This window comes from Patagioenas fasciata, chromosome 7, assembly GCF_037038585.1.
Source record: "Patagioenas fasciata isolate bPatFas1 chromosome 7, bPatFas1.hap1, whole genome shotgun sequence".
NCBI lineage: Eukaryota > Metazoa > Chordata > Aves > Columbiformes > Columbidae > Patagioenas > Patagioenas fasciata.
The window spans coordinates 36,550,487-37,121,485 of NC_092526.1; the positions used below are offsets into that span (position 1 = coordinate 36,550,487).

The window sequence follows — 570,999 nt, forward strand, 5'->3', positions numbered from 1 at the left end:
CTCCCTTGCAGGGACCATCGTCCTCCTCTGCCCGGCTTGGGGGCTGCAGCACCTTCATCTCCAGGAACACCTGTCTATGTTTCCTTATCATATTTTATTTTCGGCTCAAGGAATTTAACACTAGCTACTACTTTTTTTTTTCCTCCTCATTAGAATCAGCAGTGAAGCCAGCAAGAATGAAACCATGTTCCTCAATTCCACCTCTGTGTCATGGGCTGAAGCAGCTGTGTCCCAACAGGATGCTGGAGAAACAATTACCAGGCTGGGAATTAATTACCTTGACTAGTACCCCTGGTGATGATGACCACAGCACCCATCCTGCTTCATGGCCAGCCCGATCAGAAAAGAGCTCCCTCCCTCCCCAAACAGCGCTGGCCTTGGCAAGCTGCGCCGCTGTAGCACAGTTGCTGGAGCTTATGAAACATCACATTTTCTAAATGATTTGCTCTTTTTCATCCTAATTTTCATCCAAATCTTGTTTTAGTTTGGGTTGGTTTTGCTTGGTTTGTTTTCCATAAACTGACTTTAATAAATGAATGGCTTTTTAACAATGGCTTTTCAACAATGGCTTTTCATCAAAATCCTGGGAAATTGGAAATACTAGGCTGTTGCTTGTAAAACAGAGCACAGCGCATTTTGAACGCCACAAGCCAAATGCAGCTTTACAGTTTCTGTGCTCTGAAATGGTTTTGCACCCTAGGGCAGATGAACTTGCAGCCTGGCCTCGCTCCTTGGGATCCCCACACCCCAGGACATGTCTGGGGGCTCACACAGCACTGGTGGGAGCAGGACTCTGCCTGGCACAAGGCTCCGGCACAGGCTGATGCTCCCCCGGCTGTGGCTCATTTGCCACCAGTGTCACCAGCAAGGCTTGTGCAGCGCAAGACGTCCCTGTGGGACATGGGGTTTCAAGAGCTCAAATGACTGTGGGCTTTGCCAGAGCCACGGATTTCAGCAACAACCCGCTCTTCCCAGAAGCGTCGCCTGTGATTTCAGGGAATTTTGTCTGGAAATCTTGCCTCGCTGCCACGTCTGACCATCAGCTGAAGCTTCCCGTTGCCTTTTAATGGCTGTCTGCGCCTTCTGCAGGCAACTTGTCCACAACCTCTGGTCCAGAGAGCAGAGTCCGAGGTGAAGGACCCACATTTCGGCATCCTGAGGGCATCCAAGGCAGCGGTTGAACGCAGCCCTGTGTGCTGGTCCTGCCATCCCCACCCATCGTTCTTGCAAAGCAATTCCCGTTGCACACCCACTGCATGGGAGCCACACTTTGCACCCGGCGTGTCGTTCATCCAGACCTGCTTTTAGAGTCCTTGCCCTCGCCCAAGGGACGTGGTGGACGACCTGCCACCTCCTCCATCCTGTGCCACCAACCTGGGAAGCCCGAGCAGCAGATCCACGCTTGGTAGTTTCCCCCTGCTGCTGCCATATGGTCCATGGTGGAGCAGCAGCCAAGCCGGGGGAACCCGCTTCCAAAGCAATGCTGCAAAAAGGAGGAGGAGAAACACTGTGGTCTGCAGCTCCCCACTGGAGCTGATGTTTCCATGCCATTGAGATATCAAATTGTTTGTTGTATAATTGGCATTGGTTGCAAAGACACAGCTCCTACTTTGTAACGTGTGTGCCTGGATTCTTACCACCTTGTTCATACATGATTGATTTTACGCATGTGCAGATACCAGAACACGATACAGCTGTTTTGTAGATGGTCTGCAACACAAGTTTCTGAGGCCAGTGCATGACTGTAACCTCATCTAGGTGTTCCTGCTCTGGCAGGGGGATTGGACTGGATAAGCTTTCCAGGTCCCTTCCAGTCCTTGACATTCTGGGATTCTACTGTGTCAAGGAGAGGTCAAGAAAATTAAAACAGCAAAATTAATGTTGGGAATTAGGAGAAGAAAAAAATTGGAAGTAAGATCCAGCAAGAGTTATTAGGTACAAAACCAACATCTCTGGCTGAAAAATCCCAAGACACAGGCTGTGAGAGGTTGGAAAAACGTGGAAGAAGCATTGCTTGAACTGGTTTGCCACTTCCATTAGGCTGGCAACCATCAGCAACAGCATCCAGCTTGCAGCACCCCCACTTGGCTGCAGCAGCCTGGGAGGGACTGGGCAGTGCAGAGCATCCCGTGGGTTCTATGGGGGCCCAGGACCACCAACAGGCTTTGTGGGCTGGGGAACCGCTCAGTGAGTACGAGCTCCACCTTTACACTGAGGTAGAGGAACATCGACAGCTTTGTAAGAGTTAGGTGCTCTTCCCACAGTAATACCTCCCTGCTCCCAACCCTGCAAATGGGCACATGAGACAGGCGGGGGTTGTTTTACAGAGTGAAGTGGGAGGTGTTTAGATTAAACTTTGTATTGGTGAGCAGTGTTTAAACGTATCCAGGATGGCTATAAACTCACTCAGATTAAATATACCCAAAATAGCTGCAAACACGGCCAGGTCCCCTTGGCTGGGCGCACCGACGCTGCACCCAGCGAGGAACCGCCGGCCACGTCTCTGGTCTGTGATGCTGCTCATGCACTCATCAATCCACCGAGCAGCAGCCAGGCTTGCAGGAGGCATCGATGCCCCCCAACCCATCCCGGTGTGGGGGCCTGAGCAGCCCCCTCCTCCCGGCAGAGCCTGTGGAGAGCGGAGGGAGCAGCAGCATCCCCTGAGGAAGCAGCGATCCTTCTTGCCACCCCTCTCGCACGTTCTGGTCTCTGTCTCTCAATACCTCAAACAGTGCCTGGTAGACCCGGACAAACCAGACATGTAAATACCCATCAAGTCTTCAGCCACAAGAACAGTCTGTTCTCATGGCCCCTTCTGTCTGTCTGTCTGTTTGTCTGTCTGTCCTCCCAGGCTGGCTGACCATGGGACAAAGGGGTGCGTACGCCAGGGTGATTATCTCTTCCTCCACCTCCTTCTCCTGGAGGATATCCTGGCATCATCCACCTTCGCCTGCCCAGGTTGTGACATTTGTTCCCTTCCCAGCAGCTTCCTGTTTGGGACATTTCTTTGTCTTGGTTTCCTCTCCGACTTGTGCCACTGAAACCAAGGCGACTGTACCGGGAGCGTCAAGCAAATGAGGTATCGCACGCCATGTTTCATGCTGTCGGCATCCTCCGCAGCAAACTGCATCCCACATGATCATCGGGCAGACCTGTTGGCTCATCACACCGAGCAGCAAGTGCGCTATGACAGCCGCAACGCCACCAGAGACCCCACCACACGGCTGTGGTTGCCACCAGCCACGCTGGCATCTTGCTGCCTGTCTGGCTCACTCAGCAGCCAAGAGAACCTGCACTAGATTCAACTACAAAAATCCTCCTTGGTTTACGAACGCTGAGCACAGCGTCCGCATCCCACCACTGCAGCCACCCCCTTCATTGCCCCAGAGCAGCACAGCAACTGTCCCCCAGTACCATCAGGGACAACCACGGCTCCTGGGATGACAAGCCACATCGAGCAGATCCAGGCAGACTTGTATGGTAACAGGAGGAGTTCACGCACAAACCACAGCGAGTTCAGCCAGGGTCACCAACACACCCCATCTGGCATGAAACACCGATCTAAAAGCAGAGAGAAACCCTTAGATTATATTTTCATGCATCCTGCTCGAAACCGAGAGATCTGGAAAATCACCGAGCACTCGGACGCAAAAGGTCTAAATCTCAACGACGCTCCTGGCCGTGCTGTGTTCTGTTTGTACTATTTAACAGCTTCTTCATAAGGAAACAATCGACTTGGTTAAGGAAAAAAAGCCACCGCAAAAATCCTCGCCCTGCTGTTCAGCCCACAGAGCTCCATCAGCGCCATCGCTCTTGACGCTGGTCCCGGTTTGTGTTGCTGGAGCTCCTGCGCCGGGCGGAGGGAAACCACAGAGCCGCACGCTGCGGCTCCGGCGGCCCTGGCGCCAGGAAGGGACCGGCCTCAGGGAACTGAAGGCAACCATTTATTTTTGCATGGTTTTGGAAACACTTCCTTTAGCATATAATGCATTTTTCTCCCATCTGTATTTCTTATCGCCCTCAAATATTCCATTTTTTTTAACCACAAGTCTAACTTTGTTACATCTGTGCTTAGTAACTGTAACCTATTTCAACACTTTCTTTATTTTTCATGGATGGAGGCACTGCTTTTTCACACCGAGTCCAGGCCCCTGGGTCCCACCCCTGCTCTGTGCTGCTTCCACCCCGATTGCAGCTCCCGGGGGCCGACGCTGCCTTTTGCAGAGCAAATGGCTGAACAGGATTAGATTGCTCATCAAAATGAAAACACAAAGCCAGGTTTAACGCCTCGCATTGAAGCAAGCCCATGCTTCAGAGCAGAATCAGCAGATAATTATCACGTCAGGGAAGAGTTAGCATTGCAGGGCATCATTTTCCCTTGCAAGGAAACAGTAAGTATGGAGATAAGGGTGATCCAATTAACCAGGCTTTCCGTGGATTTCCAAATGGCATGTGGCAATGCTCTTAGGCGCTTAAAGAATGCCCAAAAGCTCTTAAAGAAACTGAGCTGCTGTGGGATAAGAGGTAGAGACCTCCTGGGATTAGTAACTGGCTAAAGGTCAGGATGTGAAGAGCAGGACTGCATCACTCCAGGGAGGGCACTGGTGGAGCCCTGAGGGTCTGACCCATCCTGCACCTCCCTGGGTGCCCTGGAAAAGGCCAGGACACAGCAAGGTGACAACAGGTCCTGGCAGGACGGCCACCAAGGGCAGTGAAAGCAACAGACAAAGGCTGCTGCAAAAAGGCGATGGTGAAGTCTGTGCTTCAGGGCAGGGACACGTGGCTTTTTGTGCTCAGCAGCAAAGGCTCCATCAGGTGATCCACCTCGCCCCTCTCTTGTGCAACATGTGGTGAAAGGAGGAGCTGCTGGCGCCGATCTCACCTCTGCTTCCGAAACCACCACGTGTCTCAGATTTCGCATGGTGTTGTATTTCCTCGGGTTCCCTGCGCCTGCTCCTGCTACATCTGCGGGAATCCACCTCGGGCTGGTTTCAAATGTACCTGTGCTGTAGATGAAGGGCAAAAAGAAACAGGTACAAGTGTGCAAGCAGCTTTGTAAAGTGTGGGAAATGCAAGGATCAGCTGGGGAAGAGGGAGAAATAACCCATGCAGGGAATGGGCTCGCTGCACGTGCTGGGGCATGCAAGAGGGAGGACTAGCGGAAGGTCACAAACACCATGCCTCTGCTCTGCCACCCACGTTTGGTTCTGCCCCTTTCCCTTCTGGGCTGGATGAAGCAAGAGTCACTGCAGTTGAAGGCTTTGTTGCTCCCTGAGCGCTGGGCTGGCCGTGCTCCTGCGGGGGGACTGCCCAGGACCAGACCAAGGCTGCAGGGATCCTGTTGTCCCCACCCCGAGCACTGCAGCCACCTCTCTGGCCAACGGCCCAGGCAGAGCACGCAGGGGAGGGATGGAGGAAGGAAGTTCAGTGCTATTTGCTATTCAAAGGGAAAATATGGCTTCCTTGTGCCCCAGGTTCTCCGTTTCCAGGAGTCACTGTGCTCACCACGCTCTCCCAAGATACACTGGCCTGACGCAACCCCTGCTCCAGCAGAAAAAAGCACCATGGGCCATCGCCGGTACCATGGGAGCTGCAAGAGCTGCTATAAAAAAATATGCCTTTGCAACCTGCCAGCCAAAGGCGCTACCCATGAGCTGCTGGTGAAGGAGTATTCCCTTCCACCCACCACTTTGGGTGCTTTGTGCGTAGCAGAAAAGATCCACTCGTAGCACCAGATGGACAGGATACCCAGGCTTCTGCTTTCAGACACGGCTCCGTGAACAGCCTTCAAGGGCAAAATCACCAACAAAAAAGAAAACAGCTGCGAAAAGCAGCCCCAGATTTTTCCAGTCCTGAGTTTGCAGAGCATTCGCTGCTTACTCATTCTTTGCTAAGTCTAGAGCCGCCGGGTCGGGCCCCCACCCTCCCCTCCAGCACAACTACTCCGTACAGCTTGGAAGCTATTTTTTCCCACCCTGCTATCTAAAAAAAAAAGAAAAAAAAACTGGCGTGAAAGCTTTTATCATCCTGAAAACATGCCAACTGCGAAGGCGACTCTGTGTCTCAGACGCCTGTTTCCTGGCAGATTTTAAGTCCTTTGCTCAACTGCTAGGATGGCGGGGGCCGGAGACGCCTGCAGCAGCCGGCTACAAACCGGAGTTTCGAACAGGCACATGTTTCACTGCTGCTAAACACCCAGGAGAACAACATTTTCAAACAGCGGGCTCAGAGCTAGACGCACAGCCAAGTGACGGCGTCAGCCCATCCGAGGTAAAGAAAAAGGGTGAATGTACTCAGAGTGATGCTCTGCATGGAGCTGGAGGGATACCGGTGTGGGTACAGCCATGGTGGTGCCACCCACCCTTTTGCCCCTTGGGTGATGAGGCTTCAGCTCTGTTAGTTCTCTGTGGTTTGAAAGGAAAGGATGGGAGCTGGGGCTGTTTATCCCAGAGAACAGGAGCTGAGGGGAGACCTTATCACTGTCTACAACTGCCTGAAAGGAGCTTGGAGCATGGAGGGGGTTGGTCTCTCCTCCCGAGTAGGAAGTGATAGGGCAAGAGAAAATGGCCTCAAGTTGTGCCAGGCGAGGTTTAGATTGGATATTAGGAAAAAAAATCTTCACAGAAAGGGTTGTTGGGCATTGGAACAGGCTGCCCAGGGAAGTGGTGGAGTCACCATCCCTGAAGGGGTCTAAAAGGCATTTAGATGAGGTTCTTAGGGACACGGTTTAGTGCTAGAGTTAGGTTAGACTATGGTTCAACTTGATGATCCTGAGGGTCTCTTCCAACTGAAATGATTCTGCGATTCTATGACCCAGCAACCAGGCTGAGCAGGGGAGAAGTGCTGGCTGACTGCACTGTTGGTGTCCACATTTCCCGTGACCCACCCTGGCCACAACCACTACAGCCGATACCATAAAGGCGCTGGGAAGTCCAGACGCAGGCCGAGACACTGGACAGTCCCTGTCTTCATGTCAACCCTGAAAAAGCCGCACACACCCCAGAGCCCTTCACCCTGGTGATGCTTTTTGGGGCTCCAAACTGCTCAGAGCTGATTTTGCACACAGAAATCCCTTTTTCATTCCAGCCCCGAACTGCAGGCTCTCTTAGAAAAAATTGCACAGGGTAAGAAAGCGATGCAGTCCTGTCAGGCTTCGCTCTTTTAGAGATGGAAAGCGGTGATCTGTTGGGCACAAGACGCACACCAATATCTACCTTAGTGCCTATCACTAGCTCTTCTGCCAGCCGCGGATCTTCCCTGACCCTGCAATTCAGGCCACCCAAGCACGGATCCAACCTGAAGCCATTTTGGAACCATCTATGAAAAGAAAACCAAGTAGTCTGGGAAGGCAGGAGTTGAGAGCCTTTCAGATTTGTTTTCAGCCTGCGAAAAGTGACTTAGCAGAAACAGGTCTGGAACAAAGATGCGTGGGACAATCCAAGTAACTTTCCAGAGGCTTTAAAGGATCGTCTCGCTCTGTGAAAAATAGATGGTGCCCAGGAAATTGGTGGTTGGATGAAATCACGAGTCGGGCTGGATCTCTGCAGAACGCAGCCATGATACACCACACGCATCTCTGAGGGGAGGGATGTGATCCCACCCATAGTGCACGACCCAGGATGGCATTTTATAAACCTGTCTGTGGCTTTTCTCCAGCGGTTGCACCCATTGGTGATGGTGCAGAGCAACGCATCACCAGTGTAACCTCATCTAGGTGTTCCTGCTCCAGCGGGGGGATTGAACTGGATGATCTTTCGAGGCCCCTTCCAATCCCTGACATTCTGTGATTCTGCAATCACCGCTGCTGCAAAGGGAAGCATGAGGGCACAGCGCGCCTGCTGCATGACCCAGCCGCACAAGGGCCCTCCCCGTGTGTCATGTATTATTTAAAAACCACAAGCCAAACAGAAAGCTGCAAAGCTCCTGCAAAGTACAGAAGACAAGCAACAGAAGTCATCCGACACGACACGCAAGCTGCCGTCTGTCCCCCCCGCCCTCCAGATACACCTCTCCACTTCTCCTTCCCTGAGTGCCCTGCTCACTAACACGAGGAGCAACCTTCATCCTCCTTTGTCCTTGGATGTCTTCACCTTCTTCATCTCTTGCTTTCCCTTTGTTTAAGCACAAGGATGGTGCCTTTCTCAGGAGACAGCTAGCTACATGACCGAGTAAAGAGGTAAACAGTATACTTGCAGAGAAAATCACCCTAAAAAACGCAGCTTGGTCCAAGTCTTAGTCACATCTTGGGCTGCTGGGAGCCACGAGCAGCGAGAGCAGCTGCAGGCCATGGGCATGAGGTGCTGTTAGTGCACAGACTCCATATCTGATGCCTTGTTCTCCAGTGCAGTGCCCAGCCTGGATAACATGAGCAGGGCTGCAGCTGGGACCGGCATTTGGAGCTCAAAATCCAACACGGCCTAAAAGAAACACAATCAAATACTGGTAAGAGAGCCGGCAGGAACCAGACAGGAGGTGGGGAGATATTTTGAGCTGCTTGACCTCACCACGGCCCTCTGCTTTCCAGAGCCTGGGTCCCGCAGGGCATTACAGCACGCTGACAAACAGCACAGCAGCATCCACCCGCTGCCGGGGAGAGAAGAGCCCTGCCAGCCCGAGAGCAACACGGCCAGCATCTCTCTGTGGCCTCTGCCAGCAGGACTCTCTTGCCAGGCCTTGGGGGAGGAGGGGTGGCACAGTGACATTCCTCTAACAACCAGCAGCATCGGCAACAGCATCTGCCCTGCCAGGGATAAAAGGCAGGCATTAGAAAAACTGCCTTTGTTCCACAGGGCCAGCCTACAGGGAGAAAAAAAGCAGCATTATTAGTGACAGAAAAGACAGGGATGATCAAGGTGCCTGCCACTCCCATTGCAGTTGATTTTAGGCACTAACTTGGGTAAGCCACCTGCAGCTTTCACCTTCTGTCAAGGCACCAGAGTGAATTTCTTCCTTAAAGGTTCCAGGTGCTCCTCAGAGTTGGCCTAACATAGGCAGCCTGCTTTTCCAAGACTAAGCAGCATCAGAAAACTTTTTGTATGGTTCAAAAGACAGCACACTGAGATTTTAGGGTGTCAAATTGGGATCATCGCAAACAGGGAATGGCCTTGCCTTCAGCTGTCCCCATGAAAATTCACCGGAGTTTTGTGAAAATTGGTGTTTGGTAGAAGGCCTGCTCTTGCTGCAGCGCTTCCCAAACCCAAATGCGTAAATGACCGGCTGAAGTTCACAGCCCGCAGGCAGGACACATTTTGGGACGCTTCCTATAGAGCAGACCAAGCAGTGAACACAGCACAGGCCAAAAGGGATCAGCATCACCCGTGGAAAACAATGCTTCCTGGGTAGGAGGAAGGCAATCTATGTGTTAGATGTGATCTGCAATGATTTCACACGGCTTCTGTTTCACACGGTTCACTGTACGTATGGAAAAAGTTCATTCTTTTAAGTAATTTTTCCAGTGATAGGAATAAGCTCATATTTCAATTAGTATTTACCAAAACAAAAGCCAGACAATCTCAGTACTGTGCGAAAGTGTGTTTATTTCCAAAGCTAAATTTCTCACATAAAACAGTGTCTCTGAACAGCAGCATCGGCCCTCACACAGATCTACAACAGCCCTCTGGGCTCCAGGGCTCGTGGTCTCAAACCATCCCAACAAAGCAATAGGGAATCTCTTTACAGAGTTGTCAGAAAGGGGAGGGAAATGGCAGAAAACAGATACATTGCCACTGGCACAACTTAAGAAATTGTGCCTGCTCACAAGAAAAGGTGTCAAGAGACTTTGCAGGGAGCTTAATGTCTGCACAAAGATCTCGCAGAACACCCTGCTCTCTGCAGGCTGCTTGCCAAGGAGCAGCCGCCACTGTCAGGAGAGAACTGCCTTATTCCTGCAGACACAAACCAGGACTGTTTGATTTAATAATCCGCTGAACTGCTTCCAAGGACTGAAGCGGCCGAGAGGTCATGTCAGTGATGTGCTCCTTTGCAGCGCGGAGCCCTGCACCAGCTCCCGTGTGCCCGTCTGGTTCCCGCTGACACCTTACAGGGGTCTACCTTCCTCCTCCTGCCTCAGCCTCTTGGAGAGATGCTCGCTGATGGCTGTGAGGGGGTTGGCTCTGTACCTGGGATTGGCGATGACCGCATGAAACCGAGCCACTTCCTCCTCTCTGAGGAAAGAAAAACAACACACAAACGCTAAGTGCCTCATGCAAAAGGAACCGAGCAGATAAGAACAGAACTCACAAAGCAGCGGGTTTCTGTACGGACAGAGTGATCCTGGGTGCAAATGTCAGAAAGAAACAGTGCAAGAAATAAACCTGATTTACTCAAGGGCAAAGCTCAAATTGCTGCCAGCTTTGTGGGAGCCAGAGACTTGATCTCATGCCACAGAGACACAAACAATCATGTTAGTGTCCAGCATCACTTGGAATTGTTTTTTTAGAGCTTTTCCCTAGTAAATCAGGAACAAGAGACTATGGGTATCTGGTAAATCACTAAGAATGAAAACTACTTCAGAGTGCACTAGCACAAAAGCAGATTCTGCTTTCAAGAGCTCATCTACTCTTTATTGCTCAATGGCTTGGTAATCTTATGTGCAACATGAGTTAAACACCATAGGAGGAGCATGACAGAATTACCTTTGCATGCTTGGTCACAGCTGGTTGCTGTGGAAATGGTCTTGTCTTAAATAAAAGCAAACAAGCAGGGGAAGAAGAACAGCGCAAGAGGAAGGAGTGTGGAAAAAAAAAAGAAGTGAGTTTTCACAGTGTCACATCCATTGCAGCCTTCTCATCTCCCTCAGCCAGCCAGGCTCCCCACAGCCCAGCCAGACTAACACGTCCCCCTTCTCAGGAGCTGCTGTCGATCAGCAGAGTGCTCCTCAGCTTGCCAGCGAGCTCCCTCCCTAGCAGGGCCCTTCCCTTCAACACCAGCCCTGCCCCTGCCAGACAAACAGAGAGAGAAACCAGATCTGAAGCTTGGGTTGTGGTAGCTGGGACAATAGGGTGAGGCTTAGGGAACCTCCAGGACTAATGTCCTGGGAAATTAACCTCAAAGACCTTTCCCCAAAGTGTTTCCCTGCCAAGAAGCACAGAATTCCCAGACCACTATGGCAGGATACGTGCCAGTGCATCTGTCCAGTTTTGGGCACACGGGATCATCAGCTTGCTGATACAGAAGATTGTGGTGGAGTTGCCTGTTTGGATTTAGATCTGTATACAAGTCCCTCCTCAAGCCGTGTTCCTCACCCCTGAGTGCCAGCATCACCAGACACTCACTGGTGGCACTCCAAGCCATGACCCTTGGGTTTCTGCAATCGGCCAAAGAGGTACTCATCCAGAAAGCCAGAAAGACATCTCAGCACTGACAATGGCCAGTTTCAGACAGAGGAGGGTATTCAGAGTGTGCTGGAGAGCAGTGCTGGGATCTGGACTGACTGTTCTCCTCAGCCTCAGTTGGAAGCTGAATGGCTCAGAACTGACAGAAATCCTGGAAGCAGGGATCACAGAGAGCAAACATTGCCAGATCACAGTGCTGAGCCCTAGCAGAGCTCTGCTGAGGAGAAACGAAATTCTTGATGTCTGGTGGCAGCGTAAAATATTCAACAGATGATACAGAGGCATATGGAGCTTTCAGACCCTTAACCAACTCCAGGAATTATTCAAAAGCATTTAGTGCTTCGTTTTACAAGAAAAGGCTTGGCAGATGCCAACAGACATCTGTCCTTGTAAGGGATGCACAATACGTAAGTCAGCATCCCAGGTAGGTTCCAACAGAGCTGCTGTAGCTCCTGATGCTACGCAGAGCTCCAGGAGCTACTCACCGACACAACCACAGGAGGCTTTCCTGAAGGGTATCTGCTAGAGCTACGTGGGCCTGGTCTCATAAGAGACTCAGCCACAGCTGGGTGCTGCAGCTTCAACTCAGCAAGCTGAGCCAAGGGACACACCACCTGGTTGATAACCACATTGCCCATGCCGCACAGAGGGACATGGGACAGACACAGCCACTTGGTACAGCCAGAAATGACAACTGTGACCAGGAGGAACAAGATGACAGTTGTCGTGGGTTTGTCCTGAAACCCCACAAATCGCACACAGGAGGCCCAAGCCATCACTTTCTTTTCAATGAGACAGGAAAAGGGAACTCTTAGAGTAGCAAGTGCAGTTCCCTGTGTTCTCTTCACTTAGATGTTATATGAGACAGAAGCAGACTTAATCCATTTAGAATTGACCAAATCTGGCAGGGACTGAGACAGAGGGACACCCACAAACATCCTGCACTATCTAAAGAGGAAAATCAAAGCTGCCACCTCTTCCAGGGGCTTCGGGTGTGCAAGACTGAAACACAGGAATTGGCTGCCTAGAGAGGCTGTGTGATGTACATCCTTGGAGACACTCAAAAGGCACATGGTCCTGGGCAACCAGCTCTAGGGGACCCTATGTGAGCATGTGTGTTGGACCAGCTGACTTCCAGACGTCCCTTGCAACCTCAACCAGTCTGTAATGCTCAGCAGGGACGGGGCACTCTGAGAACTGAGTACTTACAAGAGCCGGTGTTTCTGAGCTTGCTTCATCAGACAGAAGTCTGCTGGTTCTGCCTTTGCTTTTACATGGCTGTGGAGAGAAGAAACAAAAGAAGTGAGTGTTACAGAGGAGCAGTAGCTTACCAGTTGCTGTGGAGATGGAAAGAGTCCAGAGATTCTGCATCTGCCTTCCCAGAAAGTGCAGGTAACTGTCCTGTATGGAAATTGTCCTGAAAGGCAATTATTTCCATAGCCAGACAGTAATGTAATTCCACCACACACAGACAACAGCTCAGGAGTCAGGACTAAATGGGCAGGAGATAAATGCACTAAATAAAACCCGGATCACTTAATTCTAGAACTGGTCATAAGCCATCCATTCCCAGATCACTTTCTGCTTATCACTAACCTTCAGGTCAAACCGATACTGTTGCTCAAAGATCCCACTGAACTTCCCCTCACCACCAGGCACACTTCACCTCTGCACGTCTCATGTTCCCTGCTAATGCTGTCGAGCTCCAGTGTTGCCAGACATCAGTTACAGAGACAGGAGTTATAGACAGTGTCACGGTTACTCAGCAAGAAGAGGGAACCTGCCAGCCTTGCTTCGAGTCCTCTGGTGGGAGCACTGGGGTATAAGGTGTCTTTTATATTTTAAGATAAAGAATGGCAATATTCCTTTTTCCCTGTGAACACATATCCTTGCCAAAGGCTTGCCAGGTTAAGTCAGCTGCCAACAGATTAGCTAAAGACAAAGCACAACAACAGAGCTTCAGCTTTTGCCACCAAACATAGGTTTTTAGAATCCATAAAGCTGCATGAAGAGGGACTCGTGGGACCGCAGGATGGTGCACAATGTGCAGCCAAGGCACAGCAGCAAGCGCAGATCTGCACTCTCTGCACCCACTTCTTATTCCTGGGCAAAGTCCAAGGAGAGCAGAGGTGTAATCCCATCCTGCACGTGCTGGAAGCACGTGGTGCCCCACGCCAGGCAGTGGCAGAGATTTACCACAAAGCCAAGTGCTGGGCCCAAGCAAGGGACATGCAGGAAGGACAGCAACTGCTTTTGGGACTTGAAGTGCACAAGGGGAGCTGCTGGTAGAACTGGACATTAGGGAAAGGAGACGAAACTTACATTCTTCAGGACGACACAGATACAGAGAAACAAAACAGGAGAAGCAAGTGGGGGAGAGGGTCTGCCTCCCAGCTCTCTGTTGGGGCAAGGCTCAAGGAGGAATCTTCCCTTATTGGTGAGTGCTGGGGGCCAGGGCCTCTCCGACCTGGTCTGCCCCAGAACCCTTAAGCTTTCTCAAGGTTAGGAAGCATGACAGTCCCTCACCTTTTTTTTAAGACAGCAGGATCTGGTATAATGTTGGCAGAGTTAAAGTGACCTCCTCTTGCTGTTTCCCTCTCTGACCAGTTACCCTCCATCCTTTTATTCTTCCTCTCCTCCTCCTCCCTTGGTCCATATTTCTTCACCCCACTCATTTCGCCATCCCTCTCTACTCCATCAGCTCCTGCTCCTTTTCCCCATCTCTCCCCATCCTGGCCCATTTTACTTTCCCTCAAGGGGGATCCTGGTAGACCCAAGCTGCTGAGGGCTGCTCTCACCACTGTCCCAATCACATCCAATTTACCCTCAGCCCAGCACAGTGTTCCCCAGTATCAAAGCTCCCTGCCAGCCAAGACAAACCCAAATAACATGGGTTTATGTCAGCCAGCCTTTGCAGCACTGAGCTTGTGCAGGAAAGGACAGCTGGGCAGAACAATGCCTGCACACTGCTCCTGTATCCTTCAGCCCCTCTCGAGGCCACCCTGGCACCGCCGGCATTATTAGACAGTCCTGAAAGCTCAGGAGGAACAGCAAGAACACACAACTACAGGCTGGGTGCTCCTGAATGCTTTTCAGTTCCACCCAACAACTCTGCCCCACTGGTCCAGCAGTTTTGAAAGGCTGTTGCCTGAATTTCCCCCACCAAACCGCCAGCAAGCTGCCTGCTCACTTGGACCCTGTTAGTAGCCCCGTTTCATTACACTTCATTGCCTTCATTCATTATAAAACAGAATAAAAACCTCACTGTAATGCTCTCTTCCCCAGCAGGAGATCAAATTCCTGGAGAATCTAATCTTTTATTAATAAGGCTGACAAATCACCAGAGTATTACCCTTCATTTAGGTAATGATTCAAATCCTATAAAAGCCTCCTCTGATTATTTCAAACACTTATGCACATACATCCTCGTGCTGTCCAGGCAGCCAAAAGCCAGCAAGGGGAAGAAGAGCACGGTAGCTCCTCCATCCCAGTACCAAGGGGTACCACACATCCTCCACCATGAAGTGTACCACAGAAGAGAAGAGCAATTCCAGTAGCTGGAAGGACCCTTTTGCCCAGTGTTCTGCCGTGAAGCAGCCGGCAGCAGACGGCCAGAGAGGGGTAAGACCAAGGCAAGCGTACAGCCATGTCCTCTCCAGTATTTGCAGCTCAGAGACCTCGTGCCAGCTGCAGTTTGTATATGTGCAGTAAACTTCCACAGAGCTGTCCTCACTGGATCTGTCAGGTCTCACCTGAACCCACAGGTTTCCCTCAGCCACGTCACCCTGCAGCGAGGAGCTGTGCAGAGCACTGAGCCTCCTGCTTGCACTGAACCAGCTATTCTCTAGCTGTGTTTGACGTCTTTTATTTCTTGTACTGGAAAAGACAACAAACTACTTCCTAACCACAACTGCAGCGATTAGAACCGATGCACACCAGGACGCAGACCGGGATGCACGCACAGACAGAGATCTTGTTCAGGAAGGAGTGCCGAGCCAAGCAGAGCAGAGAGCTGAGCCAGGCTGAGGCCTTTATTAGCCACTGACAATTTATAGGATTTACAGATACGGGTCTGGACTAAGATGTTACATAAGATGTTTTTCCAATAATTGCTATTAAAAACACACCACACTGATGTTATGTTTGTTTCAGTTACATTCCCACTCACTCACAGACCAGGCACAAGGACGTTCACACATCATACATATGGGGGCGGTTTTCCAACCCGAGATATTGTTCTCACTGGCCTGGGCTATCACTCCTTACACTCATAAAAGACATACTTCTGTATAACCTGCCCAAGGCCCTTTAGCTGGAACTGCACATCCTGCTGTTCCCACATACAACCGCTTGATTTTATAGACTATTACATTCCCAAGCCTCTTTGCCTGTATCTCATGTCCAGGCTGAGGACAGCCCAGCTCACTTAGTCACTCCTTGCACAGAAGCTGTACCAGACCCATCACCATCATCCTTGTCAGCTGTCTCTGGGCCTTTTCCAGTTCTAATCTGTCTTTTGAGCTGGTCCAGGATAGCAGTAACACCATTTATTTTAGACTATACACCTATCCAGGAAGGCCAGAGGCTCATGCAGGAAGGGAGATAAAAATCCTCACAGGCAGCGCTGTGCTCTGGACCCTGGCTCTCCAGATCCACTCCTGTTACACCAGAGCTGCGTGAATTTGGGCAAGCCATCATCCCAATCTTTGTCACTTGCAATGCAAGAATTTGCCCCCTTTGAAAGCTGCAGGTATAACCTGCTAGAACAAAATGGATTTCTCTTACTGAGTCTAAATCCATCTGCTGATAGTGATGGTGAAGACAAGTTTCATCATAAAAAACACACCTCAGGTCCCAATTCTCATGTGAGGTCAGCAGCATCACGTGCTGGACGCTTGTGTGCCACTCCTGCAACTCCCAAGACACCTGGTTGCTCCCAGCCAGCCTCATGCCAGTCATCACCTGAGCAATACAGTTTCCCTCTCAGCTGTGGATTCAGAAGACACATTAAGTTTTTTTCTTGTGGCAAGTGAAGCACAGAAAGGAACGAGGCCCTGTTCTCCTGACCATTGGCACCAAGCCTGCGCTGCCTGTAGCTACAAGCTGAGCTGAAGGGCATGACACCCTGCAGGAAGAAGAGAAATACACAGCCCATCCCTAAATGGCACGTACCTCTTGGGTGTCTTCCTGCCCCTGCAGCCTGTGGTCAGGTCAGAGAGCTCAGGTAGGGCTTCCATCAATGGCTGCATGTCTCCCACCACAGGTGTTGCTTTCCGCTTGGCTTCGGCTTTTTGCTTCTGCTTGGCTAGCTTCACACTTTCTATTTCTGAATCAGAAACAAGACATCACTGGAGGAAGGGGAAGCGTTTGCAAGGTATCTCTTGAGCTACGAAATTCATAGGCTGCTTCACCATCTACAGGAACAAGAGGCTAGAAGTGATTTAAACCAGGGAAAAACTGAAAATAATGCAGCTGGGTATTCCCTCTCTTGCTGTGTTTGCTTATAACTATATACATCGCTACCGAAATTTGCAATGGGAAGTGAGATCCCCAGGCTAACTTTGCCTGAACTGTTTCCATCCCTTGCACCACGCTGTGTGAGACTGTTCATTGCTCACAGAAACACGTCACAGGAGTCCTGGAGTGGAAAAAAACATGCTAACCTTGCATGGAATCGGGAGAGAGAAACAAGAGGGCAAGGGACAAACCAAATACAGGCAGCTCCATATGTGGCATTAAACAGTCACAGCCCCATCTCTGCTTTGCTTCTGGGACAAAACAATGGTCTTCAAGCACTGGCAAAAAAGATGGACTTTATTTCAGTTGTTTACTTGGTTTGCAGCAAGTCAAGGTCTCACCTTCATGACTCATGGTGGAGCTCAAGCAGTCAGATACTGGATAAACCAGGCCCTTAGTAAAGCCCTGCACCAAGTGGCAGACACAGCAGCAGTGGGCTGTTCCTTGAGACCACGTTTACGAGCCTCCCTGCAGCAGCTCTGAGCAAGGCTGCGAGCACATAGGCTCTACAAATATTACAGCAGTCTCCCTTCCTGGCCATGGGAGATGGGTATGAAAGCTGCAGGCTTCTGCCTCAGTCCTCGAGGTTCACTGCTGTAGAAATAGGTCCCACAGCTGCCCAAGCCTTACAGAGCCAGCAGCCTCCAGGGTGAGCCCCAGCAGAACATGTTCTCCTCCAGGACAGCCCACAAAAGCCCAGCACTGCTACCAGCCTCCAGCTGAGCTCCAAGATGCCTCAACTTGTCCCAGAAGTCCTTTGATGATGCCACCAGAGACAGCTGGAGCTCAGCGGGATCCTTCTGCCAGGTGATCACCCAACCTGGAAATCTGCAGGGGAGGAGCAGCTCCTGCATATTACCTCGGACAACGAGCGTATCGCAAGGACGAGCCCCAGCGCTGAGTCAGGAGCTCCTGGTCTGGTCACGCCGGAGTGCAGTGCCAGCAGCCGCGGCGCCGAGACAGTGAGACCAGGAGGCCAGCGGCTCCCAGCACAGCACGGCCACAGCAGCAGGACTACATCAGCACAAGTATTTTTGGTGGTAACACGGAAGCGGCCAGTCCCACTTCCAGACCACAGGCACAACGCCACCTGCAATTCTGGGTCTAATCCTGACGCCCACATTCAAGAAAGCAGAACACAAATTCACTGGCCAGCTGCTGGCTCCTTTAATATCTGTGTCTTGGTCACTCCCCAACTCAGCTGTGTCGAAGAGCAAAGGTTTCTGATGAACTGCAATTTTGCTGTACATGGATGTTTGTGACAAATCTGGATTGTAAACGCTTCTCCTCACAGCAATCCCTGCCAAGAACACAGCTTTCTGTTCTACATCACTTCTTTTTTTGGTCTGGCTTTATGAAGCTGACTACTTCAGTGCTTTCGTAAACAGTATGTACTCAAAATTTTCAGACACCTGATTCTGCCCAAACATCCCAAATTCTTTTCCTATGAAGTCTTGTTCATCTGAGGAGCCATGCAATATATGTATTTTTAACTGTGCATACTTCTAATGTCTGAAGCATTGCATAGTTTTTTTCCCCTCTCTAGTCTCTCCTGAGATGATTTATTGGAATGGTAGAAATCTCCAAGTTTTGCATTTGCACTACTGGGCTGAACTTTAGTTCCCAGGGTCTTGGCATCCAATGTCATAAAAGCAGCCCTGGGACAAGAAGAAACAACAAACTCTTGGGAAGATGTAGGAAAACAGAGATGCAATGGTAACAACTTCAGCCATCCAAGTTGGGTTCTCTTTTGGGGCTAAGGGGAGCAGGCAAAGACTGAAGAACGCACAAAGATTTGCCATCAGATAAAAATCAATGTGTTTCAGTTGACTGCAGCTCTTTTAAAGTCACAATGCCAGAATGCCAAGTTCCATTAAAAAATGTCCATCTCTGGAAATACTGCTTCATTTGACTCCATCAGCCAATAATAATATCAGTTCCTTTATTGATGTTTATATAGGTTCTTTCCAGCTCTTTCATTTTTCTCAATAACAAGCTGCATACCTGGTACTAACACTTGCTGACTTTTCCTAAAGAAATCCCATGCTACTTGTGACCCTTAGCAAAGCATTTGCCAGGGAATGCTGGTATTTGCCAGCTGGCCACAAGTTTAGTGGGGGAGTCAAGAGAGCCAGCAATTTAGGCACTTCTGTATCTGCAAAGCACTTCTAATACCTAGTATCTTCTAAGAAAGAGATAATTTGGCCCAAAGTTTTCTATCTTGGTGTTCTCTTCAAAGTAAAACCTCTGCATTTGTATTTCCTCAGTTTAGTAATTTCAGAGCCAGGAGAGGACGAAAGAGGCTATGGCAGGACCAAAATAACATATATGATCTCAAGAAAGACTGATGCTACAAAGGCATATATATAGATATATATAGATATATATCTGTAGGATGGTAGGATTAAGAGAGTGTAGGGATCCTGCTCCTGGGCTTTTCCGAAGTGAGTTTGGGAGCAGTGCTCTCACCTAACTGCAACAACATGCCCTTTGTTTCTTCCAGAAGATCTGAGTCCCATGTACTATCTTTTGCTGTGGATTCTGTCACAAAATGCTGCTGAGGACATACTCTCCTCCACAGCATCTGGTACCAGTCCTGGGATGAGGGGAAGGCAAGCTCAGCTGTTTCTGCAGTCCCCTCCTTCAAAGGGTTGCAGATGACAAAGGCGCTTGGAACTTGTTTGTTGGTGATAGGGAGGAGGTTTCCTTCACACTCACAGTGTTAAATTATCAGCTTTTTATGTGAGAGGAGCCAGAGACACCTTCACTGTGACTGGTGAAATCACAGGTTGATGGACTTGAGCTCAGGAGCAGAGAGCATATGGTGCAGCAGAAAGCCACATCCCTCAGCCTCAAACACCGTCTGCCAGCAACTCTGTTGGGCAGGAAGGTGTTAAGGGAAAAGCCTGTCCCAAGAACAGCTCCAGGTGGCAAGAAGAATCCTCTCTTACTGTGCTGAGATATTCAATGCAAAAATACAGACACTTCCCACAGGAAACAGAAGCATTTCTCCCACAGGCTGGTTTTGTTTAGCTTGTATTTCACAGCCTCCAGAAAGGCCAGACTGTCTGGTAAGAGGTTCACTGACCTGTGGCACGTGGGAAAGAGCAGTAACACAACCAGCAGCATCCAGAGCCCTCCCATACAGAAGGGCAGGAGCGCCCGCTGCTTGCACCACGGAGCCTTGGGATGAGCTGGTGGCTGTGCAGGGCTCAGCTCCAGGCTGTCCTACCATCCCCAGAGCTATACAGCTCATCAGATCTGTACCACAGCTTTAAAAGACAGAGGGACATGCTAAGCCTACACAGGCACAGTGTCTCATCTGGATAAATACAGGTTTTATGTAGTCACTTACATTACACGTGGAGGAAGATCAAAGGAAGGCTTGTGGCAATGACTCAATCTCGGTGCTAAACACTGAGAAACAATTCCTGGGACTTTTAGCCCATGTGCTGGGGAGCAGATGGGAAGGTTTCTGAGAAGAATTCAGCCTCCTCTGGCACTGCCCAATACTCCCACCCACCTACAGAGACCCCACGTTCTGTGACGCCCATGGTACCGCCGTGTTTCGCAGGAGTACTTACTCTGCAACCACCTTTCTTTCCTCAGCTTCATTTTTTCTTTTTTGGAAAGAACAGTTTTTTCTTCTAGACCTAGAGAAAAAGAGAAACATTGAGATGGAGCCTGGCTCCCGCACTCAGATTCAGTGCTGGACACTTCCCAAAGACAGCAAAGTCTGTAAGATTTTGTTCAGCCCTTGATGATTCTGAACTTGCTGGCAGGTTGGGCAGGCTGGGGGATACACCTCAACTTCTGGCCAAATAAATCAAACCCGGCTTGCTCTCAGTTAGGAAATGGGCAAGTAGATCAGATCATCAGCACCATACGCCCTGATTTCTCAGGGCAGGTAGCTCTTCGAGAACAGCTTTTTGAGAGACCCTGTGTTCTGCACTCCTGCATGAACCTGGCCTGGGATCTGGCATTTTCTTCTGAAGACCAGCCACAAGTGATGGGAGGACCTACAGCTTCCAGAACTGGGAGCAAAAAGCAAGTTTTAATCTGAAAATATGCAAGCTGATAAAGCTAAGAAAAAGGAAAACAGGGGCTGCAGACGTGTGCGAGGGCAGGAGGGAGAATGGTGACCTGACATGGCTATTGGTGTCTGCCTGCCCAAGTAACAGACTCAATGCCTGCCTGGGGAACGACTGAAAAGGGTCTGAAATACCCAGATCCATGGCAGCCCTACGGAGCAGCCGGTTACTAACAGCTTGTAAAAAAGGCTAGCACCTACTATACACCAAATTCAGTATTTGGAAACCAGCTGTTGATCACTGTTATCCAATACCAAGTAAAACAACATCACGAATATTTTTACAGCAGATCCATTGCAGACGCTATAAAATTTTATCTTATCTCTGGTGTTTAAAACAAAATTGACTTTAGTCAACTTTTCTCCTGAAATGTGCTGGGAATCCTGCTACTGGAATGCCAATGGAGGAACAAGTTCCCCAAAGACCATTCTTCTCGCCTTAGGTTATGCTTAAGTCTGGAAAAGAAAAAAAAAATATCCTTTTTCTCCTCAAAAGAAACAGGAGAACACAATTCAATGCAACTCTAAAAACAACTCACCAAGGACAACTTCTCTGAAGCTGCGAAGCTTTCAGGATGATTTAAACAAAAGCAGGATCATAATTTAGCAATTTCAATGCCTTAAGATGAGAAGAAGCCTGCTGGGTCCAGGGGGACTTCTCCGTAAAGCCAACAACCAACACCACGTTTTGAGTTTCTTAAGGACGCAGAGGACGAAGCTGTAGTTTTAATGCCTCACGTCGCAGAAAAACACGTTACTGCAGTCAATGCACCCAAGAAGCAAGAAATGAAACCACATCGAGAAGCTACCACTTATTTACAAAGCTCAGGGATGACTAGAAGGGTTTGCATGTGTCTGATGCTTCTCCCCATTTTTCCATCTCGTGCATAAAACACCAATGCAGGTGCTGGGCCAGCAGGACAGCCCTTGTGGGACAGGCAATAATGCAGACAAACATCTAATCACATTAAGGGCAAATTTCCTCAATCCGTTTGCCATGGTATCAAATTAGATGCTAAAACAACTAACTGCACGTTCCTGTAACCAACTCCCAGCCATCCACACCTCCGATCACTCCACATTTCTGAGGTTTCAGGGGGGAAAATAAAAAGGATGAATCACAGGCGGCCAAATCGCACCCCGCTGATCTCTGATCAGCAGCGGAATATTTAAGGAAACGCAAAAGCTGTTTTCTTGGCAGGAGCCCAAGCTCGCTGCAGGCCGGGGAGATCACCGCAGGGGTATGGGGAGGGGAGCCCCATCCCTCCTCTGCCCACCACGAGTTTCTGCCCTTTTCGGCCACCAGCTCCCCAAACACACCTGTTTCACCCTCCCCACCCATCTGGAGGTTGCTTTGCTGCTGGAAGGTGCCCAGTTGCGTTTGGCAACTTCCAGTTGTGATGCCGAGTGCCAAAGCCGCTGGAAACCCACTGGAGAACAGTGGAGGCAGAATTTAGCCAGTTAATTAACGGCACAGATTGTCCCCAAGGTAATATTTTATTTTTATTTAGCTTGCAAGCACCTCTGAGATCAAAGCGAGACCGCAGCTCCAGTTTAATTATTTTTCTCTGAAATCAGAAAGGTTCAGGTCCCCCCCTCCGGTCCATTCCACGTGTAATTTAACAACACTTGTCTTTGAAACCTCATGCACAGAAGAAAGGTGAGCAAAACCCACTTGCATTAGCTGGGGGTAATTTACATACTGTAAACTTGACAATTATCCCTTTTAGCAAGGATGTGTTTTTTCTTCCCTCTGATCTGCACAGTACAAAACATCTCAAATATAAACAGATCTTTAAAAATCCAAAAGCTTTTTGCCTCCTACATCAAGCATTTGATACCAGTCCTGGCACTTCTCAGGATCCTGCTTTCACAGCAGACAAGTAGGTCTTTTTTCAGTAAGGTTTTCTACATTTCAAAAGGGCTGAGGTTTTTTGGTAAAGGATTCCTTAGGCTAAATATCTATCTATCTATCTATCTATCTATCTATCTATCTATCTACACATATACTACTTTTCATAAGGGACTCCTTAGACTAAAGATAGAAGCCAGACTGGTTAAAGTCGTAAGACTACAAGCTTCCCTGAGCCCCAGGATCCCAGTTTTCAAGCTTGACTCCACAACCAAGGGGGTGAAAACACAGGCTTCACAGTTCCAGGAAACCGCATTACTTCAAGGACTTGGCCATGAGCAGAAATATCAGATACAAGCAGAAATATCAAATAAACCTGTGCCTGTGCAATGTTACATGAACAGAGGAGGGTTCTGCACCCTCCATGCAATGCTGCAATGAGGCACCAAGTCCCCACTATTAAGAAAGAGCACATAGTATTAAGTATTATTCCCAGACCTCCGATGATACGTAACAGTAAAGCTGTTGCTGCTCGAAACATAATACTTTGGCAAAACAGGGTAGGTATAAATTGAAGTTAAACAACAACAGATGTGTTAATTTTAGCCTCAGTTGTATAACAGCAGCAAAACTGAGCATATGCCTACAGCTGTTGGGTGAGTTCACTGGAGAAATTCAAGGACTACATCCAAAAGCATAAGATTGGGTGTGGTTTGGGTTTGTTTGTTCCTTTCTTTTTTAAAATCACATAGTGTCACTTGCAAATTGCCTGAGACCCTTTTCCACTGAAAGAGCCTGGGAAATGGTAAACCGCAGCCTCCTGGGGCAAACACAACAGTGACAGATGCCAGTGCAGAACTGATGAAGGTATTCTCCTTCCTCTCAGACAAAAGCTGAGGGACAACATGGGCCAGCCACGATGTCCTGCGGCAGAGATGCTGCTCCACAGGAGCATCTCCATGTCCTCATCCCACCCAACCAGGTGACAACCATCTCCGCTTCTCCTCCACAAAGCGCTCACGCAGATATGTGCGGGGAGCCTGGGACATGAGTGGGACTGAGGTTTGGAGGTGGCGAGGACAAGCAGGGGGTTGATATCCAGGCTCTTTGTCCCCCTTGCTCTTGGAGGAGCCCCTAGAGACAGGTTGGCAGCCTATACATGGTGCACAGAGACCATGGTGGGGGAGTTTTTTTACCCAGAACAAGCCCTGCCATCCTGAGCAGTGTTGGAAGAAAAGATGACAGCCCCTGCTGGGACAGGACAAGTTTCACCATGGATACAGCATTTACTTTTTATGTTCCAAAACAAGCTACATTATTTTTGTTCATGCTTAATCACTACATCAGCACGCAGGCTTTTGCCCCCGATGAGGAACGCATCCTCTTTAAAGTGGGATCTGCATTTTGATCCTTCCAGATCCCCCTGTTATTTAAAGCAGAGCCTACTTCGAAGCCCAGTTTCCCATCCAAGACCCGGAGGAGCTGTGCAACTCGTCCCCGTCCCAAGGTCATGGCTCCATCAGGCCTGGTAAACATCCCCAGGCTCTGACCAGCTAGAGCAAGGGCACGAAACCTCCCTCTGCAGAAGAGCCAGGACTCATCTCTAGTTAGCCGCATAAGCACACAAGTGACATGCCATCTGAAGCGGGGAGCAGATCCCCTCGGGAGGTGACCAAGAAGGCACAATCTGCACGGCAGTCTGAGAAAGGCAACTCCGGAGATGAAAATCTGTCCTCCCAAGTGATGTCTTGAGCGCTGCAAGCGTGCTCAGCCCCTGCCACAAGGTAAAACATCTCCTTCTCCTCCACCTGAGGCCTCTCCACTCTTCACAAGTCCCAGTCTTCCCACCTGCACCCTCTTAGGAGCCATGCCCAGCACAGACTGACATTGCAGGGCTCAGTCTCAGGCACACAGAGGACAAGGTGGCGCAATGTGTCACTGTCCTTAAAGCCACTTTTGCAGCTAGAAGGTTATTTTCATAAACAAGGCAGGAAGAGGTGCTAAGGGAACCTACATTTCTGAACCGGGCGTGCCACGAGGACTGCAAAACGCCTTGTCTGAGCCAGGAGCTTGACATTGCCAGTTCACGGCACAGCGAGATCGCAGAAACCACTGTAAGCCTCCCAATGGAGAAGTTACGGCTGCCAGAAGAAGCTCGTCTCATCTGCCAGGTTGCAGGCTCCTCCTTGGGAAGAGTTCTCTTTTGCTCTTGGAAAAAGGTCAGCTTATTTCAGAAGTTATCCTCCCCATAAAACATGTACAGGGAACAGACATGGTGGGGCCAGAGGGAGAAATACTCCAGCATGATCTCTGCAGCACGCAGCCTTCTTGGGGGAGAAACATCCACAGCAGTAGCACCGAGGGACAGCAGGACAGCCTTGTGGTCTCTGCTTTATTCTGTTCATGAATTTCCATTACTGCTTTTCCTCTGTTACCTCCATCCTGCTGTGAACACTCTGGAGGGGAGCAAATTAGGTCAGACCCATCACTAGTCCAGGGCACTGAAATAATTTTTTTTCACATACATTTTTCTGGTTTTGGAAATTTTCTCATTAAAAATTTAAAGAAATTGTGTATTTACTATCAGCATGTCCTGCTGAGTCACCGGGTAGGCGGTGAGACTGAAAGAAGGAGAATGAAACACAGGATACCAGCCAGACAGTGCCACTGTCTGATACCAGACAGGCCGTGCTGCTCCAACCCTTCCTGGCCAGGAAAGCTTTATGAGACCCAGCCAGGACCCACAGGAGACAAAGCAACTGCAGGAGTGTTTGCTGGCACTTACGGGAAGAGGACTTGCCTCCAGCAGGCCAAGTCCACCAAGTACTGAACTCATCTTTCAAAAAGCCTGGCTTTAAATAAACACAAGGGGATGAACAGTAACCATTTGACATCTACTAGAGCTCTTGAAACTCTCCATGCAGAAAGTACCCTTTTTAAAATATAGTTTTTCTTTAAACTAATTAATCCTCATTACATTGCAGATGCATGGTTTTGCACCTTTGGCTGCCCTTTCCCTGGGAGTCTTGGATGACTACAGGGAGCAGCAGCCAAACCAACTTCTGTGCTCAGCAGACTTGGAGGTACCTTCCTACTGCTCTTCCACTGAGCACCGACACAGTCAATGAGACAGCTCCTCACCTCTTTCTCAAATGCTTCCCTAGTCACAGAAAAATACCATTTGGTAAAAGGTGCAACTGCTGAGGATGTTATTGCACCAGCACAGGAGCTCCACATCATTTGCAAGAAAAAGCATCCCTAATTGTGGCTCCTCACCACCCAGGCAGGTCACGTTGCTGCCTGGATTCAACACGTCTTTGCCAGAAAAGATGTGCTGCTTTTCTTTTTTCTTATTTCCCTCCATGTCTCTTCTGCACCCAGAAAAACAAGAACACAGTTCTCCATACTCCCTGAGCTTGTGATACTTCAAAAAACACAGAACAAATGCAGAAAGGCTTGCCCACGGACAGCCACGTCAGGAACTTTGCAAGACCAGCTGTGATTTTGTTAAAGGGTTTTCCAGCTTCGGCAGGATGAATTTGCCTTCAAAAAAACACATTTCAATCCCACCCTGCCCCTTTTCACAGCCACAGAAAAAAGGTGATGCAGATGCAACAAGTGTGTGTACATGTCTTTCAACAAAAAAGCAAGAAGTCCTGCAAAAGTATTCCAGAGTTCTTATTTGTCAAGAAACCGCATGTCCAAAAATGTTGACTCTTTCTTTGCTTCCTCTGGCATGTATTTGCTTTTTGTGCAGCCACATAAGCAGCTCTCAGTACGTGCTGCTGCAGCTTCTAGCCTTGCAAGAGGTTACCCAGACCAGAGAGAAGCGAGGGGCTAGGTCATCAGTGCATGTTTGACATGCTCCCAGCAGCTCAGTTCAGATTTCTTTCAGGTTTCATGACAAGCCATCTTGCCTTTCCTGCACACTCTTCTCTGACTACAGCAAATTACGCGGGGAACAGCCGTGGAAGATGAGAATTTGCCATGTCTGCATGGGAGGCAGAATGAATGGCAAAGCCTTCTTGCAATCCAGCTGATCCAAGCAGTCTGCAGCACAGCCTTGCTTTTCCACACTCAAGACAGGAAACCTGACCCCCTCCAACCTCCTTCTTTGCTACCACTAGCAGAGAAACTCCACTAGTCAGCTTCTGAAGGTGACTTCATGGCCCTGGCCACCTCAAATAGGAGAATCAGCCAGGCTTTCTTTGCTTTCATTGCCTGCAAGAAGCCTAAGAGTCAAGTCTCCAAGAAGTGCGAGATGATGGAGCTGAGGCCAAATGCTGCTCCAGGCAGCACTGGGGGAGCCTGGACCTGCAGTGCCACCATGCATTTCCCACCCTCACCTAAAGGATCAAGATATTCCTTAAGAAACATGAGCAAGGGCATCTCTGCCAGCCCCCGGGTTGGAAAGCTGGTGAGCTTGTACACTGGCAGTAAGCATTACCGTAGAGGTAAAGCAGCTTCCTCTGTCGTAATTCAGCTCCAAGGGTGCTCTGCGAAGCCCTCCCGACCTGACTCTTTGGGGGAAGGCTCCCCCGGGAGCATGGGCAGCCTCACTTCCCAAAGGCATCAGCCTTCCCAAAGTTGCAGCAAACTTTTTGCAAACCAGCAGCATGTAACCCCCACTTGGGAGTAAGCCCCTTGTACCTGCTCCCCTGCTCCTGCTGGGAATGAGCCCCAGCCCAACAGGGTTTGCAGTGTTTCTGTTGCACTGCCAACTCCTTCCCTTGTCCGTGGAAGCCTAGCAAGCCGCTCTTCCTCCTCCCTTCATCCAGCACTCACACTGTTTCTGGGAAATAGCACATAAGTTTGGGGTAGCCCAGGCACTCACAGCCTGGGTCAGCCATGGTCCAGACTAGGACTGAAAGCAGCCTCATTACCACCCTCTTCTCATGCCGGCCACAGACACTTCTGACCTATTTCTTCCTCAAGTTTTGAACACTTCGACATTTCTTCCAATGCAACAGCAAAATCAAATTCTCCTCCCTTCAGCAAGAGAGCTGGCACTTGCTCTCTGCAGAGATGGTTTCCAAAAAAACTCCCTAGAGATCTGAAAGTTCAGGCCCTCAGCCCTCACTAGCATGCAGTCCCAAATGCCATGCTTAAAGTCAAAGAAGCCCAAAATTAAAGAGTCGCATCACTTTCCGGATTGTTTGTTGGGGGCACGTTCTTTGTGCAAGCATGACTGACACTTGTAGTCACATCTTCAATATGAAAAGACTACAGAGACAATGCGGTCAGCAATAGGAAGAAGTAGAGAGGAAATCCCTGAGCATTATATCGCACATAAAAAGGCTACGGAAAACATAAGAGAGGCGGTGTTCCCATTTATAAGCACTGACCTTTGGGAAAGGCTTACAGCAAGGGCAGACCGCGCACTGCCACAAGGTACTTGGAACCTCTCCATCGAGCTGGATGTGGAGTCAGAGCACTGTTAACAAAGATCCCTGTGCAGTTACTGAGAACATCAAAGGTGATTAAGGGACTGGAGCATCTTTCACTTGGAGAGAGGCTGAGGAAGCTGGAAAAGAGGTGGTTCAGGGGAAATTCTGTTCATGTGCACAAATACCTAATGGGAAGGAAGAAGAAGAGGGATCCAGAATATTCCCTGTGGTGCCCAGCGACAAGAGGCAATGGGCATGCATTAAAACACCTGGTTTTGGTATAATTTTTATGGTTTTTTTGTTGTTGTTGTGGGGTTCTTCTTAACTGTAAAGGTAGTCAAACTCTGGAACAGGTTGCCTAAAGAGGTTATGGAGTCTCCAGGTCTCCATCCATGGAGATATTCAAAACCTGACAGGACACAGTCCTGGACAACCCTGCTTGAGCAGGGGCTGAATTAGATCATCTTGAGAGGTTCCTTTCAACCATGACAATTTTGTGATTATGTGCAACATCCCAAACAAAAAAAATCAGATACTTTTCATAGATGCACTTACTTTCAACACCTCCATACGGGTGGCTATCCTTTGGGAGAGATATTTGCCATCAAAACAAAACATTTGCCTGGCATGGCATAGGAAAGCGCTGCAGATTTTCCATCCCTACCCTTGCCTGCTGCTGATATCAAAACAGATCAGTGCCACCAGCAAAGCACCGCGGCTTAGCGCAGATCAGCGCTTGACTCCAGCCCTAACACACGCAGGGTTTTGCTCTCTAGTTAGTTTACCATATGGCAGGAGCACTAAAGCACAAAGAGCTGAGCTTCCCAGCTGTCCCGACGGAACACGATGCACCTGGCCAGCAGGACGAGGGCAAATCCATTCCCCTTCGAGCCCATCCTCCGTTTACATGCAGCGCGGAAAGCGCACAGATCTGTGGCTCCCTTCTCATAAAAGACCTGCTCTTGCAAAAACAGCGTTTGAAAAGTCACCTTGGCAACAGACTTCCTTCCAGCAGGCATCTGTAATGACTCACAGGTTTGCCATCGCAACCTGCAAACAAGGTGCCGGGGCACGCGGAGGTGTAGTTCTGAGCTGCCTTTACCTCCTGCAGCAAGTCTTTTTAAAGGGTCGTACAAAACCATGGGTCCTATCAAGCCGGACCAGTGAAGTAGAATCCAGGGGGTCCACAGCACCATCTGGGCAGTCGGCAAGTCCCCTTGCGCAGCGGATTAAAAAAGCTATACTTTAACAACAAAGATACACGCTGTGTGGATACTGCAGTCTCAATAGGGAGTAATGAGAGGAACAGAATACAATTTCTATAAAAGCTTAAACAGCAACAAATATCTGGAACGAGATTTATTCTGAGACCAAAAGTAATTCGTGGTTACCAATGGGTAAATTCTCTCATTAGGACTTACTAATGGAGACAGGGTACTGAAACATCCCTATACTTCTTGACAACGCCTTGCATGTTTGTATTTTAAAGAGATTTTCCCCAAAATACTCTTTCTATTCCTGCTAATAAGATTACCTTTGACTACAATGTCCTTTAAAAAAATCAGCAGTTCAATACCTTCTGCATTATTACATAGTGAAAGATCTATTAATAGATCTGAAGTTGCTACACTGTTTGATTTTACCCAGTGCTTGTAATTTATGCAAAATGCAAGAAAACAGTAATTTACCTTGATTTCCTTGTCTTTTAACTCTATACTAGCTAGTAGACAATCAAATCGGCATTCTCTGGGCAAGTTTGCCATTTCCAGCCACTGGTTCCTATAAACCCTCCTGTATTTGTTTTGGTACCTGCCATTTCTTTTAGAAGTGTGTTCTTACCTACCACTTCATATATGCTCTTTCAGCTCCTTAGAGGAGCCAGTTCAGCTCAGTTGTACTTATTACATTCTCAATGCAAGGATTTAGTGGTGATCGTACTAACTGGTCTTCAATAATACTGATTGTACTGTTTAACAGTTTTATATAGCTGAAGCCACTTCACACCTCAGACAATTTGGTAGCTCCTGCAAGTCATGCACAAGAGAGATTCAGACATAACTGATGTTTACTTGTAGTTATGAACACACTTGTATGTTCACCATAGCTGTGTTTTAACCACAGCTGTTTTTCCCCAAAATACGCAGCAGAGAACCTCATTTTACCCTGCAATTCCCTCAATGTGCAAGCAGTGGCCTGATGGGGTGCTGGGGGAAGGAGAAAGGGCAGACACCGGCAGGGAAGAGAACGAAAAACAAGCATTTAAAGATGCCCAGAGGAACTGCAAAAGCGGAGACTTGCGAGGCAGACGGGCAAATATGTCACTGTCATTGTCGCTGCAGCACTGGCAGCAGACCAGCCGCACACAGAAGGATGTGCAAGACAACACCTAGAACGAGTTTTGGAGGTGCTTTCTGTTCCTCAGGGATTACAGCAGACACTACAATGTGTTACATAGGAGCCCCACCTTCTCACCCCCCTATCCAGATAATATATTTCGTGGATTCGTTGGTTTGTTGTTAGAAGCACTGAGTTCTCCTCATTCCCTCGCTCCAGCTTGAGCATCTAAAGCTATTTCCCCTCCCTCCACTGGGATAAATGGGACAGGAGAGAGATGCAGGAAAACAGCATCATCTGATGGGCAACCAGATCACGTTCACTGTGCAACTCTGCAAAACAAGCAGGAAAAAACCAAACAGGAGTCCCTGCCTTGACCAGCCGACACGGCAGGGATGCAGCCAGAGGGAAGAGCTACACCTGGACCTCTCCTCAGCTGCAGACGGAGGAGAAGAGGCAGGAATCCCAGCGCTCACCCCTTCTGCTACTACTGAGCAAAGGTATGCAGTACCTGACAGTAAGATCTGAGGAAAGAACAGTCACACAGCTAAACATTATTAAGAATCTAAGACAAGGCTGTGCCTTCAGTCCTCCCTTTGCATCTACTTCAATGCAAATACTCATGAAGGTGCAGAAAGATGTTGTTTCTCTGGTAACACGCAACTTAAGATCCTCAGACGAGGATCCTCACACCTCACTGACTTCTGCCAATATGCTCATGCTAAGCGGCAAACGCTTCCTCTGCTCCAGGAGAGCCTGCAGATTCCAAATTCAAACTGCTTCAGAATCAAAGGACACCTTAACAGAGATTACAAAACTATCTCCATCAAAATCATTTTGTTTTAATGCTTTTTACTTTGTTTTGCAAAAGCACAATGTATTTCAAAGTTTTTTCCCAATTTGGGATACAAACAGATTTTTAGGCAGGTTTTCATTAGAAAATGCAAATTAGGAGCCACTCTATTAATTAAAAACAGCCCCAAACTGTCCCACAGTAACCAGACATCCTGCAGGACCACTCCTTAAAACATGGAGGTTGTTATATCCACACTACTAGGGTCAAAACATTCTTACGAACTTGTGTGCTTCATAAAGAGTGCTGGATGTAACTAGAAAACACATGAAAATACAGAGATACCTTTATGCAGTCAAACCTTACTCTGACATTGCCCGAGTCAGCAACAGCATTTCTCCAAAAGGGGAAAACTACGCAGCAAACAATTCTATAAATGGTATTTCTATTAACAGACCCTCTCACCCTTCTCCAAGCAGCATACAAGCTTGGTTTTAATTTATGGCTATTTTCAAGCTTTGAATCTTTCAGTCTTTTCGGTTTTTTTAATGAATCCCAGCATTCAGGTTCCGTAAGTTAAGTCAGCTCCAGCTGCTCCATGCAGAGTGGGAGGTACCACAAGTACCAGGATCTTCAACTCTACAGTCCATCCACTCTACTTTAAGACTATTTTGAGTATGTGAAAACACTTCTTCCAGGTGTGTTCACATGCTCTAGTTTGGCTAAGTACTCCGTATCCAAATCGAGATAAGCAAGAAGCGGTGTCCCTCAGGGTTCCCTACTGGGACTAGTACTGTTCGACACCTTTATTAATACATAGACAGTGGGATCAAGTGCCCCCTCGGCATGTTTGTGGATGACAGGCTGGGCCCATGAGAACTTCATGAAGTCCAACAAGGCCAAGTGCAAGGTCCCACTACACTGCAACGGTACTAATTTGAACAGCCATGTAATAGGCTAGCCCAGTATTTGAACCCCCAAACATCTTAAAACCTGCATAACAAAATGGGATTTAGCTCCTCACAGACACTGCAGTAACTAAGCAGAAGGGACACAAAGGAGAGAGCTCTGTATCTCCCACCGCATTCATTGAGGTCAGGCTACAGGGCATTTTTATGTCGGTTGTAGCACTGGGGGAGCCAGCAGGGACAGTGTTTTAGGTTAAGCACACAGCTCATATTAAAGGCTGCCTCTGACCAGAGGTTTTCAAAGATTTTTGATGGGCAGAAGCCAATGTGAACTGGTGGCAAGACTTCTCACAGGAGAAAAAAACATGTTTCCCCCCCATCTGTTGTTCTTAAGCCATGTATCCACACTGGCTCTCTGTGGGTTCCCTGCTTGTCTAAGGGAGCCAGAGGAGTCGGAGCAGTGGAGACCACCAGGGAGCAAATGTGACAAGCTGCATTTATTTGCACTCTCTGTGATGTGGAGACCTGGCAGAGGAAGGCATCTACCAGCAAGCAGCTACTGAGCTCCTGAATCAGGCCACTAACAGATACTCACTCTGTCTGAGTAAGGGACGTGCTGGCATTTTCCTGGAAGCTCCAAGAAGGCGAGATGTTAACTGGAAATACTCCAGCCTGGCTTCCAACAGACGAGAGGATTTAGCCGTAACCACTGAGGTGGCGTAGGGCTTCTCCTGGAAATTTATGACCAGTAGAGAATAACAAGCAGGAACAGCTAGGAAACAACAGTACCAGCAAAACAGCAATACCTGGACCACCACTGGCCAAGGGACTCACGACTATTAAAATGTAAAAACAAAAGCAAACACAGCACCCCAGTCCAAGGTCTCTCCATGCCCTTCTTCTCAATACAAACACACAACGCTACTTAAACTCATAGTTAACAAACATTATGGAATGACATACTGTTACACATAATTAATATATATTAACTAATTCAACTGCTGAGTGCACTGTGATCAATACTGAGTTATATTTCCAGGCAATACAATAACGTCAGCCAGAAATGGAAATGCAGATACGTAACTTCAGGGTAAAAAACCAAAACCATCACAAGAACAGCAATAAGTGGGACTTGTGCAGGCCTTTCAGCAGCGCACACAGAGTGAAGAGAACAGATGACATCACAAATGTCTTCTCGGTGAAGGAGGAAGAAGAACTGAGCCATGAAGGTCGAGAGATGAATGTCAAAACTAGCTGGGAGAAACTAGACAAAAGCTGTGGAAGATCCACACAAGTGTTCTTCCCACTGAACAGTTTCCCTGACTTTCCTGGGGAGATTTTCTAATTTGGCATCTGAAGTGTGGATTGCCTTCTAGTTGCGCAGAACCCTGAGCCCGTGAGCAAATTTAGCCCCGAGAAAAAGGATTTGCTGGATGGCCTGAACTGAACGCATTCCTCAGGCTCGGTCTGCCTTTAAGTCCAGAGCACAGCAGCAGAGCTATGACAAGGAAGCTGAAATGTCACTCCTCTGCTTTCCCACCCCAAAAGACTTTCCATTAAGCAGAAATAGCGCTTCAGTACCTATAATCAAGCTGGGATTCAATCAAAATACATATTCCAGAAAAACATGTCAGGCAATAGGCAAAAAGTCTGAAGTGTTGCCAGCCACACCTAAGGTATGCAGTCCTCAGCCTCTGCTACGCGATGCATCAGAGAAGGAGCCTTGGCTTAATTTAATAAACTCTCTGTTCAGTAAATCTGCTTTCTTGGCACACTAACAGCCTCTTCCACTACATGCCCGTACAGGCAATGTTTCCAGTACACCACTCCACGGTCTCTGTATGCCAACACTTCACCTCCTGTTAAAGGGATTGCCCTGTCCACAGCAAATATTCATCACCACAATGAGAGCACTCACTTCTGCACAAGGGCTTTGCATTCATGTTAAAAACCAGAATAACATCCTTCTAATACAAGTACAGGAGAGCTGATTTATGTCTCCAGCATGGCTTCCCAGCTGGGTCCAAGAATAGGGGGCTGCCTGTGCGGACACACTCCCAGAGTCTGCTGTGATGCTGACAGGATGCTCAGGGGTGGTTTGGGAGCAGGGAGGAGGTCTGGAAGGTGCTGACCTGCTCCAGGGAATACCAAATGCAACATTGGATTGCTCGTCTCTAACGGAACTAGTGGAAAAAAAAAAAAAATAAAAATCAATTGCAATCGACTTCTCTGTTAATGACACAGAGACAGGGCTGTTTCCTCTGGAAAGATCGACATGCAATGCGCAGCAGTATCAATACCAGCGGCATTATCAACACATGACATTTGGAAACTTGGCACGGAGACAACAGCAGGCAGACTCCAGGAGAGAGCAGCTCAGGGTGGTGGCAAACAAGAGCTCAGCTTAGCTCAGCCAAGAGCTTGTTGCTCCAACAGCAGCAGCCTTCTGCCATGCCTGCCCCAGCCCTGCTGTGCACCTCCAGCAGGAACACCTAACTCACTTCCACCCAGGTTAGTTTCTGCTAGTTTAGAGAGCTGAACCAAATAAAATCAGCATCACACCAGGAAAACACATGGTGAGGAGCAGGGGGAGGAAGAAGCAGGCCTCATCTTCAGCAAGTTGTTTGAGACAGCTGGACTGATCTTTCAGACTTCAGCCTCAAGGTCTATAGTGCCCATAATATATTTTAACTGCTGTCTAAAATAGATCAGCAGTAACATGTCTCTAGGCCAGCTGTTGCCTTTATTCCAGCCTGCCATGAATGAGCACACGAGCACTCTCACAAAGCAAGGGCAGCAGGAATGTCCGCAGAACCCCTCAGGGTTGGAGCAACAGGGGGGCTCAGAGGATTTGGCACTGGCAGCATCTACAGCCTTTTACTTCTACAGCTCAGTAGTTTGTTTTTTGTAATAATTACCAGGCACTGGAAGTTTTAAGTGCCCAGTTAAGCAATTTGAGGAAAGTACTGCTATATTCCCCAGCTTTTTCCTGCTGGTTGCTGTCAAAAGATGGGATTGCCCAACTTGGCTGTTCTTTTGTTCTGACTCAGTACTCCCGTTCATTTGCCAAACCATGTGGGAAGGTGGGGAAGATCTTGTCACAGTAAGAGGTTCGGCAGTGACAGCACTGACCAAGCCCTGAGAAGCAAGAGAAACCATAACATCATTGCTTCATGCCTCTGGTCTGAAGATCTAACTTGGTAACTGCAGCAGTGGGCATAATGCTGGAAATAAGGTACAATCTCAGAGTTGCATTAGAGGTGACTTTTTGGTTTAAGGTTTCCATCCAAAGTCCTGCTGACACTTTGCGACAGAAGCGGCAGCAAGGCCGAGTTGGACCCTGAAACATCCTGATTTCAAGGTTCTTCTAGATTTGTTCAAACCAAGCAATAAAAATGCATAGTGGTGCTGCTCCAAAGGGCCATGCAGGCACAGCTCCCCTACCCACAGCAACCACAGAAATGCAGATGTCTCACCATCAGACAAGCAGGAGAAAAAACAGCCTCCTGATCAAACACCCCAGCACCAATTCCCACCCTGATAGCAGCCTAGAAGTACAAAACAGAAGTTGCTTTAAGAAACAGCTCAGGGGTCAAGATCGAATCAGCAGGTTTTGACCTGCTTTAACATCAGCTCATCAACAGCCTGAAAAATCTTCTTTCCTCCTCAATTTCACCTTCTTCTTTAATGTTTCTAGCTACAGATTTCTCAGCTGGGTGCCTCTTCCCAAGGACCTAATTAGAAGAACAAACAGTCAAAAGGCAGCCACCACAGCTCCACTGGAAAATGAGGCAACGTGCAGCATGGGAGAAGGAAGGTGACCAGAGGCAGGACATGATATGACAACATGATGCTGGGACATTAGCCAAACACATCCTTTGCTGGGACAAAGGGGCAGGAAGAAAGTTCAAGCCTAAGGAACCCCCAGTGCCTGATCCTGGGTGATACTAAACAAATAGGAAGGAAAAAAAAGGCTTGCCCCACCTTATTTTCTTTCAGGTAGCGCATGAGTAATTGGTGATGAGTTTTGCCTTTCAATGCCACCCTAGGTAATCCAACCAGTCCCTGCCCTTTCCAACTGATTGCTGCCTCTGCCTCCCACTCAGCCCCCAAACAGCTGCTTCCCAGCCACTGGGGCTCAGGTTACCCTTTTCCAGGCCAGTAGAGTCAGCTTTTCTATCGTTCATTATATTCTTGCCCTGTTTGCTTGTTTAACCATGACTTCTGCTCTCCTCCCCAGTGCAACAATAGCAGACATTTCCAGTCTTGGCCCCAGACCTTTTCCAGACAAAACCTGCAGACCCTATCTTGAAGCAAGAAACGTGGAGCAGACACCTCTTACAGAAAGGCTGTTTGATCAATCATTTCTGCACTTTGCCTGAGATCGCACTGCCAGCAAACTCCTGCCACATGCAGTGGACAAACTTCTTTCCCTCTTCTTTGTTCCTCACCAATTAATTCCATGACAGATCTGAAGGCCGGTGGGAAGCGCAGAAGAGAAGAAAGTAAGTACAGACTAATGACTGCAAAACAGACTGGGAAGATTCAGCAATTTTCAGCCAGTTACAAGAACACCACGGACAGAAGGGACGAAAAAGCCCAAAGCCTAACTTGTACCCCTGAAATACTTTTAATCACCTCTTCTGCATTCCACCAGGTCTGCCATAGAATGGTATTAAAGGCAACTGTGCAAGGTCAGATTCTTGAACACTTTCATATCAGCTTTTAAATTTCACTAGAAATACAGTGATACCTTTATGCTAAGATAGCCAAATGGCAGCATCGCTGCATGAATGTATTTGGGACTGGGATCAGGAATGTATTTGGGACTGGGATCAGGAATGTATTTGGGACTGGGATCAGGTGTCCTGGCACCCCCTCAGCCCCATCCCCAGCTGTAGGTGTCTGTAGCTTTGGAAGACAAAGAAGAGCCACTGGAACTGTGGGTTGAGGGACCATCCAGCATCCTCACAGGCTCTTCACAGCACACAGAAGGTGACAAGGGCATCACTGCTGTGAAGTGCCTGGCTATGTATCTGCGGCTGCTGCAAGGACAGACATTGCTGCAATGTGCAAAGCCTAACTAGCAGAACAGATGAATACAGGGAAAGTCTCCAGAATCCCTCTTTCATATTTCTGGGAAAACCTCTGTTTTTATCCTTTTGATGGTTTTCATTCAAACACTTCTCTTTGCAAGGCTCCGCAGAGACTGACATACCACAGGCACTACTGACTGGCATGGGAATAATTCAAGATTAGTAGCCCATGTATTTCAATTGAAAGTCCCCTCCACAGCCTTACAAATCCAGCTGCCCAGTTATGCAGCAGACGTGATTAAAACATCTGCACAAATGGGCAGATACGACATCACCTACAATTGCTGCCAGGGTTGCAAACATAATGGAAACCCAAAGATGTGACACACAGGAGATGCAGTCAGCCTAATGTAACACGCAGCCATGGCCAGCCCCCCCTTGCCTTTTGTTCTGTTCAGTAAGCAAACACTGCTCCTGCCAGCATCAGCAGAAGCTACCCCTAAAGCCTCACGGAGCTTTAACAGAAGGCACTCTGAGGGCTGGAGTTTGAGCCTTTCTGTCCAGCTTTACCACTAGTAAATAGTACCACTGGGCTAAGAACATAGCAGGCCTGACCAAGGCTTCATGCAAGCAAATACCACACATCCAGCAGGGCCAGCGATGTATGCCCAAGTATAGAGTGGGTGCATTTAGTACCATCAATGTATTTTTATTTTGGGAGATCTGACCAGTTATTTTAAAGCCCATGCGGGTACCAGAAATTCAGAACACCTACGTGCAAGGAGTCCTACAACTGAACTGCCCTTTTCCTGAAGGATCTTCACCCATTCTGAACCTAGCATCTTCTAGTTTAACTTTATTTCTTTCACTTATCTCACTGGAAGAAAGTGGGAATAAGCCTAATCTCAACCTCTGTGGCAATCATATTTTGCTAAATTTCAGCAGCTCCTCTTTTCATGGATAGTCATCTTTTCCAGGCAGAAGAGCTCTGATCCATTTAATCATTGCTCATCTTCCATGCCTTTAGCAACTGATTTACAGATAAACATGAGTGCTCTGAAAGGACTGCCTCTGACCGCAGACACTGTTACGAGCTCATATATCCAGGTTGGCTAATGGCTTTTTCTTTTGAGGTGAGGCATGGGTGCTTTTTCTGCCCCTGTGCTAAAGAAGCTTAATGAACCCTGGTATCACCCTCTACACCAGGGGTGTCAAACTCATTTCCACCAAGGGCCACATTAGCTTCATGGTTGCCTCCAAAGGGCCAAATGTCATTTTAGGACTGTGTAAGTGTAGGAGCAGTTACATTTATACAGGCTGATGTGGCCCTCGGTGGAAATTAATTTGACACACCCCTGCTTTACACATTCACAGCCTCAAGTACTCGGGCATCGCCTACACACCAGCAGAAAGAAAAGCAGAGTTTCTAAAGATGCTTCTTTACTGCTCCGACCAGAGTTTGCACGAAGTAATTACTGTGAACCTTACTCAGAGCTCATTAGGATCAGAGAAAAATTTCCACTAGCTTTTTAAAACCGTTGATTAATTCTTCTTTCCTGGCAGATCTCCTTGGATTCTTTAACATGTCTGGTCCCAGGCTCCCCATGGCGTGGGTTTGTTTCCCCACTCCTACCACTCCATGCATTGACAGGGAAATGAAAAAAGTAATCACGTCAGAGCTTGCCCTTGATTTTTAAGTCTTTGCGGCAGATTAGCGTAGCGCTCCCCCTCCCCATGCTGGCCTATCTGTTGCACAACCGTACGTCAAGGAGTTAATCCCACCATCTGCAGCTGTCGGAGCTGCTGCACACCAGGGAACCCAAACACCCAACAGTTTGGGAGCACCAAAGGAACAAAAATCCAACTCTATCTTCTATCACTGAACAGCCATATATTACATATCATATTAATTAATTTTACCCAATAGCCTGCTTAGTCAAAATAAACAAGATAATTTTAGATTTAGACAGGGAAAAGAGCTCAACAACTCAGCCTGTACAATACCAGCAGACTTTCATTATTTACATTATTTAAGAATTATTAGCTTGATCCCAGGCACATTTTAATCGTTCTGTTCCAACACTACTTGCATTATAAGTGGCTTTATAAACTGCTGCACATACAGAGGACTGCAACACTAACATAAATACAAAGTAGGAAAAAGGGTGAAAATACCTGGGAAAGCTTCCCAAATAGTTTGCTACAGGCATGTGTTTGACCTCCAGCCCCCATCTCACGGTTCAGCTTTGCCTACATGCAGCTGGGCAACAATGGGCAGGAGCTTCATTGACCATTCTTCCCCTCTTTTTTTTTTGGAGCACACATAGCAGATTTCAAAACGGGAAAGCATTTGAAGAAGGGAGCTAGACAAATAATCACCTGGAGAAGCACAAGGCATGAAATCCATGCTACTCTGGTCTGCGATTGGGGTGGAGAGAGAACTCGATCACAATCTTAAGCACCTACTACAGGTTGGCATCTGCTGCACCCAGGTACCTGCTCCTGCCCCACAAAAGCACACAGCCCTCCCAGCTCAAAGGGCTGGCAAGTGATGTCCAAACCAGAAACAAGCTGACTTTTTTCTTCGCAGCATGATAAAACTGACTACCATTGATAAGTAAACGCTTCACCACAAGGTCAAGACTGGAGATGCCAAGCAGAAGCCCCTGAAGCACAGACAAAGGTGACCCAGTGTCTTCATGAACATGAAGACTGTATGATTATAATGACCTTTATTTAACCTTGAAAATGTCTTACTAATTCCAGTATTCAAATGTGATACAGTGAACTACTTTTTTTTTTGGTGGTGGTGGTGGTGATTACACAGTCCAACAAGCCTAACCCATGAAAAACGCTCATTCCAGGAGGTGTCCAAGCACCTCAAGTCTGCCTCCCTCCTCATGGGTGCACAGACCGCCCTGTAAGTTGCACTGGTCGAAAAACTGCTTCACTGCCTCTTACAGCCTCCGACACTTCTGGTGGCTGCTGCTTTTGTGCTGTCCCAACTGCTCTTCTGCTTCAGCGAACAATTTAGAGCTCCCAAAAGCCCTGAGGCACTCATACGATCACGGGCTCTGCCATCTTATGCAACACACGACACTCCCACAGCATCTTTTCCCCTGGGCAGCCCTGCATCCCCCTGCCCGCTCCTCTTCTGCCTGGCACCAGGGGACACACGGTCATTGTCCCGCGGCTTTACCAAGCCCCTCGACAGATCACCACAATCATTACCTCCCTACAGACCTCCTACGGCATTCTTCATCTGCCAAAACTGGCATTGACCGCTCTGCCGGGGACCCTTCGTCTTTCCAGCAGTGATTTTCACACCAGATAATTTTCCTTTTTTCAAACAGGTCCTAAATTAGAGCAAGCCATTCTACTCCAACATGCCCATTTGGCTCACCTAAACGAAAATGAAATCTTTAAAAAGGGAAAATCAAAATCTGGTCCCCTCTAGGAGAGGCAGCAATTTGGTTGGTTGGTTGGCTTTTTTCTCCATCCCATCACCTGTTCCCCATTTCTTTATTTGAACCTTGCAGGACAGGACCAGTCAGCCACACTGGAACGACGTTCTACTGGTAAAATCTACTTTAAAGCAAGAAAAACTTACAAAGTGGTGGAGCCCTGTCATTTTAAGTGCCTGAAGCTCTCAGCAGCCCTGCCAGCAGCACAGGCAGACACATGCACTGCTGCACAGCGTTCACACCGCGCCTGCATTAGCACCAACGAGCTCTCTCACCAGAGCCCCATCCGCATACCCCATGCAGCGATGAGATCAGCCGCTGCCAGAAGAGAGATGTTGCAAGAACACCCATGTCATCAAAAGAAATAATGGGGGGATCAAACCACAGTAGGTGTTTCTCTGCCACTCCCTGCTGTTGGTTTTCAGAGCTGCCAGACGTTTGGCATTGCCTTGGGCTTCTCAGCTCTGGGACTAGAGAAGCAAACCAGAGAGCTCTGAGAACTGTTCCCTTACCTCTCCGTGCTTCAGTATCCCCACACTCACAGGGGAATGTGGTCTGGCATCATTCCTGCAAAGAACATCTTCCTCAAGCAAAAAAACTACACACCCCTTCCCAAGCGGTAGCAATCCTTAGGCTGACTGTGCCCAAAATGCATCTGCTGAGAACACCCACATCCACAACAGAATTTCTCAGGAGAGAGAGATTTTCCCTTGTAAAAGAAGGGCCAGCACAAGATCTTTCCATCTTGCACAGAAGATGCTGGCAGGAAAGTACTTCTCCATGTTGAAGAGGACTGCTGGCATGAGCACTGTGCCTGCTGGTTTCCTAATATGGACCAAAGAGTCAAATGGGTTTAGATCCACCCGTCGTGCACCTACAGACTCATCACTGGTGTTTCACTCGGTGTAAGACCGAGTTTCATCTTTTTACCCCACTGACAGGATATTAATTTATGTAATGGCCCAAGAGCTGCCAGGCGCTATGAGACATTTTCCTGGCTTTGTTCAGCGTTCCTCTCCTGACGAGGACCTTCCCGTTAGTCCTGCCTTCGCTGGGGTGTCGCAGCAAAGACACGAAGAAATGCCAGCTTCCCAGCGGGTCCCGAGCAGAGAGTGCAAAGCACAATCTGCCCTTCTCCGGGAGGTGGGGCTGATCCAAGCCACTGCGCCAGGAACGTTTGCCAGTATCAAGAAGGCTGTTCCACTTCAGAGGTTTGCAGGCTTGGGTATCGCCACCCTAAAAAATAAGGTAGGACAGAAAGCAGCAGACAAGGATATCCCTGTGAGGAACACACAGCACCCACAAAGTCTGGAGAAACCTGCAGCTATTGTGCCTTTGGGTGGGCACGTGGCCCTTTGGGTAGGGGAGGAGATACCTGCAAGACGTAATGTGAAAACACCCAACACATTTCGGGAAAGAGAGAAAGGTGTTTTGTCTCCCCCTGCTAGTCCTCACACATGCCCCACCACCCTAGGAGCTTCACGAAGAGGCAGGTTCAGCAAAGGTTCTCAAGACGCAAAAGCTAGTTGTACATCTCTTGAAATATTTGTTTTCTTTTAGTTAATGAAGTTTTGCCTCTACTGAGGACCTTGCAAAATCAGAGCCAGCTGTTGGAAACCAAAGGCTGATGCTGCCAAAACTGAAAAATCCATTTTTCCTGCTATTCCAGCTGCCTTTAACCAGCTCACGTCCCCCAGAGAGGTCAACAGTGTGCAAAATACTGCTAAAAAGATGTGCACTGGAGATGTTCGCTCCTAGCCAGGATTTCTACACTGCTCTTTGTGAAGCCAGAAATACACTAGCTGCAAAGCCAAACAGCACTACAGCCGCCTTCTATGAATGTTACATAATAAATAATGCATTTAAGTATTGTGATGTTGGGCTCCAAATCCCAGCCTCACTTATCCTTTAAAGACTGTGCCATCGTTATTTATAGTATTTATATTACAAAGGACAGGGGGGCGTACTATCATATCTCGTTTAAAGATTACTTTCAGATGAAGCAAGTCTAGTTCTTTAACATTTTCTTCAAGGAGAAAAAGGTGACAGCAGCAGCTGGGGCACAGCAAACAAATCAATAGATGTGTATGGACATATAGGTCAAATAAGAATTAGGCTGAGTGAAAAACAAGTTGGCTGTGAAACATTCCTTTGGCTGCTTTTCCGCAGATGGTGCTAGCCATTTGTGGTTAATCTTAGGGAAGCTCCGTCTTCTTTGAGCCTACAACGCTTACAAACTTCCAAGAAGCAAACTTTTACTATAATTTTTTATGTTTCCTTATACTGGGTAACATTTCTATATGAGCATACACTTATTGCACTAGGAAAATCTGAAGGAGGAACTGGAAAATTTTGTTCTGTGTCCTGCAGAGCAGAAAAATCTCATTTAAAAATACAGAACTGACCTAGAAAAAGGAAGAGTTATTATGCTGCCCTCTAATGAGCACATCTAACATCTGAAAAACAGCATTCTCAGAGAGATGTTCTGTTCTGCCACTGGCACGTCCTCTCCTGCTCAGAGCTGTCAGCAATGTGGTCACAGCTGGAGCAAGGCAGCACGTCCCACACAAAGACACGCAGAAGAAACATCTGGATGGACCTGAGACCTATTCTGTGCTTTCCTAGGCTTAGATTAGAGTATATGGCTGTGTCCTGTTCTGTTCCCATTCCTCCCACAAATAGAGGGAGCAGGGGAGAGGCTCCTAATTCCAACCTTCAGGACACAAGTAAGCATACCTATCAGCTCATTTCTGCAGTTGCCATGAGGACAGTCCTCCCTCTAAAGCTATCTCCAAAGGATATTTGCTGCATTTACCTTCTGCATCTCTTCCTTGGGTCCATCTGCATGCTATTCAATCTATTCTCTCCATTCAACCTAGCAAAGAAAATACTGTGACCTCATGATACGGAGCTAGACCACACTCTTCACTGCCACAGAGGGCCACTATGTTGTGAGAGGCACACAACAGAAACATGGAGGGAATGACTTGCTTAAGCATCTGTGAGCATTAACAAAAAGCAAAGGAATTCAGTTCTCTTGCCAGGGTGTCTCTGGGTCTGCACAATCACCAGAAGATGTTCGGTAGAAAAAGGCAGTAAGGAAGGCAGAGGAACAGCCATGGCGCAACAGTTCTACCTGGTACTGAATTTAATTTCAACTTTTACTGAGCTACAGTTACACAGTGGGTTGACCTTGGCCAGCCCCCACCAAACTGCTCCCTCATTCGAACTTCTCAACAGGACAGAGGGAGGAAATCAGATGGGTTCATGGGTCGAGGTAAACACCAGGGAGACCACTCACCAATTACCATCAACAGCAAAACAGACTCGACTTGGGAAAAAGTATTTTAAGGTATTGCCAATTAAAACAGAATCAGGTAGAGAGAAAGAAAGACTCTAAAACACCTTCCCACACACACCTCCCTTCTCAGCTTCACTCCTTCACTCCTGACTCCTCTACCTCCCGCCCTGAGCAGCACAGGGGGAATGGGGTTACAGTCAGCCCACCACAGCTCCTCTCTGCCGCTCCTTCCTCCTCACCGTTACCCATCGTGGTTCTCCCCATGGGCTGACCTGGCATTTTTACCCCTACTGAATTACACGTTTTCCCAGAGGCAGCATCGTGGCTGATGGGCTGAGCTGTGGCTGTGGTGGGTGCGTCAGAGCTCAATGGACCTCTCCCCACACAGGTCCCCTGGCCATCAAAACCTTGCCACCTACACCCAGTACAGGTAAGCAGGCAAACACCCTCTATTTTGCAACAAGAAAAGACATGAAGAATTTATAATTCCACATAAACAGTATCTACACATTTGTAGGCTACTTCCATAAATAAAACCCACGCAGGTACAGGCTCTACAGCAACAAGCGCCCCTGCAGATGCAGAAGAGCCCCGGCAGTGGGGTCACAAAGCACTGGCATAAATCAAAAGCAACAGCCAGAAGCTTCACTGAGAAAAAGATGAAAGTGCCACTGAAGGAAGCAACTTGAACTGAAAATCACTATTTTTGTCAGCAGAATTCCTGCAGTCTGGAACAGCCTTCCTCTGCTTCCCCAACAACAGGCACACCAGGTTATTTCAACTCAAAGCACATCGCAAAGTAACTATTGGATGTATAGACACAGCCTGTACCCATCGCAGCTGGCGATGTCCTACCCATGCTAAAGAAGCCTGTTCCCAGTTACATAAGAACACTCAGTGACCTGAATTTACAAGTAACCTTTATTTTGAGAGGAAGGGAGAGGAAAACAGATATAAGTAAAAATGAATTTTAAAAGCCATGTAGCTGGTAAACTCAAGAGAAGCAAATTAGCCCAGAGCACACACGTGCACAGCCACATTCGGCATGAACATCCACAGAAGTCAAAATTCTTTAAGCAGATCTGTTTACTTTCTGCATGTCCTCTACCCACTGTCAAGCACACAGTATCAGGGTTTGTGTCCCCCATTTGCCCTTGGATATCCTGCCAGGGACCCTCTGAAACACCGTGTTTTCATTTCAGTTGGTTAGCAACATCACTAAATACAATGCTTTCAAGAGTACCTTCCAGCTGATGGTCACTCCTTGCTTGAATATCTGCTGGGACAGCCTGTTCTTCTGCAGCATCCGTTCTCTGCGATCAGCTTCATGGTACATTTACAACACTGCTAGCTCGATCTAAACCTGTCCAAATCACCATTTCAAACAAACCAAAATATTTCACTATATGTAATATTTGCATAGTTTTGTTTCCTACATTTAGCTTAGACAATGCCCATTGACATTTACCGAGTTAAAAACTCCATGAAAAAAAAACCACTACAAAACCCTCCACCCTACACTTTCCCCTTTTTCTATAAGCCACTTGACTAGAAAGTTAAACTCAAGTTATATGCCATTACCAGTTATGCCACATATGAGCATCAATAATGCCACTTTTGCAGCACTGCAAACAGATCTCCAGCTGAAGCACACATTTCTACACAAGCATGAAGAAAACCTCTGTCCATAAATTGCTCACAAAGACTCTTTGAATCCCTCTGTACCCCAAGGATCCCCTGAACAGAATGGCACTCGCTGCAGGAGCCAGCACTATATACTGACTTTTAAGTGTGCACCGCAATCAGTGGAGCCTGAGAGAAGGAAACGGCTCTGGGAGAGTATCATGTTTTCCCATAATTATAACCTATGGGCCATTAGTTCTGTAACTGAAGGATTACAGATTACCTCTGCCCCTATTAAGAGGCTGTATAATTTAAAAATTAAACACAGAAGCCAAAATCTCAGGCAAGCTAGACCTGCTACTACTATTCCAATAAAGGATAACTTACATAGAATAATACTATAGATTCCACTTAGTCCGAATTATAGACATCAATTCTTGAGAGATCTACCACTAAATACACAGCCTGTAATTGAAATAAGACCCACATTAGCCTGGCAGAGATTTATCTCTCAGTAAATCAGAAATCTGATGTATGTAGATGACAATCCTAGTGTGGAAGCCCTTGGAAAGGATACCCAAGCAAAATAACCTGCCTTACATGGACATTTCCCAGGGGTATTAGCAGAGGAAAGAGGCGACTGACTTACTCCTGCACCCCAAAAGCATGCCAAGGCAAGTCAGAAGGGGCAACCCAGAAGGAGACCTCTCACCTCACCCGCTCTTTACCAGCTTCTACCAATTTTCTAAATAGAGCGTCTATTAAACATTAAACTCCCAGGATGCACATTTCAGAAATACATTTGACAGCTTGACACAACTCCATACCATTGCTGGTGACAAGGGAAGGGCTCTGGCTTCCAGAGCTGTCAATCTGCCCTCTCCACAAGTGTTTCTTCATCTCTCTTGGGATGCAGTTTCTCAATTCACACAGTGTTAAACTGTTCCTCTTGTGCCCCATGAGAGGGTTTCATTACCAGGACTTGCACTGGGTGGTATCTTTGCCACCGGTGCAGAACTATGCCTCCTCTCCCTTTGTAGCATTTATAATTTTATAACTCGATTATGCCAAAGCTGTAACATTAGAACAGCAAAGGCATGGATTTCAGTTCATAACCCTCTTTTGTAACACTGCAGCTTCAGTATCCTCCCCTAAGCAGGGCTGATCTATTTTTGTGTAATAAGGATGTCTGACCATTTTAAAGTGATTTAGCAGGAGAATACTTGGCTAGTTTAGTATCCTTTTATAGCTTGGGAATCATAATCACACGGAGGGAAACACAGCATGACATCCAAGCTGCCGTGTCCCATCATGCCTGACCAGGAAGCCAAGGGGGCACACTGGCCCCAAATTCAGCGAGCCCTTCAGTGCCGCAAGAGACTGACACATCTGACCTAAAAAGCACACGCTTGAGCACCCAGGTTTACCAAGACCAGAGGAAAGTTTCACAGAAGCACAGAGCAGCACCCCAGAATCACAGAATGTCAGGGATTGGAAGGGACCTCGAAAGCTCATCCAGTGCAATCCCCCCATGGAGCAGGAACACCCAGATGAGGTTACACAGGAAGGTGTCCAGGTGGGTTTGAATGTCTGCAGAGAAGGAGACTCCACAACCTCCCTGGGCAGCCTGGGCCAGGCTCTGGCACCCTCACTGAGAAGAAGTTTCGTCTCATATTTAAGTGGAACCTCCTGTGTTCCAGTTTGTACCCACTGGCCCTTGTCCTATCAGTGGTTGTCACTGAGAAGAGCCTGGCTCCATCCTCATGACACTCACCCTTTACATACTGATAACCATGAAGAAGCACCTTTATTGCCCTGCGCTGGACTCTCTCCAGCAGTTCCCTGTCCTTCTGGAACTGAGGGGCCCAGAACTGGACACAATATTCCAGGTGTGGTCTCCCCAGGGCAGAGCAGAGGAGCAGGAGAACTTCTCTTGACCTACTGACCACCCCCCTTCTAATACACCCCAGGTACCATTGGCCTTCCTGGACACAAGGGCCCAGTGCTGGCTCATGGTCATCCTGCTGTCATCAGGACCCCCAGGTCCCTTTCCCCTAGGCTGCTCTCTAATAGGTCATTCCCCAACTTATACTGGAACCTGGGGTTGTTCCTGCCCAGATGACTGACTCTACACTTTCCCTTGTTATATTTCATTACATTTTTCCCCGCCCAACTCTCCAGCCTGTCCAGGTCTCTGGATGGCAGCACAGCCTCTGGAGTGTCAGCCACTCCTCCCAGCTTGGTGCCATCAGCAAACTTCCTGATAGTACACTCTATTCCCTCACCAAAGCTTCACCAAAGGAGTCCCCAGTCCCTCACTGAGCCCCACACTCTTCTTTGGCCACCCAGCATCAACACAGCCCAAAAAGCAGCACGAAACGGCTGCTCCAGGGCAGGCGGGCACCTCGACCATCACCGGTGGGGAACATTACGCAGCAGGCACGGCCACGGGAACCAACCATAATAAGAAATTACAGGGATCTGACACATCATTCAAACTCCTAAGAATGATTTCAGGCTCTTCCCACTACCGACAGCCTCCTCTCCCTGGAGCAGACTGCAAATATTTTGGCAGCTTTGGGCACTCTGGAAAATGTTACTGTGTTTGTGTAGCACTCAGTATCCATGACCACTAGCTAATTGGAGGATTAAAAAAAAAAGTTAATTTTAAGAAGAAGGATTTAGCCACAGCTAGAGGGAGGGGAAGAAAAAATGAACTTAATTACTTCCATAAATATTAACACAACTGATTCCCATGATCTGGCACAAGGCACTCACAACATGGAAACAGTCTGTCTCCAGACGGGAAGGCAAAGCACTTGGAGCAGTGCAAGTTTCAGACACTCATTCAGCTATTTCATTTAATTGCACTGACTCTAATTAAAGTGGAGTTTCATATGGCTCTTCTCACAGCCAACACCACACTGCACAGACAATAAGTTGTTAAACTAATTTTAAGCAGTGTGGATTTGTTACTTTTTTAAAAAAACATTATTTTTATTTAAGGCACCATTGCCTTCAGCTTCCAGTAGGGTTCCCATTCCAAAGTCTCCTAGAAGCAACCCACAGCAGGTCACTGTCCTCGATTTCAGGCAGTCCCCAGAGCTGTTCACTGCTGGAGAACTTGGTCAACTCGACTCCTGAAGCAAGGTCACACTGATTTTCATCCTTTGGACTGAGGCAACAGACCCTCTGGCTTTGAGGCAAGTTATGGCCACCTACAGTCTCCTGTTTGAGCTGTCATGTAGACTGAGGTCTGTCATAAAACACTCAGACACCAGAACTGCCCTTACAAGATGATTTGGCGTTGTCAAGGTAAGAGCAGCATCTAATGACACAGTCAAAAAAACAAATTTCAGCTAAGAAGCAATGAAGAGGGAGCATATGGTAAAGTGCTACCTAGAATAATTTACCTAGGTATGGTAATTTGTCACCTGTCACCTTATCAAACTACCAGGGTGGTTATCCTGGATGCAGCCTTGCTATGTCAGCTTATATCCTTCCGAGCTCTTCACCTGCTCCCTCCACTTCAAGCCAAGATACACTCTCCTTATGGGAACTCCCATTCACAGTCAGAAGCAGCCTTCCAGTAGCCCTAAGCCTGAAATAAAAGTATTTTCAGCTACCATCAAGTCTGTAAACCTATTAATAAGTCCTATACCGGGTTGTCAAAAGTGAACAGCGCTCCTTCTCCAGAAGGTTCAATTTTCTGCTTGCTGCTGTGCAAGAAAGGAACTGGGCTCCCCCTGCCCCATCCCAGTGGGTGCTCAGCTGGGACCAAAGGTTTCCCAGCAGGGTCAGGGTCTCCTCCTGCCCAGTGGCACCAGTTCAGGCTCTCTGCACTGGGTGCAGTGAGGGACAGGGTTAGTCACAGCTCAGCTCAAGGCATGGACGTGAGCAACGCTTTTTGGACTGCGCTTCTGCAAACAGGCAGAGGAATTGCTCCACCAGATAATGGAAGAAAGATAACGCAGTGTCCTTCCCAGCCATTTCTGGATGCCACGTCGCTAACCTTGGGGCCGGGGGAGTGGTGAAGAGTATCACTTTGCCTGTTTACCCCCTGCCCAGCATTTCCCCTTTCCTGGGAATTTTTCCTTTCTTGCAAATTCCTCTGTTGGAGGTTTCAAGCACTTTCACACACAGTGTCAGGGAAAACACCAGCTTACGGAGAGAAGTCCACAGTGTGACCTGAGACCTGTACATTCCAGCCCTGGGACACATCCTCGACCTGTGCAGGTTACACAAAGGACATGGACATCTTGCAGAAGGTAAGTGGGTGAAGAGGAGAGAGGCAACAGAGAGGTGGGAGAGAACACTCCAGGGCAGAAAGCAGCTGCACTTTGACTATTGTCTTCTGCAGGGTGGCTGAAGACAGAGATAATAGTATGAAAGAGGAATGAGGAAATGCCAAAACAGTTGCTGGCTCTCCTGAGCCCTTCTCCCCACATCCCTTGAGGCTGTGCAGGGAGGGGGAGCTGGTGTCTGGGTACCGAAGGCTGACATGCATCATTTTCAGCCTGTTGAGGCAAGAGCAAGGGACACTGCAGAGCTACTCCACCTTGAGACCACAAGAAGCAGCCGCCACTGCCACCTGCATCAGGGGCAGCAGGTAAGTGGGACAGGCTTGGGAGCACAACTTCAAGTGCTTAAGGCTGAGCTTTATCCCAACAGCAACAGCCAAAGGTTCCTTTAATGGAGCTTGGGTACCCCATTTTAAAGCCATGTTGATATCCAGTCCCCACCCACAAAAGCGAGAAATGCAAGCTCAAATGTCACCCAAACAGCCACTCCTCCTAGTCCATATGCCAAGTAGAGATTTTCAAAGATGTTAAAATAATTTCAGTGCAGCATGACCGAAAGCATCACCAATAGGTTACCTCTGACACCACCTCAAGGGAGCGCATTTCAGTGCTCCCAAAATTCACACAGACCAAAGCCTGGGCCGATAACAACAAAGACAGATGGAGCAGGAACATCTTGTCATTTTGGACTAGCACAGCATGTCGCATTTTACACACACATTGGAGATGCTACAGCCGCTCCTCGCAGGCTGCTCACCGTCATTCTCAGTTTGTGGAGCAAACTGTTTTCACCCCTTTCCATCTCAAAGAGTGTTACGGTGGGGAACAGCTTGAGAAGGGTGCTCAGCACAAAACAAACACAAGACAGGTGTGACAGCTGCCAGCACAGAATTAAACGCTGAAGAAAAGCGACAGCAGCAGAATTATGAAGATCCATCAGAAGATCCAGACTAGGAATGTGGCGAATGACCAACACAAGCAAAAGATTTAAAAATAGCACAAACTTGCATTAGAAAAAAAGCAGCGGAGGCTTAAAACTGATATTCAGAAAGGATGCATTCATTAAAACAAGCAGGATTAAGTTGTTGGGGTTTTTTAGTGTTTCAATTGCTAAACACTCCAACATGCCAGGAAAAAAATAACCAAACCAAAGAACCCCACACAAGAGGAACCTCTCAGCTTCATGAAACCAGGCACCGCACAATACCCAGGAAGGCACAGCTGAAGGGGACCACACGATGCAGTAGGCAGCGCAAGTAACCTGCTCCTACCCACAGCACAACTAGGATTTGCACTGCAGCATTCAATGGAGAAATGTGATCAGGGTGAGGACAGAGAAGGAAGAAACATAATATTTAAAGGCCACAAACAAGCAGAAATCAAACAAACATATAAGAATAAATTATGGGGCACAAAGATTCGCATCCTGTCAGAGCTCCTGAAGACTGGAAGGGGAATGGCCACGGCTACAGTTCTGCAAGTAACACAGCAGTGGATTTACTGCAGGGGTAGCCGTGAGTCCACACGCTGCAGGAACTGCGATGCTGGGAGAGGAGAGGTCTTAAGTGGATTCTGGCACATAACCCATTAAAAAAAAACAGGAAAGCAAATCATGTCATATAACGTTAGTGCATCGTCTCGCAGCAGAACCACAACTGCCAGCCAACCACAGCTTTTCTGCTTCTCATTTGAGGCTACAAAAGAAGAACAGAATTGGACAAGTGGCTGCAGAGCCCAAGGAGAAGAAAGAGATACGAGACAGACAGAGCAAATCTGGAACACCAGAGCAGAAGCTGAGGTGCAAACCAGAAGGGCATAGTCATTGACTCTGCAGAAAGAAGGCTTGGTGACATAAGGAACTAACTCACAGATTATCTGACAAAGTGGAAAAGCAAAGCCTGCAAAATCCAGCAATTCCGAACTGTCAGGTTCCTATTCAGCCTGATTTTATTCTCTCTTGTCTCCACATTTCTTCAGGAGGAAAAGGGACTTCCTCTCTTGTTGGATGCTTAGTAATTTCACTCCTCTGCTCCGCTCTGTGCCACTGACAGAAGAATCCATGGTGCAAGGCAGTTCTGGTTATCAGAGGACAAAAGCTGTCAAGGTGCAAAGTGAAACTCAAGAGATGTTACAGCGTGCACGCCTGAAACTCCCCTCTGTTTTCGCACATTCTGTCAATCCAGGTTTCAGCAACAGCAAGGCCCAGGCCAACCCCTGTTCAGGCTAATGTCCTACGTCACTCTGTGCCCCCACCTCGGTACAGAATCACAGACTCACAAAGACCATTTAGTCCAATCCTCCTTTCATCTTTCACTAGGATCAGGTTGCTCAAAGCCCCATCCAACCTGACCTTGAACACTTCCAATGATGGGGCACCCAGGGCTTCTCTGGGCAACCTGTTCCAGTGACTCACCACCCTCATCGTAAAAAAATACGATATCTATATATCTATATATCTATATCTATATATATATTTCTTTTTTATGTCCAACATAAACCTACCTCTGGCAGACCTTATGGTCTCCTTAAAGATTCTTAACTGGTCCAGGACCAGAGGCAGCAATGGTTTTAATTCATGTTTTTGTAGCTCACCAGGAATACAGAAGGCACTGGAGCAACCAGCAGCAAAAGCTACTCTTGCCACAACCTCAGAAATCAAAATGACAAGCTAAGACTTTGCAAGCAATTCTGAAGTGGAGCATCTACCTTATGAGGAAAGGCTGAAGGAGCTGGGTCTCTTGAGCTTGGAGAAGAGGAGACTGAGAGGTGACCTCATTAATGTTTACAAATACATAAAGGGTGAGTGTGAGGAGGATGGAGTCAGGCTCTTCTCAGTGACAACAAATGATAGGACAAGGGGTACAAACTGGAACACAGGAGGTTCCACTTAAATATGAGAAGAAACTTCTTCTCAGTGAGGGCATCAGAGCCTGGCCCAGGTTGCCCAGGGAGGTTGTGGAGTCTCCTTCTCTGCAGACATTCAAACCCGCCTGGACACCTTCCTGTGGAACCTCATCTGGGTGTTCCTGCTCCGGCGGGGGGGATTGCACTGGATGAGCTTTTGAGGTCACTTCCAGTCCCCAACATTCTGTGATTCTGTGACGTGTTAGCACTTGCTGCCATGGCATTTTTGCTTTCTCAACAACACATCTTGTCACAGTTCCCTTCCAGAAAAGCTGAAAATAAAGCAAGAAGCTGTCAGTCCAGTTGTTCATATAATTCCACAACTGGTTCATCATCCACTCCAAAAAAAGAGACATTCCCAGGCAACTGTCTTCAAGGAGCAAACACCAAGGAAGGAAAGCTAAAGCAAAAAAGCCGCAACAGGCCATTATTTCTGACTTAGCTGGAAACATTTAATTCCCACGCTACAGACACTTGCCCAGATGAGATTTATTTACTCACACTAGTGACAGAGGTCCTTGCATGGATTAGATTATGGCAAAGCATTTGATTTACATTACGTCAGCGGCTAAGTAAACTACACTGATAGGAAGCAATCATTCAGCAAGCAAGTCATGGACTTAACTGCAGTGTTCACAGTGATGTTGCTGGCTTTTGTTACCTACGAGCATGTGGAAATCATCTGGAATCTGATGTTAAGATGAGCTAATGATTAAAGACAAGAAGCAGAGCAGGAAAAAGTAGTTGCAGCAGGTCCGCTTCACAGTACGGCATGGCTCAGAGCTTCCCATACTAAAATACTTTCCGTTTTAGACCACTGGCTTTCTGTCGTCACACATGCAAGACTCACCTAAAATGAATTCCATTTTAGTGACATTTTTTATTACAGTTCAACCTTTTCCTTCTCGCATCGCAAGAATTACTGATTCCAGCACAGCCTAGGCCAATGCCTCGCACCCATCACCACAAGCACATTAAACCAGCTTCATACCTAAGTGAAGCAACGAGACCATGACTATGACAGTAGCAGATACTTCGACAGGGCTCCCTGTCTCCAACAGATACACCAGAAACCCTCAGAAAAACTGGGCCTTCATTTCATCTTTCATTTCATCTCCTTTCAGCCCCGGCACACACCTGCGTGGGCACACACAACCACTCGTGTTATCAGAGACGCTAACCCTGCTATGGATGCTGAACTTGCCAACAACTCGGAACAACTAAACAGGCCCCCCAGGCCTCTCAGCAGCCTTGCTGCCCTTCGCTGATCTGCTACGTCTTTTTTGAGCTGAGAGGATCAGGGCCACACGTAGCATCATATAGCTGCATGTACCATGGATTTATTAATGGAGCCTAACAGTGCTCTCCAGGTCATTCTCTTTTTCTCCTGCTTCTCAATGGCCAATTTGCTTTTTTTTGACCACTGTTGAGCTCTGGGCTGGCATCTTCTACAATGTAACCCAATTTCAAGCTCTTCCTCAGACTAGATTTTAACTGGAAGAGACCAGACCCATAGAATGAAGCACAGTGTAAAAAATTCAGTACACAAGGGACATTTTTCATTTGCCACTATCAGCTGATTTTACAGGTACTCCCAATAATTCAGTGGATTCAAAAATGTTACCTCTGTGTATCCAGTCCAAGCTGCCCTGATTATCTTTGTTACAGCCCCACACTGACACATATCTCCACACTCCCAACCTTCTGCAGGCTGCTTTGAATGAAGACAGGGCAACTTGAAACCTGCCTTAGGAACTAGGAACACGGGGAGAAGGCAGCCACCCTTTTTGACAGCAAAGATGAACACAAACCCTGAGAAAAAAGTCTGGCCAGGCTAGGAGAGATGATCCCTACTACACGTCACCCCCAAGCACTAACATCATCTGAGGCTTTCAAAGAAGCATTTACCTTTCTCCACAACTTGCTTCTCCAGCTCTCGATCACCCCCACAGTCTAAGGCATTCAGAAGAACTGGGATATGGCAGGGCACAGTCAGCTCATGGCAGACACAGGAAGGTAACAACAAAGTGAAGTACATCTCCTCCAGCTGCTAAACTAACAGTCCTCATTTACAGAATCACAGAATGTCAGGGATTGGAAGGGACCTCGAAAGCTCATCCAGTCCAATCCCCCCACCGGAGCAGGAACACCCAGATGAGGTTACACAGGAAGGTGTCCAGGCGGGTTTGAATGTCTGCAGAGAAGGAGACTCCATAACCTCCCTGGGCAGCCTGGGCCAGGCTCTGGCACCCTCACTGAGAAGTTTCTTCTCAAATTTAAATGGAACCTCCTGTGTTCCAGTTTGTACCCCTTGTCCTATCATTTGTTGTCACCAAGAAGAGCCTAGCTCCATCCTTGTGATGCTCACCCTTTACATATTTATAAACATTAATGAGATCACCCCTCAGTCTCCTCTTCTCCAAGCTCCAGAGCCCCAGCTCCCTCAGCCTTTCCTCACACGGGAGATGCTCCACTCCCTTCAGCATCTTTGTTGCCCTGCGCTGGACTCTCTCCAGCAGTTCCCTGTCCTTCTGGAACTGAGGGGCCCAGAACTGGACACAATATTCCAGGTGTGGTCTCACCAGGGCAGAGTAGAGGGGCAGGAGAGCTTCTCTTGACCTACTGACCACCCCCCTTCTAATACACCCCAGGTACCATTGGCCTTCCTGCACATAAGAGCCCAGTGCTGGCTCATGGTCATCCTGCTGTCCCCAGGGTCCCCAGGTCCCTTTCTCCTAGGCTGCTTTCTAATAGGTCATTCCCCAACTTATACTGGAATCTGGGGTTGTTCCTGCCCAGATGCAAAACTCTACACTTTCCCTTGATATATTTCATTAAAGTTTTCCCCGCCCAACTCTCCAGCCTGTCCAGGTCTCTGGATGGCAGCACAGCCTCTGGAGTGTCAGCCACTCCTCCCAGCTTGGTGTCATCATTCATTTACCTCTCTAAACTCCTGGTGTTAGAATAAAAAGATGACAGAAACCCAAAGTCACCTCACCTTCTCCAGAGAGAACGAAGCAGAACAGTTTGTCATGCACACAGATACCTTTACAGCTGGACAACACATAAAGAACTTCTGCAAAAGCTGCCTTGAGTGCCCAGGCCATGTGCAAGAGAGGAAGGAACGACGCAAGCAAGTCAAATAGGCAGAGGATGGACAGAGAGAAAGCAGGGAGCCAGAAAGTACACCCTAGGTGTAGAAGGAGGACAAGGAACCTGAGAGAAGTAGTCAGCTAAAGATATACCATCAGTCACCTAGTCATCCCTCTGCTGATCCAACCTGCCACCATCCTCTCTTAAGCAGTTTACGGGTGTGCTGACAGAGGAAGCCACAAGCCACTGTCACCACCTCTTCTTCCTTACTTTTTCAGCAGCCTCTCAACCCTGCAAATCCTTCTGGTCCAGCTCCACATTTGTCAGCTTCAGAATGAGCAGCAAGCCCTCCAGCTCACACAGCTGTGGTGCTTGCACTCTGTCAAGACAAAAAATCAGGTCCCCTAGTTCAAGCACAAATCCACAATGTGAAAACCCCAGTGGAGAGAGGAACAGAGTCAGAATAGTAGGAGGAAGATCAAGTGTTTTACCCAGAAATATATTATGCAGATAGCTTTGACCACAGAAACACAGCCATGGAGTGGGATGCTGGCTTTCTGAGAACTACACTTTCAAAAGCAGAGGGGTGCAGGGTCTAAGACAGATACCAGAGCCAAAATCCATAGCTGCCAGCTGGGCTTGGTAATCCAGCAGAGCATTTCCTGCCAGGTTCAAGCCATCTAACTGCTCCCTGGTTTCACCCATGCCCTGCAAGCCTCTTCAAGCCCACACTGAAGTTTTCTAGGCTGTCCCTGAAGTGTCACCAGCACAAGGCCAGATCGTAACACAAAACACAGAGATAACAGCAATCTCAGATACTGTAAAGTAATCTTAGGTAATGTGAGGCACACATGCATGCACACACATGGAGGACAAATATACCAGCTATCTCAACTACCACATAGCATCCTTGACAGAAAAAAAAATCTTCAGCCGTAAAAAGCACAGGAAACATGAGTAAGCCTACCCACAGTCTGCCAATTTGATCTTCTCAGAGCTTGAAAAGCAAGTGGGAGAGAAATGCTTTTTTGTCTTGCTATTAAATCTTAAAATAACAACGTGTAGGAGAATCCTACCCTCCTGCCCTGTGCACTGAGCTAAGGGGAGATGGGTAGAAGGGGGAGGAAGGCTGGAATCAACTTGAATTTCCTGCTGAACAGGCTCTCAGCTGACCAGAGATCCCAGGAGACAAAGCACATCTGCCTAGAACCTCTTTTCGAACTCCAGGGTGTCTGCCATTGTATGCACAGCCTAGTTACAGTTCACTGAATTAGCACAAAAAAATGAATTGATTTCCATAATGAAAAAGCCTCCACATGGCTCCAGTATGATACAAGAAGAAAGGGCACAGCAGTTTGGGAAGATTGAAAAAAAAAAAAAAAAAAAAATCAAATCACTTTTTGCCTCATTGAATTGCAGTTTTGAGCCCCCAAATGAACAGCTATTTTTAGCTGATCATCTGGAAAGTGCGAGGGAGCACAAAGCATTGGGGTCAGCATCACTGCCTGCAGGAAGCCAGCACGCAGCCTCAAGAGAGGGTTAGACATAGTCAGGCACCGCACATCTGCATCATCAGCACTGCGCAGGGACCAGCAACACGGGTCTATTTATAAACCAGACGTGTACAGCTGTAGCCTGCAATGAAAGACCAGGATTGCAGGCTGTCAGCCTTCAACAACACGCTGTCTAATTTAATTAAAGAGATGGCTACGTTCACATGCACACATGTCCTTTTCCCAGGAGAGTTACAAACAATGAGCTCAGTGTTTTGAAAACAATACATTTTACGAAGGTTTCTGTGCAGAGGGCAAGCATCTCCAGCAAATGTGTCCTCACACAACCTCCCCATTCCCTCTCTCTGTGAACAAATGTGACCGATAGGCTATGGCTGCGACATTCACCACTGCCTGGGTAACCACCAGCCCCCAGGTGGCTGCTTGGTTTGTTAGTAGCCCTGTACATGAAAATAGTGTCACCACAGCGGTATTAATTTGCATGGAGGGAAGAAATTAATTTAGCTTGCAAAGGAGGTATTTGGGTGTCACACGCATCTTCTGCACCAGGACAGGCTCCTGTGCCATCAGTTTTCATTCAGAGAGGTGAAACCTGGTTTCAGATTAAAAGCTCCGTCTGCCACTAAGCAGCTAGAGGGAGCATTTCCTTGTTGTGGGACTAGAAAACAAAAGCCTCTATTAATCTCCTCCCTGTTCACACTCTCCTGATACTCCCTGGTGAGCTGGACTCTCCTGCCCAGTAGTCCTTGAGCCAGCTGCCTAGCAACAGCAAAGGACAGGAGAGCGCTGGCTGTAATCAAGCTGCCATGGGTAAAGCACTGCTCAGGAACAACAAGCTGCTTGCTGGCAAAATACCGGGGTACAAAAGGCAGCTGCCCTCGCAGGAACATGGGAAGCTGTGTTTGGGTTGAGATCTCCTGGGCTTGTTTCTGACGGCCACTGCAAATACAGCCCCCAGTGTCTCTGTTCACAACCTAACGTGGCACTCATTCAAAATATCACAACAAACCTGTTCTGGAGGAAATGATGCTCCTGGAGTCAAAGTCAAGCGTCTTTACTAGAGTATCAGGGTCAATCTTCAGCCCGGAAAAGACACCAGAAGATGAGAGGTCCCAGTCCTTATCCAAAAGAAACATTAAGCAGGAATCAGTACAACCACCACCGGGAAATATTCATTTTTAAAAAATAAAATATATATCTACTTTTCTTTTAAATCAAACCCAGCACCACCCAGACAGGAGCCGGGCACACCTTCCAGCAGTGGCGTGCAGGTGCCTTTCTGGAGCAGGCAGGGGTAGGCAGGTCACCCCACTGGCCTGGCCCCCCCCAGGCTCTTGCATCCAAAAAGAAGTTTCACAGTCACGTTTTGACTGTTCTATTCCTAACAGATTTCTATCTCAACTCAACCTCACCTCACTTCAGTTAATTCAGGTATTACTCGCAGCACTGCGAACGGCATCTTCAGAAACAGCCAGACGTATTACAGGTGGTAAGCGCGTAACAATACAGGTAAGGAACAAATGACCACATTTAGGGGCTTAAATCAATGGATGTTAAGCAGATTCAGTAGCTATTATACTAGCGACTTACCAAATCTTCAGCATCTTGTTCCTTTAAGCATACAAAATCTCCCTAAGTCCTCAGCTTTGCAGTAGCTTCTCTGGTTCAAAAAATTTATTAGGCAGCAGTATCTCCCAGCACCACCACACAATTTCTGAGTGGTACGAAACCAGCTGTATTTGGCACAGCTAATTCCTCCCTCCTCACAAGAGAAGCTATAGCTCCATAAAAACCATTTACAGCTTCTCTGTGTCCTTGCTGTGAGGGGGCTGGAGGAGTCAGCCAGCTTTAACCTGAACTGCGTGTTAATAGCACAGCTGGTGAAAGAGACATGGTCTTAAATCCCCTCAATGACTGCGTGGAAACTGACAGCTCATCTCCACCTGCCCTCACCTGAAATTGAACAGAACCACTGCAAAAACAAGCTGGGTGGCCTCTTACAGCGCTGCTCCCAGCACCCACTGGTAATGACCCCCACACTAAAACTGGTTATTGTGCTTGGTTTCTCTGTGAGCATGGTCAACACACATGTGTTTGCTCCTTGGTCATAGGTACCAGTGGCTGAAATAATTTTGCACACGTGCTTACTTACTGAGAGCCTTGCCACTGACCTCCCTGTTTGGTTTAAGCAAAAGTTACCCAGGTCTGTATGTTACAAAGTCATTTGCATTACCCTGGTGCCTGTATTGTAGCAAGCATGCTGGTTATTTCTCCCCAAAGTAAGAAATTCCGGATGCCAAACACCCACATTTTGTAAAAAAGACAGATTTAAAGCCTTAAAGCCACTGAGCTGCAGCGCTGGCACCCTGTCCCCATCAGCAGGCTCTCCTCGCTGCCTGCTCAAGGCCTAGGATGCTGTGGTGGCAGCCCCATGATGCTGGCAGCTCCACCATGGTGGCAGCTCTGCCATGGCTGCTGACAGCGTGGAGTACCAATAGCCCCAAAAACCCACCGGGGCTCCCCCGAAGCACAGGCTGCACCTCATGCTGGAGCACTGAAGCCCCAGGCTCCCTTGCTTTGCCCCCTGGCTTGCCACACGTTCCCACGCGTGAAAAGCGGCGTGAGAGACACGCAGCCGCCCCGCAAAGAGCGTCACAGCAGGCTCACGGCCGCAGGAACAGCGGGGGGTCCCTGGTGTCACCCCACGAGCTGAAGAACCCGCGCATGGCGGGCGGCCCCTCACAAACCGCGTCCCGCCACCCCGAGCCGCCCTGCACCGGCCCCGCTCCCGCGCTACCTTGCCGGCCGGCGCGCTCCAGCCGCCCGCAGCGGGGCCGGGCTCGGGGAGCGGCGGCGGCGGCGGCGGGTCCCGAGCGGGCCAGGGCCGGGGGGCGGCGCGGTGGAGCCGCGGGCGCTTGGCCTTCCCCACCATGGCGAGCGGCGCGGCGGAAGGGGACGGGCCGGCGTGTGCCGTGCCGTGCTGTGCCGCGCCCGCCTCCGGACCGCCCCCCGCTCGGATAGCGGCTGCTCTGCGGGGAACCGGCCGCGGGGGTTGCGGCTCTCGGGGAGCCACCCGCGGTGGGCAGAGCCCAGGAAGCGCTTCCGCGGCTGCGTCAGCCAGAGCGCTGCAAGGCTGTTAACTCTGAAGCGTAATGGTGGCGTCTGAAACATCAGAGGTCCGCTGCCGGTGACTTTGCTGGGCAGCCCGGGGGTTGATTGCCTTCAGTGGGGCTCCTGGAAACGGCTGGAAGGTGTTGGGTGTGCTGTCGCGATTGAGACAGACAAACGACATAGACCATGTTCTGAAGTACAAACAGCAGCCTCCATTTATTGCCACAAACGCTTTTTTAAATAGTCTTTACCAGCTCATGCGTGTTTTTGCTATTGGTTACAGGCTGCAATAGTAACGTATCATTGGCTAAGTTTGCTATTGTCAGTGTTACTCTTTTACTCCCTCCTTTCTCACGGGTACACCTTAATATCTTCAAGGTCAATCTCTGTTCCCATGTCCTCCATCAGGGAATCCACAGACCCACCACAGTCCCCACAATATGCTTAGACTAAACCCAGAGACCCTGTGACATAGTTTAAGCCCCTGGAAGAGGTGAGGCCTCTTGGTAGCATTACCCAGAGACCAGGATGCCACAGCAGGATAGAAAACTGAACTGTGAAACTCACTGGCAAATTATTTCCATAGTTACGACAGCAGAAAATACCTGATGAGCTCCCGTGGAGCCCAAGCACATGTTGGACTCTGCAGTCATGGACCCAGGTGTGGACCCCCCAAAAAAGAGCCTCAGCCCTTGCTGTACCTGCCCATGCACACAAGGGGGTGAGGTGCAAAGATGCTTCTCCCCTCAAGTGAGTAAAACCTCCAGCCTTGGGACCCCCATGGTAGTTTTGCTCTTTAAAAGCTCCCATGGGTGCTCTGTGTTTAAGTGTCTTTATTTTCCAGCTGGCCTTTCTCTGCCCTCTACAACCCTCTGTGAGATGTTTCCCAGGGCCTCGTGTTGGGGAGCAGCCCCAGGGACCCACATCCCCACCCTCCTTTCAGGCAGCATTTTTCCACTGCTCTTTTGAAACCTCAAACAACAACAACAAAAAGATTTAGTATTTGCCAGGGGCAGAAAATAACACTGGGAAAACTTCCATTACCCTGTTCTAGGCTGGATGAGCATCATTTAGGAGCAAAGCACCCAAGTGATGTCTCTGATCATGAAAAACAACTCTAGGGAGCAACCACTTTGAGAGTGCCCAGCTGGATGCACAGCTGGATGCCCTGCTCCCCCCCGCCCCGGCTGCTCAAGGGCATCCTGCAAAAACCACAACAGTCCCACTGTCCATGGGGAGGGGAAACACAATCCACTCTAGTGAAAATAAAATCAAAAAGGGGAACTAATAGAGATGGTTGAGAAAAAACAGAAAAAGGAATGTTTAACAGCTTAAAAGGCTGACAGTTGGGTTGGGGAGTATATGCGCTACAATTAAGCACATACATGTCTCCAAAGGATGCTCAGCCCCTTCACCTGCAACAAGTTGAAACAGCAGCAAGGCGAAATAAAATGTAGAAACAAAAAGACATCCTCTAGAAAATAAAAATGTTTCTCAATGCAGGAAGTATCAGAGATTGAAACCTCAAATGGGTGAAATCCATGCTGAAGGATTGTGGGTTTTGCCAGCTAAGCAGGGAGCAAGCAGGAGAGGTTGGACACCAGCATCCCAATGGTGCCTGCTCCAGTTCCAGCTTGTTCTGCTTGAACATCTTGTCCCGTGCATGATTGTGAATGCACAGACACGGTGTTAAGAACAACTACGCATTGGCTAATGTGTGTAGTTGTAGTAAACACCCAGGACTAGTGAGCCACCATGCTAAGCACTGATATGCTGGAAATGGTGGGGGGAACACACACAAGTGTTAAGTGTCCCCTGGGAATTGTTAGGGACAGTGCTCTGCTGTGGATCTCTGCCCAAGGTCAAAGCTGCAGGAGAGCATGAGGAACAGCTCAGGAGGAACTGGGAGTATCCAGTGAGCTTCAGCTCCGGGCTGCAAGGATTCATGTTATACCTGCTCTGCTCCCACTGCTCCAGCTCAGGAGGCGCCCAGCAATCCCACCCCCTTCCCTCGACCTGTTGTCAGCAGGAGCAGAGCGATGCGACAAACCCAATGAAATAATTGAAAAGAGCAGCTGGGTAAAGGACCTTATGCAACACAAAAAGGATAAATTACAACAGCTCATCTCACTTGAACACACTTCCTTCCCCCAGATCTGTGACCAGCAGTGCTGGTAGGAAACCCCACCAGCTTCCCCAGCTTCATCTGCCCCAGCCCACCCATTCCAGGGTTGGTTGCTCTGCAGCACCCACCCAGGCTTTCTGAGCAAGGTGGGGTGGGCACCCCAGCTTTCAGCAGGCTCGTCCTCAGCTCCATCCCTGACATATCCCACAGCAGCCAGGCAACAGCTGCTCCAACACTCATCCCACCATGAGCATTGCGATGATGCTCTCTAGCTACATCCAGGACATGACTGTGATGAATCCAGCCCAGAGCCCTGCCGTCTTCCTTAATAAAAATGATGTCCCACGGAGCATTCATCAGGGCTCAGAAATTTGCTGCTAGCACTGTGATCCTCTTTGCTCGCTGCAAAAATAAACTCAGCTCTGTAACTGTAAGACAGCAGCAGCTGAACTGCACTGGTGTCTTATAGTGGATTGTGGGCACTCAACATTAGCTTGCTGGAAGGGGAACCTACAAAGCAGTTAACAAAAGCTTCACGTTAATTATCTTTAAACATATCTACAATCCTGTATGTTTACTAAATTACTTCTTTTTTTTTTTTTTTTCACTTCAGGGCCCTAAAGAGGTTAAGAGATAGTTGCCAGGAGCTGGTTCCTCTCTGCTCAGGGAAATACTGTTGTGGGTGCGCTGGGAGGAGTTATTACAACCGGTACAACAAAATTTGAAGGCTGCTTAAAAAAATCCCCACAAAAACCTGATCTGTACTGCAACGAGAATGGCGCTGGCATCCTCTGTCAAGTGAGGAGAACTTACTGTCCCAGCAGCGAGCCCTGACACTGAAATATCAGAGCCCAACACAGAGTCTGAAGGGAGCCAGCTCCCCATCTCTGCACCCAGCGGCTACTGACGGCTCCCAAAGGAACCAGTTTATCCCACTACCAGCTTTATTTGCCCATTGAGGAACTGGGCTGCCCCCCAGCATTGCTGTGAAAGGTTAAAAGTGGGGCAAAAAGGGGTGTATTTTGAGTAGGGTCCCTTTCCTGGTGCAGTGGGAGGGCTGCAGACCACCGGCGTAGCTCAGTGAGGAGATGACCCCAGCCCTGCAGCGCGGGGTATTTTGGCCAATGCAAGTGGGGCTGGCAGGGTTTGGGGGGGAAACACACCCTCCCACAGCCACCGCTCTGACTTCCTCCTTTCTGCCCCAGCCGACTGTGAGACAGAAATAGGAAGGAAGGATTGGGGTGCATTGCAAAGCTTCCCCATGCCCGTCTGCTTTTCCCAGCCAAGCTTGAGAAGCTGAGACCATCGTCATCCCAGCCCGAGCACAGGTCGGAGGAGGGAGCTTGATGCGAGGTGAGTACAGCATCTCCATTTTCTTTGCTTCTGTTCTTTTGGCGGGGGAAGGCAACCAGGCAACAAATCAGTTTTGTAGCTCTAGTGTTTCCAGTTAATTTGTTTTATAATTCCTGATCTAATCTCTGGCCACTCAAGTCATTAAATGGGCTTCAAGGAGCTCGGCATGGTGTCCCTCCAGTGTGTGGAGTGGCACAGCGGTCACTCCACGCAGCCATTGTGAAGGCAGTGTGCTTGGTCTGTAATGTTTTTGCTTGTGGAGGTAGGATTAAGCCTGGAACTGCAGGTGGTTATCGGGGGGAGGGTATCAGACCCCAAACAACCCCTTCCTCACCACCCCACAGGCCTGGAAAGCAGCGCAGAGAGGGTGCAGTGTGCTCGCCCTGAAGTCTCGCACATGGTGCTGGGGAGAGCGGTGCTGGCTGCGTCCCCGGCCAGAAGCGGCGGGGCTGGGGGCTGTGCTGGCTCCCCCTGGGACACCCCGCTTCCTCCTGGGGTCCCAGACAAGCACCCACCGCCAGCCACAGCGTGTGATGGCTCAGAGGGGAAGGTGGAACCAGCATGGCGTGAGGGTGACAGGGATGGGGGCTCGGCGCGGTGCCACCACCAGCATGCTGGCACAGGGACCTTCCTGGAGGTCCCTGCACCCCTGTGGGCCTGGGAGAAGAGCTGGGAGAGGGCGTGAGACCCTCGCTCTTCTCCTCCATCTCTCTGTGTGCTGTACACACCAAATACTCTGCTGACAACCATTGAAAATGCCTGGCAGCAGCAAGGAAAGCAGCAGAGGCTGTGAGCAAGCTAACCCAAGGGAGAGCAGGTCCTTCCCAAAATCTTTGTGACTCTTGGATGTGGCGAAATGTGGGGAACACCACAGGTGTGAGGGAAAGCAGCCTGGAATCTGGTTTTGATGCTTTTTCCAGCACCGCAGCCCCATCTCCCAGCCTCCCAGGGAAGTAAAAAGCAAACGTGTGAACACTCGCAGAGGCGTCGAGCCCTGCAACCAGCACGGATGCCGGTACGCGGCTTCTGCAAAGTGTGGGAAGGTTTAAACCATGCACTTTTCTGTCACGGCTGTCACATCCTGCTTCACACAGTGGTTTTATGCTTTTTTTCTGTCCTCATCCCGGTGCCGTTTCAGTCACAAGCGATCTCAGCGTGCTGGAGAGCGCGATGCAGGGTGCTTTATTTTCTCACAGGAGGACATACTTTAGTAACCATAGAGCTGGTGGCAATGCAGGATCCTTCCTCTGCTCCCACAAAGCATGAGCTCTGCCACCTCCAGGGAACGGGTTGTGCCCTTGGGCGGGTCCCTGGGTCCCTGCTCAGCCCAGGGACTCTGTCCTGTATCTCTGCAAACGCAGCAGCCATCACAGCATCCCTGCTGGGATCAGCCACAGGGTGATGCCCACTGGAGACGATACACAAGAAATGGCTTCTCTGCTCTTATAAATCCCCTTTCACCCCCAGGCAGGGCTCTGACCCAGGGAGACACAACAGCACAAAGCCCCGGGCTCCCAGGGCAGGGCAAGTGTCTCACAGTCACCCAGGGACCTCGGTACTCAGCACCAAGGGACAGCACGGGCCAAGCGCTTGGTGCACATGGGAGAGTGCTCACCTCGCACACCCATCCCCTGCGAGCACTGGAGACCGCTGGAAGGAAGTATATATAACATGTATACACATTTCATATGGTAGGACACAGTAATGTATATTAATTTTATATACATGTATAAAAATATTTTAATTTATATATATTTTATATTTTTTCTGGTAATTTATATATATATATATATATAAATATGTATACACACACACTGAGTGTGGTATTCTGCACAGTGGGTGTCTTAACCAGTGGGTAGCCCTGCATTTGGCCGTTTGCATTGGCAGAAACTATCCACCTCGCGCAACCAAGTGATGGAAGAAATGGCCACAGGCCAAGTGACATCCGCTCTCCCATCCTTGCTCTACCCAGCTCTGCCTGTTTACCACCTGTGCATGGGGTCTGGGACCACCCAGAGTAGTGAGGGAAAGGAGCAGCGCTGCTGGGTGCAATACTTGGTGTCCCTGTCACAGCATGATGGTGACGCAGCACCAGGGATGCTTGGGAGCGTGGAGGAAACACCCAGGGACACGAGGGGACAAGCACTGATGCTAGTGGCACCTCACCATTGCAGGTGGATGGTACAGATGCCCCGGGAGTCCTCCCAGGATACTGGACACAAAAGCACGTCCTCCTGTTTTGCAGGGAAACAGATGTTTAGCAAAGCCCTAAAGTGGACTTGTGGCCAACAGACTGCAAGACCCGTCCCTGCTGTTGAATGCTTATCTTTTTTATAGCAACAAGATCGCCATTAGCATCAACACTTCCCCTTCAACCCTATTTATATATCCCAACTGTGCTGCACAGTAGCCTGCTCCATCCCACCAGAATGCCCAGTGCCTGAGAGACTGGTGCGCCCAGCTCTGCCCCCTACCCGCAGGCAGGACAGCACCCAGCCCTTGCATCACGTACCTTCCCTGAGGCCACCTTCACGTTTTCTGTCTCACAGACCCTTCAGGAGCACCTTGCCCTGCCTGACCCATGCCAAGTACATAACGTACAGCAAGCGAGAGCTGCTTCGTAGATGGAATACCCTGGTGGCTTCTGCAAAGGGCTCCTGAGCCACCCAGTGCATGTGGTGAGCAGATCAGAGCTCAGGGCCAAGAAGGACCCTGGTCCTGGGGTGCAGCCTTCTCCTCTCAATGCCATCACGCAGCCGTGGCCAGGGAGCAGAGCCTGGTGGCCACGTGCCCTGTCCATAGCCAGGGTGCTCGGTCTCTGCACCCCACTCCCCATAAAGGTGGTTGTAAAGCTCTGCAGTCCTGCCCCTTCACAGCAGGGCAGGAGGATGGACTGCGTGTATCCCTCCGCTTGCCTTAATTTATGAAAAAGAGGGGAAAAAACCAACATCCCAGGCAGGGAGCAGAGCACCCAAGACCAGCAGTGTCAGTGCAAGTCTGGGACTTGGGCAAAGAGATTGCTGAGGGCCTTGGAGAAAGCGCTACTGAGACCCCTGTCTGGGCCCTGCTAATGCAGAGAGTCAGACCAAAAACCTGCATTCCCCTCCTCCGAACCCTGTAAGGAGGCAGACAAAAGCAGAAGCCTCATTTGTTCTCTTTGAAAGTCACACTACGTCATCTATACACCCACACACCGGTGAACAATTTCCCTCCGCAATAGGAGAAAAGACGTGGTGAGCTTTCTTATGCTGCTCTCCACTAGTATTAGGGTGTGCTTTACATTCTCACAGCAAGGAAGATAAATGGCTTTGGGAATCAGACAGGCATCCAAATCCAGCCCACAAAATGAAGCCTACATTACAAAACTCAATAACAGACAGAGTTGGGCATGTGTTGAAGTTCCCACTTTATTTCTGGGATTTGGGAGCTTTTTAAAATCTATTTTTAATTGAAAACTTGTTCTGTTTTATGAGACGAGCCTGTAAGCAGGAACCTCTAACCTCCAGCATGGATGAGGAGCTCGCAGAGCCTCAATCCACCCCACTGCCACCCCACACCTTGGCACGGCAGCAGGAATTAAACACTTGGAAACATCAGGCAGATGGGATGGCAGGAGCACCTTCTTTTAAGGCTGACAGCATCATCCCTGGCTCGTCTGGTGCCTTACAGAGGCTGATGAGCTAAGAAAGGACATCCTGATGTCTCAGAAGGGAATTCGAGCAGCCCTGTATACTAACCTGGCCTCAGTGCCTTTTGAATGTTTCCCGTGGTATTTTTTTCTTGTTTCCATTTAGCTCTGAGCCATTAATCCAGTACGTTCATGGACGGGGCTGATGGCACTTTACGAAGTTGTCAGCAGCCAGGGAGTGGTGGTTTTCTTGCTCAGGGCAGCGTCAGAGCTATTTCAAAATGGGTGACATGGTTTTTGGACACTGAGTCTAATATTGCTCAAAAGGTCAATGTTTGTTGTTCCTTCATGCTTTCTTATTCCTTTTTCTTAATAAATTCCTCTTTTCTCACTTCCCCGTGTGTGTCCATGTTGCAAGGCCGCTACTCCGTTGGGTTTTGCTGGGGGAAGGCATCACGAGAAATGACAGCATTAACAAACATGATCTCATTGTCACACACTGAAAAATTGCTCCGTGAGAGCAACTTAGCCAACTTCATGCATGGTATGAATTTCTGGGATCAGCAGATGTGCTTTAGGGCAAGAAGCGAGTAGTGTGAGCAGCTGGAACAAGCACCGTGAGAATGTGCTTGTGAAGAACAGGGTATCTGTCGTGCTTTGAAACGCTGGTGTAACTGAGCATGGCAAGTGGTCACCCATGGCCTGGTGTTGGAAACCCTCGCTTGTTGGAAACCCTCAACAGGAAAACTTATTTTAATCCACTACATGAAATACTTGGTTTCCTTGATGAAGCAGTTATGTGTAAAGCAAGTCGTAAGAGACTTTTTTCTTGTGTAACCAGCATGCCATTCTAGTTAATTAATAGAAGTGGTCCTTTTGTTGATTTTTATTCTAATTTCCATCCAAATATAGCTCGACACAGAAGCTGAAAAAACTCACATCTGGTAAAAGCTGAATACAGTGCCTGAGATTTTCCAGTTTTACGTAGGTATAAATATATAGGTAGAAGGGTCTGGATAAATACTGCATCCAGCTTTGCAGCAGTTCAGCTGAATGCATAGCAATACAGTGGAAGTTCCTGCTCTGATGATTTCCACGTTTAGTCCAAAAGCTATGTTTATTGGAAGCCAACTTATTTTTGTAAAAGCACATAAGCACCCATCCTGATTCAGCCCACACACCTGGGGTGGCTGCCCTGGCCCTGGCTGCCTGATCCCAGGGTTGTGGCTGTGTCAGGCTCTCAGGCTCTGCCCGCAGTGGGACAGCTGCAGGAAGGACACGTCCCCTCTGCAGCCACTTTCTATAGGATTCGAGGGCTCCATTCCCTGCAGCTGCCATGCACCAGGCAGTCACAGAGATGCTTTTTGTCTTGCAGAAAATGTTGCGCAACTGCTGCCTCCAGCTGCCGGTGGTGACCTGGGTGCTGCTGCTGGTGACGACGGGTGAGTCCCATCTGCCCTTCCTCGGTGCATTCCTTCAGTACCTTGTGTGGGCAGTGAAATAGGGTGGGAACCCAAATGCTGCCCAAAAGCAGTGGGAACATGGCACTGAGAGGTGTGCAAGGGTCAGATCCTGCACTTCCTGGGATATGGATTTAACTCAAGCCAGTCCAGCTGAGGGACAGCGAGGCAGGTGAGCACCCTGCCAGGGACCCAGCATGGGATTTATAGGCAAGGTGGGCTCAGGACAGCATGGGTGCATGGTGCTGGGTGTCAGAGCACCCCGTGGAGCCACTGCTGCCTCCCTGAGTGCTCCCACAGCAACCCTGTCTTCTCTGCATTCCAGTCTCTGCCACGGAGTGCCCCAAGATCAAGGTGGGGACGTGCAACGACTGCATCCAGTCTGGTCCTGACTGTGCCTGGTGCAAGAAGCCGGTAAGTGCACGCAGCGCCTGGCGCTGCCAGCCCCAGCAGTCAGCTAATGGGCAGTGGGTGCCCTGTGCATGGTGCAGGGAGGAGACTATGCGCTGAGAGTGTTTCATGTCCCACCGGGTGGATGGGACCAGGAGAAACCTGACAGACGGGATCCCTCCAACCTTCCTTTCTTCATCAATACCCTGGAGACCTGGTCTGGGAGCTGGGTCATCTTGTAACAAGCCTGTTCACTTCCTTGCTCCTCTGATTTTTTTTCCCACTGATGTTGCAACACACAGGGTTTCACCAAAGCTGGTGAGCCGGACTCTGTCCGCTGCGACACTGTGGAGCAGCTGCAGCAGAGGGGATGCCCGCAGGACGAGATTCAGTTTCCAACCAGCAATGCTATGAGGACACAGAACAGTCCCTTAAGCAGCGACATACAGCTGAGTCCCCAGGCTGTGCACCTGAAACTGCGGATAGGTACGGTCTGCCTGGCACTTCCAACACCCTTCCCCTTGTCCGCAGGCTCGGCTGGGGGCTAGCACTCCCCAAAGGGCAGGGCAGGCAGCAGGGATGCAGCAGCACATCACAGCCCGCATTTCCTCCCTTTTTCTTCCAAAAGAGAGGAGGATCCCAGCACGGGGTGGGCAATAGGCTGACATGTGAGCCACAGCACAGCAGCTGATCCCAGCATCTTCATCCCACAGGCCAGCCCGCTGTTTTCGAGGTGAAGTTTCGCCGTGCCATGGGGTACCCCATCGATCTCTACTACCTCATGGACCTGTCCTACTCCATGTTGGATGACCTGGAGAAGGTGAAGAAGCTGGGAGGGGAGCTGCTCAGAGCCTTGGAGAGCACTACCCCTTCTCGACGCATAGGTGAGCCTGTCTCTGGCATGGGACCCTGGCACAGCTGTTTGCTGCAGAGCTGGAGTGGGATGCAGGCAGCAGGATGCATGAAGCGGGACGCAGGCAGCAGGATGCAGAAAGCGGGATGCAGGCAGCAGGATGCATGACCTGCTCTCTGCCAAGGGGAAGGGATGTGGACATGTACACAGGGGCCAGTAGACACCTACCGGCCCCTGCCCCTGATGTTGTGGTCCTGAATGCCCTAGGGTTTGGCTCCTTCGTGGACAAGACAGTGCTGCCCTTCGTGAACACGCACCCTGAGAAGCTGCAGAACCCCTGCCCCAACAAGGACACTCCATGCCAGCCTCCCTTCGCCTACAAGCACATCCTCTCGCTGACTGATGATGCCAAGAAGTTCGAGAGCGAAGTGGGGAAGCAGTTCATCTCAGGGAACCTGGATGCCCCGGAGGGGGGGCTGGACGCCATGATGCAGGCAGCGGTGTGCGGGGTGAGTCCCCATGTTCGTCCCGCTGATGGCAGCTGTGGGCAGGCATGAGGGCTGTGACCCACACTTATGGACCATCCCTCAGGAAGTGGCTGTGCCCCTCTCCAGGTGGGCTCTGGGAGCCCATCATGTACTTGGAACCCATGTATAAGTCCCAGTTTGGCAGCCGAGCAGGTTACACTGGTGGGGAGCAAGGCAGCAACTTACTGCAGAGCCTCCTGACCCTGATCTGTAACCCGCCTCCTCCATGCTCCCTGTCCCACACCGTGGCCAACGCAAGATCTGCCATGCTTTGGGTCCCACACCGTGGCCAATGCAAGATCTGCCATGCTTTGGCAAGGGCCATACCATGCCTGCTGGCACTGTCCTCCCAGCCCTGTTCAGAGACAGGTCTCCCTGCTGCTTGCAGGACTTGATCGGCTGGCGCAACGTGACCCGCTTGCTGGTGTACGCTACCGATGACGGCTTCCACTTTGCTGGTGATGGCAAGCTTGGGGCCATCCTGACCCCCAATGACGGCCAGTGCCACTTGGAGGACAACATGTACAAAAAGAGCAATGAGTTTGTAAGTACCCAGGGGTTGCTTGGTGCCTCCACACCCTCAGCCTTGCTCCCGCAGGCAGAAAAAAAAGTCACATAAAAACCCTGTTGCTGAGACCACAAGGTCACCATAATCACCATAACTTGGGCTATGAAACCCAAACTTTCCACCTTTCTACTGGTGAGAGAGATTGTGCTGAGTGCCATGTCCCTCTCCCCACCTAGGACTACCCCTCTGTTGGCCAGCTGGTCCAGAAACTTGCTGAAAACAACATTCAGCCCATTTTTGCTGTTACCAGTAAGATGGTGGATGTTTACAAGGTAAGGAGACTTCAGATGGTCCAGGTACCTCCTGTCCGTCCCAAGGAGGACAGAAACAACTGTGCATGCCCTCCTGCTGCTTTCCCCTGCTCCACCATCGGTTGGGGGGGACCACTCACCTCTGTGCTCTCGGTTTGCAGAAACTCAGTGAGATGATCCCGAAGTCAGCAGTGGGAGAGCTGAACGAGGACTCCAGCAACATCATTGAACTCATCCAGGAAGCCTACAATGTAAGTGCTGGAGGAGGCTGTGTTTCTCCTGTCTGGCAGGGCTTGGAGCAGTTCCTGTCATCTGTCCTCACTGTCAGAGAGCAGTTGGGACCATGGCTTTGAGGACAGGACATGCTGAGTCCCTCTGCCTACAGCAAGCAAGAGGTTCTTGCCTCTCCAATGCTATCATCTGCCTTTCCAGAACCACCCCAGGTGGCTGAAACCGCAGCCTGGACCACTCCCTGCCCTTATCCCCTGAGCTGGGGGTAAGCCCTGACCTGCAAACCCACACCCCCTTGCTTTGGTCTTCTCTTGGACTTATGGCACTTTCTCGACCATTTCACCACAGAACCTCTCCTCACGGATCATCCTGGAACACGGCACCCTGCCAGATGTCCTGGAGGTCAAATATGACTCTATATGCAGTCAGGGCAATGTCATCTCGGATGAAGCCAGAGGGCAGTGTGACAACGTCAAGATCAATGAAGAGGTACGTTTCCCTGTGCCGGGAACACCCCTCGGCTCACAAGGTTCCTACTACCCATCCTGTGTAACAGCACAAACCCACCCTGTTGTTCCAGGCTTTCTGTTTACATGAATTTAATGCCAAGAGTGTTCAAAATGCTGCAGGATGGGGGGATCCTCAGTTGCGCTGGATGTGTGTGTGCTCAGCCTGGGGCCAGTATCACCATTGCTGAAGCTACCTGACCGCTCTGGCCCTTCCCTTTCTCACTCTGCACTTTCTAGATCACCTTCAGAGTGAAGGTCACAGCCAAGGAGTGCATCAAAAGCCAGTCCTTCACCATCCGGCCCCTGGGCTTCACGGACACCCTCACTGTCCACCTGGACAGCAACTGCAACTGCAGCTGCGACGAGCAGCCCGACCCGACCGCCTGCAGTGGGAAAGGCAGCGTCGTCTGCGGGATCTGCAGGTACGTGCTGTCCCCCAAAACACTGTCTCAAATGCTACCAGAGCTGGGGAGCTGCTAGGGGAGGGCCTTCGGGCCAAGCCAAGGGCTTGGTTCCGCAGTTTCGCACCAATTTTCTTGTTCAGAGAGGTGGTTTACGTTCATGGAAGTAGGGGATATGGTGACCTCTCTCTTCTGTTGGTGGAATCCATGGTGCTTTCCTAAGGGCAGCCACTCACCCATCCTACTACCCACCCATCCAACTATCCAACCCACCCACTGAGCAGACACAGATTTCTGTAGAAATCTTTCAAAATCCCACTTCTGGGCTGTAGTTCATGCAGGTCTTTAAGTGCAATTATTGCTTCATGGCACCTCAGTGACAGGGAGAGGAAAAGACTGGGTTTCCTAAGGAAACACTCAGATCTCCTTGGCAAGGATTTGGAAATTATAAATAACAATTTCCGGGCAACCATTTGGTGTTGTAAATACAAACATCACAGAGAATGGCGTTTCTGAGGTTTCCTCCTGGTCAACAACCCTGTTCCAGCACGGAGTTTGCACCAACACACCATGGCTGGGTGTTAGAGAGGCTGTCCCAGATTTGCTCCTCTTCAGTTGAGGTCTGGGCCCCACACATGCCCCATGGTGTTTCTTGTGGCCACTGGCCCAGACTCGCTCCTCTCCTTTGATGGCAGCTGCAACCCAGGCTACATGGGGAAGAACTGCGAGTGCGACACCAAAGGCAAGACCAGCAAGGAGCTGGAGGGCAGCTGCAGGAGGGACAACAGCTCGGTCATCTGCTCGGGGCTGGGGGACTGCGTGTGCGGGGAGTGCATCTGCCACACCAGCGACGTGCCCGACAGGAAGATCTACGGCCCCTTCTGCGAGTGCGACAACATGAACTGCGAGTTTTTCAACGGCTCCCTCTGCGGTGGCAAAGGTGATGCATCTGCACAATGGGTTCTCCGCCAGGGCACTGTTTAGAGAGATTAAATCCCCTGGGAGATGCTGCCTTTCCCAGCCAAAACACAAGTGGGCGGGTTTGGGTGTCCTGGGTCCCACTGCACCAGCCTGCAGGTGCGGCGATTAGAAATGACACACACTGGGACACAGACGGAGATGCACGCACAGACAGAGATCTTGTTCAGGAAAGAGCACAGAGCCAGGCAAAGCAGAGAGCTGAGCCAGGCTGAGGCCTTTATTAGCCATTGACAATTTATAGGATTTACAGATATGGGCCTGGACTAACATGTTACATAAGATGTTTTTCCAATAATTGTTATTAAAAACACACCACACTGATGTTATGTTTGTTTCAGTTACATTCCCACTCATTCACAAACCAGGCCCAAGGACTTTCATACATCATACGTATGGGGGCGGTTTTCCTACCCCAGATATCGTTCTCACTGGCCTGGGCTATCACTCCTTACACTCATAAAAGACATACTTCTGTATAACCTGCCCAAGGCCCTTTAGCTGGAACTGCACATCCTGCTGTTGCCACATGCAGGACCTCCTCCACCATCTCATGGAAGGTGGCATGGAGACTGCAGGATGGGTGATGCTCTCTAAGCATGAGCAGAGGAAGGGTGACCTGGATCTCTGTAGGATCCCAATATGAAAGGTTTTTTCCTACAGATCGCGGGACGTGCAACTGTGGGGAGTGCGAGTGCAAGCCCGAGTACCAGGGCAGCGCCTGTCAGTGCAAGAAGTCCACGGAGAACTGCTTGAACAGCCGCAAGAACGAGTGCAGCCTCCGTGGGACCTGCCACTGCAACCGCTGCCAGTGCCGGGGGCAGTACCAGCCCCCCTTCTGCCTGGAGTGCCCCAGCTGCCCCTCGCCCTGCGACAGATACGTGTGAGTGACATACGGAGATGGCACGGGGGCGGCGGGGATCACCCCCACCTGCCAGGCAGCCAAAGCCAGGTGAGAGGACCTCTGCCCCCGCAAAGGTGAGCTGTGGCCAACTGTTTTGCAGCTCCTGCGTGGAGTGCAAGGCCTTCGAGAGCGGCCCCTTCGCGAAGAACTGCACCCAGGCCTGCCCCAACATCCGGACAGCTGAGGAATCGACGGAGGAGAGCAAGCAGTGCAAGGAGAAGGACTCCAACAACTGCTGGATTTCCTTCCGCATGGTCCAGGATGACGGCGAGGAGATGTACACTGTCATCGTCGACCCTAACAAAGGTACCCCAGCCCTGCTCCTCCTGCCCTACTGCGGGCAGGCTGCGGGCTCTCCCATGGCGGTCTCACCGGGGGCTGTGGCTGGATGCTGTCTGTCTGTCCTGCAGAGTGTCCGGAGCCTCCCAACATCGCACTGATCGTGGGAGGTACCATCGCTGGCGTGGCCCTCATTGGCCTGGTGCTCCTGCTGATCTGGCGGCTCTTGATGGAGCTGTTTGACCGCCGAGAATACCGCCGGTTTGAGAAGGAGAAGTCCAAGGCCAAGTGGAATGATGTAAGAGAGCCCATGGATGCTGGTGGGGTGTGCTGGGATGCTCATATACATGTGGTGGGGACACCTGGAGGGGACATCCTCTCCAGAGGTAGCTGTGGCAGACCTGAGCCCTTCCCATGGCTGGTTTTGTGGGGGCTAAAGCAGCCTGCAGGCTCTTCTTCCAACACTGTCTGCACCATCAGTGTTGGGAAAGGTGGAGTGGGTAACGCTCCGCTCATAATCCAATACAGCACAAAAATGTGGGCCTCTTGCCTCTCTCCCTCCAGGCTGATAATCCCCTCTTCAAGAGTGCCACCACCACGGTCGTGAACCCCAGGTTCAATGGGGAATGAAGTGGAGCAACACCTGGCAGCACTAGGACTCACCATGAAATAATGGAATGCCAAGCTAAGGAAAACTCAGACTATGGGTCCCACCTCCTCTCCTTTCTCCTGTTGGTTTGTTCCCTTCTTCCAAGAGGCCACCAGCATATCGGGTACTGGCTGAGGGGCTGCACCTTGCCTGTCTCCTCGTGCAGTGCTCGACAATTGGGTTAGTGGAGCTGGGAGAAAGGAACAGCTGCAGCTTTGCTGTGGATGGAACTGCAGAGCAGGTCTCACCAGCAGACACGCGCAGCAGCTCCCATACTGACTGTCTCAACTCTTGATGCTAGCTTTGCCTTCTGGCAGGAGCTTTGGACACCAAGCCCTAAAATCAGCTGCATGCACAGAGTGCTTCCAGCCTTGATTTGGAGCTGGGATTTCAAACCTGCCATCTCTCTTCTGCTGTAGCAGGCTCTGCGCCCAGGCTGCTCCGTGCCTTCCCCTGACATGCTGGTCTCCACCCTTAAAGCACTCACTGCCGAGTTGGACATGGAGGGTTCTCCAGGCTGGTGGTCTGCTCTGCAGTGAGGTGTTGGGCCCTAAGGACTAGTGAGCACCTGTACCGAGAGATGAAGAGCAGCTGGGGAATATGTACTGAATCTTTTGTGTAAACCATCAACTGCTCTCCAGTGTTGCTCCCCCCTCAGACCTACCTTGGGCATGGTTCTACTTGGGCTCCTGCAAGCTTGGCTCACCTCTGCGGGGCTTTGGGCCCTCTTCATGATGAGGAGACAAAGGAGGAACTATTTGAACTATGAAATACTGTCACCAAGCAAGTGAAACATTGCCTGCAGCTCAGAGCTCTTCCACAGCTTCTTGCACCACCCCCAGGGCTGTTTTCAGTGCTCTGCAAGTGCATCAGACACCCCGAGGGCCAGGCGTGCAAAAGATCCAGCAGTATCCAGAGCATCTCCAGCTCAGCGCTTTTCCAAAGCATGCACAGCAGCTAATTGCTCTTATGTTGTGAGGTCATTCCTGGGAAACAGCGGTACAATTCCTTATTTGCTTTAAGTCTGGGAAAAATTTGCAGATACCTGCATTATGTCACATCTTCATTTGCTCTTTGAAGAGGTTTAACATTAATAAAAATTAATATATAAAGTAAATCCATCTATCCTGCTAAGAATCAGCTTCAAGGGCAGAAGCTGAAGTGTAAAACACCTTAAATTAGAGTGTCTGTACCATGTCAGATCAGGGGTTAATTTGGATTATTTTGCTGTTCTTCAACAGTGACTGTGAGGGTCTAGGGCAAGGTAAGGAGAAGGAAAGTGTGTCTGATACTTTCCCCAGTACTCTCCTAGCCTGCAGTTATTTTTGGCACAAGGACCCCCAGTTCCATGTAGGTCCTGTGCACCCCGTGCCTGGCTGCACAAAGACACTAGAGACACCCGTTAAGGATCTAGGTCTTTGATGCAAAACCCATTGCCAAGGACCCAGGCAGAGGCTGGTGTTACTTGAATGTGAAGAGGCTATCTAGGATTCTATGATCTCCCTCATCAGCAGCTGCAGGTCTTACTGCTCCTGTAGCATGTGCAGTGCAAGTACAACCACATAAGTGCTTCGGAAGACAATTATAGAAAATCTATGAGGGATTCAGACTTAAAAAAAAAATATATGATCACACAGAAGTATATGCTAGGGCACACATAAAAGCCCAAAGAGAAAACAGTGAGCTAGGAGGGTCCTTCAAGCCCCTGAGCTTGCTTTAGCCAAAAGACTTGGTGGTTCCTCTGTGGAGACCTGCTTGCAAAAGTCAGAAGTATTTCTCAGCCAGGTGTGGAGTGGCCCTTTCTCCAGGCTTCCAGCACTGCCCCAGAACATCCTTTCTTAAAGTTCCTTTATTTCCACCAGGAATAACTGAACCATATTTTCTTTGGCTTGGGGTGGGGAAGAAGACAACTGATTTTCAAGTCAAGGTATTGACTTGATTTTGGTAAGAACAGAAGTCAGCAGTACAGGCTGGGTCACCCCAATTGGTTCCAGTGGCTGTCCTGCTGTCTGGGGTTGCCCATGAAATCTGCACCCAGCCTGTGATGCACCACATCACTTGAGACAAGGCTGCTGAGGTGAGGCAGACACACCTGAGCCCCTCTGGGACTCTTCTCGCCCAGGGAGAGGGACCGTCACCACTGCAGGAGGCAGAGGAGCTGCAGGAGCTGCCCGACCACATCCCAAGAGATACAGCATCATCTAGCTTAGCCAACAGCCTGTGTCTTCACTTTTATTACAACCAGGAGCTCCCCCTACATTTAAGCCACTCGTGCACCAAAAGGAAAATTCCTGACATTCTTCAGAGAATGGGACCAGCGCCACAAGTTTTCCATGCAGAAGTCCCGTGCCAGCCGCTTTATGAGCAAGTAGGTGCCACCCAGTCCTGCTGCCCCCACAACAAACAGCCCTCGATCAATTACCTGCAAGTGCAAAGAAAAAGTGCAAAGAGAAACCTCAGCATCATCAGAGGTTTGCTCGTACCCTGCGGCACCAAGCGACATCACGCCTGCAGCTGCCTGGCAATGTCCCACCACCAAAACTCCCCCCAGCACAGGGCAGTGCTGGTGTGCAGGATGCTCATGAGGTTTGTGACATGGGGAGGACAGGTACCACAACTGACCAACCTTTTTCTGCCATTTCCAGCGCTGAAGTGCCTCATGGTAGCGAATTCTGGTGAAGGTCACCTGGGAGGATTGCAGAAGCACATCACCACCTCAAAGCCAACCTGGAGGAACTTGTGGTGGCTCAGGCAGTGGGGACCTTACCATGGTGTACAGCGGGACGATGGTGGAAGGCATGAGCATGTGGAGGAAGTTGTCTACGTGCTTCCGAAAAATGAACCACGTTGAATTCACGTGCTCACGCATCTGTGGCAGAGCAACCATCACCCCCTTGCAGGGTGTGTTGGCAGAGCTCCCCTGCATTTTGCTCTCCCACTGCCTGTCCTGGGGGTCATTGCAAGGAGAAGAGCCTTCCCAGCCACAGTGACATCCCCAAGGAGCTCTTAGGCCAAAGTCTGCAGGGACGAGAGCCCAACCAGAGTCTTGCCAGACACCCTGCCCACTGTGTGCATCCTAACAGGGTGCCACTGTGTGCACAGCCCATGGGACCACGAGTCGGTGTGCAGCTCACCTACCTCTACGTAGTTGTACATGGCTAAATCTGAGATCGCATGGTCATCTGGCACCCTCAGCCTGGAGAACTCAGGGAGGCAGGCACCTGGGAGAAGAAAGCAGCAGCTCCTGGGCAGCTCCGCAGCAGAGGATCCAGCTGCCCTCAGCTGCAGAGAAATCCTCCTCTGCTCTTGCTCCTCCCCGTCCAGCTCACTCACCTAGGTCATTGTGAAACTGGTCCATTAATTCATCAAAAACCAGACAATCCTCAAAGCCCTGGGAGGAAATTTAGCAGGTAAACAGGCAGAAGGAACCATGCATCATGAGAAGTGCTCTCACGGATGCTTAGCTGGTGTAGCTGTTTGCACATGCATGGTCCCAATGACCACAGCTTCAGAGCAGGAGCCTTACTCCAGGCCACTGTGCCGGGGCTCTTGCAGAGAAACCCAAGGGGCTGCCTTTCTCAGCAGCGTGAGGCTGCCCTGCTGGACCCCCCTCCCACCCAGTCCTAGCCCCATGGACCCCTACTGACACGGCCCAGGGCCAACCCTGAACTTACTGCATTCATGCCCTGTCCGTAGAAGGGCACGACGGCATGTGCAGCATCTCCCATCAACACGCACCGAGAAGCAAGGTGGTAGGAGGAGCACTTCACAGATATCATGGCCTGGGCTGGCAGCAAAAAGTAATCGTGCTTCAGCTCTCGCCTTCAGGCAAAACAACAGATACTTCACTTGTGGGACCAGAAGAGACAAGAAGAGCAAGCCCAAGCTCAGCTTCAGCAGAGTCTCCATCACCAGGATACTGGTGGGTGAGGATGTGCCCCCTGGCTTTGCAGCACTGCATTGATGAGCGAGAAGGGGAGATGGCAACACTCACTCTCCGATGAGAGGGATGGCGTCTGGGAAGTGGGACTGGAAAAACCCCAGCACTTGCTCGCCTGTCGTGAGCTTCTCAAATTCCTCAAAGGGCATGAAGAGCGTGCAGGTGAAGGACTTGTCCTGCCAGCCGGGGAGGAAGGTCAGAAAGAAGCCCAGAGGCCATAGAGAGTACCTGGCACAGCAGCTCAGTGCCTGGCCTGTCAGCCGGCAAGCACAGCAACCCATTTTCACAGTGGGGACGAGCACCTGGCAACACCATTTCCCACGGTGGGCTTGCAGGCACTGGGGGCAGGCAGGAGGGAGGCAGAAACAGGCAGCGTGATCTGCCGGCATGCTGCCCGGTGCTCTCTGATCTGGTCTATAACATCCAGCTGCAGAGAGCTGGTTTTCAGGGGGCTTGGGTGGCCTCGGATGTGGGAGGTGGCACAGGTACCTCCTCAGAGCTGTGAGGCAGGGACAGCCCCCTGCTCTGTGGGACACCTGGCACATACTGGGGGTCCCTCCTGGCACTTTGTCAGCCCTCCCAGCCCCTGCCATGTGCCTGCCACCACAGCCAGTTCATCCCCACAAGCTCCATCCCATGCCCCAGGGGAGAGTGACCGTGGGTTATCACCATGTTGGGCAGCGCAATCATCATGAAGGTGTTTCTTGGCCAGATATGGAGGTAATTTGGTTCCATGGCAAACTGAAAGAGAAGGAAAATCACCTTGTGTCCCTGCCCTGCCCTGCTCAGCTTCCCCAGCCCAGCCTCTGGTTCCCTTCCACACCAGTACACCATTTCCCACCCTTCGTACCATGAGAAGACACGGTGACCATAGGGCCCCTTTCTGGTACCTGATGCTTGAGGGAGAGACAAAGGCAAGAAGAAAGGGTAGGAAAGACAGGCAAAAATCTGGTTTGCAATCACTCATGTCCTTACAGACACATTCCCATAACCTCAGGACCTCTTGGACCTTGAGTTAACCGCACTACTCTGGGGCAGGCTCTCTAGGATTTTTGTAGCCAGGTATCAAGACATTGGCCTCACCACTTGAAGAGGAAGAGATGCCTGCCTTCTCCTAGGAAAGTTTTAATCCCTTGGCTGAACCCCAAGCAAGAAATTAGTTTCTCTAGAGCTGCTGTAGCAGAGGCACCATGACAGGGGAGGAGGGTGTCCTACCTACAAAGGTGGTAGCAGCCCCCAGGACAGGCACACTTACGTCTCCATCCTTGGGAGGGATGGTCAGCTCCATATAACCATGAGGAATGTACTCGTGACTGTAGTTAAAGCGCGCTTGCCTCATGAACTGCTTTCTGACTGTTGAGAAGGCTCCATCGCATCCAATGATGAGATCATAGATGACTTCCAAGGGCTGCTGGTCAGATCTGAAAGTAAGAAAGCCCCTTGGATCAGTCCAGCTCAGCATCACTGGGCACAGCGAATCCGTCTTTTGCAAAATGCCAGTATCACCTGGAGCATTATTAATCTTGTAGGGCGAGGGAAGATTGGCTTTCACTGACTGGGAAGCTCAGCATTAGGATAATTATTATCCTCTAGTGTATCAAAAGCATAACTCCATGCAAGAATGTAAAAGGCTCTATTGGGATAATGCTGCAATTTCACAGAGCCTGCATCCCCAGGTGGACAGGGGGCATGACCAGAGTTTAACACAACTATGAAACAAGCTTATTAGCTGCCCTCTGTGATGAGCAATCAGTTTGAAAACCAGCGCTATGGAGATTGGCACATTTATTCCCTGCAGAGGTCAATGTGTGCCTCACCTGCTGCCAGGCTCCTGGCAGGTTAGGTAGTGGCTTAGATTTTTTCAGCCTCCCCATGAACTCTGTTTCGATGTCTCTCCTTTCTGAAGCTGACACCGAGTTTTGCCTGCTCAGGAATAACATGCTAGTTTCAAACAGATTGCTCAATTGTTTGAGGTTTTATGAATGATTAAGCAGAAACTAACTGAACACAGTGCTTGATCCCAGGCTTGCGTAGGGGTTACCTTTTTATGGTTAATGTCCCCAACTCTGCGTTGCACCCCACAAGCTTGTGTCCAAAGTACAGTTTAGTGTTGGAATACTTCTCTGCAGCTGTGAAAAGAATATACAACTACATGTAGAGGCTTGAACAGTGACCTCCAAAATATTTCCAAGGTATCCCTAAATTACAGGGACTTTTGCCATCACATCAAATAATATTGCTGTGTTGAGCAGTGGCTGGCGGGTAAGGCACACTAGGATTTGGTTTGGTCAACTCTGGTGAATACTATTTTAAAAGTGCAAGGAATGCTGCAAAGATTCTTTCTTCCCCACAATGACATGAGTCATTGACCTGTTTCCACCATCACTATATTGTATTTCAGGCCAGAATGCTGTGCCTGTAGTCAATGGGATATTTGGGGGAATTTGGCCCAGCCCGATTACACACTTCGCCACAGTGCTCCAATTTCTATTTGTCTCCGTACAATCAGGGGTTGCAGAAAATGCAACGAATCATGGCAAGGCTGAGGAGGTGTCTCCTGCTTTGGCTGTTGAAGTTCTGGAAGGAGACGCAGTGGCTCCCACTCCAGGGTGGATCCAGAAGAGCTGAATGCACACACAGAAACGCCTTGGGGGGACTTGTTTGAATATCCTTTTGTGTCAGACAACCAGCAGGGAAACAGCAGAGATTTTCTCCTTTAAAACACAGCTTGTTCACATTTGCATTTTCTGGGAACCAGGTTATGCCGAACTCATGGGCAAAGAGTGCCTAGGGCCCAAAGTCTCCTGTTCAGGGGGCAAACCATTTAGGGTGAACACCCTAAGCGAACAGGGTGTAAAAGTGTTTGCAAACAGATCGGGCAACCTACCTGTTAGCAGCTCTCTGTTTAAGTTTGTTCTGTCCACAGAGAGAATGTACTGCAAGGCAAACAAACATGGGGTTCAGGAGGCATTGCTGAAGGACCCTCTGCATGGCCAGATGAGAAACATCTACCCTCTTCAAACAGTCCTGCCAAAATCAGGGGGTCACACAATCCCCTTCCTGCTCACAGCATCCTTTCTAAGAGCGTGAGCCTCAGGCTGTCCATCCTGCAGAGCGACAAACGCCATCAAAGCCGCTTTGTGCTCTGCAAAGCATCTCCGAGTGGCAGCACGAGACCAGTACCTGGTTCTTCTTCCCATAGGGGATAGAATACTTCTTCCCTGAAGGTGTGTGTATCCTCCGTGCCCGCATGGGAATGCCTTTGGACACAATCTGAAACAGAAGGAAACAAAACACAGCCTTCTGGCCAAAAGCAAGTTGCCAAGCGGCAGGGCACAAGCCACCAAGCGCCATCATCCCCGCGCACTGCACTGCAGATTGAATGGGATGCTTTCTGCTCATGCATTTTCATGTGGATATCCAAGTTACTGGGGAAAACTTTACAGGGCTGTCAACACTAAGCCACTACATTTTACTGAGATTACTTGCAAGCTCATTCTCATGAAAATCAGTGCAAAACCAATTTTTTTTTTATAGAAGGGACATGAAAAGCCCCAGGGTGCTGGGCCGGGCAGGGAATAACAGTCAGGTTATATCCTGGTGCTGGGATATGACCTGTCAAAGCCTGGGCTCCTTCTCTGGAGGGACTATGGACCAGGACATCCCACCACTGCCAACAGCTGGATGTTAAACAGTAGCAAGCATCCTGCAGAGGAGCACTGGGCTCTGAGCCAGGAGCGCTGTGCAGAAGTCAGTGTGCACAGATTTCAGGGGTCAGTCCAAAGCTCAAGGTTTTGAGGGAAAATACAAATCTGGACGTGTCAGTGGAGAAGCCAGCTCCCTTCATCACATCCTGCTGGTACTCCAGCTCTTTTGGGAGTCTACCTGCTCCTGCCGTGTTTGCCCTCACCCTGCAGGAGGGAGTAGAGCATGGGGGAGATGTAAATATTGGAAGGTGTTTTCTGAGTGTGGGTCTCCTGAGGAAGCACCCTCTGCCATGAGCAGAGCCCAGCTGCCCAGGGCTTGTGCTGTCCCCAGGCTGGGAGAGATCCCTGTTGGTGGGTGTCCCCAGGCTGTGGGCAAGCAGTGGCAGAGCTACTGCTGTGGTGGCCCCTGTGTACTTGGGGAGCAGAAATGAGCCCGGTTGAAGTCAACCATAGAGATCCCACCAGCAACAGAATCCACCAGGGTACCTGCTCTTCCATCCCCACAGCTCGGAGGGCTTGGCGTCCTCTGTGGGACAGCGCCAAGTTAATGCTCCTGCCACGGGCAAGGCTGGCCACCCGCATATCTGTGTGGAAAGAGCGACTGGTTATGGAGGTGCCGATAACACAGCCTGGTGTGGGCAGCATCTCCCAAAATCCCTGCAGTGACAGCAGGTAGAACAGTGGGCTTCTCCTCCCTATCACTGTACATTCAAGTTGAGTTTCATCTTCCATGGTGCCATTCTCATCTGCCGCTTGGCTTGTTATCTCTACCCAGGTTTTATTTGTCTGTCACCTGATAGACACCGAAGGCAAAGGATTTCTCTCCCTTTCAGCCAGCACCTGGGCTCTGAATCATCCTTGCTCTGTTGTGGTGCCCGGCAGAGCTGGAAGCTTCCTAAAAGTACCCCATCCCTCCTGCTGCGCACCTCACCACCAGCCCTTCTCAACACCACTGGCAGTGGGTACCGGTCCAGCTGATGATTTTAACCCTAACAGAGATGCTGCAACATTAACAACAGCCATTGCTTCCAAACTTCTGATCCAGCTTGGTTCAACAGCACTGTGTTATAATTCTTCATGCAGAGATCAGTTTTCAAAGGTGAGGATTTGAATCAATATTTAAGCCAATACTATATAAAAGGGCATCTTTTTAGTAGCTGAAGGGTGGATTCCTTTCATACAACGTATTTCAAATAAATGCTCCCCCCACCAAGGGGAAGAGTAAAAAGCACATCCCCAAAGTGCCACACTTTCAGATTTCATTTTCTTTCTGCACTGTCAGACAGCTCACAGAGCTCCTCTTTTTCTTCCTCAGGAACAGAAATATATCAACAAAGCAGTGATGATCAAGCTGAACTTACCTTCTCTGGCTTCATAAACATCAACATGGAAACCTCGTCTAGCAAAGAAACAGGCATTTAATGCACCCACCTGCAAAAGAAGTTTCAGGAACAGCAGATTAAGTGTTTCACTAGCAACTATATCACAGATCATTGCTGAGATGCATCAAGGGAAAGCAGTGGTCAGGGGATGCAGCTCAGCATATACAGGAAGATGCTTTGATGAAGAATCTCAGAGGTGAAGAATCTCCACTTCTGCCTGGAGATAACTACTCTGGCACCCCTGATGTGCCTGCGGAGCCTCCAAGACAAAAGTCACCCATCAAAACTCATTGTATAAAGTCATACTAGCTCAGGGCTTGTTTACACACAGTAATTAACTGCAGCAGGACCAACCCTTCAGCCAGAGACAACAGGAGCTGGTACAGGCAAGCTCCCTGCTCCTCTCCAGACTATACATATCTTCCTCAGTAGGATTCAGGGTAATGCAGCATTCCCATGGGAACATGGAGGTGAAGCTGGACCTGTGCAAAAGCAAGATGTTACCTTGAAAAGGACAGCACACATATGTACTGCTTGTTATTTAAATGGATGTCTGTCTTGCTCTTGTTTCCTTTCCATCATTAATTGTTGTCAGAACTACATGCTTATGTCATGGCTTTTTTACAGAAGTGTAGGGACAAAGAAGCTAATGACCAAAAAGTCATAAGAGAGATTCAGGTGCTGCAGGGTTCCATGCTGTCCTTTAGGGTCAGGTGCATTGTGTCTCTGCGATATCTCAGCAGCAAAGCTTTCCCTTGAGGGAAAGAATTGTTCTCCTCCCACAAAGTCCGAGGGGCTCAAATGAGCCCCGCTGCCTCCCCCAGTGGGAACTCAACCAACTCCTCCACAGCAGCCCATCATCTGAGGGAGGAATGATTTTAAGAAAAAACTTTCACCCCATATCCAAGCAATGCTTTTGCAGCCCCAGCTCCTTGGCAAATGCAATCACACAGCAGCCAAATCATGTTTCCTACCAGACCACCGCCGATAATGGCAACTCTTTTCCTCCGTGGGTCATTGGGCTCCATCACTGGGGCAGCCCCCAGGTCACAGCTTCTTCCTGCTGTGTCCCCGGTCCCTGTCCTGCTGCGCTGCCCTCACCGGTGGGGAGGAGAAGGGGAAGGACGTGGGCGGCTGAGTCACGCCAGGGTTCTTTTCCCCTGGTTCATATTAAAGTTTAACTCCCAGCCCAGAGACTGCGGCCAGCTGCACTGAGCCTTAGGTGAAGAGACATGAGTGTGGCATTATTCAGCTAAGCCTTATTCAAAGGCCTCTTTCAAAAATTGCAAAGCAATTCTGCAGCCTTCAAGAATGTCCTAATGAAATGCAGACAGAGCAGGAGGAGAACTTGCATCTGCCAGGCTTTTGCTGGTGCTTTGCTGGACTGCACTGCAGAGGCACCATGGCACCCTCTGCTCTGCCCTGGTGAGACCACATCTGGAATATTGTGTCCAGTTCTGGGCCCCTCAGTTCCAGAAGGACAGGGAACTGCTGGAGAGAGTCCAGCACAGAGCAATGGAGATGCTGAAGGGAGTGGAGCATCTCCTGTGTGAGGAAACGCTGAGGGAGCTGGGGCTCTGGAGCTTGGAGAAGAGGAGACTGAGGGGTGACCTTATTAACATTTACAGATATATATAAAGGGTGAATGTCACGAGGATGGAGCCAGGCTCTTCTCGGTGACAACCAATGGTAGGACAAGGGGTAATGGGTTCAAACTGGAACACAAGAGGTTCCACTTAAATATGAGAAGAAACTTCTTCTCAGTGAGGGTGCCAGAGCCTGGACCAGGCTGCCCAGGGAGGTTGTGGAGTCTCCTTCTCTGCAGACATTCAAACCCACCTGGACACCTTCCTGTGGAACCTCAGCTGGGTGTTCCTGCTCCGGTGGGGGGATTGGATGATCTTTTGAGGTCCCTTCCAATCCCTGACATTCTGTGATGATGCCAAGTAACTCCTGGAGCACCCTCCCGAGGGTGGGATGTGAACCACACTGCTTGCCCAGGGGCCTGATCCCATCTGTGAGGACATCTTTTGCTCAAGGAAGCTGTGTGTGGCCTGAGTATGTTGGGGTGCAATACCAAGCAGAGGATCCATGCCTGATCTGCAGAAGCTTTCCAGGGTTTGGATGAGGCTGTGAGGACGCATCTCTGTGTGCACTGTTTCGCAAACCCATCCTTGGGAGGAAGTGCTCTGCTGATCCAGTACTGCACACCATAAGCTTTTAACAAGAAGGAGCCAGTTACATCCTGCTCACAATAATTAAGCAGCAGACAGTGGAAACACATACATTAACATACACTAATTACCTGCAGTGCACAGCCCAAACCAGCAGATTTGCCTCCAAGGAGCAAGACCAAATCTTGTCCATCACACATCCTGGATCCCAAGGGATGGGGAAGCAGGTGCCACACCATGGTCCCAAGCTACAGCACAAGAACATGCAGGACAACAGAATCCACAAGCAGCCCCAGGCCCAAGCTTAAATGGGACTGCTGGCCTTGGGGAGGGCAGGGGTCCCAGGTGGGGCTGTTAAAGGTCATTAGTGCGCACAGGCCCTGGCACTGTGTCCAAATGAGTCACAAGTGAAGACCCTCTGTTGGGTTTCTCTGATCTTCTCAGCAGTGAATTTGCTCCACACCACCTGACTGACTCACATACACAGAGCAAAGGAAACAGAGCAGAGAGGGCAAAGAGCAAGGTAGGTTTTACATAGCAAATAAATTATTCATGAATTGTTTTCAGAGCACAGGCAGCACACTGTTGGCTTCCAGCAGTGACAGTTATTATTTGGAAATATCACTCACAGCACCCTTTACGTACTTGTCTGGTAGCCTTTACAGATTACTCCAGCACCCTGGCTTGCCAATTTGATAGCAGCTCTTTAAGGTACGTCAGTTAATTCATGGACTCCTGTGGATAACACAGCATACAATCGTATAATTAAAGCTGGTCTGGCGATACCTCTTTTCTGCACAAACATCCTCAGCCACGCTTCGTGTACCTGCCCTGGAGGCACAGACACAGGGAAGCACCTGAGATGTTGGTGAGCAGCACTATCTGGGATGGTAAGTGGTCCACAGTCTGAAAGGTTTTATTTTTCCGAGATTATACACATCGGCTTCTGGCTGCCAAACCCGTCTCCTTAGTTACTGACAATAGTTCTTGGCAAACCAGACTGAACTTTGCCTGTCAGGGATTATCTATGCCCAGTGCAATATCTCTTCTTCTCAGTAACCATTCCAGGCAAAATTTAGGTCCCTGTGTTATCTTCATCAGATTCACTCACAAACTGCACCAGGCAAAAACAATGTAAAGATGTCCTCCACTTTAAAAACAGGAGAAGGTGGGAAGACATTGAGAAAATGCTACTAATTAGTTGTTTATCTTTCTTTATTAAATACAACCAGGGTGCTGAGAGCATGAAAAAGTATTGTTTGATTAAAAACTGAGTGAGCCTTCTGAGGAGTCCTGAATGAAAACAAGAACAGGATAATATATGCTCAGATTAAAGCCTGCCCTCTGAAAATTAGTGGGAAAAGTAAAGACGGGAAAAGTGTTTGATTTGTGTTACTGAAGAAAAAGACACATCCATATCTAAGAACCTCAGGATTTTATTATTATTTTTAAATCAAGTCTAAAGCCTGATTATACATGTGAAAGGTTGAACAATAGTGAAACAAATACACATGATTCCAGTGTGTTTAAACACCTTTCAATAGCTCTTTGAGAAGTAAACCTCGAGTGGCCTTGTAAATGTGAGATCAACGAGAGATGGAGAGTCAGAGCCCTCCCGGGGCAGGACACATGGACTGTGGGTAGCTGGGGTGGGCATTGCACCTCAGTGCTCAAAACCATGACTGCGGGAGCAGATTTCTTCCTGTTCTTCTCCACTGAGAATCATTTATCCAAAGAGCGCATAAAGCCAACTCACACAGGCAGGGCAGAGTGCTGGTCTTCAGGAAAATCAAATGCCAGGTTTTTGCTCTGCTACGCAGGTAATTTGCATTTGGATCATTCCTGTTCATCCTTACTTCCCCGGTTAGGTGATTACTGTAGGACAAGTATATCTGCGAGGGAAGTAAAACCAGAAACACAGAGAGGAACACTTCATGCTGGTGCGGTTTGGTGACTAAACCCTCATTCTTGCATTCTGGGTTAGTTTGCATCACCGTCCCCAGGAGGGCAGCGGGCCCCTTCGCAAGGGGCATTTCCTCAGTTTGCACATGAAGGGGACTCCCAGCCCTGGAGCTGGGCCATACTCGTTTGCAAGAGCTCAGATAACACTGGTGTCAAGATTATTTCATGCCCAGGGGCTGCTGTGGGTTGCCAGGCCTGCAGGACACTTTGGGATGGGTTTTCCTGATTCTGTGAAGAGATAGCAAAAAAAGTGGCGATTGCTTGTGGCTGGTGTGGGCTTAGAAGACGGCAGGAAACAACTAAACTAACAGAAATGGGTGAGCAGACCGCAGGTGCATGGTATGTCTGTTCTGAACATCTGCAGCCTTTCTTCTACACGCTTCTTGTACCAACAATGTGCAGTCATACAGGCGTTAGGCTGTCAACAGACAGATTATTTAGGAGCTATTCAAGTACAGGTTGAGCTCAGCAATGCGATGGCCCACTTGCAGAGGAACACGTACTGTCAGTATGTGGGCCACCTGCAACAAGAAGAATAGGATTATGGTGTTTAGTAATAGCAAAAGGACAGTGTAGATGTGTCAGATCTCATAATTCATGGTGGAAGGCGGCTGAAGAAGAAGACATCTTAAAAGCCATGACAAAATCTCTTCCTTATTTCTGCAAATATCTAATTGCACCAATTCTGGAAAAAGACAGGAGATCTTTACTGGTACAGATTACAAACCCATGTAAAAGTGAAAGGGGTAGAAATGTTTATCCTTTACAATCCCATTAGGTAAATAATCTGTTCAGGAATTCAAATCCCATGCTGAAGAGGGCCATAGGGATACCCCTGCCAGCAGGTTGCCCATGCCTGAGGATACAGAATCACAGAATGTTAGGGATTGGAAGGGACCTGGAAAGCTCATCCAGTGCAATCCCCCCGCCGGAGCAGGAACACCCAGATGAGGTTACACAGGAAGGTGTCCAGGCGGGTTTGAATGTCTGCAGAGAAGGAGACTCCACAACCTCCCTGAGCAGCCTGGTCCAGGCTCTGGCACCCTCAGTGAGAAGAAGTTTCTTCTCCTATTTAAGTGGAACTTCTCGTGTTCCGATTTGAACCCATCATCCCTTGTCCTACCTATTACAGCAGTTCCCTGTCCTTTTGGAGCTGAGGGGCCCAGAATTGGACACAATATTCCAGATGTGGTCTCACCAGGGCAGAGTAGAGGGGCAGGAGAACCTCTCTGACCTACTGACCATCCCCCTTCTATTCCACCCCAGGTACCATTGGCCTTCCTGGCCACAAGGGCCCAGTGCTGTCTCATGGTCATCCTGCTGTCCACCAGGACCCCCAGGTCCCTTTGCCCTACGCTGCTCTCTAATAGGTCATTCCCCAACTTATACTCAAGTTATAGTACTGAGTGTACAAAATCATCACTTAACCTGCCTCAACCCCATTGTTGTGTTAAAGATGATATTCAGGACTGGCCTTAGTGAAGAACCAGGAAGGCATGGGATTGTCTGCTCTACCTTGCTACCCCACCGGTGCAGGAAGGAAGGGCTCCAAGGTGACATCAGTGCTGCCTGTTTACTCACGTAGGCAGGGCAGGGAGCGTGCTGCCAGTCCAGCCATGTGCCGCGGATGTGGACGGGAAGCCTGTGGGGGGCCCCGGGAGCAGCGCGGTGGGAGGGTAGTGATGATGGTGGTGCACTGCAGATGGCCTGGGCCTCTCTGCTTTCAGAGCTGGGGAAGCAGCAAACTGCAGGTCCTTGTTGGAAAGAGACAAAAGGTGATTTGTGAAATCCGTGTCCCCACGGGAAGGGTCGCTGACTGAGGGGCTGGGTTCCCGTTTGGCCATGTGTCTGAAGACGGGTTTTGTAGGCTCCAACATAGAAGGTCCAGCAAACACTCAGTGATTTCAGATTTCACCTGATATTCGGAAACACTCAGACCTCACTCTCCCCAGTTTATCCCACTGATCTACATCAGGGAAAGACACGGTGACAGATGGCCTGGGGAAGAAGGTGGGGACCAGGGGGATGCACACTTTTCCTCTGACATCTTCCCTTAGACACAGGGTACTCCACAGAAAGCTGCAGATGAGTCTGCTGGCTCCCCCACAAATCTCCCTGCAGCAAGGGGGAAAGAGTATTCCAAACCAAAAGCTACAAAGTTTAAGGAAAACAGAAAAGGACTTGTGTGCAAGGCAATGCTCAGCAGAGTTCTGATGCGAGGAGGAGCCGGCACTACCTGCCATTTCCACAGCATGTCCGCCCTCGGGAGCACGGCTGAGGGAGCCAGCCAGCCCCTCTGTGACCCGGGAGGGCTTCTGGGGGGACATCAGTGCCCTGAAACGCGAGAGCTGGCAGCTGCTGGGGGAGGCTTTCTGTCCAGAGCAGACATTTGGTGCTAACAGGTGCAAAAAACCCATCAGCTCCCGCCAGGAGGGGACGGGCTGTGGACGACGATTGCATTTCCTACCCTGCCTTAAACCCGGGACTCGGGGCCTTTTGAGCGTGTGTTGCTTTTGCGGATAGCACATAGGAAAGGTGTGAGTGAGCGGGGCAAGGACTGCAGAAGTGTGGGAGTTACTTTCTCAGTGCTCAACAACCTTAACATCCGAGGAAAAGAAATCTTTCTTACAGTGCAGGGAAAAGACACAGTTAGGCTGAAAATGGAGGGGTAGGCAAAGTACCGCGGAAGTTTTTGCAACATCCCCTCCTCCCCAAAAATCAGCTGTCCTTGCTTCTTAGGTAATAAATGCTACAGATTAAAGACTAGAAATACATTTCCCGAAACAATTAAGAACACTAAGGAACTATATCACCTTGTTAAAAATAACTTAGGATTTTGGCATCTAAGGACATGTTTAAAATTATATACCTCTTATCAGGCACCGGATATGTTTTTGAAAATCCCTACAGGGATCTACAAAGCTAAATATCTTTAAGATCTGTTCTGTTAGAGCTCAGTAGCCATTGATTTTCAGTGAGATAGGAACTATAGCAGTGAGGCTTCAAGTATGATCACAAAATCTGTGCTTCAGCTCTAGCCCATTTGAAACTGCCAGGTCAAATTTTACCAGTTACAGGATCTGTAACATAAATATTGCCCAGCTGTTCACAGCAAGTGAATAGTCTGTTAGTGGTTCAGCTGTACAGACCAGATGATTTTCAGAGCTGGACTAAATCTAGTTTGCATGTGCAGAGGAGACCTTCATCCCCTGGGTCCTGTCACAGTGCTCATCATGGTAAAGAGGCAGAGTGTGCCCTGCTCTTTAACAGACTTCTGGTGTGCTAGGTCTGAAGATACAGTTGTTAAACATCCTGGATTTTCTGCATGTTTTGTCCAGGCCCTGCACCCCCCCCCAGGAGATCAACCATTGCCCCATGTGAGCAAGGATGCCCTTCAGACTCCATGGTGGTTACCTGCTGTCCATGCTGAAGCAGGGGAGAGCTGGCTGCAGGAGACTGTGCGAAAGCCATGGGTGGCAGAGCCTTCAGCATCATGTTCTGCATGATGATCTGGTGCATCTGGGCATTCTGCATCAGCATCATCTCTACCATATCTGGGAAAGGTCACCCCAAGGAAAAAAGTAAGAGATTTATCAGCAACCGACAGGCAGCAGAGGCATCTAGGTAAGAGGTGCTGTCCAGTGTACAGACTGGTCACTGCAACCGCGACAAAGCAGCTGAATGGAACACATGAAGAATATTAGCATTATTTGGCCAGGCAGTGTAAAATTAATGTCTATGGATAAGACTGTTCATGCCAGTTCTCCTGTTTCTCCTCCCTTCTAGAAGAAAGGTGCTGTTGAGCATCTTCTGTCCGTTAGTTTCCCTACAAGCCCACCCCTCTGGCTATGTGGACTGTCAGGCTGGAGAAGGGATGAGCACTAGAGCTCTCTTGCTTACACCAGCTTGGAGCGGCTCCTTACAGTGCTTTCCATTGCTTCAACTCAAGATCATTGCTTTCCATGTGAGAGGTTTCCTCAACTTTACATGATATTGCAGTGCCACCTTGAGAGTCCACTGCATGTGCATCAAATCTACTCACCATCATCTCTCTGGGTCCTAATGACAAAGGACCCGTGCTGTGGAACTAATTCACTTGTTGGGGGGGAAGGAAGGAAGGAAAAGAAGAAGAAGAAAATCAAGGCAACTCTCCCTTTTTTTTTTTTAAACTGGTCATACCGGGAGTAGTTTACATGTATCAGCTTCAGAAAAGTCATGCATGAATTAGGACTATTCTGTTTATGAAAATAAACTGATTCAAAAATCCAGACGCTTAGATGAAGAAAGAGCTGAGAAATATTGCAGTTTCATGACTGAGGATTCCTCTGTGGGATGAAGAAATCTTTGGCTGAAGTTTGAGCCAGGGAAGCCATCCAGGTTTTTGTTCATGTATTATTTCACAGTAGCATCCACCTATGTTTAGCAACAAACTCTTTTTATTGGCATTGCACTATATTTGGAACAGCACTTTCAGCTGTTCTGTCTTTTTTCCAAACACAGGCTGTAATAAAAGCCCGTATTGTTCCGAAGAGATTGAACTGCAGGTTTAGAGGGAACAAAAGAAAAAAACCAAACTTTATAAGCCTGTACGTTAATTTTTGAGTCATCTGTGAGCATGAGTTTGACCTTGTTAATATCACTCAGTGCCATGGGTTGAGCTGTTTTGCTTTCCTGAGCTTCGCTGGCAGCTTAACCTGGCTTTGCTGAGTTTGTAGTCCCTTTTTCTTTAGTTTCGGCTACAAGGGTTTGTCTGAAAGCCTCTCAGAAATGGCATCTAGTCCATTTACAGAGTGCAATTCCCACAGCTCCAGCAGCAGCCCCATAATGAAACAGCATGTCACTAACTGGCTTGGATGCTGTGCCATGCCCCCTTCCACCTGCCGTGGCACCTGTCCTGTCCAACCTGTCCTCTCCAGCCCATCTGCCGAATGGAGGGTACGTTACCTTCTTTAATGCTGCCAGAGCGGGGGGCTGCAAACGGCTGGGCAGGGGGGATCTGTGTGATCAGCGGGGGCGGCTGAGGTAACTGCTGGATGATGGTGGCCGGCTGAGGCGGCAGCTGAAAAAGGGAGAAGTCAGGGTTGAATTTGGCCAGTTCCCTCATCTCTAGGAGGGGACAGTGGTGGGTATCATCTGCCTGGACTTCAGTAAGGCTTTGGACATAGTCTCCCATGAGATCCATGTGGAGAAGCTGTTGAGGTCGTGGGCTGTACGAGCAGTGTTGTGTATTGGAAATGGGCTGAATGGTGGGGCCAGAGCATGGGCGATCCTCCCACTCCTCTTGCTACCTCATTCCTTAGATTGCCTCAGGCAGCGAGGGACTCATACAACCGCAAGAGGTGTATCTTCTCCACCTGTGGTTGTTGTCTCAGACCAGCACAGCACTAGCGGTGTTTCCAAGGAGAGAGGATCCTACCGTCTGCTGGATAATCCTTGGTGGCTCGGCCTGGGGAGCTGGAAAAGGTATCTGGAAGATGTGTGGGAGTGCAGCCCTGTGGTTATGACCGTGTCCTCCAGCGGGCGCAGGGGGCTGTGAAAGCTCTTCCAGAAGGTGCTGCTCCTGCAAAATCCAGTATCTTCTGAAAAAAACCTCACTCATGAAGGGAAACACCCAGCCAGTGCCCACAAAATATAAAGGGACTTTTTCTTCCCACATATCTTGAAGCCATACAGTTTTCAGCGCAAACAAAAAGGAATGTAAAACAAAATAAAGGGCAAACTGCCAAAAGTTTGGGAAAACACTGAAAATTGGTACCCTCCATAAACTAGCAATAAGTAAGAGTTACTATTATTCCTATTTTGGCAGCATTAAAAATCCCTTCCTCGCATTTTGGCACTACCTCAGCGAGCTTATGATGCAGCAGCTCAGGACAAACAGGATAAAGCCACCAACTTACTGAAGCATGTGTGTCGTTAGCTGTAGGGAGAGAGGACACCCCCTGTTCTCCAACCCCTCTCCCTGGTCGGCTGGTCCAGCCTCTATACCCCAAACCAGCAAGGACTGAATCCTGCCCAGCCCAAAGACTAAAAGACAGAAAAGAACTGAATCCACATCACCAGTGGATGTGCAGGTAACCTGGCCCTTCCTGTCGTTTCTGTCCCCAGAGAGGGCACTTACCCGAAGCTCCTGCAGAAGATCTTTCCTTCTCCTCAGGGCGCTCTGGAGCATATCCTCACGTCTGCTCCCTGAAGGAGGAAAAGTCCATTATCTTCTCAAAGGATTGCAAAGACAGAGCTATCATAGCACCTGCATTATGAGATTCATTCTGGGAAAAGTGTTATAAGATACCTTGGCTTCTTCCACAAAAGGCTGTAGGCTACTTTTCTTGTCAAATCCACTAACAGATACTGACTTTACGCCACATGCAGACACAGCTGTTCAGCAGCTCTACAAAGGCAATGCGCCATCTCTGAAAATAAACTTTTCAGATCGCTCTCCAAAGCCTCCTTCTAACCTCCTGGCTTAGAAACTCATTTCAGCCTGAAATTTTCTAGATACACTCTGTACATGCAGAAGATGATGGTGCAAAGGGTAAAAAAAGTTTGTTGTGACATATCAAAACAAACTCAGTGTAGAATGTCAAATTTTCTGTTTCCTTTTTGTTCTGAACCGGCTTAGTTTTCATTTCTTCCCACATACAGCTGATTTTGAACTCACTTGAAATGGAAATAAGAAATAATGTTTTCAGATACATTGGAGGCATGCCTGGCAAGCATCACTTAGTATTTTGAAACTGTAAGCTGTTAAAGGGATTTTTATATTTTGGCCACAGTGTTTGAAGTTTCTAACCATTTGTGCACCAGCTAAATGTATATGAGTCCAGAGTACAATCTGGAAATATTACTTATCTTCTACTGATAGCATTTAATTAAAAAAAATATATATAATTATCGACACTGCATGTGCCATGCAAGTAAATGAACGCACTGCCCATAGCATGCATAGATTGAGTGGGAGTACTGTTGAAAGGAACACACTACTTGTGCATGAAACATCAACACAGTCCTCAAGACCAACTCTTCCAGTATAATGATTTGTTTCATAAGCTGAGTCTTATTTTTTTACACTGGAAACCACATTCTGGTCCGCACAAGGCTGTGGTTGCCAGCTTCAGCGTTGCAAAGCAGTATTAGCAGTGGAGTGTTCCTCCTGCCTGGATCCCTCAGAGACACACAGCCAAAATAATGCCTCCTTTTCAGGATCACCAAAGCCAAGCACACAGCTGAACTGCAACAGGGGCTCGCTCCTAGGTGTAGGAGCTATGACAAAGAGCATTCACCAATAGTTTGCTCCAGTGAAAACAGCATCTGCAGCTGACAGGCTGCAGAGGACACCTGGGCAGGAGGTCACTCTTATGCCAGTGCTAGGCTGGCTCACTATTTCCCTTTGACAAAAAACCAAACAAACCATTGAAGAAATTCGAAAGATAAAAGGTATAGAGCTGCACAGTACAGCAAGCCTAATCTCCTCGCATCAAGGCTGCTAAGATGCACTAGCTTGGTTAGGACCGACTAGCATATAGGCTGACATTACTGCACAAGCTTCACTGAAATGTGCGTTTTTGCTACTTCCAGTCCTTGGGGCTGCATACAGACTTAGAGACACGGGCTGAGCTGGGGCAGGACTAACTCAAGTTTGGAGTCTTCCTCCTGCTCCACAATGTCCCTGTCACAGAAGCCCAGACAGAGCAAGTTCTGACTACCCAAATGCCCAACCACTGAGCATGCAGAGGCCCCTTCCAGTTTTTAAGGGAGCAGATGTGATTATCTGTTGTCACCTGCTAAGGAAACCATGCCTGAGAACGTCACTAAGCCCTTTCCATATCATGTCCGTAATTAGAACAAATGCTTCACTTTTACTTGCAGCTGGGAGCGGTGATTCCATCTTCTCCAGGTTCTCCTGTTCATTTTCGAGTCTCTGTTGGTAGAACCACAACAAGAACTGGTTATGAGTCCAGCAGCAAAGTTCACGACAATTTCCAGCCCTGCCTTACAGGCATGGTCTGCCTCTGCTTGCATGAAGACAGACGTTCTCAATTGGCTGCAGATCCTCTTCGTATCTCAGTAGAAATACAGTTATTTTAAATACAATATTAATGCTTGAACATGCAAAAGCAAAAAACAGAGCAAAGATGACCACTGCGGAGTTATTCCCTTACCTTTTCTAGGAGTTTGATTTTCAGTCGTGTCAGGTGATCTACCACTGAAGGATCTGTCATTGTAGTAGTCTCCTGGAAGAGCAGGCAGGCAAAAACAGGTTAAAAAGCTACACAAAGGTAGATAGGTTTTCAGGGGTCATTTTTTCCCCTCCACAATCTTCAAAGAAGAATAATTCCATTAGAAAAAAAAAAAAAAAATACAAGATTGTGAGCAATTGAGGGAAGAAGATAAAAGCTTCAGCTTCCCTGCCAGGTAAAATGAGTACAGATGTTCACCACAATGTCGCAGATACAGCTTCTTCTGCTATTTCTCTTGATGCATTTTCACGCTGCAGGTTGCGATGGTCACAGCAGGGCAACTCAGGGTGAATATTTTTCTCTTCTTATTAGCCTTTTCCCAGCAGTGGCACTGAGCCTGGCCCTCTGTGTTGTCAGTATCTTCTAAGTAGCTCAGAGTTTTGTGCCTGTAACCTGGTTGCTAAGTTTGTAGTGTCAACCAACAATATAAACAATTTAATCTCCAAGTGTAGAAGCTTATTTACCTTTTGTGAAGCAAATGCCCAGCACATTAGTAGACAAGGAAAAAAAAAAAAAAATGAAAGGCAATGGTGCTTTAACACAAGCCTAATTCTAGGGGTCAGATTATGACCTTGCTGATTGATGGTACCTGATAGCAATATTTAGCCAACTCTAAGGGGCCCATACACTTTTGACATAGCCCTTCATATGAGTTTTCATCATCAGGATGAGTGAAAAAGTAAAGAACCTATGATTTAACTTCCTTTTGTGTACTATCTCCCGAGCAACCTGCAGGGTATCTCCCTCTCCCAGCAAACATCTTTCAGGGCAATGTTCATCAGCAACATCCATAAAACCAATACCATGGCATGAGAAAGGAACCGAGTAACAGATACTCAGTCACAGTATCATATTTTAAGCTTGGTTCTGCTCCTCAGAGAGCAAAGTTCCAACCCTTCCTTACTTGAAGGCCATAGCAAAGCCACAGCTGGAGCAGCTGGTGGATGCTTGCGGGAGGCTGTGTGGGAGCAGCACAGCTCACCTCCTCCAGCTGTGACCCACGCAGCGTGAGTGTGCAGCCTGTCCTTAAAATACACCATCTCATAGTCACCGGAGAGGTTATAGAAACTGAGACATGGGGATCCCAAAAATAGCAGTGCCGTGTCAGAGCTGGGGCTCAGCTTTCCTCAGCAGGGCTTATTTGTGAATGCTCGAGTGACACGGCAGAACAGAAAGTCCTCTCACCTGCCAGCAGTTTTCCTGAGAAACAGCTCTGTGTGTGTTTTTGTAACCCAAATAGATTTTTCTCTGGTCATCTCTAACATCTTTGATCTGTTCATCCTTTGGGCAGCTGCAACAACCCTTGACAAGGAGTTTCCTAGTCATCTTAAGCATAAACCTAGTTATGTAAGTAAACTACATAAGTATAGTTTACTTAAGCGTTAGGCAGAAAAAACCATTACATTTAGACTGTTTTGAATCTAGATTCCTGAAAAATTATTGGAAATCTCCTTTGCTATGCAAAATGTATATAATTGTTCTCCAGGCGCTACTTCCATACTATTTGTAACTTAACATTCTGTATCTTATTCCCATTCAGGTGCCTCTTTTCTAAGCAAGATCATTTATTTAATCCATCTTCAAACAGCAGATTTTTCTCACTCATTGATCTCATAACTTGGCTGGGAAGGTATAACCCAAGAGTTCTCATACCCACCTCTTGGCCTCCGCTGTTGGCCTCCCTCAGAGATGTTGCATCAGCTGCGCATTTCATCACCCCGTGGCCGTCTGTCTGTCTGTACATTCTCAACTTCATCCTTGTTGCTTCTCTCTGTACCTTTCCAGTTCATAAACCCTTTTGTGACGGGGTGACTGGGGTTGTGGGAAGCGTTTGGGCAGTGATGTAGCGAAGAAAGCTCTGTTGGCATCGCCAGATGGGCATCTCCTTCAATGGCTTTAATGCCGCCTGAAAGTTAAATTTCTAGAGCCTTCATTGAAATAGGAATAGAGGGTTACAAGAAAGGCTGACAAAAAGAACCAAGTATAAGTATTCCCTTAAAAATACAGCACCAGTGTTAAGCAACTGAGTTGACTATAGAGGAAAGGAAGAGAGAGAAACATCTGCTTGATGTGACAGGTATCCCAGAGGAAATCCAATACTGCCTAAAAAGATGCTTTCCAGCAAATCTTTTCCTACACTTATGGACACCTTGGTCACAGTGTGATCTCTACTCGAGGGACATCTTGCAACCTGCTAATTAATGACTTGCCAGGAGTGTGCCAGGTGGACCCAAGAGGGTCTTGCTGAAAGAGATCTATAATTGCATTGAATCACAAACTGAGGATCACACATGAACATGGTGATGCAACAGCACAAAAGCAGACATCTTTAATTCTGCAAAGGATTAACAGGAATTTTATGTGCACCTCACAGGAGATAATTATTCTGCTCTATTTAGCAGTGCTGAAGTCAGAATTTGAATACTGCGCTTAATTTCGTACATGGTGGTTTTAGAGGGAAAGAAAATGAAGAAAAAAACTTTAAAAAGATACGTTTACAAAATATAAGTTCTCAGGAGGACTTGGAAGAACTGGTTTTGTTTAGTTATTAAGTATATGGTGAGGACAGACTAGAAATCTTTCAATAAGTGAAAGGATGCAATCAAGAACAGGGTGGGCTTTTACTGTCTGAAAAAACAGGGCAAGAAGCATTTGACTTAGTGATGGAGAAGAAAACATGATAAAACCAAGAAAAAATAGTAAGATAAATGATGGAGCTGCTATCTAAGAAAAAAACTTTCCCAGTTGTTTAAAAACCTTAAAGAAAAACAACTGTACTTAACATTGTAGGACAATTAGACTAGTCCTCAGATACACAAATGGATTAGATAACCTGGTGAGGTCCGTATCAGTACTACATTTCTGTGATGTCTTTTAATTGATTTTGGTAGTTTGAGCCCCCAATTTTAATTATTATGATTTCTAAAACACAATATGAAAAGAACTAAACAAACTGACACACTTGGAAATATCCATGGACAATGAACTTTCACTCTCTAGTCTCACAGGAAGGAGACTTTATTGTTTCAGTCTTAGAAGAGTGTTTGAATTTATTAAAAGAGAGTTAAAAAAATAAAATAAGAAACACACACAAACCACCAGCAGAGAAGTACATACATTTTCCTTGCAATAAATGGTCTGCTTCTGCCACTTGTAATGTTGCAGCTTAACAGTCGAGAGCTCTTGTTAGGCTGCTTGGTGGTTACAGGTATCGTAAAAATGTCCTGGCTGTATGTATTTGAAGCTAAACATCGGAATAACACATTCTACAATTAGAGTTATTTCATGACACTGTCATATAACAGTGTGCAATGTTGTTTTTTCCTGTCATTTCTGAAAACAGTGATCCCACTTTGAACCAAATTATGATTGTCTTGTTACTTATGATTAAGATGCTATACTAATCGTATACTATACTTATGATTATTGACTTCTTATACAACAATGACAAACCACTGGTCTCTGCAAATGCTGCTCATTTATTTGCAGACACATCGCAGCAGCACCCCAAGTTCTCAGTAAGGTTTTGTTACCAGCCTGATCTTAGTGCAGCGTTATCAGTGCTACTGCTAATTTAGTCGAGGTATAAATGACCTCTACTGATTTCGTGGTGATGTCAGGTAGGATTTGCTCCAGCAAACTTCTTGGTTCTCAGCTTTCCAGTTTCCTTTCACTTCTCAGAGGTTGCAAATTACACAAGCTTTTGCATAAGAAATTTCATAATTCAGATTTTAACTCTTGGCATTGACTGGGTATGAACTCAGAATCCTGGCTACGGGGTCAGAGGACGTGGCAGTTCTACTAGAAAAATAAACAAAAAACCTCCAAGGACTGACAAAGCAGGGGGTGACCAGAATTAGCCCCAGGAGTCTGTCCTCAGTATCAGGTCTGACCATCAGTTTGCGCACTGAAACTTCCATTCTTCCTTAGAAGAGCAGAATTGACTGTGAAGAAAAGCCAATGCACGCTGTCGCCTGGCAACCTCTGTAGCATTTTAAGCCTTAACCTCTACCTTGGCTCTGGACACAGACAGAATTTCTGGTTGGTAAAGCCTTTGCCAACCCCGCCGTGCTCCTGGCATCCTTAGCTGTTCCTGTGGAGCTCTGAGCACACACTGCTCCAGGCCTTTTGTTGTTTATGCTGAAATATTTACATAGAGATAATGCAGGAGACCAGGAGATTGGTATAAAATGATTTATTCTGTGAGTGTGAACACCTCCACATTTCTTCCCATGTACATTTTGGATGGTGGTGGGAAACCCGGATGGCAGGGATGCAATGGGCAGGAGCAGCTGGGTCTGGCCCACATCCTGGGCTGAATTGGGGGCAAAAGCCCAGAGAAGACCCCAGTTTAAGGAACAAGTGCACAGAAAGGTCCAGGGATAGAAGAGACATTGTTAGATCATGAGGATGCTTGTGTTGTTGTGTTTCTTAGAGCCAGCGCATTGTGAGATGTTACCTCTGAACTGAGTAATACATTTGATTAAAGTGTTTTCCAGTGTGATTTAATGACTCCGAGACACAAAGAAGCCATCAGTTGGCAAGGTTAATGATGCTCAGCATTAAGGAAACAGCAAGTTATTGCTCCCTTGCGAAAACAAAGCAGTGAGACGCTGTAAAACCCACACGCAAAGCATACCCAAAAGGCCGACTAGGCGTGCGGTAAAGGGCAATACTCATAACCAAGCCAGATGGTCACCCCCCTGCGCCAACACCTCCCTCTGCCTCCAGAAGGACGCGGGACCCGGCCAGCGGCGGAGGGGCAGAAACGGTAGAGAGAAGGGCACGGCTCCTACAAGCAGCCCCTCTTCGCGGAGGGCCCAGGACAGGCAGAGGAGTCCGGCCCGCTGCCCCAGTCCGCCCGCAGCGCTGCTCGGCAACGGCTCGGGCCGCTTTCCCGCGGCAGCCGCCCCCCTTCTCCCATTGGCTGCCTACCCCCAGGGCAGGGCCGTGGCTGGCGGTCCGTTTGAAACTAGCCATCCAGCGCAGCCGGGGAGGCGGGCGCTGAGCTTCCATTGGTGGCTGCTGAAGAGAGGCGGGCGCTGGCGCCAGTAAGGGCTTGTCCTTGTCTATCCCAGGAGCCAGTTAGGGGGAGCGGGCGGGGCTAGAGTAACGGCTGCTCTCGGCATTGGCTGGTGAGCCGCCTGGTATGGAGATTTTCACCAATTACGGGAGAGCTTCCTTCCTTCCTGAGGAGAATGGCCCAGCCCCTGCTCCCTTACTGGCTAGCGCTGCGCGCCGCCGCTCCGCGACTGGCGGTGCGGCCGAGGTGGGCGGGGTGAAGGCGCAGGGGCAGCCATGACCGAAACTTCGGTGCCCACTCGGGTGTGACAGTTGAGGTGGGGGCCGGGTCCGGCTGTCGCCTGTGGGCCCCCGGCTCACCCGCCACATGGACGAGGAGGAGCGGAGGCGGAAACTGGAGGCCGGCAGGGCCAAGGTGAGGCGGGGGGTCCCGGCTTGTGGGGCCCGCGTCAGTCCCGGCCTGGCCCTCGGCGCCCCGCGGTGCCCCCGGCCGGGCCTGGGCGGGGTTGTCTCCTGGAGCCGCCCGCGGTGTCGCCTCTGCCCGCCCCGGGGCTCTTCCCCGCGGTTGGGGCGCCGGCGGGTGTCCTGTCGTTGTGTGACGGGTCCGGTGCTGCCCGGGAGTACGGGCGGCGGAGCTGGAGCCGGTTCGGGGCTGTCCGGAGATGAGGGGTGTCTGCCTGGGCAGCGGGGCTGTGCCAGAAAGAACTGTGCTGAGCGGTGTGCCCTGAAGGCAGGTTGCCGGGCAGGTTTCCTGAGTGACTGCAGAGGTGTATAAACATTATCTTCAGTGAGCAAGGAGCTACTTAAAGCAGTGCATATATCTTTCCCCAGGCTCCGTTTTTGTTTCGTTTTGTTTTTCTCCATTTTTACCTAGAATTCGTTGTGGAAATGCTATATTTCCAGCTGAGAAATCCCCCAGAACAGGTAGTGTGTGCTTTACTATTGCAGTGAGAAGCCCGCTTGCCCTCACACCTGCAGGTGGGTTATTGGAGAGCTGGGCCGGGTTGGCTTGTTCCCGGCCATGCGGTTAGTGAACACTTTGCACGCTCTGAGCAGTTCCATGTCTTCAGGGAGGTGTGGCTTGGCAGGACCGTGCAGAGAGCTCCTATGATGCGACTGATGTATGAAAGTGATGCTCTCTTAGTAATTAATGGCAGCCATGAAGGCAACTGTGTCCTGGGTGCATCCAGCACAGCATCACCAGCTGCTTGAAGGAGGTGGTTGTCTCGCTCTGCTGGTGCGGCCTCACCTGGAGCACTGTGTACAGTTCTGGGCACCACAGTATGAAAAAGATATAAAGCTACCAGACAGTGTCCAGAGGAGGCTAAAAAGTTGGTGAAGGGTTTGGAGAGGAAGCTGTATGAGGAGCGGCTGAAGTCACTTGTTTTGTTCAGCTTGGAGGAGATTGAGACCTCATTGTGGTTACAGCTTCCTTATAAGGGGTGCAGGAGGGGTTGGCACCAAACTCTTCTCTTTAGCAACCGATGACAGAACCCAGGGGAATGGCAGGAAGGTGTTCCAGGGGAGGTTTAGGTTTGACATCAGGAAAAGATTGTTCACCCAGAGGGTGCTGGACACTGAAACAGTCTCCCCAGGGAGGTGTCACAGCCCCAAGCCTGACAGTGTTCAAGGAGAGACTGGACAACATCTTCAGACACACGGTGTAAACTGTGGGGTTGTCCTGTGCAGGGACAGGAGTTGGACTTGATGATCCTTGTGCGTCCCTTCCAACTCAGGACATTCTGTGATTCTATGAATGTCTGCAACTATGTGATTAGTAATTGGGATGTGTTAACCCTTTTAGATAAAAACTTCTACTTTGTTTTGGCAATGATGTTTGAGAAGCTAGTTAGAAATGCTTGATTACTTTTCTTTTAATTCAGTGATTCTGCTAGTTTTTGAGCTGTTATCCTCATATTTCCCTTCTGAGAATCTACGGCTGAATAAGGCTTGCCAGGCTGCAGCTCTCCACTGTTCTCACCATCCCAGTAGGACTGGAATGGGGGACTGGCACTGCAAGGCGATAGCTGAGGCTGCACAGGGCTTTGGGAGGTTTGGATAGAACCAATCTTTCCATGATGTGCTACAGCCTTTTCAGGCTTGACATCACTCCTGGTGTTTCTGTGCCAGGGGGCTATAGATTGGGTATTAGGAAAATCAGATACTAGGAAAAAATTCTTCATGGAAAAGGTTGTCAGGCATTGGCACAGGCTGCCCAGGGCAGTTGTGGAGTCACCATTCCTGGAGGTGTTCAAAAGGCATTTAGACAAGGTTCTTAGGGACATGGTTTAGTGCTAGAGTTAGGTTATGGTTGAACTCAGTGATCCAGAGGGTCTCTTCCAACTGAAATGGTTCTGTGATTTTCCCACAGGTGTAGGGCCGTGGCCCGTTCTGCAGGGCACCGCTCTGGAAATGTGGCCAGCGTGTTCGGAGGTGGCTTGGTGCTGTTCTGTCTGCCTCAGACCTGCTCAGCAGTCCTCTGTGTTTCTGTTTCAGCTCCCTCATCTCAGTGCTGTGCAGAAGGCAATTAAAGAGGGAGGGAAGCGCGGTTGTGGCCAGAACCGCTCTGAAGCGGTTTGCTGGTGGGCAGCGCAGCTCCTCTGTCCCTGGCCTGTCCCACCCAGATGCTGCCGTGGTTGCCACACTCCCCACTCAGCAGCTCCTTGAGATGTGCTGTGTGGACACGATCCCTGGTTGGAGAACAATTGTGTGATTAGTTTTTGGACTAATATAGAGAGAGGAGACTTGGAGAACAGGAGTTCTTTAGGCTGAAAAGTTACATTAGCTGTGGCAAGACTTAGGGTAGCATTTCTTTTGCAACACTTCTCTAAGTGCTGTATTTGTTTCTAGTTGGAAAAATGGGGTCGACTTGCCTTGAATAGGTTATTAATTCACACCTGTTGTACAGCTGTTGTTTGCCTTTGGAGAAAAAAAAGTAGGGATTTATATTGCGTTTCAAATTATGTGTGCAGAGCCACTGCTGCATTTATTTTTTTTAACTATGTGCTAAATATCTCTCATCTTACCATTTAGAAAAAATTGTTAGCAGGCCCATCACTGTTGCTATTGTGTGGTATCACATATCTGAGAGGAGAGGAAAGGGTTTAGAAAAGCAGAGGTAGACGTAGTGCTTCCTCTGCTTATTAGAATGTCACAGAGATCCATTACTTCGCTAGCAGATTGTGGGCACAGACAGATGAATGAAAGCAATATGCATTGGGGCTCACTAAACACAGAGATAGTATGTTTGGCTTTGGAGGGCAAACATGTGAGCTGCAGATTCCTTACTATACCCACACCCAATTTCTGGCCTGTATGGCTGTGTGCTTGATTTTTTTTTTTTTTTTTTTTGTATCTTTACTAATATACCTGGAGCTGTAGAGTTGACATATGGAACAGATGCATATTGGGCTAATTACTGTAATAAACACACCTTTGGTCTCACTCAGTGTAGTCCTTTCTGCGTTCTTAAGTCCATGGTGGTCTGTGGTTGCGCTGCTGAGTGGATGGGCTGCAGGACTGGAACTTGCTTCAGAAACTTCCCTGGATAGCTTGTGTTTTGAATGCTTTTATCTAATAGAGCAGTAGGGAAATGTGTTGTTTTTTTTTTTTTTTTTTTTAATTTTCTTTGTGCTTCCGTCCATGTGAATACAAATGTGATTTTGAAAGGGAAAGATGGCTGTGAGCAGGTACAGTATTTCCTTCCTGTGGTACAGGCCTACAGCAGCGCGAGGTGATCCCATCTCGACCGGTCCAGAAGTGTTCAGTGTCCATCCACATCAGTTTCCTGACTCATCTCACCACATCGCTTCAAGGGTGCTCCCAGGGGACAGGAGTGCCAGGCTGGCTCCGTCTTGCAGGGTTCTGTTGTAGCAACCTGACTTGTGGCAACCCATGCGATTGTACCTGCTGCAGGCTAATAATGACTGAATTTGGAGGTCTGAACTGCTCTGGGGTTTTTGGCTTTCCCCCTGCTACTCCTTTATCCCCCTAAAATATTACTTTTTGTCTGGCATCCAGTTTTGGTCTGCTAAACAATGGCTTGGGATAGGAATAAAATGTGATTATTTGTTTTCCTCCTTAAACCATTACTTGTATTATTATTTTTCGTATAAGAATAAAAACTCCTTTATTGAAATGCGTTTAAGTTATCACCTAATAATAATTCCAACTCTTATATTAATTGGAAACTATAATGATTTGGCAGCTAAATACTGACTATATCAGAGACTTCAGATTTCCAATTTTAATAAAGGCAATACTGGTAGCCAAGGTAGTAATTGAGTAACAGAACAAACCCAAATTTCTGGTGCTGCTTTTTTTTCTTGTTTTGTGTTGTATTTTTTTTCCTCCTCACGTTAGCCAGTGTGCATGGTGACCACATCTGCCATTGCAGACCTCTGTATGCCATAGCTCATGTGTGAGAGGTTTATGCTGTTCCTCCATTTTACACAGTAGGAACACAAAAAGGAGCGTGTGCTTTTTTCAGGAAGTTTTCCTGCTTTGTCAGTCTAAGGAAGCTTTAAAAAATGTTTCTGGGTTTTGTTTAAGAGCACTCGTGCTTATGTTTACTGTATCTAAGAGGTGGACTAAGGTTTATTTGGACAACCTGTTTCTATGTGGTGCTGCTGTGGTTTTCTGCTCTGTTCTGTTTGCTATGGGTATTCTTTTGGTGCTAATTTCTGAAGCACATAAAGCATTATGTAAAGGAGTAAATTATGTGAGAGGTGGGCTGGGGGGAGCTGAACAGGTCTATGTGTGCTGTAGTTTTCCTGACACCTGGCCCGTGCTGCTGGTATCAGCCAGTTCACAATAATGTGGTGGAAGGATGTCAGCGTGGCAGGTAATCAGGGACGGGGATGACACAGGGACCATGTGACACAAAACTCGACAGGCTTATTCTTCTAGTTCTGGGATCCTGGTGTGGTGCTGGCTGTACCAATTCAGAGGTGCCTTGCAGTGCGGCTTGGAACTGACCGGTCCTGGTGGAATGAAGCTGCACTGTTGTGGTACCTGCAGAAGGGACGGGTGTTCTGCACAGAGAGTTGCTTTGAGTGCTGCAGTGGACGGTGCTGCTGGTGTTCCTGTGGTGTGCGACGTCTTGGCTAAAAGTGAAGCTTTTGTCTTGGCATGTGCTGCTGGAAAGGAAACTGAGAATTGGGCCCTGCACAATGGGATCTCACTGGGATGGGGGAAATCAGCATTACACGTTTTCTTCGTATTCACACACACACTACTGCATGTCTGATGATACTCTTATAATGGCACTTCAAATCATGTAGCTGATCAAAGGCTTTGGAAACCTGGTATCACCCTAAATAAAGCTTTTCCCCATCCAGTGCTTCCATAAATCTGGAGCATGTTTAACTCCCAACACTTTCATAGACCAACAAATCTGGTAGTTCCATAGAATTTTGGGGTAGTTGGATATTTTTGCATGACATATATAGGTTTAATGTGTATGAATGGGACAAAATAAATTTATTTTTCTTTGGGCCATGCATGTAAAAATTCATACTCATTTAGATGTTCAGTCATGGCAAGTCTTGGTATTCTAATGTCAAATACTTGGTCTTCCTCCATGAAATCATTAACTGCTCTCTATGATGGCCACACTCTCTGCCTTTCTCATCTGTTCTGATTGTTTTACTCCTATTTTCCTTTTTATTTTCCTACTTCAGCAGTTCCTGTACTTTCAAATTTTCTGCAGGTGTCTCCTGTCCCTTTTCCCCCTGTTATAAAGTTAATTAGTGCAATAGCTATTTTTGACCTATATTGCCATCTGTAGGTGCTGGAGTTAACACCTGATTTTTAGCAAGTAATATTTGTGTCTTGCTACAGCTTTATTTACTGATCTGTTCCTTTTGCTTATTAAGAAGGACAAGAGGGCACCTGGGCATCTTTGATCTGCATTCAACCTTAATAATTATGGAAACTACAGAACCTAATCTTAAAAATAAGCTATTTGTACATAAACATCTTATCTGCGGGTGAGAAACTGATGGTCTTTCTGCAAATACACCTTTTAAACAGGTAGCAGGTGTGTAACTGTGTGTCTGTTGAATAGTGAAACTGTCAGGTACAAGTTGCTATGAGGACATGGGTGTAAGGAGAAGGGACTGGCCTAAATCTATTTCACAAGTTGAATGAGAAGAAATGGACAAGAATTTTCCACAAGGTGGCAGTTTTACAGGAAAACCAAGCTGTAAGGCAGTGGATTTTGGTATATGTTGCAGGTAGAACTTATATTTACATCTATGTTATCTCGTCACAAGGATATATTAACAGTGCACTTGATAACCTGTGGTTGTAACCTTGGCGAAGGCTTTTTCCTTATGAGAAGGATGTCTGGATTTATGCGGCGAGGGAGATGTTACTTGGAAATACTGCCTAGAGTTGAAAATACGATAATCCTTTTTAAGCTGTTTAAGGTGCTAAGGAAACTTGGGTAATACATTGTCAGTGACATTCTTTGCAAGTCCCTGGTGCTTCACAGAGCTGTGAGAGTGTGATAAAGTAGAGCATCTGATTCTTCAACAGAAGAAATTAAAATGACCTGGCTTAATTGATTTTCTATTTATGTACTCCAGGCTGCTTTCTGGCTAGGAAGTTTTGCTGTGTTCTTTTAAGGGGATGGCAGAAAAGGAGCATGAGGATTCACTTCCGTTAATTTTAGTCTTAAAGCTTACGCTGGCAAAGATCTGTTTAGATATTTTTCTAGGGGATTATTGGTTTTGCTGGTCTTGCAGAAAGACTGCTTAATTATTATATTTTTCCTAATGATTCTAGTATATTGACAACTCGTTCCTTTACTAATCTGTCTTGCTATAATTCTGGATTGTCATTGACACATAAAGTTTCACCAAGTAAAATTTGATTCTTGTATTGTAACGAATCTCTAGCACTGGTGTGAGATTTTGTGCTTAATTGCACAGTTATCCAGTATGTTCTGAATGTGTAGAAAATAGGAAGATAAAGCAGTTTTTCTGCAGATGTATATACCTTATCGAGATAGGATCTTTGTTACCCATGAGTGTGTTAATCTTGTGGTCCTGCTACCTTTTCCTCACTTACCTCTCCTTCTACCTCTTCCAATCTTTCCTGCACAGTTTGCTTACTACAGACAGCGAAAAACAAAAAGCGACGTCGCGCAGTCGCAGAAAAAGACGGCGAAGAGGAAGAGCTCGTCTGTCCACACGCATGACGTTCCGAAGGAAGAACACGCTCTAGCGGCCCGAGGTCTTGGTAAGGGTGTGGAGAGGAGGGATGAAGCCACCAACCTACTAGAGACAACAACGGAGGTAAATCTTAGTTATTTCTTGTGTTTCACTTCACTGTTTGTAGATAACAAGTATTCCAGGTGATTGTTTTATTTAATTGGGTATTAGCTGTCTGTTGCTGGCAACGAGCTGCCATTGACAAGTAAGGAAAGGGATGGATTTTCACTCGTAATAATTAATTATCTTACAAAATGATGTAAATAACTGAGAAAAAACACCTCCATTATATGGGCTGGAGAGCTGGTATTGTCTATAAAATTGAGGTCTTTCACTGCCTAGAGCTTCTCTTTGGGCAAAGTTCTGGTTGTGTGGCTGTGACTCCATGAAATGGCAAATCCAGACCAAGAGGCGCAGCAATGAGCAAAACTACCAGGGCCTTGTGATGCACAGTATTCGTTTGGTTTTGTATCACTTTGCTGGCTCACATGTGCTTAATGTTTTCTGAGAAAACATAATTTGCTCTTAGTAGCCATTGTATAACCAGCATAGATGTTATGTTCTCTAACAAATTTATTTAAAATGTGCCTCAGCTTGTGCTGTGGTATTTCAGTAGGTTTGTACTGATGATCCTCTAGAGGTAGCCGTGTAGTCATGTCAGGAAACATAAAAACAGCTTCAGATACAGCCTGAGTTTACCAGACATCTGCTAATAGGTGCACTTATCTGCCTGAATTTAGCAGTTACTTTCTTGCTTCAGCTCAGAAGCAAGATTTTTATCTTTATATCAGCTGTGGATTACACAGTCATGTGATGCTTTCTCTCTTTTCCTGGCTCATAATAAAAATAGGCAAAACATAGTTTTGAACAATTTTTTTAATAGGAATCCAAATCGCTTCAGAAGTGGTTGGCTGATGCTTTCACAAGCACCAGAAGCCACAAGGTGACCCTCTGACTGCAACAAACTGTGTCTATCTCAGTCTGGGAGTTTGTTAAGAAAGTAGTTTCCCAGTGCGTTTCAACATGTAGTCTGTGCAAAAATTGGGGACAAAAAAACCCCAAACCAATCAACAACAAACAAAACCAACAAATCACTTAGTACTTCTAAATGGCTTCTGTCTAAATAGCTGGTTTGCAAAGCAAATGGAATTGCTTTCCAGGTGACATGGAGAGGGCACCAGTACTCACTGAAAACTACTTTGTGCAAATTCAAAATACAGGGAGGGTTATGGGCTGCCTTTTATAAATGGTGCAACACTCATCTTTGCCTTGTTGTGGATTTAGTGAGAGGTAAATATATTTCAAAATACTTTTTTAGCTACATTAAGTGTAAGTGTTAGAAATAGTACTGCTTTCATAATTGCTTGAATTAGTTTAGCATGTTTGTTAAATGATCTCCAGTCAGTTAGTTTATGAATATCTAGTAGTAAAGAATGCTCAACTATATTTGCAAGCCACAGAAGCAGAAGATAAAACATTGAATCCCAATGGTAAAGCATAGCCCTACATTTCTGAATAGACTTTAATTTTTTTGTATGTGTTTATTTCGTTCATTTGACCATGGATGACCAGTTGAGTTTATAGCATTAAAGTCAGTCTCTCTTACAACATGATCTTTTCTGGGTCATGTGCTTATGGTGTTTCCAAAATCATTCTGCTTTTCTTTGTGTATCTTTAAAATGACAGTGATTTAATGTTTTTTTATTTGTTTACTTACCAGGGGAGTGCTGACTTGTCCAACTGGGATGTGCAGAATGATCATGCAGCTCAAGTAAGTGTGAAAGAAGGTATATTTAGTGAAAGATGCTGATATATATGTGAAAGAAGAGTATGATAATTGATTACTAATATGTTTCATTATTGAGCATTGTTATCAAATGTGATAAATGTGATGCGATTTCACTATTTTACAGTCTAAACCAAGTACTTAACATGTAGAGGTTGCAAAATTGGTTCCTAAGGGAATTGGTTTTAGTAAAATCACAGACCTTGCTTAGAGAAATTGAATGATGTTTTTAATTGAAAATTAGGTTTATTCTTTAATTGTTTCATACATAAAACCCAGGAAGTATTTAAAATAAAATACAAGATACTGTCTTCTCTGTAACAATATTGTTCCTAAGAAACCACAGGATTGGTTGGAGCAGCTTTACACAATGGTACTTTGTATGGTTTTTTTTTCTGTTAAAGGCCACAGAAACTCAGTATGTTGAATATTTATCTGCAACAGCTACTTACATTTGAATTTAACTTTAAGAACTTTACGTTATTATTTTTCCTATGGATGGACTGTTCTCCAGTCAGCACAAAGGGATGTAAAAGCTGTTTTAAATTTTGGTAGTATACACCAACCCCCCCCCAACTTATAAGCTGGAGTGTTTTACATCCCGACATGTGTCAGAATGTCACTTTGCCACAATTTGGTGCTATAGAATGACAGTGTTCTTCTCCCTAATTTACTTTTGTGCCTTAAAGTATCATATGAAAATATATTATCCATGATAAATTTTATTTGAAGTTTTTAAGAATTAAGGACTGTATGTACAATGTTTCTTTTAAATACCAAGTCCCAACGTTGAATTACTTTTGCACTAGAATTTGCTTGTATTTGGAGTAATCACGGACCAGAAATGGTAGAAATGGTGGATTGTGTAGGTGAATAAATACATTTATTTTGTTCTTTTCTGAAGAAAGTTACGATCAATTCTGCTGCAGAATACAGTGAGCTTGATGCTAAAGTGTGTCAGGCGAGAATAGCTGAGCTGGAGAACAAACTTGTGGAGAAGCAGAAGGCTGTAGACAGGCTCACCGCGCAGATGGACGAGCTGCACGAACAACTTACCCGGCACAGCGACTCCATGCACCTTCAGGTATGTTGCGCAGAATTAGATAATGGGAATAAAACTGCTTTTTTATTTTGAGGCAAAACTCGAAGTTAGTGTTGTTTTTTCAATTGAAAAATTACTTCACTTTGCTAACGTGTGCTGTGAAATGCGCTGCTGAGGTTTTCCATTCACCGGTGTCCAGGACTTTGTATTGCTTGAATCAAGTGAAAGTAAAATAGATTCGAAATGCTTCTATTTTTAGAGAGTTTTTTTATTAAATACGTAGTTAAATTCTTCTGCTGAGAAATGGTTAGACACTTGCTACTATTTTTATTGATAAATTTGCTTGCTATATTGAGGAGTGGGCCTTTCTAGAGAGAACCTGCAGGAAACACAAAGATAAATATAGTTAATCCTACATTTGAGGTATGGGCTCAATGTAAAAACATAGAACTTACATATTTTTAAAGTAAGTATTTATAAAAATATATATTATATATCGAGGTCAAGCTGAAAGCTGATGCAAAAAACCCCGCCAAATAGTTTTCAAACTGTTGAAAAGAGAGTGCTTACTGAAAAGTCGATGTTTCTGTGGAGATGTCTCCTTTTCAGACATTCACATGGGATGGCAGCCGCCACCACCACCCCGATGGCTTTTCCCCCAGAGATCACTCCTGCTTCTTGAATATTTGGAAATAGTTGTGGATTTTAGGGTGTTGGGTAAATGATTAAGTAAGATAATTTAAGCTTTATTAAACTGAGGTGTACCTTTCCCAAAATATTAAAAACCCCCCATCATTTAAATTGTCTTTCCCTAGCATTTATATGTAAGGGTAAAGCACCGGGTGCTTCTGAACAATAGTAACTTCCCCCTTGACATGTTGTTTTTCTCCTTTTAGGACAGGGAAACAAAGATGTTTCCTGTTGGTGAGAAAAAAATTGAAAAGGTTAATGTGCTTAACATAAAATAGGATTAATGTATCCCATCTCATTAGCTTTCTCTCACATGGCTGAAAAGAAAAGCTGACAGATAGGAAGCAATTTAGGGGTACTAAATATTCATTATATCCCGTAGAAAACTTGATGCTTTTACGTCAATGAGAGCTACGAATTTTTTAAGTAAAAATATTTATTTCATTAGTGGTATCATAGCATTTGTTTAAGAAGCCACTTTTGATTAGGTTTGTCATCTCTTTGAGATCAGTATAAGATTTCTCTTTCATCACCATTGTGTTTGAACACAAACGTTTCTGGTCCTTTGGTGCATGTTTGTTAAAACTGAGGTGTGACTATAGACTCTAACAGCTTTGCTTTAAGAAAACTCACTGGGTTCCTAATATGTGAAGAATATTTTAATTTTAAAAGCATACTTCTTGTGGTTCACGTAGGAAACTACTGTTCAAGAGCAGAACGAAGTGATTAGGAAGCTGACAAGCTGCCTTCAGCAGGCCAAGGAGGATCGGGATGACCTGCAGGAAGAGGCTTCACGTGTGGCTGGTCAGATCCATGACATCCAACTTCAGCTGCACCAGGTGTGCCTCTCCTCCAGGTTTTGTTCCCTTATGAAATATGAATCTAAAAACATATTGAGATTGTCGTGCAGCTCTTCATAGTTCAGTTTGCAATGCAGCAGTGAAAATTATTTTGGAGCGAGGCAGCTTTTAGGAAGAAGTCTGGGAGATGTCCTTATGTTTTCCACTTGTGTAGTGTTTGGGAGGTCGTTACACTTTTTTGTCCATCAGTTTATCCCTTGTTAGGGAATTTTCCCCAGTATTGCAAGTGGTTTGGGAGCTATACAGAGCAATTGCTGTAATGGTATGGGCTTGTGTGTGATCAGTTTTCCCCGCCTTTGCCAAAGAAAGCGCTGAATATATTCATGGGCAACTGTAACAGCTCTGCTGTTATATAAAAACTTGCTATGTTGAGCTAATGTGACTTGGCTCAAAGGAGGAGATTTAAAATAACCTGAAGATGGTTGATGTAGCCCCTGTGACACACAGGAGCCGCTTCTGTGCATCACGTTCATCACGGATCTAATCCCTGGATAATGAGATATACTACAGCCTTCCAGCTACTTGAAAAACATTTTTTAAAAAATACTTAATTTTTTTGGTGATGCTCAGTGCTTTAGTGGGTGTTTTCTCTGAACACCTGCATATTTGTTGTCTCAGCCTTGTAGTATATGCCAAAGAGTGATATTTATGTATACTTACCATTTCAGATTTTAGACATGAATTGTGCTAGGAGAGATTACATGTCTTAAATATATAGATAGGAAGGGGGTTTAAAAATATGAAAAATAAAAACTGGGACTTAGTGAAGTCCAGTGATTATCTTGAAGGAGTTGCTCATGCCCTGCAAAATAAATCCTCTGCTAAATGAAACTCTAACTTTGGAAAAGAACAAAAAATACTGCTATCTACGTGCAATTCTGACTGCTGTTGACAAAATATGGGGAAATAGTGGAAATTACTCTACAGATGGTGGTTGGGATTTACTCCGTAAATTATTGAAAAACAACTGATAAAGCTTCTAAACAGCACCTCAGGCATATTCTAAACAAGGCCCGTAATAATGATGCAACTTGTTTGTGGAATCATGTCAACTTTGATAACAGATCGAAGTACTAATACTGTCTTAAATATCATCTTCTTGGTTTTAGTGAATAAAACACCTTTTATTTTACCCCGCATAGGGGTAAATGTTTTATTTTCATTTGGAGGGAGATGGAGAGGGGAAAAAAGCCTTTAGTATTGAGCTGTAAATCTTTAACAGAGAAGACTGGTTTTGTTCGTTGTCCTCTTACCAGTATGTCCAGTCCATTGGAAGCCTTGCTTTGCTTTGGGGGCTTCATAGAGATGAATTATCTAATGTTTATATCTTTACATTAAGTAATAGTATCTAAAACATGACAAGAATTGCCTGACTTTATGGAGATTCTTATTTCTTGAAAACGAAACTGTAGTAAATGAATACTGTATATTTTATGCATACAGTGAGACGTGTGTCTGAGTTGTTCTGACATAAACTTTCTTTTGAGCCTGAGTACCTTTATGTGTTTAGGTTAATGAGATGCTGAGGAGTAAAAACCCTGGGAAAAACGAAATACTAGAAGCTCAGCAGCAGATGTCCTTGTTTCAGAACCGTTTCGAGGAGCAAAATGCACATTTGGAGATGCTGCGTCAGAAAGCGCATGACCTAGAAGTACAGCTTGAGTCTTCTCAAAAGGTAAAAACTATTTATAGTGCCTTTATAATTTGAGTTCTAGGTAGTTAGAATTTGTTACAACTGTGCAAGCCGAGGTACTTTTTTTTTTTTTTGGAGGAAGACCCTGAAATGAACATTTATTTGTGCATGAGGCAACATTGATGCTTCAGGCCTGATACTACACTTTAGTATGGGATTAAAAATCTGTTGTTCTGAAGTTGATGATATCCAGCTGAGGCAAAATAACTGCTTATGATTTAAGATTTTTTTCCTTTTTTTGTATGAAATAAGGATTGAGTTCTGGTTTTTCAAAATTTGCTTATTTGTTAAAATTACTCCAGCGGTTTCTGTTGCAGTAGGGTTGGTCTTTAACTCTGTCGCTAAATTGCTGTATAAGAAGTTCCTGTCCTTGTGGTGTTTGTTGAACCGAGGCAAGTGGGAACATAAGTGACAGAGGTTTGCAGAGAGGGAAAGTTGCTGGACGTGCTGTGTAAGCCTGTAACAATATTGTTGTGTGAACTCGAAACACCTAGGAAGTAAAAGTTAACTGTATCTGTAGTCATTTCAGTCTTGGATACCAAACAATGTGGAAAGCTTATGTGGGAATATTTTGATATAATCATTCCAGGAACAAGCATTATGAATAAAGAAATTCCGTTCAAATTAAAAACACATAGCAGGTTATTTTTAATAATGTGTATTTCCAATTTGGTGATAACTTTCACCTGCTGTAGTGGCAGCATGGTCATTAAAAAAGTCTTTTTCTTTAGGAACAAGTTTATAGGGCTTGCGATTACTAATATATATTAAAGGAACAGCTTAGAAGGTCTGATTTCATTTAATCATGTAACCAGCGATACCATAGGTAGAAGCCTTAAACTTATAAGTGAGTCAAAATTTGACACGATTGTTTGGTGGTTTCTCTGTGCAAATGGATGTGTGATGGAGAGGGGTCCGTAACTTTGTTTTTTTTCTAAATCAAAATACCTAAAGTTTGAGAAAGCCACGATCTTCTTTCTTTATGGAGTCAGTGGCATATCATTTGTTTATTGCTTGGACAATTTGATATTTATTACTGTATCTGAAGAGTGGTTCAGTGATACTTTCCACTCTCAAGGATGTGCTTCAAAATCCTGTTGACTAAGCCAGTGATACACCCTGTACTTAATGGAAAATGATATTTGTGAAGATACATTAAAAGCACAAGCCTTAAGGAAATTTAAACCATGTCATATTTCTACGGTTTATTTCATATGTATTATTTTATTTTTAAGAATACCAAAGATAAAGAAAATCTGCTTGCCCGAATGGAAGAGGATATGAAAGATAAAATGCAACAGCTACACAAAAACATAGGAGAAAAAGAACAGCATATTAAAAGTCTTCAAGATCTACTAACATCGGAAAGATTTAGCTTGTCTATACTACAACATACCCTTTCTCTCCGGGACTCAGAAATCACAGAATTAAAAAATGAAATAGCTGTGTCCAAAAAGAAAGAACAGCAACGTATTGAAGAACTGAAAATCAGTCATGAAAAGGATATTTGCAGACAGCTGGAGAACTTGAAGGCTGAGCTGGAGAAATGCTACAGAAGAGAGATTGCAGAAGCCAAGCAGGTATATGAAGAAGAAATGATTTTAAAATATAAGAACGAACTCGAACAGTTAAAAAAAGAACTCTGTTCTCTGAATTCTGAAGAACACGTTCAGAATTTGAATGGCATAATAATTCACTTAAATAATAGTCTTCGTGAGTCTGAAATTAATAAAGAAAATTTGAGAAAGAAACTTGAAAATCAACAGGAAGACTTCCAAAGAGAAAAATCTGAAATTGAAACTAAATACAAGGATTTAATTGATGGCCTTAAGTCTCAGCTTTCTGATGCAGAAGAGCAGGTCAAGGAAGCCCAACGATATAAACAAGAAAAAGAATCCTTGAATGAAGAGATTCAGAAACTGAATTATTTCATCCAGGAATTAAATGAAAAACGACTTTATGAGGCTGAAAGATGTTTAGATGTAAGGCAGAAGCATGATGAAAACCAGATTTTACCACAGGTGTCGCAGTTGCAGAGAGCAGAGCTTGAGGAGATGTGGAATAAACCACAGCAGTTGAAGGGGGAAGGTGAGGTAGTTTGTGAAGAACTGGAGTTCCAGCATCACTTGGGAGCAGAGTCCTCAAGGGATCAATTAGAAGAAATTAAGAATTTGAAGATCGCAGAGAATAATGCAAGTAATGAAGAAGATAACCTTTCTGAAGGATGCTTGTCACAAGTAGGGCTCTTCAGTGGTGATGAAGGCATATTGGCTAAATATCTCATCTCCACGGACAGACCAGAAGAGTCATTTGTGTCCAGCACTTCTGAAGGTTGTGCCATCGAGGAAGGCAGATGCAGTATGTATGGGTTAGACAGTAGTGTGCTTTTAGAACCCAGCAGAGATTTTGTAACTGCTCCATTAAGCTTTGGCCTCGATGAGGAAACACATCCTGGCAGTTTGGTTCAAGAGCCTTTTGAAGAGACCGAGGTGGGAGCAGAGGCCTTTGTTTCATTTTTGTCAGATAACTCCCTGCAGCAAAACAGAATAAGTGACCACAGTGACGTAAAGGACGATGAGACAAGTTCTTTAGTAGAGAGGTGTGTGCAGCTGACTGAGCAGCTCCATGAGAAGGAGTCAGCCTTGAAGAAATCTTGTCAGGAGACTCAAGAAGCTCTTGGAAAATGGGAAAAAGTAACAGGTGAACTCTCTCACCTACGTGTGGAACTGGATGAGGAACGTGAAGCACGGATCCAGTGTGAAAGAGAACTTCTTCAACAAAGAGAAAAGGAGAAAGAACTTGAAAATAAAATAATGTCTCTAGTAAAGCAGCAGGGTGAGGATGAAGCTGTAGAGCCTTCAACACAAGCATCAGAATCCTCTCCCTGGCAAGAAATGATAAAAGAGCTGCAGGAGGAAAGAGAAATGTTGATGGTGCAGCTGCGAACTCAGGAGCAATTAGTGAAAGAAGTTCAAGAGCAGAAAACGGCTTCTGATTCTGTAACAAGTGAAGTGCAGTCTCTGTTTGGACGTCAGTTAGCTGCTTTGCAAAGTCAACGGGACCAAATGCAAAGCCAGCTTGATGCTCAGAAGGCTAAAAACCAGACAATAGCAGAGCTGCTCGGTCAGAAAACCGTATCTGAAGAGATGCTTGTAAAGGAACGGGAGCTGCTCAAAGCTGAAATCAATAATAAAGAACAAAATTTAGAACTCTTATTGAAGGAAAAAACAGCCTTAGGAGAAAGATTATCTCATGTGGAGGAGGAACTAGTCAAAGCAGAAAAAGCACTAGCAGAGAATGCTGGCATCATTGAGGATCTTGAGAAAAACATACATGAACTTAATGCTGAAATGAAAAACCTCAAGGAAATACAGGAGTGTGAAAGATTGGAATACAAGGACAGATTAAACCTCAGCAACCTAGAAATTCAAAAACTTAGTGCTGAAATAAAGGCCAAGTGTACTGAGTACAATGAGAAAAAAAGCCAGCTGACCGAAGAAATTGTCCATTTGAAGAAGGTTCATTTGGAGCTTGAGACTCGCTTGCAAGAGTCCGTCCAGTCTGCACAAGCCGTGCAAGAGGCCCAGTCCGAGATAGTGGAACATTACAAAGAAGAAATCCAAAAAATGGAGGCTCAGCATCTTGCCGAATTAACTAAAGTGAGTTTGACACATAAGAAGGAGGTAGGAAACCCCCGATAACAGCAGGAGTCTTGGGATTTCAGAATGCTTAAGGTAGTCATTGCAAATGTTTGTGTGCCTGTTTTCAGATAGAAGAATTAAATGCTGAAGTAAAAGATAAAACAGAAAAGCAGCAGAAGTTGGAGGAAGAAAGGAAGGAACAGATTGCTTTGATTAAAAAGGTAAATGCTGCAATTGGGTTCATGTCAGAAAAATAAACTTACTTTGAGTTGTTTGTCATTTAAGCTTTATAAACATCTTAGAGATGCAAAAATCTATCGATTGTTTTTTCCATGGCGTCTTTGATTTGTGTTCAGGAGGAGGGAGAATTCTGGCTCAATAATTTATGAGGGGGGTAACTAGCCATGTTTTGAAGCAAGCTCTTTATCTGAGTATTCTCTGCAGGTACACGAACGAGAGCACGATCGCGAAATCTCTGAACTAGTTACTAAACATGAAGAGGAAATGGAGAAGCTCCGTGCTGAGCTAAATAAAGAACAGAAGCAGCTGTTGGATGAACTTCGGCAGCAAATGGCAACTGCGCACAAAGCAGAGATTGAGCAAGCTCAGCTCCAATCGCAGGTAAAATAAAGAAACACACTAATTACTGTAGTGGTTACCTTGTTGTTGCAAAGATGAGGCTCCTTGATTTTTATGCATATAATGTGTGCTGTTGTATGTAGTGCTGCAATTGAAGAATTAGGAGTGTTCCTTTGGTGGGTGGTAGTAGAGAGATTGTCTTCTCTATTTTTCCAGGATCCTCATTGCAATTACATTCTAACATTGGTTCTGAAGAAGACTGGATGATTAAATTGATGGGTTAATAAACAATTCAAAAACAAACAAACAAAAAGCCCCAAATGAACGACTTTGTAATTTTTCATGTCTTTAACAAGGAAATTTATAAAAAAAATACTGAACTGCTCCCACTTTTAAATTATCCCGCTAATGTAATTAGAAATGCTTTTGTACTAAACTTATGTAAATCTGAGTTTTTTCTCTGAATATTTACTGGGTTTTTGAACACTTCAACTAATGCGAAGTGAAAATGGAAAAAATACACCCATGTTAGGGTGTAGGTTGTTAGGTCTAACTACAAGACACTGATGTGCTGTTTAGTTTAAGAAATGAAAAGTTTGGTCTGTTTTAGCTGCCATTACGAACTGTTGGATATTCCACACTTTTGGTTTTTTTAATGAGGCATGGAGAATTTGATTTCTGCTTCTCCAGTAACACTTGAGAATTTTGCTTTTTAACAAATTATAACCAATAGCAAATCTGAAGCATTTTTTTAATAGACAGTAATTGGGGTGAGTTTTTTTGTTCCTCTCTGATGACATTGCAAGGAAGTGGATGGATTCAAGGTATTTGGTTGGAGATGGAGTTTAGAGGCAGGTATATGAATATGTGTTTTGAATCTCATTGTAACAAGTCTCAGCCTATCTTCAGGGTTCTGTCCCTGCCATGAAGAAACACTCTCCAAGTACAGAAAGGCAAAACTTGGATGGGTTTAACAGTTGAAAGCAACTGAACCTGAACTTGGTCTTGAAAAATGTGAACACATTGCATTAAAGGAAGGGAAAAACCTTTTTCTCTTTTCCGTTACAGACACTGCACAGCCTTGAATTGGAAACTTTACGCCTAAGCTTAAATAATATGCACACCTCGCAGCTTGAGCTTACGCAGTCTAACTTGAGAAAAGAAAAGGAGATTGCCCTTGTGGAACTACGGGAGATGCTCAATGATAAGCGTGCTCAAGAGGTAGCAATTCTGCAAAGCCGCCACCAGCTGGAGTGGGAGAAGGTTAAAGAACAGTGTTTGAAGGAAAAAGAAGACCTGGAGTCCAAGTATCAGCAAGAACTAGGTATTAGAATTTGGGAATAATGGACCAGAAATTGAAACCCTATCAGTATTTTTCTTCCTCCACAGGTTCCTGTCTTCTTGTAGAGCTGGTTGTTGGAGTGGTGGCTGGTGTTGCCTTGGACAGGGACAGCAGCTAGACTGGCATGTGCAAGAGTGCATGTCTTACGTGTAAAAATTAAGTTGTCTAGACCTAAGTTGAATTTCTTTTCAACTGTATGGGTGTTTTGCTGCTACTTGTGTAGCTGTTTTGCACTATACTAAAGTATTGCTTTCAGGAGGCATTAGACAGAGCTCTTGTAAAGAATTTCATCAGTGCAAAGAGCAGAGCTCTTACCCCTCATGTTTCTTAAGTGATTTTGTTGCCTTGAGTCAGCACAGACCACTGTCGTGTTTGGGACAAGATACAGAAATACTTCCTGGCTCAACCGCTTGGTGGATGGATTTGGAAAGGAACTGAAAGGTTCAGTGAGAACCTGTAGCTGGATGTCCTTTGAGATGTGTTTGATATAGGATTGTATTTTGACATCAGCAAGTGGAAAGCTGCACTTGATAGCCCTGAAGGCCTGGTGGTGGTTTTCTTGGCATTCTTTGGGATATTTGCCTCTTCCCAGATCAGGAAACCACTTCTGACCTGTATAGCAGAGCTTGAGGAATTTCTGGAGAAAGGTGAGGCCTGCAGCAATTCACCAGAGAAGTTTAGGAACCGTTCCTTTAGTTGTCGTTCCTTGAGAGGAAGAAAGTGTTTTAGGGCTGTGTCTTTTTGACCCGAGAGTAGGAAACCATTTGTTACCACCAGTAATACGGCGAACCGAGGGCACAGTGAGATTTGGGAGCAGGAGGAGGTCTGGATGCAGTTCTTAAAATCAATGCTGTTTACATTTTGGCGATGGAACTTAACATGAATGTAACTACTTCCGAGGACTTGAATATAGGGGCTGAGAAGGAGAATCTGGAATTGGATGATAGACCTGATGGGGAGTTGTGGATATTGTTAGCTGGCATCTAGAGGAAAGACATCTCTTCATGGAGGCAATGACAGGGCATGACCCAAGTCACTTGAGTGCTGGGACACCATCTTGTAATTAAGATGATGTTTCTTCCTCTACTGGACCATCATAATCTCTGAGTTCTCGTTTCCTACTGGAAGACTGAAAATAAGGTTGTAAGTGAAGGCAACGGTGCTTTGGAGCTGTGAGAAGGGGACTGACAGGCTCTTGCAGATCAAGGAAGGTGCTGAACAAGAAGTTGGAATGAATCTGGGGAGGAAGAATCCATTGATGTCAGTGGTAATTGAGCAGATAACAGCGTTTGTCCTGCACTCTGTTTTCTGGGTGGTTTTGGAAGAAATTTGAAGAAAGTTTCCTACTTCCTGCTGCCGCCGCCTGCTACTCTTTGGCTGTGTCTCTAGAGATAGAGATGATTCTAGCACATACTAGTGACGTGCAGTAAAATGCTAGCATCTAAGATGATGTTGCTAGGCATTTTCATTTATATATTTAGGAATAAAAGGGGAGGTGGGAGGGACGGACGGACGACGACTTGGTGTTTTGTTTTGGGTAGATTTAAGTAGGCTTTCCTTTGCTAATTAAGCTGACCTTAACCTTCAGAGTTGTCTTTGCAGTTTTAAGTATTAGATGCTTATTTTTGAAAACGAAAGTGAATTACTGGGATACAGCGTAACAGGAGTTTTGGACAGAACCCAATACCTTACACTGCTGCATGCCTACCTGTTCAAGCCCAGAGTTCCGTACTGAAAATGGTAATCTCATCTGTATTTCTACTTATCATTTAATAATATTTTATTTCACAGTTGATCAGAGAAAGAAAATAGAATTGGAAATGGAGGAGACACATATCCAGGCAATAGAGGTACAAATTCTATTCTTCATACATAAAAAGGTAGAACTCTTTTCAGTAAACTAGAGCTGGTAGAAGTCCTGTGTCCACTACACATTTATTGTAGAGGACAAATAAAGGGTGGAGAAAAAAAGCAGTACTAATTTACTAAATGCGTTTGATTTAATAATGCATATCTTGCTCTCTTAGGCTCTCAAAAGAGACTGGGAACTGGAGTCTGAAATGCATTTAAAAAGCACTTGTGAAGAGCTGTCTGAAAAACATCAGAGTGAAATGATGGAACTGCAGAAAACTTTGGAGATGGAATTAGAAAAAGTCAAAACAGAGCTGAGACTTCTGTCTCTGGAGAATGAACAGTCTAAAAGTAAGTCCCATGGTCTGGAAGTTTGTTTTTGTTGAACAACAGCAAAGCTAACTGTTTTTAGAACCTGTATAAAAAGCAAATATGAGATATATCCACGTTTGAGTTGTGACTAGTTAAGGCTTGATGGAACAGTAACTTTTTGAAATACTGTTCTGGAAGTGATGTTTTTGAGACGACCATAATTGAAGTTTTCATTAACTTGAAAGATGAAATCTGGATGAGTACCTTGCCAAGTACTTTTGTTTGTCTTTTGCTGAGGTTCAGGTAGGAGATAGGACTATGAAAAGATTGTGCAGGTCTCACAGTCTGACACATCTGTTGATATAGTGATTGAGGAGCACAACAGAGTCAGATTTGCTGTCAGTGACGGCATGAAAAGGAGCCACGAGGTGTGGAGTGCCGTGAAGTGAAAAGAGACAGGGTTGCCTGGCCTCTGAGGTGCTATGCAGGTGAGAAACGTGGGAGATAATACTCAAATAAATGGAAATGCAGTGTTAAGGGTACCGGCTGAAGAATGACCTTTGTGACCTGCCAAGGGCCGGTGGCTTTCACAGCGTTTGGTTGCTCCAAGGACAGGTATGTAGGAATGGCTTGTTCTCCCCAGCCTGCACTGACTCTACTAGGGTTGCCTGAACCTATTATCAGTACAGTCAGTTCCATGAGGATAATGTGCACCTCTTCCAGCTTCCTGTGACTGAAGTGTGGTCACTTGATTGCAGATTCTTTCTGGGAAGGTCAAGATTTGTTGCCCAAAGAGGTAGGAGCAACTTCAGAAGGTTCAGAGAGCGCTCAGCACCAAGACAGAGTGTACTTGGCTTTCCTCGTCCGTCCTGTTCAATTCTTCAACTGCCTAATGCTGAGTGTGGTTGTAGGAGGAATTCTGTGTTTGTAGACCATGAGGAAATGCTTGATTTCCTGTTCCAAGCATGCGTACTTCTGTTTGGGGTGCTTGTTTGTGTATGCAGAGAGCAGATGTTCGTTCCTCTGGGACTCCTGTTGGTTATTTCTTGGCTGATAGTGTGGGTTGATGCAGAGAACTAGGAAGCACTGTGTGGAAATGTCTGGCTTTCAAATACGGGACTATTCAAGTATTTTTGTGTTTCTCTGTAAGCTAGCATCCTAGAGATAGGCATTTCTGTTTCAGTTGCACAGCAGTTGGATAGGTTATTCAGTAACCAGCATGGTGGTATAACAGAACTCATTTTTAATTTTAGTAAAATGTATAGAGTTGGAGAAGCAACACCAATTAGCCATTACAAAGTTACAAGAAGAGCTGCAGACCGAACATCATAAACTCCTGGAAGATATGAGGGTGAAAAGCCAAGAAAAAGAGCAAAATCTTCAGAAGGAGGTAACTAAGATTTCTTTAGTAATTTCAAGCGGCTGATTGCTCTCTGTATAACAAAAACTAGACTATGTATATATCATTTGGGTGACTTGTTTGGATTTAGGGATTTTATTGAAAAACAGAAATGCATCTCATGAAACACATAAATACTCTGGGATATCCTATAGTGGTTAAAAATATTTTGAATGCAATTGTCGTTGTGCCTTTTGGTGCTGTTTCTTCCTCTGTATTTATATGCTTAATTTTCTGGTTCTTGCATTTAGTTTTTATCTAGTTAATACTTTATTTTTGCCAATGATGACAAATATGGCACAAGGAGCAAATTCTCCTCTCTCGGGAGTGGGTCTAACAATTAAATGCTGCTCAGTGTTTCTGGTAGCCTGGGTCAGGACCTGAGAGTCTGGTTGATACCAAGCGTTTACACGTATTTCTCACAGAACTGTCTGCCATGTATAAAACAAGCAATTAGAACAAAATTGTTTTAAAAAGGTTGTGGTTTTTTTGTTTTGTTTTAAACATGTCTTCTATAGCTGGAGAAGCTTCAGGTCACACACGGAGAACTCAAGGCTCAGTCACAAGAAGAAATCAGGCAGCTTTGGTCGCAGCTCGATAGTACCCGAGCGAATCGACAAGAGCTGAGTGGTAGGTTTCAAACTGCTGCATTTTATTTTTTGCCTCCTCTGTGTATAGAAGTACAAACTATTGGCATGAAATACCTTTAATTGTGTACCAGAAGCACACAGGTAGGTCACAGAAGTGTGTCGGATGGCTAGTTGGTTCTGCAGCGTCAAAAAGCACGGTATGTCTGTGGGGAAAAACTCAGTCCTGTTGTTCTCCTTTCCCTTCCCACTCTATTCCTGCACCCTCTAAAAATCTTTAGTGAAAACCAAACATTTTTCATTGCAATGTCAGATTAAGTATAACATACTTTAAAAAAACAGAGAACATGCTGGTCAATGTGATGACGTGCTCCTATCTTCCTCCAGTATGGAAGTGAGTTTGAATTAACTTGAGAAGACTGTTAATTGAAGGTACATAGTAAAGATCACCACTTAGTTTATGACTTTGACTGGTTTATTGTGGCTATGCTGCATTTTCTTTTAATCGGATATAATTAAGAGATCAGTCTGCTTAATTAAAAAAAAAGCCAGAAATAGTTAAAAACTGCGTGATTAGGTTATATCTTGAGGTAGAAATGACTTTTTTCCCTTTCAGGTTTGAGGTGAATTAAATATAATGCTTTTTCATTGGCACTCAAAATGGAGAGTCACCATCTTCTGAAAGACTTTTAATTCTTAAATATAGAAAAGCCCTGATTTAAAGGTATCTCTGTATCAGATGATACTTCTGAAATCAGAATGAATGATAATGTTGTTTTCCTATAAGGCTAAAAATCACTTCCTTTACATAACTATACTTCTGTTTAAAAAAAACCAGCAAATCCCCTAAACCTAAAACCTGGTGGGTTTTTTGTTTATTTGTTTGGTTTTGATGGGTTTTTTTATTAGTCTTATGTGTATCTGCATTAAATTTATGAAAAAGTTTTAATGATTGAGAAAAAATAATGACTGGCTGAAATCTGGCTTCATATGCTTTGGTACATCTGAAGATATCTGTTTCAAGGTTTAGGTGAGTTAAACAGTCAACTTTACAGGGTACTGATTGGGAATGACACACTTTTTTCGCTTGAAATGGAGTGGAACGTGTCTCAGATGTGTGTGTGCAACAGATGTATAGTACATGAAAGAGGTGTTCACACTGTATTGGGAGTGTAACATTAGGTGGCATTCTTCACTTCTGCTGGCGTAGCTGAAGCATATTACATGTGCCTTTTGTTGTAAATCAAATTTCATATTTGCTAAATAACTCTAAGAAGCTTTTGAAGTACAATAGGGTTTTGTGAGGGTGTTTTTTGTTGTTTTTTCGGTCATAAATTGAATAAGATTTCTATCAAGTCAGACATTACCATGACTTTTTCAGATCTCTGTTTTGATATTACAGAATTATAGAAGATAGCACTTTATAAGAATTACAGAAAATACTATATTTCCTCTCTGTAGCTCTGATCTTTATTAACCTTTCCAGATGTCTTTCCGTGTTTCTAATCACTCATGTTCCCATTTTTTGAACCCTTTCTGTTTCTTCTTCATCTTGCTTGAGATGGTGAGACCAGAACACAAGCCCACAGTCCAGGTGAGGATCTCTCTTTTGGTGTGTGAGATCTGAAAGGTGTTTGTTTTGCTCTGCTTTTCTTCACTGGCATGATCATTTGTCAATGCGTCCGCTTTGGTTTGAGGGCTCGTGGTGGTGGATTCAAAACACAGCAGCTGGACAACGGGATTGCTGCTCTGATATTAAGACCAATGTGCCCATTCAAAACTGCTCCATGCTTTTCTGGGTTAGCTTTGTGCCAGCAGACTCAGCTGGTTGGGCAAAACCAGATGGGATATCCCTTACCTGTCCCATTGGTGTTGTTACTTGTCCCTGCTGGTCACTTGATTCCTCTGGTCCCCACGCTTGGTAGCTGGTCCCTGTGGATCAGGCTTGAGCTGCATACTTACTTCTCTTCTTTCTGTCTGCATGTTTGTTGTGAGAATTTTTCAGGCCAAGCATGCATTTTCTGGTTTGCTGCACAAAATCTCACTGTGACAATCAGCTGTGTTGCTTCCTGAGTGGCATCCTCTGTTTCCATAAACTCTTCTGAAATTTCACTGCTTGCACAGCATAAGCAAATACTTTTCTCTGCGTTTTTTCTTCTTGAAATGCAGTTCCATCTTCAGTCAATTCTGTGGGTATTCAGCTAACTTCAGTCATCTGGGAAACTGAACCATCTGGGAAATTTTTTCAATTCCCTCTTGTGGTTTTTGTCCTACTTTTCCAACCTTTTCACTTCCTGATACGTTACTGCTTTAATACAGAATGTGGGGAGGAAAGCGCTCAGAAAGTTCATTGATACACTGCAATGCTGCCCATTGCCCTCACTCCCTGAAAGGAGAGTAGTTTACTGAACGAACCTTGATTGCAGTTTACTACTGCATTCGATTTGTTGTTGGATGGTTCTTTTTAATTCAATAATCTAGCCGCTACTTGAGCTAATGATGGGTAGCCAAACAATAACTAAAGTAATCCGGAGTAATGTGTTTTTCTTCCTTGTGATTTTGTTTTCCTGCGTAGTTGTTTTTGTTTGTTGGGTAGCTTTCCCTGGAGCAAATTAAATGTTCTTCACTAAATTATTGCTTCCGGTTGCCGCCACGAGCAGATGTGACAGCTTTGATTGTTGTCACGAGGAGGGTTCCCTGAACGCAGTATAAACAGAGAACATTGTTTTCCTGCCTCCTGAGGCAGGAATGTTTCGTCTTGCAGAAGTTCATTTTCTTATGTAGCTCGTGGGATGACGTTTTACTGCCACAACAGCTAAAATATGTCTGATCTTCACAGAATGACTTAGCCTAAAGATACGTACTTCTGAGCGCGTGTGTTGGTTTTGCCTCCATTGCAGAGCTAAAAGAGCAGCTCCTGGCTCGTGCGTCACGGGTGGAAGAAATAGAGCGTTTAAAACAAGAATTTGAACAGCAGCGTCAGCAAAGAAAAAGTGAGCATGAAACTGAATTGGAACAACTGAGACTTTATTTTGAAAATAAGTTAAGAGTTGCTGAAGAAAACTACAGGGAAGAATTGACTTTGCTGCATCAGAGGCTGCAAGAACTGAAGGAATATTCACTGTCAGAGCTGGAAGTGAGTCAAGATCAAGCAGGGGACATCAGGTGATCTATTCTTTTTCTTTTTATCTAATATTATGACAGCAGGCTTCATCTTTTATATTAAAAAAAAATACGGATATTAGCAACTAAATATATTGGAACTGGGCATTAGGTGATCTGTGGTTAGAAATGTGGCGATGGAAGTCATGAGTGCAGTTGTTATAGTTGCTCTGTGCCTTCTTTTGGAACTACATTCTAAGTCAGCAAGTTAATTTAAACTTAGTTTGTGACATATAGTACAATCTTAAACTTTTAAACCCTTTTCTCAGTTCTTCTGTCACGGTTTTTGAAGAGACTGCCGAGAAGCAGAGAAGGGACGCGCTCCGTCAGCTACATCAACAGCTGGAACAACATCAGGTAGTACTCTGGATATAGTAAAATTCTACTCTTCATTACATGACCTGGATGAAAACTGACGTCTGATTGCCAGCTCTTAGCAAAGACTTAATTAATTTGAGACATTTATTAAGGCGTCATTATTTTTGCCAAGTATTTTGTAAATTACCAACTTTAAATAGTTCTCGAACTAGCAGAGCAGGTGAAACAAGGTGTTCTGTAATTGTGTGTCCTCTGGTTGGGTTATTCTGTGCCTATTAAGCAGCTCTTCCACAGAAGTGCAGAATTCATGGTATTTCTCTTCTCTGTAGCTTCTGTAGTAGTTGTGCCTTTATTGCTGTCTGTTCTTTTCAAGTGGAGATGCTACTTTGGTCCCTCTATTTATGCACCTATCTGCATGTACCTTCTTGTGATTTGAGATCTTTACTACTTTGCTCAACTCATTTGGAGTTGACTAAGAGTTCCAAAAGGAATTTCCCTTTTATTTTAACTTTAGATTTTTATTATTTAAATTATAAAAAGTAACATTTTTTAGTGAGGGAATGACAAGCAGATGACGTATGCAAGAGAGCACAAGCTCAATCTCATTAGTAAGTCACACAAAAACTATATGAGTTATAAATGAGAAATGCATACGTCGTGCTTTTTTTTCTTGCTGCTATTTATTAACTCGCTGGGTATGAAACTGCATTCATAGGTTATTAAGTTCTGTGATGTGTAGAGGGGGTCTCTTCAGCCCTGAGTCAATAATTTCTCAGTGTGGTTTCTTTAAAGCTGAAAATGTCTTTCTAACCTATTTCTTATGTAGGAAGAACTTGCCTGTTTGCAGGTAGAACTTAAAGAAAAACACAGACATGAGTTGGAGTCCTTAAAGTCTTCCCTTGCACTGCAATATAAGGAGGACCTGATGATCATGAAGATGGATCTCTCGGACAAATACGTAACAGAGATTGAGGAAATGAAAAGAAAGCATTGTTTAGAACTCGAGCAACTTCGTGCCCGACTTTCAGAAGAACACATTAAAGGTAAGATGATTTGACACACTGGGAAGTAAATTGGTAAGCTCATGTGGCTTATATTTTTCTTTAAATATTTAAAGGCTTATCTGAAGAAGTTTTCAATTTATTATTAGTTTAAGCTATAGGGAATACTTAATACATGTTAATCTCTGGCATCAAGCACTTTGGTTTTTGACTTTTATGGGAATGTTGAGTTGCACTTCTGAAGATGTGGTGACCTGAAGTTATTATGTATTAAAACCTACTACAACTGTGGATCAGTTGCTAAAAGGAGTTGATCAGGTTTCTGTTCTTGATGCCTAAAAGGGCACTGTCAATTCCTGCACTGATAATGATTTGAAAATTTCTTAGTGTTGTCTGTCAGCTATGTTAAATGTCTTGTGTCTTCGCATGAAATAGATCAGTTCTCCTGCTATTGCATAGAGTAGAACCAACTCTTCTCTGTGTTCCATGACTCTTTTACCTGTGATCCTGTTGTAGGTTTGATATAGTGCTCTGCTCATTTAATGCTAATGTTTCTCTTTGCTTCTGTGTTTGCCAGCTGGTTGGCATACATCTTGGGATGAATTTTTTGAACAAAAAGGAAAGTATTTATGGGGAGCAGAATTTGTAATTGGTATCTTTTGTTGTAGCGTTCATCTTAAAGTTCCTCTTATGGCTAAATTTAAGGAGACTTATGTGCTCATGGATTTGTGTAATTTCTTAGCAGTTGCTGCTTTTCTTTCAGTTGTAACTTATAGAAATATACTGCCTTGTACTGGTTTAATATGAAATGCATATATTGTTGAGGTGCAGGTAAGGGATCCTGGCAGTTCTTTTGTCTGCAGCCTAATTCTGGGATCACAGTATGATACACAAACACTTGAACGCCTCAACAATGACTTAGGGTTAGCTGTATAACACACATGGCTTTAACTGTATTCCACTGTATTTTTGCTTTAAAGGATCAGGTCAGCTTTTTAAAATTTGCAGTTACATTTCTTATCCTCATTTATTTATTTTTAATACTAGACAGTGTATCAAAACGCGTTAAATTAGGATGTTTAGAGATTTGTCCCATCTGCTTTTTGGGGAAATGTCCTATGTAAATAGTATGAGCAAAAGAGGAGAAAAACTTGCATAAATCTGCCATTACATTGTCCAAAAAGAAAGTCAATTGCTATGGCTGTTGCTGATTGGAGGGAGGTCTTGCCACAGGTTTCATGATCCTTCCCCTTTATTCTGTGTCTGACACTGATATATTTCAAGGGTGGTGATAAAGCAGAACAGGGTACCAAATCATCCTGATAAGAGGTTCTCTGTCTGTAGTTAGTACGGTTACAGCTAAACTGCACAGCTGACAATGTTCAGCTTTATCCCTGTGCATTAATAAGACCTATTAAAAGAAAATAAACTCCAGAATGTGTTTTCTTCATTTGCTTGGTTTTTTCTTTTCAGAGATCACCAAGCTGCGCCTACAGAGTGCTCAAGATGCAGCACGGCAAGTGGAAATGGAGGTGGCTGAGCGAGTGGCTGTGCTGGAGGAAGAGCACAAAGCCAAGCTCGCTATGCTTCACTCTGAGAAACAGCGTATTGCAGAGCTTTTGGAAGAAATAAAGCATTTAAAGGAAGAGATTACTAAGCAGAAAGATTTTTCTGCGCAGAATGAAAAGCATCTGAAAGAGGAAATGGAGAAGGTAGCTTGTATTTGCAGTATTGTTTTGTATAGAGTTGGGCAAGCTCAGATCTGTTGGAAAGACCCGAGGGAGATAGAAGCAGCACTTATCTTTAAATATGTCTGGTTTAGGGATAGTAGCTTCAGCTTACACACAAATATTGGAATATGAGATGGAAGTTCAGAGCACTCTAGTATTAAATGCTTAGTTTCTCTGCAGGTAAACGTTAAGAGCACAGATAGTGTGGGAAGGCAGGTGCTTCAAGGGTTGATCCAGTCCACCTTTTATAGTGATGTGGGTCAGGTATATGTGTACCACTGCAATACAGACATCTGCACAAGCTCCTCATCCTGAACGTCTCCCTGCAGCACATCATGGTGTCCTGGGACAAAAGTAACACAGTGCACGTGCATAATGTCATGTGACAGTGGAGAATTAGGCACAGAGCACTGTGAGTAGGCTTCATGCTGATGTTCCTTTGTGATCTCTTATTAGCTTTTGATTTTCTTTTAAGAGGTGACCCTATTGTTTCTTTAGTTTGCTATTTATTTGTTTACCTGCTTACCTCTAGTGTATTTATAGAGGTGGGGGTTTTTTTTGTCTTTAGTCATTGAGCAATCATTCAATGCTTTGTCTTCTGTTTTTATGCTACACGCTTTTTATGTTGCTTTTATGCCACATAACTGTCCTTTTCATGGATTTGAACACTGCATATAAAATACCACTGGAACGTATAAAGAGAGGAGAAATTCAATGGAGATTTTTAATCACACCCAATATAAAATATATAAGGTGCCCGTAGCTTTCTAAGTGGAACCCCTGAAATGAAGAAAAGTGGCCCCAGGAGAAAACAACAAAAAGTACCGTGTTAATTCTAGAACGTTGCTGTAATTTTTTCTTATCTTCTTTAGCCTAATTAATTCTTAATAGTGTGTTGAATTCAGGTACCTATAAATCGACATTTCAGTCTTACTTTATTTGGAAGGGTGACTTCACTGAAAGAATTAAATCTCTCCAAGGCCTTAAGTGCCTGAGAATCTTCACTTTACACACTTCAGTTTGGTTTTGGTATTTTATGCATTTTTTTTAATAACTGTGTTCACAGGTAAAATATGAAATAGCTGAGGATCACAAGAATAAATTAAGGGAAGCCAGAGAAGAAGTACGGAAAATAGAGAATATGTACGAAGAAAAAGAGAAGAAATGGAGATGTGAAAGTGAGGACCAGAGAATCCAAGCAGAAGAGAAGTTATCACAGTTGCGTATAGAACTGCAAAACAGAGCTGAATGTGAGAAGCAGAATTTACAAAAGGAGTTTGAACTTCGTGAAGCTGAAATGAATCGGCTTCAGGATCACCAAGCCGCCAAAATTCTAGAATTGGAGAAGCTGGTAAAAGAACAGCAAAACAACTTGCAGCAGCTGGAGGACAACCTTGCCAGCACACAGGCTGTGCAGAAATCCCAGGAGCAATACGACAGTGACCTGCAGGCAGCTAGAGAGCTCATGGCAAAAGAAATGGAAAAGGTCACGCTTTGTCTGCAGGAAGAATGTGCGCTGAAACTTATGGAAGCGCAAAACAAGTAAGTCCTGAGCATCAGAGCATTTTCACTTCCTAGTTCAGTCATTGTTATTGTTGCTTTTTCTTATTTTAAACTTCACAAGTCATAGCGATGTAGGTTTATCGCTTGATGGCACCAGCTATTTTACATACGTAAAGCTTATTCTCCCAAGGAACAGTAATGCTGTCCGTTACGGTTTACTATAGAATTTTGCTTCACGTAAATGCATTTAGTCTAGTCTAGCAAATCACACACAGTGCAGTCAAGTTCTGCTTGTTACAGTTAAGAATACAACACAGTTGAAAATCATATACTAGCCTTGCAGGAGGGGAAGTGTTACAGGACATGTAAATGGAAAAACTCTCTAAATTTTTCAAGTGTTTTCAAACAATTCAAATGAATTTGAGCAAGTTTTTTTTCCTGGTGAATGAAACTTGTGTTATCCACTGAATGCTGAGATTGGTGGGCCGCATATGGTATTCTTCAGTTCTCTTTATCCATGAAGGTTCTAACTGCTAAGTTTTTCCTTCCCTTCCTACTCTTATTGTTTTTAGTGTATTAGAGGAAATATTCCAATAACTACATGTTTGTATTTGCATGCATTGCTTCCAATTTATCCCTTCTTTCCTCCCCCAAAATAGAACAAGATTGGGGAAATAATTACAGTAAGAAAATGCTGTAAGCAAGTGGTTAGCCTTAAAATAACTAATAAGTTTTTAATTGTTAATGTCTGTATCAAAAATACTGTAGTTAATGATTACAGTAGATTGCAGCATTTGAAATACTGAATCTTTGCATCAAGCCTTAAGCAGACCTTAGAGAGCCAAGGTGAGTGCGGAGGAGCCCTGAAATATCCCACATACACTTCAACAGTGGTTTTATGTCTCAGTCTTAACCAGATGATTTGAGAGATGTTTCTTATGGCAGTTGTTTATTTGCAGACAACACATTTGAGGTGTAGACAGTGTCTATAGAATGTCCTAGGTGCTCTCATATGGCAGTATTTTCTCTGAGAGACAGTGAACAATGTTTGGATCTTGCTATTTATTAGTAATTTAATAGGGATGCCAGTCTACCTAGCAATAACCAGGTAAGACCAAGTGACATTGCATAAACCTTTAATTATGTAACTATGAAATCATATTTGTGGCTTGCTTTCAATTAGTTCTGTATTTGAAACATATAGTACAATTTGTGGATGCTAAGTAAGGTCTGCTTATTTTTCTTTGGTTTTTATTTATTATTTCAATCCAAACAAAGCAGTGCCTTTTTGACAATATTCTTTAACTTTCTTGTAAATAATACAGCTTTATGGAGGAACACAAAGCCATGACTCAGAAGTTCACAACTGAGCAAGAGGTTCTCCTCCAAGAGCTGAAAAAGAAACATGTTGACGAGTTAGAACTCCGAAGTCAACAGTTACAGGAGAAGCATAAGCAGCAAATTTTGTCTCTTACAGCCGAGTTTCAGGCAAAGCACCAAGCTGAAATTGAGACACTTAAATCTGCTCTAGAAAGTAAACATCAGGCTCAGCTTGAAGCTTGTGTTGCTGAACTACAGACAAAGCACCAGGCTCAAATTGATGAGCTGGAGGCTAAACACTTGTCAAATCTGGATTCCTTGGAGTCATCCTACCTGTCTGAAATTCAGAACATAAGAGATGAACACAGTCAGGCTCTTGAGAAGCTCCAACTGCAGCACACGGAACAGCTCTGCGAAAAGGATAAAATGAACCAAGCGCGCTTGGTTCAGGAGGTAGAGATGTTGAAATTAAAGCATGCTGAAGAACTTCAGCTTTCCCAAAATAATTTGAAAATTGAGCTAGCTACTGTTCATATGGAAAAACTTAAAGCCATGGCCGTTGAAGCTGAAGAAGCTCATAAGGTAAGTCAGAAAGAAAACTTGGCGTAGAAGGTGAAATGTAATGATCCATTGTGTGGGATCACCTCTTCTTTTGTTCTTGGGGTGTATTTCTACAACTTCTGTTGTGCCAGCACTGGCACTTCTGTGTGGCCTTAGTGTGAGCTGGAATAGGAAATTGAAGCTGAAAATGAAATCCATCTGTCCCTTACCCCCGAATACTCAGACTAATGAGTTTTCCATCTCTGTGTGTGGGAAAGGTACAAATGAAGTAAATATTTTTTTAACATTGTGGCCCAGAGGTTCTCTGCCTGATAGTTACCGTGTAATTCTCCAGAAGCGATTAGAATAAAATAAATGTAATTCTATAAGTTCAGCGTTATCTTGAAGAATTTAAAGGTTATCCCTAGTGGCACAGTGTGGAGGGGAAGAATAGAAAAAAGGTATTTCTGAAGGTCCCAGATGGGATTTTAGGAGCAAGTTGTGAGTGGACCTTGTCTTAGAGCATCTAACAGGGGTCTGTAGCTTTACCCTTGAATAGGGCAGAAGTGTGACCTCTTTCAGAGTACAGAGGGATAAAAAATGATCCCAAGACTCCAAGTCAAAGAGGTAAGAAGGCTTAGAACAGTGCTAAAACTTCCGAGCCTTCTAGGGAGACATGCACTGTTTTTCAGACTTGTCTCTGTGCCCACTTCACAATTATATATTATTATTATTCCTGTGCCCACAAAGGTGAAGAGAAAGGTCTTGTGGGGAGCAAAGTGAGTATTTTCCTTTGGTTTTATCGTTGCTAAGTAATATTTTAAATGTTCTTGAGTGTAAAGAACTTCAAATAAAGAAGTAGAAGATTGTGCTGATGGGGAGTGCTGTCATGGATAGAGGGAAAAGGAGGGGGTTCACAAAACTCTTACTAGATAGGAAAAATAAACCCATTTCAATGATATAGAGTGTGTCTATATGGATGTGTGCTCATCATTCATGCAGCAATATTGTTCATGTTTACTTAAAAAGCTTTGATAAGGCAGGACATGTGCTTTACAAACAGATTACAAAAATATTTGTACTTAATTTTTTTTCTCCCCTTTTTTAATTAACGCCTCCATAGGATGATTTGAACACAGCCCTTCAAAATCAAAGGAGGTTGCTGGAAGAAGAAAAACGTCTGGCCCTGGATATATTACGTGAGGAAGTATTGCATATGGAGGAAAAGCACAGAAAAGCACTCCAAGAACTTCAGGATCTTCATGAGGCAGAAATTAAGAAACATAAGGAAGAATACTCCATGGAGCTGGAAAAAGAACTGGGGAAACTAAAAGCACAACATGAACATGAGCAAGAGGTCAGAATGTTGCTAATACCTAAACCAAAAATAATCCATACTTTAACATAAAGTAAATTCAGTGTTATTAAGCTTAGAAGTAAGGCTTTATTTAGATGCTTTGGGGATTTTTTTAGGTAGTGCCAGTAGATAAGAGGAGACACAGTCAACATTTTTAAGCTTTGCTTTATCTGAAAGGACTTAAGAGAATTCATATATGTGTGTTAGCCTGAAATTTTAAAATTTAAATCCAGGTTTGCAGTGCTTGCTTTACTGGGGGGAGCGCTGGGAATGGGCTTGCGTTCTTTTGAGTTCCTGCCTTGCTTAATTCAGAACTTTAAAGCTGCAATTTTGCTAGAAAACTAATGGGTAATAAATTAGATCCTTAACCATTTGTGGAAAGTAACCACTCACTTCAAGCTTTTGTAAGTGAACAACCTTGACTAAAATTGATTTCTTCTTTTCCTGGAGAGATTACAGTAGGTAATGCTCTTCCAAATATGTTTTCTCAGTGAGGTTTGGAAATTTTCCTATCTGCCCTTAAAGCTTTACCATTTCTTCTTGTTGGGAGTGTAAGCTTGATTTCGTCTACTTTCATAGTGAAGACTAAGAATTTAATAATTTAATCTTTAAACATTGAAATGGAATAAGATCTATTCATCTTTTATACAATCTGACTTCCATTGATGTAAGCAGCCAAAAGTGATTGAGACTTTGTACTTTTATGTATTATGTATTACATTCAAGTCACAAACAAAATGAGCTTTATCCAGCTATAACCAACGAACATACATTGAAATAAACTTGCTTTTGCTTTTTCACATACTAATTTGAAAATTGGATAATGTGCCAAATAACTCCCTAGTCACTGCTGTATCTGTATTATTTGATGCAACTGACAAAAACCACTTAGTTTGAGGAGATCTCCTGTGTTCCTGTGGACTGTCAGGTCTTGGAGCTGGTAGCGGTTTCCAGCTGGCTGGAGTGCATTGCAAACGCTCTTTATTTTTGGAAGAATAGCTTTGCCTGGGAAGGCAGTTTTGTGGGAAGTTCTTGTGATTATTCAATTTTTAAGTCCTCCATCCTAGGAACAGGATTTATCTGTATTCTGATGACTACAGTGGCTCTTCTTAGAGAAGATATTAAGAAAAAAAAAAAACAAACCACCAAACAAAAATGCCAAACCTTTCTCTGATATTTTTGATCAACTTCTGTTGTATCTCATAGGATAATTGCATTAAATAGAGATGCATAGCATTTAATCCCATTTGAACAAGAGAAATTGCATCTTAACAAAATATACTCTACCTGTGTGTTTTCTTCCCCTCTTTCTTCTTTATTTCTTTGAATTTCGCTGAGACCAATGTCTGTTGGAAAGAGCAAGTAGCGAGCCTGACCTGATGCTCTCGTGAATGCAGAAGATAGTTGGTACCCAATGCCATGTTGCTTCTTATCTATTTTTATCTACTTGCTTTTTTTTTTCTATAGCCAGCATGACGATAGACAGCAGCTATGTGTGGCCTTGAGGATTGGAGAGAAATATTGTGAAAATATTCTTAAGAATTTGCCTGAGCTTGATGGTTTTGGTTTGGTTTTATGTTTTCCTTTATTATAACATTATGGCTAAAATATTGATATTGCTTACTTGTCTGCAGATGTACGCTTCTGCATCGGCCTCTGAAGTGGAAACTGTGCGGACAGCTCTCCTGGCTCAATTTGAGGAGGCAAAATTGAAGCAGCAGCTTCAGTTCCAGGAGGAGATTGAGTTGCTCAAGTGTCAGTCGGAGGTGCTGCTTGACCAGCAGATTGCACAGCTGAAGGTGGGGTCTGATGCAAATGAACTGCACAGCATGCACTGGTAGCATGTTTTCCTGAAAAAGAATGATTGGGGTACATTTTTGTTCTCCAGCCACAGGATTTTAAAAAGACAATCCAAATTAGAGCTCTTCCTTGCTTGTACTACTTGCAGTTGCTGAAGTGGCTTCTGTTCGTCTGTGTCCTGACTTGTCCATCTGTTTTCTGTTCCTCATCGCTATCTCAGTAGACTGAAAGGACCCAGGTCTCAGTGAGCTCATTCACATAGTTCATTTACCTGCTGAACTATTTTTAAATCATGGTTTCAGCACAATGTTGTTCATAGGAGGTGTGTTAACTATGTAAGTTACTGCTAGTTAATTTGAGAGATAAAATACACATTCAAAGAAAAGGAAAAAAGAGGTGAAGGGGTTTGGTTGTAGGAGTTTTTTCGGTGTGTGTGTTTTTTTGTTGTCGTTGTTTTTCCTCTCTGTAAATCAAAGTATATGTGACTTCTGCAGGATGAATTTGAAGCTGAAAAAAAGACATTGCTACATGACAAGGAGCAGATGTTGATGCAGGAGAGGGAGAAGGCACAGGCTGCTCACCAAAAGGAGCACGAAATGTTATCAGCCCAGTTGCAAGAAAAAGCAGCAATAATTACCCAGGTGCGTGGAACATATTTTAAACTTGTATTTTAAATGTGATTTTTGTGGTTGCGTTTTAGAACAGTGTTCTTGCCTTTCTCAAAATGTGTATAGACAGGCTGTGCGTGTAGTTCTTCTTCTGATCACTATTTTTCAAGGTGGAGCGTATGATGGGCTCTGTCTCTTAGCTGGAGTCCTACAATAACATGGAAACAGAAACTGGGTACCAGCCTGAAAACTGGTCTTCAGCCATTTCTCAGGGAGGTTAATGCTGCTTCCTACCAGAAGGTTGGATGTTTGCCTTTGTTGGCTATGTATTGATGCCATCCGTATCTACCACATTTTTTTGTCAAGAAAATAGTGCTCTAGCAGCTTTTTTTAGACCAACTGACCTATAGCTTGGAGGCAGTAAGACAGGCAAGTGGGACATTTGGATCTCTAAGTTACAAACATATTCTTTTGCCAAACAAAACGAAATTTTATGTTGCCTGTAAAGCAAATATCAAAGTTGAATCCAGGTTACCCAGAAAGCTTCAGAGAGAGGAGCAGCTTGAAAATGGTATTTGTTTTAATTAGGAAGTTTAAAACTCTCAAATTATTTTTTAACTATTAAAATAATAGCTGCGTGTTTTCAAAATAGAAGATAAAGTGAAATAAAACATTCATGTCTTCCCTCATAATTCAGGAAGTTCTGACCAAAATGTAAATTTGGTGTATTAGACTGTTCTGTTAGGCCTTTAGTGGACAGACTGGGAGTAGCACTAATAATTTCCCTATAGAGACAAATGCCTTATTGTTTCCTGCTCTTCATTCAGGATTTAATGAAGGGTGAGAAAGCTGGCACAGCAGTAGAATGCTTTCTCTCCTTGCAGTTTCTTCCCAAATAGATATTTTGACTAATTTGTTAGCTTACTTATGAAACCAAGTTTCTAACAAAATAGTACTGATTTGTTTGGCAACAAAACCCAGGGATCAGGGGTGGTATATACATGAATGTATTTATATATATATTTTTTTTTAATGGGATATATGAACTATAAATATTAGAAGACATTTTACTAGACACTTGTTTTCAGGAAGAACTTAAAGTATAGCTCGCACTGATGACACTGGATCAGGTTGCTCTTCAGGTTTGTGTGCTACAGAGTCAGAATTTATGCTGGGACATTGCGTTATGTCTTTCAGGCATAACAATGAAAGCAAACTAAGAGCAAACTAAAGTATGACACAATGTTTGTATGAGATTTTTGTATTGCTTATATGCACTGAATTTGAATGCAGGTGAGGCAGCTCACTGAAGCAAAATCAACATTAGAAAAGGAGAACTGAAGAAAACTACCATTCGCTTGTAGTCTTTCTGCTGTCCTTCATTTCTAGTACTTGTAGAAGCAAATTTGCATAACAGTAGATGATGATTGCGTGAATATACATGAAGTGATGTAGGGTAGGATCATTGGGTGAAGTTTGTAGTTTAGGCGAAATGATTGACTTTGTTGCGTTGTTCCTGTGTTTTCCACAGCTGGAAAAGAAAGTGGAGTCTTTAAACCATGAAATAGAGGAGACCAACTCTGAACTGGAGACGCTCCTTCAGCGGCGGGACAGAGAAAACCAGGAGGGAGGGAATTTGGTGGCCATGTTGAGATCTGATATTGAGCAGTCCAAGGATGAAAGGTTTGTACATCTTGGCTTACGTAATGCTTAGTGGTCTTTGAATTCACTCTCTCATCTTTAATAAACTAGCTTACTGTTTTTCATAAAACTAAAATGTTTTCATAATTACAAATTGTCTGTTCTGCCAGAACACCCCTAGTTATTTTGGTGTTGCAGATACTATAGTAATAGATGTGTTCTCTCTACTGGTGCCTCCACAGATGTGGAAACCCAAAATACTTGTGTGTAAGTCTTTCCATCTAACTGTGAAGTGGACAAGGGTCCTTTGCTGAGCCTGCTCTGTGAAAATGGCTTTGTTTTTTTTGTGGGTCATCTGAGTCGTCTTCACTGATAACTGTTAAACTATGGCAAGATATCCATTTTAGACTGTCAGGCTTTCACTAGGTTCAAAGTTCATTTCAAATAAAGCGCATGTAATTTTTGAAGTGTTTGGTATGCACTTGTTCTAGGAAAAAACTGCAGGAATCTCACGAGCATCTTATGAAATTGCTCATGGAGTTGGTGAAGGCCACGATAGCTGTTGAGGACCTTATCTGTAGCAAGATTGGTCTTTGCCTTGATGACAGTCTGGCTTCTGGAGATTCTAGAGAAAGTCACAGTATTATGGAAGAAAAGGTATTCATGCAGTATTTCAAAGCCAAAGAAAAGCATCACCTAGGAAAAGGTGAGTATAGATCTGCATAACTGGATGTAGTCAATTCACATTCTTGAAAAACAGCATTTAAATTCCTTTTATAGAGATGAGGTTCAGAAAGGGGCTGTCTCTTGTTGCAGTGTTTTCTGTTTCCCTTTCAAAGTTGCTCTGCAGTTAAGATAGTTTCTGTCAGTGTTCTTTCATTTTAATTATTTTAATACTGGATATACTAAAACGTTACTGGAGAAGGCTGAACAAATTATGGAGCAGGAAAGATGAACTTGGTGAATGAGTTTCAGGCCCTGATCTATAGCACAATATTTCCAGATGTTGTGCAAGACTCTCTTGATTTGTCAACACTGAGTTATTGATGTCTACAAGTTTTCATCTTATAATACATCTTCAGGACCAACCAATGTCACCATCTGATGTCAGTTGTTACCTGAGTGGCAGTTCTGTATCATTTTTCTGTGTTTAAATAGCTTCCTTGTTTTCAGTGGATGAGCTGCTTGATGAAACCCTCACAGAGCACAGCCAGTTGTCTCCAGCGACTTACGAGGGTCCTGAGTTGAGCCAGTACTTATGTGAAAGTATTTTTGCAAAGCCAGAACTGGCAAGTGAAAATGAAGAAATGATACTGAGAACTGGTCGTCGTTTGCGCACTGCAGTGGAGAGACTTCTGGACCTGGTCACAGAATCAACTAAACAAGTAAAACTTTTAAATCAGTATAATGATACATCTATACAGAAAGTGTGAAATCTGTTTTAAGGCTTGTGTATTTAGCACCCTGTAGGACTGGCTACTGAAAAGAAACAGATTTTGGCTGAATAAACAGCAAGTTACCAGTATAGGGAGGCATCTGCATCCCCTACGCCTTACAGTGAAGGTTTTGCCCTTATTTTGTTTTTTCTTATAAATGAGACTTTAACAACTTTTTTTTCCTAGCAGATCCTGTAGGAAGGTTGTAAGTTCATTGCCTTAAGCAGATTTAAATTCGGATTTTAGGTGCATTTGGTAACTTTGAGAGAATAAGAGTTAAGGGTTTTCGAGGGGTTTTTTTTATTGCATTTCACATCAATGCTTCAACATTGATAAGGAGGTTCAAGAAAACTCAGCCCCATGTTAAAATGTTTTGGAAATATGCAGGTAGCAGCAAGCAAACATACTTGTAATCATGTATGGCTTAGTTGTGGTAAAAGGAGCTGAACTCAATATCATAAACGAATGTGTTTCCATGCTGAGTTTTGCGGCGCCTAGACATTCAGCTTTGCAAAGGGAAGTTGTAAATTGTGAGGTAGATGCCTGAGTACTGTAGATATTTACAGAACTGAATTCAGTGCTACAGTAGTTCATGTGTTGAGGAAATAAGCCCACATAGGAGCGCAAGATGCATATTGTCTCAGAGAACTGGGGCCATACCTTGGAAAATGGTAATGTACTGACTTCACTGGATCTCTTGAAGGATTTAGGTGCAAGGATGCTTTGAATTTCAAGTGGTTCAGGAAGTGTCAAGCTGAGAGTTTAGCCAACAGAGAGGAATCCCTTTTTATGTGCAATAAAGAAACTTATGCTTAAGTAAGATTTGTGGCAAAAACGTAGGGATGTGAGTACAGTGAGTAACTGAAGTGTCCAGGGGCTTTGGGCAAAGTCAACCTAGTACTAAATTGAAACTCAAATCTGGACCTTAATGCATAAATGTTTTAAAAAATTAAGAAGGTTTTTCTTTAAGTGTCTGTAGTATTGTTACATTGCGTGTGCATCCAAGATTTGATGCTAGGGGAAATGGTTTCCTTTTAGCTGGAGAAAATGCATGAAAACCATGCGCAGTTTGAAGAAGAATTCAGCCGCCGGAATCAGGAAACTGCCCAAGTGGTCAGTCAGCACCAGGAACTTATCGAGTGCCTCAGCGAGGAAAGTGAGGCCAAGAATCAGCTGGCACTAGAGCTTCATAAAGCAGAGGGTAAGAAAATGAAACCAATAGGAAGAGATTTCCGTGGCATTTACTCATAACTCATGGCTCCAAATCTCTGTGATATGCTTTTTGTGTCTTTTGTTGTTGATTTACCTGTCTATAATCCATTTTCTGCCTTTCAGATTACTGAATTAGTTGAAGCTTGAGTCTTCTCTTGCAGATCTGCTGCTTAACTCTTCATTAGAATTGCATTTCCCTCGGGCAAGTGTGGTAGTGCTTAGGCCTACATTTAGACCATTAACTGCGCGTGAAAAATACCCTAACCTTTAAATCAGCAGTTTACATTCCTGCATGTCTCAACTTGGGAGCTTGGATTATTGAAAAGATATATTCCTGGTGTAAAGTAGCCCACCTGTATGACTTTGAAGAGTTCAGCATGAACTAGAGCAATATTTCATGGTAGTGCAGGCATAAATAGATTCTGTAAGAAGAGACACACCGAGACTGATCTCAGCGTTATCACAGACTGCGTATCGTCAGTCTAACTCCCCCTTAAAGATTACAACTTCAGGTCTTCTCCTTTGTGCAAGAGAATCTTTGAGGGTTCCCTTGTCCTTCAAGTTGAGCTTCTCTCCCTAATCATGGCACCTGCTTTCTGTTCCTCTTCTGAGTCACACTCTTCTAGGTTTATTTAGCCTTTCCGACATCCTGTTACCTTCCTTTCTCTGAATTATTCCGGAATTTCTTGGGCTCTGAATCTAGCACTTGATCCTACTTTTTGGAGATTCTGTTTCTTCGAACTTCATCTGCCAGCAGAGGATGCATCAGGCTGGGAGGTGATCACAGACCATCAAGGCTTCACAATCCCTATATACATTCTGTGTGTTTGGAGAGGTTTTTTGACATTGCAGCCTCATAAAATCTGTTAGACTTTATTAACTGGTACATTTTATTCCTTAAGATACTTCAGAAAGCCTAGGTACAGTGTAAATTTAAGTCATCTTGCACATCTTCCGTTGTTTGCACAAAATTGTTTGTTCATGTTTTCAAGCTGTTTTTTTCCAATAGATGAGTTTGCCTACTGCTTTATTTGCCTTGTGACTTGGGATTTTAGGCATTATCGAAGGCTATGTTGCAGAAAAAGCTGCACTGGAAGAGGCATTGAATCTGAAAGAGGAATCTGAGCGTCGCCTTGTTGTGGAGCTGGAGAATATGCGTGAACGTTTCCAGGAGCTAACCCAGGAGCAAGCAATTCTCGGTGAGGACTGTGTGTGACACTATTAGTGGAAAGTGAAATTGTCTCCCGTCAGGGCACACAGCAATGTGCTTCAGCCTTTGGTTTGGTGACCCAGCGAGCTGACCTCTGTACCAGACTGAGCTGCAGGGGTGTCCTGTAGAAGCAGAAATAAAATAAAGCAGCTGGTTCTTTGCTTCTAAGAACTACTGTTAGTGAAGAGTACTGCTGTCGTCTTACGCTTAGTTAGAAATAGGAGGTGTCTGTGCAAATAAGAGGCGTGTATTAACAACGGGTTGTTAGTTGCAACAGACAATTATCACCTAGTTAGTAACTGAAATGCTGGTTATTTGACAGGGCAGTCAAAGAGAAGAGTTGGAGCTTCAAGGCTTTTGACTGCCTCCAGGACTAAAGAGAGAGCTTAATAATGATGGAAGCAATAAAATACTCCTGGAAGATCATTTGAATTATTAAATTATGAAAAAATTGTGGTGATGATATGTACTTAAGTTTCATACATAAGCTTTTCCCCTGCTCCCCAGCCTTGTCCTGTCAAAACACGTACACATGATCAATAATGGTGACTATGAGAAGATTTTAACAACCAAGCTCCAAGTCTTTTTAGATTTTTGAAAGAAAGTACCTGGGTTGAAAAAGCTGAATGAGGTAGTGGGACTGGACAGGATACGGTGAGGCAAGTATCTTAAACTTGTATGTAAGGACTGACTCACTGCAAGCCAAAGACAGACACTGAAATACCAAACCAAGCTCAGATAAGATGTTATGTGACTTGTGCTATGCAGGAACTCAAGACTGTCTTATGCTTGAATCTGTGAATCATTTAAATAGCGTTATATAGTTTGACTTCTTGATTTTGCAGCCTCAATTCTAGTACTTCTATTACTGTATCGTCTTCCAGTTATCACTTGGGATCACTGCCTTTCCGTTTCTGCCAATGCCAACATTACGCTGCCCTCAGCTATGTCACCATGATGCCAGCTTCAGCTATGTCCCATAGATCCTTACAGCCTGAGCAGGCTACAGAACAGGTAGCTGTACATAATGTGTGCTTAGGTCAGAAATAAAAATACAGCAAGAAACAGTTTTCTAGTGAATTTCTCCATTGTCAGTAGTAGAGGAATGTAAAGACTCTAGATTTCAGGATATCAACCCGAATTCTATAGGAGGGGTGTGTTTGACTGGACACAGTCTATATGTTGCAATTATCTGTCCACTTCTTAGGAGCCTCTGTTCTCAACTCCTGACTGCTTTCAGTCCTGCTGTATCATTCTTCTGCAGCTCTTGTCTGCCTCCCACCTCATCTTCTCTTCACCTTACTGCTCTTTTGACTCTTGACTCTACCATTGTCCTGCTCTTGTGGGCCACCATCCTTCTGTTTTGCACTCAACCTTTCAAATGTAGTGCAATCAAACTATTCATGTTGTACATAAAATCATAGGATGGTCTGGGTTGGAGGGAACCTTTAAAGGTCATCTAGTCCAACACTGCTGCAATGAGTAGGGACATCTTCACCTAGAATCTTTCAGTTGGAAGGAACCTTCAATGACCATCTGGTCCAACTGCTTGACCTTTTCTGGGCTGACCAACAGTTAAATATGTTATTAAGGGCATTGTCCAAATGCCCCTTAAACATTGACAGGCCTCTGGCATCGACCACCTCTCCAGGAAGCCTGTTCCAGTGTTTGACCACCCTCTTGATAGAGAAATGCTTCCTAGTGTGCACTCTGAACCTCCCCTGGTGCAGCTTTGAACCATTCCCACATGTCCTATCACTGTATACCAGGAACAAAACATCAGCATGTCCCTCTCCACTTTCCCTCCCAGGAAGCTCTAGAGAGCCATGAGCTCACCCCTCAGCCTCCTTTTCTCTAAACTGGACCAACCCAGAGTCCTCAGCTGCTCCTCATAGGACCTGCTTACCAGCCCTGTCACCAGCAACTAGATCAGGTTGCTCAGAGCTGCGTCCAGCCTGACCTTGAACGTTTTCAGGGTTGGAGCATCTACCATCTCTCCAGTGTTTCACCACCTTCATTGTAAAAAAAATTCTTATATCTATTCTGAATCTACGGTCTTCAGTTTCAAACCATTACCCTTTGTCCTATCGCAACAGGCCCTATTGAATGTACAGTTCATATGTTACCATAGTATTGAAAGTTGTGTCCATCTCTGACGTCTCACATGACATCTTAATAATATCTTACTGTTTACTTAAGAGAAAATTGGATGCTGGTGTTGTGCGAATTGTCCCAGTTTACAGAGTCCGTGCTCGTTTGTCCCAGTAAGCAGAGGAGGAGGCGAGGGGAAAACCTCCCTTCCTCGAGGGAAAGGCAGCAGAACACAAACAGATTCAGGGGCTGCAACTAAAACTAAATGCATGTTGTGCTTGCTTTGCAACAGTGATTATGGCCTTGAGTAATAAATATGTCCCACAGGAAACTCAAAGTAATTCCACGATGTTGCTGAACACAAGTACATCTGTGTGTCATGGAAATGTGTGACAGAGTCTGTAAGTCCGTACCAGTGAGTCCTGCTGGACTGAATCCTGCTTTGAATCCTCTGGCAGGAAATAAAAGGGGAGGTTGAGACATTAATTATTCCATCTCTGTTGGGGAAAATTGCAAAACGATAATATTGAATGTCTTAAAAAAAATGCCTAAATGACTAGCCAAGAATGTTGCAACAAACTCGCATGGTTATAATGTAAAACCATTCCTATAGTAGCTCTAGTCCAGTTACAGACATGGATCAACACATGTGATCAGGAGCTTTATGTCATAGTAAAGATGAAGTACATTTTTGCCAAATAAAAGGTAGGCGCTACCTTATTACATATGAATTTGTAGTGATTTGTAGGACGGAATGGATCACAATGTCCTATTGAATTGTACATGTCTGTGTTTTGATTTCTAGGAGCACCTATTGCTAGTGTAGCACAAAACGAAGGCTCAGGTTTGTAATGATGAGTGTGGTTTTTTTCTGGTTTGTGTTGCTGTAACACTTGAGTGAATGAACTGATAGTTTTATTTTAACAAAGAGGAATAGTACTTCATGAATAGGCCTAAGAAATTATTGAGGTTATTAGTATCTTGCCAAAAAAATGTTACAACTTCTGTGATGCATCAGAAAACGACTAAAACTAACAATGTTCAATTCAATTACTAAAAATTAAAGAAAAAAGCAGTTTTGATGCTGTTAGACTTGAAATGCATTGTGCCCCTTCATTTGAGGGGATGGAGCCGGTTGTGAGCTTGCAGTGATACCCAGTGAATTATTAAAATTATTAATGCAAAGGAGCAGAAAAAGAAAAAAAATATGAGATGACGTAAAATGGAGAGCTAAGAAAATACAGCAAGAACCGAAGAAAGTGTAAGGGAGACTAGGGAAATGTCATTGAATAGGTAGGTAGATCAGAAAGAAGACGGGGGAAGCAGAATGATAAGGAAGGCTGCTTATGGGAGGAGAGATGAAACCGAAAACAAGCAAGAAGGATCCACAGAGTTTTACACTGACTAAGGCTTGACTGAAGTTTGTAGGTGCCAAATTGAAAGATGCTTTTTTTTCTTTTTTCCCCTGAGTAGCAAACATTTACATCTCATAAATTCATATCCACCATGATTATGTTTTGTGGTCTACTCAAAACAACATTCTCTTATTATGTTTTTAAATTAATTTTATTTGTGTGCACGTACATATTCATAGATGTGTTCTCTTGCATATTCTATATTCACTGTCTCTTCTTTCTAAACCTTTTTTTTTCCCCCTGAGAAGGGTGTGAGCCATTCACATCCCTCAGGTGAATGAAAAAGGATTATCGAGGTAAATTCCAGTTAGAGCTAAAAAGCTGCACTGGGTTGTCTTGCCCGTTGCTAGGTCTTTATTCCTTTTGTTCATTCAGATCTCCCTCAAACACTCAGTTTATTCAACATATTTTTGGTAACCACTTCACATGCTGTCCTGAGATTTGCTGCTCCCCTCACTCAATGAGAGGGAATGTCTGACCTGACTGGTTGGTGGGTGTTTTGGGGATGGACATTCTCTTGGTACCTGCAGCCTAGCTCTTGCCAGCAACTCATTAGAACCTGAAAAGTTGCATATGCTGCAAGTGCTGAGCCCTAAAATTCATCCCTTTTTCCCCACCCCAGCCATCTGTAGTACTTTTCCTCTGGTTTGGAATTGTCTGTAGTATGTGGAAAATATGCTAAACCAAAATTATACTGTTTGGAGTTGATTGACGTGGCTTAATCCTTGAAAAGCTGATGCCTCCTCCCTTTTTTGACGTGGACTACTAATATGAGTAGAATGGCCTCGCTAATAAAATGCACTTAGAATGGAGCTTGGCATTTGCTAATGGTGATCTTGGGAGCTGGGAGGAGTGTGCTGGGCATTACCGAAGTGCAACTGCATGATTTGAATTAGCATTAATAAACAACAGGATTGTCCCTACAAAGAAACAAATCTGATGGTCTGTTAATGTTGCTTGAAATTGTATTTATACACTTGGGGAACATGTGCTTAAACAAAAAAATAATTGCTCAGATTAGACTTACTGAGATTGCCAAAATTTGATACCTGCTTTCTGTGAAACGTTTTCAATTCTATGTAAAATCTGTTAGCCTAATTACTTATTTTCCCTTTTTTTGCATTTCTGTCTGAGGAGGTGACCATGACTGTTTATTTCCATTTTCTCTAATCAGTATTTTGTTCTTTAGAAAGCAAGTGTTCCTTTTGAAGGTAAAATGAAGCCACCAACTTGTTAATGGCTGTGTTTCTTAGAATATAGAAGGAAAAATTCCTATGCTTGTTTTCACAGAAGAGTCAGTTCTTTTCTCAGGGGGTCAGTACATACCGTGTATAAGCACGTACAATAGAGTGCCGCTTTATTCCCATGTCCTGCCTGGCAAAACACGGCACTTAGTACAAGATATTCTCTGTTGGGCTATGGCTGTGATTCAGTCTCTTAGTGGAATTCAGACTGTCGTCAGTTGGTTGCTACAGTGTAAGGGACCAAGGTGACCTAATCATGGAATCACAGGGTTGCTGTGGACCTAGAGAGCTCGTTTAGTTCATTTTTTTTTTTTTTTTTGTCCCAAAAGAGAATCTGCTTTGCTTTTTTCTCTTTGTCCAGCCTCTTTAATCTTTAGAGACCTCACAGTCCTTGCACAGTCTGTTCCAGTGCTTCATTATCCTTACTGTGGTGACATTTTCCCCAATGTTTAGTGTAAGTGTTATTGCATCATTCTAAGCTTGTGACACTTATCATCTTCTTGGCTTATTTTAAAGTGTTTAGAAATTTAATTAAATACCTGTGGATAGTGAAGCACTAGAAAAGATGTTGTAAGGAGGCTGTGATATCAGTTTTGTTTTCGAAGCTTTGTAGCAGCAACTTTAAAAAGGTGTTAAGACAGGAATTATGCAGATTGAGTTGATCGTGCTTTGAAAAGGGCATTATCCCATTCTGAGGACTGGGCTGGATGACCTGTTAAGGTCCTTATTGGAATCAGACTTACCTTTTTCTCTGACTGCAAACATTTAACATGAATAATGGAATGTTTGAAAGTAAAATAACGAGCTCTTTCAGGACGTTGTTTTCAATGCTAAATAGCTGGACTTCTATTTTCGTGTTCAGGTTACTTTTAGCTATATTCACATTAAAATAGTTGTGCTTCAAGTGCATGCACAGTGGAGTCTCAGTTTGGGTCTCCTAAAGAGTGTATTCAGTGCATCCAACTGATTGAAAATGCCATTTGTAGATATAAATTAGCTCTGGATAACACTGCGATATTCCTTTTGCAGTCTGTATAGGGCAAGTATGTGCTCTCTTTTTCCCAGGTGTTTCTTCCTTTCAAAGCCTCAGAACTGAATTGATTGAGAATTCAGTGTTGGTTGGCTTGATTGGGAAGAGATTTGAAGTAGAGTGAAAGGCTGGGATGGAAGGGGTGGCAAGGATTTAAGGATAGAATAGTGAAGGAAGAGGCAGTTGGAAGGATGGGTATGAGACTAGGTGGCTGGAAGTGGAGTGTGGGTCTTAAACTTAATGCTGGAGCACATCTAGAATGGAATGAATTTGGAGAATTGAGGATCTGGTGTGTTTTGGAAAGAGCTTCTAGGGCAGAAGTGCAGAACTGGGGTTTGGAGGGCAAGGACAAAGAGGGGATTTGAAGGACTCCCCGTCAGGCAAGAGAGGGATTCCTGGAACTATGGTGTCTCCAGGGGTGAAGGTGAAAGCGTCCGATGTGCCCAGAATATCTCCAACCAGGATCCACTTTGGGATCGAGAACAGATGCCTGTGTCCTACATTGTACTGTAGTCTTAGCAGGGATGGCTTTCAGAAACACGGTGGGCAGTCAAGCATCACACCTCCTTTGTGTCTCTTACAGACCATCTCAGGAGATTTTTCTTTATTTTGATGCACTGCAAAGTACCTGAATTTCATCTCCCCTTAAACTCAATTTGATTTTTGTAGCCTGCACTGATAACTTTTATTTTTTTGTGTTCTCATTCAGGTCTACTCAAGGAAGTAGAATTTTTAACAAAGGAGAAATTAGAGCTTCAATGTCAGGCAGAGAAGGACCATTCCAACTTCCGCTCTCAGATGAAAGTTTTGGAGGTGGAACTGGAGGAACAGCTGCACAGTAATCAAGACCTGGCTACACAGCTGCTGGAGGTTGCCGAATTAAAACAGCAAATTCAAGTTCTTGAAAAACAGCTTAAAAACCAGCGGCAATTCATGGATGTAAGCAAGTTTGGTACCATGGTTCCATGGTTTTGGAGGTGATAAATACAGAGATTGAGACTTGGAAGATGCTTCCTAAAAGGGGATACTTTGTTTTGTTTTAAATTAAAACCTTAGTATTCTAGTCTTGGAAAAGAAAACAGGTAGTTAAAAAATTTCCTTTTTGTCGTATTACAGGATAGTTTTTCCTTAATTCCCAACTGTAGTTTGTATGTACGTTGGAGTCCAAAAGGGTTTGGTTTTTTGTCTTTCCCTGTAATTTTATCTATGCTTTCACAACTACTAAAAGGTCTTAATAATTTTTAAGTGAGCACAGTTTCTTCATCACAAAAACAAACCTGAGTTTTTTCTTGTACTCAATAGTTTAATGAAGTGAAAAGCTGCTTAGGAAAGATTTTCATTATCTCTGTCTGGGTTCACAGGAGCAAGCTGTAGAAAGAGAACACGAACGTGATGATTTTCAGCAGGAAATTCAGAGACTGGAGGAACAGTTAAAACTTTCAGCAAAACCACAGACTTCAGGAGAGCCCAGAGAGCATAGGGTGAGTAAAATCACATTTAGTGGCCAAAGGCATTTGTTTACTACATTTAAATATAAAAACTTATATTGCCTTGGGACCTGGCTCTTCAGAGACTTTGCTTCCCTCTGTTGTCACACAGAGAGCAGGTTTTTCCTGCATCGGACTGGACTCCATTTAGGTAGTGAAATTGTACTTGCATTGTTTCTTATGGAGACAGCAAGAAATGTTGTCTGCGCTTTACAGCAAACTTCCACGGTCTGGTTTAAATTAATTTGGAAAGACAACAATACAGACACTCCGCTCTACAGAGTACACCTGAGAGATGACTTCTGGGTTCTAAACATGTTTAATTTTTCCAGGTGCACTGATTGCAATGTGTTCTTTGTCTGCATGCCTTGTCCTATTCAAGTTTTGAATCAGTTGTTTTTTCACATGTTCATGTGTTTGCTGGGTTTCAAAGATTAACTTTTGCTTGCCTTTTTTTTTCTTCGCATACATGAACATTATACAGAACTATGAATTGATTCTACAGGTATGGAAAACAGCATGAACATCTCTTTAACCTTTCTTTCCTTCTCTTTCCAATCTCTTCTGTTAATTAGATCTGCTTTGGCTTTCTTTTCCTGTTCTTGATATGTCAGGTCTACTCCAGCTTGACTTGGAGAAAAGGATACGTGTTTTAGGATGGCAGGATTCTTGCAGGGAGTGAGGAATTGCTTTCCATTTAATTTCCTGTACATAAGTGCTTCATTCCCCTGGTTTGTTGCTCAGATGCATTACAGGCAGTTACTGTAAAAGAGTTTTTTGACATGAAAGGAGTATGAAACAAAGATAATGGAAGCACGATGATACATGATACACTGTGCCTTGCCCTTCAGCTTTTTTTGTGGCCCTGCTCTTATATGTCAATGTGTGTACTACTTGATTTCATTTCCATCCGTTAATTTAGGTACAGTTTATGAAACTGTGTACCTCAGTGTTGGAGAGGCAAATCTTTTAGAAACAACTGAATCTTTGATAGTGACTATTCCATGCTGGAGGGCACCCGATTGTCACTTACCTTCTGTAATGTCTGATGGGATGTCATTAAGCTTCTTAAGCAGCAGAGTGATTACGTGTCATTCTGCATTAGTCTCGGATTTTCATTTGCATGAATGCCATTACCTGGCATTAAGATTTTCTGAGTATATAACACACGAAGCCTACGTGTTATTTACACCGTGGCAAAGATCAGAAGAAGAATGGCAAAGGTTTTGTTTTGAAGGCCACATGACTTGTTGAAGATCTGTTTGCACCCAGAAGGTAGGAATCTGTGGCAGAATCATAAAGGATATATGTCAGGTTATTCAAAATACTTCAAACTGTTAAGACCACAGCTTGCTTTCTATCCCAGGTGTTAGATGGATGGCAGTTACTATTTACTAGTGTGATTGTGGCCTAGTAAGGAGGAGGACCTGAAAAAATTTAGACAAGCAGCTGTAATTTTGCAATCTCTCTCAGAAAGGATTACAAATTAATTGGAGGAAGGCACACAAGGAACTTAACTAAGCAAGAAGCATTTGTGGGTAGGGCGAGGCACACGTGCGATCTGGGCCAAGATGTCAGGACTTAAACAGTTCTTGTAGAATGTTTAATGCAGCTGTAATGAACTCGCTCTGAAACAATTCAGTTCACTTGAACTAATTTCTGCCTGTCGGAGTTATAACAAATTCATAGTTGTTCTCTCTGCTGCTCTCTAGGCTCAAGGAATACGTGAGTAGGATTATTTAGTGAAGAGAGTGCTGACTGGCACTGGGAGCTTCCATATGAGATGATGCCGTGAGGGTGAGGGTTGTGAAAGTGTCTCCTTAGCTACAGAATTGCAGCACCAGATTTCTAGCAACTGGGTGTTAAAAAAGACACTTTTCATGCATAAAGTGTCATAGTGTCTGGGACTCTGAATTATGCCAGTTTCGTAGAATTAGGAAGTACTGGACTTCTAAAAGATTCTTCTATACAGAAGGGCTTTTCTGTGAGGCCTGTGTTATTCTTAATGGCTGAATAATTGCTGATGAGAAGGGAATAAGATATGTACATAATTAAGGGAATGTATATGTGCCTGTAAGCAGTTGCAAATGTAATGTTAATCACTTTTGGTATTCTTAGCTAGTCTGTGATTCCCTCCATGCTTATTAATTTGACTAAATTAAATCTATTATTCTGTATTTTGCTAGAGGGTGTTTTTCTGCTTTAGTAACATCTGCACAATACTTTGAGGATGTAAAGTTCTATATTAATACAAAGAACTTTTATAATATCAAAGTATAATTTGCATAAATTCAGGCACTTATTGATGAACAAGGCATTTGTTTTGTAAACTCTCATCTTCCTTGCTCCTTGATCAAATTATTTCTCCTGTAGAAGGCTTCCCATTGCTTTCCTAGCTGAGCTTGCTTTCAGTGTGATTAATGACTTTATCACTTAGTCTGTCTGTCACACTTGGTTCTTTCCTGCGTTTACTACCCACCAAAGCTCCGAGTCTTCTCTTCATGTTAATTACTGGGATGAATGAGTGACAGTTTTCCTGCAGCTCTGCACGATTGGATCTCAGTGAGCTCAATTGCAATATCCTCTTCATATATTGGAAAAAGAGTACCTGTTCTATGTTGACCACTGTGAATCTCTCTGATTTGCAGGCATGAAGTATGCTACGTTGCGTATTTATCTTTCAGTTCTTAGTATCTTCTTTTTAACTGGAATTCTCTGAAGTACTGGGAAAGGGTTCTGAGGTTACAAAAATACATCTAATATTATTAGTAATATTTTAAGTAACCTTGCAGTTTTTTAATCTTAAAAAGAAGCACAAAAAAACCCCAACAAAACAAACAAAAACCAAACACAGCAACAAATAAAACCAACCAAACAAAACCCACACGCCACAAGGCCCCTTTTGGTGAACATTGGGCTGTGAGAAAACACCTTCATTCCGCACTTCACTAGAATACCGCAAGTATTAAGATAAATGAATCAAATGTGTATTTAAGAACTGCTGCATTTGGAAAACAAGATTTCAGAAAGTTACTTTTTCATCCTTTCTGTCCACGTCTGTTTTACTTTCATCTGGGATTTTAGCATAGTTTAGTCCATAGTAAAACTCCACCTGCTTTGCCATGAAATTTCTCTTGCTCCCAATTTGAAATTTGTTATATTGCCTGAATATCCGTATAATGTGATTTCTGTATAGGTGGAATCTTTGCAAACAGAAATAAAGGAGAAGATGGATGATTACAATAAGCTCTTATTAGAAAAGGAGCAAAAACACCAAGAAATTACAGCTCGTGATAAAGAGATAGAAAAGCTGCTGGCGCAGATACGAGAGCTGGAGCGGAGCGGTGCTGAGGTCTCAAAGACTGTACACGGCTTGGAACAACAGCTGCAAAAAATGAAGAAAGTGGAAACGGAATTAAAACAAGTAATTTCTAAATCCTTATTTAAATGGGAGTGGCATTGCACAGACAGTGTCATCACTGCCTGTGTTAGTGTTGTTTGAGACTCTCACTGGCACCCAGTGGTGAGTTAAACTGTTGTATTAATGGCAGGTACTAAAGCCAGAGCTTTATGCAAAGTCTGGTTTTATGGTCTATAAGCTGAATTTAGAGACTGCTTTTTGACAGTTGTCGTCTTCACGTGGATCAGAGCTGCTCTTTTGTTTGTCTGGAAGTTCCTGAGAAGATAGTGTTACTGAATGTTAAATATCCTGGGTCTTCAGTAATTAGCTGTGTTTAGAATCATATTATCTTAATTGGTAGCTCTTCTTGCTCTGTGTCTTTGGAGCCAGATCTGTTTGCCATACTCTGAAATTTTTAGTGCTTCCTTACTACTGGGGATTGAATCACAGCTTAGAGTTAAGAATTACATTCCATTTAGGAAAAGTATTTGTCTCTTACCAAACATCTTGAGTAACTTTTTCTACCCTATTAAACCAAATGTTTTGGTTTCCTCCCAGCAGTTTTCTTTGATTAAATATTGTTGGTGTATCTGAGTCGGAAGATTTGAGAATGGCACGATCTAAACTAAATCTATTAGTTTAATTGCTACTTCCGTAAATATTTGCTTCCATTATTTTTTCTTTTAAAAAATATTGAACAAAATGTTTTTTCTTTTAGCTTCAGCTGATGTGATATAGACCAGCCAGTTGTCATTTATTAGCTATTAGTATTCCTGTCTGTTTGGCACTTGAGAAACTGTATTTGGAGAACTGCTTGGAAGATAGACATAGTTGTGCTGGAGTGAGTCCAGTGAAGGACCATCGAGATGATCAGAGGAGTTCCAGAAAATTATATTCAAGGGAAGGCTGAGAGAACAGGGTTTATTTAGCTTTGTGGAGATCATACCGTTGGCTACAACTACATAATATGAGGTTATAGAGGAGACAGAGTCAGACTTGGAGGTGCACAGTGAAAGAATGAGAAGATATGAGCGTAAACTCCAACGAGGAAAATTCCAATTAAATAGTAGGGCGAGATGGTCACATTGGGGGCAGGTGAGTGTTGTAAAAGGGGCTCAGAGTGGCAGTGGTATCTCTGACTTGGAGATGTTCAGAATTTGGCTGTTGAGGGCCCTGAGCAGACCCAGGTTGTTTCTGGTTGGAGTTCGAGGTTGGACCAGCGAGCTCTCAAGAACCTTCCCAGCTTAAGCTTTTCTGTGATTTTTATCCAAACACACACAAGTTGTGCCCACTGGCTTCTCCTGGGATGGATGGAGACTGTGGTACTGCTGTTGACCAGTTGTTTTTGTGTTCTGAAATCACATCTTTCTGTTAAACTGACTTTCTTTACCCATGCAAATTCACAACATTCTTTTATCCATCTGAATGTGCATCAGGAAACGCTTCTTTCTTAAAAATTCTAAATAAGCCAAATGCAGAGTATTTGTTTGTTTGTTTTCTTTGTTCCAATAAACTAATTAATCAGCTTTAAACAAGATTATACTATTCCATTTGCCAACTATAGCCATTGTAATTGCTTGTCTTGAAGCAATTTTGTATATTAAATAAGTGCCAACAGAACTCTAAGAATGATTGCATGTCAGGAAATTTTTCTGTAAGAATACACTTGATGGGAATGGCAACTATGAATATTTATTGTCCCCCAACATTCCAACAAAAAATATAAGTATTGCAGATGATGGAGACTGGCATTAATAAGAAACAGGTCTGAAAAGAGTAATTTTGAATATGGAACGGTATCTTTTTGTGAAGAAAGTCTGGATTTGTACAGTGTTACTGGAGGCTGTCAGTGATCAAGATGAGCTTTAGAATGGTGTGGGTAATCTTATTTTTGGCTGATATAAAACACAGAGATAAGCACTGCTGTTTCTTGGGTTTTGTTGTTATGCGTGTCCTCTCATACACAGCAGGATGCCTGAGGGGCTGGCGAATGTCATAGATTTCATGTGATGACAAGAAGGAGAGTTTTCATTTCTCCCTTGAGGACAAACAAAAATATTTCTGTCATAGGTGCCTTCCTATCCAAACAAGTGCAGGTGATGCTTTCATAATTATTACACTTGTTTTTTATCCTGCCACAGCTTTGTACCTGAGCTCTGAAGGTCTGGACAACTGTGTCAAATACCTGTTCTTGGACCTGCTGTTTTGATGCTGTGATGCAGCGTTAACTTTGTCATGATTTTAATTGACACTTCTTTCATTTTAAGATCAGAAAATGCTATCCATGTACTCTGGGTCTTAGTTCTCTTTGATTAAAGATGGTCAGATTTTAGATGATATTTTGGCAGATCATTTGTCTAACCCATGTGTTAGAGGCATGTGTATTGAGCTATGGGCAGAATAAGTGTTGAACAGCAGTTACTGCCTTAGGTTTCTTGTCCAGCTTTCCTTTATTGAATTAAGTACATATATGTATGTGTGCTGTTTCAATGGCTTCCCAAGTAAAGCTTTCCTCCTTGGAGCTTCTGAGGAGGACTGTGAGAGAAACAGGACCAAAGGAGTTTTAAAACAATGAAATAAACCATGGTAGCTTGACAGACCACAGATCCAACTGAAACTTAGCGCTGGTACTTCACATTCGGAATTAACATGATGTTTTTGTAGCAGGTTTTCGACCTACCCAAAACTCTCTATCTCTTAATTTAAGTCTCCACCTCCTAAATTTAGCTTGGCAAGTATATGGTATCATAACAGATTTGCAAATGGCTACAAGAACAAGATGTTTAGGTTATTAAACATATAAAATGCCCTGTAACTGATGAAGTATTATTTATCACTGACTACTAAATTTTCAGAAGTTGTTAAACTTGGATTAGAAAAAATAAAGGGATGAAGACTTAAGCGAGCTAAAAGCATTCAGTTGTTTTGCATTCCTGTTTCTTTATAGGCCATTGGGATTATGTATCTTTCTTCTTGTACTGGGGTTAGTCAGGGATAATGAAGTATTTAGGCAGGATTGTTCTGGTTAGGTGGATATGTATATTGCCAACAATTAATTTTAATACAAACCCCAAAATATTTTGCAGGATAAAGAGGCATTGCAACAGCAACAGTACAATAACCTGATCCAGATTTCAGCCCTACAGTCTAAATTGGACGAAGCAAGGCACAGGGTGCCAGCGGACGCCGGTTCTGCCCCCGTGCTGAAGGAACAGTTGCAAGCAGAGCAGGAAGCCCTGCAAACGAAGGAGAGAGAGGTAGGACTTGTAGCAGGGTCCTGTGGACTTTCCAGTCACTCGCGTAATCGCAGAAACATTTTGTGCAAACTTGTAGCTGGGAATTGAAGCCATTCAAAAAACCCGGTGACTAATGTTGTAGTAAATGTGATTATGTTAACAGCTTGTGATTACATTAGACATCAAATGCTAAAGTTTTGCCAAGTGTCATGTCAAATTACAGCAGTAGTCAAGCCTTGATTGTTCAGAACATAGATCAACGCATTTTCTCTGAGCAGCTGGACACTAGCTTCTTACTCTTTTTAAGTCTCAAGTATTTTATTAATGCAAACTGATTAGAGAGAGTTTAAATCATAGAGTTTCTTCAAGTTACTTGTTCTAAGTAAATAAGGCGATGAATTTTTATCTTTTCTGCTTAAATAGGAGGACTTAATTGAAACAATGCATTTTCTTCTTCATTTTTTAGATTGCAAGCTTGTTAGACCAACTAGAACAATGTAAAGATAATTTGATCAGTAAAAACGAGGAGATATTGCAGCTGAACATTCAGTTAGAGATGCAAAAGAACCTCAGCACTTCCAGGATCAGCCAGCTTCAGTTAGAGAACGCACACTTGAAGGTAGGCTTCCTAAGCTTTAGTGGGCACCAGCTGAAACTTCAGAGACCTCCTTTCTTGAGTGTTGCGGTTTTCATCTCCTGATGTTATTAACACATGCTTAGTTTGTCTTGTCAAGGGAATATTGCGATACTGTTACAAGGCTAATGCTGGTTATCGTAGAACAAAACAACCCCTATACTCTAGATTCATGCTCATGGCTTTATCATCTACAATCATTAGATGTAAACAAAAAGCTTGGCTTTGTTCTGGCCCTGACAGGTTATGAAATACACACAAAAGCGTGACAACACTATTCCTGGCCTCCGCAGCCATAGCAAATGCTACGAGTTAGAAAGTGGTTTGGCTGTCAGTCTGGCAAGTAGAGTGTTCATCTCTTACCTTGAAAGCTGAGAAATGTTGCAGCAATATAATCCAGTGGTATAAATCTAAACAAAGTAGCTGGCATTGGGTTCTTGAGTTCTTTAACATCATAGCAAGGAGGAGAGTAAAGCCCTTGATTCTGTTCTGCCATTAGGTTGGGAGAGAAAGTAAATCCTTTCTAATAAGATTGCTGTTTTTTCTGATCAGGAGGAACTAGCAAAACTTCATGTGAAGGAAAATCAGGACCTGGGTATTAGCGATTCCTCAGCTTTGTCATTCCCACAAGCACTACTTGAAGAAAAGAATCAAGAAATCGATCACTTGAATGAGCAGATGAAGAGGCTCCAGCACGAGCTAGAGAACACTCTGGAGAATAAAGTAAGAGTACTTACCATACGTGTTCATTGCTTGATTTTGAGGGAAGCCACGTACACAGAATCTTATTTTTAAATGAAATCTGTTTGATAATTCTCTTAGGAAAGTAGAGAGTATTTTAACTAGCTACCAGCTGAAGTGTGCAATTCTTTCTGCTGTTAAATGCGTGAATTAATGTCTCTGTAATTCAGAAGAAAAATGTAATTTAAACTCTACATGCAATAGTAATTCTGCCTACATACAGTAACATTCAGACCATATCCTTTTGCTCAGATTGTGGAAGATCAAAAATCTGAAATTGAAGAACTCAGATCACTTGTTGAGCACCTTCAAAGTGATCAGGAGAGGCTGCGTAAGGACAAAGATGAAGAAGTAGAGCAACTCCACGGAGTCATTGAGAAGCTTCAAAAGGAGCTGGCACACTTTGGACCAGTATGTCATGAAGTTAGTGACAACCAAGATGATCTCTATCAACTTGCATTGGGAACGCCAGTGGAAAACCTCCAGAATGAGTTGAGGAAGGTAGATTTTCAGGGTGATACTGATCCAAACAGAAGAAATGCATTGCTGCTCTCCAAAGTGAGAGAACTTGAGGAAGAACTAGAGCTTGTCTCAACTGCTAGAGAAGCTCTGCAGCAGCAATTGGAAGAGAAGGAATTGCAGTTCAAAATGGAAGTGGAAATTTTGGAGAAAAAACGCAAAAAATTACGAGAGTCGTCAGAGCAGCACGTTGCAGAGCTAAACTCCCTGAGAACACAGTACAATGCACTTAAGGAAGAGTACAGCCTTTTCCAAACACGTTTTTCTCAGAGAGAGGTTGAAGCAAGGATAACAACTTCTCGCATTCAAGAACTTGAAGATACTGTGAGAGAAAGGGAAGCAGATCTTCTAGAGAAAGATACACAAATGAAGACAATGGCAAATCAAAGAGAAGCTGACACAACTGAGTTGCAGTACTTAACAAAAAAGGCAGCAGAGCTTCAAGCTGAGTTGGAAAAGAGAGATGCAAGTCAGGCTCAAGATGTTTACAGTCTTCAGTTAGAAGTTTCTAGGCTTGATTTCCAGGTGCAAGCACTGAATCAGAAAGAAGTAGCTTATCAGAGAGAAATCAATGAACTGCAAAGCAGCACTGCAAAACTGAAAGACCAAATTGAGGCATATTCGAAAGAACTTGAAGCCTTACGACTGGAAAGAGGTGACCTTATTTCACAGTTGGAGTCGTATAAGCCGAAGGGGCAACGTGGTTGTCAAGAGACGAATGTTCTCGAGTTGTTTTGCCAAAGAGAAAGAAAAGGCAAAGTCCTTAAAAAAAGAATGGGGGAACTGGAAGAACGAGAAGGAAATGTTGATCAGCCATTTGCAGTACTGGCTTCCCCTACTGATAAACTGGTATGTGATTTGGTTTTTAATAGTACTATTTGTTTTTTAAAGTAATCTGTGTTTTTTTTGTCTCATAAAGCCCTATAGTTTATCCTTTTCAGTGCTATAAGAAAGGGTGAAGATGAATAATGTGGCTTAAAAACAGCTATGGTGAGTGAGTTGATGGGTCGGTCTGTCTGTCTTTGTGTAGCCTCTTCAGCAGTGGCTAGAGGTAGATTCCTGGAAGGACTAAAGACAGGGCTAGCCTATGTGAAAACCTAATCCAGACAGTTTTTCTCAGCTGGGTATGGTTTTGGGCCTGGATCCTGGGGTATGTATTGGGTGCAGTTGGTGAGATGTTGGTTGGTGTTCCTCCCCGAGGAAAGGCCAGGGCTGCTCTGTGCTGGGCACAGCCGGTCCCGCCGCAGGACGGCCACGTGTGCGCTCCACTGCACACAAATGTATTGAAGGAAGGACAAAATGCTGCCCAGGCAGTGAGGAGTGAGGGAGAAGAAATGTGAGAAACAGCCCACGGAGGAGACTGTGCTGGAGCAGATATCCACACAGCAGGGAGAAGACAGAGGAGTTTGGAAGGATTGAAACTGAGCCCAGGGAGAAAAGCAGGGATGGGGCTGTGTCAGCATTTCTTTGTTTCTTGCCATCTAACTCTATTTTAATAGCAATCAACTAAATAAGTTTTCCCCAAGCCAACTCTGTTTTGCCTGCGAGAGAAGCTCGTAGATGATATCCTTGTCTTTATGTCCACGCATGAGCTCTTTCCATTTTATTACCTCCCCTTGATCAGTTGAGGATGGAGAATGAGAGAGCGGCTGGGTGGGCGTCTGACAACCAGCCAGGATCAACCCAGCCCAAGCTACTAGGACAATATTTGCCATGCTTTTTCGCTGTCTTGGAGAACTACTTGAAAATACTTTGCCATTTGCTCCAGATAGGAGCAGATAGGGTTCAGATGACCTGTTTTTCAGAGACCTGAAGTTGTCTGTCATGTATCAACTTACTGTCTTTTCATGCTGGCTCACAGAGGTGGTCAGTAAGAGGAATTGTGTGGAAAAAGTTTCTGAGTGCATAGGAAAGGAAAAAAGATGGGTCAGGCTTATGTGGATTTGGGGGGCCCTGACTTTTAGTGTGATATGGGTATGAAAATCCAAGGTGGTTGATTTACACAGCACTTCTTGCCCCTTTGTAGTGGGAAGGGGAAATGGCTTTTCAGCGCCAAGTAGAAATGACGGCAAACGTGTTTGTATTTTTATTTGCTTAGAAGCTCTAGTTTGAATTAGTGCCATTTGCCTAGGTGATGCTGTACACTCAGGGTCTGTCTCAGAAATCCCTCAGAAAAAGGGATCAAGTGGGAGCAGCGCTGAGTAACCTCTGTGGAATAACGTACATCAGCCCATCGCATGTATGTATGCAAGGCAGCATCAGAGATGAGGCACCTTGTTTCCAGTCTAGTGGTCTACTGGACCATGTTGCTTTCATGGATAGTGATTGTTAGATCCTTGCTTAAAGAACATAAGTAACTGCCATAAACAAACACACCACGTACCAGATTTACTGGCTGTGCTTTTTTATCTGTCTCTATAGGTCTCTTTCAGGTTGTCGTAGTCACTTAGTAGTGGTACAGAACCCATGAAGGCCACTTACCAGCTTTCTGGTGGAAACCACATGCAGCAACGCTGTCTTTTTCTTGTCCAGAATAAGAGTGCAGCTACTTGATCTCACCTTAGTAATGATTATCTTTTATAAGCTTGCATTACCAGGATATACTGTGTGAGTTCCAGCCAACTGCAGTATTTATTGCTGTTTGTCATGTAAAATGCATATGCAGTGTGAGATGCACCTACAACTTTAAAGTCATAGTTACTGTAGATATAGATAGAATTTGAGAATGTATGGAAAATATAAAATCTATACGAGTACAGAAACAGCTCAACTAAAAAAAATACTTTTCCTTTGAACACACTGCAAGGAGAGTTAGAGGCTACAAACGCTTCACAGAATGAAAAGAATGTAATTGTAAAGATGGCATCTCATAAAGAAGAACTTAATTCTGATTTAGGTTCAGCAAAAAAGGAGCTAGAATTCAGTGAAGAAAGAACTGGTAAAATTTTGAAGGATATAAAGGTATGTTGGAATTCTGGGGGCAGCTGAATGATGTAAAAATCACTTTTCAAGTAGAAATTTAGATTCTGAAATGTTCACGTTCTTGTATATATGTCAGTATATGTGTTTCCATGTTTAAGTGCTAAGTTTTAAAGTACGCTGAGGAGGGATGATCATCAAAACTGGAGAATATATTGAGGCAAAATAATTAAACTACTGTGTCTTCAGGCATTCATTAAGATAGACCGTCTTCTATACTGGTATGAGCTGGATCCATAAGGAAAAATGCAATATTTGGTTTAGAATATCAAATACCTGAGCAAGATAGTGACCATGAACCTGAGAGCTGGAGAAGGGGAAAAAGAATAGTATTTGGGTACTTCTGTTCTAGCATGAATTAGCTAAATGCCATTATACAGTATATCTTCAGAGGCAAAGAAATGACTGCTGCTTGAACTGCCAAACAGAAAACCCACGTGAGATTAAGCAGCTCTTTACCTAACCCTGAATAGTGAATGAGAGTTTGTTCAATTTGTTAACATTGGAGACCCTTTGTGTAACAGTAAACATAATGCAAACAGATGCAGCATTCTTAGAAGAGCAAAGAAACCCCCTATTCTTGGGTTTAAAAGTGAGAACAATGTGAAAGTTAGGAAATGTATTCATATGAAAGCTGGAGGAGCAGCTAAAAGATTAAGTACAGGCAGCTACAGGATTCATTAGGTGAGGTGGATGATTAAGACAAAGGGATTAAGGTGGTGGTTTAAAATGAGAGACGGAACAAGTATTCACTGCATCCTACAATGTAAGAGGCATGGAGGATGAAATGAAATTTGCGCGGTAGCGAGTTTAAGATAAACTAAAATAAATAACTTTTCGAACTGTGCATCATTTAGGCTCTTAACCACAGTATCTAAGAAGTCAAAAGAGTAATTTTATCTTACAGTGACCTAGATGAAGTGATTCAAGATAAAATCAACCAAGAGCTGTCAAACAGGAAGGTGTTGACTGTGTGTGTGTCCGGGGATGTGCAGCTGCTGCTTTACCACAACAGGACAGATTCCTCTGCAGAATGATTGTTCTGGTGTTGTTCAGCTTGCTTCAGGCTGATGGTGGTGAAACAGAGAAGGAACCACAGAACTAGAAATCCAAAAATTCCTGATTTTAAGAGAATAGAGGAAAAACAAGTCCCTCTTAAAGCAGTGGATTGGGGCTTTGAGAGGATTCGATGCCTGGCGCGCTGAAGATGAAGAAAGCGGGGGAAGCAAGGCAGACAGACCTTCTGCGTGAGTTGTGGAGGCATTAGAAGAGAAGCTGCAGCTTGGCATGCTCAATATGTGCTCTAGATTCTCCTTTCTGCCACAGAAGAGCCACGGCCTTTGCTGTGAGCACATTTGTGCCTACTTTTCCCTTGGGAGTTTGTGTTGATGGCATCAGTAAGCCCTGGAATTACAGGGAGCTGGGCTTAGGCCTCCTCAATCACTTGGTGATGGGCACACTGGATCCCTGAGGTCACAAGGATGACAGTAAAGGTATTTTCATGCCGTGGTTCAGGGATGTTCTGTTTGGATGTCAAGCTTCAGGGGAGTGAGTTGAGAGGCTGAAAGACAGAAGAAGGTTTGACTTGTTGACCTGTGGAGCGAGCGATGGGACTGTTGGAGCAGTGGCTCTGTGACAGCAGCCTTCCCTTGGTGTCTGTGACATACCTGCTGGTTGAAAAGAGCATTGAGGGCATAGGAAAAGAACAATAACTTCAAGAAGCTTTGGCAAGGGAGGAGAGCTCTTTATATAGAAATGCTGATTAAATGTGAGCCCTTGTAGGCAGGGATGTATCTGTGTGTCTGTGCTGGCTGTGTCCCATCAGCCTCTGTTGGAGGTGGTGGTGGGGTAGAACAGCTTTGGTCTGACCTAGTATGTCTGTTTTATGGAGTCAGAGCTTGACAAGCGGTCTTCAGTGTTGCTGATCATCAGAGACGTAAGCTTGCTGTTTGAGGCTTGCAAAAATAATAATTAAAAAAGTGGGTAGAGTACCCCTGGGGGAACAGGCCACTAAAAGGTAGAAGCGTGGTTTTACCAAATATTTTGGAAATAGAATCACAGAATGTTGGGGACTGGAAGGGACCTCAAAAGCTCATCCAGTGCAATCCCCCTGCTGAGCAGGAACACCCAGATGAGGTTCCACAGGAAGGTGTCCAGGCGGGTTTGAATGTCTGCAGAGAAGGAGACTCCACAACCTCCCTGGGCAGCCTGGGCCAGTGTCTGTCATCCTCACTGTGAAGAAGTTTCTTCTCAAATTTATGTGGAACCTTTTGTGTTCCAGTTTGCACCCATTACCCCTTGTCTTACCATCGGTTGTCACTGAGAAAAGCCTGGCCCCATCCTCCTGACACTCACCCTTTGCATATTGATAAACATTAATGAGGTCGCCCCTCAGTCTCCTCTTCTCCAAGCTCAGGAGCCCCAGCTCCCTCAGCCTTTCCTCATAAGGGAGATGCTCCACTCCATCATCATATAGCATGCTGGTGTGTGTGGCTGCTGTGTGTCTCACATGATGGGACGTGGAAATCCATGTTACTACAACTCTAAGTAGATGGTCGACGTTGCATTAAAACGGCGGGTGTACGAATGTCTGTAGGTTACTTCTTAACCATTATTTCCTGGTGCCTTGGGTCAGAAGTTAAGCCTTAAGATAATTTGGGATATTTGTCCAGTTTGGAAAGCAAGTTTTTATTTGTATTTATTTGAAAATAGGAAGATTATCTACACAGCTACAAGGATTGCAGTTTTGTCCTGATTGATACAAAAGTCAGCTTTACAGAAATGCTTTTGCTTATTGTACAGATTTTTCTTTTTTCTCCAATCGATGATATTCTTGATAAAAGCTTGGTTAGCTGGCGTATCAAATATATGAAAGTGTTGCATCATTTTTACAAAAACCTGGGAATAGTAATAGATACAGCTGTTAAATTTGCGAAGATATTTTTAAATGCATGTTTTTCAGTTTGTAAAATCATATTTAAAATCATATTTAAAGTCTGTTATACAGTAAATGTGTTATTTCATTGTAGGAAAAAGATGAAGTTATGTTTGACTTGACAACTCACAATATAAACCCAAAAACTCAGATGAAGCAATCACAGGAAAATATCTTGCCTCAGGAACTGGATGTGACCAACAACTCTGAGGACAAGCAAGATTTGAAAAAGCATTCCCAGCAAATGTTGGAAATTCATCAAACTCCCCATTCTCCAAAACACAATTTGAACGTAGGCAAAGAAACTTCCAAAAGCTTCCAGAATTCCATTGCAGACGTGGCTTCATGGGGCTCACCTGAGATTTTGAGAAAGCAAGATACAAGCATGGAACTTCAACCGATGCTTCATCTGACACCCTTTTCAGAAGTTGGAAGCACAGATTTTGAAATTATGCACAGCAGGTCATCCATGCAAGACGACAATTCCGTATTGCTGGGATATTCTAACCTGTATGAAAATGCCAGTGAGGAAGCAGCACTGGGAGCAGGAAGAAAATCTCCAGCTTTCTCTGAAAGCACCTACTCTGTTGATGATGACCAAGATATGGAGAAGAAGATTTTGGTATGTGATATTTTATGTTGGATTTAAGTCTAATTAAACAAGACTGCTCAGCTCTGCCCAACTCTGATCATTGTAGCAGAAATTTACACACTGAGAGGGGATTATCCAGTCATGTTTTGAATGTGGGATTGCTTGTTCCTCTCTCACTGTCAGATAGCAGAGCATAATTCTGTATTAAAACACTGTTTACCACTGCTTCTAATATCTGAAAACAATTTTTTAAACCCCAAAATTGAACAATTCGCTGCCTACAGCAGGCTTTGTGTCCTGCAACATCTATGTGCCGCTGATGTGGTGCCACTTGTGCTCTTGGAAGATTTGTTGAGAGAACTGTTCAGATCATGGTGCTTTGGCAGTGATGCTACATGGAAGTAACTGACAGATTTGTGATAATGTGATAATGCAATTTGTGATAATGCAAGTAGCTGAGCTAAAAGTGGTAAAACTTTTTTGTTACCACAATACTCAACTTACTGTAGCAGTTCTCCACTTATGAGTATCTGTTGTTGAGTGTTAGAAGAGACTGTTTAAAACTCAGAGAATAGAGGTTTTTCTTTTTAAAGGAAATATTTTTGATATTTGTGTCTGTATCATTTCACATGAGGATAAAGTCTGTACTTCAGAAAATTAATCTTCAGATGTGTATTTTGTGTCTTGCTCTTGAAGAGCAATTTATTATAAATATGTCTGTTTCTTAAGACTATTGAGAAGGAGAAAAAAGAGGTGGAATGGGTGCTAAAGAGCACCAATGCTGCATTCATTGTGGTATTCACCATCTCTAATGCTATGATGAAATAGGCATTTGCCAAAATCTGCACTAGTCACTAAGTTGTTATTAATGCAGACACCTCTACAGCTGGGTTCAAATAACTAATGTGAAAAAATCTTTTCAAGCAGATGAGAGAAGCTGATAATCTAACTTTAACCCCTTCTGATTTACAAGATGATGTAAGATCAAGAGCATCTGCTGTAGATGCGATGAGCGATGGATATGGCAGCCGTAAGTTAACTTTGTTTGTAGATTCCTTTCACCTTTTGTTAACTTCAGTATAAAAATATTGTAACGTTTCTTCTTTCTTCCATTTTCTTTTCCTGTAGATCTTTCGTATGAAAGCAAATGCCTTTGTCAGGTGATACTTTCTTAGAAAGACTTGTATATTTGTGCTAGTGGAAGTCTGCTTTTACCTTTTCGGCTTTATATGGGGTTTTAGTGAGTCCTGACTTAACTGCAACACTTTCTCTGGTGCTAAAGGCAACTTACAACCTTTCTACTTGTTTAAGTTAGATGAGATCTCAACCAACTAACATCAGCAGACCCCGCATTCACACTAGGAGAAGAAATTGCAGTTTTTTGGAAAGTGGATATGCCAATTTCAAGTTGTTTTCATCTTTGTAACACTTGCGCTGTGGGGGGGCTGTCTTTTTCTTCAGATACCAGCTCCAATTTGGCAGCTAAATTACAACAGGAGCTACAGACATCAGACCACCTAGATGCCAGTTTCATGGCTTATCTGCAGTACTGTGGAATGTTTCCAGATGTTATGGAATCAACGAGAGAAAAGGATATACTTTCACCACAGCTGAAGGTAATACATGATTGACATAAGCATGCCAGCAAATCAGAACTGAATCAGCAAAAGTGAAATACTAATATAAAATATTTAGCTGGTACCTTTACAGTGCAAACTGTTCTGTAATGGTTTAAACTTCAAGTTGATTGCAGTTCTTGAGTCATTTTTTGCATATCTCATGTGACAAATTTACTGATATTTGTCTTGCTTGTACTTGCTAGAATTAAATAAGTTTTGGCAGGGCAGGACTGGTGATGTTCCAGAATGTGATGGTACAAGAACTGATTGACCTGGTCTATGGATTTGTTTTGGAGGCTTCACAGAAAGCTGTTGCATAAATAAGCATAGTTAGGTGCCATCGTGCTCCCCTCTCTGTTGTTATCATTCTGATACGCTGGAGAGCTGTGGAAACACCACTGCAAGGGGGGAGGGATTGTTCAGAGTCAGTTTAAGGAGCAGGGAGAATAAACAGAACACTGAGCAGTGACTTGCTCGTGAAATAATCGCTATTTTGATTTCGGTGACAGAAAAGCAACCCAAGTTGCATCAAAAGTTGAGTCGGTCAAAAAAATGTGAAGACAGACTATCAAGAGTTAAAGAAAAGTACTCTGTGTTGTTGTCAGAGTGAGTAGCAATGAGGAAAAGCTCCACATGTAGGCTGGGATGTTTCTGATGAGATAGATGGAGAAAAGGACTTAAATCTCCAGTGACCTTCCTTGAAAAGCAACCAGGAAACATCTGTGCATGATGTAATAGTTTGTGAACAGGGAATTTATTTAAAAGTTTATTTTGCCTGACAATGTCAGAGGAAACTATTTCCACTGCGTAAATTATTAAGACTGATTGTTTTGGGAGATGTTATTTGTACATAATCTGCTAAATTAAGCCAAGGTTGTCTAACTACGTAATTCAATTTTCTGGCATCACTGGGCTTTAGTGACAGGACTTCAGACTTGAATAGAATTTAATTTATTCCCAGGAAATTTGACTAAATAGTTCAGAAACAATAAAGTACGGTCCTTTGGCTTAACTGCACATTAACGTGTCGAAGTACGCAGCAGTAAGATGCGCTGGCATTTGTGCTTTAATGTTGTGAATACAGGATTTAAGAATATAGTAGCCACTGTATTCTTAAATATGGACCTTGGTTGTTAGGCGGTATTATTTTTGTTGTCTAGTGCTATCCCATCGCACTCTTGCACTGTCAAGATGCTGATGCCTGTTTCCTAATACTATGTTTGTTTGTTTCTCCTTCTCAGACTGTGCTCAAGATGGTGTATGAAGAGAGCCGCAAAATATTGGCTTTGTCAGAGCATCCCTTTGGCTTTAGGGAGCTGAAGAATGTTCATGAGAGCAGAGCAGTGATGGAGGGATGGCAGAAGGAGGGCTTAGCCTTGCTGGATGCGATACAGTCACTGAAAGATTACCTGAGCAAGGTGGCAGATAGAGGAGACAAGGTATGGCAATAAAAATATCCTTTAAAACAAGGTAACCAGTTTTTTACATATATAGAAATACATACTGTAGTTAGTGTGTGTGTGTGTGTGTGTATATATATGTAAGTATGAGGAGCAAGGGACTTTCTGAGATTTGAACAGGCCTCTTCACCTTTGGCGTGCTTAAATTAACAGGAATATTCTTACACAGTAATGATACGAAAGACAATGGATTTGAGATTGTCAAGAGATGCCATTTTTAAAAAAAAGTATATAAATATATATATATATTTTTTAACAGGAACATTCAGGTATTGCTGCTGACTGGAGAGGAGAACTTCTGCAAGCAGTACAGAGCATCTTTGAAAAGGAGAGAAATGTGTTGCAAATTGACTTGAGGTCACACTTCTCCAATCCTGGGTCTGGTGATGAAGCTTCATTAGTGGAAAAACTGGAGTATATCATGAAACAACAAGTAAGAAAACCTCTTAAAGTGTTATGCTCATACATCAGTTCATCTATTCCCCCATATTTTTTAAGGTTTTTACAGTTTTACTACTTCTGTTGTTAAATCTTACCTCGTGCATTAATCCAGGTGGTGTGGGATCAGTAAGCTTTTATAGTCTATGTTTTGGTACAGTTTTTCTCAAACTTTGTATATTGTGCTGCAAAACCTGTGGATTGTTTTAGCTAGCATTCAGAAAAAGACTGACCTGGAGATTGTGATAGTGCAAAGGAAATATTGGATAAAAAGGGGAGGGGAAGAATTCCATGTAGAGCTTCACAGACTTCTGGTGCAAAGGGTACGTATTGAGCTAACTCAATATCTGCTTGGGATTTTTTGCTGATAATATTTAGTATTTAGGTTCAAACCAGGTGGCTTATTGTAACTATGATGTATAAACTATTATTAATAACTATTACTCTATCTGGAATCTAGTGAAGTGAGGTTTTCCTTTTTTACTTAATATCAACATGAAGAATGAACTTTGATGTCCTGTGACGTTCCCTCTGTATGGAACTTGTACTTCAAGGGTTTCTTGAGGGTTTATCTTTGTAGAAAATATGGGAATAGCCTTGCAGATTTAACAGGACTTGGTTCATTTTCAGGAGGAACAGAAACAGATCGTTGTAGAGCACCTTTTCTCCTCAGACCGGAACAGTTTGCTCTCTGAAATACAAGATCTCCGAGCTCAGCTCCGCATGACGCACCTTCAGAACCAGGAGAAGCTGCAGCAGTTGCAGGAAACCCTCACCAAGGCAGAAGATCATGGGAGCAAACAAGAACATCACCTTCGGAGGAAAGGTAGTAATGGCCAAGTTCTTGTTACCTGCTCTTTTATGTCAGTTCTTTCCTTTTTTTTGCCTAGAAGATAAAACAAAGATGGTTTTGCAAAGAAGTAGATGCTGTACAATTCTTCAGTTTTATTAATGCCCTCAGGTTTCCTACAATGTTAGCAGAGGAATGAATTCTTCTTTCTAATATTAGTAGTTAAGAAAAATCTGAAAAGCAAAGATAAGCTTTAAAATGACCCAAAGCAATAGAACCAAAGGGTGACTATTTTATAGCCTACACATGTAGAAAACTCATCAACAACAGTAAAATACTTTTGTTGGTTTTCTTTATGCATATGTTTGCTAGTAAATGGGTGGATTTGCTTCATGAAGTTTAGAATCCATTAGTAACAGGTTGCTTACAATATATCACAGTAGCTCATACAGTCTCACCAGCTTTCCTGTTCTTTTCACTTTGCCCTGGTAGTTAGAGAAGTTTCTTCACCCTGAGGATCCCAAAGCAGAGACTCGGGCATGAATTTCAGGAAGTCCTTTAGCAGCAGAACCAGTATATAGAGATAGACCAGCTCTCTCTATGTGCATCTCTCTGCTGGTTCATATGTTTGAATATAAATTAATTATCCAGACAAAACCACTTTAACACAGCTGATTTTTTTTCCTCAACTTGAACCAGTGTAACTGATAACATATTGTCAGATGTTTTGTAATACAAACAACTGATAACATTTTCTTATTCTAGTTGAATTATTAGAATATAAGCTTCAGCAGGAAAAATCTGTTGTAAGTGACTTGCACAGCACCCTGGCTGAGGAGCAGAAGAGAACCTCTGAAACATGTGATCTCCTGAATCAAGAGAAAACAGCCCTGAAATCAGAGTTATATGAAAGTAAGCAAGAGAATGAAAGGCTGCAGAAATCCCTCGAAAAGCTTCAGAAGGAAATAAACCAGTTACGGTGAGAAGCAGATTTATTCTTTGATTTATCAGCAGGTCTGAAGGAGCTTTATAATCATTGGCTCCACAAATGGCGCAGCACTTGGAAACACAAAGAGGAAAACTAACCTCTGTCTCTTTTCACAGATCTGTTAATTTTTTCTTTACTAACTGCTTAAACTTACCTGATCTTCAGTCCAAATTCTCATATTTACCTTTTCTGTAGCCTTGACTGAGAAGATTGTGAAAACAAGTGCATGTTGTAGAGGTGTACTAAAAGAAAAGACTGGTTCCTTGTGTCCTTCATGCACCTCACTCCTGCAGCTTTTGTCTTAGTCTTTTGGTTCTTACTTCTGTTTGCCTGATATCTTTTGTGTATTTTTGAACTTTGCAGTTTTGCACTGGAAAAAAAGGAAAAAGATTTGACAGCTGCACTTGAAGACTTGCAGACTGCACGGCTGAAGGAAATGGAGCTGCGAGGTTTGTTTGAGGAACAACAGCTTCAGCATAAGAAAGCAGGAGATGAAAAGACAAAGGCCTTGGAGGTAATGGCCTGCATCTTAGTGCTTCAATTAATTTCATGCACCAAGGGAGGTGAACTAACAAGTTATTTTTGCAGTATTTATTATGTTTTTTGCTGAATAACTATTTAAAAGCCCTCAAACTTCTACTGAATGTGTGTAGCATTTATTTTGGTTTTTAATTAATTGCGCATACTGAAAGAAGCAAAAGTTGTATGTCTGTCTTTTTTATATCTTCTTAGTGTTTTTGGAGCCTTACGCTTCCACAGTTACATTATTTGGGTCAGCTTTCTGCTGCCCTTGCTCTGTGGGGAGAGCCAGATTCTACACTTGTGCAACTGCGCCCGTTATTCCAGAGCAAACGTGCTGTGAGGATGTGATGTGTATGATCAACTGAGATTATAAAGCAAACAACCCAATGATACACATGCTTGGCAGAGAGTAACTGGAGCCTTTCCAATTTAACATGTGGTTTTTGGAGGTTAACCAAAGTCTTTTTTCGTTCCTTTTCTTCTAAATTGAGCAGAAAGCAAATGAACAGCTTTTTCTCTGATACTGTAGCAGCAATGACTATTCTTGGAAAAGGCCTACAGTGACTGGAAAAAGAGGGAGGTTTAACATTAACCTTTTTATGAACTTGAAAACCATAACCAAATGGTAACAGATAACTCTCAAAATGGACCTAGGGATGGATTATTTTTATCAGTCTGTACTGTCTGTTTTAGAGATAGGGGCTGTAAAATCCAGAAGTTTTACATCTACTCTTACTACTTACATTTTTGGTGCTTTTTGAATCAACATGGGTTGATTTAAACAAACACAGGAGGGAAGTATTTCGCCATGAGAACATTTAGCCATTGGAATAATCTCAGGGAAATGGTGGATTTCCCCAACATGGGACACGTAAGATTCAGCTGGACAGGGTGCTGGGCCATCTTGTCTAGATCGTGCTTTTGCCAAGAAAGGTTGGATCAGGTGATGCTTGAGGTCCCTTCCAACCTGGTGTTCTGTGATTCTATGGTTTCTGCTTCAGACATCGCTTATGAAGGTGATTGATGTGAAGAATAGCGGTTTTCCTACCGAGGGTCTTACAAATTGAATTAAAAAATAATGTGTTGGAAGGTATTTTAACATGAGAATCTCTGGTTTTGTTACTTGGTGTCACGTTGCTCATAACCATGCTTCTGGCACTTATAATTAGACAATTAAACTTGTAATTTTCAATTTAACCTTTTTAATACTTGAACTACTCTAGTTCAATCTTGGATTTCTTCCTGGATAAATCAGGAGGTTGAGAATTGCTAATTGCCAGCCTGCCCCACATATGAGTGTTTGTGCTGGACTGTTAATATGTGTTTCCTTTTGAACAGGAGCTGCAGGCTGCCCTGGAGTTGCAGTTGGTGCAGCACAGCCAGCTCTCCGTATCCTTGGAGCATGAGCAAACGGTAAACGACAATCTCCGCAAGGAACTGCAGATCGAGCACTCTCGCTGCGAAGCGTTGCTGTCCCAGGAAAAGACCAAACTGTTGGAGCTCCAGAGAAATCTGGATGCTGAGAAAAATCGTTCACTGGAGCTCCTGAATTCCTTGAATCACGAACGCGTTTTGACAGAACAGCTGAGCATGAGATTGAAAGAAGGCGCTTCTTGTCAGCACAGGGAGTCGCTGCTGGAACAAGCCTTTGTTCGAGAGCTCCAAGCCCAGCTGGAAGAAGAGAGGTCCCGAACTATAGAGCTAGCTGCTGTTATTGAGAAAATGCACCAGAAGGCCATTCGTTCCCAAAGGCAGCTCGAGGCTGAAGTACAGATGTGCTGCGAAGAAACCCAGAAGGAGAGAGAGGCCAGCGACAAATTGCGAGCGACGCTGGAATCTCTTCAGGGTCAAAAGCAAGAGGTAATCCGGTCCCTGGAGGCCCAGAAGGAAAGGGAGGCGAAGCTGAAAGCCGACTGGGAACAACTGCAGTCGCTCGTCAAGACGATGAAAGAGCAAGATAAAAACAAGAAAGAGGAGAGGGAGAGAGAGCGAAAACAACATCACCAAGCAGAGCTGGAGAAGCAGAAGGACTGGCAGAGAGATCAGGAGAGACTGGTGAGAAGGCATCTGCAAGCCTTGCCTTACATTGAAATAGCCACCAGCTGGGATTTAACCCTGTGGATGGCGTTATTTAACTGAAATGTTTCCTTCCCTTGAACAAAGAATTCTGAGAAATGCATTAGATAAGCTCTTTTCCTGCATTTCTCACACACAGCCGTTTTCAGGGGTTTGTGTCTGGATTTATTGTTGCCAGAAGTTGATCTTCACATCCCTGCCTGTGCTGGGAATTGCCGGTTGTTAACGAATGGAGGAGAATATAGCTTAAACAGAGATGGAACTGAACTAAGGTTTCATGTCATTGCCCTTATTTTGAGCTAGGTTCCTAATTATGGTTTGTGATAGTATCAGTTTCACCCTTCTTGTCTCTTAGCTCCCCCACTTTCATTAGAGGAGGGCAAAGGCTTTGCAGGCCCTCTGGAGACTTTTCAGTCACCACATCTGGAAACGGATGGAGAAAATGCCTACTCCCGTGTCATTAAATGCCTTCCTCGTGGCCCTGGGTCATGGGGGCACCCCAAAAAATCAATTTAGGCAGGTGATAAGCTCCAAATAGGCTTTATTCTAACCAGAACTGTTAGTGGAGAACCAAGCAGAAGTGGGGTTTATCCACTGCAGTCCTGTTGCTCCAAGGAAGACTAACTCAGTGGGGGTCTCCAGTGAGGTCCATTTATAATCTAAGTTGAAGCTGAGCTGTGATTATTTATGGGAGTGTTCCAGAAACTTCTCTCAACCAAGGCCTTGTCTCTTGGCCAAGAGATGTGCATGACCATACTGGTCTATCAGACTGGAAGTTTCTGGTGCTTTCAGGGTGGGGGGAGTGCATCTGCCCCTATAAAATGGTCTGTGAGTTAATGAACAATGAATTGGATGTGCTTAGGTGTCACACTTTTATTTGCAGTCTGTGTGTGTATGTGTGTGTGTGTATTAAAAAAAGCCCCAAACAAACACTTATATATGGGTATGTATATGATGCAATTAACTACTACTTATTCTGTTCAAATAGCAAAACTTGGAACGGCAACACCAGAGGGATGCACAAAGAATTAAAGAGCTGCAGGAAATACTGGCAGTATTAGAAGAAAGAGAAAGAAATCACCCATCTCCAAAGCGCCAGCAAGAACTGTTGTGTACCTTAAACAAAGAGCCAAATGCCAAACAGGCCACAACGAAAGAAAGCGAAAAATCGCATTTGCAACAGCAGCAACAACAGCTGGAGAGGATAAGACAGCAGCTGCTTTTTGTAGCTGTGCACCTGAATGAGTTCGTATATAAAACTGTAGATAAGTGAGTAGTTGTTCATAAAACAGTTTTCTTTATCATTCTATGGGAAAGAGTCAATTGGTAGTTTGGCAACTGCAGAATGCTAATTAGAGAGCAATCAAACAAACAGGTTAATCAACACATCTGCTTGATTGGAATGGGAAGCTCCATGGAGCATGGCAGGGAAAAACAAGGTGTCAGGAATGAGTGGCCGAAGAGCAGTAATTTCTTATTTCTTTGGCAGCAAAGTAAAATACTACTGACGTTTTGCTGTAGCCTGAATTTGCATGGTAGAATCTCAGACTGGTATAAAATACAGACTTCTGAATAAATCGTATGTGGCACTATTTAGAAATTCTACTCTTAAAAATTAACAAAACTTGTTAATTCCTGTGTGTATTCATAGTATTTTGTGTGATGAATAATCCATAAGTAAAGCCTCAAAATGTAAAGGTGTTCCAGTGGGGAGAAGGAATCAAATGTACATTAACATTACTATAAATCAACGTGATGTTAAGAAAAGTATTTCTGTTTTACAGAACAGTTAACGTTTGGTCTGCATCAAATGATGAAGCCATAGCCTCTTTACTGCAGACGTTAAAGGAACTAAAATCAGATTTATTGTCTACTCCTGCATCTCAGGTAAGAAAAACAGCATATATTGGTCAATTATCAGTGAAGTTGTTCTGTGTACTTTGGGTTGCAATACACATATAAGCTGATTTTTTTGTTGTTGTTGTTTGTTTAATTTTTTGTTTCCCCCCTCCACTTCCTTATTTGGTAAAACATTCTGAGGAAAAATGTGTTTTGCCTTGGGGATGGAAAAAGGACATACTCTCGTACTCACACTGTCATTATATTAACGTATTTTAGTAGCGGACTCCTGCTTTTTTGTTGTGTTGCAGTCTGATGCTGCTTCTCTGTGCATACAGAGACACTTGTTTTTGAGCAAATTGTCAAGTAATTTTTGAAAAGCGCAAGGGAGGTTTGTTATTTGAGTGTTTTGACTGATGTTTGTGGTGTTGCAAATACTGTTTGATACAAGCCTGGGGATTATCAAAGGCTGAGCTCAGATCTATTGATACCAAGCACATAGCTCTTAGATTCCATCTCACTCACCAGGTAACTTTGCCCTGTCGTTTCTATCTCTTTCTTATATTAAAGAAAGAGATCTTTGCATTGCAGCTCTTTCAGACAAATTTTGGGCATTTAGGGCTAAGTCTTGGCTCTTTTTGATTCAGTCTCTCTCTGCTTGATAGCAGATCCGCAGCAAACACTCCTTTAAGAGTGAGTTCAGGCTGTCTGGTAGGTGAAGAGGCTTTGGTAACTTCTGCTGTTCTCCTGTGCTCTGCAGTATAACTCATGATATATGACAAGTTGGCCAGGCATGATGCAAACTCTCCCTGTGTCTAAGTGCTTACAAAGGACAGTAAATATTTTCCTTCTGTTGCCTGTGCAACCAGTTAGGTGGTTGCCAAATGGATCATCTCCAGCCGTCAGAAGGGGGATGTGACCTCCTCCCAGGTAGGTGTTACTGTGGTTAAACCTTCCTCTCCCAAAGCTTTAGGTCCCTCCGCTGTGGACAAAATGTTCAGAAAGCCAGTGGGGGAACCAGACGACGGTATGGCTCTGTTTAAATCTGACTTAGCAGAACTCCCTCCAGAGCTGAGCTGTTTTTCTGGCTCAGCTCCCTCCAAGTTATTACTCTGCTGGAAAAAAAAAAAAAAAAATAGCTCGGGTGGTTTGTTTTCCCTCTGATGCCATTAGGTCTTCTGTGTTAGGAACTCTCTTGCAAATGCTTTTCACAACTTCTAGTTTGTCCAGGCTCTCGTTACCATCAATTAGCAGCCCTCTGAACATTAAGCCAGTGAATGCCATGCAGAATAACAGCTCCTCTCCTGTTGGACCAGACTTTGCAATTGCTTCCTCCAGGGACCGTGACCACACTAAAATAAAGGGATGGAAGTTTTTTGACTTATGTTTTATTTAACAAAAAACTAGTTTAGTGGAGCTCTATAAAGACATATGCCTTTCTGTAGCTTACAGAGCGAAAACTGTAGCTTGATATCCTTTTCTTCTGTGGACACAAACACCCTCCTCTCTGCTCTCTTTTCAGGCTTTGATTTTTTCCAGAATCGCCTTTTGTTTCAGGCTCCTCCCTGAATTTCTCCTTCCTTTAAGGTGCTGAATGACATGCTCTGGAGACCAAAGGAATTTACTGCTATTACCTTCTTGAGCTGTGATAAATTGGGGACTGTTAGACAGGGAAACTGTCAAAATGCCAAGATGAAAAATCTGTGCAAAAGTAAATGTGGAATCAATCAATCAAATGCCAACTGGTGCAGCAGAAATCAAGTGGGTAGATGGATCTCGGATATTACGAGTATCTGTTACTGCCTTCAAATTGAGCTTTTGCAGGTCTGTAGAATGCCTGGGATGGTGGGACCATAGTCCTTACCTTACATCTGTGAATTAGATAATAAATACAGGACGAGAGTTTAACTTGTGCAGAAATAAATACCTAATTTCAAAACAATACTGAAGGTAGTGTTAGATCTAGAATAATTTTTTAAAATCGGTTTTAAATTTGCTGAGAAGTGGAGAGCCTTTGCTTTCAGAAGTTTTAAAGGAGTTACAAAGTCGGGAGGGAAGTGGATGATGTGCTGTGAAGGTACAGATAGCATTGGGATCCCTATTTGTTGCTGTAGATATTGCAGGCAGCAAAAAGACTTAAATGGCTGTGATTTATTCGACTTTATAAGATTATTTTACTTGACAAGTTGTGCTCTTCATAGAAGAGAAATGTAAATGGCACGTGCTAGTGTATTAAGGTGTTCATCAGAAATCACTCCTGAAAAAGTTCCAAATCCTAATAAGGTTGTACTTAAATAAGTTGCTAGGAGAAATTTGGGTCAGTGGTGTGTAGTGGCTCCTCTGATGCCCTGAACTTATTTCAAGGGATAAAACATAAACTGCCTCAACAAATATCTTCTGTTTCTCTGTGGTCTGCTGGATCACACACTGATGTAACCGTTGACCGTTAAATTGATAATTGATCTGAAGAGCATTCTGAAGGTAGAACTTACAGAGAATTGGACCTGGAGTTAAGTCTCATTCCTACAAGAGATGACTTCCCACAAAACTGACTTTCTCTGAATTCATTGTGATTTTTCAGAATTTACTTCTGTAGACACTTCACAACATGGTTTTGTGCGGGCATGTATATACACAGACACTTTCTTCTCAGTTCCTGTGCTGCCTGTGGATGTGGAATGAAGCCAGATGATTTGTTTCCTTTTCCAAGTGTCTTGTTATTAAAGGGAACAGGATTCCTGATCAGACAGATCTGCAGAGAAGGGGTAGCTTGATTAAAAATTAATTTGATATGTCTTAAGAAGGGCTGCTTGTGTGTTTCAGCTCCCCACCCTCCCATTTAAAACTGAATGCCATTGCTGATTTTCAGGCTTATTTTTATGTGTTGGTTTGTCCGTGAAGTTAGATTCTTATTCAGTTTGAGATGTTTGGCAGTGGAAGTAATGTGCAGAAACGGTCACAGCTCACTTCCTTTGGGTTTCTTTTTTAGATCAGGTCAACGGATGATACCGCCTCTGTTCATGAACTGGAGAGAGACGCTTGGCAGCGAGAGAGAAACATTTTGCAGAACGCGCTGAAACAGGCTGAATCGGAACTGGCTAAAGTGACTGCGGAAATTGAAAACAAACCAGTGGGAGAAACTTCCAGTCCAAAGGTAAAACTGGTGGTACTGGTGTGGAGCTTGATGAACGAGCGACGCTGTAGCCATTAGTGTGTCTTTTAAACCTTTGGGACTTGCCTAAGGGATTCATGTCATGTGTAGAACTGGTAATTTAGTACTTGTATTGTTTGAATAAATATGATAAAACTTGTTGTTGCAGAGGAAGCAGGAAGCGTACAGCTCAGATTTCTGGGCATAAAAGTATCTGTTAGATTATGGCATTTAACTTACTGCTGTAATCTTTTTTCAGTTGCTATTATAAAAGGTGATTTTATAGATCAACAGTTTTATAAGCTGCATATTAGGAACACTTTCCCCTTATGTCCCTCATCAGAAATGTTCCTTTGTAACTTGTTAGTGTTAGACAGAAACTTGCACCAAAAGCAATCCAGCTCTTTGGAATCCCTTTCTACTCTTAAATGAGAGGGAGATTCAGATTTCTTGCTTAAGCGTGACAATATCAAGCATCCATTATTTTTAACTTTTCACCCCGATCTTAAATACTTTCTGTTCCTCTGACACATTTGCTTGTAATGAAGTGAGATGGGCACTCATCCCAACATGCTTTCCAGTTAATATTCATGTAAAGCAGATGTTATTTTCTTTGTTAAGAAGTTAAACTGTTTTAGAGTTTTGGGTATGGCCATTTTGCTTTGAAACGTTCAGGAGATGTAAGACAGTCTGACACTCCAAACTCGGGAGCTTTTTAGCTCTGTGCAGGATTGTGCCAGCTGCCTTCTGTCCACAGTGTGGACATTCGACATGAAGGCACCTTTTTTGTGGCTGGTTTTCTGCACACCAACCAATAAGCAAAATTTTCTAGCCTAGTCAAGCCTTCATGGACATAGAAATTCAGTAGTATGGTGTCCAAACTGCCAGAGTGTCGCACCGCTGCTTTGCACCAAAATTGGCCAGGTCATGGAGTCTGATTATACAAATATTTGCTCAAAATTTCATTTTAGAAGTAAAGATACACTGCTTCTATACTTCATAATTATTAAATAGCTTTCTACAATTTTGTAAAGCAAAATAGGTTGTCAATCCATGAGACATTGCTGGAAAAAGCCACCAACTTTTCTGAGTTTCTGTAGCTAAATCTGAACAGATTGGAATTTGTTTTTCCTTTTTTTTTTTTTTTTTTTCCATTCTCCAGTTGCAGAGATTATATAGGAAGTATCTTAGAGCAGAGAGCTTTCGAAAGGCTCTAGTTTATCAGAAGAAATACCTCTTGCTGCTGCTTGGTGGATTTCAGGACTGTGAGCAAGCAACCCTCTCTCTGATAGCACGGATGGGGATCTACCCCTCCCCCGCAGACCTGCAGCTTTCGGGATCGCGGTCCCGGCCTTTTACCAAGTTCAGATGTGCGGTCAGGGCAATCATCGCGGTATCAAGGTAAAGCCAAAACACTCGCTGTCTGTCAAACGTGGTGTTTTCTTGGAAGTTTTTAAAATTGATAGTTCCTGTGGTTTATCCTAGATTAACATTAAGCAAAAGCTGTCTCCAAAAGTAGTTCAAATGTGACTTGTTAGCTGTAACTTTGGCCAAGCTGTTGTTTCAGAGTTTGATGTGTACAGAACCACAGATTTAGAAAAAGCTGCTTCTCTCTTGAGAGAGACCCAAGTGCGATGTATTTGCGAGTCAGTGCACAGCAATGACAAACTGATGTCCTTCCAGGTCTGACCATTATCTTTTTGGACTCACTGGATAGTCTGTTTAGTATCAGAACGTGATCATTTCATCAGGGGTTGTTTTCCTCTCGAGTCCCATAGCCTGTGTTTCATTGGGTATGATTCTATCATACGCTGTTGCTTACTGTCAGATGGATTTTGTTAGCTGCACTTAGCATGATATGCCATCTGATAATGGCTTTTGAATCCATTTAATGAAAAAAAGAAAAAGTCTTAAAAGTAATAGGTGATTCTTTCTGAGCTATTCCCTTGTCTAGTGAGAGTGATTACTAGCAAGTTTGACTTTTGGGAGATGCCACAGGATGACTTCTGGCTGTTGTTTTTGATGTGGATGCTATAACAACAGCAATAGCGAAGGATGCAGGAATAGTGACCTCCAAACTGCTCCTCTGAGGCAGGAAGAGATGCCACAAAACTCTCTGGAGACTGGGGACAGAGGAGCAGTGCAAAACCAAGCAAACCTTTCCAACAGTTAGAGCATCGTTGCAGAGTAAAACAGGATAAACCTTCACTCTAAAGACTGAAGAATTATTCCTTCACACCTGCAAGGATTGTTTCTTATGTTGTTTAATAAATTTCATGCTGATACCAAGTTAATATTAAAGTTCAATGTGGTTTTGCTTGTTTTAATGATTGTACAAATTAATTTTGTTACTAAGGTTAAAGTTTTTGGTGAAAAAGTGGAACAAATTTAGCAAGAAGACCACACAGGGTGAAACCATTTCTCACAGCATAGGAGGTAATACAAGTAAGTGTTTTTCTCTTTCTTGATGTGTTTCTTTTAAAAACAAAAAATACCCACAGAGGTGGCAAAATCTGTTTACCTGTTGACACAAATTTGTTTACCCATTTCCTGAACACAATGATTATGAGTTTACAAGGCCATTGTAAAAAATTACAATGGAAAACTTCCAGAGTTTTTAGTTTACAACAATGGCAAGCTTCTCCTCTTCTCCCTTTATTGCAATTTCTCAGGCTGTGAAACTGAGTCTTGTGTTTGTAAAACTCATCTGTAAGGACTGTGTTCCTTTGAGTTACATACGGGTGCATTTGTAAGAATTGAAGCATACATCTTAATGCAGGACCCAATATTGTAGAACTGTCCCATTTAATGTAATATTCCATTACTTGTGGCTTTTCAACACTCAAAATTCAAGTGGAATAGTGCATTTTTCATTACCTGGTACTACATGATTTTCACTGTTTCTAAGTTGCTGGAAACACTTATTTAAAAAACAAAACATAAAATATACCACAAACCCCAAACGAACAACATCCTACATAAAACCACAGTGGTGTGGTTCCTATGAAACTTGAATCCTGAAACGCATGCTGAACTTTCCACCTCACTACCGAACAGCATCTTGGCATCCTCATGAAAACATATTTCCTTTCTTTTTTTGTGATTTAAAGAGCTTACAGAATGGATTTTTCTTTTTTAATGAAAGCAAAACAACACTCCACCCTCACCCCTCAGACCTTCACCAAACCAAACCATCTCTGCTGAATCTGAAGTTGGAGAGTGTAAGTCAACAGTAACATATAGTTAGAGCAACAAGAATTAAAATCTCTTGAAAAAACTGTTTGGCTTGTACCAGCCATTGGAACATCCCGTGTGGTTATAGCAGCAGCTGGTGAAAAAGCAAGTCTGGAGAAAGAAAACAGTGCAAGTTCTTCATTGGCAGGAAGTAGTTTCTTGACATTCAAACGTCAAACTTCTGTTAAATCTGGTTAAAACAAACAGATTTAAAAGAAAAAAAAAAAATGGCAGTTAGCAATAGAAAGTATATTTTAGCATCATTTAAAACCAAACACAATTGTACTCTGCTGTCATTCTTGTGGGTTTTATTGGTTAGGTTTATGTGTATTATTAACTGTTTTACATTTCCCACAGCCCCCGGTGCCAGAACAGAAGTTCTGAAGGAGCAGCAGCCCCCCGCTGTCCCCCTGGGCTCTCCCCCAACCCGCGACACCGGGCTGTGCCACAGAACCAGCTCTGCCAGATTCGGGAGCCGCTCTCCCCGCTCCCCTCACGGCTCACACAGCAGGTCAGTCTGCAGCCTCTGCCTGACCCACAGCCTCTCATTAAAATAAAACCACTTACAGGAGGAGCTACTTGAACAAGGGGATTAATTTGTTGTCTTAGATCTGCTAGATGTTTTTGTTTCAAGATGAGTGAAGAAAACTTTTCCTTTGCTTTAAGCGTGTCTGTTCTTGGACTGGGGACATTCCCAGTGGTGTTCCCCAGTTCAGTTTGGCCATGCTACAGGATTTACAATGGCTATGCCTGTCAGCCTCCTTTGAGGGGTAGTTCTTGTTGCCTTTGGTGTGCAAGTTGTACATTAATTTCTGAGCATCCTGTGGTAAGCGGCTCCCCTACCATATGACAGCGTTGCATTAGTATTAGCTGCCTTCTGACTCTGTGTACGCACACAGAATGGGAGGTGGAGAAATCGTGGGACATGTTCTGTTGCGGTTTTTCATGAGTTATGGCCAGATCTGCAACCCCAGCTGCTGGTTGCTGTGTTGGATGTCACAGGTGATGTTCTCTCTACAACTACCTGAAAGGAGAGTGTAGCATGGAGGAGGTTGGTCTCTTGTCCTGAGTAGCAAGTGATAGGATGAGGGGAAATGGCCTGAAGTTGTGCCAGAGGAGGTTTAGATTGGATATTAGGAAACATTTCTTCACGAAAAGGGTTGTCAGGCATTGGAACAGGCTGCCCAGGGAAGAGGTGGAGTCACCATCCCTGGAGGGGTTTAAAAGACGTGTAGATGAGGTTCTTAGGGACATGGGTTAGTGCCAGAGTTAGGTTATGGTTGGACTCAATGATGGTAAGTGTCTCTTCCAAACAAAACAATTCTGTGATTCTATAAATAAACCCTTACTCCAAATAGCAGTATGTTTGTGCAGCGTGTCCCCTTCAATGTATGTTTCTGCTAATATCTGAAATTTGTTGTTAATGTCCAGAAAGGACACACAGTCTACCATCTAAAGGGTCTCCTTTCTCAACCTTTTCCTTCAAGACAGTATTTTCCCTGCTGAACTGGAGAGCACGTGCCTGGATGCAGCATGTTCCTGTTCAGTCCATCTCCACAGAAGGAAGACTCTCTCTGACTGCACCTTTTGTATCTGAGGGACTTTCTGTTGCATATTAGTAGAGAGAGATTTATAGATAATCCATCTTTTATCAAAACATTCTTTCTTTTGACTCCCCTATATACAAAGCTGCCCAGTCTATAACTTTTTTTTATATGGAATTTTGTGGTGATGGTGGGTTTTGCTGTTGCTCTAGTTTGCTTTGCACTGAATTGCTGCCTGTACAAATGTTAACTTTATTGTATTTATTTGAGAGCATGGCATGAAAATAAGACAATAATTTGTTTCCCTTTTTAAGATTGCATCCATCCACAAGTTCAGCTTCAGAAAAGTCCCTTGTGCCTGCTCAGGATTCTGAACGATCGCTAACAGAATACATCCATCGCTTGGAGGTCATCCAGCAAAGACTAGGGGGTGTGCAACCAGGTAAGAACCACCTTGTTACCCTCGCTGTTGCCAGCAGTCTGGGCTGCTTTTTGCAAGATGTCTTCCTATGTACTGCTTACAACACTTAAAGCATGAAAAGAGCATCATTTTAATGCATAATTATAGTTGTGGGGGCAGAGGGGAAATTAAGTACATCTCTGAAATAAAACCTTTTTGTGAATCATGGATAAACTAGTCCAAGTGTGGCATTTCTCAAAATAAGTTCTTAGTGAAATTCTATAGAGAGAAGGCTGAATAACTTCATGTGACTTCTAGCTCACTCCTGCTAGCAAGTCTAAATAAGGAAGGGTTGCATTCAAATCAAGTTTCATATAGAGTTAATTTGCTTTAAAGTCAATGAGAACCATTGTAATAGCTGAATGGGGCTTTCTCTGCAGCACAAACTATAATACTTCCCTCATTTATTGCTCCCTTGTATTCCATAGCATATATATAAAAAAATTGGAGTCTGGTAAAAACAGCCATCTAGTTCCAAGATTGATCAAAGAGCACACAAAGGATTGTAGTGACACTCATCTTTGTTATTTAAAACACTTCCACCTAATTTCTAGACTAAATTTACTTAGTTTAATCTTCTAGTTACTCTTCTTATATCTTCGTTATATCACAGAAATTCCTTGTCCCATGGAAGAACTTATAAACTGTCATCACATCATCCTCAAATCATCTCCCATCAAGATATGTTTAGATGTGTTTTCCAATGTTTTGTTATATTTGAGATTATGTCTAAACCTTCTCCAGTGTATCAGGATTGTGGAAAAGGAGCTGGACCTCTGGCTGTAGTGTCATTTGTGCTGGACCAAACACAAAGGGAACTTGTTCTGTGTTTGTATGTGTAACCGTTGTGTTGCAGCGGTAGCCTCCTGCTGCCTGCCCACCACAGAGCAGGAACACAAATGTAATATTTACAAAAGTCAGCTGTTCCTCCAGGGCCTTTGGAGCATCTTCCCCAAAGCTTGCTTCACCCAGCCAGGCTATGTTGCTCGTTTCCTGGCCTGAGCTAATACGGGCCACCAGCTCAGATGATGCCATTGATGTTTATGTTCAGCCTTTATCTCTTTTGTCTGTTAGGGCTGGTTCCTTCCCCGTGTTACTTCTGGCTGCTCATCCCCACAATCTGTTTACTTCCTCGTGCTGCTTGTGAGTCCCTGTGGTCCTTGATCTCCAGGCAAGCACTGGTTACTTCCTTCCACCAACTGCCACCCTTGGCTCCCCATAATTTCAGCCAAAAGCTGGAAAGATGACCAGGTAGAGATGTAGTTGTGGCACCAAGGGAGGACCCTGTGAATTCCATTGCACATGTGCACCTTGCTTGTCTCTTTCACTAAGTGTAACTGTTGTCAGCTGCTGTTTCCCAGGCACACTTGCCCCCTGTGATTGTCCTTCAGCCTTTGCCCAAAGATGCGGGCCTTGATACTGGTTGTTCTGAGATGACAAAAATATTGGACAGTATCTGCAAATCTCTGCCAGTCACTAGTTCTCTTACTGCTGGGCGCTCCTGTGGGCCTTATCAGCAGCAGATCAGCTCTGGGGGGTATTTTTATAGGATTCAATTGTTGATCACAGCATTAAATAGTGACTCTTGGCCCTGCAGTCATTGCAGATGCTCATTCAAATCACATCTATGATGCCGGCTCATCAGCAGCACCAGGTTTGGACATTTGATCTGCGTTGTAGAGGTGCTGTATTGTTCTCATTCAGTTCCCCACAATTTATAAATGGCATTATTAACTATGGACTTTACTGCTTTTGGAAAAATAAAGATTCTTAAGTTCACTTCTGAGGCAAATTTTTTATGATTATGTGTGATATTTCCAACACATTGTTAGTGTTAACTTTGAAAAATTAAACTTGAAAATTATGTGTTTCTCTAGACGGAGAGGAATCTTGGCTTTGTCAGCATTCACAGGAGCACTGGGGAAAGTCTGATGTGTTGTCTGCTTTTTCTGGCTCTCTGACTTGATCTAATTAAAAAACAAAATTAAAACAAAACGGAACAAAAGGCTACCTTTGCTTGCAAGTCCTAGTCTTGTTAATGTTGCTAAAGTCAACAGCTACAATGACTCTTCCATGTGGGGACTTTGACATTGCTCTCAGCAGGCTTTGATGTAGAAACCTTAATACCACGGTATTGGGTTGGGGTTTTGGTGTGTGTCCCCCCCATACTGTAGCTGTTTATGGCAGATATAGATAGATAAGCACATTTTTTTAGTTGAAACCTGACAGTTTTTTCATAGAAATAAGGTGTTTTGTTTTATACTAAATGTGGAATAAGTATTCCACAACTGGGACACCATTAATAGCAATTTTGTGGGAAGTGTGTATGATTTTTTTTTTAATTTTTGTGTTACCACAATGATGATGCCAGGAGTTACAGAAAGACATCATAGAATCATTTCAGTTGGACAAGACCCTCAGGATCATCAAATCCAACCATAACCTAACTAGCACTAAACCATGTCCCTTTAACCCCGGCAGATTAGAGGGTTTTTTATGCTCTTAACCTGGGGCGCCAAGGTTCTCTTTAGCAAACGTGTGAACTTTCAAATCTCATGTTGTATTGTTCCTAGGCGGCTCATGAAAACAGTAATTGCTTTTAGCGTAGCTCATATGAAGCACATTGTGGAAATTACATGCTGCTAACTGCACCCTGTTGCTTCATCACACAAACAGTTTTTAAATATTAATTTGTTTTATTTAAATTTAGGACAAGTTCCAGGCCCACCTCGCCAGAGAAGCATGAAAAAGTGATGAGAACGCTTCTGAGCTCCGTCCCGCGACCCGCTCCACGAGTTACTGCTTCCTTCTGAGTCGGCCCGTACTGAATGGAGGCATTTGCCAGCTCTTGTGCAACCAAATAAAGGGCAGTGCTTTTGCATCAGATTTTTATATGACTCTTTTTATTATATTTTAGTACTTTAAGAGGAAATTACTTTTCACTAAAACCATGTTTTACATGCTCATGTGAAATTATTAGGAAGTTAACAGCTGATGTGTGCCTGCGTCACTGTATTGTAAGTTGCAAAGAGTCTCTTTGGTGTTTATTTTTTATAGTGTATAGCTGGATTCCTTGTAAAAAAAAAAAAAGTTATTAAAATGGCATTTTATTAGTGAGTTGTTAGATTGTATGCTTATTTTTTTCTACCTTACCTATTTCCTTTTTTTTTCTGTTCCTAAACTTGTATGGATTTTAATATTTCTCTAGGATCACTGCCTCAGTGTCCAAGGGATGGTGTCTCCATGGGGCACAGGCTGCGGGGTCTGTGTGCCCTCCACCCACTCTGTGACAACCACCTCCTGCTGTGCTGGGTGCTGTTTGCTGATTATTTGAATAATGCGGGTGCTGTTTATTACAACCGTATCTTCAGTCTAAGATCTTTTTAGGGTGAAATTTAAAAGGGATAGGGTACCTTTCACTTCTAGTAAAAACTCAACGTCATGACCTCCTACTTTACCAATTATATGCCCTTTTGCAATTTAAACAAGTTTCCCCATGCAAAAAAAACCCACCACCACCACCAAAAACATTTTCAGCCCCTCTGATTTTCATACAAGTTTTCTTCCTTTAGTAATTTCAAATTGTTGCTGCCTTAGGGGTAAATATCCCAGATTTCCACAATAACAGCATTGCATTTTCTCCCATTCTTTTATCACCGACTTCCCTCTGTGGTTTTTCCTCTTCCAATCTTTATCTTTCACTTAGCACATTCCTAGCTAAAGGTGCTGCTAACAAATCAATCTCCTTCAACTTTGCTTCTCTTCCTGACCATCATACACAAACATGACCACACTCAGAATTTTTGCAAATTCTTCCTGCCAGCCTGGCGCACGCTGAAATACTTCTGTAGATCCACAAACACACTTGCAAAGCCACGCTGGAACTAGTGAGATGGAAAGGTGCAAGTCTTCTCCCTTTGTAATTATTTTTCTTTACGCAGGCCCGAGCACGGTTTCGCACGCAGGCTGTTTCCAGGAGCAGTTCTCTGGGCTGTTGCCCTTGAGATGGACAAACGACATAGACCAGGTTATTAAGGACAAACAGCAGTCTCCATTTATTGCCATAATGCCTTTTTATATAGTCTTTACCAGTTCATGTGTCTTTTTGCTACTGGTTACAGGCTGCAATAGTAACATATCATTGGCTAATATGTCAATGTTACTCATTTACTCCCATCTTTCTCACGGATATACTTTAATATCTTCAAGGCTAATTTCTGTTCCCATACTATCTATCATGGGATCCATGGACCTGTGGTAGTTTCCACACCTGGAATACTGTGTCCAGTTCTGGGCCCTCAGTTCCAGAAGGACAGGGAACTGCTGGAGAGAGTCCAGTGCAGGGCAACAAAGATGCTGAAGGGAGTGGAGCATCTCCCGTGTGAGGAAAGGCTGAGGGAGCTGGGGCTCTGGAGCTTGGAGGAGACTGAGGGGTGACCTCATTAATGTTTAAAAGGTGAGTGTCAGGAGGATGGAGCCAGGCTCTTCTCGGTGACAACCAATGTTAGGACAAGGGGCAGTGGATTCAAACTGGAACACAGGCGGTTCCACTTAAACATGAGAAGAAACTTTTTCTCACTGAGGGTGGCAGAGCCTGGCCCAGGCTGCCCAGGGGGGTTGTGGAGTCTCCTTCTCTGCAGACATTCAAACCCGCCTGGACACCTTCCTGTGGAACCTCATCTGGGTGTTCCTGCTCCGGCGGGGGGATTGCACTGGATGAGCTTTCGAAGTCCCCTCCAGTCTCCAACATTCTGTGATTCTGTGATTACCATAACATGTCCCACACCCCTCTGTGCCATCCCCACTCAGTCTGGAAGGTCCTCCAGGGTTGACTGGTCTGATGGGTCTCGTACCTGGGCATGGGGGCTGGGGCTGTCTCAGGACCGCCGTGGGAGGGTGACCCTGACATTCTGTGATTCCCACACTGGGCCTAGGGCTCGGTCGGTGTTTCCAGAAGGTGCCGCAGCACCGGCGGGCAGGGGCGGAGAGCGCTGGGTGAGCGGTAGGGTGGGTCGTGCCGAGACCTTCCCGCAGGCTCCCGGAGGAGCTCTTGGTGGGTGTCCGGAGCCCCCTGGGCCGTGCGGGTCCCTCCGCTCCCTCCAGCGGAGCCTCCGGCCGCCGCTTCCCGCCGCCAGGGGGTGCGCGCGCCCGCCCGGGCCCGCCCCGCGCGAGGCGGCCTGGGAGCGCCCCGCCCCGCCCTCGCGCGCGGCACGCGGCCCCCGCTGCGGCAGCGGCTGCGCGGGGCGGCAGGGCCGGAGCGGCGCCTCCTCCCGTCCGTCCCGTCCCCTCAGCTCCCGGCCCGGGGCCGCCGCCTCCTCCCCAGCCCCACCTGCGGCCGCGCTGGGCGGCGGCTCTGGCGGGGTCCGCTCGCTGCTCGCCCGCACCATGGCGGCGGAGCGCGGGGGCTGCTCCCTCGAGGCGGTGCCGCTGCCGGCTGAGGTGCGGGAGAGCCTGGCGGAGCTGGAGCTGGAACTGTCGGAGGGTGAGTGCGGCGGGGGCTGCGGGGGGGCCGGCGCGGTGGGTGCAGCCGCGGCAGGAAGCCCGCGGGTCGCTTCCGCCGGCCGCCCTGGGGGGGGCCTGGGCCCGCTGAGGGGCCGGGAGCCGCGGTGCCACTCTCTCGCCCGCCAGCCCTGGGAGCGGGGCGCGTTTAGCCGGGTTCGGGGCGCCCCTCTCTCTCCCCGGGAGCCCTGTCGCCGTGGGGTCACCCGGCGGCGATGAACCGCGGGGGGAGGCGGCCCCAGCGGCCCCGGTGCCGGGTGGCAACGGTGGGGACTCCCGTTCTGAGGCGTTTTGAGGTGGCCACGGGGTGTTTGTCCCTTCGGTCTAAACTGTGACTGAAATGGTCAGTTAGTGTGCAGCTGGGTACTCAAAATACCAGTTTGGGGTGGTTTCTTCAGTATTTATTCCTAATTATAGCGAAAATTTGAAACCTCTTCCTTTGGATCTCTATATTCCAGGCAGGAATATGGTGACATTCCCTCCACTTGTGTGGTTACCGAGCCCTTGCTCAGAGGTGGCAGGGACGCAGGGCCAGGCTGAGGCTCAGTGCCACACCAACTTAAACCCCAAAAGGTTCGGTGCCTTTCCTCACACCTCCAGGCTTGTGCTTGGTGGTAGCAGTGTATATATCAGTATATAAAATGTTTCACGATAAGTAAGATGTGCACTTACTGCATGTGTGCATAGGAATAAACCCTCACACTATTACTTATTTGATTTCTCAGGAAAACAGCCTTCTTCTTCTCATTGCATAAATATTTAGGAAAGAAAACATAAACTTTCTGATTAAGTATTCTTTTTCCACCTCTAGTCTTTCCCCTTGTTTTATGCTGGCCTGGAGGAATCTACCTCTTAAAGCCTGGTTCCCTGTGGTATTCTTATCTTATTCTGTGACCCCTGTGGAAATTATACATGTTTTCTTGGTAGGATGTTATTTTATTTTTGTTTTTTATGTCGATTCCCTGACATGTCCCACCCTGCACAGGTGTAGGAGCAAGAGGTGGAGGAGATGGAGGCAGCGTTTTCTGGGAGCAGTTAGTTATTGTGTTTTCCATAGCTATGCTGTCAAGCTGCACCTTGGAACAAAAGAGCTAAAAAGCTGTTAATGCCACGGTGCTGGGGTGGGAGCATTCAGTCTGCTCCTCAGGTGTTACAGCTTTCAGATCAGTACATTCAGGTGGGCAGAAACGGAGTTATTTCACCTTTGTGTGCTGCCTGATGTACGTCATGGTTTCAGAAATGATTCACGGATCTGCTGTCCTTACCTCCAGTGTGGAACCCTTGGTGCAGAGGCAGGGGAAAAGTATAGGGTTAGTAACTTTGTTGTCCAAGTTTAACCTGTCGCTGCATGTCTGCCAGAGCGGTAGGAAGCAGAACCTGGCAGGTACAGCTGCTTGTGCAAGAGGTTCCTGTGACCTGCGAGCTGCAGCAGCTGGTACCCATGTGCTCTGCCGGGATATCTTCTGTGTGGGTCCTGACTGCGTGCTTGTTTAACCACGGGGATCTTTTGGATATGGGTCTGCATTATGTTAAATCTGTGAGACGCCTGGAGTGATTGTGAGCTGTTGTAGTGCAGTGCGTCTAATACTGAAATTTGTATTGCTGTGTAGCCGCTGGATTGAGTGATTGGATAAAGTGGGAACGTTGGCTCAAACTTCTTGGCCACTCTGAAGACTTAGTTTATGATCTTGGGCACAATCTTTGATTTAAGGTGTGATTCCTTCTCTGCCCTGCCTAAATGACTTGGAAGTGTTTGCAGGCAGGGATTCTTCAACATCTGGTAATATATTATGTGCTCTTGTTGGTGGTCAATTGAAGTTTGTATATGCTGCTTTTAAAGGACCCTTCCACCATTAATATTCAGAACCTGCTTGCTCGGAGAGGAAGAAATAGTGATCTAGGATTAGATATTTGCATTTTAATCTGTGTACAGTGGATATAAACTTTATATAGTACTCCTTTTAGAAGAAGTAAATTGAGACCTGTAGAGATTGTCAGTTATTTCGCTCTTTTATTTGAGCAGGATCCAGCTCATAGCAGAAAGCCACTGCTGACAACTACTTCAAGTGTTCAGCAACCTTTTTAGTGGATGTACAGTGTTCTTCTGCACTTTGTATGGATGTTGTAGCTGACCTCTGCCTTAGCAAAGACTTTTTTTATATGTGTGTGAAAACAAGTGGACTGCAGGGAGATTTAGTGGGGGATTTCTTATGCTGAACACGCTATAAATTGGAGAAGGTCGTACTTGGGAGGATGTTACAATAATCTGAGAGGAAGCGTAAAGGGAGGGAAAGAAAAGAAACTTAAGAGCAAGTTCCTTTCCACTTTGTCTGTGTACCTTGTTAATTGAAATGTTATGTATGCTGTAGGAATAACATATGTTCTCCCTGATTACATTACTTTCACCTATAAATTGGGAAGATGATTAAAAACTTCCTTTGGTTTTGCCCCAGGTTGTCATAGTGAAAGATGGGAAGAGTGTTTGCATTTAGATGTAGAGAAAAATGAGGACAGTCAGATTACATTGCTACTTTACGAAGACAACTCAAAATCCCAAATTAAGTGTTAGTTAGAAGAGTTTTGGATAGGAAGGAACTCCAGCTCTTGCTGCAGTTCTGGTCATGTGCAGTGTGAGGGATCCTCCCACTTTTACAAGACCCTAATCTCTGGATTGACAATTGTTTGTATTCTTCATGTGCTAGAAGAATACTAGTTTGGGGTAAAAAAACCTCTAGAACAATCATGCTGGTGTTGCTTTGTCGACACTGTAATTTCTTTCTTGCAGAAAAAAAATCGGTATCTTAGTGAAAACAAAGAGATCTGCCACAACCTTTCTGGGAGATAAAGGCAGTTTTGAGATGGTGATTGGCAGCTAAGCTGAATTGTAGCTCGTTGATCTGTTGACTAAGCTTTCTTACCTTAAGACTAAGATGCAGCAACTTTCTGATGTAATGGAAAGACGTGAAGTTCCCTGATCGGCCTGGCAGGATCTTCTGTAAAAGCATGAAAGGGATGCTGTGCAAGTCGAGTACTTCAGTTTTTTATTAGTCGCTATAAAATATTTTTTCTTCTGTGCTCTGGAAGAGAACAAAGGTTGCAAACCCCACTTTCTAAAAAAATAAAAAAATCCAAGCTGCAGTGGAGACTTTGTAGGAAAAGCATCAATTTGCCTGTTGCTGGTTTAGGATAGCGTATCATGTATCTGTGTGTATTTTCGTGTGTCTAATTGTATTTGTACGCTGCTTTGCATGAAGGTATGATAATTTTGAAAACTGGGTCTCATTTAGATGTGCATATTACTTGTATAATACATCCATTCATGAAAACCATATTTTATTTGAAAGCTATGCCTCAAAACAACTTTTGACTTTTCTCTTGTGCAAAAGGCTCCTCATTTTTATCCTTCTCCTTTTCAGAGCTTTCCCAGTTTTTCTGCTACAGTTTTTTCCATGGCACATACCTACAATTTGCTGGCTTATGCAATGAGACTTATGTTTTGGTTAAGAGAGGAGAGTTTGAGAGGTCATTACACCCTTTCTCTGGCAGAAATAAATCTTGAGACTTAAAGGCCTCTTTCTGAAGAGCACTGGGCACTGCGCTTCCATCATGTGAGCGGCTTCACTTTTACTCTCCTAAACCTGGGGCTTGTGGAATTGGGTCGTTTTTTGCTGCTTTCAGGTCACCTGTGCAGTAAGACGCCTCACTTGTTTCTTTCTAATCCAAGGACAATAGAAGTAATCAAAGATAAAACTGTACTATATGTCTGTGTAGCAACAGGGACAATCCCACTGGTGTTACCTTGTGTGGCTTTGTCATCTGGAGGTGGTGGTAGTGGTAGGACAGGGTCTTACGAGAACATACGACTACGCTTGTTTCTTTTATTGGAAATTTGTTCTACTTTTTGCTATGTGGTTCTGGTGAGACTGGGTGATTTGGATGTATAACATATGATTTGCATTCAGTAAATGTTATGTAAAAGCTGAGGGGAAAAAAATGTGGGTTTACAGACTTTCTGGTGGCTGTTTGACCAGCGGGTGAATGTTATGCTTTTCTTTTTTTGTCTGAACTTCTGACCAGCTTGAAGTGTTAAATATATGGATGTGTTTTTTCTTCTGTTTCCTAGGAATTTGTAAGTCAGTCTTATGATGGAACTCAGCTGAAACTTTGAACAGAGATTGCCTGCTGTAAAGAGGCTGAAGGTGTTTTTTTCTAGTTCAAATCTATTCTGTTACCCCACTGACTCTCAGGTGGGAAATCTTGCTTTTGATGGCTTCTACCAAGCAGGCTACAGAATTAGTCCTGAAACAGAAATGTGTTGGCATTTACTGTCTTAATTAAAACTTGATTTCGTGTTTATTTGGGGTGTTGTGTTTTCAGTCTCTTAACGTATAGCTCCAAAGTTTCTTCTGAGCCTCGTTAAATGTTAGTGGAAAGTGTGGTAGTTCGGGTAGAACATTCAACGTGCAGGTTGCTCTGGTTCCCAATGAGATATTAATGTCTGGCTGGGCAGAAAGTTCACTAATGTAATTTTGATCCCAGTTATTTCCTGTTTAAGAAAGAATTGATGCATGTGACAAGGGAGCTTTGTCTATTAGTTTGGGGTGTGTGGGTTTTTTTGGTTGTTGCTTGGTTTGGTTTTTTTTGGCATGTTTTGAGGGACTGCAGGTAGTATAATGCACAGTTGAGTGGAGGAAGGTGTCAGCTAAAAAGGATTTCTTGAGGAAAAATTAAAGGTATTTAGTGTCTGACATTTTTTAGCTGCCACAAATATTCCAGCAAATACTTTCTTAATAACTACTGGCCAGTAGTAACCGATACTGACAGTTTGGTTGGGCTTTTTAAAAACTAAAATGGTAACAGAATGCTTTTTTGGGGCAGAAAACCTTTATTATAAAAACCAAAGGTAGCGATCAGAGCTGAAAAGTGCAACTTAATTGCTTTTGTTACACTAGTAGTATTGATGTGGTATTAAACTACTATATGTGAAATCAGGAAAGGAAAAGACACACAGACTTGAACCTGTTTTCCTTGTGATGAAGCATGGTATTTAGGTGCTCATTTTTTTTCTGGTCTTAAACTGGTAGCTTTCTGTTATGGAAGTCTTCAAAAAGTATGTCTGCAAATTGCAGTTGTTTACTACTTCTGCAGTCATTTTAATACTTGGAAATAAATATGATCTGAGGCTGTCAGTGGGAAGAACTGTTGGAACTGGGGAGACAGATGCTCTGTAAGGGCCTGGTAGTCTGTGAAACTTGACCTGCAGCGTCTTTGTTGCTTAATTTCTGGGCCTCTCCAACAGAAACTGCTAATTGTGTGATAGTACGTGGGGCTGCCAAATGCCCGTGGGGACTGAGTAAGTCTACAAAGCTTGTTCTCACACGTTACACCCGGCTCAGGTCTTGGGAAGCGACTGGCTGGTGTCCTCCAGGCTGGCTCGTATACTTCGGTCCGGCTTGTGACTGGAGTAGTCACGCCATGTTCGAGGGGAGGCAGGTTTCTGATTTATTTCTTTATTATAAACCGGTCTTGTGGCAAGGAGTGGTTGCCATTGCAAGCTTCGTGGTTACCGTACGCGAAGGATCCTTTAATTCTGGTCCTGTTAGATATCTGAAGAAGAGCTTTGAGGTCTCATTGTTGGTGACTGTCAATTGATGGGACAAGACCAGCTCTTTGTGCCAGCCCTGTCTGCAGGTCAGGTACTATCAGAGTCTTTATGAATACTCCCTGCTCTAATGCTATAGTGCTTGTAAGCCAACTCAAATGTGCATTATATCTGTACAAGCACGTTTGGATCCTTTTATCAAAATGTGCCTATAGTTTGGTATTGCTGTGGGAGATTTTGATTGTAAAGCTACAGAAGGATGTAGCTAACAATACCTTCCTGAAATAATCAGAGAATCTAATTATAATGGCTTGACCTTGTCCTGTGTTATATTGGTGGGTCTCTAAGCATCTTCTCAGCTTGTGTCATTCTTAGGTTTATGTTGTTTAATGTATGTATTATGGGTTTATTATTAGGATGATATTCACTATTTAACAAAAAGGGAGGCTTTTCATAGCGTATAACAGGTGGAGGATTTTATTTGCTGCTATTAGAAATGAACAGTGGATGTGTTTATGGAATTCCACGTACAGCCATCTTTGAGGACATCTTCTAGGAGATTAAAGCTGCTGCCTTCATGGTGGTAAACCATTGCTCCAAAGCCGTGTTTGTGTTTATGTCCAAGCAGATTTCATGCCTGCTGTGAAAGGCTGGTGGAGATTTGGGGCTTCACAGGTGGAAGTTGTTGCTGCTGGATGGAGCTGCTGTCCCAGCCTGCTTCACTGGTGGCATCAGTGGGGGCAAAGTCACCTGCAGCTGTGGACGGGCTGGCTGGGAAGGGGCTGCCCAGTGGGTGGTCATTGCTCCCACTGCTCAGATAGTCCAGGTCCTGAAAGAATAGGTGCTGTGTAACTTCAGCTTTCTGAAGTGTCTTCTTTTCTAACAGCAGCAGCTGAAAACCAGATTGCTTTTAAAGCTCCCCTATTTTCCGAGTAAAACTTTCTGATTATGATAGGAAGCACAAATTAACTTGTCTAATAATGTGATGTTTGGAGTGAAGATTTTTGTTTCCTTGCTGGTTATGACAACCTTAATGATACCATTGCTGTTAAGCTGTAAAGAGGAAATAACATCCTTACTTGGTATGGCAAAGAATGGCGTTTTTTGTGTTTTTTTTCCAAAAGTCGGTTCAGAATCTTCCTGCTCTGCTTCAGAAGATGATGGAAGTTCATTTGAAGGCCACATGTCTGTTGAGATAAAGACAGTCCAGCTAGGTGACTTGGCAGACATCTTGTCTGTGCGTTGCTTCCATCCATTGTGCTCCTTTGGGGCACAGCGCATTTTGAAGGCTGACCAGGCACTGACTCTTACCCTAACTGTGGACTGGTTTGCTGGTAGAGCAGGAGAAGAAAGGGGAGGTGGAGGAGAGAGACACACCAGGAAAACTTCAGTTGAGCCAGGCTACTGGTGCGGAGATGGCAGCAGCTGTTCTTCCTGTACATTTTTGTCTCCAGCCACAGGAGGTTGTAAAGCTTGTGCTGGTCTGCAAAGCTGCGGTTGGCTCTGTTGCTGACAGTGGCTGTTGAGGTTGAGCCGTCCTGTCTAGAACATGTGGGAGGTGTTTTTCTAAACTCAGTAAGATGTTGTAGTTGGGACCATTCCCAAAGTTTTAGTTATCCCGTCGCATTAGTATAATTGTAATGGTGACAACTGAGACTCTTGTAGCTATGTTTCGTGGATTACTACAGTGAAAAAAAATTTTGTGCATTTTTACTACTGTCTTTTTTTTACACACACACCCCTTTAATTTTTTTCAAATTCCTCAAAAATGGGGCAGACTGTCACTTCTCATTCACCCGTGGGAGTGCACTATTGTTGAGTTTATTATCCAAAGCTTGCTATGTCCTCAGTAGAATTAATTCATAAACTAGTGATTTAAGAGAGATGGTGGTTAACACAGATGGTGTGAAGAGTTCAAAGTCCTGTGTACCCTTCTGTATTCTGACCGAAAACCAAACTGACCCATTTTCTTTACCATGTCTGATGTGCTGTCTGATCAGACTAGAATTTTTTTCTTCTCTCTGTTTTGGAAGGTAATGAGAAGCAGGTTTAGGAGCGCTTTCTGGGTGGGCCTTGAAGATTAGTAGCAACTGTGCTGGGAAGATCTGTCATGGTGGTGGAATAATATGATTGTTCATGGTTTTCTTCTGTAATGCATCTTCCCTTTCACTCTGATTCCCACTCCCCCATCATATTCTTTTTTCATCAGTGTTAATTTGCGCCTCTGTTTTTTATTTTTCCTACCTACTGGAACATGGGAGGATGAGCAAGGTGTCTTGTCTTAGCTCAGAGCATCCTTATATTTTTTATCTTTAGCTGCTTCTGATGAAAACAGACTTGTGAGCAAAGAGAACTTGTAGAAGATGTGAGGACATCCAGTCTTTCTTTGACATCCTGTGGCTTCAACTTAGGAGTGATAGGAATGCACTTAAGGGCCTACAAAAAATGGACTAAATCTACTGTGGTTTTATCTTTATCACTCTAAGGAAATAGAAAATGCACAACCAGGAGAACTGGGAGTGCTAGGTCATCAACTTTATTTCCGATCAAAGCAGAATTTCAGACTCGACCAGTTAGGTGGTTGGGGCTTTTTTTTCTCTTTTGGATTTCTGCTGTAGTTAACCAGTGTTTAAATTATTATCTTCCCAGTGTTTGAATAGAAGAACGTAAAATACTCTCTGTCTCTACCAGAACCAATTCTGCATTGAGTGGTCAACCATCATTTTTGAAGACTGAGGCTGAAGACTTAATTGGCAGCTTGGAGATACCTTAATGCATTGCTGGTCTGAATGGCAATAATAGAGATAACTGTAAAATGCTGGGTTTTATCTACCGAAGAGGTAGATAACGTTTGTCAGAAACTCCTTTAGGATTTGTTCATAAATCCAGGTGTTTATGAAGTAAATAGACCTCTATAAAATTAATGCTGAACCCTGTCCTCCCCCCAAACCTCAATCAGTCTCTGTCAGTCTCGAGAACATAAAGCAATTATTTCTCCCTATCTCCTAGTTAAAATGCTTCCTGTAAGAAGCTGTTAGTAAAGGTTTATAGGGAGAAACTGTTCTTCTGAAATGCGATCTTGTTGACAAAGGACATTTTTTGGACCAAAGAACAGTGTAACATGGATTCAAGATGCCAGCTTGATGACATTCCACAGCGCTGAGTTAGAGATCTATCACACAGTTCTGTTACTGGAAGAATGATCTTTTTACTATACCTGTGTGCAAATACAGAGGCAAAATATTTTAATCCCTCTGATTGTAATTTGGTTATAAAGAACCTGTGTATTTACCTTGGAATAAGTATCAAAGTATTTGACAGCTTCTTGGCACAAGGTTTGTAGCTCTCAAGGAAGCATGAACTTGTTGTATTCTCCTCATATTCTGGAAGTGATGATTGCAGACCCAAATCTGAAGATCTACAGTCAGATATAAGTGTATGGTGTTCCTGTGCTAAGGCTGAAGAAAGCAGTTCTGCAATGCAGAGTTCAGGGGACCAAGTTGAAATGCACGGCTGATTCATTAAAGCCTCCAAATCATCTCATCTTCTTGCTGTTTTATTACCACTGTTGGTCTTTCTCGCTGTTGTTTCCCCAGCAATGCACAACAGGACACAAAGATCCGTCATCTTTGTTGAAACTGCTCCCCTGAAGCCGTGTTGAAAAATGCGCCATTGTTTGGTCTACCTCTTCACAAGTGCATTTAATTCACTTCTTTTTAATAGCCTGTTTTCTTTTAACTTCCTTGGGTTTTTGTTTCATTTTCCTGCATCAAAGCTTGTGTCTTGTAGTGGGTGTCTATGATAAGCTTATTGGCAAGACAGTGACAAAAGAAGCAGCTCTCACTCTTCCCTCTCATGTTGTTACCTATTAAAGGTCAAGATGTTTCTGTTTCGTTAGCGCTGAGTATGTGCCTTTAGGAATTTGGATAGACCTCTTATAGCTGGGGAATTTCGTTGGGCCTCCTCCCTTCATTAGCAGAACTTGTTGTTCAGTGTTCCTCCTGGACACCAGAGAGAAAGCTCTGACAAAATTCTACGTATTCTAATATTTGTTATTCATGGGCACTGCAAATATAGTGATAGCCCCCTCTGTCCCCGGACTCTGGGCAGAGTGCTCTTTCACCAGCTGAACTAAAGAACCAACCGTTGCCCAAAAGGAAAATTTCTGTCCTCGGATTTTGACGTCGAGCTACATCTGCTGTCTGTCTGATGCTGTGGTATAGTGGCAGCAAGTTAACATGAAAGTGAACATGTATATATATATAGATTTAAAGCAATTTAGTGAGCTGAATTGGCTTGGTGTTATAGCCAGATGGGCTCAGAGCTGATTGCAAGGATCAGGTTGAAGGGAGAAGGAGGTACCAGTACTTCAGCTTAGCTGCAACATGAATCCATACCCAAAATAACATTTTTCAGCACCTGCCTGTATCTGTACTGCTGTTCTTCAGAGCTGCTCAGGATCCAGCCTGGAATGAAACAATGTCCTCTGTGGCTGTAGCAATGTTTTCTCCTTCTAGAACCTGGAATATAAAAATTCCCATAAATCATTGCGCAGGATCAATGTTACTGTCCCGCAGATCTGCGATTAATCAGATAGAAGGAAAAATACAAGCCACTCAATATTTTATCAGATAGGGTTTGAGAAAGGTATTTGCGTACGGAGAACTGAAAACCTGTGATAGTAGGTGCTTTGAATATTACTGCAGGGCCTTCGGCTCTGTTGTGCCACAAATTGGTTTCTGAAGGGTAGTCTGGGAACTGCAGCTTTTTTGGAGGCGAGGAAAACTGGGGGTTTGGGTTCTGTTTTTTCCTGTTGCAACAAGGCACAGAGGTGGGAGGATGCCCACAATAAAAGGGGTGTATTAGCTATGAGGATGACAGGGGATGAGCAGCGCCGCACCATGTGCTGGTCACTGTCCCTGTGCCAGCCTGGAGCTTTGTGGTTGTGATCACAAGGTAACAAATACAGGATGATTTCCAGCTGATTGCATCACGCTCTGTCCTGTGATGACCGGAGGGTTTTCAACTTTGGTCTTTGATCTGACCTCTTTTTTTGGCAGAAACAGTCTGCATGCTGTAGTATAGTAGGGAGAAGAAGCTGAGGGGTAAAAAGCAATACTTCTATGTTTTGTTACCTTCAAGATCATTTTGCTTCCTGGTATGAAGACTGAATTCTGTAAAAGTGCCACAATACGAGATCTCCACCTTGTTTTGTAAGGAATAAGAGATGTTAAGAAAGTACAGGAATTTGTCATTGCAGAGAAAATACATCAGACATATCGTGTCATTAGCACACACTGGGAGGCAAGGTTAGGAAAAGACATTTGGGATTGCTGGGAAAAAAATGTTTGTTTACAATGACATGCTGTGTAACAAAATAGTTAAGTTTCTCGTTACAAACATTTGTGTGTAATTTGTATTTGGTGGGAATTACTTCCATTTGCAACGAGTGTTCCCATTTCCAGAGACAGGAGCTCAGTATTTTTTTCCACAAAGTTTGGGCACCTTTTTCTAGTTTTTTTTTCTTTGTCTAAGTTTTCATTTACTAAATAACATGGAGAAAAACTATGCAAACGGGCTACTTGAAGTTGTAGCACATGTTGTGGGAATTACAATGGCTGTACTTGGGATTCTTGCTCTTCGTCTTGTTTCTAGTGCCCTTGGGTCATACATGTGCATAGTAAAATTCATGACCTAGAAGCTTTTTAGCAGCCAAGCTGACAAACCTGGAGTTGCTCCTTAAGCAGGAGCTTGAGATCTTTTTTCTTTCCTTGCTGTCGTGCAAGAACATTGTTGCTCAATGAGCTTGCATGTGGAGAGCTCTCACTCTGGAGTTCCTCCCAGTTTGACTCCGTGTAGTCTCAGTTGACTTTTAGGCCACACTTATTTACCCAGCAGATACTTGTAAGGTTAAGCCTAGTTGGGCTGTGGTGGGTTTGTGTGTCGTATTTTTGCTCGTTGTGAGTTTGTCTTCCTTGAGGAGCTTGGTAAACTGAGAAACAATCTATTTGATGGTGGTTGAATCCAAAACTATAGTTGGACGTGTCAGTTTTGTGCTTGTGCTCCCTTTCCAGCTGCACCCTGTTGGTGAGATTTGGGGTTACTTTTCTTGAATAAAGCAGCAAACTGGTCTGTTATAAAGCATGGCTATAATAATCAACCGATGTGATTGTGTGACAGATGAAGGGATGTGTTAAGAAAATGAGTATTTTTAAAGAGGAAATGCTCTTCTGATTAAGGTGATGAGGGCAGATTATATCTGTATTTCTAGACTTTTCAAACTGGTGACACCAGGGTTAGATGTATCAGCAACTCTTGTCTACGTAAGTGCAAAGTCATGGTTTTCTTCAAATTTGGGTTTTAGCAGATATTGGCACTGCTTGGATTTAGTTAGTTTTTATTTCTGTAGGACGTCAATTTATAAATTTATCACGTTGACCGTTAAGCTGTAGCAGATGAGTATCTTCCCTTACTAGTGAAAGGTGTTTTTCAGATATCCTTCAGAGCGTTCAGGTTCTGTTAATTGGAAGAAAAACTCTTTGGGTACTGGAAATACTTGTAACAGATCTATTTGCGGGAGGCAGGGGCTGCTCCAGACACTGTAGAACAAAGATCTACGAAAGGTAGCACTGTGGTTACTGCCATTTTCTTTTTCAGTTAAAGTGTGTGTGTGTGTGTGTATGTATATATATTATTTTCTTTTTTACCTTGTGGTTAATAACATAAACTTGTGGCACAGCACAGGCTAAACTAGAGAAACCTTGCAGAGTTTTCCAGCAGGAAGAGAAAAGGAACCAGAACCATAAGGAATAACTCATATCCCTGTCAAAAATGTGCCTCTCAGCTGTGCTTGGCTGATAGGGCACAGATCTTACCAGGTCCTAAACAATAGAAAAGGAGCTTCACTTGTTCTCCTTTTCCAGGTGACAAAAAAAAAAAAAAAAACACCGACTTATGGACCAGTCATATGAATTCTTACTTGGAAAATGGAACAATAAACCACGATCTGACAGAGATATCAGCATGATTCCCAGATCCTGAGTGTTTCTGTCCATCTTATGCTGTGAATGTCTGTTTGTAGGTGTCCCTATATTCTGTATTCACTTGTAGTTATGGCTTGATATTATAATCTTATGCTACTGTTAAGATTATAAATAATATTTTAAATAATATAAAAGCTGTGTGTAAATCCTGGTATATATTACTTTTGCTTCTGCAAGTTGGATGGGTCTTAAACTTCAAGATCAGTCTGTGTGTTGTAAAGTCATAGCCAGGTAGCTGTGATGATGAAGGTAGCTTACTGGCTGGAAGAAGAGCTGGATGCCTGGTGAAAGCCAGTAAATGGTGGATAGTAGTAAGAAATAAATGAAGTCTTGTGCTTTTTAAATGGCAACTATATAAATGAAGTTTATACAAATTCAGTGGCTGAGTAGGTACTTACACAATGGCTGTACTGAGGATCCTTCCCTCCTGGCAGGACCAGTGGTGTCTGGCATGCATCCAGAGGAGAAAAAATAACTTAAAAATCATTGTAAATACACAAAACTTGTGCATAGCTAAAATGTGACGAATTGTTCCTATGTCATTATGGGTCTTCTGTGCCTTGCAACACTTCATTGCATCTTCCACTTGGCCAGCTCTTCCATCAGGGCTGCTTTTATTGTTTATCTGGGTTGTTTCCTTTTGTGGTTTGACCATTTTGGTCACTGTTGTACTACAAACAGGTAGATTATTTTTTTTTCTTGACTGTGGGAAGAGCTTGTTCTTGGTTTTATCCAACTCTGTCCAGGGTCTTCAGTGCTAGTGATAACCCATGAGTTCTTTCCTTGCTGTCCCCCAATGTTGGGTTTTCTTTTCATTATTGGCTATTGGTCACTGAGGCCAGAACTAGTGATCGTGATAAAATAAAAGTGACATTGGCTGATTCATAACAAGCTGTAGCCTTACTGCGTTAAAACAAGCGATGTCTTGACAATGCAAGATAAAGAGAGATTATGAATCGGTCTGAGATAATTCCCTGTGGTGACTGAAGGGCACTGTTGAATGGATTGATGACTCATGTGGTATTTGGATTGCCAAAATTGCATTCATCGCATGAAATAAGTTTTCAGTGGCCTTTTATAAGGAAAATTCTGAATTTAAAAACTTGAGAACTTATTTTGCAGTCATATTGCTGGATATTTTATTTGGTAGAATGACTGCAGTGAAATTGTGAACTGATGGTGTATAAAGACCATTGCGTAGCTTTATACCCAGAGGACAATGAGTGTTTAATGGAAAATAATGTTGTTGTCCATAATTGGTAGAAATGTATTTGGCAAAATGTGGTTTAGATTATTTTAAGTAACAGCTATTTCAGTAAGCACAACACTTCTGCATTGTGACCAGGATGAAAACCAAACCCAACTAAATGAAACCTGATCATGTTGACATTCTACCTTCAGATGATAAATCGGGTGATAAAATAGTAACTTTTGCAGCTTTATGGATTGGTAGAGATTTTTAATAGCAGTGAACTAATATGCGTCTAATGGAAGGAAGCTATTTGTTCTTTAATGGTAGATGCAAGTGGATTGGTTTTTAAGAATAAGGAAACCTATGTTTAAAAAAATCCAGTTACCAGCTTTATAGGAATTGGTGTTAGTCCATTGGGACTCATCTTCAGGTTTTGGACTGTTTTTTCTGGTTAAATGAATTATTTTGATTCCAAGCATTTCCAAGTATTTTAAAATTGTTTATTGGATTGCTGATTTGTGCAGTCTATACTTCATTGACATAAACATTTTAAAAAAAATAATCTATTGGTATATTTACTAGAGAAAATGATTGAAGAAATTGATTTCTTTTGAGAAAATTAGGGGGCACCAGTATTCTAGTTATTTCTTGAATTGAATCACAGAATGGTTTGGGTTGGAAGGACCTTCAAAGCTCATCTGGTACCACCTCTGTAATGAGCAGGAACATCTTCACCCAGCTCAGGTTGCTCAGAGCCCCATCCAGCCTGGCCTGGGATGTCTCCAGGGATGTGGCATCCACCACCTCTCTGGGCAGCCTGGGCCAGTGTTTCACCACTCTCTGTTTCCTTCAGTGCTTCAGCACTTTTCAGCATAAATTCTTTTTGCCCAGTATCTGGCACTTGCTCTTTGTCTACAACTTTCTCCTGCATGGAGGAAACCCGAACAGCGTGCTGTGCCTTCCAACTCAGCATGACATCAGCTTAAAACAGATGACAAGTAAAGAAGGAAGGTTATTTTCTCTTTGGTTTTTCAAAGAAGTTTGTGGTGTCAGGGCTTTCACATGACCCTCGTTGGAGAATTTTATTAGAGGAGGTTCTGAGCAGCAGGTCCTTTAATAACTCAGGACTGCTGAAAGTGAGGCCTAGAAATAGAAATAAACTCTGTCACTTTGCAGAAGAGTGTCGCATTTATGTCTTTAACCTTTTTTTGCCTTTTCCAGTAGATTTTACTGGATCGTGATGCCATGTTAATAGCATTCCTGATTTCCAGCTTCTGCAGGAAGAGACTGTGCTGGTAGCTTTTGTAGTGAATTTTATTCAAATAAAATAACAACAGGACCTTAAGGAAATCTGCATGCAGATTATTGACTTTGAAATTACTTTTTATTTTTACATTTTCTAGCTGCAGCGACTTGTAGAGTTTTTCTGGGAAGCTGCTGATGGCTGACACGAATAATCAGAATTTCTTAATTTCAGTCTTCCTTCTTCTCAGAGGAAGGTTAAAATAATATTGTTTTCTAGAATATCAAGGACAGAGAAAACCTTAGCAACTGTAAAAGCTTTTAGAATTTTAAACTCTTTAAATATCTTTCATAATTTGGGAGCTAAAATTGCTTTCTACGTTATGAGTAAATCAGTTTAGTTGTTGAAAGAACACATGAGTATCTAATGGAAATATATGAGGCTTTGAGATTAATATCCACTTGTGTCAGTTTTTGAGTGTTTTAAACACACAGGTTAAGTTATATACAATGAAAAAGATGATAAGATAATTACGGACAATTGCGATGCCTTTGTTCCTGAGAGAAGCTGGAATTGGAGCATCTCTTTTCTGAAGCACAGAACGATTTAGACACAAAACTGCAGACAGTATAGGATTGTTGGGGTTCAAGCCACGTACGAAGAAATCACATGCAAAGATTGGAAAAGCTTTGCAGTTTGAGGATATTGGAAAGTTTAAAACTGCAGGATTTTGGCTGAAGAATGGAGCTGTTAAAAGTGGTATACCAAGACATTTTTCTAGGGAAAAGAGTTACATTTCCAAAAGAGAAACCTTGTACAAATGTGTATATGTACTAGTATAAAGATCACACTAAACAGATCTGTCAGGAGTGAAAAATCTAAATACTACCTAACCTACTCTATGAGAAAATTGTGTTGGGCTGCTTTCCAGATTTATTTAAATCTGTGGAACCAATGGATAATGGGGAAGTTGATGGTAGCTCAGGTTTTTACAGCCCTTTTACCAGACCTCTGGAGGGTCTGAATTTTCCAGGAATAAAAAGCGGATTGTTCTCATGAATAAATAAAAGTCATGGTAGATAAGTGGATAGTACGTCTGGTGGATTCTTTTTTTCCTCATATTAAGACCAGAGGGAGAAACCTGCTCAAGTTGGATGAATGGGCAAGACAAGTGGAACTTTGCATTTGTACAGGTCACATCAGCAGCTTTTGCATATTAGATTAACAGGAATTTAATTGATTTAAAATTCCACAGCTGTTTATAAAATGCAGTAAGGCCATTAAAGTGTCTTCTGATCATTAGTCAAAATGAAGGGGCTAATTATAGCTATTTGAAATACTTAACTCTGAGAGTTTCTGTATTTTTTTGTGTGTGTTAGCAAAGTAGGGACTTCTTTATTCCAGTTTAAAATAATGTAGAGCCCTGAAGCATTTGTCTGTTGTGGACAGGAATGGCTTTGTCTCATGAATGTTTAACCCGATTATTCAAACAATTTAAACATTATTTGGGGTGTCAATTTAAAAAATGCTAATGTGTTTCATTTGTTATCTTGGAAATCTTTAGTGTCTTGGTGGTAGTTGAAATAGTCCCTGTTGTCAGTAGAAGATGTTGGATCATAACTGTGTATTATATAGTGACTGTATTGGGGGAAGGTAACTGCACATCTATAATTTTCAGGCAGAACAGTCCATTTTTGGTGTTTATATGGATACATGGCTATGTTCCAGTCCTTTCTGGGGACAGTAAAAAGTGAATCTTGATTACATAGCTTTGTAGTGCCTTCCTGAAAATGTGGTATTCAGATATCATTGGTTACTTAAGAAATGTTAGAAATCACTTTGATAAGCCCTTCTGCAAAACAGGTGTGGTGGTGATTTTGTTGGTTTGTTTGTTTGTTTTTAATAGGTGAACTTTTATTAAACATAACCTTGTAATAGGCTGGAACAAATGCATCTGTAACAGGATTTCAAAAGGTAATGTCAGCTGTGCCTGAAGTTTGCCAAGGCTTTTGGGGGCATATGTCAAAATCTATTGCGTTGAACTTAAGATAGTCTCACTGCTAATGAGTTTCCCATTTGGAAATTTTTAGGATCCAATCTCAAGTTTAAGTGAAGAGATTGAGTGGAAAAAAAAACAACTCAGCAGTAGATAGCTTAATTCTGCATGTCTGGAAACTCTTTTAATACAGGTTATACAAGGTGAAACCAGATCCAGGTGTTATCTTTGAAGATATCAACTTCTGTGCCATCTCTTCGTAAATTCTTGTGTGGTCCTGCTTTCTGTAGCGCATCCAGTCCCAGGCGTTCAACAGAACGTTGCTGCTTCATGAGCTTCTGAACACCGATGGGAAGCGCTGCTGGGGCTCTTAGTGGGACTTTGGAAATAAATCCACACTCAGGCTAAATCTGAATTTAGGGTCAGGTGGCTTTTCATACCAGAACAAATCTGAATGAGACCATTTTGAGTATAAACAAATAGAGATTTTTCTATTTTAGGGTGAAAAAGTTTGAACATGTGCCAACCTAGTAATTCCTTCACATGTACCCCCCATCTGTACCCCTAACCATGACCTTCCTGTTCATGTGCTCTTGCTCTTCCTGTTCTATCCTGGCAAAAGAATTAAAAAACAAACCAGAAACCTATTCAATATTCTGTCCACTGAACAATGTCTCTTCAGCTCACTGGATGAGTCAGAGGTCTTGTCGAAAAATAAATGTGGTCATATAGATTTTCCCAGTACTTGCACGCAAGGGACTAGATTGTGTTGAATGAACAAGCTTAAGTCAGATATTTTTGAACTCCACTATTTGTTTTTGTAACTTTACTGTTTGTCTAAACTTGAATTTTGGGTTTGCATGTTAGTACCGGATAACATTGCGCATGGTGTTTTTGTACTAGACTTTCCTGTTATAGCATCAAATAAATTCATAGATGAGTACTGTTTTAAAGTAATTGCTTGCAATCTCTTTATTTTAGAAGATTAGGTGATCAGTAATCGCTTAATAGTATTTCCCCAGTGACTGAGGACTGCAGGGCAGGGTGAAGCAGGTTATGGTGCTGCACCCCCCTCAGCCACCTACCTAATGAGCTGAAACACTTTTCACCACTTTTAAACATCCTTTCAACAACGCTTGCATTAATAACATGCACGCCAAATTTGACATCAGCTCCAGATAAAAGTATGGTGTGGACATGGATGGGATGCAGAGGAAGATGGAGAGAGCACACGTATGAGAGGAGAAAAAGGAAAACACAGTTATAGACACTGTATTTTTCTCAAGCAACTGAATACGTTTTAGATTCCAGTGGGAGAAGTAAAGGTAAATAGCTAAGTAGCTTGGTAAGGAGATCTAGAGGTGATGCCATCAAATATATATGAACATGGGGTCAAAGAATGTAGGGCAGAATCCATAGAATGGGAAGAAGTGATGGATAATGAGCTGATGCACGTTGTCTGTGCAGTCTCATGGTATAGAACAGTGGTTCTCCAGTTTGAGGTCTTCTAGAACACAAGACGAGCATGAGCCTGGCCGGAGCGGCTCTAAACTGCTAAGTTTAGGTGCTTTGAAGATGGGGAATTTTGAACCTGTTAGATGGAATCCCATGGGTTCCACTTCATATCTGTAGTGTGATGGCAGTGGCCATGCGTTTAAAATCATTTGCACAGGAGGACGAGATGGTTGTCAGAGAGCAGGGGAGGGAGATGCAAGGAGCCCCGTGTCCTGCAGGAGAACTTGGTCAGTTTTCTCAGTGTACGACTACAGAAGGTGTGGGAACCATTGGCTGGAGCTCTTTAATAGATTGTAGCAGCTTTCTGAGGTAACATTAGGTTCATCTGCTGCTACCTACAAACTGGGAAAAATAGACGGCACTCAAAAGAAATGGGAGAATAAGTCAAGGAATTAGGCCTGGTAGTTGTGCATTGACTGAGTATCTGAAGTCAGGGTGGGGTGTATTTGTAAAGATGCTTTCGTTGAAGTACAACTGTTGAACTTGCAGGTAAAACTTGATGCAACTTAAAAGTCTGAATTGTTTTGCTTTTTTTCCCCCTAACATATGTTGTCCTTCTTTAGCAGCCGATGGTCTTGGTCCTTAGTAACATCCTTCTGTGCAGAAATCTGGCGTGAGAGGATGGGTTTAATTTTTTAGCTTTTCTGGATGCTTCTGTGAATAATTCATGTTTTCAGTGTAGCTTATTATTTTGTAGTTCAGCCAGGAACTCTGAATCATTTCATCTGTTTCTTCGTGATCACATCAGATGATTTATGTGAATCCAATAGGAAATCTCTTAGCAAGGTCTAATTTCACAGTAAAATTAGATTGTATTGTTATTTTGTAGCTTTACCATGGATACTGATTTTTTTTAATATATATTACCTTTTTATTTTAAGAAGTCAAAGTGTCTGCATTCATACTAAAACTTGGCACAATAGCCACCCTCACCCTGCCCCAGTTATTTCAAGATCAACTTTAAATCCCTCTTGTCCTTTCCTCTAAAAGCATGGGTTGGCAATGCAGGTGAGGGTGTGCTAATAATCCATCAGGAAACTAATCAAACCCGAAACCTAGAAATCCATTGAAAAAGTTCTGTAGTTTACAAATTGAAATAATTTGAGTTATGTGCAGTTGAGAAATTGCCAGTTACATGATTTGTCTTTGTATGTTTTGAATGTACTCTTGTGAATTTTGAATATTGTGCTGTGGTTTGTGTGTTTGGGGATTTTCTGATGCGTTTCTTAAAGATCTTCATGGTCTAATTCATGAGTTGGATCCTCCTTTAGTCATGGATTTCTGAATAAGGCTGATTCCATCTTCAGTATTATGCATCGTGCCTTAACAGCATCTTTGCTATGATTTGTTGGGCTTTGTGGTTGCTATGAAAGTATGAACATGAGCTTTTTGCAACTGATAAATATGAAATGCTCTGTTGCTTGTAAAACATCTGCAGCTGATGGGATAACTTCTTGGGCATTGGTGGAGAGAACAACAACAGCAAAAATTGGTGTCAATCGCATCACAAAAGTGCACCGCAGAAATAAAGCTTTGTGCAAGATGTAAAAGTTTAATAGTCTGAAATATCTTCATCTTGCTCATGAGTCACTGTGCCTTATGTAAGGAGTGTGTGGATGATGTGAAAGGAAAAAGAAATGGCTCCTTGGATCCAAAAGGGAGTTATAACAATTTAACAGCTTCAAACAGCATTAAATGTCACATACATCCTCTCTGATTTCTAGACACACATTCTTCAAGGCAAGGGGTGACTTCTTGATACAAGGCATCTATTAGCAAGTTAAATGTGAATTTTGTTTTGTGATTGGTTGCCTTAACAGAATTATACAAAGAAAATTCTATCTAGCCAATAATCCTCTTCACAGCATTACTGGAGAGGAATGTGTATTAAAGTTGTTGCAAAAAGTACTTATAGAAAGGGGTTTTTTTCTTTATGGCCCCCCATTTCTATATCTGGTTGGTTTTAGATTTGCATCTTTGGGGCAGTTTTCAGGGAGTCCTTTGTGGTAAACACCAAACAGGGTTTGGGCTGAAATGGCTCAGAGATGTTGTGACAGTAGAAATAGTGCAACCGAGTGGAGGGAAGCAAAACATCTTCCCTCCCTCTCCACTGCATCCTTTAGGTTAAAATGGCTTCCTTCAGACAATTATTTCTGGCCTAATTAATTATAATGGCTAATTATTACATGCCAGGCATAGTTATTCAACTTTCATATTGGATTCCTGATGCATCTGGGAAGTGGCAAGCAAAAAGTCCCAATAATTCTGTCTCTGCAGTATATACTGAGATTTTTGGTTATTTTGAACTACCATTTTCTTAGTAGTGTTTAAAAGGGGGACACGTTGCATACATACAGCATCCTTTCAAAAGCTTTTCATTTCTGTGTTTTACCAAAATAATTTTCAGCTGTGTCATAAAATACTGTTTAGCTCCCGTTTTAAAAGATACTGCTCATTGATCTGTCCCACCACTCAGAGTCTTTTTTTTCCCAACTTCTTTTGATGGTTTTTGTGAGCAGCAGACAGTCCATTCCCTATGTGCCAGATGATTTTCACCACTCCCCCCATGCGGGTTGCTTTCCTCAGCTTGTTAAAGGGGAGGTAACATTCATGATTTACATAATAATGAGAAATGAAAGCTGTGTCTGGTTTGATAAATTTTGTTCATAACCCGTTGGCGAAGATTCTAATCAGCTTTACAGAACACATCAATGGAATGTTTCAAAACCAGTTTTCATACATAAAAAAGCCTTATAATTTTGAAGCTTCTATCTGCCATGGAAATACAAACCATAATTTAACATGAATTTAACGAAGGTGGTTCTTCATTTGTTCTTCTGCTGCAATAGCAGATAAGAGGATGTTTCATTGGAAGGAAAGATCCCAACTTGTATAAAACAGGGCTGGTTTTTAAATAATAAGAGCAGGAGCCAGGGTCAGGCTGGTACACCTATAGAAGTACGTATAGCTGGCGTCTGTCCATCTGTGTCTGTGTTCTACAGAGAGCCCTCATGGGATAGAAGGAAGGTGGTAAGAGTTTGAGCTTTTCCTATCTCCCCGTGGATTGAGCTTAAGGGTTTACTGAAGAGTATAAGAACAATTCACTAATTGGGCTAACTGAGCCTGGAAACCTGCCAGGGTGCTTTTGTGATCCAATTATTTAACCTTCTTTTACCCTGTCAAATGCCGACTCCTGGCAGATGAAGCAAATAATGGCTTAAAGCCAGACGCTTAATGTTGAAAAAGGAGCAGCTCTCTCGTCTTTTGACGAACATGCACAGTTCGCAAGTGTGGATTTGTGCAGAGCAGAATAACCTGGAATGCAGACTTTTCTCATCCTCGCTGTGCTTCATACTTCATTCACCTTGGCTTTTTTTAAGCTGTAAAATATGAGTGGCGACTTTGTCTAGCAACTGCTCTGAAACTTTGAGGTGGAAAGGAGGTGTATAAATGTGTCAGAACAGAATTTTCTGATTCTAACACTTAGTATTGCTTTACCAATAGCAAAACTCCTGATGGTTTGATCAGACCAAATTTAGACCAAGATAAAGGTGTTGTAAAATAGATTGTCCCATTGCGTAATTGTGCACAAAATGGAAAACGTAGTCATCTGCTACTGTCATTGGTAAAATTGCTTCCCTTTCTGTCATTAAGATACATGCAATTAGCTAGTCCAGAAACTAGTCTGGTTTCTAGAACTTGATGTTTTGGTGATTTTGTTGCGTTTGCAAAGGCTGAAAGAAACTGTACCTTTTAAGTAGTTGTGTTTCTCCACATCACCACTTTTACAAGTCTTGTACTTTGATAATGTAAATTGTGTCAAAGGCAAGAAAGTCCTGCTGGAAATTAGGATTTGCCAACAATTTCCAGTGAAGTTGCGCAAAATTTTTGATGCTGGTTAAAAGTCATCCTGATGCTCTCAGGCTGTTTAAAATGGGTCTTTGACATAGAATGTCTTCTAGGTTAGTCAAACGCATCGCCATATGGAATGATCTGATGTCACCTATTTCCATTTCTACCTGATTCATTTAATATGAAATATTATAATCAAGATATTTTCACACTTCACTTAGCTCATCATATGCGAACTCAAGGCGTCAATCGATGACCCTTCAGAAAACGGCCTTGATTGAGGTTAAAGGACTGCCGTTTGAATATTTTGCAGATTTACAGATGCAAGGAAGTTTTGTTTTCTGGATGTTAAAGCTTCACCTGCTTCTCATGTGCCTGCAGTTTTCTGTGCTTTTCAAAGACAACGTGAGCTTAAGCTTGGCTGTGGCTGACACACTGTGCTATAGAATGAGTCTTGCAATGAAGGTATGTTGTATAAGGGGGAAAAAATGCAGGATTTCTCTCTAGAAATTGTGTGCCAGAGTGGACTTCACGTTACATGACAAGTTAAAAGTGCTTCTTTATACCTGTTACTGCAAAGTGTGAGTTTTAGAGAGGAGCAAACAACTGGAAACATGTACTTTCCACTCTTAAAAAACAAAACAAATGTGAAAGAACCAAACCACTGAGTTTAGCAGTATAACTAATCTTTGTGCAGTCGCTTTTTTCATTATAAAGTTCAGTAATGGTGGAAGTACAGCTTGTAGTACAATTTTAGGAAAATAATCCAAGGTTAAGATTGAAACTGGAAAAAGTCCAAGTAGCTAAAAATGTGTAACCAAGGCTACTTAATAGACTACTAATTTACAGACAGTTGTGAGGTGACCTGCTGGTTTATCAACATGCTTTTGATTAATAATTCAGCCCTTGGGGAAAAATCCAGTGAGAAACTTCTGTTTTGCCCAGGAAAAAGTGGGGTTTCCTCACCTGGCACAAAAAGGACCAAAAAAAACCCCACCATGGTTTACAGAAGAACTGTGTTGATGTGATCCGGTTTAGAACCAGTTTGTTTAGTAAGTACAGCAATGTCCAGATAGGGGTAAGTGTTATGGAAGAATTTTTAATATTTTTCCTGAAACACTATTGGATTTAAAGGGCACAGACCTACCAGTGGCTGTATCTCAGGGATGGCAGCAAGTGTTGGCTTCTGCATTCTCCGGAGGTCCAAAACCCTCCCTTTAATTGCAAGTAATGATTTTAATTTTCTAGTTCCTTAATCACCTGTTGATCAGAGTGGTTTTTTGCCTGAACTATACAAAGACGTGGTATTTGGGAGAAGAACATGTAGCAGATAATCAAAGCTTGTAATGGGCACTAGTAGAAGGTTTGGGAGAGTTGTTCTGGTTTTTAGATTTAAGTGGTGATTAAAACTTGAGAGTTGATGATAGTGATTGCGATGTGTCAGTTGGCAGAATCTGTTGATGGTGCACTTGTGTGCAGCCCAGCTTGAAGCTGATGGAGAAAATATATCCTTAGACCACTTACAGTTTCCTTAAGAATATTTCATTTCTGCAAGTTTCTCTTAACCTCCCCTCTTCCATTCCAATATTTCTACAGATTCTCTTTAAGAATTTGTCTTTTGATCTTTGGTTCATCTTCAGGGACCTTCCTCAAGGTCTTGTTTCAACTTGGAACTACTTGCAGCTGTCAGACACCGTGTTCATATGAGGCACATCAGCAGCTTTAAGAGGGTGTGTGTCTTTCCAAATGTTGGCTAGGTCAAGCCTTTAGGTGTATTTAAATAGTGAGCATAAGGTGTATGATGATCTTCTGGAAAAGCGCATAAAACTTCACGTGGATAATAAAGTTTTGGTGGTGTTTTTTATGGTTTTTTTAATTTTTTTTTCAAGCCAATAAGAATTCAGTCAACTTTGTCAGCTCTGATCAGGGGTCGCAACTGTTCTGGTTTCACCTTCTTTGAAAGAAAACACTAGCTTTTGGAAACACCCTCATAATATTTGATTTTGAGGCTTTAATTTCAATTAAGCAGCGGCCTTGGCAGGCTTGTTCGTGACTTGGTCTTTGTTTTGGCATCGGGTGTTAGCAGGAAAAGCTGTTTGGTAAAGCCCTGCCCTGTGATGGATGGGAGTTCAGCTCCTCTTCTTCCTCCTCCTCCTCCAGGCCCTGTTAGTGAATACAAGTTCAGGCATCAATACAACCCTCCTACTGTATTTCATCACTGCACCTGGTTCTTTCTGGGGGTGTCAGCAGCCAGTGTTGGCTGCCAGGGTGCTGTAACAAATGACGTGCTTTGGAGTTGGGAAGCTGGTGACAAGAGACGTGTGACATTGCTTGAGGTGTATCATCCATGTCTGAGAGGACAGATCTGACTTAGCGTCATGAGGCAGTATTTCAGGAATTACATGTGGCTACTGCTGTGGATCTCCCCTTGATGAACAAATGGCTTTATCCTACTGTCCTGCATTCTCCATTTTCAATCCTTTCACATGTTGATAACTATTAGCAAGGGCTTTCCGAAACCTGCTGATCTACAGATAAAAAGATCTAAAGATAAATGTTGTGTTCCTAGGAGTGTGCTTATTTTTTTAATTTTCTGTTTACTGCAGTTCTCGGAGCTGTGTTCGAGGAAACGGCATCCTTGAGATTTTGCAGCGGGGATTGTTGTTCTGATGGTTTCATCGTCCTTATTCGATGTTAACTACACCAATTACTAGGTGCTACTTGCCTGTGTTGGTTTCAAGGAACTTGCCTCCTGTGGATGCTGGGTATGATTTCTCATTGCCGTTCTCCAAGGCTGTACCAAGAATTCTTAAACTTGCAATCCACGTGCATGGCGTGTCTTAGAAGCTCATGATCCCTCTGGTCTTCATGCTCAAATAGCTGTAATTCCAGAGCTTTGCGCCGTTCACACGGGAGATGAACCGTCCATTGGTGGTTCTGTTGTCACCAGCCTTTGTGGCTGTGAGGTCTCTTTTCTTTTCACGTGTTTCCATTACCAGCGGTGTCCTCAGGGCTGGTTGGCACATTATTTACTCTGAAGAACAGATGATGTTGAAGCTCAGTCGTTTCTCTGCTGGCTGCGTGGTTCAGTGTTCTCAGCACTATCTTTCAGTTCCACAGCTGTTACAGCAATTGTCACTGGCTTTCCTTATTGTTGACTCTTATCATAGTTCTTAGAAATGCCTTGATTATTTTTGCTTTCACAGCATACAAAAATCACAGATGTCAGTGATTATTTTTTTTTGCTTGTTGTTGTTGTTTCTGACTTTGAAGTTAGTCAAAACTGATCTTTCAAACTCCAGCAGCCCTTTAAATACAGTGACAACCTGCCCCCAGAAACACTGGAGATTTACTTTAGATTTTTCCACAGCTGACTTTTGAGTTATGTTTCGGCTGGCAACTTGCCTGCCCTTGCATACCATCCAAGAGCTGCCTCTTCAGGCAGAAGTCAGTGTTGACACCCTTGGCTTTCACTTTACGCTGAAGGAACTGGCACAGGTTTGTGCAGTGATTTGTCAATAGGTGATAGACCTGAGACTGTGGCTGTGCTCACCAGTGCCTAAACACTGGAATCCGTGAAGGCTTCATCTCGCAGATCTAATACACCTTATTATTTATTTTGTGCCCTTGCCCATCTCCTTGGGTGGTCAAGGAAACTCTGTTCTGTTAAGCACACTCTATTTATTTAATAACTGCATAGCTCATGTATGCCCAATTCCTAGTTAAAAACACTTCTAAGCATTATTATCTAATGGGTAGAGCTGCCATAAAATACTTGAGATTACGAAGTCAGGGCTTTGCAGTGTGAGGGTTTTGTGGTGCGATGGGGCATGTGAGCTCTGTCCAGGCAGGAAAGCATGTGCTTGTTTCCTATTCTTGCGTTTTTGGGGAGCATTGAAGCACACACTCAGTGTTCGCCACCTGCTTTTCAGAATGGAAAATAAGCTAGTTGAAAGTTTTGAACCCAGCAGGTGGATAGCCAATGGAAAATAATTAATGAAAACCCAACAAAATGCAGGTAGTATTTATTTAGTTAATTTGGCGTTAAGATTCTGTTAACCATACTGATCACACTGTGAAATAAAAACCATGCCTGGGTAGATTTGGGGTAACTGCACGACAGATTCTTTGTGCGCTAATTAAGAAAATAATTTTTATAGCTCATAGTAAGAAATGGCAACGCTTTCATCTCTGGCTAGATGAATTTTCTTGGAGCCTCTGACATATTTCCCAACATGTCAGATACTGCAGGCAGAGGACTAACAGCTTGCCCCAGTGTCCAGCTTTATCCAGCCTTCCCAGCTGGTTTGCTGAGGAACCTCATATTGCTTTTGTGTAATCCAATAACTAGGGAGAAAGTGAGGCTAAATGACAGCAGCTGTGGCCCCGCCGTACCAGATGTGGCCAAGCGGCTCTTTTTGGCAGAGGTGAGGGATGACAAAGAACCCCAAACGATGGATTAATCCCAGGGAGGGTGAGGGGGTGGGGAGCAGATCTCAAGGGGAATCCACCCTCAAGCTTTAGAGAAAGGAACAAAGAGCAGCTTTGCTGGGTAGCAGAGTCCGACCTGTCCGTGGGGCTGCACAAGTCGGCTGAGATGCTTTTGGGTTATGAGAAGTACAAAATCAATTCACAGAAAATACTTCAAGTCAGCGTTCCAGCAAAATCAAAGAATCTCCAAATGCAGTGAGGTGCCAAAGTTTGGGTTTAAATGAGATATTCTTCTCAAGCCTGCCTTTTGATCTGCTGCTTCTATGGCACATCTCTTCAACTCATTGATACCTGGCAAGTGGACTGATCTGCACAGAGGCTTGGTGTAAGGTTTTACTGGAATCATTTATGGAGCTGTGAGAATTACTGTCCTCGCTGAAGTTCCAGTATCGGAAATTCATCTTACGGTATCAGAAATTCATGTTAGTTACAGCGTTTGTCACTTAAAGAATTTGCTGTGATTGCTTTTGTCTTCCAAAGTGCTTATGTTTTAAGATAAACTGTTCTTCCTGATGGTGCTTTTTGTCTGTTTTTGTTTTGGGTTCCCCCCTCTGCCCCCCCTTCCCAGCTGAAAATGATGCATCTTTTTTTGGTATCCCTTTTCTTTCTTCATAGAAATGAGTTAGAGTGTAATTTGTCATTTTGATCAGCTATTGCCAGGCACACAAATCTGCTTGGACGCGTGTGGCTTTTGTTTTGATTTCATTCTTGCTTTGATATAATTATATAGCAAATATATATATATATGTATAAAATATTTCTAGATCTTCTACTAAAAAATTTCTGCTTAAGAAAAATGATAACTAAAGCATTTCTGCCTTGTGTCCAAACTTGATATGAAATCCATACACAGATTTATGAATGAAAACTGACAGATTCTGTTTGGTTGTAGTTTGAAATACCTGCAATGATTGAAACACTCCAGGATTTGCATATTTTTTTTTCTTATCTGTTTTGAATAGTATCTTCAAGCTCTCATTGCTTGTTTTGGCAGACTATCAGTAACTTTAAGTGATGCATATTCACTTGATTGCAGTGGGGATGGTAGAATGAAGTGATTTGATTCCTTGTGTGAATAGGATTGAGAAAAAGTTTCAGGTTTGGCAGAAAGCAAATGACCAGAGGAAGGCTGTTTTACTTAATCCATATATATGTAATTCATGCCTTTTTCTTTTTCCCTCTCCATAATTTGCTTTGATACACTCTTTCACCAATAAGTTGCTGCCAGAATGTGCTTGAAGCAAAGATCTCAATGTAAAATTCTACTTTGGTGTCGTAATTAAATTCAGGATAATTATCTGCCTACATTTCTAAAATTCACCTTCAACTCGAGTTCACTGGATATTTTTAATATCTTCAGTCTTGGTTCTATTTCGTGCTGTTTTGATGCGTTTGGCATGTATGGAGGGATCAAATCCCACTTTGTTAGTAGAACTGCATCGTATCTTGTCTGTCTTTAAGCAAGTGTGAATTTGGGGAGGTAGGAGAGGTTTTAAGTTATTTGAGATCACTGTGGTCATGTTTATGCGGAGATCTAGAAAATGGACAAAGCTTGTAAGATTTTGGTGAGGTTTGGGGCTTTGTGTTGTTACACTAAGCGTGCTACTGGTTTTGCATCAAGCCACTTTGTTCTGTTGGTAGACTCATGTAAGGACAGATTGCAAAATGTCTCAGAAACTTATTTGGGGTTTTTGCAGAAGTTTTCCTTTTATTCTGTAGTAGTCTGCGTGAAAATACACATCATGTTTTACCAGTGCTGCCAACAAAAACACCATTTCTCTCTTGTCTACTTCCAAGACACTCATTTTCATATGTGCACACATAGCACTGCATGGGTGCTATGTATGTGGCCATGAATTTCTCTGACATGCCCAGGTCTTTGTTGCTAATGTAGCTCATTCAGAATTAATTAGTTTAATCATAGGTATCAGGAAAATGAGAAGAAGAAGCTGTTCAAAATAACATGGATTTATTTCTTTGTTTTTTTAGGAGACATCACTCAGAAAGGATATGAAAAGAAAAGAGCAAAACTGTTGGCACGGTACATACCACTAATTCAAGGTAAGAGACTGCATAGAAGTTAAAACTTCGGTGCTAAATCTGTGAAAATATGTAATGGAAATTTCTCACTAAATGGAACAGATGAATTGATGCTTGCTTGACGTGGCATCTAACTGGTAGCGGAAAATGGCTATTATACAGAACAAGAGAAAAGTCTGAGAGAGAGAGATATATATATAACCTTTAATGCGGAATGTTAAAAGGTAACATTTTTGTCAGCAAACTTTAGTCTGTATCCAAGACTTTAAGATAATTTTTAAAATGAGAAAAGTTATTCCTGAAGGTACGTTAGCCAGCTTCGTTAAATGCAAACACTCGCTCCTTGTCACTCTCATTCTTCAGTGTGCTTTTTTGCACATGCCCTCTGCACCCCCCGTGTCACCCTGCCCAGTTTCTTCAAAATACTGACTTTTTATTATAAACTATTACTTCTTAAGCTGATTATTATCAGACTTCCATGGCGAAAAACTAAATGCTTAACTTTTTATATTTATTTTTACACTAGGAAACTTACTTCAGGTTAAAGCTGTTGTGTTGCCATTGGGCTTTGGTCTTGTATAATAACCTCAGGCCAGTTCTTGTATAGCTTGAGAGATACTGGTTGAGATAAGGGAAAATGAGGAGAGAAAAGAGATGAGTGGAACCAATGAGACACTGTAGATAGATGAGAGAAAAAGAATAACAGGTATTATTTTACAAGGTTAGTATTACGCTTTTGGATCAGAGAACAGAGGGATCAATGCTGTGATTTTTGGTCCTGTTTTGTTTCTGATATTTACAGAAGTTACTGATTTGATGGAGAAATGGACATCTGCAGCCATTTTTGTGCAAATTGTTGAACCAGATGATAGTTCCTTTTACTTTTGACATCTTGATCAGTGACCCCTGTGGCTCTTTGGAGCAGGACAGACGAAAGTTTTGTTCTCCTGAGTTCTGCTGAGTTGTGATGTTTTAGAAAAACGTTGTTTATTTGGTGTTGAACAGTTAGAATGTGATTTGGTGTTTCATCATGAGGTTTCTTAGCACAGGTTTGTTGTTTTGTGGTTTTCTTGTTGTTAAGAACGTCTGTAGCTTTTCGCTTAGTAAATTTATAATACTCTAGACCACGAAGGATCTAACTCATCTCTATAAAATGGCTCATTCCTTGAATAGAAGCAGTTGGGATGTTTCTGATAAGTACTGCAGGCAGCAGCAAGCTCTCGCTTCACCTGCCACAGCTTTTCCTCCTTATAGCATTTTTCTCTAAGAAAATGCCTCACTTTTCTGTTCAAGAAAACACCCTGTCCTCCAGCTCAGCTTAACTAAGGAATTTGAGATGAGGCCAAGTATGGATTTTGACTGAGGATTAACAATCAGGAGAAATGTTCTGCAATTACCTCCGTTTATTAGAAAGTCGTGTCTTTGGATTTCAACTGTTGATTTACTCCGCCTTCTCTCCTCTCTACTAGTAGTGATTTTTAAACTTTTTTTTCCCCTTTTAACCCTTAAACTGAAAAGCTGTTTGCATAAACTGTTCAATTTCTTGGCTAAAGTGTAGCTTAGGAAAGTACAGCACACTGTCTTCAATACTTCAAGTAAGTGTTAAAAGCAGTGTAAAGCACCTTTGTTCCCCTCTTCTGCATGAACGCTGCTGACCTCATGTCATATTCTAACTCTTGGGGTCTTAGAAGCATCTCCTGTGCAGGGTTTCCAGGGGTGTTAGGCCGATTAAATTCAGTTGTCTGCTGTAGAAACCTACTGTGATACCGGTATGATTTCCAGAGGTGTTTTGTAATGTCCTATTTAGGTAACCTGCTCATTCAGGAACACACTGTGTATGAAACTACAGACTTGCTAGGCAGCTTTACAAGTTAAAAAGAAGAGTAGGAAAAATACAAATTGTTTTCACTGAAGCTTCCCTTTCAAACTTGAGGTGTTCACGAGTGTTTCATCTGGGAGAAGTGACTTCATATGATGTAGGTTAACACTTCAACATCCTGGGCAGTAATTAAGAAAGCGTGGCCTAAGGAGATGGCAGCGCAGCTCAGCAGTCTCCTCGTTTGTCTGTGATCTGGTATTAGGCTCAGCTAATAATCCCAGGTCCCTTTAGATTTCCAGCTGCTGCAAAATTTCTCCTTGTTCGGCCAGGTTTTCCCTGATCATCTTAAGGAGTGGTCAGAAATTAGCTGATCCTATGGTCTGTCCTCCTTGCTTGATACCGTGTTTTGTAAGAAGTACTGGATTACCAGATTTGTCTACTGCTTAGCCTGGCTTTGCATGGAGATAACAGGAATCTAGCTTTAATATCCTAAAAAGAGAGTGAGCGGGCTGCTTGCCTGAGCACAAACACTGACACTCCATCAAAAAGACAAGGTTTGCTTAAAACCCTAAGCTGACTACTTATTTCAGTTTCCTGACGTATGTTCCATTAACCCAGTTCTAGCTTGGAGTTTTGTTAATTGACACAGCTTCAGCGTGGCTCAGATTAATGGGCGGGAGTCCCAGTGGCTTTGAGCCTGCGGTAATCTTTTATCATTAACAATTTGATCGCAGGATTTTTTTGTAATGTCCTTTGCTCAGCAGCATTCCTGGTAGGATTTGTTAAGTTTGCCATTATCCATCAAGTTTTTGCAGACTAATGCATGTCAGCATTTTAGATTTGAAGAGTTCTTAGTCTGTGATTTGACCATCCCCAGGACCAGTAACTCGTGTCATTCTGCAGCTGATTTAATAATTTCTTTTCCAATTATATGCCTTGTCATCTTTTCTCTGTTGGTTTGAGGTAAAGACTGCTGAGCAATTAATTTTATCTCATGTTCTTCAGTACCTTTTTGAATTTCACAAAACCTGATGTTTCCTTACAGTGTGTCAATCCCTACCTCTACTTGTTTCGTTACGAAACTGAAGCGGATAGTACAATCCTACTGATTTGTAAGGTTTTTAGCAAAGTACAGGGTGAGCAATGAAAGTACTGGATAGGAAATAGCATTCCTGGTGAGAGGCAGAAAGTAGAAAAAGGAATAATAGGAACGTTGTTAGAAATGAAAGGTTTTGATTACTGTAAGTTTATGAAATATCATAGTGTTCAGATCTATATGGGTAGTTGATTGGATCTTCTTTTAACAAATAGTTATGAATCAAGTTGTGTGCTCTTTGTATCTTCAAGCATTCTCATATACTGGTATAAGATTCGAGCTCTGGAAGTTTAACTTTTCCTGTTTTACCTCATCAGCTGCCAAGTAAAATGTACCCATGTGAGAACTCCTGCTCCTTGAATGCCGTGTGAAATGGAGTGGATTAAGATTCTGCTGCACTGTGTAGCTGAATCTGTGGGGAACCAAATCTATATATGCAGTGTGAAATAACCCCTCAGAGGGCTTGGTGAATAGAAAAAACCAAAAGTGGCTGTAAAGCACATTTTCAATTAACAGTAAAATTAAGTAGAACGTGTTAGTATTCAGGAGTTGTGCTACTGTAGGCTCTGGTTTGCATTCTAAAATTCTAAACCTGCAGTTATGAAGAGTAAGCAGAAACGTTAGATTTCACTTAAGAACCATAAAACTACGTAGCTATGGGGAAATACTAATTAAAATGTGTTATCTTTCTCTATTCCAACCAAATGCCTGTGAAAAAGTAAGAAGCGTTGAGTTTTCTGTTGAATTTCAATGAATTTTTGACGGTTAAAGGAGCTGTTTCTTTCTAGAATCACTTCATATTCCCCATGTGGAATATATCTAAGAATGGGAAGCGGTACCAGGGGGGATGGCAACTCCAAAAGCCTCATTCTGAACAATCTCAGTGTTGTGCTTGGGAGAGCAGGTAACTTCTACCTGCGAAGGTACATTTGTCACAGGAGCATTAAAAAAAATCATGTCAGGAAGTGAAACATCATGAGCTGATTGTTGAAGGTGAAATAAATAAAATTTCTTCTATTCTGCTGATACTCCAGACACTTGAAACCATTTCAAAGCTATTTTAACCAAAGGGGAAGATGAAATGTGAACCTCAGAGGTTCTGACAGCAGTGATCAGTCATTGTAAGGTCATCTGCGTTCCCCTTTGTTAAATAGGAATTACCGTGCAGCCGTCCTTCACTACCGTGGTAATTTCCTGTTCACCTACCAGCTGTTTCTCTAAAAAGCAGAAATTTTGTTGTGTAGTTTTAAAAGCCTGGCCAGTGTAGCTGTTTTATTTATACTTTATTTATATATATTATAGATACAATGTAAATAAAACAGCTGAAGTGGTTTTAATATATAATATTTGTACTATATGGTGTTATATAACAATAATAATAATAACAGCTATACAGATCTATATATTTCTTTTTAATTTATCTGTGTTTTACTCGTTTTCTTCTTCGCTCTTGAATGTTTCAGGAGTCAAATTTTCTTGGTCTAAATATGCCTTCTGTTGAGAAAACTCAATGCTAGTATTCGAGACCAGCTGTCCCATTGCAGATTAATTATCAAACGCCAGCAGGATCATACCAGTGCCTCGAATGCCCTGTATTTCTGGAGAGCAAAAGGTGCCTGTGAGCTTTCTTTTCCCTATGTTTTGTGAGAAGAATAATGGTAAATTCCAAGATTATTCTCTGGGAAGGTCCAAGACAGATCTTGGTGTGGTAGCTACAACCAACCTGGGAGAGCTCTGCTGGGAAGAGAACATTTCAGAGGTTGTCTTGGGCAACATAAGTGGTTTTTAAAAGTACTTAAATATACTTAAGTACTTAAAAAAGAAATTGTTTGTTGGAAGAACCTGCAAGGACCTGGTTGATCTTAAGTATTCAAGAACACTTCCAAGGCAAAGCAGAAGAAATGAGATAAAATCGAACATGAGAAATGCATAGATTGGTTTCCATCGAATCCTGAGATGATGGAAGAAGCCTCTGTTGCTTCAAAGGTAATTTATGGAACTTGAGGCCGTACTGGTGCAGTCAGTAGTGGATCTACACTGAATCGTCCAGCGACAGAGACTTGTTCTGCCGTCAGCTACGTGATTGTAATTAACCACAGCACGTAATGGTCTGTTCCTGTTTCACAGTGTCACAGTATCACAGTATGTTTGGGATTGGAAGGGACCTCGAAAAAATCATCTAGTCCAATCCCCCTGCTGGAGCAGGAACGCCTAGGTGAGGTCGCACAGGAAGGTGTCCAGGCGGGCTTTGAATGTCTCCAGGGAAGGAGACTCCACAACCTCCCTGGGCAGCCTGGGCCAGTGCTCTGTTACCCTCACTGAGAAGAAGTTTTTTCTCAAATTTAAGTGGAACCTCTTGTGTTCCAGCTTGATCCCATTACTCCTTGTTCTATCATTGTTTGCCACTGAGAAGAGCCTGGCTCCATCCTCGTGGCACTCACCCTTTATATATTTATAAACATTAATAAGGTCACCCCTCATTCTCCTCTCCTCCAAACTAAAGAGACCCAGCTCCCTCAGCCTTTCTTCATAAGGGAGATGCTCCACTCCCTTAATCATCTTCGTTGCCCTACGCTGGACCCTCTACAGCAGTTCCCTGTCCTTCTGGAACTGAGGGGCCCAGAACTGGACACAGTGTTCCAGATGGGGTCTCACCAGGGCAGAGTGGAGGGGAAGGAGGACCTCTCTCAATCTACTGGCCACCCCCCTTGTAATACACCCGAGGATGTTTGCTTTATTACGTCATCTCTGTTTTGGTAGATGTTAGACACAAATTTGGTACAAGAAGAAACAATCAGTGCCAGATTAAAACTTACTGTTTGAGCCTCTGGTTGTCTCTTCAGCTGTCAGGTTTCACATAAAAGTTCCAAATGTCCGTCTTCATCTTTGGGAAATAAATATGCACGATTTTTGCTTGTATGGGTTTATTGTGAAAGCACATACGAGTGGTGCATTAACCACAGTGCAGCTGCCACTGCTGCTTTTCTGTTAGTGACAATACAAGAAATATAAAGAAATAAAAAAGAAGTGTGTGAATAATAAAGCAGACATGCTTCTGCTTTACAAACTTGAAAAAACACACATTCTTCATTTTCCTCTGAGAGCTGTTATTTGCAGAACATGGTGTGTTAGTCAGCTCTAAGTACAAGTCCCCATTAATGGTAGTTTTGAGAAAGTTTACTGGGGTACATACCCTAAAATACGACTTAGAAAACCCAAGGTGTTTAGGTCAAGCTCTTTCTATCCCTTTCAAGAAAAACAAACAAACAAAAACATACACACACAAAAGAAAAAGCTGTAAAAGCTGTTACCGAGTGAAACTTTGCAGTTCTTTTCTTGACAGCTGACATCAGGAGTTTTCCTAGGGTGGATTAAATTTAGAGACTTGCATGTCTCCGGTGTGCTTTTTATATAGAGTAATGATGTAACTGGTGAGAACAAAAACCCCTGAATTGTCATTAGCATCATATTGTTTCTAATATTGAGGATTAAAAAAACCCAAAACAAACAAAACGCAACACACACAAAAAAAAAAAACCCGTGTGGCAACAAATCGTTATTTCATTGAGTTAAAAGCGATGCTAAATGTTGCTTTTTATAACTATCAAGTAACCTGAGCATGTAGCTTCTTTTTAACAGAGCAAAACCTCACTTCTGAGTATCATGGAATTTAGTGGTATTAGTTAAGCCAACTTCCCATACTGCTTTAATCTGAGACGAATTAACAGATACGGAGACATCTTTCAATTATTAATAGTGCTGTTTTATATTTAAGTTGGAGAATAATTCAGATAAATAGTCTTAAAGGAAACAAGCTGATCATAATTTTTAATTTAAACATGTGGTTCTTCATATTTTTTTAAAGGAGAACAAGTAATTTCAGTTTCTTCTTTCATAGATCTTTAAAGCGCTCTTTGAGATCTTAAACAAATGCAAGTCAGTCAGTGTCCTTTACTCGTCGTTATGTTCCCAAGAGCTGGTTTTTTCTACATTTTTGTGAGGGCTTTATAAAGGTGGTTTGAAATTTTGAAGCACCATGATTATCATTAGTGGTGGTATTGCTTGTGAGGCATTTAAGTACCTACATGGGCACAGGAACTGCACGATTAATTATATCTGAAATCAAGGGGTTGTTTTCTCCTCTACTTTGTCCCAACTATTACTGGTTCTAATACTGTACTTCTGCATAAATTTTGATATTATTTGGTATGCGGTTTCCTCTGTTCCGGTTTGATCACTTATGACTTTCCTTTGTTTGCGTCATTAAACCCCCAAAACATTAAAAAACATGTAAGGTGTTACTTGTTTTTTCTCATATCATGATTCTTGAACTGACTTCAGCTTCAAGGCGCAGTCAAAAGAAGTGGGGGTTGATGTGCAAACAGATCGGGGAAAGGGTTTGTTCTTCAGTCCAAACAGGGTTATGTAAGCTGGATGGCTGCCCCAAAGAATCATGTTGCAAAACTCCTCAACATATTTGTATCAGGGTGTGGTAATGGCAAATATGAATTAGGTAGTTTAACAGCTGAGAGGTTGGACAAAGGGCTCATAGTAAACAAACCTGCAGATAGGAGCACCAGACAGCTTTTCGAGCTCATTTAGAGTTTTCCCCTTGGCTTAAGCCAAGCGTTCATAACTATATCCTGACCAATTCCTTGGGCACTGTGTGGGCAAGGAAAGCAACCATAAAATCCCAGTTCCTTTCCATTGGATGTGTTGTGCTGAGTAGAAGATCAGTGTTGGGTGTTAGCTGAGGGACTTCTGCCCTGAACGTGTGAAAATGCTGCTTCATCCCTCCACTGTTAATGTGTTTCTGCTGAAATTCCCTCTGGAGAAGTTGAGATGCAAGACTGGGATGAGAAGCAGTGGATACTTCTGGCTCTGGCCTGTAGTACGAGTCCCTCTTAGGCAGTACTATGGGAGCGTTAGTTTTGATAAAGCTTCAGCAAAAGATGCCCAAAGGGGACTTTTAGGGAAAAAAAGAATACAGAGTGAATGGGGAGCCTCGCTAGAAGGGAAAAGACAACTGCCTTGTGAAGAAAAATCATATTTCGCTTAGATGGAAGGGGACATTAAAAAGTGATACCTATATGTGAAATATGAAACCAGGGGATAGTGTCTGCTGTGGGTGTTAATTTTGCTTCCTTACACTTGTAGTTACTCTGTTGCCTACTGTGCCGTTGCTTATTGTTCCAAAGGTTTACCAATTTCAATTAAATGGAAACATTTTTTTTTGTTGTTCCACAGCTTACTCAGGTGCGTGAGCTGAAGTTGGAATTCTAAAACCTCTCTCCTACCTTACTGGTGTCTACATGAACTCATATTGCTGTTTCATCTCCAGTATTTTTGAAGACCATGTTCAGATATGTTGTGACAACTTGTCACCTTTACACCGAACCCTCTGATACTGTCAGAAATCTAGACAGTTGGTTCATGGAATAGTTTCTCCTCATTAGGTTGCTGCCATCTTACATGGAAACCTTTTTCCTCCATGAGGGCTGCTAACACAGGAACAGGTTTCTCTATGATGCCCCTGAATGATCTCGTCAGACCTTTTTTCTCTTCAGTGGCCGGTTACTTGGGTGCATGAATGAGATTTGGCTCCCTGAGGTTTCTGTCTGTTTTGGTGAAGTGGATCTGAGGCCTGAGGCCCTTAGGCCCCTGTGCCATGTGTTTTGGTTGAGGCTGGTATGTCTTATACTTCTGTTTTTCTTACGTTTTCATTGTTTTATTTTATGTAACTTACTTGGAAAACCCTACTGGTAATTCTTTAGGAGCCCAGTTAAAGCATCAAACAATCAAATAGTACTTTTAAGATAACTTAGCAATGCAGCCTAATATGACTGCTGGATTTGTCTAGTGGCCATGTGAACTCCTGAAAATAAAAGAGCGTGTTTCTTCCGCTGTAATCCTTTTGATTACTTGATGAATGATGAGTGCACATGCTGTTAGCCAGGCTGGATAGAAAGACATGTTCGAGTGGGATTAAGGCTTTGCCAGCTAGTGTAGGAAACTGAGTTTAGGCCTCTGCTTTCATTTGAATTTTCTCCAGTTTCTGCTGCTAACAAGGACACATGCCCTTCTCCATCTGAAAGGCTGGACCAGATGATCTTTCAAGGTCCCTTCCAAGCTGGGCTGTTCCGTGATTCTATATAGCTGTGATTTTTTGATTTAACTTCTTTGTGGGTACCTCAGCCTTGCATTCAATTAGAACGGGATGTGTTTTACATACCCTACGGTGTTTGTTCTGTAGTTCCTCTTGTAAGGAATGTGCAATTTACTCCTGTGTCTTGCAATCTACAATAGCTTTTATATTTCTTGTATTTATAACTTACAGGAAAAAAGTGCAGTTACCTCTTTCTTGATGCTATTGAATTAAAACTCCTACGTTACATGATGGCTATAAAAGCTGTGATCGAAGTATGTCCAAATTTTAATGGACTAATTTAGTTCGATCTTACCGTAATTGGTTTAAATGAAATACATGAAAATGTAATGTGATCACTTGGGCTGGTTGAAAAAGCTGTTTGTAGCTTGACTGTTCACAGTTTCACAAAATATCAAGAGATTGCTGTTCGTGTGCCTTTTTAATTGAGGCAGTATTCAGTAGTATGACCAAATTTTGTAGTACATTCTTTTAAGAGCTTGAATAAGGAGATGATGCTTTTAGACTAACTGTGTTTTTTGTTGAAGTTTTTTTGTGAAAAATAATTTTTTCATTAAAAGTAGGAGTCATTCTACACCAGTCTAACTGTATCTGTCTAGGTACAGCAAGTATTTTTGAGCTTGCTTCCAGGAGAAGAAACAAAATGGTGGTGAGATCACTCTGTGAATTTAGAGAGAGAGAGAGATAGATAGATAGATAGATACACACACACCCCCCTATGTGTATATATATTTCAAATAAATCAGTTCTCAGGCAAGTGGTTCTCAAGTAATCTGGACTTAAGTAGTCAGGTGCAAGCCATTAATCTTTTCCCATGGTTCATTTGGTAATCAGTTGGTAGGTACCACCTAAGTAGCGGTAAAGGCTTCCTAGATAGTTAGAGCCTAATAATCGTATTATTTTAAGGATGGTTTATACTGTATGGATCTTTATGTGATAGAATATTTGGCGGAGAGTTTAGAAGCTGCACAAAGTGTACATCTTGGTGTAAACCTTCTGATAAAGTCAAGAACAAAAGATCAAGTAGCATAATAAGTGCCAAGGATTTAGTTCTATAGGAAACAGTGAGGTAAATAGTTTGCAAAAATGATGATAAAATTAAAACCTACAGTTCTGTGATATCAGAGTTTTCCTTAGAAATTATGTATTTCCTAGAAGTAAAGTGGGCTTGGCTGCAGGATCCGTAGGTTTTGGAGTCCCTGGATGTGTTTTGTAGGTGATGGCCCTTCATGCTCCTCTGTGCTAATGAAGTGTTGCTGGTGTTTCACAGCATGTCTTTTTTTGCTAGACACTGCCTTGTATTTTTCTGGAACTAACAATGTAAAACCTGTTCTCATGAGGCACCCAAAATGCGCTTATATCTATCATCCTTGGTAACTTGCTTTCTTCTAATTAGCATGCTTAAATGGACATTGCCTCTGCCAGCTCATCTAATGTAACCAAATTTACCTAAGGTATGTGGCCAACATCACCTTGGAAGTCAATAGCCAAGCAAGGGCTGTTTTAACAGGGTCTCCCGAGGTGCAAGGGCTGATTTGGTGTTGCTGGTTCTGCCAGGAGGGCTTCTGCTGCTTTTACCGCCTGCTTTGATTAGACCTGTGCTGCGGGGCACTTGGGTAATTTATATTAATTTGGGCTGTGACTGACGAGCAGGATCAGCTTATGTTAGGAGAGCTGGGCTGCTTGTGGAGCAATCCCCTAGACTACTACTTAGAATGGAGTATTATATTGAGAAATAAAAGTTCTAGCTAGTAACACCTCCGTGTTCTGTTTACCAGTCATGTCATAATGTCTAAACAAGCGTGTCTCACTGTTGGTATTTTCATTGAGACAGTTTAGTTTCCTGGCTGGTATTTGGGTTCACTGGACTTTTAACAAGTGTCTTTTATGCTTTTGTGGTTTTTGCTGCTGTTGTATTCTTCCTTTAATGGAAAGTAGTAGCACCCTTAAAATTGGTTTATTTTATCCAAGTGGAAATTTAGGAGCTGAAGTTTACTTTCTTGAGTAGAGGAAGATGTTATACAGCAGTGGAAGATTGTCAAACATAATACATGTATATGATGCCTATTTTTTTTGTTTGTTTTTGACTCATGATTTTCTAATACCTTATTCTGGATTATAAATTACATTGGGTAGAGCTTTGTTCAGTTTCGCTGACCTGGAAGGTGTGAACCCTTAGATCGTTTCAGATAATGAAGACAAAAATGTATGCATCAGGTAATATGTTCTGGGATGTGGCATGACAGCAAAGAATGATAAAATTGAACTGTGACCTGAGTAAGGACGGGGTGCTTAATAACTGACATGAGGCTTCTCAGACCAAAAAGTAAGGAGAGGGCCTCAGTCCTCAGATTTCAGTCTCCTGAGGAATAATTTCCATTTAGTCTCCTGCTGTAAGTTTTCTATGAAAAGATCTGGAACTCAGTATACATAAGAACAGGCTACCCAGGGAGGTGGTGCAGTCACCATCCCTGGAGCGGTTTAAAAGGCATTTAGACGAGGTTCTCGGGACATGGTTTAGTGCTAGAGTTAGGCTAGGTTATGGCTGGACTTGTTGATCCTGAGGGTCTCTTCTAACTGAAATGATTCTGTGATTCTATGATATGTGTTTTGTGTAAAACTTGAGAATCTTGGGTCATTTATGTGACAAGAGTTTGGGGACTTTGGGTTTTTTTCTTTACAGTTCAGTGTGGAGTAACTACCTAAAATTCTATTTAAAGAAAGCTGGAATTACTAGGACTATTATGGCAGAGCTGTACTTTAGCGTTAGCACAGCTACTCAGTGTTGCTTGAGAAGACTCTGAGGAGTACGAGATGTCCTGGTGATGGAGACATCAAGGGCTTACATGCAGATACTTCATGGGTGCTGCACAGAGATGGGCCTCTTCTGCCATGCTGAGTGAAGTGGTGCTAACAGGGCAGGAGAGGCTGTTTCCAGCACACCCGGCCCTGCTCCTGCTCACATAGGGATTAATAAATGGCTCTAACAAGGAAACTCCTGAAGTTCCCTCCACCTTAGAGCAGGCAGAGGTGGGGAAACCAAGTGGTCACGCAGAATGTCAGGGGTTGGAAGGGACCTCGGAAGCTCATCCAGTCCAATCCCCCACCGGCGCAGGATGAGGTTACACAGGAAGGTGTCCAGGCGGGTTTGAATGTCTGCAGAGGAGATTCCACAACCCCCCTGGGCAGCCTGGTCCAGGCTCTGACACCCTCACTGAAAAGAAGTTTCTTCTCATGTTTAAGTGGAACCTCCTGTGTTCCAGTTTATACCCATTGCCCCTTGTCATTGGTTATCACTGAGAAGAGCCTGGCTCCATCCTCATGACACTCACCCTTTACATATCTGTAAACATTAATGAGGTCACCCCTCAGTCTCCTCCAAGCTCCAGAGCCCCAGCTCCCTCAGCCTTTCCTCACACAGGAGATGCTCCACTCCCTTCAGCATCTTTGTTGCCTTGCGCTGGACTCTCTCCAGCAGTTCCCTGTCCTTCTGGAACTGAGGGGCCCAGAACTGGACACAATATTCCAGGTGTGGTCTCACCAGGGCAGAGTAGAGGGGCAGGGGAACCTCTCTCGACCTGCAGTCCTTGGCAAAAGCTTCCCTCGTTTTGGTAGGGACCGTGTGCGAGTGTGGGTGGTAAACAGGCCACAACAGAGAAACATGGCCAGGAGGTCTGTAGGGCTTGAGTCCACAGCAAGGGGGTGGCAACCAGAGGCAGGTTGGAGGAGATGGGCTGAAGAGCCCGGGGATGGCCAGCCATGCTCCTTGGAGAGCCCGGGGAGGGGACAGCAGAGAGGGGACCAAAGCAGGGCTGGATGGAGCCAGGACTTGGCCTAGAACCAGACCTGGGCTTTCCCACACTTGTTTTTCTTTCTGCTTTGTCATGCCCCTTTTTCCTTTCTTTTAGTGCTTTGAATCTGGTTGTTGTCTTTTGTTCCTTTCTTATTTCTAAGTCCAATTCAACAGCAGGAAGGTTTAGTAGCGTTCGAAGAGCCTGAATTTCCTCTTTGGCCTCCCCTCCGCAAAGCTCTGTAATGTGCTTCAGCATCATCTGCAAACTGTGGATGTTTGGAGGCATTGACACATAATTGGGTAGCAATGCAAGTAAAACTGCGATGGAGGGAATTGTTGCTATGCTATTTTAACTCCTTTATTTTTACTTCTCGGTTTACAACTTGAAAGAGAATATTTTTGAAAGGTTTAGCTAGTAAACTGGTAAAGCTTACCTCATATAGGTTAACCTAGTTTAGAACTGAAGTTACTCTGTCTGAATTTCTATTCTTGGGAGATGAATTTCAAGATCAGTCTTTTTGCGAAGGTAATTAGCTTTGAATGTCCAATAGCTGTTTCAGATTATGGTTTGCTGAGACATTGGTGAAAGTCTTTAAAATCCGTTGAGTTTGATGTTAAGACATCACATTCTATACAGATGAGATCAGAGAAGCAACAGGGCCACTGCTCTGCGTGGGGTTTGCCAGGGAAGTCCTCTAGCTATAATTTTTGTGCTTTTGCAAAGTATGTTTTTGAAATGTTTATCTCTTCCTATCTGATGCCGGATGTGTTTAGCCAAGAGCAAAGAGTCTTCATTGGACTGGCAACTGTTCAGTGCTCCTATAGCAAAATAATTTTTGCTTGTATAAATCAGAATTGCTAGAAGTGGTAGTGTTAGCCTTGAATCTCCAGTGTTAGTGGATGGAATAATACAGTTAAAATGCAAATGTTAACATTAATTTCATCCTGTAACAGCAAATTGTTTAGTTAATTGGGAAAAGCAGTCTCTTTAGGATGACTTTTTATCCTTGTTAGCTTTGAGTAAGTTAAAAATGGACAAAACGCAGTGATAGCGGGTCAAGCGTCTTCGATGTATACTGCTTAATACGTTATTTTTGTAAAGATCTTCAGTTTGAATGGGCGCAGTTAGCTGAGTTATCCAGCTGCTTTTGCTGAAGGCTCAGGTAGTGATTTGCATAGTACCAGGATAAATTAACAACTTCACCAAGCTTGTGGAACGGGATTTTTCTGGCGCATGATTGTGTAGCCTAAGAGTCAGATGCAATATCTTACTATGTTTACCAAGAAGCGATGTTTTTCAGACTCATCCTAGGCATTTTTGCACTACGAAGTGAAACCTTTGTCTCTGAAAAAGCAAAAAAATTTTGCAAATTTCTGCAGCCGGCAATCTGCTCTATGGAGACTCTCAGCTTAGCTGCTTAGCCTGTTCTTTTCACCACCTTGGTTATCATGGTATCTATTTGCATCTGGTTTTTTTTTTGCTCAGGCTTTGAGGAGATGTCTTCCCTCAGTCTTTTTAACAAAATATGACGTTGTTTTTTACTGATTCCAGCTGGACTCTTGATGTGTGGTTATGTGAAACTTCAGTTCACATGAAATGTAAAATACCATTCTCAGATGTTTTCATTGCTCTTTGAGCATCAGATATGTTGAATCAATTCTGTTGGTGGGCTAAATTTGTTTTTCTTTTAGAAACTGAATTCTGGTAAGTGTTTCAGGAAGGTTACCTCTTTATATCGGGTAGTGCTGAAACATCGTGTGCTTACTCAGCTCCATGTTGGACTGCTCTCTGCTGAGGACGCTTCAGTTTCTTTACTGGTCTGTCTAATTTCCCCTATCAGGAAATGCATTTGATGTTACTTAGCCTGTCATCTACTTCAGAACCTTTACTTTTGGACAGTAGGAAAACTCCATTAGGTGAGAATGTGTTTGTTCTTTCTGCACAGCAAATTGTGAAAGGCAGCAGAACATCTCTGGAGTTGGATTAATTTCTAAACATGTAGATCTGTGTGATTTAGTAAACATTCCTTTTCTGTTTACTTAGGCTTATATTATTTTTGCCCACACGCCCTCTCTGGCTAACTCAAGATTGGCTTTTCAATCCGGAGGAGTTAACTGCAGCTGCCAATGGGGATGGGAAGGGGATTGTGAAGCACATTCACCTTGTGATGTTGTCTGATACCTAAGCAAGCTGATGTATAGCAACTGATCCAGTCAGGAAGAAGATAGAACACTTTTCCTTAGGATGTTCTATTTAAAGAGCATACTTGAAAGTTCATTTTGATCAGTTGAGGTAGGACTGGTGCGTTTAATCCAATGGGTGTTTAAAACTTGCACTTCAAATGTGAAGACCACGTCTTACTGAAAGGTCTTAATAAAAATCTCTTATAATTACTAGATTTATTAATAATTAATTACCATCCTCTTTCTTGGTACATCCCTGGGGGGAAGGGGAGAGAACAGAAAGCCCATGAGAGAAAGAGGAATGTTTTCTTACTTGTTTAAGAAGAGCTTTGCTTGCAAAGGAACTGGCATAGAGTCCTCTTGAGTGATGTCTTCAGTGATAGCTGCTTTCCGTAAATATCTACATTTTGAAAATGTTCTTTTGAGTTCTAGCAAGACCTGAGGTCAGACAGGAAAGCAGCTGCTCTTCAAGAGAAGGAAAGAGTTAAATGAAAGATACTTGGCCCTATATGGTACAAGAGCTAAAAACATAGTAAACTTGGTGCAGCAGGTGTTATGTGGGTAAGGAAAGTTTACTATTAAACAACACCAAGCCAGATATCTGCATAAGATCATAAATTTATAATAGGTTCATGCAAAAAAACCTTAAAGAGTACTTAAAATACCCAGCCAACCTAGGTTAGAGTAGTGGTTCTTAGACAGCTGAGGCTGCCAGAGTAATTCTGCCCTTAATATCTACGAGATTTTTATTAGAGTCGCAGGGTTTTCAAAAAATGTGAATCTTCTAAGTATAGCTCTATTAAATGGGAATAGATTAAACAGATACGCACATTCCTAAATTTTGCTCGAACTAGTTGTCTTGTGTTTAGACTCGAAAGAAACTTGACAGAATAGTTCAAGTTTTATTTAAAAGGTGGAGCAGTATCATCTTGTATCTTCAGGATCTCCAAGTCCAATGTCTAAGTCTTGATGTCCGGCAGTAATATCCTTCCCATGCCAACCGCATGGATCTGGCATACGGAACACCTAATTACCAATGATTGTGAACTCCTGCGAGAAACAAAGGCATTTTTCTGTAATTCCAAAGTGTTTATTCTGTGTGAAATGCATATGAGATCAAACTAAAAAGTTTAATTTAAAATGCAGTTGGAAGACGAGATTATTTTTTTTAAAGGTACACATTTAGGGTTCCAGTTGAACTGGTAAGTAGGCATCAAGGATGGTGAAAGAATGTAGACGTTAGGAAGCAGATGTTTGTAAATAAAACTTGAATTTGTCCTGAAGTAAAACTGTATTTCAGGTGTGGATCCATCCCTGCAAACAGAGAACAGAGTCTCAGGCTCTTCGCAACCTACCGCTGCTGTATCTAAACAGCAGAAATCCCGTTCTACCAACTCGAGGGACGAACGCTTCCGATCTGGTAAGGAAAATGAACATGGGTAAAATATCAGGTGTCTTAGGAGGAAAAGTGTACCAGCAAAGCAGTACTTACACCTAAAGAGAAAGTTGAAAGTGCTCTGAGAGAAGGGGAAACCTACTGAATGTTTTTCAAGTAACTTTTTGTGTTTCCATATAGGAGTGGTTTTGTTCTAATCCAGAATGGGGGAAACGCTCAGAGGGAAAGAAATTGTAGACCTGCCTTCTGATGGTTTTCTTATTGTGAATTTTACACCATGCTGAACAATTTTTTCTTGTTTGCTGATTGGTTTTCCGGTCTCCAGAGCAGTTATTTAAACATTTAGAAGACTACAGTGTGTGGGCTTGGGTTTGGTTTTTTTTTGTTTGTTTGTTTTGTTGAGCTATTTTATTAAAGGAAGGTTATAGGATTATCATATTTACTGTAGCTCACTTTCAAATATTTCCTGGTTTAAAGCAAGTGCACAAAAAAGGGAAATGTCACAATGGACATTCTACTTAATTTTAAATGGACACCACTGTGACAAACCTGTTTTGGAAACTTCTGTGAAAATATCAATATCCTCATCACATCCTGTTTCCATTGTTACTTTTCAGGTGGTTGAAGTGCACTGTTTCCCTGTGAAATTCCTTGTCACAATAGTGAGAAAAGGCAGGTGTTTGGGAGGTTTTCTTTCCTAAATAATTTGGGCTTTTAGCTGGAAACTTGTATGTTTGTTTTCCAGGGTAATTTTATGTCTTGGGTTTGGGGCTGAGAAGTGCAAGTGATGACTTGCACTGTGCATCCTTCATATGTTGTTGGTCCTGCGTCATCTTGCTTTGCAGCTGCTTGGACGTGGTGGTTATTGCGTTGTATGCACATTGCTGACATTTAAAACCTTGCTCCAGAAATGGAGCTGATGTGCCACTCTGGGTTCCTTAGGAATAACTGAAGGATGAATGAGGCTTCTGAAATATTCTGAGGGTACATGGACTCCTGGGAAAGACTCATGTATTCAGATACACAAAGAAGAAATTCTTGAATATCAGGGAAGGTTATATAGTATCAAAATAAACTAAATGACATGGTCATTTGAATTTATTTTTGCATATAAAATGTATTGTCCATATAATTCTACTGTTGGATATATACTGAAAAGAAACCAGATTCAGTGGTTGAATTGCAGCCATGATTTCCAAGTTAGTTTGTGACCAAGCAGGCTCGAAATAAATTACAAGCAGATTCATGAATCTGGCAAAAAATAATTCATTTAAAGTAGCATTTGATGTTGTTAAATCAACAGAAATAAAATCTCCAGAAAGAGCACAACTACAATGAGGAACACCCGGGAACCGTCACCTGAGAGAGCTGGGAGGGTCTATAGCAATATGCTGTATACACGGACAATTTTCCTGTCTCAGAGCCTCAGCATGTCCTGAGGATACTTGTACTGAGGATACTTAAAAAAAAAAACAAACGAAAATAAGGAACAAGTAAACATATTACTAGTATTGTTTGGGGGAATTTCAGCATAGGGCTTATTAGTCTTACAGTGCAAGACACGGAAAATTTGGTGGATATTAACCAGTTCAGCCAGCACACTTGTTTATGAAGAGATGTGGCTTTTGAATGTCAGTCTATCAGTGCCGCCTCTTTTTCTGGAGTTAATATTTGTATGGCCCTGTTGATTTTAAAATTCTTAAGCTTGACTTTCAGTGATTCTGCAGTGCTGCTCACAATCTTATCAGTGTAGAGCTCGCCCAATATTCATGCATCTCAATATGAGTATTTCTGACTGCCCTTAAGTGTTCAGGCAAGTGTTCAGGCAAGTGTTCTACCAGTGCCAGTTATTCAAGATGAAGCCGGATTGTAGGGTTTTCAGGTTATTTCTTGTACTTAATGACTGGCCAGTGCCAAAACCCATGGTAATGCTTCACGTGGACTGTCATGTCCTTCTATGCTTTCCCACCCCTGCTCCACTAACTCGTATTTCATTAGAAGTTCTTCACTTTGACATTTAAACTCTTGGGGGAAAAGTTCTTTGTTGTAACACATGGATTTATTTTTCCCATTAGTGATACATGAGAAGGCTTAGCTTATCAAAACCAAATAGCGATGATTTTGCTTGACTTGATTTAGGTTAAACCCAAGTCTATGCAACATAATGTAGATAAAACTTTCAGACACCAATATCTCCTCCTTAGAAGACAGTTCTTCAGATTTATTGCATTAGTGGTTCTCCTCTTGATCTCAATGTAGAGCTAGACTGAAAGAAAAATCCAAGGTGTTTGCTGCATGTGGTTTTACTCTCCGAAAGTCTTACTACTCTAACAGTTGTTGAATCATCTAGTAGATTCAAGTCTGAAAACGCTTCCCATCGGTGTTGATGCTCTTTTTCATGCTATGAGATTTATGTATATGTTCAGTGTGAACAGAAATGTTGACAAGACATCTCAGGACACTCCGGTTGCTGCAAAGCAGCTTCACTTTGTTCCTCCCAATACATCAACATAAAGAGTCCCAGTTTTGCTTCACAAAGCAGCCTCAATTTGAGAAATTCCAGCAATGTCACAAGCATTTTCTGCCTAAAGAACAGGTGTCCACCACCACCAGCTCAAAATGTTGTTCCCTCTTTAAATTTCCCTGTATGTTGACCCACATTACCTGTTGTGAAGGATAAACAGCTTTGGCTGTAATTCTGGATACTATCGCTCCTCCTCTCAATTGCTTGACTTATTCTTTAGACTTTGGGGAATAGCGGAGGGTGTGTTGTTTCTTCTTTTCCAGTTTCTTTCCAGTGTTTGTTTATTTCTTTTTTCTTTTTATTTTTTCCCTTCCTTCACATCTTGTCAGTTCTGCTGTGTCCTTTTCAAGAGCAGTTGATGAGGGTGGAATGCAACTTTTCATAGAACAGGATCTCTTTCTTGAGCAATTACAGTTATTTTAGACCCATCAACATAAATTACTTAAAATAAACAAGCAAAACAATTTTGCCTTTTTATGCAAATGGTCTGCCATTTACTGGCTGTAAGCACATATTTTAATAGTTTGCCAGAGCTGGTGTCTATTTAAATTAACTAGAACTTTTATCACCTGCAGATTTCTGTTTTCAAGCAGTAAATATTACCAGAGGATTTTTTACTTGTCACAGGGATGCGATCAAATGGGCCACCAGTGCTGTTTGTTTTAGTTGCTGGTACTTAAAGATCTGGAAGCAGAAGGGAAACTGGTCAACTTGTAAATGCCATTTTTTCTTTAAACAGCTGTAGAAATTCTTCCTCCTGTGCCTAAGGCAGGACCAAGAGTCAGAGGCTGAGAAACAAGCAGAGGCTACAACCAGGGAAGAAAAATGCTCTTGTCATAGCTGGAAGGTTTAGGGTGTAAGAGTTTAGGTGATTTATAGTCCGCAAACTATTTCTTAGTTTTCCTCCCCCGTTAAGGACATGTAGATGGAGGGAAAATGAGAATAGGTACCTAAAATGTAAGAGAAGATTATATGGCTTACTGTAACAGAGGAAGGAAAAAACGTCATGCATCAATAATAAATTGTTGATGGTTTCTTGCAGCTTTAATAAAGTTCAGAAGCATAGAACTATTTTTTCAAGACTTCTGCTTTTGGATGGCAACATATGGACATTTTTCTCACTTTGATATGTGCAGTCTTCATGTTAATAAAATGCTGGGCTTGCTCTTCATCGCTTTCAGTGTTCACTGTTGAGCATTTGTGTACCCTGCTCGCGGAAATACAACGTGATACAGATTACATTTGATTTGATTTTAGTAACTATTTAATCCACTGAAGAAAAAGCCCACAGTTGTTACATGTTAAATCAGTTTCACAGTAAAATTTTAAGAATTTAATAGTAGATGATGGTTGAGAGCTTCTTATTGCCACTCCATTATCCAAATAAACTTTAATTTATAGTAATTTATGAATTTATGTACCCTAAATGTTCTGCTTCTTAAAAATTATTTAATTCCTTTTACTTTTTTTAGAGAATTCTGTTTCATCGTGTACATAATGTAGAAAAGCTCTTAAAGTGAATGTGCAACAGGAACAAAGCGTTCCAGGGAAGTAAAACTGATTACTTGATTTGTTTGGCTGAGAGGAGATGGTCCCACTCAGTTGTTATCCAAGGACAAGATATTAAAAGAAAGATTTCAAGCTGGAAATAGATCTTAATGAGTATAGAAAGAACTGATGAGTTAAATCAGCACTATAAAAACAAAACATGAAACAAAATTTAAAAAGTATCCTGTCTTCTGGTTGGTTTTTTATCATTTAATCCGGTATTTTCCAGGTTGTGGGGTTGGGAGTAGGAGGGCTGGAGGAGGAGGTGGTGCTGCTTTTGCCCTCTGGTAATGGAATAAAAAGTAGTTCCCATGCTTGCTATCACAAATCTGTGCGGTGTTATGACCTGTCCCACTCTGCTTTGTTATAATAAAATGCCTCAACATACCCTTCCCTCTAGCGAGTCCTTTCCATTCCCTAAATACATAACTAGCTAAGAATGCTTTGGGTTTTTTTATCTGCAGTGTTATTTGATGACTTAATTTATATCCGGATTATAAATATTGTGTGTTGTTTTTCTCTTTTAGAAGACCTTTTCTGGAGAAAAAACATTTGTTATGTTCCCCTTCTTACTGTCAGTTGTTAATGTAACATAAAAATATCTTCTAAATTATATGTAGCTATATGCGTGGTTGAAGGGAATGCATCTAATAGGTACCATCTCTTAAAAAAAAAAAGCAAAACACAGCTTGGTTTTTGACTGAAGTTCTGATATGGTATTTTGCCCCTAACTTTTAAGGCTGCAAAAATAACCTTTAATTTAAGTAATATTCTCAAAAGTCTATGGAGAGCAGTAATGTCCTTAGTGCATCTAAGTAACACAACAAAACAAGAGACATGTTGAGTTCTGCTTAAACTTCACGGGGTTTTGTGAAATTATGAGATTTGTTATTGGGTATCCATGAGAATAAACTTCAGCTGTGGACGTTTGCAAGGGGAGGAAGAAAGTCCAAAACACAAGATGAGGAGAAACCAAGACTTGACAAAAGCGCTAGGGAAGGGAGACAGGGACACATAGAGAGAGGGCAGTGAATTCTTAATACACGAAACATCTATTAACAACTCCTTGGTGTGAAGGACAGCAACAAAAATCTAACAAGATGCACAGTATTAAAAAATAATCTTGTCTCAAAAGATAGAGGTTTAAGAAGTGGTACTTTTGAAATATATTTTTCTCTTCATAACAGTGTTGTCCTCGAACCTCTCACAGGTTAGTTGCACAGAGAGTTCTTATTTGAAACAAGCATCTACCCAGTAAATTCCTTAGTCTTGTAAGAACACACAGGTGGTGTAGTATATTTGCATATATATATATGTGTGTATTTTAAATACAGCACTGAACAGATTATCCTGGGAGGGCTGTGACATGATTGCTGCAAAGAACTAGGTGGTGTCTGGGACTATATGCACAGGACTTATTTTGATTTTTCCAATCCATTTGGCCAGGCTGCAGGAAACAGTTTGTTTCTCATTTGGACCTGTGACTAAAAAAAGCAGCTTCCTGATTGTTTTTTTTTTTATTAAGAGCGGATTGTTTTTTTCTAGCATTTCTCTTAAAGGCGCGATGCTCTTCCAGTCCTGGGGATTTGATTTGCTTCTCTTACGGTGTCTCTTCGACCTCGTGTGTTGCAGTAAATCGTGCTGTGTAGTAGGGCAGCATTTGTAATCTGGTTCTTTTTGAAATGGAGAATTGAATAGTTGTCCCCCAAGTGTAAGGTGTTCATCCAGTGCCTTGGGATGCAGCTGTGCCAAGGCTTCCCACAGGTTCACGTTGATCTGCTGCGCTTGGCTGTTCCACAGCCTTTCGTACTCTGGGATGAGCAAAAACCTCTTCTGATTTTTGTTAAGATATATACTGATTAGCTTTCCTCTGAGCTGTCTCTATTTTGTCAAAATTAAATGGAATTGATCAGTGCATTTAAAATTTATTAGGAGGAACCTTGTGCTGAGCATGACCAAAGCAGGTTTGGGACTAATGCCAGAAATGGTACCTTTTCTTAAAAAAACCCAAAAAGTACTGTAAAATATGCAGCTTTACTTGTAGTCATCATTAAGGTTAATCCCTACAGGCATGGAGCAGAGAAATTGCTTTTTTAAAAAAATATCTGATTATATAAATGTTTCTCTGTCACATGTCTGAGTTTCATACCTACAAGTCGATGAACCTGTTATGTGTTTGCAGCCTTAGATTGATACTTAATGAAAGAATACATCTTTTTGTCAAATCGAATAGTTTCATTCTTGTATAGTTTAATTCTTGTATTCTTAGTCCATTCTTGAATAGTTTAATTCTTGTTATAGAAGCTTCCACGCAAAAGAAATGGGCTAAGACAAATGCACCATCACAGTGCTTGCTTTTTGGGCCCTTTTTTAGCTATGTGTAAGTGTATACATGTGGTACTTGTTGAGTTTGAATCTTAGGTCATAAGTTAAAGTGTATTTTTGGTCTGCCGTATTTCTTCTTGACATCTGTTCGCTTCTCATTAATTTACTTTCTACATAAGTTTTAGCTTTTGACACCGCTGAAATATACATGTCAAAGAGAAGAATCTGCTGAAGGCGATTTAGAATGACTTGAATACGTTAAATTTTATCTTCAGTGTGGTCTTGACTGATCACCAAATTCCTCTGTTATCTCAGTTTTGGCTTAAAAAATAAGAAAAGTTAAAATACACCCAATGGGTATATTAAGTTAATTTCTGCTTTCAGGGAAGTGAAAATAGTTTGTGCGTCTTTCCTAATTCTTCATATACGTTTAGCCTCTTCTTTCTGTTTTTATTTGCATTGTTTTGTGAAAGCTTCAAGTATACATTTTTCACTTCTTTTCCCATTGCAAATTTTGAGGGATGGACTCCAATGCTGTTGCAGATTTACAGTATCTGTGTTGAAATTTCCTCCCAAAACAAAAATAAATCATAGCTCAGGATGAATGTGCTCGCTATTCTGTAACTTCAGCATCAATTTTGTGGATGTTCTTCCCCAGTGATACTTGCAAAGCCCTTTCAAGCTGATTTCACGTGGAAAATATGTCGACTTGACCTTGCTTGTATCCTCCCTTCACTTTTGAAGCCGTTGCTTCTCAGCTGGATTTGAGTGGGAGGCAGGCGGGTTTATTCGATCCTACTGAACACCACTGAAGGAGAAACAATTGAAAAGAGTTGTCACAGCTTCAGAATTGAAAAACACATTACTGTAGCTTAGCTTTGGACTTTGCTGCTGTGTCCTCTGAAGCTGAGAACCTGCAAGTCAAGCGGTTGGGCTGAGCAGCACTAAAGCCGTGAGGTCCATCATGTGCCGTTCAGCTCTTTGATTTGAGCTGTAAAGAATGCCGCAGATGCTCTTTATGTTTTCAGAAAGAAACGATGACTAAACCTAATCTTTTCACCTTTTTTTGTTTGTTTTCTATGCAGATGTCCACACCGAAGCAGTACAAGCAGCACTCGCAAAATACAAAGAGAGGAAAATGCCCATGCCTTCAAAAAGACGGTCTGTTCTTGTGCACTCTTCAGTAGAAACGTACACACCTCCAGGTATCTATTGAGTTAACATATGTAAATCTTGCCAGGTGAACGTGATAGCAAAGTATAAAGAGCAAATGCTTTGTTCTGCTAAGTTGTAAGTATGTTGCCATAAACTTCCGTATCAATGGCTGTATTTCCTGATTATCAGGTGTTGGTTGGATCTGTTATTTGGTGTCTTTTCTCAGGATTTTTAGTGTCTCATCCAGAGATACTGTAGCTGCTAAAGGTACACTTGAAAGCAATAATAAGAGTGAGCAGTTGCCCTTTATGCATTAAGTATGTTCTCTTATGTAATGTCTCGCTTGGAAGGAGATAATCTTGGCAAGCATGTCAGAGCTGTAAATACCTTATTTCATGTTGCATAAGATTCCTCTTTAAGAGTTGAAGAAAATGCCAGAGCATTAAGTTGCTGCATTAGCTTGCAGAACACTCATCAAGATGATTTCAACTGCGAGCAATTTAAAACATTCAGAAAAATCATATGCTATAATTGTTCAGATTGTTTAGGTCAGAACATTTTCTTTAATTTTTTTTTTAGGGATAACAAAAGTATCTTCCTGTTGTCTCACAATGAATTCCCTAGGGGTTAGGAAAATCTTTCTCCAGATAACATGTTGTGCTAGCAAGCCAAGTGTTTGGGGGCCAGTATCTTGTATACAAAAAGGAATTTCCCTAAGCTCTTAAGTTTTGAATCGTGTGCACTTGTCTTTTCTAATGTGGCCCCAGACTAGAAGCACACTGACCTCTAGTGCCCTTCTGCATCAGTTCTATTTCTCACCTGCCTTCTGTAAAAGAGCAGATCTGCTGTGCCGCTGTCTTGCTTCCTGGCCTATGTTTGTTCTTTCTGTTCTTCCCATTTAAAGAAAATCACAGTTTGCTAGTCACACACTTCTGTATATTGTTTTGTGGGTTTTCTAGTTATTTCATAAGTTAATAAGCTTCTTCTGTAGCCTGCTATATGGTCTTTCTTCACCTTCATGTTTTTGCTTATAAGATATGCTAAGGTATCATGCATTTTGATTAACCTGTTCTTCTAGCACTCATATACTCAGAAGCCCATGAGTGCAGCTGTTGCAGCAGAGAGCTCATCATGCTCTTGAGTTTTCTTGCATACATTTTGGGTTGGTGTGTGAAAGTTGTCATGAATTGCATAAGGTGAAATCCTGGAGGAAATTTAACATATAGCGACCACCTAGGTACTGAGGCTTTGGGAAAGAGGCCCTGAGTTTTCTGGTTATAGCTCTCCAAAGCGATATTCTTTCACAGTCTCCAAAAGAAACTCTGATAGATCACTCAGCGGTGCATTTCAGGTCGCATCACTCAGTGCTTTTCTCTCGTTCCCCGAGTGTGTCACATCACTATGCGCTTGCTGTGCGGTACATCACAATAAGAACAGAACATGCTGCTGTTCTGCCTATAATTTGGTGTACAGAAAATAGCTGGCATCCAGAAACTCTGCTGAGAGCAGAGGACAACTAGGCTTTCCTGTCTCCCGTAGCATTTAAAACTGTCGAAGGAATCTCCTTGCAGTTTTTTTGAGAGAACCAAAGTATCGTTCTCTTTGGAATACCTTCAAGACAGATTGGAGGCAGGGTCCCTGCGGTTTCTGCTGTGCCCATTGTGCCTGAGGTCAGGGCTCTGCAGGCTGCTACTGGGAAGGAGAGACTCTGTATTGAAAAAGAGAAAAAGGAGATGCTGTGGGTAAATTGTTAGGTTATGTGATCAGAGCTGGTCTGCACACCTTTGCAGGAGCACAGAGAGTGGCAGGTGGGGAAGCCCAAATAATGTCCTGCCCCAGCTACTCCCAGGCATGTCCCGGGAGCCATCAGCCTGTGACAGAGCCGTCCCCACAAGCCCAGAGGAGCACGGCGAGGAATGGCAGCAGGATCCCAAGTTAAGGACTCAGAGAAGGGTCACCCCTCCCAGGGCGGTCCTGAGACAACCTCAGCCCCCCTGCCCAGGTACGAGACCCATGAAACCAGTCAACCCTAGAGAACCTTCCAGACTGAGTGAGGATGGCACGGAGTGGTGTGGGAAATGTTATGGGATCACAGAATCCCAGAATGTCAGGGATTGGAAGGGACCTCGAAAGCTAATCCAGTGCAATCCCCCCGCTGGAGCAGGAACACCCAGATGAGGTGTCCAGGCGGGTTTGAATGCCTGCAGAGAAGGAGACTCCACAACCTCCCTGGCCAGCCTGGTCCAGGCTCTGGCACCCTCACTGAGAAGAAGTTTCTCTTCATAAAGTGGAACCTCTTGTGTTCCAGTTTATACCCATTACCCCTTGTCTTGTCGTTGGTTATCACCGAGAAGAGCCTGGCTCCATCCTCCTGACGCTCACCCTATATATATTTGTAAGCCTTAATGAGGTCACCCCTCAGTCTCCTTTTCTCCAAGCTCCAGAGCCCCAGCTCCCTCAGCCTTTCCTCACACCGGAGATGCTCCACTCGATTAATCATCTTTGTGGCTCTATGCAAGGCAAGAGTATCTGGGGAGTGTATGAGACTCGTAACACGATGTTTAAGTGAGGAACCATAGATGAGGAAAGAGGTAGATTTAGGTGATTTGTGGAGGAACAGGTGTGGGGCTCGTACATCCAGGTGCCTGCAACTGGGGAGACTGGAATCCAGGAATCGGCAGCCTGAGTGTCCCAGCCCGGCTGCTGGAGGGTTCCCTGTTGTACGTGTGTGTGCACGTGTGAGCTCCAGCCTGCTCGGCCAGCGAGGGCAGCGGGATCAGCCCGTGTTTCTGTGAGTGCTGCTGCAGTGTCCAGGCCCCTGGATAGATTCTTTATCATGGGAGATCAGGCCATTTAGAAATATTCTAAGGAATTGCTTCTAGCTGTATCCTTTCACCAAAACGATTATTTTTATGGGCCTGCATTTATTTGCAAAGTTAGCTCAGCAAAAAAGATCTGAAATTGCAAAGAAGCTGAGTAGCGCTAGAGCATCTAGTTTTGTTTTCTCGAGCCATTTGGCCACTGCCTTAAAATTCCTTGTATTGGCAGAAGTTAATGCAATTAAAATCAGGCCTTCTTAATAATTGATACTTTATTACAAACAGTTACCATCAATCAGCAGGAAGGAAGCACTGGATTCCAGTCACAGCCTTAAATTCAGAACCAACTCCTGACTGGCAGTAATGCTTTCATCAGTCATCCTTCCAAAAATTTTAGCGTGGTTTTGTTTTCATCCCATCGAGTCTCCCATCCTCCCCATGCGGATCTCACGTGATCAGAACTTGAACCGCAGTCTGGACGTGAGTTTGGTCCAAAGGGTGGTGGTTTCTGTGGCTCTCTTGGGCCGGGTCCCAGCCAGGAAGAGCCGCACGTCAAGTACATTCTGCTCGCAGCACACCCAGAACCACCAGTTAACTCTTGCAACTGCCACGGAGCTCGTTAGTGATGTTCCCCTGCCAATTTTCTGTTGCAGTTTTGGTTTGATATTAGAATGGGTTTACTGCGGATCCTTCGTTTTTATACACAGTTAATATTTTGCATTTGAGTGGGGGTTTTTCCGACTCTGCTTGTGTAAGACATCTGAAAGCTTAGAAATGTCACAGACTTCATTAAACTCGTATCTGGATAACAAGATACTATCAGAGCATGTATTCTTTGAGAAACCTGTTTTTTCTGTAGTTTGATTTCTTACTCTGAAGTGATAATAGATTGTATATGTGGTTTGTTGGTTTGTTTAATTCAAAACCTGATTGTAATCCCATCTTGTCCCGTATTCCTGGAATTGTTTATTTTTGCTTTCTGCCTCAAAGAAATGGAAGGTTGTGAGCACTGAAGGGCAGGTTTGGCTCCTCTCCAGGCGCAGATGGAGTAACCAGCCAAAAACTACAACCGTGGCGGTAAACCAGACACGTCACACAAGACACAAACCTGGGAATGGGGACCCACCACAGTTGTATCTCCTCAAAGATTGATTGCTTGCGTAGTTTCATTCAAAATTACCATGTTTGACTAAGGATGGTCAAGTAACAAGAGATCTGCAATTTTAGCTTCGAAAATGCCATCGAGTTAAACGAGCTTCCTTATTAAATTATTTCTGATTTTTGTGGTTTGAGATTGTTTAAGAGCAATTATTCTGAAGCTGTTGGAAATGCACGTATTCTTGAAAAGCAGAAAATTAAACACCCGGTAACCAAAATTTGTTGACAAAGATGAGGAAAAGAGTTTTAATGTGGCTTCAACAAAATGTACATGGTATTGTATAGAGCTGAACAGTTATGTGTTCAGAGGACTTGAAAGAAAAGAGTTTCTATTTTTCACTCAAAATGAAGAGAGTCGTATTTTCTTGATATTTGGAAAGACCTTTTTATTTGTTACTGAGGGGATAATAAACATGGAAAGATATAGTGCCAGAGGGAAACTTCTGGAAAGTTGTAAATAACGGAATGGTAGTTAAAATAGGAGTCCTTTATCAGACTTTTAGCAGCAACAGATATACATCTAGAATGAAAAGATGCTTTATTAAGCATTTCTGGAAAGTTGTCACTGCTGAAGGCTGGGCTGGCAAATGAATGGCAGATATTCTCTATTAATCCTTTCCTTCCTCAGAAGAGAAAAGGAGAGTAACATCAGTTTATGTTGTCAAAATATGTTTTTAAACTCTTTTCCAGTAGATGAATGAAGTTACTCTTTCATTGAACTTTATAGTATTGTGCTCTTTTTTAGTGATCTGTTCTCAAAATATTTGTCAAAAGAACTGAAAATTGAAGAATCCCCCCCACCCCCCCCAAAAAAGGGCAGTTAATTTTTTTATATATTCAGGTGAGACGAGATTCAGAACAGAAATATTCTTGTTAAGAACAGAAATATTCTTTCAGTGGAATAGTTAGTGAATGTCCTAGGTACCTTAGGTAGAAGCCTTGAGTCTTGTGTCATTCCAGATGCAGGACGTGAATGAAACTTTGCTTTGAGTGTTTTCTAGTTATAATTAATTATTAATCTAAAACACGGCAATGAGCAGAATTTGTGCATGCGAATATACCATTTGCTTAATACATGCATCTCATGTGTAGCACATGAGAACGCCGCGTGAAGAACATGGAAAAAAAACTTCATGTTCCCGTCTGTTGGGTCATTCCCACATTACATGCCTGTCATCGTTATTTTAATCACAGACACATCGTCAGCATCAGAAGATGAGGGCTCGTTACGTCGGCAAGGGCGGATCACCTCCACTCCGTTCCAGAGCCATTCCAACGTAGAGCCCTGGCTTAACCGGGTTATTCAGGGCTCCTCCACCTCATCCTCTGCATCCTCCACCTCATCTCATCCCGGAGGGAAACCTGCTGCTGCTTCCAATGCCGCCACCGCTGCTGCCACTGTGCTTGCAGATCTCATGGCACACACCCAGCTAGGTCAGTAAAGAACTACCTGCGTGGTTGCAATCAAATCCCATTTACAATCCCCAAGCAAGGCTAAACTCAAAAGTCTTAACCGGAAAATACCTCCATAACCTTTAAAATGTACAATCCACCAACCAGGTATGTATGATAAGTATATGTATTTAATTGAAACCCAACAAGTTGTTCATGAGATCTGAACGTGCATTCTTCTTGGTAAAATGCTTGATTTATCAAGAATCAGAGGTTCAGTTTTACTAGATTCAAACGCAGAATTGCAAAGGGATCATATTTGCGGTGCATGCTTTCCAATCTGCATGTATTTACCCAGGACCATACCAGGATTTCAGAGGTGACTCAATTGGTTAACACCCAAAAGACTAGAAAAACATCCAGAATCTTTTGGAAAGCTGTGAGATCAGAGATACCGATAAAACTAGATTTCAAGCTCAAATGATTCTTTTCCTTTAATTAAAATTTAAGTAATGAATAGTCCTTTATTGTGAAACTAGGGTGAAAATGTAAAGTACTGGTAAGTAAAAATGTAAATGTGAGTTTTGTTTCAACCTCTGTAACACTGAAGATCCAGAACTTTGGGCTGCTTCTTTTTAGTCCTGAAATGCAGGGCAAAGTCTTTTGCTTTTGGCAGATTGGGTAGACAGGGAGAAAGGCTATGGAAATAAATTTATAAGGTTTTTGTACGCTGTAGTGAAGACTGATAGTGTATTTATGTGTGTGCAACAGGTCCGCACTAATGGTAAACCATGGGAAAGGACCTAGAGGAGAAACATTAACTTTGTGTTTATATATATTTTCTTCTACCCAAAGTAACTTAGAAAAATGGAATGAAGAATGATGTTTATTTCACCTGTGGGTACAGCATGAAGTTCTTGTGCTTCTACATGCAATAGGCATGACATATATTATTCTTGGGCATTTCTCATTTTGGCAGTTCTAGTGCTCAACTTGCCTGACTTTTTGCTGATCTGTGACTGTACCTACATATACTATACAGACAGGTTTTTCATTTCATTACAGAGAACAGGTTAGGTCAGATGAAGAGAACACACTGCGATGCTTTAGATTTAAACTGAGTATACAGGCTTCTGTGTGCTTTGAGATGTCAATTAACACGATAATTTAAGGCTGCAAAAGCAGCTGGTCTAGCTGTTATATTAAATTTTAGTTAGAAGTCCAGTCATGTAGCCTTTAGACCTCCCTGTTTGGATGATTCAAACAGGTCACAGTTCTCTTTGGTGTGAGGCGGCTGTTTATGAGAGAGTCGATTCTCCGTTCTTTGCTGGTTTGCCAGCAGAGTTCCTTCTGCCAGATAATCATTTTGGGGCATCAACCTTAGTTTGTAGTAGCTACAGGCTTCAAAATGCAACCGATGCTTGTAGTTTGTGACCGGGAGTTTTACTGCTCCAGATTCCTAAAGCGCATTGTGGAATGGGGAGAGGATGATGAACCAGCTGGAGGTTGGATGTGCCTCTTTGGTTAACTTTTGTGGCTGTGTTACTAAGGCTTTTTTTTTTGTTTGTACAAAACATACCCATCTTATTACCTTTAAAGAATTCCAAATTTTTGTACCCCCATTTCCAAGCTCATTTATACTGAGAAATTTGCAAATTTAACAAATTAACTTGGAAGGTTAGCCGTCGTTTTAAGTGTGATTGTAACTCTGAATGTAGCTGTGAAAACTTACAAGATACACAAAATGTAACACGGCATCCTGTTATGTGTAATATCTCAGACCATACAAATGCATATCAGATTTCACAACTAGCTTGTTAAGCCCTATCCATCAGTAGTATTTAATAATCAAAATTCTATGCAAAATCAAGACCTTATTAACAGTTCACAGTCCAGCATTTATGTAGCTAAATGTTGGACTGCATGCACTGGAGGAGCTTGGAATTTCATTAATGGGAAATAAATATGCAATTACGGTATCTATCAGGAAGGAAGCTCCGGGATTATTAAGCGCTGATCTACCAAAAATATTTAGAAAGGTAAAATTTCCAGTGCCTTTGACAAGAAATTATCTGTACTTTTGCAAAAGCATGATCTTGCTCATTTCTGAAATGCTTGCCATATTCCATCAGTTTTCATTTCTAGCTTGCTGACATTCATGCATGTCCAGTAACAATTCAGTTGTGACATTTCTCTTGTTTGTCTATAATCTTCTTTGCTCACGAGAACATGAAACTTATTCATTTGTTACATTGAAAACTTTAAAAATTATTGATAAATACTAGTATACTTTCAAAAAGGACTCCTTTGATTTGTCCTAGAGCATAAGAGGGTTTTTTCTCAGCTGATGTGCTGACACCAGCAATATAAAAGGCATCTGACATATTTTACATATTATGCCGTACTAAAATATTCTGTATTTTGACTATGTACTGAATAGCTATTCACTATTTTTATATGGTGGAGAATTTAGATGTAGCTGCTTGTTCCCTTGCAGCTCATCTTCTCCAGCTTGCATTTTTAATGATGAGATCACACCAAATTCCCAAGCAATAGGCTGCAGTGTTGGAAGTGGAAGGTTACAGCGTTTAGTAAAGTCAGATGAGAATGTGCCTTATTTTTAAGCTGTCTTTCACCTATAGAAGCAGTTTTGGGGTTTTTTTTATTTTTTCTTTTAGTGCAATATTTTCTTTAAAATGAATAAGGCTGGCAATGTGTCTGGGTTTTTTTTTTTCAAGGTCACCATCCCAACATTGGGGTATTTCCCAACTTAACTCTTGTCAGAGTAACTGAAAAAATGGATTCTCGTGGTATTGACCCACTATTTATTGAAAGACTTTAAAGTACAAGTCTTTTTCTGAAGGGGAAGCCGGCTTATAAGCGTAGATGTTCCGCGCTGCTCTGGCTCTATCAGCAGTTTGCAGGAGCTGTAAGTGTGTTAGAAACAGTTTCAAAGAGTTTATTAAAGGGGAAATGCAAGGATGAAGTAGCGGCTTGTGCATCCTGTTTGTGTTCTGGCTGCATGGGTGCACTCTTTCATTTTCAGTTGTTCCAGTACAATTTAATAAACTTCTTTTAAATGTCCATTTTGGTTGAGTGGTTTCCTAGAAACCAATCAATCATACACAGCCATCTCTAGGTCTAACCCGGATAAGGACTTTATTCTGAAGTGTTTGAATCTTCAGCCTGAGATTCCTCCTTGGACGCTGCGTTCTCTCTGATGTCTAGCATTTAATTTGCTGTATTGTATCCCATACATTCTTTTTTGGGCCACCGTTCTCTCTTTTGCATTTATCTCTGTCTTCTTACCAATAATGGAAAGGTGCCTCATTCTAAATCCCGTTAACTTTTTTCCTGAAGTCACAAATCTGCTCAGACTTTTGAATTTTTTTTGACTGCTGACCCCTTCTCTTCTTCTACTTTGCCACAGTATCTCTAGATGGTACAGACTAATTTCATGGGCATATTTTAATAAAATGCTTAAATAATTAATGAAGCTAATGCAATATTTATCCAAACATAAATCCTGAAAATTGAACTCTATTCCTTCTCCATGCATAGAAAGAATTTTACCTTCTCCAGGCAGAATTGAGAGGGTCAGTTCTCCGCTCTATATGAGACAAAATAGCTGTGGGCAGCAGAGAAGTTGTTGATAAGACCCCCTCTATGGTGAGGGGCATTGATTGACATGAAACTCAGCTCTGAGGTGCTTGTAAGCTACATGAATGCTGATAGATTAGAACCTCCATATACAGTTAATTTTTGTGCTTATTTTCAGTGGGGAATGATCATGAATGGGTTTTTTGTTTCTCCTCTGAGCATTCTCATTTTTTGTGTGATTTCTTTGAGCTATTCCCAGGCACACAGCTCTTCCCAAATGTTCCCAGATAGCTTCTTCCTTACGTTATTTTCTGAGCATCTAATTGCAGAGCTGTTGTGTTTCAAATGTCTGCCTCATGCACGTGGGCGGAAGATCGCTTTTTCCCAACAGGAATGTGCATGTAAAACATCCATCTTTTCAGCATTTTGACTTCTGTACTTCATGTGCAGCAACTGACCCATTTGTGCATCAGTCTCATAATGTGTGTCAGTCTCTTGTCCCCTCTTTTGATTGTTAGATAATATTTGTACCTATGTGTATGTCACTTTGCGTGTACAGTTTGTGTCACCTTAATGTTTAGTGAGGACAACTTCATCTATAGTAGTGCCGTTTTGGGGCCTTCTTCTGATGAAACCACACTGCAGATATGTCCCGAACTGTAGTTCTTGATAGTATTATATATTCAAGGAGTGGAAGGTTTAGACATTGATAATCACTGTAAATTGAGAAGTATGGACTTGTGGGCCAATCCTGCAGTATGGGAACAGGTACATTTGATTCTGTGTCCTTATCTGTGATTAGTTGATATGCTGTATGAAGTCCATGTTTTGGAATCAGGCACAACCAAAAAACCACTCAGAAAGTACACAGAACACAGCAAAAGCATTTTGAGTTACTCTGAATACGTGGACTTTCTATATGCCCTTTAAAGTGGTATTACAGATCGATTTTACGCATAGATGTCAACTTTTCTTATTACTGGTTTTAACTCAGGCATTTGTCAGAGACACGGAGGGATATTTTGTCCTTCTTGTACCATACCCACATGAAAGGAATTTGTGGTCCTTGCTTAGTACCCAGCAAAACAAGTCTCAGCAATACAAAAATTGGTATTGTAGTGATTATCGTTGCAAAGTATGGTAATGGATTTAATTTTTTCTTCTGGTCATCCCTTTGAAACTGCTTAGAGCTGTACTGGTGGCTTGTACATCAGTTCTGGGAATCTGTGAGCAGAGCTACAAGCACTGACTCTCTTATTGCTCGTTGGTCCCTCAGAATGGATGGGGCAATATATGTATTTCACAGCACTGCCTGCATGTCCCTGCGCTTTGAGCTCTTTCTGCAGGATTTGTGGCATATAATAGTGAATCTTTTATTCAATATTATGAGTATTTCAGGCCTTCAGTTCTTTTTTTTTCTTGTTAGATCACTTCTCCTGGATACTGCCATTTCCTTGCCTGTGATTCCATTCAAAACTGTTCCATAATCTATAGATAACAATTTTGGATTGATGGTGTCCCCCAGGCTTTGTTCTGCAGCACAGAAACGTGGTGCAGTTCTAAACAAAGCTGCTTTGTTACAAGTTGGTTCTCAAGCCCCCTGTATGTGAGGATTTGAGAAATCTCCTGCTTTCCTCATGTCGATATGCATTATAAAAAAGCCTAAGTATTTATTGCTTGTAGCACACACCATTAAAATGAAACAGCATGTCACGTCCAGCCACAAATGAGCACCTCGTGCCTCAGAAAAACCTGTGCTAAATTTATCTGTTGTGAGCAGCGTGTGTGTATAGTGTTGGACTCCATACCACAGGTTTTATTAGTGTTACAGGCATTCCAGGTGTTCTCATTGACAGATACCCCAGTGAAGAACATACTGAGTCTATACCACAAGAAAACCAGGAACGTTGTGAAACTGTCAAGAGCAAACGCTAAGAAAAGGTGCTAAAGGAAAACCGTGACTGATCTTAGAAACTGCAGGTATCACTTAAGTCAGCAGTTTTTTCCTGTGAGGGAATCTCATGTCACCATGTCCATCCTCAAGATGTGTTCAGGCCTAACTGCATGATCTTTGCCGCCTTAAATCTTAATCTGTGTTTCTCAACAAGAGACTTATAGCCTGCAGAATGTAGATAAGTGTTTTGTGTTATCCTGAGGCAAAAGTTCCTGGCTTTTAAACCTTATGCTTTTGTTCCTTGCTCTTCCTATGGGACTTAGACTAGGCATTCCAGTTTTGTGGTGAGAATTTGGCTGCCTGTATTCCTTTTGAGAGATGTGGGACAGGCTTTCTTTGGAGCCTTGTGCCATTTACTCATGATTACTCACAACTTTGGATATATTGATCCTTAAGCTGACTGATGAGCTCCCATGTCTGTCTTCCTTTTCTACAGATAACCACTCTGCACCTCCAGATGTAACCACTGGCCTGGTGGAACATTTACATCACGAGCGTCCACAGGTGGCATCAGTACGAGGAGTCCCCAGAGGCTACAACAGCAGCATTTTGGAAACTGCAGATGGTGATTATATTAAAAACCTCCTGCCTTTTCAGTCTCTGTCCCTTAATCTAAATAAGTGAATGAATAACAGAGCCTGACACCAATCACGTGCTATGTGCCTGCCCCTCCAGAGCTTTTCAGCAGCATGGTCTGTCCGTCTGCCACAGCACAGGAGCCTGTACTGCATTGCCCATGTTCTGCTGGTGGAAGCCAACCCCATTTTTGTATATTTCTGTACTAATAGGCAATACAAGCCCTTTAGCCTCACATTTTAATTTTATATTGCCTCAGAGCTGAAGTTTCATTAAATATAAATAAACATACAAATTTATAACTGATTTAAAATAAGTATATCACATATAGAAATGAAAATCAGTATTGAAGATGGGTTTGTGTGCTGATGATTTTTTGTCTAGCCCTGTAAGCTATTGAAGTATTTGCTTATTTTTTCCAAGTATTCTCACACTTTCAGAACTGAATGAATGTTAAGATGTAGCAAATACCTAGGCTCTTGAAGAAAAGAACATTCTTCAGGTTTGTAATGCAATCTCATGAAGGAGTTAGCAATTTGAAAAACTAGATTAAAATGTGAGAAGGTTCGTGCATCAGCCAGGCAACTAGGGAACAGCATTGGTTTAAAACAAATGAATCCATGGTTGAAACTCTTACTGATTAAAGCTGTTTTTTCCCAAACAAGCTGCTCACCTTGAATGACTTTCCACCTGAACTCTGTGCTGAGCTTAGCATGATGTTGTCGGTGATGTGTTTTACTGTATGTTTATTAATATATGGTAAGTAATAAATCTTTTCTGCTTGGCAGGTGTCCCAGTGAATAGCAGAGTGTCCTCTAAAATCCAGCAGCTTCTAAACACCTTGAAAAGACCAAAGCGCCCACCTTTGAAAGAGTTTTTTGTTGATGATTTTGAAGAGCTGCTAGAAGGTTAGTTTTCTTTCAAATACATTTTTCACTTTGTGTAAGCAGTTCACAAGTGATCTGATAAGTCTCTTCCTAATAGAAAACAAATCATGGTAGAGTTGTTATATTGGAGAGATAAAGGTCGTATGCTGTCACAAGTGAAACATAATCTTCAGTTCAACCTTCCTACTCAGTGTGCTTGTTCTCTCCTCCTCCCTCACTTTGGAAACTCTTCTGATTCAGCCGAATTTGGGCCAGTGTGATGAGCTAGTGAATACTAAAGACAGTGATTTGCAGATACTTGGAGAAATTCTGTTCACATTTTTGTCAAGAAATTAATTGGTGCACTCAGAAGTTGTCATGTTTGGTGATGATCCCCTCATCACTTTTTGCCTCTGAGATTGTAAATTCTACCCTCTGGTAACCAGTGAATTTGTAGAGGGTACTCTTTGGAGTAAGTCAGGGCGTGGCCCAAGTGTAGGTGATGGTGCAGTGGTCCTGTGGAAGCCTCCTGTTCAAAGAGGTCCGATGAGATCAGGCTGCTCAGGGCCGTGTCCGGTCCCATCTGAGCATCTACAGCCATGGAGATTCCACCACGACCTCTCCGGCCGTTCGCAAGCAGCTGCTTGTCTGCAAACACCCCCACGTCCTGCTCTGAAAAGCTGCTTTATAACTGCTCAGTGCTCAAATAGTGTTAGATGAAAGCAGTTACTTACTAGTAACTGCCATTTATTATAATACTGTTTGCATACATATTAATATCTTCTTAAAATCCAGAAGCTTTCATTATTTTAGAGGTTCAGAGGAGTTAAATACGTGGAATGCAATGTGTGAAGTGTCCTGTCTGTGCACTGCGTGGAAGGATAGTGCTTGCACATGCTCCACAGATATTGCTCAGCTAGAAACCACTATTTTCCTCTCTGTATGCCTGTGTCCGGGCAGAAAGAAAGGCATCATGAGCAAATGTAGAAGTCGCTTAGCCTTTAAAACCAGCTGCATCGGCAAATTTTGGAGCATGATTTTTGTTCTGTTCTCTTAGTCCTAAAATATTAAATAAAAATTTTTTGCTCAATGCAACATTTTTGAGCAGCTGCTACTAGATTCCTTGTACTTCTTGTTTGATGCTTCAAGATAAAAGGTGATACTTTATGATATGAAGCTTCTAGTCTTTCGCTGAAGATTTTTCAGGCAAACTTGCATTGAGGCACACATATGTCATTGCAGAGAACAGAAAGCATCACTTCGAAGTGTTAATTTTACTCATTGTGTAGATTGGCTGTTAGCGAAATCCAGCCTTGGCTTTGTTTTGCTCACTGAGATCAAGACACTTCACCTTCTTGAGCAGCTTGGGGCAGGATTTTAACAGCCGGTGACTCAGAGACCAAATGGCATAAAACCCTGCAGTGTTCCACGGCTGAGAGACACGATCCAGAAATCAAACAAAATATTCTGTTAGTGGCACAGTTTTAGCTGTAGATAATCCGTACCAGGAGCATTTCATCTGGCTTTTTTTTAACGCATTGTTACAGAAGCATCGTGTCATTCTTCATCACTGGTTGAGAATTCAGTGTAGCGAAAATAAATGTCCAGTTGTGACTGAAGCCATTCTCTCTGATAATGCTTCTTGACTCGGTGTAGGGTTTCATTTAAACAGGTGTGAAGAGCAAACAGCAGAAATATACCTCTCCAAAGTAGAGAAAGAGAGTGAACTAGGGATTGAAATTGTGCTCCTGTGGCCAGGTGCTTTGAATAATGTGGAATCAGAACTCCAAAGTGATGGTGGTTATTTTTTCTGGAGCCAAGAGCTGATGAGCTTAGCATCGTCAAAAAGCAGGGAAGTGATGGTAGCTGTGGGGAAGAGGAAGGTGAGAACAGTTCGTAGAACAGCCTGTGGAGGGTAACTTGCACCTGTTGTAAGGATTGACATGTCCCGTGTCACTGTGCTCTGGTTTCAGTGCAACAGCCTGACCCAAACCAACCAAAGCCCGAAGGAAACCAGGTGAATGTTCTCAAAGGGGAGCCCGTAGGTGTGGTGACCAACTGGCCGCCCTCTCTGCTGGCCGCGCTACAGCGCTGGGGAACCACCCAACCCAAAGCCCCGTGTCTCACGGCGCTGGACACCACCGGCAAAGCTGTTTACACACTCACCTACGGTAGGTGTTGGTGGTAACTGCCAGATGTCCATTGTGCAATTAATTTGTTTTACCTAAGAGGGACTGACTGTGCTCAGGACAGATACTTTGAGATTGCTGTTTGAATGGCAATGGTGAATTCATTGTCTATGAAAAAAGCATTTTAAAGAATATGGTACTGACTTCTTACAAGTGGCTATTTGTAAATTTCCAACAATTGTGTGGGTTTTTTCTTAAAGAGAACACTAAAAATAACACAGTGTGAAATAACAGGAAGAAACAGATGACTAAACATGGCACTCCTCAGATTCCCAGAGCAGATATGAAATTTTAGCATGTTTTTGCATATCCTTACAGAGAAGATTTGTACTTTAGGAGCATATTAAAGATGTTATTGTGGGAAGAGTAACTTGCCTGTATCGATGAGCTAAAAATATTTTAGTAATTGCATGTTTTTGAAAGTAAGCATCCTCCCCCGGGCAGTTAACTACAGCATTTCATTGTATAGTATGATAGAATGTTAAAGTTTCTTGTTTGCATTCTTACAGCTGAAGTATGTCACGGGAAATGTCACTGAGTAGCTGCATCGGTTTCATTACTTTGCAGTGGAGCTTTGAGAATTGTTTAGAATATCATGTTTAGTTTTACGTCTGGGAAAAAAAAAAAATAAAAAGGAAAAGAAAAACTGACAAGAAGCCAAGCTCTAAATTGTACTTGACCTCTCTGCCAAGTGCACTGAATGGCCAGACCGGCCAGTTGATGTACTTGAGTCCTGTGTAACACAGGGAAAAAATGTTGAATTGACAAGGTTGGGACCAACAAATACAAAATAACTGATGGCTGCTGCATGGTCTCGAAGGACTGAGTGTGGGTGTGAGTACATGATGAAGACCCTGTACTAGAAAGCTGAGTCCGGGATGCTGTTTGCCACGGCACACTACTTTGGGGGATTCTTGCTTTGATTTACCGATTAGAGTGGAAGATTTTTGCTGTTGCTCAATTTTCTATCAACAGTTTCTTTAACAAAGCTCTTTTTTTCTCTTTTTTTGGACACTAAAAATTAAAAATTGATTTTTACATTGCGTCAAGTAGTTAGATTGTTGTCTTTGTATTTAATAACTTGGAATGTGTTTTGTTGTTCTGAATTAGTAGGTCACTACCGAGAGCTGAAATGGCATTTTACAGAGCCAGATATTGTGGCATTTATTCCAGCCTTTGTTGATTTCAGTTAAGTTTATGTCCAGTTTAGGGTTTTCCTTTGTAGGATCTTTCTTTTCCAAGCAGCTTACTTTCTCTAAGAGCCTTGTTGAGTGCCTTTTGGAAATGCAGTGAGGTTGTATCAAACCAGATTAGTGTGTGTGTGTGGACACTCGCACTGAAACACCAGAGAACTCGATAGGTTTGTGAGGTGGGATTGTGTTCACAACAGCAGCGTCCACTTTTGCCCAGTCCCTGGCTCCTGTGCCTGTTCACCCTGTTCTAACACTACCAACTTGCCCAATGCGTGTATGAGGCACTGAGATTTGAAACTAAATGTGAAAATTGTAGTGTCTGTTTGAAATTTCTGTATTGTCTGTTTTTTCTTTAGGCAAGCTGTGGAGTCGAAGCTTGAAGTTAGCGTATACCCTGCTGAACAGGCTAACCACTAAGAATGAACCCATGCTGAAGCCTGGAGACAGGGTAGGCTTCTGTTTCAAATGGTCTCTAGGGATATAATAAGACAGTGAGGAGCAGCTTTCACTAAAGAAAACCTCGTTATACTGTGACTTATTATATTATCACAACATTTAGTGTTTCTGTTCCTAGTTTAAATACGAACCTGAACGTTGTTGGGAAGATTTTTTTTCCACAAATTAAAAAACAGCCCTCCCTTCCACAATGACAGCAAAAAACATTCGTTATTTTAATGTGTTTTTATAGGTAGCTCTCGTATTTCCTAATAGTGATCCGGTTATGTTTATGGTGGCATTTTACGGATGTCTCCTGGCAGAACTTATTCCCGTTCCAATAGAAGTTCCGCTAACAAGAAAGGTAGGCAAATCTATTCAGCATTTTTATGGCTTGATAAATACAGGGGGGGGGGGGGGGGCGGGTCTAAACCCTCTAGTCCTTACGTGGGACCCCTCAAAGCCTGCACTTCTGAAAGCAGTATGGTGCATCAGTTGAACTACTCGGTGCATATGTTTGTAAAGTAATATGTAGTTAGGGAAGGGGGAAAATAGATGAAGCTAATAAGTTGACTATTTTCAGATATGTAACTGTAGAAATTATTTTAATTCATTATTTTTGAAAAGGTGTGTGGAAGTATTTCTTAAAAAATAATACAGAAGTGCTGTCTTTTCAGCCCTCATGCTGAGTGATGAGAGCACAGGCAGGTAGAGACGCCATAGTTATTGGAAATACCAGGATAATCTCACAAACGCTGAGGTTTTTAGGGAAGGTGTGAAATCAAAACTGAAAATCTACAGGCTCTGATCTTCAGTGCCTCAGGACTCCGAAGCAGCATCAGACCAGCTCTCTGTTTTACCAGAACTTACAAACGTCCCTGTTGGCATGGAGAGCGATACACAACCATTGCTTTTGACACTATTTTACTGCCATTGCTTGCCAGATCTGTTAATACTGCCAAATCTAAGCTGACACTAAGCAAAACTAAACCTTTTGAGCATAAATTTCAGTCTTTTGTCTTCCATAGAAGGTCTTAACGGGCTAGAAGTTTGGTTTTTTTCCTGTGATCTGAATTAGCTTAATATTTTCTAAAATGGAAAAGTTACAGTAAACTGGACAAAAGCTTTATTATCTGTAAGTTTGCTATAACGTGTTTTCTCTGTAGGATGCTGGCAGCCAGCAGATTGGGTTTCTTTTGGGCAGCTGTGGAGTGACCCTGGCTTTAACCACTGATGCCTGCCAGAAAGGCCTTCCCAAAGCTCAGACTGGTGAGGTGGTTACGTTCAAAGGTATGTTTTTAAGCTACTCACATTTCTTTATAGGATAAAGAGTGGATATATCCTTCTAGCTTGCATATAAAGAAGTGCCTGCATTGTCAAGACAGCACTTAGTGCTTCTTCATGTCGGAAGGGTGATGCTGCAGCTTTTGTTACCTCCTATTGTTATCTCTGAATACCGGGGGGGAGGCGGGGGGAGAAATGCTGATTTTTGGAACTGTAATGACAGTCACTTTTCTTTTTCTCCGAAGGCTGGCCTCGTCTCATTTGGTTTGTGATTGATGGGAAACATCTGGCAAAACCAACCAAGGACTGGCACCCGCAAGTTCGAGACGCCAGTGCTGAGATTGCTTATATTGAGGTGATGCAATATAACTTTACGGTTACTGTGTTATAGTTTGTCGTAGCACGTTTTCTTCCTTTAATCTCTTGATGCAATAAGAGAGATGGCTGTAATGATTTTGACTATGGAACATTTCCCATGAGTTTGCAAGGCAAACTGTCGTTTGAGTGGCTGTGCTGAATCAGATTGGAGATCTGGGATAATTGGCATTTTGGGATCCCTGGGGCAATTTGTTTAATTGGGGTAGAGAAACAGATTTCATATGATATTAACGTGTTCACTGAACATAAATGCATCTTTTATAGGAGATTTAAAAAAAAGTTTGCTTCATTTTTATAATAAAATATTCTTTCAGTTCACTACTTTAGATTTTCTGGATTTTGTTGTTACTCTAATGCTTGTATTAACTTTTTGTTTTTAGTACAAAACAAGTAAGGAGGGCAGCACCGTGGGCATTACTGTGTCTCACGCTTCCATGCTGGCACACTGTCACGCATTGACTCAGGCCTGTGGTTATTCAGAAGGTGAGTTGGACAGGTACAACTTCAGAGCGACACTCAGAGCTCTGAATATGCAATCTATGTTGCAAAATCGTGTTTACTCTCTTAAAAGAACTTCAGATGAGCAGTGGTAGCTTTAATTGCAAAGGGAAAGACAAACGTATTCAAAATTGTTGTGATGTGTGAAGGAAAGTAAGAAGCCACTTATAAAATGATAATCAATGTGTATTAAATTAAACATTGAAGAATGTTTAGTACAGCCATGGTAATATTTCTCACTAAATTTAGTTCTTTCAAAGATAGCTCAACTTTTTCAGTTCAGCTGAAGAAGCTTGCATCAAAGTTTCAGTCTGCATAGTTCATTGGCAAATGTAACAAACACATGGTATTAAAATGAAAACAAAGTCTTAAATACCTTGTAATAAACCAGTATATAACCATAATTGAAAGATTGTTGTAAGTAAAATAAGGCACTTTCAACTTGAGCAGCCTGTTTGTTTTAGACAAGAAAGCATGGGAACATAGCTTTGATTTCTTAGCGGGGCTGGAAGTTTCATAGTTATGTTAACAGATATTTTGAGTTCTTAAATATTCTCATAAATATGCATCTTAAGTCTGATAGTTTTTCCTTCGCTTTCAGCTGAAACACTAACAAATGTCTTGGATTTCAAAAGAGATGCTGGCCTTTGGCATGGTGTATTAACAGTGAGTGTTTGAATGAATGACAAAAACTGCAGCAAGTTGCTTCTCTCAGGGATATTGGTATCTGAATGCAGTCAAATTCTCAAACTTTATATTTCAATATTTATATTTTTCAGAATAAAGTGTTACTTTTTCAGTAATAGACTGCACCAGGCGTAGCTTATGTTTTTACTGACTATACATGTGGTTTTCACTAAGAGTTAAATGTAAGAGTTATGCTGTGGCTATGATGATTTTTTTTTTTGAAGTATTGGTGCATGCTGTGTGTTCTTTGAGCCACTTCGTATTTTATTTTCCAATATTTTTCTCACAGAGTGTTATGAACAGGATGCATGTCATCAGTATTCCCTATGCATTGATGAAGGTTAATCCACTTTCTTGGATACAGAAAGTCTGCTCATACAAAGGTAACCTTAAAAGATTTTTACTTAACCCATCTCTTTTTTGATGACCTAAAGAAAAAATTGTATAAATTGTCTGCTCTAAGGCTACTGCTGTTTTATCCATCTGGGTTCCTTTGCCATAGCTTTAGCAGTTGATTACTCCATTTCAGTGTTATGTGTAGCGGTATATTCGTTGATGGGTGACATTGGTGGCTTCTTCTGATAGAACTGTAAAGAAACTGCGTTTCTCATCTCAGTATTTGAATTTGTAGTAAGCATTTAAGTTCTGTAATCAAGTCCATCTAGAGACATTGAGTATACACATGTCATGGTAGTTAGAAAACAAATACAAATGTCAAATATTTATGTTTGTAATTTGTTTCGTAAATATATGTAAATCCATAAGAATACTTATGTAATCTTATATTTAGTATTGATTTTGTTCTGCACACAACCCTAATTTATTTTCTTTATTTTCAGCCCGTGTAGCAGTAGTCAAATCCCGTGATATGCACTGGTCACTTTTGGCTCAGAGGGATCAGAGAGACGTCAGTCTGAGCTCCTTACGAATGTTGATAGTGGCAGATGGAGCTAATCCATGTGAGTACGGATGCGGTTGTGTCAGCCCAAGGTGAACTCGCACACTGAAACTCACAGAACGCTGGGTCTGCGCTGCAGGAGCTAAGCTTGTTACAGTTCAGCAAAAGAGAGCGAGCAGCAGTTATTGCTTTGCCAAGGACACTAGAGGGAAACTTTCACAGGTGTTCTGAAGGGTCTATTCTTTACACAATGAATAGCTTACAACATAATCTGAAAGAGGTTTTTAGAATTTCAAGTAAATCATAATGCCAGTTTCGAAGCAGTTGCTCATGTATGTAGACATTAGATCTTTGAGTTGCGGTGTCTGATTCTGCACGTGCCCCTGGGGCTTGTCTCAGTCATGTGCGAGGACAGAAAAATGGGAGCAATCGCAGCCTTAACTCAAAAACTATTAACTAGAGTATGCAGTAGGTTCTTGCCTTTTTCTGTCAATCATATGGTGACAGTTTCCAGTGATTTAAGAAAGCAGCTGTGAGGTTCCTTTTGCAACAGGCAAGAATACACCTCCATTGCTTAATTTTGCTGTTCTCGTACACCAGCAAATCAAGAGTATTTCAGATTCCTTGGAGTTGCATGGTAAGAGATCAGCAAGTTGTGATGGTAGAAGGTGAAACCTTGAAATGATCTTGCTGAGGTTGTATTTGTTGTAAGCGCAGTTTCAGAGCTGATGCTCAGAAAGTTAGGCTGTTTGCTCTATAATAAAATGCTATTTGTATGCTAGTGATGCATCTACTTTTTCATTGCTGTTTGCACTTCTTACCTATATTTAGCTGTGTAAATACATTTTTTTAACTTCATCTTTACGTCACTGCCGTGCTCTCGTATGAATTGATGTGAAATTATACCTGGGATGTAGTATAATCAGTGAAGTTTGCTGGTTTGTGTTACGTGCCACAATTCCACAACTGTAAAATACAGAGCTGCAGATGATGACGTATCCTCTTGCATTTTGGGTTGAGTGCTAAAGGCCAGGTAAAGTTTGGAACTGAAGATAGGTCAGAAGCATTTGATGTTAATTTCTAAATGCTTTGGTTCTGTCACTTCTATAAGAAACACTTAAATAGACAACAGATCTAGTTACCCTTGGTGACAAAATATTCTGATCACTGGAGGAGTTTCCATGATGTTAAGTGTTGTGGAGTGCTGCCAGAGAAAGAGAAGTTATGAATTTCATTCAGTGAATTAGTTGTTAACCACTGTGAGGTTTTTTTTCCAAATCTAACGTCTCATAATAGCCTGGGATGTCTCTTAGGTGGTTTGTATATTGGTTTTGTGCATAGATGCAACCAAATTTGTGTAGCTGAGCTGAGAGTCAGCATAGACTTCAAAATCCTGCAGCTCAAGCTTTCCTGCCCTTGGGAAAATGTTTCCAATTGTGTGGTTGTTCTTTTTAGGGTCAATATCTTCATGTGATGCATTCCTGAATGTATTTCAATCCAGAGGTTTGAGACCAGAAGTAATCTGTCCCTGTGCAAGCTCTTCAGAGGCACTAACTGTTGCTATTCGCAGGTAATTCTCTTTTCTGAGGAGTGAGCTGAAGCATTTCTTGGCTATTGAATTGTATCTGGTGTTAAAATGTTAGTCAGGAAAGACCATTACGCACATAAAGATGCTCAAATACCTAGGCAGAGGAAGTTTGAGGCTCACAAGTATCTCTTTCACTGAAGGATGGGTAGTTTTAGTTTGTTTCCTTTTAAAAGTGTAACATTTTCTAAAAGTAGTGAGCCATAAGGTGTGTTTATTACTGTTTGGGAGAGTGGGGTCTCATCCTCAGTGATGTTGCTGCAGGACCTTTATAAAATGCCCCAAAAATCAAGACTGCTACTTATTTAGTAAGAAGGTGCTGAATCTTTAGGTAATTGCTTATATACAGTGTCTTGTAAACAGGGCTAAAGAAAGAAAAAGGTATTTGTGACTGGTCTGAAAAACACTGTTAGATTTCTGGAGATAGCAAGAGATGCCCTGAAAAAAAAGGAAATGCTTTTATTATAATGAGACATATGGATGGAATATGCTGTAGTTTTTTGACAGTGGTTTTGATCCAAATGTGCTTTTCCAGAAAACCAATTTCAAGTAAACTTGAAACAAACAAAAATAGATCTTTTGGAGAGTGGTTTTCCTGATGAGAGAACAAATATTTCCAAAATTTAAACAAACACATTTAAAGCACTGTTTTTCACAACAGCACCTAGAATTTTTGCTCTGTTGCATCCTGAAGGATCAAGAATTACACAAAATTGAGTTGTTCATCCTCCATCAGTTCTGCTTAGAGCAAGAAGTATCAAGCCCTCCAGACACTTCCTAATTTTTCCTGATGTTTAGAAAATGTAACCTTTGAGTGCTTATTTTTGACACTTCTTTGCCCATAATAGAACTAAATCCCCTCTGTAACACTTTAGAGTGGGAGGAGGCTACGTTATGTTTTATTCTAACTCTTTTTAAATCTAGTTAAACTATATTACCAGTCGTGAACTCCTGTTTGTTTAAAATGAGAAACCATGATTTCGCTTAACTTTAAGCCCGAGAGACTCACACCGTGTTTTTGATGACTGCGTTGCCATGGGTCTGTTGATTCAGACCTGATTTGTCTTTCTGTTTTGCAGACCTCCAGAACTGGGTGGGCCTCCTCCAGGAAAAGCTGTGTTGTCTATGAACTGCCTGAGTTTCGGGGTTATAAGAGTGGACACAGAAGAGAAGTTGTCTGTGTTAACTGTACAGGATGTTGGTCAGATTATGCCTGGAGGTAGGAAAGCATCTCATGTAGGTTTAAGCATATTCCATGTAAGTTATCTTTGCCATTATACTTGTGCTGATGAGAAACATCAGTGTAAAATGATGAATAGGTTTAACGTAGTATGACTTAGGTTTTGACATGTTACTTCAACACATGATGATTAAGTACTAGATTATTTGGTGTTTTCAATATAGATTAATCCACGATAAATTCGAATGACCGTAGGTTCTGGTATGGGCAGATGCTCTGCAGAGTTGTGGTATTATTCACTTATTTCACATCGGTGCTGACTGGCGTACAGTTATGTAACAACAAATACAGCAGAACAGAGCAAAATGTAAAGCACAGTAAGAAACGTGGTCAGACCGCAGCTGCAACGATGTGTCCATTTCTGGGCTCCCTGATACCAGAGAGATGGAGCTGCTGAAGCGAGTCCAGCAGAGGGTCACTGAGATGATTAAGGGACTGGCTGTGCCGAAGCCTTGCTCTCTGCAGATGTGTTGCACCTTAAGCTGCTCTTCATACGTAGCCACTACAGCTGTAAGCCCCCTTGGTTCATCTCGTGTAGTGCGTTTGCTCAGCGGCAGGTTCAAATCTACCTTATGATGTTGGAAGAATTACCTGCACATTTGTGGGTAATTAATTTCACCTTTTCTATTTAACTCATTAGTGAAAAATACGTCCCCGTCTTTGTGAAATGCTTAATTGGGTAGTGAGGGGGATCCTTGACAAAACTCCTTTTCCTTTGTCAAGCGCCTTGGAGCATTGCTTGGCAAATCTGATGGACCCTTCTGGTTTAGGATGCCATTGGTAAACAGTCAACAACGCTACCACGACTTTCTACATTAGTAAGAAACGTGGAAGAACGTGTCTGCTTGTGTGAGGGGAGAACAGTTAAGTGTGTATCCATTTAGTTCCGTGAAGTGATACGACTTGTAATTGATGGCTATTGCTGTTTTAAAATGTAGTAGCAAGTGGCAAAACTACTTGTAGGTTAAGCAGAATTGGGAAACTTATATGAATTAATTCTTTTAAAACTCTGGTCAGCATTGGGCCATCAGTATGTGGGGCAGATTAACTTCAATTTGACCAAATAACAACATTTCCAGGTCTGGACGTATATTTTAGCATAAATTTCTTTGTACGTTCCTTAAGTCAGAACATACAGGATAGAGTTTTTTTCTAGAGGATTAATCCAATGACTTTGTTCCCTGTGACTGTCTCTCAAAAAACAAGTTAAAATCTTCCAGAGTAGGAAGAAATTTAAAAAGCAGCATTTGTGTGCCAAATGAAAAGAAATGATTACTTAAGAAATTAGTTACTTATTTTCAAACGAGTCTAGCTCTACATTCTAACAGTAGATATACTTGTGTCTTACCTTGTGACATTTATGCTTTTTCCTGTGCAGCATTCGTGGAGATGTGCTCTGTGCATTCTCGCTTGGTGTTTGGCATACAGGAGAGAACGTACCACCATTTCCTTTCCTGTTAATTACCCTCTTAATTACTCTGCTGACTGATGACTCTTGCTGTTTGGTTGGGTCTGTTTTCATGGGTTTAGGGTTTATTTTTTGGTGGTGTGGGGGTCTTTTTGTGTGTTTTTTGGTTTTGTTTGGGTTTTTTGTCCTTTCCTTAGATGGCTGTGCTTTTCCCAAAGGCATAATTTGAGTCAGATGCTATCCCTGAAGGCTTTGTTCTATCTTCTGTCCTCAGTGAATGCATTTAAGGTCTTGAAAGTGACCATGTGCCATAGTCTTTCAATCATCTTGTGACATAAGAGTCCACATTTCTGGATTTTGTTTGGTCCAAAGTGCCGTGGACATCATCTCCAAGCCAAGAACTAGTAGTCATGCTGAGGCTTGATCTCATTACCCTTGAAAGATCCCTGGTGTACTTTATTCAGGAACCGGCTGGTTAAAAGGTCACGGATAAAGTGTCAGTTTTCACCCTCCTGTTCTTTAGGTCTTGCCATTTGTTCAGAGGCACTGAGCCCACTTGCTATGGGGATCTTATTCAACAGACACCTCAGCACCAGGGTCGTGTCTTGTGTCACTGCTGTTTAACCCGTAGGCCACTCTTGATGCCACATTCTCTTCAGTTGCTGTGGCTGTTCACTTATGTTACTTACTGTGAATGCCAATCACAAAGCCACCAGGGAAGCGGAAGCATCCATAAAGAAACCTTCCCAGCCAAGACAGCACATGAATTCCTGAGTGAGAACCTAGTCTGTGTTCCCCTAGAATCTTCTCTGCAGCTCCTGGAGGGATGGCGTTTGGTCTCACCTGTTGCCATAACAATCTTTAGTTCATTTTTTTCAAGTTGAACTGGTAATGATGTTAGAGAGAGTACTAAACCTCTCCTGCCTGCTTTGTGCCTCCAACTTTCCCATCAACTGGGAAGGGATTGCCATGTCATCTTGGAAACTTATTGTACCTCGTGCTTGGACATGGATTTGGATGCTCAGCATATCCACTTACATTTGCCTCCCTGCTATGTCCCAATTAAACGTTTCCATTTTTTTGCAGGGATTCTTTTCTCATTCTTTCTTTGACAGGAGAGTAACTCTCATCCAGAACATCTACATCCCTATGGCTCCTAATCATGCAAAGAGCATCATAGCAGCAGCTATTTTCTTATAACAGGAAACTTTGGGTTGGTGCCAGATCTTAGGCTTCTGCAAGATGAAATTATACAATGTCAAGTTCTGGATTCTGACTGCATTCAGCACCTTTCCCTTCTGAAGCTTAAGGAGAATGGTTCCAATTTCTCAAAGAGCAGGATGCTTACTTTGTCTCCAGTCTATGGATGTCTCGGAGGTTATCGTTTCCTCTGTGTCTCAGCAAACATTTGCTCAAGTTCTGGTAGTGATCACGATGCATCTTCACTGCAGAGGAGTCTGGTTCCTTCATCTTAGTGCCCCATTTGTGAAAGGAGTTGTTGCAGAACAATTTAGTGAAGCTTTCAGTCTTATTGCTTAGATCGTGAATGTGAGATAGAAGTACCTCATCCCCACTTAGAATTTATCACAGTAGTCAGTTCTGTATGTTCCACTTGGCTTCAGTTTGTCACATGATGGCACAGCAGCCGGCCACTGCAGCACTTCTTCCTTTGGACATCTCTGGCGATGCATACACATGTGATGCGGCAGATTCTTCCAGTTCAGATGTTGTGCTCTGGCTGCTTGTGTGAACATCAGAGCCGAGATTCTTGTTCATCCTCAGCTAGGAAGCTGTCTTGCTTTATGCCTGTTGCTCTTCCCAGAAGAGCACGGAAAGATTCAGATCCTTGCATTGCATATCCCCATGTGCTGTTTTCTTCAAAGATTAGGTTCCTCTAGAAACACTGCAAACACATTCCACAATGGTGGTAGCGGCATTTTATCTTAGCTGTTGAGTATTTTTTTCCTGAGGCTTCCTGCTGCTAGAACAGAAGTTGTAACTAAAGATTGTAATGCAAGGAGAACCTTCTCTTTTTTTATTGTCACAGACCCAGGCCTTTTAGGAAGACTTGCTTCTTCATGAGAAGATGTTGAAATTCCACTGTTGGCACATAGTAACAATCCAAATGGATATCACTTGCATACGGATCCACTATGAAACTGTGACAGTGGAGCAGGAGAGCGCTTTCCAACGCTCCTCAGGCACCTTTGGCAGCAACACTCTGCTGCACAGGCCTCTGACATTCTTCTTGCATTAATACTTTGCTGGTCTCGAAACATCCAAAGCTGAATCCAGTCTTCTGTAGGGCATCAGTGCGGTCATTTGTTTGCACGGCAGGATCCTCATCCTCAGCCAGATATCTCCTGGCAGGGCAAACTGCTGTAGTCACCATCTCTACCAATGTACCTGTGGACTCATTTGAGGAAAGCAATCACTGTTCTTCATGATGTGTAGTCCACATGTACATTCCTGTCCCATCTGCTTTTCCCTTCTCTCTAATTCTTTTTCAGATGCAATGCTGTTGAGAGAGACTGAAATGGTGGTAGATGCGCTCTCTTGTATGTCACACATGAAGCAGGACAAGGAGAAGCAAGAGTACAGGCTCTACAGATACTGCAAAAGGAAAACCTTGCAGTATCAATGGCAGGGCAGAACTCTACCTGCTGTTAGAATGTACGGGTAGACTACCTGTATCATACATTGGTTACTGGTGAGTATTTTTTTTACGGATCAGGATGATAGGATTGTCCTTGTGCTTCATGGACAAAGCATCATTTGGGGACTGTAGGCCCATCTTTTGGTTTTTCTGTGTTTGTGAATGAGTTGAGGACTGTTAGCGTTTGTGTATGCCTACAAATTGTTGCGCTCTCTGCAGTTATTAACGCTTCTCTCCACATCATTACTTAGATGTTACGTACAGAGTTCTGGGATTAACCAAGTTATTTCCTGTCATAATACACTATTTATTCTGTTTCAATATGCTATGAAGTTTAAATGGCCTTTTTTTCCAGTTTTTCCACCTAAATTGCAAAATGCGTTTTTTGCACAGCTGATAGTTGCTACTGTATAGTTTAATTCCAGTCTTCTAGTTCATCCATATCATTTTCAGCAACTGAAGCTCTTGTTATAATTTGGACTTGGACAGAATTTGAGTGGTGTCTCCTTGTTTGGTCACCAAATGCTATCATTGTGCGGTTCCAAACACTGTGTTAATAAATGCGGGTTGTTCTGATAGATAATTTTTATGGAACAAGTGTAATTTAGAGGTTGATCTGTTGGTAGGCTGAATTCCTGTCTCCCCTGTTCAGACCTAAGAACTGAAGATTGCTCTGAGATGTGAAAATTTATCTGTAAGCCCAGCAGAATTCTTGGTCCATGCCTGCAGCAGAGCTGGATTTATGTTGTATTAGTATTAAAGGAGATGTGCCCCTTTCCTTTTATGATTTCTCTTCGTGCTAGTTGAACAGCAATAAAAGCACAGGCTGTATGTATATCACTTAAGATTGGCTAAATTAGACAAGAGCAATGTCGTCCTTCATAGTGGCTGTTCTGAGCCTTATCCAGGCTTCTCATCTGACATACATTCTACAGCCAAAGCATTCAAAAGATCCTGGTAGAAATAAACCAACTAAATGAATTTTGATTCCTCTGGGATCTCGTGTTTTTTTCTTTTTTTAATTTTTTCAATATAGAATGCATGACCACAAAGTGCTCTGATAATCTGGGTTGGAAGCAGATGCAATGGGAAAGGGCAGTATTATGGTATAGTCTGTGTCACTTTTCAAAGGCTCTGTTTATTTGGTATTGGCCCAGCTTTGGATTTCTTTGTTAATCTGAAGTGTTAAGTGCTAAGCTAAACTTCCTTGCTCCATCATTCTTTCTTCCCTGATATCCTTTTTCCTTTCCCTTTGGGACTAGGAAAGGACAAATGCAGACTGCTTAGGCAAGAGTTCTACTTAGCCAGGGAAACCTCTGAGAAAACGGTGGCTTCAAAAGTGAAGTATAATCAGTGACCAGAGCAAAGCTTGGCATAATGTTTAGTTTACAAGTGTGTATATCCTTCATTAGAAATAAGACAATTTCAGTGTAGGAAGACTCTGAGGTTTCAGAAGAAAATTGGTAAGGATAACAGCAGGACCTTTCCGAAATGCAGTCCTTTTAGTGAGTCGAAGAAGATCATCAAACTGAAGATAGTGAAGAGATAATACGTGGTCACAGGAAGAAGTTCATTAAGGAACAACTCTGTGACGAATTGTTTGTGGTCTCCAAATAATAGTTGGCAGACTGACCTGCTTTAAAAGAAAATGGGACATAATGCAGAAAAGTCATTGACCTGCCAGTGACAATAAAACAACGTCGTTTTCCCTCCATTTATAATGTGTTTCTCACATAACTTAAAGGATGGTACTATGAATGCCAAAGTGTGCAACAAATAAAGTGAATGGTATGTCTGTAATGAGTATTTTCTTATTTATCATCTTTATTCTCATATATGCTTGTACTTGATCAAACTACCTGTCTTCATATTGAAAAGCAATTGCTACAGTTTTGGATTCACTTGCAGCTGATGTGTAGGCTTTGAAGCACTGTAAGAAAAACTTTGCATTTGTAAACTTGCATCTTTAATGTTGGAGAGCACGTTACGCAGGCTTTCAAATAGATAGAGCTCTCTTACACGCTGTGGTTTTGCTGTAGCTGATACATAATTGATATTAAAATCTTAATCTGCTTCTCAGTGGCAAAGCAGATTCTGTGGCAACTGTGCTGTGATTCTGTGCTCTTCCTCTCCCCTTAGCAAACGTGTGTGTTGTGAAGGTGGATGGGACTCCTTATCTCTGTAAAGCCGATGAGGTTGGAGAAATATGTGTGAATTCAGGTGCAACGGGGATGACGTATTTCGGCCTCCTCGGAATCACAAAGAATGTGTTTGAGGTTTGTATTTCTCTTTTTAATATGAAGTTTTATCATTACATTTCTAGTATTTCTTTTTGCAAATGAATTTCTTTTTTCCTTAACCTTCCTTTTTTATTTTATTAGAAAAAGCCATGGCCAAATACACTTTGCTTCATTCTGTATCATGACTTAAAATTCTCTCTTATAACCAAAAATACAAGGTACCATCAGAAGTCAGTCTATAGTCTGAAATCTGGTGTTGCACCTGTGTTAGCATTTAAATTCATTTTAGTTCTGTATTAATACAGCAGTCTGACGTAAAGTCACCTGAGGACATTTCAAGTTTATTGGCGCATGACTTGGTATGCAGAGTTGGAAGTTAATCTGATATTTGTGAGCTGCTTCATACAATCAAAATGCATTTGTTAAGATATAATACGCTATTTAGAAAAGCTTCCTTTATGTATTGCAAACAGTATGTGCTTTCCAAAGTGAACTTTAGTGTTGATCTGCTGTAATGTTTAGAATGCTGTTGGATGTTCCTAGGTATATGGAAGAAGAGATAGTGATGATAGCATAAGAGTCATAAGCCCTCTAGTTTGCCAAAGTAAAGCAAAAGCGATTTCGGCCCAGATTTCTCCTTGAGGTGGTACCTCAGTTTCATATTTTCCTTTTTCTGTCAAGAAAGGAGTGAAAGTCCATCGGGAGTTGCACACAGAGTAGTGCTAACACTGGGCAGCAATTTGAAGACTGGGGTGACGTATGGATTTCTACCAGAGAAATCTTTCTGTCAGCTTCCCAAGCCTCAGCACTTCAAACGCTATCCGTAGCTGGTGAGAGCTGAGCCAGCAAGAAACCTGGTGGAACAGAAGAGATGGTGGAAGGCGAGGAAACCACCTGAGCAAATGAGAGGAGCTTGCTTAATGCTTTTGCTCTGTTTCTCCGTTGTAAGCAGTCCCATAATTGCAGCAAACTTAACTTTCTTGAAGTTTTGACAGTGTAGCATTTGTCACAATTAAAGTGATTGATGTGCCTGGATACACATCTCATGGGAGATTTGAATAGTAGCAACAGAAGGACCTTCTCATTAAGTGCTATATGAGTGCATACTATAAAAACTGATTAAAAATGCAGTGTGAACTCTTGTTATAAGGGCTAAGTAGCCAAGAAAAAGACTTTCCACAGAGTTAAGAATTGATGTGTTCATCATTATCCAAAACTTGTTGTTCACACTTGATAGTAATTGTTGTCATTGGGTAATTTTTCAACTGAGCGTAGAGCTGCAATGAAACAGAGGCAGAAGAAATTTTAACTTCATGTTTGTTACCATTACTGTGAGTGTCTAAATACTTACGTGTTCCTTCAGGCCATTCCAGTGACGGCAGCCGGCGTGCCTGTTTCAGACCAGCCGTTTACAAGGACAGGATTGCTTGGCTTTGTGGGTCCTGTAAGTATGAATGAGCCATCAGAGACCCAGCTTTGTCCTACCTCCCAGCTCTAAGTGACACCCCCAAATTCAGCAGAATTCTGTGTCAGGGCAGTGACCTCAGTATTGTTGGTATTAGTCAGGCAGGTATTGTCAGGAGTCCAGAGGTTTTTTTTCCCCGCCTCTGTTTCTAATCCTGTCTTCTTTTCAGGACTATTTGGTGTTTGTGGTAGGAAAATTGGATGGTCTGATGACAGTTAGTGGCCGCAGGCACAACGCAGATGATGTGGTAGCCACCGCCTTGGCAGTCGAACCCATGAAGTTTGTCTATCGGGGAAGGTGAGTATCTTAAAAACTTCACCACTGCTAACTGGGCTTTGTTGCTCCTTTTTTCACCCACAAGCAAACAAGTAGTAACACAGCATATAGAGGAGTCTTGCATGTGAATTTTTACATGTGTATTTTGCAGCAAAGGCAACACTGTGGTGTGATGTGCCAGATGAGAACTTGGCTGTCCCCGCTAACTTGAAAGACAAATATTGACACTCTGCTTCATGCACAATAGATTTAAAATGACTTTCACATAGAATAAGCATAGGTCTGTAAGTGCCTGTTTAAAACTTCTTTCAAAGCTTCTGTTAAGACAATCAAATGAAGCTCATATGCCAGATGTAAAACACAACTCCCTTTTGCCTGCCTGAGCCGTTCATGCAGAGTGGCCTAGGGATGAACTTCACAGCATGTTCTAAAGAACAAACTGGACGTGTTGAGGCTGCTGAAGGACCTTCAGAGATTGTGTTGTATCACCAACTTTATTGTCCTTCAGTGGTTAGTGACTCAATGTCTGGATGGGGAACAGTGACGAATAGTGTCCCTCAGGGGTCCATAGTGGGACCAGTCCTGTCTAATATCTTCATCAATGACAGAGACAGTGGCATCAGGTGCACCCTCAGCAAGTGTGCAGATGTTGGAGAGAGGCCAGAGGAGGCTACCAAGATGATGAGAGGGATGGAACAGCTCTCCTATGAGGAAAGGCTGAGAGAGTTGGGGTGTTCAGCTCCAGGGAGACTTTGTTGTGGCCTTTCTGTACTTAAAAGGGGCTGATACGAAAGATGGGGACAGACTTTTTAGCAGGGCCTGTTGCAGGAGGACAAGGGGAAATGGTTTTAAAGTAAAAGAGGGAAGATTCAGACTGGATAAAAAGAAGGAATTCTGTACAATGAGGGTGGTGAAACACTGGAACAGGTTGCCTAGAAAGGGGGTAGATGCCCCATCTGTGGAAATATTCAAGGTCAGGTTGGACAGGGCTCTGAGCAACTTGATGTCGCTCCCTATTTCCCTGCTTATTGCTGGGGTTGGACTAGATGAACTTCAAAGGTCCCTTCCAAGCCAAACTCTGATTCTATGAAAGTTGAACTTCCCTCATTTTTGCATCACTTGTGCAATTCACATATAAAAATAACGGCACTTACCTGATTGAGGCATCATTAATATCTTATCCTAGAATATGCAAGCTTAAAACTAATTTAATTTATAAAGAGGAGTAAGTATTTTTCAATGCATTGACAGACATGGTGGTCAGTAATTTGGCATAGCTGCTGTCTTTCAGGAGGGACATTGTATGTAGGTGCAACGAGTTTAGCATGCATGATGGAGTTATATAGGCAAGTTTGCACAGCCCCTGCACGTATGGAACCTACCTGTGTTAAACATGCACTACACTGGTGACTGCAAATTCGCTTGACCCCCAACAGAAATAAATTGCAATAACAAACCTACATTTGTTTCAAATGTCCGTGATTTTGTGATGATCTGGCATGAATAATGCTTGTGTGTGTTGAAACCGTACCACGAAAGGTTGCAGTCATTTCCATATTATAATAAACCATGCCATGTTCATCATATGTTGCATCCTATCATTCTTCTGTCCTTTGCGTTTTAGGATAGCAGTGTTTTCTGTGACCGTTTTGCATGATGATCGAATAGTGCTTGTGGCAGAGCAGCGCCCTGATGCGTCAGAGGAGGATAGTTTTCAGTGGATGAGCAGGGTTCTACAGGTAGTCAGTCTGTCCTTTCTCTCTTTCCAGGTGAATAAGGCTGATACATGACATGAGAATCTCAGAGCATCTTTTTTTCCCATAAGAAAAACCTATGAGTGTAACCACAGAGAGTTAAAATAAGTTGACTTTGGGATGTCTTTCAGGGTTGATAGTTAACAGAATTTTGTAAAAAGTAAGATTTCTGAATGTTTTTTAACTTCATACTACGAGGATTCTTAAAGTCCTAAGGACAACAGTTTTTGTTTGTTTTAATTCTGCATATCTGCTGATTTCATACTGTCTGGAACAGTTAAGTCTGAAAATGTTTAAGGGTATACTTAGTGCCAAGTATCAAAACAGACCCTGAAATCTTTCTATGTCACTAACATCCTTATTCGAGATCTCCAACAGCAAGCATTAAACTTTTTTTCTTGATTACTTTGTTGTGTTTTTGTGGGAGGCCAGGAGGGAGGGGAATTCTGGTAGATTTGAGGATTGTGGAATTAATTGATCAGTTCTAAGGAAGTAAAAAGCAAGAAAGCAATCATGGAAGCAATCATTCAGAAGACTGAAGGGAAGGCTAGAGAACAGCTGCAGGGAAGGTGCTTAAGAGTAAGGCAGTTATAATAATGGTTTCTGTCTAATTTCAGCTTTGTAATCTTTTTGGAGGGAATGCCTGGTAATAGAAAGGCTGTTACTCATGAGAGAAAATATTTTTTCTCTTTTTAGAAGTGTCATAGCTAAAATAGACACTCAAGTTTTAGACAGCAAGGTGTTTCCCTCCCTATTTTTGTGGTTTTATGTTCTACTGCGCTTTTGTGATTGTGCCATACATGCTAAATTTGCTGTGGTATAATTTTGGCTTTTTAAAATCTCTGCACTTTTTGCCCACTTTTAAGAGACTTTCCTAATCCCTGATGTGCAGGTGGCATCCCCTTGATAGAGTGCACAAGCAAAGTCCGGGGTCTGCTCCTGCTCCCATTGAAGTCATGGCACAACTCCTATGAGTTCAGTGAGTGCAGAATTGGACCCTTTATTTGCAAATTGTGGTGCAAGTAAAAATTTTACTGTTATTAAAAGACTTGAATTCAAATTCTCTAGCTCCATTCCAGTTGATAACATGGAATGTATTTTCTGTTTTACTTTCTGTCAAGGCAATCGATAGCATTCACCAAGTGGGCGTCTACTGTCTTGCCTTGGTGCCAGCCAACACTTTGCCAAAGGCTCCGCTTGGAGGAATTCATATTTCAGAAACCAAGCAGCGCTTTTTAGAGGGTGCTCTGCACCCCTGTAATGTCTTGATGTGTCCACACACTTGCGTTACTAACCTGCCTAAGCCCCGACAGAAACAACCCGGTGAGTGAACCAGAGCTTCGTTCTGTCTGTCTGTCTGTCTCTGAGGGTGTGCGTGGAGTTGTTCCTGTACGGATTATCTTGCAGAAGCTGGTAAGTCACACAATAAAACTGAAGGACAGACAGACCTCAATTTGCAGAATCAGCAATGGACTGATTTTTAATGTACCATACTGAGAACGAACTGATTTTTGGTTTACCGTACTATCCTCTTCTCTTTATGTAATATGATCTTTGATTTTAACTTTTCACCTTTTCAAATCTGTATTACATATGGCATTTATAGTAATCTGCAGGCTGAATTAGAGACTATTGCATGTTCCTCATTTGCATCGTTTTGTCAAAATGCAGATGTTGGTCCTGCTTCAATGATAGTAGGAAACCTTGTTGCTGGAAAGAGAATTGCACAAGCCTCAGGGAGAGATGTTACCCAGCTGGAGGATAATGACCAGGCAAGAAAGGTAACCCTGATGTCCCAGGATTGTTAAATATTTGAATAGGCTTATTCAAAATGAGAGAAGACCAGTTATGGAACTGGGCTGAAACTAAGCATGGTGCATTTTGAGTGAATCTGAGTGTCACTGTTTTTACCTGTTTCAGTTCCTGTACTTAGCAGATGTTCTTCAGTGGCGAGCTCAGACAACTCCAGATCATCCCCTCTTCCTTTTGTTGAATTCCAAGGTGAGGTGCGCTTTAGGTCCTACTTGGCAATTGAGATCAGTAAAAGATTGTTTGGGTTCTAAGAAAATTCCAGCTAGAAGTCTTTCCCTAAAATGCTTCAGGTTATGTTGATGATGCAGAATGTCATGGTTTTGAAGCAGACAGAAATTGCCAGTTAACAAGCAGAATAATCTTCCCACATCTGGAATTTTATTCCACATCTGGAGTTTCAGTATGTGTCTACCTAGCTTAAAGCGTTGCAGTAATTGCAGTTCCTGCTGCAACACAACTTTTGTTGTATCAGTGGAAGCCAGAATTCTGTCTTCTTCCTTGAGTACAAAGGTAACAGGAAGTCAGAGCTGGAGGATTTTTTAATTAGAACATCGAAAACCTAAGTAGAGAAACCTTGGAACAGTCTTATTTTCCAGGAGCACTGCACACCGTTCAGGAGATACTGGTGCCTTGTCCTTGCTCCTAAAGAGGATGGCACGTATAGTCACTCCAACATGAACAAGCAAATGCTTCAGTTTTGGAGTGAGGGCTCTATGCACCTGCAGTCTCTATACCCTTATTTTGGTCAGGGGCTGTCTGAACCCTTATGACATAGGACAAGACATCAGTAAATACATCATTTTGGCTCATAGCCACTCTTTCCATAGTTTTGGAGCATTCATGTGCCCTGTGCATCCAACGCTTCATAAAGGGATGTGAAACAACATGCACTTTTGTATGTTCCTCACTATTTCAGCCTCCCTGGGCTGGAGGAGCACTACTGCTCTGCACATTTCAGAAAACTCAAATATTCTAGATTCTTCTACTGCTGTTCTGACTATTTTTTATTCCCCTCCTTTCCTTCCAGGAGGCAAAATTGGTCCATTTTTCATTCCCTGAAATGCTTCAGTATTTCAGTGCTTCCCTAAAATGTATTCAGTAGCTACCCCTTGGTGACAATAACAGCCCGGTGATAAACTGGGTCTGTCTTGTGCTGTACCGTAAATACAGGAGACAGGGAACGTGCTCTCAGGAGGTCCAGCAGCACCCTTGGGAAGTGAAGGATTTGCCTTTGGGTGTCTCATTCAGACAAACAAATGGTTTAGGACATGGTTCAAAGTTCTGACTTTTCCCATGAGACGCTGCTTTAGTGGAAGAAGCTGCTTCAATGTGGTTCTTGTTAAAAGCCACAGAATCGATTTATTTTTCCTCTCAGAGTAAAGAGGCTTTTGAGGGAAGTTTTCTGCTATGAAGAAACCCCTTTCTGGGTCACTTTGTTCAGGCAATTTTTACCCTTCACAAGGAGACTTTGGAAAAAGGAAACACAAAACGAAGGCAGGAAGAAATTATCTCTTGTTGAACACTTGCCTTAAATAGCTGCGACTAATGAGCTACAATGCTAAACATTAGTGCCTTCACAGCTTTCCATGAGAAGCCCTTTGGTTTTACACTTTTTCATGTCAATATTTTTCTCCCAAGTCCTTGAGCTGCTACTGTTCCTATATCAACAATACACCATATTTACTGTTCTTATTTTGCATTACTTTAGCTCCCAGGCTTTAACAGTTTCCTTAGGAAAACTGAGCAGTACCAGTGCCATCCTGCATCCAACTAGGCCCCGGGATCAGAGAGCTGTGCGCTTGGGTTGAGGTTTACATGCGGCAGCTCATCTTGGGCTTGAAACTGAGTACTTGTATAGCAGACACTTGCTGTGATGATCCTTCTCTCTATAGCAGGAGGCTTGTTTCAGTCTCTGTTTCCCTCTGAGGTGGTTGTCCCACCACTTTTTCTTGAATCAGACTGTAGTCTTGGAAAACTTGATACATCCCACCCTGACAGGCTGAAGGCCAAGGCATCGCTTCCTGGGCTGGATAGCGAAAGGATGTTTTACATCTTCACATCAAAAACTGACTAAGCCTTTTGGAATCCCCACGACTTTGCGACTGCTAAGCAGTCCAAAGGTACAGCAGCTTCCATGTGAAGACTTGCCAGATGCATAGTTCTGGGAAATACACTTTCCACAAGACAGATGGTAGATGTGCTGAAGCAGAGGCGACAGTGCACACCAACCACAGTTCAAGTTGCCTCTGTGACTCTTTGAAAGAATATCTATAGCAAAGACACCAGCAGAGCACCCTTTGCACTTTTAAGCCTGCTGGTTGCAAAAACATCTAAGGGTTTGGGTGTGCATGGTGGGTAAAGCTGCTACAGTGCTTCATGTGCTGCTAAAACAATTGCGTTAGTACCACTACTGCATTTTCTCCCTTGAACTGTGAAATTTCAAATATTTGTAAGATATCCTTTTGTGTTACCAAATCCATTTAGAAGCTGCTTCACTGTCTGATGTTCAAAATAATATGTATAAAATTCTCCACCATTCTAAAAGTTCATGGTACCAGCAGCAGGGTTTTCAAAACACTGAGACAGAGTCTTTAAAGGCGCTTGCTGTATTGTTAAAATAAGGACAATGAAATATAGCATCCGCAGCGTGTTCTTTGTGGAGAACAGTTTGAAACTGAACAAACTTCTCTGATGTTGCCTCTGTTCTGCGCAGGGCACTGTAGCGAGCACAGCGTCATGCATACAGCTGCACAAGAAAGCAGAGCGAGTGGCTGTCGCTCTGATGGAGAAAGGACGACTGAATGTCGGTGACCACGTGGCCCTGGTTTATCCTCCAGGTAAGGCGACAGAAACAGCAAAAGTCGAAGTCAGACATCACAAGAAAACAAACAACTTTCGCTGTGGCAGAGCATTCAAACATCCATTTAATATAGTGGTATATGGAAGTGAGTTAATGTTTCAAGGAAGAGATTTCCTTTTTGTTGTTTTTTTGTTAAGTTGCTTCTCCTAAGTGGCAAACTGCATTTACTGAACATTTTGTGTAACTGCTCTAGATGTCTGGGCAGTTATGCAAGGGTAATTTGATTTAAAACATGTGAGCGGTTCTTGATTTTCAGCCTCAGAGAACGGAATAACACTTGATATGTATCCACTGAAAGCTAGATAAGGGATGTCAGCGTATGAACACCCTTTCTTTCCTGAATGGCTCTCTCCAGAAGTGAAATCCAGACCCCAGCCCTGCATTACTAATACAGACTTAGAAGTGTACCTCAGGAAAAAAGTATTACCTCATAAAAGTAGGAGGAAAATAATATGTTTTTTAAAAGGATATGATTTGTCTTCTTCACAACCTACAATGCTTTATTTTGTTATTTTATGCTGCCTGTCCATTAAAATATATCCTTACGAATTTAAAGTTCGTAGGGTTTGAATGATTTTCGCTAACTCTCAGATGCAAAATATTTTAACCTTGTAGAATTGGGCATGGCCACGAGCAACCTGATGATTTGAAAACACCTTTGTGACAAATCCTTACATCTTGATAAAATAAATGAGCATGTATTTTGATTTTGGTGAAAGAGTTTGGCCTTTCGTTCTGATAAAATTGGCTTTAATTTCACAAATATCCTTTACAGGAGTAGACTTGATAGCAACTTTCTATGGCTGCTTATACGCTGGCTGTATACCCATCACTGTTCGCCCGCCTCATCCACAGAATCTTGCTACCACTCTGCCCACTGTCAAAATGATTGTAGAGGTAAGTATACGAGATGCATTTAAAATGGTCTTTTTGTTGTTGTATTTTATTTTGCTTTGTTTCCAGTGTTTTCCTTCATCTGCTCATCTTGCTGGATGGATATGAAATCACTTAGGCATTCATTCACTGGTTTTATAAATGTTTTTAATTCACAGGTCAGTAAGTCTGCATGTATACTGACCACACAAGCGATAATGAAACTGCTGAAGTCCAAGGAAGCTGCAACAGCTGTAGATATTAAAACGTGGCCCACTATTTTGGATACAGGTACAAAATGTTTACCCACTAGCCAAAATGTAAATAGTTTGAAGACTGATTTATTTCTTTTTTTACACCCTAACTGCTTAATTGAATGGGTATATCTTGCATTGCATCAAAATAGCTGTCCAGAAACCATAAATAGTGTCTAGTGTTAATGCTGTAAAGATGCATTCTTGCCCTGCACTCTTTTTCCAAAATAATAATGTAGTACTCTTCTCCTTTTATATATTTTAAATAGATGATATGCCTAAGAAGAAGCTGGCTAGTATTTTCAGACCTACATCTCCAGATATGTTGGCATACTTGGACTTCAGTGTGTCTACTACTGGTATATTAGCAGGAGTAAAGGTAGGGTGGCGAGAGAGATTATTATACTTTATTTCTTTATATATAGACGTATTCTGCATTCATTCCTCCTGCCAGAGGGAAAAAACCCAAAAATGTAAATGAACCACCTTAGTGTTCAGAAAGCTTACTGCTAAATTTGATTAACATCAGAATTTCTTGATGCACATTTTGAAATCATTCAGTCTTGCAGGCTCCACGTGAGGAATCACTGAGGGGACTAAGTGGAGAGTGTCATAAAATTAATGAATGTTTTCGTGTGTGATTTATCACGTGTGTCATTTGATGTTTGATGTCATGAATCACACAATCAGTTTCAAGTCCCTGAGAGCGCCCGCTTTCCTGTTGCAGATGTCACATGCAGCTACAAGTGCCTTGTGTCGCTCCATCAAGCTGCAGTGTGAGCTGTACCCCTCGCGGCAGATCGCCATCTGCCTCGACCCCTACTGCGGCCTGGGATTCGCGCTCTGGTGCTTGTGCAGGTACGTCGGCCTTCTCTAGGATCCCAGGCAACAGGACAAACCCAAATTAACTTTCTTATAGGTATTTCATAAAACACCTTTTGTGGTAACAGCACTCATTTAAGTGATTTAGTTACTTGAGGAACTTGGGATTTGCAAACGGAATTAGATACCAAATTCAAGAAAAAATACTTCACTGTCTATTTCACGTTGATTAAATTAATCCTTTCACAGTCTCTAGAGATTAAACCATATCTTTTTACAAGACCCTTAAGGTGTTGACTGCAATTTTGGTATGCACTAAGAATGCTGCTAAGGGAAGCAATTAAATGTTTGTTAAAATTAATGAGACCTGAATTGATTCCGTCAGAGAAGTACCATAATGCAGCACATCTTGCAAAGCTGCAAAATCTAAGTGGATTTAAAATATATATATTTTTAGGGAAGGGAACTACATGTTTCATGCTTTCTCTACAAGAGTTAGTATAAGGTTGCTTTGTTACATGTGAGTTATAGCTTTGTTTAATGTGAAAGACTGTCAACTCATTTTAACTGGTATTGATGTTAAATATTTTACATTAACACTGTTTAAAAACTGAGATGCCTACGGCAGAGGCTAGAAAACTGCACTGAAAACTTGAATGGTGCAACATAGGTGTTCACTCAAAGCAAAAGGCACATTATCCCTAGAGCGACTCGCAAAAATCAGCTTAATTACCAAGTGTAATCTGTAGCCAGAATGATGTCTCACATGTTAATGTTTTTGTGTCATAAGTTCTGTGTATTCGGGGCGTTGAGTATTTGCCTTTAGTTGAATACAATTTACTGCAGGACAAATGTTCTCGCCGTGAAGTTTGTGACTTGGCTAAGAACCATGGGTTTGAGTTAACTGAGAGGTACTTGCTCTCCGTGGAAAAGATAAGCTGAAGTTCACATACCACACTCTGTTTTCCTGTATTGACTTCATTTTGACTTTATGTAACTTTTGGCTTTTTTGTGCTGAAGTGTTCACGTTCCGTGTCCTTCCTCTCCCTAGTGTATATTCAGGTCATCAGTCTATTCTCGTCCCTCCTCTGGAACTGGAGAGCAACGTGTCTCTGTGGTTGTCCGCTGTCAGCCAGTACAAAGTGCGTGTCACGTTCTGCTCCTACTCGGTGATGGAGATGTGTACCAAAGGGCTCGGGACGCAGACTGACCTACTCCGGGTGAGTGCACGGAGTTTTTCAACATACTGACTGATGTACTAATACATGTATTTTTCTGAAAATATTCCAATTTGGCTTGCAGAAGATGGGCCCTAATCGTTGTGACTTGCTTTTTGGTAAATGTTGATATTGCTGGAAGTTTCAGCTCTCGGATTTCTGGTGGGGGGAAAGAAAAATTCTTATGTTTTCAGCTTTACTCACTTGTGCCAAAAAAAAGCTCCCCAGAACCTGCTTTCAGATCTCCTGACACTAAAAGTGTTGCATTGCAACATGGATGTAATCTTCCTACCCTCAGCAATTACATGCTATGGATTTTTGAGGGAGATCTCTTCGACTGAAACTTATTTCTAGAATCGTTGACTGCGGGAGAAGAACGGACTCCAACAACTCTATGAGAGTTATAAACCTAAGTTGTTTAATGCAAAGTTTGATCAGGTTATATAGTCTAAACTGCTGATTTTGTAGTTACATCATTTATACGTGGATAATTATAGTTAGATTATGCGCTGCTTACATTTCTCTAGCTAATACATGATTTGTTGCTATCTTAGATACTCATCGCCTCCCATGTCTCGCCATAAACTGCTTGAATTCCTTTCTCCTCTTGCTTCGTCAGCTTTCTTCCCCATTCTGTGTGATCAAGGACTTTTCAGTGACCCTTCGCTTGTGGCCTAGATCAGCTCGATGCAGTCTTGCTCACTGCACGAATGTCCATTTGTTTCCAGAAACGATCCCACAGTTGACTTCAAACTTAAAATGTGTTGTTTTCTCCACCCACGCTCTCAGATGAAAGGAGTTAACCTGTCCTGCGTGCGGACGTGCATGGTGGTTGCAGAGGAGAGACCAAGGATTACACTGACACAGTCTTTCTCCAAGTTATTCAAAGACCTGGGCCTCTCTGCTCGTGCGGTGAGCACGACGTTCGGGTGCAGGGTCAACGTAGCCATTTGCTTACAGGTGAGAGATTAAACTGCTTATTCCTTCAAGTTAGGGGCAGAAACTCTGGGAATTCTATAGGAAATCATGTTCTGCTGTAGGTAATTTTTTTTCTAATGAACGAGAGCGCCATTGCTTGCTTGCTTCATCACCAAGTTAAATAAGCCTTGAGGATGTGGATCATGATAAGTTCGCTTTTCTGTACTCATTGACCAATTCATTTGCTTTTCTAATACAGAGGATCAGTATTAAGAAACTTGTTTCCTTCCTACTGTGCAGGAGCAATATTAAATTAAAACACAGCCTCCTGTTCATAAGCATATTAAATATGTCAAGCAGTGGTATTTGAGCTTTTGTGTGATTCAGATTTTGCCTGTTTAAAATTAGCTTATGTATGTGTGGAATTAGATGGAAGACAGAATTCCTCAAATAAGACTCAGGAAAATTGTCAAGGTGGGCAGGTTTTTTTTTACTTCTAAAGAATACAAAACAGTGTTATCAATATACAAATACATTTGTCTCACCTCATGTGGGAGTTGGGCTCTTTTTTCAATTAAAGGTATAAAATTGGAAGCTTTGATGAGGAGAATTTGCCCATAAAGTACAGAGCCCAACTTCACAGACTGGAGATAATGACACCTTGTGGTCCAGACCTGCCTTTAACAGTTTACAATGCAGCTGACGATCATCTTGTATGGGTCATTTAACCAGATTAAATCTAATTTTTCTTACTGAGATGTTTGTTTTCTAGTTAAGAGAGGGATAAAAAAACCTAAGTATTCTACAACTAACCTGAAAATCAGGTACTAAGTGTGGTCTAGAAAATGGCAAAACACCTTGAATATTGGATGATGCTTGAGTTAACAGATAAACTACTCAAGTTTCAGGTGCAGCAGTTTGTCGCTTTTTATGTGGAGACTTTCAGATGGCACATGCATTAAGTATATGTGCAATTGCATTTTTTCTTTCCAATGTTATTGGTATGAATTACATTTAATTAAAAAAAATACCGTTCCATGAAGACCTCTACTGTGCTTCTGCAAGACTTCTTTTTCTTCTGTTTTTTTCTTTTCTGGTGCCCACTATGTGAAGAAAAGCCTTTTTTCCTCTCAGAATATATTTTAATGGTCTAGATTGCCTACAAGAGAGATGAGTTTGGGCCATGAGCTTCTTAAATATGTTGCCATTCATAATTGTGGTTTCAGTTTCTATAGTTTCTTTCACGCATGTTAAAGGAGAAAAGGTTTTTAACAACTCCTAGATAAATAGTAATAAAGAAATGTGGCCAGAGAAATTTTATGAGTCAGTAGATGGAAAAATAGGATCTAGATGAAATTATGATGACTGTACAGAAGGGTTTTTAATTAATTGAAGAAAATATTTCAGATGCCAAACGTGAAAGAACAGCTTTCTGAATTGCCTGTCTAAATAAGAATTTTAAAAGGCAGTTTTGGATATTTGGTGTTTAAACGTTACAAAGGGGGAAAACAGTTTTTCTACAGAATTTTAAATGGCAATATGAAAAGTGCTCCAAGAAAACTGTGAAATGTAGGGCTGCTAGGAAGTTCAGTTTCTCCTTCATTTTATATCTTTTTCACCTCTGCTCTCTGTTCTTGAGCCCTTTTTTTAGTGTTTGGTTTTTTTAACCCTTTTTCCCCGTTCTTCCAAAGCAATATATATATATATATATGTATGTATATATATGACTTTTTAAAATAATTTATTTTAAATTAATACAGGTGAATAGTCAAAGTGAATGGGTATTTGCTACAAGTTAGTGTGCAATTAAATACATAACGTCTTCCAGCCTTACTGGAGTGTTTTACTGGGAAGGTTTTTATTTCTGAGAAGGCAACAGGCATTTATGATCTGTCTTAAACCTCTTCTTGTTTATTAACTGGGACTTGCATGTTTCCCAGCGAGCCACTTAAAAGTGCCGCACTCTTAAGTAATCTGAAATGGAAATTTTCTTTTCACTCTAAACCAGTATGAGTTTTGTTTTCTGTCTTACTGTGTGTATCTTATGTTTCCAGTGCCTCTCTGTTTGTATTTTCTTTTTTTCCCCTTTCTCTCTGTCTCACATACTTTGATGGCCTCTGTTACTTCTGTCTGTGGTCCCGCTGTCAGCCGAACAGGCTGGGCAAGCTGGCGGAACAGGTATAGTGCTGCATGTGTGCTCGTCGTGTCCTAACGTCAGTCCGGGTCAGCAGTGTCACTCTGTGACAAACGTGTGTCATTTCAGAGAGTTTTCCTGTCATACAGGTGAAAAGGCATTATCTTTCTAAAGAAGATCGGTTTTACTCACCTGTAGCTGAAGTACAAAACCTCTTTCTCAAACAAGCAGAAAGGGGGTATAGCAATGATTAAAATAACTGAATGGTATATTCCTAAGGATAAAGATCATACCATTAATCCGGTGTGGCTGTCAGTGTCACTGAGCCTCAGCTGTGCTACAAAAGTACCAGGGAATGTTGTCATTAAAACATTATTACTGTTCTCCAGAACGGCAATCTTGAGCCAAAGCGACCTCATTTGAAGTATTTCTAAAATGAGAAACTGTGCTGGGGGGGAATAGTCACTAAAACTTTTTTTTTTAAGCTTAAATATGCGTTTCACAGCAGTTTCTGGTTGTCTTGAAATTAAATTCTGCTTGGGGGAAAAAAAAAAAGGTCCCATGTTGGGAAGTGGGAAACTCAAGAGAGTTGGTCAGAAGGTTTATTATCCTCTGACGGCAACAGAGCTCTGCTGAGGCTGGGCCTGGCAGGAGCCCCACGAAGATATGGGTTGGTTAGAGTTATGTTTCAGTTAAATGTTGGTGGTTTTTCTGTTGTTTTGGTTTGTTTTTTTCAAAGTTGACTAAACTGTTATAAACTAGAACAGTTGAGAAAGAGATTAGGCACTTATAGGTTTATGCTTACATGCTTCGTGCTCTGTAGTTTTTAGAGGAGGTGCCTACCAAAATAACGTTTTTAAAAGTTAAGTTTTAAATTGAAATTTTTTTTAAACTTAAAGACTTAACTGTATAAGTACATACTACACTTGTGCATTCATTTACTTATTCCATAAACCATCAAAGCTTTACGGAAGTCACTCTAGAAAGGGGGGCTGGTTTGCTCTGTTTCTGGTAGACAAGGGCAGTACTTTGTAAGCGTCACTAAAAATGGAGAGGAATTTGTGTGGCTGTGAGAATGAAACCAGCATTTTCTGGCTTCTGTTTAATTTCTTTCTTCCTGCCTTATTCTTAGGGGACAGCAGGACCAGATCCAACAACAGTCTACGTAGACATGAGAGCACTTCGACATGACAGGTAGAGATTGTGTTAAAGCATTAACTATTTCCTGACTGTAGAGGAAGAAGTTTAGCCTTGTTGAGTTGCACTGGTATGTTGAAATATTCTTGGCAGAAGCTAATCCCTCATTGCCATTTACAAGAAACCTCACCCTAGAGAACTCTTGAATGACAGCCGTGTGCTGGCATTCCGTCTTGCATATTATATCCCTGGTCTCTTCTTCTTATGGTGGGCAACTCTCAGAAATTTGGCTCCATCTCCTCTGTAACAATCCTTTAGGTAGTGAGAAAAATGCAGTTAGAGTCCCTCTTAGTCTTCCCAGATCAAATAGTTCGATGTCAGGCCTGTACTACAGAATATCAAAACACCCACACATACACACATGTACGTCATCTGGAAATTTGCTGAGGATACATCATTCTATCAGACTTAATTCTGTAGTCATAATTTTCGTAGTAACTTGTCTCATGGTTAACTTAGTTAGTACAAGTGCTGGCAGGACCAGCTTCAGATTGTACGGTTAGTAGGGTACAAACATATATGTATTGGTTTCTGTACTTTATGTAGAAACATAATATCAAGGCTTGGTGCGTTTGCTTTGATTTTCTAATTGATAATGTTAAATTAGGGGCTTATATTAACTGGCATCTTTTATGACTGTTCATCTCTCATTTTTGCGAGTTTCAATCTTAGCTGTTAGAAGACAAGCTATTCATCGTTTGCACGTGGACAGATCAATCTAAACTACAGACATTTTCTCTTTATTTAATGTATCACTATGACTTGCATGGTGTACATTCCTGCTGAAAACAAGTTCAGCCACAGCCTCAAAACTGCTGAGTCAGTTCTGGCCTATGGATATAGGGATGTTGTAATACAACGTAATGTATAGGAGCCTCTCCTACTGGGCGCCTTTCCTGCTGCACTTGGTTCTTGTTCCTGCAAATGTGCCATCATCATAAGTTCTGCTGCATAGTATCACTTAATTCTGTTTAGGCTGCTTGCTCTTCACTTCTTGTAATTGCTGCTGACACTCTGCCATGGTTCACTGTGGCAAGCAGAGGGCCAGGAGAATCCAACAAAGAAGGTGAATTTAAAATGCTGGTGGAACTGCAGCCTTAGAGCTCTATTAGAAAAAGTTACTTATCTTTCCAGAGAGCTGAGTTTCTGATTCTTCAAAGAAACGTGGTCTATGGGAACACTGATACAGAAGTTTTGAAGGCAGCTAGAAACTTTCAGCTGTCTTACTGCATTATGAGTAACTCAGCATAACTGACTGGCATCAAAACGTTTGGTCAGTGCAGCTAAGGATACGATAACACTGGTTATACTGGAACGCAGCTATTTGACTTCTATTTAAGTTCATAAATCCTTATACAAATATATTCTTTTATTTACTCAGGGTGCGTTTGGTAGAGAGAGGTTCTCCGCACAGTCTGCCACTGATGGAGTCTGGAAAGGTGAGAGACTGAGATCAATCCTTCCTCCTTGTGACCCTTACCTGGGTGGTAAGCTGCTTCAGCTGCATCTCAGTACAGAATCTGTGCAAAGAGCTTCACTTGTCACAGTATATCTAGGAGAGCCACTAGAGAGATCATAAAACAAACAGCTAGTTAAAATGGAGCCAGGTGCATGAAGTGAAGCACTAGGATAAGTTGCTAAAGCTGAAGAAATCAGAGGCCTTCATGTGAAAGCATTTTTCAGATGTGAAACAAGCTTCAACCCTGAAGCTGCAAAGTAGCTACTTAGAGTTTAAATGATTAAGCGACTTGGTTGGAAGAGATGGTTGATATCTGCAGTGCAGGGAGGAGTAGAAGGGGAAAAATTGCACAGAATGTTTACTTCTGTGGCTCTGCATTATTAACTTTTCTTTTGATGAATTCAAGTTCTCTTAACTTCTGTTTACTTCTTATTCAAGATTCTTCCGGGTGTAAAGGTCATAATAGCACACACTGAAACCAAGGGACCTCTGGGAGACTCGCATTTAGGAGAGGTAAAGCTTTGATGCTGTTGTACTTTATCATCAGTGATTTAATACATAAATAAATCATGTTAGACAAATGCCTGTCCCTTAGTGGGACAGCCACATAATGTGGGAAGTGAATGAACTCTACAGTGAGCTGGAACTGTTTACATACTTGTATGTATGTCTGCGTGGTGTCCCCCCTCTGACCAACTACCGCATGCCAGTACCAGGGGATTACAAGTTGATTAGTCTCTGTCTGATTGGCAACTAGAAGAGGCAGTGGATATTTCATGTACTCCCGTCAGTGGACAGTAGTAATGAGGTAATATGCTGTTTGGTTTAATCTTTGGTTTATGTACATCTGGGTTTATATATATGAAGATGCTCGACTAATAGAAGATTGCAGGTTAACAGGCATTTTAGGAGCAACAAAATTGTCAGTAGAACAGATCTTTTAAATCAATGAATGAGTTATGTTTCAGTTAAATGTTGGTGGTTTTTCTGTTGTTTTGGTTTGTTTTTTTCAAAGTTGACAAAACTGTTATAAACTAGAACAGTTGAGAAACAGTTGAGTTTGCCTGGGTCTGGCAAAATAACCTGTGATTATATGGGAATGATTCCCTTTCATTGTTGTTTTGGTTTTTTTATTTATCCCCTAGATATGGGTGAGTAGTCCGCACAATGCTACTGGTTACTACACAGTGTATGGAGAAGAAGCACTGCACGCTGATCACTTTACTGCTCGCTTGAGTTTTGGAGACACTCAGACCATATGGGCTCGGACCGGGTACCTCGGCTTTCTGCGCAGAACAGAACTCACTGATGCCAGTGGAGGTGAGAGAAAACTATGGACCTGCAGAAGCGTGAGTTTGAAATGCCTTGGGCTAGCAAAGAGTACTCTGTCCTGTGACTTATCCTGACTTTGTTAGAGAGAAGTGCTGAATGTAACCAGAATTGTTACTCTGTGCATATTCATTCATTATAATGATACTGGGTAATCGTGCAAAATCAGAAATTCATGATAATGGCCTTTTGACAGATGTAGAAATCATGTTAATCTTCCTTTACTTCCACTTTGACAAAACAATATGAACCTATTTGTTAGAAGCACTGACTTAGTTAACCTAACGAAGCTAAGGCTGAAGAAGGGATAGAGTTGTTCTCGCTGAATTAACTGTGGGGAGCTCAAGAAGCTGAGAAGAATATTGCTGGCTTGAGGACAAATGGGTATAAGCTCATTTTAAAAAGGAGGAGAAGAAAAAGTTAAATTTGGAAATTGGAAAAGTGTTCGTATCGATCAGAGAAATTCTATTGTAAGAGTAGTGGGACAAAAAGATGCTTTCACAATGGGTTTTGATTGGGTTTATGAACTGAGATTACATTATGTGAGAGAAGGGGCAGAACTGGATGACCCAGAAATGATTTTTAGTCTGGTTTCATTTGCTTTCAATCAATAGGCAGAAGTGCTACATGACCCCTTTATCCTCTTTTCTCCAAGTGGTAGAGCTTGGTGTGTATTATGGAACATCCTAGAATGTCAGGAATAAGCACGTACAAATGACCATGTTTGTTCTGTAGACCTGACGATGTTTTAAATGTCTGTGTTGTGTTGCAGAGCGGCACGACGCCCTGTACGTGGTAGGCTCTTTGGATGAAACACTGGAGCTCCGAGGAATGAGGTACCATCCCATCGATATAGAGACCTCTGTAATAAGAGCACATAAGAGCATTGCAGAATGGTAAGAACCTCAGCATTACTTTTCTGTATCCTTATGTTCCTTCTAAAGCAGCAGAAGTCAAGCTCTGTGGAACAGCATGCTAGACTGAGAGCTTGCTGTGAGAGTGAACTCACCAAAACTTTACTTAGAAACTACTGCGGTGAGAGTAACTGAAATAAAACGCCTATCTTTCCCTTGCTTCCGTTGCTCAAAAAAAAAAAGCAAGCCACACCTTTGTCACAGTTTGATCTTCATAGTCTGAAAGACAAAGGGGGGCAAGGGGTGAACAGGACTTGCACATTGGGTTGTTGACTTCCCAGGCAGCATCAAAATGTACACGCTTGGATGCAGTAAACACATCTCAAAGATTTCTTGAATGACTTCTTCCAATATGTACGATTCTTATTTGGTCCTGATGGATGATGTGTGCTATGTGGCTGCAGGTCCTCTTCAGTCTCAAAGCAGTAGTGTTGACGTGTAAGCTTTGGGAGGTCTTGTCTTTCCTTCAGCAGGTACATTAGTACCAAGTACGCACACACTGAATGTGAAATCTTAATGGTTCCCGTTTTAGTACATAAGTATGAAGGACTTTTAAATACATTATTTTGTACGTGTAAGAGAGAAAAAGACCTCTTATATTTTGTACATGGACAATTAAAATTAAGTGGCAGAGAACATTCCAAGAAGTTACAGCTTCAATACCTCTTGACTTACAAATTTTTTCACATTACTGTTATATCACTTGTTCTCATTTATTGTATTGTTCAAGTCCTTACAAAATTTATGTCCAGTGAGCCTCTGATAACTGCCTTCCTTTGACTATGTATTTTTTTTCTCACCATTAATATTTGTATCGTGCCAACAGTGCTGTGTTTACATGGACCAACTTGCTGGTGGTCGTTGTGGAGTTGGAAGGCTCAGAACAAGAAGCATTGGACCTGGTCGCGCTGGTAACAAATGTGGTTCTGGAAGAGCATTATCTCATAGTAGGTGTTGTTGTCATTGTGGACCCCGGTGTTATTCCTATCAATTCCCGTGGTGAGAAACAACGGATGCACTTGAGAGACGGGTTTTTGGCTGACCAGTTGGATCCTATTTATGTTGCCTACAACATGTGAAAACTGAAAATCACATCAAGGCTAACGCACCAAAATCAAGGGACTTTACAAATAATAACATCGGAATCCGTTTTTTAAAAAGCTGTTGAAGACCTTAGGAAAATGGAGATACTAATTCTTCACAGACCTTCATCTCTCAGATTGCATTTGCTTTCATAAATCCATTGTAACAGTTCTAGCTGTCTTAGGATGAAGAGTTTACTAGAATTCCTGAAGGAAGCTTCTTAGAACTCTCATGGACCAATGTTTTTCTACAATAACTATGAATGTCAGTACTTGATGCACTGCATAAAAGGACATAAAGCGGGGTGGGGAGAGGACACCAGCTGTGAGGAGGACTCCGGGAAAGTCGTGAGTAACCGTTTGGAGTTCGCTCTCCATGTGATTGTTTGCAATATGTTGGCAGTATCTGGGTTGGGACATTACTTTCAAGATTGCACACATCTCTACCATACTCTCTACTGTACTGAAAAAGAATTTTGCACATACTTGAGATTTTAAAATGCAGCCTTTTTATTTTAAATCACTGACTCATCCCTATTCAGAAGAAACAAAATTAATTCCAATCCCAGATTCAATATAACAACAATTATGCTGCTGTTCAGCTTTTTTGTACCGAGCGAAAACAAATACTGCAACTGTAACAAGGTTACTTATTGTGCCATGCTGGACTCTGTAATGCTATGAACTTTATAATAAAATATAAGTTAATATCCAGTTTTAACTACTTGATGCAGGAGCCTTCACTGCTCTTGCTGTTGTAACTTCATGTTAAAGTTGCTTGTTTTCATAGCTTTAGCTGTTAATTACTGCCCTCCGTAATGCCAAGTATTTGAAAATTCATTCCAAAGCCAATAGTCTCTGAATGGTTTGTAGAAATGTTTACAAAGCATGGTCTTACAATATGTTTTCCCTGAATATCCTGTGCTAAAACTTACGATAGTGATTTTTCTTTTCCACCATGGCAAAGATGTTCAGTGTTAGTTAGCTTGATCTGCTGTGGTACAAACTTTCGTTTCTTTTAGAGTTGTATTTAGACAGACTTTTTTGTTCGAGCTGAAGTATCCAGTTGGTTGAGTCACACGCGACTAATGAAGGTTTTGAAGTTTTTGCCTGATCTAATTCTGCAGTGAACCTAATTCAGAAAGAGAATGTGAAGTTACACAAATACTTCCTGTATTTGAAGGTAAGCACGAGACTAGCAAATAATTATTTTTATAGAGTTGTTAAAGACTTTGAGATACATAAAAATTTTTTAATAATGAGTGAGTTGGGCAAGAGAGTCAGGTTTTTCTGCAAGGCGATTCTGCCTGGATCAGTGCCTAAGAAGGATGGGTGTCAGTCTCCTGATACATCAGATTGACTCTTGGTCGAATAAACTGTAAAATCTTCAACGCAAAGCTTTCAATATAGTCGTTCTTTGCCCTGATGGTGTTTGACTGTGGTGTATCATACAGCTGCATACTCTGACTGTAATTATGTACAGAACTTGTGTAACTTATTAAGTACAGCAACCTCCAGCAGTGGACTGTGGGGCGCTCCTCATAACAAAACAGCTGGCAAAAGGAAAGAACTACCTAACCCCAGTTTTAATGTTGTAGTTTTTTAGCAAATAAAGCATTGTAAGATTTTTGTATTGAGATATTGATGACAGTGAGACGAGTTGCCTTGTAAAGTAAATCTAAAACAAAAAAGCGCATTAAACATTTCAAAACAGCTCTTGAAAATCTGACTCACTGAATGTCAAAACTTAGGCTGTTAGATCAGAGATTTAGCTTGTCTGCAGTACAGAGTTTTTTGCCTGTGGTTCAGACAGTTTAATGCCTAAAGACTTCTGAAAAATTTCATTGCGGTTGCATTACAGCTAAAGCAATTGCACATCCTCAAAGCCTGGATGTTCCTGAATTGCCTGTTTTTAGTACTCAAAGTGAAATGTTCTCTGGGCTCTGGCTTTCCTCCCTCACCCGACCTGCGGTGGGTCCTCCCCACATGCACCTGGGGGGTTCAGCATCCCTCCCCTCTGCATGGTGCTGCTTATTTCACACAGTAAAGCCTGTGGTGCCTACCAGCTCAGCTCAAGGGGGGAAAAGGCGGGCAGAGTGGGCTGTGTCACCCCTCACAGAGCAGAGCGGGGTGACCACAACATCAGTTACACACTGGCTCAGTTCAAGTTCAGTTACACAGCCCCTCAGTTCCAGAAGGACAGGGAACTGCTGGAGAGAGTCCAGCGCAGGGCAACAAAGATGCTGAAGGGAGTGGAGCATCTCCTGTGTGAGGAAAGACTGAGGAAGCTGGGGCTCTGGAGCTTGGAGGAGACTGAGGGGTGACCTCATTAATGTTTATCAATATGTAAAGGATGAGTGTCAGGAGGATGGAGCCAGGCTCTTCTCTGTGACAACCAATGATTGGACAAGGGGTGATGGGTTCAAACTGGAACACAGGAGGTTCCACTTAGACATGAGAAGAAACTTCTTCATGGTGAGGGTGCCAGAGCCTGGACCAGGCTGCCCAGGGAGGTTGTGGAGTCTCCTTCTCTGCAGACATTCAAACCCGCCTGGACACCTTCCTGTGTAACCTCATCTGGGTGTTCCTGCTCCGGCGGGGGGATTGCACTGGATGAACTTCTGAGGTCCCTTCCAATCCCTGACATTCTGTGATTCTGTGACAGGAGGCACCAGCTCTGCTGAACCTTCTCCTGTGCCAGGTAAAGCCTCTCTGTGAATTCCCAGCAGTGGTGTTGCTAAGTTAGGATCAGCCTTACTGCCAGAAACATGCACAATCACATTGTGTCACTCCCTGCTCTTGCTCCCGTTGCTCGCCAAGGGACACGATGGCCTTCTTCATGTGTCACCAGCTCTGTGGGCATTCGAGCCGCGTGTTACACCTGCAGCTCTTTGCTGCTGTGCAGAGCTGCTGGAAAGACTCGGTCTTGGGGATGGATTCCTCGTCCGTGTGAGTACCGCTGGTCAGTGGGGCATGTGGGATTTGGAGACCTGCCACACAGCCTCACCTGCAGCCCCTTGTGCTGCAGCATCAGACACCTCTGCTGAACTCTGTTCCACTCGAGAGAAAGCGTCATGAGAATCCCATCTACCCTGCCTAACCTGGGGATGCTCTGGGACAGACAGTGTCCCCATTCATTCTCCTCACACGCTGCCTCAGGTCCATAAAAGTGTTGGAAACAGTTGAACTGATGAGGATGTTAAAAATGTGGTGGAAGTAACTTGAATGCAAAAGTTGTTCTCAACAAACGAGCACTACCCTGGGATGGCAAAACTGCATTTTTAATTCTGGATGGCATACAAGTTGTTGTCTTCTATGCATGTCTCTGCCTGAGTGTCCTGTTTCACAGCTCGGGGGAGGCAGGTGAGAATAGCAAGTCTGAAGGCATCATTTTGCACGTGAAGTCATTAAGAAATGTGGAATGAGGTAAAAACAACAACATGTTGGGCATCTTTGTCATGAATTTGTCACTATAGATGTTGCTAGCCATGAATGCCTGACTCACAGGTACTGCGGAGCGGGATGGCAAGTGCAGACTGAAACAGACAGGAGCACAAGCTTCAGCGAAATTGTCCTGGGTTTCATTTTGGCTTTGCGAACGCTCACCAGCACAAGCCCCTGGAAGACCCTGGCAGCAGCAGCCACATCCTGCACAGCAGCAGCTGTCCCACAGCGGTGCATTGCGCTTCTTTGGCCTCGCAGGTACCTCTCCCAGTTTGGACAACCAGGCAGAGCGTGGTGGTGGCAACAGCTTTGAGCTGCTTGGCCAGCTACAGTGATGCCAGGTGGAGTTGAAGGGTTGATGCCCAACGAGAAACGCCGGGGCATGAGCCATAGCTGCATCCTCCAACCTTCCCCCAACAGCGCAGGGCAGCTGCACACAGCACAGGACAAAAGGACGCATTTTTCACCAGAGACCAATTATGGCCCAGAGACCAAAACAACATTTTATTCTCACCGTTTCCACACACACTGAAGGCTGTGTATGATCTGTATTAAAGCAGTCTGGTCACACTGGGTGGATCCCCCGCTTCTCTTGTGCTGAGCCTGGAGACCTTGCGCAGGCACATCCTTAGCCCAGAAGCTGTCCCCAGCCCAAGAGACTCATACACTGTTGCTTCCAGTTCTACAGGCTGCTGAAAGTAGGAGGATTCATCAACAAGAGAAAAGCCTGGGCTGTTAGATGGTTATGCTTTGCCTTTCAAGCCTAGGGTGTCTCAATTTGCCAAGAAATGCATGAGCTCTGCTGAGCCCCTGTGATGGGACAGAGACTGTGCTGCCTGGGTTAGTACCATGCACAGGGTGGTCAGAGCCCATGGGGATCAATGGGAGCCTTTCCGTTCAGCCCAGTGGGCTCAGAACCAGGCTCCTGTAACCAGCCCCTCTGCATCACCTCCTCCTTCAGCCTTTGACCTTCCCTTTTCCCTTTGCAAGCAAGCGTGGATCACAGCATCTGCCTGCCTCCAGCGCTGTGCACATCCATTGCACAGAGCAGCAGGGAAGGAGAGTGAGACAAGGCATTCGACACCGCATCCAGCCAGGTGGGCACTGGCCGATAGGCTTTCCTGAGCCATGCAGGTGTTTCTTGTTCACAAAGCCGCAGAACTTAATAAGCTGCTTAAATCTAGCACAAGTTTAACTCCAAGGAGCCCCTAATCGCACCCAGTCTTTTTCCTGGCGGAGCGGTGCTGCTCCGCATCTCTCCAGCCTGAGCAGGAGGTGCTCACCTGCTTCCTAGCAGCTCACTCATGCTCAAAGAACTCATGACAAGCAGCGGTGACCATAGCAATGAAGGCTACAAATTCCTGGAAGTCGCACTCTGCGTCCCCGTCGCTGTCCAGCGCCTCCATGACTTTGTCCACAGTCTCCTGGTCTTTGATCTCCTGAAGGGATAGAAACAGACAGCCAAAGCCGGGAGGGTCAGAGCGAGGCCCAGGCTGTAACAAGTCTTCACGTCTTGGGTGCCCTCGTGGCCAAACCTCTGCTCACACACAGTGAAAATAGCTCGTGGCTGTTTCCCGTCTGTGTTGGGACACCACCCTGCGCCTGCAGCAGCATCTGCACATCAGCGACCCTCCTGAAGCGGGATCCGCAGCCACAGCTGTGTGCAGGGAAGGGACATCTTGAGCCCCTTGGGGTGAGGCTGTCACCCCTTCCCAGGGATGGACACTTGCCTAGTATCCAACCCCAAACCCAGCCTCCAACACAGGCTGTTGCCTTTGTCCTTCCAACTGCTGCTCCTGCAGAGCTGGAGCAAAGTGTTTAAGCCACTGCTGCATGAATAAATCCCTTCACCTGCACTTGGTTCCCGTGGGGGATGGTGGAGTTAGTGGAGCTCAACACAGTTCCTTGGGCCCAGCCAGGCATGCTGCACGGGGACAATACTTACGCCAAGAAAATGGGTCAACTCGTTGTTAATGAGTTCCTTCAGTTCTGATTTCTTCAGCTTGTGCTTGTCCCCCTCCTTCCCTGAGTACTGGTGGAACGCATCAATTATGGCAATCATGGCCTTCTCCAGCTCAGACATGATCACAGCGTGGCCCTGAGGTCAAAGGGAGTGATGGGTGCATTAGCCTGTGCAAGCTCCAGCAATGCATTTTGCTTTGCAAGTGCAACCACCCTGGGGCTCCCCCCACGCATCAGGAATGCCAGACCCTGCACAGAAAACAGACCCTGCTGAAAGCTCTCGCTTCAGGGAGGAAACTCCTGAGAGACCTTGACTCTGCCTGCAGGAGCTCTCAAGGAGAGGAGAGCAACAATGTGGGGAGTGCCCAGTACAGGACTGGCACATACCAGGAGCCAACACATCCCCTGGGACCGGCATGTGAGTTTGGCACCTTGGGTCTCTGGGCAGAGCATAGGAGAGGAAATGAGAGGAGAGGCTGCAAAGCTCTAGTGGCTTCTAGCAAGGTGCTCTTGCTTTTTCTGCATGCGTAGAGCTGGACAACAGGCGGTAAGTTGTCGCTTCACCTCTTTGGCTCCCACTGCTTAACCAATTGCTCTGTTCTCCATGCTTGGGAGAGAGACTGGAGGGGGATTAATTTCTGCACACGGAGCTTCAGAAAGGTGTTACCGTCCCCTCAGCCGTAGGCACTCTCGCCTCTGCCTTTCTTGCCTGCAGGCCTGTCTCCACCCAGGCAGGAACCAGTTTTGGTGTGTGCCAGCAGGACAAAATCAGCACATCTCTACCCTCCCTCCTCCTGCGCTTGATATGGAGACCATTTAGGGCATGTTAATAATTGGGATTGCAGCATTTGCTGCAGATTTCACAAACAAACAAACCAAAGAGACTTTGACCGAGAAGGGGGAGATGCAAAACCACCTTCCCAAAAGCTGTTGAATGCAGTGATGCTGGGGAGAACAACAAAAAAAAAAAGCCTTATTATGTGACACTTGGTTAATTCATACCCCACAGATAAACATCTCCTGCCCTGCAGCCTGACTCCTGTTTCACCAGCACAAAGCCCAGTGTTGAAGGCACTGAATCGCATCCTACGGACTCTCCAGTTGACACCTTCCTCCATGCAGCAGTTGATGTCAGAACTGCAAAACTGGTTCCAGTCAGGTAGGAAATATTCCTGAAGTATTTCATGCGTGCATCCTAATAGCCCTTCACATGCCCGTGCCCTGCCTGCACCAGGCTGAGCTGGCTGCCAGCACCGCTGCTGGCTTCCCCCTTGCAAGGCTGCGGGGCGTTTCGCTCCTCACTGGCCTCTGCTGTTGTGGCAGAGCTCGGAGCTGCCACAGTGCCCCCATGCCAGCTCTCCCGCAACCAAGCGCCTGCCCCAGCATCCCTGGCCCCTCTCACCTTCCTGCTGGCAGCGGGGCTGCGGCACAGAGATGCGATGTGGCTGCGGCACAGCAATGCGATGTGGCCAGGCGCTCCAGGGACTCTCCAGCCTCTTATTCCCCGGGGGCGGAGAGCCCCAGGCCGTGCTGCAGTGCTCACCCTGCCAATGGCAGCCGGAGGCGGGGGTGTCTGGAGCCGGGCACGGGGCCCGCGCTGCGAAACCAAGCACACAGGGACGCATTGACTCGCTGCCAGCCCACGGCCGTGGGAGCCATTGAGGAGAAAGCATCATTGTGCGAAAAAAATAACTGGGCAGTCAGCAGGAAAGCCGGCCTGGCAGCATCGCTTGTGCTGCCACTCTCGTCCACAGTAAAGGCAATGAATTGTGAGCCATGACTGGACAGGCGCTGTCAGGGCTGGGCTGGGGACCCCACACCTGCCCCAAGGCACCCCACAGCCAGAGCCAAGTGCGTGGGAGTGGTGGAGGCCCCTGTCCCTGTGGGCTCTGACGCAGGGCTGCAGCAGCCTCTGGGGCAGAGGTGTTGAGACTGCATCTGGAGTATTGTGTCCAGTTCTGGGCCCCTCAGTTCCAGAAGGACAGGGAACTGCTGGAGAGAGTCCAGCACAGGCCAACAAAGATGCTGAAGGGAGTGGAGCATCTCCTGTGTGAGGAAAGGCTGAGGGAGCTGGGGCTCTGGAGCTTGGAGAAGAGGAGACTGAGGGCTGACCTCCTTAATTGTTATCAGTAAAGGGTGAGTGTCAGGAGGATGGAGCCAGGCTCTTCTCAGTGACAACAAATGGTAGGACAAGGGGTAATGGGCACAAACTGGAACACAAGAGGTTCCATTTAAATATGAGAAGAAACTTCTTCTCAGTGAGGGTGCCAGAGCCTGGACCAGGCTACCCAGGGAGGTTGTGGAGTCTCCTTCTCTGCAGACATTCAAACCCACCTGGACACCTTCCTGTGGAACCTCATCTGGGTGTTCCTGCTCTGGCGAGGAAATTGCACTGGATGAGATTTTGAGGTCCCTTCCAACCTCTGACATTCTGTGGTTCTGTTTCTTTGCATGTTACGGGAATGTCCATCACAGCAGATGGTGCCTGTGGCCTGTGCACCTCTGAGATGGGTCTGGCTCCCTCATCTCTGCCACCCCACCAGTCTGGGGGGCAGTGGGACTGTGTGGGGGAGTTGTGGTTGTATTGAGCTGCAAGTGGTTGAAGGGCAGAGCTGGCAGCAGCAGCTCCTCCCTGATGCTTCAAGGTGGGGCAGTGCCAGGTTCTGGAACGTGCCTTGCTGTTGAGTTGCCTTGCCAGGCTGTGTTGAGTGGTTTTGGCTTCTAATGGTGGTCTCACAGGGTAGTCACCCAGCCCTTAACTGCAACACCAGCCTTTTTTCTGGGGAGTGGGGGGGACCTCCTGCCTGTGTGTGCCTGTTGTCCATGTCACAGCTGCACAGGTGGTGTTGCTCAAAAGTTCTCTGGCAGCCGCAGCAGGCACCACGGGCATTAAATGCACTTCTATTTAAACCTGAGAGCTGTACATGTTCCCTTCCACTGCAGCCTCCCTTGCCAGCATAGAAGGGGGATCTGGAGAGGAGGAGGTGGCACAGAGCAAGAGCAGTGAGCAGTGTCCTTCTCCAAGCTGCTCCTGGTGTCACAGTACAAGCAGGTAGTTGATGAACAGAGAACATGCTGAAGAAAGCCGTTTTTTGCTGTGTTTCATTGCCTGGGCACACTGTTTCCCAAGTTGAGCCAATGTTGAAGCTGTCCGCTGTTACTGATGTAGCGTGATTCCATTTGTGCCTTTTTCACTTCAGCACAGGATCAATAATTGCTTTATGTCTTAGGCCTTTGTTGAATTTTGGATTCAGTGCGACTAGGAACAGGTTGCTACTTGCCAAGAAAACAAGTTAGCAATACTAACTTGTTAGTATGTTAGCCCAGAGGTGTCATATTATTACCGCAGTCAACTCCTGTGGAGTAATGTGAGGACTGTAAGAGCCTTTCACATATAGTTGTGGGGCAGGAAGGTCTGTGAAGGTCTGGACCTCTTCAAAAATGTCCTATTGAAGAGGCAAGACTGGGGTTGCTGGGCAGACATAGTACCTGGTGGTTTTTGTGCTGCCCAAAGCTACTGTGGATGTGATGACTGAGACAACACTTACCATTTGACTTGACAGTTTTGTACATATTGATGTGAAAGAAACCTGCCCAGATTGATTATTTCCTTGTATGAGCTCTTGAAAGCTTTTGTAACAGCTTCAAGCACAGGTTGGGAAAAATTAATTTCCCCAGTGTTAAGCTTGAGTATGTTGACTAAATGTAGACCTGACCACTGAAGTTCTCGCACTTACGGCATTGCAAACCACAGCGGTTACCTGTGCTCTCGTTGTGCTGCCAGGGATAGGAATCTTGCTTTTACACAGTGGTGATTCTAGGATGAAGGTGGTTTGTCAACAAACTTGCAGTATTCCGTTTTTTCCAAGGTTGTTTGTATTCACTTAAGAGCTGCCTATAAATAGGCTTCTCTGTCAGTAGGAAAGAAACTATTTTTCTCTATCAATAGCAATTTGATCTGGTAGGTATCTTAGCTCAGTCATTAGCCAAAAAATGCATCAAAGCATACCATTTCTAGTCAGAGACGAGGTCCTAGCTCAGCCTCATTAAACCATTGTCTGACGTTATTATTGAAAGTGACCTTTTCTTAAAATGGAACAGAAAAACTAGCGTTTGGCAGATCAAAACCTGGACAGTCTTAAAATTCTCTTTCCTGCTTATTCTTACTGTCCGTTCCAACTTCCATATTTTACAGGGAATGATCTGGAATAGTCTGCTGGTAGGGTGGGAAGGAGCAACAGGATCCAGTGTGAACACCAGGAACCTCGGCGCTTTCCTGCCTCTGCTACTGAGCAGCTCCAGGTGACTTCCCTGGTCCTTGTCCAGGCTCCTGTCCTTGCAAACACTGCTCTCCTGGCCCGAGTCATCCCCAGCCTGCCTGTGAACGTCCAGGGTCTGGGCATGATGTGAGGCTGAGAGCTGGCTATGCTTTTAGTGCTGCCCAAAGAGCTACTTCCATTATTTTAAAATTCACTATCCTGATCTTTGAATAGGAGACTAATGTTGGGGCTCCTTTGCTCAGGGTCACCACTTCCTTGCCAGAGCTTTGGGTAATGTGTTTAAAGAAACAGAGGGTTTTACAGAGCCTGAGGCTGAGCAAAACACTTCAGCCTTCTGCCTGTCTCCTCCTCCCCAGTAAAACACAATGTGGGCTTTTCATAGCAGGCTCAGGGAGAAAAGCCAATGTATTTCTTTGTGTCTCTGGTGTGTATGGCACCAGGCTCTGCCAGACCACGAGACAAAGGCCAGCAGTCATTGAACTGGGAGAAAAAAAAGTCAGGAAAGCAGAAGAATTTGGGTGGGAGGGGGAAGAAGCTGCTTCTGCCTCCACAGAGCTGTACTCGCAGTCCCAGCACACAGAGCAGCGTTGCAGAGAGCAGGTTCCCCAGCTCTGCGCCGTGGTCACTGTGTCCGTTTCTGAACCCGCGAACACGGCAGGCGGAGATGAGCTGGGATCCTGATGGGAAGCCTCGCATGATGCCTAGAAGCAGAAATACCAGGACACATCTGGGGATTGGGCTGGTGCTTGTTGAAGTTGTTGGAGGGAGATGATGGCCCAAATTTAGTACCCTGCACATAGGTCCAGGGGGTCTGAGGGGCTGTGTCTGTCCCAGGAGGGACCCCATGGTCCCTGCACCATCTCTGTGCAGGTGTCGCCTCCACCTGAGGAGGAGGGAGTGGGCAGGCTCCATGGGATGGGTAGTGGGTCTTTTTTTGCCCCCGTAGAACAGACTCGCAATGTTAAGATGGCGCCTCCCACTCGGGAACCACAACCTCATCTCATAAATTCTGGGCTCTGGCTAACTGCCGTTTCCCCAATCGCTTTTTTCTCCCAGCACACCCATGCACTAGGCTTGCTGAGGAGCAGCTCTGAATCTTGCTGTGGCCCCTCCAGGTGCTGCTGTCTTGGCTGCTTTGTGTGACCCCCTAAGAAAACACCAAATAGTGCGGCTGCCATTGAACCAGATTCTCTGGAGTTGAAAGCACTGGGATGCTCTTACCTTATCTGAAGTGTGGCCTTGAGCTTAGGGCAGTTTCTGGCTGAATTCAGCTGAAACAACAAGAAACTACTTTTAAGTTCATTAAGAAAATATATGGAGATGTGATAACTTGTGCCAAGAAAAGGCATTACAGCATAAATCTGGGGTATGTTTCCACTCCTGGTGGGGAGTTGGCAGATAAGGGCTTGTGAACGGAGTCTCGTGTGCTGGACTGCAATTAAAGGGGTAAGTTGTGGCATTTGCTTTTGCAAGCTGAATGGCATCCCTTTCTCAGGGGAACACTTTCAGCTTTTAATGTCTCCAGCAGGCAGCATGCTCACCCACAACAGGAGCAGAGTCTTACCCTGTCAACTGTGATCTAAACCTCAGACCTATAAAAATGAGTAAAAAAAATAATGCCCAAGTATCAGGAGTTTGGCAATTATTAAAAGCAAAACTTCCATCACTAAAATGGAATTTCTAAGGCAGACAGGTTGTATAGAGACTCATCTCAGGCAGATTCATTGTGACTTTATTTTTTTCTTAAATCTAAATTAAACAACAGGCTATTAAGCCCCAAATACAACACCCATATCAGTGAACCTCTCGAGTTCCCTTTGTCCATATAAACTGCAAGAGGAGCAACAGAGCTCTCCCTAGTGAGGACCAGTGGTATGAGGCACAAGTGAGATGTTATCCTCATGCCATGACAGCCCCCAGGAGGACTCCCACACCATTAGCTCTTCTGACAAAATTCTGCTGTTACTGAACACGGCCAGGGCTGGACTGTGTGTGACCTAAGCCTAGTAATTCTATAATTCCCAAATCAAATTACTGTATCCTCTCCAAATAATCCCTGAGGTTATGCTGGGCATGAGTGAAGAGCTATTTGCCAGCGGAGGAGCATTTTAAATTCAACTTGTAGTGTGTGAATATAGTAAGTGTTAATTCACAGGTATGTTTGTGCTGTGGGGTACTCATGGATGCCACATTTGGGAGCAGCTCTTTTATCCCTTTTATCCCTGGGTCCCCTGGCAGTGCACAGCCATAGAGGTGGTCCCTGCCTCCAGGGCCTTAGAGTTAAGGTTTAATTTTGATCACAAGTATTTATGGCCATGAACTTGGGCTTTTGTACTGAACTTTCCACTGACATAGCTTGATCTGCTGTCACCTCTGCCATAGGAGGGAAGCTGGGTCGCTCTGAAAGGTGACAGGGAGAAATTTATCACCACATTTAAACAAGTACGTATTGAATTCCCACCCAGCCCTTCCAACACACAATAGCAGCAAGTAAAGCATCTCTGGCTCCTGTGCTTCCTTCCCAGAGCAGGTTTTATTAGTGTGCGTTATAAACACAGTGCATTGCCTTGGAGGGACAGGGATGGTGAAAAGATGATGTCTGCGGAAAGGAAAGGAAAGGAAAGGGGAAAGGGAAAGGGAAAAGTGAATGTGCAGGTGCAGGGTTCCAACCCGTGTCGGGAGGGTTTGCCAGCCGGGCATCTTTCTGTCCCACAAAATCCCATTCGCAGCCCAGCTCGGATCTGCCCGCTTCTGCCAGCGGTGCAACCCCCGGTGTCCGTCTGTCCCCGAGGGGCTCCCTGGCTCGACCCGCCGTCCCCCAGACAAGAGGCAGGTGTCGCAGTGACTGGCCGGGTGACAGCCTTGTGAGAACCCCTCTATAACCCAGAACCAGGCACTGTCCTCCGGAGCAGCCGGGGTGGTGGCCGAGGAGGGGCCGCTCCGCCCGGGGCCCGTCCCCTCACCCGGCACCGGCACCGGCCCGGGGAGGCGGAGCGGAGGCGGAGCTGCCGGCCCCATTGGCTGCCGCCCGTGAGGCGATGTCGGCTCAGGGCGGCGCGGCTGCGGCTCAGGTGCCCGTCCCGGTCCCAGCCCGACGGTGATGGAGACGGCGACGGTGATGGAGACGACGACGGCGATGGCGGCGAACGGCGGGTGGGTTCGGGCGCGGCGTTCGGGACCGGCGGGGCGGAGCGGGGTGACGGCCGCTGCTAACGGTGCCCGTGTGCTGCAGGCCGGTGCGGCGGCGCGGCGGCCCGTGGCGCTCGGCGGCGGCCACGACGCTGCCCGACTGGCGGCTGCGCTGCGAGGGCGGCCGGCAGCGCTGGCGCTACCTCGGCGACGGGGACGATGGCGAGGCGGGCGGCGAGTGGCGGGCGCAGACGGCGCTGGAGCAGCACAGCCTCGGGCTGGACACGGTGCGGACCGGGCGGGGAACGGGCGGCGGGGCCGCGCCGAGGGGCGCCCCGGCTGAGGCGCTGTCTCCCCGCAGGGCGAGACGCTGCGGCCCTCGGCGGCGGCCGGCACGGCCCGGGAGGCTGCCCGCAAGGGAATGCGGTTCTACGCCGCCTTGCAGGCTGAGGACGGGCACTGGGCAGGTGACTACGGCGGGCCCCTCTTCCTCCTACCAGGTAGGTCTTTGTGGGTGCCCTCCCCAAGAGGGGTGAGTGCATTGCGTTCAGCTTCCTACAAGAATCGGCGTGTCTGATCTTCCAGGTCTCCTCATCACATGCCACACTGCCAAGATCCAGCTGCCCGAGGGGGTTCGGAAAGAGATGGTGCGCTACTTGCGCTCTGTGCAGCTCCCGGATGGAGGCTGGGGCTTGTGAGTAGCAAAGATGCTGCTTTTAGTGATGGCATCTCTAAGGCCCAGGCTGCCAAATCTCTGCCTAGGCTTAGGGAGTGGGACATGGCAACTGTGATATCTCTGGAACATTGGACTCGCCTGTGTACCACTCCAGGGACACCTTTTGTCACAGAGGTGGCTGGAGCATCAAGTCTGGCTGCATCTCTTCCATGGCACTATATGCCAAAGTATCATGTGTGATAGGGTAGTGCAGAGCAGTGTTTCTCCCTGGGTTGGTTGGGTCTCCCCTTTTCCACAGTCACCCCTGGTATCTCACTTTGCCCTGACAAAGACAGACCATGCAGTAAGTTGTGTCTGGCTAATGCGAATAGCTGGCTAATGGCTGTGCTGTCTCTGTATGCACGTGACAGGCACGTGGAAGACAAATCGACTGTGTTTGGCACAGCACTCAACTACGTAGCCCTGAGGATCTTGGGCCTGGGACCAGATGACCCTGACGTTGTGCGAGCTCGCATCAACCTGCACAGCAAAGGTCAGCTCCGTTGTGCCCAGCACAGCAGCTGTGGGGCTGGTATGCTGGTGAGAGGGATCTGGCCAGATCTGGAACATGGAGGGGTGCCAAGTAGTGAAGGAGCTGTTGCTCTTGGTTGCCTTTGATGGCACCTGCATTTTCAAATAATGATGGGAAAGTGTGTTATGTTTTTGTACTATTACCTGCTTGCTCTTTTTGGGACACATGTCCCAGCCCGAATGGCATGCTCCCAAACACGGGAGAAGTGGACTCTGCGATGGGGAAGCGAGCAGGGAGCTGGCATGATTGCATTAACCCTGAAAGACGATATCTCTCTCTGTAGGAGGTGCTGTGGGAATCCCCTCCTGGGGGAAGTTTTGGCTGGCTGTCTTGAACGTTTACAGCTGGGAAGGAATGAACACACTTCTCCCAGAGATGTGGTATGTGCTGTCCTCAATGTGGAGGTGGGAGGTATTGTCAGTCCTGCCACCAGCCTCATCCCAGAGCTGTCCCAGGCACTGGTGTTTGCTGGGCTAACTCCAGCTATGGCCTGGAACTGAGGGGCTCCAGCTGCTTGTCAGCTGGGAGACCAGCAGCAAGGCCAGCTGGTGGGTGGATTGCAGCAGCAGGCCTGGTTAGGGAATGGCAGGCCCTGCTCCGGGCACCCCTCTGTCAGCATGTCATCTCTCCATGCTGCCCTTTGCCTTCCTTGTTCCTCACAGTAGCACCTTCTCTGTTGTGAGCAGGCTGCTTCCTACATGGTTCCCAGCCCACCCGTCCCGGCTCTGGTGTCATTGCCGCCAGGTTTACCTCCCCATGAGCTACTGTTACGCCATGCGTCTGTCAGCAGAAGAGGACGAGCTCATACAGAGCTTGCGGCAGGTAAGGAGCTGACCCTCATGGGGCTCCCCAACAAGGATACGTGGCTCCCTGACCACCTGCTGTGCCAGCCATGTCCTTGTGGCCAGGTTCTGGCTTGTGAAGTGGCAGCTCTAATACCCGCAGTCTCTTTGTGCAAGCGGCAGAGCCACCTTCCAGCAGTAAGCTGCCTCTGCATGCTTGCTCTGAGCTTGCCAGGCTGATGCCCTTTGTTTTCTTGTGCCAGGAGCTGTACGTGCAAGACTACGCCAGCATAGACTGGCCAGCCCAGAGGAACAATGTGGCTGCCGGTGATGTGTACACCCCGCACAGCTGGCTGCTGGACATTGCCTATGGTGAGTGTGGTGTTGGCTGGGGTAGGAGACCCCTTGTCATGTGAGCTGGTGGTGGTGGAACTGAAGCTGTCTTGTATCATGAGGGCTCTTTAAGGTCTACTGTGTGCGCTGGAGCTGGGATGGAGATGGATTGTGTGATTCTTGGGCTTCTCCCTCCCTGAGAGCAGCAAGGCCTTGTGCCCAGGTCCTTAGGCCGCTCTGGAGCAGAGCAGTTCCCATGCTTGCCTCAACTGGTCATCATGTGAGCAGGTGCAGCCTGGCACGGCAAGTGAATCTGACTGCATGGGGTGGGTTTTTCATTGCATGTCCCTTTCTTCTCCTGTAGGTATCATGAATATGTACGAAGCCCACCACAGCACCCATCTGCGGCAGCGAGCCATCACAGAGCTGTATGACCACATCACAGCTGATGACAGATTCACCAAGTGCATAAGTATTGGGCCGGTAGTACACTTACTGTCTGTCCTTTAAAAATCTTGCCCTTTGCTCTTTAGGGACCAGCTTGTGGCCCCCAAGTCCTTTGCAATTGTGGCGTGTAGCCATAATCACCAGATCTTGCTCAGGCACAGCTCCTACTGCTCCTGATACTCAAGAGCTTAATGCTAACAGGGCACAGGAGATGCAGAGGGCATGGGGACAGCTGTGGCCCTGGTGAGGGGTACTTTTCCTCGTGGTCCAGGAAAGTGATCTGAGGAGGAGGGGAAGCTCTAGAGTAATCTCATGGCCCCTGTCCCACTAACTCAGCTATGCTGAGTGATGCCACAGGTGGGAACTGTCAGGATTAAGCTCAGGACCACCTCTAGACGGCTTTGTGCTAGATGGGAGGGAAATAGGGGCTGGAAGAAGCTGTATCCAGAGCAGTGACAGTGCTGCTTTTGGCAGATTTCCAAGACGATCAACATGCTTGTTCGCTGGTTTGTGGATGGGAAGAACTCCCCAGCTTTTCAGGAGCATGTTTCCAGGATCTCTGACTACCTCTGGTAAGGGCTGAGCATGGCGCACCTGGCACAGCGTAGGGCTGTGATTCCTGTGGAAGGAGCACACCGTGGCTCCCAACCGCTTCCTGGCACTTTTGCTGTGCCTGCACTGCAGCGCTGTGCTTTCTCCTCCTACAGGCTGGGCCTCGACGGCATGAAGATGCAGGTGAAGTGCTGTAGGAGATCAGCTGTGACTGAGAAGGGACCCTGGCGTGCTGGGGCAGCCCATGGAATAATGGGATAGCTTGTTCATCTTGGGCCTGAGCTCCTGGCATCTCGTCTTTGGTGCTTGGTGGCCTTGTCTGTCTCACTGCCACTTCCCCTGGCTGTGCCAGGAGTGAGTAGTGTCTGTCCTGCTAGTTTGGCTGTCTGTGGCTGTGAGCTGTGGGGACAGCTCTAGGCCTACATCCCCTTCATCCTCATGGGTACTGGGAGAAGGGAAGGAGAAAGACTGATACTGCATGTGGACTGAGCTGTACTTCTCTCATATTCGTTGTGTCCCTCTGCTCCTTGTTGCTACTCACCTCTCCTGTCTTGGCTGTGCACAGAGCAGGCTGAAGAGCTGCTCCTCTCCTATCCCTTTGCTGTCCCTGAGCTGCTGCATCTGTCCCCTCTATGCCAGCACATCATAAAACTGAGACGCAGGGTGGAGGGAGCTAGTGGGGGTAATACAGGAGGGATGTGGTGTCCTGTAGACCCCACAACTAGGTCAGGCTGCTGCCAGCACCTACCCCTCACTGTCTGCTTTCTCTCTTCCAGGGAACAAACGGATCCCAGCTCTGGGATACTGCCTTTGCCATCCAAGCCTTCTTGGAGGTAATGCACCCCTCAGTGATACATGCTACTTTAGGAAAATGGTCCCTCCTAACATGTGCCCAAATACCAGCAGCTCCTACTGTGCATCCCCTCAGACCTCTGCTGTGCCAATTCAGGCGTTGCATCATATGCCAGAGCCAGGCAAGCGCCCATCTTCTCAGAGCCCACCGCAGCCGTGGTAGGCAGGGTGCCCAGCACAGCTGGTCCAGCCCCTCTTTGCCAGCTGCTTTTGAAGCAGGAGGCCACAGCGCTGGCTGAGTGGGTCAGGTTAGACTTCCCAGTTGCTACAGTTTTATGTTAAAACCCCAGCCCTTCCTCCCTGCTCTGCTTGCCCCCAGAGCATTGCCACTTACCAGGAACAGTGTGCAGGTCTCCTGCCTTCCTGCATTGGGGCAGAGACAGCTATGGCAGGCGTTCTTTTTGGAGAGTAGTGTGATTGCCCTGATAAGCCCCTAACCTGATCATGCAAATAGTCTCTCTCAGTGACGCCAGTAACAGTTGTTGGTTCAGTTCTCACTGTGGAGGTTTGTAATGGAAACAGTAAGCAAAGTATGGATGCAAACCTATAGAAAGGGCTATATGAAGGGCTGGGCTTTAATGACACTTAAATCAGCAGGTGAGCAAGGTCCCAGCACGTCCTCTTGTTCCTGAGGGGCACATTTGGTGGCCACAAGTCCTTGCTGACTGTGCACCTCTGTTTCTAGGCAGAAGCCCAGAAGATGCCTGAATTCACATCCTGCCTCCAAAACGCCCATGAGTTCCTCCGATTCACCCAGGTGAGCAGAGCCAGTTGGTGGTGTCTCTCACATACTGGCCATGCAGACTTGTCTGCTTCTCAGAGTCCTGCTGGATGTGTCTGTTGCCTTCACTGTTTTTTTGTCTTCTGCAGATCCCAGAGAACCCACCCGACTACCAGAAATATTATCGCCATATGAACAAGGTACAATGTCTGGAACTGGTCTCTAAAGGATGCATGAACAGAGCAGGGATTTGGGCAAGGGGGATGGGAATAAGAATCAGCACCTCCTGCCCTTACAAGAACAGAACAGGACAGGAGAAGGTGCTGAGCCCTTCTGACCCCTTTCCAGGGTGGCTTCCCCTTCAGCACCCGAGACTGTGGCTGGATCGTGGCAGACTGCACAGCAGAGGGGCTGAAGTCAGTCATGCTACTGCAGGAGAAGTGCCCCTTCATAGCCAAGCTTGTCCCCCCTGAGCGCCTCTTTGATGCCGTGAATGTGGTAAGTGCTGCAAAAATTAGGGCCCAGGGAAATATGGGCAGCTAAACTGAGCTCAAGTAAGAGAAGTCAGGCTTGATGAGTTGTTAGATCTGGTATTACTTAGCTAGTACAAGGCCCATAGCCTGGTCTGGCAACACCATATTTACTGTGATACGGAGCTACATATGTGACATAATGTAATGTGATGGTCCAAACTGGACCTGCTTGTCAATGTGATTTGGGACCTGGGTTGGCTGCCAAGCCCATGGACTTGTGAGTCTGACTTTGTCCTCACACGTGTCTTGGGACTAGGCTGGTGTGGTACTGCCTGTGTCCCACTCCCAGCCTCTCTCTCTGCTTCTCTGGGCAGTTGCTGAGTATGAGGAACTCAGATGGAGGCTTTGCCACATATGAAACCAAGCGTGGAGGCCACTTACTGGAGCTGCTGAACCCCTCAGAGGTGTTTGGTAAGGGAAGCTGAGCGGGGCTGGCCATCCTGTCCCCTGTGAAGGGACACAGAGGGATACGTGTGCCCTGGGCCACGGGGGACGTTGGCAGCCTGTGGCTCGGGAGCTCCCCAGCACAGGGGCTGTTGCACTGATACACTTCACCTGCTGACAGGTGACATCATGATCGACTACACCTACGTGGAGTGCACGTCAGCTGCCATGCAGGCACTGAAACACTTCCACAAGGAGTTCCCTGAGCACAGAGCCCCAGAGATCAGGTGAGGCGTTGAGATGAGAGTTGCGTATGATCCCCTGACTGAGTGCTGGCATGAGGCCGAAAAGCACCCAGCTGGGGCACGGTTTGACTCTGAGATCCTGAACAACACGGCTGCCTGTCTGCATGCTCTTGCCCCTTGGCACCTCTAATAATGGGACCCATCAAACCCTCAGAGGGACTGATGGATACCCCTGATGAAGCAGCCACTGAGTCTGAGCTGCTTTTGAAACAAGTATCGTTTCCTGAATAGGGAGACTCTGCAGAAGGGCCTGGACTTTTGTCGCAAGACGCAGCGAGCGGATGGGTCCTGGGAAGGGTAAGCAGTGTTGCCAGTGCCCAGTTTTTCCCTGGCTGCCCCAGTGTGAGAGGAACCATGATGAGAAGCATTCCTGGCTGGCAGGTTCTGTTGGAAGGGGAAGGAAGGGCTGGTCCTTCTCTAGCTGCCGTGCTTTGCTCTCCTCTCCCTGTAGCCCAGCCAGAACAGGTGATTCGTGATACCTTGGGGCTCGAATGGCTCCATCTCTTCTGGTCCCAGAGTGTCTGCTGATGCCTGAGTGAACTGAGAGCAGGTGCTGGTGGGACTGGGCGTGGTTGCACCACAGGGGAAGTGTTAAATAAGTTCCTTTTCCTCAGGTTTCCCGTAGCAGAGACTCAGGCATGGATTTCAGAAATTCTTCTTAAATAAGTAATTTATTTGCAAGATACAGTGTAGAGCAGCTTGAGCTGGGTGCCTTCTGAAGAGGGGCCCTTAGCCAAAAAAAGCTTGGGCAATTATGCCCCCACACTCCAAGCCCCCACCCCCCACACATCACTCCAGCCCAATTTCAAAATCAGAGTCTGGGTTCTCCCTGTTCTTCATTGGATCTCTTAATTTTTGTCAGGTGGGCCATCAAAGTCCTGACCTTCAGTTGCTATTTTGCACCTGCAGCTGGAGAAAAGTTTTTGGCAAACTAGAACGTTCTTCTGTTTTGTAATCTTTTAGATGCCGTTCTGTTCCTTATCGCCAGGGATGCAGCTCCCAGTTATCTTCTAGGTTGAAGACTCTCAGGCTTTTTTTTTCATAACAAGGCAGAAAGTTCGAAAGTTTGCAGCTTGCAGAAGTTATGCAAAGCAAGCATACTTACACTAAGTGAATTTTATATAAGCAGCCTCCAAACAAGTTCCATAGAAAGCAGCGTACCAAATAATTCCATAAGCTAAGGCAGTCTGTTCCAGAACAGGAGGGCAGGCTGCAGCTCTGCGCCTGGCTCTGCTCTTGCTGTGAACATGGTCATGTCATAGCCTGCCTCTTTCTGGGGCCTTGCACCTCTGACAGAACCGCTCTCCCCTTCCTCCTAGGAGCTGGGGGGTTTGCTTCACCTACGGCACCTGGTTTGGTCTGGAGGCGTTTGCCTGTATGCAGCACACGTACCGCGATGGGTGAGAAGGGGCTGTCTGGTTTCCCTGCCCCTACCTACCCCTTGGGCCAGGGAGAGACTCCATGGTGGGGCTGGGTGGGTGCCCTGGTTGTGCATGGTCTCTCCTGCCCCAGGTGCTGCTCTTCCCAAATCCTGTGATACCACCAGGGCACTCGCTGCCTGAGCCTTGAACTCTCAGGGCAGCCCTGGCTGTGCGCAGGGCGGGGCACAGCGCCTGTTTAAAGCTGGAAAACATGGGTGTGCAAACGCTCCCTGACCCCAACCCTGTCTGATGCTCCACCCTTGCAGGGCTGCGTGCCGAGAGGTGGCCCAGGCCTGCCAGTTCCTCCTCTCCAAGCAGATGGCAGACGGCGGGTGGGGAGAGGACTTCGAGTCATGCGAGCAGCGCACTTATGTGCAGAGTGCCACATCGCAGATCCACAACACGTGTTGGGCCCTGCTGGGGCTCATGGCTGTCAGGTAGGAGCAGTCCTCACCTCCTCAGGCACCCTGGGACAAGCTTGGGGCAGCGTGGAGGTGGTTGAGTTCAAGCACATGGATGGAGGTTTGTAGGCAGTTTGAATGAGTAAGAGTGCTTACATCTCCCTCATGCTTTGCAGGTACCCTGACATCGAAGTGCTGGAAAGAGGCGTCAAGCTGTTGATAGATAAGCAGCTGCCCAACGGGGACTGGCCTCAGGTAGATCTTTCCTCTAGTATTTCCGAGGGGTTCCCTGGTGTTACAGATGTCCTGGTCATTATGCAGCCATTGCAATGGTGTGCTTTCACTTACCTGGAAGGGAAAATGTGTGGCTTTTGGTGGGGGACTTCAGGAACGCAATGAGCTGGACACACCGGGATCCCCTGTCACCCCTACCATCTTGCTCTCTATCTCTCTCTCTCAGGAGAACATTTCTGGGGTGTTCAACAAGTCGTGTGCCATCAGTTACACTGCCTACCGCAATGTCTTCCCCATCTGGACACTGGGGCGTTTCTGCCAGCTGCATCCCAACAGCCCCCTTGCTGGGAAACTACAATCTGGATCCTCGGCTGGGGTGGAGGAGACCGTGCAGGAGGCCTTGTCTGCTTGAACCCCGCCACGGCAGGTGCCACAGCCTCTGACTTGTCTTGGATATCAGCTGCTGTGGGGTGTTCCCTGCATAGGATATGTCAGTGCTGATCTTAACACATGAACCACTGCCTCTGCCAGGGTGCTGCAGAGTCTCTGCTTTCTGTTGAATCTCTTCTAAAAATCCACTTTTAAAGGTTTTTCCCAGGTGTATCTTCCCTGATGGGACAGGGAGTGAAGTGCCTTTGCAGACCACTTTGGTGATTTGAGAAAGCTGCCGAGCTGTGTTGTATTACACATCTAGACAGACTCTCTCTCGTCCTGAGCAGAGCGAGGCTGCTTTTCTCTTCCCCTCACACTGTCCAGCTTGGCTGTCTGCAGCACAAGTGTGGGATTTGGGGCCTCCCCTGTGCCCAGAATCATGACGAGGTGCACTGCACAATCCTGCTGTGCTCTGGGTGCCGGCGACTACCTTTGAAGTGCTCTCTGCTCTGGAGCCGGTGCTGGGAGGGGAAGGGCACCTTTTCCCCCTCCGCACACATGGGAAACACGAGTGCTTCGCTCAGTTTTCCTACCATTCTGTCCCGCAGCTGGTGGCACCTGGCATCCCAGAGCCTCACAGGGGAAATCACCAGCATCATTCTCACTTAGAAAAATGGGAAACTGAAGCAGAAAGCACTGAGGTGGTGAGTGTTAGGGCACAGCCTGCGTTACCTTCCCTCAGCGGAGCAGCTGCTTCTCTTCAGGCTATGGCACAGCTGAGCATCCACATTCCAGTGTCAGAGATGGAATCTGTGGTGACTGGCAGGTTAATAAATTACTAATGGTGTTGCAAGTGGGACTTAACTGTGTGTTGATGTCCTATGGTCTGCCTCAGTGTGTCCCAAGCAGAGGGGAGCTTGCACAGCAGTGTCCTGTAACCTGGCTTGGGTTACCTGTCCCCAGTGGTATGGGCACCATCTCCACCAACAAGCAAGCCGTGCGTGGAGCCTGCACCTGCTTCATCCTCCTCCAACGCCTTTGGCCCTAGAAAAATATAGCCAAGAAATCCCATCAGACCCCATAGCCTTAGGTGCATTCAGCTGGAGCAGCAAGTCTCAAACACGTTTCAGAGTCAGCTGAGAGTTTATCATCCCCGCAGTCACTGTTCCAACACAGGGCCCATCAGTGCTGTTAGAGGCAAAGAAGGTGCTAAATGTCTCCGCTTTGTCTGCATCCCTGCTTGTGAGGTGACCAACCTCATCAAGCAATGTTGCAATGTTAGCGATGAGGATCCAGGAGCTGATGTCAAACCCTTCTCCCCAGCAGCTCCACCTGACCGGGCTGATCTGCTTTCCTTGTGCAGATCTCAAAAGACATAGAAGTGCCTAATTCTCATGGGGTTCACAAGTCAGCCAGATCCTCAAATACCTGTGAGGCTTTGGACCTAGTTTCTGGTTTACGCTTGAAGTAGGATTTAATAACACTTTCTTTTATCAAACCAAATTAGATAAAGACCAAAAAAGTAACACTTCTCTTGTACTGGTACTTAAATAGTACTTTTTTCATGCTGTCATTGCTTTTTGTTGTTGTTGTTGCTGGAGGTGCTGTTTTTAACATTATAATGAGATTATAATGAACGAAGATCACCCGAGGGACACGAGGTGAGCAAACCTTGCGTCACCCCCGGGTCTCCTTGGCTGTCTCAGCTGCCCCCACTTGTTTGGTTCAGCTGGCACAAAGCCCTGCATTGTGAAATATTTGTCTTTTTAACTTTTCATCACCCCGGTGCGAGGGGGCGGCAGTGAAGGGGGTGCTGGGGGCACAAACGGTGAGAGAGCGGGATCGAGGGCTCTGTACTTGTCCTGTTGTCTTACCTCAGCATGGTCTGGCTGTTAGACTGCTCACTGTAACCATAAAAAGCATCCTTGTGAGTTTTACTGTGCTTGAACACATATTTTGCTTCCTGGGTGCAGCTACTTTGTGCCACTTGTCACCGAAAGGGTTCTGGGCATAAGCATGATTTGATAAGTGTAACTAAATGCTTTTGGAGATTTAATGATGTGTTTAGTGACGTGGTAATTTTAACTCTCACTTCTAATGGACATTTGTACCAACATACTCTTTCCAAAGTCCTTCTGTTGTGACTTAGGCTCTCAGTGCTAAACTTTAGACACGGAAATCACAGGAGCTGAAATAACTGTGAGGTGATGGAGGAACCCAAAACCAGTCCAAGTGGCAAGTGGACTCTTGGGAAAGCACCCTTCTTTCTTGCATTTTCCTCTGCTTCAAGAGGAGAGAAGCAGAAAGAAAATGGGCTGAAATAGATGATGTTCCCCCCAGGATGCTGGTTCTCGTGTGCTCTCCTGGGTGGAAGTCTCGGTGGCCTTTGGCATGAGTTAGCTCAGCAGTGCCGTGCTTGGCCCTGCCCTCAGATGCTCTCCAGCGTGGTGGAAGCTGCAAATGAATGGATTGTCTGGACCTTGCTGAGGATACTCACATCCTAATTCACCAGTAAACACAAAGGTAGATCAGTTCAAACTAGTACATAAAGGTAACGAGTAACTGAGACCCTGTGATAGATCATAGGATGTCCTGAGTTGGAGGGACCCACAAGGATCATCGAATCCAACTCCTGTCCTGCACAGGAGACCCCAGATGATATAATCCAGAGTGGCTGTTGTGTTTGTTAATGACAGGGAACCTGTCAACCCTCGTGACTTGTGTTTCTGATATAAAGGCCTGAGTTCTTTGGAAGCTCAAGTTATCAATGGTTTTCCTATGGAGTAGAATCCAAGATGAGCATCAGATGTATTCAACTGCAATTGAACACTTTTAAGTGCGTAAAGTTGCTCTGAAGTTTTCAGAATAAAATAGGACAGAGAGTGTTGGTGCCTGGGAGAGGCTCAGCTAACCTTCATGGTACAAAGGATACAGGGGAATACCTTGGCCATATTTTGAGAATATCAGTTTCAGGTTCCCCAAAAGCATTGTGTTTTGGCAAGGCAAACCCAAGGCGGAAGAAAGAAAAGTCAGTAGGATGAGAACTGAATTGGATCAGTATATACTCGAGGTTTTTCTCTGGTTGTACCTAATGGTGAGGGCAGAGTTACAGGCTTTTTGTTGGCACATGGGAGCCCAGCTTTTTGTTCGAAGTAAATTTTTCTAGCTAGCAATTAAGTTCAAAATGAAGCTCCACAAGCATAAAACCTGTGGCTGCTTTTAGAAACTTGTACCAGAAAATCCTCCAAACGCGTTAATAGTGTTTTCTCAGTAAAGCTTACAGTGCTAGCTGGATTATATTCCTGTTAGACTTAAGTAGTTTGATGCTGCTGATAGGGTTGGTGATCAGGTCCTACCAATTGCATCCACTCTCTTCTGACCTTCTTCCTCAATCTTTGGCATTTAAAGTTTTATGTGTAGCAAAATATACACCGTATATGGAAAATTGAAAGATTATTTTTTTCCTGCGTCAGCTGCAGTTTTCTCTATTTATTTTAAACTTTCCTTCTTGTTCTTTCTTGTTGTTTTTCCTTTCTTGCTGGCACATAAAGTTCCTCCAGTGACTTAATGAAGGGATGTTGTCTTACCAGGGTGACCAAAGCTGACGTGCTGCAAGTCAGCCAGTCTTTCAAGCTCCAGGCAGATGTTTTCAAAAGCGATTTGGAATTTGTTTGCAAAAACAAGCCAGAGTGTTAGTAGAAATGTAGTAGTAGGCACAGTTTAACATCTCAGGCAATGCTCTGATGGCAAGTCTGAAATAGTTGCAGTTAGAAGCGTATTTTCATTGTGTTGTGGGAAATTAAAAAGTCTCCCCCAACAGGCGTTCAGCCACATTTTACTCTTTATGGAAAAGTTTTACCAGGGCACGTTGTGCTGCCTGATTTGAATACAGCTGTGGTACATTTTGCGGTTTCTATCCCTTACTGCAGCTGCACAGTGCGGCTGAGGTCGGTTCAAGTTGGGCACAAGCCTTCTGTCACTGTATTTCCAATGTACCAGAAAGGGTGGCACAGGTTATTAATGAGGTGAATTGCAAGCTTGCTTAGGAGTTTCTTCCCAAGAAGGGCAGTTGTTTTTTTCCTGCAACAGAAAATGCAGGAGAAAAACCTCTTGTCTCAGGAGTTCTCATCAAAAGTGTATTCCTTTTTCTGTATAAGTTTTTCCTTCCGAGCTCTGTGAAATGTTTCTGTTTAAGTTGTATAAGTCACTTTAAGCGTATGTAGTTAGATATATTTCCTAACCTATGTGTGCTGAAATCTAGGGAGGTATATTGATTAAAAAACTAAATAAAACGCAGACAAGAGAGAAAAACGAGGGCTGGCTGCAGGGAAGTGATGGCCATCATCCAGAAGCAAAGATTAGAGTCTCAAAGCAAGAAGAAAGTTGAAAGAACCAGCTGGGAAAAAGCAAACACCTGAACAGAAAATGCAAGTGTGACAATAAACCAAGGACCAAGCAGATAAACCCTCATCTTAAACTAACGCTTTTAACATGGGTCTTAATGCATGATGTTGCTTGAACTGTATTTAGAGGCAGCGTATGTGTGGTAGCTGAAGTTTATGCCACGTGTCAGTGCAGAACAAAAGGATGAAATAGAACAATTTATCGCACAACCTCTCAAAAACAAGCCCACCCCCTGTCCCCATTGATAAAAAAAGGAATAAAGCTTGCAGTAGTTGACTGTTGTCTTTATTCCCCTCGCTTGTTGTATCCCTCTGACGTTTAAGGAAAACCAGCTTTTAGAACAGTAAAGAACTTTTAGGGTCTATCATATGCTACCAGGACACCACAAATATGCAGAAATTGGGGTTTTTTGGGGGCAGAGAGGAAGTATTTTTGTGAGTAGAATCACCATCAACACCTTGATTCCGGAAGAATAAGTTTGGTTATAATTTCACATCATTATTCTGAAGGAAAGAACTGCATGTTTGGAGGAAAACATTCTTATTAAAATATTTTAGTTAAGATTACAGGTCAGCCAGCCAAATCTAAAAAGTATTTCTCTAGGTTCTAGGATAACTCAGAGCTACTTCATAATGTTAATATGGTTGACTTGGTTCCTTCTTTTTGTATCTGACACAGTTCTTCCAAATAAGAGAACCCAAAGTGAGAGGAAGGTGCAAAAACCCTCCTGCTTCTACCAAACCCAAACTTTCTAATTATACTCTGGATTTCCTACAGGGGACAGTTGTAGCAGATCTAATGGATTCAGTTTGAAACAGAAACCATTAATGCCAGCTGAGATTTCTTAAGTCTAAATAACATTAATCTCTCTAAACTGAGCCGACGGTCCACATGACACGACATTTTTAAAAAGTATTTTTACAATCTTTCTGGGAAGGCAAGAAAACTGCATTAAGGTTAACTATCTTGCATTCCTGAGTCTTCAGACATATACATGATAGAGAATCCATGTATTTTTATCACCTATTTAATTGGCTGGAGATGCTCCACAGCTGACTGTAAAATATCACAGTAATTATAAAAGTTGTGGTCAAGAATAGATTTGATGAAAGAAAAACTGAAAAGACAGTAATAAAATGGGTGTTTCTTATAATACACAAAATAGATCAAGACTTTAGATTAAATGGTCCCTGGGAGTCTTGAAGTGAAATGAAGCAAAACTTTTCAAACTTGTTCACTGTCTTGCTCCAGACTTTCCTTGGTGAACACCTCCAAAACCCAGGTATACTGGATTAAAGATTACCTACACAGGATATTACTTTATTCTGTTTTCATACTAAAACATTATTAGAGATTTTGTTAAACTTTTATGAATATCAGGCCAACGATCGCTGGAGTAGACTGGCATATCCCCAGAAGTGCATGTGAAATGACACAAGTGTGTAAGAGCAGGGAGGAGGGAATGCTGCATGTCCCAGCATGTATTAAATTCCTGCTCAAAAAATGCTTTGTAGTTTTTTTGTTGGTTTACAAAACAAAATAGTTATTCACACCATATTTGCAAGTTCCAGTTTGTGGAGTAAACAGAAGCCAATGTTTTAAAGGAATAAAGTTTAAATAAGGAAAAGCTCTAATTAGTTGCTATATTATGAATAAGGTATATTTAGAAAGGATGAAGCACATACTAAGAACATGCACCTGGATAATAAAATGGCAAGACGACTAATTCCTTGTAAGCAGCATTTGTAAATAAATGGTAGCCTGTTAGTTGCTGTTTCCTCCACAGTTCTGCTGTTCTGGTATTTCTTAAACTCAGAACTTGTCCTTATTGTAAACCTGGAGGTCAGATTTTTCACTCTTCTAAGAAAAAATAACCTTGCAATTTAAGCATTTGACTTGATTGTGCTGTACAGGTATTAACGTTTACTGAAAGCTAAGACATTAGTGAGGATATTCAAGTTTGGTTTCCACATCGTTAAACCATGTGCTGGTTTAACATCACACACATCTAACCAACTGCAGTAATAGCTTTTTCATTTAAATCCTGATTTAAAAGCAAGACCACCAGCAGAGAAAATGAGCATGTTTGCGTAGTACTTACCCTCTATCAACCAATAAGCTATTGCAACTTTTTGTATGCATTCTTTCTAAGAACAAATGAATTTTTCTGCTGCCTTCTCTGTGTGATCCTCCCCTAGTTTCCATACATCTGCTGCTTTTTAGGAACAAGATGCCACATTAGTTGTACTGCAACACACCATGTGCTGTGGAACAAGGCAGGCAGATTCTTCTAAAGTAAATTACAGCCCTAACTTACGAGCAACAAAATATTGGAACGTTGCATCTGCCAGTAAATCCATCGAGTTCCTTTACATCACACCATTTGCACTGCAAACATACTAAGACTTCATCCTAGAAAGAATTCAGGACCTGATCATAAGAACTGCCAACAGCCATACTGAAAGAAGAGCTGAACTTTTTAATCTCAAGTGAGGCACTAAACCAATGAACTGTAGATAAAAGCTTTATTTTTTTTTTTTTCAAGGGAAAGCAGATAAGCTTAAAAAATAATTTAGTCCAGTGAGTATTTTTTTCTGTAAGTATCGGGAATAGTTTACTCCTTACTGAAAGGGCTACACAAATAGTCCTTTAAAAGATGTTAATTTGAAGCTGTCAAAAAGGGAGGAAATGCCCTTTGCTTTGTTTCACACTGATCACATTTGTAACTGCTTGTTGCCATTATACTCTGACCAGTATGGGTACAGGTGATCAATAAAACAGAAACAACAGGTCTCAGAGCAACAGAAACTCTTTTCTTCGGAAGCTGGTTGTGGAGGATGCTAACACAGAGTGACTGCTGCAAAAATCTTTCTATTTATGTTCCCTGGCTGTTGATTTTCATGCTCCAACATCAGAGGCTGTAGCTGGGTATCTGTAGCAATACAGTTTGTTGTCTGCGCCTCCACTCAGTAGCAACTGATGAGAGAAGAGAGAACTGTGATTAGTATCAGAACTAAGCTAAATACCTACACAAAAGTTGGGGACTCTGATTTTCTTTCTTTTCTTTGAAGACATAAAAAGAAGTAATGAATAATGAACTGTTAATGCATGACTAAAACCCAGAATCAAAGGGCAGAAGCAATCTTGTCTCTTACCCGTCTCCTAAAATTAGAAGCAAAGTTTTTGCAAGAAAACTTCTAAAGCTTCTCTTGCCTTTTACTGAGGAGCCATAGTGAGAATCTTGAACATGAAGAAAATGGTTTTTTTTCCCCATTTTATAGATGTGTACCACTGCAGTAGCCAAACAGCTTGCTAGAGAGGATTACACAGTTCCTCTCTCGTACATGCAGGGCCAAACTCCAGCTGTCGGTTCTTGCTGCTGCTTCCATCTCCATGGCAGCAAATGGTACCTTGGAACATGTATTTTCTCAGCGCGCTGTGCTGCTGGTCTCGTGTCTCTCCTTGTTTAGAATATCAGGGTAATGCCAACTTAATGCTACTGAGCTTAATCCTCCTCCTTTGCGCAGCAGCACGGGGAAGCGCCACAGGGCGTATGACAGTAACACCCAGTTATCAACCCGGTACCAGCCCCAGCACAACTAAAACTTCCCGTTCTCTTCTGTCTTTAAGCATTAAGGCAAAAATAGTCCGTGGCTGCTTTTAGCCCTCTTCCTAAGCGACATGTGTATTAATTCAGTGATGTGCTTTTCAGATGCTTACCCCTGTGTCTGTCCAGTCCACGCACAAAACCTTGTCTTCATGAGCAGCCAGGTCGTACAGAGGAGCTTTGCAGCTGGGAAGACACAGGTATTTACAGTCACACATTTGAAGTTACATCAGCCAGTTATAAACACTTTCAGAGAGTACAGATATCTATCATCTGTGATGATTTCTCTGCTTTTTCTGGACCTCCTAAGGTAAGCGTTAGCGTCTCCTACGTCCCCAAACAGAAAAGCAGCAACATTTTTCACCTGGCTGCAAACTACCTTGAGGCTAAAATTTAATCAATCTGCTTGTTAGGAACAGTTTACTATATAGTTTCCTTCTTCAATGTGTGATGCTGCTTGACTGCGTGTGTTTTCCAGAAAAGCCATTTGTGTCTTCTGAATGAAAACCACTGCATTACTTGGAAATTCAGAATGACAGATCTGGAAAGAGTATCCAGTGAAACTTCACTGTTAGCCTCATTCCTTAGAATGTCTTTTGTTCCTTAAAACTGAGGAATGGTTAGCAGACCTCCTGCTGTTCCTAATCCCAGTAGCAATGTTCTGGTTGCTGCTCTCTGCCTGTCAATCAGTGCTGCTGCTAATGCCAGGTGAGTCCCATTTTGGAACACCCTACAGCTCCCTCAGCTGCTAAGCCACAGGTCCTCTAGCAGACTACAAGTATTTTTCTCCCTTTTGTTATACGCTTGATTCCTAAAACCTACAGGTTTTTCACAAATGCCACGGGAGTTTCTGCTTTTGCTATTTCATTAGGTTAGCTGACCCTCTAAGTTGACACGCATTTGAACAGCAAAGAAACCCTCTTTACTTTACCTCCTTGTGTCCCAGAGCTTCACAATGTTGTCCAGAGAACCAGAGAGCAGCTGATACTCATGGGTAGGTGACCACTTCACAGATGTCACCCAACCTGTGTGAGATGTCAGAGACAGGAGAACCAAGGAGCCATCTGCACAGAGAAAGAGGAAAAAAAGACATCAGCAGATGCCAACTGAAACCAGTACAAAATCTGAGAAAAGCAGTCAGTCACATATTTGTGTTCAAAGTGTTTCTTCCACCACTAATTTTAACTTCAAAAATCAAAGTGAACTTTGAAGAAAACAAACAAGTTTGGGGTGAGGAGGAACCAAACCAAAGAAACCCAAAACCTGAAAATATATTTCCTTCTCACTATATTCTCTTTCCAAAGTTTTTTTTGCAAAAAGGCAAACAAAAAATTGCTTTTATCGTTTACATATAAGAATACTGGTAAACTCTGGATTAGATTTATAGAAGCTAAACAAATAAAGCATGTCTAAGAAATAAATCTGGTAGGCTCAGTCATAAATTATCCAAAATCCTGTCAGATATGGCATCCCACTACACTGTAACAAAGCAACTACTGTAATGATGGTCTGACCAAATTAGGTGTGAACTTTGCCATAAAAAAAAAGTTCAGGCCTGTAACTGCACAGCTGAACTTTCATTAGTAATAAAAAAAAAGGAAAATTTAAGATGAGTTAGTTTTCTAAATTATCAGGTGAGAAATCAAAGGAAATCTTGCAGCAGATTACAGAAAACAGTCGTGTTTGTATGTAAGAAAAGCACTCAAATGGCTTGTTTCAAGCAAAGGGACCAGAAAACACTTTGTGAAATGTCTCCCAGAAGGCAGAAGTTCCGATTTTGAGAAAGTGACTTTGAGAACATTCATGATTTTGCTCACCTTTGCTGCGAGGATCCCACAGTCTAATATGTCTGTCGGTGCTCCCAGACGCAAGGCGTCGACACAGTGGTGAGTAGGAAACGGAATTAAACACTTTGTTTCCTGTCTATCAGAAAACAAAATAGTAACTCTAAGAGAGGAGCTACCATTTTGCACGACTTTTTTCTTTGAGCTGGACTTCAGCTGAAACTACAAAGTATAATGATCTCACCAGAGTTGATTTGAGATCTCCGGTCTCAGCGTCCCAGAGTTTAATGGTGTGGTCCCACGATGCGCTGCAAATTTCTTCAGCATCTGACCACAGCACAGAGGAGATGGCTTCTGTGTGGCCAGAGAGGGTTGCCAAGGGGGTCTAGAATTTAAAGGTGAGAGGTTAGATTCAATATTGTCAAAAAATCTATTCTTTCACCAAATAAAAATGTGTCCGATTAGCCCGAGACATATCACCAGAGGTTTTCATATAGTCACTTTTAACAAAGAGAAGTTATTTTGTGTGCCCACAGTTCCAAAGTAAAATGCTGGACAAATCACCTTACCCTTGTCAGTCCCAGCTGTTCAGTTTTCTGCTTCTTCCGTGGTCTGTTAGCTCCTTCTTCCATTTCATCCTCTTCGTCTGTAGGTACTGTGACAGAAGACAGTCAGACTCGATCCATAGGTTTTTGAACTGCACTTCCATATAGGTAATTAAGCAAACCCCCATATTTACAGTACCTAAGTTGTCTATGATGCGTGAATATTTTAACCTTACACCTCTGATCAGATCAGTGTTATCTCCATTTTGAGTAAAAGGAAAATGAATACAAATTAAGTTATATTTTCCAGCTCATGCAGTTTTGAAATGAAGTCCCAATGAATTTTTAAGACCATCCTTACTCATGGAAAATTCCAACAGTAATTCAAAGTGTGTGATAAACACAAGCTTTCTCTTAGATACAATACCTACATCTATACTCCCAATATGAAAGAATATGACTTGGAACAGTGGAAGAAAGCATTCAGAGCAAATGGGATTACACTAGAAAAGACACGGTCATCTTACTGTCCTCCATGTTATGGGGTCAGTAACAGAACAGGAAAATAACCCACGAACTTTTGATTTGTAAGAAGTCTACACTCAAACCTGCAAATGTATATAAATCCATTGGAAATAAATGAAAGAGATAAAATACTGTGTTCTGAATAAATATCAGCACACAGTTGATAGCCATATCTGAAATTGTGTTACCAAGCAAAACAATAACTTAATATAGTGATGTACAGCATTACAAAGCTTACAAAAAAAGAAGTTCTAGCTTTTAATGTTACAGACTCAAATTTTCTTAAAGAAAAATGTATTCAAATATCCATCTTTCAGGTTGTTTTAAGTACAGAGTTTAAGAAGCTAAGAGTCTGTGCTTATGCTTATCTTACCTGCAGACCAGATCTTTAACATCTTATCCCAGGATCCACTGCAGAACTGTATGAACAGAAACATTTTGTTAAAAGTTGATCCAGATAGACCTCATAAGCCACACTAAATACACCTCCTGCTTGAGAAATTAACCACTGGATCAGAACACGTGAAGAGCAGTGCTGGGCTCCTCAAAATAAACAAAATCAACCTGACTCACAGAAGTCCAGAGCAGCAGTCTAAGGGCTTGTGCTGCCTAACATCACCTTCAGCTTTTTGTGATATTAGAGGTTAAGTGCATCACTTTGAAAAGATGGCCTAGTGTTGATGTAGCACTCCTAATCCTCAACAACCACCATTCACAAGACTGGAAACTTATCAGTGCGTCAGTCATAGTAACATGATGACTACTACCTAACCAGGGACAAAAAGAGGATTTTTGAGGTATGGGGTATGTGTGAGCCAGTGCAGGCAGGTCGCAAGAACGACCCGAGGCCACAAGTGCAAACAGCAAATTAATTTTTGTGTGATACATGTTTTTCTACACCCCAGCTGCAAGCCACTTGAGCGTGTTTAAAATTCTCCTCCTTGCCACTCCTGCACTGTTCCCACACAGGCTGCTAACATCCCAAAAGACAAAGGTTCCTTTCCAGGAGTTGCTCACTTTGGTTCTCGTGCAATCCACAGCTATGGAGTCGATGCTCCCCGCGTGTCCCCTGCAGCAGTGAAGGGCTTTCACTTTGTTTTTCTCCACGTTCCACTCCCATAGCAGAACCGTTTGGTCCATAGAAGCACTGAGCAACAGGCATGATAAACTATCTGAGGGGAAAAAAGAACCAGGCATGCTTGCACCAAACTCAGCTTTCCAAAGTCTTTTTAGTCTATATATAATCGTTCTAGTCAAAGAAGATACAAATAGGTAGTCGCGCATATCTCAGTTTATGTCATGTTATCCTGCAAGTACCGTTCATATAAATATATGTACCAATATTTGCTAAAAGACTGCAAGGTGGATAGACAATGTACATGTTAAACTAACTATACTCATTAAAGGACTGGTTTACTCACACCATGACTTCCTAGCACCACTGTCAGAGATCAATACTATTAGATATTCATGGTTGAGGAATTATGACATTTCTCCCCCAATAAATCAAACTATTACTACTCCCCTAATACAGATACTGACCTTTCTTCACCCATGCCACATCCTTCACTACTTCTGTATGCCCAGCTATTGTCATGATGGATCTTCCTTCCAAAGACCAGATTCGAGCAGTCTGATCGTAGCAGCCAGTTAATATCCTACAGGGTACACAGTTTGAAACATAATTTTCTTTAAAGTCAACAATACTTTCAAGAAAAGAAGCCTCAACCAGAAACTTGGAAAAATATTAGCACAGTAACTGGTTGGCTGAAGTGAATTCAGAATATAGGTACTTGTGCGTTTTAAAACAAAAAGTTTGGAAAAATTTTTAAAAAAATCTTTCCGTTACAGAGCAAATCTTCAGGAAAACCTGCAACTGCAAAGCAAGGAGTACAGGCCAAAAGAAACGCACGGAGAGTGGGAGGCGAGACTTAAGATCGCTTACGTAATTTAAAAGATAATTTATTGTTCATAGTAGAGGACCTTAAAGCATTTTCAAACCATTACTTTGCCTAGTTGATTGGAAAATGTATGTGAAAATGCAGTAGTAAAGGACAATTAAGGTTAGTTGTGGGGTTTTTTTTAAAGAAAAGCTCTCCATAAATGTTGATTATTATATTTGTTGCTAATGAATGTCACATTTGAAGTCAAGGCTTTAAGCTAAAAAGAGAAATAAGGAAATCTTGCTGTCCTTTAAGAGAAAGGTGTTATCCACTAACAGTATCTCGTGTTCATTGACTCAGGCTGTTCTCTACTTGTGTTAAAGTCACTGGCAGCACAGAATACAGGTGTTAAACCTGAACTGCTGACTCAAGCAAGTAACTGACTGACTTGACAGGTTAACAAAATAAAACAAAAACAGAGCAAAGAAGGGGAAAAATTATTAAACAGAGAGAACACCACTCCAGTTTACACTATGGAGCCCTCTGCACACAACAGCAATAAGCAGGATGAAACTTTAACTTGGTTTACCATTCCTCAGTGCCTTGAACAGAACTGATCCAGTCATCATGGAAGATGCATTCCTCCGGCTGAGGGGCCATGTATTTCTCCACATACTCTATTTCCACCACTTCTTCCTGAGGTCACAGACAAAATACCTATTTAGTGTGGTTTTATTTTTTTAATCAATAACAGTAATATTTAACTGTAGTGTGGTGCACATATACAAGTTTATTTGGCAAAGATCTTGCTATCCAAGTCCTTTGCCACATTAGTGGAACTAAAGTCTTTAGAAAAAAAGTGAATTATAATACATTGCTTTTCATATTTTTATCAAATTACTTATCAAATTACTATGAATAGCAGACTGCAAAAGCAAATAATTTCGCTCTTCTCAGGTTTCTCTTCTTCAGTATTTATCCATACAAAACTAGTACCTACAATACTTCACAACATTTTCTAGAGGTAATACTAACCTCCCTATTATCCCCTAATGTAACTAATACAATAGAAGACAAAAATATATTAATGATGAATTGAATAAGACAAGAATTTCCCCTCTAAACTGCATAGAGACATTGGATAATGATGTTCCTTGCACTGCTCAGTCTCATAATGACTTTGCAGTTCAGAATGGATTTAAACATACAGCAAACTCTCCTGGTAAAGTCAGAAGAGAAATAAAACCGAGCAAGGTTTTATTTCTCTTCTGACTTTACCAGGAGAATTTGCTGTATGTCAGGATGACAGTGTAATACATAAATCAGATTGAAGTAAGTTGGCTAAGTCTGTATAACTGGCCAAGATGAGTATGACTTACCGTGGAGATATTTTCCATTTCCATGTGTGTGACCAGCGGCACACGCAAGAACTGGCCGTTGATAAGGAAGTCGAATTCCACATATTTGTGATCCGCTGAAACAAATTAAGAAAAGTCCATGTTCAGGTGTCATTGTTTATTTGATAGTATCACGAACAGCATCATTCTGTGGCTGGTTCAGGAGAATGGAGCAAACAAGAGGTTAAAAAAGATAAAAACCAAAACAATGACAAGTCACCCAAACCAAACCAAAAAACACAAAACAAAACTGAACCCACAACAATGAAACAGTTGATTTCTTCTCCCAGTTGTAAGTGGGCAGCCCATGAATTCCATGGGATTCTCTGAGTTAAGAGGAAGGAAAATGTGCTCTTGGGGTTCAAAGAGTTAAATTTGCCTCTTATTAACACATTATTTCCTAATTCCTTTTTTTCTGTAGCTACATCTAATCAAACCTCTGTGGTGCTTCATGACTGTTCTGTGTGGAGCTTGCCACTGCTCGCCCACATCTGTGTCATCACTAGCTAGTGCCAGGTATCTGAGGCAACAGCAGGAAAATCTTAGGCATTTTTGGTTCCTGTTCCTCCTGTAATAGCAGAATTGACAAAGGCCCCACATTTTGACAGGAGCATTGCACTGTGCACTGGTCTTCTGTTCCAGGTTGTTTGCAATTTCATGGGTTAAAAGCAACTTGCAGAAGTCTCAGCAGGTTCAGATACAACTGGTCTGGCTTCTTACAGAAAATGGGATTTTTCAACAATGTTGCACAGGTGTCTTTCCCCCCAAAAATCTTTCAAGTCAGATAGGCCCATTTCAGCAAGCATTGGCAGAACGGTTGAGCTCTTCTCAAAGGTTTCATAGAAACCAAACCTTTGGTTTCATTGGTTCTTTTGCCAGGTTTTGGGGAACATTTCCATTCCCATCTGTTGGGGCAACCCGGTCTGTGGCGCTGGGCACAGACTAATGCAGCGTGTGGGGCGTTTCTCTGGGGCCGCCCACCAGCACTGCTACCTGCTGAGGTTCAGATCAAGTTCAAAGAGCTCCTTTGTCTGGACAGTCCTGAGAACAGGAGCTGAGGGGAGACCTTATCACTGTGTACAACTGCCTGAAAGGAGCTTGGAGCATGGAGGGGGTTGGTCTCTTCTCCCAAGTAGCAAGTGACGGGCCAAGAGGAAATGGCCCCAAGTTGTGCCAGGGGAGGTTTAGACTGGATATCAGGAAAAAATTCTTCAGGGGAGGGTTGTTGGGCATTGGAACAGGCTGCTGAGGGCAGTGGTGGAGTCACCATCCCTGGAGGGGTTTAAAAGACATTTAGATGAGGTTCTTAGGCACATGGTCTAGTGCCAGAGTTGGGTTATAGCTGAACTCTATGACCCTGATGGTCTCTTCCAACCAAAGTGATTCAATGACTCTATGACAGCCAGACCGGAACAGGAGGGCAGGACCCGCTCGGGCTGCAGCCTGACCTCCCTGTGGGGCCTGCAGGTACCTGAGCACTGCTTCTGACTGTGACAGCCCGTATCCCAGGCAGGGCCTGCCCAGAGCCGTCCCCCTGGCCGCACCTGGTCCCATTCAGCCCAGCCCGCTGGGAGCATGGGGCCGCTCATGGCAGCGCCACAGCCGGTGCCCCTGCCTGGGGCATGTGCTCAGAAACGAGGGTGAAGTGGAACTTATCATAGAATCAGAGAATGTCAGGGACTGGAAGGGACCTCAAAAGCTCATCCAGTCCAATCCCCCCGCCAGAGCAGGAACACCCAGATGAGGTTACACAGGAAGGTGTCCAGGCGGGTTTGAATGTCTGCAGAGAAGGAGACTCCACAACCTCCCTGGGCAGCCTGGGCCAGGCTCTGTCACGCTCACTGAGAAGTTTCTTCTCATGTTTAAGTGGAACCTCCTGTGTTCCAGTTTGAACCCATCACCCCTTGTCCAATCATTGGTTGTCACCGAGAAGAGCCTGGCTCCATCCTCCTGACACTCATCCTTTACATACTGATAACCATGAATGAGGTCACCCTTCAGTTTCCTCCAAGCTCCAGAGCCCCAGCTCCCTCAGCCTTTCCTCACACGGGAGATGCTCCACTCCCTTCAGCATCTTTGTTGCCCTGCACTGGACTCTCTCCAGCAGTTCCCTGTCCTTCTGGAACTGAGGGGCCCAGAACTGGACACAATACTCCAGTGTGGTTCCAAGGCAGAGTAGAGGGCAGAGCGGCTCTGAAGGAAAGGCAGAGCCTGCCCGAGGCTGCTCTGGGCTCCCGCTGGGTAGAAGCGCCCGCCCGCCCCGGCACTTACCGTTCCCGGCCGCCAGCAGCTTGTTGATGAGCTGGCTGAGATCGGCGGTCTCGGAGGCCGCGGGCACCGAGAAGGGCGCATCCTCCACGGCGTACCTGCGGGCACACACACCGCCGTCACCGCCTCTGCGTCACCCCCACCTCAGCCCCCCACTCCCCGCGGCCCGGCCGGGCGCCCCTCACCTGGGGTTCTCGGTGCGGAACCGCGCCGTGAGCTGCGCCATGATGCCGCCGCGTGGCCGCCGCGCCGCCCTGGAGACCACAACTCCCAGCATGCCGCGCGCGAGGCGAGCTCCTTCCCGGCGGCCCCCGCGCGCCCGCCCCCTCCCTCCCTCCCTCGCGACCGGAGGGCGAAGCGCGTGCGCAGAGGGGCGGTGAGAATGGCGGCGCGGGAGGTACCCAGGCTGAGGTGCGGGAACGTCCGGCTGCCGCCGCTCTCGTGTCCCGCACCCCCGCCCCAGGGCTGTGCTGCGGAGGGGTGTCAGCGGTGCGGGAGGGCCGGGGGGAGCGGGGCAGGGATGAGGTGACCCCGTTCCTCTCAGGGCGGGGGGCGCGGGGTAAGAGGTGAGGTGAGGTGAGGTGACGCGACCCCGTTCCCCTCAGCACGCAGGACAAGGGATGAGGTGAGGTGACCCCGTTCCTCTCAGGGCTGGGGGAGCGGGGCAGGGGGCGAGGTGAGGTGACGCCGTGCCCCTCAGCGCGGGGCAGGAGGTGAGGTGACCCTGTTCCCTTCAGGGCTGGGGGAGTGGGGCAGGGGCTGAGGTGAGGTGACCCCGTTCCCCTCAGTGTGGGGGGCGCGGGGCAGGGGGCGAGGTGAGGTGACGCTGCTCCCCTCAGCGCGGGGGGCGCGGGGCAGGGGCTGAGGTGAGGTGACCCCGTTCCCCTCAGCGCGGGGCAGGGGCTGAGGTGAGGTGACCCCGTTCCCTTCAACGCGGGGGGCGCTTTCCGAGATTCTGTCGCCAGGGGTGTCCCCGGTACCGGGCGGGGCGGTGAGAGGGTCCCGGGCGGGGTGCGCGCTGGGGACGGGGCCTCGGCGTGACCCAGGCTGTGACTCCTTGCGTGTAAAGTGACACGTATAAACAAACTTCTTAGTAGGAGTGATAAACCCGAGACGTAGTGGGCTCCAGAAGGCTCTGTAAGTGAATTTGCTTTTTTGGGAGAAGGCTGCTTGTGCGAGTACCTGCTGCGTGTTTGGGGTTTTTTTTATATTATTTTATTTTTCCCCACCTTTTTGACAGTTACTTGTGCCCCCTCGGGGAGCCTCTGAGCTTTCCCCATGTGGTAACTGTGGCTGGGGCGACTTGTTGGAGTGCGCAGGTGGCATGTCTTGATGTTTTGTGGGACTCTGGAATCTCATCTATTTCTGAAGTGTACTTAAAAGATCTGGTGTTGTTTGTTAACATAATTGGTACAGATACATTTTGCAGATACTTGTGTTAACTACATAAAAGCAACTTGAGAAACCTTTTAAGTAGGAGTTCTGTGATCTGTGCATTTTTCACTGTCTTTTGTGACAGAGATAATCTAAGTTTCAAGCCTGGTACAAGTTAATATAAAGCTAATTGTCACTCCTTTACTTGAGGGCATCACTATGCATAGATTTTCTCCCCGTTATGTTTTACCGTAATTTTTGCCCTTCATAATGGTGGTGGAGAAATGTCATTGGGGTTGCTTTTTCAGAGAGAATGTTTAATTGTTGTAAGCTGTGCGTATCAAATCTTTTTATAAAACCTCTGGAACATTTCATAGAAAACTTCAAAAAGATTGTTGGTAAGGCGTTTGACTGTAGGTATTTCCTGTCATGAAGTATAAATTAATACCAGTATGGGGAATGTTGCTATCAGAAACGCTGAAAATGAACTTGCACATTCAAGCTTTGTTTTTCCCTTTTGAAATGTTTTTAAAATGGGTATGCATCGAAGACTTGAAGCTTGAAAAACATATGACAATTCCCTCCTGACAGAGTAATCCAAGGTAGAATGTGCTCCTTATCAAAGCAGACTTATCTGTCCAGGTTTCTTCTTATGACTAAAATCTTGCACTGTTAACTCAGTGTTAAAATAAGTAGCTCTGGGGTTTTGAAGGGCAGTACCTCCCTCTGGGATGTGGCTGCATGTTGCCTTCCCAAGGAGTCCTCATAATGGATGGAAGGAGGGAGCAAGCATTCATAGGAACCCTTAAATTTATGTCAGTCTAGAGCTGTGTGTTTTTAAGGACCACTGCTTGTAGTTGGTAGGTGTACATATTACAAGAGAATAATGAGTCAGAGGCAAGAAAATACAGAAATTCAATACCTTAAGGCAGGGCAGAGGTGTGACTGGTCAATAATAGAATTTTAAGGTAATGTTAGCTTGACCTTTCTGTTTGTGTCTTTAAAAGTTTATGTATTAAGAGTCAGTGTAAGGGCTTCTAGATTAGAGGGTGGATGGACTGCGGCTGTTAGGAGAAAGGGTCACCTCGGGGTGGGCGCTGAAATCCTGTTCCTGTTGGGAGCGCTTGATGATGTACAAGTTGTGTCTGTGGATGACAGACAGTGAGAACCCAGTCTATGCAACAGGTTCCCTGGGCTTTGACAGCTGTGTTATCCTGGGAGTTCTTGATCGCTAAATAAACAGAGATTGGACTGCCTTGTGTGTTTTGATGAATGATCTTGAACTACCAGTGCATTTTGTCTTTGGAAATGAACTGCTGATGGTAACTTGTAGGCTGGATTGCAGTGCATAGTGTTTGCTCTCTTGAAAATCCTGCATAAAATGCTCACAGTGGTTATTGTGTTTGCCAGTGCCAGCAGTCTGTCTCTGTGGCTGCTTGCTCTCTATGTAGAGTTGAACCAAGGACAGCAATGGCCATAGATTTCCCTTTATTTTGAACCAAGTGCTTCCCAGATGGAGGGAGGGTGAAGGAAGCAGTCCCATGGTGTTAAAATGCACTAACCCTTTATCTGGAAACAACCTTGGAGTGGTGGACGTCATGGAGAGCAGCCTGTGGAGCTGCATTAAAGCTAAAGCTGAGGCACAGAGAGCTGAGGATACAGCTGTTGATCCTGTTTTACACTAACATGAGACTCCCACATTGCTGCTTCAACCTCTTGTTAAACGTGGAATACAGTAGTGTTACTTTGGAAATTTTTGTGGCACTTAGGCAAAGTGTTGATGAGGAGAAGGGATACTTGCATACTAATTCATGACCCAATATCCATCCATATATGTATATACAGAAGATGTAACAGTTAGCACCATTTATACAACTATAAAATTTATTAACTATGTATGTACTTATATGTATCTTTAAAAGTGTGTTTCTTTAAGACAAAAACAATTGTTTGGAGTTGCACAGCACTTAAGGTAATGAACCTGGATGGTTAAACCACAAAGTTCATTGTCTGGGGTGATGTGTGTGCCAATGGTTTGCCTGGGTTAGAACAGTGATTAGGCAAAGTCACAGGGCAAAAGTGTGCTAAAGATGTTTTTTTAAGCACAAAGATAAAACTTCAAATGCTTCTGGGCTGCTCATAAGAGGAAGCTGGATAGATATCACTGTGTATTTACCCTGCTGTTGTCATTTTTCCCCTGTTTTCCTAATAACCAGTGTTAGATACAGTATATTGGGATACTTGGCCCCTTGGTCTATCCTGATACAGCTGTCGTCCTTACATTCTGTAACCAAGTTCCAACACACACAGGCTGTGTCCCATCAGTATCCCTGGAACAAACTGCTTCAGTTTATCTCAAATAATTAAATGTGCTGCTTGGGCAAAACTGACATATCTTCTTTACATCTTCTAACTGAGGGGAAATGGTTGAGTGATGATGAAATCTAGTTTTCTGTCTTTTGTTTCCTTTGCTGCTAACATACTTTAGACATTTTTACTAAAACGTCTCATAAAGCTATGAAATATTTGGTAAATGTGAGGTAACTTCATTTGGAATTTGGTTTGGAGTTGCATCACTTGAAAATTGAATGGAAAAATAGATCTGCTTTAGATTAAAGTATTTAGTATATTGAGCATATGAGCAGCTTAACTTCACAATGTTGTTTGTATCAGCAGGCTGCTTTATTCAGCTTCAAAAGCCAAGGAGATGTGGATTTACTTTGCCTGTGGTCCTTTATATCTTTGCTAAGCAAAATAAATTTGTGCTTCCAAGGTAGTACAGTTTTTTTCCAGTGACTCTCTAGCCTTTTATGTTCTCTTTATTAAAGCTGTAAATGGTTGAAATAACACAACCGAGAAGGTCCATCTCAAGGAATTTACTGTGTGGTGTGGTGAAGAAGATAAAACTGGTAGGAACCTCATGCTAATATAATGTTGCCTGTTTTTAAAATAGATACTGAGGGGGGAAATCCTGAACACCTTTCCCCCTCCCTCACCCCAAACTGAAGGAATTAAGTTTTCTTCTCTACAGTTTGGTATAGTGTATGTGTAGTCTAGTATATATGTACTTGAGTAACATGGGGCCAAGTTAATTTGTCATTTTGTCTCGTTGCTTATGACTATGTGGGACTGATCGCTGCTTTAAGGAGTGAAGTGTCTGGGTGAAAGTCTTATCCTGTAGATGTGGCAACTCACTGTCCAATATTAGCTGTTTGCTTGTAGGTTTATAGTGGGCAGCTGGGCTCCTTTAAGTGCTTTGCTTTGGGATAGGAGGTAAATTTCCAAAGTGCGGGGAGCTCTGCCTTTGTGTTTTGTCACTTGATTCATACCAAATTTTGCTTTGGATATGTGACATTTTTCCTGCCTAAGCTTACTGCTGTAGGCTAACAGTAGTGATTGCGTTTAATGTATATGTTTTATAACCCTTTAAAACAAATGCAGTTTACTTCAAGATGGCTGCATGACAGAGTTGGGTAACAGAAATTCTTTCTGTTGATTATGACAGCAGATTTCTACTAATTTTGTAGAGCAGTGCTGACATATCTTTAAATACCAAGTGTTCTCTGGATGTGTGTGGTTGGTTGTTGAGTGCTTGTGGACATATTTAGGTGAAAATCATGAGTGTGTATGTGTGTTTTGTATCTGTGTATGCAATGAGAAGTCAACCAAATTGCCTTGTACAAGAGGCTAAACTACTGGAGCAACACTGAAGTTTTTCTGTAGTGGGTAATAAAGTGATAAAGCAGCAAGGATTTCTGGAGGGCTTTGCTGTTAGCTTGCAATGGCATTAGAACTTGTAAGGCTGAATTTGCAAGACTGAAAAAAAAAAAAAAACAACCTGCAGCAGTGTCTTGATTGAGGCTAAAGTATGGATGGCTGAAACAAACTTGTAATTTTTTCAGGTCGTCTTGTAATGGAAAAAAATGGAGCTGACCATGACATTGCTATGGAAGGACCTAATGATTTGTTCATAGGCAACTGTGATAGTACAGAAAAGTCAGAAACAGATTATCAGGTTTCTCAGGTGAGGTATGAATGTCTTGTCTTTGTAAATGCTTTCTTCATGTCCTCTCTGATGAATTTACAGCGTGGTATTTCATCAATGTGTTTTTCCTTGCATTTATAGTAATACATCCTGTCTTTTAAAAAAGTACAAAAGTTCCTTCCCTTGGATTCTTGTGCCATTCACTTTTGAACTGATTAATACCCAAATGTTCTATGTAGTGACAGCATTCAGCAGTTATATTTCCTCAGCACTATAACAGGATCTGTTAATATATGTTTTATTATATTAACAAAATCTTTTAATAAAAGAATACTTGATGACATGCCTTGGAGTAGGAGGGGTTCAGAACACTTGAAAATCAGATCAAATTGCTTAGTGACCAAATATGGCAAAAAAGAATCCAGGGACACAGGACATCTGTGTACATATTGGGGAAGGGGAGTCTTTAATGTATTTATTATCAAATATTGCCAGATATTCCTAGGCAGATTTCTGTGCATACATTTTCTTCTGCAGATTTCTTCAGTGAACATAAAAAGTTATTCAGGTAGTGATTTATTAGTGTGCTTATGGCTTCTACCCAATGTCTTTATACACAACTAGTGCCATTTATTTGTTGCTGCTTTTCTGGTGTAGTTTACAGTAGATGGTTTCAGCACAGAATTTTTGAGAAGGTTGTTTGGCCCTGGTCTAACTTTGATATAAAATTTAGAAACATTTTTCCCCACTCTTTGGATTTGTAGTTTTCATTTCTTTGTAGCAGAAATTTCAGAGCTGTTTCTGTGATTGCTGTAAGAGATACAGCCAATTGTATTCCTTCTTGCATTGGCCAAATGACAGCCTGACATGATATTTTACACAAAGGCTGCCTATTTTCCATTATTTTTACCTTTTTAATATTTGTGGTGTTAGAGTTTCAACAAGACGGATATCTGTGCTTAAACATTTAAATTTAATGAAAATGCAGTGTGCTGTAAGAACTTCATTCTGCAAGCTTGATGAGAATAAGCTCTGCATACCTGTTTTTGGAGACTTGAAAAATCTGATTATTGATCTTGCACTGTATAATTCTTGGACTTGAATTGGTGGGTTTGTGTTTCTTGTGTTTCTTCTCTGGTACAGAAATAAGAAAGCCTATAAAGATTTTTGTCTTTGTAGCTAGATGATTGTATCTAAAGGCTGAGTAGAATAGTATCTAGGATTTCTTTTGAAGTTAAATCAAGTTGGTGAATGTTTTACAGGTTGTGTTTGGTTGTTTTGGGGTTTTTTGTTGTTTGTTTGTTTGTTTTTTTTTAAGAAGTTCTCTTCAGTTTCTGTGCAGAATTGAGATGTTTTAAAGTGATGAGTGGTTTTGGGGAACAGATTTTGGGCACAAAGTATTTTCTTTCCCCTTAGTAGAGAGAGTTTGTCCTAGAAAGTAGAAATATGGAAACATTTTCAACATGAAGATGGAAAACAAAACTAGAACTGCCAGTGTTAGCTAGTAGCCTCTTGATCAGGACAAGAGCTCCCTCCGAGAATATGGTACAGCACACTGGTTTTAAATGTTTTTTTCCTTTTTTTTTTTTTTTTTTTAATAGAAATTGCTACTCAAGATTAAAGTACATTTTACTGATTTTCTTCTGTGAAAGCGTCTAACCTTCATGGATTCCAGGGATCCACTGTTTGGCCAGAGCGACTCTCCTGCAGCCTTGCCCATCACAGTGCACCTCTCAGGCAGTTCTCCATCCTCAGCAGCACCTGCGCGGCCGCCCCAGCCACAGCCCCACTCTGCGAACGAGTTCCACCTGCTCGAGCACACCGGGCAGCCCCTCTATGAGCTGCAGCCCCTCGGAGGGCTCAGCACACAGATGGTGAGTGTTTCTGAAACGGGGCAGGTGGTGTGTTCACACACCTTTGAAGAACTATTTTATGTGCTACTTGTCTCTTGTAGCAACAGCTGGTTCAGACTTTTTTTGCTAGTGACAAGGTGAAACTTTTCAGTGGTTCAGTTCATGCTCCAATTACCCTTCTCAGGTAGACAAATCCTGTTTCCAGCCATTGCTATTTTTGTTAAACAACAGTTCGCCTTTTGTCGTTATCAAGCCTGGATGTTATTGTGTGATAAGATCTCATATTTCTACCATGGCTGCTTTCGCTATATTCCCTGGAGAAGTCTGTGTTGGATTGGGGGGATTGGAACATTAACAATGAGCTGACCTGCTATGTCTCTCCTTCCCCTCTTCCCCCGATTAATTTGCTTAAGACATCACTTTGTAATTCTTAGCACTTATTTTGTAAAAAGAAAATGCTCTCATCCACAGGGTTTAGTTGGTTTGTGTTGCACTGAAGATACTTCACTCATTTAAAGTGTAATAAAGCAGAAACAAGATGATATTTTATGATATTCTAGGTTTCATAGTATTGTTAGGAATAAGTCCTTGGTAATTATGGGAAAATTTACCACAAGGAGTTCAGTTTCCCAGAGATTTAGGAGATCTAATTTACTTTTTTTCAAGTCTTGGAGATTTTTTTCTATCTGCTTTTGCGTAAAATACTGTCCACAGAGGTCAGTTTCGTAGGAGTAAAGGTAAAATTTTTGTATGTTGTGATTAATTCTGCTAGTCCATGAATGGGGTTACAGTGAATCCAACTATGAATGGCTTTCAGGTTTTTGATAGCTTTCAGAATACTGTTTTAAGTTTCAAATAAATGTGTAATTCATCGTAGAATCCCATAAGACACTTATCTCTCCTTTAATAATTTAAAGGGATATTTTAGAAAAGGGGAAGATAACTTAAGAAATTGACGGTAAATAGACAGTTTCCTTATTAGGTGAAATCAAGTTAATTTACAGGCCCTAATTCCAACCAAACCATTTCCTGTTCCAGTAGTAAACAAACCCAGTCCTACTGCGTGAAGATCACCATGCAAACCAGTGCTGTTCACGCTTTTGCATGATTTTCTTGCAGATGATTGTTGCGAGCCAGTCGGAAAACGGGCAGGTGCTGCACGTCATTCCTTCTGCCCAGCCAGGACTGGCCCAAGTGATTATTCCTCAAGGTCAGCTTCTGGATGTGACCAGCACGCAGGGTGAGACAAAAATACACACTTGCTCAATCTGCTTTCTGATTATGAATCTGTCACCCCACATACCATGTTTTCTGTTGGACAAGAGGCAAATGAAATAAGAGCTGTTATGCTCACTTTAGGTAGGTGATAAATAAGTTGAGATATCAAGCACAAAGCTGCTTTTTGCCTTGTCAATTAATACGGATGTCTGTCCAAGTCAGACTGTACTATCAGCTTCAAATTTTCCCAGTCTGTTTAGTTTGAGTGAAGTAGTTAGTTAATGTAATGGAGATAGAAGAATTAAGGTTCTGGCCTGTTCCAGCGATCACTGGTGACAATACATCTTTTGTGAAGCCAGGAATTGAAGTACCTAGGTAGAAATTCAGTTCCTAATGAAGCAAATGAGTTGTAACTTCATTGCTAAGTTTTTTCCCTCAGTGTGTTAACTGTCACATTTTAAGTCTGTGGTGAGATGCACAACTAGAAGCATTTAAGCGTTTTCCTAGAAAAGGGACGTACCGAAATCTGAAAGCATTGATTATTTACCTGTAAGCCTTGCTATTTACTAGTTTGCATTCACAGAATAAGGCTGAGAACTAGGTTGTCACATTTTGTTAAATTCTCTAAGTTTTAGGCTGTTTTAGACAATAAGTTGCAATGCTGAATAGTATTTTTATATTCCCATTTTTCATCTGACATGAGGGTCCCTCTTTGCAATTAGCTCAGCTTCGCAGTATTTGAATACATGTTCTTTGACGGTGCTACATGGTTTTTGTGGGGGGGGTTTGTGTTTGTTTTGTTTTCTTTTTTGCTGGAGACTTACTGTGTAAAAGACTTTGTAGTTATCTGATCCCTGGAAGACAGTTAGGAAGACATGTCAGTGGTTTGCTATGGAGTTTAAACAACTGTCAGCTCTTGAGTTTCACTTGCCTGTGGGTTCTGGTGAGGCATGAAATGGCAGAAGCTTCGGAGTAGACCTTGGTATCTGTGTAGAAGGAACTAGTGCTCCGAGGTTTGAGCCAGAGCAGTGTTACTCTGAGGTGCACACTTGCAATGTTTCTGGCACAAGCTTTCAAGTGGAGTGATTTCTGTACTGAGTCAATATCTTATCACTCTCTCAGGATACGGGAAAGAAACTTTCACAAATGATGCGCAAAAATCCAACATCTAAAGAGAGCTTCCTTTTCTTTATGTTGAGGCCAAAGTATCAAATGTCTGCTTTTACGGATTTCCATTATGGTTTTGTGTAACTGTACACACAGGCTTCAATCTAACAGTATTTTTTGGCTTATGGATTACTCCCTGTTATCAAGAAAGGCCAAAATGTTTGTTCTAACAGCATGTCAGATTCAGTTATGAGTGGCCTATTTTTTTCTTGTTTAGGTGGGATTTTTTTTAAGTACAAAGCAGTATTGTAATCTCCATTTCAGTTCTTTTTTAAAGCAACCACTGCGTGTTTTGCAACAGAACAAAATAGTTGTGCAATCTTATATGGGCTTGTGGAAACGTAAAGCAGAGTAATTTACAAGTTCTTCTGTTTATTTGCTTTGTTATAGAAGGATTCATTAGCAGTAGCATGATTACCCAGGTCCTTGAGTACAACCAACCTTATAAAGTATATCTTCATATGTGTGCCTAGAGTTTGAATATTGATTCACAACTATTAAACAAACTACTTTATCATCTAGAAATCTTATTTCACATGTCAAAAAGCTTGCTTTTCTAACACACAAAATTTAATCGTAGCTGGTCATTTCACCATTCTGAGTTCAGTTATTAACCAGGAGGATGTTTTATGTTTGAAAGATGTTTCAGAAGAGAAGTGTGGTGACGGGAACTTGCAGACTGTGGCGGTGGCTTCAATAGGCGACAGTGCGAGCAGTTATATTCTACATCCTCAGGCATCTCTCACCGTATTGAAAAAAACAACTACCAGGTAGGTCAGGAGTTAAAAGGATCAACAGTCACTTTGATCCACTGTTAGTACTGCCTTTTTTTTCTTGCAGTTTGTCTTTTTAATGGTTATCATGAAATTACCATAGAGCAGAGGTTGTGAATCCTTAATATTAGTGAATGATGTGTAGCTGTGTTTGCAGGCCAGAGCAGTGGGAAAAGCAATTAAAGTGCCTGTGTTCCAGAGGTAGTGGATATATTCTGACCAGAGCAATAGGAGGGCATTTAAAGTAGCACAGTGAAAATTACTGAAACAATACTGAAATAGATGCTGATACTGCCAACCAAGATTTGAAAGTGATCCAGTGAAGGACCAGCAGGGAAACTTTGAGGGAGCAGAGTTTCGGGTATATTAAAAGCTACATAAACCATCCTCCCACAAAAAGGGTTGACTATAGAGATTAATCTTTTAGATAGAGATTTCAGTAGTTAACAGTAACAGGGAGAGCCTAATCTTTGCTCTCTGGATAACTTCTTCAGCTTCTTTTGACAAAGTATGAGAAAGTAGCTGCTAACGGTGTTTTGGTGGAACATGTAGGCTGGCAGATGGGTTAGCAAAGTTTCTAAAGTTAAAGTAATTATGTTTTACTTCTCTTGATATCCACCTGATTCCGTCCCCATGCTAAGCGATGCCTACTATTTAAATTCCTGAATACTCTCGTATTCTTTTTTGCTTTAAAAAAAAAAAGGGCAAAAACAAGACCAAACCAACAACAACCAACAAAACCAAAAAAAAGTGAATGAAACCAAACAAAAACCCCCAAACAAACACCTCACCAAAACCAATGTTTGTTCCATGGACTGCAAGCTGGCTTTGCTTTGGTTTATGCTCTTTTGAAATAGAGACATGGAAGATGTTAGAATAATCTCACTATAGCACAAATTATATATATTCAATAAATATTTAAAATGAAGAGAAGCAGTTTGTGGATGGATTTTGTGAACACAATCTGCATCTACTAGTAAAGTAATCCCAGAAGGAAGACATCTTTGTATGGACGGGATGGTGATGCGCTTGAGTTTTGGAATAATAAACATTGAGGAAGTATAATTTCTGCCCTAGGATTTAGGGAACAGAGAAACTAGGTACTTAATGAAATAGCTATTAGAGCTGGTTTTCAGTAATTTAAAATATACTAAAATGTGCGTTTAGCAAGTGTTTAATATTGATTTTAATCTTTAGCGTTCTACCATCAGTCTGTGTAAGAAAATTATCAAGGCAGTCAACTGGTCTGTTTCACCATTTTTTATCTATTATTGTCAAGAAACAATACTGAGAATACTGAATGATCAGAGGTCTTCTTGAATGTAGAAAACAGTGGGGTTTTTAAATACTTGTATTTATGGTGTATTATTTTGACAATGAAATAGAATACGGGGAAAATGAGCCCGGGGTTTTTAAGACAAGTTGATACAGTATCTATATTTTGATCATATGCTGTAGGGCAGTATATAATGCACTCATTTGATGTTACCTGTAGTTTAGACTAAGTCATTGCTTTCCTGGATGTCTGTATAGACTTATACTATTTTTTTTTTTTAAATTATTTTTCAGGGTAGCAGAAGATTCCTTTCCCATCCCTCTCCAGCCACTGCAGCCAAATACGCCTGCATGGGCGCGCTGTCTCAGGAACTGTGAGGTGGGCTGCCAAGAATTCTGACCTGATTATCTTATCATCTAGATCTAAGATATTGATCCTATTCCATGAAAGGAATAATGTTCCTAGTTGTAGAAGTTGTGTGGTGGTACTAGCTGGTACTACAAGTACATTTAAACAGATAAAATGCTGTGGAATCTCTTCCTTTTTTGAGGAATACTTGAATAACTGACCATCAGCAGCTCCTGAAGCAAGAGATGTGCTTCTGAAATCTCGCTGCCATACAGCGCTGGGAAAAGCTGTGTTGTTGTGTTAGAGTTCAGTCTTGAGCTACAGCGCAAGCTCTGATGTCTTCTGCTGAGCAAGCTGGGTTTTGCTGCCTTTAGTGGTCCATTGATTAAAGAATAAGATTGCTTTTGTATGGCCTAGTCTGCAGCTGTTCATATTAGTTTGTGTAGTCACTTAAAGATCAAAATCCATGTGACTCACCAGGGTCAAGTCTGGAACTTAGCAGAGCACCTTAATGTCAATGTGTTACTTAGGATTTCCAGTTTAGATATTCTTACAGATTATTTTTTTTTTCTGTACCAGCACAGTTACCTGTGCTTGTTTTCTCTTAAAAAAAAATGCTCTGTCTGTATTCCCTGTGATGGCTTTTGACCTAAACAGAACTCTGTTTATTTGCATATTGTTAAATGTCTGCAGAACTGTCCTGATGACTGGGATGATATCAGCAGCTAGATTGCATCATAAAGCACTGAAAAGGGAGGATGGGGAGATGGGAAGATTCTTGAGAGATCACTTACCCTTTCCTCCTGCTACCAGACTCTTCCTAACAAATGTTTATTTTACTTTCTCTTAGCACTTTTTTAAAGGAGAGCTCATTCTCTCTCTGGCTGGTTCACCTCTTTAGATATCCCTATGATTTGAGGTTTTTCCTATTGGCTTGGCCACTGATAACTGGAAATTGCAGTTACAGGGACTTGGGAATTGAATTTATTTCTATATCCACTTAGAAATACTTTTTAAATTAACTCAGTATATTAATCTAGTCGTCTCTGTTATATGCCCTTTATTTCATACAAATGGTACTGTCTTCTATTATATCTACTTGAACATTAACAGGTCAGAAAATCAGTAACACAGATTCTTCCATGGTGGAGATACTGTTTTCACAGAATTAATCACCTTAATTCAAATAGCTGATTAGTTGTTAAAGTCTGGTAAGATGTACAACTCCTGTTACTGTGTTCTTAGCACTATGTGGCACATGCTTTCCTATCTTAATATTGGTGTAATTTATGTGAATTGGTTATAGTTTTCATTTTATAGGAGGACTTGTATTATGGCCTGTTTGGTCTACCCGAGTCTATTACAAGAAATTTCATCTGCTCTGTTTAAAATGCACAGCAGTCGCGGTTATAGAAGAGCTCTTATTTTTAAAGAAAGGGAAATAAAGATTTTTTGTTTGAATGTGTTACGAGGATATAAACATCTGCCTCTGCTGTTCAGCAGAACTATTGCCTGTATGTATTAGTCCTCCCTGTTCCTTTAAACAAAAATAACTATTTCGTTGCTGTTCTCCTTGCACAATCAGCTCATCTAAGGAGGAACAACCCAAATTCTCCTCCTTCTTGTGTGTTATCAGCAGAGTTGCTGTGCTGAGTTTGGCAGATACACAGTGTAAATCCCTTGGAGACTGCTGGGATGCAGGAGTGTTTTCATGTGCACAAGCTAGAGACAGCAGGATTTTGAGGTGTCATTTATCTTTCAGGTGTGGCTGTCTTGAAGAATGTTTTGTTATTAATAACACGATAGAAGGGTCCCTCTGGAATGTGGAGGTGTAGTAGAGATGCAGCAAAATGCAACAGCTCACACTTCCGCTCCTTCTGTCACTTGCCAGAACCCAAACAACCTGAAACAGTGCAGAGATGGGTGTGGGTTACACGAGAGACTCCAACAGGTGAAGGTGTGGTGTGGGCTCAATACATGCTGCCCGTTGCACATCCCAGGGTCAGGACCGTGGTCCAAGAGGCAGTAGCTCCTCTGGCCATTAGCACTGCAGGCAGACATGGAGCAAGAAGCGCTGCCAGCTCTCCAGAATTAGCACTAAGCTCTGTGTTTGGTGTTGATTCCATGACTGCCTTGAAACGTTCAGCTTACACTTGCTGTACCTAGACACTGAAATGCCTCTGGTACCCTGCTGCTGTCAAGGAAAACTGCAACCTCGATGCGTGTACTTTAGTGTAAGCTTTAAGGAGCCTTTGCTGAGATGAGGCTGGGAGGGGGAGAAAAGGAATTACTTCATTTTTTGGCCCGAAGCTTGACTGGAGTTAAAGGGTTGGAGAGTATCTGATTACTTCAAGGTAATTACATTGTTAATAAAAAGTAGATTTAAAAAAACAGTTATTTTCTATAACCTACTTAGTTTTCAGTGGTCTGATCAGAATGCATTTCCAGCATGCATTAGCCTACTAAAATAGAATGTAATTTAAAACTACATTAATTAATCAACTGTACAAAGCTAAGTTCATTTATTAGTGTGGAGCAGATGTTCTCATTTCTTCCTACTTGGGAACCTGTGCCTTAACTGTTACTGCCACTTTGCTGGCACAACAGTTTCATCAGTCTCTCATCTCCTTAGAATATCAATGACCTATTTATAGTGACAGGTATAAGATGTGGAAAGCAAAATGCTGGTCACACTGTATTCACTGTGTGGAGCGGTACTGTAATCCCTTTTGTGAAAGGGGGGTGTCTGTAAAGAAAGTGGTTCTGGTACTTCTCAGACTGCTTTGCTTCTCTTGGATTTTTCAGATCGAGTTTTGAACAGAAAAGGTATTTATAATTTCTAGTTAAATAACTGGCAGCTTCTCTTCCTTGCCACAGCTGCATGATTGCAGCCTGTGCAGACTTTCTTAACTGCGGGAGCAGCATGCTTGCAGTGCAGTGAGCACTGAAGTGTAAGCGACTCGTATTTCGGAATGACTGGTGCATACATAACCCTCTGCTTTTACACTTGCACCCAGCAGCAGCACCGTGCTGACCCAGTTCATTCACAAGGCGTTCATTTGTTCTTTGTTTACTTTAGGTCTTGCTAACCACAAACATTTTGGTTTTCTTAGGTGACTGTGAGGCAGGTTTTCTGCAGTTGTCACAAAAGTATTCGTGTGGTGATAATCTTGGAGAGACACTGTTGCTGCTTTTGTTGTCAGCATTATTTAAACATCTGACTGCTCTGTCATTAGAGGTGGCAAAATAGATCTTTAGTACTCATTCATTATGCATTTGCCACACAGATACACTGTAAGACTGAGTTGGCAAACTACTCTGGGTGTTCTTCCAGCTGCTTGGTCAGCCTGATCCTGAGCTGCATGTGAACAGAAGCGAGTGTGGCATTCCAAATTCGGATGGAAAGCTCTGCTCCACCCTTGCAGGCTGGCCCTGGCAGACCAGCACTGAACCAGCTGTGACGGCTTCAAGTAGCTGAGCGGATGTCACAGGGGCTGTTACGGAGTCAGCAAGTTAGTTGTGGTTTGGTTTTTTACTCTGAGTCAGGTTAGATGGAGTTTTTCTGGAGCTGCCCAGAGCTTACTGAAGTTCACAGAAGCTATCATCAGTTTGCACATGGCAAATCTGGCATGTTATGTTTCTGTGGGTTGTTGAGAATCAGGAGTGCCTTGAAGATTGGCAGGAGTATTCCAGAGACACTCTATTCAAAGTTAGTGCAGTGGGTGGGTGAGACAGTTCCTGGTAGTACAAGCAGGTATATTCTACTCCTGCTCAGTGCGGCATTTGTGTGTTGAAGTAGATGCACAGACCATTTTTACTGCTTCAGACATTCCCTGTGGGTGGCATGTGAAGATGTTTACCTATGACAAATTTGCCTAGGTGGTGACTGCAACCAAAGTATGTGTTCGGGCAAACAACAGGAATGAATCTGTCCTGTGGAAATCGGAGTTAGCAGTAACTGTAATCTTTTCAGGGGTTCTTGGTGTACTTGTGGTCTTGGAGGTCTGACTGCTCTGGTGTTAGATCCTGTGGTAAATTTATTTGTGAGGGTACTAGTGTGGGGGAAAAAAAGCCATGAAACGCCAAAAATTTGGGACTGTGTCCACACCTGCGAGAGTCCCTGACTGCTTTTGTTTTCTTGTGTAATTTTCAGCAGTCAGCTGGGTGAATAATCATATTATTTCACCTCCTTTCCATGCAGAAAATTGGGGACTCGTACCGTGGCTATTGTGTGAGCGAGACAGAATTAGAAAGTGTTCTAACGCTACACAAGCAGCAAACACAGAGTGTGTGGGGGACACGCCAGTCTCCAAGCCCAGCCAAACCCGCCACACGGTTGATGTGGAAATCTCAGTATGTCCCATATGATGGGATCCCCTTTGTCAATGCAGGTAACTAACTTTTCTTTTAATAACTGCTTTCAAAATTTCAACATCAGTTGCCAGCTGGCCATAAAGAAGTATCTTTATGGTGTTCGTAATGTTGATGAAGTCAAGGCAGAAACAAAAAAGAGCAACTGGGCACCTCTGTGACACAGTCTGAAGGAGCTTGTTTCCCTGAAGCCACAGGCTTATGTTTTGTTGTGATTATTTCCTTTTGTTGTTTACAAATAAATTAGTTCAGTAGCATTTGATGGGCTGCTTGTGATGAGATTTTTAGATGATGGTCCCATCTGTTCTGTCAGTATGTGGAAGTTCACAGATGGGTAAGAGTTTGTTTGAGTGTTCTTGCCTGACTTGGAGATCCTTTGAAGACTTTGTTCCACAGGAGCCAATAAGCTATTTAAAGAACACCCTTTAAAAAAATAACTAAATTTTAAAAGCAAAATAAAGGTCAACTTACCTCAGCAGAGATATTTTTTTTTAATGACTGTGCAGACTTCACAGGTTGGTAATTACATATTTAGCTCATGCATTACATGTATGAAATTACTGAGAGCTCATTTGGATATGAAGTGAACAGGTTTTAATTGTTGCATAGAGATCATGAATGACTGGAATGTAGGTTATGTGCTTTTTTCTTTTATTTATTTCTTTGCCATTTTCCCCAAAGTACATATGAGACATCTTTAGTTTCCTATAAGATCTACCTGATAATTGGGTTGCCCTACAGTAAGATATTTAGAGAAAAAACACACATAGATTTAGTTTTTATTTGAAGTGTTGTACACTAATAGAGACTCAGATTATTAAGTTGTAATATTTTTTTTTTCTTTGCTGAGACCCCCCCAAGCAGGCATTTTGTGTATTTGTAATGTGTTACTTTTCCAGTATGTTTAGGTTTAATTTACAGTTCCTCCATGAAAAGCACTCATTAAAATCCTTTACACTTGTAGCACAGAGGCTGGAAATAGGCTTTACTGAACAGCAGTTTAAATACCAGATAACTGAGTTCTGAGCTGTGCAGGACAGAAGTGATGTTCTCAAGGAATTCATCCCTTTGGCATAAGTGAAACTGACCTGTAATACCTTCCGTGCTGTGCCTCAGCCAGAGAGAAATAGAGAGAAGCTGGGTAGCTCCCTATAGTGTAAAACATGCACTAATCATAAAAATTTGTATTTTTGTTTTTAATAAGAGTTTTTGAATGGTTGATACTTTTTTTAAAACAAGGGCCCCAACAAATTGCTTTTGAGATTCATATTAGCGATGACTAGCTTAAAGCTGTTGAAGTCTTTTAAATTGTAGAACTTCAATTTTGTTTGCAAAAAGAAACAAGCTATCAACAAGTATGTATAACAAAGAAGATATGTTTGTTAGACATACTCTTTTAAATTTCTTATTTATTTGCATTGGAGTTTTTAATTTATTTTAAAATTTTTTTACCTTTTTATTTGGCACTCCAAGGCAATAAATCATTAGGTACCTAATGAAAACACATTATGTTACTATTGTGATACTTAAAACAGTTTTGGTTGTGTCACTTGTAGTATAGATAGCTCCTTGCCTGCACACTGGAGTACATGAAATTATATGTATAAATAAAACATAATTAAACATGACGTGGAATAAATTTGGAAGAAGTTCCCTTCTTGACCACTTCAGTGCTATGCCTGTTACCCCTTTTGTTAGAGGTCTGCCTGGAAGAAATAACTTAAGTTTAAAGCTAAACAATATTTGTTTAAACCTGTCTGGTTTTGTGTGGGTATACCATACGGAAACGGTGTTATTTTGCAATGGGACAGGTCAGACTTGCAGGTAAGAATTTATAGGACAGCATGATCTGTACTATTGATTTAAGACAGGAGGCTGGAAATAGCTGCTGACCTTTTATTTCAGCTGTGGATCTTCGTGGTTATTTGGGAGATTCTGCTTCTCTTATGTTTATTATCAGCATTGTAAAGTATTGGTGTTCACCAGAGCAGAATCCAATATTTTACCTTCATATATGTTGCAGGAGTGTTGTGAGGTATAAGAAGTTTGGGAAATGCTTTGAAAATGTTCTGTGTTCCTTACATGCTGTGAGAGAAACATTTGCACTTAAGTGTTCTGCCTTCTCAAGAGTCTGATGGTAAACAGAAACAACTGGTTTGGATCTTTTCTATTTTCTGTAGTTACTTTTTTACTTCAGTGGTTGCTTGTATAAATAGTGTGCATTCTTTCTGTTCCCAGGAAGCAGAGCCATTGTGATGGAATGCCAGTATGGGCCAAGGAGGAAAGGCTTTCAGCCCAAAAAAGCTGGTGAGCAGGAAAGCACCTCTGGCCATCTGTATAAAGCCACGTGTCCAGCAAGGTAAGAATTCTCTGTAAAGTTAGAAGAGCTACTCAGCATCCTAAGAAAGTGTTCCTTCTGTGAGACTTGATATGCCCATTTGGGGGTGGTAGCTCATGTGCACTGTAGCTCATAACTTTGTCTCCTCAATAGCTTGAAGTTGATAATTCATTCAGAGGGAAGGAGGAAATGCTGCCTGTTACACTGAGTAAGGCTGAGATTTGGTAGGTTGCCTGGAGGCAAAGTAACAGTACATCAGGATATGAAATACAAGTGGAAATCATTCTCTAACTAAGCATTGGTTAGTTATTGTGGTGTCCTTTAGTGACTATTTTTGGTCCTAAAACTTTGTCATCTTATTTGTTGTTTTTCCTTCAGGCTTTTAATTGCACTCTTATCAGTCAGTCATACTAATTTACCAGATGTCGTATTTGCTGAAGGAATTACAGTTCTTCCTGTTCACTGGAGACTTTCTCCTTATCCATCACTAGTGGTTTGTTCCCTTGAGCATCCTCCTGGGTGCTTGTTTGGTTTTTACTGAGCTAGGAGTGTGTTTTACCTCCACAGTTCTAGGTATGTACGTGCTCAATTCTGGCCTCAAGCTGGGTGAACTACAGCCTGTTCAGAAACAGTCTTGTGTTTTTAATACACTGAGGAACAGAGGATTTTTGCTGAGGTACAAAATCACTCTGGTCAAGTGGCCTCCAGACTGGAACAGAAGTGTATAGATCTGTGTCCATCTGCATCCTGCTCTGTTGGATGCAATGTCCTTAACAATTCTACAGTTATTTTAGAATCTCCTCCCCTCCTGCAACACTCTGCTTGAACTTTTTCTATACTAATATCTGATATGAATTAAACGGGTTTTTTGCCTTCCCCTGAGGGCAAAGTGTATTGAAGGAGATTTTTTTTTTTATTCCCTCCCAACCCTTGGAAGGATCTATATTAAAAAGGTTCAAAAGTTTCTGCAATACAGAGTTCCTACTGACCCTAAAATTGACAAGAAAATCATAAGAATGGAGCAGGAGAAAGCATTCAACATGCTGAAGAAGAACTTGATAGATGCTGGCGGTGTTCTCAGGTGAAACTTCCACTTTTTTTCTGTATCTTGACAAATGAAGCAAAAAGAGAGCAATAATTTACCTGGTTTGCTTTATTTTTTACATAGTCACTGTATTAAGGCTCTTGCTTAGTATCAGTAGTAAAAAATCCCACAATGTCAGGGAGATTTCTGTGGCTCTGGAGTATTTAGTTTGGTAAAAGTGTTCAGCTCCAAGCTGTGGAATTTCAGTACATGTTTTCATGCCATGCAGGAAATAGATAGAAATAGTTGTATTATTTGGGGGTTTGAGCTGGTTTATTTTGCATGGAAAAGTGTGACAGGACCCTGAGCTCTAAAAGGCAATATCTTCCAAATCAGGGGCTGTGAAAACTTTCATCGCTCTAGTGTGGTTGTTTGTAATTGTCACACTGTTCATTTTTTTGCCTTTGCTTGAGAATTGTGTGTAGAAACTATTTCCTTCTTGCCAGGTGGTATGTACAGTTACCCACTCAGCAAGCCCACCAGTATCATGAAATGGAAACTTCTTGCCTCCCTTCTTCACCCTCCCATTTTTCCGTGTCTTCTCCTGAGGAGGAGGAGGAAGTTGTTAGAGATGAGAACTGTGCTTTGCCTTCCCGACTTCATCCTCAAGTGGCAGACAAGATTCGAGAGCTGGTGTCTCAGGGAATAGAGCAGGTCTATGCAGTGAGGAAGCAACTAAGGTACAGAACCATCTGGCATACTATTGGTCTGTAGTGCTATATCTACTTTTGCTTTTGGTTAATTTGTTTGCAATGAAATGGCAGCGCCGATACATTACTGCATATGTTTCCCGTACGTCTTGAGAAACTGTTTTTCCCAGATTTTGCCTTCTCTTTCCATTTTCTTGTAGGTAGCCACTAAGAGCTGCTAACCTCTTTGCAGTTAGTTGAAAAAAATGCACGTTTTTTTAGTTCCATACTCTGTAGCAGATGCACAAAGAACTAGGTCAGGTCATCTAGTTTACTCTTGTCTCATGATTGCAGCAAGGGGAGGGAGAACTATAACAGATGGAAATAGCACAATATATTTTAAATATGCATATTTTAATGTCCTTTAACGTTGCAGAAAGTATGTGGAAAGAGAATTATTCAAGCCCGATGAAGTGCCGGAAAGACACAACCTGTCCTTCTTCCCCACTGTGAATGACATCAAGAACCACATTCATGAAGTGCAGAAGTCCCTGAGGAATGGCGAGATGGTGTATAATTCAGAAAGTATCCCAGCAACAGTACGTTGACCTTCATGTTTCATTTTTGGAGTTAAACACTGGAAATCTTATTTTTTTACTTTTACCACTTAGCTGGTTTTCATCCAGAATTCTCTATGACTTTATATTTCCACCAGCAATATTTTCAGTGGAATATCTGGCTGAGCAAGACTGGATTAAATATGAATAAAACCTTCTGACCTTATTTGGTATTTATCTCATCAGCATTAGATTGCCATTAGTTGATTGACAAATTGTACAATACTAGCACTTCATGATGACTGCATGAACTGGAAGCCACGTGGTGTAGAAAAATTGACACACGTCAGAAAATTTTATTTGTGGCTTTGTCATTGTCTGTGTTTTTGAGAAGTTACTACTAATTTTCCACATCTGAAAAATGGGGATGAAGTATGTCTCAGGTGCAGTCTAAACTAGGGCTTGCACAACATTTTGAATGTGTAAAAATAAATGCACTTTATAGCCAGTAAGCATGAAGTGGATAATTCAGAATGCTCAGTAACTTCTCTGTGTTGCTCCTTAATTTTCTTCTACCTATTGGGTAATAAGGGATGTACAGTGATCCTAATGTTCTGAGTTATGATTTAAAATAAGCTTTGACAAACCGTACTGTTAACTCATACAGTGTCATTAGTCTTTTCTCTCTACTACACTGCTCTTGGTCCAGGTGAGTGCGAGATACGTGTTAGTCAGCCAGACGGTTTGACTGTTTTCTATTTCAAAGTCTTTGAACTTTCATGAGCAGACTTTAGCCTTCTGGTATAGTGCATGTTAAAAATTGTTTTACATTTGTTTGTTTGTTCATGTTTCTTGTAAGCCAAGAGCTCCCAAAACGAATGGCTATAAGAAAATCAGAAAGTGTAGTTTTAGCCACTGTTTTGCTCTGAGTCCTGTACTGAGCCCATGTTCCTGTGACAGACAAACTTCCGCCTTTCTGAGAACTGAGATCTTTTTCCTTTCAGCTGCAGTGGACCACAGACAGTGGGAATGTTCTCACAGAAACGGTGACTGTTACGTTTGCCTCACCACCTTCAGATGGTAGGACTGCATTAATATCTTGGCTGTCTCCAAATGTGATTTGTTTTATTAACTGTGTTATACAAGTTTCCTTCCAGAGGTCGCTGCCATGTTCTGTCACTTAGCTGAACTTAAGGAGGATTGTTTTATGTGTCTGTTTTGACATACATTTTTTTTAACCGCTTGACTGCATGTGTGAAAAAATACGTGTAGTTGTGATGGGTTGGCAGAAGTATGAAAATTATAAATTTGGCTTTTATTTAGCATCTTTGCGCAACTGAATATTTTAACACGATGGTTATGTGGAAAGCACGTTTTTCCTTGGATGAAGGTGCTAACACCACCTGTGTATAGAGAATTAAGTTCTTACTGAGCAGAAATATCTGTCAGGGCACACAATACCCAGAAGCCAACTGGGTACTTGAGTTGCTTGATGGTTTGTGCTTTGCACGTGCTTAAACGTTGTGTCAAAAAGGACTTGAATGCATATTGGGTTTCCTGTTTCTCACAAAGTCATTGGCTTGATGAGTTCCACTTGTAGGATCAGGCCCTGAACAACGAATGCTGTGTTTCTGTTGTCAGAATTGAAAGCACTCTTTTCCATTTTTCTTAATCCTTAGATCAGAAGTAGACCCACAGGTGTGGAGTGGCAGCAGAGCTGTGAGATACATTTCTTCAGTTCTTTATGTGGTATAACTTCTTTATGAATGCATGAGGCCAAAGTAGCATCTCTTCCCAGCAATTGCTGGGTATTAAACTTCCTCCCACTCCGCTGCAAAACCAGAGTGTAGATGTCTATAGAAACTTGGTTTTATGCATTCACAGTCAAAGGTCTGTCTTTTTGCAAGGTGCTGGTTAACACTTTTTCCTAAACCAAAACACAGGTGTTTGTAACTAGATCTACTTGCTGCCCACATAGTTACAATTACACACAGGGAGAGATGCTCTGCTGGATCATGGTGACTGATAAGAAATTTAAAATTAGGTTATTCTGCCCTTTTCCCCAGGTTTCAAAGATATTTTGCCAAAAAAAACTTTCCAGCATGCTTGTGGATGCTTTCCCTATCCCTTGTTTTAATAAGTTTGATATGAAACTCATCAGAACAGTTGTTGGCTTTTAGCAGGGATATGATTGCAGCAAGGTGGAAGAACCTAATTTTTTGCATACATTAAGATAATGCTGCAGACTTCTTAGATGTTTTGAATCTCAGTGGCAATGCCAGCGTGTTCCATCATTTAATTGGAACATGGTCTTGGGTACTTTTTGTTCCAGACAGCTGATGGAGAAGAGAGGTAAATTTTTAGGCTCAGTCTGAATAGTGTCCCTCTATTTTGGAAATTTCTTGCTTTTTAGGAGAAAAGGAAATTTGCAATACGAGCAGACATACTGTGCTTAAGTTTGCATGTCTATGTTAGCATTTCTATTGCTGCACTTTTATGGGAAGACAAGGAATAGTTGTGTTTTCAACAGCTGTGACAGAGCTCAGCAGGGATGACTTTCCTGGGGCAACAAAGATGATTAAGGGAGTGGAGCATCTCCCTTATGAAGAAAGGCTGAGGGAGCTGGGGCTCTTTAGTTTGGAGAAGAGGAGACTGAGGGGTGACCTTATTAATGTTTATAAATATATAAAGGGTGAGTGCCACGAGGATGGAGTCAGGCTCTTCTCAGTGGCAAACAATGATAGGACAAGGGGCAATGGGATCAAGCTGGAACACAAGAGGTTCCACTTAAATTTGAGAAAGAACTTCTTCTCAGTGAGGGTAACAGAGCACTGGAACAGGCTACCCAGGGAGGTTGTGGAGTCTCCTTCCCTGGAGACATTCAAAGCCCGCCTGGACACCTTCCTGTGCGACCTCACCTAGGCGTTCCTGCTCCAGCAGGGGGATTGGACTAGATGATCTTTTGAGGTCCCTTCCAATCCCAAACATACTGTGATACTGTGATACTGTGACTTTCGGTGTGAACTGTCTGAATGCTGGAGAAGGTTCAGGAAGACCAGTTCTTGGTTTCTCTGTCTTTCATAGGTAATTTTCTAAGGCAAAGTAGCCTGTCAAATGTGTAAACATCCATCCAGTGACCAATACTGAGTTTTAAAGGAAGCTAGAGAATTGGATTTGTTTAGTTTTCTGCACATGTGCACCAATTCAGTCAATATAAGCAGACATTCTAATTGCAGCATATCTTGCCTTTACTTAAATATGTGGGTATGTGTTTGTATACATTGTGAACACCTATTTGTAGTTGTGCTACAAGTTTAAGCAAAAAAAAAAAAAAGAACCTTGACTTTAAAAAAAATCAGCTCTCCTTAATGTATGTAGCAAAGGAAAACAACACTGACTTTTCAAACTGTTGTTGGTACATGTTTATTTTCATTTCAGTTTGTGCCGAATGAGGACAAATTTACATTTAAGAAATCAAACGATAACAGCACCAAAGCCAGCTGTTTGTTTTCTTGTTGTGCAGAAGTCCGTATCTCCATGTGATGCAGCTTTTCTCTTCTCTCCTGTGTTAGAATCACTGTAACCATCACACTTAAGTGTGTTCCCTTTGCCATCTTAAAATTGCAAGTGAGATTAAATACCTGTATTTATATACTTTTTTCATACTGAATGCCCATGCAGTGTAAGGAGGGGCGAGATCAGGAGCTGAACTATTCATTTATTCCTAGGCATGTTAGTGTAGAGTACAACTTATAGGAAGAGATGGCAGTTCTTTCTTTATGTGAACATTCACATATGCATATGAGATCTCTGTATAGTATTAAAAAGAGCCTAAATATTTTAAGTCGTTCTGTTCAAGGAGATCTTTTCTTAATGCTTAGAATAGAAGTAGAGCCACAGGTGTTGAGTGGCAGCAGAGCTGTGAGATACTCTATAGAGTGTATCTTATGGTCAGTTGTGATAAAGAGTGAGAGTTTGCAGATCAATATATATGCTGAAAAATATACCTCCACTTGCATAGATTGCTGGAAACTTTTATGTGATTTCCTGATAGAAAACTTTTTGCAATTGGCTGTTCTTTCTTTTTTTTTTTCTTTTTCTTTTCTATCTGCATGCACAGGGCAAGCTTCTTTTTTATAGTGATAGCAGTGAAACTGCAAAATAAGAGGCTAAGCAACATTTCCTTGTGTCTGGATAAATCTTATCCAAAATGTTCCGGCTTGCTCAGACAGGAAATGGAATGATCCCATGGGATGTTTTCTTGCAGAAATTGCTACAAGCGAATCTCAGTTTTTATGGATCTTTGGGAAATGAAGTCCACCATTCTGGCATTAAATCAGAATTTTGAGGATATGATGTAATCTGTAGGCTGAAAGGCCTCCAAATAAATGGACTTTTGGTATGATATTTTATAGAAGTTATGCTAATTCCACAAAGATGCTTGGAAGGGAGTGGTGAGACTTAGAGGATTTCCTGTGTAGATTTTTTTTTTTTAATTTTGGAAGACATCACTCTTTTGACGCCTGTCTGTTATTGAGCCCTTACTGAGATGTATGTATTGTCAAATTATTTGATTGCTGCTTTGTTAGACATGTTTAAGCTTTTCTGCTATAACTAGAAATTCAAAGCACAGGGTAGGATGCAATTAATTACTTTGCTCTCCGAAATGGATTTATCGATGCATCTTTTTTTACTCTGAACTGGCACGTACAATCTTACTACAGTGTTGTCTTTTTCTCATACCCAGCCTTTTTTCTTCTGCAAAGAGAACAGCATATATGCATATACATGTCTTTTTATATATCTATATTGAGACTGAAGGTGCTCAGTTTGCAGAGGAGGCTTTTAAATGGGAAGAAGAAATTTGGCATAACTGTTTGCTTTCTCTGTGGCACTGTAGGGAGCTCAGCAGGGGAGTCGCTCATCACCAAAGCAGAATCCAGCCAGAGCGGGGAGTCCTTGCTACCAGAAACAGCTCAGCTCTTGTCTTCACTCTCTTCACTTCAGCCCAAGATATTTGCACAACTTCAGGTACAGTCAAGTGCTTTACCAAATATCAGACTTTTTGTGCTGGGAGTGCTCAAGGTGAGCTGAGAACAGCAAGTTCCCTTTCAGCTAATGATTCCAAGCACTGGCTGGGTAACGTGGACTTCGAAAGAGCTGTCAGCTATTACTTTGGCCTCTCTTGCAGGTCACATTTAGCATAGAGCTGTGGTGCAGGGGATCCCACTGCCACCTTTTGACAGTTTGAAGTTAGGGGCTCTTGTGAAGACAAAACCGATAAGATGAAGGTAGAGGGCTTCTGCCTCAAACCAAGCATTTATTTATTTTGCACATGATCCAGTCATTTAATAATGAAAATGCTGCAAAACTGAGGGGTGATAAGTCAGTCTTAATTATTCCTTTTAAATCCTCCTTCAGCCTCTTAAGAAAGTATGTTAAAATCTTAAAAATGCTCCAAGCTTAGATCTGTAAACTTGCAGGCTGAAAGATTTGAAAGAGTGAGAATAAGAATGTCATTCTAAAAGAGCTGCTTGTAAAGCTTATCTCCCTTCAAGGCTGGCTCTCTTAACCTTCTTCCCTAACTGCTTTGAAAAGCTGCCTTCATACTTCCTGCACCCCAGTGAAACACATGATCCCTTCCCCAGAAATGCAGCCTGTTGTACTTAGTTTCCCTCTCTTTCTGAAGGCAACTTGGCTATCTCCCTCTCTGTTTTTTAAAGCAGATGCTTAGCTTTTAGTACCCACCTCTTGTAGGAATGGGCAGTATTGGGGAATGACTTGAAGCTGAATATGAATCTAAAATTAGAGCTTTGTGGTCATAAGTATTTTTCTAGATACTGCTAGATACCGTTGTCCTAACTGTTTTCTAATACAGCTTTAGCCTAGGGGTGCTGTTCAAAAGGCATGGTGTGTAACAAGTCAGAAGCTATCCAGTTCCAGCATTGCCACATACTTGCCATTAAATGCAGATTCCTTGTGCTGTAGATACTGGTATGTTGTCCAGTGCAGAGCCACAAAGATGGCAAAGGGAGTGGAGCATCTTCCGTGTGAGGAAAGGCTGGGGGAGCTGGGGCTCTTGAGCTTGGAGGAGACTGAGGGGCGACCTCATTAATGGTTATCAATATGTAAAGGGTGAGTGTCAGGAGGATGGAGCCAGGCTCTTATCAGTGGCAACCAATGATAGGACAAGGGGTAGTGGGTTCAAACTGGAACACAAGAGGTTCCACTTAAATATGAAGAGACACTTATTCACAGTGAGGGTACCAGAGCCTGGAACAGGCTGCCCAGGGAGGTTGTGGAGTCTCCTTCTCTGCAGACATTCAAACCCACCTGGACACCTTCCTGTGTAACCTCATCTGGGTGTTCCTGCTCCGGCGGGGGGGATTGGACTAGATGAGCTTTTGAGGTCACTTCCAGTCCCCAACATTCTGTGATTCTTTGGTTCTGTGTGATGTTAGTTCTTTTGCCTTGTCTTTCACAGGGATTACAGCTACAGTCAACTTTTACCTCCACAAATGGATCAACAGCCGTGATAGCTGTAAATAACCATTCCCCTCCCAGCCCTGCGAGTCTCCTGGATTCCATGGGGAGTGCAATAACCAACCATTCTCTAGTACTTGGTCAGGGACACGGTCTGCAAGCAGGTGCTGGCCTGGCACAACACAGTGCTGCTGCATCTGCTTTTGGTGAGCAGAGGCCAGTCACCGTGGGCCAGCTGGTGGCACTTGAAGGGGCAGATGACTCCAGAAGCCTGGAACGAGAAGTCCATCAGATTCTCTTGGGAGATGTACAGACTGTTCCAGTACAGATTGTGGACAGGCCTCCAGCACTTGGTAAGTTGTAGCCTTCCCAATAAGTCGTAAATTGGATTTTGGACAGTGGATTTTGTTCTGTGTGTCTTCAAGAAAGGCGAGATATGTGTTGATAGTCCAGCATAGACTTCTTTCAACTGATTCTAATTAATTTTTCTGTGAAAAAGGGACTGGGCGGGGGGGGGGGGCGGGAAACAAACAAAACAAAAAAAAACCCACACACAACCAAATTACTCTTTGGCATAAAAAGGTGACTTCTTAGTTAAACTGATTATAATTTTCTTTGACCAAATCCCAACTTATTTGTTGAACATAATATTTTGCCAAGAATCCTAATATTTAGCTAAAATTATGATCTTAGAAATATTTTTTTAAAACAAAAAATAAGAATGGAAAGCAACCACTATTGATTCTGGTTAGAACTCTTTGGAAAAAAATGGATTTTTTTTACTTCTTCTTTAGCACCGTCTCAGATTTCTGATTTATTTTTTAGGAGCCTGTAGTCATCAATATGCTTTAGTAGTTATCAGTTGGAGTAATTGTTTGGAATTTCAAACTTCTGTTTGAAAATACTTTTGTAAAATACACAATAACCACCATAAACAACTTTCTTACTGTCAAAATAGAAGGCTCCTTAAAACCATTGTTACCAGATGCAAATACAGTCTTTGAATTCTCAGTCGTGGAGCCTAATGGAAAATGAAAACGTGCATTCTCGAAGAATGATTTCTGATTCTTCGTGAAGAAAACCTGTTAAATATGGAACATATGTAGATCAGTGCAATATATCCTTTTGGCTTTCCAGAGAGTCTGAAATGCTAGCTGTACCGTGCTTTATTGTTTCTATATTTTCTTGTCATCTATGACTTCTAAAAAGATAACTCTTGAGCAGTTCTGCAGGAACATCTAGGAAAAGATGTGCTAGATCGTAGCCTGTATCTTCTTAATGCCATTGTGATAATTATTTCCATGTGTCCTGATGAGTTTTGCAGGTCAGCAAAATTTCAAAGAGGTTATCAGGTGCACCTCCTCCATTCAACTCTTTAACCCATTTGGTAAATCTAGATGTCGTTGCCTCTCAAATATTTTTGTGATGAGCGTTGTGAATTTTTAAAGAAATACTATTTTACACAAAAAGAAATGTAGTCAAATGTAAAATTATATAACTTCAAGGACTAAGCTCACTGTTCCTTTGGGATTTCCTGTGTTTTTTGTTTTCTTTGTTTGTTGGTTTTCTGCTGAAGGTCTCAGTTTATCACCACCAGCCTGAATTTGGAAATTGTGAGAATATCGGTGCCCTTCCTAAATTATGTGGAGGAGTTGCCTATAAAATGCAGATACCTTTTTCCGTGCCTCCCCCAGTCCCGGAGGCAAGTTCTGTATCCAGAGAGGAGAACAAAGACCAGGCTAGTCTGAAGAGGGAATAATGTTACAGAACTTATTTGGGAGGAAACACCATATATTTTGACTTAAGGGTTCAGTCAGTGTATATTTCAACTTTGTTTTTTTCTCCTCTGTGTGTGCGTATATTTATGCACATGTGCACTTTGTTAAAATTATCCTGTATGTTCTGGATTTTCTCTTGTCCAAGTGCTAACTTACGAATAAGCTATTTCCTGCTGAAAATAAATGCACAGTCATTGAGAAGCAGCCAATCGTGCCTGAAGTGTAAGTCGTGCTCTAAATCAATGTGCTTTAATTTTTTCAACAGCACTACCTCCATTCCTCCTTGCCCTGGAAAGAAAAAAAGAGGTGGTAGCTGTATTTTTCTATGGTAAAGACGAAAGATGTTTTGTGTGAGACTAATTTTGTATCTCCATACACTTTACTGTTTTTAGCAAATGTTTTAAATATTCTTACTTGAGAGGGCACTTACTGCAGTAAATTAATGTCAGCTTGCAATGTCTTATAGCACAGTAGGTGACATAACTGTCTGTCAAACTAAACAGCAGTTAACTTCACAAATGCCTTACCTATTCGCTTGAGTTTCTGGAATATTTTTCTTTTAAATAGCTACAGTTATTGGGGCTGAAGCGTTATCGGTGGAGTGTAACCTCAATGTTTGATTTTTGTTGTTTTGTTTTGTTTTTAAGCTGAAGAAAATACAGATGGTGTTATCTGCATGAGCCAAGTTAAACAAGAGCCAGGAGAAAAAGCATTGTCTGTGGAGCCAGATAAAATCAGAGACTGCCAGAGTTCCTCACCTCTTTAAATCTCTGAAGCCTGGAAGGGTTTTTCAAATTGGAGAACTCTAAATGTCTTGGAAGGAAAGGCGGGTGCTCTCAAAGTAATGCCATTCTTTTTAAGTTGTATGGTGACACTCAGATTAGGCGTATTTTACACTGGTTCTGACAGACAGCTGTTTTGATTTATGACTGTAGCTCGCTGCCAACCCCAGGCCATTCAGTTACCCTGTGGAACACCACCTCTCTTGTGTTTCAAGTTTTCAGCAATTTGAATGCTATCCAAATGGCCTGTTTTGGTCGACATTTCTGAAGGTCTTTCCACAGTTTCATTCCTTAGCTTTAGGATGTGGATCACAACACTGAGTTTGCTTTTCTCCTTGAGACCCTCGACTGTTACTGCACAGAGACCATAGAATCTACCACCTCCAAGACCACAGAATCCAACAGCAAAGTGTATCCATACAGCAATGGTTTTGTGAGAAAATGAAGGTCCAAAATGCTGAATTTCCAAGTGATGAAGGACATTGCTTAACAAAACGCAGCTTTGACCTAATCATAATGTTAATGGTGTGAAGATCAAGGAGAGGAGAAAGGTGAGGTTGCCAGGTGAACGTAAGGTTGTGTGATGAAGAGGAGCGTGTGAATTGTAGCAGTAAATCTGTTTGATTTTTACACCTCTGAACTTAGTTCTGGCTTTATAATGAGGTTTGTTGCTGCATGCAGCCTTTGCCAGCGGTGCTCTATTAGCAGCTGGTCGTAACAACTACATGCAGGAGTCTTGTCTCATGGAAAATGACTGCTGCTGTTTCAGCTTAATCTACCTTTTGCTTTATGCATTTAAGCTATGAGCTCAGATAAATATGATTTAACCTGCTGCTGTTCATGATGTTTGCCTTATGGATACATTACTATCAAAGAGACCCAAGAAAACAAAGCAAGTAATATAAATCCAATATATGCAAGTGTGCTGTCACTATAACGTTCAGAAAACAAACTCATCTTTTTCAACGGTGGCAGCTCCTAAGACTAAAGTGGTCTGTATTACATAAAATAATTACCAGGAATATTTTTAAAAACTGAGTGTGATAAAGAAATATCTTTTAGCAATATTTAAGCCAAAGCCATAGTAAGTGGCAAGCACTGAGTTGCATTATCTGTGACAGACTTGTCACATAGACCTACAAAAAACTTGGAACACATTTAAAGCAGTAAATGTAATGAAACTGGTGCCAACATAGATATCAAGTTAAACAATAGCATTGTTTGCTTCAGATGTTGAATTCTTAGAGCAACATTCAAAGTATCTTATGTACAGCAATATCAACAGTTCTGTTATTAGTTCCTACTAAGTGACTGAGAACTTGATCATAATATTATATTTTTTTTCTTTGTGCTGTACAAGAATGCAGTCTGAGGCATATTATGTAAACGTAAAGATTAACATTTAAAAAAATTGAAACGTGTTAACATTCAGGGCATTCACAATCATCATCTAAGTAGTGACCATTGAAAATTAATTTTTAATTTTCTTTTGAGTGTGTAAAGCTTAAACTTGAAAAAGTCTCACATTGAACTTGGGTTCCTGATACTCAGCATCTGTTAGGTAGGTCCTATATCTTAGTCTTACCTTAAAATATATTAACTTCTGTGAGGTTAACTAACACTGTTAATGCTGTTCATTTAAAGCTAGTGTTTATGGGTTAGCTTAAATTAAAGTTTTCCAACAGAATCATGCCCTTATTTAATAAGTCAGTATTTGATCATGCAAGTGGATAGAGAATCTCCAGATCTTTTGGGTCTCTCACTGTTTCCATCAGTTCTTGCTTAGTTCCCTCATTAACAGATCTGTTCAACAGTCCCTGTTCTTCCCACCATGAGCTACAGTCTCATCCTGGGCTGAACAATATTTCTGACGATACTTCTGGTTTGGAGTCAGTGCTCACACGCAGAAATATTATTGTAGTTTGTTTTGACTTGCAGGCTGTGAAATGAATTTTATAATCTACCCTGAAAACAATAGAATGAAAAGTTGGGAGAAGTTTAAAGCAGTAAATAAGCAGTTGTTTTTAAAAGCTGAGGATGAGAGTTGCAATTCTATTCATCGAAAAATTTAATTTGAAACGTTTCTTCAGCCAATACTAAAGTTTTTGTTTTCAGTTGCCTTCATTTTCACAGAATTTCAGTTCTGTGTCTTCTGAATACATATTCCAGCTTATTACTTTGTTTTTTTACTTTAGCGTGACCTTTCTTTACACTTGTTTTGTGCACATTGCTAATGGAGGAACACACACTCATCACTCATAGCCAGTCTCTATATTCAGTTTCACACCTTAGTTCACTAATGTCCACCTAAATTTTACAGAAAAGACTCTGTTATGTATATGAAAAAGTCACAAGTAAACAATACCACTTTCAATGCACTCAAGTTTGTTTGCGTAGAATATTAGAGGCTGATTTTTCCAAGAAAGCTCTGTAGGTTGGTGCAAAGTAATTGTTTATTACTTTGTATTGGAACTGTAGATGTTTTTCTGGTGTTTACATTGTTTTCTTGTGGTCGTTATGTTCAAGCATTTATTTTGCAAACAGAATTCCTGAGCTTCCGCAGTACCGTAAATGAACAAATTATTCTTTGATTTAACCTCATTGTTGGTTACCCATAACAGTGATTGGTCGGCTTGACAAGAAGGGTTGTGCTTGTGTGTGTGCGTGCAAAAAGAAGGTTTTTCTAGAATGTAGAGAAGACGTAGAAGGGCACACGCGCATAGCTCTCGTTCAAGGCTGGCGGTCTCTTGGATGGAAACCAGCAGCATTAATGAGTCTCACTGTTCAAAAATGAAGACTTGACCACGTGATATGAAGATTGTTGCTGTTTGTACAAAATTTAGAGACAAATGTCTGTATATGTGTGTGTGTATATATATATATTTATAAAGTAACTTAATGTATAATATTTCTATTCAAATGTAAAGTACTTTTTCTTTAAAAGTGATGGTCTTATGTTGTGGTTATGGGGAATCGTGGGGAGAAATACAGAAGCGACTTGAGGGCAGTGGTTTCTGGGGATAAAGGAAAACAAGTAGGACAGCTCCAGGGAGACCAGGTGGCAGAAGGTCCTGAAGGTGTGTGACAAGCAAAGGGTCCTGCGGGGAGGGCTGGGGGGCTGTGCTGCGGGGCTCTGGGGCCCTGGAAGGGGGAGTTCATGGTAGGAATTTATAGGGACAGAAGAAAAGGGAAGCCCATCCTGCCCTCAAAACCAAGAGAGCTGCTTGGGTTTTGGTGAGTACCAGAGGCGGGTAAATGACTTCCTGTAGTCTGAGACAGCCATACTTATCTTCTAATGTGAAGAAGAAACTCCTTTTGGAGCTTCAGCCTGGGAGCATAGATTCTTTCCTTTACATGTTACCATGGAAAATAAACCTTTTCTTCCCAAATGAATTACCCTGCTGCTCCCCTCACCCTCTGGCTGCAACTCTGTCTCCCTCAAGCGTGCTTCGTATCCATCCTGGTCTCTCTTTCTTCGCACTTATTGGGGCTTCCACCCAAGTCCTCAGACCCCCCGAGTTCTCAGTTCCACTGTTGCAGCAGCTGCTAAGTTCACTGCATGATAGCAATGGGATTTGCTCCTCTCCTTTTTTCTTCCCATCTCCCCAGGATCCTAAGTCCACACGTTCCTTTTAAGTGTTTTTTTCCTTGTTTGCTGTGGGGCTTATCATCATTACCTGGATGAATATCAGGCAACCACATTTCACAGGACATTTGTTAGGTTCACAGCAACTGGAAAATTTGAGAAAACAAGGAGAAAAGCGTAGTTTCTGCCAGCTGTTAGGGCTTTATATTGAGAAACTGGCTTCTTTCCTCTTCTGGCACTTCAGGTCCTGCTTCTGGCTGTGGAGAGCAGCTGGTTGTTGAATTGTCTGTTGGCAAACTTACAGTTTGCTACCCTAAGCCTATTCAGACAGATACATTCTCAGAAGATTAGGCAGGAAGAATCTGTTCTATTAGGGATAGAAAGTGTGATATAGCTGAGGATGTTGCTGTGAAAAGTTACTGCTCTTCATGGCTCTCTGAGGAGAAAATTCTCCTTGATCCGCCACCCTTCCCTCCTGAACAAAGCTTTTGTAGGAATAAACTTCAGAGCCTATCCCATCAGTAATGATGATCTTCTCCAAGCAACAGTGCACCTCATTAATGAATGAAACAAGTGTTGTGTAAAACAGGCTGTGTTGATTATATTTTTTTTTTCTTTTAGGCCAGAAGCTATGCAGCAAGTGTATCCAACAAACAACTAAGGTACGATTTGAGGAAAAGGCAAAAATCTCGTCGTGTAACAGGAGCGTATGTGTGTTTGGTTTTTTTTCCAATGTAAGCTGTTATATCTTAGTGTGTGATTCCATTTCTAATGCATGTGACAAACAGCGTTTTTATTTTCTGAAGGGACTTGATGTTTGGTTTCTGGAGAGTCTCTGAAGGAGTGATCATAAATAGTACTGCTGTGTCACAGAAAGTATTAGTGGGTGTTTGTCATCTAAAACCCTGTACAGAAGGTGACTTAAAAGCATGGAAAGCTTTCTGAGAACAGATACTGAGTGTCTGTGTCCTAAGGAGTCTTCCCTAGACAGAAAAGTAGGAGCATTGGATGTTGTTGGAGTAGTTCTCATTGGTAGTCTGTAAACCTCTGCTGGGTAGAAGAAACGTTGCAAAAGGCATGTATGTGATAACCTCTTTATGGAAAAAGTTGTCTTTGGATGCTTCGTAGTTTTGAGTGATATATGTATACAGGATTGTATGTATCAAAAAGAGGAAAAAAGAAAACTGAGACATGAATATAGTTGTTGTATGTAGTTTTTTAATATTGTTTTAATTTCACTTAGCTGTGGTTACATGATGCAGATATTTTAAGGCACATGTAATCAGATCTTTTAATGTGGATAATTGGAATTCATTATTTTACTACAGCCATCCTTAGCTCTCTGCAGTGCAGCTCAGTTGGTCATTTGGCATGTAGTGGGCTTCTGTTAATGAGAGTTTGCCTGTTTAAACAAGAGCATGCTGTTCTAAGCAAATTAAATTTCTCGCGCTTCCTGATCTTTTTTTCTAACAGAGATGGATAAGGCTCATAGGAGGATGAAACCTGTTTGTAGTTTAGTGATTTCATAAGAGTTGATTTCTGGTTCCTCCGTACGAAGGAACTAGAGAGCAAAAACTTACATGCTACTGGTTCTGCCAATTGTTCATTTTTCTGAGGTACTTTCATTTCTGCAGCAGAACAGTGTCAATACAGTATAAACCACCACTAAAATACTGTTAAAATTTTAGCTCTATCCTTTGGTTAAATGTTGATAGTTCAGTGGCTCCAGAAAACATTAGAGACTTGCTTCTGCTCTTTGTGGAATAGTCTTGTCCCTAGATGCTATTTAAAATGTAATTAGGTATGGCAATCAAATGGCAGTAGGAGACCCAGAACCAGAGATGTGTGTGTTGGCAGATCAGTGGGAGAGGGTGAAGTTCGGTCCTCGTGTCCTCATTCCAGACTGACATTCTTTGTGCTAGCCCTGAATGCACCCCTTGGGAAACAGTGGTGATTTGTCTTTGCATTTTGACATAGCTGTTCTTTCTGCTTACCCACTCAAGAAGTTGTACAAGCCCACAAGGGACATGGACATCATGAAGAAGGTGTATAAAATCTTACAGGAGGGCCTGCAGGAACGGAATGGAGGAGATTAAAGGTTGATGACATGACTTCTATAAATCCCACGTTATTTGGTGGGAGGAAGAGGATTTTTCAATAGAGAAGAAAAGTAAATCATCTTTTTCAGAAGTATTAGAATTACACTATCTCCCTGATCCACTTGATGAGGTGCCTAGTGTTTGGACAGATCTCAATGTTTTCATGAGTATGTACCAAAATGTTAATGAATTCTAATCCATGCATTGCTACCTTTGCATGTCATACTGCGACTGTAGGCCAGTGGTGCCTCCTGATCTTTATGTTCTCTATGTGGATTTTTTTTAAAGTTAATGAAACCTTGTTTTATAAAGAAACAGTAAGGAGCTTTTGTCTGTGGTCCTTTCAGATATATATTTTTACATAGTAAGCTTTAACTTAAAGTAGATAATGTTGTATTTCTGCAGAAATTCCTTATGAGGAAGTATTAGTGTATACTTCTAACCCTGTGATAACCTAGAACAACCAAAGCCCTGTCCTTCAAAACCACCATGTTCAGAGCCTGAAAGACTTGGCACTTTTCTTTCCCTATAGGTGGTCTTCCATCTACGCTGCGAATCACTGTGTTCAGGTTCTTACACACACACACAAAAAACAAACAAACAAACAAAAGAACAGCAACTATAGAACCAAATTCATGCAGGGGAGGGGCGGGGTGGAAAGCAGGGATGACACCAAAATCCTTAATGACCAATCACATGAGAGTGCTTCCTTTTCTTCTGCATAATCCACTTGATAGCGTGTCTGTAACACTATCTGCAAAACATGGATTGTTTATAAACATCTGTGTCACATCAAGTGTGGATGTGACAAATTTTCTTAGTGTTTGGAATTTGCATTGCTTTAGTGAAACCAATGGTGTCATAAGTGATCAAGTCTCAAGAACTGGCAAAGCCTTCAGCTGTGATTTGGTCTCAAGCTGAGCTGTAACTCAGCTGGGGACAAATTCTGAGGCTCTGCCCATGTGCTCTGCAGTAATCGTTGAACAGAAGAAGAATGTTCCTTTTCTTCCAACTCCTGAAGAGAGCTGTAGTTGTGTTTGTACCTGATACACAGCTGCTCGTATTTATCTCCTCAAGGATGGCTCGTGGAATTCTGCTTTCCAGCCTAGGGGAAGACAGAGGTCTCCCTCTATGAAAACTTGATGGACAGTGTATATAGTCCAAGTGAGTTGGGAACAACTAGAACAGTCACCCCCAAACATGCTGTAATCTAGCTGTGTTAGGAATGGGAGCTCATAGAAGGAATAAGCAGCTGAAGAACATAATGGTAGAAGTAGGCAATGGTGCTCTTCAATTTTTTCTTAAACATCTTGAGAGAAACACTGGTCAGCAGTATGGGAGGAAAACAAATCGCAATTTCTGTCCCCTGCTTTACAGTTTAACTATAGTTTTGTGAATTAGCCACGAGTTTGGCCTAAAAAATTTCTTCAGGCTTGGGTCTAATTGTTCTTCTAGACATAAATTTAACTTTTTCTCACATTCTCTTAAAGCTAATGTTAAATGAAAGAAATAATTGGAAATTAAATTATGTTTCTTACAGATGACACTCTTCAGTTTTCTGAAGCATGCAGGTTTTTCCTCCTTGGCTTCTACTTTTAGCCACTTTAGCACTATGTGTTGGATGTTTTCTCAGGATCTGCAAGTACTCCAGATGACGAGCAAGAGACCAGAGCAGAGACCACAGGAGGAGATGAAGTTTGTAAAAAGCTGCTTGCAGGAGAGAGTAGGTTCTCAAAGTTGCAGCTCAAGATTGTAGTTTCTTCTGGCTGAAATGATTCGCTTTAAATGGTAAATGTTGTTTTAGTATACAAATTTTTTATTGTTGAGTTTGGTGCTATTTATGCTCTGAGATCACATCTAGTAAAAGCTAGAATGGTAACAATGTGTATTTGCTTTTATCTTCAGTGCACTCATCATCTTCTGGATGCAAACTGATGTAACAACTCCATGTTCTGGGCTGTTGACAAAACTGTTATCACATCTGAAGTCTTTGGTACGTGGAAGGAGATTGAGAAAATGAGAACCTTCTTAACCTTCTTGCTTCTACTGAGAACAGATGATCTGTGGAAAGGGTGCTTTACCAGTTTTAAATAGATATCTTCACAATAGTTTGGTGGGTGTACAGGTTTCCTATGTCAGGTTCTACTGCATATCTAACTGTGAACGTAATACAAGCCATAAAATTACCTCTCCGTGTCTCCTACCACTGCACTCTTACTCAGCACTTTTGGGGAGTGGAGGAATTAACTTACCATGCTTATCGACTACTTTTCTGCCTTTCTCCCAGTGCCTTTTTCTCCCATCCAGAGCAGCACAGAAACAAAAAGTTATCTTTTTAAAAATCTGCTCTATCATCTTCAGTTTCCTGTGCTTGGCGATGATTTTCCTCTCTGCTTTATCACGCTGGAGGTTGATTCCTTGCATGACTGAAATGTAAGATGCCGTGATGTTTTGCTTGAGGAGGGGGAGTTCCTGGGGTGAGCTGCCCCTTTCCCTCCAGAAGTTCTTGAAGGAAGCACCTGCCACAGGTTCTGCTGTGAGAGAAACAGTCCTCTGAACACTATGGTCAGAGAAGAAGAGGGAGGAATTGCTTCAGGTGCTGGAGCAGATGTTTCCCTGCAGCTGATGGAGGACTCCATGCCAGAGCAGCTGGAGATTTTCTGAAGGAACTGTAGCCCATGGAAAGAAGCCAACGCAGGAGCAAGTTTGTCCTGAAGGACTGCAGCCATGGTGGAGCAGGGGAAAAGCGTGAGGAGGATGGAACGATAAAAGGAGCTGTTCCAGAGTGACTGCACACCCCGTTCCCCTGTCCCCTGCTCTACTGTGGGCTGTGGGGCAGTAGAGGAGTTAAGGATGAAGGTGTGAAGTTGTGAGCCTGGGGAAAGAGGGGGGAAAGTTGCTGTTTTAATTTGTATTTGTTTCTAACTATCTTAATCTATTTTAATTAGCAATAAATTAATTTTCCTTACATCAAATCAAGTACTTGAAATTTCTATCTAAACTCAATTCACAGTGGAAAATACTTATTGATTTCTCTTTGATTACTGCAAACCATTATTGCCTTTAATTTTTTAAGCAGAATACAAAATGGATCAAAGTTTAAGAAGTCATTCTGTGTGTAGAAAGGAGCGCACCTAGTTTGAATCAGGGGTTGCATTTCTGGATGTATTCTGGTTAGGCCTTTCAAGTTCTGCTTATTCACCTTTTCACTAGATAAATCTCAGCTGCAGAGTCAACTCAGGAACAGGTCTAATCTATTACATTTCTGATGGAGAATTCCAGCTGTATTTTTACGGTTTTGAGCACGGAAAAATTGTTCTGAGGAAAGGATGCAAAGTAGATTCTACTTTATCTACTTTGGTAGTGTTGTTCTTGCAGGTGTTAAGGACAGTAGCAGCATCTTTGGCATTAGAGCTGGCTGTGCTGCAGAAGGGGCAAAGTTTGGGGTGAGTGGCACCTTTGGCGAAAGTGCTGTTGATCTTGGGAAAAGAAATAAGCAGAGTTCAGGAATGAGATTTGTATTACTATGCTTTTCAGAGATTGTTTTCCTGAATGATAAGGGAACTTCCTTAGAAGGGAAGTTTTGTATGTGGGTTCATAGATCACCTACTAGAAATACCTGGCACTGGCCACCAAGGGTATCCAGACACAATACTGAGTGACACGACACACGTCATGGTTTCTAAGAGGGTCCTGTTTGGAATACAAAATTGATGAATAACTTCCTACCATTAGTAAAATTAATCTTTAATTTCTTCCCTCTCTCCACATCTCACTATGAAAGGAAGATTCTTTGTTAAAAGGAACACGGTGAATTGTTAGTTGTCTCTGCAGAGGACACAAAGCCATTTGTGGTGGATAACAAAGACTTCTTTGATCGTAAATTAGATGAGCTTCAGAAAGGATTGCACCATCGTTATAACTTCATTGAGTAATTTCTTCTAATGATATCACTCACTTTTGATTATTGTCTTACTGTTTACTTATTGTATAATGTATTCCATAAGCTTTCCTGGCTATGTCAAGGCCATGGAGGAAATGCATTTAACACTTCTCTTTTTTCTTGAAGTTCTATGAAAGGGAACAGAATATTTCCTGTTTCACCCCAGTTGGGGACAGCCGTGCTTGCTTAGCCACCAGCTGCTCTGGAAGAATACATGGTTATCCATTCTCCCTAACTACTAAAAAAGTCTTTTTCTTCAAAGTACTCCAGAAATTTCTGAACTCGGGTCAGGAAAAGTGAATTTAGCATTTTCAAAGCCAGGGGGGAAAGGCAAACAGACTACCCTGGAACCAAATTTAGCATCTTCAGGAGCCATGACCTAGGGTTTATCGGTTGCCACTGTTTTTATAGTGAAATGTGTTTTTATTCAGCCAGTTCCATCTATGAAAAAAGTGTCTCCACTCCTTTTATTTCAGACTTGTGAACTTCTTTGCAAAATGATCTGAGAGATCACTAGTGAGATTATAATAATAACTGCAAAATGGAAACGTTTCACTCTGGACAGGTGATCACAAAAGAGACCATAAAGTCAGCCAACACAATTGTTATTAGTAAGGTAAGATCTTTCAGACACTAACCACAGGCTAATACTTTTGGTGGGATACTGTCATTTATTCTGATCTTGCAAACAAAAATAGCAATTATCAGCCATTGCAAAAAAAGCTGGGAAATATAGCACTTCGTCAAATCCCAATCTGAGGTGATTTTGGTTTCAGTTGGCCTTGTCATGCCTTTACTTAGTGTTCAGCTCCTTTGCATTAGCCTGTGTAAGATCTGTTTTATCTGGTCTCTTATGCAGAATAAATTAAAATAAGTTAGTAGATAACACAAAGAGCATAAAACACAAGTTCTTCATTACAAGATGTATGACATTTTATATATTTTCTAACAAATAGTCAAAGTATTTTAATATTATTGGTAATTATCAGAAGATATTTGAGAGAAACTATTCACTATTTTATCTGTGTTTTGCTTTTGGAATTGATGAATTACCGTTTCTTTGAGAGCAATTACTGCAATGAAGTGACTATTTTGAAATGAGCTATAGGTTCCTGAATGCTGCAGAATTGGCTTCACATTGAGAAACCAGAACCTTATTTAATTTTGAGTGACCAGAATTTCTGAAGAGGCACTGGAGCCCCCTCTCCTACAGTCACAAAACCATTACCTTTTGGGCATAATGTTCTTAAGTGTTCTGTGAGACAGTGATGCTCCCTGTTTTGTTATGAGATGCCTAAAATACTTTGTTATTTAGTATCTTGCTGCTGACATACCAGTGGGGTGATACAAAGAAGAGAGTCCACAATAAATGTTTTGTTTAAACTCAAAACCTGTCCTGGTTTTGTTAAAAAACAAGTTTCTCTTTTAGTGAATTTTTGCCTGTCAGCTAAAGCCTTCATATTAGCTGCACTTTCCTGAAGAACCCAACACATGTTTTGGTTAAACCTAGCAATGGAATGCAAACTTATTGATAAGCATGGATGGACATCTCGCGAGAGGGACAACGAGAAACTGATGATCGAGAGACTGACCAACGGTGTATAACATTCCATTCAGGTGAATACTTCATATAAAAGTGGGAGATCACAAGGATCTCGGCCCTTTTTCCCTTTTCCCTTTTTCCTTCCCTTCTGCTTATGGCCAACATTAGGAGAGGACCTTGCTGGTCGTCCCTGCGAACTGAGGCCTAGTGAGAGACTGAATCCAGCTCTGGTTGGCTACAGAGTCTAATCCAGGACTTTGGGTGCTGGCTCTGCAGTTGCTGAGACTTACAAGATTGGTTTTGTATATTTTGTGTTATTTTCTCTATTCTTATTAGTAGCATTAGTAAAACATCTTTAACTTTTCCAACTCTCTTCTCTCTGTCCTTCTTTCCCTCCCGATCGCCTGTCCTGAGTGGGAAGGGGGGAGAGGGGGGGGCAAAAGGGGGAAGTGGGGGGGAGAGGAGGTTAACAATACATCTGCCAGGGTTTGATTGTCACCCCGCAATCCTAACCCTCGACAAAACCAAAAGCAACAGCTGGCATATTTTAATTTTTTCCATGGGTTACTATCTTGAGATATTTGAAGAGTAAATAACTGGCTTGTGGGGTTTTTTCTCGTCCATGCATTCCAGTGATCATGGCTCTCTGTGGGATGTGAATATTGTAGCCTTATTTACTAATTTAGTCAGCAAAGGTTTGTTCGCTGTTACTTACGTGACTTACAGAAAGGTTAGTACAGTTGTCTGTCTAGATAAAACTAGTTTCCCAGCGATGGAATTATTTGAGGCTGCTGAGAAGGCAACACTGGCTTAAGATGGAGAGTGAGGATTGACATTTTGAGGAATTGGAGGGGAGCAGATTTTTGGTGTTGTCGTTGTTGAATGATGCCATTCACTGAGGGCTGGCACCTGAAGCAGAACTTCTTTTGCGCGGATCAGGAAGCGTTTATCGTCTTTGCCCACAGAGTAAGAAGTGAACTAGTGTTATTGGCTACTTGGCCACTTTCTCAGATTCCTTCTTACTGTTTTAGGATGAGTGGTTAACCTTTGGCTACATGAGAAGTGACATTCCCAGCCAGATATTTTAGCTGTCTTCTCAGTCATAACGAGCTGTCTTGGATATTTCTAGAAGAGAAGCAGTGGAAAATACTGAAGAAAGACCTAACAAATTCTATATCATGAAGAAAACGTGCACTGAAAGTAACTCCTTTTAAAAAACCTATAGAACATTTCCTTAAATGCTGGAGCGTGAACCAAACTGGCATTTCAGACTTGAGCACACTAGATCACAAACCTCCAAAACCCTCTCAGCAGCACACACACAACTTTGTCCTGGTTCACCTCAAGCAAGAAGAGGAGTCTCTGGTTGAGTCATGTACTGAGTTAAAGTTAATTTATAGTGTCATATTACCACACCTTGGTTTAAATGGGTTGCTTGAGAAAGCAGTTTAAAAGCACTGATGCAGCCAAAAATTGAAAATTTTTAAAAGCAGAGGCTGGAAAAATAAATCTGTGTTCAAATTTGTAGTTAGCCCTTTTTTGCATTAGAAGAGAGGCAGAGAGGAAATAATATTTGCTTGACTGTTGCTACTTTCTTATGCCTGTCATCCCTCCAGGACTGCTGCTATGAACTTGGGCACATGTGCTGTTTTTTCCAGTGGTAATTTACTTTTCATTATGAGAAGGAAATGTGTTTATGTCCTCAAACACTTTCATCTGTGTTTTCTTCCGTGGAATACACCTTTCAGATGAAAAATTAAGAGCCTTTGTAAGATTCCAAGATGCTTTCATGTTTGTGTGTCCATTAAATACAACTAGGAGTAAAACTGAATAAAATTCTTGTCCCTCTTTCAGTTCAGGTGATAACTTGTGTGATGTAATTGCTATGATATTTAAAGTATGTTGAATGATTACAGTTATAATAAATGCTGTAATCTATGTAAAACTTACACTTCCAAGTATTTGAGAGGTTGATACTATTGAAACATATTAATCAGAACCATAGCGCTGTGTTCTGAATGTTGCCACATTAAGCTGATTAGAGGTTTTGGTGAAACATGAAATAGAAGTTTCTGACAAGGTCTTTATTAGTCTCAAGTGTTACTTTTGGAGCATTGAACTTCAAGGTAAGTAATCAAACCATAAAGACATGCTCTTCCTTTGTGCTGGATCTCTTGAGAAATTTCAAGACCTACTTGCAACAGGTTTATGCCAGAGGAATGTCTGTCTGGTACCTTAGTGACATTCTAGAAGTGCAAGAATCCTGTAAAAGTGATCCTGTGAAAAGGAAGCAAGCTCCAAAGAGTTGATCAGTGGAGATTTTCCTGGACTATGTGTATGTGTGAGCTACTTGTGGAGACATCTGATGTATGAGTGACCTGGACTTGGACTGGGCCACTTGACCTATGGAGGCCCCTCCAGTGTAAGTGACTGTTCAGTCAATCTGTGTTGTTGATTATAGAAAATAATGTGTATACAGTGCACTAGCAAGATGGGCAGAGCAACTGTAGCTTCTGATTATTTCATATCTTTATCATCCCATTAATGCAAAACTCATTTATTACAGAGTATAAATTGCAGGGAGTGTGCTGTATGGTGCAAGATATCTTGATGTAGGCTTTAGGGTTTTCCATTTTATTTGATCCAGTTTTGTGCCTGTGCAATTAACACACTTTTGAGATTCTGCTGTCAGAGGAGAAAAAGCTTATCCCAAGAGAGGTCTGTTGAAATATACCCAGAGAGATGCCAAAGTCTCTTACCTTGAAAGAAAAATGAGGTGATGAACTGTAAATGTCTGGAATAATGTATAAATTGACGTGAAATTCTGCAAGAAATTGGAGACCTAATTATTCACAAATGGTGGGCATTTGTAATGTAGGTGCTTAAAGCAGCAAAAGCACGGAACTGATCTGTTTTCATATGTTGTGAATTTAGCTTCTGCTGTGACAGGTAAATTTAATCATTTTCATTCTACAATACTTGTCATTTAACAGAAAAAAAGAAGCATCAATAGATGCTTAGCATGTCTAGATCTGGGCTGGGTTATTACCTCAAATCTAAGCCAAACTGGTGATGTTCTAGTGTTTTGTTTACCCCTGTGATGACAGAATCTGGTAGTTTTAGGTTGGTACCCAGAAGTAATAAAGCCTGAGAACATAAACTAGCATTAGCTGCTACATCCTTCTGGAAAGGATCACTTCTAAAGACAACATCCCGAATTGCTTTAAAGCATGCTAATAGGAAATGTGAGCATGTTTTTCTCGCTGCATTTGTTCTTGAGATGATGAAAGGCACACATAACAATGTGTATACTGCAAAGAAAATAAATTCACAGTTCTGTTCCTTTTTAAAAGGGACTTCCAATAAAAAAATGAAACTATTATTTCAAGTGGTGAAAAGATAAGTCATTTTTTCCAAATATGTTGTTAATTTGCAAAGGACGTGTCCACAAAGAAGTATGGAGGGTCAAACAGTATTTAGAATGATAATTGAGGATACCCCTAGTTCTGTTACTGGTTTTATGTTGAAGATAAAGAGAGTCCAAGCTCTCCCCAATCATGAACTGATGGGGATAAGGAATAACAGACTGTTCCTTGGGGATATGGGGAGGGTAACATCCCTTGCACTTCATCCTAAAATAATCCAGTACTAGCAAGTTTCAGTGACCGTTTATTTGACTAAATGGGCTAGTGGTCCAATTCATTTGTGCCAGAGAGGAGTGTTAACATTGACTTAAACTACCAGGACTAAAAGTACCGTTCTTTGTTGTTTTCAGTGCGTAAGTATTTTTAATTCTCTATTTTTATCTATATTTACTTACTGTCTTAATATATTGTATGAGGAAAGCAGGCAATTTTATTATTTTTGGATGATGGGTTCTCATTTCTAATTTACATCTTGAAGTTCTAATCTGCATTTATGATGTTATCACTTATACAGGGACAAGCAGTGTCAGGATTAGGGAATTAGCACAGAGTGAGGCATCCAAACCCATTTCTCCTAGCTTTTATTAGATTTTTGTTTGTTTTGAGTGGCAGTAGATAACTGACTTAATAATAATTAAGTGGGGTCTCTAAGACCCCACTCTTTCCTTAGAAGGTCTATACATGTTGAAAATTTTCTGTCATCTACAGGGTCAAGTAAAAGAGACGGGCTGAAGGTGCTGCTGTTTATGAAACAACAGCTACAGAGCTGAATGTTGACAGGGGACACAACCTTCATCCCTATATCCAGCAGATGAGGGAACAAGGAAGGAAATAGAAGATGGACGTGAGCCCTGTTTTTCTTCTGGTTGTCCCTGTATTAGGTGAAAAGACTTCTAGGAAAATTTATGAGCAGTGCTGCAAGAGAAAGCAGAGGTAGGAGCTTGATGATGGCAGTGGGTTGAATTCCTCTAAGTCATCCAGCTGTTTCTGTAGCGTTAGGAGTGACAAGGTGCTTTCCTGTCCTCCCTCAGGCTGTTAGGAAGGAATATGTTCTATCCCAAACTGTCTGTTCTGTTGTTCTTGGCTTCTGAGGGTGGAGCGATGGCCACTTAGACCAACAGGTTATGAAAGGAGGTGGGTGCTGGACAAGTACTCTTCTGCCCAGGCAATCTCAGTAGCAGTTCTTCTACACGTTGCCAGCTCTTGGTGCAGCTGGCTGCTCTGTGTGCATTGGAGAGAGAGCAAATTTAGGAAGCAGCTATACTTCAGAGGCTGCAAAAGCCCTGGAATTTGTGTGCATATGGATAGCCTCACACAATGCACACAACACATACACGTAATTGTTTTATCAGACTCAGTCATTTGCTGATAATAACTTGCTATAAACAAATGTTGGCACGAAGCGTATTTCAGTCATCCTATAAAAAGCAAATAGCTTGTGTTCATGTGGCAGCTCAATGAGACAAGAACCTTAGAAACTGTTTGTCGTATGTACAGCTGTTTTACAAAGACAGCTGCTTAAAAATACATTTCCTGAAGTATTACCTAACTTGATGCTGTTTAAAGAACTTGCAGTGTTTAGCATAGCTGTTACTTTGTATTGCTGCTTGAACAGCCTTTGAAATATACATTATAAATTAGTCACATACTCAGCAATTTGACTGTTTTTTTTAACCTTTGAGTAGAGAATATACAATCCAAGCTGGTTACAGTCTGACATGCATTGGTAGAATTTGAGATTTTCTTCTAATTAAATATTTAAATTTAAGAAATATTAATAAAATCAGTACCAGTTGTGGTCAATTAGAGTCTTACTTCAGTGGAGATGAAGTCAGACCCTGGTAAAGGGTCTGAATGGTTTGTGAAACATTAGTGACCCTGCTGGTTTCTCCAGCCAACATCAAAAAAATGTTTTCAGCTGGTATCTGGGCATTGCTTTGTTCTGCAAACAGATTATTTCACCTCCCTATTATCTAAGCTTGTTCTTTTCTGTTCTCCTCTTTTTATCTCGTGGTGACAATGCTCCTTTTTGCCGTGAGCACAGTGGTCCCCCTTCATAGAAATCTTTAAGGCCAGAATCATTATCTTGCCAGCTTACACTGTTCTCCTGTGAAAGCCGATGACCAGGGTGAACTTCTGTAATTTGTACCTGTGTAAGGAGGTAAAATAAGATCCCGCCTTGCGGGCATGTTTGCATCATAATTCTCAAGGCGCCAGCGCTTAGCTGTGTGCACACAAATAACTGTCAAAAATGAAGGAAAGGGGCAGAGTTCCCTCATCTTACTATTATTTCCTTACATTTTCTCTCTGTTCCTTTAGGATGTCAGACACTGACTGCATTAATCTTTTTTGATACTAGAGGGAGCTCATGGCTTGAGCAGTCAGAGTGAAACAAAATATCTTGGACAATTCTTGAGGAAACACAGATGGGAAGTAAAGTGGCATTGATGACTATAGTGCACCTTTTTCCATCACTGGCAAAACTAGAAGGGCTGAATTTATCTGCTTAGGAAATTACACATGGCTTTCAGAGACACTCAGATAATGAAATGCTGTAGCTGCAATTTCTTCTTTATATATCTGAGCACCTCTCTGTCATGGCTGGATTTATCTTCATTGCTTGCTCTGAGGAAATAAGCCCTCTCATATCCCTGTTAATATATGGGGGACTGGAACACAGGGAGCATTCTCTGTAGTGCAGCTTTCAGACTGTACCTGCCATAGCGACTTCAGTTGGGCATCAGTCTTGTACATAGGCAGGAAAGCACCACGTAAGCGTTCTTGAGAAGTGCCATATATATATATATGCACAAAGAAGTATTCCAAGGGGGAATTTTCCAAAACACCCATGAGGAGACTTGAAAGCACAAGGTAACATTCTGAAGCACATTGGCTGACTCTTTTCCCACCTCCCTGGTTTTTTGCAGTAGGGATCTGTCACTGTAATGAGGCAGCTGAGAGCAGATTAGCCACCAGAAACTGGGGTCTTTGGAGGCTGAAAAGCAGCCATACTTGAAATAGGCTAGCTTAAATGCCCAGGTTACAATAACTTTGCATAATCAGAGCAGATTTAATTTACAAGACAGCCATTTAATCATTTGGAGGTGTTGACATGTGGACTTCTAATCCTTGTGAGCACTGCCTGTATTCTGTGTAATTATACTCCAACAGATCCTTATTCCTTTAGAAGTAGCTCAGCTGTCACTATGATGCTCAGTGAGGTTACCGAGAGTGTCAGGGCAACAGTAAGTGGACGATCATGTTCCTTCAGTGCTTGAGGCAAAGCAAAATAAACTGCTCTGCTGAGTTTTGGCAGCCGAGGCTCCGTGTTTGTGTAGGGGCAGGTCTGCTCAGGAGAGGGCAGTGATGCACAGATGCACATTCTGGCAAGGGCTGCCGGTGGCCTCCATAAACACACACATCTAATAGCGGCTTCTGCACGTGCAGCTGAACTGTTCTTCTTCTAACTTAGTTTATTCTAAGTGTGAAGTGTTTAATCTGAGGCAGACAAGTGCAGTACCACTGGATGGAAGTGTCAGGCTTCTTTGACCCTTTCCAGTTCACAAGTGAGAAGCGTTCAGTGTCGTGATTTCTCTTCCACATCAGCAAGGAGGGAGCTCTCTCCTTCTGAGGGGCTTTTGGGCACTGTCACGCCAGCCTCAATGTAACTGGGAGCCTTTAGCTGACTCTTCACCGTAATAGCCAATATGTCAGATAGGAAGGATCATACAGACAGGTGGATATTAAATATGAGACAGAATAATCACTCAAATGCATGTCACAGTAGGAATTTCAGTGGAATATTCCAGCCAGAAACAAGCTCTCCTGCTGGAATAGATGCTGTTCAGGAAGCCAAGCTGTACAAGGGGGCTCTTATAAAGTGCTGAAGATGGGAAGGCAGTGACTTCATAGATTCCTGGGATGAAGTACTACAGTTTTCCCAATCTTAAGTGCTGTTGATTACTATGAGTAATAGCTCAGTCTAGTTTGTGGAACAGAACATACTAGGACATACCTGGGTGCAGAGGGCTGAAGTTTTTCTCCTCAATATCTTGTAACACAGTCGCATGAAGCTAGATTGCTTGGGCTTTGCTCTTAGAGGATACAGTAAGTATCAAAAGATGCTGTTACTTGCTCTCTTGTGGACAACACCTTCTGGACAAGGTAGTCATGTTCCTTTATCACCCAAGCAGTTAATCTCCATGAACATCAATGGCATAATTTTTATTTAGCTGGGTTCCCTGTCAATTCTGTCAGCCTTTTTTTTTTTTTTCTTTCTTTCTTTTTATTTGTACCCTAACAATAGAAGTTGAAACGAAAAAAGCTGAGACTGTTATACCACACACTATTCAGGATTTACAAAATGGTTGATCGTGTCCTCGGATGTACTCTGAACATGAATAGAATGGTGGATACATGGAGTAAGGACGATTTTAGCTCTCAGGAGAGTATTTGTTTCAAGCTATGGGAAAGGTATACCTGTGGGTCATGTTCATGTTTGTACTGTAGAGAAAGAGGCCCTTGAGGCTGCTCTGAATTGTATCTAACTGCAGTTGCATTTGAACGGCTACGACATCAACTAGAGATCTCAGGAATGCAGCAGCAAGGAAATCTTGCTTCTTTTCCCCCTATGCTACTTGCTAATTGAATTGGCATTAAGCTGAACAGTCACTGTACTGAAGAGGAGTGCAGACACTCACGGTCTGGTTGTAACTTCTGTTCCGAGGAGAAGAGCAAGTTCCTAGCAGCAACAACTAGCAATAGCCAGTTGTTAGAGACATTTTTTAAAGTAGAGTCAGCAGATTACATGTGTGAAAGCTCTGGCATCTCAGACTTCTTCTAGATGGGATCAGTTTCAGGTCTCTAAATCCAAACCTCTTCAGGGGAGTTGGGGCTGGAAGCCATTGCTGTATAACATCTGTTCACTCATCTCACTCCAGCTTCTGTGTTGTCTTCCTTCAGTACAGATAGTCCTCAACTGCTGTATTAAAGGTTTCACAGGGAGAGTGAGCAGCATCCTGAGACCAGGATCAGGTCAGTGCCTGTGACTGGGAAGCTGGAGAAACCATGGACTACATCAAAACAAGCTAAGAAACCAGGGTGGGACCAGGGCAAGGAGAAAGATGGTGCTGGAGCAAAAGCAGGGAGAAAAGAGCAAAGACATGTCAGGAAATGACAATACTGAACATTCAGCTGCATCCACTAAGGCTGCCTATAGCACCATAACACAGGTAGGCTGAACACAATGCCTTGCTGAGCCCAGTCCTTGGATTGTTTGGGTACAGAAGGCACATCAAACTGGTCAGGAGATGAGTTCATGCACTACCTAATTGCTCAGAGCTTGTGTTCTCAAATGTGTCCTCGCAGCAGAACTCCTGAACAGGGAGTTGGAGATGTGGAGACAGCTTGCCTAAATTCACACAGGCAGCCCACAGTGTGCCTGAGGAATGAAGGCAGAAAGTCACCACGCTAATCTGGGTTTCCTGCCTTTAGAGCTTTCCAAACAGGGCTGCATGGACAGGCAAAAAATGTCACGCAACTAATGCTGTTCCCCTCTTTTCCTGGGTCTTTGGTCTATCTGGCTTTTAAATGGGTATTTCTCCCTTGTACCACTGTTGTTGGACAGGAGAATGGCCGGCAGGAATGAAAAGCAGAGGGGAGGTGCAACAAGTGCCAGTTGAGGGCATTCGAGGGAAAGGTTTTTGCTAAGCTGGCAAAGTGAGACCTGTTTTGTAGAGAAAGAAGAGCTGAAAGGATGCGAAGACAAAGCAGGGAAGTTACATTGAGCTAAACCGGGATGTGGCTGCAGAGATTAATAATTGCTTCCTGCCTCATATTTCAATATATTTTCTGTTCACAATAGTTTGCAAACATACACAACTGATGTTCTGGAAAGGCATCTTTTATTCCTCCTTACTCCTGTTCATTTTCCCCTGGATTTCAAGGCATACATGCAATTGAAAAAATGGCGCAGATCTACATTAAGGAGCTCAAAAACAATTCAGAGCACAATCCAAAACAGCACAGCCAATGCAGACCTGTTCATTGTTTTAGGGGGATTCAGATCAGATCTCTGTTAGATAGTTTAATAAAGTGTGACAGGATAACAGCAATAGGGTGAAGTAGAGCAACCTGGAAGGAATCCATTTACACTCATTGTCTGTTAGCCTCAAATGTTAGCAGAATTAATACAAAAAATGAAGCAAAAACTTGGGAGAAAATATCCCTATAATAAACTATAGGTGTCAAAGAGTGAATCTAAGCAGAACTGGCTTAAAAATGTCCAGTGTAGTAATTCCCCGCTCCCTGTGGGAGCTATACCTGAAGGAGAATAAATTGGACAAAGATTTGCTGTCGAGGTGATGGCTCTCAGACTGAAACTTCTGTTTCAAGACCTTACTTGCTGTAATACCAGATGCCTCACCTTCAACTGTACTGCTTTGACCGAAGTTCCAAGAAATAGGCACACCAGCCTCTCATCACCCATCCTGTCTCTGTCAGTGCCACTAGTCCTCTTCCTTCCTACCACGGGACCATCTCCTCTCAGCCTGCCACGCACAAGCTGCTGACAGAGCTTTCGCTCATGTGGGGTCTCAAAACTCCTTTCTCGTGATAAATCTCTTTGTCTGCCTTGGCCACCCCTCATTTTCCTAAACCAACTTTTTTTTTTTTTTTTTTCACCTCTGCATTCATTTTGCCTTGCTTTGGATATAGATGAGATCTCAGTTCTCCCTTCTGAGTTGCTATTTTGTTTTTGTTCAAGTATCTTCGTTTGCAACAAAGGTGACTGTATTATCTGCTACTGGCAAAGGATGACATTTAAAGTCACCTATAAAGCGAAGCCCACACCAATCAGAGGCCAGGTCCTGTGCTCCTAGTAACACGTTGCTTTATGTATCAGTGTATTAACTTGCTCATTTAGATTGCAAAATCCATAGGAAAGGGCAGTTCCTCTGTATATGTTTAATGATTATTCTTCTAAAAAGAAAAAGATGATATGAACAGAAACTGTGACTAACATGAAGAATGAAATGTTGAAAATAGGACTGTTGTGTTGTTTCAGGAGTGTGATCCTCCAGGCATTTCAAGAGAGGGAGAAGGAATACCGCTGATCTTGGAACACTGCAGTAAGACTCTGGAGAAAGAACTGTATCCACTTCCCAGCTCTACCATGGCAAGAATGACCTTAGGTTTTGATATTTAATTTCCCTGTGACTTAGCTCTCTGTGTGTAAAGGCTGATTGCTCTCTCTTTGACTTGCAAGATTGTCCTGAGGTGTCATGATTCTATAGAGATGAATCAGGGAAGTATCTATGAAAAGTTTCTTTTGTTACAAGACATGCGTTTACTGGTGAAATGTTAAAACGAAAAGGCCAAAATCACAAAAGTTTCAAAACTACCGAGCCCTTGGGAAACAAGGGTGAAATCTTGTGTGGAGTCCATTTCTTCAAACTCGAGTCTTGTAGTTTAATCAGTGAGGGGTTTCCACATAACTTTCTTCCTCTGCTTGTGATATACCTTTAGCACCAGGACATTTGCTGAAGTGGAAAGGGCTGGGTAGGTGCCTGTACGAAGAAGTTTCTCATTCCATACCTCAGCTGAATAAAACCATTCCTCATAACAAAAAGGCAGCACTGACATTGGATGGCTCTCAAGTGCAGTTCCTGAGCCTGCTGGCGTACACACACACAGGTACACTGGCACTGCTGTGTCTGCAGTCTATGGGCCAGCTGTGTGGTACAACTGTGCTTTAAGGGTGCATCATTGGAAGGTGAGGTGGAATAGCTCAATGTCCAGTAAAAGACCTGCACAAACTTGGGGGAATCATTTCCTTGTATTGTTTTTTTAGTTTCCTCCTTGGCTAAAAATGAGTCTAGCATTTATCAACTTTGTATCCACACCACTTTGCACATTGTAGTTGAAAAAGGCTATATCGTTCATTATTCTTATATGTGTGTATCACTGCAGTTCACTGTTTGAATGCAGAGATCTCCTGACACCTCTTGTCCACATTTCACCGTTTAAGTGACCAGCATGCATCTGACCATGTAATATTGCAAACTGTCTCAGAAGTTTGCCCCTTACAACTGGTGTTTGAAGATGGGGACAGTCTGGGAGCCCTCAAAGAATTTTAGCTGCATGCTGCTGAGAGCAGTTCTGAAGGACCTCGGGGTGGAGTTTAATGCTGGCTTTTGCCTCAGTCCATCTCTCCATCGCCAGAAAAGTGCCCACAGCCAGAAGGTAGGAGATGTTGGCCCGTGCAAGATCCCAGCCTGCCTTCTCCAGCAGTGTGTGAAGGGAAGGCAGCTCCAGTCCTGCCTTCCCAGCAGCATCTCGCTGTCCCAGCTGCTGGATAATGGACAGCAGCCCCAGGTTTTACTGCGAGAACTTAATCTGCACTGTCGTCCCTCATTACTGCCACTCAGTGCCGTCGTGTCCAGCCACGAAGGGTCACAAGATGACATGAGAGAGGTCGGGAGGGGGATGTATAAAAGGGCCTGGGAAGTACCGGGAAATATGGAAAGGCTAAAAAGAGAACAGCTACCCAAACGATGCTCCCAGCGGCTCGGTGGGGATGGGGCTGAAAGCGGCTGGGTTCACACCAAGTTTTCCCGGAGGTCACTCTGCAATATGGTAACTCCAAGCTCGGCTGTCAGCGCCCATAAAGGCAGCTCTCCTCACACTGCGGCGGTGGGGAAGGGAAGGAGGTTTGTTTAGAAGCATTAGCGTGCCCCTCCCCCGGCCCCATTAGCGGCCCTTATTAAACCAACACAGACAAAGAGCAAAGATGCCCTCGTTAATGGAGAGTCTCCGATAATTACTCTGCTCTGCCGCTTCTTTTGGGGCTTGAATGGCCTTTGAATAATGTTTCTCTTGCTGTGGTTGCAGACAATACCCTCGCAGACTGCTTTAAGCGGTGCCAATCCCATTAGCAAAAGAATAGCAGAGCTTTCTAGCTGTGCGGGTGTGTGTGCTCCCCGGGAGGACAGCGGCTCCCACTGGGAACGGGGCTGTGCTGCCCGCTGTTTCGCTCCCCTCGCTTGCCCTCCACGGCCCGCAAAAGCAAAGTGGGGAAGCGCTGGGCAAAAACTCCAATTCGGAAACAATCTTCCTATTTAAGCAGCACCTGAGCCAGGGAGCTTGGGAGAGCCGCGTTGCTCCTCGCTGCAGTAGCACATGCTCTCCTCTTGCACCCACGCAAGACACCAAAGGTGACAGAGGCCTAGAAGTCTCTGAAATCAGAATCAGGCTGTGCTGCTTCTTTGCTGTACAGACGAAATGAGGTGACAGTCATCCCTCTGCATCCAGTTGACTACAGAGCCTGAAAATGGCTATACCACCCAATTTCAGGACGGTTTATTTTGTACTGCGCACCCCAAGCGGGAAGCTAATTAGTGCGTTCAATCGGTAGCTGTCGCCCAAACTTGGAGGAGTTGGAATAACTCTACGTGAGCCTTTCTCTTTGATCTCCCCTTCTACATGATAAGTGAAAATAGTGTATAGCCGGGCTGGCTGCAGTTTTTAATTTAATCATCTGATGATATTTATTTTCACAAACATGAACTCAAGGAACAATTATCAGAAAGGTTTCATCTTGTGCTGAATGTGCCAGTTAAAGGCCTTTCTGTGAGGTAATAGCTTCTATGTAGGGAGTCAGTAATTAAAATGTGTGAAAAAAGGGCCCTTCTTCAGAGGCTGCAGGGAAAGACAGTGGGTCTAACACTCAGCTGGTGTGAACTGTCAAGCCTGTCAATGGCCACAGTAAATGGGCGCTGCTTCTTCCATGTTACACCAGTGAAGGATTTGCCCAAAGGGTTCTGGAGAGTTTTCAGGTTTGAGAAAGATGTTTGGATTCTTATCAACAGGAGCCAAACTCAGGGATACGTGCTACAGTGATCTGGTCTGTGGAAGATGATTCTACAGTACTCAGAAATGTTTAGACCTAAATAAGAGCACTTGGTCCTGCAAACTCTCCCCCAAGGCAAGCAGATTGTCCTGGTTTCACCTGGGAGAGAGTTAATTTTCTTCCTAGTAGCTGGTATAGTGCAGTGGTTTGGATTTAGTATGAGAAGAATGTTGATAATACATTGTTGCTTTGGTTGTTGCTAAACAGTGTTTATACCAAGCCAAGGACTTCTCAGCCGGAAGGCTACAGGCACACAAGAAGCTGGGAGGGGGCAGAGCCGGGAGAGCTGACCCAGACTGGCCACAGGGATGTTCCATACCATATGGTGTCCTGCTCAGTATATAAACTTGGGGAGTTGTCTGGAGGGTGGTGATCATTGCTCAGGGGTGGGCTGCACATTGGTCAGAGGGTGGTGAGCAATTGCATTATGCATCACTTGTTTTGTGTATTATTTATTTTATGTATTATTAATATTATTCTTATTATCTCTTCCTTTGCTATCCTATTAAACTGTCTTTATGTCAACCCATGAGGTTTTTTTCCATTCTCTCCCCATCCCACTGTGGGGGGGTGGGGTGTGTGTGGTGAGTGAGTGGCTGTCTGGTCCTTGGATGCTGCCTGGGGTCAAACCATGATACAGACAGAGCCAATTTCTCCCTCTTTTGATGTTAACTCTATAGACTTCCAGAACCGTACTCTAAAAGCTAAGAAAAAGCTTATAGTTGAAACATTCCAAGTAGAAGGAAGATTACTTCCTTTATGTCTTCATTGTGTGGACTTAGAGGGCATGATTTGTCCTACAGTTAACCACCAGATGGGTCTATGCACTCTGATCAGTTTTGGGCCATATGTTGATGGTTGTTGAGCAAGAGGGACAAAGCTGGAAGTCGAACTGTGTGAAAAATTCTGTTGGAAAGCCACCACCACATCTTTAACCAGTGCATCATGTCTGAAACTGCTTGTAATTTCATGTTGGAGGATGGTGATAGGCTTAAAGAATGAAAACTGCAAAATCTAGAACTTGCAATGACATAGTTTTCAAGGTTCATATTTCTTTAGAATGAGAGTGTGTTATCCTGCACATTTGAGGGATAAGGTGGATCACTTATTCTTTTCCACTGGCACACTGACTGCAGGAAGAGAAATCTGTACAAGACTAGAGGAACAAAATGTAGAGTCCCCTGTTCACAGATTCATTTGATTTAAGCTGTGGTAGGATGGATATGTGATGGATCACAGATATAAAAACGTAATTTAGAAAGGGGGCGGAATCTTCTCCAGTCAATAAAATGGTGACTGTTGTTTATAAAGTGCTTCTCAGACAGAATGGAAAATTTGGGTTACTGTGATTACTGTCCTTGCAGATTTATGACTGCCAAGTGTCTCTCGGAGTCTGTTGTTGAGCAGAAGGGTGGTTGTTCTTGAACAAGGTCTCTGCTGTCCTCCCCTAAGGAGAAGTGGCATCTATGCCCTTCTGCAGCCTGAAATCAATATTCCACTACAAATGGGAAATGATACATGGGCCACTTCCCAGCAAACTCTGAGTGCAGTGTTAAACACAGGCAATTTATCTTCAGCAGTGAAATCAGAACCAGGGGAAGGATGTTTTTTTACACTTCTCTTTGAACTGCCTACCTGATCTCCTCCCCTGACATTCGTGTGCCCACAGGTGATGGACCCATGTGCCTTGCCTCCCGTGTGAATCTGTGGCGCCTGGAAGGGACCTCACGGTTCACAGTCAGCAGAGGTGAAGTTCTGAAGCACCAGCAGACCCTGGAGTCCTAGAGAGCCTCTTTCCTTCTGAGGAGCCCAAGAGATAAATGTCTCGGTACCATTTGAGAAAAGGCTGGATGGCAATAAATAGCATGGCAAGTGATTATGCTGCCTTGTCCTTTGAGGGATTGCAGTGCATACAATTGAATTAGAATAAAAAGATCAATCTTTGACTGTTAGCTGGTGAAGAAGCTGTTTATCTTTAGAAGCAGGACTTGAAATGTATGATGCTCTAGTTAATATATTATTTGTAAAGGCCAAGACTAATGAATTTTCAGTCTGAAAAACTGGTATTTTTTTTTATGCCAAAGGCTCTCATTCATCCTTGCTGTCGCCAAAATGAGATAACCCATATGAACACAACTTTGCTAATTGTGCCAGTCACATTTGTTGGTATATACTAAATAGCTAGAGTGAGGAAGAGAAGAAAAACTACTGATGGAAGCTAACCTAACACCTGCCTTTTGTTGTGGATTGTGAATCTTCCTTATGGACTCAGCTCAGCACCACATTTTTGTGCAGTTGCATTTCAGCACTAATCTTGTTCCTGCTGCTCAGCACAGCACCGCTGGCTCTCCTGGGATGCAGTCAGAGAAACAGCACAGTGACTGTGATTTTAAATGCGCACGCAGCGCTGCTCAGAATTGATCTGCGTACACTGGCCATCAAAATTCAGGTACATCCCTAACCCACTCATGGATTTCTCTCACCGTAAGGTTATTTTTACAGGACATGTATTTTCGGATGGGATGCCATGCTACATACCAATGAAATAAGCGATTCATAATGGTCTTGTAACTTTTTGTTTTCTTTGGGTAGCAGGTTCTGCTGGGTATCACTTTGACAAGAGATTTCACTTAAATATGAGAAGAAACTTCTTCTCGGTGAGGGTAACAGAGCCTGGACCAGGCTGCCCAGGGAGGTTGTGGAGTCTCCTCTGCAGACATTCAAACCCGCCTGGACGCCTTTCTATGTAACCTCATCTGGGTGTTGCTGCTCCGGTGGGGGGATTGGACTGGATGAGCTTTTGAGGTCCCTTCCAGTCCCTGACATTCTGTGATTCTGTGATATGAATTAATATTCTGTGCTGCTCCCTGCAGCCCTCACCCCTCGGTAAATGTACTTGCACCTGGGATTTTTAAAAACCCGTTCAGTATTTTGCATTCTCCTGAAGTCAGGTAGCTCCCTGAGAATCTCAGCATGGAGAGGTGCAATTTTACCCCTTGTTAGGGGTGAAAAGCCTGAAGGTTTTTCTGTTATTTTTTCAGGGGACGTAAGAGGCAGGTTAGCGGCGCAGCCCGCCGAGCTGCTCCCCGCCGCCTCCAGCGCTGTCTCCCGGCCAGAGGGGCCCCGAGCCACCCGCCACCTCCTCCCCGGCCTGCCCGAGCGCCGGGGCTCCCGGCAGCAGGAACCTTGTTGCCGCGGAGCCGTTTCCCGCGGCGGCCGGGCCGGCTTTGCGGCGGACGCGGCCCCGCCGCCCGGCAGCAGGAGGGGCCGGGCCGGGCCGGGCCGGGCCTGCGCTCCGCGCCGGGAGCCGCTCCTCGGAGCACGGGCAGAGCGCGGCCCCGGGCGGCAGGTAAATACTCCCCTCGGGCTGCGGTCGGTGCGGGGCTTGGAGGGTCAGCGAGGTTCGCCGGGCCCTTCGGGGCAGCTTTCGCCGTGCTGCTGCCTGCGGATGCGGGCGGGTGCGAGGAGCCGGGCGCGGCCGTTGTTTGTGTTTGTGGCACAAACATTCCTGTAGTCATGTGCCCGTCTGGAAAGACACGTTCCCGTGTGCATGGGAAGGGCCTGTGCTTGAGGTTTCCCCACCCAGAGCCGCTCACAACCTCAGCAGGAATTGGGGCTGCTCCCCATCGGTAGAATCAAATTCTGGCATGTGTAGGCACAGTGTGCAGGCATCACTCTGTTTTAGTAGCCCTGAGTATGACATAATGCTGTAGTCTTATGTTGCAGTAAAGTCGCTTCACCCAAACACAGCTAGTGGAATTATAGCTTCTGGAATCAAGTATGTGCGACAGGAGAGTATCAGTTATGTGTGAGTGTGTGCTGGCTGGAGCATCACTGGCACTGCAAGGGGAGATAAGGGAAGAAAGTCGAGATTTGAGTTTGTTTAAGGAATCATTACTTGCTCCTGATCTGTTTCCTGTTTTGCAAATGTGCACTTATGGCCCTGATCCTGCAAAGATTTACAGACAAATCTAATTTTAGGTACTGCGTAATCCACTAACTGACTACAAAAAGTTGCAGTATCTGAGGATAACAGAGCATCAGAATCTTGGTAGGACCAATGCTCGTACACTTAAAGCAACAGTAGCTTTTATCTTGTCACTTTCAAGGCTCGTTTATTCAAAATTACTGAATTAAATTTGGGATTTTAAAAAATCAGAAATCTAAAGTGCAAAACAGGGCAGTACATAGTGGAATGAAGGATCTCATCATCCTACAGTAGCTAGATACAGCATTACTGCAGAACCTTATCGGTCTGAAGTCACGTTACGTGTTAACATTTTGATTTCATCAGTTGTTCTGGGGTCTCTACTGGGCTTTTGCTAAGATCTTCTGTAATAAAGGTATAGTTCAGTTTAGAGAACAACAAGCGTTTGTGCTGAGTAGATACATGATGCTGTAGCAGTACATGTGGCTACAACCAGCCTGCGGGGTCGGCTGTTGTGTTGATGCTGCCACGGCCTGCAGGTCTGGGCTGGTGTGGGAGTTTGCCAAAATTCAGTGTTATTTGGATCTTTGCTTCCTTTCCTCTCCCTGCCCCTCTTCCCTTGATAACAAATGTGCCAAACCACTGTGGTCCTGGCTGTTTGAAGGGCAAGAGTAGAGCTTAGTTTGAGGTTTGAAATGAGTTTGTTATTAAACACTGCGTTTCCATCAGTGTCAGCGTTCAACCACTAATAGTTACGGGATATCCAGGTCTCCCCGTAGAAAGGATTGTGCTGTCCCAGCCGAGCTCCCAGTGCACCACAGTTAGAGAGGAAAGTTGGCTGTAATTGCAGATCAAAGCTGTGTGCTGCACAGATTTGAAAGTCAAGTATATTTTCTTATGGCTGTGCCAGGATCCTGGGAAGAAATGTCTCCCATGTTCTTGTGGGAAATGCTGTGTTTCTTACCATCTTTCTGGCCTCCTGGGACAATGGCAGCTGTTATTCCCAGCTGTGGAGTTATACTGGGCTGTGGTGGAGTCTGCCTCAGAGAAACTACCCTGCAGAGCTAAGTGAAAATTAATCCTGTAGTCTGGCGTAGATGGTAAAGGATTCAGTTATTATATTGCTATTTATACCAGCTAGTGCTTCGTCTAGGGAGGTCCCAAAGTATCTTCTGTCCCCGAGTCCTAGTTATAAGGAGATAAATGTCTTCATCAGGCAGCCCCCCTTCAGTATGTCCTTCCTTGCCGAAATGCAGCCACCTCGGGGTGCAGCAGGACATTGCTGCACACAGCAGCTGAGAGCTCAGCAGCCTAGTTTCCAGCAGTCTCTGCAAATGAGTCCTGGAGGAGCAACAACCCCAAGAACAAAATGTGCCTTTTATTTCTGTTCAGAACTCACAGGGACAAACTGAAAATGTCTTAAAAACCGATCTCTTAAAAAAAAAAAAAAAAGAAAAAAGGTCAAGCTTTTCAGACCTGGCTGTCTTTTCCATTCAGCGTCGTTCTAGAAAGTGTAGAGTAGGAATATACCTGTGAAATTTCAGTTTGTATTAACCAGAAATGTTTATTAAAAAAAAAAAAAGTTTTATCTCACCTGGCATATACAAAGTTCACCCATATCCTAGCAGGGGACAGGCTGGTGCATTGTGGCATGTACAATTAGAAATATTAAAATGAGTCATGTTGTTTGTTGTTTCCTGACTGTCCAGTTCAATCATGTTTCCTCATGTACTGGAGGAGGTTTGTATCACCCCTCTTGGATACCCTGTTCCCTGACTGTCTCTGTGCTGAACTCACGGGGTTGCAGGCTGGTTTTTTTGGTGTCTGTCTGCCTAGCAGAACAGGCAGGAGTTCTTGTAGTCAATGGCAGCGTGTAAAATGCAAGTTATACAACTTTAAGACAAACCTCTACACACAAAACAAATGAACCCATGCATAGAAATCATTCACCCTCCCTTGGGTTATTGGGGACTACAGATCTGTTTAAGACAACACCTCCATGTCCAGCGGCCAAATCACTGCACTGCTTCATTCCGTTTGTCCCCGTAGATTTTTTTGCGTGACGTGTGGGTTTGAGGTGTTTGCATCCAGCTGATCTCAGGGGCAGTGCTAGGACACAGGGGAGCCTCTGTTCCCCAACACGTGACATCCTTCCCTGCCAGCTCAACCACCCGCATCACATGCAAGGGGCTAGTCTGGATTTTAGTCTGATGTAACCTGTGAAGGTGCCCACGCACCGATGGGTTTGACTGGCTAGCAGCCTGGGCTGTGTGTCACCATCAGCTAACTGCCCTCCAGTCATTCTGCTTTGCTTTCTGCTCCTTTCCTTGCCTGGGTCCTTCATCCTTTCCAGAGTCCCAGTCCAGCTACAGAGATTTCATGTGGTTGCTCATCCACGGGAAGTGATACAGCCCAGTGTTACTGGGTGCTGTTCCCCGGCTGGGAGGGATATGTGTCAGATGGCTGTGAGGCAAAGGAGTCAGTGATAGAGATTGCAGGAGAGCTGTACAGCAGCAAGGCTCTGGAAAAGAAAAGCTTTCTGTGGTCCATCTTCCTCCACCGCTGGGTCCTCCTCACCCTCTGGACCCCCTTTGTTCTGGTGCAGCAGGCTGTTGTGTGCTTTTCAGTTTAGATTTTCTTGCGGTTTAATTACTGTTTCCAAAGCAGAGTTGAAATTAAATATAATGTGTGCTATAAGCACTGTTTATTATTAATTACTGTGAGCTCATCACTGGATGAGCTGTTCTGTAGCTGTGATGTGTTTGTTCCCCATGCAGGGAGGATGCTTGGGGAGCTTTGTTGTTGAAGGCGCTGGGTCAGAGCAGCAGCTGGGGAAAATCTGTGCTTTGACTGAGTGAGACTCATGTTACCTCACTAAGGGACTGCTTCCTCTCCCAGAATATGGCATTCTGCTTCTTCCCTGGTTTCACCTCTTTCTTAATTTCATCTTTTCTCTGTGTGTTTCTTTTTTGTTCCCCCCTCTTTTATTTTCTGTAGGCTGGAAGAGATCACTGCTGTCTTCTAGGTTAACTGAGATTAGGCACCAAGTTAATTGCAGCTGTGCCCGGTCTTTGCCTCTCCCTGGGTCTGGCACACAGGTGTGGGAGCTCTTCACTGATGTTGGCAGCTGATTTCATCCTTAAGGGCAATGAGACTATAGGAAACAGGTGGGTTTGCAGCATGGAGATGGTTATACTTATATTCACAGTTATCCTCTCTAATGCCTGGCCCTATAGCCAAGCAGTTCTGACCAGAAAGCCTTTATTTTTGCTTTTCCTGAATATTGTCAGTGGTTTTGTGCAGGAATATCAGTCAGAAGGTATTTATGTGAGACACTTTAAAATTGGTATTGTCTGAAAAATTTAAGCTATTAATTTCTCAGTTGTGTGTTGGAGAAAGAGGTTTTTAAAGATGGGCTTTTAAAATGTGATCTAAAGACAATTATCCAGGCCTCATTGAACCAACTGTTGGCTGTCATATGGCACCCTCTTTGAAACTGTGATCCCTTGTTCCATGTGAAAAGTGACTTGTAGTTTTACCCTCTTTGTGAGGCACTGTAAATTTCATCCAGACATTTAAATGATGAATCCCACAAGTTTCCGTGCTGTGTTGTTCACTCAGTGTACAGAGCAGTAGGTAACCTGGGGTTTTGGAATCACCTGGGGACAAAGTTGCTTTGTGCCAAGGGAAACAAATGCAGCCAGGACACAGGAACATGTGATGGTTTACACAGGGATGGTGTCCCAGCTGCAACTCACTCCCTGCAGTTGTCCATTAGGAAATTCCTAGTTATCAGCTGCCTCTGTAAATTGAGTATGAGAGGCAGGCAGTGGCACAACTTTCAGTTGCTGCTCAGAGAACTGGCTGCACTACTCATGGGATTCGCAAGTGCTGTGAGTATGAGTGTTCTGAACCAGGACTGCTCTTTGGTTACATGTGGATGGCACATAGTGCAGTGGATCTGACTGGGGATGTTGTATGTGGAAGCTTCAAGCACAGCAGCTGTAATACAGTGCTACCTGCACAGCTAAGGGCAGGAGGGCTTCTGGTTGGGAGAGAATCACAGAATGGTAGGGATTGGAAGGGACCTCGAAAGATCATCTAGTCCAAACAGACCTGGGTGCTGTCATGCTTTGAAAGAGCTGCTGGCCACAACAGGATCAAGACCATTTGCTGAGGAGGCCTTGCTATACTGTAAATAAATAAAGCATCATCTGCCATCTAGTTACAACAGGGGGATGCTGGAAAGAGAGCACAACACCTTGTATTGCACTACCACTGTCAGTTCTACAACTTCTCTGCAAGCATTCTGTGCAATGTATAGAAGTGCATAAGCAGTGGTAAAGACTCTGTGCAAGAGTCAGCCATCTGGGCATCCTCATCTTCTCTTCTGCCCATTCAGGTGTGCCCACCTGACAAATACAGCTCAACTTCTTAACTAAGAGGTAGCACCTAAGTTTTCAGCTTTGTAGCTTTTTTTCGGGGATCCTGCACAGCAGAGTCTCGTTTTCAGGGACTGGCATTGACCTTAGTGCATCCCATTTAGATTCTGGGCAAGACTTCGCTGATGTGACCCGCAGAGCCAGTCAGAAATCCTTGTACCAGTAAAACCCTTAGGCTGTGATTGCTCAAGGTGCCACTAGAAGACATTCAGGTCACAGGCTGAGGTTGCTCAGACAGACAAGCAGAAAAGCTCTTTAGGTACGAGCTGCTCCAGCCCCAGCAGATTGTATTCCAGGCGACTGTACATCCATCTTTTCTTCAAATGACCTGTTTTTCAGTCCAGGCTTTTCACAACCAGTAAGCTGGACTGTAGTGGTACCAGCCTGCAACATACCAGAAATAAAGGTCCCTGAGGCTGCTTGAATTTCCTCTGCTACCAAATTGCTACCCAACTGAAAGAATGTCTCTTTTCCTTGCTGGCATAGGCGTTTCAGCTCACAGCATGAGATAAAGCAGAGCTGGTTCCCACAGCAGGTTTTAGGGTGCTGAGAAGGGGATGGGGCGAGATCTCCAGTGTCTGGGGCACCCTTGCTCTCTACTTGCGTGCAGGTAACTTGTAAAACTACTCTTGGGGTCTTCAGATAAAATTCTCAGAAACACCCAACTGTTTGCCAGGAATTGGAGCCTCAGAGTCATTAGAAATCAATAGACTCAAGGGGCTTTTAACAACATTACCCATCTTTTGCTGTCTGGGAGCTCCTCTCATTTATGCATTTCCTCCTGGACACATTGCTTATGAACATCATTGATTGTTTCTTTCCAATTCTCTCACCAAATACACAACAGATAAATAGGAACTTCCCTTTTCTTTTGTATCGCTCCTTGTTTTATACATCTCGATTATCTGTTCACCAAAGAGGAGGTCCTCTGAGCACCAAAACCAACAAGTCTGCTTATCAAGTTGTAGGTTGCCTCCTGTTCCTCCTTCCTGTTTTCCCCCTCTGCTTCCTGGAGTTTTCAGATCCATCTCACACTAACCACTAGTGCTAATTTGGAGCCGTGTGGTGGCACTGGCCTTCTAGAAAGTATAAAGGACCAAGTTTTGCCTGCTTCTCCCTTAGGAGTGTGAGTTTGGGCCTGTTTCCTGTCCAATGTTGAACAGCAGTGAAAGAACTGCATCTTTAAGGACACTGCTGCTCTGTCACACTGAGCTGGAGTTACCTATGCTGTTTGAAAGAAAGAGAGGGAAGGAGAATAACCAGCAATTAGGTAGGATGGTGACACAAACCCTGTTTCCTTATGAAATGAAACCGAAAGGTGCTTCTTTTATATATACTCTCTGTATGGATTGGTGAGCTAAATGGATCTCTTTAGTCACTGGTTCCTGAACACATGCTGGCTTTAATTTTCTCTCCTGCCAAGGCTAGACTGAGCAGTCCTGAGCATAATGTGCAAGCTGGGGGTACGCAGCAAGTCCCTGTTGTGGTGGTGTGTATCACCCACAAGATTGCTTTCTGCCCTCACCTCTTCTGTGGTTTGTGATTTTCCATGGCACGTGGGGATCCAGAAAAGCAGATCAGGAAGTTAAATGATCTCTTCCAGTGCACATTCCTTGTAATTTGTCATCTATGATTTTTCCCTGCTGTCAGACTGTGCTGTCACCTAGGTTAAGCCATTGTGACTTGTCTAAGGGAAGTAATCTTGACTACACTGAACTCCTGTCTCACATGGCATGACCACCACTCGTTGTTTATCTCAGCCATACGAGTGACGTGGCCACTATAAACTTGTAATAGTAAAGGCTTTACTCATGTTGTAAGTGCACATTAATTGCCTGACTGCTGCACGTCCATGGATGAGAGCTGTACCTACACTAGACAGACATACAGAAAAGCATGTTTGTCACCTGCTGCAATCCCTGTGTCCACCAGTTTTTGCTAAGTACAGTGCACCTTGTTCCTTCTCCTTTTTTCAGTAAGACTAATTCCCAGGGGCCCAGATGAGCTGTTAGGTTTCTGTTTCACGTAACAAACCACTGCTTACAGTTACCTGTAGCTTTGGCAGTGTTTAATAGTTTGGGCTGATGCTTCTCCCTTCCTCTCCTATTCACTGCATTAGGCTGAATTTCTTGGAAAATTTCAGGTGTTTCCAAGAAGCAGTATGTAAGGCAATATATTTTACAGTAATTTAAAAGGAATTAATCCTATCCTATTTGCCTTTTTTTCACCTTCATGTGAAGGAAGTGATTTCCACTGCTTTCCCTCCTGGAGTTGATCCTGATGGAGCTGTTCACTGCCATATCAAAGGTTGCTTTTGTTTAGCACCAAATCCGTGCAGAAGCTTGAATTAAATTTTTGTTGTCTGCCTCTGATAGAAAATGCCAAATCGTGCTCATGGAGGATGTGTGATTGCAGAATCCCAGCCCAAGTGGGAATTACTGGCACAACTCTTTCTTTGATCTAAAGAGGTTCTTGGTGGTGCAAGAATGCATGAGCCCACCACTGAGGTCCCCTTTCACACCACTATTGAGCATGGGAAACAGACTAGTTTGGAAGCTACGAGTGCTGCAGTTTGTGAACTGTGTGATGCAGGGGCCTGTCATCTTCATATGACCTTGTGATTCAGCATCTTACTGGATGTGAGGTCAGTTTGTAGTTCGGCAACACCACACTTGTCTGCCTGGCACTGGGTAATTCCAGCCTCACAGCATCCAGGGAAACGTGTAGCCACATGAAACCTCCAGCATTTAAAATGGAACCTGTTTAATGTAAGTCTCAATTTTCTCCTCTTGCTTTCCACCTTTCCTAATGATTTTAAATAAAGAACAGAGCAACACTGCGTCTGTTACCTCTGAAATGCTTCAGTGGTGTGTGACAAGTCCTTCTGGAGTGATTGCTGCTCCAGTGTCTGGAGTGAGCACAAGGCTGTATTCTCTGCCAGCCCCTGTGAAGCAGCATCTTTGTATGGGCCAGCCTGTAGCTTTCACTGCTGGTGCATGATTATGGTAGTGCTGGTATTGTTCAAGGAAAGCCTGTTACGGTTTTGCAACTTCAAAATATCATTCTTGCTTTAAAGACATGCTGTAGGAGGATGTGGACTAAGTGGGCAGGTTGCACCAGGTCATGTCACTTAGCCTTTGCCTGGAGCTCCCAGGCTCTGAGGCAGCAGGGAGCAAAAAATTCTGGGGCTCCTGGCAGGAATAAGCTTCAAGACAGAACTCTGTGCTGCGTTAAGCTGACAATGCAGTTGTGCCCGGGATGGCTTTACTTCCCACCGCTATTAACTGGCACAGTTGCACAGCTTTGCAAGGAGTCTGTTCCCATACTGTTCTCATTTCAAACCACTCCAGATCTGTTTTGTTCACCCCCCTGGTTGCAGTTCTGGCTCTACCTTCAGTGTCTTACTCTACAGTCACTTATTGAAGCTGATTCTAGTCCGGGTACACTGTGAGACTACTGAAGTGAACCCTTGCAAAGAGATAACAGAAAAAAGATCCCAGTGTAAAGGCTTTAAGTTTCCAGAGTTATATACATGATTATCGCTTTTTAGAATAGTTTGCTTGGAGTGCATTTACAGCAATGATGGTCTGAGCTGCTATCTGTTAGGAGGGAGGATCAGCTGCTCTTTCACACACACCTGTGTCGTGTCTGGCCACAGGTGATTGTGGAGGGGATCGGTTTGTGGCACAGGATTCTGTGCCCCCTTCTTGGGGGACTGCTGGCCTCCTTCCTCCCTCTGGATTGCCACAGGAAAGAGTGCCTAGTTAAATGATGTTGCGAATGTAAGTTAGAGTAAGGCAAATAGACTGTTCTGTGTTAAAAAGAACCTTAAATAGAAGTGTGATCTGTGTTGCGTGGTGTTTAATAGATGTTTTTTCCTCAAGTGTATATCTTCATGGCTTCTGCTAGCACTTCAGCAGTATTCACAAGCTAATGAACTACTAATTATCAGCCCTGCCCAGGCTAATTAGCTCTGTTAAGAGTGTATTAATCTAGGCAGAGCTCTGAGGTCATGCAGCTTTGCTGCTTTTAGAATTTGAGCTGTAGATCTCTTTGACTTGGGGCTGTTCTACATCTGTAGGCTCTAGGTCATAGGTATCAAACTCATTGTCACCAGAGGCCACATCAGCCTCATGGTTGCCTTCAAAGGGCTGAATGTAATTTTAGGACTCCTGTAGGAGTAGTTACATTTATATAGTCCTAAAATAAAGATCTGCAGATTTGTGGCAGTAGAGAACATGGTATATTTTGTTTTGTTGATAGGATGCGTTGTCTTTCTGAGGCTTAGGTTGCCACATGGTTTCACTGAGGTTCCCAGTGATATTCTATTAATAGAGAGGAGCTCTATATGCAGTGCTCTGCAGCAGCCTGTTAGCGTTGATCTTTCAGGCAAATATCACAGTTCTGTTTGTGCAGACAAGTAGGCAAAGTAGCTGCTGTAAAACTCATGACGGTCTCCTAAAACTGGGAGTGCAAGCAGTCTGGGAGAAAAAGGCAAATTATTTGAGGCTGGTTGGCCTATTTTACTAACCCTTCATTTCTCAAGTTTCTCTTGCAGCCCCATGGGAACCTGCACTAAGCATTCCCTAGATGGCTGCATTTGTGATGTTCGTCAGTATTGCCTCACAGCACAGCTTTCTAAAGCTTGGTTAATAAATGGCATCACTTTGGTTCCCTTTATCTGGTGCCCCATCCCACTCTCTGCAGGTTCCAGTTCAAGAAGTGATTATACACAGAGTGAATAACAGAATCCCCAAAGGGGTTCTTCATATGTGATAATGTTGATGCCAAATGAAGGAGAAAGTAAAATCGAGGGGACTGTGACTGTGAAAGAAGTGATGTGATTAATCATATTTATCTGGAAAAAGGCTCTAACTGACATGCTGTTTTGCTTTGCTTTACAGATACTCTCCACCACTATGAGCTTATTTCAAAGAGGGACTGCAGCTCGCTCAATCAGTGGATGTCTCCCATCTGCAGGCGGGCTGGTTTGGTTCCTTTCTGCCACTAAGGCTTGTGGTTGGTGAATTTATTTGCCCCACCACCTCTAAGTTAATGGTGTGCCAAGGACAGACATGAAGCAGCTCTTTCTCTGGGTATTGATGTGACATCTTAACGCATCACGACACCTCAGGCCCGCTGCCAGCACAGATGATGGAGGCTCTTGAAGTCGATGACATTAGCCCAGCCTTGGAAGTGACTGAAGACTTTTTCAATAGTTTTGAAACTAAGCTTGAAAAGATTGTGCAGCCCTCAGAGGTGTACGGTGTACAGGACGTCCCCGAACTGGTCGGGCAGGAGGTATTTGATCAGATAACAGAGAGCACGAATCTGAGGAACGTTGCCTCCTTAGCCAAAAGTAGCCTCATCTGGGATCACTGCAAAAATGGCCTCTTGGAAACCAAAGCTCAGACGGCGTTCCCTGGTAGAGACCAGCACGTGGTGCGGAGGGGAACAGCTGCTGACAACCTTGTCTGGGCTGGAGAACGGGAGACCGCGGCTTTTAACATCTTCAGTATCTGCCAGCGGAGGAGAGACAGGCCTCGCTCGGTGAACGACATCCTGGTGCAGAATGAGGATGCCTCCACGTTCAAGCCAGGACACAACAGGTCACGCTCCGATATCAGCCATGTGAATTGGGGAATGGTTTTCACGGGCACCTCCCTGCAGCAGCCCCCCGTGCCTGGCCGGGACAATAACTGCGCCCTGCTCTCCTACCTTATGTTAACCAATGGAGAGGACATCCAAGGAAACACAGGTTTGTGCTGGTGCTTTATTGCCTCTGTTGATAAGAAGACTTTTCTATTTGTTTTTAATATTTATCTTGAAAGGGGACATGCGTGTTTCAAAAAACAAGCACCTCTTAAGCTGATAGAAATCAGCATCTCACTGTTGTCTTTGATATAGCTCTTGTCTGTTTGCCTTGCTAAGAATCAGTTTTTAAACCAATCTCAGCTTCTATTATTTCCATGGTTTGAAAAACTAAGCCTATTTTACTTTTTGCTGTTTTACTTTTGGCTCATTTGACTCAGGAAAAAATAATTTATTTGTTTTGTATTTCTGATCATTTCCTTATCTGATTTTCCCAAATTAAACAAATAAACAAACAGCAAACTTTGAATGCTAATGCTATTGGGAGAATGGCAAATCCAAACAAATGCAGATTTTGTTAAAAAAAAATAAAGAGGAGGGACCATTAAAAAGAGGGCAAACAAAGCTTTACTGTGAGGCCTAAGATCTGTGTGCTGTTTCTTTAAGAAATTCTGGCTATTCAGTCCATAAACAATTAACAAAAACTCAAGCTGGCTGTTTGTGCTTGTCAACATTAAGGCATCTGCCAGCTTTGTGTGGGGTGCAGGAAGTCTTGTTATCAGATTGAGGCAGGCGCCTCCAGCAGCCGGACCAAGCGGCCTTTCAGCAACTGATACTTTTTCCTTTTCCTTTCTCGAGCGCTGCACTGGAAGGGGTTGTACCCAGGGCTTTGGAAACACTGAACCAGTGTCTGCATCTCCGTGATTTGTTTTAGAGATGGCAGAAGGGAACTGGGCACTTACAGAAGAGAAAATAAGCTAGTGCCACGAAGTTTTTGTAATCTAAATAAAGGCGGGACTTAACAAAGGAATTTAAAAATCAAAGGGTTGTGAAAGTGTGTGTGGTGTGTATGGTGGAATGATGCCAGTTATTAATAGGTAGCTGGTTTAGGGCTAAAACAAACCTTTTTGGTTAGGTCTTCCAGATAAGTCAGCTATTTTGGAGAAGGGAAAGCAGGTACCCGAATGTTTCTGTTTGTGGATGTGTGCATATATAAATATGTATAATATATAGGCATATATATATGTATGTATACACACACAAACCTGTATGTTCCTGTGTTATATTGTGACATAGTTGCTGTATCCCAAAGAAGGGGTGCTCTTGGCTTACAAAGGCAAGTATATCTGCTCTTGGTTTTATTTAGGGAGATATATTGCTTCCCGTAGAGTGGGGTCTCTGTTCTGCATCCTTGCCATGAGAAGGATGATGAACGTGAACGTACCCATAAGCTTGGAGCTCTCGGTTTTCCTCAGCTGTATCCTGGGCATCTCATGGGTTGAACTTTACATGTAACACCTTTACATGCCCACAGAAGCACGGTTGAATCTGGCCTTTAAAGTTCAGTAGATGATTCTGATACTATTTTAAGCTTAATCTTTATGGCCCAGTTTCCCCATGCAACCCTCAGAAAAATAAGGAAGTTTGTTACATATACTGTTTAGAATAAGAAATACCTAAGCCATTGTCTATTTAACAGCTTGTTCATGTACTTATTCAGTGAGAGTCATTTCAAACTGCCACTGGATCCCCAACCTGCAAGAAACAAGTCACCAGTCCAGCTGGTGCTGAGCAGCAGAGTCCCAGGCCAAACTGGCCTCCCTTCTGTCCGTCCAGGGCTCAGGCAACTTCAAGAATACGTTGGGGTGCACCCTAGTGCATTGAACCTCTCTCTGGGCTGAAGCAAATGACGTTCCCCTCTCCCTTACACACAGATGCAAGACACTGTGATGCAATTGCTCATAAAAGGAAGCAAAATGAAAAATGGAAATTATGTATAATTTTCTTCCCCTTCTGGCAAACAAAGAAATGATGTTAGGAACCGCAGTGCTGGATCACCATTGCTTCTGAAGTCAGGGGCCGCATACTGCAGTCTGTCCCCCCTCCTGGGTGAGTCTCCTCCCTTTGGGAAGCTGGGCTGTGTGCAGTGTTGTCCTTCTTTCACCCTGGCTCCCACCTAAGCTGTCCAGTGCACTTTGCTTAGAGACAACTAAGGAGACGCACCAGGGAGACACACCAACCCTCTAGAAGCCCTAAAAGGGCCTTTGCCGTATCCAGAGTCAAGTCTATAGCTGAACTTCAAACTGCTGTGTAGAACAGCTTGATAGAAAACCTCCCATGGTGCAACCATAAGAGGAAGAGACAAGAAATGCGCTCTGTGTACAGGTGGATATAACCATGGGATTCCTTAAGCTTGTTTTTTTCCAGGCCTCAGTCACACCATTGTGATGTGTACCCAAGGCACGCGGCTTTGGATGTAGGATGGAGTTCAGTTGCACTCTGCCCAGCCCCTCAGCAGGCACTGACATTGTTTCAATGCAGTTAATCAAATTAAGTTTTTCTCCATACAGAAAAAGTGAACAAACTGTGTTGGAGTGTGATATATACTCTTTATTATGATTTCTTGTTAAACAGTTTGTAGTTACAAGTTGTAACTGTGAAGACCTTGCATCTATAAAGTAGCTGTGTGATGTACAGCAATATTAGCACTCTTAAGAAAAAAGGCAATTGACAGATTTCCAGGAAGCAAACTCTTGTTTTATACTGTTTGCAACAGGCTCATCCATTCCTGGGTTTCTCTGTGGTGCCAGGAACAAGCCCCATCACTGTGCTCAGTGCTGCCAGAGGTGTAGGTCACTTCAAAATGGCTTTTTACAGAAAAAAATGACACGGTGTGGTCAAGTTCTGAGATCTCAGAGGTGAACCAAGCAAGGGAAGGAAGTGGATTAGTAAAAGAGTGGCTGCAGGACTTCTCCCAGCACTCACCTGTAGCCGAGCAGCAGTTGTGTACCTCTGAGGTGCTCAGTGCACGCCTTTTCTGTTACATTTTGCAAAGGTGCGATAAATATGTCAGTGTTTGCTGTGTGTTCTCCACGAGCCTTGCTGCATGGGACGTTTGGAGGCAGTGGTACCTTGTTTAAGGAAGGAGAACTTGCGTGCTCTGAAAATGTGCTCTCTTAACCTGTTTCCTTAACGTGTTCTGTCCAGGGCTATGCAGGTTTTAGAAGGTAGCCATGGTATTTCTTCCCACTGTGTTTACATGACAACCTGCCAAAGAGTTTGCTGCTACTGTGAGCTGAGCTGAAAAGAGACAAGCAAAAGCAAGCAAGTAGGTATTGCAGGTATGTGTATCTGGGGCTGGTAGTTATTCTCCATGAGAGACCAAAAGATGTATTTTAAGGCTGGCAAAAGCTGCTGCAGTAGTTGAAGGAGTTGTAAAGTCTGGAGGCATCCCATTCCAGGGCTTTAATACAGATTAAGCAAATGCAAGTGGGATACCGAGAGCAACTTGAGGCACTCCTGTCAGTCCTGTTGCAGTAGAGGACTTCCTTCTGGAGCCTGCAGAGGTCTCCCAGTCCTCCGAACCTGGCCAAGTTGCTGCATAAATTAACTCTTCACATTTTCTTTTTTTTGTTTCCTTATCTTCATAGTATATTTATTACTATGAGCTTATCTGTCCCTACTGCTTGGGTTTTTATAATACAAATAAAATGAAACTGGATCCTTTCCATGTACTGTGAAAGAAAAGGATCTGAAAAGAAGCTGTGCCTTTTGTGACAATATCTCCTTAGGCCTGCTGGCAAAACAGCGAGTGTGCTGGACATGAACAATTCGTGCTGTGGAACAGTGTCAGGCAGTAAGAGGAGCTAGCAAAGATGGAAGTCGTAAGCAAATTCCAAGGCAGGCTTTTGTATTTCTGGGCATGTGGCCTGGCAGACAAAGGGAGAATGCTGCTTCTGTAGTATCCAGCGAAAGCTTGCGTAGATCGTTGAGACACAGTGTGTGAGCAGTTATCCTTAGTAGTCATGAGGATGTTTGTGGTGGTGGGTCACAAAGCAGCAGACAGCAGTGCCATCGGTTGCTGCTGCCGTTGTCCTGCTCAGGGAGAAGCTGCAAAGACAACTGGCTGGAAGGGGGTGTAGCAGGTCAGGGAGCTGCGGAGGTGGCCAGAGATCCTGAAAGCTGTGAAACAGCGGAGGTGTGACATACAGCCTTCAAGCTTCCCGTCCAGTGATGGCCAGGTAAAGCTGAACCCCTGACCCCTGATCACAGTTTGTGCTTTGGCAAAAATGCCCCTCTAACACTGTCTTTTGTCTGTAGTATGGAGAAGCTACACAGCCATGGCAGGGCAATAGGCTGTTAATTGGCAGAACATTCTAGATCTGTGATCTTGTGGAGAAGGTAATGGCGCCGTCATCTAAGAGGCAGATGTGCAGAAGCAACACTTCTACACCTTCCTCTCTGGAGAGCAGGAAGCCTCAGACCACTTGGAAATAATCCCAGAGCCAATTGGAGCCAGTTGGAGAACCAATGCCCCCGCTGTGGCCAATTTATTTTCAGTATTAAAAGGTAGTGAATAAAAAGCTGTACTGGAGAGATTTGGGGACTTTCATGATTTAAGGAGGCAAAAATGTTAAAATCCAGTGTGAGTTGGGTGCCCTCCACTGTGGGGGTCCGTAAGTGCCAGGGACTGTCTGAGCATTTGAGAAAACTCTTTCTCCCAGGAGATTGCAGATTAAATACTCCACACTGTACAGATAGGGAGGGTGAGTAGGGACAATGAGAGGTGAGGCGTTTGGATTACAGTAAACAGCACTGATGAGTTTGGTTGTGGAGCTGTTCTGGTTGGGAGGGTTATTCTTTATGGAGATTTTTGCTCTGGAATTACGATGCTCCATAAGCAAACAAACAGAGTTTTCATCTCCTGGAGCAGTACCAATTGCTTCCACTAATATTGTGATGACTTTCATAACTTGATTTTCAGGTTAGTTGCTGTTATTCCCTTAGTGGTGTCAGCTAACTCTCCTAATGTGAACTGACCCTTTCTTCCTTCTTTTTAAAGCTGAATTGAGTGAATTTATAAAAAAATCAGCAAATCCATCTTTGTTTGATATTCTCAATTCTTTTGCAAATGCTCCTGTTTTATGCATCTCCTAGCTGGTGGTAGGTAACCATCTCTTTTGACTCATTGTACTTCTGTCTCTTCCACAGTTGAGTCCTGTTCTGGGTTGGTCTTGACTGAATCCAACCTCCTCCACTGCCCCCTTGGCACAGGATGCTGGTCTGCTCAGCAAACACCAGTGGTACAAGTGTTCGATTTGCTGCAGAGGAGCAAGGAGGTTGGATGGAGTGGCTGGGCAGCTGGCATCCTGTAGACTTCAGCAGAGTTTCTCATAGAATGCCAAGCCTGAAATGGAGACGTAAAGAGTAATTTGTTTAGGTTCTTTACTGATTTGTGTAGGCAGTTTGTTCAGTGAGTAGCTTATTTTTGGTCAACAGCTAAGCCAGCCTCACTAGCAATGCGTACATCTAAAATTAAGGGTTTGCAAGTTCAGCATTTCAAAGCAGGTTTTGCTTTCCCTGAGCCTAAGGAAGATGAAAAGGAGTGAATGCCCTTCTGGTGGCTTCTTTATATAAAATAACACGAACTGCTACCTAGTTACAAGTTCCATTGCTGTAGTGGTCTGTTGAAAAGAGATGGAATTTGGAGAAGAAGCCATATCTGGCTCCAGGACAGCCATCTGCTTGGAATTTGTGCCCGAATATCAATGCCATTGTTTCAGGACCAAGTAGAATCAGATATACTTGCCTGAAAGAGATACACCTGCACAGCCAGGTGGGAAAATAGGTGGGAAGAAAAGACAGTGCTTTTTAAGTAGGAGGGAAGTGGACCCTGTAGATCTGTGTAGCACTGTCTGAGGCGCAGTTTGTCCCTGAGCCAGCAAACCCCACCAAGCAGGTGACCAGCCGAATGCAACCTGAGAGCATTTCAGATCTCAAAGGTATCTGCTAAGATTTATGAGAAGAGGACTGTTGACAAAAACTCTAACCTGTGCTAATTTCTTACTAAGCATTAGAAAACCCAGAGAAGAGTGGCACCTCAAGAGACAAACCCCTCAGAATCTGGGCATCTCCGCTTCTGCTCTTTCCCAAGTTACATGGTATTACTGTATCAGAAATGCTTCAGTGGTAGAAAACAGGGCAAGTTTTTGTGCCATACCAACAAGGATGCAAGTACAGTCAGTCGTTCAGGAGCATGTATCTTCTGGACATGCTCAAACAAGATTTGGGCTCCCTCTCCTGGGATGCTGGTTGCACCACCTGTTACAAGTGTGGACAGCGGTAGGCGTGTGCTGGGGAAGATGCTGCCCTGTCCCCAGCTGCTGAGCTCCCTTTGTTTCCCTCTGCCTCCTTCCCCTTCTTCCCTTGAAATTATAACTCCAAATGGCTCAGATGTGGGCCATTTACTGTGATTATTTCCATTTTTTCACTCTTCCTCAATTTACTCTCCCTGTAGGGAGGAAAAGAAATGCGGTTTCTGTGTGGAAGATGGGTGGAGAGATGGTAGCATTTGCTCTCTGAGTGAAAAGGTATTATCTGGCACGCTGCATGTCGAGGAGATAAAGGAGCAGAGGGCTGTAAGGGGTGTGTGTGTAGCATATGGATTCAACTTGCCTCTGCCAACACCTATTGCCCTGACCTAAACAATATGAGGCATTTTAATTTTAATCAAGTTGGCTGCTGGTTCTGTCCCAGTTAGGAGAGCCGGTGGAGCTGATTCACAGGAGCTTGAAGGGAAGGAGGGGGGCGGCTCTGTGAAAGCCAGGGGGAGACAGCCTTTCTCTAACTCAACAAAGAACAAGCAAACCTGCGTGGGGATGAAGGAGGGGTGGCTGGGGGAAGGTTACGAGTTGTCTTATTATGGAGAAGCTTGAACTGTCATCTGTACTTGATGGAAGCGAGAGAGATTGCAGTTGGAGCTGCAGAAGCGCTGCCTCCCTGATTGGATTAATAGAAAGGGAAGATGACTCTAGAATGGCTGCCCATTATCTGCACTACAAAGGGATTAGTGTGGGTTTCAGAGAAATTAATGGCTTTTGAGTTAGCACAGAAATACTAATGAATGTCAGGGCCAGAAATGTGCGGTGAACAAAATTGGTTCTTTTAGTGTGTGTGTGCGCGTGCATGAGTGTATCTGTCCATTTGGGATAAGAAAATGTGCTTTTTCTCTACCATTCCGAGTTTTAGATTAGGCTTTCAGTTTTCATGTTTAGCTGAAATACTCTTGAGTAGCTTGTTTGTTGGCAAGGTATAGTCATATTGATTTCTTTTTCACCTTCTCATACCTACTGCCAATGTAGCAATTTTTTAATTGTTGTTTTGATTTTAGTCGTATATACAGGAAATCTTTGTAGGTGACGTGTAGAGCACTTTGAACATGGTGTTAAATGCAGGCTTCATTCTGAGCAAGGGGACAATATGGGGAAGCTGAGACTGAACTGGAAAGGCAAAACCAAAGTGCATCCTTTTTGTTAACGTGGATGGGAGGGAGCATCCTTCCCCCATTTTTTAGTCCCCTGCGTGCTCTATTAAGTATATAAAACAATTAATTCTCATGCATGTTCATAAAGTTTAACTGAAACTTGTCTACTTAATCATTATAAATCCTTAAAGTTGGTCATCACTGAAGAGGTAGCCAAAGCTTTTACACTGTTGCTGGCCTGAATCCTCCTCCTGCCCGTACATGAAACTCTTACAACCAACTACAGCAACACTTCCAGCCAAGGACAGGAGCATCTCCTTGGACAGTAGGTTACAACCCAAGTTCTGCTTTCTCACTAGCTGGAATCAGAAGCCCTTTGGACAGTAACTAAGTCCCTCAAATACTTATGGTCAATGACTCTCCTTGTGCCCCTGAGAGGATGGATAGACTTGTCCATTGGTGGTGAGAGCAGCGTGGCCATCAATCCTCGCTGTGTTAGCTGGGAAGTCAATGCACGTGGGGATACAGTAACTTCTATACAGGCTCATCTTTGGCTCTTTGTTTCCAAGGTTTGCCAAGCTCAGATGCTTCTGTTCTCTTAGCTCTGCGTTGAAGACATCTTAGGTATACTCAGAGGCGGTCATGTCTAAAACTGAGTAGAGCGTGGCCTATTAATGTGAGTGGTAACTGGTTAAGCTGAGGTGCTGACAATATTTTGTGCCTCCAGCTGTCAGCCCAATCCCTCTTTCAAAGTTTGTCAGCTTGAGGGCAGAACCCACGAGTGAAACATCTCCTGCATTGCATGGTTTGTAACTCTGCATGTTAAGGTAAGTTGATGCTGGGTTTGTTTTGGCCAGTTAAGCTGGGCAGTGGATGGGGAGCTGTTCCCAGGTGGCTGCCTTGCTCCTGGGGTTAGGAATAGCAGTATCCAAGGGAGATGGACAACCAGAAGCAGAAACCTCTTCACTTGTGTCTGTTAACTCTGCCACTGTTTGTAAGTCAAGACCCGTCAGAGGTACCCTCACAGGAAAGGTGAAATAGAAATCAAATGGGATCAAGAACTTGCTATTCAGGCTGCACTGTTTTGGGCTACCAAGTGTTGAAGTTGGTGTTGGAGCGTATCAAGAAATGCCACTGAATTTATATGGGGACCAGCAAAAATTGCAAAGCTACGTGTCCAGTCCAAGACGAAAATAAGACGTTTGCATGCAGTATTGGTGGCTGAAGCGGTGCAAATCGGACTGGAATAAATTTTGTGTAGAAGTCTTTTTTAAAACTCAGAAGTGCTTTAGATGACTCCATTTAAATTAATATAACATCTGTGCCTGGAATTACTTGTATATGCGCTGGTTTTAAAATTCCTTTCAACTTTGCTTTGAACCGGACTTTGTGGATGCGTCTGCTCCAAAGCATCTGAAGCACTGGGGCACTGAGATATTTGAGCCCAGGCAGCCCCTTCCTTTTCATTTTTCGTCATGTCTGCCAGTCCTGAGCCAGATCCTCATGAATCAGCAAAGCTCCTCTCTAGTAAATGGAACCATGCAACATGTTCTGGTCCTGGCTTGTGCTGAAATGTGGTCAGAATGTGGGGAGAGCACTGCCCCACCATCTGAGGAAGAGTGTGAGAAGTAGCCGGGGTCAGAGGAGGAGAAGGCGCTTCCCCTTTAGCCCCTGGGGAGACCATGGCAGAAGAGGTGTTTCCCTGCAAGGTGTTGTTTTAATTTGTGTTTGTTTCTCATTGTCAAAATCTCTTTTAATTTGCAAGAGATTACTTGATAATATCGTACTCTTTTGGACTACGTTCTGGGAGACTTGTGGTGTTTTGTTGCTCTGTCACGATTCTCCTGGATAATATCAGGAAAATCGCTTTGTTTCTCTGTCCTGCTGTTTCCCTGCCCCTTTTTTGTAAAGTGTTTTGGTACCTCTGGGTAAAAAAGTGCTGTGTTCTTGTTCACTCAAAGGTTGAGTCCGTGCTTGTGTTTGATAATTATAACCTATTGGGTGAAGGCTATTTCCTGTCCTCCAGGTAGACCATGTATGGCTAGGAGAGATGTATGAACCAGAATGACGTAGCAATTTGAAACTATTATTTTAAAAGAATTAATAGCAGCAATTCTCATTTTGTTTCTTCCAGAACACAAGCCAATGTTCCCAAACATTCTGAAGAAGGGATACTTAGAAGTTAAAAGAGACAATGACAGCTACTGGCAAACCTGTTACGCTGAGCTCTCCCCATACAAACTGTACTTGTATTGTTTGGACAGCAGTGGCAACCAGACTCTTCCCACAATGTATCCACTCTTGCGTTTTCAAAGGGTCACTGTGACCGGTTGCATTGAAACCAAGGTGGTGGACGCCATCCTGTCAGACAACTCGCAGCTACAGCTGAAAGCGGAGTCGTCGTGGGAGGCTTTGGACTGGGGACAGAAACTCTGGGAGGCGGTGCGTGCTTCTGTGCCTGCTTTCACGAGACAGCAGGAGAAACTGGAAAATGTGCCAAAGCCTGAAAATAACAGTGACCTTTCCCAAACCAATGGATTGTTAGAGAAGCCCATGGAACTCTTCTTATCCATGAATTTGACTGAAAACACTAAAGAGTACCAAAATATTCTCAAATCAGGGACTCTTTACAGATTAACTGTTCAGAATAACTGGAAGGCATTTACTTTTGTCTTGAACAGGTCTTATCTCATGGCATTCCAACCGGGTAGGCTTGATGAAGATCCTCTGCTGAGCTACAATGTTGATGTGTGCCTGTCAGTCCAGACAGATACTCAGGATGGCTGTGACTCTTGCTTTCAGGTCATTTTTCCTCAAGATGTCCTCCGCCTGCGTGCAGAGACTCGTCAGAGGGCCCAGGAGTGGATGGAGGCACTGAGAACAGCAGCCAATGCTACTAGAAGTTTAACTCAGAACCCACAGGTCACACTTAGGAACAAACCCGGAGATCGGCCCTTTGGAAACGATCTGAGAAAGAGCAAGCGCCAATCTGTGACCACCAGCTTCCTGAGCATCCTTACCACGCTGTCCCTAGAGAGAGGGCTCACCGTTCAGAGCTTCAGGTGTGCAGGTAAGCAACCAGGCTGCAGCATTTGCACCCACCGCTCTTCTGCAGGAAAACAAAATCACTTGAAAGAGCAGGCATGTGTTTTAGCAGCACACAACTACTCCCTGCCTCTCGCTATCAGTGTAGACGCTTTGGTGTGTTAGCCTTCCTTTACTCTCTGTAAATTGTGAAGAACCTATGTGATATTAAGGGGTTCCGCTGCATTTCAAGAACAGTGCTGAAACATTGGATCCTGCACGTGCAGCATATAGCACTACACAGGCCAGGGCTGCCTTACAGTTTGCTTGGGCTGTTTTCTTGCTTCAGGACACTGGAAAGGTCCATAAGCAAAGGGTTTGTATTCTGGATACAATGCAACTTTCCAACTTCTAGCACTTTTGTTTCCTTTTATTACTGCGTCTCCTTCAGGTTGTTTTGGAGGCTGAGCACTGGGTGTTCTGGGGAGACTCCTCAAAGCGTATATGCTTCCCTGAAACACCATCGTTTGGCGGCGTGTTCTACTACTGAGGTTCAGGCATGAGCTTATCTGCTCAGCTCTTCCCTTGAGGCAGGGGTGAAAATATGACCTTAAGCCTCTGTATCTAGTTGTAAATCTCAGTTAATTTGACTGCTGACTCTAGTGTGAGGCAAAAGCATGATTTTGTCCAGTTTAGGAATAAAGTAAAAACAGCCAGGACCCATGTGAATGCAGTCCTTTGTCCTTTTACTTCGGAAAGGGCACTTTTGTGGAGCAAAATTGGGAACTGTGTGGCTGTCTTTGGTTGTGTTCCCTTAGAAATTGTCAGCTGTATCAGAAACATCTTTTCTGGAGGATTTTCCTCTGTTACCGGAGCTGTGAGGGTCCTGCCTCCTCCCCGCTTTGCTCTGGGGTGGGTGGCTGTCTGATGTGGGGATCTCCTGTTGATCTGGAACCACATATGGCTCTGAGAGGGGTCTCTGTGGGCCCAGAACCTGCTGGCTGGCCTGAACCCCTCCCAGGGGACACCTGAGCCCCAGAAGTACTGGGGTGCCCTCAGAACTGGCCGTGGGTGCGGGTGGGTTCACCCCTCTCCGACAGTCACCCACAGGTGCTGTTCCTGCTCCCTTCTCCGCAGTGCGCGGCACTTGCCTGGTAGCTGGAGCACGGTGGAGATTGGCCTCACCGCAGTTAATGGTTCGGTCACAATATTGGGGCTTCTAGCTGGATTCAGTTCTGCCCTTGGCTGTGAACTGTTTATGTGACTTCACGTCGATTTTTTTCTGGGAGCAATTATGTGCCAAACTACTGCTGAAACTCTGATTATCTGAACACTGCTGGATAATGGTCATGTCTTACCTTTAATGGGAGTTGTGACAGTGAAAGCTGCAGGGAGACTCTGGGAATGGGTCAGATAAGTATCCCCAATATGGATCCAGCCCGGTGTGTTACCCAGCTGACAGCCTTGTGAAACTCCAGAACACAGCAGAATTGACAACCTCATTTTAAGCTAATGTCTGAGACTACATTAAAACTTTATGCCTTTCTCCTCATTTCTTTTAATTCACAGCTCAGTAAAGGAAAATATCGTAGTTTTGCTTTATCCTCTGACTGAGGTCCAGGAGAGTTTTGAGGGTGCATCCCCAATGACCTCCTCAAAAATATGAATTCCTGGGATGGCGACAAAATGCATGTCTCCGATGTGAAATATGTTTAGTCTTGCATTTTATAGTAAGAGAGCAGTGTTTTCTGTGGGAAAGGGGGGGATTTCCTCGCCGAAACATTGGCTGATTCATCTGCACTCACTCCTGTGTGTATTCCTCGCAGAAATAAGGTGCTCTGACCTTGTCAGCGTTGCACGGAGTCTTTTTCTAATACACATGAGGCATTCCCAGCGCTCATGTGGCCTCCTTTTGATCTGCAAAACTGAACAAACGCTCTTGTTCTAAGAAGTGTGAGTTGCGGAGAGTCTGTGAGAAGCCGGCCAGTGGATTTCCCTGTACCTGAGGATGGGAATGGATGTAGGAGTGGACCCTTCGCTGTCTGAGACCCTTAGAGTTGCTCTTTGAGAGTCGGCTGGAACCTGTAGCTGTTACCACAACACAAAGAAATGAATAATTGTAATTATAACTGGGAGAAACTGGGGAAGCTTGTCTGGCTCAGAAGAGTTTGTGCTGAGGAGACCTCGGAGATGCAGCAGTGAGCTGGGATTCTCTCCTGGTTCCTCACTCCCTGCAGGCATTTGGTGCTGCTGCTCAGCCTGGGCTGCTGTTTAACCTGAGGGGACTGCTGTTGGTAATTACAGCTTGCAGGCATTGAGAGCAGTTTTCCCCAGGGCTGCTGGGAGGGGTAAGCTTGGAAAAGGATGAGGAGGGGGGAGGAAGAAAAGTTTTGCTGTGAATTCTTCAGCCATTTAGTGCAAATTCCTGTAATTACCGTCTTTGTGTCCTGTCCCAATGGCACATAATACAGCAGAAGCCTTTCCTAATTGAGACCTTACAGGAGGTACAAATCCCTCCTTTGTTCGGCCTAGCAAATTAGTGCCAGAAAGTGGCAAGGTCCGAGTGGGAATCAAAGGCAAGCAACACAAAGATGGAACTTAAGGCTACAGTAATAACCCTCTCTAGTCCTGCAGGGGTGGGAGGGAAGGAAAAGTAATGACCAATGAAAAATGAAGGGTTTTTTTGTTATAAATTCCCTTGACATGACAGCACCTCAGGGCTGCTTTATTTATTTAGGAAAAGTGATTAAATAGTAATACAACAGGGCAGACCATTGTCTCTTGAGCTACCCCCCTCCCTCCAGACCCCTGCTGCCTTGGCTAATTGATTGACAATGAACCTCTGATAAAGAAGGTTGTTGGGAAGACCTGATGGAGACAGGCTGTTTTTTTTTTTTTTCTCTTTGCAGTCTTTGTAGGGTTCCCCTCCCCAACTCTTTTTTTTTTTTTTTAAATGCTCTCTGCATCCCCCTTTCCTTTTCTCCCTCAGTAAAAGCTTTTCAGGGGGCTGCTCCCAAACAAACAGCTGAGGCTCACAAGCAGGTAGGGAAAGAATGCGAATGTCTGTGCCTTGCTATTGACAAGTTTATCTTGGAGTCTGACTAAGACTTTTCAACTCATGATAGAAGCCAGGGCCTGGTGTCAGCTGCAGTCATGGGGCAGAGAGGACAAACCCTTGATACAATGGGAGTCAGAAGGGCAGGCTGAAAAAAAGTTTTCTTTTGCTTGATCAGCAGATGCAAAAGCTTTCCCCCACATTTCTAACTGCTTGTCTTACTACAGAGGGCAGGACTTTATTTGTTATCATTTCCAAAAATAAGCTAATAGGCCACTGATTAACGGTGGAAAGCCGTATTTTTATAAACCTTTTTACCTTTGCTGCCATTATTTGTATTTTTGTCTTGGAACAGCAATACAATTTGGAACGTGTGGTTAACCAGAAACTGCTGGCACAGGCATGGCAGCCTCCTGTGTCCTTTGCATGTTCATATAACTGCAGGCTTGGTCTTGCCCTGTTTCTGGGGTACAGTGATGTTCCCATGGGGAGTGTTTGGGGCTCAGAGTGAGAGTGGCGTTTATGAGCATCAATCTGTTTGGGTGAGAGTTCGGAAGGACCTACCCCTTGTCTTCAAATGGCTATGAAGTGAAAGTTGGTTGCAAGGCCAAGCTGGTAAATATCAGGTTTTATGATTTGTTCTTTAATATGTAGGAAATAAGAGACACGCATCACGTTAGAATGGACTGTTGCAGGGAGTGTTATTATTTTTTATGTATTTATTTCACCTGGATTCAAGAGAAATCACCAAATTGTTCGTGTTACAAATTTGGGGTGAGGTGACTTCCATCAAAACATGTGTTTGGCAAGTGCAGCATCTTGTAGACAGCGGTAGCCAATTGTAAGTACTCCCGTGGGTGTCCTGACTCCCTGTTGGTCTGCCTGTGGGCTCCTGGGGAAAGGCAGGAGTTTCTCCTTGAGCTCTATAAGGGCAAATGTCCTGAGCTGCCCTTCACTATTGCTATTTCCCTGGCATGTGCCTTTGTGTTTCCATAGATGGGGAAGACAAACAGCCTCTGCCCTTGCCCCCTGTTTTTGCATGGCTCCTGTTCTTTCGATGTCTCTCTTCCTTTTCACCGTTTTTTTTTTTCTCCTCCCTGTCCTTTATTAAAACAAACATTTTTTCCAGTAAAGACAATTGTGTCTGCCAGAAACCCTTATTGCTTAGACAGCGAGTCCTAATGGATGTTGGAGTTCTGTCTTCTGCAAAATGTTCTCTACACCCTTTGGTTTGTCTGTGTGGCTTTTCTTGCTCTTCTGGGGTGTCTTCTGTCTTCTCCTCCCTGCTTTCTCCATGTCTCCTCACTTGCCAAAAGGATAAATACTGCTATTAGAGCTCCATTGGCTTGGCTGGCTGAGCTGAACACGACGTGCAGAGAAGCCAAGGTTAGTAAATGGGCTATTTCCTGAGCTTGCAGCCCTGTCAGATTGAGCAGCGGGTGGAAAGCTGTTGGCTTTCGAGAGTCCTTGTGCCTCTATTGCTGTGATTGTGTGTGTGTTGGGGGACAGTCCAGTGCAACATGTCCAGGTCATGCAGCCTCTGCTCTGGCTCACCCCGGTGCTCTGAAACCAGCCCCTACTGTGCTCAAAGTAAAGTTCCTCTCTTTCTTTTTTCCTCCTCAGCGAAAAGGAAGGATTTTCCTAATAGCTTGCAAGCCAACAAGTGCGATTAAAAAAAATAAATATTACCCAGGTGCTGTGTTGACTTTGTTCACTTCTCAAAAAGCCGTATAGTTGAAACTACTCAAATACAGATAGCTGAAAAGCATATGTGCTCCTTCTGGGAATTCAACAAATACTTTGTGAACTGTCATCACACCCAGCACCTATTTGTAGCTTGGCACTGAGCGAAAAATACTAGGGGACAATTCTTAGCAAACATAGCACAATAACAGAATACCAGAAGGTCCTCTGGAAAGTTGTCAGCACTCCTGTCACATTTTCAGTCCCAAATAACAATTGTTCTCACCTATTCAGGGCTTTTAGGATTGTGCTTTTTAAATGCTGTATATATTTTGTGCTTGATTTCATTTAAATTGATGTCTTCGTTCCAAGACTTCAGCAGCTTTGTGCCTTCCCTGTATTTGTGACTCTGTAAAATGCCCCGAGAATGTGTTTCGCCTTAGACCGTACTCTTACAGTTTTGTATGTGACTTTCAGGCCTTCTTTCTATTGATTCAAAACTAAAATTTCCACTGCTAACAGAGATATTTCTGAATTCTCTGTTAGCCAAAGGCAGATGAGCAAAAAAACATTGTCCATAGCTAAATTAGTATTTGGAAAATACACCAGGTCTAAACAAAGCCGCTGACTTGTTGGGAGGAGTGGCGGAAGGTTTTCAAAGAAGGGTGACTTGAATTTTTGTAGCAAGGAACATTTAATTTACAGTGGACCTACATGTTTCAAAACACAGGATTGCTGGTCCACAGTGCTTCGCCCCATGACAGCTCTTGTTTGGAGAAGGATCAGAAAATACCGCATGGTATCTCTCTTGCTTGAGTTAATTAAAGCCGTTACCGGTGATCAGTTATGATCACAGAAGCCATTTAATCTCTAGCAGTAAGGTGAGTGAGCTCTGCAGCACAAGTTTAAGATGGCTTGACTAGGGAAAATGGCGGTGAAAACTATTAGCTTTGTCCAAGCTGGTAGAAGTTGGGTCCTTCACCTTCCTGGGATCCAGCCGGCACCTTCGCAGAGTGGGATTTTCCCTTTGGTAGGATTTGCTTTGGACTCGGCCTGCTGAAAAAGGCAGTTTAGCCAAGTACTTGGCCAGTTCAGTGCATGTCCTGCACCCTGGTGTGCACTGTGCACTCCTCAGCTGGTGTTTTACTGATAGCTTTGCCTCAGCCCTGCAGGCAGAACAGCTGATACAAATGTCTTGACTGATAAATCTACACACTCCTCCTGGCAGGTTTAATGGACACCTGTCTGCCTGTATGGGGATGGGTGACCCCATTGCTCTAATCTGCCTCTCTGAGCAACTCTACGGGTTTCAACATTTTTGTGTGGTTTTGTTTTGGTTTGGTTTTTTTCCATTAAGAATAAAATATTTGTGCTTATTTCTTTTGCTGTTATGAGCTCAGTTCTGCTGTGTGTGAGCATGTCTCTATTCTCAGCACAGGCTCTATGTTTGTCCTTTGCTATGCCGTGTTTCTTCCTCGCTTGTGGGTGCTGGATATTAGTTCCACTGTCCCAAAGAGCGCTTGGTTACTTGGGGGTTTTTTTGGTCCATTTATTGAACGAAGCTAGTCTTGATGGATCTTTTGGCAAGAAGTTCAAAGTAGAGAATGCCAAAACCAGGGAGTCTAAGTGTCTAATTCTCACCTTTGTTGGGATGGAAAAAGCTACATCTGGGCAAAAGGAAGTGTTTTCAGAACCAAAAACTCCAACGCTCCCCTCACCCTTCACGTCCCCAGTTTTCTGGAAAACCCAGAGGTTCCTCATGAATTGCATTACAAGGGACAGCTTTATTTGTTGGGCCAGCATCTTTTACATCAGCCAAGCCAGGTTTGCTAATAAAGGCCTTGCCTTCACAGGAAGGCGCAGACAGGGTGTATCTGCATAACTCTTTCTGCAGTTGCAGTTTATACCAGGCCCCTGAACTGGTTTGAGACATGACTGTTCATTTGTTCTCCTAAGAAAACAAATCTTACATTATAATGCAGTTTTATCCCTCCCCCACAGGATTTGAATCCACCTGATGGTTTTAAAAAAATTTAGCAGAGAGGAGGTAACAAAGATGCGGGGAATCTCAGAGGTTTCACAGAAGCTGGCGTCACAGGGAGCCCCTCCTAATGCTGGTCGGTGTGTTTGCTTGGCATTTGGAGCATCCACGTGAGCGTGCAGCATCAAGGGGCAAGTACAGAAGAAAAATACAGCTGCTTTAGGTCCGCTACCATGAACCTAGGGCATTTGTGCGTGCATTGGCAGGGTTCCCCTCTCTTCTGTCACATGCCAAAGCAGTGTATTATCGGCAGAACTGTAGATCAGATCAGGGGGAATGTAAAAGAAGTTACAGAACAAGCCACAGGCCAACTGGTGGGAAGGTTTCAGGTTCCGAGACTGACCTGCTGTGTCAGTAGGCTGATAAATACCTGTGCTGTGTAAATCCAAATACTCCGTATGCCCAAGGTAGTGCTGTGGTAGTGACGTGTGAGCAAGAAGAAATTCAGCCAAATAGCATTGGCAAAAATATATATATCCACACTTACTGCACAGTTGATGGTCATGTTAAAAGAAGGTACAAAACCGGCTGTATATTCAAGCAGAAACAGAGCTGATTATTTCTAGGTATGTTAATAGCTGCTGTATCAAATAAGTGAAACTTAGCAAACCTCAGTGTAAGTAAATGAATGAACAGTGCAGGGGTAAGATGATTTCAGACGAACTGCAGAGGGGAAATGAAAACTGAGTTATGTAGAGGCTCTTTTTTCTAAATGACCTGGTCCCAGCTGAGGATGCTGACACCGGGTTTACCCTGATCGCACAAGTGGCTGGCCTGCTCTTTGCTCTGCTCTTGCCTGCCTTCTCAGGATATAAAACTGAGTGTAATCAACTGTAGGAATGGGAATACCATTATTAATTATGCTCAAATTATGTACTTAGTCCTAGCTGGCAGACTTCAAGGGCTGGCCCAGAGAGTGTGTTCAGTTCCCATCCCTGGCTAAAGAGCTGGTGAATTACTGAATCCTGCTAATAAGTCATTCCATGGGAGCTCCCATTCCCTTCTGTCGGGCTGCGCTTCAGAGTCTCAGCAGAGCACCACATATAGCAGAGAATAATCCTGTAAGGGCATGGGGGAAAGAAGAGTGAATTAGCTTGAGGTGTGTGGTGTTGTTCCTCAGCACTGTTGGTTTGGGTATGGGCAGGAGGAGTTGAAAGGATGCACTGGAAGGGTGTGAACTGGCCATGTGTTAAAGGATTCACAACTATAACTGTGTGTGAAATGTGTCTTTATGGCTGTTTATAGTTCCCTTGGAGCAAGTTCTCTGGAAAGAATGACATCTTGGCCCTTCTCAGCATTTGACAGTAGAGGTAAAATAACCTATATTCTGGTGAAATTCAACTGTGGAAATCCAAGCAAATAAAAAGCTAATTTCCAAAACTGTAGTTTTGTTGCAGCCATTTGACACTCAGCTATTATTTTTAGTCCTGATTTATTGATGGAATTTTGTTCTTATATATGCAAAGTGTGAGCTTGCACTTTGATATATATTTTTTTTCAGTGTTACATTTACAGGCTTAACTAGTATGAGTTTTATTGGGAAGGCAGAATTTAGCTATGTAACCTGCAGCATGCTTGTATGCCGTCTCCTACAAAGGATAATACAAGCATGCACAATGTTGTGAATGCACGTATAAGTACTATCACCTGGCTTGCTTCCACCAGTAATTTTTATTTTTCTTTTTCTTCATTGTTCCTCTTCTTGGAGAGGGTCACAGCTCTGTGTGTTCCGCCTCAGTGAGGTAAAGTGTGTTGTTTAATTCAGCTCCCCCTAGCAGTCTAAATATTGCATGTCTACGCTAATCCAGTCTTCACTGATTGAAAGAAAACTTTGGTGTCTGAAGGATGATACATCTCATCTCCCTCGGAGAGACACTCTGCAGCTGTGAGACATCACTAGGAGCACAGGACAGGTCACTCTCTGGAGTGGCCTGTGTCCCCAGACCAGGCTACAGCCTAGAGTGGGTGGGCTAAGTTAGTTGAGCTGGATTCTGCAAGACGGGAAAGAGAGGGTCATGCACTATATCTTCATATTGCACTAATGAAGATGGGAATGCTCTTAATTTAGGGCTTAGTCCTGAGCACCAGCTAATAGTCGAGCTTTCCATTGACTCAGAATGGTTGGTCCATCCCTTGCAGTCTGGTTTAAAAAAACTGAGTGGGAGTTGGGGACTGGTGAACCCATCCTTATTTCTGGAAGAGCTGATCTAGATTATAATTAAAGTGGGATTTGTACATTGCTGTCATAAATAATGCGGGATTTATATGTTGGTTAGATAATTATAACTGGATAGGGTCAAATCCACATGGCTTCAACGGGGAAAATTTTCTGCCTTCAATCTGTGAAGGTTTTGTGGTGGTTATTTTTTAAAGCCTGTAAGAACCTCACAAAAAAAGTAGGCAAGGTGAGTGAGGAGTCAGACTTTGCTTGGAGGTTTATGAGTTTTGATTACTTCTTTAGAAAGATAATTGCTTTGGCAGAAAGGTAATACTGGGAAAATCACAAAGTGTAATGCAAATTGCAACTCGGTGGGCAGGAGGGAGAAATGAGGTGGGTTGTTAGTGTGTCTTTCTCCTGAGTTTGAGTTTTCCCATGGTGGAGTGGATTGGAATAGATGTACAGAAACACAAGGGTGCAGGAAATTCTCACCATCTCTCTGGTTGTGTGGAGCAGTTAGAGCAACATTATATGTCTGATCTAACACTCTGAAAATTTGTTGCTGTGCTCCTTCCTAGTCTGTTTATGGCTTTATCAAGCTGAAAGCCTTTTGAAGTCTGTGGGTCATTTTCTTTTTTTCATACTGTATGTTGTTTCTAAATGGATTAACTTCTAAGCTAATCTGTCACAGATTTAATTATGGTACACAATCACTAGAGAGTTGCTTTTTCCTGATACTGGACAAGGAACTTGATTGAATACGAAAAAAACGGTTATGTACTTAATTCTAGTTTGGTCTTCCACTGTCTCTGTTTCAGTGTGGAGCTACTCTAATCTTCTCTTGCTAAAAGGTTAAAGAAAAAGGTATCTGGATAAAAAGAACAGTTGTGTATCTTCCTTGATCATAAGAGTATGCAACCCCCTAAAGTGGCAGGGGTGGTGTTTTCCATACTTTGCAGAAGAGGAATTATATTGCAGTGTCTTGGATTCTTCCTCCATACTGTCATCACCACCACCTTAAGTCAAGGAGAAAGACTTGTTACAGCTTTTTAACCTCATCTTCATTTCCTCCTTTCCTCCTGAAGTCTTAACACTTGGAGATGAACCTCTTGATGTTGACGCTCCTGCTCTGCTCACAAACATGTTGCTGAGTGAGGTTCATCTGTGCCCAGCAGCACTTTCTTGCTGCTATTTTTTCTTTGCTTGTTTCCAAGGCTATTTTGTTATATTTTCTGTGATGAAAGGTTTGGGATTATTCCTTCCCTCACTTTGCTAACACTAAACCTACAGCTACACTTTTCCCTCTGCAGCTTGCTCTGTAACATCCTTTAGGTAGGGATGAGCTTGGGTAATAGGAAGTATCCAGTATTCTCCTTACTTTAGGCTCAGGGTTTGCCAGACCTTTGTACAGATGTTACACGGATAATATTCTGTGTGAGCATTAGGACAGGCGAGAGATACTTGGTGGAGGTTGTTCTGCTTTTTCCCCCCCATCCTGTGGAAGGTGCTTTTTGTAGCTATAGCCAAGCAAATGTTTTCTCTGAAAACTTGAAATGGTCCCATCCCCCACCCCAACTATTTGGTGAGTTGTATTACTGATTTCTGAGGTGGTCCAGCTGCGTCCGGCGGTTGTGCTGGGAGGGATGCTCAAGAGTTTAAAGCCAGGAATCAGTACTGCCTTTGCTTCTGGTAAACATGATGGCAAGTTTATGTACCTGAATATCCAGGTGCAGGATTTCCAAGGGCATTAGGCCACAAGAGATATTCCTTCCTCCTCTTCTTTCTCTCTCACTCGTGCTCTTTTTTTTTCTCCATCTTAAAAAAGCAAAGTAGCATAAGTGGTCTATGCCACAGAAATGTTTGTCACACTACATCACTTTGAACTGCATAACATCAAAGAAAATCAGTGCTTTGATAACTTGATTTGAAAGGATTGTAGAAATAGCCATCATTATGAATCACAACAGATAGGAATGGAAAGGATGGTGATTTTCAAACAGCAAAGCTTGTAAGGTAAGGGAAAATGCAAGGTAGGTGCCAGTGCCACGTTCTCATCTGAAATACTCCAATCTCAAAACTGTTCTGTAGCTTTGCAGAGTATGATTTTCATGAGAATATGAAGAGGAATGAGAAATACTCTGTGTAAAAGTGTGTTTCTGAGAAGTGAGAAAACAAACATGGGCTCAGAGAAGGGCTGGAATAAGGGAGGAAGCAACGCGTGCTGCTTGTGTAGAAACTTCTTCCAGTTTTTCCTTCATATAAAACCACCCTTCCTGAAGGGAAGGGCATCCAGGATTGCTTGCTGAGACCCTCCTCACCCTACAGACCTTCAGCTCTTCCGACTTACGTGCTCTGTCGTTCCTCTCCTGGGGAAACTCCCTGTGAACCAAAATGAGTTTCTGGCTCTAGGAGGCTGCAAGAAATTAGACCTTGAGATGGTGACTTCTCAACTGCAAACGTTTTAGCTGAGGATGGTGGCAATTTGAAGTGGAGTTTAGCTTATTCTTGGCTTCAGTCTAACGGAGAGAAGTTGGGGCACTAAGACAAACCAGCAGCCTGTGGGGTGGCAGGGAGTTGAATTGACTTTAGCCTTACAAAAGGCATACATACATCCCTTCTGCCCTAAAAATACTGCTTTGCAAAAAGTTCTGCTAATATTTACCATACAACAATTATTTCTACAATGATAATAGTTTACAGCCTTAATGTTTGGCTTTTCTGTTTGGTTATTAGCTGAGATCACATTTTTGCATTATGCATGTTGAGTTGTATCACTTGAGATATATGTTTATACTTATGCTCTGATCTTATGAATGGTAAAGCAGGAGACATTAACATAAGTGTCTCTTTAATTAAATGACCTGTTTATATATTTGCCTTTTTCAAGAAACTGCATGTCCTCACTTCAAAAAAGAGGGAAGGGGAGAGTGAGATGGGGATGGGATGTGTCGCACACTGATTCACTTGACAGTGTGTATTGCAGAGAACCAATGTCCAGGTGGCTCAGGAGGGTGGAAGAGGAAGAAGTGAACTGATTATGTTGGTCAGGTTATTATAATTATTTTGATTAGAGCAGAGGGGACAGGGTAGCATCAGCTCATGGAGGGCAGGGGGAGGAGAACGAGAAGCTTAATTTGTGCCTAGAGCTGTCGAGATGCAATCTCTCCTCAAATCAGGGAAAAAGGTGCCTTCAGTGGGAATGACATAATGACACTGAATAAAATCAGTTATACTGACAAAAGCAGTCAGTCAGTTGACTTCTGCCTGTTTAAGCAATACTTTTGCTGTAAAAGTGATGTACAAGGATTCTGCTAATCCGCATTACTAACCAGCCCCAGCAGAGACTGTCTGAGCATCCAGCACATGCTGGAGTGGGGCTCTGGTGCTAATTGTGTCTGTAGCTGTAAATGTCAGATGGGGACACTAACTTTGAAGGAAATGAAGAAATAACATCATGTGTGCTGTGTCAAACAAGTGTTAGTAACAACCACAGACATCTCGTTATATCTTATCCAAACATTTTTAGCCTTGCTTCCTGAGCAGGTTGTTTAATGTGACTGTGCTGTCCGTCTTCAACCCTCCACTCTAGTATTAATTGAACCTGTTGGCTCATTTAAGCCACAGCTGAGAGAAAGACAGAGGTGTCAAATACGTTGAGTTTATATGTGTTTTGTGAGAACAGGTTGTCAGGTGAAGGAGTTTTGCGTTAGTTCTTTCCAAGTAAAGCAGCAGCTTTTGAACATGTAGTTTTATCCCAGCGACTCCACACAGGAGGGCGCAGGAAGAGGCAAGCGATCCAGCTGTGAAAAGAATGAGTGGGCTGTGCTAATTCTGTGGCTGAATCCTGCCTGCCAAGCCATCATCCCTCCTGGCTGCCCGGAGCGAGCGCACAGTGCTTCTGTGGTCTGGTGTTTTCTGTCTAAGCTTCAAGTCATGGGTTTCAGATGACTGTGGCTTTTAGATGCCCAGTGTCTCAAAGCTGGTCTTCTGCCTTTGTTTCTTGAGAAGTTCTTGGTATCCTTTGTCAGAGGTGCCCAAGTTAGTGTATGCTTGTTCAGCGCTAGTCCAGGAATACAGATATTTTTTCGTCTGTTTTTAGGTTATGAGAAATAAACAAAATTTAAAAACTGTTTCAGATGGGGGGAATAATTACTTTTCTTACTGCCTCCTGAATGTGTACCTCTGGCGTGGTGTACAAACCCAGACCTTTTCCCCTCTCTCTTCTCCAGGCTGTCAGCGCTCCATAGGCTTGTCCAATGGGAAAGCCAAGGTGTGCAGCTACAGCGGGTGGTATTACTGCAGCACCTGCCACGTGGATGACAGCTTCCTCATCCCTGCACGGCTGGTTCACAACTGGGACACTTCCAAGTACAAGGTAATCTCCCTGCAGCTTGACTTGCTAGCAAGTAAATGGGATTGCTCTTGGGACAGAACCACAGATACTGCAACAGTTGAAGGTTAAAGGCATTGACTGCTAATACTGTCATCTTTGTCCCTCTCGCCAAAATGAGCCACGCTTTCTCAACAAGATTATTTCCTTTGCCAGATCTAGGGCGTTCCAGCCATGCTTCTCTTTCTTGGTGGCATCTTTTCCATTGTTGCATATGTGGTTGTTCAAGAGACATGGAGGGACAGAATACTGAAACTTCTCCTTTAGTCCTAATATTTGCAGTTACTGGGCCTCTGAGGAGTACCTGCTTCATGAGCACTAGGGACTGTGGATTGGTACTGCTTGGTGATAGATGCTAAGTAGTGGAAATGCCCACTGACAAACTGGCATACCCAGTTGTGGTGTTTGCAAGGCCCAGTATGTCCCGTCCTTTGGCACAAATGCTTTGAGGACACTACAAGGACGTTGCCACAGCACTTGTTTGGACCAGACAGCCAAAATTAACATAAAAAGAAAATGCCACAGCTGTTCATTTGCCACACAAGCAGCTTTTCTAAAACTTCAGTAGTCTGCTATTTTCTGCCGCCTCAGTGGCTCTTTGCTGGAGAGGGGCAACTGATTGCATGCCTCAAAACATTATGCCAGCAAACACGTAGCGGTGTTATTTTGCCATCTCGAGGAGCATATGCTGAAACAATAAACTCATAAGGGATCCAGACCGTGCTAGAGCTTTAGACCTAGCAACCACTGTTAGGAGAGACTGTTTGATGTTTTGTGTCTGCAAATATTATTATTATGGGTTATTTGAAAAGGAAAAAAATAACCAGTAAATGCCCTATTACAGGAAAAGCAGCTCTCTTGAAGAAGAAAATTTGTCAGCCAGGGAGATTATTAAAAGGTAGCTGGAGCCTGCCATCAGGAAAATGATAGTCTTGCACCATAAAATGCAAGATTCTTCAGAGTTACAAAGCTCCTACGTGTGGAGACAAAACCCCCTCCCTTTCCTAGAAGCTAGGAATAAATATTTAAGGGATCTTTCTTTGGATGCTTTTGCTAAGGACTAAACTTCCTAGCCCATGGGTAGCACTGGTGTGGGGCAAGTGGGTGGTAAGTCAAAGACCTCATACTAAGCTGTCAGTAATACTGCCAAGGAAATAAACTGTTTTCTAAACTTGCAGAGTGAAAACTATGCTCTGTGCTCTGTTTTGTGTGGTCTTGGTGTGGACAGCTGTGGCCCAAAAGGAAATGGGATTTTTAAGCTTAAGCATTCATTGAAAACTTAATCTACTGTAATCTCACTCTAATAGTGAGAAATTATCAATTTACACTTCTTTTGTAGACAGTCAGAACATCTGTGAGGTGGCTTGGGAGCACAAGCAAATTCTGTGCAGATACTGAACCAGTCTCTGTGCCAAAGTGCTTGGAGAGGTGGATTTAAGAAAGGAACGTCATCCCTTAGGTGGGAAAACGCTACAGCATCTGCAACTATTAGAGCAGAAACTAAGGCAGGGAGGGAGGGTGAAGAGAACATCATGTGGCACAGCGTCAGTGTGACAGCTGAGCTGAGATCGTGCGTTGGATCTTCTCAGCTCCATCGCATCCCTGTGCAGAATTAAGATAACAAGTAGTTCTTGTTACTTTTGTGAAATCTTTGGGGTTTCCCCCTTTCTGCTCAATTCTGCATTCACACGCTTTTATTTCTGTCCCTGCTATACCTCCATGGGAACTGAGGAGTGCTTTTCTGAGTTAGAGCACTTACTGCCTGCAATTTACATCCTCACTCCTTTCTCCATTCAGAGATAAGGTCTGATGTCTATTTCTTCTGTATGGTCTAAAAGGCAACTTAGTGCTGGCTGCTACATTTAATAGTGATAATGGAACTGTATGATTCTTTAGTAGTGTATTGATTAAATGTGCTGATTTGGCAAAGTCAGGTATCTTGTCCCACTTCCTTGCGGTGATCTTGGGAGTAATAATTTTCTTTGGACATCTGAGCACCAGCTGTAAAGTAAACCATTGCATTAATTAAGTTTTGCAAATGGAAAGGTTCTTGTCTGCTTTTGGCAAGCCAGGTTATGAAAAAACAGCAGTGGTAGAAATCTGTATCGTTGTGTCTTCTCATACCCAGGATCTTGAAAAATAATGACGCACTTAACACCTGAAAGCACAGGGGTAGGAAAAGAAAAATTCCCTTGACTGCAATAAGAGCTCTTTGAAAGGACTTGGCAGTCAGGCATGTTGCTTCTGTCACAACCAAAGGAGCAGTTCAGTCCCCAGGTTCGCTTTTTTTCCCTGTCTCCCTACTGTTTTCACATTTGTGTTTTTTACGTGTTTGTGTGAAGGGAAAAGAGGTAATCTTGTGAATATTCTTTCTCCCTTTGACTTAGACCAACTTCTTTCCGTGTTTGTATGCAAAACGCAGTAAGTATTGCAGTTTGATTCAGGTGGCTTCCAGACAAACACGGTGAGAAATGAACTCCCTGCGCCAGAAGGCGTCAAGGGAGGCTGACTTCTGGGAAATTGAATGCTGAACTGTAAGTTTGCAGCCTCTAGAAAAGAAAGGCCTGGAAATGTTAGTATCTGTCTTTGTATGACATTTAAAGCTAAAACCCTGTTGCATTTTGCATCTTCTCTCTCTTTCTGGCTTTTTTAATCTGCCCAGTAGAACTAGGGAAGTGTGAGTATGCTAGTACACGTACTGGAATATTGGCTGGTAGTACCCTGAACTATTACGACTGCCAAACCCTTGCCATTATAAGACAGCATTTCAGCTTCTTGTAGCTTTGCTATGGTTGGCAACGGAAGTTAATGTTTTATATGACCTGTGTGGCTGTGTCAGGCATGCAGAGTGAACCAACATCTGCCCGCTGGATAAAGCTGCTTTTCCTGCAGCCAACACTCTGCAGGTATGTTGTATTGGCAAGTAGTGAGCAAGGTTTTGCTTTGCTCCTCTCTCCTCAAAGGCTGCACTCAGACCTTGCAGTGCTGGAGCTACACAATAATACTTTGTCATTATAGTGCACATGTATTGCAGAGTCACTCAGGTGACCTCAATTCTGGTATTTTTTTGTTTCTGTACTCTTAGTGTTGGAGCCTCAGGAGGGTGGCCCCGCACAGGGCACAAGCGTGCACGAGCAGGGCTGGAGGGCTTGGGCAGTAAATCAAGACAGCAGGACAGGTGGATGAGGAGCCTGTTGCTTCCACAGGGGGTTAAAGCAAGAAAATAAGACTACAGAGAACACTGGGCACCAGAGGTGCTCATCTCTGTACCAGGCATTCATGTGCCTCTGAGGGAATCGCTGCATATGTGGCTTAGTTTGCCCATCAGTGAAAGAGAAATAATATTTACTATAGAAACAGCAGTTTTAAGGGGATTGCTGAGCTATTACAGTCAAATAGTTTAATGATGGGAAAAGCGGGTTGCTGAACTGCAGTCTCTTTTGTGCACTGCAGTTGGCATATCTACTAAAACATCAACATTGCTGCTGTTAGAAAATTTGGCATATTTGGGGTTTGTAGAGTTTTGTGCTACAAAATCCAGGTTGCCTGTGCTGCCTCTTACATAGCATGTTACCTGTGGTTCCATTCAGCTGGCACAATTCCTTGTAAATGCACTATTATATAAAAAACAAAGGGGGAAAAAAAAGGAAATAAAAGAAAAATAAATGAGTAGGATGTTTGATACCAATAGGTGAGAAATTTAATACAGCTTCACGGCCTGGGAAACCTATGGAGTTATAGACTGCTGTATTTAAAATTACACATTGTACTATCTGTGTAGTTATAAGTGGGAAGGCTGGCTTGGCATTATTTCTTATATTTTTTATTATGCATTGCAAAAGGGTTACATTTGGGGTTAGTTGTCCCTGCAAGTAGCTAGTGACTCCTGTAGCTAGTATCTTGTGCTGGTTTTGGAAGTGGTGCAATTTATGAGGACGTTTATTGCTTTTACCGACTTCCTACCTTAGGGTACCAGAAGAGAAATAAGATCCTAAATCTCCAGAGGCTATGGTGTGCGCTTTCTCCTTTTGTCAGCCTAGCTCATCCCTGCCTCAGCTCAGTGTAAACACTAATGTAAAGGACCAGGAGGACTAATTGAATCATGGAAGAAATAGTATTTCTATAGCACAGTTTCAAGTGATTTGCAGCTCATTTCAGATAATCCCTTCTTCTCTTTTCCAGCTGTGATAAAATGCAGAAATACGGAATGAGAGGGAATTTGGCCTTCTCACCTCAGAAACAGGATTATTTTTTCTAGTGGGAACAAAAGTCCCATTAATTTATCAAGATTACAGTAGCTCTTTGCAGGTAGAGATAGAACAGAGCACTATCATGAAAAAGGCATAAGAAAAATTTCTTGCAGATGAAACACTGAGAGTAAATAATACCAGTAAAAGTCAGTGTTCTTTATCTGTACTTTAAAAAATACACAACGACCTGATAGATGTGCTTCTGATTGTTTTCTTTTTACATGATTTTAACCATACTGGCTGAGCACGTCACAAACAGAAGTAGGATTTTACACTGGAGTTCTATACACCGGGATAATACAGTGCGATTGGATTTGCAGTGTGTATGTTTCCTTTTCTTACGTTGTGCTTTGGCACTAACCTGATCACTTCTTGCCAAAAGGGTAATAGTGAACAAACAGCAAAATATTAACAGAGAAGAAACATGGTTATCAGTTTTTAGACTTGAAAAATATCTAGTAACCTATGTTACTCTGCAGTGAAAAGACATGTAGCTGCAAATATCGCTGTACTTTGAGTAGGTGAGCAATTATCTCATACAGTCAATTTGATGGGCTTGATGAAGTCTGGCTTGGCTATGAGCAGAAGCAGTTGGATTTCTCTCAGCTCTGTCTTCATCTGTAATTGGTAACAGAGTAAGATTTCAGATGCAGCAAATAACTGACAGATCACGAAAGGGAAGAAGTTTAAAAGAAGTTGGGAGGAAAGCCTAGCTAAACTGATCGCTGTATTTTTCAGGTGTCAAAGCAAGCCAAAGAGTTCCTGGAATATGTTTATGAGGAGCCATTGATTGATATCCAGCAGGAAAATCCCATGTTGTACAGCCATGTGGAACCGCTGGCAACTGTTGTCCGCCTGAGACAGCAGCTAAAATCTCTCCGAGCCTATTTGTTCAGCTGCAGAGCAGCAGTGGCTGAAGATCTGCGTAGAAGGTAAGAAACACAGACAACAGCACAAGGATGTAGTTTCATTGTCATGTTGCTTTTCTCCTTTATTGTTTTGTTTTGTTTCATAATCTAGTCTGAAAGTGTTACCTGCATAGAAAAATGTTGTGCTTGTATCTGACTTCCCTGGGAAGCTGGGTTATCTACTGCCAAAGAAAATGATTTTATAGAGTCTGAACATCTGCAGTTGTTCTTGACAGCTGTTAGCCCAGGGGTCACACATTGTGCTGAGCATCTTTTACTCCTCCTCAGGCTTCCTGGCTGTGCGTGAGTATTTTCAGTCAGGTGTGATAACCCATCCACCTGCCGTGGCCTTGCAGTGTGGCAGCCACTGTTGGGACCTTGGAACCACCTCTCAGTACAGCAAAACATGAGAGAGACCAGAGTCACTCACCTGCCCTGTGCTTCTGCCCTCTTCTGTGATGTGATCTCACTGAGGGCAGAGGCCACCTGTGGTCCCCTGGCACGTCACCCGGCGTATGAGTTACATGACACCAGAGCAGCTGTATTCTTGCTCAGTCACTATCTTTTCCATCCATGACGTGGCTGTGCTCAGTGGCTTGTTTATTGGAAAACACATGGCCACAGCACAGCAGAAGGTGTTTCACATTGAGTCTGTGGTGGAAACTTTATAAAAAGTGAACTTCATTTTAGAAATGAGGTATCTTAGTCCTTTCAGCTGCTGTTGCATTTCTCTGAGCTAAAAATGAACAATCTTAAAACCATCAAGCCACAGTTGTGACCTTAAAAAAGCCAAGTTACTTTTGTCATGGATCTCCAAAAGAGATGGGGCGATGTCGCTGCCCATGCCACATTGCGAATTGAGTGGCTCCATGCACATGCAGCTGACCTGATGGTTAATGCATCTGTAAACATTTTGATACCCTAAGCTTGTAAGACAAGACTGCCAATAGGAAAGCCGCCGCCGCTTTGAAATTCTGGGCTGCCAAAGGGCAGGAAAGCAGAGAACATCAGTGACTCTGTTTTGAGCATCGTGCTTTAGAGATGAGGGACCTGAGTTTGCTGGGAGGGAGAGGAGGCTGCAGAGTCTTCATCCCAGGTAAGGAGCGAGGCGGTCTGCTATGCAGTATATAACCTATGTCACTGCTTGATGAACTACCTAGAACAACTAAGAGAAGGACATAGCGACAGGTTCCTGGAGAGCGCTACTGAGCTTTTGTGTCAGACTCACTGTGTGTTAACATGTGCTTGTGTCTTGCTGCTCAATTCCTATTATTTGATAGGGCAGCTCACAGCGTTTTAAAAATTAGGATGATTTTTCTTTTGTTCTAGAGGATGGTTTTATCTTGCAGAGCTGTTTTGCTATTCAGCTATAATAACTTTCCTATGCCTTCGTATTCAACTGCAATAAAACTGAAAGGAGAATAGGATTTGTGAAGGCTGCTGTTCATAAAAAGTGGCAGAAAAGAAATTATGCTTTCTGATTAATGCTGAAGAAAAGAATGCCCTGATTAAAATAGACAGGAGGACGCACAAGACTGAATGGTAAGAGAATGAAAGAAGAGAGATCAAAGGAGTCCTGAGAAATCAATGGACTAGAGGCAAAGGGATGGGGGAAAACCAGGAGAAGGAGAAGACTCAAAGAGGGAAGGGATCTCAGGAAATTAGGAGTTAATGAAGAAACTAGGATAAAGAGAGACCCCAAAACCTACCTCCAAAAAGGAGAGATGTCAAGTGCCAAGGAAATGGAGAGAAGAAAGAAAGGACAAAAATTAGCACAGAAGTGTGTCCATGGTCTTTTCTTGAGGTGGGGAGGAGAGAGAAAAAACTCTCTGTATCAAGATGAAACACCTCGAATGGCAGAAGGTGAAACTGAGAAATGCTCCAAGTGCTCCCTTTTCTTATCTAAGGGTTCCTTCAGTTAAAACTCTCTGTGGTGGACAGCAGGACCCCAGCCCAAGAAGGGTTTAATTTTGTGCTAGGGCAGTATCTCTGGTTAAAAGTGCTGTAAAAACCACTGGAGGAATGTACAGAACACACCTCAGAGTACAGCTACTGCTTAGTCTCTAAAGTCCATGTTGGGGTGGATTTGGTGCTCAGCTGGTCCCTCAGATCCTCCCCTAAGAGGTTTGCAGAGATGGAAAGGAAGAAAAGTTCTTTTTCCAGGGGTTATTGCTTGCTCACAACTGATCTCAGTGGTACTGCTTTCTGCGTGTAGTATCACAGTGTGCAGACATTCACTATCAATGTGATGGCTTTATAGAGCACAGCTGAAAAGTAAGCAAAGAAAATATGTGATTTAAATTTCCTTTTGGCTCATCACACAGGCAAGTTGCAAGAAAAGAAGGAGTTTAAACAAAATGGTGAGACAGCGTTCCTAAATTTAGTATTGTTTCCTAGTTAGAAATGAAAGGCTGGGGGAGAGAATCCAGTTATCTGTCCTGCTCTGAAAACATTCTCTTTCTGCTTGGTCTTCACCTTAGCATGTGAATGACTATTAATCACAAGCAAGTGAACGCAGCATCTTGAAGACCTGTCAGACCCATATAAACAGACTGAAACAAACTGTTAATATTGCTGTCTAGGGAGAACTAAAAACAGACTGATTAATTGTATTGGCACCTTACTGCCTTTGGGACACTGATAGAGCCTGCCTTATTAGGGAAAAGCAGATCACTCTGAGGTTTCTTTTATTAATACTATTTGCTTTATCATCTTCTTTAAATCTATACCTTGCTCTTGAACCCACATCGCATAATGAAGATGGCAATGAAGCTGGAAACTCTTGGTGTCCTCTGGGAAGACAAAACTGTTTAGAGTGCTTACAAGTCACTTTTTCTGAAGAATTCCAGATGGCAATAAACCAGGTTAGCTCAGGATCTAGTTGGCTTAAATGTGGAAATGTTATTTATAATGCTTGGTGTGCATAGATAGGTACTTTGGGAACTTTGAAACTTGGCATCTAGCAGAGAACTGAGGGCTGAACCACACTGTAGGCATTGAAGAAGCAAGTGACTAAATAGATAAAAAGGAAGGAAGAAAGGAAAAGAAGGAGAAGAGAGCCTAAAAGTAGCTAGAAGGCTACCACCAGTAAAAGTGGTCTTCATCAGTTATAATTTGTTCTCACCTATTGCTCCACTGGGCTCTAAGCTCTTTTTATATTTACAAGGGAAAAAAAATGAAGGAACGGAGACTTGGCTGGGAGTAGAAATAAGGCCCTCCACTGGTGCCGACCAGCAGCGTTCCTCTGAGATCAGCCAGTTGCGACTGTGAGCCTGTTGCTGAGCTCCCTGTTTCACAAGGGACGTTGTTCTGCCTAGTTTGCCGTGGCTGTCACCTCAGTATTGCGACAGACATAATTTGCCTCAAATGTCTTTACTCAACAAGTTCTCGCTTGCTTTGGTTGCCTTGCTTGCGTGGATGCCACTCAGGCAGAAATGCACAAGACTGAAACCTCGTGCCAGCAGAGAATTAGTGCAAGTGGAGCTGTACAGATCCCACCACCACCTGCAGATTGTGGGATGATGAATGATGAGCGAATGGCACCGGCAAACAAGATGGACTCAATAAAACTGATAGGAAAGAGCGAGAATCTCCGAGTCCATTAAATAATGAGGTTATTCTGTGAAGCTGTGCTGAATGATGCAAGTTTTATTGTGGTTTTGCTTTCTTCCTTTTCTCTCTAGACATAAGACACAGTAACAGTGTGTCCATATGCCACAGCCTCTTTTCCTCTGTTCTTGTCATGGTCAAAGACTTTTCAGGTCAAGGAACTGTCAGTGATTTTTTGAGAAGTCTTCAGGCGCCTCCACATTTACTGTAGGGCAGGCTAACCCAGGTCAACCTTGGAGCTCTCTCTGGACTCTTGGAGCTCTCTCACCTGTACACCTAAACCTGCAGTTCAGGTGTTTCTAGCCCAAATATTTTACATATCAGGCAGGGACACAAGAAAGATCGTCTGCAGCACATTCCCCTATACATTAGTGCTCATTGCAGTGCCCTTTTTATGGAAAACTTTCCCTCTTGTTGCTCATCTCTGTCTGATACCATTTGTCTGTCAGCTCCGGAAGAGCAATACATTGGTTTTACTCAAGCAAAACTCCAACACTGGATATGTTACGTAGCGTCTCATAGGAAGACCAAACGAGAGCTTACTGTGACAGCAGGGGGTTGAAGGTAGCACCTCCAGTGCCGCAGACGTATGGTCCTGGCTGAGCCGGCCTGTCTGTCAGCACAACGTGGAACAATCCCAAATTCGGTTATGTTGAACAATAGACTCCTGTCACTTCCTACAGTGAGCCTTAGATATATCGCTTCTGACACAAGAGTAGATTACTTTCAAAATATTTGTGTGGCAATTGGGGAACCTGTCTAAACACATCACAGGAATCCTGATTGATCTCATGCAATCACTGTGCCACCAAATACCTCACCTATGTGAAGCTGGGACCGTGTCGTCTTTCAAACCAAGGATGACAGAAGGTCATTGAGTCATGTCCAGCCAAAGGAGACTGTTTTCTCCATTTTCTTTGCAATGGGTAGGGCCGTTTGGAGGGTGGAAAATCCTAAAGTAGGGAAACAAAGACAAAACTTGTGGAAGCAGTAGACTGCAAAATGAAAGTTTGAGCAGGAAAGGAAGAAAAGGATGTGGTTTCATAGCATTCAGGGCTCTGAGTTAATGGCAAGACCAAGAGAAGAAGAAAATTTGCTGCATGGGTGGTTGGAAAGAGGACAAGAGAGAAACTCATTCAAAGAGGATATCTGGATATCCTGAGAGGATCCAGTGTTAAGACCAAACAACAGCCCAAAGCAAGGAAAGGTGAGAAGGCAAATGCAGAGAAGTATGCACGAGCCATTTGATGTTTTATATAGATCTCCTGTGTGTGTAATCATTGCAGTAGCTGAAATAATACATGCCTGTTGATGGAGCTCTTACAAGCAAGACCCCCTCTTTGCTTCAGCTCTTCTGTCTATCTGAAGAAGTAACTGTGTATATAGCGTCCTTTCAGGTTATCATCTTAAAAAATCATTTGGCTCAAACTGTAGGGGATGGATTTGTGGTGGACTTCGAGCTTTTGTTTCAACTAGGGGTAACGTATGGAGAGCAACAAGATGTGTGCCGGAGCAGACAGGGTGAAGGTTGTACTGCTGTCTGATCAAGCCAAGGAAAGGTTGAAAGCACAAGCTGGTGCTCTGCCATGGTCAGCATCCAGCTGAGGAGCATGGCAGGGTATATATGATAAGTTTTTCAGAGGACAGGTGGGGCTTTCAGTTTGTTTTCTGGTCTAGGGGCTCACCTGCACCTCCTTGTCAAATACACCAGTAGTATTTGACATTTTTCAAAAGGGTGCTTTCTATTAATCTTTTGAGATTAGACCACTTTAAAAAAATAATGGTTTTTAGAAGTTCCTGTTATAAGTGTTATCATGTTAAATATGACCTGTGCCGTTTTTATCTCTGTATTTTTATAACAGAACTTCCAGCAGCAAACGGCAAGTGCCTGGCAAAAACAGAGAGCATTTTCTTATTCTTTATTTCAAGTTAATTGGGGGATTTGAGCTATTTTGATTTAAAAATGAAGCTGTGTACCTCTAATTCTCTACATTCTGCTTTTAGTAACAGTAGTACTTGATTCCCAAGTTTGATCTGTAGTAATTCTTGTCTTTCACAATGTTACCGTACCCTTGCTCAAGTAACCACAGAGGAGAGAGTTAATGTACTGCATTTTAGTTGAAAGTTTCTATACTGGTTCAGGATTGCTGATGGATGATAAGAGTAACTGTTTTAACACAGGGATGCTCCTGGGGAATTTCATAACAACAAGAAACAATACCTGACCTGAACATGTTTGCTAATAAATCTAGCACTTAGTGTGGGTTGAAGGTATTTTGGAAAGGCTGCTCCCAGAATGTAGCCGGAGGAGTGTTTGTACCTCATGAATGTGAAATGATTCACAAATGCTTTTTTAGCCAAACCCATAGAATTATTAAAAATCATTAATCTGGTATAATACCGCAAGAATTAAATGAGTGTTTTTTTTCTTTTAAATTCCTAAATTTATTATTACCTTTTGACTTTCAAATCACCAGGTTTCCCAGGGCCCCACTTTTCCGGAGTAACCTTTTTTTGACTGGAAAGTTGGGGTTCTCCTCTCCCAGCTTCCCGGAGGTGAGATTTCCAAGGAAACACAGAATCAAAAGCCTGAATAAAACTATGAGAATTAGCAACACTGGAAAAAAGTCCTACCTTTCCCCTCACCTCTGATGCTGTCCTCTACCCTCAATTAACAGATTCCCTGTCAAATGAATTGCAAGAGAAAACCTTGCAAGAGATGTTATTTACCCTGTCGCATGTATTTGGGATAACCGGTAATTCACTGATATCCCCCTGTATTTCTTGAACAGTAACTCTGAAAAATTAGTGTTCCTGCTGAGATTGGAGCGTACGTGGTTCCTCTGCACAACCTGTGGAGCTGCAGGGGCTGCGCAGGATCCCTTGCCCCTCATTTAAGGGGCAAAAACAAACGCGGGAGCAGCGGTAATCAGCGTGTGCTTGCCCATCAGCTGCTTTAGTTTGCAGCGTGGTGCAGTAGCTTAAAAGTAAATTGGTGGTGGTGTAAGTATGAGGAAATGCAGGTGGTAGCCGGGGTGCTGTGCCAGCGGTGGGTGTAGCAGGTTCCTGCAGAGGGTGGAGAGCGCGGTGAATGAGGCTGCGGGCTGGACCGGGGCATCTGCGGCTCTTGTGAGTCACAGCTCACTCATACGCTTCTCAGCCTGGTCAAACAAGGCGCTCCTGGCTGGCACGTTAAATCGCAGTGCCAGCTTTCCCGACCTCCCCGCCGCGCACCCCGGGTTTCAGCAGGACTTGCGGTGCAAAAGAGCCGTGGTTGTGCCCACCTGCCAGCGGACTTGGTTTCTTTTGGTTGTGCTGTAGAATGAAGAGTTCGCTCTGCTTATCACATTTTTACTCTGGTTATAGTGTCAGGCTTGGGCAGATTAATTGGTTGTAGCTCTAGCAGAACTGTCAGGGTATTTAACCCATTGGAGAAAAATTAGCTGAGCTGATGATAAACAAGCTTTAAATGCAGAGCAATTACTTAGTGCTAACAAAGCACCATGACTACACACTTTGTCCAAATGCAAAAAGCAAAGTCTTATCACTGGTTCTGTTTGCAGGAGGACACTAAAAGATAACCTTTGTTTGTGCAAATACTTACCTGATAAGATCATCCGAAAGGGAACGGATGAAATTTCTGGTTCTATCTTGCCTGAAGGTTGTGCCTCAGATTACAAAGTATGAAGCAAAAAAGAAACATAATCGCAAACTGAGAATGCTCAATTTTGCTCTTTTAGTTGGACCGGAAGTCTCCGCTGGTGGGTTTCTTTCCTCCTTGTGTTGATTGCTTTTATTTCTAGCACATAACAATAAAGCAATTTAGAGACCTTTAACCAGTAGGACTTTGGATTTCATTGTTCACAGGAACTGGCAAAGCTGGAGCGCTGGTTAGCATTGAACTTGGGTTGTTCATTGCAGGCTTAACCGTGGCGGGTAGTCAGGCTTTCTGGCACAGCAGCCCTGTGACTCACAACCCTTCTGTTTTGCATCCATGGTGAAACTGCTCCGGGAGTTTCCAAACTGTGAAAGCTTAGGAGGTGCTTTTAGTGGGACGTGCACTCAATACCGTTTGCCTCTCAAGGGTCACGGGTCACATTCTGAAGCAGCAGAGGTTTGAGTTTTTATTGTGATGAGTCTTAACATGCTTTTGACCTCTGTCTAGCTCACTCCAGTTTTTTCTTTTTTTCTGTGTTAAGATTTGACTGAAAGGACACTGTTTATTGAATGCTTTTAATTGACCAACTTTAAAAAAAAAAAATCCAGTTCATTACAGCACATTGATCAAAAGATTTACAAAACTGACATCTTTTATTTTGCTTCAAATAACTTACCAGAGATTTCCCGCTCAGTGTTTGTAAAGGACCTGTATATCAAGGAAAAAATGTTATAAAATGCAAGCACTTTTTTTTTTTTAGAATCACAGAATGTCAGGGATTGGAAGGGGCCTCGAAAGATCATCCAGTCCAATCCCCCTGCTGGAGCAGGAACACCCAGATGAGGTTTTGGTCTCTTTTGGATCAAGGCCTTATAATAACCCAAGCACACTCAAAGCTCCATCTTGTGCGGAAAGTAAATGTGTTATTTCTAGTGAAATGTCTCTAAGTGTAGTTATCTTAGCCTGCTCTGTGATTTTCGGTTGATCTGGATGCCATGCCGTACTTTGGACACTAATGCAATGGTGTGGGGTTTGTGTGAGCCCCATCCACCTGCTGTGCTCTGCTGACCTGGGCTTCCTTTGGCCAATTTCAGTTGCAGTTGACAGTGGGATGGAGATGGCAAAGACATCATGAAAGGAATCATCTGGGTCGAGGTGCAGGTGGCTCTGAATTACTCCTGTGTGCCTCCTACCAAAAATGGTTTTATATAAGGCATCATCTCATTAGAGAACCTGCGCAGACAAGCAAGCCGTTGGAAACCAGACAGCATTCATTTTCTTGCTTGCTGGACTACTTGGTCTGCATGGATTTCCTGCCCCAGATGATTTGCTTGCATTTTATGATGAGGTTTTTTGAAAATGTCTTTGATATTCTGCCGCCTCTTACTCTGCACCCACTAGAGGCTGACAAAACTGCCAATAAACAGGTGGCTTCACAAGTTATGTTCAGGTAGCTGTTTAGTTTTGGCTTTTCTTTCCAAATGGGACTAACAGAAGTTTTTGGGAGGAGATCTTAGTTGCAGATGTGCAGCACAGCAAGATGTGGTTTTGAAACAACCGCTCAGCTCACCACAGGTGTGGTAAGGGTACATCTTTCATGTTTTAAATGATTAGGGACTGAGCTGCTGATTTTAGGCCGTTTCAGTGGTTTCATGCTGATGGAGCTGTGTGTTCTCCACCTTTGGTGACGCATGCAGGTGTTGAGGGAGCATTATGAAGCTCTGCATGTTACTTCACCAGAAATTTTGTAAATGCTGTTGTACTTGGAAGCTCTGGCTGCTCAGCAGTGGTCCACAACAACCAAATTGTGATTTTTTTTTTTTGAGTCAACAGAAGGACTGCAAATCTGAAGCTGGACCAGCCTTACTTACTGAGAGTGTTTAATGCCTCAGTTTCCATAGCAATGGCAGTAAGTGCTCCTCTCACTTGAGTGCCAGGTATGTGCGTGTGGATACGTGTCTTGCATAGCTGGGAGGGCAGGGCCTACTTCTTTTCCTGGAAATAGGTTTGGAAGGAGGAGGAGCGTTGGACGCTGGCTCTGCAGAGCTGCTGCTGCAAACTGACATCCCTCAGAGAGGGGGACAGGTACAGGAGAGGATGATGGTCACCAGCACCTGTGCTGGCCAAGACCCCCCTGACAGAGGGACCTCCCTCCATCATGAGTTTGCTTTTCATCTGCACACTTTTTATTAGGAGTTAGAGCGTGCGGGAAATAGAATACGGTACTTGAAGGCAGGGGAACGTGATGTTAGTCATCGATATTAGTCGTTGGCAGTTTCTGCCTTATGGGCTATCCAGGCCATTTCCTGAAAAAGGAAATCTTTCATTAGCTAATTGTTTTCTTTAGCAGTACTGTAAGGGCATCAGCAAATAATACAGTTCCTGGCAAATCTACTGCACTGTTTAGTGCCTGCCTGTGTAATCAGGTGAGAACGATAGGGAAATTTCAGTGAAAGAAATTCTGTCAGAGCTGAAAAATACTAATGGCTTCAAAATGCTCTTCAGAGTTGACTCCTTAGCAAGCAATCTTCTATGTGCAAATGAGGAATCTCAATGTCAAATATTGTCTGATTGGCTTTGTACCACTCACCTTAACAGCAGTGAAGAGTCCTAGTCCCTCCAAGACAGCTTTGAAAGCACCACTTTCAGATAGTTGTTTATGACAACTAATGGAATAGAGTAAACTGAGGTGCTTCCCTTATTTCTTAGATTCAGTGTTCTTGTCAAAGATGGCAGTTGGGACTGTTATTGCTGCTGATCTGTGTCTTAGCTAATTATGTTGTCACAGCTTCTAAAATCTCCTCTTTGAGTTCCTGTGTACTTTCTCTGTAGTCTCATATGATCATGGAAGTTCATATCAGCTTTTCAGTATCTTTGTGTTTTTGGACATGTCCAGTGGTCTTTCTCTTCACTGCCATTCAGTTTTACCATTACAAACCAATCTTTGCCAGGGCTTTGTTCATGCATTTAATAATATCAAGAATGTTGTTTCTGTATGGCCTTAAAACCACATGATTGTTACGTAGGAACTGACTTCACAATTTCTTCTCTAAGCAACACGTAGTGCAAAATACTTGCACCTCCTGAGATATTTAGTTGCTTTTTTTGAAAGGCTGATGTGATTCTCCACTCCCCACCATACCTTAGTGTGGTGGTATATTTGTTCTGTGTGGATGGAAAATAAAGCTTGTTAGCTGGTTGGTTGTGTGTGCACACAAAGATAGACATTTTACTTAGATGCACTTTTTTGTTTCCTGACATCTTTATGGCAGATACATAGGTTTTCATCCACTTTCTTGCTAGGATCCACTCACCTATACAAGGTCCATTTTTCTCTATAATGCTACTTTAACCCAGTTTTTCATTTTATTGTAAGTCACTCTAATTAGGACATCACTTCTCCGATCAGGTTTCTGTTATTTAGCTTTACTGAACAGCTCTGTCAGTGGCTTATCAATGGTTTTGCCTGAAACTTTGGGTTATGTAAGGAAAATAGGTCTTTCGCAAATAAGTCATTATGAAGTATATAGCAATACATATATTTCTGTATGCAAAAGGGAATTGATAGCAATCAGCTTTGTTGGGAGAACAGTATTGGCATGACATTTTCCCCAATATAGTTACTTCGCTTACAAAACCATAAATCACATCTGGGATTAACTGTTACAGCTTTCTAGCACACCAGGAATCTTGTACTAAAAACCATAAGAAATACTTTCAGTGTGTAGTTTGAGTTATTTGTTTGTATTACTGGGTTAATTGTTTAAAGAAACACCTGTGCTTAGGATGAGCTTTCAATGACTGTGAAAGTTGCAGTACATGCTTACCTGACCATCAGAGACTGAGACTGGCACAGCATTTGTTCATATTGTGGAATTGTACACATGAGGGATGCTGTAAAATTAGTTGATGCTTACAGGGTGACATAATTCCAGTTTCTGACAAGGACTCTGTAGCATCCGTTGTTCTACAGGCTTTTGGTGGGGAGAGGGAATCTCGGAGTTTCCCAGTCAAAAAGGCATGACACACATCCATTCTTGTCTTTTCCAGGATCTTTCCCAGAGAGTATCTTCTCCAGCAAATCCATCTTTATTCTCTTGCAGACCTTCAGCAGGTAAGTTTCTTCAACTAATTCTTCTGGTTCCACATCAAGCCTGTTCTCATCTTCAGTGCTGATTGTACATCCCCCCTTCTTGCTAATCATAGCATATATAGCCTTACTTCCAAGCCACGTCTGTGGTTTATAGTTAACGTAAAATGGGGCTAACAGGGCTGTTGGTTAGCAATACGAGAGAGAAAGCCTAAAGTGTCAGTGTTGAAATGGGGCTAGAAAGAGACTGCAAAAGAAAACTGTAGTCTGCAAAGAGAACTTTGCTGTGAGAAATTTTTCATCTCATCAATAAAGGCTCATCTAAGGCTCAGGCTACAGATGACAAGTAGCATTTATTCATTTGCTTGAAAGAACAGCTATTCAGGAATTTGAGTTTGTACAGTCCCTAGTGTAACGTGCTTATTTACAAAGTCTGCTAGGCATTACCACAAGAGAGGAAAAAATAATTAAAAACAAACAAACCAACCCACGAAAACCTCAGTGAGGCTGCTTCACGAAGTTAAGCCCTGCGGAGTTACTGTGACAGATGTGGCCACAGGAGAGGTAAATGTGCCAGAAAAATGTCTTGGCATTGATATTGACTGATCTGAGCAACCACTTTGCAGTACATCTACCTGAACAGCAGAATGTTGTTACCTACCAGATTAAACAAGAGAAATTTCACAAAAAGCCGAGAAGGGAGGATAGGCAAATGTGTTGCAGCACTAAGATGCACAATGGAAGAAGCAATGAGGTGAGATGCCCTAGCTGGCCTGGGCACATCTGTGTTCACACTAATGCCGTTGCCAGTGGTATGTAGAACACATTATTTTAAGCTTCTTCCACTGATGTTTCCTTTGTCTAGTGATGTCTTTTCTGCAGGATAATGGTTAGCATAGTTCTGGGTGTTGACACACTGAGGTAGTTCAGATGCCCCTCACATCTGGAGACCACAGAACTGCAGAAAACGTGGCTTTTTTTGGCTGGTAAAGTCACAGAGTAGAAATTATTCCATATATAAAATAAAAAGGCCAGTCATCTGAGGTGTAAAATTGTTTCCCCATCTTTTCAGCATGTTCTGCTATCTCATCTTTAATAATCTAGCCATGAAAAAGCAAGCTACTTAACTCCAGAGCTGCAGTCTCCCTGGTGGGCCTGTCTATTAGCCCCCAGTGCTTTGTAAGCTGCTTAATCAGTTCCTAACGTTGGTAGTAGATGTTTTAGAAGCAATCAGCAGCTTATCAAGCACCCTGTGGGAGGGAGGAAGGGTAGAAGTCACAATTCATCCATTGATTTAGCAGTTCCCTTTAGCATGTTTCTTTGTGTATATTTGTGTTTGCAAGACACCTTTTCTTCCCCCAAGGGCCCCAGCCTCAAACTTATCATATTTAGAGGCAATATAATTTAATTACCATTTCTGCTGGGGTGGGTTAAATTGGATTTACCTTTTGATCTAGCTGTATCCTTATTGTCAGCCCAGAGAGGGTTTTCCACATTTCAGAGTCTCCGAATTTGAAATCGAATTTCCTGTTTTTGTGAAAGTGGAACCTGAGTGGAAAGGGGAGGAGATCCCCATTGAGAAAATTAATCCAACAGCCGAAGAAACACTAATACCCTTCTAGCCCCTGCCTTCTTCCCTACCACTGCTTTCTCCTGATTGCTCATCATTTTCTACTGACCTGCAGTTTGGATGGTTTTTAATCCGAAAAGTTTCTCCTCATTTTGATTCCTCTGCTGACTATTTCCTCATATCCATGGGCCGCTTTTGCACTGTATCCTGCTGTCATGTAGATTGCATGTGTTTGGGAATTAACTAAAAGGTTTATTAAAGATTAATGGAAAGATAATGCATGGTGAGTAAATTAGAAAAGCAGAGAGGGGTAATCTGCAGATATAAGCAACCTTTACCCTGGTTAGTCCCAGCTCAATTCTGATTTGTTTCCTAGCCAAGTTCTCTTTAAAGATCCTAGAAAACATGGGTCATTTCCTACCAAGCAGCTGAGTTTCAAAAATATGGTATGAGGGTCTGTTCTTAGGTGCAAAAAAAGTTGAAATGCCTATTTGCCAGTAGATGAAGCAACATATAATACTATTGTAAAATTCAATCCAATTTAAATCTCTTTCCAGGCTTAACAGAGCTTCATGCCTTATGAATGTGACAGAATACATACATGGTCTGGGGATGGTTTGGACAGGGCTCTACTGGGGAAGACCTTAACCATGAGGATAAAAGCAGAGTGGGAAAAAATAGAGACAGAATGTCCTTAATTTTGGAAGCTCACCAAATCCTGGTGAGGTAGTGGGTTTGCTAGCAGTTTACTCATTAACAAGTGCTCATAGTGCAGATGTGGCTAGGCCTGACCTTTAACCAAAGAGGCAGCAAGTGATGGTCTTTATTTGTATGCGCGTGTTTATTGAAAATAAACACAAATGCACACGTGTACCCCAGCAAGGTCTCACTGCACCAGGGCCCCAGGGACTACAGTCAAGTTTACAGCAAGTCTATCTGTCGGTATTCCCATTAAATACATGTTCTCAGAATCCTCTCGTCATTGTTGCTACTGGAGGTGTTAGCAGGCAACATAACTAATGAGGTGCGTTCAGATTTAACAAACACCGAGTGTGGCAGGTTGTCTGTTCTGCCCTGTTGGCTACACTTGCTTTTCTTTCCAATGCTTCCCGGCGTCATCTGCCCAGAGTTACGGGTAGCACCACTGCATCTGTATATCCAGGTCTGTTCCGATCTCGTTGTGTTAGGAAGCAAGTATTCACTCCTGAAATTGCTGGGTTTAGCAGACGTAGTACACTGGAAAGATGGATTACTCTTATTTATGTGCAGTGTAGTCCCTGATAGTGCAGCCACAGTCCAGGCTGGCTTTACCCTAAACCTACTGGAGGTGCGAACTCTGTTCTGTGCTGACATTACTAATGGACGTGTCCCTGGTTTTGTGGACATACATTTTGTGTGACTGTTCTTGGTGACACTAACAGTTTTTACAGTGTTAAATGTTGATTTGGACAGAAGGTGCCTCAGACAAGATTCTTGCATTTCTTAGGAAAAGTAATTCTTGCTTCTTACATTAGATTCCATATTAACACGAGCTTTTATAGTGAAAGACTTGAAGTGGCTATTGTAACGAGTTCAAAATTCAGATGCTTAATCCACACAGTGTTAACTAATGTCTTCCCTGGTTTTTATGTTCAATAGCAAGATATACAAGTGTACAAAGATTATTGCAGTGATGGTCTTTACTGTAGAAGCTCTCATAATCATGGCAATTACTCCATTCTGGTGATACTACCCCTAAAAGATATGGTGAAATAAGAAGGATCCACATAATGGCAAAAATGGCTGGATGTCAAGGATGGGAATTGTGAGGCAGCAGTTTTAAAAAGGATAATTTGAAGACTTGTTTACACAGGAACACTCAGTAAAAAAAAAAATGAAGTGGCAAATATGGGAATTTAAAATGATGAGTTGAATTACATTGAATCACTGTGTTAATAGTGTTATTCAAAATATAAGTGGCTTTCATTTGGTTTATCTCCATTTACTTTGGAAGCAAAGTGAGCTAAATTGTATTAAGGCCATTTTCATTCTGAATGTGTATGTCCATGCAGGGATTTAATGTAGCATAATTTATCCATTTTAACATTGTAGATAAACTAATCCATTAAAATTTAATTAAAACATCCATTTACTTCAGATCAACTTTCCTGACTATCTACCTGTAGGTGAACCTACAAACAATGTGAAGAACAGTGGAGAGAAAGGATGAACAGGAGAGCCCTGTTCTCACAATAAAATTGTATAGCACAGGTCAAACAGTGAATATGAAATACGCATAGAAGTCCTTAATAGAAATGCTGCTTTGCAGAACACACAGCGAGCATGAGGAACTTAATGCCACAGTAATATTACTGAGGCCAGAAGTTTATCGTCTTTGAGAGGATTAAGTATCCATAATGAGAATGTCCACAGTTACACTATGTAAGATAAAGAGATTATAAGGTTTCAGAATATACATGTTTTTTACTGTGGAGATTAGGAAGGTGTCTTTCCTGTTGACAGACAAATCAGTGATTTCATCTTTTTCTGACGTATGTAGTACTGATTACAGTGTCTGATAGGGTTTTGGACTAAGTGAAGAGCTGGTCTAACTGAAGCATTCCCAAAACTAAAATCTTAATGTTTCTGTTCAAATTTTTGTGCGTATAAGGTTCTCTAACAAGAATAAACATGAGCCTCAATGAAATGGAAGTTCCACCTAATTTGAGCCTAGTATATTGTTAGATCAGGATTAGGAAGCCTTAGAAGAACAGAGAAATTGTTAGGTCTTTTTCACTTTTCCAGGCTTTTAATCCATGCTGTACTTCCATCACACCTCCTTTTCCAATGGCAAATTTGGGTCCTCCCTGTATTTTCCTAGACTGAGATGGAGGAGGAGATTGGAGATGCTCTTTCAATCATTACATGTGCAGAACTGGTAGATTTAGACGTTTAATGAGTCCCAACAACAGCAAAAACTGAAAGGAGATGTGGACTTCTTTTTGCTCTCCACCTGCTGTTTTTTTCAGAAGTAAGATTTATTTTCTGATCGCTCAGTCCTCATACAATTACTGAGAAATGCGCAGCTTAGGTTTAAACAGAACAGCCTAATGATTTCCAAGCCCATCAGCGGTGGCGTCCTTGCCCAGCAGTTTCTTTTTACTCCCATATAAAAAGAATGGGATGTGGCATCTAACCCACAATTCTGCACTGGTGGAAACCAGTAGTGTGGCTATACTTCTGGACACAACTGTGTTTTGGCTGACAAACTTTGGGCTTGCTCTAGTTTTAGAAGTGTTACTGGGAGAGGTGCCTGACAAACACCCCTACCCCACCCCTGTTCTTAACTTGTGTAGCTGTACCAGTCAAAGCGTTAGTGCAAACTCAATTCTATCAATGAGAAAGTCTTCTGCTGTTATTTGTTTCATTCAATATAAACTGTATCAGCTTAAACTTCTATTTACCAAGGAGATTTACCCGTGGAGCTGTACCAACAGATCCTTTTAAGTTTAGGCAAGCCCGTTTTTTTGCTTGCGGGGCAGGAGGTGGCAAACGAGAAGTAGAATTAGGTTTCTGGCAGGCCTGGCTGTGCGGAGATGGCTGAAGATTTGAATCCTTGGAGGTTTTTAAAAGATGCGTAGATGAGGTTCTTAAGGCCATGTTTTAGTGGCAGTGTTAGGTTAGTGGTTGAACTTGATCTTGAGGGTCTCTCCCAACCAAAATGATTCTACGATTCTATTTAACAAAACATTATTTTGTAAAAACATAGGTTTGGTTTCAAGAGATGTTATTGACATTTCCTGGCAATGCCCCTAATTAATGATGTTAACTCACCTACTGGTGTTTGAATATCAAGACTATGTTGTTAATGCTATCAGAACTTTTGATAATGTTACTATTTTTCTCCACATAGGGTGAAATTTATGATATTTATTAAATGCCCTGACAGTGCGACTGGATGAACATTATCTTATGACTAAATTAGTTTTATAGAAACACTGAACTTCCCAAGGAAACGTAAGAATCATCTTCTAAATTGACCTGGTGATCTGGCTGATAGTGTTGCAGAATGCCCAGTTAAAACAGTGTTTTCTTAAGTGCTCGAGGAAACCAGAGGCTGAGGAGCTACCACTCCATGTCTTGAGGATAAGATGAAATACTTAGAATCGCAAGTAACTTTTGAGGGGTTTTTTCACATTTGAGACCAAGTCCAAATGATGTTGCTTCTATTATCAATGTTGCTAATAGGTGGTGGAGTTGTTCCTCTGAGGCATGTTGAACCTTCTGCATTTTGGCTTTATCCAATTTTATCTTGCCTATATTGCTGTTGAAATAAAGTTCCCATCTGGTGATAGGGTGTTTATTGACACTGAATGAACTTCTTGTAATGTCGAGAGGGTGCTGGTTCCTTTCCTGGCAGACAATATCAGCATTCTGGGTGATCTGCCGCTTCCAATCCCTGTACTTGAAGTGGGCCAAGTTATGTCCTTGCTGTTGATTTCCCAGTTGAAGACCCATAGGATGGGGATCGTACCATCCCATAAAGGACAGCTCTCTCAAATCTCTACCAGTATCCAGTTGACCACGTGCTGGAAGAGGTCACCTAGAGCAGAGCTGGTTTGAAACAGTGGTAGGTTTTGACTGAGGTGTCAGGTACAGCTCCTGCTCTTAAATATTTGGTAGCAGGTAGACTGAAACAGATGGTTGTATGGGGAGGCAAGGGCCGTACACATTGTTAATTTGTACAGCGGTCCAGTTCTCATCCTGAGGCACGTGGGATTTGGACATTTTTCCCAGCTCTGCTGCAGGCTTCTGAAACACCAGACAACTGATTTCTAATGGGATTAAGGTAAAATGGGTCCCACTTCACTGTGTGTATGTTTAAATTAGACTTCCTAAGCACAATGAAGTTCAAAAGAAGGAAACCAGCACTTTGCAGGGGTAGTCTGTCTGACTCGTTTTAAATATGTTGTGCCATTTAAATACATTAAGATTTCGAGGCAGTAAGATAATTCTGTATTTTAACTATATCAACATGCAACTTGGACCACAACACCATAATGCGAAAAGCCATCTTTCTGTCTTGCCTTTACAACCTGTGCCTGTATGCCTGTGGTACTTGTATTAGCAGAAGAATATGAAAATAGTCCTAGGATGTGCAAAACACACATATACATTGCCATAAATATTAAAAGGTCTGCTAGCAAAACAGCAATTAAATGGCTTGTACACTTTCCTGTGGCTGTGGCTCCTTTATCGCTCATTTATTTCACTCCCTGGCGTTTGCGAGCACTGAGCTGCCTCTCAGCAGAACAGGAACCTTCAGGTTAGCCGATATTCCAGATGTGTGTATAACTCTCCAAAGCGCTGACAGCTCTGCTTACAATTAGTGGTAATGGCGATGAACTTGCGGGCGTTGCCTTTGTATCGCGGCTCTGCTGGGGAAGGGAGTTGCTGTCATTCGGAGTGGCCCGTGGTCAGACGGAGAGCGCGACGAGGTGTGGAGATATAGCAAGATTGTTAATAGATATTTTTAACAGCAGCACTGGTTTTTTGCGCTGCTTGAAACCAGAGTTTTCAACAGGGCTTATTAAATATGCATGGTGCTTTTTCACGTAAATATGTACTCTAGGCCGCTTGGGATAAGCGTGGCTTTTTGGAATGAAACTCTATCTAAACCAACCCAGCAGTGGTGCAAGTGGCTTGCAGATTTTGAGCTGGGATCTCCCAGGATATTCTAATTTTTTTCAGCCCCTAGAAGAGGTAGTAGCTCTATAAGCTACCCCTTTTCTAGTGCTTTGTGCTAGCCAGGTTCCTTCTGTTCCTTTTTTTGCCGTGCAGAATGAAAGGCCCAGTACAGGAGATCAGGGTGAAACACTAGGCTCTAAGTCCAGCCATTGTCTTGGTACGTTGCTTTTTTGTACTAACATCCTTCAGAGGACTCCTCCTTAAAATGCCCTGATCCAGTCCTGTGCAAGGCAGCAAAGTGTCTAATTTTGTGATAAGAGTAATGAAATAACATCATACTCAGTGGGCATGTAGATCCAGTTAACATCTCTGCATGCAATTGACTGCTTAATCTTTAAAAAAACAAAACAAAACAAAAAAACACAAACAAAACCACGAAACAAAGCACATATATATATATTCTCTCTTGCTCTCTGCCTGAATGCATATTTACTTGTGTGTGTGTATTTAGAGTCACATATGTTTTTAACTAAGGCAAGTGCTTTCTGTTCTCTACCAGCCAAATTCCTGGTACTCTTTCAACCTTGTTTGATTAAAACAGCCTTTAACCTTTGCTTGAATAGCTTTTTCTTCAAACAACCTATAATTCATCCCGGCAACAAGATTAGGAGAACTTGGGGTGTGACAAAATTGACATGTAGCTGCCTGGAAACCTTGGGGAAAGGAGAAAGGAGGGAAGACGATAGAAACACAGTGAGTGTGGAGGCAGAGGCTGGAGTCCTGCTGCAGGGCAGGCTGGAGGGGGACAAGTGATTTCCAGGTGTGTTGTTTATACTGAGACAATTCCACCTCTTTCTCACTTGTGTCAGCTTGACCTGCTGAAATGTCAGGCTTTTCTTCCTTTCCATGAGAGGAGTGGGGAAGGGCTTGGAGGGACCTTGTCATCCTCGCCGCCTCCTGCTGTAAATTCCCTTGGACTGTCACTATTTTGTTCTTCTACCCTAATTGATGTAAAACTCTTTCTTCACCTTGCCCCCTGCCTCTGTGTGCTTGTCATAGATCAGCAGCATTTGCTCTTGACCTTGTTTTGGTTTTCCCCCTCTTCTCAGTGCCTGTTATAGTTAGTGGCTAATCTGTGCAGCATGTCAAGCGGTCTGGTTTGGAAGGACTATGAACAGCAATGGCTCTGCCGTCAGCAAAGAAGGCAAAGGGAGCTTGTGATTTCTGTTTATCCAAATTCTCACTCATTTCTGCTTTAGTTTGATTTATTTGGTGGTTGGTTGTGTGATTATTTTTTTGTTGTTGTTCTTTGCAGTGTTTATCACCAGGTTTCCTTTCAGGATGTTGTCTGACGACGTGTTATCACCCGTGCTGTTGGGAGCTGGGATTGTGGCCCATAGCATGGCTGTAGCAACAAAAGATGGGGCTCTCCTGAAGTTACTGTGCTGTTCTTTTCGTATTTGCTTTACAGCAATGCCTAGTTACTGATTCCTGTGTGCGTGCACACAAATAATAAGAAATCATTCTTCCCTTAAGTTGCTTGCAATTTATCAAACAAGGTAGGCAATCTGAAAGAGATGACTGGGAGTCAAAATAGAGCAAGGAAAGCTGAGCAGACCAGTGTATTGCACAAAAGATGGGGCAGAGCTGAGATCTGATATCTGCCTCTCCGGGGCTTTAACTTCATGATCATCCTTCCTCCTTCCATTTCCCTTTCCTCTGAACTGAAGATTAATTGTTCATTGAAATCATAACAAGAATTTGCAGTGTTAAGGATCTGGCGAACGGAAGGGAAAAAATCCTCAAGGAAATTAGTGGTCCGTGAGCATTGTGTGTTCCCTAGATATAAATGACAGGGAACTTCCCAACCAGGGAATATGTTTTCCCTTTTTTTCCTCTGCAGCTTGCATTATCCTTAGCTAAGCATATTGTAGCACGCTTGTCTCCAAGTCCATGTTTTCATCACAGAAATCCCAGGCCTGCTGAAATCTGTCATGGAGCGGAGATTCCATTTACTATTTGTGCTCTGGCGCCCAATCTCCACACTGAGCGAATGTGGAAAATACGTACTTGTTCTCCAGATAGCAAATAGGTGATGACCACCATTGTATCAATAGCTTTGTGCACCCCAATCTCATTTTGCCCTTCCCCGCTTGCAACAGAGAAGAGAATGCATCAGAAAATGGTCTCTGAAAGAGGTTGTGCAATGAAAGGATAGGAGGTAGAGCGTGAAACACAGGTGAAACTGCAGCAAAAGAGATCTGGGGCAGGCATTAGGAACAATTTTCCAGCTGTTTTGGGTGCTGGAGAGTTGTGGGATCTCTGTGGTGAGTTTTTAAACAAATCAGACAGTCATCTGTGAGTTGGTTGTGCTGCGGGGTGAGAAACAAGCTGTAGGTTTCTAGAGGTGTTTTTTCTGGCCCTATTTTCTTATATCATTGGTAGTTCTTTCAGTAATGTATTTCTTATCTGTCCTGGAGGCGAAGGATGATTGCTGAGTGTTTAGTCTTCCTCCACAAAGCTTCCACCAATGGAATTTGGAGGGTGTTGGACATAGTGGTGAATCGAAGCCGATCTGTTCAGGAGATTTTATTTTCCCTTTCATTCAGTCCAGGAGGTACATTCTCTGTGATACTCTGAAGTCTGGGTGAAGCTGGGGACTTCCTTACCTCTGAGCTTGTTCACAAAAGGCTTGACTCTGGCGAGCAGTTTCTGGAGAGGCAGAAAGAAAACAACCAGTAAGAGGCAGAAACCTCATCTTTAGAGGATGCTGGAAAGCTGCACAATTGTTGACTGCTCTTTCAGATAGCGTCCATCTGCCAGGCGTGCTTGTGACACTAATCCCAATAATTAAAGGACTTTCTATCCCTTCAATGTATATAATTGGGGATGGTGAATGAGCTTCATGTCTACTACCCCTTCTATTTTCTCAGTGCCTCTTGGTCTTTTCATGTCTCTTCTGCATTGCGTCAGTGCCTCCTGGCAAATTCTGTCTGTGTCTGTCTCTCAGATACAGCCAAGTGTGTGTCTGGCCTTGAGAAATAATCATAAATTTTGTTCTGTTAGGAGGAGAGGCTGGGACAATCCAGTTGAGATTTGAACCTGTAGTTCAAGGTGTTTTACGGATTTCATATCACTTAACCCATCCCCTCCAGGCATCACTTGTGTCTGACATGTAAATCAGGCTGGAGGAAGAAGTGAAACAGATTGCTCGGTGCTCCAGAAGAAGGTTATGAGGCAAACCTGTGTCTTTAAAGAGAGTGCCTTCTAATAAATGTTATCTGCAGAGAAATACACCAGCCCCTCTGTAAGTAGTTAATGTTACTGCTTCAGTGTGGGCTTATAAAACACCTTTATCACTTCTAGGACGATAATGATTAACAAGCTGATTTACAAGGGTGGGGTCACAAAGCCATTTGGCAAATTCAGCAGCAGCCATACAGTACCTGAGTTTCACAGGGACAGTATTTTAACCACTTTACCTGGAGTATTAAACCCTGGTGGCGAGGCTCTTAAGCATTAGCAACAGCTACTCTTCTATGAGGTTAATAACCAGACTTTAGTCCCGTGCTTCTGGTATACAAGGAGATTACAGGTCCTGGTCTGAGAATTCAGGAGAGTTGGGGACGTTTCTGCCCCCCTTGTCGGTGTTTATTCCCTGATGACTTAGCCCCAGTGAAGCGACTGTGTTCCTAGACGTGCTGTTACATGATCCCTGTGGTTGTTGGCTGTTGATTGTGTCAGAGCTGGCAAAATATAGATGTGGGTGGATTTGTCTCCCTTCTCTCAGATTCTGGATAGCTTCTGTTTAAAATATCCTTCATCTATTGATTCTCCATTATCTTGGATGCTAATAGAAGAATGTGGGGTTTTTTTAAACCGCTTCTGATTTTACTTTCATTATCATGTACTAGAAATTACTCAGACTAGTAAATTTAATCTAGCAATTATTTTAATCCAGAAACCCTTGATGTGGTTTAACATATCATGATACTTTTCAGAATTTGGACTTAACCTTGGCGGTTCCTCACACTGAGCAGAGCAGTGTTTCCAAAAGCTCAGCAAGCCATATCCCCTTTACCACCTGTCTTGACAGTCTTCATGTAGGTGATCAAAGGTATTTATGATTTCCATGCTATACAAACACCTGCTGCACTTCTAGAAGTATGTAAAAGTGCCAAGATACAGACTCCTGCAGGGTTGGAGGTCTTAATCCTTACCTTTTACTTCTCAGCTAGCATTGCTGACAGGAGCCCTGCCCTCAAAACACTCACTGCCCTAAGAAATGTCTGGAAACTGTACTGTTTGTTCTGTCCTGTCCAGAAGGTTCATCACATCTGATAGATTGCAGTGTTGATTTATGTGGCCACAATGCACAGGTTGGGTATTTCTGTGGACCTAGTCTAGTAGGTGGGCGGAAGGCTATGGAAATGTTACTTGAAGCAATAGTGGATTACACCTGACTCATTTTTACTTTTGTTTCCACACATCGCCCTTCTAGTTCCCTCTAAAGCCCTTGTAATGTTACCTCTTCAGGAATGACACAGTCTGAGTTCGGAGGGGACTGCCACACTCACATTGTTGTATCAATATTTGATTGGTTTTTAGTGACACCCAATCAGAGACTTTTATTATGTCTTTTCTAATTTGAACAACTACGCAAGGACTGGAACAAACTTGAATAGTGTATTAGGTATTTTTCATGCATTTTTTTTTACTTGTTCTGTTTCGCAAACAATTTTATTACAAGCTGTGAGTTTAGGTTACCATGTCTTTGGGTTGGAACTCTCAACAGAGGTGAGAATTTCTGCCTGTGTTACCTTGGCCACTTTTCTACTTTGGCTTTTAGTATGAAAACATACATTGCAACACTGTGCTCACTACATTGCTCTCCTGTGGGACTAGTTGTGCAACCCTCCTTCATGCTGGTAAGTGTGTTCTCATACAGGGAGACTTTGTTGACTGAAAAGGGAAGACAAAGTGACTTGACTTCTCTCTGCTGTGTGTAATGGGCTGGGGTTTTGCACCTCCTGTACTGTGCTGCATGGAGGAGGAGGGTTAGGAGCAAGGGCTGGGGAGGTGAACTTCTACCAGGTCTATGGCCTTTCCAGTTCTTATTTTCTGGAGACAGCTGGCTGACCACTTGTTTCTAAAAACGCTGCCTTGATAGAGCAGGAAAACTGTGAGTAACTTCCAGTCTTTGGATAGAAGGATCAGGAAACCTACTGACCAGCAGCCCTCCTGACAAGCAGTTAAACTTTGACTGATCACGCATTGCCCTCATGATCATATTAATGTGATGTATCCAAAGGGATTTCAACTCCTATTGTAGGCCCCGCTGCCTTTCATCTTCTCTGTCTTCCTGCTGAATCAGGAACAACGTAACCCAGTGCACGTGTGTTGTGTCTTCCCGCTGCCCAAGGCTCTCAAAGCCGTTGCAACATTAGCTTGTCTGCAGCCCTCAAATTTGCCCCCCACCTCACTCATACAGAGTATAATGGTTTCTTAGGATTTATATTGCTACCCAGCCGAACAGTAGCACGAAGATATACAGAGAAGAACGTTTTAATTACCTTTATTCATGACTTTGATTTGTATGAAAAGCCTTTGTTCTAGCAATCACCTAAAATAATTGTACCAACACCCCTTTGGCATGTGTTTGGATACCGTTCCACTGCTGGAGATAGTCTCTGCCTTCTCCTCTTGCTTGCCAGTGTCACCCCAGCTTTCCGGGGCTGCTGCTCTCCAGGCTCCTCTGCTGTTAGTGTGAAAAACAGCATTTGTTTTGTTGGTTTAAATCATAAGTACTTTGAGGGCAGGGCCCGTCTTTTACGTGTGTACATGTGGGTATGCATTTTTATACTAATGTGAGACACACAGCTAGGAGCTGCAGTAGGCAAAGCCACAGCTTTCTGTCCTGTGATAGCTTAGAGAAGTGTTTTTGCAAGTCCACAGGGGTGAACAGCGATGCTGGGGCTATTCAGAGACACAACTTGCTTTGAATCTCTGAATACAAGCATTTTCCTGGTGTTGTCACCAAGCAGCGTAACCCAGTATATTGCAGGTACAGCAGTGGGCAGATAACTGTAGGAGCACAGCCCCACGTCTGGAATCCTTTTGGGATGGGTTCCTTGACCCGTTTAGGAAGAGAAAGCTGCATTGCACCCTCCATCAATTGATTCACCAGGTTGCCATTGCCAGTCACCTTTCACCCTCAGTTTTGGACAATGAAACAATGTCTTGCACTACAAAGAATTTTAATTAGAAAACAGACCTTGCTCTTCATGTGTGCTGTAGGAAGAAGCTTGATGCTCTGTTTCGTTGTTGGTTTTGTTTTTTATTTTTTGTTTTTGTTTTTTTTTTTTCAAGAGGCAGGAATGTATCTTTAAGCCTTTACAGGTACATGTTGAGGCTGTATTACGTTACAGGGATAAGTCAGTGGTGAAATTTTGGTTCCATTCCTTTGGCATAGTCTTAACTTAGCCGGTTTCATGCTGAATTTCCACGTTGCTTATGAAATGTGTTGGACTGTTCTGCAGCTCATAGTGCGTGATTTCACTGTTTTTCTGTTTTGTAAACTTAGTTTGTAAACTGAGCTGACCTTAGGAAAGGTTCGAGTCAAAGCTTAGGAGTGACCCCGACAGCGAGAACAGACATTGGACTGTGTGCAGGCTGCGGAGTCTCCGTCACTGAAAGGCTTTAGTAACAGCAACAGCTGTAAAGAATGACATGGATGTTGCTGGCTCTGCCAAGACGGCGTCTTGAGCTCTACAGCAAGTAGAAATCTTCCTTTTTGTTTGCCAGGGTAAATGGAGATGATGATTTTATTCTTATTATAATAGTTACAAACATGAACGAGAGGAGACTGCAAGGAAAAGCCATATCCTGTGCACAGCCCCGAGGTCTCTGATGAAGCAAAATGAAACAAAATTTACAGATGCTAAAAATAGTGATAACACCAATTTGATGGTGCATTTTGTCTTCCTCCTGTAATATGGTGAAATGGCCTGTAATTCACGTTGCAAAATTGGCATGCATGACTCTTTGAAGATGTCGTCTTCATTGTATGGCTGCAGTGGCTGGAGTAACAAGCCAACCCACTACTAATGTGACCAAATTAATAAACAGGCACAAATAACACCAGCTCCTCGGGGACAGCTGCCCACTCAATCTCTCTTGCTTAGGTCGTGAGCACTACAGCGTAGGAAACCTTTTGTGCCTCCTACAGACTTAAATTCACACCTGGTGCTTAGGAAGGTAATAGATTATGTTGGTTTTGTTTTTTACATTCTATAAACTGTGATTTTAAATCGGAGGTTTAACTTGTAAGTCCTTGCTGATAGTGACATTAGCACAGACTTAAGAGTTTGCAGCTCTGTTTTCAGCCTGGCATCTGAAGCTGAGCTCTTGTGGCCTGTCAGAGGTGGTTGCTGTAACATGAAAATGCTTTGGAAAATACGTATGTGTTGTGGTTTGTTTACTATCTTTGTATGCATATTTCAATCTATTAGTGCTAAATGGCTTTAAATGGCTTTTTGGATGATGATAGTGGCTTCACTGTTTTCTTTTTCTCCTGTTTATTGAATACTATCAGCTTTGGCTTTCAGATGTTCTGTAACTCTGGAGTCTGCAAGCAAAGAATTTCTTCCTTTAAAACAAAAACCAAACCCCAGCCTAGGGGAGCTAAGCTAACATCTATTAGAACGTTAGTAATGTCACTGCCTTGAACTGTGGCTTCATTTTTGTGTTGCATGCAGCAGCTTCTCTGCAGTGTTTATATTTGGGTTGAAGGGGATCTTCCTATACCAGGATGCAATAGGAACGTCATTTTTCCTCTAACATGAGCAGATGTCCTATCTGCAGTGCTGGCAATAACATTGCCTCTTCCTGTTGTTGCAGATGTTGTTAGCAGGCTGGAGCTGAAAGCGAAGAGGGGGCGCATTTCAGCCCGTGCTGTTCAATGCCGCCAGCATCAGCGCTACCTCCGCTCCTCCTTTTCCACCTTTACTCTTTAATAGGGGCCATCTCAGCTCGCAGGCAAGAAGTTGCCCTGGAACACAAATTTATTTCCTTTCTACTTTACATAGGGGAGGAGTGCTTCCAAAATATCTACTGTTCTCTGCTTTGACTTTTGCTTTCTCTAGATTCATTTACATTAAACCCAAATCACAAGCGGTGTGTTACCGTATTGAGGGAAGGGGTGCCTTAGCTGAATGTGGCACACACTTAAGTGTAAATCTCCTCGCTCCTTGGTTTCAGGGCAGACCCCTGTGTGAGCCTTCAATCAGCAATTATTGCGTTCTTTTTCATTTTCAGAGGAGGTCACTATCAAATCCTGTGACACGGTTCTATCCCTAATCTGGCAGAGTGCCATTCAGACCACAGGAAGTCCGGGAGAGAAGAATATACACTTAGCACCTTATTCCATCTTCATTATTCCCTACACCAGCAGAATTCCTTAAAGTCTCTGGAAGTTTGATCTGAATGGAAAGTATTTTGCCTGAATAGCACCCCTTATTGAGGCATTGTCACCAAGTCACAAATTCAGATGAGTGTTGTGGCTAGCAGCTTAATCTAGACTGCAAAGCTGTTTTTTCACACCAGCGCATAGAGTGCTAATCACTTCTAAAGGTCTGGCAGGATTGTCTGGCAGTGAGGGACTTGATTTGAGAGCTGGACACTGAAGGGAAAAAAACACAGTCCCTGTTCAAGAGTTTATCCAAGGATTTATTCGTTTTGGCAATAAGGGGAATATTGTATTTTAATGGTTTTCAATAGGAAACACAACCTTACTAAAGGAGAAAAGCCAGGGTTCTGCTCACCAAAAAAAAAAAGGCAAAAATCTTGTGCTTAGGAGGAAAAGGAACAAAGACAAAACTCCTATTTGTGCATAAAAGAATAACAAGAAATTAAAATTATAAATGTCAGGCAATATCCATAACTGTCAGATTATAATCTAGAAGCTTTAAACTCTCTTCTCATATACTTTTTTGTGCCTTAGTGTATGAATGCATTGTTGTACTTAAAATGACTAGTAATCCTGTATGTTATTGCTGTATAGAGACTTAGAGATAATAACTTTGGTTTTGTGTTTGGAACATTGCCAGTTCATTGGCTGCTATTATCACTTGTGATTCCATGGAGCTGCCATTGTGGGGAAGTAACTTTCCTGTTGTTTTAACCACCAGCACTTAGATGCATTTCTGTATTAATAAATATTGTTCTTTGGGGAGCTCTGGTCATTTTGAGGGGGTTCATTCAGTGTTGTCTTCTCCTTATTTCAGGTTATTGAAGGAAAGCTGGCGCCTTTCTTGGGGAAGGTGATCAAGTTTGCCACCTCTCACGTGTACAGCTGCAGCCTTTGCAGTCAAAAAGGTTTCATCTGTGAGATCTGCAACAATGGAGAAATCCTTTACCCCTTTGAGGACATTTCTACAAGCAGGTACTGTAGTGTCAGTCGCACATTTGACTCACATGTCATATCCTTGTGGATTATCAGCCTTGCGAGCTCTTATTTAGATCACTAGGGACTGGATCTCACTAATGCACATTTCTGGGCAGCTACACTAGATTACGGGTCCAGGGAGGCCACCACCAGCAACCCTGGAAATAGAAAGGAAGAGCTACTTCCCAACGCCCTGTAAGTCTCAGAAAAGCTGTTCAAAAAGGGAAGAGTTCCCAGTAGCAGCACACAGTGTAATTTATCCAAAGCTCTTCTGAGTTTGCAGTGTCCTGGAAAGCTGAAAAAGCTCTGCAGTGATCACAGACATCTTTCCTACTATCTGATGTCACTGGGCCTGTGATTGTCCATTGTCCATGGAAAACGTGGAAGCAAAATGCAGGAAACCAGAGCAGATGTGGCAACGCAGCAGCGTTTACTGCTCTTTTTCAAAAATGTTTTGGATTTTGAATAAAGGAGTTGGTGTGGGGTTTGTTTTTGTTTTCAACACAACAGAAAGACAGTATATCTGACAGCACAGCATTCCTCCATAGGTAAGTACCTCTCTGGGTGTTTCAAATACAGGCATTTTAGTTTGTTCTCCAAAGTGTTCCATTGAAGCGGAAAAAAAAAGAAGAGTCACCTTTGGAAACAATCAGGACCAGCCTGTTAAAAGGGCTTCGTTAAGAATCTGATTGCCCTGCATGCACAAAGATGTTAAATTACAAGTAACCAAGGACTACTCTTTGGGGATTTTCAGCCTGACCCGACTTTCAAAGACTGTTTGCACATTCTTCTTCCAGACTCTCATTCTAAAAAATGCATTGACAAAGCAGTGGATGTAAGCTAAACAAGGTGTGCAGCTGAGCTCTGTGAATGGTTTTCAAGAAAGAGTATATCTAGGGTGCATGGTGAAATAGGCTGAGCTAGAAAGAGAGAGACTGAGGTGACATAAAACATAAGATGTCCATTGAGACTGTATAAAAAGACGATTGAAGATGTTCCCAAAAGATTGATGAGAACGTGTAAGAGCGTTTGGGAAGACAAGTTTACGTGAAGTGTCTGTGCATTTGATTTGTCTGGGGGATTTTTTGGTCACAAAGACATTGTTACCTGTATATTGTTCAGCTGAGATCAGTCATACCTTGCAATTACAGAGTTTAAAACCTTCTGGAATCATAGTATTTGTCAGCAGTTCAATGAAAGCCAAAAGAAGCTGCGCTGCTCTAGCTCCCGTTTTTATGTGAATTAGAAACCAGGAAGGACTTTTGTTCACGTTTCACAAATGTGAAGTCATGGTTGATGTCATGCCAAAGACAGCAGTCTTCGCTAATGATTTTAATTAAAACACAGTCAGCATGAAAGGTTCTCTAATATTTCTCTTCCGTATTTTGTCAGAGGTTATTCTGCTTACTCCTTTTGTACTCCTTATCACTAAACCTTGCTTTTATCCCCAGCATTTTCCCTTTCCAGTTAGTTTTCTCATTCCATTCTCGCTCCTGTGTGCAACATGCACCTCTGTGGAACTAACCGGGTGATTTCAGCTCCATATTTTGCTCTTTTCCACCTTCAGGCTGGAGACAAGTCATGTCAACAGGGGAGCTCGCGTGTTGTGCTGTGCAGCTCCACCAGCTGCAAAGCAGTGAGGAAAAGGACCAGATAGAGGGGGTTTCTATTTGTTGCCATCTCTTGGAGACAATAGAGATTTCTGCGGTAGGTGTGCTGACCACTGCGATGGCAGGCGTAAGGTGAGGAAGGTGGCCAGAAATAGTGACCTGTGGCAGGTCACGAAAGGTTTGTATGAACACTTGCAATTATACCTGAAATTTCTGATGACACGTGCAGCTTTCCTTGTTAGTTGTCATACAGAGCTCTGAGTAAACAGCTGAGATTTGTGATTTAGTTGTGCTGTTCTGAGTCCACAGTCTGCAGTAAGAATTGACTGTGATTCCCCTTCTCCATCCTGGTCTTCTGGAATTGCTGTCTACACCATAGTATTCACATTTTGTACTCAATGCTAGACGGCCAAGTACTCTGGCTGTAACTGCCAAGTTAAGGAGGGAAGAGCAGCTGAACGCTAAAGACCACGTTTTGCCTTCTTGCTTTTGAATGTTGCTCATTCACTTCTGAACACGCTACTAATTCTATCAGCAAACTGTTAGGTTAGAAATATTTGAAAGGGAGTGCATGACAGCTTTTGCAAACTTCACTTCTCTGTTGAATGTTTGAAAAGTGAAGTCTGCTGGGGGTAGGAGGGAGAGGGCAGTGTGTGTGTTGACCTGGCATTTGTTTTTCTGGCCACCCCCCTGGCCTTTCTTGCTCTTCAGAGAGTGACAGCTGTTAGAGAGACCATTGCAATTCCAAGGTGGTTCTCAGCTGGCTGGTACCTTTCCATCTTCAGGGTGTCTTAGGTCAGATTTGAGGTGGGGAGGTTGCTTTTCTCCAAATGATTTTCAGCAGCTTCTGGAGCAATCTTCACAGGGAATTTATGAAGGATGAGTCGTCTTTAGATAGATACAGCTGAGAGGAAAGGAGGGCCCCTTTGGAGGGCTGGAGTTTCTCTTTGGTCAGGTTATTTGCTTGAGAGACATTTTTGTCAGTCCTTGAGCAAACAGAGCAAATACCTGGGTTATGCACTCCTCAGGCTTTGAATACACATATATTACATACCCTCTCTCACTAATCAGCGTGACACATTCCTTTGTTGGCAAACAGCTCCAAAACAAACACAATCAGTTCACTTAATTAGCAGGTCTGTGGGCTGTGCTTGGCAGGCGCTTTACATCCTGCTCAACAATACAGTGCAACAGTTTGCTGCATTGAATCGGAAGGGTGGGCTCACAAAGTCATAAGCTTTCTAATGATATTTCCTTTCTGTGGCTTGTCTTAGGAGGTGGCTGTTCTGCACAGAGCTTAGAGAAAGTCGTGATTCAGTAGTGAAACAGTTTCTTTAAAATTGTCCCATTTTTTTGTATGCCTCTTCCAGTCAGTTTGATTCGTCTGTCCCCTGTTTTCCTCTTTTCTGTCTTACCCATATTTATATAACATCAGCGTTCTTTGTAAATTTCACAATTTCAGCATCTTTTGGAAGGCCTTTAAATCATGAGACCTGTATTTAAAGGCTCCTGAGTTAATGACACATTTCATGGAACAAATTGCCAGCTAATGTAAACTTGCACAGCTCTGCTTTTGCTGGAGCTCTGGCAACTTAAACAACCTGAGCATCTACCTCCTGTTTTATTTCTTGGACTAAATTTGCCCTGGGCTTAAATTTAGCAAATAAACATATAAAAGTATCCTATTATATCACTAATTTTATTTTTACAAGTGTTGTGGAATACATTTAAATATCCCTGGTTATAAATTGGCTTGTTAGAGCTATCCTTGCCCATTTGCTTGCAACCAGGCAGTGCCCCTCAAGTTGTTCTGATATTGCTTGCTCTTCCTTAACGTGGTGGAAAGGTTTCGTTTCTTTCTTGTGAAATTAAAAAAAAGAAGTTAAAAGGAAGTGCCTGTATAGTGGTACTGTTGTCTATAATATGTGGCCATGTTTGTTTTATAATATGTGGCTAAATTTGTTTTATAACCTGGAAGAATTTTAACAAGTTTTAAATCTTAAGGAATACTGAGAAAAATACTATTGGAACAAGAATAGAATTTTTCATTAAAAAAGGGGTTTGTATCCAATTAGATAATTAAGTAATTACAGTTATGGTTAGGATGATTATATGCTAGCCAGTTAATGAAGTTTTGGTCTTGCCTGTGTTTCGGCATCCTAGTGCCTACTTTCACAGGCAATTTGTTGTGTTTTGCTGGTAAAGCTACTTGGTTAAGAACTATTTAGTCAGTTCCTTGCCTTTTTTGTGGTGACTATAGATGTATGTGAACCACGGAGGGTCGCTCTTTTGTGTTCATATTCATTTATCAAGACTGAACTGCTTTCGCTTTGCGAAGTTAATTTGTTCTGCAGATCACTTAAGACATGTAGACCTTTTAAGATACAAACCAGAAGACCCAAGTTTAAAATAGACATGCCACAGAACAGGCTTGACTATATCAACCAGCTTGGATGCCTCTATAATCTTTGGCCACCATCCTGATAAGAGCCATGAATGTATTTAACTTTACACATAGCAAGAAGTCTTGCTAAAGGCTCTGAGGCTGTGCTTGGCTTCATGTGATGCCAAAGTCTTTCCAAGGTTACAGCTCACTGTATTATGGGCAAAACCAACTTTGAGCAGTTGGGAGAATATTAAAGATAGATATTAGATGGAGAGACTAAAATAGTAGAGACACACACAGTATAGAGCATTTCCAGAAAATAACTTGTCACGGCTCGAAAGCATCACTCAAAGTACATAATTTTCCCTCTTGCTTTGATTAGTTTATTTTACGCTAGTCAGCCTTTCCTCAAGCCCAGTTCTCCTGAGCTGTGCTACTAGTTTAGTACTTAATTTTTGAAAGAGCTTAGCTTATCACATGTTGATAGTTGGTTCAAAGCACCCTGAAGTGATCTGCTCTGCACTTTCTTTAAAGAAACTGAGGCACCTAAGTAGATGCTAAGTTCTCTTGATAATTTAATTTCATCTGGATCTGTCAAAACTGGTCAAGATCTTCTGGCCCAAATCTTCTGATTTTTGTCTGTGCAGGGTAACGTTATCTAGAATGCATGAAAAGAAAGAGATAAAACATACTGGCTTTTTCATCAGGTATTGTATTTGGAGCTGATTAACTTTAGGGTTGCTTTTACCTGGCTCATGACAGACTGGTGTTAAGTAGAACATTCAGCGTAAAGGCAGAAATTCCAGAATTACCTTAAGAATCTTGTTGGTTGTATACTTACCTTATTGTTTTAAATGTTAAGCTCCTTTTTCCATCTTGGGTCCGGGTAGGTGTGTCTTCAGCACTATGGCAGAGCTGTGAAGTCCAGCTGCCCTTTGCCTTTGTCTTTTATTAAAAGCAACAATCCTGGTTTAATCACAGGCTTCCAAGACTTGAGATTTACAGTAAAATGCAAAATTGTGGAGTCACGCAGTCAAATGATGACGGTCGAGGGGCAGTGTGTTAAAGTATTGCATGACTCTGCTTTCAGGTCTTCAACCACTGCTTTGTGAATACAGGGCATTAATAATAGGAGAGGTAGAGGGGCCAAGCCCAGTGCATGGTGTGGCAGCTGGCAGAGGGATATATATCTGAAGATGTAAACACCTGAATCTGCAGCATCTCAAGTGTCTCCAGGTAGTGGATCTGCCATGTGTAGGGTTTTTCCCCTTTCCAAAGTGACAGATCTCTGCTAACTGAAGTGTAATTGGGTCAGTTTCAGATTAAACGTTTTAATACTGATTTTAGTGTCCCTTTACTGATTTCTTCTGAACTGCTGTGTACAGGCCACGTCACTCGGCTTGGGATCTCTGAACTTAGACAACTTGCAAAGTGTGGTACCAAGCTGGACAGTCAGTCTTTAGTTCTCCTGCTGGATGCAAGTATGGGAATATACGTAGATAAGCATAGCATAAACACCTGCAGTCACAGCTGGGGGGTAGCTGAGGACACGCTTCCCTCCTTAATCAGGAGCGACAGGGCGCTGTGAAGAAGGGTCTGGGAGCTGCAGGGTCCCTTTACTCCTGCTTGACCGGTGCGGTATCTCAGCCTGCGTACGGAACTGTCACAGGTGGTTAAATCAAGCTGTTCTTCTTGTTTAGCCATGGCCTGTAACAAATTGTTCTGTAGCACCCAAAACAAAGGCCTGTTCTGTGATTTCTCTGGGTCTAGCTATAGAGGAGGTGACACTGAGGGGGAGGCTGGTGGAGCACTGGTGGTTTTCTGTCCCCTCCGGTGAACCGCCCGCTTTTCCCCTTGTTTGTGCAGCTTTAGTGTCCCTGACAACTTTGCATGTCTGTTGGATGCAGTCGACTTTGGCAGTGGGTGCTGGCATGACAAGACAAGGGGCAAGAGACAGCGCGGACGAGGAAGCACCCAGTGGCAAGCCCTGAGTGTCCGAGCCAGGGCAGGGGCTTTTCCATTCATCCTCCCCCTCAGTCCAACCCTCAGTCACCGCCAGCACACAAGCTGGGCCGATGGTTGGCAGTTACAGTTATTTCGGCTGTTTCTGTACCCTCTGGGGCCAGCCCAGGACCCAGCCTTGCCGTTATGAAGGAGGAGTGTCTTCGAGTTCTGCTGGCATATCAAGGGTAACCCCCATCTGATGAGTAGGTATATGGAAAGGAAAACTGTGATTATGCTTTGAATCACCACTGGCTCCCTGAACACTGAATTAGTCATTTAGAGTGAATTTCAGACATTGTAACAGTTTGACAGGCTGGGTAGGATGGGCTCTGCTCTTTTTTCATTTGGCTTTTTTTCCTTCTCAGAGGCAAAATTTTTTCAAAAGCAAGTCTGAAGGATTAGCAGTTTTTCCGTATGGTGTTGAGAAAAACCCCCGGTGTCTAGTAAAGACAGTAAGTGTGTCATACAAGGCATTATCCTTACAAGCTCCTTATAGGGACAAATCAGTGTCGCATCAGTGCCAACTTTCTTCCATTCATTTACTGCATGGGCGTCCCTCCCTAGGCAGGCTCCTTGCATTGGTTCCTAGGCAACTGGAATAATATTGCTGCACGTGTGTGTCAGGCATTGATTGCCTTTGGGGCTTTTTTTGTGTTTTAAGTGAACACAGGCTAGCCCGTTCTCTTTGTGTTTCGCTAAAGTCTCGGTGAGTTTTGAAGGGCACATCTGTGATATTCACAGCTGAGCAGTTCAGAAATACTTGCAGACAGGCACATGTGCTTAGCAGGGGATGCTGATCATGCTGGAATCCTAGGCCAGGCTTACTTCAGCTACTCCGGTTTGCTCTTTGGGGGTTTTTAATAGCCAAGTTACAGGGGGCTTAGTATTTTCAATGCTTGGTGAATGTGTAGCATCATCTAAAGCAAACGCAATCAACAACACCATTTTTCCATGAGTTTATTCTGCATGGGGAAGAAAGAAAAATAACCTGAAAAGTTCTAGGCAATGAAGGGTTCAGCCCTAAATAAAATCCTTACTGAAGTTCCTTTCAAGGGATTACCTGAGCAAATGTGTGCAAGGTCTGGCACAGAGGAAGTGGGTTTTTAAACCACAAAATGAAAGTTAATTTATAAAATTACAAGAGAAAGGATGGCGGGTGAATATGGTGCTGCAGCGAGCTCTTTGACCTTCGCAGCTCTTCTAGGAACTCCTGGCTGCCCTTGAGCAAGTCAGTTCACCTCTGATTTCCCTTCCCCTTTGTGAAGTGGGTAGGACAATATATCCATCATCCCCTGCTTGTTCCTTCCAGGGACGATCGGCACAGCCCTGAGCTGCTTTGATTCCCTGCTTGGTGTGTGGCAGCCAGACAGGTCCAGCCCATGTGCGCGGGACGGACGCTGCCCTAACAAACCTTGCTAGTCCCGGCAGCTTCGCCCCATCACAGTGATGCTGGTCAGCCTGACAACCTGTAACGTTCCTAGGAAACAAACACAACTGTCTGTCAGATGACATCACTTGATCATCCCTGTTTTATTTTGCCTGCTTGAGGTGCAAGGTCTTTGAGGCCTCTTTGTGTTGCACCCCCTTCTTTGAGCACCTGATCTTACTCATGGGCACCTAAATCGTGGTGTAGTACGGAGGGGAAATACAAGTATAATCAATTGGTTGTGCAGAATCTAGAATTGATGGAGCCATAAGCCTGTGAAGTAGACGTGGGAAGCATGAAATCGATTTACCAGAATTTACAATTTGTCAAATATTCATAGAATCATAGAATCGTTTTGGTTGGAAGAGACCCTTAAGATCATCAAGTCCAACCATGACCTAAATCTAGCACTAAACCATGTCCCTAAGAACCTCATGTACAAGTGTTTTAAATACCTCCAGGGATGGTGACTCAACCATTTCCCTGGGCAGACTGATATATCTGTATATATAGATGTATTGATATGTTGAGATATATATATTTCAAATGCCCAGACTTAATGGGAGATAGCTAACATTGTCATTTCTTCAGCATACGAGGAATGATTTTGTGCTTTTAGTGTAGAAAGGCTTTTCCTTGTAACTAGTAATGATAATAATAATAAGCGCATTATGTCTGTCTGGCTGTGGAGAGCTTTGCCCTTTTTCCCTTATACTTTTCAATGCAGTACAAATTATTTAGAGGATTGAATAATTCTCTGCATTTCTGTTACTCTGCTGTTCAAACAAGTAAAACATCCTGAAAACATAAAACACCCCCTATAGTCTCAACAGAAATTGAGTTGGTCAGGAAAGAGGTAAAAAAGAGAGAAAAGACCGAACCAGAGAAGCAGCTATTCCAGATGCCTTCTTAGTTGGTATGAAAAAAACACGCAACGTTCACCAATTCTTCAAATAATGTTTGAAAAATAGCAAGACGTTAATGTGCAGTATTGCAGTATCATTCATTAAAGAAGGAAACATTGAAGGCCTGAATGGCTATGGACTCATTAGCTTTTTATAGAAGTCTCACAGAAGATGCAGGGACTTTTTGGCCTCTATCCAAAGTTGGGATTCTGAAATAGTACCTGAATTGCGATTTACCTGGGGCAACAACAAGGATTAAGGGAATTAAGGGAAAGATAACTAAGTGATAACACGAGCTTTTTAGAGACTGCAAAATGTAATTTTTTGTCCAGAGAAATAAAAGTGGTTTAGAATACGGAGGCTCGTAAACAACAGCAAACTGTGAAACTCACATGTGGAGATAAAATTAGATGTCAGGATTAAATAAGAAGGAATTGACTTATAGTATTCTAAGAAGGAATATCATTTTAGTGGAGGTTTTGGTACCACTGGATGGTCAATCAGTTGACATTTCCAAAGTCAGTTAAGACTGACTGTATTTGATGGGATGAAAAGCAAAGCTGCAGATGGCTTGAGGTGGTACAGCTCTGTCGCTTTAAACGGAGCAACTTACCCTTTGTGAGAAAAGTTTGTTAGTTTGGTTTTTTTTTCCACTGAGCTTATTCCTGAAACATGAATTCATATTAATTTGCTTTCTCTGCTGATGGCCTTGGACTGGGGAGAGCAGATGTGCTGTCTCCTCTCTCATCCTGCTGCATCCATTTCAGCAGCAATTTCTGATACGTTTTGTCACCTCCGTGCGTACGGTGGAGAAATATTGAACAAGCGTAGGGAGTGGCGATGTGAGAGCACAAAATTACACTCTTCATCAATCATTACGCTCTAGCAACTTCCAGGGCACTGTAAATTGCTGACTAACAAGGGAGAATTAGCTTGATAAAATCACCATTAGTGCCAGTTCAGAATGATGTCAAGTTTTATAGACGCTGCTGTCGTCTCTGTCTCTCCCTCATCCATTAGTGTATCTGTTCGTAGAGATCCCAATCCAGCAACGCACATAAGCACATCCCTAATTGTAGGCAGATCAGTAATCCCAAGGAAATGGCTGGGATATGAGTCCTAAGCATGTGTTTATGTTCTTCACTGGATCAGGGCCATAACACGCTCTGAGCTCAGAAATGATTAATATCTCTGAGCCAGTTTCTTGATTCAAAACCAGATTTAGACTCGCTAGCTGGACTTAGAAACGTGACAGTCAAGTTTTACTGCAAGAGAGGATAGTAGTTAGTAGATACGTGGCATTAGTGTCTTCTTCCTTTTCTGACTTGTTATTTGAGTTTTATCAGTTTATGCTAGCTAGAAATGTGCCTCTCTGAACTTCTACGTGGCCTTCTCAAAGCCTTGCAGTTACTAAAATGTAGACCATGTTGGACTTATGCACAAAACTTAAAGTGCAGCCAGATGAGGAGCAGTTCTTTAAAAGTTACAGGTGAGTTACAGATGCAGTTAATGTAGCTAATAGATTGTACCAGATTATGGACTTCTCCCAGGATTGCCAGACTGCATGCCAGATACTGCAGTTTGCCTTATGGTTTCCCAGTGTTTGTGGTTTGTTTCTTCATGTTTTCAATTTTTCTTTGCAGTCTTGAAGACAAGAACCTTGTTTCTAAGAGGGAAAACAAAACAAAACAAAACACGCACAAAAAAAGCTCAAAGCAAACAAGAAAAACCACTAAAGAGATAACAGTGGACACTTAGATACTTATACAGTCATTTGACTAACGTAGCTGTGAAAAAGGAAAAGTGCGAGGCATTTCAAGACTTCCCACAGAATCACTGGGGTGACCAGTGCCCTTCATTTGTGTTTCAAAATTGCTCTGAAGTTTCATGTTTTGTTGCTTTCATTATTTGATTATCCAGCTGGAATCTAAGAGTTTGTACCTCTGCCACTGTCATCCTTCTATTTTTTTCATTTAGTTACAAAGCTGTAGTGACTGAACTCGTCCCTACAGATAGTTATTTGCATTGAAAGGCTGAGAATGTCCAGCTGTTCAGTTGTAGCCCACTCCATGATCACCAGATGTTCTGTTGCTCCACAGCCATCGGGAACTGGGGCTTGATCTGCTGTGACATTACCTCCATTGTCTCAGAGTGCCCCAAAAGTAATCCAGTCATCTTGCTTGAGCAGTTGATTTGTTTGAAGTCATAATATCATGTTTGAGAACAGAATAGCACAGCTTTGAATGCCAGAAGCTATATTGTGTTGATCTAGTCCAATCTTCCACAGGATACAGAGCAGAAATTATCGCCTACCTCTGTTTCATTTTTGTAGAATGACTTCTTGTACTGCTGTTGAAGTGGACTGTACATTACTCTTTCCAGAACAGCTCACCACTGGAACTTCAATGAGGAAAATGTCATATCTTGGCTGTTGCAAATGCTGAAATATATCTCAATGAAAATGAATCTTGCTACTCTTCATTTACAAACCAAAGCAGCAAATCAGTTTTTCATAAAACAATATTGATGTCTATTCTGTGATAGACAGGAATACTAGTTAATAAGAAGATAAGTTGGACTTGATGATCCTGAGGGTCTCTTCCAACTGAAATGATTCTATGAGTCTATAAGTATTAATCCTTCTAAAAAATTCTGTCTGTGAAGCAGAAGTGCTGGGACAGTTTCTCAGCAACTGCAAATGTCTGCAAGTGAACTTATTTTGATGGTGTTGAGTGGCTTCCCACCAGCAGAAGTGTGGGCAAGCCGGTTTCTTTTACAGCTCCGCTCTTCTGAAACATAGTGCTCTTTGAGCTACCAGAACTGTTTGAAGGAATGTCCGCTGCCCACAATCCATGTGAAGTCCATTGCATGCTCTGGTCCTATTTTGTCATTCAGTTTTGACACTGATTTGTGTTTGCAGGTGTGAAAGCTGTGGTGCTGTCTTCCACTCTGAGTGCAAAGTGAAGGCGGTACCATGCCCCAGGTGCGTGCGTAAAGAATTGCAGAAGAAGCAGAAATCCTTCTGGAGGCAACTGAATATGGACGAAAACTTTGAAGAGTCTTGCAACATGTTTGAGTTGTCATATCAGAACACTTGAGTTCCAGCTGCCAGCTCAAGCAACTTCTCAGCTTAGCCAGGCAGAAATCTTTTTGCAAAATAATATCTGACCTTCTTCATCTGTGAATAGCAGCTGCCAAAGTGGCCGTAAAGCCTTGTTGGCTTTGAAATACCAATGCCTAAATTGCATCTTGCATTGAAGTCTAGCTGCTGGCTCTCATACAATATGTGGTTTACTTGAAATGCTTTAGGTCCAGCTAATTAAGCACCCAACTTTTTCTTTTCCACCTCTGGAGAAGACTTTTCCTCGAGGCAGAAAATATTTGCTTCCATGGCCATGTTATTTTTTATGTTGTTCATTTAGAATTGATGAATCATCTACTTATTTATGTGTATTATTTATTTCTTATTAGCCTTGGCAGAGCTTCTGGTGAGGTGTTTCACAGAACCCAATAGGGCAGGAATTGTTTTAAACCCACCTGCTCCTGATGTGGACACGTCATTCCATTTCCTCATGTTTCCAGAGAGCTTTTTTTAAAGGATTAATGCATTTACATGTCACTACTCTCTGAGGAAAGAAAAGTCTCTCCCATCAAACCTTAATCAGGGTGCTTAAAACATAAGATGCTGAATAATTCCTTCAGCGATGTTTATACATTTATAACCACTTCAGCGAACTCTTTCGTACAGAGATAAGCAGGGGACTTGCTACTGGTTTTGTTCAGGCTGGGTCACTGAAGTCCATTGAGTTTTATGCTGGTTATTCTTGATGTTTGTGAGGCCACATCCTCATCTCCAGTAACATGAGTTTGGTTCTGACCTCCTGCTGGTCTCAACGTTTCAAAATATTTTTAAGTGTCCGCATTGGTTTTGGTTTTATTTTGTGAAGTTTACTTTAAATGTGTCTTTAACGTGAACCTGTTAGACTGATAGTCAGGGAAGTCATCTTACCCACATTAGTCAGAAAATACCTCCAATACTGTGAAACACTAATTTGCTGTGCTCATGTGCAATTTGTGTCCTGCGTTCTCTGTGAGCTCTAAGGGATTTTTTACTTGTGTTGTCACTTAAGTGGTGGAAAGTGAAGTTCCTCAAGGTATGGTTCTGCTCCACACACCTGGAACCCAGGGAAGTATTAAACACAGTGAATTACATATTTCATGAAAGGGGACTACGTGATGGATTTAACTGGGGAGCCGTGTGTTGTCACTGACCGTATGTTTGATTCATTGTGGCTTCACCTCCAGTGGGCACCGGGAGATCCTGCTCCCTCCAGTCCACATTCTCAACTCTTTCTCCAGACCCTGCAGTAATGTATGACATCCATATGAAAACTTTTGCATATATATACACATCTATATACAGAAAGCAAATATGGTTTCAGGAGAAAAAAGCCAGTCGCATGCATGTGTATGTTTCCTCTCTTCTCACATAGGTTTGTGAAAATGCAGAATACTGATCTTTGCTTCCTTATATAATCTGCAGGCTGTTGTATTCAAGGCAGAAAGCAGTTGTGATCATTGAAGCACCTCACTAATTGCTGAAGTATTTTAAATAAATGAACAGGGTATGTCATGCCTACATTAAAAGGTAGAAAGCTGCAACAAATTGCCTTGTACTGGAGCATAAGTAGTTAGCTTTTCCAGCCTCCAGTCAAAGAAAGTAGCCTAATCTGAGCTTTCTCAAATTTGAGTGCAACTACTATATATATAGACGCATGTTTATATCTGTGTATGTTAGACAACCAGTGCCTTTCTTTTCCAGAAGTCCTTTTTACAGCTGGATTCTTTGGAAGGGAGTGAGGGTTTTTCCATGTTCTTGGCAAAGTAGCTTAGGGATTCCCATATTTAATAAAGCTAGTGAATCACGTACCTTTGTCACTGACATTAATACTTCCCCCACACAGGGATGTCTCTGCCTCCGCTCACTGTTCCTCATGTGGACGGAGTTGCTTTTGGCCATCATCCTTAAAGGTGGAATGTTCCTTATAAGTCCATTCCCACGTGGAGAATTCCCTGCAGGTTCACAAATGCAAACACTGGGGAAGGATTGTGGAATTAGTCATGCAAACAGGTACTGGCTGAATAAACAATACGCTCCCACATTTTGCAGCATATGTCACTACGACTAGTCCTGTGGCAAAGCCAGTAGCTCTGTAACTGTCTGAATCTGGCAGATACTATTTTGAGTTAGCTCTAGACATAATGGTGGGGCATTAAAGAAAAAAAGATGGTGTCTTTCATATCGTCATGCTCTAGTATTTAAGACACCTTACAGCACTGGTTTGCTGTCCAGCTCAGTTTAGAGAAAGCTGCTTGTGTGTGCTGTCAAAAACCCTGTGGAGTCAAGGAATTAAGATTCAGACATTGCAAATGATGAGTTACTTTGGCAGGTGTCCTGATTGCCCAAGTACCAGTTGTGTGGGTGGCTAGGTATGCTAGTTGAATTCTGGAATAACAATATAGACAGCATTGGAGTTATTCTGGGTTTGTACGGATATTATAGGACAGTTTCTTTGCTAATTGAGATTTACGGAATAAAGAGTATGATGTCAGTGAAACTGCTGGAATTAGTCACAGATCCAGAACTACTGCCATTACTAACAGCAGAGAGCAAAAGCGTGCTGGTAGCACCCAAAGCTTTATGTGAGGATACTGTACAATATAGATCCGATTAATTTCTTTAAAATCCGATGTTGTCATAAACAAGCCAGTTCCTAAAATGGAAAAGTAATATATCTTCTCACGATAGCTATAGGAGCAGACTGTAATGTGGAAGATGCTTTCCTCTCAGGGATGCCTAGCTCCTATCCAAAAAGAGTTACTCCATATGAATCAGTAAGAGAAGGTCTTCTGTCACTGCCTTTTGTAAGCATGACAAAAGGCTTGATCCTGCCCTCAGAAGGTGCCGGTGCAGTAGGGACCAGGGCCTTTCCAGACTGCACAACTCACCCCCCACACACACATGGGTGAAATTACGTATTAGTACGTATTGGTACTTCTACTACTTATCCTACCCACACATGAAGTAAATTTGAACAGCAGCATTTCCTTGTGAATCAAGAATAAAACATACTGTTTGTCTCCACAGAGAAGGTGCTTTTGTAGCTGACAGAGGAGGAATTAATTGATCTGTACATCCAGTTACTGCTTTTGCTTGTACAGAACTTATAATCAGTGTAGAAATAGGGCGCTTCACTGCAATGGACTATAGCCAGGCCCTCTGCAACTACTTAAAAACTTCCCATCTTTAGTTAGTCTGAGATTATTTTAATCTAGGACACTGTAGAGATCCTTATTCAAGTCTTTTTTCCTATTTATCCTGACCCTCTAACTTTCCTTTAATGAGGAGAAGGACCTACCTAGGGGATGCAAACCGCAGCTGTTTTTTATATTATCAACCTATAAAAAGAGAAATTTGGATCTTTCTATTACTTTTCTTTGACTGTCTTAGGTGATGGAAAATGATGGTTTCGTGATGTGACACAATGTCCTGGCTGGCACATACCCATATGAGCTCATTGCTGGGATGATGGGAATTAGCACTTGTGAGGGTTTCCTGCCTAAGTGAGAAAAGGTACTTTTTGTTGAGGAATTTAAGTTTTTCACAATACTCCGCAGGCTCTGATGGCCCTGTTAGGAGTGAATTGTCAGGGTTCCTCTAGAGCTCTCTTGTCCAGGCTTTTTTTAATATCAGGATACTGTGAGTGCTATAATGGTTTGATGATAATGTCCTGAAAGACTTAAAAAATGAGCAGAGGGTGTTTGTTTACAATGAAATGGGGAAGCTGCACAGTTTTATTTTGCTTTTTCCCCCTGTAGCAATAGAAGCCACCAAGTCTCCTGGGCTTCCCAAGGTCACAGCCTGGATTGCGGTTGACTGTTGATCCGTATAAAAGAAATGTAATCGAATAATCATTATAATCTCTCTTGTTTTCTGCTGCTCAGCTGCAAGCCGGTCTCATCTCTCACTGTCCCTGTCGTTGCTCACAGTGCTGAGCCTACAGCTGGACTTTGAGCTTCATAGCTCATTGTGTTGCTTTTGAAGCAGTTGAGTCTGATCATTCTTTCTCCCTGTAATTTGCCTTCCCATTTTCCCTTCCCAGTAGGAGTGCCTTATAGTACTGTGTATTAGCATCTCTCTTCCTGTTTTGGATTTCCTGATTGAATCTGCTGTTCGATTAACTTGTAGGCTTAAACTGAAACTCTCCCGTGGCTGCACATGCTCTTTTGCAGGGGCAGCTGAGTAAATCAGTTTGCTTGTTCTGCCCATCTGAAGTGAGCTCTGCAGGCTGCATATACCAGCTCTGAAGACACCAAGCTGCATGGAAACCCCTCACTTTTGCTCAATTTGGTGCCTTAAATTTTCAAGAGTGAAGAATTTTGTCAGGAATGCTCTGCCACGATGCAGCATGTTTGGCACTGGAGCTTGAAACCCTTGCTCATGACAGTTCCCAGGAGTGATGACCATAAAATTTGATATTACCTATGCTTTGAGAGAGAAATATGAGAAGGGATAGCATGGGTATGGCATTGTTTTTTGTTACCCGTATTTTGGAGACTAACTGGGCTTCTCTTCAGCCAGAAATGTGGTTGTGCTTATGCGAGACCTTCAGGAGCTGCGCACCTATAATCTTGGCAAGCACTGGGCATCACACAGGACCAGGTCACGTGCAGTTTGGCCCCTTCTGGAACAGCTCAGATGATCACGTTCAAAGTCCTTTACTTGAAAACCCTGGTGCGCACACACTGGCTTGGGTGGTGTCTTGAAATGCCAATTTCATCTGAATTCCTTAGCGTGGTCATTAATCCAGATGACAAAAATGCCACTTGTGGGCAGCATCAGAGAAATCCAGGCCTGAGAAGCTATCAGCTCTCTAGGACCAAAATGTATTAGGCCTTGTCTATGTGCACAAACATCAGTGGCTCATTTATTTATTCATGTCGAATCCACACGTTAAACCAATATAAAATCTTGAATACACAGTGTTGTTTTGGTGGAAAAAGGATTTGTTTCAGTTTTGCTTATGCACTTGTCTACAAAGTCTATCTTGCTTAAACTACAGTGTGTTTTCAGACTGATTTTAAATGGCATTGACACCTGTGATATCAGGTTAGCTTATACCAGTCCCTTCTATACTTGAGCTAAGCAAAAGTAAGAATTCACGAGCAAAACGGATTGCAATGGATTTTAGCATCACTGGCAGTGCACTCTGAGTTTTTAGAAAACCCTTACATGTGTGTGCTACTCTGGTAACTTATTTGCAACATCCTTATGTGTGTTTCATTGTTCTTGTGGTTTTTGTTTGTTTGGTTGTGTTTTTTTTTTACTTTTGACAAGGATTTTTTAAAATTATCTGCAACTACTAAGCAACAGTTAATTTATTATTGATGTATAATGATGTTATAATTTAAGTTCAGTGAGTTGAATTGCTTGTTGACACTTGAGCAGGGTTTATTTGGGTTGACTTGTGACAGCATCAGAGCACCAGTCCCTCCTGTATAAAGGCAACTCTCAATAAACACTAAAAAAAAAAGTTATTTGTTCTTTTTAATTTGCCTTCTGGGGAATAGGACAAGTTTTGAAAGAGTGCTGGTTTACTTAAAAATGCTAATCTCTTGGTGAAAGTCTTCCAAATCTAAGCAGATTATGATACTGTTACTGGGTCTGAGCCAGGAGGTGTCTGGAAATACTGTCAATGACTGCATCAGGCTTTGTGGGTTTGGATTCCCAGTTAAATCTCTTAAGTTTTTTGAAAGTTTTACATTTTTTGAAAAGTCTTAAGTTTTTGGAAGAGTTTCAAGTTTTTGGAAAGCCACAAATGCCTGGACTTTTAGTGGTGCTGAGCCTCAGCAGGTCCCAGCGCAGGTTATTGAGAGCTGTCCTGAGCTGCTGGAGGCACAAGGAGGCAGCTCCCCACGGTGTGGCTGTCATCTTGGCCTCTGCCTTAAGGGACCAGGCTCAGGGCCTTGAATGCTGAGCAAGGGAGGCATCTCCCAGCTGGACAGAAGGGACCACCGAAGGGGTGGGAGGGCAGGTTTTTGCCCATGTTGTGAGGGCTCTTCACCAGACAGAGGCAGGAGCAGACGTGATTCCTGCTTCTCTGGGCTGCTTCTTCCAGTGCACCAGATGAGGAGCTTCTGCACCTCCCTAGAGCTGTGGATTTGGTGACTGTAAGGACTGAAGAGCTGAGCTGTGGTGGAGCTCATGGGCCTAAACGTCCAGCCTGAGGGTGCCCAAAGAAATCCACGCCAAGCCCCGTGCTCTCATGGTCTTTAAGAAGGATGTATCCCCTCCCTCCTGCCCCTCCTCAGAAGGACCAGAAGTCCACCGGGAATGTCAATCCTCTCTCCTGCAGGAACCTTTGGACTTCATCCCTGTGATGAAACTGGCTACAAGCAGCAAGTTAATATTTGACTGAGACCACACAAGCTGCGCGAGAAAACCATGTGCAAGACCTTCTCTTCTTCCTTATTTACTTTACAAGGTGAGCAAATTCCGTTATGATGTCTCCTTCCCCTTTCACTGCCACCTCCCCTCCTCACTTCACACTATGAGAGATGGTGGATAAAAGCATCAACACAGAGACTGTGGGGTCTAGAGAGCCCTGGGGGGAACACTTCTGTTGGGTTTTTTTTTCCTGTCCTCTTGTGGCTGTATTCACACGGCTTTTTCTCTCCTCCTTATCCCTTTCCAGCCTCCCTGTTGTGCTGTGTTACAGTGCATAAACCATCACTAAAATAGCTGCCGAAAGTACATACTCCAGTAGCTGTCATGGGCAACTTGGGGTTGAAGTTTCAAGCAATGTTTCTTTTGGCTTCAGTCAGGAGCTAAAGTGGTGGCATTTTCTGCCTGTGGTACATTGGCATTATGTGAAAGCCGTGCCCTGCAATGAAGCCCAGCTTTGCCAATCAAAGCTTACATTGGCTGCCCTGTGCTGAACTCCTGCGTGCACACCCCCAAAAGCCATGCTTTTTGGGTTGTTCTGTTAACCATTTATGTTCATTTATCCGCTCATCTTTAACGCAGCAGGCCACAGAAAATACCAGTCAGACTGTGAACTGCAGTGTGCCCTCCAGGTCCCTTGGAAACCAGTAGCAAAATGGCATTTGTTTCTGATGCTGAGCAAGAGGGACAGAGCGGCACTCACAGCGTATCCACCTGTCTGGTTCTCTTCACGGTTGATGCTCCTCATGCTGGTGGGACAAGTCAGTGTTTTATAACCATATAAGCTCGTGTTTGGGAATCTTAGATCACTGGCAAATCTCATAACCCCTTAGATCCAAGAGCCAGTCTGCTGGATTTTGTTCTTTCATGTTCTCATTGCATGTTAAATGCTTTACCATAGTTCGAGCCAGGAGAGTTCATCATGCCCTGTGGCCAAGTCCCTTGAGTGGTATTATAGTTCATATCACGCCAAGCTCCAGCTCTTAAGGGTCAGGACATTTTTTAAAAGATACCCTTCATAGCTCTTAACAGTATTTGATTTTGGTTTTCTAAAAGGTGGTAGAACTGGAATGCAGCTCTTCTTCTGGGAATAAGTGACAGTTTCCACGAGTTTCTGAAGTCCTGAGGACACTGTCTAAAACAAATCAAATGGTACAAGCTCCTTTTGCAGAACTGTGCTCCAGCCTCGAGGAAACAGTTTTTCTTTCACCTTTTCCATAACATGTGTGATACAATCCTGATTACAGTACAGTAACAGATTAACCCAAATGGAGTTAGCTCCCTCCTCCTTTCCTTAGGGATGGAGGAGGACCTTCCAGCTCTGAAGCTTACCATACCTTTTCAGTGAAAAAGCATGCTGAAGACAAACGAAAATATTCTGTGGGTGTGAGTACAAAGCTCTGAACAGTCTTTTTAAAATAGCTCTGGTTTAACTAAATTCTCTCCAAAATAGTGGTCCCATCTAGAGGCCTGAGTATTACTGCTATGAGAAGGTGGTGAAAAGCATCTCAGATAATCAGGTGTCACAAGTAAAACCAGACAAAGTATCCAAGGCAAGCAGGAATAAATTCCAACCATTGTAAGCATAGACAAATATAAAACTTGGCACTGAGGCTGTAAAACATGCTAAAAAGTCAATCTGCTGTTTATAGTAGGTGACTTTTGATTTTCTATACTTGAGTTTGAGGCATTAACCTTGGGTATTAAAAATGAAGTTGTGAGGCTTGTCTGGAAAATGAGAAGTCAGATAAGAGCTTGTGTTAAGGGATGAACTTTCATTAACTTGGAAGTTCCCAGGTCTTTATAAAGTTGGTACAATATGATGTATTTACAGGTAAGAAGGAATTGTTAGTAAAGTATTCTTCAAGAAGAAGAAAGTGCAGGTTACTGAATCTGTGTAAGAAAGTAATAGATGTAATCGATGTGCATGGAGCAGTTCAGTCCAAAGTACTTTCATAGCACTGAAGGTTATAAATTAATCTCATTTGTGACCGGCACTGCAGGCAGGTACCTATAGTGCAGCCACTAAGTTATGAAACATGATGAGTGTCTCTCCACTGAATTGTGCCTTGCCCTGCAAGTAATCCCACTGATTTCTGAAAGCAGGGGGTACAGACTCCTGCTGGAGCAAGGTTAGGCTGGAAAAACTGAGAACGTTGAACCATTTTGTCATCAGACATTGGCATGCAATTGCTTGTGACACTGATGGGTGTTGTTTGTTGTGTACATATCACAAAATGTCCTGTTCTGGCTTGGACTTTGCACTTCTGGGAAGTACTCGTTTCTGATTTAACAGACAGCATGATTGATCCTTTAAGCAGATACAAGTTCTGCTGACTCCAGTGAAAGCTGCAGTTTGAAAGTTTGCAGTTTGCTCCAGACATGAGCTGTAGCAGTGTATGAAACTGGCAGATTGCCAGCAAAATGCATGTTCATCTAGCACAGAGTTAACCCTGGGTGTTAACAGGTAAAAGGGAGCAAAAGTATAATAAAATATAGGTCTCCACTGTAAGTACTTACACAGTATTGACATTGTTAGCTGTGCTTAGAGATTTATGTCAAGTGTTACTGCACTGTCATAAAACAATAAAGTACTTCTGCAAAGGACTTAGGGCAAAGGGGAGGCAGAGAAGTTTCACTCTATAAGGCCCTCCTCCAGCACCCGTGGTAATCCACAGTACGCTTGCCCTCCACGCGTTGGCTCCAGAACCAGACTTTGCAGCTGAGTTCAGTGTTTATATGTAGTGAACCAAACTGAAATGCCAGTCCTGATCAGTCAGAGCACCAGGGAGTTTAGATCCAGGCACAGTGCCTGTCTGTCCGTGGGTCTGCAGCTCCAGTTTGTCCTCCCTGCTCATTTCCTCTGCTCTTCATGGGGTTGTGGCAAGATTTCTCCTCCAAGCCATGCTGATACACGGGACCTTGTCTTGCTCTGCCACTAGATGTGCTTCCTATGTAGTTGTGCCCTGCTTAGAGATCACTGTATTGAAAGGTATTTATTTTCCTGCTTCTTTCCAGATGCAGGAGGTAATTCTCTTCCATCATAGTGTTTAGCACAAGTGTTCCCCACCATAGCAGTCTGACAGCTGTCCTGCAAGGGATGGGAGAGTCACCTGCTTCCTGACCTTGCTTCTCAAAAATCAGCCAGCTTCAAAAAAGAGAAGCATCTCTGTCAAGAAGGGATGTTTCAGAGCTTTTCATAAACCTGAGTGTTGCTGCCAGCCTGGCTTGCCTTGCTTTTCCTGTTAGGAACCAGAGCGTTCCAAAGCTGCTGGTCTTCACTGTTCTCTGGGGGAGCTGATCTGGGCTGTTGGATGCTCAAGCATCTTACCCAACATCTCTCAACTGTCTGAATTAATTTTGGGCCTAGGCAACTGGATGAGGCTTCCATACTTCTTTCTCAGAAGCACTGCCCATGACATTTCCTGTCCCAGATTTTAACTTAAAAGCTAATGTGATCTGTCCCTCATTCATCAGATACATCACCCTCCAGACTGCAGGGCTGACTTCACACTGGGGCAGCTCTCAGAGTCCATAGGCTCACTCCAGCCACATCTTAGTTTGAGACTGGGTTGGTCCCTTCCTCTGAGTCCTGGGCAGGGTCACAGTACAATAAACAACCCCAGTCCCGTGGCACCTGATGTCCCTTTCATTTCCCTTGTCCTCAGCTCAGCTGGCCCTGAAGATGTGACCCAGGTGCATCCCCCTACTCCCAACAGCACCACAGGCTCCTGCTCCACAGGACCACCACCACCCCAGCAGAGCACTGTGGGACACCCTGTCCTTGTGTCCCACTGTCCTCCTGCAAACAAAAGGGGGTTTTAAGCTCAGTTTGGTCAGAGGTGTGCGCTCTCCTCACATGTGTACCCAGAGCAGAGTGCTGCAGCACCAGCATCACCTTGGCTTTGTGTGTGATCTTTTCCCATGAATATCTCAGTGGTGTCCTCATCACGTGAGCTCTTCAGCCTCTGGGATGGTGAGACAACCTGGGAGACTGAGATGAGCTTTTTAGTTTGCACATCTACTCTGCATAGCCACCCATTAAAATTATTCACTTTATGCTTCTCCATAGGAATTTGGGAGGGACCTTGCAGCAAACTTCTTGGGAAGCGCACGCAGGAGACGCTAAGTAGAGCATGTCTCTCCCTCCGCACACTCCTCTGCTTTTTGTTGACTACCCTCACTGGTTGGAAAAGACCCATGTCCCCCCCACGGCCCCCTCTTCCTCCCCAGCCGCACAATTGTCACCGCCAATTAGTGCATTGTTCGGGCACACAATGGCGCGGTGGCCACTGGAATGGGCTGCTTTTGTGCGTCTCCAGTCGGCCGTAGGGGCAGTCAAGATTCATTTAGGGCCTTACACAACATGGACAGAAAATACTATCAGAAAAGCAAAAGGGGGGAAGAAAAAGGGAGAGAGAGAGAGGTAGCAAGAGTGGGAGGGGGGACAAGTCTGCTATTCAGAGCTTAGCCCAGCCGCATGAAAGGCCCAAGAAGCAGTGCCACATTGAAGACGCCCCTTGGAACACAAAAAGGAACCAGGGCTTAATAGTAATTAGTGGGCAAACTGCAAAGAGCACCGTGGCTCTCCAGTGAATTGTTCCTGCACTTACTGCCACTGCTGCCCCTTCCCCCTTCCCTCTGGATCCGGCCAGGAGGGGAGCAGCTCGGGGATGGGAATTGGCAGCCCTCCTTTACCCACCACGCTCGGGGGGGGCCCATCCAGCTCTTCTTTGTGGCAGGTAAATTGGATTTCATTCTCTAAAGCTTGTAGCCAATTACAGGAGGTACTTGGCAGCCAGAGGAAGGCACAGGGGGATATTTTTGGGATCAGCCCTGTGCCCGTGTCAAGGACCTTTAAAGCAGCCTTATCCCTTTTTGCAGCCTGGCACGACACACCTTGTGGCTGGACTGTATCTGTGGCCAGTCCCTCTGCCTTCAAGAGAGCCTTGGAGGTCACTGTTGTTGTTCTCTTCTGCTTCTGTTGTTTCCCTCTTTGCTCATAAAATAATCACCTATACAGGTTTTTATGATTTATTTAGGGAAAGGCCTGGTAGCAGCTCTGTCAGCAGTGGGGAATCTGCTCAGGCTGAAGACCAAACCTTGCCCTACCTTCTCCATGGAAGTCTGCACAGTGCAAACAAGCACCTGCATCCACCCTTTCCACTCGTTTCTGTGCCAGCTCTCAGTCATGCCAAGGCCTTCACTGGTACGTACAGAATTTCTTAAAGCACATTTTGGCCCAGCATAGCTTGGGCTTGTCTTGGGTGGCTGCATTAGTGTGCAGCTGAATAACTTTAATCTCTGCTTGTGTAGAGATCAGCTTGTTGCTGCGATTAGCTCATCTCCTGAACTGCTCGTACTAGGTTTAGTCAGGAGCTTGTGCACCCAACAGTTAGCTGTGTCTCAGGAATATACCAAGTTAAAAGACCCGTAAGGCGGGTTTGACCTCACAGAAATGTGCTTAAGTATTGAGGAGAAATTCAGGGCATCTTTGCCCAAATGGAAAGGACACAGACACACAAAATTTTGAATCATTTCCTTTTATGTTGTCAGGGAATCTAAATAAAATCTGAGGAAGAAAGAACATGGTAGAAATCCCAAGTGCCCTATGGAAGCATCATCACTTGATATAATGGAAATTGATACAAGACATCTTCATGGGTGCTAGGGCCCCTACCATTCCAAGCTCTGCCTGCAGCAGGACTATGTACAAACCTTTGTGTTACCAGGAGCAGAGCTAATTTAGTCCTCAAATTAGTTAGTGTGTGGTCTTTACATAGTAAAGCCAAAAGCAATTTAAGAAACAGCTCTGAGCAGAAAGTATTATGTTTGGACAGACTGACAGAGCACCAATATAACTATATTGATGCCAATTAAACACCTTCATTACAAAAATGTAAGCTCTAAGTACATGCATGACCACCCTTTTTAGCATGAAACTAAAAATAAAGTGTTTACATATATAAATATTAGATATGTGGAAAAACTGGCAGGGTGAATCAGAGAGGTGGTTTGAAAAATGCTTCCAGGACTTGCCATTAGCAAGGCTGACAACATGTTGGTTTCTTAAATGATTGCACAGAGAGCTTTGAAGAAATAAAGAACACTATAAAAACATTTCACAGAGCAAAGTAAACGCTCCACCCTAATAAGAAGTCTCTCTCCCCGCTTCAGATCAGACATTTTGTTATGTTTTCAAGCCTGAATTTCAAATCCAGTCTCAGAAGTCACAGTCTGATGGCTATTGGACAAAGCTCCAGTAGCATGCAGTGAGGCACCTTAGTCCAGGCAGTGTCCTCACAGGAAAAAGAAATAAAATCAGTGCTCTGGATTTGTGTTCAATTTCCTGTGCAGCATATCTTGCTGTCAGGTACACAGGAAAATTCAGACTCTCGAGCTGATTGTGAACAGCAACTTAGGAGCCACTAAGAACTCCAAACTGAAAACAAAGCTTCAAAAGTCAGCATGAGACTTAACTGATTTTAGTGCTTTGGATTTTTTGGCAAACTCAAGCCAATACCATACATGATCAGCTGCTTTCAATGTCTGATGCAAAACGCATCAATTCTAATTAACAAAGTTCCGTCAACATATTCCAGCCCCTTTGGATTACTCAATTTGATATTAAAATAATTTTATGCTTGATGTGCCATTTCCCTGAGCTCCTGACAAAATGCCGCTGAAGCTGTTTGCATTCATCCCATTGAACTTTCTCCAGTGATGTTGAATCCTTTTTGCACATTTCTGCCTAGGATTGTACCTAACATGATTTCACTGTCAGGCTTGCGCTGGGTCTTCTGGCTCACTGCAGGTTTGAACCCAGAATTGACTGCACTAAATTGAGAGGTGAGGACACATTTGCAAGTACAATAGCAATAGATTCTTTCCACCCAGAAGTCATCAAGAGAAATCACTCTAGGACGAATACTGTGGTGATAAGGAACAACACACACTAACAGTCATATAACTTCCTCACCTCAAATATTAGCCATGTCTAGAGCAGATGAGCCCAACTATTTGGAGGTTCAAAAAGCACTGAATTTGAATGTTTTTACCATTTGCCCATTTGGAATAAACAAGATTACTTTTGGCTTGTAGAGTGTGAGAAAGTTCCTTCTCTATGCTTTTCCAAAAAAGAAGAGGAACAAAAAGCACCTTCACTCAAAAAAAAACGTGTTCCCAGAACATTACAGCAATAGTTTGTAGAGGCCGTGAAAAGCTAGATGAGCATTAGTTCTCCTGCAAGCAGAATCGAACTTTGGGTTTTTTGAAATGAGTCCATCCTCAATCACTAGCACAGTGATTGCAAAAGCAGGGAGAGTTATCTCTTCTTTCTCCCATTTCTTGTGTTCCTCGTCTGCTCAACCGGAGAGCTATTTGTACTGCAGGTACATTCAGCACCCCGCACAGTGAGGGGCCAGTAATGAAGCTGTGTGGTGGAAGCTTGCACAGCAATTCCCCCAAGTGCACCCAGTGGTGTCCTGTCTGCCCCAGGGCACTGTGACCGCTGGGGGTCTGGCAGTGCCAGCTTGTGGGACACGTGGACAAGGGCTCAGCTGCTCCCTTGTCCTGAGTAGTGGAACGCTTAATTTCACCAGCAAAGGGAAAAACACACAGAGAGTGAATTCTGGATAGGCTTCTCTCAGCAAAAAGCTGAACCAAGCACCATTTTCATGCCATAAGGAAGGTGCTGGCCTCTGTGAACCCTGTCTTTGCGGCAGTTGCGCAACCATTTTTGGCAGCTTGTTGCTCATATAAAATCAGTTTGATTGTATCCATTTGGTAAAAAGAGTCTGTAAGAAGACTACACAACCTGGTCATCAAAGATTTTTGGCAACCCAGTGCTAACACTTGTGGTAGGACTGAAAATATTTTGGAGCACTTTCTTGTATCACCAGGACATATCCCAAGCAGGGTAGGATCATTGTGTGCTTGATGATGCTGCTCACAGCAGCGAGGTACAGGATTTAGAGAATGGATTCCTTCTTTTGCACAGCAAATCTCTTGATGTGCTCCAGTTCTGTAACACTGGTCTCTGCTAAAGCTGCTGCTATTTAAGATTGAGCTCTGTGGATAACTTGCATGCATTAATTCTTCACATCTAACTGATTCCTGAACGTGAAGGTTGCTAGCAACATCCTCTCCAAAATCACTTTGACCTGTGTATTACATTATCCCATGAATGACTTGCAGAAGGAAGTAATCAAAACACATATAGTTCCAGCTAGTGCTAATTGCCTTTTCATCTGTTTCTGTCTCTTTTTACTTGTGTCCAATAACTGTTGATTATTCAGGGATTTAAAACTGTATTTCAACTTAATTTGTTTCATTTGATGTGAATGATGGGACTCACTAAGCATTAGCTCCAAATGTTTCTCCAGCCTCGTGTCAAGCACTTTGAGGATGTCAAAAGCAGATATGGGAAATCTGAAGTGCCTGGTCTTAGCAAGAATGCCTCAAAAGTCAGGGAGAGAACATTGTTTCAGGAGATCTCAGGCCTTGATACTTACTGGTTCATGAAAACACCACACGTGTATTGCGCATGAACTTTCTAGGGTACTATAGATGAGTACACATAAGGGATAAAGCTTTCAAGTGGTGTGTGAGTTTTGATCTTGAGTGGGCAATGTGGCATGTCATAAAGGAGTCCAATTTCCAGAGGACAGGTCTATAACAATTTCTGGAAATAAAGATTAACCCTTAAGTTTGCCTCAAGAGGGTCTAGAATCACTATATCTGGAAGATTTTGATCACAGCGTCTTGAGAGGTTAGTGAAAAATGCAGTCAAAGCGGTTTATGTGTTTGAAACCTATTTTGATTGTATGAAACTTTGTGTTTTCAGGAAAAGCCAGACTGGATTTGAACTATTCTGAACACATTCTGAAATTGCTCTTAACAGCAACAGTTTTTATCCTATGTTTTTTACTAATTCATAGAATTTTGAGGCCAGGAGAGACCATCCGTAACCACAGGTGTTCATACTGGTAGCAGTTTCTTTGTGAAGGGCCAGTTCAGCATAGACAGTTTCTTGGAAACATTTCTATTTTGACTATTTCTCTGAAAGCCAGGCAGGACCTAGGGGAAAAGTGCTCACCAGGCTGATTCGTGGCCAGAATCTGCCCGTTTTCCCAGCAGGCTCCAGGCACCCCAGGATTTCCATGTCCCCCGCTCCCAAGGCCTCCCCAGGCTGGGGGCTTCTCGGACTTGTCCACCTTGCGCCAGGAAACCTCCTGGCTTTTCCTGATGCTGCAGGACTTCTTAGAAGTGTGGGCAGCTCAGCCTGTTTGGCACAAACTGGTGTGTTTTATGTTGTTTTTTAATGTTGGAATTTTCCACAAAGCAAGTTTCAGACAGCTCCAGCCCTGCCTGAGTGTTTTCTCCAGAGGATTTTGCATGTTGGCCATCACAAACATGCATCCTAACTCCAAAGTATTTGCTACAACATTTTCAGCCAGAGGTTCCTCTAACCTGTCTCTCTTTGCTCAATTAGAAAACTGCTTAGTACTTTTGTCCATGGAAATAAAGTACTGCAACTATAACAGGTATTATTTTAATTATTTTAACAGGTAAAACAAGCGAATAGAAACAAGTTTCCAAAGGTTGTGACCTGAGATAGGTCAGGGAAAGCATTGTGCCGAAGCTGAACTGCTTTGAGCAATTTCACCCTGAAGGTCTCTCACAGCAAAGGAAAAAAGGAAATATATATAATACCTATTTAGAGATGGTGTTGATCAAAACAGCATTAATCTGAAGATAAAGCAAGCAGTAATTAGTCTGTATTATTATTATTATTATATGTATGAGTTATCAAATGCTTCTATGATATAATGATTTTTGATGTGCTCCTTCGTGCCTGCTAAGGGGTCGGGCTTGTCAAATCTGCGCCCCTGTTCAGAAGCCAGGACCCGTATTTTTGCATGCCAGCCCCAGTAGGTTACAGGGAAGCGGTGATGGTCCCACCTCACATGCACAGAGAGATGTGCCATGCTGGAAACCATGGCTGTTAAGGTGACCTGGGTTAGACATTCAGATCAGGGCAAGACTTGTGTGATTCATGGGAAAAGCCGTGCTCCCTCAGCTGGGAAATGACCTGAGCTGCTCAGACCACTGGAGAGGTGAGCACTGGCCCCTTGGTCAAGAAAAAAATCTCAGATTTCATGCTTCAAGGTTGCTCATTTGGCAGCTTTCCTGAGAGCTCAATTCACTTACAGCTATAAGCATACAAATGTATGTGTGGTACAATCACCCTGCTTGGGAATCCCAGTGGAGTAAAGTATTTAACTCTGAAAAATACTTGGAGTAACTTCTTTGCAATGTGTAGAGCAGCAAGCATTTCAGAAACAATCTAGCTGTGTATTTAAACAGTCATTACTGCCTTCTGGGTAAATAACACATGTTTTTAAAATGGTCTCTATACACAATAGACGCTAACACAATAAATCCTAATTGCTCTGAAGGACCCATTAGGCTCTATCAGGTCAATACATGGCAGAGGTTTTTTCAAAGTCACTCACCCTGTTGTTACATAAGCCACAGTTTGAAAGTCCATAAATAAGTATTTGCTGAATGAAGAGTGAGGGCTTTGCCAGGGCCATACTAATTTATCATGTCAGCTTCACTATGGGGACTGTTTTCTTTTCAAGGGCCAATGTAAAAAAAGGCAAAGAAAAAAGCAAAAGCACTATGTGATGTGTTTCAAAAACTACATATCTGGAAAGTCTCAGGCTGCAATATGCCCCCCAAGAAAATCAACCGCAGCACTTCTGCCAGATGTTGCTGAAGCCTGTGTCACTGTTGGAAATCAGATTTCACGTTAATTCACTCAGAAGTTGTCTAGTCCCATGTAGCTTTTTGAATGTGGCTGCAGCTTGGCATGGTTTTGCTTTCCTGCAATATGTTAAGGTGTGTAATTGTACAGGTATATATAAAAACAAACGGTATTGATGTAGGTTAGGATTTTCAAGGGAATTTCAACAAGACATCCACAGCGAAAAGCACTGAAGTGATTTAAATTGGAATTCCTGTCCCTAGCCCACAGCTTTTAAGTCTTCTGGGCACACGAGGAAATGTTTGCACCTGCTGCTGTTGCACTTCAGTAGGGTTCAGGTGATTCTCATTCTGCTCTGCCTGCTCGTGAAGGGCTCAGAGCTGCCTCGTTCCTCCTGTCTGCGGGGCAGCAAGGACCTTGGTATCTTATTCAGGAGCTCCAGTTACATCAGATCAGTCTTGGTGCTGGGGTTTGCCATGCTGGCAGCCCACGGCCTCGCAGGTCAGAGCAGAAACACGCCTGTCTTGGTGCAGTGTGCAGCCACATCCTGAGCACAGGGGAAACATCCATCTCCTTTTGTACCAGTACATGGTGGGTCTGCTGTGCTGGAGCTGGCATGTCATGATGCTAAACACGTCTGTCCATCCCTGCACCTGCAGCAAGCAGTAGGGCACAGCCTTGCCAGTCTGGTGCTGCTGCCATTCGCTCTGTGGTCACCAGCACTCCCTTACTCCAGCAGTTTGTTATCAGGATCACTGCTAATTTGAGCAGTGCCTGAGCTAACACAGCCTCCAGCCGGGGTGACTCGCAGGCTGCCCACCAGCACCAGGAGCCTTTAGTCACCCCCACCACTCCTTTCCCAGGAGCTGGGGGCATGTCAGCAGTACAGTCAAAACCAGGATTTGCTGCTCCAGGCAAGAAGGGTCAAGGGCCAGGGCTGGCTCGCTGGTCTTACAACGAGAGGGGCAGGAGATTCCAGCCCTGCTTCGGTACAGGCAAAGCCCAGAGCAAGATCAGTGCTCCCCAGCTTTGTCCCTGCCCAGAGCCGGGGTGAAAAGCTCTTTGCAAAAGTCTGCAGAGTTCTCTATTAAGGGCAAGGGCAACAGCTGGTCTTTACAAAGGAAGCTCACTTAGTCCTTTTCTAAAGGCTTTTAAAAGTCACAGTAACCTTCACAAAGGCAGTTTGTCCAGGTAAACAGTGTAGGCTGACAATACAGCAGCCAAAGAACCAAACAGAGAAATAATTTCCACTTTTTAACTTTCTTCTCCTACCAGGAACTGCTGCATCCCAGCTGAGAATGCCTCAACAGGTGGAAGGTATGTCTGTGAGGACATAAACGTTGTCAGCCCGTGCCCATATCCGCTGAGCTGGAGTCATGAGCAAGGACTAACTGGACTTCCAAGCAGACCTGTCTAGCATGGTGGAGCTTCATGAACACTTCTGCACGCAGATTAAAGGTAAGGTGATTTCCTAATAATTTGTAGAGGTTTTAAACAACAATAGCAAGTTCTTAGGGATGGGAAACACTTTGTGTTTTGTCTTCAGGGTTTGGCACGTTAGGTTTTGTGCAGGCACAGCTTCTGTCACTGATAGTGCTGGGTGCAAGTGAAGTGCTGTACTCTCATACTGTACTGTAGAGATGAATAACAAGCCTATCAACTGTACTTGGATTTCCACCATATTTAATCCTGTTCTGGTTGCTCTGCTACGTAGTCATAAAAAAAAGAAAAAAGGAAACAGAAGCACAGAGCAAGCCAACAGATGTCTACCTGACTCTTAATTGGGTTTTATGTGTCCCCAGTGTAGCAAAATAGAGCATTATTTACAGCCAGGCTGTAAGAATTAGATACATCTGGAGGAGTGGTGAAACCTGAACCAGGCTACAAGAGTTGATAGATTAACAGAAATGAAGAGCTGCCCCATTTTCCTCTTCTTACCTTCTCCCTTCCCACCTATATACCAGTTCCCCATTGTGTGTCAAATCAAACCAAAATATTGACCAAGGGAACGCTTATAAAAATGAAAATATAGCAGCAAAAAAGAGAATTTCTGCTCTTGTGGAGCTTCATCAGCATTTTCTAATTGTATGGCAATGATGATAATAAAAAGGCTGCCCTCTGTTCTCAGCTGTAATTTGGATAATCAACTGAAAGCCATAATGAAACTGACTGTGATTGCTTTCTGTTGGGCAGCTAGTTCACAGAAACTCATTGTTGGGGAGAACTAAAAGTTATGACTCCTGCTACAGGGATAGGCCCCTGTGTTCCAAACGAACATGTGACTTGTAATTCTCTTCCATATAGCTTTATTGCAGGCAAAACTTAAAGTGTAAAGCAAAGAGGTATAGGGACTTGAGCTTTTCTTTGCCTATTAAAAAACAAGTTGTTAAGCATCAAGGTCGACAGTGCCAAATGATATGCATGCCTAGGCTGGGTGCACTTGTAGACACAGAGGATTTTGGAGGTCAGAATGAGGTCCCTGGCCTTAAAATCCCTGACGACTTTGGTGTGTGGTAGCAGAAGTCAGCACTCTGCTGATAGGCACAAGAGCCAGTGGCCACAGAGCCAGATCTTAGCTCTGTAAGGAAGACGTGAGCCGAGTCCCACTCTGAGCCTTTGCTTTCTGGGCTCTGGACACAGGTAGGAGTATCTTGGGTGCACGAGGCTTTGGGTGCTGGTGTTCCCCAGCACCAGACCCGAGTGTGAGCTGTCTCTGATGTGCTGTGGGTGTCTTGATTAGCGGTTTCAAGCAGAACCAGATCCAGTGCTGGATGTGAGTGCTTTGGTCCGAATTGCCCTTCCATCTGCATCCACTGAGAAGTGAGGAGCTCCTGTGCAAGGGCTCAGGAGCAACCTTTCTTCTCAGCCAGAATAAGGGTACTGCCATAGCAGGTGTAGCTTGTGACCCCCAAATCTGGCTTCTGAAACAGGTTTGTCCTCCTGAGTGCCCTCAGTGTGCCCTGGGCTTCAGGAGCAGTGGAAGCTGCTGAAAACCGGGCTGGTAATTTAGGTGTTTGCTAGTGCACAATTCCTTTTGGCAGGCAGCACGATCTCCGCGGTAGCTCCAGCAGGAGCCTGCATTTCCCAGAGCGTGGGGAAGGGGCCTCTGCCCCGGGCAGCGTCTCTCGGTGGCTCCGGCTTCATTGGCTCGCACCGCGCTCCAGCGCCTGCTCCGGGGGACAGTGGTTTGTGAAACAGCTCCTGCGGCTCCGAGGCGGAGCGGCGAGCCCGCCAGGAGCCCAGGCTAGGAATGCGGTAGCGCCCGCTGGGCGGGCGAGGCAGGCCGGTTTCCCTGCCCCACGAAGGCTCCGCTTTCCGGGAGGCGGGGAGCGGGCGGCAGCGGGAGGTGCTGCCGTGACCCTTGTACCCGGGCTGATGCATGGCTGTCGTGGCGAGGCAAACGTGGGGAAGGGTCCCCGCACGCCTTTTGCCCCCAACACCCGGGGTTTCCGCCCTTTCCCCCCATCCCGTTGTGGCGGGGCGAGGCCCCGGTTCCTTCCCACGGAGAGGGGCTGAAGGGCCCGAAGAGGAGGGGGCGAAGCGGTAGCAGCACCGCGGACGCCGCCCGCATCCTCCTCCCCCCGTCCCGCTTTGCTCTTTACGCCGATGAGGGGAAACCGGGCCGGGCCGGCGTGTTGCTGGATCTGGCGGTGTTGCTGGGTCTGGCGGTATCGCCGGTTCTCGGGTCTCCGGAGGAGCCCGAGGGCAAGAGGGGAAGGAGTCAGGACCCGTGCAGCAGACAAGGGGCCTGGGGCGGTACCGTCACCTTCTCACTTCGCGGGGACCGGGGGCGGCGCGGTCCCCGGGCGGGCTGACTCGCTCCGCCGCCGCGGGACTCGGTGCCCCGGGCGGGGGCGGTCCCGGGGAGCCCCGGAGGGGGCGGGGCAGCGGCGGCGGGCTGGCCCGGGGGCGGGCTCGGGGCGGGGCTCGGGGCGCGGCGCGGCGCGGGGGCGCCCGCCCGGCCCAGAGTGCAGGTGGCGGCGGCGGCGGCTGCACGGCTGGTCCCGTCCCGCGGGGCTCCGCTCCCGGCGCGGCGGCGGCGGCAGGTGCCCGGGGCATGCGGTGGCGGTAGGACGCGCGGCGGCGATGGACGGCCGGGGGCTGCCGGTGCCGCTGGTGCTGGGGCTGCCACTGCTGCTGGGGCTGCCGGCGGCGGGGCGCGCCGCCTCCAAGGCTTTGGTGTGCCAGGAGATCACGGTGCCGATGTGCAAGGGCATCGGCTACAACCTCACCTACATGCCCAACCAGTTCAACCACGACACGCAGGACGAGGCTGGGCTGGAGGTGCACCAGTTCTGGCCGCTGGTGGAGATCCAGTGCTCCCCGGACCTGCGCTTCTTCCTCTGCAGCATGTACACCCCCATCTGCCTACCCGACTACACCAAGCCGCTGCCCCCCTGCCGCTCCGTCTGCGAGCGGGCCAAGGCCGGCTGCTCGCCCATCATGCAGCAGTACGGCTTCGCCTGGCCCGAGAGGATGAGCTGTGACAGCCTGCCGGTGCTGGGGGACACCGAGGTGCTCTGCATGGGATACAACCACACAGAAGCTACCACCCTGCCGCCTTTCTTCGGGAAGCCCACACGTCCGGCCAAGGACGCGGCCAAAAACCTGACACCTCTCGGCGGGCAGCGCTCCTCAGGGTCAGACTGCAGCCGGACCTGCAAGTGCAAATCACCCCTGATCCCCATCTCCAAGGAGTCCCACCCGCTGTACAACCGCATCAGGACTGGGCAGGTGCCCAACTGCGCCATCCCCTGCTACCAACCCTACTTTACGCAGGATGAGAAGACCTTTGCTACCTTCTGGATCGGTCTCTGGTCTATTCTCTGCTTCCTCTCCACCTCCACCACTGTGGCCACCTTCCTCATCGACATGGAGCGCTTCAAGTACCCCGAGCGCCCCATCATCTTTCTCTCTGCTTGCTACCTCTTCGTCTCCATGGGCTACATTGTGCGGTTGGTGGCAGGGCATGCCAACGTGGCTTGCAACCCGGAGCACCACCACATCCACTATGACACCACGGGCCCTGCCCTCTGCACTGTGGTTTTCCTTCTCCTCTACTTCTTTGGCATGGCCAGCTCCATCTGGTGGGTCATCCTGTCCCTCACCTGGTTCCTGGCAGCCGGCATGAAGTGGGGCAATGAGGCCATTGCTGGCTACGCGCAGTATTTCCACCTGGCCGCCTGGCTCATCCCCAGTGCCAAATCCATCACTGTGCTGGCACTCAGCTCTGTGGATGGCGACCCAGTGGCCGGGGTTTGCTACGTGGGCAACCAGAGCCTGGAGAACCTGCGAGGCTTCGTGCTGGCACCACTGGTGGTTTATCTCTTCACCGGCAGCCTCTTCCTGCTGGCTGGCTTCGTCTCGCTCTTTCGCATCCGCAGTGTGATCAAACAGGGCGGCACCAAGACTGACAAACTGGAGAAGCTGATGATCCGCATCGGCATCTTCACCGTGCTCTACACCGTGCCCGCCACCATCGTCATTGCCTGCTACATCTACGAGCAGCACAACCGGGAGGCGTGGGAGCGGGCGCAGAACTGCTCCTGCCCGGGGGATCCTCACCGCCCCAAGCCTGACTATGCCGTCTTCATGCTCAAGTACTTCATGTGCCTTGTGGTGGGCATCACTTCTGGTGTCTGGATCTGGTCTGGCAAGACGCTGGAGTCCTGGAGGCGCTTCACAGCCCGCTGCTGCCGGGCCAGGAAGCCTGCGGGCGCCTCTGTGTATGGTGAGGTCAGCCCGGCGCTGGCGGGCAGGACGGTGCTGCCCAGCATGGCCTCCTACCACAAGCAGGTCCCGCTGTCCCACGTGTGACCAGAGGGAGCCTCGGTGACCCCAGCTGCAGGGAGAAGAGAGTGGCAAAGACCCTGGGCCACAGAGGAGTGGGTGGCAGCTGGGCCACCCCCAGTGTCCTCAGCCCCACCGTGGCAGTGCTGTCCGGGACCGAGCGTGTGCACCTGCAGGGCATGGAGCAGCCGCAGCCCCAGGCAGGGCAAGGAGAGGTGCTGCCAGCGACATGGGTGCAGAGGGACAGGGGGGCCTGGAACCTGGCACTGCCGTGTGTGCCTCATTTGGGGTCTCGCGCCCTGTTTGGGGTCCAGGGGTTCTGCTGCCTGTGGGCCGGTCAGGTGGCAGGTAGCCCTCGAGCATTGATTTGTGTCCCCTCTGGGCTGGTCTTGCTGGTGCTGGGGTGAAGGGGAGAGCTGTAACAGGCAAGGTGGGGAGTGGCCCCCAGCCCTGGGCGATGTACTGACGCTGTCACTGAGCCTCTCACCAGAGCCTGGGGTGTGCGAGGAGAGCAGGGAGCGGGGGCTGCCTCCCTGCCGAGCAGCTGGGCCTCCCAGGCAGAGAGGGGCAGTGCCCCCAGGGTCCCAAGAGCCCCTGGGCACAGCTGTGTGTTGCAGAGGAGAGGGCTGGGGACCTCTGGGGTGATGCTGCCACTGGCCCTGCTCGGGCATCAGCATGTTGACTTGGAGGAGGGAGCTGTGCGAGCCAGGGGCTTCACGGGCAGTGGTGGTGCCAGAGGAAGGGGCTGCAGAGAGGAGCTGCCACCCCACACTCAAACGAGCAGAGACGGGGCCCCAGCTCTCTGCAGAAAGGGGGGAGCAGGTGTCCCCAGAGGTCCCTTCTCCCCTGGGTGTGCATGTGCCGGCTCTCCCCAGGCAGGGGGCTCGGGGCCCGGCAGGGGCTGGTGCTGGTGGGGGTCAGCTCTTTGGCACTGACTCCCAGGTTCAACTCACCGCTCGCTGTGGGCAGCCTGCCCGGGGAACAACTTGTGCCGGAGAGTCGAGAGGCTGCTCCGTGATGAGGCTGCTGTCCCAGCACGGCGTTCACAGGGAGCCTGGGGCACCACTGGCTGCACACCGAGCAGCCTCCTCCTGAGCTGCTGTGCGTGCCGAGAAGGGCTTGATGCTGCTCCGCGCCTCTCGCCTCTGCAGCGGGGTGAGTTTCTCACGTCTCCCTCGGGCCCCTCCGGCTGCCTGGTGTGAGGTGGCACACAGTGCAACAGCTGATCGTGGCACAACCAGCCCTACAGGAGCGGCTGCACTCCTGCAGCAGGCAGCGTGTGTCTGGGGGGTTCCGAGCCAGGCTGGCAGTCTGTCGCTCCTGGGGAGCAGCCAGGTTTACCAGCCAGCCAGCTTCCACACTTCTTGCTGCTTTTTTCAAAGCTGTGTCTGTCGGAAAGAGTGAGAGTGTACAGTTACTTTAGGAAAACTCAGCAGAGCAGTCGTGTTCCAGCCCCCCAGCTTTCTGAGCTCTTTTCCCTTCCCCAGGTTGGGCAGCAGGGCACTGACAGAGGGGGTGCCTGGCATGAAGCGGTGCTGACAGCTGGTTTCAGTAAGAAGATGATGGCAGGGGGGGTCCTGTTGTCAACTTGACTGAATGCGGTGAGGGGCTGTGGCTGCGGCACAGAACAGGGCACAGCTGGTGAGAGGTGGCTGCCTCTGGCTTCAGCCTGCTTGTGAAAGCACCCAATTTGTAACTTATTTTCCACTGCCCTAAGTGGTGATCACGTATGTAACTTCCCAGCCATTGCTTGAGGCCTTTTTTGCCCTCCTTCCAGCATGGCACTGTGACCCGGCCGCTCGAGCGTTGCAGAACAGCTACTGGCTTTGCTCCCGCAGGACTGCAAGGATCCGAGGTTGTTCTCAACACCCTCAGACCACTTCAGTCAAGGAGGTTTTCACCTCACTTTAAAACCAAAGCCTGGGAAGTGAGGAGGTGCTTGAGTGGCATTTCTGCTGATAAAGGCATTGCCAGGGCACTGTGTAAGTGTCTCTGGGGCATCAGCCCCGAGCAGCCGGCAGCACAGGGACCAGGGCTCGGCAGGGACAGCTCAGCCGCGCAGGTCAGTGCTCTTGCGACACAGGGTTTGCTCCCTCCAGCATGTTGCAGTGCTGCACCGTGGCCAGGATTGCACCATGCTGTGTTACAAACTGTAAATAGTTGTATTATAGCTCGGTTTGTACATACCGGAGCCGTAGTGACCTTTGAAACGGGTTTGGGGCATCAGTGTTCTCCGCAGCAGGGCAGGTCGGGTGCAGGGACGCTGTAATCCTGGGCATTAAATGACTCCAACCTGCTCCAATCCACCCCTCGCCGGACTCCTCTCTTTCTATAGTGCCTTTTGTAGATACAGCTAAACACACATCATGCAATACAATGAACAAAAACCATGTCAAAGGTGGTGGTGTTTGGTTGGTTGTTTTGTGGTTTTTTTTTTTTTTTCAAAGTGCAACTGACTGTGTAAAGCTTTTTTTTTTTAAAAAAGCCCAAGATTAGCTACAAACCGTTGCCTATTGAAAAATACAAGAGCATTTTCAGCTTTGATCTAACGGTAGGTTAATACAATCAACTTGTGTTTGAGCCCAGCTTCTCAGCAACAAGTGGTGGGTGGGGGAAAGGAGCTGTTGCCGTGTGTCCTGTGTGCTGTAGCCAATTTACATGTTGGTTTTTGCCTTTTCCGTTAATGATGCTGTTGAGTGTTGTTTATATAACTGTATTATATTTTGTGAAAAGCTGAAGAAATTTTATTCAAAGAGAAGTATTGAGATTAGTTATTTATGAAGACAAAAAAAAAAAGTGTGTGTTGTTTTCTTTGCTTTCATTTCTGCTGGAGTATTAATTGCTATAAAAACTTAACGGGCGGGACACAAGGAAGCGTGTGCTGGGGGGCTGTGCCGTGGCCCACCATGGCACTGCGTGTCCCAGTCTGGGTGCAACAACCGGGCTCTGCACTGAGCCGGGTTTAATCCTTGGGCTGCCGTGGGTAGATGTGCCCATGACCTCGCCCACAGTGTTTCCTTGACGGGCCAAGGTCACGCCTTGCTGCTAGAAAGGGGTTAACTATCAACTTTTATTGGGTTTCTGCAGTTTGCACAGTATCAGGTCCTTGCCCTGTCCTGAGGTCAGGCCCTAAAGAGTTGCTCTTTGATACTGTTGAGGCCAAGCAGATGACAGCTTTTAGTTTGAGTGGTTCGAGTGGCCGATTGGAGGGTCCGTGTTGCCATCTGCTGTGGGCTCGCTCGTGTTCGGAGGAACAACTTTAGGAAGGACAGCAAGGGGTTAAGGCTGGTGCTGCAGTGACTAATGGTGCAGGACTCTGCTATCTAGTGAGGTGTGTAGGCACACGCCAGGTCCCACTAGATAGGATCTCTTACCTGGAAGCAGCATTCCCGCAGCCCTGATAAACCTGACAGCCGCACAGCCTGACTCACCTGGTGCCTCAGTGCTGAGGGATCTGCCCCCCATGCTCACGTACAGGCAGAACACGCGCTCAGGGGCTGATCCTGTCTTGCGTGGGGCAGCTGTTTTGGGCTGTGGAGGGGACAGGCGCCATGTCTGCACGAGGTTCTCACTGAGGAGCCTAATGCTGGTGCTGCTCCCCTGCTCTGTGTCCCATTTGGTCACCTTAGGCCATCCTCGCAGCAGTCACTGGCTTCCTTGGGGTTGAACAGTGCAGGTGCAGCACAACTGCAGACCGGGGGCATGGGAATGACTGGCTGGCAGCATGGGGACCATCTGGCTTCTCAAATAGGTTTTAATGCTACAGAGCAGAAGCTGAAGTGGTTATTTCACCTAAAATAAATGCCTTGTGCACAAAGGCAGCCTGAAACTTTTCTAATCCTGTGACAAGTAAGCCCATGGTCAGCCAGTTAAATGCTCTTGCCCTAGGGGTGATATGTGTGTGTGGGGGGTGTTAGTGAGCACATTACAGTCCCTTTGGCAGCATCCTGTAATTCACTGTATGTTGTCAAACAACTTTTTTGGTGCGGGTGTCATTTTCCCAGATAACGTTACGGTAAGTGCTGCTGCACTGTTGTGCTGTGGGAAATCCCAGCTGGGTCCTGGGGCAGAGCTCACCCTGCCCACCCCTGTGCAAGCTCTTGCCTCAATTGCTCTTCAGTCCTCTTCTGCTTGCTTAGATTATGCTTGACGCCTATACTCTTATCAGGAAGCGATGGTCTTGATATTTATTCCACCCCTGAAGTGCCTGTCCTCTTAACTGCTAAACCGAGCCTGGAGTGGTTCTCATAAAATTCCCTTAGAAACAAAACATACAGTCCCCTACACAAAGGGAAGGAAAGGGCCGCTGAAGCCCAAGGGCATCACGTAGGCCACACACACGTCCATGACTCCCCTGCCCCTGCTGACCACTAACATGAGGCTCCTGTTGCTCTTGTCGGTGCTCACATTATTCTTGCTGGGGTGTAACAAACATCGTTATTGTCTCTGCAAACAGTATTTACTGCCAGATGGGGAGTGCTGCCCTGGAACTGAATGCAGGCAGAGGCCACCTCAATGCAGGTTAAATATTATTCAGCTGCCGGGTAAAGAGAAACAAGATATGTCAACCCTATAGCTGGTTGCTCTTCCCTGTGAGCAGTGGTAGGTAACTAATCTAATTCCGGTATTCTAACTACAGTTTTTCTTTTGCCTTTTTTAAGAAAAGTGCTGCCAACATATGAAGAATAGCGCAAGTTACAGGGCATGCCCCCTCCTGCAGTTCATCTTCCTGCAGAACAACCTAAATGTAATTCCTTCTGAAACACTATCACTGCTCATCCCTTCAAAAGGGGGCTGTATGGTTTACTTTTGGTTTACCTAAGAACTCCACTGTGTTTTCCAGAATCTAACTCCTTTAGGGGGACCAGAGTGTTTGTTAAATGGAATTGCTATTTTTTCCTTTGCTTAAGGAGTTGTAGCTGAGCCCTGTTCAGCATCTGCTGAATGGATCAAAATGCTATTGACAATGTGCTCTGAGCGATGCTCCAGTTGCACTAAAGCCAGTTAAGGGTCAGGGCAAAATTAAGTTTGCAGCAGCAGGTTCCTGCAGGATACATTGCAGAAGCAGCCGCCAGCCCAAGGTGTCAGTCACTTGCCATCTGGATCAGCAGGAGGAGCCTCCACCTCATTTGGCAAAAATAAGGTAAATTTCCGCCCCAAGTTTGTAGCAAGCACCCTGCAGCTGAACGGCTGCATTTGCAGCAGCAGATGTGTCAGCAAAGTGCATCCAGACCCATCCCACAAAGCTGAAGGCACCTGGAAGTGCTAAGGAAAGGAAAGCTCATTAGCAATTAGGTCACAAGTCAATCCAGGAGCTGTTCACTTGTAGCTTCCAATTTAGTGCTCCTCCAGGGAGGACTTAAAAAACATCGACTGACCTCCGGAGAGACTGGCCATACTTACAGGCCATTGAAGTGCAAAGAAACTGTTGGTGAGTGGTTATTTGGGCAGCCTGAGTCAAATTCTAAATCCAAAGGGCCTGCGGGAATAGCCAGGGAGCTGCACAAGGCTGTACCAGGCCCACAGCTGCCCCACGGCTCCCTCTGAGAAAATGAAGGCGAGGGGCTGGTACAGGCACCCCCTGGGGTTTTTCTTTCTTTTTTCATACTTGAGAGAAGCTGCAAAGCACCACATACTTTTGAAGGGGAATGAAATCAGACAGCTGTACAGAACACACAATTCACCTTTAACTTTAATTAAAATAGAGTTTATTAGCTTTTCTTTTAATACAAACATGAGAAAGGAAAACCACCTGAAGATGTAGCGTTATTTTCAAAATTGAATTGTGATCAATACCTGAAGTGCCAAGTTCCATGATTTGGAAGCCAGGGGCTGACTAATTGCATACTGCAAAAGATTATATGCATCACTGTAAGAGTTGAGTGCAGCCGAAGTGTGGGTTACACTCAGGCAGCCCCGCTCTCAAAGGCAGACAGACAGACAGACTCGCTGTTCAGTGTAAGCTTCTGGGCCTTGGCTGGAAGAGGAAATGCACAAACCCCGTGCCATTCGGAGGGAGATCTGCTCCTAGGACAAACCGCCTAGAATCTATTTGGATCCAAGAAGGGAAGATACTACAAAGACTTGGAACAGGAAGAGTCTAATAACACTTATCCTGTTTAGAGTTCAGTTTCAGAGCCTGAAAGTAAGCTCCATTCCAAAGGCTCAGAAAGAGCAAACCCCAAGTCTCTAGAGTAGTTGCACAAGATAAAATTCATTTTGGAAAAAAAAAAAAAAAAAAAAAGGTTTTTATAGAAAGCTTTTTGATAATTCTCCATTGAACACAATATTTTTCAATCTACCATGTTAGGTAGTGATGAATTCTCAAACCCATTACTGTCTCACTATGAATATAAATCCCTCCCAGGAATCAAAGCCCCAAGGAGAGCGAGATGGATGCACACTGGCAGCTTTAGGAACTCCACTGCTAGAGCACAAGAGACCGGAGTAGAACTCGGAGAAGCAGCGCTGCACACACGCCATTCACCACTGGATTGCTACACTGTTTGGGATGGTGATGATGTTTCCAGACCAACATTCTCATTCAATGCCTCAGAAAAACATACAGATTGCATCTCTTCCAGAGCAGTTTAAGTCTTAGAAAATGAGAGAAGCACCATAATTCACAAGAAATGCAGCATGGACCCTATACATTTTAACAATACATAAAACCATATCTCAGCCCCCAGTCAAAACATTCAAAGTCTTTTGCCAATCTCTACTGGAGTGACTTAGTGGGTGCAGAGTTGGAATCCCTTCCTGCTGGGCAGCTTCTTGGTTATGAACAGATCACCAAAAATAGCAGCTTTTAGTAGCCAAACCAGGGAAAAGCCGTCAACACATGTCTATGCTACTGTTTTCAGCTCCAAAGTGGCTTTATACTTTAAGAGTCCCATGTCTTGTCCTGTTTTTTGTTAGCACTGCATTGATCTGAAATACAAACGCAGTGAGACTCTGGATGACAGGGGAGAGGAGGGAAGAACATTGTAACTATAGTTGTGTGGTTAGTGTTTGAATTCTAAAATTTAAAACTACTTATTATTAAAAACTTCAAGAGTTCACAGCTATAGGCCTACATAGTAAGCAAACATCTGTGGGGAAGAGGAGGAGATAAGTTTTTTTTTGCACCTCTGGATACGTTAGAAGGAGGAGAGAGTTGATTTGACAATGGTCTTGTTTGTCTTTTGCACCAAGTATGCTCCTCAAGCTCTGGGCTCCCTGGGCTGGCTCACCCCTCTCCTCCTCGTGCTGGAAGACACCATCACCGCTGGCTTGTGTGCGTGGAGTGGTGGGATTCCTCCGATTCATAGGGATGCTGGTTCACGGTGCTGCGCCTTTCTCTCTCCTCAGGAGAGGATGGCATTAGAACGGCGGATACCAACTAAGTTATCAGCACTGAACGATCGCCTCATAGCAGCTTTTGACAAGTCTTTGTATTTGTCTTCACACAGCCGGGAGATAGCCTGGATACCATGGTCAGATACAAAGCGAAAAGCACACATTAGAAGAGTTAGAATATTTCAGGGAAGCTTTTACAAGCGTAATACCATCAGGGCAGGCAGTCTGTACCAGTGATGCTACTAGATTTTCTACTTGGAAGGAAGGACAGCAAATTAGAACTACTTTGGAAGGAAAATACTAAAGGGGTCTGTCCCCATGCTAACAAGAACCCCATCCATCAGTAAGTAAGCATGAAGGAGGTGAGTGCTTTCCCTATCAGACTATCTTCATTCTTTTACCAGTCCCACTATCTAATGGAAAACTTGGATCCATTTCAGACTTAGGAGTTTGTGGAAGTTATGTTCAAAATCGCACCTGGTAGCTAGGTCTGCTGCGTGCAGCAACACAAAAATTGTATTTTAACAGCACAAAAATGCACGCAGCCATTTCTGTGAGAGAAAAGGTTCAACCTTAAAAGGTTTGTGCACTCCCTTGGGCACTCTGCCCTTGGCCACTCAAGCCTGGGAACTGAAGTTCTCCTAGGACACCTGTTCTGCCTTTACCTCCTCCATCTCCTCACCCCACTGTGCTCTTCCCAGGACCACTCACATGGTCAGGTGCCTGAAGACGTCCAAGATGGGAGGGCAGCCCATTGCTCGATGGCATGGCAATAGCCATGGCACTTTAATACAGCTATTAAATAGCAGGACATGTGGATAACTTAAATATTTAATTGCTTTTTCACCCACTTATAGCCTTGCCTCTGCTCTGCTTATCCAGCTAGTCAAGTAGCCTTTATTCTGGTGCAGCTATTCTAGGAGCAAGCCTAAGTATTTAAATCCTAATAACACATTATTGTCCAGAAAACACTGTGTGTCCTCCCAGCAAGGCCTATTTCTGATGGGAGCCTTCAGGCATTACCAATGGAAATAAATAAGGATACCAGTAATAAAAGGGCTGAACTGAATTTCAGTCCTGAACATGTACTTCCATTAATAATTTACCACCTATCACCAGATGAACTTTCTGAGTCCTGCAATCAGCTACAAGCCTGCACCTTCCCTTTAAGGCAGCACCCATTCAGCACAGCCCCGCATTCTGGAAGTTCAAAAGGTGAAAAGCACTCTGAGCATGAATAAACTCCTAAGTGTATTTTAAAATAATTATTTACATTTATTTCTGCCGACCTTTTGGAGGCATGCATTTGGCTCAAGAATGGCGTTCTTGGAGACACTGGCTGCCTGAGCTCCCGGTGCAAGACCAGACAGACTCTCCATCCTGTTTTAATGCTAGCACATCAATCATAAAGCAACCTGTGTTGACATATTTAGCCTCAGTCGCCCATATGGTGTAAATCAGTTTTCAGTCCCTGGAATACTAATTCACTGCTTCGTACAGGCTCCTACCAATGGCTCGTGTGCATATAACCAAAAGGTGGAATTAAAAATTTTAGCAAATGTTTTAGATATCTAGCACATTTTAGAATTAAAAAACCAGACTGTCCTATATACATGCATTACGGCAAATCACATACTGTACTGAAAATGACTCTGGTTTAAATACCAAGCCCCCGGTGCTAGCAAAGAAGAAACAAAACAGGCTCACAATCTGTAAATCATCCACTTATGCCTGGGCACTGAGCAGTTCAGTAAACAATTTCCTGTGCAATATGAACTGCCCTACAACCACATTTACAATTAGTGACAGTGTTAGCTTAAAGTGCAACAAGGGTGAGACAAAGCAGAGGAGCTGCACTGCTTAACTTTGAATAGAGGAATTTGTAGGCACATCATACCTATCATTCCAAAGGACCAGGAGCGATCGCACTTACTTATTCCCAAAGTTCAGCCATTTCTGGGATGAAATTAAAAACACCCTGGCACTTGGTGGAATTACTGGGGGTGGGCAGTAGAACAATATAAGCCAAGAATACCGTAGCACACCCCTCTTTGAAAGGGGCTGTGGTATCAGTGTACACAGGGCCTGCGGTAATGCCTTTGTTGAAAGGTCAACAAAACAACATGCGGAGTCATCAATTAAACCTGGACAGATGAAAGATTCCATTGATCTAACAAGAAATTTTGCTTGGGAACCCACGTAATTTAGATATTTTCAAAATGTCTTACATCATATCTCCAACAACTGGGAAGAAAGACTGACTCTGCAAACGTTTAAGTGTTTTAAAATGAGCCTTCACAGCAAAGAAGGCTGCAGGGGCTTGGAGAAGGGCAGCCCTTCCCGTTGAGCAAAAGGGGCCAGTGATCTGTATTTACACTCCTCTGGACATTCTGAAGGGTTTCTAAGAAGGCGCTATTCCAAAAGTTGATCTGAAAGTAACATTTCTTTGGAAAGGTAGAGGTTCTAGAAATCATAAAAAGAAACATTATTTCTGCAGCTGTCCCCAGACAAATGGTTTATTAAACCATGAGAGCCGTAAGAGCGCTCCCTCTAAATATAAAAGCAGCTGTGCAGTGGGATGCAGTGGGAAACCTTCAGCTGGTAGTATTTAGAAAGGTCTGAGTGTGACTGTCTCTAGGTGCTTGGAATACAGACTGTGACCAGGGAAGGACAGACAATCCATTACATGTGACACTAATCCTTTCAATCTTAAGTAGCCTAGTGAGCTACGGTTCCCAAAATAACATCCATTTTATTTTGTGATCTGCTAGACTTCTGTAATCTCTGTCCCTTCCTTTCTTCAGCATACTAGCTTAGCCTAGGCGTGGTTTTACAGAGTGTGAACTGTAGTTATAAAGGGGTTAAATTAGCTTGTAATACACTAACCTAAAAGCTCTTTAGTTTTTCTAACCGCCACTTGATATGATTAGCAACAGATGCTCTTACTACACATACAGAGTCCCCAGCTCAGCCAGTCCCAGACCATTACCTCCAGTTTCTGTGCTCTCTCTTTACTGAGAGGTTCCAGCAGAAAGCTCAGGTTATTGTCATCTGCTAGGGAGCGAAGATCGAAGTAGTATTTGGCGTAAACACTGGCAGGAACGTTGATATTAAACTGCAGTAGCTCCAGGAAGTGTCTTTCCATCTCATTCCTAGGAGGCATAAGGGACAGAAGACAAAAGGAAAAAAAAAGATAGTTTTAGCTGGCTGAAAACCCTGAAGAGACCTCAAGCTTGTTTTAAAACCCAGCAACTTTGAAATAGTCATCGAGAGCTCGGCATTATTAGTTTCGAGAGACAGGTCATTCACTAGCGCTCAAAACAAGGTGCAGCTTTTGAGTCCTGGCACCTCCGGCTCGCAGAGAAAGGTAGTGCCCTGTCGTGCACCCGCTCGGCTGACCGCGGAGGTTCATTCTTCGGAGTTCCATTAGTGCAGCTGTACAATTCATGCGCCATTCTCACTCTCGTACGGCCCCACACTATAGTGATCAGATGAAAGGAATGATGTATGCTGTTTATTAGCTCTGAAGAACTTGCAGACATTTTCACCGGGCTGATAACAGGAAGGGGGTTTATTGAAGTAGAGGTGGACTAACAAAAGGAGTAGGCAGATCACCACGGCAACAAATGGATCTATGAAGAGCTGCTGCTATTATCTCGCAGAAAAAAGCCTCTTGAAGCAACATGGATTCATCTCCAATAAATAAATAAATAAGCGGCATTAGGTGGGAGAAGGAATTTTCTCCTCAATAGCATTAGGCAGGATAACAAAGTACTATGTCAAAGGGCACTGTCCGGTTTTTCATTCACTCGGCTATTTTCACTGGGCAAAATATTTGGAGGAAAGTGGGGAGAAAGCCGGGACGTGACAAAGGCTGCTGCACCTACTGTACTGTGGGCAGCTGAACTGGAGATGGTTTTACAAATTAACCTAAAAGAAACTGGCGCTACCCAAACCAAGCACTTCAGTTCAACCCTAACAACCTGCCTGTACAGAATTTAGCAGCTGTTTAGGCCAGCTGTGAATACACCAGAAGATAAGTTGCACAAATTCAGTTCCAAGGCTGTTGATGCTTTTTGAGAGCTTTTACAATGGATGTTTTACCTATCAGAGGGGGGGATAGATCAAGGAATCATCCAGGTTGCGTCTTGTATTGGATGGCAGGTCTCAATATGAATAGCAGCTTTGTGCTTGTTTCTAGCGTGGAAGACTTGAGTACCATTGAACCTAGTGCCAAAATTAATTTCCTGTTCATATGGTCATAAGCCTATAGAAATGTAAATCAGATAATGTTTTGATGATCAGCTGATCAGAGCTTGATTTACCCTGTGAATAAATACTCTTCACTGCCCCTTTTGTACTCACTACACTAATACATTTTAATTGTGTAAAAATACAATTCTTCACTGGATTAACAAGTCTATTAACAGTGGTTTAAAACCTGGGAAAGGATAATGCCCATGTGTTTTCTGTGCCTTATTTACAAATATATGTAGCCAAAAGAATGAACAGCATATGTCCCCTCACAAGCAATCACAGCAAGATTAGCAGCTGCACCGTTCATTTGTCAGTGATTACGGATTCAATCTCATCAAAGCAAGCAAGTTTTGACAAAAGATTACTCCCAAATATCAATTTAATTTCCTTTTTTTTTTTTTTTTACCATTAGAAAGAAGTGCAACAAAACATGAACCACCCTCCTCCAAAAACCAAAAGAAAAACCCCTTGCAGTAAAACACCCACCTACGGTCAAATGAGAAAGGGCTTCAGGTTAGTGAGATCATTCTATACGTAGAGCCGAGAGGAAAACGCACAGAAAATTCACAAACAAAACCTGCCACCGGTTCTTGTACCTGGTGGAGTCCTGCCAAACAATCTTCAGCTGGGGAGCTGCTGGGGCTTGGGGTGGGTTTTTTGGCAGCATCACCAGCCACCTCCAATGTTCAAATGCAACCAGGCCTGAAATCCCTTGCCAAGTTATCCCTCAGTAATGCTTGTCTTCAGAATACCTAATACCATCAAGTGACTAGTTAAAAAAATATTGAAACGACTAAAGCTGACAATTAACTATAGTACCAACTATTAATTGAAAGCAGACTTATAAAATTTAAACTCAATTTTGCGGAGTATTTTAAGCAGTTTTCCAAAGCCCTGATGGTGGTGACATTATCCACCCTGGGGCAGTGAATCCTGCCAAGCTGCAGTGGCGTGGGGCTGGGCACAGACACCCCAGGCCACTGCCAGAAAGGGGGTGCACAGTTTCTGCCCATACTTAGATTCAAAGGTCTAAGTCATTGCAAATGAGATTACAAAAATCCCATCTTCAAATCAGGGAAAAAAATAAGCCCAATTCAGTCTATTTTCCCTACCACCATCCTTGCTTTGAAAATGTTAAGTACTGGCAATTTCAGGAGACCCAGTATCGGCAATAGAGAATAAACATTCTGCAAGTTACAGATATTTTCAGTGCTATCAATTTGATTTGCCCCAAATAGGGCTAGAAGAAGAGACATCAAAAAGAGCAAGATGGATACTCCAGCACTCCCAGCATCGCCGACCCCACTTCAGCCATCTCAGAGTTATTTGCAGCAGCGCTTCAAGTGTGTTCCTCCCAGAGACAAGCACTCGGAGCCAGGCTGAGTGAAGATGTACATTGTATAAAATCACTAATTATGCTTTCCTGAAAGCACGGCCAGCACAGCCCTGCATTTGGAGACAAAGAACTCCCAGGCAAGGGGTGTGTATAAAACAAGGTGCTGTGATTGCTGTTGCTGTTTGTGATGAGAAATAACTTGAGTAACAAAAACTGGTTTGGTGCAGGTAACTCCCCTATCTTTAGACATGCTGTCCCCCAACCTAAAAGGAAGAAAACAGAATATTCCTTCTTCTAAAGAGTCCCAGATAAATAATTACTGTATTTGAAACGTTAGCTTTAGGCTGAATCCAGGGAAGAGAGCTTGGGGCAAGAACAGATCTCTCACATAGGCTGTGTGCAAACCTCTGCCACCTCAGTCTGCTCCCCTACAAGAACTGTTACTACATAGGCCTGGACACTCCCAGTCACAGCACAGTGTGATAAAAATCAAAACCACAGAAAATGAGAGGGTTTTTTAAGGCCAGAAAGCCCACTTCTAAGCAAGTCTTCTAGCATTTCTACCACTCCGATAACAAAAGAAATAGGGAAACAAGCTGGCAAATAGAATTAGAACAATAATGCTGACATCTCCAAGTTCTCAGAGATAGAACTTTGTGAGAAGGAATTTAATGTGACATCTGATGGGCCAAATGCACACCACGAACACACCTCCAGCCTGCAGGATGAGCCTGAGCCACAAGGCTGCACGTCCTCTGAAACCGCAGAAATTGTGCGCCGAAAACAGAGAGCAGATCCAAAACCTCTGAAAAATTGAAATCTACATCCAAGGCAAGAATATACACAAGGAACAGCCTTACGTAAACATGCAGTAGCGAGATGGAGGATTTTGCTCTCAGTGCTGTAGGTGAGTCTAACAACTCACTCAAAGAGGACGAGCTGTAGCAGTGGCTGGATGTGACACGTGGAGCCACAGATTCCAACACAAACGACACCTGTCTGCCAGCAGCAGTGGCTCGGAATCCAGACCTTGAGATATTTAGGCCTTAGCTATAGACAAGAGTAGACACGTAAGTCACGAGTTATGGCTTACCTTCCAGTTTTTCAATTTCTAAACCAGAAAAGGGAGGGCAGAAAATTAGTTAACTTTTTCTAGAAAGACTCTGGATAGGACTACACAATTGGGCACTTTAGAGTTACACCAACACAAAAAATTAGTGGAAACAAGCAGCTGGTCCCATGGCGTATCACTGGGGGAAAGAAATCTAACTTTGAAGTTACTCACCCAAGTCAGTAGAAATATTAATACAGATTTGTCTCCCAGTAGGGTTACACAGAGTTTCTCAGGTTAAAATGGGAGTGAGGCCTGACACCAGATGTATGTCATGTATGTATATCATAGCACCAGACAGACATTTTATCAATATGATCACAAAAACTGCCATTCTAAAAAATACCCAAACACCACAGATTAGCCAAACCTTGCAACTTACATGTCCTCAACAGTAATGTCCTTCAATATTTGGCAATAATCCACGTTCCACACAGCCTGATCATCCCAGACTTTAGAAGCCAGCAGAATAGCTCCTAGGACTATCCTCTTCCAGTTACTAGGGCATATGTCAATCTCTGCATAGGTTAAAAGCCTTTCCAAATAAACCTAGAAAAAACAATTTCATATGTTTAATTAAGACCTGGCACTGAGTTCTGAGCAGCAAGCATGCCAGTTCAATATGACTATTTTATCCCACTGCCATTAAGTGTGTCAAAATAAGTCTTAGTAATTCCTGCTTATACTTTAGAATCCAAACTTTCAGGAGTTACAAGTTCCATTGTTTAGCACAATACAAGAACAGAACCACCAAGATATACAATAAAGATACTGAAGAATCAGCTCTGAGCAATGAGCAGTGCTGCTTCAGTGAGACACCACCAGGGTTCTGTCTGTCACAGGGTCACTGATGGGTTCTCGTTGGGGCCTATCGGGGACAGTCAGTTACTCAGCATCACCCCAGCCTTTCATCACGGTGACAGTTCAGCACTTGGAGCTGAACACACAGTGCTAAAACCTGCACGGAGCTCTGTAGTCATGAGATGAAGATGCATTAATTGCTATCTTTCCACAATGAAAGGTGTTACAGTGCTATTTCTGCTTTATCCTGTAAGGAACAGACTTCACTCCTTCACCTACAGCCCATCCTCTGCTTTCATCTACATCCCCAACTGCTTAGATAGTGAACGATACCCAAGGCCAAAGACATGTTTTGGTCTTTTACTCATTCCTCCCATGTAACCTCAGATCAGCCCAAAGACGTTGAATCAGTCCCTTCCTTAAAAGCTTTCTGCTATTTCACACTCCTATAATGATCCATGTACTAAATAATTTACACTTTAAAATTTGAATACAGATAGTTTTTAAAGTTCTACTCCCTAAATTAAGTCCAAGGTCCTATTGAAGCCTCAGATAAACTAGTTCGTGCAGGAAGCTGATGTACGGGTCCAAGGGCAGGTCAATCTTTATTACTGGGGTCTCCCTGAGCTTCGTTTCCATCCTTTGCTTGTACCTTCAAGTAGATTAAAGGTGTTCCTGTAATAACAGAGCCATCTAGTGGTAAAATCCACTTTAAAACTCCCCTTTTTGTAAATAGTTCAGCTGGCCAGCTTGCCCAGGATTAGCTGTCATGTTGGTCTGTCGAAATTGCCTGCATGTCTTTGGAAAAGCAAAAACCTCAAACTACTTTCACAGTTTCAATAGCTCTAACTATCCCACCTCTTTAATGACTTATTTCCTTATTAGAGTCCTGCAAGCTGAGTTTGCTTAATTGCCACATTGTCTTTTGGTGACGGTTCTGTTCTCCTTTCAGACTGTTTTTCAGAAAGAAGCCGCAAGGAAGACTTAAGTCTAGTACACAAGTGCAGTTTAAGAGATTGTCTAGTAGAGCAATTATAAGTTGCATTTTTTCTTGCCCTTTGTATACATATATGTATATGCATGTGTGTTCCTAGTAGCTCCATGCCACCTGGTGAAAAAAGTTGTAGCCTCTTTGGTTTAATTAAAAAAAAAAAGTTTGATTAGAAAGGTGGCAATGCTTGAAGGCCATAATAATGAGCAAGTTCAGCTCCTGGAGTTCCTATGGGGGGTATTACTTGCACTGTTCTCGTTATTATGAGCTCAAAACTCCCACTTTCCCCTCCACACAACTGAAATAAAATACATCTTTGTGTCTGATCTTTTTATACCCAAATATGTACAGTGTCCCACTGTTCCGCCTTTCTAAGCTTCTTCAGCAAGTTATACATTATGAAACAATGTTCCATGGGACAAATAATTAAGCATTACATATTAATACATAGAAAAGGTAAGTTCCTTTGTAGTTAACCACTTCTGTGACTACTTGGTAATGTTCTCCTAATGAACTTGCCTCTACAGTATCTTCATTATTAACAAGGTTTCATGAGATAGCGTAACTATCTAAATGTCAGTTCAGCCCAGTTCACTCATTGAGGAAAAAAATAAAACAAGTTTTCCAAAAGCTCAAGTTCCAGCATCTCTTACCAGTGTCACTATTGCACATTCAGCTGTCAGCTGTGCGGCACTGAAAAGCGTCCGAACAAAGCGGTAGATGTGCTTGTGATCGGGGTCATGCTTGTAGTAGTCATCTGGAACTTCTTCCCGCTGAAAGAAAGTTCTGAGTTACTGAAAATCTGTCGTGCTTAATATTGACTTTAAAGATCAGACACACAAGGTTGTTTCTTCTCACTGAGCAGAAGTGTATACAGCCCCTCTCTGTCACAGAACAAAACTGAATGAAGCCAGCAGACTTGCAATACTCTGAATATTCCAAACAAAATGTAACACTTTAGCTGATAATATGTTTGTTTTGAACACTTTTTTGATCTGTAAGGCTAATGGAAAAGAGCATGAACAACCATCATTAATACAGGTGCTAACTACTGTTGATGGAACATTTTATAGACTAAAAGATATTTAAAAACGTTTATCCCTGCAAGAAAATCACAAACATATACACACCAGAGAAACACTGGCTCTTCAAAAGGCAACATTAAGAGACTTCACAAGATTCCCCTTCCAGCTGAGGAAGAGCTGAAGAACACATGTCAATAGTTCTATCACAGGTAGAACTGGAAGGTAACTTGTGGTGTCTTCACAGGCCTCATTCTTGAAAGATTCCAGAAAGGCAACAAAGCTAACAGCTAGGTTTAACTGTGACACGATGCAAAACTTCTTCTAAATATAGGGAAGAAGAAAAGCTTACAAATAGACAGTCTAAAGCAATCCTAAAATAAGAATTCTGACACTCAGCACTCTTCCTGGAGGGATGAAACTTCAAAAGTTTTCATGTGGTTTTGTAGTTTTAAATACCCAGGTAACAGTGGCAAGTACAGTGAAAAAGCAGTTTTAGGAATAACAGTCAGGAATAACGTGGGCAGGATCCCCCTGGTGTAATTCCTGTGCTATGGGCAGAACAAAAGCACATCTGGAAGAACATTTTTTGCTGATGAACTGAGGAGGAAAGGACTGGACTGGTATTTGTGACTAAGCCCTGTAATGCTGGTAACTTGAAGTTTGTTACTTGTGCTATTAGGGCAAATAGAGCCTGGATTTGGACTCCTTGTGACCAAATCTTTCCAGGACAAGGTGTGTATAGATGTCTTGCAGCTAATTAACCTTCCAAAGGAACTGTAGGTACCCAGGGAAACCACACTGCTATAGACACTAAAAAAGCCATTTCTATCCCCTCAGCAGCAGACATATAGCTTTGCTGTATTTCTGGCTGTATTCTGCAGTGAGATACAACAGACCTTTACGTGTTCCTTAAAAAACAGTGATTTTCCTCGATTCATACTCATTAAATAGGAGGTGGGCTCTATGAAAGGATTGAAAGATGTCAAAATAAAGAAACTGATGGAGTTCATCTTACATAAATAATCTTCAGTGTGAAACAACAGATTCAGGCAGTTCAAACAGTTTGGGACCAGGATTTTCTCTTGAAGTGCCACAGACCATACAAGAAATCCCCTTAAGTTCATTATTTTTGTTGAGTAAAGAGTTGTATGTGTTCAAGTGTGTAATTCCTAGCACAATGGGTCATGTTTAGAGATGAAACTAAGAAACTTAAAATATTTATTAAAAACTGTTTATTAAGCCAAACCCGTGAGATAGATTAAGCTCCATTCACTCAGCTAAGCCCCAGAGCAAACTGAATTTTCAAAGGCACTAGAGCTTTGCTAAATACATCTCAAATTAAAAAAACTCCGCAAGTAAGTGGTTCTGTAGGACAGTCACTGCGCTCACAGTGATCGAACCGGACACAAAAAGCACACGTTCCACTCTTGAGCTTGCCTGTACCATGAGGTTTTGCATCGTAAAGACTGGCTAAAATGGTGCAGCAGAATCAGGCACATGAAAATCGCATGTGAACGCTCCCTGCGGCTACTGCAAGCAGCATTAAGCCTATTTGCTTTAAAATTTTGCCTTTCAGGTGTTTTAAAGGCCTGACTCACTGTCTCCTCCTTTGTGTGATGCCTCACGTATTATGTTCTCCTGTTTGCAGCCATTTAAAAGGTTAGGCACATATCTACTAACCATGTCTTCCTAAATAAATAGGAAACAATTAAAGTAGTCTTAAAGAGGGGAAAAGAATCAGACAAGAAAGTTCTGATATAAACTACGCAAAAACCAGCATGCGTTTGCTTTCTATTTATATTCAAAGCCTAGAAAACCAAACATATTTTGTAACATTCAGAAAGACTGAGTTCTCTTCATGGTCTACCCGATATCAGAAGTCCAGAGGACACTGTCTGTGCTGTATTTTACATGTAAAGATACAGTTTAAGATAAATTTTGCTTGTTACCCTGTGCTAAGACATTGTTATGACTTATACAGTACAAATCAAGGTGTTAAAAGATACCCTGTTTCCCCAAAAATATCACAGGGTCTTCTATCATTTTTCACTCCAAAAGATGTGTTAGGGCTTACTTTCAGTGGATGTCTTATTTTTCCATGAATGACAATCTACATTCATTCTTGAACAAAAAAAAAAATCAACATTTATTCAAATATAGTCATGTCATCACATTCTGGAGCATCATCCTAGCTCTCCAAACCCTGAATTCCATGGTGAATTTCCTGTGACTCTATTTCCTTTAGAACCACTGGCCCCAATTTCTCATGTCTGCAGTTGTCTGTCAGGTGTCTGCTTTTCTTGGTGAAGTGTCTATCTGTCCTGCTGCATTCTATCACCAATTAATTTTACCTTTTTTACATGTATAGCTGCCTGGACACTATTTAAATTGACTTTAGTTATGAACTGTAACTAGGGCTTATTTTTGGAGTAGGGCTTATATTTTGAGCATCCTCAAAAATACTGAAAAGTCATGGTAGGGCTTATTTTTGGGGTAAGGCTTATTTTGGGGGAAACAGGGTATGTATATTGATACACATTCAGAGGATCAAAAAGTTACACTTACTGTGAGAGGATGAGATTTTTCATCAAAAATATCCAATGATCTGTCAGAATCTCTACAAAGAAAAATCTTTGTTTTAGTAACAAAAAAAGTATTAATCATTAAAGAGGATAAAAGGACATATTTTATAGCTCAGCTTCTCCTAGAATATGGTATGAAGTTATATTGTATTTGTGCAAAGCATTTAATGATGAGATCTTACAACTGAATATTTAAGAAGCTAAACAATGAATAGCTAACCATGTTCTCATATTGTGCTTAGTACAGTTCTCCCTTAAAATGTGAGACTGTCTCATTAATAACACTTATTTCAAAGAAGGCAGCTGTAGCTTTGAAGCATAGGCTGTAACCAGCTATAATGGCACGGGGTTATTTTTATTTGTACACAGGACAGTGTTCCTTCACCCATCAAAACTCATCTGTACCTCTGTATTCAGGAAACGCTGCACAAACTTCAAAGGCTGATTTATGGTGAGTTAAGTGTATTCTCCGCACTCCCTGTTTTCATTTTTTAATGCTTCACTCTCAATGAAGCACGTGCCATTGGATGGGTGTATTACTGACCCTCCTGTACCGGCTCAAAAGGGGGTACAAATAGGAAACAGATACAGCATAAACTATTGAATTTTTCAACTCCTCTAAGTTGTAGTAGCTCTCACTGAAGTGACCAAGACCATATCCCTGGCTCAAAAAGAAAGTTGTTATATTTCAGAAAGAAAAATGTTCACTTACCTGTTCTTTATATGGTAGTATATTGCTAATGTTACACTGAAAAAAAAAGAAAAAAAATAAAAGATTTAACAATGCACATTCTGTGCTCACTATTCCACTGCAAAAGCTGTTATCTGGGGCCAGGTGTCCAGAATCCATTATGAATTGGCTTCCTCTCACGTTCTCACATACTCCGTGTCTCATTCCTGCTGTTTACCTGGCTGAAGAGAAACTGGCCAAATCAGATTTGACAGCCAAACTACTTTTATATTTATTGTACAGATATTTGTGCCACAAATATTATAGCACATTTTAAACACACACCTTCATTGCCTGATTAGGTGACATTTATTGAAAGTGCAGACTACTCACAACTAAAATATAATAAAAGTTCTATCTGATGTCACATAGATTGTCACAGAGATTCTGTTGATGTTTCAACTCTGTATCTGTGGCTAATTTAAGACCTGTCTTTGTAAAGAGAACAATAAAGATACCAGCTGTACCCCACTTTGAAATGGCACAAGCACTATCCTTCAGGTTCTTTCTCGAGGAAAGGAGAAGCAACATGCTAGATACCTCTGTTTGAAACCAAATTTGAAAGCAACAAATCAATTTAAACATTTACAAACTCCACTAAGAGCAGTAAAGCCTTTGTGGCCTGAAGCCACTTTGTGTTACTTTCCCTTCAAGCACAGTAAAACTCTCAATTCTCAGCTGGTATCGTCTATGCACAAAGAACTGTCTCTGTGGCATCCAGAACAACAGGTCAAAGAGCCATTTCCATGGGAGAACCAAGAAGACAAAATAATTATTAAATTCACCTGCCTGAAATAACAAGTATACAAAGAAAAAGAAAGGCTAGAACTATTCATAAAACCAATGCCATCAACCTACTGTTATCCACAACTAGAGGGCAGACTAATACCACTGGCAAGCAGCAAACAGTCCTCTTCCTGGAATTCCATACAAAATCCATTTCAAGTTTTCCTAGATTGAGAACCTGATTCAGCAGAGCTGTGCTCCTCTCATTCAAGGGAACAGACAAGACCGCCACAAAACCCCAAATAACCCTCGCAATGCTCCTCAGTCCCATGTTGGTGATAAATGGCTCTTACCACTTTATTGTGCTTCTAAGGTTGGGCTGACTGACGGTGCTGTCATCTATAAATATTGTTGAGCACGAGCTGTATTTTTTCGTAAGCTGCCCAGGAGAAACCTTAGAGGCAAAAAGGAAAAGAAAAGAAGAGAAATACACTGAAGAAGAGAGATTCTGTAAGCTTTGTTTACCACATCAAATACTGGCTTTATACCCCAAGTAGTTACTGCAGAGGTGGTCTTTGGAGATGGCTGCTCCTGCTATGTAAGCTAAAACCATAGCCATAAAGTTCTTGAGGATACCTTTTCTGTAAGACATGTTTATAAATCATCCTTTGTAACATACAACGTTTTTATATAAGCAATTTTCAGCAGAAATAGCTGCGGCTAAAGCAGTAAGTCCTCTGATTTTCTCCGTTCTCCACTCCATTCTTGCCAGTTTGGGGCTCAGTCTTCCCTCTCTATGATGTACTTCATTTCCCTGTGACTCCATAATCTTCTCCTTTCTTTCATATCCTATACCTTTGCATTTATTGGTTATCCAGTATCACTCCCTGTAAAGACAGTTTTGCATTTGGGTTTTCGTCTTGCTAAATTTTAGAAAAGAAGAAACCTCTTCCTGACATTGCTCACTTCACTCAGGTCTTGTTTAGCGTCTGGAATCTGGAAATAAAATTACTACTACCACCCATCCTTTTACTACTTAGAGCGAGCGATGTGTTCCATCATCTATCCTAATCCTGTAGATTTCATACTGTAAGAAATCTTCCTGTATAAAACTAAGTCAGGCTTCTCAGAGCGTTTTTAGAGAACGCCTTGCACTGGAGCTAGGATGTCAGAATTGAGGGAGGAGTTTCGATCAAGCAATTCAAGGTTCATCAGTTTTTACCAGAATCTTTTTAAATGCCTTGTCTAAAAACTTGAAAATGTTCCATATGAGAACGTTGGCACGTTTCACAACTCAATGTCTCATTCTAGCTGAAGTTTGCCAGGAAAAACAAGCACTTTGGTGCTGGTAGATTAGAGCTGAAGCTGTAATTGAAAGAGAAAGAAGAAGAAGAGAAAAAGAAAGAACCATCCCCATAATCATACTAAATACAACAGACTTGAAATGTCGTTATCTTACCAGTAACTTATCTGTAGATGCTTCTGCTAGACAGTATGTTTTAAGCTTTATGTTACTAACTTCCGTTCCTGCTTTACTAGTCAATAATTTTTGTCCATTTATTAATGACAGTGCATCTTTCTTGTACATTTTTTTGGTAGGTGAAGTGTCAAAACCAACTAATATTTGCGGAAGAAGCCTAGAGCATATTTTCATATTTTAAAACTAATGTATTATCATTTATTACGCTGATGATAATACTTGTTCATCATTGTCTTCATGCTGTATACATTTCTTACAATATGACCTGTAGTGATGCTCAAACACCAAGTCATTTAAGACTTGTCAGCTGAGAAATTAATAGAGTTTTATTTCTATTTAAAAAAACAATATAGGCAGTTTGACTTATATTTTCTCCTTTACTGTTCTGAAATGTTCAAGACTGATACAACAAAAAAATCCATTCTTATTCTTCTGACACCAGCCATTCTATGCTCTGTGGTACTGTGCCCACTTGGCTTATTTTTTAAAGACAGGCAAAGATAATTCCATTTTATTTTGCTACAGAGGATTTGAAATGTGTGTAGAACTATATACCTAGAATTGCAACTGTTGTTTCTTGAATTTGTCCTGATATACTAAAATTATCTCTATAGCACACTAAGAATTTGTTTTACTTACATGATTGATGTGGTTACTCTTCCTCTTCTCTCGCACTAGAGAGGACGAAAGAATGTGAACTGTAAGGTTTCTAAAATACAATCCAAATTTACATTCAGTCAAGTCACGCTATTAACCTGGTCTTTGAAGGGCATGAGTATTAAAAATATCAAATTTGACTTTACGTGTCTGGAAAAGTAGTTGGAGGAAAAATATTCAGTTTTATCAAGCTAGTAAACTACATACTCCTCCCAGCTATCCACATGTACATTTAGGAACTACTTCTACCCATCGCAGCAAAGAAAAAATGTCTCAGCTTGGAAAAGATGCATCACGACAAACGGGATGACTTCAGGTAGTTCCAACAATGTCCAACATCCTACAGCAACCACTAAGCAAACAGAAGTGAAACCTTCACACACTGAACCTGCCGAAGACACACAAGGGAGTGAGGTGCCCAGCATCATACACGTGTTTTCTCCTCCTGTTAGACCGGAGAAGGTTAAAAGGTATTTCACTATGCAGAAGATGCTGGCACACGCTAAGCCTATTTATCATATAAGAGCAACCATGTTGTTTGATTGTTTTTAACTGTGTCAGCCTTTTAAAAGAGATTGTAAGGTTTAACTTCCAGCAGTAAGAGCAGCAGTAAAATGGTGCTGTTAGAGGAGAGCTGAGAGCTGCATGCGTGCGGAAAGCTACACAAATGTGACCAGCCTGGACAGGTGACTCCTCCAAAGTTTTGACCTCGGATCATTACCACTTGTTGGCAGGGCAATTAATCCTACGTTTTGAAAGAATTAATGTAATTAAGTGTTCTCGAGCTGTGTATTTAAAATAGGCAGTCTTTTTGCAGGTTTTCTCCCGCCTCTTTTTTTTTTTTTTTTAATTGGAAAAATCTTACCATCTGTTTGAGACTTGCTCAGGAAAATTGTGCTTGCTCTGGGATGATCAGATGGATTAGATTCCAAGGCTAAATCTGAAACAGAAAGGACAAAAAAAACCCGAGAGACATTTAAAAGAAGAATGTTATTACTGCAACAATTCCCACCCAACCTTAAAATGCTCGAGCACAGTGGTGGACACAAGATCAGAAACACATAGAATAGGCTGTCTCTCTACAGCAAAACCTTACTTTAGCCAAGATAAATAAAAATATGACATTTTCCCCTTTGAAAAAAAAAGCCTGTGGACTTATTCCTACTGCCATGAAACTCTGAAGTAGCTTCTGGTTTCCATCAAAACAGTCTGGAAAGGGAGATCTCAGAAATCAACATACACACATAGATCTCCAAAAGTCAGTGTGCGCCCCTGCACGTTAGGATGTTACGGTAGGGTAGCTGGATGTGGAGCCTACACATCCTGGAGACCACACTGCTCATCTTTCGCTCTTTGCTTTAGGTACCCGATGCTGCAGGGAACAATCTCAGCAGTCTTAGAAAAGAACCTCGTAAGTTTTACAGTGCTGATAAATATCAAAATACAGATCTTACACTATTCTCTTCTTTTGGAATTCCAAGTAGAACCCTATACAGCTAACATATATTTACTGAAGAACAAAACGTTTGCTTTAATCCTTTCCCACAATGAACGAGCGATCACATTAGATGAGGATATATTACTCCCTTAGATTAAGATGGGAATGAGCACTAAAAAGTTTGTTGGTGAAACTGTAAACATCATGATGAAATGTTGAGCTGCACTAGAAACAGCTCTTCTGAGGAAGTCATGCTACAGACACACTGACTTACATGAACGTATGGACAGAATAACCCAGTACCATGATCCTGTATGACCTGGAAAGAGCACGTTCGCATCCATTGACATTTGTCATCCTGATCTTCCCGTGTGCTACTTACACCATGCTAACCATGTAAGCTCACAAACTTGCATGTTGGTGTTTTAAGGCCAAATGCCAGTGCAGTTGCCACACCCTTAAAAAACAAAGCTAAGAATCACCATCAACTTTTAATGAAAAAAATCTTAAGGAGGTTTTTATGCACCCCACTAACAGAACTCGGGTTAAGTAGTAGCCAACGTATGCACAAACTGGGTGCTGGAAGTCTTAACTATGTGAATGTTTTGTGCTACTGCACCTAACCCGTAGCACAGCCACAGCCCCACACATCAGCAAGTGAACGTAACTGCAAAAGTACGCGTGTCCCCAAGAGTTGTCATTCCACACTCCCACTGGCACCCAACACCAGTATCCAGACCTGGATGTTTCCCAAGCGCTTGGCTTACAACATCACTGATCTTGGTCCAACAGCACTGCTCTGACACTGCTCTGGAATGCAATCACTGCCATTTCCAATCTCTGCTGCGTACGGAAGGTAGCAACCTCTACTTAGGAACACAGAGATTGTTCAATCAGGAATATCCCTCTGTCTCAAAAAAGGCCAGAGTCAGCTATGAAAGCAGACCATCTCAAGCGGTTTTTATAAGCTAACTTACAAAAAACAGTGCTGCTATTTTCACCCTAATGTGCTCATTCATGGCACACAGTGAACAGACACCTAAGTTTAATCACGTAGTTAAAATGCAAGAAGTCGTGGTTTAGAAGCCCTAGAACACAATTTGCCATACAGGTCATACCTGAAGTACCACTAATACACATCTGATTTCTGAAAAAAAAATCCAGCACACAACAGTATGCCATACTGGCACATTTTAACTCCTGTTTGCAACGTCAACAAAATAGCATAACGTTGCTTAAAATTTGCCCACAATGTTGACCAACTCTAGTTTCTAATGCTAGCACTCTACTGAAAAAAACCAAAACCAAACCCAAAACCAAACCCACAAACTTTGGCACAGACCAAGAAATTCACTAATAATGGCAAACATTAAGCAATTTCTTAGACTTAAGAAAGAAGCAATTCAGAAATTGAAGTGTTCTGCTAGTTTACCAAATAACTTAAGTATCGTCAACAGGGAGAACAAGACAGCAATACGCAGATTTAAAATATACATTATTATTAGCAAGTTATTATGCAAACAGAGCAAACAGCTTAGGATTTATTTATTTACAGTCCAGCAGCAATTTTTAGAATAACTGGATAAGTCAGGTTAGAAAGGACCTCAAGAGGTCTCTATTTCAACCTCTTGCTGAAAACAGGGTCAGCTATGAGGTAAAAAAATACACCTAACATCTTGACTTCCCTGAAATATTTATTTACTTTGAAACTATATGACTTGTTAAAGCTCACTTCTTATATTGTTTTTGCCTCTTCTTGTGCTCTGCTACATCTGTGCTTCTCAGATGTTAGAAATGAGGTCTAGGGCTAAAAGCACTCCAAGAATTAAACACAACATGTATTATACAACCAGAGTTATGGTACTAATGAAGTCCAAGACCCACTGTGCAGCCCCCCGTACAAAACCCCACCAGAAGGGATCAAGACCAACTGCAGCTACGCTTCTTATTGCAGAATAACGGGGCATTACCAGAATCAGCATATCTGCTTTTGTGTTGCAAGAGACTGCAAGGAAAAATACATTTAGTAGACTGCATCCCTGTAGCTTTTCTCTTGTAAGCAGCCAGAGAAATTTAAGCATCCTTTCTGTGCTGTTCTCTCTGGACAATGCTTCCTTCCAAGCAATGGAAAAATTAGTCGTATGATTTGTTCTTCCTAAATTATCAGTGGTGCTCATGAAATACCAAAAAGCAACAGCAATACAGCTGATGAAGGAAGCAGAAGGCAAGAGACAGATAAGGATATGAGAAGAAGTGAAATGCAATGGGAAACATAACACAAGAAAAGCCAGAGGAAGAGATTAATCTGTCTGCAAACTATATGACTCACAACCAAGCATAACTCCTAATACTTCATCCTGGTAGCACGTACAAGTCCAAAACCAACCTACCTAGCCCTGAAAATAAAGGTGAGTCTTGATTAGGAGCTACATGAAATGTATGACAGAAAGCTACAGCTCCACGGAAAGTTAACAGAAGAAAGCAGCACGGTATGCTACATGATGACCAGGAATAATGGGACTTAAAAAAAAGATCTTCTGTCCTTTCCTCAACACAAAATCCACCAAGACTTTATTTTTATTTATCTGTGTCATACAAGAATGTGTGTGGGTTTTAGAAATTTATAATGCTAGCTACTTACCTACTGTTTTACACACCTCCATGGGTGATTTCTAAGTATTAGGAACACATTTTGCACGCTGCATGGTGCTACATAGATTATCTCATGAATAAAGCTGACAGATGTAACTAAGTAGCAGCCCTTCCACGATTTCTCTACTTTAGAACACTAAAATATTGCATTTCCTTTAATGGATTTAGCCCCATCCTCTGCGTTACTAAAGAGCAGTAACATTTTGATACATATTTAAAGCATTAAATCATAAAACAATCTCTTTGCTGTAAACTGAGTTTCTTCCCTTGCTTGATGGGCTACTAGCTTTGATTAATGGTTGAGCTTCCCTTATATTTCATTAACTTACAGTGTGAGAGATGCGAGTCATTTAGCACTCCCAATAAAGGTTTAAAATAAATTCAACTAACAGATTTGCTCATGTCAGAAAGTCTGTTGTTCCTACCAATAACTTCATAGAAAGTTATTTGTCCTTTACACTATGTTATTCTATTTCTACTCCCAAAAATGTTCATGAAAGTTACGATTCTGGTTTCTAAACCCAACCTCGCTTTACTCCTCACCAGCTGCAGTGAACACACCACAGAACCCAGCACACGGAGGTTGTTTTCCATTTGCCTTCTCCTGTCGTGTCCTCATTACACACAGGTTATTCTACCTTTTAAATGCTCCATGGGTGGCTTCTTGCCTAGATCTGGACAGGATGAAAGCACTTTGATCTCCTCATTATTCATCTTCAACAAAATACACCTCTCTCCCATAATGGGATGGAATCAAAAGATACAAAACCTGCTCTGTTTTCATAATTAATATAAGCAAATTTGAATACATAAACGACTGGATCTGTTGTGTAACAAAGTGCTTTCAAACACAACCAGTTCTCAGAAAGAAACTCTATTCTGAGGGAGAACCTTGGTGAAAACAATCTCAGCCAACACTTGCATATGCATAGGTCCCTTAAAAACACTCCTAACTCCCCAGAGGAGTTTATTTCTCTTTATTTGAGAAGGTAAAGAACTAAAACCAACCCACACTTATGGCTATGTTCACAAAAAGGCACAATTGTTGAGCTGAAGAGACCTCCTGAGATCACATAAGTGATGCGTCCAGACCATCCCAGGACTGTGTCAGTCCAGGTTTGCGTATCCCCACACACAGACACTTCACAGCCTCTCTGGGCAACCTGTGCGGTGTCTGACCACCCGCATTGTTCAATTATTATTTCTAAAGATCACGACTTTACACAATACACGCAGAAGGCTGGTGCAAAGCCATTTAAAATCTGTCAGTTGTTCATTACAGCACTACTACAAGAACAGCAATATTATTACCGATATCCAGCACATATTTAAGTGCAACTGTGCTGTTTTAGAAGGTCGCAGAAATTAGTTCAATATACAAGCTCTCTTAATTAAGAATGAATTATTTGCTCTTTTACACCACACTCCTAAGTTGAGCTGGTTCAACAGGAAACTGACACAGCAAACATTTCAAATTTGCTACTAAAATCAGAAGAACTTAGAAAGCAAAATTGCAGACCAGCTATTAAATACTGTGGGCTAGCCATGGTTCAAGTTATCTATTCACTTCTGTGTTTTTTTTAAAAAAATCAATACAGTGTTAGTGTTCTTGCACTTCTTAAACTGCAGAAGGGTCCCCAGCAAGTCCCAGTATGATCCTCTTGCACTCGCTCCACAGCCCAAGCTGGGGAAACGTGATGGAGAGATCTGCTCCACCATACACAATACTGTGTCTCACAATGTGCCTGCTGAGGTTAGAATCACTTCTACACGTTCTAGCTGAGCAGAACAGCAGGATCTCAGGAGTGCCCTGAATTCTACGCTGAAGGCTAATAGGAAGGAAAACTACATGTCCGTAGGATTTTATGTTGGAACTAGAAGGAAAACAGTAGGTCAGAAGCTAAACCTTAAAAGTAAGTAAGATTTTGTTAGAGATGTGTTTCTGTACTGCATCTAACATAGGACCATTTAAAGAGACAAGGAGAAAGAATCTGTTCTTTGCTGTCCAGTTTTTATTCCCCACATGGGCCTTTGAACTTAAAACAACTCACTACCAGGAGAAGCTAAAGCAGAATTCTGCAGCTCTGATTTTTTTATAAGCCAAAATAAAAATTTCTAATGGTACACATTAAAGATTAACCAAATTTTATACTCTTAGATCCATGCTGATTACTGCAACTGCAAGGGAAGCTTTCCCCATAACAACTCTTCATGGCCTTACTTCTCACAAGACGTGGTTCCAAAGGACAGACAGGTGAGTACCAGAAATTTCAGTCTCATCTATTGTCCTCAGGCAACCCAAATAAGATGCAGTGTACTGTGTGTTAGGTGCCATATGCCACCTGATAGGAATGGCAGATGTTTTTTCTCCTCTTCTACTTGCTCGTATTACTGTAAACTTCATATAAAGTCTGGGCTTTTATGAAAGTTAACAGGTTCATCAAGTTTTGTGCCATTTTAAGCACAAGCTCAAACAGTCACTCCTCACAGAGGCTTTGTGGATTCTCAGTTTACCTGCAGTTTGGTCTATAAAAGTAAAATAACTATCTGCATAATAAAACATGTCCGGCAGTTCTACAGAAAAGCTGTTTTTCTGCCTTTGAAAGAAACTGGCATTCAAGAGTTTACCGGGTCTGACTGACATGTTTGATAACAAGCCAGTGTTACTCTTCACACTGGAAAAAACCCAACAACTATGTCTGATTACTGCAGCGACTCAAGACCCTTTCAGAATGCCAAACAGAAGCAAAGCTGTGCTACACACTCAGCCCATCAAACACTGCAGAATGCTACCTGGTTGTCACTGAGATTTTCGTGTGAGCTCATGATATTTGCATCACCTGCAAGTATGTTCTTCAGTTTTACACATCTGGCTTTACTACACATCTAAATAAACAGCATTGAGCTTCTGAAGCTAGTTGCATTTTCATTTGTCCCTTCAAGTGGAAACATTCAGAGTTTTCTTCTGAAATCATTATTTTTATAGTCAATGAAATAAAAGTGTACATTCAAACTCTAGCTGTAATGGAAAAAAAACCCCAACAAATAAATGTAGTAATCTCCAGATTAGCTTGTTGGCAAGGATCTACAGATCCAAGTTCTGGGTTCTTAATGTTTGGTAGCATTCTCATCCTGCCTCCCAGAGTCAATTCTTCCTTCTTCCTATACGTGGAAGAAACACTGTTGGAAACCTTAACTAAATGTGTAATGCAAATTTGGGAGGAGCAGGTTTTTGTGTTTTGTTGGCTCGTGCAAGAGTTCATTACCCTGCTAGTCAGCTTTTCAGTATGACCTCACCACACCGATCACACTTGGGAGAACAGACACTTCTAGCGACAAAACTTCCGTTACTCTGAAACATCTATCTTGACAGGTAGGAGGGAAAAGAACGAGTCTCCTAAAGAAAGACAGGAGAGGAAAGGATACTACAGATCAGTTACATGGAAAGCATGAATTCAGTTTCCTTAATTCCATAAGCTTCACCAAACTGCTCATGTTAGACATCAATTTCCTTTCAATATTTTCCATTTTATGAAGATGTCTTGGTTATAATAACAGTTATATTAGAAGCCTGAAGAAATACACTCACCAAAACAAACAAACCAGTTTCCTTCCATATGATCTTCATGTATATATGTTCCATATCAACTATTAAAAACCTAAGGCTTACATAAACTTGCTCACTGCAGAAGTCTCCATGATTTAATGATATGACAAAAGGACAGAAGATTGTCTAGGTATCAGCAGCACCAAAGCATAAGAATAGAAATACCAATACTATACTATGGTGATGATTTCTTCTATTGCAAATTCCCAGATTTGTAGATCAATTTCATCATTGCTTCTGAACTGACTTATCGGCTCCACTACAGGTACTTTTACAGATCACTTTGTAAAGGCCATGGCATTAGGTACCTCAAGCCAACAACACGGAAAGTGTTTCAGGCCTGTAGAGAGCCAATTCTTTTACCTTTGTCAAGATGACATGCTCTCTGTAATGGCTACCAATACCTATGTAGTTAATTAAATCCTAGTCAGTTATAGGAAAGAGATACTGAGAGTTTTTAGGAAAGAAGAGTGAGCACAAGTTACATGAAAAACTCGGTGAATACAAGGAAAACGGAGAGGGAACATTGGCAAATGGACCAGAGCATCAGTTGGTTTTCACCTCCAACTTCACATTTGTATAACTAGATAACAGCATTTGTCAGCCTATTTAGCTACAGATCTTCAAATACAGGGGTAACAAAAACAACATTAGATGGTTAAGCCTTTCCTGTGCTGAAAGCTGCTGGCATCAAAAAGCTAACTCCTTGCATCAGAGTGTTCATCTTATTTTTAAATTTAACTTACTAACATTTTTGCCAGGATTAAAAAAAAAAAAAAAAAAAACCACAACATAAAAAACCCCTCCACCCACATGCTTGAAGTAAGCTAACATTATATAAGAGAGGAACAAATGAACAGTATTTAGACCTTCTGCAAGAAACTCTATAGACAAGCTGCTGGTGAAATCAGATCACAGACAATAAGTATCTGTTCAACTCCAACACTGTTTAATAACTGCGGCATGTAGGCAACGTGAAGCTTGCTCCTTTCAGCCTCTAGAGAGCCAGGGGCCGTTGAAAAAAGTAGCGTCAGAGGTACCTGAAGAGTTATTGTAGACACTAGTCTGTCTGAGCCTGTTTAGGTCAATCTGACTTCTTTCTCTACAAACTCTCCTCTTCAAAATCCCCTTCTGTTTTTTTTCCTAACGTCTGCATGACGACTGCATCCCACTCAGCACCTCTCCTGATCTCACTTGCTGTTCCCTCTCATGCCCAATTGTCTTTTCCCTCGTCATTCTCCACACCCCCTGCTCTTCAAGCGAAGGTACCAGCTCATTTTTGCCCCACCAGTTAGTTCATCAGGTCTAGAATATGCCCTTGGTTCATGCGAACCAGGCAAACTTCTGCTCAAAACCGCTGAATTCAGTGAACAGCAGTGGTGGAGGGAGATAATGTTTTCAAGCACAAGTGAGAAAAGTCTGCTGAGCAAGGTCTTGTTCTAGTTTTATCCAAGGACCAAAGAATTTATGAAAAATTAGATCTATGCTTAAAAATAGGGATCTGGCAAAAAATTGCCAGCCATAATAAGTTCTCCCCCAAATAACCAGGAAAAAAAAAATCACAGGAAAAAAGAAGCCCAAAATAAAGATTAGCAGACACTCATTTGGAAGGAGTTGGGGGGAACAACCCACAGAAGAAAAAACCAAAACAAACACAACACCCAAACAAACCACACACACTCCAGAACCAGCAGTCAGCACAGCCCAAACAGCATGTTAAGATCAAAGAGCTGCTGTTTCTAAAACTAGATAAGAAAGCCTTTTTGGTCAATTCAAACTGCTTCGGACCATTGCTTGCATGCTGGAAGAAGAAACACATAGTGCTTTGCTGACCAGTCAACTAGCATCTTTAGGTTCACTTTAGCTTTTGATAGCTTTTGATAGTAGGCATGAACCCATCTGGAAGAAACTATCAAAGTTACGTTTATTCCCATTTACTTAAGGAAGGCTTATTTCTCATTCTAAAGAAGTGTGAATAGGTTATGGCTCAGGATCCTGAGAACCAGAAAATCACTTACCACTCCTTTTCTATCTTATATAAATACCACTTCATAACCTCCTCGTTTTAAGAAAGGGAGTTTTTTGTTTTGTTTTGTTTAATTCTGATATGACAGACAATGCAAGACTGGAAAGCAGTGCTTGTCAACCAGTGTGCTGGAGAGCTACAGAATAATCCTCATTTAAGAGCACAGACCAGCAAGGACCACATTCCACTTGCTACAAAAAAGCAAGACAAAACAATACAATACAAAACAAAAGTCCAAAGCTCAGCTGGTAACTTTTGCATTCCTGATACCCCCAAAACATTCAATTTTAGAAAAACAAGTGCAAAAGTATTAAGACAGACTAAAGAACAACAAACAACTTAAGGAATGAAGCATCGCATTTGGATGCTAGCTTTCTGATATATTTAGCTGTGTTCTTAGAAACTCCTAGAACTGAGCAGCATGGAACAAAAATAGCCAAGATGATCATGACTTTTTTTCCCTGCAGCTTTCTCTCTTTTCCCTCCACCAAAGCATTCAAGAAAATACAGTTTATAAGTTCTCAGCTTTGTGTTACAAGCAAAATTGTCATATTGGCTAAGCCAAGACACTATACATTCATAAATTATAGAAGTAATATTTATCCATCAAATAAAACTGCTGGACTACTTACCACTATAGCAACAAACTAATGCTCTATAGTAGTCAACAGCAGAGAGACACGCAGGCTTCTTGCACAGTTTGGATATGCTGACAGCTTTTCTATCCCAGAGTTAAGAGGGATAAGCGTAGCTATCTGGTATATGCAAGTGCTGCATTTACAGATTTATTATTTTCATATAAGTTCTTAAATGAACCAGATAGCAGCATCACTTAAAATGTCATCATAACATCCGATTCATAAGACTTGATTTCAGACTTCAAAAACAATGTTTTACATTTTGAAGTTAGCCGCTTCAATCCTACCCAGGTAGTACTTTATAACGTTCAACACGAGAAGTTTTCCTTCTAATACTGTCCATCCAGATTTGCACCTTCATAAGGATATCAGACTTTGATTTTTTTTTTTGAGCCAAAGCATTTATATCAATCAGAAAACTAGTAGACAAATAGAATCTATCTTTTGTAGCAGATCTACTTCTTGAGGCCATGCAATAGTGAACCACACACCACTGTAAAAGCGATCTTTAAAACCATCTAAAACATATACTAGTTATGCAGTTCTAATTTTAGGATCACCTCCTGTCTCAAGACTAAGGTTTCCATAGCCACAAAAGTAAAATTTGTGACAGACAGCTACTATCTTGTTCTTGGACGATACACTTTAATTCATGTCTGCAAATTCAAAAAATTAAGCACTTCCCTACTTCAAGGCCAGTTCTGACATCTGGAAGAATTCACAATTAAGCCCAGTTACTTAGCACTGCTACCATGATCACATATTAAAGATTCAAACAAATACAACTCTTATTCCTGAGCAGACTTATTCAGCTTAGGCATTTTTGTTGGGCTTACTGGAATCTTTAGAGAGTTTAGCTCCCCCTCTCTTAACAAGTACGGGAGAGTTGAGAGATTTCTGTAATACCATCTCGCAAAAATAAAGCTTTATTTCTCCTAGATGGCAAATATAATTTCTTCTACTGCTGCGCTGCACAGCTGTCTCAAAGGACATCCAAGGGCCTGACTGTTCCATCTCATTTCTGTAACAGCTGCACCATATGGTGCTGTGCAGAACCACGCAAGTTTAATAATTCCATTTCTGAAGGTTTCCTCACACTCTTCTGCAGCCAGTTGCTCTCTGATAGACATATTTTTTTTCCGAAGTTCGACAAGTGTGGAGGGCCAATGATTATTGTTACTGCATGCATTGTACATTAAAACATCAAACAGGCTACCCTTTTTCAACTGAATGTATTTCATATAGGTGTGGCCATAATTATGAAAAGGGATAGCAAGAGGCTTGTTAATTAAACTAAGTTTTGAATATCATTAGCTAATACACTGTGCTGTGTGCTTATGGCATCATGTGAACACAGAGAGGAGCACCCCAACCTGTTACGTGTTGTCTCGGTAACTCACTGCAGCACCAACCTGCAAGCGCTTCCTGGGCATGTCTGAAAAGAAGATGCATCACAGAGCAAATCTGCCTGACACCAGGGCTCCAGGTACAACTGCAAGGAATCTGAACAGCAAATACATATTTCCTGGGAGCTCGAGGAAGGCACATCAGGAACACTGAGAGCTATATGGCAAGGAACCTCGGTGTAACAAGCCCACAGCTATAACCGAGCGCTCTGCATAGCTACATTACAAATTACCCACGTCCAGCCACAATGATGTCATATGCACACAATCTTTGTGATTCTTAATTCCCTTATTCCCCACACACCCTCTTCCTTCCTCCTGTTCAACAGAGACTGGCAACGCAGCAGCTTTTGCAAACTGCCTGAACATTATGACTGAGTCACGACTCCATAGTTAAGGAGAAATGAGCAGTCCCAACGGGCGCAACCCGGGGGCTCCGCCACGATCCTTTTGGGTTCCCCGACCCCTCTCTCCATGGGGCCAGCGGGGCAGCCAGGGGGGAGAAGGGGGGACCGGCCGCTCTTCCGGCCTTGACCAGGCTACTTGCTCACCGGGCTGCGGTGGCTTTTCCTTGGGGAAGAGCTCCCCGCCCGCGGCCCCAGCCCGCAGGAGCTGTCAGAGCGCTGACAGCCGCACGGAACTTTGCTTGGGGCGCGGCCGGGGCCAACCCCGGCACGGCCCGCACGTTGCCCCCGCCGCCGGGACACAGGGGGCGCAGCGCGGCCGGGTACTCGCCGCGCCCCGGGCTGCCCGAGCACCCACCCGCGGCGGGGCGGGAACGCGGTCCCGCCGCTCCCCGCCGAGGCCCCGCTCACCATCCGGGAACTCCCGGTCGCTGATGTGCTGGAGGTGCGGGCCGCCGCCGCCGGGATCCGAGTCCCCCGACTCGGCCTCCGCCGATCCCGAGCCGCCGCCACCCGCCGCCGCCGCCGCCGGCTGGTACGCGTCCGTCCAGCGATCGGGCCCCGGCGCTGCCCCGCCGCCGCGGGCCCGGCTGAGCTTGGGGCTGGCGTCCGGGGATACGCAGCAGGTGACGGTGTTGCCCATGGAGCTCGGAGCTCCCCCGCCGGGCCCCCGGCGACGCGGCTCCCGGGCTGGGGCGGGAGAGGGGGCGGAGGGGGAGCCGAGGCGCCGGGCGGAGGGAGGGAGGGAGGGGGGAGGCGGGCCGGGCCTCAGCGCCGCATCACCGCCGCATCACATCATCATCACCGCCGCCTCTGCCCCAGCGGCCGCGCGAGCCCCCCGCCTCCTGCGCGCGGCGACCAACGGACCTCGCGCGAGCGGCCACCGTCCCCCGGGCCGGGGGGTGCGGGGGGGGGGAGGGGGAGGCCCGGCCCCGCCTCGCTCCGACCCAATCACCCTCCGCCGGGGCGCCGCGTGACGCCGCTTCACCAATGGGCGCGGAGTTCGTCACGCCGCCGGCGCCCCGCCCCTTCCTGGCCCGCCCCCCGTCACTCCCCGCGCGCACACGCAGCTCCGGCCACCGCCCTTCGGCCCCGCCCCCTAGGGCGGGGCCACGCCTTTGACCACCCCCCCTAGCGCCCGGCTCGCGCGGGCCGGCCGCGCACGTGCTGCAGCAGCAGCGGCAAAACACTACTGTAATAATAAAGTAATAATAGAGTATAATAATCAAAAATACAGAAATGTATTAACAAATAAGATAAATAATACCTTGCCTGCGTGCTGTCCCCGCGGCGGCTGCGCCCAGAGAGGCTCAGCTGGGGACGCCGACAGCCTCCGCGCTGCTCCGGGGAGTTCAAAAGGTTGGCTGTGAGCCTCGCTTGCTCTTTCCCCCCATTATTAAAGGTTTTAAGGACTTCTGGGTTGGTCTGGAGCGTCGTGCTCACCTACCCCCACACACACTAAGTGGGCAGCTGGGTGGCGGGGGGGTCACAGCGGCCACCTGGGAGTCACTTCTGATGACTTTGGGGTGAAGTCCCTCCAGCAGTTGAGCAGAAGGCACGGTATATCCCTGCCGCATCCTTATGGCTTGTGATTTGCTGCCCTGCCTTTCACCTGCCTGCAGCCCGGGGAGCAAACGTTACGCGCAGCCATTGGGATTTTCAGGGACTTCTGGTTTGCTGTATTGAAATCTGGCAGCTGCGGGTTCGCGTGGTGGGTCCGAGCTACCTGAGAGCTGCTCAGAGGACTGGAATGCTCAAATACGCTCCAGGGAAGGTGGATTAGAGGGCAAGATACCCATAGCAGCCAGAGGCCCTGATAAACATGGACTTAAGTCGTTCTGCAGTGGATCACCTCGCTATCGCCACAAAACTTTAACTCTGGGCTCTGATAAGAAGAATGGCCCTGCAGAAGTTTTAAGAAAACATAAAGTATTATTACAAAACGCTGCTATTGTGCTGGCAGTTATTCCAGAGATAGGCAGGCTCAGGGTTTTACTCCATTTTGTAGGATAAATCCTAACACTGGCTCTCCCATGTGATCGCAGAGAGGAAGCCATAGATGCTGCATTTCTAGAATCTCTGCAACTTAGGCACAATAAAGGGAGGAACCAAATTATTTATAATTATTCCCTCAGACTGACAAATTATACTTTTTCACTTGCTGGCAAGTTCTCTAAGCTGTGTCAGTTAAGCCTCTCCACACACGCTACTGACAGTTTGTAAAGCCTTGTTAGTCCGGAGAAATCTGACCTCGCTGTGGATTACACGAGGGCCTCAGAGATTTGCTTTTAGTGCTTTTGAACCACTGCAGCTTTCGTCCTCTGCTTGGAAAGCTGTAGGATGGTGGGTCCTAATCCCAGGTTTTGGGAGGACCAGGACTCAGCCATCAGCCAAGTCAGGGAGAAATAAAGGGGTTTCACACAAAACAGCCATTCAGAAGTCAGTGTTCTCTTCCCTCTGGCCTTGCACCCACTGATTTTTGGCAAGGAAGGTGGGGGAAGAGCAGAAAGCTGGAGGGCTGTTGTGGTTTCACAAAGTAATTAATTCTCAAGCAAGAATAAGAACTGGCTTGCACCTGCGCTGATTTAATAGTAAAACTGGCGTAATTTACCCTCTTACACCAGAAAGGCAATACCCTTAGTGTTTGCAGCTGTCTGAGTCTATATTAAAAAGTGGTAGCAGCTGAGCAAGCTGTGCTGCTAGGGCCTGTCCAGCAGCTCAACACTGATGGAGTTGAGCCTGCTCTGTCCACAGCGGTGATAGGAATCACAGGAAAATCTGTGCACCTCAGCAAGCCAGGACAACGAGTATCCATTTATTAAACTGTGTCCATCCTGTTCCTTGCAGCCATGCTAGCGCATGCAATGCGTTCTGCCGGGCTTTGGTGGAAGGAGTCACAACCGCAGCAAGTCGGGACTTCTGCTAAGTCTGGGCTTTGCAGTGGCCTCGGAGAACCTTTTGCCAAAGCTGTGGTTTTGGGCAGTGAGAAATCCTTGTTCGAGGGTGAAGAAGCGAGCAAAAGTGGCTCATCAGGCAAGCTGAGCACCGGGACTCAGCTGTCGAGGGCCAAAACCCCACGTACTTATCCTGAAAAGATGAAAAGTGCTGGGAACTTGGAGTGGCTGGAGTATGTGATGTGTCTCACTGCTATCTGGGCGTGAAGGTTTTGGTTTTGGCTGACGCTTCCCATGGGTCTCATACTTGTTCTTGGTGTGTAATGCTGCAAAGAGGAAGGGAGGAGGGCTGCTGTTCCCTCGCACTAGCGCTGTTGTAGAGTATCGGGATTTATACAAACATGCAGAGGGAAGAAATAAATAAATCAGTACTCTGTTTCCCCATGTAACCTTATTCATGTAGCTCTTAAGCAAGAGGAAGCTGACTTTAAGCCCTGGAAATCACAGAAGCAGCAAGCTGTCCCACCTCCCCATCATTCCAGGAGAATTTAAGCTTCTGCTTCCACATACCTCAGCATGCCAGCAAGGAGTATTTTTCCATATCTATGCATGATTCCCTGTAGCTGCAGTAATGAGGAATATCCATTTTCCCCCTCCATTTTGGCAAAGTAACTCTTAAAATCTCAATACAGATCTGATTTATCAGGATAATATGACAACACCTGTTGCTGTGCATATTTTCTGCAGAATCAGGTGATCCTTTTAATAGGTGTAGCCTGAGTAACACCCTGCAGAGATGAAACACATTATCTTTTACTTATGCAGCTTAGCACTCTATTGACTTACTGCTAGAGCAATATACTGAATAGTATCTATCATGATTTATCACTGCTCCTGGTTCTCTTCCTATTTTCTGCCTCATCTTTCTACTGTTTTGCTTGATTTACCCCAGTGAATCATTAGACAGCTTCCATTATAAAAAAAAAATCAATTACTTTGATGTACAACGGGCAGCACACACCTAGTTCCACATTTTGCATGATAAGTAGGCATTTTGGATGGCAGATCTTGGCAATAACGAATGCATAAGCCCAAAATAGCTTATTATGGACTGTTGAGATTCAACCCCTTTCCTTCCTGCTCCGGGGAGAGATGTCTGTGCTGTGGGACCCCCAGTCACTGCCCCTTCTCTCTGAGCAGGGCACCCAGCACACCAAATTCTGTGCTTTTGCATAATCCACTCGACTGAACTGTATTTTTCCACCCTGCTTGAAGCGTTTCCCATTAGTTGCAGCGTTCACCCCGGTCTGTCCCGCTTCACCAGCGCTGTGGCCAGAGTCAGGCAAATTCCCAGTGCGGATGACGGTACCAGGAAGGGTGGATCAGCTTTATTGAGCTCTCCTGATTACAGGGCTGGCCCCTAAAGATTAGTAAGTCCTAGTGCAGAGTAGCAATAACGATGTCCCAGATAATGGGGAGAATCGCTGCTATTTCTGGGGAGTAACGCTGGCAAGTGTCAGTCCCACTGATGGCAACAACTTTTCTGTGCCTCCTTTGGGAAGGACACCCCATCTGCAAGGTGTATGGGGTGAAAACCACCATGAGAGAGTCTTGCAAGTTGATGGAGATGGGATTCATGTGTCTATCTGATCCCGAGCTGCAGAGTATTCTGAACGGGGCTCGAACCTGCGTGCTTGCAGACAAAATTCAAACAAACTGGGGAGATCTTGTGTCCTCTGCAGCACTAGGCAAACACTTCTTAAAATTGTGAAGGCTTTTTCTTATGGGATGAGAAAACAGTTTATTGCTCAGCTTTAAGTGCATGCAGTATTTGTAGTTTGGATTAGTGCTGAGCATTCATGCTCAATTAACCTCCTGGGGATTACATTTAGTTTCATTTGAACACTGCCTCAGCACTCCGTTCGACCAGGATAACTCGGGCAAGGAGGGCACAGACCAAAGTCCCAGATTTTAGGCAGATGTGAGCCTTGAATGAAAGAATTCTGTGGTTTTCATTTTTTTCTCTCTTCCTGTTTCAATTGTTTGACTTGTTCTCACATTGTGGGTTTTTTTTTTTTTTTTTTTAACCTGAATCTTGCTCTGATGAAGATAAAAAGTAATTCTGTTGCATTTGTGTTCACAGAGAAAATGTGACCTAAATGTAACCTACAAAGACTGACTGCCAAACAGATTCAAGCGGGTGTTAATGGCAGCCCAGATGGGAGTTCATAAATTTGACACCTAATGTTACTATTCTCTGAAAACAGCAAGTTGGTTATACAGGCCTTCAGTCCTTCAAGTGATGGCTCATGTTTAACTTTTAATAATGTGTGGTGGGGAAAGAGTATGTTTGCTTTAATTTTCATAAAAAGGAAAGCAACTTCCCAAAATATGGGAAACAAATCCTAATTCAAGCCCTCTGGGGAAGTTGCTGTAATCACCAGAACTCCACACAGCCTTTAAGGAAGGCAAGCGGGATCCTGAAACGAAATGTGAGTCACATCATGATGACAGCTGAAGAAGGAGCAACCTATATCCCTGAGATGCAGAGATTAAAAAGACGTTCAATTTATTCTGAAAATAGAAAGGACCAGATTCACTCCTGATGTGAGTCTGGCGAGGTCGAAGGATCTATACCAGTGACGAACGCACCCTGCCAACTACTGAATGCAGCTTCTGAGCTACAGGCTTAACTATATGTATAATTATTTGCGGGGTGCATAATAAATGAAGACTGCCAGGCTTGACAGGACTAATATTAGTGCTACCAGCTGTGTTTTGGCTTGTGGGCTCACAGGAGAAGGCTATCCTGTCTCTTTACTTGGCCCATTTGCCCCGTACATGTGAGTTGCTGTCTGCTTATGTTCAAAGGACAAGTCTTTACATTTCCTACCTCAAGATTTCCCTGTGATGGTTACTTGTAGGTAGATTTGTGCATGTTTTAATTTAACTCCCTCTCCAAAAGCTCAGCACTTGCGTTAATAACCACACGACCCTGTAGTCCCTTGCTTCACAACGCAAAAGCAGCCTTCCCTTCATCTGCGAGCAGCAGCACCCCTGGGAGATGTCTGAAACCATAGTTACCAGCTCCTATCTGAATAACGACTCTTGAACGATTCCCAAATCTAAGGCTATGCTTTTGCCCACACCAACTGCAACAAGAAGCTGAGAGTCTCCTAAAATGCTTGAAATTCAATTGTAGAATTCTCCATAAGCCATCCAGCTTTACAATCACCATCAGTCCCAGAAATGGAGAACGGCTCCTTGCAAATGCTCGGTTGTGCTTCACAGGGCCAAGAATCTTAAATCTGGTAAATTCTGCTTTATCTTTACCTTGACTTAGTACTACACATGCCTTTCCAAGGCCAGGCGCCTCCTTGCTTGTCTGCAGGGCGATAATACCGGCTCTGGGATGTTTTGTTCAATTTCTGCCTTCTTAGAAAGTGTCCCAGCTGCGGGAGGAGTGCTTTCTGATCTTACTCCCAATCAGTCTACAGATAATTTGGAGAAGGGCCAGCACTTTGTCTTTTCCTGGAAACATAGCTGCAGGAAGAATGAATCACCAGGTTGAACCTGTATAACCAAGTGAAAACAAAAGCTCTGACTTCTGTGTCTCACTGTTGCAAATAATGGGGGGAAAAATAGGCATCCTGTTTTGAAATTCACTGCCAGCTGACAGGACAAAAATATTGCACACGTGATTGGCTTTTGAAGATGACAAGAAACATGAGGCTGTGGCCATTTAAGGGAAAAAAGTCTGAAGCCAAAGAGTAGTTAGGGAAATAGAAAATTCCAGTGTTTTCAGGGAAAAAAGTAACCACTGAGGTTGTTCAGAACATACAAGGTGGAATTTTAGTAGCCCTAAATGTTCACACTTTTAAATCATCTTCTGTACTACCCTTGGCTAGTGGTGAATACATGCAAACCAGGTGCAGGAGCCTGTGTTTCCCAGCATCAGGACAGACTGCAGTGCTGGTGTCATTGATCAAACGCGCCCTTTGCCTCTGCAGCAATCTAAGATGTCATTACAGGATTCTTGGCTGGCGTGCGAGCATCTGGATCACTGCAGGGAGCACAAACAGATGGAAGGTAACCTTCCTTTACCTTAGCTTTTCTTTTCTGATCCTTCCTTCCTTCACCTTGTCTTAAGGAAAAATAAAACTAGCTTTGCAGCTGTCAAAGGCTAAGGTAGAGTTAATGGGGACTTAATACCTGAGAAGAGAATTTGAGATGTGCTGAAGCCAACAAAAATGGAGGCCTGCAAAGCTGGGCTTTGTGTGCTCTTGGGCAGAGGGCTGCCAGAACTACTATTTTGATATACTAAGAAATAGCTGTTATTGCAGGTTGTGGATACAAATTTCCTACGAGGAAAAGCAAAGCACTTTCCAGTATTTTAAAACCAACATTAATGTGGATGCGTGACTTTATTCAGAAAAGGCAAATTGTATGCGTAAGCCCTGCAGTGAGTTTGTTTAGGGTAAACTTCTGAAGGTTTAATTCCAGTCCCGGGCCACTAAAGCCTGGAATGCAGCTCTGTGGAGCCCTTCCTGTTAGATTTAAGATACCTGAAATTACTTAGACTTGACTCTTCCTTCTCCATTGTCTGAAGGATTTTCTTTCTAAGGAGTGGAGAAGAGAAACGCTGCCAATACCATTACAAGTAACAGTAAAACCCCCAGATTTTTCCTAAACTTGGATTCTGCTTGCACTGGGTAACCTCTGCACTGGGGCAGATGCTTTTGCATCTATATGCTATAACTGTTGTCTGTCTGTCCATATGATTGTTTTAAATTGTTTTAAATTAGATGTTGTTAACTACTTTTAAATTAATACAGTGCATTGCTTGCACTGTCATTTCCTCTCCAGTTACGCAGCACTGCACCCATAGAGCACATCAGAAATTTGGCCAGTGCAGTGGCAAGTGCAGGAGGTTTCCTGCAAATGAAGTGCAGCTGGAACTGCAGTGGTTGCTTGTGAAAAAGAGCTTACTCATTTTGCTTTTTTTTCCTTAATTAAAACTTCAGAATAATGTCAGCTTTCAGACCTGCAAGGCCTTTGAGAGATCAGTCACATAATTCCACCAGAAGCTGAGTGATCTTTCTGTAACAAGACATTTTAATAAATGCGGTGATTACGTATAACAGTTTATCAAGATGCGAGGTTGAAAGCGTGAATGTAATGTGCTTGACAGGAACTATTCCCTCTTCAGAAGCTCCAGAAACTTCCTGTGTTTCAGCTCAAGCGCTTATGAAATTATACATCTTCATATTTTTCATCATTATTTCCATTGTTTAATGTAAGTCTGTGCGTAAAGGAAACGACAGGCTAGATCAGACCATAGATTTATTTCAATATTTAACACTTTTTTCAATAATCTTGCTGAAGCAGCAGTTTGTAAGGTCTGCTGATAACCCATCGGTTTCTGCAGAAACTTAACTTTTCATTGTTAATTTACCCCGTGGGTTTCAAAGATGATCCAGATCAGTTCAAGCTGAGGATGCCTTGATTCTGCAACTGCAAGCTGTCATCAGCAAATGAGTCTCTGGCTTATTCCCTTTGCATTCAAGAAATTCACCACCCCATCTATCTCACTGGTGTGGAGAATCTGGAAGCTACTGGTGAAGATGATAATGTATAAATTGTAATAATTTCACTGTTAGTCATTTGAATGGTCACTTGCAGTGATAAAAAGACTGCTTTCTTTTCTGGGTTTTCCTCCAAGCTTTGTGTTAGCTGATGTTCATTTGGTTGATGAAAGCTCTTAGCAAGATAGATATTTGTCCAAACTTTACTTCAAAGACAGTTTTGTATTTAGTTAGGAGGACAACCAGAAGTAGCTGCTATTTATTTAGAGAGGAAAGGATGAAACGTGTATGACCAGAATTTTCTACACAAGTGTAGAACAGAACCATTTGGAATAAGGTGGTGCTGTCAGAGGGTTATCAGCAATACAGGTTTCTAGATAGAGTTCTTAAAAAAATCAGATTGTTTCTATTTATACCTGCCTTTGCCTTGGTAACCAGAGACTGCGTGAGGGATGCAGTATTTTCCCCGCATCATGGATGGCTCCAAAATCCGTGCGCAGCCACGTGGTACATGCAGCGTCTACAGAAATCCCACAAGAACTGTCACATGCATTTCTAAGAAACGATTTTAAATATTAAGCAGGAAAGAGAAGATTTCAGAATGGGAGGTATATTAGTATAGCTCCAAAATAATTTGTACTCATTTCTGTCTCATCTACTTGGTTCTTTGATCTTCTAAGTATTACAAGGACCATTGCTCTTAAACACTTTTTCTTAATTACCCCAAGCAGCTTACCGGCATGAGGCAGCAGGATTTACTCATAAGTGGACATGTTATGCCTGCTCTATCAAGTAGCTGAATGAGATAAGAATAGACTTGAATTGGTGTTTCTTCTTTAACTCATTCTTGCTTACCTTAAGATGAGCTGTTCCCTACTTTGCAAATTTATCTGCAGCTTAGGTGTCTTTGCAGCCTCCTGCAGTGTTTGAGAGCTGAACCAGGCTGTGTTCCTGCAACTTGATTGTTGTGCTAAGCTCTAGTCCTGTTGGGAGAAAAAGCATTTCAGTTCCAGGCAACTGTTTTAGCCATAATTCTTTGTTGCTGTGTTTTCCTTTCCCTTTAACTGACAGGAAAGCTGGAAGAAACCAAGTCTCTTCCTCTGCCATTATTATACCCTGGTACTGTGCCTTCTTAGAAAAATTGATTTGGAAAGGGGGAAAAACAGGTAAATATAGGCTTAGAATGACTGTGGGGAACCAGGGCCCATACTGAACTTCTAGTGGACTTGCTTTCCTTTTCATAGCTTCACTATCCAGTTATGATCTGGAAAGTAATTTTTGATCTCCTGCATAAGGCTCATGGAAGTCAGTGCCAAAGTAATATTAGCAGGGAAGAAAGGGAGATACTTCTGGAAAGCAGGGGAGGGCTGGTAGAGAACCTGCTGGGCTCCGAAGGTATTCAGGATATCTGACTTACAAAAAAACATTCTTGGGATAAAAGCACTTTGGGAGTTTCCCTCCATTTGCCTGACAGTGTAGTTTAGGCACAGCATTAAGTGATTCAAAAACTCATCCAAGCAGAGTTCTCATTTGAAGTGTAATCACTCTCATTGCTTTTCCCACACTGCCCATATAAATAATTTAAAAAATAATCAAGATAATAGCACAAGCAGTTTCAAACTCTCAAAAGCAGGAGTAGTGGCAAGGGACCAGCACTTTAGGACATAAAACCACAGCAAGCTGAATCATCGCACCCACTCTGGCATGTTTATGAGAAGTTTGAGTTGCCATAAGACAAGTACGAGCTGGTCTGGGGCAAGTGAAATTCTGGTTTCCATTCTCCTCCAGCAGCAGAGCCCTAAAAACAAGCTTTAGTTCCTGCTACCTTTGTGCAGCCTGTAATGCTCTTCCATAAAGGCTTTTGTGAATTTTGAGCCACTCTGTTGAAATCAACAACTTTTGGATGTAACTACATTTGCTTTTGTCTGCCAGCCAGATTTGCTGCTCCCTGGGACAAAGACTGCGGATGTTTTCTGGAGCTGGTTACGCTCCCCAACTTTGAGGGCCGTCCTTGTCCCATTGCTGGTGACACTGGGACCTGCTGAGCCAGCCAGTCATTGGAGGTGGGTGCAGGGAGGGCGAGCTGCTCCCTGCCCCGCTCCCCACAAACACAGGGCCTGGCCCCTCTCAGGGGCTGAGTGCAGCTGGAGGTCCTGTGCCTGTTGCTGGATTAAGTACCTGCAGCAGCAGCTCCAGGCAGCCAGAGTGCAAGTGCTGCCAGGACGCTTCCCCAGCCCTCCCGTGGCCTTTAGCAGGCTTTGGAGCAAGTTCAAGTAACTGGAGATGGAGACATACAAAGGAGAGGAGCACTGTGTTGTTTTGCCAAACAAGAGATTAAATGGAACCAAAGGTGAAGAGAAGCCCGTGCACAAACAACGCCGCAGGGGCCTTACCGCCACACCACCACCCGAGAGCAACTTTGGCTTTAATGCCTTGGTCAGTGCTCTGGCTGAGATTCACAAGAAACGTGTTTCTGCAACGGTTACCCAGTGTGTGCACATACGCAGGCACGTGGCAAGCAGAGCCAGAGGCCATGAATGCATTGCAAAGAGCAAGTTTTATTTAGTTACCTCTCTACTGGGGGATCTCCGAAGTCCCACCTAAGCTCCCAGGCATAGGTGACACCAGTGGGGACACAGGCACTGGTAAATTCAGCCCTGCTGGAAGATCCCTGGGCCTGCTGAGCTCACCTGTATTTCAAGGCTTCAGGCAGGCGCAGCCTCCCGCTCTTTCTCACAACAAAGCAGGAATCTCAGACACAGTGATAAGGTGCCTAGAGTTTCTGACAGCCCTATGTTATCTAACACAGAGGTTCTACTCATCAAGCACACAAGGTCAGTAAAACAATGTGTGATGTATGTGCTTTTTCTACAGACAGGTGCAAGTCACTTGAGTGTGTTTACATTTAACTAACCTCCTCACCAATCTTGCGTTATATTCCCATACACCCAGCTATCGAGGGACCACTTTCAGGCTGGCAGTGCGCATTTGCAGAGACAACGTTCACCATGCTGGCAATGGAGGACGAAGCTGGCGGGCTTCTCCTCTCCTTTGCAGTGACTTCCAAACACCTCTGAAGCAAAACCCACAGTCGTGAAGCACAGAGAGGCTGCGGGGACAGCAGGCAGGGTCCCACAGGGTGTCGCGCACCTTTTCCACGGCCCCAGCCTCCTGCAGGAAGCAGCGCGACCCTTTTCCTCCGCGGAGCCCCGGGGGCGGGCGCAGACACAGCCCTTCCCAGGCAGCGGCTCCGCAAGGCCGGCCCCGCGGGCAGCCTCTCCGCCTCCCCCGCCTCCCCCGCCGTGGCTGAGCTGCAGGAGCGCCCTGCAGACCCCGCAGCGCCAGCCCCATCCCCGCTGCTCGCCGGGCGCAGCCGCTGAGCGCTGCCGGTTCCCCAGCCGCGGAGGCCGCACCGTCCCCGGGCTGCGGCACCGGGCGCTCCGCCGGAGCAGCGGGCGGGCTGGGCGGCGAGGCCGGGCCCTTCCTTCCCCGCGGCGGCCCAGGGATGGCCTTGGTGCCGTATGAGGAGGGAGGCGGCTGGGGAGCGCGGCAGCTGCACAGCCCGTGGGTCACCCACCGCTTCGCCAGCCGCACCATCCGGCTCCGGCAGGACTGGCGAGGGCTGGGGGTGGCGGCCGTGGTGTGGGACGCGGTAGGTGTGCGCACAGAACGACGTATTTCCGTACTGGGGTGGATTCCCGTGGCGCTTGCCCTTGCCTTAGAAAATTACAAAACGTTAATATCTGCTTTACCTTTTTTTTTTTTTTTTTCCTCATAAGAGATCTCGGAGGACTGCAGGGGAAACAGGCCACCTTAAACCCTGCTCGGCCAATGCTAAATACAGGAGATATTTCAGATAACTCGCAGAACTCTCACCCATTTCTTACCAGTGGCCTATGGTGTTTTCTTAACATGCCTCAGAGCACTGTACAGATCCTGCTGGTCAAGGACTGGTGATAGACTTTATCTTGGGGATAAGAACCGTCTAAAACAGGGGTGTGTGGCAGGCCCCAGGGTGCTGGAAAGCTTCCCTGTTCATCAGGTCTCTGTCCAGACACAAATTGCGCTCTTACCTCAGTTTTAAAGAACAAGCGTAGCAATTTTAGCAAATTCCTCAAATGAGTTGGTGCCTGGGACTGCTGGTCTTTCCCGACATTGGCTTTGATGGAACTTGCTACAGAGAGCACGCCTTCTCAAGATTTCTGTGAAATATAACATGTTAGTTACAAACAGATAGAAGCATTATTCCTTTCACTGTGTCCTTCCTGATGGCATGACAGCATTGGGCTGAAACCTTTTGAAATACCATGCAAGATACCCTGAATCCTTTTCCTAGACTTGTGCAATACTCTGTTTGACACCCCCCAACTGAATTTCCTTTCCAAATGCAGCTCTTTCTGCCTCCTGTTATGTCTGGGAATTCATGAAGCTGTGTTGCCACACGTGAGCTGCAGCCTCCATGGTTCTTTTTCCCATTGGCCTGTGTCTTCTGTAAAATGCATAAAAAGACCAGACGTGCAGGCAGGAGGCAGAGAAGGGCTGAACAAAGTCTCACTTCAGACCTGAAGTGCCTGACCCTTCCTCTAACCTTCTCTCTTGGTGTAAGTCAGAAGTCCTGTGTTCAGCAGGACGGAAATGAGCCCTGTGCTAATTGCCCTTGTCTCTTTGCTTAGGCTGTGGTCCTGTGTGCTTATCTGGAGATGGGAGTCATTGATCTCAGGGACCGGTCTGTGATTGAGCTGGGAGCCGGAACTGGATTGCTGGGAATAGTGGCCACCTTATTAGGTAAGGGTGTTTTTTTTTTTTCTCTTTTTGCTTGTTTAAAGCAATTTACAACTGCAGTAAAAGTGGCACTTTTACATCTATAATACATACCTGGTGTAGAAGTTAGCACCAAAGCTATATATGTGAATGGTGATGTTTCCTGTCTGAGTCTTCTTCCTTCCGTGTTATACTTCAGAGCCTGCTGCGTTATTTATTGTAGTGGTGGTGCCACTGCAGTTCACTTTATGGTAGGACCTTGTTGAAGCTGGCGCCAGTTACCACGGTACTCAGGTACACTCAGGTCTGCAGCTGTTCTCACCCAGGGAGCAAGTGTGTTCTTGCCATCTTCCCCGTGTCCTCCTGTGCAGCACAGATAAAACTACAGACAGAAACCGCTCTCTGAGCTTGCATAAGCCTATTTTGCAGACAGGGAAACCAAGGTCTGGAGAAATGAAGAGATTTTTCGTGTGATCTATGCATGGCTGAGGCAGGGGCTGGGTGCCATGTTAAATTTGTGCCAACTGCCCCAGGTTAACTTTGTAACTCAAAGCTCTAGTGGCTGTGGAAGATGCATATTGAAATAATAAAAACAAAGAAGTTTGACAAAATACAGTCATGCCGTGCAAAGTCACACAGGCATAACTTCTGTCTGACCTGGGAAAGAGGCTCTCTAGCTGCCCCTCACTACGGAACAAATACAGAATTGGAGCAGGTTAATTGTAACAATCCCTGCTACAACTAATTATTCTGTTGTCATCGTAACTTCTCTGCTTCCATGCACTAAGAACAAGCTGCAGAATACACTTTCAGTTCTCTACCCAACTTAAATCTTCATGTGGAGTATCCTTTATATTAAGTGACTGATGAAGGGTAGGATGTATGTAGATAGTGGGATCTTTTGCTTGTTTTGTTCTTTTGTTTGTTTGCTTTTAATCAGACAGCTCAGGGAAATTGTTAATGTTTAACAGGCACTAAGGAGCCTTCTTGACTTAGAGCATTGTATTCCAAATGCTGTATTTATGGACATGGACTATTTGTCTGAGACATACACTCCTGTACCGCTTAGGTGCTCGTGTTACCATCACAGACAGGGCGGCAGCACTGCAGTTCCTGGAGTCAAACGTCCAGGCTAACTTACCTCCCGAAATACGTCCGAGAGCTGTGGTGAAGGAACTAACTTGGGGAAAAGACCTGGGCAGCTTCTCTCCAGGGGCGTTTGACTTCATCCTGGGCGCAGACATCGTTTATCTGGAAGAAACTTTTGCAGAACTGCTTCAGACACTGGACTACCTGTGCTCAGAGCAAACCGTGATTCTTCTTTCCTGTCGTATCCGCTACGAAAGGGATCACAAATTCTTGAAGATGCTGAGAGGCCGTTTCTCTGTCTCTGAGGTCCACTATGATTCCAGCAAGGATGTTCATATCTACAAAGCACAGAGGGCTAGTCACAAGGATGACTTTTGACTCTATGCTTTGTTTGTAAACCGCTGATGCTGTTCAGTCCTCCCCTTGTTTCTACTCAATACACTTATTCCTAAGCATATAATTGCAGTTGTGTTATTTCACTGCCTTTTCGGTCTGATGGTCTTCTCTGACCACTTGGTCTGAGCCAGCACAGATTGTACTTGCATTCTGCAGCTTGAACCTCTGCTTCATTTCTCAGTAGAGTTGTATAGGGTCTTCCACTGACTTTTTATCAAATGTAATTTCTGAAACTGGTTTAAGTTGCAGAAATCTTCAGGCATCAAAAATGTCATCAAAAGATCTGCTGTTTAAAATCAAACTACACTTAATTTCTGTGGGAAACTTAGAAATAGAGTGGTTTTTTTCCCCTTATCACTTCCTTAACTCCAGAAAAGTGGATGAAATATAAGCTAAGAGTCTAGCTCTAAATGCCTGACCTCTTCGGGCCTTCTGCATCTCAAAAATTGTAGTAAAAGAAGCCACTTAAAAGAGCAAAACCAACAAAGGCAGCTGCTGTAAAGTTGTTCTGTTGCTGTCACCAATGAATTGAAGAGGCATATGGAAAAAATAACAAGATCTGGGGGTAGGGGGCTGTGTTGCAAATCAGTATTGTACAGTAAGCCAGCTTGGAAATCAGTGGTGTTTTTAACTGACTTGCAAGCATGGAGCCCCTGTCTGCAGTACCGAAGCAGTCGTGGTTCTTGGGTTGTCTCTAACACCATAACTTTCCCTTGCGGAGGTCACGGCTCCATGGAGCAGATACACGTGCATATGTGCCAGCAGGGCAAGTGAAACACGGAGACTCGAACCGTTCTTTAAATATCAAATCAGTCCTTAAGTACCACTAAATAATGTTTTACTTTCTGCCTTTGTTTGTGGCTCACTCTGTCTCTGAGAGCTGTTATTTACACTTCTTCTTGTATTACCTGAGACCTTGGGACAGTGTCTAGATTTCTGTGCAGTGTGGTAGATGCTGTTCCAAGTAACTGATTTCGTACCTTGAGCTTGTAAAAACAGCTCTGGGAAGGATGCGTTGCAGACTGGAATTGGGCTTGCACCAGCAGCAGACTTCCTTCTCTTTCTAGTGATGGAAGAACGAAACTGATGGAAACAACAGGCTTCTAGATGCAGGAATTGCTACAGTACTCTTTTTTTTTTTTTTTTTTGGTGGATGTGGAATTTTTTTTTAAACTTAACTTACAAAGCTCAGGTCAGGGCTTTAAGCATGTCCATGTCTTTGGCACTGGCAACAGCAACACCAGAAGCTGCTTCAGGTCATGGATGTTAGGAGCTCTTTGTCACTTCTGCTTCCATCAAACTTCTTAACTGGAAAAGATGCAAGGGGTTTGTGGTCCAGAAGTGATGTGGAGACTGTAATCTGGAAATGACACATTTAACATTACAGCTTCCGTGAATGAGGCCCAAAGGTCTTGTGCTTCATCCTCTCCATGTTTTCAGCTTAGTTCCTTGCTTGGCTCTGGACTCAGCCTGAAGAGTTGCTGCTTTAGAACACTCACAACAGTATCCTCAGAAGCCGCATGGTGTCACTAAAACAGTATCTAGGCAGCTGGCTGGGAATATGCAGTCTGAAACCAGAGTTGAAGTCCCTTTGAAGGAAGGAAAACAATACTTTTAATTAAAACCAGAGCATGATATGAGTTTTAATGCACCAGGCATGGTTTTCCTGTTGTATCAGCTGGCTGAGCAAAGGTTGAAAAGAATTAGGAGCTCTCCCCACTCTTTCTGGCTCTAGTTTTCAGAGTGTGGCTGTAAGTTCTCACCGCTCCTCTTCCTTTTCCTCCCCACTGGTGTTTCCTTGTCTCTGAGCTTGCCTGTGCTCAGTGGATGCTCCAGGCTGGAGCTGGCAGAAAGTGGCGTGCTGGTGCTTGGGCTTGTGAGCGCTGTGTGGGGAAAGCTGCTGCTCGGCTGCGCTTGGCGCTTGCAAGAGGCTGCAGCTTGCAATACTGGCAGCTGTAGAAGCACGCTTTAAAAGCCTGCTTAAATAGCACATAATAAAGCCCAGTGGAGGGCAGAATAAAGCCTACTGCAGCAACCTACACACTTTCAAGGAGGCTTTGCTCCAGGCCTTGCTTCGACGGCAGGAAAAGTTTTGTACATTTGAAACACTACAGTTTAATTGCATACCTTTCTAATTGTTGAGCAGCTTTCAGTGTCTGTTTTTCCACTGCTGCACCTTCCCGTAAGAGCAGGAGTGTGCCTTGGCTTCTTTTGCTGTGTAGCAGCTGCACAGCAGCTGTATGCAAACCCTAGGAGTACACTGGAAGGCTGAAGCAATGCTACTGCCCCTAAGTAAATACGTCTGGAGAAAAATGTGAGATGTCACTGGCAGCTCAGGTGAGTGTCTTGCCCCTGATCTGCAGAGCTCAGCAAGTGGCACCCCCTCAAGGGGACATCTCTCACTGCTACTGGGTGAGCTGCTGCACTGCTATCAGATGCATGTCAGTGTTTAAGCAGCTGTTTGGCAATTAAGCCAAGACCCTGCCCTGCAGAAGGTGCTTCCTCCTCTCACCTTGGTCATCCCAGCACTAGAGAAGTCAGCGTCGTTCTCCTTTGGGTGGTTCCATTGCGTCAGTCCTGTTTTGTAACAGATGATGTGAAGTCATCTGCAGGGAGGATGTGTTTGGGCATGGGTCCCTGGGTAGTGGGGCAATACAGAATGTGTGTCTTGAGAAATAAAATACTCACCATAGGGAGAGGATCCAAGGTGTGGGGAAGTGACCAGGTAAGACGTCACCATGCTGTGAGATTGTGAAACCATTCCTGAAACATGCCCTTCTGCAAGGAAACCAACTTCTAAAATGTCATTGCAACTGAAGTGATATTTGATTAATATTAAGACAGAGTATGAAATTCGGCTCTGTATGTTATGGACTAAGAGCTTCAAGGTGCAGCAGTGTCAGAAGAATCAGGTTTACCAGCTGATCTACTGACTGCACAGCGATCTGTGTTACCAGATTCTTTCAGTCCGAAATTCAAGCCAAACTGCATTTTTATCTCATGGACTAACTCCTGTTCGGGACTCTCCCTCATTACTGAGATACATGTTTTCCTGAGCAACGACGTGAATGGCATTATGAAAACACTCAGTTGTGAAAACCACAAAATCCCAGCCATAATGAGCTGACCTTACTGCCTCCCCTTGGTTTCACTGGAGGTGTGTTTACCTCAGTGCTGAATTTCTCCTTGTGGCTTTCATCCCAGGGTTTAGATCCAGCCTTGCAAATTATGTAACCGGGTTGTGATCCTTGCAGGGTTTGCTGCCTTCTGTTCTGCTCTGTTATTAATATCGTGGTTTACAGGAATGCTTAAAAGTGGGTGAAAAAAATAACATTTGAACGGTGAAAAGTCTCTCACACATCATTAAACAACAGAACTAATTGCCACCAGAATGAATACTGGTAAGCAGGTTTGACAATATCAGAAGTGGAAGAGAAACTTCGTTCTTCAGGATCTAACTTCTCACTAATCTAATTCAATGTAATTGGGATTTAAAAACCTCTCCTTTGGGGAAAATATCTCATGAATACATACAGCAGGCCTCAGATTGTAAGAGTCTTCTTAAAATACACCTTTTCCCACATTCCTCTCTAGCTACCATTTGCCACTCAATTAGCATAAATGGAACATCCTGCTCAAAAAAGAGACTCTATAGAGTTTTTTAAAGCATGTTTATGTGACTGCACATAAATGTTTGTGTAAAAAGGGAGTTATGACAGTTTATACCACAAAGGTTACAGTAAGAAAAAACACTTCTTTATGACAATAATTCACAAATTCACAAGAATCACTTTAATATACAAAGCAATTACTACCATTCTGAAACACAAAGCAGCTAATATGTACATAGTGTTAATAAAATGCATTATAACCCAGTACATTTTTTTAAACACAGATAAAGCACAAAAAAATACGTAAAAAAAAAACAAAAACAAAAAACCAAAACCAACCGAAAACCAAAACAAAACCCACGACAGGGATGTTTCTAGATTTTTTGGGAAATGTAAATAAGAATTTATTTCCCCCCCAATAACGAATTTTCATTTAGTCTTTTAACTTCCACAAGTATGTGGGAGTCGAGCTCAAATACCCTGTTCTGTGCTGACATGGTTTGGGTAAAGAATCAGAAATGCAGATGAGGTGAACTTACTCTTTCCAGCTTATATTCCAAAGGGAGACTAATAACCCTCGCTCTGGAAGCTTCCCTGAAGAATATTGTTCCAAAACAATTTCTAATTATAAATCCAGAGTGGAAGTAACTAATTCTTGAAGTGAGCAACCGATCTGTGGACAAGTCCGTGGAGGGGTTGGCTGCCAACTAGCACCTCTTTTTGCCCCGTTCCCCATCCCATCCCTACAAGTCCATATAAGCAGCACAGTTTCAAATCTCATACAAACTCGAAGTTCTAAAATGTTTAAAAAATTAACGTTTTAATATAAATAAATGTAATTACACACACACAAAAAAATGGAGTGGCACCTGGATAAAACGCAACTTGTAGAGAGCATCCGAACACCGTTGGTTTGTTAAGAGTGGCCGTTTCCAGATAACTACCTGGCTCGAGTTCTTCCTTCCCCATGCTCTCAACTCAGCTATCCCCTAATTTAGAGAAAGATAAAGCTGAGGCGACACAGCAAGTCACAAACTGCACTGGCAGTACCAGAACGCAAACAGGTCACTGTCTTCAATTTGTGCTACGCAAACAAGCCCAAGCAAATCTCCTTGTGGACTAGAGCTTAAATACATTTCGAAAACACATTCTGAGGCAAAACCACTTGAAACACAAACCCTCTTTTCCAACTGGATCTGGTCCCTTTTCCCCAAAGATGCACGGATTTAAGCCAAATCCATCCACAGACCTGAACCTGTCACAAGCACACAGTAGGTAGGATTTCAGCACCCTGTTCTCCTCATCAGTCTGGCTCTTCTCAAACCAACTGAGCTCCGCGATACATTCACGTTTCTGCAAAATCAGTGTCTTTTACAGCTAGCAAATTCAAAAGCTCAGGGAAACGAGTTCCCAGGCACAGTACAGAGAACCATCAGTGTACTGTATGCTTTTTAAACCTGCTCACAGTGACAGATCTCAGGGTTATAGCTAAATAATTATTGTTCCTGCAAAAGAAAGGTGGTTGTGCTCTTTTTTACCTTTTAAAGCAGAGCGACACATTGTCAATGTACCTTTACTTCCTGGTGTCAAAGAAATGGAAAGCCTTTTGATTTCTTTTCTTGGAATGCAGCTTGTAAAACTTGCAGCCAAATCTCAAATTAAGAAAAGGGGAATAAAGTGACTGAAAAATAGTTTCGCTTTCCTTGCAAATTAACCTCCCTTCCCCACTTGGGATCACTGAACTAGTTCTATTCTAAAAATAATTTCCCATCCATCCTGTACACGCTGCTCGGAGACACCACACACTTAATTCTTTCCAGCCTTCGGTCCTGCCACTTTGCAGTAACGCCTGCTGGACACCAGGTGCTGATCAGCAAGTTAAATGTGCGGGGGAGGCAACTGTGAGGAGAGGACTGAATTGTGTGCAGGCAGCAGGATTTACAACAATTGTGCCAGGGAGCTTCTTAAGCAAAAATTGCTCTTTTTTTTTTTTTTTCTTTAAAAGTGCACGTTTTAATTAAACATTTACAAAGAATATAGTGTAACAAAAATAAATACGTGACCTTTTGGTTAGATCATTGGCAAATGTTACATCACTAACCAGCTTCAGGGTGAAAACGGGGTCTTAGAAAACCAAAGAAATCCTCTGTAAATTGTCATAGATTTGCAACCACTGATAATGAACTTGCTTTGATGGGGAGATTTGTCTTTATTTGAATCCACAAAGAGCACTGGCTGGCTGTCATAAATTAAAAACCTATTAAAAAAAGCAGAGCCCAGTTTCACTAACAGATGACTACTTGCAGCTGCAGTCTACTGGAAGCCCAGATTAAAAAAAAACAAAGAGCAGTACAAATTTTGATCAGAAACTATGAGGGCTGGTTTTCCTTATTAAATCTTTTTTTTTTTAAATTTTCCTGAGCCTCTTAATGATCCCAAACACCCCACCAATTTTCTGATCAACCTGCAAGTACCAGAGAAGCCAGCGCTCTGCAACGCAAACACCGACTACAGAAGAGCCAGGACCTGCAGGTGTCTGTACAGTCCCGATGAGCTAAAATTGTGCTTTCAGATACAAGCAACGGTGCTGGCAACTACCTGATTCTGGTGAAATCGCTGCTTAAATAAAAATGCATCGCCACTACCCCAGGAGGAAAACAGAAGTCTTACCAGTGGTTCCTTTAGAAAACAACACCTTAACAACCTTTGCAATTGTTTTGCCTTTGATATATAGCTGCCAAAGAGAAAAAGCACAAAAGTGAATTATTCTGGGGGGTGGTGGTTGTTTGTGAAACAACTGTTTACGTCATTTCAAAAATCTCCATCCATAAAAAAAAGCAAAAACAAACCTCACAAGAGCAAAGAAAGATGAAATAAAATTATTGAAAAATGGATAACTGAGAAACAGCACAAAACAAATCAGTAATAAGCGCTAGAATAATGCAGCCCAGAACTAGTGGGGCGGGGGGAAGCTTTCACACGCATACACATCCACGCACACCCAGACACACACAGAAAAGTAAAAATTTTTTCTGACCTCCATATACTATAATACTCAGCATTCCTGACTTAAAAGCTCTCAGAGCTGTAGATTATATACTGTGTGTATATATATATATATGTACATATATTATACATATGTATTTTCCAAGAATATCTAAATTAAAAGAGCACCTCTGACAATATCTTAACTGCCTGATCGGTGCTGTTGTTTTGCAAAATAATGACATTACAAAAATTATATTTCAAATCAATTCTTGTTTATTATGAACATAATGAATCTAGCCCTTTCTAACCCTCTCTTCAGGTAAAACAGGCTATCGGTTCTTGAAAACTCACCATCGTGAGATATAAAACTAACCCTCCTTCTCCCCTGCCAGCATATCTGTCCTACTTCTAAATGGCCTTAGTTTGTAGAAGCTGATTACCCCAACCTCATTACTTGGTAAATAACATATGAATGAATTCCTGTGTCATATTCTTTCCCTTCCGGGGTTAATATGAATAATAAAGCATGTATGGGTAACCGCAGCCAGCCCTGTACTTGGTCTAATACATTTTTTATTCTTGTAATATAAAATTTCCATGAAAGAAATCCAAGTCCCTAAATCCTCAGTGCAGCATAATGAAGATTCCTGCAGATCCATCCGTACTATAAAACTTAACGTTCTTTTTCTTACTGAAACATTAATTGCTAATGAAGTCCAGGCTAATAACACTCCAGCCCACGCACAGACAAACGGGTAACATGGTTCTCCTCTCACTGCTGCACAAATTTGCACCAACCCTGTATTAGAAGAACCCCATCCAGGTACCAGTTTAGGCTCCCTGGTCCATTCTGCTCCCAGGCTTTGTACCAAGTGACTATCAACAAGTGCTGGACGCTGCTCATCACTCACCAGCAACAGCCTTGATGTCGCACATGCAGCCTTTTCTGGGTTTCTCAGCTGGAGGAACCATTTAGTGTATAACTGTGTAAATTAAGCCACTATGAGCTTCATGTTTGACAAGAAATGACTCCTGCGTTATCGACATTTCTGCTTCAGCACTAGTTCTGAAAAACTGGTACCTGTTGTATGTGATTGTATTGTCTGACTTTAAGAATCAGAGAATTTTTTATAAAATAAAAGCATTGCTGGGAATTTAGGGTCTCCTTTAAATTTGCATTGCTAAAGTAATAAATTCATCTTGCATTAAATAAAAACATGAAAGTCAGTTCTCTATGGCAGATAAACACAGACCATTTATAAACCCCCCCCAACACTTGTGAAAATGAATTCTTTCATAATTCAGATACTTATGTTTTCTTCTTGAAATACAAACATAATTCGTCATTATTGAGAACTCTAGATTTAACAATAATGCTACGAGTTTAACCCTGCTCCTTTTAAAGTCTCTTGGAAATGGAATGCCCTCTCAAATGAGAACCTAGAACTTTTAATACTGCTTAGCTGTTTGACTCAACTGCCCAGAGTCTTCCAAATGTTCTTCTTCTAACATCACACTGACTGTGTAACCTTCCAGAAGCTTGTGTTTGAAGTTCATCTTAAAAACAGAGTGAATGGGAAAAAATATTAGCAAACACTTTGCTAGGCAAGACATTAGTACAGACCAGAATCTTATTCATATGTCCCTCATATATAAAGTTTGACCATAAGCCAAAGTAAACTTACTCCATCAAATGACCCGAGTTAGTGTATCAAGAGACTGCTTCAGAGGGCCAGGAAACAAACTGCACATGATTCTTTTTGACACGTTCTTTTGGACGACTTCTTGACATTCTTTTAGGTTCTTTTTGAGCACGATTCTTCTGGAGTCCTAATGCTTAGTACAGAGCTGTTTTTGAACATGAACTACCTTTTATACAATGTCAATCTGGGAAAGATCACAGTTCCTCAGTGTGTACAAAAAAACCTGATGTGGCAAACATCTGAGGCACGTGAGTAATTTTACTTGCAGGAATAAATTACTTGGTATATCTGATCCTGTACATGAAAAAATCCTCTGAATAAATTCAGAATTTAGCTAGCCTGGCCAGGTTCAAATAATTAATATTGTCCCTTGTGAAGCAGAAGTTGGAATATCTGTGTTTGAAGTCCTCTTCAATATTTGAGGTTGTCCTGGCAGTTGTCATACTGCAATTTAATTTACGCATGGAAGGCAGCCTCAAAGTTTGAAAAAGAATCTAGCAAACCAGGCTGGTGTTTCCATTGAGTACAATAATTTCCGTTACTTGAGACAGTGGTAGGGAAACAGAAATAACCTCATTGCTTGAGAGGATGTGGGACACAGGCTATACTGTCATCAGGGAGTACGTATGTGGAGCTGGCCGCGCTTCAACTGCTTAGTTGTCCTGCAAATCAAAAGGCAGTGCGCTTTCATGTGTTACCCTTGCTTATTACATGACTGTTTTCTGAACATCGCTATTGTACTTTCAAAATACTGAATTCTTTTCCCACACGAATATAATTTCCTAACCAACATCCTATGAACCTCGTGTTTGCCTTTTGTGCATTCAGGACTTTGAACACACTTGCACACATAAGCTTTGAGCAGCAACAACTGAGCAGTGAAGCTCATTTCGGAGGGATGGAGAAGTTTTCACTAGTCCAGGAGGGCTTAATACAGACTACAAACCAAAACCCCTCCTGGGCTAGGTCGAAAAAGGTTTGTGATCTCCACACCAAGAACGTGACTGTGAAGCGTCTTTCCTTTGGCATGCTGCTTAGCCGTGTTATTTTTATAGTTCATAATGAATACCTGAAACCAATTTGGCAACCATTGCTTCTTCATTGCACCGCGCGTGCTCCACGTACGTGGCCCACAGTTCTCTGGACCAAGAGGCTGGGGTGGTTCTGTCTCTAAGGCAATGGAAAGAGCTCAGCACAAAATCTTGAAATCATTACAAAAGGACCCTCCCCACAGTAACTTCCCAAGTGACCACTGTAACTCCTTGAAGAGGATGGGGAGATGAGAAAGAAGCCTGTTCTTCTTCGCGCTGAGACTGATGATGAAAATAATCTTGTAGGGGGAGAAGAGGAGGCAAGTACTTGAACATTCACAGTTTGATGCAAAGCACAGATGAAATATATTCTGTAGTTGCTTCAGGCAGTTTTGCGCATAGAAAAAAAGAAATGTTTAGAAAATTAAAAGTTTACTTTGTCTGTCTGGGTATAACCAGAACCAGTCTCTATCCCACCCGGACAAGTGAAAATGGGAATCCAAAATTAATCTGATTTGTGGCAGTAAAGGTCCTTAAGTGCTTTCAATTCCTCAATCAGTGTCTTGTTTTGGTTTTCAAGCACAGCTACTCGATTTTCTAGACATTTCACATACTCCTTTTTCTTCCTGCGACATTCACGTGCTGCCTCTCTGCAAAGCAAAAAGAAAAGCCATTCAAATCCAGAACAACTACCTGCAGAAATGGGCTACTTAACTCTTCAGGTCAAACCTATTACCTAGTACTGCCATTTTTAGAATATGGAGGTATCACTAAGAAAGGCAAGTCAGGAAAAAAGGTTGCATTAATAACAATTGTTTCTCACAAATCACACACACTCAAGATCCACAGATCGTCTTAACATGTAGATCCCAGTAAGCCAGCACCAATGAAATTCTGCTTCTGTGAGAAAAGGATCCTACTCAATGACAAAATTCTGCTTGCAGGACTTACATTAGAGCCTGTAGGCCAAGTTGAACGCTACTGCAATAATTTCATTGATTTTTATTGTAATAAATAGATGGACAATAACAACACAGATAAGACCAATGTTTATCTGTTCATCTCTTTATAGTCTTAACTCTTCCCTTTGTCTGCTATGCCAAGAACATGGCAGTGTTAACGTGCTGAGGCAGATCTTGAGACAGTCAAACTTTTAAGGCTTGTTTTGTAAAGACTAATTTGCTGTAGATAACTTGGTAACATACCAAGGACAGCACTGAAAAATACCTGGAAGGTAGCTTGTCAGAGCAGCACACTGCACATACGTGTAAACACATGCTTGCTTGCCCTGAACCTTTAGGTCCAAAGCAGAGCAGCTTCAAAAGGAGAGTCTGAGTGTCCCTTCATTACCCTGCATAGATTTGTAATGCAGCTGATGTTCTGGGAAATGAGAGGACAAAATTGAACCCAGTTCTTTCTCTTATTAGAGAAATAATAGTTGTAGTACTAGGTTAAAAATAAACAAGTCTGTTCCACGACCTGTCTGGTAAGAAGACTCTGAAAGTAATTTTTGAAATTCAGCTCCACAAATGAGACAGGATGAAGAAAGCCTAGTTTGTAAGACCTGAAAGGACTCGGGTATTGATTTGTCACTCCTACAAATACAATCTTACATACAGCACTTCAGTGGGCTATACGCGACATTTAGAAATTAAGCCATTTGGGGCTGTTACTTGTGTCAGCATAAGATTTAAGTAGAACTGGATCAAGAAGTGCCTCCCAGTGCAAACTACTAACCTGTCTTCTTGGGTGACAACCTTTTCTTTCTTTTTGTGATTTTTTGCCAGCTTGGGCTGTATATTGAGCAACCTCAAGTCTGCGTGCATTAGGTGTTCCTTATGAATAGCTAGAGTTATACTGAACTACAAAAGAGCTTTTAAAATGTAAAATTTACACAGAGAATTTGCACAATAATATCGATGAATATTTATGCTATAATCCTCCAGTAAGTACCACCTCACCATCTGCCTCTTTATACTCCTCTCCCCTGCTTTGCTATGGAGCTTAGATTTGCAAATATCTATTAAGCAGGCAGGCTAAAAGCCCGACACACAACATGATACTGTTGCAAAAGCTGTCAATTTAACTCAAGTGGGGGTAATTCCCCATTGTTTCTCTTGGATTTCCAAAACACAAAAGCCTTATTTTACTGGAGTAAGACTGCTGACTAAATGAGGGGATTCAGAATACTAATTAATTTTTTCTCAAATGCAGAGCCTGAAAGGGTGAATCTACTATTCACTGATATCAGAAAAATGTATAAAAAAAGGAGATGGTGACATCCTGTAGAAAAAAACTTTTTAAAAGTGAACTCTGTTGTTCAGCATTATTTACTTCATTAAAGTCCCTTGACAAGCACTGAGTCATTTAGGTCCTTTAGCCTTTCCTTGAGTCTTTCTGCCTCTAGAGGAGAAAACCCAAAAGGCAAGGCAAGGAAAACACGTTAATATGTTAACTCTAAAAAATCAACTCAACTTGGTGTTTTTAAGAACATACCTGCAGTTGTACAAGGTCCTCACCAATGACTTTTTTCCTTATGGCGACAAACCACTACATTTAACTCACAGAATGAGTCTGACACCTTTACTTAAGGTTTCATAGTCACAATTCATGGCATTAGCAGATGTGCTTCTTTGCCTTGCACCTTTATTTAAAGGCAAATTCTCCAGAAAGCATTTAATAAAATGACTAAAAAAGATCAGGATTCTTAGTGCTTAACACTCCAGTTCTACGCAGAGCTGGCTAGGCAAAAAAGCGATCTGAAAGTACATGCCTGTTCTTCATTAGACGCACTTCTCTCTTCCGTGCGGCCTCTTCTGCCGGCTGGGTGGGAAGTGCTGGCGAGGAGGCCATGACGACGCCGGGTGCGATGGTGCTGGTCGGCGCGGTGCGGATCTGGTAGGTCTGCACGTCTCCTGAGGCAGCTGAAAGACACAAGGGAACATCGTGTCAGTTTGGTGACAGCGAAGGGCAGAACTCGTCCCTCTAACCACGCGCTCTGGGCTGCAGGACGGGAGGAATAACCATCCTCTGGGTCATCATTGCTATCTCAGCCTTAGTTTATTAACGCGTCCAAGGTTTTGGGCATTCCTGTTGAAGAAGCCTTCACTTGCGCTTCACAACTTGACTTCTCTTGTTTCTTTCTCCCTTAGTACATTTATTTTTAGTTCTCTGTTTTTTTGGGCAGCTTTAGCAGTTTTAAGAAGATGAAGGATGGCAAATGGTATTTCTAGCTATGCTCCAAATGTCCGTCTGCAAAAGGAGAAACTGCACGTGTAAGTATCTGGCACAGAAAAAAGGGTGTAGAAATATAGCATTTACTCCAACAAGAGAGAGACAGCGCAAGCCAGGCACTCACCTTCACCCTTCTCTAGAACGAACTAGGTCTTGGGTTTGTGTGTTTACTGTAATGTAGGAGTGTGTTATATTTGCCTGAGCTCATACAAAAATATGACACCACCTAAAGAAATCACAGGTCCTTAAGAGCACAAAACCCAGAAGATCAATGCATCAATACTGTTTTCCTCGGCTATTTATTTTCACTGATGCCTGGAGACATCTTCACTGGAAAACTTTCAAATCACCTGCTTTACAACCATAAAAGCAGGGGTACATTTTTCTGTTATTTTTAATAAACAGATTGTTAATGGCCTCCCAATTTTTAATAAACCCAAACATGTATTTTAATACAATAAAAACCGCCAACTTGTTCTAAGCTGAACTAGCCTTGCTTGCTCTAAGTGGAGGTCTAGACCAAATGATCTCTCCTAATGCACTTTCCTAAATTATTCTATGATTCTAAGACTCAATGATTAAGTACTTGGTGACTAGTTACAAAAGCCACAAGAGGAAGAAATTATGACTAGTAATTGAAAAGGGGAAAAATTACTAATAAATTAAAGTGTCCTTGTAGAAAGAATATATCAAATGGCCTTCTTTCCTAACTTTAATGCTTTGCTTTATATTTATTATTTTTGTAGATAACTGGGAGAGCTCAGAACTCTAAAATGGCATGAGTTTTTGCAGAACATATTAAAAAAATCATGTGGACAAAATGCAGGAAATAGAGTGCGGAAAGCCAAAAATAAATATATTGTTTAAGGAGTAAACCCAAAACATCCATAATTTTATCAATCTGAACGGAATGGCTCCAAGAAAATGTGACAAAGAGCTTTGCCTGGAATTTCCTTGACTCATTTTGGAGACTTATCTATGCCAAAGGTCTTAATTTTGTTTCCTGGCGCATTTGAAGGAGTTAGGTTGGCAACTTTGATCTGCATGGAGAAAACATTATACAGAATGACTGGCTGTGAAGCTCCTCACCTTGTACAACAACTTGGTTGCTGGGTACGAGTATCTGTTGCCCGTCTGTGGTCTGTGCATATTGTAAAATGGTGGTGCCAGGTTGGGTTGCAGCTGCGTTGGTCATAGTCAGCGTCTGGAGACCTTGTACTCCATCTGTGCCATTGTTAGACAACTGTATTGCTCCTCCTTGGGTAATAGCAACTGAAATTAAAAACAAAAAGGACAGGGAATTTAAGACACTCATTTACTCATTAACTTCCAGTATTAAACCTACATATGGAAGAATACCGTTCTAAGTTCTATCACTTGAACCCTTACACGCCCTCAAATCAGATGCGTGGCTTTAATGTACATTTAAGAAATGCTTTTGAAGTAAGTTTTCAATTTTTTGTGAGACCCATATTTCTGGGGGGGCCAAAACTCACAGCCTAAAACACAAATTAGTTTCTCTGACAAAAGAGAATCACACAGAGGAGCTACAATCCTCCCACAGGGAATACTTTTGAATTTCTTAGCTAAGATTTTCTTCTTGGTTGGTTTACATCTTTTCCTCAGTCCTTTCTCTCTTCTCATCTGAATTTCCTCTCCTCTTCCATGCTTTATGCCCTTCAGTCTCCTCTGCTGCTGTTGCTATCCATTTTGTGTTTCACTTTCTTCTTGCTTTGGCATTTTTTTTTCTCTTCTGACTGTATTCCCCCTTCTCTACAGCTTCCTCAGCACCTTCCTAGCGCTGTTTTCATTCATAAAGGTCCAGTTTCACACAATTTTTTCTTCAAGCAGTCTTACTTTTTTGTGTGTGTACTGCGCCGTCAGCATCATTTGTGATTTTACAGAATTTCACTGTGTTCCTACACACAGACACACAAGAATCTCAAGTATCTGCACAAGCAATTATTTTACAGTAACGGTAGGAAAGCAGAGTTAACCACATCAGTTTCAACAAAATTAAGTGGGGTATTTGGCAAAGTGCTAAGGAGTAAAGAGAGATACAAAATTTTTAAGAGATTTTGAGAGAAAGGTGTAAATAAGTAGTTCCTTCTCCCTTTTGCATATTTAATACTGTGTTTGTGTGAGAGAGTGTGTGAATTCTAGCTTTACTGCTGTATCCCCACTCCTCCAAGTTAAAGCACTCTATAAATTCTAATGAATATAGAAAACACAGAAATGTATATTTATTACATAGTTTAAACAAGGTTGCTGAAGCTCTTATTTTTTCGGTACTGTCTAAAAATAAAATTGCAGACTGTAATGTTTTTTCTATTAATGAAGTTACAATTTTGTGAACCAGGATTAATAATCTGCCAGGAAAAAAAAAAAACAAACTTCTGCATTATCTCATCTGGTTTCTGAAATTAAGACGTTTATAAGAGCATTACAGCTAATTCATATTTTGCCTCAGGACGCTTTAGCTGCACTAACTGGCAAGCAGTTAACTGAACATTTCAAATACTTACAGTAGGAACGTGTTTAAAAGGACCGGTCATCAAACAGTCACACTAAATTAACCTCATTTTCACCTCCTGTTTTGTCCTAGTCCAAACAGTTATATAGAAATAATAGTTCTTCATCTTCTCATCCCCACTTACTAGCACCACTGAGAAATTCAGACTACATACTGTACTGCCCACTGCTGGTTTGGTAAATGGGAGTTGGCACCGTAACAGTGGCGATGGCAGGTGCTGCTGTTTCCTCTTCAGACTTTTCTTCTTCGATCCTTGGCACTCCTGGGGCGTCTGAGGACAAGTCATTCAAAATTTTTCTGGCAAAGACAGTGTGTTGTAGAGATTTTAATAAAAATTGGGGGGGGAAGTCTATTTAACGCTGGAGAAAAGTGAAAAGTGCAGTAAGGCAGCAAGGAAAATAAAGGTGCAGAATGAAAAACCCTCACTATGTTCAAACTCTTATTGGAGAGGATTGTACAAAGTGCCACACACAGATGGGCAAAGGAGCCAGCACAGAACAGCCGTGCTTATCAACACAAGATCCAGGTGATCCACAGATCCAAGATCCACAGATTCTTCTCAACCCAAGACGCAGCTATCACAACCTTCCCTTTTTCTTAGAAACATGGTTTTCTCTCATCTGTTTTCACCTGTTTCCTGCTTTTAGCCACATGAAGATTTGAAGAAAGCAAACGCACGTAACAACCTATCTCCTCGCTACATCAGGGGAACCGTTTCTTGTCAGAGATCGTAAAGGCCTCAGCCAGAGGGCTCAGTATAAAGGAAGTTGGCAGAAATGCTTATAAAGAGCAACCATTTTATAATCTAACACCTGCCTGGGAGACAATGCCGAGTGTTTGAGCAAAATCACAGAGTTACATTTACAGGTGCCCTGCCTGGGAAAGCTGTGAGATCAGCACAGTTTGTTTAATTACTTCCGTAGGTTAATTATCCAGAGCCAAAACTGCTAAAACATCACAGCTACAGGTCCCACTGAACATGACTGCAATTTGTATCGCTTAGACCAACCGCCATCCCTCAGAGGACTGTCAGGCCCTTTTCACTGCTGGCATATTGCGGCACCGCAAAACACTGCTTAGGTAAAGGGCAACATTTTTTGTAATTCTCCTTATGTCCTCCTGCAGACTATCACTAGAACTCAAAGTGTGAGGAAGCAAACGCAGCTGCCGATCCCAAGCTCCAAGACAACACTAATTTCTTAAATAAGGCTCCTAAGGCTTTGGGAGCCAGCACATCTGTATGGAGCTATTTGGGACGAGCAGTCGCTCTGCTAAGCAACTCGACAAACAGAGCTCTGCTGTTGCTGTTTTGACTCCGTGTGCGTGCAGGAACCCCAGCATTGCACAAGCGCTCCACTGTGCCAAGCACCACTTGGACAAAGAAAACAATTCCTGTCCAGGGAGTCTTCAATCTAGGTGTTAGACCAGAAAAACCAGCGGACAAAACAGATGAAAAAATACAGAAAGAGCAGAGAGGATGAGGAACAAAACACAAGGAGTTTGAAATAGAAAAGAAGAAACTACAGCTCGCCACTTTTTAAGCTCCTGTCAGATGTGATCTGGTGGTTAAAACCAACCTTTGCCATCATAAAGGTGGATTTAAGATAGAAGGTAAGGTGGCAGCTTTACAAATGCAGGAGCTATGTTCTGACATGGGGAACACAGGGTATACTTCAGTGGCAGGAACAAAGCAGAGTTTCTGAGGTACAGCTCTAGCTATTCGATTCTGTGAACCTATCTGTACCTAACCTACCCCTGGGGTCAGTTACAGCTTCAATAATGCCAACCGGGAGCTCACTAAACACAGCTGTAGTCTGGCTCGGCCTTTCTGATGTGACTCCTTCCCCAGCCCAGAGTCTGAGCTGCGCTTACAAGTTTTACAAAGTCACCAGGATCTGGTTTGAGGGCAGAGGCTGTGCTGTGCCACCAGTGCGGGCAAGGGCGTCCGCCTCAACGAGTTCGCATGCACAAGTCCCCTCCTCTCAGTTCTGCCGCTTGTTTGTTTAGCTCTGTTGTCTCACAGTATTCAGCCATTCTTCCATATACAGTAAAAGCAAGAGTGTCGCCGCAGAAGCAGACTGCAAGGAAGCCTGTGGCAGCCTGGACATCAGCAACACTGCTCCTCACAAATAAAAATATTTTCCCATATCTATTATGGCTAGGGATCGTCAGCAATGATTTTCACTCTCTTCAGCAGAACAGCCTTCAAGGCTGCTGGAAAAGGTAGAAAATAATTGGAGAGTGCTAAAAAAAATACAGGTGAGATACACTCAGGCCTGGAGTCTAGCTTATATTTCTAAGGCTATGCTCATAAAGAAAAAACGGAGCACCTGAATTTTCTGAAGCAGCAGGAACCCACAGGTCACTTAAAACCTGCTGAAATCCAGAGCTGTTCTTTAATGCTATTCAGCACGTTTTAAGAATGAAAAGCGAGATTTAGTACAGCCAGAAAAACCTGTGCAAGGGCTTAATACATTAAGTAACACAAGACTAACAGTATGTGAAGGAGCACCTTACCCAGTGTTATCACAGAAGCATTTGCCATGACAAGATACTAGATGCCTATCACTACATTCAACTCACAGCCTGGCTTCTTAAAAACAACCAGTTTTGCTCAAGCAGAAATTGTCTCTGAGCCACAGAATACCACATGTTCATCAAAAGTCTCATGGGAGAAAGGAATTAAGTTTGATTGCTGCTAGCATTTCAACAATAATGAAAAACAATAGAGCTGATTTTTTGCAGACTACAGATTATACAGAAGCCACTTTCTTGCAAAGCTTCAGTGTATTTCAAACATTAAGTATCCACGAAAGCCATCTCTAAGGAACTCAGCTCAATGATACCTCAATGTGTCACAAATTTTGCCAATTAGCTTATTCTCAGCTCATTTCTGCCTTAACTGAGTGTAACAGATGAGGTTTCTTCCTCCTCCTATTTGTTATCTCTACATCCTATTCCATGGAAAGACATTGCAGAAAAGAGATTTCAGTTAAATGGTAAATCTAAAATTAACTATACACTGTTTCTCTATGCATCCATCAAGCAAAATGGTTCTGGTTTAACCTTCATACCTGTAGGAGGGTCGTCTGGAAAGAATTTCTCGTCGTTTCTGTGAGTCTGTGACACTGTCTACTGATTCCTGTGAATCTTCACTTTCTGCTATAGTGGAGATCTGTAAATAAGAACAACAATCAAACTTAACAAGACACTTCTAGTGTCTTTATTTTAAGGAAATGTTGTCATCCTGCGAAAAACAGTACAATGCTAGGATTTTACAGTGCTTCTACCTAGGCAATGAACAGAAAGGACATGCCATTTAGTTAACAGATTCAGAGAAGAATGACCACTACCCATGAGGGTGTCCTTTATAATTTAAATACGAAAATATAAACATTAATTCCATACACTTTTTGATTTCCATGATTCCTTGTTTCCATCAAATTTAAGGAAACAAGGAAAGATTTTTTAGTGAAATTTATGGAGAGAATAACTAAAACCAAATTAAGATAGTGGAAACTTTTGGAAACAAAGAGCAAAATACCAAGGTTGAAAAACAGCGATTTACAAATAATTGGGTAGATATGTTACAGAGAGACTGCCTTTTTGGGTGGAAATTGTCAGGAAAATGTCATGCATAAAGATGCTGAAAAATAATGCAGTGCTGCAATTCTGAACATCTGTGCTCAAAAACGACAAAGATTTATGAAATAAAACTAAAATGTTTATATATCAATCACGTTTCAACAATCTTAAGTGTGCCAAGAACGCAAAAACATCTCCAATCCATAAAAACAGAGACTGTTTTCCAAAAGGCTGCACTCATGTGACAAATATACAAAAGCTAATGACAGTTAGTGAAGAGAGAAATGCCTGTGTGAGAAACAGAGCTCACAGCATGGTATTTTATGCACTGTAGGGAGGGCTCCTCCAGGTTCCAAATCTTGCTGGCACCCAAACCTCCCAGTTATCAGACAGGGGCCTGAACAGGTCCAAGGCTGACTCTGAACTACCTGGCTTTGAATATCACAGCATTCCAAACACTTCTGGCTTTGGGCTGAGCCAGGTGAATTCCAAGCGTGGTTTCATTGTCAGGCTCTTATCTTCCACCCCAGGGCTAAGAACTTGTGCACTTATCTGAAAACTGCTCGCCTCTGATTGATTAAAACTCTAAACTTTTGACTCCAATGGCTGAGGATGGTAGAGCTGACAAGGAGCAAACAAAGATTATTATCAGAATGGCCTAGTTTTGAATTATGCATGCCTTATTATTTTTTAAAATAGTACCTAGCTAAACATCTATTTCCAATAGGCACAGTTTCTACTTTTCAAAATTAAACCTTTTTTTGAGCTCAGTGTACTAATGGCAAAGGAATGAGGTACAGTCCTTGCTGTACGTTGCCGCTGTACACCAAGCAATTTGTCTTCCTGTGCTCAGTAACGCTGGGCTTGGAACGGCTAAAAAAAACGAAGTTACAGGTTTTAAAGATTTCTGACTGTCTCCTGTGTCTTCAAGGTATATCATAATATTGCATTATCTGTCTTGCTTTAAGGAAGATAAAAACCTAAGGCTTTACAAAGCAAACAACACTCTACAGGCAAATTCTAAAACCATTTTTATGAGGACTGATGGGTTTATTTTAAGGAGCATTAACAAACAGACATCTGTCTTGTAAACCAAGGCAAATGTTTTCTAAGTAACAAAGGCTCTCATCCCAGAATATCAGCCTCATTAACTATTAAAGATTACATTTTAAAAAATCCCTTTTGTTCACTTCAGAATAGTATGAACTCTTATACAGTAGAGAGAAAAAGTAGATAAATACTGAAAGAAAATAAGGGAAGCTGTTAAACTTACCAACCAAATTCTAGAGGGAAATGAAACTCAGAAATGTTTGAAAGCGAACGGTGGTTAAACCAGAACAGAAAAAAAAGTCAGAAAGTACCAAATACTGTACAGATTTTGCCTCCAACATGGTCTTGAAGTTCATATAAGCAAAAACACAATCCAGGACACAAACACATTAGAAATCATTGAAGGTCCAGTTGATGTATTAAGAATTTCTTCAGTCAGTACCTGAACTGTCTGGACCTGTGGAGACTGAATAACTGATGGCTGGGCTGCCTGAATTACTCCATGTACTTGAACTGTCTGCCCATTGGGCAGCTGAACTAAGGTCACCGTGGGCGCAGAAGACGTTGCGTGAGCTGCTGGCATAGATACCTGCAAAGAAGAGACAGTGAGCACAAATTAGATTATTTCAAAATCTTCTTATTTCACTATCAAGAACACTTTCTGGTGAAGCATTATGGCTCTTCTAGACCTCAGTTAGATGACCCAAATGTTTCAGCGTAATATAAAACCCCCCCTGAACTGCCTAAACCCAACATCTGACCTACTTAACAAATTAATCTAACGCACAATTTCTGCAGGCTCAAAACATTGCTTGTAAAACCCCTGAGCAGAATGAGAAAAACACAACTGCCTCTATTTTGAGGTAACTTAATAAAACGTCTTATTACCTTTCGCTTACTTCAGTTAGACATTGCTAGGACTTGGGTGTACTCCTACAGACACTGCTGAGTCAAAGGCAGAAACATATGGGAGTGGAGCTATTTTTGTTCTCACTCAAGAGAATGCAAAGTGTTTGCTAGATGTAAGAAGCTGAAATTTTTAGGGAGTCATACCTTTCAGACTTTCTAGAGACTAAATCATATTGAGTATCTGGCAAAGTCCATTTAAATGAAGAGAACTGACCGTGTGTTCAGACAGAAAACCCATGGGTTTGCAGTGGAAACAAATGGCTTGTAGGCAGTTATTGTGATTCCGTGTAACAGGTTGACACAAACTCTATAGAGTTATTTTCGTGAGGAAAAATGGCCCGCGTTTTAAACCCTCATTTCCTAACCACAACTTTGTTTCTCCAGCCCAGACCTGTAGGTATAGTGTCTACGCCAACAGAGACACGCTAGTGCCTTCAGCACGGCACATCAGTGCTGCGTGCACCACTGCACACGTCCTGCGCAGGGGCTCAGGCTCCGAGAAGAACAACACCCCCACAAAGCTGGTCACGTCAGGCGGGGAAGGCCAGCGACGCGATGCACGTGTTCATTCCTGGGGGCTCCTGAAAGGCAGGAGGGTGCTGGGGCTGCTGTACCTGCGCACGCAGCCTTCGGTCTGCACCTGAACTGCACCATCGCAGCCCTCGGGGAAGGACTGCGGGCAAACGTGAGCTCTTGGAGGCCACAGCCCGGTCACGGGGCGCTGACTAGCCGGCCTGCTCCTACACACCCAACTCTGGAAAATTTAACAATCCTCCAGTGTTCAATGGCATTTTCAATAAATCCGATCCATGTAGCTGTGATGTGAGAAGGAGCTGCACTGCTGTCCTACCTAATTTCAAAGCGCTGCTCTGTACCAGATGCAGAAGTAAATCCTCTGCTGTCCCCGTGAACACGTGGTGCTCAAAAAGCTGCAGTAGCTGATCTCTGAATTTCCATAAACATCCGCCACTTACAGGGAAATCTTGCTTAACAACAAAATCGAGAGGAATTACATGTAGACCTTTCTCCTCCACAGCTGTCTGTCACTAATCCCCAAATTTGTGTTTGCCTTTACCTTCCTTTTTCATGAAAATGGCTGCAGCATTACACGGCAGTACTTAACTCCCATCTGAGAGAAACCGGGGCTGAAGATTAACATGAGCACAATTTCCTCTGGCAAATTATATTCCTTTACCAAGCGACCTTTTTAATAATGCATGTCTGACTAAACAGTCCTTGGCAAAGACAGCAGAGCTGATCAACTGGAGGCCACTCTGCGGTTGGATTAAGCCAACAGCGGAGTGCAACTTCCGCAGATGTCTCTGACTCATACCTTGTGGAACTGGAACGAGTTTCCTTTTGACTCTGAAAACTACCCTGAACTCAGTAAAAACGCAGCAATTAAACTAAAGCTTACAAGAGGGGTGACCTTACAAAAGATAACGAAAGAATTAAATTGACATAATTAGGTATTGAGATTTGCTAAGCCTCTGAGGGCACTCCCTAATGCCAAACACTGCCACTTCATATCTTAAAAATATCATAATAATGCAACACTGATGTGAACAAGACAAGGAATTACGTTTAGACTGTTATATCACCTCCACAAGGAACATAAAGCCTGGGGAAAAGCTAACATTCAAATAATACCGTAAACGACAACAGAGGAAATTAGGAAAACTAAAACATACTACTTTGTGGTTCACATGGATTTTAATCATAGCTTTTTCTTACTTGGGAAAAAATCTCTTTTGAGTACTGGGGTAATTTTGATCAAGTAAAGTACATTCAACCCACTACATACCTCTGAGTTCAGCTACCTGGAGGTTAGTATGTTAGCACGTGAATTTAAAACATCCTTGCTTCTCTGGACTAAACCTTAACGTATCCCAAGTGAGAAGCGGTTTACTGGTTTCGCAAGAGAAATAAACTACTTGCACTCAGTTCACACTGAAGTGTTATTCACACCACCTACATCCTGTGCCTAAGTTAGACAGTGAGAAAACTGCCCAAAGAGGCAGCTGGTGCGGGGCAGCCGGTGGCCTCGAAACTCACACTCAACAAAATCACTGTGCATTCCAACAGCTACAAGCCCTATACTATCACTTGAATGGAAGTGTACTACCCCTTGTTTTCCAAAAGATATAATGACTTCAAAAAAACGTTAATCATTTACAAAATGGTACTTAAAAGACACTCAATTCCCCAAACTATGAGTTCTAAAAAACACGTTCATTCTTTGTAGATGGCAAGTACTTTTAACACAAAATGGTTGCAGAAGAGAGCTGGACAGATTCTGTACTCATTTGGAGTTGCTTCTGCCAACCATCAGTGTATCCAAGAATTAAACTACGTTCCAAAATTAGGGATGTAGCTGGGATAGCATTTCTTGTGTCTCCAAAATAATTTAGGGCTAGTAAATTATATACTACTGTCCCTCTAAACAGCCACAAAATCTGTCAAATTATGGAGACGAAGATAACATGAACTGTCAAATGCCTGTTTTTTCCACTTGATTATAATGTTTATCATATTAATCTCATCTGGTAAGATGTTGTATTTGCCACACTATTTATCTATATTTTCAATTTGTTTTCTTCAGAATTACTGACTGCTACAGACAAGTTTCTAACAGAAAACATAACAGCACAACAATCCAGTCAATATAAAAAAGACAGTTAATTACATGTTTTGAAAAAAATACCTTTCAGTGGTATGGTTGTGGTAATGAATGCTATAAATATTCGTCATTGTATTAACATTAGAGTTTACACACATACACACTACAGAACTAACACAGCCTAGTGTGACGGGAAGTTAAAAATCTCTACTGGTTTAAAAATGTGAAGACAAATATCAAAGGAACTATACATAGCACCTGTTTCAAAATCGTATCAATGGAACCTTCTCTCAGGCCCATGAGCAGACATTATCCCTCTTTAAAAAATTATCCAATAGGTAAAACTATTACACCGTATGATTTTATACCTGGGCTAACGTTGCAATCTGTGGTTGTGCCTGTACTGTCATCTGTTGGGTTTCTGCCTCTGTAACGGCTGCATCTCCACTCTGCTGGTTCTCTGCTCCAGATTCCATGGTCATTTAGTTACCTACAATCACAATATTTGTCATAAGTCTGGGTTGGTATGCAAGTCCATTATTCTTGGTGGATCTGGCAGCAATCACTGCAGCTCAATTCCCACTACTACATACTATTTTCATTTGCTTATTATAATGTTGCCAAACTACTAGCATTCAGGCAAATTTTTTTCATGCCAGGTGTCTGCCTCAGGTGGATTTTTCTGCGTGTAACGTTTCTGAAAAACAGGACCAGCCTCCTCCAACAACGAGATCAGAAAAAAATGTGTTTTCCTCATCTCAAAAAAAAATGGCTTGAGCAATTGCACTAGGATGATCCCGTACCTCTGCAATGTGGGATCGGGACGGGGCTCCCTCGGTGCCCAGTGACAAAGTGCGCTGCCGCCGCCCCCCTTCTACCGCAAGTGCACTTTGCAGATAAACAATTGCAATTGCTTCTGTGCTGGGCACTTAGTTTTCAACCGCTTTCTGTCTGAACTGAAAATGCACCATCTCCATGCAAATTCTTTCCATGGCCAGGCTGTATATGGCCCTACGTCACAGCAACTTCAGCCTTTGCTACTAGGAAGTTTTGAAGTCATTACACATAATGGTGGAAGGCATTCCTACTTGAACCTTACTGCAAATAAATATTGTTATAGTTAGAGGTATATAGTAGTTTGGCAAGACCTAAGTTTTATATCATATATAGCTCCTAACACACATTTCTAAGCAATAACTAGCAAGCCTCGATCACCACAACACACAACTCTATATAAAGAGGTTGCGTAACTTCCAAACCCATGCATGCAGGCTGAGTGCAATCAATGTTAAATTCGGCACTGATCTGTGAAAATTACTTTGCAGTTCTCCTTTAAATACTCATATGAAAATATTTAATGCATTAAAAAGAACTTCAAAATACAAAGAAATGCTCCCAACAGTGATAAAGCAATACCACTGCATTATACAGACTCCAAATACCAAGGATTAAGAACGGATATTGCCTCCATATCCACAATACTAATTCTGTGCTGCCCAAACTCCTGGGTCCTCTGGCTGCCCCGGGGCAGCACACACCTCTCTTCAGAGCTGGAGGGACATTTCATTTTAATCATAAAGTCAGAGAAACTTCCATTTCCAAGCAAACTATATGTCGGTATCACAGGAGAGCGAACACTCTCTGGAGATGCGTTGCCTAAACCAGCAGAGTCGCACTTCAGCCCTGAGTGTAACATGAAATATCTGTCTTACAATAAGCCACTGCTAATCAACAAAGAAAAAACAGCATTTCAAAGTAGCAGCTGCATCTCACATGAAAAGAAAGTCAATGCATATAAATCAAAATCTGTATATTTAGTATTGAAAGCGACTGTTCAAATGAGCTTTCGTGTGTGTGTGTGTTTCAACACTGAAATGTTTAAGTACCAAATGTTTAGTTCCAACATCAGTTTAGAAACAAACTCTTAGGAAATGAAAAGAAGGAAAATAATGGAACCTGGTATTCCTTAAAAACAAACAATGAAAGAAAACTTACACATTTTTTTGAAAAAGCAAATTAAATTCTTCTAAGCAGCTGGAAATTTGTTATGCTTCTCCCTGTTGCCACAATTTTTGTCCCACATGAACCAGGTATTAGCCCAACAAATGCTTACAAATAAACAATACCTATATGTCTATACCGGTAAACTGATCACGAAAGAAATTAACTGTAAGCTCACTGCATGTTAAGTAGTGTAGACATTATAATTTTTATAAAAATTTCAAGAATTGCCTCTGTCCATGCAAATATAACCCCGTTTTTTCCTATAGTACCAAGTCTTCTCCATGTTGCATTTCATCTTCCAGAAAGCACAAAACAAAACGCATGCGCTCTTACTATTTGTAATACACATTACTAAACAGTTCTGAAAGACTTCATTAATGACAACAGTTTAAGTGGTTTTCTAACCCACCTTTAACAAGCAAGTTATATTTTAAGTCTTAGTCCTCCATAATGTACACCAAATTTTCTTGAGTATTCTGCATTTTCAGAAGTACAAGCTGCAAACCAGACTACCACAGGTTTCCCTTTGATTTTTATCATTTTTCAAGAAGTATCTGTATCACTTTTTTGCAAGTATCAGCCAGTCTGTCCAAAGTAAGGCAATCAACAATTCTCTCCCCATTCCTGTGCATGTATCATGGTGACTCCAGCCAAAAGAACTACCTCATTGGAACCATTTGGGGAGCACATCTTTTGCATCAGCAACATCTCCCAGCAAGTATCTGAAAAGAATTTTAAAAAACAATCTGCCCGCTACAAATTCAAGTATGTTGCAAAACTAATAGTGTTTTTGTTTGCGGATAGAAATTCTGACTCCAATATGGAGCCAATTGCTATACAAATGGGATTAGAAAGAGATGAAAAGTGCAAGTGAGGGGTCTCTTGAATCAGGTATTTAGCAATGTTTGCAAAGGTAGATGTTGCCCAATTCTTGCTGATAAATGCAATACTTTCCTAGGAAGAATTTCCAATCCTCTCACACGCTATTCAGCAAAGGACGTCTGGTTTTACGAGCTTAGTTTGCACACTTGTATCATCTTTTGCATATGTAATCAGCAAAAGCATCAACTGTTTGAGGTGCAACCTCCTCTACAGCACCAACATTTTGGAAATCAAATTCTTAACATGATTGCAAACACCTAAAAGAAATCTCCTCCTAACATAGACACAGTAAGCACCAAGCAATGCAGGAAGCTTCCTGCAAGATTTACATCTCGACACACGCACTTTAAGTGAGTTTCCAACACGATTTGCAGGGTTTGGACAAGTTCTTAGTCTTGTGTTATTTGCAGGTTCTGAGTCCTCTTGAATTCGGTTCCATTTACCTTGCACTTACACATCACAGGATTTGTATTCTAACACCTTCACTATCACTGCGTACAGTAACTTGTGAGAAAAAAAGGAATGAGATTTTTGAGCATCACAACATCATATTCCAGATACACGGATTACTTCATATTTGCTTTAACAGTACAGTATGATAAAGATTGTCAAGATATACATGACCAGGTAACTAGAACATAAATATCTATTAAGTCGTGTATACACATAAGACCACGACAGCTGAAATTAAGGTTATTAATTGCTATTAGTTCTTGCAATTTACTGTGCAACAGCTGAAATGATGTTGGTTCAAAACCTTAAGCTCCTCGCACATACAAATGAATGCCAACCTTTATACCTCATTTCTAAGCTCTCCTATACTCATAGTCTAGATGGGCTTTGCTGTCCAGTACCCCAGTGTCATTTTGTTCTTGTGGGTGCTCAGGCCCCTCCGCCACCCCCTCCTTTTGCTGCTCCTGCCCTCTGCTCCCTGGCTGTGATCTCCCCGGCAGCCACCACAGCAGGACCCCTGGAATGGAGATGGGGATCTGACAGGGTCCTGGTGGGGAACAAGTGTCTGGGGCAGAGAAGGCATAACGGATCAGGGGGAGCACATTTTCTTCTCATTCCTCCCTGCTTCTGGGCTACTTTTCCATCTCATCAGGAGAGCACACACCCCCCCACTTTGAGAAAAAATGAGTAATTGCTGTAGTTCATCTTGAACCATGTATTCTAAATGAAACTAACTGAAAAAAAAAAAACAACCAAAGAAACCACAAAACAGTTAGCTATTAAAAACCAGAGTTGGAAAACCAGAATCTGCTTGCCTAAAACACCCTGGCTATGAACTCTGAACACAGGTTAAGAAAGCTGATGAGATTACCTGGTTAGAGACAGTTTAACTCGTGACTTTTATATAATACACAATTTTCTTTATTAGTTCAAAAGAGCTAGTATTATACTGGAGAACCAAGCTGGCTGCGGTCCTTTCCCAAACACCACTTAAGCCGAGAACCAAAATACCTCACTGTGGCTGTTACAGCACATATAACTTTCCATCCACTTTTGTGCATGAAGGTCCCAAATGCCCCAAAGCTTTCTGTGCTTTTCAGTTGTACCAGTTGGCACAGTAAAGCATAATACCTCTCCCCATGAGCTTTTCATTTCTTTGTCTTTAGTAACATTGTGGTGACAATTCGCTGCTACCAGTTAACGCTTATGCCGACAGTTATCGGCCACATGATATAACTACACCTTAGGATAGAATTGTAGAATGGTTTGGGTTGGAAGGGAGCTTTAAAGATCCTCTAGTTCCAACCCCCCCGCCATGAGCAGGGTCACCTTCCACTAGACCAGGCTGCTCAAAGTCCCATCCAGCCTGGCCTTGAATGCTTCCAGGGATGGGGCATCCACAACTTCCCTGGGTAACCTGTTCCAGTACCTCACCACCCTCATGGTGAAGAATTCCTTCCTTATATCTAATCTAAATCTACCCCTTTCAGTTTAAAGCTATCAACCCTTGTCCTGTCACCACATGCCCTTGTAAAAAGTCCCTCTCCAGCTCTCTTGTAGGTCTCCTTTAGGTACTGGAAGGCTGCTGGTCTCCCTGCCAGAGCCTTCTCCAAGCTGAACAATCCCAAGTCTCTCTTGCCTGTCTCCACAGGAGAGCTGCTCCAGCCCCCTGACCTTCTCCATGGCCCTGCTCTGGACCCTCTCCAACAGGTCCATGTCCTTCTTACGTTAGGAGCCCCCAACCTGGACACAGTAATGCAAGTGAGTCTCACCAGAGCAAAGCAGAGGGGCAGAATCACCCCCTGACCTGCTGGTCACACTTCTTTGGATCCAGCCCAGGACAGGGTTGGCTTTCTGGGCTGCAAGTGCACATAGCCAGGTCATGTGGAGCTTCTCATCAACACCCATAAGTCCTTCTTCTCAGAGCTGCTCTCAATTGATTCTCTGTCCAGCCCATAGCCGTGCTCGGGATGGCCCCGACCCCAGTCAAGGCCACACAGTTCGTTTTACATCTCAGACGTACTGTCACAGCCTGCCCAGCTTTACCAAGTGACAGGCTTTAAAGTCTCTCTCTTCCACAGCTAGATGATGACTTCTGGCTTTATTTTGTTAAAGTACACACCCAGATTTGGAAGAACAACATGACAGCCTCCAAAACCAGTGCAGAGACCCAACAAACCTATGCCCATTTGGAGTCACATCCAGTCAGAATGATGTTCACGCAGCCACCAGGGGCTGAGGGAAGGCAAAAGGAGGTAATGCCTGCTTCTCAAGCCCTATGTTCGGATTTATTCATAGCAGCCATGCCAGTACGACTGAAAAACTCCTCAAACACTGCTCTTGTATGCTATTGTTTGTTTTCACCTTTTCAGTGTAATTATCGAGGACATTGACAGGAAATCTGTACACATCTCCACCGTTACCCTGCAGCCCAGCAGCCCTTCCAGTCATGGCTGAACAGCTGTTTTACGAACTCCATTCAACGGCTGCCAGACTCAAAATGTTCAGAGAAAAACTATTTTATTTACAGCTAACACATGGGACTTTAAATAAGCAGTAAGAAGTGCTTAACAGGACAAGACAGGCCCATAATTATCTCTGTCACTAATGACTACAGTAGGGTGGCACATGAATTGCAATTTACATGGGAGCTTCTCTGTCATCCCAAGTTGGCACTGTCCAAGCCGCTGCCCCTGGGTGTTTGTTCCTCTGGCCCCCTCCTCAGGGTGACAAGACTGTGTGCGACACCATGAACACAACCTACATTTGTCGCTTCGTCTTAGATCTACATTTTATCACTTTTCTGACCAAGCTCACCACACAGCTCGATGATCATGTCAGGTTCTGGGTCAGGGCAGCGCAAGGGCTGGGAAAACCTTATGGAAGTGGAAGTAAAGGAATGTTCCTAACAACCGACTCCACTGAAAATGCCAAACACGGAGAAGACTCTTCAGATTATTCACATTCACACAAAGCAATCTGCCAGGCAAACTGAAGAATAAAAAGCTTGAAGAAGTCTTCTTGCCACTAAAGTTAAAATATATGATCTTGAGCTTCCAAGAAAAATAGAATCTCATTGTAAAGAGATCCTGCACAAAGCAGAATCAGACCATCAGCTCAACACAATACCTGCAGTCCCACTTCTGTCTCAATATGACACTCAGAGAAGTGTCTGAAAACTCTTTGCTGATTGAATACATCCTGTAACGCCCAGTGCAAGAGAGGCAAACAATGAAGTATTTTCATACGGATTACAGAGGAAATGCAACCAGGAGCCTTGATTACACGTAACAAACTTTTCTGGCTCCTGAATTTTCCAACAAAGCCTCTAGTGCAGTTGTAGTTGCACTTCCAAAGTCGGTGAAAATTTCTCATACTTAACAGATTTAGATATGTAACCAATGAAAGTATTGGAACAAATAACTTGTGTTGCATGCTCAATTTCCCTTTCACTGAAGAAAAAGCAGTGGCAGACTATAAAACAAGGGAAAACCAGAAATCCAATCTCACAGCTACCGCGGTGGGCACCCTCATCAGCCGTCACCTCTAGATTTTGTTTTCTATTAGCACAACACAAGAAAGCCACATTTACTGCGGAAAGGTGTATTCGTCTGCACAGGTAAGGTGTGCGAGTCAAAGTTGTTTAAACACTCTTCACCGTGGCGTTTTCCTGATTTGACTCCAAACTCCTGGCATTGTACTACTGTCTAGTGTTTCTGTCTTCAGGCTTTTTAAAAGAGACTCTGTCAGACTTCATGAGAACTTGCTTGTTTTGGAGAATTCAGCACATTTAGTGGTTCATACACATTCGTTACCAATATCATATTTATGCAGCAGTGCATTTACACAAACTGACTGCATTTTACTACAGCTGACATATTTTCTCTGACATTATTTTTAGAACATAAAAAGCACCTATTTTTCAACCTATGCTGATTTCTTGTAATTCCTACTAACTGTAGAAAGAAACTTTCACAAAAATGAAAGCATGTGAAATTGTCAAAATATGTGCCTCTTCCCTCCATGTGTCAACTGAAAGTACTGTGGCTCACTTTGTGATGTGTAACTGCTGGTTACTAAATAAAAATTATCACAACAATGTATCTGAACAGTATCGTTTGTACACAGACATATCCAACAAAGCAAATATGGGCATAAAATGACTTTTATAACAGCATCTGGGCGCTAATGCTCCCACTGAATACATCACGAACTCCAGGGAAAAGCTCTTTGTAATTGGTACAGGCCTTGCAAATTAGTAATCAGCATAGCCACCCATGATGAGGTTTAATTTCTGGTTCTACTCAAATTCTTCTTTTACCTTTGACTGAAATAGAAGAGGATGGAGAACTGAGGAATAAATGAGTCCCTGAGAACTGATGCTGACCTTCCGGCACAACTGACTGCAGTGACACAAGGGCAGCCCCTTCTCACATCTGCCACTTCTAATTCAGTGCTGAACTGTGGCCATGCACTAGTCTGATGGCAGTTT

At 43.5% G+C, this 570,999-nt stretch overlaps 15 protein-coding genes and 2 long non-coding RNA genes across 62 annotated transcripts in view; 9 read left to right on the forward strand and 8 right to left on the reverse strand.

The window, feature by feature from the left end:
* Positions 1-9,516: 9,516 nt before the first annotated feature.
* Positions 9,517-60,559, reverse strand: SLX9 (SLX9 ribosome biogenesis factor). Its single transcript, XM_065840954.2, has 6 exons — positions 60,248-60,559; positions 58,460-58,568; positions 20,435-20,503; positions 16,506-16,659; positions 12,543-12,611; positions 9,517-10,163 (listed from the first exon to the last, which is right to left on the reverse strand). Exons 1-6 carry the CDS (start codon positions 60,380-60,382, stop codon positions 10,037-10,039), a joined length of 663 nt encoding a protein of 220 aa, XP_065697026.1. The 5' UTR covers positions 60,383-60,559; the 3' UTR covers positions 9,517-10,036.
* A 3,348-nt stretch (positions 60,560-63,907) lies between these two features.
* ITGB2 (integrin subunit beta 2) lies at positions 63,908-76,784 on the forward strand. Its single transcript, XM_065840867.2, has 16 exons — positions 63,908-64,039; positions 69,043-69,109; positions 69,453-69,541; positions 69,820-70,003; positions 70,231-70,401; positions 70,638-70,879; positions 71,286-71,441; positions 71,642-71,737; positions 71,878-71,967; positions 72,296-72,436; positions 72,694-72,878; positions 73,553-73,797; positions 74,499-74,718; positions 74,840-75,045; positions 75,150-75,316; positions 75,583-76,784. The coding sequence occupies exons 2-16, from the start codon at positions 69,046-69,048 to the stop codon at positions 75,646-75,648; spliced, it is 2,322 nt and encodes a 773-aa protein (XP_065696939.1). The 5' UTR covers positions 63,908-64,039; positions 69,043-69,045; the 3' UTR covers positions 75,649-76,784.
* Positions 76,785-77,883: 1,099 nt separating this feature from the next.
* Positions 77,884-85,808, reverse strand: KMO (kynurenine 3-monooxygenase). 4 transcript variants are annotated; one of them, XM_071811411.1, is made up of 16 exons: positions 85,671-85,775; positions 85,051-85,178; positions 84,676-84,745; positions 83,801-83,898; positions 82,791-82,880; positions 82,495-82,543; positions 81,649-81,736; positions 80,863-81,028; positions 80,277-80,348; positions 79,662-79,783; positions 79,342-79,489; positions 79,001-79,058; positions 78,806-78,888; positions 78,435-78,536; positions 78,294-78,353; positions 77,884-78,089 (listed from the first exon to the last, which is right to left on the reverse strand). In XM_071811411.1, exons 4-16 carry the CDS (start codon positions 83,894-83,896, stop codon positions 77,928-77,930), a joined length of 1,296 nt encoding a protein of 431 aa, XP_071667512.1. In that variant the 5' UTR covers positions 83,897-83,898; positions 84,676-84,745; positions 85,051-85,178; positions 85,671-85,775; the 3' UTR covers positions 77,884-77,927. The 4 variants fall into 4 exon arrangements, with proteins under 4 accessions (XP_071667512.1, XP_065697104.1, XP_071667514.1 ...); XM_065841032.2 differs by lacking the exon at positions 85,051-85,178 and having other exon boundaries at positions 85,671-85,808; XM_071811413.1 differs by lacking the exon at positions 83,801-83,898.
* A 2,553-nt stretch (positions 85,809-88,361) lies between these two features.
* C7H21orf58 (chromosome 7 C21orf58 homolog) lies at positions 88,362-97,051 on the reverse strand. Its single transcript, XM_071810618.1, has 8 exons — positions 96,992-97,051; positions 96,693-96,750; positions 94,951-95,018; positions 94,249-94,392; positions 93,777-93,891; positions 92,247-92,386; positions 90,411-90,586; positions 88,362-89,367 (listed from the first exon to the last, which is right to left on the reverse strand). The coding sequence occupies exons 1-8, from the start codon at positions 97,049-97,051 to the stop codon at positions 89,298-89,300; spliced, it is 831 nt and encodes a 276-aa protein (XP_071666719.1). The 3' UTR covers positions 88,362-89,297.
* Positions 97,052-102,348: 5,297 nt separating this feature from the next.
* Positions 102,349-187,469, forward strand: PCNT (pericentrin). 14 transcript variants are annotated; one of them, XM_071811414.1, is made up of 56 exons: positions 102,349-102,506; positions 109,201-109,392; positions 111,029-111,079; positions 111,999-112,178; positions 113,522-113,665; positions 115,197-115,361; positions 116,615-119,038; positions 119,149-119,241; positions 119,465-119,641; positions 120,668-120,923; positions 122,733-122,791; positions 122,969-123,143; positions 124,358-124,494; positions 125,022-125,133; positions 126,652-126,684; positions 127,991-128,255; positions 128,522-128,609; positions 129,397-129,613; positions 131,045-131,283; positions 132,368-132,843; positions 134,130-134,706; positions 135,788-136,021; positions 137,656-137,820; positions 138,316-138,462; positions 139,961-140,112; positions 140,562-140,776; positions 141,229-141,455; positions 142,545-142,707; positions 143,774-143,917; positions 146,825-146,863; positions 150,418-150,647; positions 151,070-151,189; positions 151,680-151,700; positions 154,392-154,619; positions 157,682-157,852; positions 158,298-158,450; positions 159,018-159,188; positions 159,459-160,574; positions 165,734-166,261; positions 167,156-167,261; positions 167,693-167,847; positions 169,092-169,289; positions 169,570-169,743; positions 170,379-170,574; positions 171,304-171,517; positions 171,890-172,040; positions 173,387-174,103; positions 175,113-175,393; positions 175,909-176,011; positions 177,551-177,787; positions 178,953-179,117; positions 180,277-180,515; positions 181,471-181,559; positions 182,706-182,859; positions 184,207-184,334; positions 187,063-187,469. In XM_071811414.1, the coding sequence occupies exons 1-56, from the start codon at positions 102,459-102,461 to the stop codon at positions 187,104-187,106; spliced, it is 13,683 nt and encodes a 4,560-aa protein (XP_071667515.1). In that variant the 5' UTR covers positions 102,349-102,458; the 3' UTR covers positions 187,107-187,469. The 14 variants fall into 14 exon arrangements, with proteins under 14 accessions (XP_071667515.1, XP_071667522.1, XP_071667516.1 ...); XM_071811421.1 differs by having other exon boundaries at positions 177,551-177,724; XM_071811415.1 differs by having other exon boundaries at positions 167,159-167,261.
* A 2,098-nt stretch (positions 187,470-189,567) lies between these two features.
* On the forward strand, positions 189,568-293,977 carry DIP2A (disco interacting protein 2 homolog A). 7 transcript variants are annotated; one of them, XM_065840422.2, is made up of 39 exons: positions 189,603-189,834; positions 218,775-218,846; positions 235,184-235,303; positions 242,762-242,881; positions 248,003-248,242; positions 254,191-254,319; positions 255,119-255,238; positions 257,170-257,367; positions 258,935-259,026; positions 259,267-259,377; positions 260,180-260,303; positions 260,543-260,652; positions 261,056-261,158; positions 261,775-261,839; positions 262,150-262,243; positions 262,700-262,819; positions 264,214-264,328; positions 265,423-265,562; positions 271,787-271,923; positions 273,251-273,331; positions 273,522-273,649; positions 275,253-275,367; positions 276,504-276,705; positions 277,054-277,163; positions 277,303-277,383; positions 279,908-280,031; positions 280,830-280,951; positions 281,107-281,218; positions 281,451-281,560; positions 281,909-282,039; positions 283,055-283,223; positions 284,010-284,180; positions 286,287-286,316; positions 287,405-287,466; positions 288,851-288,908; positions 289,367-289,441; positions 290,074-290,248; positions 291,030-291,153; positions 291,998-293,977. In XM_065840422.2, the coding sequence occupies exons 1-39, from the start codon at positions 189,738-189,740 to the stop codon at positions 292,248-292,250; spliced, it is 4,740 nt and encodes a 1,579-aa protein (XP_065696494.1). In that variant the 5' UTR covers positions 189,603-189,737; the 3' UTR covers positions 292,251-293,977. The 7 variants fall into 7 exon arrangements, with proteins under 7 accessions (XP_065696496.1, XP_071667533.1, XP_065696494.1 ...); XM_071811430.1 differs by lacking the exon at positions 189,603-189,834 and adding an exon at positions 215,038-215,059; XM_065840424.2 differs by lacking the exon at positions 235,184-235,303 and having other exon boundaries at positions 189,568-189,834.
* A 2,193-nt stretch (positions 293,978-296,170) lies between these two features.
* Positions 296,171-299,153, reverse strand: S100B (S100 calcium binding protein B). Its single transcript, XM_065840425.2, has 3 exons — positions 299,062-299,153; positions 297,643-297,795; positions 296,171-297,136 (listed from the first exon to the last, which is right to left on the reverse strand). The coding sequence occupies exons 2-3, from the start codon at positions 297,778-297,780 to the stop codon at positions 296,996-296,998; spliced, it is 279 nt and encodes a 92-aa protein (XP_065696497.1). The 5' UTR covers positions 297,781-297,795; positions 299,062-299,153; the 3' UTR covers positions 296,171-296,995.
* Positions 299,154-304,945: 5,792 nt separating this feature from the next.
* LSS (lanosterol synthase) lies at positions 304,946-314,505 on the forward strand. The gene is made up of 22 exons (XM_065840748.2): positions 304,946-305,092; positions 305,172-305,355; positions 305,430-305,568; positions 305,654-305,762; positions 306,155-306,276; positions 306,599-306,695; positions 307,002-307,137; positions 307,361-307,469; positions 307,795-307,913; positions 308,352-308,449; positions 308,585-308,612; positions 309,206-309,262; positions 309,967-310,038; positions 310,152-310,202; positions 310,351-310,500; positions 310,850-310,946; positions 311,101-311,206; positions 311,456-311,521; positions 312,544-312,624; positions 312,912-313,082; positions 313,223-313,301; positions 313,507-314,505. The coding sequence occupies exons 1-22, from the start codon at positions 305,040-305,042 to the stop codon at positions 313,690-313,692; spliced, it is 2,310 nt and encodes a 769-aa protein (XP_065696820.1). The 5' UTR covers positions 304,946-305,039; the 3' UTR covers positions 313,693-314,505.
* A 6,057-nt stretch (positions 314,506-320,562) lies between these two features.
* WDR12 (WD repeat domain 12) lies at positions 320,563-330,361 on the reverse strand. Its single transcript, XM_065840749.2, has 13 exons — positions 330,251-330,361; positions 330,069-330,163; positions 327,780-327,874; positions 326,990-327,096; positions 326,060-326,175; positions 325,535-325,689; positions 324,891-324,936; positions 324,017-324,102; positions 323,692-323,832; positions 323,481-323,586; positions 322,595-322,727; positions 321,777-321,849; positions 320,563-321,032 (listed from the first exon to the last, which is right to left on the reverse strand). The coding sequence occupies exons 1-13, from the start codon at positions 330,340-330,342 to the stop codon at positions 320,955-320,957; spliced, it is 1,323 nt and encodes a 440-aa protein (XP_065696821.1). The 5' UTR covers positions 330,343-330,361; the 3' UTR covers positions 320,563-320,954.
* A 43-nt stretch (positions 330,362-330,404) lies between these two features.
* Positions 330,405-371,099, forward strand: CARF (calcium responsive transcription factor). 18 transcript variants are annotated; one of them, XR_011740082.1, is made up of 18 exons: positions 330,405-330,476; positions 335,342-335,463; positions 337,077-337,298; positions 338,397-338,517; positions 340,303-340,432; positions 342,005-342,089; positions 346,261-346,450; positions 348,669-348,789; positions 349,706-349,849; positions 350,299-350,532; positions 350,918-351,080; positions 352,043-352,118; positions 355,939-356,069; positions 357,523-357,874; positions 359,947-360,632; positions 364,289-367,554; positions 367,672-368,625; positions 370,186-371,099. XR_011740082.1 is itself a non-coding variant. In XM_065840654.2 (15 exons), exons 2-15 carry the CDS (start codon positions 335,353-335,355, stop codon positions 360,063-360,065), a joined length of 2,199 nt encoding a protein of 732 aa, XP_065696726.1. In that variant the 5' UTR covers positions 330,405-330,476; positions 335,342-335,352; the 3' UTR covers positions 360,066-364,282. The 18 variants fall into 18 exon arrangements, 1 of the variants encoding a protein (XP_065696726.1); XR_011740086.1 differs by having other exon boundaries at positions 367,672-367,759; XR_011740081.1 differs by having other exon boundaries at positions 364,289-365,933; positions 367,307-367,554; positions 367,672-371,099.
* A 16,710-nt stretch (positions 371,100-387,809) lies between these two features.
* Positions 387,810-469,538, forward strand: PLEKHM3 (pleckstrin homology domain containing M3). 3 transcript variants are annotated; one of them, XM_071811434.1, is made up of 9 exons: positions 387,841-387,933; positions 391,510-391,679; positions 397,859-398,712; positions 408,164-409,099; positions 422,220-422,365; positions 427,369-427,562; positions 438,856-438,919; positions 455,417-455,574; positions 466,829-469,538. In XM_071811434.1, exons 3-9 carry the CDS (start codon positions 398,106-398,108, stop codon positions 467,004-467,006), a joined length of 2,283 nt encoding a protein of 760 aa, XP_071667535.1. In that variant the 5' UTR covers positions 387,841-387,933; positions 391,510-391,679; positions 397,859-398,105; the 3' UTR covers positions 467,007-469,538. The 3 variants fall into 3 exon arrangements, with proteins under 3 accessions (XP_065697186.1, XP_071667536.1, XP_071667535.1); XM_065841114.2 differs by lacking the exon at positions 391,510-391,679 and having other exon boundaries at positions 387,810-387,933; XM_071811435.1 differs by lacking the exons at positions 391,510-391,679; positions 438,856-438,919; positions 455,417-455,574; positions 466,829-469,538 and adding an exon at positions 436,639-436,750 and having other exon boundaries at positions 387,810-387,933.
* A 3,788-nt stretch (positions 469,539-473,326) lies between these two features.
* On the forward strand, positions 473,327-504,429 carry LOC139828462 (uncharacterized). Of its 2 annotated transcripts, none has more exons than XR_011740094.1 (5): positions 473,327-473,453; positions 478,456-478,622; positions 485,460-485,642; positions 501,982-502,082; positions 502,808-504,429. It is a non-coding gene; the product is annotated as an uncharacterized lncRNA (long non-coding RNA). The 2 variants fall into 2 exon arrangements; XR_011740095.1 differs by lacking the exon at positions 473,327-473,453 and adding an exon at positions 477,964-478,155.
* Positions 488,167-492,790, forward strand: FZD5 (frizzled class receptor 5). The gene has a single exon (XM_065841340.2). It carries the CDS (start codon positions 488,271-488,273, stop codon positions 489,999-490,001), a length of 1,731 nt encoding a protein of 576 aa, XP_065697412.1. The 5' UTR covers positions 488,167-488,270; the 3' UTR covers positions 490,002-492,790.
* Positions 495,666-526,083, reverse strand: CCNYL1 (cyclin Y like 1). Its single transcript, XM_065840945.2, has 10 exons — positions 525,591-526,083; positions 513,874-513,948; positions 512,991-513,025; positions 511,225-511,325; positions 510,128-510,163; positions 509,399-509,450; positions 506,462-506,581; positions 504,399-504,565; positions 500,302-500,464; positions 495,666-497,437 (listed from the first exon to the last, which is right to left on the reverse strand). Exons 1-10 carry the CDS (start codon positions 525,820-525,822, stop codon positions 497,321-497,323), a joined length of 1,098 nt encoding a protein of 365 aa, XP_065697017.1. The 5' UTR covers positions 525,823-526,083; the 3' UTR covers positions 495,666-497,320.
* A 5,805-nt stretch (positions 526,084-531,888) lies between these two features.
* Positions 531,889-539,968, forward strand: METTL21A (methyltransferase 21A, HSPA lysine). Of its 3 annotated transcripts, none has more exons than XM_065841094.2 (3): positions 531,889-532,162; positions 538,332-538,443; positions 539,489-539,968. In XM_065841094.2, the coding sequence occupies exons 1-3, from the start codon at positions 531,992-531,994 to the stop codon at positions 539,884-539,886; spliced, it is 681 nt and encodes a 226-aa protein (XP_065697166.1). In that variant the 5' UTR covers positions 531,889-531,991; the 3' UTR covers positions 539,887-539,968. The 3 variants fall into 3 exon arrangements, with proteins under 3 accessions (XP_065697166.1, XP_065697168.1, XP_065697167.1); XM_065841096.2 differs by lacking the exon at positions 531,889-532,162 and adding an exon at positions 536,876-537,310 and having other exon boundaries at positions 539,416-539,686; XM_065841095.2 differs by lacking the exon at positions 531,889-532,162 and adding an exon at positions 536,890-537,310.
* LOC136103173 (uncharacterized) lies at positions 533,203-536,885 on the reverse strand. Its single transcript, XR_010651571.2, has 4 exons — positions 536,573-536,885; positions 534,514-534,641; positions 534,075-534,178; positions 533,203-533,375 (listed from the first exon to the last, which is right to left on the reverse strand). It is a non-coding gene; the product is annotated as an uncharacterized lncRNA (long non-coding RNA).
* Positions 539,969-543,558: 3,590 nt separating the features above from the next.
* CREB1 (cAMP responsive element binding protein 1) overlaps positions 543,559-570,999 on the reverse strand; it is a 37,704-nt gene continuing 10,263 nt past the window's right edge. The window contains exons 2-8 of one of the 2 annotated variants that reach the window (XM_065840401.2): positions 563,537-563,658; positions 560,082-560,228; positions 558,079-558,179; positions 555,159-555,301; positions 553,561-553,743; positions 552,011-552,161; positions 543,559-549,887 (exon numbers count right to left, since the gene is read on the reverse strand). In XM_065840401.2, the coding sequence (XP_065696473.1) occupies positions 549,743-549,887; positions 552,011-552,161; positions 553,561-553,743; positions 555,159-555,301; positions 558,079-558,179; positions 560,082-560,228; positions 563,537-563,650 (984 nt within the window). In that variant the 5' untranslated portion in view covers positions 563,651-563,658 and the 3' untranslated portion in view covers positions 543,559-549,742. The remainder of the gene's footprint in view (positions 549,888-552,010; positions 552,162-553,560; positions 553,744-555,158; positions 555,302-558,078; positions 558,180-560,081; positions 560,229-563,536; positions 563,659-570,999) is intronic. The other variant, XM_065840402.2, reaches the window with a different exon arrangement.

Excerpts from the sequence above, each read along its gene's own strand:
- CARF (XM_065840654.2), top strand. The coding sequence starts at position 335,353 with ATGGAAAAAAATGGAGCTGACCATGACATTGCTATGGAAGGACCTAAT. Across the intron at positions 335,464-337,076 it reads CAGATTATCAGGTTTCTCAG|CGTCTAACCTTCATGGATTC; the intron begins GTGAGGTATGAA and ends CTTCTGTGAAAG. Across the intron at positions 340,433-342,004 it reads TTGAAAAAAACAACTACCAG|GGTAGCAGAAGATTCCTTTC; the intron begins GTAGGTCAGGAG and ends ATTATTTTTCAG.
- KMO (XM_065841032.2), bottom strand. The coding sequence starts at position 85,724 with ATGGAGCCCAATGACCCACGGAGGAAAAGAGTTGCCATTATCGGCGGT. Across the intron at positions 81,737-82,494 it reads AAACAGAGAGCTGCTAACAG|CTGCAGAGAAGTATTCCAAC; the intron begins GTAGGTTGCCCG and ends TTCTTTTCACAG. Across the intron at positions 79,059-79,341 it reads ACGGACAGGGCATGAATGCA|GGCTTTGAGGATTGTCTGGT; the intron begins GTAAGTTCAGGG and ends ATTTCCTCCCAG.
- FZD5 (XM_065841340.2), top strand. The coding sequence starts at position 488,271 with ATGGACGGCCGGGGGCTGCCGGTGCCGCTGGTGCTGGGGCTGCCACTG.
- ITGB2 (XM_065840867.2), top strand. The coding sequence starts at position 69,046 with ATGTTGCGCAACTGCTGCCTCCAGCTGCCGGTGGTGACCTGGGTGCTG. Across the intron at positions 69,542-69,819 it reads GTGCCTGGTGCAAGAAGCCG|GGTTTCACCAAAGCTGGTGA; the intron begins GTAAGTGCACGC and ends TGCAACACACAG. Across the intron at positions 72,879-73,552 it reads GTCGTCTGCGGGATCTGCAG|CTGCAACCCAGGCTACATGG; the intron begins GTACGTGCTGTC and ends CTTTGATGGCAG.
- METTL21A (XM_065841094.2), top strand. The coding sequence starts at position 531,992 with ATGCAAACCAGGTGCAGGAGCCTGTGTTTCCCAGCATCAGGACAGACT. Across the intron at positions 532,163-538,331 it reads GGAGCACAAACAGATGGAAG|GCTGTGGTCCTGTGTGCTTA; the intron begins GTAACCTTCCTT and ends CTCTTTGCTTAG. Across the intron at positions 538,444-539,488 it reads AATAGTGGCCACCTTATTAG|GTGCTCGTGTTACCATCACA; the intron begins GTAAGGGTGTTT and ends TGTACCGCTTAG.
- LSS (XM_065840748.2), top strand. The coding sequence starts at position 305,040 with ATGGAGACGGCGACGGTGATGGAGACGACGACGGCGATGGCGGCGAAC. Across the intron at positions 307,470-307,794 it reads GCTGCTGGACATTGCCTATG|GTATCATGAATATGTACGAA; the intron begins GTGAGTGTGGTG and ends CTTCTCCTGTAG. Across the intron at positions 310,203-310,350 it reads ATTATCGCCATATGAACAAG|GGTGGCTTCCCCTTCAGCAC; the intron begins GTACAATGTCTG and ends ACCCCTTTCCAG.
- DIP2A (XM_065840422.2), top strand. The coding sequence starts at position 189,738 with ATGGCGGCGGAGCGCGGGGGCTGCTCCCTCGAGGCGGTGCCGCTGCCG. Across the intron at positions 189,835-218,774 it reads GGAGCTGGAACTGTCGGAGG|GAGACATCACTCAGAAAGGA; the intron begins GTGAGTGCGGCG and ends TTGTTTTTTTAG. Across the intron at positions 291,154-291,997 it reads CATAAGAGCATTGCAGAATG|TGCTGTGTTTACATGGACCA; the intron begins GTAAGAACCTCA and ends TCGTGCCAACAG.
- PLEKHM3 (XM_065841114.2), top strand. The coding sequence starts at position 398,106 with ATGATGGAGGCTCTTGAAGTCGATGACATTAGCCCAGCCTTGGAAGTG. Across the intron at positions 398,713-408,163 it reads GGACATCCAAGGAAACACAG|AACACAAGCCAATGTTCCCA; the intron begins GTTTGTGCTGGT and ends TGTTTCTTCCAG. Across the intron at positions 438,920-455,416 it reads CTCTTGCAGACCTTCAGCAG|GTTATTGAAGGAAAGCTGGC; the intron begins GTAAGTTTCTTC and ends TCCTTATTTCAG.
- C7H21orf58 (XM_071810618.1), bottom strand. The coding sequence starts at position 97,051 with ATGACAGATCCTTCAGTGGTAGATCACCTGACACGACTGAAAATCAAA. Across the intron at positions 92,387-93,776 it reads CTCTGGCAGCATTAAAGAAG|ATATGGTAGAGATGATGCTG; the intron begins GTAACGTACCCT and ends GACCTTTCCCAG. Across the intron at positions 89,368-90,410 it reads CTCCCTGCCCTGCCTACGTG|TCTTCTTGTTGCAGGTGGCC; the intron begins AGTAAACAGGCA and ends CCATAATCCTAT.
- WDR12 (XM_065840749.2), bottom strand. The coding sequence starts at position 330,342 with ATGCTGGGAGTTGTGGTCTCCAGGGCGGCGCGGCGGCCACGCGGCGGC. Across the intron at positions 330,164-330,250 it reads TTCCGCACCGAGAACCCCAG|GTACGCCGTGGAGGATGCGC; the intron begins GTGAGGGGCGCC and ends GTGTGCCCGCAG. Across the intron at positions 321,033-321,776 it reads TGGACTGGACAGACACAGGG|TTGCTACTGAGTGGAGGCGC; the intron begins GTAAGCATCTGA and ends TTCTCTCATCAG.
- S100B (XM_065840425.2), bottom strand. The coding sequence starts at position 297,780 with ATGTCTGAGCTGGAGAAGGCCATGATTGCCATAATTGATGCGTTCCAC. Across the intron at positions 297,137-297,642 it reads AGTTGACCCATTTTCTTGGC|GAGATCAAAGACCAGGAGAC; the intron begins GTAAGTATTGTC and ends CTATCCCTTCAG.
- CCNYL1 (XM_065840945.2), bottom strand. The coding sequence starts at position 525,822 with ATGGGCAACACCGTCACCTGCTGCGTATCCCCGGACGCCAGCCCCAAG. Across the intron at positions 511,326-512,990 it reads AGAGTAACCACATCAATCAT|GTTTCTCCTGGGCAGCTTAC; the intron begins GTAAGTAAAACA and ends TTTGCCTCTAAG. Across the intron at positions 504,566-506,461 it reads AATGTGCAATAGTGACACTG|GTTTATTTGGAAAGGCTTTT; the intron begins GTAAGAGATGCT and ends TGTTTTTTCTAG.
- PCNT (XM_071811414.1), top strand. The coding sequence starts at position 102,459 with ATGGACGAGGAGGAGCGGAGGCGGAAACTGGAGGCCGGCAGGGCCAAG. Across the intron at positions 134,707-135,787 it reads AAGCTGAAGAAGCTCATAAG|GATGATTTGAACACAGCCCT; the intron begins GTAAGTCAGAAA and ends ACGCCTCCATAG. Across the intron at positions 138,463-139,960 it reads AAGCAGCAATAATTACCCAG|CTGGAAAAGAAAGTGGAGTC; the intron begins GTGCGTGGAACA and ends TGTTTTCCACAG.
- SLX9 (XM_065840954.2), bottom strand. The coding sequence starts at position 60,382 with ATGGTGGGGAAGGCCAAGCGCCCGCGGCTCCACCGCGCCGCCCCCCGG. Across the intron at positions 58,569-60,247 it reads GGAGCGCGCCGGCCGGCAAG|GACTGGGACCTCTCATCTTC; the intron begins GTAGCGCGGGAG and ends CTTTTGGATAAG. Across the intron at positions 10,164-12,542 it reads GCTCAGAAACACCGGCTCTT|AGAGGAGGAAGTGGCTCGGT; the intron begins GTAAGTACTCAG and ends TTCTTTCCTCAG.